The sequence below is a fragment of the Oryzias latipes genome, chromosome 15 (genome assembly GCF_053564925.1).
Source record: "Oryzias latipes strain Hd-rR chromosome 15, Olatipes_Hd-rR_3.1".
In the NCBI taxonomy this organism is placed as follows: domain Eukaryota; kingdom Metazoa; phylum Chordata; class Actinopteri; order Beloniformes; family Adrianichthyidae; genus Oryzias; species Oryzias latipes.
In genome coordinates this window covers 14924109-15415000 of record NC_136251.1, presented here as the reverse complement: position 1 = coordinate 15415000, position 490892 = coordinate 14924109, and the positions used below count along the sequence as shown (strand labels likewise).

The 490892-nt window shown below is 40.2% G+C and overlaps 11 protein-coding genes across 22 annotated transcripts; 2 read left to right on the top strand and 9 right to left on the bottom strand.

Moving 5' to 3' along the window:
• The first annotated feature begins 55864 nt into the window (after positions 1-55864).
• On the top strand, positions 55865-347781 carry nrg3a (neuregulin 3a). Its single transcript, XM_078931499.1, has 10 exons — positions 55865-55967; positions 73106-73176; positions 299787-299916; positions 333075-333148; positions 337608-337631; positions 340051-340153; positions 340781-340907; positions 341120-341232; positions 344344-344523; positions 345809-347781. Exons 2-10 carry the CDS (start codon positions 73128-73130, stop codon positions 346455-346457), a joined length of 1449 nt encoding a protein of 482 aa, XP_078787625.1. The 5' UTR covers positions 55865-55967; positions 73106-73127; the 3' UTR covers positions 346458-347781.
• A 2108-nt stretch (positions 347782-349889) lies between these two features.
• LOC101175589 (uncharacterized) lies at positions 349890-350581 on the top strand. Its single transcript, XM_078931501.1, has 3 exons — positions 349890-350049; positions 350202-350303; positions 350404-350581. The coding sequence occupies exons 1-3, from the start codon at positions 350001-350003 to the stop codon at positions 350496-350498; spliced, it is 246 nt and encodes an 81-aa protein (XP_078787627.1). The 5' UTR covers positions 349890-350000; the 3' UTR covers positions 350499-350581.
• A 173-nt stretch (positions 350582-350754) lies between these two features.
• Positions 350755-374543, bottom strand: eml4 (EMAP like 4). Of its 4 annotated transcripts, XM_011484244.4 has the most exons (24): positions 374228-374543; positions 370576-370761; positions 370388-370508; positions 369927-370100; positions 368549-368689; positions 365134-365159; positions 364975-365013; positions 362551-362674; positions 361660-361809; positions 361513-361582; positions 361045-361155; positions 360863-360958; positions 360646-360780; positions 357914-358049; positions 355051-355199; positions 354819-354944; positions 354565-354696; positions 354409-354476; positions 353559-353647; positions 353376-353473; positions 353148-353235; positions 352954-353052; positions 352752-352882; positions 350755-352506 (listed from the first exon to the last, which is right to left on the bottom strand). In XM_011484244.4, exons 1-24 carry the CDS (start codon positions 374250-374252, stop codon positions 352051-352053), a joined length of 2970 nt encoding a protein of 989 aa, XP_011482546.1. In that variant the 5' UTR covers positions 374253-374543; the 3' UTR covers positions 350755-352050. The 4 variants fall into 4 exon arrangements, with proteins under 4 accessions (XP_011482546.1, XP_020565058.1, XP_020565059.1 ...); XM_020709399.3 differs by lacking the exon at positions 364975-365013 and having other exon boundaries at positions 374228-374542; XM_020709400.3 differs by lacking the exon at positions 369927-370100 and having other exon boundaries at positions 374228-374542.
• Positions 374544-374889: 346 nt separating this feature from the next.
• On the bottom strand, positions 374890-381369 carry tspan14 (tetraspanin 14). 2 transcript variants are annotated; one of them, XM_004077024.5, is made up of 9 exons: positions 381210-381369; positions 379257-379337; positions 378878-378928; positions 378647-378793; positions 378181-378351; positions 377167-377292; positions 377023-377070; positions 375936-376049; positions 374890-375685 (listed from the first exon to the last, which is right to left on the bottom strand). In XM_004077024.5, the coding sequence occupies exons 2-9, from the start codon at positions 379335-379337 to the stop codon at positions 375620-375622; spliced, it is 804 nt and encodes a 267-aa protein (XP_004077072.3). In that variant the 5' UTR covers positions 381210-381369; the 3' UTR covers positions 374890-375619. The 2 variants fall into 2 exon arrangements, with proteins under 2 accessions (XP_004077072.3, XP_078787626.1); XM_078931500.1 differs by lacking the exon at positions 378647-378793 and having other exon boundaries at positions 381210-381362.
• Positions 381370-388157: 6788 nt separating this feature from the next.
• LOC101171605 (voltage-gated potassium channel regulatory subunit KCNG3) lies at positions 388158-394344 on the bottom strand. Of its 3 annotated transcripts, none has more exons than XM_020709397.3 (4): positions 393848-394344; positions 393246-393282; positions 391977-392616; positions 388158-390783 (listed from the first exon to the last, which is right to left on the bottom strand). In XM_020709397.3, exons 3-4 carry the CDS (start codon positions 392549-392551, stop codon positions 390063-390065), a joined length of 1296 nt encoding a protein of 431 aa, XP_020565056.1. In that variant the 5' UTR covers positions 392552-392616; positions 393246-393282; positions 393848-394344; the 3' UTR covers positions 388158-390062. The 3 variants fall into 3 exon arrangements, with proteins under 3 accessions (XP_020565056.1, XP_078787796.1, XP_020565057.1); XM_078931670.1 differs by having other exon boundaries at positions 393852-394183; XM_020709398.3 differs by lacking the exon at positions 393246-393282 and having other exon boundaries at positions 393848-394066.
• Positions 394345-398371: 4027 nt separating this feature from the next.
• On the bottom strand, positions 398372-417105 carry prph2b (peripherin 2b (retinal degeneration, slow)). The gene is made up of 3 exons (XM_004077263.5): positions 416128-417105; positions 408836-409082; positions 398372-400429 (listed from the first exon to the last, which is right to left on the bottom strand). The coding sequence occupies exons 1-3, from the start codon at positions 416706-416708 to the stop codon at positions 400226-400228; spliced, it is 1032 nt and encodes a 343-aa protein (XP_004077311.1). The 5' UTR covers positions 416709-417105; the 3' UTR covers positions 398372-400225.
• Positions 417106-417319: 214 nt separating this feature from the next.
• ubr2 (ubiquitin protein ligase E3 component n-recognin 2) lies at positions 417320-442005 on the bottom strand. 3 transcript variants are annotated; one of them, XM_078932465.1, is made up of 46 exons: positions 441846-442005; positions 440114-440382; positions 439960-440038; positions 439772-439879; positions 438735-438865; positions 436909-437047; positions 436698-436760; positions 436499-436619; positions 436313-436420; positions 436034-436122; positions 434152-434424; positions 433531-433694; positions 433360-433459; positions 432230-432358; positions 431879-432062; positions 431732-431793; positions 431462-431572; positions 431325-431390; positions 431131-431247; positions 430987-431047; positions 428915-429039; positions 428787-428839; positions 427647-427749; positions 427529-427577; positions 427292-427446; positions 426979-427081; positions 426304-426413; positions 426049-426126; positions 425791-425963; positions 424083-424291; positions 423911-424004; positions 423671-423832; positions 423502-423590; positions 423382-423427; positions 423154-423302; positions 422633-422688; positions 421099-421195; positions 420955-421022; positions 420749-420887; positions 420316-420406; positions 420028-420158; positions 419849-419957; positions 419636-419770; positions 418259-418429; positions 418043-418144; positions 417320-417964 (listed from the first exon to the last, which is right to left on the bottom strand). In XM_078932465.1, exons 1-46 carry the CDS (start codon positions 441927-441929, stop codon positions 417823-417825), a joined length of 5397 nt encoding a protein of 1798 aa, XP_078788591.1. In that variant the 5' UTR covers positions 441930-442005; the 3' UTR covers positions 417320-417822. The 3 variants fall into 3 exon arrangements, with proteins under 3 accessions (XP_078788591.1, XP_011482545.1, XP_011482544.1); XM_011484243.4 differs by having other exon boundaries at positions 434326-434424; XM_011484242.4 differs by having other exon boundaries at positions 434152-434250.
• Positions 442006-443496: 1491 nt separating this feature from the next.
• On the bottom strand, positions 443497-456994 carry LOC101170867 (uncharacterized). The gene is made up of 19 exons (XM_011484240.4): positions 456785-456994; positions 453542-453665; positions 453311-453468; positions 452366-452452; positions 452127-452277; positions 451716-451877; positions 451521-451630; positions 451318-451435; positions 451171-451199; positions 450039-450130; positions 448976-449090; positions 448693-448863; positions 446648-446718; positions 446399-446566; positions 445741-445859; positions 445422-445626; positions 444959-445151; positions 444824-444882; positions 443497-444742 (listed from the first exon to the last, which is right to left on the bottom strand). Exons 1-19 carry the CDS (start codon positions 456854-456856, stop codon positions 444532-444534), a joined length of 2415 nt encoding a protein of 804 aa, XP_011482542.1. The 5' UTR covers positions 456857-456994; the 3' UTR covers positions 443497-444531.
• Positions 456995-458835: 1841 nt separating this feature from the next.
• On the bottom strand, positions 458836-469799 carry prkn (parkin RBR E3 ubiquitin protein ligase). Its single transcript, XM_023963074.2, has 11 exons — positions 469480-469799; positions 466225-466388; positions 465566-465815; positions 465215-465330; positions 464703-464786; positions 463842-463957; positions 462945-463081; positions 460712-460773; positions 459873-460103; positions 459679-459796; positions 458836-459607 (listed from the first exon to the last, which is right to left on the bottom strand). The coding sequence occupies exons 1-11, from the start codon at positions 469496-469498 to the stop codon at positions 459504-459506; spliced, it is 1401 nt and encodes a 466-aa protein (XP_023818842.1). The 5' UTR covers positions 469499-469799; the 3' UTR covers positions 458836-459503.
• Positions 469800-470075: 276 nt separating this feature from the next.
• Positions 470076-475414, bottom strand: LOC111948736 (zinc finger protein 646). The gene is made up of 3 exons (XM_023963075.2): positions 475268-475414; positions 473755-474362; positions 470076-472217 (listed from the first exon to the last, which is right to left on the bottom strand). Exons 2-3 carry the CDS (start codon positions 474327-474329, stop codon positions 471392-471394), a joined length of 1401 nt encoding a protein of 466 aa, XP_023818843.1. The 5' UTR covers positions 474330-474362; positions 475268-475414; the 3' UTR covers positions 470076-471391.
• Positions 475415-483699: 8285 nt separating this feature from the next.
• ncoa4 (nuclear receptor coactivator 4) lies at positions 483700-489092 on the bottom strand. 4 transcript variants are annotated; one of them, XM_023963234.2, is made up of 12 exons: positions 488271-488585; positions 487952-488178; positions 487635-487749; positions 486384-486524; positions 486205-486293; positions 486013-486121; positions 485858-485938; positions 485659-485784; positions 484912-485583; positions 484644-484832; positions 484403-484495; positions 483700-484318 (listed from the first exon to the last, which is right to left on the bottom strand). In XM_023963234.2, exons 3-12 carry the CDS (start codon positions 487746-487748, stop codon positions 484313-484315), a joined length of 1620 nt encoding a protein of 539 aa, XP_023819002.1. In that variant the 5' UTR covers position 487749; positions 487952-488178; positions 488271-488585; the 3' UTR covers positions 483700-484312. The 4 variants fall into 4 exon arrangements, with proteins under 4 accessions (XP_023819002.1, XP_023819000.1, XP_023819003.1 ...); XM_023963232.2 differs by lacking the exons at positions 487952-488178; positions 488271-488585 and adding an exon at positions 488878-489092; XM_023963235.2 differs by lacking the exon at positions 487952-488178 and having other exon boundaries at positions 488271-488518.
• Between the last annotated feature and the right edge of the window lie 1800 nt (positions 489093-490892).

Below are 490892 nucleotides of genomic sequence, written 5' to 3'. Positions count from 1 at the left end.
CCTTACAATCTAAAAAAATTGAACTAAATACAACAATTTCAATTTAATTTACAAAGTGCATTATTTTTTCAATTTGATATATACTGAAAATAGTTCTTTTACAGCCATCAAGGTAGATATCATTTACTGTAAAAGTATTCAATTTCTGGAGTTGCCTCTATAATGAAGCTCCCTAGTTCTGTTTGTGGGCAGCCGCCCACAGCTGACATTAAACAGCTGCCAGGGAATCTTTTAAATAAAATGTTTGTATAGTGTGGTGGAGTAAATGGGTTGAATGTGCTGACCGGCAAGTGTTAGTACACTCTGGCCCTCTCAACAAAATCTGATGTTATAAATAATTGTTCTAACCAGACCGTTTTTACATTACGGTCTGTGTTTTCAATTTCCTCGCAGCTTTGAAAGAGTATCAAGTTGTTGTAAGGCCGTCTTTTTAATGGGTCAAACTGAACATTTAAATACATGAGACCCAAAGAAGTATGTTACATGTGCATTCAGAACCTTCAGTAACTCATTTTAATGAGCTAAAGAATTTGTGTCATTTGGATTGTGCTGTTGAAAGTGGATTTTCTTTAATTTTCTTCAATAAACAAATCAATTCAAAATCAAGTAAACTGATGAAAATATTTAAAATGCTCGAATGTAAAACTAAAAACATTTTTAATTCAAAACAACTTGAAAATTTTTAACAAATAATTTAATGTGGGCAAGCAAGCCAATCCATTTTCTACCATTTATCTGTGGCTAGGTCAACAGGGGAGCCTTTAAGCAGACATGTCCTGCTTTGATCAGAAGTTGACGGCTGTACCTCTTCACTACGACCTCCCATTCTCCAGGTCCTCCTTCTGGTGGGACATGCCTGATAGACTATTGTGCTACATTCACATCGTGCATGTGTTGCATGTTCACGAACGTTTGGCATTTAGCAAACAGTGTTCAAACTGGACTCACGCTACCCGATACTATTGCATGTACCTGCAGTTGGAAGAAACTTGGTATAAAATGCTAAAAGGGTTCATTGGAAGTGGTTGCTGGAACACAAGTTGTCAAGGTCAATGGGAATGTAGTGAAAGTCGTGAATGTATAACTGATGATTGCATTCTTGTTGTGTTTTATTCTTATTTGATTGCTTGAAATAAACCATGTCAAATCAAAAATCAATAACTGATGATTGCATTCTTGTTGTGTTTTATTCTTATTTGATTGCTTGAAATAAACCATGTCAAATCAAAAATCAAATCAAATTTCAGAGCACAGACAAGTGTCAAGAGTGACATGCAGCTCTACCCTCAGAGGTTTGGGCGTCTTGTGTTATTTTGAACCATGCAATTTAAGGCAAAGCACAGGGGTTTTTTTAAGTTGTGTGACACACCATTTTTCTTCAAAAATGTGCAGCTTTCACTAGCTCTTGAGCATTATAATGATTTTATATCAACTGACATAGAAAATGAGAAAAAATGCCTGAAGAGGGCAACAAAAGAGATTAGATTGCAACAAGTTCTCCAACTACAAGTTCTCAAAACATCACTGTCCCATGACAGGGTGTATTACTCCTGCCAAAAGAAAGCCAAATATGATCATTAGAAATAGCTAAATAAGAACTAAATTGCGAGTTTAGAAGCACATTTGATAGATTTGTAATATGTCCAGATAAATTGTGGGAATACGGCCTAGCACAAAACCTTTAACTGCACTTTTCTTGAGTATTGCTTTGTCTTGTCATGGCATCCTTTTTCTTTTCTTTTTCGTTCCACTGCAATAGTTCTGAGTTTATTGTGGAAGAGTTTTGAAAGTAAAATGAACAGATGTTTCTGTTGATTTTACTGGTTTTGGGAACTGTATGACCACATTTATTTCATAAGGTTTTACAATAAGCACTTTAAATGAGTTGTGCAAATAATAAAAAAAATAACTTTGCTTGTTTTCATTTACTTTGAACAAGTTTGTTTGTTATGATTACAGTCATTCACACTACAGGCTAGAAACTTAAAAATATAAATATAATATTCACACGACTCCACTGCTACTTGAACTATATGTGGCAGTGGAGTCTACCTGATTACTGAGGGGAACCATCTGTTCCCCCACGAGATACCAGTTAAGGGAATGGAGCTGAATGATTGATGCATCAATGTATGAGATGATTCTGCAGTTCCACAACTCTGCTGCTTAGTTGTTGAGGTTTGTCAGTATGACATGACTTGTCAGAGACCCACTCTCTTAATGAGCCAGATTAATATTACACTTTCAAATCAAGTGGAGGACCACAAAAAAAACTGTTCTACTGACCAAAATTAGCCCCTTGGAAACCTCGAAGTTAGAGGGACTTCAATCTTTTCTGTAGCCTTTACCATGCAAGGGTCAAATATGATAAATTTTCTAACCTAAGGTCGCTGTCAAAAGTTCTAATTTTGTTCAATTCAAAATGTATTAAAATTATCCTCAATGCACCACCTTTGTAATGAAGGAATCATCCAATTTTAACTCATTCTTAAATTCATCTTTTAAACCCAATGTGTCCCTTTTGGGGTCACAGAGCTTATTCCGTCCACTCATGGACATCCTGGACAGGTCGCCAGTCTGTCGCAGGGCCACAATTTACACACCCATGCACACTCACATTCACACCTAGGGGCAATTTAAAGTAACCAATTAACCTATGAAGCATGTTTTTGAACAGTGGGAGGAAGCCGGAGTCCCCGGAGAAAACCCACGCATGCACAGGGAGAACATGCAAACTCCACACAGAAAGGTCCCCCATTGGTGTTCTGTTTCAGGTCCCCCAGCCACGACTTTAACCTAGGGTCTTTTTACTGTGTGGCAAGAGCGCCAACCACTGTGACACCATGCACCGTTACTAGGCTGTAGTATACATTTTCAGCTGGTAAATCTTATTCTTTTCTGATCGGTTCTTTTATCTTCCCCCTCCTGTCCTTGGCTTCTCCTCAGTCACCTCACCTCTCAATAACCCCCTTAATAAGATTCCCCCCATTTGAGTGCAAGATGATTCTTTTATTTCAACATTTTCAACAGGGTGCTTTATTCATGCTCAGCACGAAGCATTGATTCTTTATTCAGGCTATTCTGAGTCTTTTTTTTTTTTTTCAATGCAGCAAAAACATTTATTCCAGTAGAATGTTTGCTGTAGTGCAAAGAAAGATTTATACAATACAATTTATATTATTATGTTTTAGTTGCATAATGTAGCATGTAGTGATATATATTATGCAAAAGACAAAATGTGTTTAATACACTTCAAACGAGAGATAAGATGTCAAACATAAACCTGAAAATAAATACTTTATTTGTATAATGATGCAAAAAATAGTTATTTGGTCAACAACAAAAAGTCACCTCAATACTTTGAAAGGTAACCCTGGTTGGCAATAACAGAATTCAAATGTTTACTGTAGGTTTTCAGTGCGTTTGCACAGATTGTAGCTGCAGTTTTGGCCCATTTGTCATTACAGATCGTCATGAGCTGTGATGTTTTGCAGATGTTGCTTAGCCACACAGACTTTCTATCAGAATCTTTTGGTTAGGGACCCAATCTGCAGGAGACCAGGCTTGGTGGCAGAAACGCAAATATTTTATGAATAAACTTGAACATTACGAAACCACAAACCAAGGGAGCAACAAAAGGGAGACAACACAGATGACCTGACAGGGATCAACTGAAAAGCAACCACGTAACCCTTGTGTTATCCTAGGCACTTTAACATTGGGAGTTGGGTCATCTAGACCCACTAAACAGTGCGCTGAACCTTTTTTCTTCAATGATTTGTGAACCTCACTGGTGTCCATGGATTACATGAAATCTTTCCACCTTTATCCACCTTTGTCATGGTAGGGAGAACATGTCAATGCAAGGGTTGGGTCAACTAAGATAGCACAAGGGATAAACACACTGAGGGTAATTAACTGAAGTGTAGACAGCTGTGGATTATTTTTAACCCGAGACTGGTGTGACCGATTTACATTTTAACTGTCTCCACAGATTCTCTGTGGGATTTAGCCCTGGAGACCAGCTAGGTCCCTGGACCCTTGAAATGCTTTTTCTAGCCACACCTTTTTTGCCCAAGCGATGTGTTTGGGATTATTGTCCTGCTGGAAGATCCAGCCATATTCCACCCTCAATACTCTCACTGATGGAAGGTGGTTTTTGTCCAAAATCTCACCAAACATGGCTCAATTCATTCTCTTTTTAACACAGATCAGTCATCCTGTCCTGTTTGTGGAAAGACAATCCGAAAGCATGATCTTTCCAACTAAATAATTTACAGCCATAGGAGTTCATCCCAATCTAGTCTGATTGCATGACATTCTCCCTATCATTCTCTGGATCATCCAGATGGTCTCTTTAGGTGGGCATGGAATTATGCGAGAACAGCTGGATTTGAATCCATGCCAAGTGTTTTACTAGTAGTAACCTTTGTCATGCACTCCTATTGTGAGCAATCTCAGATTTCTTCTGTTTTCTAATCATTTGCTTCGACAGTTTCTCTCTTCTCATCAAGCTGTTTGGTTATTGTAGATTGATTCATCCCAGTCTAAAGCCACATACACACCGGGCATATGATATGTATTCAAGTGCACACTGAACACAGGTTCTTGAACATGCTTTTAGCATACGGTGTTCACACTGGACTGTTGCTACCCGGTACTAGCACATGTAGTCACAGTTTGTAGGAGGCTAAGTGCAAAATGTGGAAGCAGTGCAAATCTTGCTCCAAGGTTTATTCTTTTGCAGCTCCATTCTGATTTAAAAAAGGCTTGCCATCATAAAACCGCAGTTATTAATTTCTCTTCCACAAACAATTTTCAACTGGTGGGCAATTCTGTGTGTTGAAAGGACGCTGCCCATATGTCACTACTAAATCAGAGTCCCTCATTGGTCAAAGCATGACCTTGTTTAACTTTTAATGTAGGTAAAGCCCAAAAAAAACTTTAAAAACTTAGGTAGCATGGTGTGAACCCAAGAGTTTTAAACGGAGAAGCCCGAAACTTACATATACGAACATTTACATAGAGTTTTCAGTGGAAGTTACTGCTTGAATGCAGATTGCCAAGGCCGGTGTGAACATAGCATTAGATGAACAATCTTGTCCCTGGTGTCCTAAAACAGCTCTTTGGTCTTGGTGGAGAGGTTGAATTTTTTAAGTTATTGATATTTGTGGCAAGTGTCATTGATACAGATAACCAGTTCAAATAGGAGCAATTAATATATTTAACAAGGGCTATGTAAGGGACATTGCTTGTTTGTTGGTGCTAAATGTCTCATTTGCTGGAAAATATTCCACTTAGAACTTCAAGAAGCAGCTTTTTTATACACACTTTTACAGATATATAGGAGATATTTAGTAATTCTGAAAAGAACCGCTGTTACTTAGTAATTTTATTTATTTACAATAAAATACCCTTTTATTAAATTAGCAGGTGTTGATGATGGTGCTTAAAAGACTTTCCAGCTTTACTGAGAAGTGGTTTTATGTTTCAGAAAGATCAAGCAGTCCACTCTTTATCTTCAAAAATCCACCTCTCCTAAATCTGCAAAAAGCACCACATGCAGTACAATGGGATTAATTACAAACCTCAAAAGTGCTGAGAGGATTTTAGGGTAGTGTGTGCTACTTTGAGCCATCTGTCTTCCAAAGGGAAATCATTCTTTTGTCAGACTCCACAGTGCAGATATGTACTTCTGAAGCTTTGCACATGAAACTGTGTGCAAACATTTGAAACATTGTTTCCAACATTCACGCTTGTTGTTTAATTAGTCACAAAGTCCTTTAATCCCTTATAATCCCTTTGATTTGGGTGCCTAAGTGGCACCATTTAAAGAGAAAGAAAAACAGCTGCTTTGTCTGCCAGAAACACTTGTGAATTAACCATTTGTTCATGTCCACTTCATATTGGAAGCCACCATTACAAATGATCAAATACACACCCACAGCCATGCACTGTTTTTTTGTGAATGGTAAAATATTTTCACCCACAAGGTATTTTTGTTTTATTATATATCTCTCTCATAAAAAGTGTGATGCAAACAAACAGATCTTAGATAATTAAATGTCCACACATAACCTTTGGCAAGGTCAACACAAAAAAACCTTGAATAAAACTTTGACAGAATTAGAAAAACCAGTGTCAATTTATTTAGCCCTTGTGCTTTCCAAGGCACTAAGACTAGACTTTTGCAGTACTACCCCACCCATCTTAGACTGTAACCCTTGTGCCCTCCTAGGCACTTTAACATCGGGAGTAGGGTCATCTGGGCCCCACTAGACAGTGCATTGAACCTTTTTTTCTTCAATGATTTGTGATCTTCACTGGTGTTCATGGATTACATGAAATCCTCTTCAACTTTATCCACCTTTGTCATGGTAGGGAGAACATGTCAATGTAAGGGTGGGGTCATCTGGACTCCATACGATATCACAAGGGTTAAATGATGGTGGTTATAACTGGATAAGTATAACTGTGTGTTCTGTTATGTTAAAACTTGTGATGAGATTGCCATTTAAAAACAATGTCACGAGTCCTGTCTAGCCCCGTCTTTTCATCTATCAGCACTCAAGGCATTCCATAGATCTTCTCCAGTCTTGTTACAGTACTAATTCCTATAATGGATGCTCGTGCTACATGCTTTCACATTTCCCTCATTCTGTTTTAGTTGTTGCCTGTCCACATTCCAGCCTCTCTTATGTTCAAGTCAAGCATTCATGTTGCCAACCCATTTCTGGACTCAGGCCCTGAGTTTTTTCTTTTCTTTTGGGGCATAATTAATTTAGCTCAGTCTGATGTTTTGTACTTTTCGTGTAGCGTCTTGAGACCATGTTGGTTTTGAATTGCTGCTTTATAAATAAACTGGAGGTATTCTGGGAATTTCTACTGAGTATTTCTGGATTTGTGGGTTGTTGATCTTGAGTTCCCTTGTCCCCATGTTTTTCGAACCCTGAGATGTGACAAGTGATTGTGTAAGAGAAATAACAGAGGATCCAAGCTTCAAGAGCAGACTAATTTATCCATGAGACGTTTCAACCCCCCTGCATGGGTCCTGAACCATCTGCTGCATCACTGCTCAGCTGTTTGAAGAGTTTGCTTCTGATTTCTGGTTCTTCTCTGTAGCATCACTGAAAGAACAAAGACAATTTCTACCTGATGCACTGTAAGCAGCAGTCTATGTCATCCCAGAAAGTAAGGTAGAGACTGTGCAGGGCCTTCTAAACCGGCAACTGACTTTTAAAAGTTATCAGTATATCTAGAAACAAGTGGTGGGAGTTTTGAGTTAAAAGTTTTATGTTTCTAAAACTATAACCGTAGCTGACAACATTTACTTTTATCTCAAAGGATGTTGGTGGATGAACAACCTGAATGTACTAAAAGAGGAACATATTGAGTTTAGAGAGGTCGGACTACCTTTGAGCCAACACAAGTGGAAAAACAGTAGGTCAACACTCCAATTTAGACAGTAAACTCATTTTCATGCACTTTTCCACCAAGGAAGACCTCCTGCAGTCTCATTTCCTTTTCTTCCTCACCAAGATAATAAAGCCAGATCAGCAAGCTTAGAGGCCTGTGTAAAGTTTCTTTCGTTTTATTCCCAGCATCATAAAAGTTCTTTATTTTTTTAGAGTAAAGATAAGTCCTGCTTGCGTATAATTTGCAATGTACAACTGGTTTATGAGTCAAGTTTCTGTAATTTATTGGTAATCACCATTAACTAGAAGTCAGCCTAATTTGCACAGCAAGTACAATTCCATATCTGTTGTTAACAGCTAAAATTAAGTGGCAATAAAAGAATAGTGGTTAATTTTCTTTTGGAGCACGAGAGAAAGACACAGCAGGAAAGCCACTAGTAAACCTTCAAATAGAGCTGTTATAACAGAACTTTTTTTTCTTCAATAAAATAATGGTCCTCAAAAGGTGTTATTGAAAAAAAACACAAATTGAAAAATTCTTTAATTACTTTCTAGTTCGTTAAGGTTAAAATATATTTTAAAAGTTCTAAAAACAATAACAAAAAGGTTTTTATAATGTTCTGTCCTTGTGGCAATAGTAACGATTCAACAGAGGTTTCAGACATTTTCAAGTGTCTTGGTTTCACTGGTTGACAATTTTTCCCTACTTCTATCAATTTATAGACATATCTACCTTTTTTTTCCTGATAGTTGTGGGGCGACTATCAGAATTGAGTTATGTTATACTAAAGGTATTTCAAAGTGCCTTAATTTAGGGTTGGATATGAAAGGTTATCACCCTCAATCTGTTTTACCCCAAAGAGACTCTAGTTTCCTAATGCAACCTGTATCGTTTAACCCAATTTACCGTTTCTTCAATGGATAGATCTATCTTTGACATTTGACTAAATTTACTGACATTTTTGAGTAAGACTAAGTGATCATCATCTAGAGATATTTATTATGTTTAACAGGAAACTATTAATCTTAGAGACTGAGGCGGTTCTTTAGCTAAGTTTAAAAATTGAACATTCAGAAGGTTAAATTACTTTAGTGACATAATTTGAGATGCACGTATGATGGCTTGTGTCAGTTTACTTTTGTACAGAGAAGGAACTATATATTAAAACATCCCAGTAATCCATTAACCCGTTTGTACCATTTCTGTATTTTGCAGAAACTCCTGTTTTTACCAAATAGATAATAATTCATAATTTCATTAAAAAAAAAGTAATTAACATCAGTAAAAATACTTGAAAAAAATGGGGACTGTTGGCTTTTGCCTTGGTACAACCTGTGGCTAATGTTGCTCATGAACAGCTCAGATCTTATGCACTGGTTGAGGTTTGCGTCATGACAACATCGCCAACACCCCATAACTAACCATGATGCTGCTTTTCTCCAGCATCATGGCTGTAATCACTTCACTACTAAAATGTACTGCACATCAGGGCAAGGATGCTTTCATCTGCTCTAGAATCCTCTGGATTTACATTCATTGTGTAAACAGTTGAAGCGTTACGGTGGTATGAATGTAAACACTGGACCTAAAGCTACTATGGTAAAGGGTTAAACTGGTTAGGGAAAAATAACCTACATCTAGAAATCATAGATGGACCAAAACATTGGAAAAAAAACACTTAAACAAGGTAAATCATTTAATATTAAAGATCTAATGGAAGTTTAAACATGAAGAAAGACTACAAACAGGTCAGGAAAAAATACATTCTGATGCTTTGTAGGAAGGAAAAACAGGAACTAATAAGAAGTACATCATTAAGGACTGAAGAGGCATTGCTATGTGCTAACACACAACTTGCTTATCCAGAACATGTCTTAAATTATGTCCTAAACCTTCAGGTTCACATGTTGATCTTTGTCCTCAAGGGCAAGTATGTTTTTTTTTTCCAAACAATGTAGCAGCAAAGACGGGCCTGAAAACCTATACCAACATATACTCAACTTAATCCTCGCCTCTGCTCACGTCTGTTGCTCTCAAAATGTCCCTCTCAATCATGTCTCTCTTCTCTCTGAAGTCATTTTCTTTCCACTGTTACTCTGCTATCCTGCATAGATGTTAGCTGCCTAAACACAGAAAGCAAAAGCACTTTTCTCCCTCTGGTTCCTTTCATATTTACCTCTTAAAAATATGTCGATGTAGATCATTTCAATCTTAAATGTAGGATTTCTCAAGCAACTACACACATAAACGGCATAGAAAAAGAACGTGGCTTTTAGAGAAAATAAAGACGGATTATTTTAGTCTATTCACCATTTAAAGGGGCCAAGCAAAGTGTCAACAGTGTTCGGAAACAAGAAGAGGTAAATGGAAAATAAATATGTTCTAAATAAGTAAAAGCTCTTACTCTGACATCGTAAAGTTGGAACTCATTTTTTCATCCTCCATTTGAAGGAAAAATGCATCTGTTTTAAACAAATTCTTTGTTCAATGCCGTTCACTTCACCTTTTACTATTCACTCGGAATTGTTTGTTTGCTCTCTAACCAGCAATGGCCAAGGGTGACAGGATCAGATCTATCAAAGTTTAGGACTTTCAAGCACTTCATTTTCATCTGGCACATAAAAGAACAGAATTTCCTGTTGTATGTCTGTTGTAACTATAGATTTTGTGAAAAGCTTCTGTACCAGAGTCTTAAGATTTCATGTCTTTATTTAATTGCTTGATATGAAAAAAATTACATATGCTAAAAGGAACATGAAAAATCTCCCAAAATTTCTTCTTGACCTTCCTTTTCATCAAAAATTGTTGCTAAAATTGTTGTATTAAATATATTTCTGACTTAAGAGTTTTTATTAAATCCAGTAAACCCCTGTGATAATTGTTGTAGCCTTTCGTTATAATACTTTTCCTGTATTCATTCTAAGCTTTGGTTTTCAGAATCTGTTTTGAATTTACCCATCATTTGTTTTTAATCCTGTTCTTTTTTTCTTTATTTAGTCAATCAGCTTATCTCTTAGTTTAATTTTACAGCGACTACTTCTTTTCAGTAATTTATTAATTGGGTTTATCCCCAGGATTCCATCCGGCTTTTATCTCTTTCTACAGTTTTCAGTTCATCCATTGCTAAAATCCAAAAATGTATAGGAAACAAATGACCTTCTTATGATTTACAGTCCTAGTTGGATTAAAAGAATAAAATGTCATTGACTGATTTATCGTTATCAAGTCTGACCATATCGGTAAACAGCTTGCATTGACACACTAGATTTAATTAGGTAACTAGCTAGGGGACACTAGATCAGTTTAATGGGTTTATGTATATAGCAGTTAACACATTACCTGAACTCCACTGCCTCACAGGGACAGTTGCTCCCTTCTTTTAAAGATCAAATGTCTTGCACCTTTTTCATGGCAATGTTTATCTGTGTCATCAAAAACACAAATACACCTGTTTACAGTATTTATATCCCAATAAAGCCCTTTCTAGTGGAAATTTCCGTCATATTCTCTCACCTTGGTATGACGGTGAAGGTTCTCATTAATCCAGGTGATGTTTGAAGTTGAGTCGATGCAACTGGACAAAAAAAATCTTCTTCCTTAAAACGTTTTGCCACTCATCCAAGTGGCTTTATTAGTCTGATTAGTGCAGGGTTTAGTCCCTCCAGGTGAGACACCCACAGTACTATTGGATGGTTCATTAAAGGTGAACAAAGAAGAGAAACCAGAGTAGATGCCTATTCTCTTGTAAGCCCCACTAACCCCATTACAACGTTGGGTGTGGGTGTCCATGAAGTCTAACCTCCTCTTTAATAGTAGGTTAATCTGCCCTAAAACTTGTAACATTCATTCTCAGTATATGTGAATATATGTTTTCACTGATGAACTACATCCCCCACTGTTTGGCATCGGCACTCCATCCCCACACAGCAGTTCTAACTCCCTGTCAGCTGTCTCCTACAAGCTAAACAGGCTCCAACTGACTTTTTCTGTCTGATGTTTCTGTCTTCTTGGGCGACATTTTAAAACAGCTGCTATAACTAAAAAACACCAAAAATCCACAAAACTACACTATTGAGCCTGTTCACAAGCATGCCAAACATGCAATCATATCCAAATTTCTTAAGTTAAGTTAACCAAATGATCATGTAAACAGGACAATCCAACTTCCTTCATATGATAAAAGCAGTGTCTACAGCATACGGAATTGGTTTAACATACAGTACAAACCAAAAGTTTGGACACACCTTCTCATTCATTTGAATCATGCTGAATCAGTCATGCAGTTATTTTCTAGTTTTACAGCTGCATATTTAAATGAGACCACGAAAGTCATGTGTTTGTGAAGCCATGGTTGTATCAGGATAGCCTGAGTTTCCAAGACAACTGCTTCTGACCTTCTTTCTTGGACTAAAATAAGCAATTTTTAACAAGAGCAGACCCAAGAGTAGACCAGGCACAAACTGCAATTATTAATTTCTCCCTCATAATCACTTTTCAAACAGTTGCCACTTCCATGAATTAAAAAGAACGCTACCCATATCTGACTACCAAATCTGACTCCCTGATTGGTCCAATTTCAACTGGTTTAACACTCAGCACATGTTCAAAATAACTGCATGTTTTGGACATTCTGTCATGATAATCAGGCAGAGCGAACCCAGGCGCTGGAACCCAGAGTAATGACAGTTAAGTTGTAGGTGAGTAAAGATTTGTTGTTTCTCCGTGGTAGACTGGGACTTGGCTTAGACGAGGTCCGGACTTGAGGATGGCTGGTGGCGTGGCTGGAGGTGCTAACGCGGTTGCTTCTTGATGCTGCTTAGCAGAAGGTCCACACTGGCGTCACTCCTGAAGTGGTTTCCTGAGGCACGAGAACAATAATTAGTTTCAGTTTGTGAGCAAGGCAGAGCAAGACAGAGCATGACTGAGACCAGACGAGTCACCGTGGAAGGGCAACGAACTGGCGTCGTCTTGAGGCTTTGTAGCTCCTGAAGAGGAGATGAGGTGATGAGGATGAGTGACTGCAGATGGTGGAAATCAGGAGTAGAGTGGAGCAGAGCTGGAGGGGGAGGAGTCTGACAGAGGCACCATGACACATACAGCATATTCAAAATTATTATACAAATGATATTTTTCTATATTATTTCTAAATACTCAATGCAAATGATAGCATAATTTCCAAGTCACTAACCATTAGAGTATATATTTACACAGACTTTTCAATGTAAGTGGTTGCCTAAACGCGCGTTGCGGGGGCCAATGTAAATGTAGCATGATGGCTTTTAGGTTTTTATAGTCCATGCGTGAATACACAAGTACAGCATGATACCAAAGTCAAGGCCTTAGATATGTGTGCTACAAAACTAGTTTTTCATGTAGATTAAATAGTGATATCATCTGTTATAAAATGTTTAATGCTTTCCCGTCTATCTCTGACAGCTCTAGGCTGCAATATGACTCCATAGAACATGTTGCAGACTCACCAGCAAAAAAAAAAAAATCAGATTTGGGTTATTTGAAGCATGCACAACAGGATCACACCCTCATGTTTCTGAAGGACTTCTACATATTAATACCCATATTTAGAGATTAAGTGGACATGTGTTTGTTCCACCACCTTTGTCATAAAAAAAAGATAGAGAAAATACTGCTTCTTTGATCATAAAAATGTGGTAGAATTGCCTGACTTTCACCACATAGAAATTCAACCATACTTTTCTTTTGTATTTCTGCATTAATATCTTATAGAACATGTATGAGAATGGTCAAGATTTTTTCAGGTTTATGTATTTGTGTTTTACTTTAAGAATTTACCAATAAACGCCACATCCAACCAACAGATACACACACTAAACTATAAAGACAAGTTTAAAAATTGAACCTCTATCCACAAAAACTACTTATGTTCCCCTTTATTCTATTGCCTCAAATTTCTATGGTCATTTGTCCACTTTATATGATTCCGTGTTATAAATAACCCTTCTTTGTTGCATCCTGAGTGTTCCAGGCTCTCTCTTATCCTCTGAGATTAAAAGCAACAGTAGGCGACAACTGAAAGACTTTAAGAATGATTCAACAACATTACAGTCCATTCACTGGGAGTAGGGGACAGTCTGTAAAAGACGAGTGTAAGTCAGATAGAGAATGTCAGGAGAAAGTAGTGACAGGAGCTGGCAGGATCCTTGATTCTGGGCACATTTCAATTTTATTGGAGGTGTGAAGATGAGAGAGAAGAACTCCGAGGGGAGAAATAGAGTCATTACAGCTAGTTCACCTTGAGGTTATGCGAATTCCTCTATAAATTCTGATCCTTCTCTCACCTTGGCCAGGTGAAGCAAGCTGCTCTCCGTTCATCTCGTGAAATTTTCAGTGGTGCTGAAGTTTAGAGGCTTGACAGGCCATCCACTTGATTGCTGAGGCACAACAGTGGTATTTATCAGTGGAATTTTTAGACATGATTTTGGAGATTAGTTTCTAAAATATTTTTATTTGTGTGGAGTTTTGATCTCATCATTTTTTTTTTTTGGTTACAGTGTGATGGGTTAAAGTTTTAGTCATTATATTCAACTTTTTTATTCAATTATTAGAATCCTTTCCTTTCCATGTTTACTTTTTTTAAACTAAAAAAGAAAACATTTTTTACAACAAATACCAGTGGACATGTTGACTTCTTGTAAAAATAAAACTTATATCTAGATATAAGGCAAACATGAGAATGGCTAGATTCAAGATAATGAAGTCCATCCATGCATCCATTCATCTATCCATCTTCACTCGCGCATCCTGGACAGGGTCAGGGGGGCAGCAGTCTAAAGGCCCGTACACACCGGGACGAATATTCGCCAGGCGTTATTCACCAGCGTTTTTTTTGTGTTCACACCCAGGCGATTTTCGCTGACGATGAGCCGAGCGAACATGCAATTTCATTCCCTGACATTAGATGGCGCTTAATGTAAACAGAAATACTCCTGTACACAAGGTGGCGCTGTGCAACTTTACGATTCTTAAAGTCGCTTTTCACTCAGAAGAAGAGAGCAAGTATTTACGCGATTGTCAGAATCATACAAAGAAAACATGAATATTTCAAGCACCAGTAGTTCCAACTGGTGCTTGGTTCAGGGATATTTTAGAATGTCCGTCATTATTTTTTCGCTGCAGTGTAGACGCTACTTGGCGTCTATCTTCTTCGCTGGTATGTGTGCTCAGCAAGGCAGTTTTGTGTTTGAGCGCCCCCAAGTTGTGTTTTACTGTAACTTCAGAAACTCCAGACACGTGTGCAAAAGCGCCATTCTCATTGGTCGAATAGATTTCGATGCGACGCGTCGAAGAAAAAAAAGAAAACCTTCTTTTCACATTCCACCATCCATTTTAGAAGAACATAAACACTCACTTGAGCAAAAGTGTTAGCTCACCTTTGCACTAATAGTTTGCATGATTGAATGAATGAAAAATTTCACACTAGTTGGTTTAAAGACATAGGTATGCGTTCGTGAACACTATCTGTTTTGTGTACATGTTGACATGTGGACATTTTTGCAGCTAGCAGGTGTGTTGATAATATTTGAGTGTGTGTGAACAGGCCCCGCCCTTTTTGTACTACATTTGAACCATACCGTAATGATAAACAACCAGTAAACCTGTCTGCTCTATGCTGCTTCATGGTCTTACCCCCCTTCCCCTCCTATTATCACCCTCCTACCCCCCCCCCCCCCCCTCTCTCTAACGTCCCTCTCTCTTCTTCCCCTCTTTCCTTTTCCGTCCGGTCCAACACCAAAGATTTTTAAACATGATTGAAATTAATAAAGTTTGGCCTCAATTACAAAAAGGGTTTATTCAGACATACCTTTGGTTTGTCTGAAGATTAATAACCCCTCTTGTTAAAATAAAATATGTCCAACACAAGAGGCCCTCAGCTCTCATCTGTTTGCCTAGCTGTTGGACAGGACAAGTTAAAAAAAAAAAAAACGAACCCGAGGCGTTTTTTTTTTATTTTTTTGACGCTTTGGCGCCTGGCGTTTTTTCGCGTCGGTGTGCACACTCTCATTGGTGCCCTTTGTTTAGTCACGAGGCGTTAAACGTCGGCGAAAATCGCCGGCGAAATTCGTCCCGGTGTGAACAGGCCTTAAGTAAAGTTCCCTCACCCCGGCCACTTCCTTCAGCTTCCCCGGGGGGGGGGGCAAGGCATTCCCAAGTCAGCCAAGAGACAGTCTCTTCAGTCCTAGGCTTCTGTCTAGTGGGACATGTCCAGAACATCTGGACCCTGGACCTGGACCAGATGCCCGAGCCACCTCACCACCTGGTTTTTTCTTTTGTATGTAATGTGAGCCCTGTCAGCCACCGTAGAAAACACATCCAACAGAGTGAATCAATCCATAGTTCTCCTGAACTTCAATCCCTTTTCTTAACCTGCCTTTCAGGGCAGCAGGATTTTAGCAACCCGTCCCGGCTACTGTTGGGCAAAGGCGACAGACTATCTGGTCTGTCACAGGACCCGTGGGGCGGGAGCTATCGATCTCGAAATGCGGCTCCCAGGAGGCAAGCTGGAGACCGCACAGAGAGCTGCTGGATGGAAAGATAGCCTACTTGGGCCTCCTGAACTTTATATTTTTCTTAAATTTCATTGAGACAATAATAAAAGAGGTCCCCTGATTTTATACTTGTTTATATTTCTTCCCTCTCTGGGTAACTTGGAACAGAAATGGAAACACAGAAGAAGTGGTTGTCTTTCAGACACAGCAGAAGCTCACTGAACAGGGAGAATCTGAATAATCCCAAAACATGGAGACGTGATTATACCGATGTTTTTGTAGAGCTCTTCAAAATAAATAAACCTGATCTCTCAACATCATCCCTGTTTTCCATTCATTGTAAATGAGATTAACTCTTGTGCTATCCTAGGCACTTTAACATTGGGAGTTGGGTCATCTAGACCCACTAGACAGTGCGCTGAACCTTTTTTTCTTCAATGGTTTGTGAACCTCAGTGGTGTCCATGGATTAAATGAAATCTTTCCACCTTTATCCTACTTTGTCATGGTAGGGAGAATACGTCAATGCAAGGGTGGAGTCATCTAAGATAGCACAAGGGCTAACACAGACACTACTCCATGTAGTTATCAGGCAAAAAACATTAGCTGGTAGCTCCTCCCACACATGGCAAGCTTGTAGTAATACATTTCGCAGCGAGCATCGCTGTGTGTGAACACAGCATTAGATGCTAAGAGTTCCGCTGTAGTTATATTGAATAGTTCCACAAAGCTGTAGGCAAACATGTCAGTGTGAAACCTGCCCCCTTTTTGATGAACAGAGAGCTGATATTCTGATGATGATACATGTTTTAGATCACATAATTTCCCGCGGCACACCTAACCATCTCCCACAGCACACTAATGCGCCACGACATACTGGTTGAAAAACACTGGCTTACTGTACAGGAAAAATATAATAAAAAATTAGCGAGAACATATTGAAAACAGGTAAGAATTGTTTTTCTTGCACTGTTATTGTTATGATACATACAGTATATGTACTGAGTCATGGCTGTTTTATAATAGAAGTGCATGGGATTTGGCCTTCTTGGAACCTCTGGGTAGTTTCTGTTTGGAACTCAAGGGGAGAGGGGTCACTTAACAGAGAATCAGCTAATTCTCTATTGTTGTGCTCTATTTAACGATTTGGTTAAAACGTGTAAAGCTTATCAAGATGAATTCCTTTACGTTTGGGTTTTTCCAAACCTACAGGAACTACAATGATTGGACATTTGGTTTAGAAGCAGTGTCCACCATTTTCCAGACGACGTGGATGAAGCTGTTTCCTCACATTATGTCTCGTTAACGAGCAGCACCTGTTTCCACTTAGATCAAAGATTGTTTACAAACAAAGCAGCCTGCAGCATTGCCCGAACACACACGAATGAGCAGTTTGACAGTATCCCTAGTGTGTCTTCACCTTCCAATGTGATATACACACAAAAGTCTTTCTGCAGTTGATTATGCATAATTAAAATGAACATTGTGGATTTATTTTTGCATTTTATTGAACATGATGGTAATAATTAGCAGTAAGGCCCATCTAAATGATACCCTATTTCTTTGTATGATCACCACTGTAAGCCTTTTAGGCCCCACAACAGTCCTGGACTGCAAGGAGTATATTGTTTTCACAATATGAATAAAGTCAACATGTCCTTCAATTAGTTCAGTTCAGACAGCAGCTTAGTCTCCTTTAGCAAAATAGAAATTCTGTGGAGTTATATTCCCTTCACAAGTAATTTGTGTCTGTAAAAATGTAAATGCATTTTGCATCTACAAATAATATATGTGCATTATTATACATTTTTGGCTCAAAGATGAAAAAATGAGCAGATTTAAAGATGTCAAAATGTGTTGGACACTTAAAAAACATCTGCTGGTTAGAAGGACTTGATAATTATTTCTGGGAACAGAAAATGTTTTTTGTTTTTGTTTTTAGAAGTGCTAATTGTAGCAAACTTTAAAAACAACTTTTGAGTTTTGACACAAACAGTCTATCAAATAAGGGAAAATGGCCGACGAAATTTCTCTTGCGCTACTCAGTACTTTTTTAACAAAAAGCGGACTGTTTGCTAAGTTGTGCGGCACGTTGCCACGGTAACATGCCCCCAGTGCCAGCACCGAACTCGACTGCGGCAAGAGTAAGCGATATGCTGATCGTCACGATGGGTTAGATAAAGCATCAGTTTAGAGCGAAAGTTCACCTCTTATGCTTGTTTTTGTCGTGAAACTGAAGCATAAGTATGTTGTAACCCTTGTGCTATCCTAGGCACTTTAAGATTGGGAGTTGGGTCATCTAGACCCACTAGACAGTGCACTGAACCTTTTTTCTTCAATGTTTTGTGATCTTCACTGGTGTCCATGGATTACATGAAATCCTCTTCATCTTTATGCACCTTTGTCATGGTAGGAAGAACACGTCAATGTAAGGGTGGGGTCATAGGATAGCACAAAGGTTAAAGAAGCCAGCGCAGTGATACAGAACATTTAAGCTATGTGACCAACACTTCTTTATTACTATGGATCAATTGACACCCAGCAGCCATTTAGAATTGAGTATTTACCCGGACCTCGGTATAAAACTGATTAACCATTTAGCACCTTTCTCCTGTCAGCAGCAAATCGGTATGCCACATCTCCCTAGTTACTCACTGCAAAATATTAAACAGATTGTTTTCTTGTAGTTAATTTCTGCGACTACAACATGGCATTAGCTTCTACTATAATTCCATCATATTGTCATGAGAAACATATTGTTGTGACTGAAGTGAACTGAACCGTAAAAACCGTTTCAACAAGCCACACGCCCTTTTGGTAGATTGTTTTGATGGGCATGAAAAACTAAGCATTACGACAATGTCAAAAGCACCAAGCTCAATTGCTCTTAAATTCCTATATTCAGTATTTTATTTGACATCAGTTATTTTTCCAAAAAGATCAATCTCAAATTGTCCACAGACTCTCTGGACATCTTTTACAGTAACAAAAAACAAAACAAACGGGAAAAAAGTCTGAATTTACAGAGAAAAGCTGGAAAGCTATAAATATTTTCACTTATATTGAAAACCATAAATATTCACTGCATTAACAGCGTCCTAGCAAATGTTGGTTTTTCCAAGTGAGTGAGGACAATGTGTAAAGCTAAGAAATAACATTGTCTTAAGGTCTGCTTGAGTTGGTGATGGTAACAAATGATGTGGTTTAAAATCAATCTCTCAATGCATTTTGCATGCCTTGTTGTATCTAATGATTGAACATTTGGTGAAAACTGCCTAAAGATGACTTCAGCTCTCTTCAACTAGACCAGCCACTTTACCAGAGTTAATTCTGTTAGGTCAGAAAAAAACCTTATTCACAAAATGGAAAACATTCCAGGTGGCAAGGATGAACAAATATTCAGTTTTTTGTTTTCGTTTTATTGAATGGCACACAGACAACTATAGTGAAGGACTCAAAATAACAGATGACCAAACTAAAATCCTTAATGAATGTACCTGAGCAGGAATATGAATGAACAAACAAGAGACAAATACAGAATAAAAAATAATAAATCAATAAATAACACAACAAAGACAAATTGGAGGTGACGTGACGTTCTGTATTGAGGCTTCGGGGCGTGTGGCGAGTAGTGGAGGAGGAGTTTCTGTGAAGCGCATATCGAGGCTTGTTTCCTTTTGGGTAGGAACTGAAAAGGATTACATCCGAAGCTTCCCTGCCGGGCTGTACCACATGACTGAATCATGAAGTAGTTCAGATTGTGCCATGACTTTTAACAGCGACATGAATTCCTCCAGCTCCATTCAGCGAGATTTAGGGGAACCTGTTGTTTTTAAATAAAATCAATGTATCCCATAAACAATAATCATTGACCAATGTTGCATAAGCACAATTATTACCCACAGTGGCTCTTCATTTACCGTGGAAGTTACATTCTAAAGATAACCCACGATAGACAATAGTCTGGAGAGATTCATCTTTGTTTTTTAGAATAATTGGGCCTATATGTTTTTTAAGCCTGTAACGGTTTATTTAGTAATCTCATGCTCTAATATGAGGATCCACAGCATGTACCGGTCCCGGGTGGGGGGTGATCCGCTGTGTGCACAGAGGTTTGCTTCATTCTGGGGAGGAGCTGAAAATGATGATTTATTCTTTATTTATTTATTTTTTCTTAAAATGCTGCACTTTAAATTCAACTGATATTTATTGCATCCACTAGATCTCCTGCTAGAGCAAATTAAGCTTTATAAAGCATTGCACTGGAGTGACCCAATTGGATGAAAGGCTTCGATGCTTCATGAAGCTTCATCTGCCCGTCACTACAAATTGGAAGCCAGACAAACAAACGCTAAGAGAGATTAACTTAAATGAAGACAGCTTTGGATAGAAGACAACTTGAAGCTGTTCTGACTGTCAGGCAAACACCTGAAAAAAGATTATGACAACCAAAAAACAAAAGGCCACTAAACTCACATCAGGCTGACAAGAGTGAAATCACAGGGTAGAAGGCAAAGAAGATGATGCCAGGTTGTTTATTTATATGATTTTGGTATTCTTGATATTTGGTATTCTGTTTAATTATTTTATTATCTATCCTTTACGGTACTTTAGCGTTGATCAACTGTTTATGTTAAATGGATTCTATTCAACATTGTAGGGATGACAGCAACAGATTATTAGTTAAGTCAATTGCTTTTAAAGTTTTAGTTTCATGTTGTGATCACATAAGGAATTAGTGACATCCATCCATCCGTCCGTCCGTCCGTCCGTCCATCCATCCATCATCAGAACCCTCTGAATCTCTCTCATAAGCCAACCCAACTAATGTTGAGCGAGGGTGAAGTACACCCTAAACACGTCACCGGTCTGTTGCAGGACGCACTCCTGCATGATTCCTAAATAATTTGGAGGATTAATCGAAAAAAATAGAATTTATATAAAGTGATTAGATTTCCTCTTTAATACGTTTAGCAAACTGTTTTGATCAAAACATAACAAACTGTTTTAATCTGAAAAAACATGATTGAGAGGCGATTTTTCTAAATCAGCCCCTGGGCTGAAAAGCAGTCTGCAGGAAAGCCTGCACTGCTTGGTTTTAAAAATCTAAAATATTTTTTTCTGCATTCATACAAAAACAAAACAAGAAAAACAGAATGAACCATCGGAAACAAAGTTACTTTAAAAATGTTTTTGGAAACTCTTTGCTATTTATCACCGCCAGAACCACACATGGGCATCTCGGTGTCATGACAACACTCCTTCCAGTACACAGAAAAGTGGCTCATTTACTGAATGCAGAAATAACTCACCCTGTCAAAGAAAAGCTGTCTGAAGACACTGATGAACTAGCATGGTTTTCTTTCTTTTCCTTGCTGCTGTTCATGGCAAAAAAAAATTCTAATCTTAGAATATAAAATCAATTATATTAGTGATGAAAATACAAGATGAAAAATCAAATAATTGTTTTAAATAAAAGTTTGAAAGAGTTGCAATGGTGGATAGCAAAAAAAAATATTTATCAAAAGGGTACTAAAAGGGTAGTTTTAGTGGTGACTAATGAGCAGAGAAAGAAGCAGAGGCCAGTATGACTAAGCCAACAATTAACAGTAAAGCATTTCGTGTAGGAGAGAGCTGATATTTTCTGGTTTGATAGAGTAATGCAAAAAAAAATCCACACAAAGACAATCTCACAAAAAACTAAAGATAAAAAGTCTTTGCTTCAAAAAAAAAAAGCAAAAAAAGTGAACTGTAGACATCACACATTGTCCGCCATTTTGGGTGGCAAGTGCACACATGGTTTGATACATTCAACAGGTAAAAAAGGTGACTTTCAAGTTAGAGGAAATGAGAAATAGCTACCAAAATCTTCGTCAATATACACCTATTGCCGTTGGTTATGACAGCTCCTAAACTCTGGAATGCCCTTCCCTTTTATGTGAGGTTTGCCACATCCGCCAGTAACTTTAAGAAACTTTTAAAACTCATCTTTTTACTTTTAGCTCTGGGGAGCGGATTTAGTGGGTCAGCTTGTTAATTTTATTGTTTTATTGCTTTCATTGTTTAATTTATTTTATTGTGTCATATTGTTTCTGATTTTATTTGATTTTATGTTAAGCACATTGGTTGCCTCTGCTTTTGTAAGTGCTATACAAATAATAAATTGATTGATTGATTCACAATCACAACCAATTTTCAGACTTTATTCTTATTCACCTAAATTCAATTCAATTACTGGATTAATTTCCATTTTGTAAAAGTCTTAAATAAAAAAAAATCATGATAAAGTTCAAAATCAATTCCAGCCAAGTCTTCAAATCAATTAGGTACATCTCTTATCTCTTAAAGCACGTGTTTTTCAGCTTTTAGTAATGCTGTAACAAGTGTATTAATTGTTACGGACCAAATAACATTGGAAAGTTCCTCATAAAATCATTTCTTATGACAAACATTTTGCACCCGTCTATAAGAGTCTAGCACAGTGTTCTCTGTGATCATTGGGTTACTCAAAAACTTGACTTTTAGTGTAGAATTTGATCTCCCTGAAACATGCCAGCTTGCTCCAAGGCAAATGACTGTTTTTATGTTCACTCCAGGATAGTTTCAAGCATTGGAAAGTACTTAAACTTATCTTCCAATGGGGGTTTTAAAGAGGAGAACATAACCTTAAGCTACAACTTCAAATATACTGCAAATATAGACCATGCCATGAAAGAAGAAAGTTCATGTGTTGAGAGAAGGATCCCCCCCTTACTGGCATTTTACATTGAATTTGACTTTTGTTTTTGAGAATCACACATTTTTGGGTATTTTTTAGTAAATAGATGCGCTTTCTTTTAATACGGAGCTTGAAGAATTAAAAACACAGGGGTCAATAGTTAACAGTGGTCTTTATCAACCTGTCTGCCTTTTTTATGGTGCCAGATTGTAATTATAGTTTTTCCAAGTTTTATAACGCAATGGAAAACTCGATCCAACACAAAAGATTTTTTTTAGTTTTGCTCTTTTTGCTTAGGCAGATACAATAAAAGAGGGGGGGGGGGATGAGTGCAAAATGGAGATTGAATTGAGAAATATGTAAAAATACAATTTAACTGAGATTCTGACTGTAAATTTTACAAAAGGTAAAAAAAAAGATATCCTTTCCCTCTTGAAGAAAGTTGGGGAATATATGCAGTGTACTCAAGTCAGCCTTTACCTGATCATTACAGAGTAAAGGGAGTTGAGCCAATTTACTTGGCTGGGTTCTCTGTACTCCTGTTCAGCATGAAATCTTGAATAACTCTCAGTCTGGCTTGTCATCTAGGACTTGTCTGCCATGGAAGACAGACAAATGCCCCTAGGATAACTCAGGCTCTTGAACTACATTAACAGGAGTGAATTACAGCCTTACACAGATGTGTCCGAATCACTCTCGCATATTAAGTGTACTAAAGAACAACTTTGTGACACAAGCCACTGCTGGTAAACTAAATATATTGTAATTGCCATTCGTGCAGGAACATTTATAGGGTGGCATTTCCTTTTGTCAACTTTAAGGACATGTGCATCCAATGACATTTGTTTCAGGAGATCACCTTTAATGTGACAAGTTCAAACAGCTGGTTAGCAGGACAAAGAAAAAATTGCCCATCTGCTCATTAAATGTGAGACATTCAACTCCAAGGGTTGGTACATTTCAGATTTTTGTCTGCAATTAAAGTTGTTCGGGTTTTCATCTTATCTTGGAACTGTTGAAAATAAACTATAGTGAATCTGCAATGTATATTTTTCAAATGTTTTTAAAGGCAGTGGATTTAATCAAAGGTCTATCTGGGTAGAAATTATGAGGTGCATTTTCTTAAAAGAAAGTTTTTAGGTTGCCATGGCTGCCGTTCAGCGAGCCGTTATGCTTGCCAGCTTACCAACCGGCTGATTCATTTCACCTTGAAAAATTCAAACATATTAGTGTGAAACATAAGCGTGTGAGTGGGCTGCGGCGCTTCAACCATGTTTGCTGATAAGCCTCTATTAGGAATGGCTAAATAGCTCTTGAGAGGTAAAAAGAGGAAGAGCAGTGAAAGAACTGTGGAGGAAGATGATTATGCAGATAAAAATGTGTGTATTTGGCATTCAGGGTGGTAATTTTCCCGTCAGCAGCACAGCAGAATGATTTGAGTTCTATCCAACAATGAAGGATTCCTGTATACAGATCGAATCAGTGTTCTTGAGCCTCCGAAGGTTGCAGCTGAAGTGTGTGGACAGATTTACTGAAGAGATGTGTGTGTGTGTGCATTCATGTGTAAGAGAGAAAGGAGGGGGGAGGTGGAGATGTTGGCGTGGAAATTGTTAGCCACGATGCACATCATCGTTTCACTCAGTAGCTGATGCAGCTTTTCCCCCATGCAGGCTGGTGAACAGCAGGGCGATTCAAAGGTGCTGAGAGGGGGGGGGGGGAGCAGCTGCTGTGGGTGCCCTGGAGGGAGGGGGCTGTCACAATGACGTAAAGTTCTGACCTCAGGTGCTGTAGAACATGCCAAGACAGATGCCGCCACTATGGATCACGTTAATTAACCCAGTGATGAAACCTAAAGTGATTTTTCCCAAGTCGAACGACTGTTGAGTGGTGTTCAGCTGCATCAGAGAAGACTGTTTTGTTAGATTGTCACACTCAAAGAGACAACTCTGTATGGACATAATATCCCTGCATTGTTTAAGCCATTTGCTGAGTCAGAGCATGCATAATTGAACAAACTAGTTTGTGGAAGTGACCCTCTGTCAGTTTGGACACATCCGTTGTGAAAGATGTTGCTGATGAAACAGTTGTGTGCAATGACGCATTCAGCTGCCACATACAAGCAAGAACAAACTTTCTGTTTCCACAAGCAGACGATGAGCTGGATAACAATAATTAGCTTGTTAGGGCAATGGCTTGTTCACAGTCATTATCTGGGAAAGCCAGGTGAAAAATATGTCAAACTATGAGCTTCTAAGCAGTTCTCGCGTCACAGTATTGCTCACTCAGTTGTTGGATTACTCAGTCAGTTAAAGAATGAATCTTCTTTGAAGAACGTCTTTATCTCTTTAATGGCACATAATGCTGTTTATGTCTGTAGTTTACATGTATCTTTATATCATAGTATTAAAAACAATACCAGAACTTTTGATTTGCATTATTCACTCAGAAACTTTCGTTTTTGGCGCCAGTTAAAAAAGTGCAGTTTTCTTAGATGTTTTAATATATTTATTATTTTCTAACAATTAAAACATTAGAGGTTAATTTATTTTTATTTTGTCTGCTGTAGTTTCTATAAAGTATTGCTTTTAGGCAGCAAACTGATTTTAGGCTTAAGCAAGCTTCCACAGATGGAATAGAATGATCAGTCCATCCAGTCCAATGTGTGGAAACAACACAGCTGTCTCAACAAGCTTCATACTGGTACTTGTACAAAACATTAAATCCATTATAAACTACAAAAGCTAATTGCTAAACTAAACTAAACTAAACAGACTAAGCTAAACTGGGCATCCCTGCCCTTTGACCCTCCTTCTCAGTAAAGAAAAACTTCTTAAGCAAAAAAAACACAGATTCCAGAAAAAAAAAGAAGAAAGCTGAGGGATGTCCACATTGTTAGAATGTTCTAAAAATGTTTGCTTTGTATTATTTTAATGTAGACAAACAACAGTGGGCTGACCTACATGAAACTAAAATTTGAGTGGATGTGGCATTAAATCTTCTGTACCTTTTTGTTTATCCACGTATTTAATTTACACTTCATTAGCTTGCAAGAAATAAAAGGATTCTAGAAACTTCACCTGCACTGTTCAGTATTCATCTCTGAGTCACACTGGTTACATTTTTGGCTAAAGATATCCTGAATCAATTTTAGGTCAGTGAATCGGATTAAATCAGATCAGTCAAAATGAATCAATATCTACAATAAATATTTTTGCCAACCACAAATTATTATCTGAATCAAATTGTTGTTAAAAGGAATTGTTACACCCCTATCATTTAAAGTTAGTAAAAATGTTCTGTTTAGATGCTTTTCTACAATAATGTCAGTGTTAATTAAGAATTATGCACTTGAATTTGTTATGTTTTGGTTTGTTTTGCCTTTTAGCGAAATTGATAAATATAATTTGTGGGGCAAAAAAGTTTGTTTGTTCATCTTTGGTACAATACACACATTGAACTGTTATCAAACTGTGACCCAAGTATCACTAGTAAATAGTAAATCTTTGCGCCTCTTTTACTTCATTGAAGTTTCAACACTAAATGTCACCATCACGGCAGTGAAGTTGCGAGTGGGGAAAAAGTGGGACGATGTTTTGTAACAGTAAAAAGTTTCTTTAAAAACAATGCATCAATCCAGTATGGGACCTTGGGCAAGGCCCTTCACATTACTACCTAAGTCTGGGTCCCCCTGTGCAGGTCCCCTGCCCGGATAAAATACAAAGTTGTGTCAGGAAAGGCCATAGAAATTCCCCCAGTTCCATCTGGATGAAGTCCATCTGCTACACTATTAAAACATGTAGTTATAGAGTTGTAGAGATAAGTTAACTCTTCTCTAACAGTCCTGGTACATTGCCTGTCTGTCCTGGTAGAGAATCCCTCTTTCATGTGGACATCCTTGAGCTTTCTTCTTTTTTTTCCCCCGGAATCTTTTATTAGGAGTTTTTCCTTGCCGAGAAGGAGGGACTAAAGGGCAGGGATACCCAGTTTAGTTTAATCTGTATAGCTCAGTTTAGCAATCACCTTTTATATGATGTAACTGATTGTATGTTTTGTACAATTAGTGAAGCCCGTTGAGACAACCGTGTTGTAATATCGGGCTGTATATATAACTGAATTGAATTGAAAAATCTCTGCCAAACCACCTGTGTGAATCAGTGAATGCTGATTTACTGTTGCAACCACTGAAGGGATATGCTGAAACGTAAACAACAACTGTCTTGCTTTTTGGAGTCATCACTTTTCTATATTTCATTTGAATCCAGCTTAAATTTCTTTCCACCCTCAGCACTGAAACAACTAAGGTTTAAAGCTGAGATTAGTGCACCATCAATAAGGTGCATCAACCGCAGCAAACTTGAAAAGTTTAACCAAATTTATTGTTTTTCCTTCCCTACTACCAGAAATCTTTGTGTATTTGACATTTTCTAAAATAAATACCGGCAAATTTGTATAATTTCCCATGAGTTATGTAAGAGTTTGTAAAGTGCAGCCTTCTCTCAATACAGACTGTTCTGTAAGCGATAAGGTTCTGATCAGAAAGCAGAAATTGTTTTTGCAGACATTGGTTTTGTTTCCAGGCAACAATGCATAATTTAACAGACTCAATTGGTGGATGCATATAGTTTATTACCATGCTTATATAAATGAACATGGTCATCCAACCTATAATTATGCATTTAAAGAAGCATTTTGTACTGTTTATCACAAACAAAAACAAAGTAAGTCTGATGCAGGAGGAAAAAAAACTTTAATTTCATGAAAATCAAGGACTTGATAGATTTATCAATTTTTCAGCTTCATTTAGGTCTCAGTTTGTGCATGACTCACCTGTATTATAAACTTTTAAGTGGCTTTACAAAATACCTTAATTGTGATTGCGATGTAGTGAAGAGGGCTCATGTTTGCCACAATAACACCCCCTGTTATGTTAGTTTGTTTGTTAGTGTCTGATACTACTGCTGTATTGAAGCCATTTCACTCTTTTGATACCATAAAGTATTAAAAGGAGTTGGTAGAGGTAGAGCGTTTTATTTCTGATTAAGTAATCGCAGGTTAGGTTTCTGCCTTTCCCCCCATGTGTCCAAATGTCTTTAGGCAAGACACCGAACCCCACATTGCTCCCGGTGGTTATAGGTTGGCGCCTGTGTTCCGCAGAGGAGCCTGTGTTAATGTGTGCATGGGTGAATAGGACTATGACTGTGCAACACTTTGGGCCGTCAAGGATGGTGGAAAAGTGCTATATAAGTATACGCCATTTACAGTCAGAATCCTGCCGTGATAACAAGAATGGGGTCTTTCTGCATAATTACATGGAAAAATAATAAATGTAGTAGGTTGCTGTATATGCTGGTGCTTTGGAATGTCACTAACATTCTAGACACGTGACCTAAAGACACCAGTGACTTGGGTAAACCTTTAGACAAAGGTTGGATGGCTTGTAACCCTTATGCTATCCTAGGCACTTTACCATTAGGAGTTGGGTCATCTAGACCCACTAGATAGTGCGCTGAACATTTTTTATTTAATGATTTGTGAACCTCACTGGTGACCATGGATTTCATGAAAGCTTTCCACCTTTATCCACCTTTGTCATGGTAGGGAGAACACTTAAATGTAAGGGTGGGGTCATCTAAGATAGCACAAGGGTTAATTTGTCTACTTACACAATATCCATCCCCTATAAACACAAGTTTTACATCTCAGCCATCTCAGAGCGCTACTGTTTTTAGATGTGTTGAGTGGGGGGGTCACACACCAGCGCCACACAAGACTGTCGATTAATTAAAATAAGGACTTAGAAACTGGGAAGAAGGTCTGAACAAACGAGGGAAAAGTGAGTCACTGTGCGCCGAAACAATTACCCGTGTGTCTTCAATAGCACTATCTTCATAAGTCTTTTTATTAAACGAACAAATTCTAACAAAAGAGGGCTGCAAAGGCTTAATGTCAAGGGAATGGGGGACTAAAAGAAAGTTCTGATGCAGACAAAAGCAAAATGTGAACGCGCAGAACAAACAAAGAACAAATGAATGAGTAATACGGCAAAGAATAAAGAAAATCAAGGTCACTAAACACTGAGAAGATGTCCCTCTCTATGATTTTAACTTTTGTATTTCTTTTTTTGTGTGAGACCTTAAATAAAACTTTGACTTAAGTTGTCTTTTGCCTTTTATTTCTCAAAAGTATAATTCTTTTGTAGCGCTGCAAAGCAGTACTCTGTTTTTCCCCCCAATATAATTAAAAAAACATCTTTAAAAAAAATACAATGTAATTTTCTATGATTTACAAGCAACAGAGATCTGTTTTTTAGCACAGTTACTTACTGATAAACCTACCGTAATTTCCGTGTTATAGAGCACACCCATTTACAAGCCGCACCCACACATTTTCACATGTTGAGCTTCCTTCTTACATATATAAGCCGCATCAGCGTACAAGCCACATGCATTGGGCGTCGCGGTCAGCCTGACATAGCATGTCCTGACTCACAGACTGGATGCAGCTTTTAACTTCACTGTGGGAGGAGTCAGCATAGCATCAGCTCATGTATTTGAAGATACCCACATCTGCCAAACAGCATGCACCTACAAGTTCCTCAGTTGTGTTTGTTTTTTTTTTTTTTTTTGTTTTTTTTTACTTATTGACAATTGGGGTATCATACATAAAATTACAAACAGTAACCATATAATCAACATTACATCCCTCAGTTATGATGAGGAAATTTACACCCGCGATTCCCCATTTCCCATAAGTCTTAGGGGCTTAAGGCGGGGCTAACCCCTGGGTCGCCACACTGTTGTCAGTGTTTAAAGAATGAGCAAGGAGCAGCAGTGGATGGAGAGGAGAACAGGAGAGCAGCTCTCCTTCCGCTTGTGCCGCGGCAGCATTATGGTAGTAACAGGGCTGGTTAAAAAAACACACCAGTTAAATGAAGCAGCGGCGACTGAAAAGCGCGCGCCAGAAGTTTCCTTAAACAACAGTGACACACTGTTGCTCTGCAGACGCCTATGCGCTCCGCCCTCGCCCCGCGGGCTACTCGTCTCCCCTTCTTATCTTCTCCGACACGCCTCGTGAGGGCGGCTCCAGAGAGTAGCGCTTCGTCCCCATTGCGTCCGATCGCTGCGAGTGGCTGCCGGTGGACGGAGCGAATCGTGTCCGTGCAGAGGACCATGTCTCCAGCTCACACGGCGGCTTTGGGGCGGTGTGAGCTTTTCAAAGCAAAATTCCGCTCAGTCCTTAGAAACTGTTCAAACAATCACGTGCGTTTGTGTTTCCAGTCGTGTCCCGACAATATAAAGGCTGATGTTATTCCCACATATTTACATGCAGCCAAGCTGCAGATTGCAGCTTTTCCCACATCGATTCATGTTCATCCAGGCTAAATGTTGTTGTTAGCGCCTGTTAACCTTCACCTAACCGTTCTTCCGGCTTCGTTCTGCCACAAAAAAGCACTGACCACACAGATTAAAAATAAAATGACTGAACAGGCGCTTCATAATAACCATGACATAACAATAATAAAAGTACGTTTAAAAGATCATCTCGTATATTACGGAGCTTCTAAATAGATGGGCTAGTGTCACTATGACTCTGAGGTAAATTCACTCCTGAGCATTCGCTGTTCTCTCCGTCACGCAGCTGACCGGCTTTTCCAAACCCGTTGGTGATGGTGGATTTTTTCACGCTGCTTTTTTTTTTTTTTTTTTTTTTTTCTCCAACTTGTCCTGTCCAACAGCTAGGCAGACAGATGAGAGCTGAGGGCCTCTTGGGTTGGACATATTTTACTTTAACAAGAGGGGTTATTAATCTTCAGACAAACCAAAGGTATGTCTGAATAAACCCCTTTTGTAATTGAGGCCAAACTTTATTAATTTCAAACATGTCTGAAAATCTTTGGTGTTGGACCGGACGGAAAAGGAAAGAGGGGAAGAAGAGAGAGGGACGTTAGAGAGAGGGGGGGTAGGGGGTGATAATAGGAGGGGAAGGGGGATAAGACCATGAAGCAGCATAAAGCAACAAGTTTACTGGTTGTTAATCATTATGGTAAGGTTCAAATGTAAAAAAAAACAAAAAAAAAGGGCGGAGCCTGTCCACACACACACTCAAATGTTATAAACACACCTGTTAGTTGCAAAAATGTCCACCTGTCGACATGTACACAAAACAGATAGTGTTCACACGCATACTTATGCCTTAAAACCAACTAGTGTGAAATATTTCAGTCATTCAGTCTGTTGAGCTAACACCTGTGCTCAGGTGAGTGTTTATGTTCTTCTAAAATGGATGGTGGAACGTGAAAAGAAGGAGGGAGAGTGCCCAGCCATCCCCACCCCAAGACCCCCACCGCACCAGCAGCGGCAGCCGGAATCCCCCCAACGCCACACGGGAACCGGCAGGGAACAACCGCCGCCCGGGCGACCAAGCCCGCCACCCAGGCCAGGGCCAGCAGGGCCGCCGCAAGGTCCCCAGAGCCAGAGAGCAGGGAGGCACGGAGGGAAAGAGGGCGCCGCCCCAGCCCAACCAGGAGATCAGCCCCCCCGCCGCGCCGGGAGAACCCAACGCAGGGCCCCACCGGAGAAGGACGCCCACAGCCCCAGACGAGCACCCCACCACCACCCAGGAGTTCCGGGCATCCCCCCGCCCCAACCCCAGGTACGAGCCAGGACCCCCCCAGGGAGACCCACTCCGCACTCCAGGCAGCCATACGCCCGGCCCACGGTTGGTCCAGGGAGGAGCGAGGCAGGGGCCCGCCGCCCCCGCCCAGAAGGGGGGAACCCCGGGGAAAAAAGAGGGCCCACAAGGGGTGTTGTAAATATGGCCCGACCAGGCTCGGCCACAGTTGGAAATTTGGCGGGGCCCAGCACTCAGGAGCAAGGACCAGAACCCACCCCCCAGGGACACGAACACCCCCGGCTCAGATGTAATGTGAACCCCCCCACCGCGCGGAGAGAGCACCGCCGGGCCCAGGAAGCCGGCACCCCGGGGACACAGCCGCCGTTGCAAAGGGGCCCGTACCCCCCACCAGGGAAGAGGCAGGGGACAGATGGTCCTAGGTCCCACCTTCCTTGCAAAATGTGTGTGCGTGTATGTGTGTTTGAGAGAGTGTGTGTGTGCATGTGTGTGTGTTTATGTTGGGATGTATATATTGAGGGGGGAGGGGTGTGTGTACTAAGGGGGGTGCGGTTAAAATTGGCGGGTAGGGCACTAAGGGGACGTCTCCTGATTACTCACAGTGACGTCCCCTCACCCTCCCCACCAAGGGGCCCTAAATGTCTAAGGTGCGGTTAAAATTGGCGGGTAGGGTGCTAGGAGGACATCCGCTGCTTGCTGGCAGTGATGTCCAAGCACCCCCCCTACCAAAGGCCCTACATGTCTAAGGTGCAAATAAAACCGAAAGAGGGGGGGCCCACTCCATACGGCAACCACAGGAGGGGGGCCACTGCCTAGTAAACCCCCCCCCCCAAGGCTCATCGCAGGCTAAGCCCCCCACCCCCTCACCCTATTATGAGGTTATATGAGGAAGGGGGTAAGTTGGGGACAGATGATAGACTGTCCCCCGGTGGTCAAACAGCCGTCCCCCGCCCCCCCCCCAGCAAGGGGGCCAGGCCCACCCAGCCCCGGGGCCCCACCCCCGGAGGCGCAGACACCCCAGGCCCAGCACCACCACCCCCACACAGAGAGAGGGGAGCCAGAAAGCGCCGCCCCCCCCCGGAGCAAGCCCAGGCCCCCACCCCCAAACGCCGGCCCTAGAAGAGCTCTGGTCAGGCCTCGACGGGACCGAGGCAGCCAACCGGCCGGGGAAACCACCGATGGCCTCAGCGGAGACCCCGACCCGTCAACCCCCCCTGCCCCGTACCAATAGTGCCCCCCCCCCCCTTCCCCCAGAATGCCCCCCCACAGGACAGGGCCGACAAGACCCCCACCCCACCCCACCCCCAGACCCCGCAGCCGAAGCGGATGACACCCAGAGCGACCGGGGGCCCCAAGAGGGTTGTCCCGTCCCGCCCCAGAGCCAGGGAAGGGCCGATCCCAGCCCCAGGTGTAGACGGGAAGCCCATCCAGCGCCGTTGCCCCCCCCCCCCCCCCCCGAGCAGCGCCCCCCGCCAACCCCCCCCAGCACAGGCAAAGGGACCACCCCCCCAAGCCAAGCCAGACCACCACCCCACCCCCCCACCGCGCACCCCCGACCCCCACCCCGGCCCACGGCAGAAGGGCAAGGAGCAGCGACGACCATGCCCCCCCCACCCCCTAAGTCACGGAGTTAGCTATGGGAGACCAGAGAGACCAAATTCTTTCAAAGTTACTTGAACTTTGGGCTGACATTTTTTCCAAGCTGATATGATCAAGCAGCAGATTTCTGTGTTGACTTATATTTATATTTTTTTTGCTTTTCCAATTTATTAAAATAGTTTTTTTAGCAATGCAAAGAGTTATGAAAATGATAGAGCCTAATCCTCCTTCTACATCGATGGCACTCATGTCACCAAGCACACAAAGTGACGGTGAAGCTGTGATTGAAACCTTAAGCCAGACTGATAGATCGGCACATACCTGCTGCCAGAGAGCCTGGACAGGCGTGCAGAACCATAGTGCATGCATGTAATTGTCGGGTAGATTACTGTCACAGTGCTGACAAATGTCTGAGTTACTGAGACCCATCTTGAACATCCTCTGTCCAGTGTAGTAAATTCTGTTAAGAGTTTTGAAATGGATTAGCTGCAGATTTGGATTTTTTGTCATTTTAAAGGTGTTTAGACAAAGTTCTGACCAAAAACTTTCATCTGTGCTGATGCTCAAATCCGCATCCCATTTTGTCGTCGGAAGTGAAATATTGTTATCTAAATTACATAAAAGTTTGTATATTTTGGAGAGAGTTTTATTCATTGAGAAATTGATCAGAGTGGTAACTACATCTGGTAGCTTTAAATCGTTGTCTCTGTATTTAAACTTTTTAGTAATAATTGATTTAAGTTGCTGATATTCCAAGAAGTTATATATTCCATGTTTGTCTTGAAGTTCCTGGGGAGTTATGAATCTTCTATCAATAATTATGTGCTCTAGTTGTTTTATGCCCCCTGCTTGCCAAGCTGGGAAGTGGATAATTTTTTTTGTTTATGAGGATGTCTGGGTTGTTCCAGATGGGTGTCATTTTGCACAGTTGAATTGATGATTTTGATATTTTGAGAAATTCCCACCAGGCTGTTAAAGTGGCATTTATATTAATACTTTTGAAACAATCCTGTTTTTTAACTATTTGACTAATAAATGGAAGATCTGACAGGTTGATCTTTCCACATAACGCCTGTTCCAAGTCTAACCATGAGTTGGTTTCTGGATTATTTTTTAACCATTTTAAGATGTATTGTAATCTATTTGCAAGAAAGTAATTGTGGAAGTTAGGTAATTCTAATCCTCCACAGCTTTTTGCAGATTTTAAAGTTTTTAGACTAATTCTTGCAGGTTTATTGTTCCATAGAAAGCTTGATATGGATGAGTCTAATGTTTTGAACCATTTCAATGGCGGTTGTGTGGGAATCATTGAGAAGAGATAATTAACTTTGGGTAAGATTTTCATTTTAACCGTGGCTACCTTGCCCATAAGGGACAAAGGCAGGTTGGTCCAGCGTGTTAGATCGTCCTGTATGTTTTTCAGTAATGGGGTGTAGTTTAGCTGCACCAGTTCTGATATTTTGGGGGGAAAATAAATACCTAGATATTTTATATTGCCTGATTTAACTGGTATTGTGAGTCCTTGCTCAGCATTACTGTTCAGTGGTAATAAAACAGATTTATTCCAATTAATGGAATAGTCTGATATAGAAGAGAATTCATTAATGATTGTTGCCGTTTCATTTACAGAATGTATATTACTTAAAAACAGTAATATGTCATCTGCATAGAGACTAATTTTATGATGGCTGTGTTTGGTTTTAATTCCTTTAATACTCTCATTCTGTCTTATTGCTGCAGCTAGAGGCTCGATAAATATTGCAAAAAGAGAGGGGGAGAGTGGGCAACCCTGTCTAGTTCCTCTTCCAAGAAAAAACCTGTTGGAAGTCTGTTTATTAGTTCTAACTGATGCATTGGGGTTGTGATATAATATTTTGATCCAATTGATGAATGATTCTCCAAACCCAAACTTATGGAGGGCAGCAATGAGGAACTTCCAATTTACTCTATCAAAGGCTTTTTCAGCATCCAGTGATAGTATAGTCATTTCCTGGTTTTTGATGGTGGCAAAGTCTATTATGTTAACGAGTCTGCGGACATTGTCATCCGAGTGTCTGCCTTTGATGAATCCAGTTTGATCAAAGTCAATTATGTGAGGAGTGACTTTTTCTATTCTCTGTGCTAGTGCTTTGCAGATAATTTTTACATCTGCATTAATTAAAGAAATGGGGCGATAGCTTGAAGGACTCGTGGGGTCTTTGTCTGGTTTTAGAAGAAGGATAATGTTGGCAGAGTTCATGTTAGGTGGTAGAGATTGGCTTTCATTGATAAATTTTACCGTTTTATAAAACGTTGGTGCCAGTTGTTCCCAGAATTCCTTATAAAACTCTGCAGGAAAGCCGTCAGGCCCTGGTGCTTTACCATTAGGCATAAGTAACAGAGCTTCATGAAGCTCAGACAACGAGAGCGGAGAGTCTAAATTTGTGATTTGATCTTCGTTTAACTTGGGCAGGTTTATATTGTTGAGAAATGAGTTGATGCTTTGTTCTGATGGATTGATCTGTGGAGTGTATAAGTTTTGATAAAAGTCTTTAAACGCATTATTAATTTTTACCGGGTCATGGGTGACATTCCCTGTTTGGTCCATAATCAAAGTGATTGTTGATTTTTCTTTATTAATTTTAAGCTGATTAGCTAGAAATTTGCCAGATTTATTTGAGTTTTCATATCTTTCCAGTCGAAGCCTTTGTATCTGGAATTGTGTTTGTTTATTGATGGTGTCATTTAACTGCAGCTTTAAATTTTTCAGATCTCCCAGAATGTGTTCCTGTGCAGAAGCAGCATAAGCAGTCTCCAGAGTTTTTATTTTATTTCCTAATTCTAATAAATCTGCTTTCTCCTTGCGTTTTTTATGCGTTGAATAAGAGATGATTTTCCCTCTCATGACTGCTTTTGCTGCTTCCCAAAGAATACTTGGTGATATTTCAGAAGTATCGTTGAATTCTAAGAAGGTTGCCCACTCTTTTTTAAAGAATTCAATAAATTCCTGGTCTTTTAACAGAGACGTATTAAACCTCCAGGTTGAACCCGATGGTCTGGGTACTTCCCTTGAAATAGTAACAGAAACTGGTGCATGGTCACTGATAATAATTGGATGAATGTTGGAACTTTTAATTTCTTTCAAAAGGGAGTTACTGACTAATAAATAATCTAAACGAGATTGTGAATGGTGAACTGGAGAAAAAAAGGTGAACCCCTTAGTGCTTGGATGACATGAGCGCCAAGCGTCGCAGAGACCCAGATCATTCATGTACTGCTTTAGAATACTTGCAGATCGCCATGTACGCTGGTTTGCTGCTGTGCTGAGTCTGTCAAGTTCAGGGTCCAAAACAAGGTTGACGTCTCCTCCTATAATGATTGTGGAGTCAGAGTGAACTGAGAGTGAGGTGAAGAATCTGTGAAAGAAGGAAGAGTCGTCAAAATTAGGACCGTATACACTCGCTATACAAAAGTCCTTGTTCTGAATGGATATATTAATGATTACAAATCTGCCTTCTGGGTCAGTAACTGTATCCTTATGAGTAAATGTAACATTTTTATTAATCAAAACTGCAGCCCCTCTTTGTTTGGAGTTGAAACCGGCAGAATACATAGCTGGATACTGGGAACAGCACAGGAGATGACCAGCTGATAATGATAAATGGGTCTCCTGCAGCAAAGCTATATCTGCTTTAAGATCATTCAGGTGATTTAACACTTTCAATCTCTTTGGCCCAGAACCAAGTCCGTGCACATTCCAGCTAACGATGTTAAGACTGTTCATAGCTGTTCTAACCGGGAGAGTGCAAGGCTAAATAGTGCGTGTGCCCGTCCGTGTGCGCGTGCCCGCTGTGCGTACCTGCTACACTGACAAGCGCTATGCGTTGTGGGTGAACGTGTCTTGGCTATGAGCTGCATGTTACGTGCGTCCTGTGTGAGCCTAAGTGAGATTTTTGCAGTTTATCAACGTGTGTGTGCGGGATCGCATGTGCATGCTCTTATGCGCGCTAGTATGCGCGCGCGCCCGTTCCGTGCATAAATAAATACTCACCGTGGTTGCGTTGACTTTACCTGATTCACATATGAGGACATGGGAAGGGGGGGGGACAAGAGAAAAGAGAGAGGGAAAGAGAAAGAACAAAAAACAAAAACAACGAAACAACAACAGAAACATGAATGTGGGAGAAAGAAAAAACACTTTTCCTGAGAGGTGTGGATTATTGATGATCCGATTATTTCCTAGTTAAATAAGTTTGCGGGTTTCTTCTGGGCAGCGCAGATGTCAGTGCGCCTCTGAAAGCCTTCAGCACAGCCAGGGTGTTACCTCTGGGTCCCGGAACAGCTTGCCATTCACAAAAAGTTTATCAACGGCAACCACCGCACGAGCTCCAGCAGACAGGTGCTTCCTCCTCAGCGGGAAGAGGATTTCCGCCGGCGGAGGATCTCGCCTGGAAACTGATCATTCACGCTGTAATGTGTGTCTTTCAGCTCTCGCCCTCTGCTTTTTACCTGCATCTTTTGTTTATAATGTTCAAATTTAGCAACAATAGGACGGGGACGCTGATTGTCCGGCCTTTTTTCTCCGAGCCGGTGAACCCTGTGGAAGGAGATCTTCTGGACTTCTTCCTTGGGGAGTTTCAGGTGGACCTCTATAAAGGATTTAACAATGTTCTCCGGGACTTCCCCTGCCTCTTCTGGAATCCCTGCGAACACTAGATTGCCCCTCATGCTCCTCGCCTGAAGATCCAGGAGGGTTTCTTTGATGGATCGGTTTTCCTCAGAGAGACGGGCGGTGTCGTGGCCCAAGATCTTCACGGTCTCTCTGAGGGCCTGGTTCTCCGCTGCGAGCTCCTGCACCTGCTGTTGGCTGAACTCCAGAGACTCTCGCAGACCTTGGAATTCCTTATGGAGGATCTCCAGCAGATTTAAACGGCAATCAAGGCTGGAGAGCCTTTTATCAATCGAATCCAGGATATCACTCATGTTGCTGCCTGGGGAGGAGGCAGCCCCCGGGGAGTCTTCGGGACGGTTGCGTTTGGTGGACGGAGTGGCGGTGTTGGATTTCTTCATGAGGCAGGTATTGAAACACTCGTCGATGTAATTCTCCAAATCCTCCAGGTCATCCAGGCTGGCAAATGCTTGACAAACTTTTTCAGATTTTTATTTTTTAAACTTTCTGGATTATTTAAATATGGCGGTGTAATAAAATAAATCAAAAATGTTTGTTCACAACTTACGCGCCGCCAAGTAAACTCACCACACTCCTCTCGTCGGCTCTCGCGATACTACAGCATCACGTGCTCCCTACCTGGAATTCCTTTTAACGATTGCTTTTGACTTGAAAGCTGCATCACATTGTAGTGGCGATCATATGCACGTTGGGTCTAATGGCACCAAAGGATTCTGGGATGCAGCTGGGCATGCGTATTTCTTTTTGTTGAACCATGAATGAAGTGTCTAAGACCTGAAGTCAGGTCCATGCTGTTTGGCTGCTAAGAGGTGTGTTGATAAATAATTGGCTAGTTGCTTGGAGTTGGATTTTGCATTCAACCCATGCTCTAAGACCGAAAGTACATTTAAGGCGGGCGCCAAATAAATCCACAAAGCTGCATCACTGAAAAAGCCGCAGGGCTGTGCGTGCGAGACAAAAGTAGCGGCTTATAGTCCGGAAATTACGGTAGTCTCTATCCTCTATTTCATCTTATCATCAAGATGTTTGGATGACATTTTTACCTCTTCTCAAAATGAATATTTACTAAGCAATGATTTCTAAAGTGATGATTTTTAATTTGAAGTCCATCTGTCAGCCTAAGAAATGACTAACTCTGATTTTACAGAGTCTGAAACTAATATTGGTAAAATCACAGCTAATGGAATATCTACAGTGTTTATGCCTCTGCAAACCGTTTAACTTGTATGCATATGAACATTTATTGTGAAAGCACAGCAAGACAGAGCTCATGTGGACAATTTTCTTTAAGCAAAGCGAGGGATTAAAGTTTCACATTTGGCAGTCATGCAATGTACATTTAAACACAGAAACAAATGTAAAAAACATTTTTTCCCTTTTCAGATGACAGTAAAATTGGTTTTCAAATCAAACAGGGTTCAACGATTAAATCAGCAATAGACCAAAGCTAAGTATCAAATGATTGGAGAGTTGGAATGAATATTACTAAAGAAATGCACTGAAATGTATGATAAGAATTTATGTTCTGTGGAGGTTTTTTCTTTCAACTCTTCCTTATTTATTGGGGCCACAAAGTAATTTGCTCAGTGTTCAAGTTTATAACCCATGCTCTTACTGAAGTGACAAAATTAATTTCAACTTATTGATAAAGCACCAATTCACAACCAAGTTTGTCTCAAGGTGCTAAGACATGAAAAGAAAAGAAACCAATCGGAATTTTATTAATTTACAAGCGATATAATTGAATTCCTTTATATTTCTGTTTTGCTATTCTGCTCCTGCTATATGAACGATAAAATAATAAATGAAGTTTGTATCTGAGAAGAATTATATGACACCTAATCTTTAATATATCGTAATAAAGCTGACGAAAAAAAAAGCCTGAAGCAAGATTTCCAATGCTTTGACATTTTGCACCAAGCCTCTTTCAACTTAGAACATGCGCTAGGTGGCAACAGACCTGTATGAACACCGTATGGTAAAAGCAATCACAAAAACCCAGTAGTAGTAGTAGTAGTTCATGTGCGGTAAAACAGACTCACACAAATACATTTAAAAAAAAATAACAAAAAATAACATTGAACATTTTATTTAAAGAATTTTAGTCCGTCCATGTTTGTACAAATATCTGTATATGTACATATGTACAAACGTACATATTTTAAATTATTCCTAAAATGCATCAAACACACATTTATATAATTTTATATCATGCTGGAATCTATATCACTCATACTAAAAGCAGCAAAAGTAAAGCCTCCTTCTCCTTAAAATCATGGCTGTTCGGCTGTATTCTGCTATTTAAACAACTTTATAGGCTAGCTCAATAATTTATAATTATGCATATTATTTGTTCTTTGGCAAAGGCTTCCATGTTATTTTAATTTTCTAATATTGCAATTAATAGCCCACATTAACCTGACAAATGTCCGTCCTTTAAGCAGACTGCTGCTGTTGTTTCACGCTGAATATTTATTTAAACAGGCTGATGGCTTTTAAATCCATTTTTCCCAGAGCGCAACACTGGAGCCTAATTGAATTCATGAACTAAAAGTGTTTGTTTTCCTTGATATAAGATGTTTTTTTCCTTTTTATAACCATAGGTTTGTGATGCCAATGACTCTGGACTGCATTTTTTTATTGGGTTAAAACACTAATAGTTCTGTCAAACATGAATGATAAAGCCTCATCCACCAAAGAAAAAATAAGACTGGGTTTTTGTTAATCTCTTTTCAGATGCTTTTCAGGACCAAATATGAGCGTAACGACCTAAACCCGTGGTGTCTGAACTTGTGCGCGCTCCTGTGATGAGATCACTGATCTTGGCAGTGCTTTGGCACAACACCTGTTAACACCTGTCAAGGTTCATGGACAGCAGCAGCAAAAGTCCTTGATGGTTGATTCACATTTTGGTTTGGATGGGTGATATTGAGAGTTAGTGAGTCAACGACTTTGTCATTAAATTTAAGGATTAAGCCAAAAATGCACAAAGGTGTCAAAAAAACCTCCGGCGTCACCAGTGATGCGAGTGGCCCTTTGTTTGTGTAAAAGGAACAGACTCTGAAAACCTGAAATCTGGTCTTGATCGCATTATAATTTTAGAAACTCATTTACCTTGTGAAATAGGACTGGGTCTTATTTGCTGTTTCTAGAGAAGCATTTAAATTAGGTCACAAATTAGAAACCACTCTGTTAGTTGATGTACTGCTACTTTTGCCAGAATGGCATCAAACATCTGATGAAGGTACAATACTGTAAACCCAAAAACCCATGCAACCACTTCAAAAAGCTTTTTTAAAAATCAAGATTCAGCCCCCTTTTCCTCCAATCAATTCACAGTCATTATGGAGAGTGATGGTGTTTGGAAATGCATGTTGTTGAGAAAGGTCGCAGTTTTAAAAAATGCGTCTGGGTGTACACAAATACCCCCCTGTGGACGTTATATATTATTTGTAATTGCAATTGTGCCTTTTCTCCTCTGGGCTATTGGATGTTTCCGGGTCTGCCATTATTCCACTCACTCCCATTCAGCTGAGTGCAAAAGCGTGTGTGTTGGGAGTACTCAGCGGACCTTCACTTTATGCTGTCTGGATAGTCCTTATCTGCTCGGTGCAGGATCTGCTCAGTGGAGCCAAGCCCACACAACTATGCTAATTCGAATGTCACTGAGCTGGGTTGGAACACTAATACACTTATCCCAGATAGCAAATTCTTAATATATGTGTTCATTTTTACTTTTGTGTTTAAATCAGAGACTTGACAGCTCAGTTTGGCTCATAAAAAAGTAGCTGTTAGTAGCTTTCTCAATACGAGCCTCTGTGTACGGACATTAACAATAATCAATTAAAAACACTTTGTTTCTCAACCTGGAATGTGTTCATTATTGGATCATCTTAACAATGAGCTGGTTAAAACTCTGCCATGACAACTAATGTGTGAACACAAAGCCTGCTATAATTAAAATTTCACAAGGGATTCGTTTTTGTGACTCCATATTTTTTAAGTACTGAAATGATTTTCCTTTTGACCAAAAAGCTCGTGAGGCAGCCCCTTAAAAATCTGTAGGCAGTCTTTAGTCTCCCTTTCCAAAAGTGACTGTTCCAAAGCTGCAGGTCATTCATAAGGTTTGCCGTCAGGATTTTGCCTAGAACTGAGAGAACGCATCCCATAAATCCTGTTTTCCCTAAACTTGAAATCAGCTAAATATAGAATTGATTTAAAGTGCTACTGCTAGATAATAAATCATTCAATGGTATGGAGCCAAAATACTTGTCAGATCTGGGGTGAAGCCGCTCTTAGCTGCCATCCCATCTCCTGCTTTGCCATTTTAAAGGCACTTTAACTTGCACCTGCATAAACACACTCCCATCCAAAAGTATATAGGGAAAGTGAGGCCAGGCGCTTTGTTTTTAAAACATTTTGGTGAGACTTCAAAAACTGACTATCTGACTTTACATCTGAACCTGACAGACAACCTGGAAGACATCACAGTTTGTTTAAACCCATCTATTTTTTTATGTTGGCAAAAGTATAAGAACATGTGACTTGCAGGTTTGTGTTGTTGCTGTGGAGTTTCCCTTCACAATGATTGAACTGAACTGAATTTCTTTGTGATACTTGATATGCAATCTACTTTTTGCAAAAGACTTCATGATGATACCAGAAGATGCAAGCCACACATCAGCAAGAGGTTTCCAAGAGAGTCAGCCTGGAATTTGCTAAATAAGAACAGAAATAAGTATCAATAACTATCAGACACAATTTTTTGGTCGAAAAAGATCAACCTTTACCCAAGTGACACTAAGACTAGACTTTTGCAGTACTACCCCACCCATCTAAGACCGTAACCCTTGTTCTATCCTAGACACTTTACCATTGGGAGTTGGGTCATCTACACCCCACTAGACACTGCGCTGAACATTTTTTCTTCAATGATTTGTGATCTTCACTGGTGTCCATGGATTACATGAAATCCTCTTCACCTTAATCCACCTTTGTCATGGTAGGGAGAACACGTCAATGTAAGGGTGGGGTCATAGGATAGCACAAGGGTTAAAAAGATCAAGGCAAAAGTGATAAATGCCTCAAAGGTAGAGATTCCGAAAACTGCACCAGTTTTTGACAATGACTCAACATGGGGGACATTTGAGGAAAGGCAGTGCTCATTAGAAAGAGAAACAGACATGACAACACCAAAAGGTTGAGAAAAAGATGAGTGAAGAAAAGAAAAGGGCAGACTCAATTGCTGTTCTTCAGAAAAAAACACATGTTGACGGCACAGATGGAGTATTTAATCTGGAATGGAGATACTCAGTTAAGCTCGTACTCAGGAGCATTAAACTAGAGTGTCTTGAATGTTTAGAAACAGCAGTACCTATTACAATGCACAGCATGTTTTAAACCAACATACCCATTAGAATCTGAACGTGCTTCTAGCCAATAGTGTTTATACTGGATAAGCAGGCAGGGGCTTCTTCTTATTTTAATGTCCATTGCCATCAGTTGGAAAGGTTTGGTGTGAAATGTCAAAGCGGTGCAAATCTCATGAATCTTGCTCCAGACCGTTTCTTTTACAAACAGCAATTATTCATTTCTCCTCCATGATGAATTTGCAAACGGTTGGCACTTCCATGAAATAAATGGACTTCATCCATACGCCACTACCAAGGGAAGTACCTAACTGACCAAAGTGTGACCTGGTTTATCTTTAACCCTTGTGCTATCTTAGATGACCCCACCCTTGCATTGACATGTTCTCTCTACCATGACAAAGGTGGATAAAGGTGGAAAGATTTCATGTCATCCATGGACACCAAAGAAAATCACAAATCCTTGAAGAAAAAAGGTTCAGAGCACTGTCTAGTGGGTCTAGATGACCCAACTCCCAATGTTAAAGTGCCTAGGATAGCACAAGGGTTAAACCCATTTTCAATGACCACATGTTTTGTTTGTAGAGCCTGAAAACAGTTGTAGAAACTGGCGTAGCGACCCATGAACGTGTGAGTTTTGAACGCAGAAGCCCAAAACGTGCATTTACATGCATTTATATAGACTTTACATTGTAAGAGGCTGCTTGAATTCGTGTTGCCGAGGGTGGTGTGAACGTAGCTTTGGAGATATGAGCCACTCATTCACCTTCTAACAATTTGCTCAGACAATCCCTAAAAGTTGGCTAAATTTGGCTGAAATGCAGTAACTGAAACACTATATGAGGGAAAAGAAAATTAAGAGCAATCTGAACAAAGAAAGGAGATAATGATCCTTCCATCTTCTGGTTCTTTGACATCTTTCCAAGTCTGAGGAGAGGAGCTCTGTACACCTTTACCGTGCTTGACTCCATATAACTATGTACTTACTATTACCAACTGTGAGGCAGATTTCTCTACATTGAATATTAATAAAGCCAAATCTTGTTCCAGGTTCATCAAAAAACACCTCCACAAGTGACTCAACTCCAACACAGGTTTAAAATTCTGGCAGGACAAGCTGGAGCTCAGTTCTCTCACCGTGTAATAAAAATAGTAGGTTTAAATAAAAAGGAAATGAGGTTTTAATACTGTTGAAATGTCAAGAAGATGGGTAGAAAATATCGCCAAACTATTTTTGACTTTTGAAGATAAACCAAAGCTTTTCCTTATATTTCTTTGAGCAGATGTGCAATTTTCCCTCTCCGTGTGTTTTAAAAGGCAGCACCATTCTTTCATAGTAATTGACAAAACTGCCTTTTCTTTAGTCATAAATCCTATCATCTCATATCCTATCGAGTTACTTCTTACATGGCAAGGAGTGATATTAAAAGTCTAGAATCTGAAAATATTTTGGAAACAGACTCAAGTGATGCTTCCAGAGGTTTCAGATCATGTTGTTGTTTTGAATATTTCAGACACATTTGGTGTTAACAGTACTGGGTCACATCTAAGCATACTGTTGTCAGCTTTTTAGAGATACAAAGGCTTGATTGAAACATAGGCAGTGAGCAAAAGCAAATTGGGGAATAATGTTCACACTTCTTGTTCATCAAGGAGCCTTTTGTAATTTAAAAGCTGTTTTCTTCAGTGTTTTGTTGCACTTTCTTGTCAGAGAGCACAGCTTAAGGGAAAAGCATGGTGCGCCTGCCATGTTCCCACAAACCACATCACTCACTACACTTGCTGACTGCAGCTGGCCTGCTCCTGAGAGCATGAAGTGTCTTTACATGTCAAAGGATTAATGTTGTAGATCTAAATGATATGTTATTTTTTATCGATTTAGCTGAATCTATGCCTGCTTTGTCAAACAAGGTGGGAAAATGTAATCTTTCAACCCAATGCATACATTTTAAAACCACTCAATTTAAATTCAGAAAACGAATGCATCTCCTCCATGATAAAAAAAAGAAAATAATAACTTTATGTAACCTGAATTTAGCTTGGAAAGTCTAATTAAGATTTCAAAACTCATTTTGCAAGGGAGACACGATAAAAGGGCTGCACCAAATACCAAAAAAAAAAAGGTTACTAACTTACACAGACAAATAGAAAATAACTGAAAGAGACAAACAGGTTATAAAAACAGGTGCTCTTGGCCTTTCAAGCTTTCTACTTGGATTTAAAAGAATTCAAAGGCATCAACTCAGTTCAGTCCCAGTTTGCAAAATGCATTGGTGCATAAAGCACAAAAACCCTTTAAGCACAAAACATTGAAACTGACAGCAACTGAGCGTGTTTAAACAACAACAAAAAAAGATTTAAAGTTAGTGACATGAATTTACAAATGTAGATTTGCAAAACTCCAAGCACTGCCTTAAAAAATAAAAAAAGTAAAGTACTTTATCCTAGAAGTACATATCGTCCATTAAGTGACAAACCTTACTTACACCATGTGCCACAGGATTTGGGTGATGTAGCACACCAAATTTGGAAAGTGCAGACCTCAGAGCAGCTCACAATGTTTATTACATTAATAAAAATAGAATTTCTACAATAACTTAACACCAAGTTGCTCAGCAAAACCTTTGTCTTATTAAAAGCATCAGCTCTCTATAAAATATGTACACTTTGTTGAGTTGAAAAATGACCAACATATTTTGCAACATTATGCTACAGTCAAGTGTTGAATGAAAGTGCTGCAGCACTGCTGTCAGTTTGCATCTGTCATGGCTTGTGTGGGAATATTAGTTTTTTGAATGCAGTCATGCAAACATCGTGTTCTATTTGTGTATTAGAACAAGTGTAGCAGAAGTTTTTGGAACAGACCGGATGCCTTGACAGAAGTTGTGTATGTTTGTGTGTCTGAATTTGTGAGAGACCCTTTAATGCCAGTCTCTATTTATTTACAATGGGTCTACCTTGTGCCAATGCATTGCTGCATGGAGCAGCAACGCTGCTGTTGCTGTGTGTAAAGGAGTGTGTGTAGCAACAGTGTGCTTGATCAGCAATCTCAGGGCTAACCCATTAACTCTGCTGCCGCAGGACATGCTAGTGTGACCCAAAGGACCCTATGGAGCAGCAGGACCCGCTAAAGTCATTTACATTCAGCCACCAGCCGCTGCTGCACCAAATGAGCACAAATGTTTGAGAGGGAGACTGATTAAGCAAAGCGTTTTTTTTTTGTTTGTTTTTTTGTGACAAGCTGTTGAAAAGGATAAAAGGACAGGGCAACCATCATACATGGACAGGCAGAAATATAATAATAAAACTATTTTTCACCAAACATACACATGCAACATCCAATAATCCAGACATTGTTGATTGGATGAGATTATTTTTAATTGACTCCCAACGTTTATCTCAATCAGTTAAAGGGGTGAGAGGTCTGTGTGTGAGGAGGGGGGGGGGGGTTCAGCAGTGTACAGCACTTTGTGTTACCAGTCATGAAATAAGCCATTTAAATAAAGATTGATTAATTCATGAGTAGGTATTTGTCATTTTTTGTCTAGAAGTATGCAAAGTCATGACTTTTGATTTAAATGACTTGATTCCTCTGCTGTTGTTCAGTCCATAACCTGCAAGACTTATTTGTTTTGATGTACATTTATTAATGTTTAGCTGAATCTGAAAAGGTGGTTTGGGAAATTGATTCCAAGACGTGACAAGGGTCTGTTGAAACTTGGGAACACTCACCTTCTCTTAAATGCATGATTTGATTAATGCGGCGCAACTGAGTTTAGTGTTCTTTAGATAGTTCTTGAAAACATGACATATGTTATATCAATACTCTGGCAATTCACTATAGAAATTCTAAATGGTAATAGAAAAATAAAGCTCACCACTTTGTACGACAGCAGTAAAATTGCCAGTAAAATCCTTCATTTTCTTTTTTCAAATGCTTGAAAAGGACAAACCTTTTCCATCAAGTTTTGCTGCATTATTCATTATAATGCTACACCTGACAACCTGGAAATTTTAAAAATAATACAAAAGTGTTCAGGTGAATTTCTCTCACCAGCAATGATGCTATAAATATGGCACCATAAAAAACACTGCATATATTTGTCACCACAGGAGCAACCAAGGTTTCCTTGGCAACACAACAGTCTATGATTGGTTTGACTGCAGGCTTTTGCAGTCATTTATCATAAATATGGAAGGGTCCGATCGATTACGTCCAAATGCTTTCATATTGATTACAACGGTAGACATCAGTGTGTGTTTGAAGGTTTAGACTAATCACAATTAAAAAACAATCTTGCACTTTAAAAATGTCACCCAAAGGAGTACACACACTTAATTTGCCTTTCTTTCCATCTGCATTTATTTGCGTGTCCTTTCGTCAAAGCTAAGTAAATTAATCCTGGATGTTGGATTGGCTGGTACTGTTGCAGCACTTATTGGCTACTGACTTATCTCTTCACTAAAATGTCATAAACAATTGCAATCTAAGCAGGGACACAAGGATTCTGCATAGGTTGGGCACAGAAGCATAACCTTACAATAGGTCAAGGAGGATTTTCCAAACCTAGTATCACAAGAACAAGCAGATGGCTGGATCCAAATGCATCAGGTTTAGTAGCTCAGCTAAAAGTCCACAAAGCTAAATCAGGGTCAGGCCGGCAGGGGTCAATAACAGGCATGAGAGCATCAGAGGAGAGACAAGGTAGTCATGATCCAGGTGTGAGTCGGGGCAGGCAGTAGACAGTTAGATACAGGGTCAGGAGACAGAAGATCAGGTCCCGCTATAACGCTTGGTAATGAAGGCAGAGTGGCACAAACGATACTTTGCACTGAGCTTCACTCAGTGCAGTGCTCAAGTATGCTGTGGTTGATTGAGTGAATGAAAGTCACGTGTTGGGCATCCAGGAAGTGGGGTTGCTGGGAGATGAAGTGTGGTTAGAACTCCGGGGACGGCTCCCGCTGTGACCAGAGTGGGGAGACAGAGCTCTGGCCTGTGACAGTAAGAAGCAACTTCTCACTTTCTTTGTTAATATCACAGATGAAGAATTTCATATAAATTTGTGTTACAGTGTTCCCTCATTAAGTGAGGGGTTACGTTCCAAAAAAAATCCACCATAGGTGAAATCCACAAAGTAGGATGATAAATGTTATAAGGCTGTAACAAAACCTCACAACACACTTTATACACTTGTCTCAGACAGAAAGGAGCATTTTTAGACTTTCTCTTTTGTTTTACCTCTCAAAGTTTAAACCTTCATAAGTGCAGCATTATAGGTCTATGACAAAGATCTGCTCGTGATTAAAGATTTATGTAATTCTGGCAAACTAAGTATAGAGACACGGCACAGAGGAGATTGATTAAAAAGCCAATTAGGACACAGAAAACAGTCCGCTGAAAAAGGTTGCTGAAAAATAACTGTGAAACAGGGACAGCACCAAAGCTGATATAGCGAGGGAACTCTGTATTAAAGCAACAAATTCTAGTGTATACCAGAAAAATAATTTCATGATAATTTTGACATCTGAAACAAACTCTACTGGCATTGGAAAACACGCAAAGAGGACAGATTTAACATTTGTTTATAGTCTTTTGTTCCTTAGTAAATCCTTTATTTATACATTCACCAACAACTACTCATCGTATCCTTGTTTCCAGTTCATAACTTGGTGGCATTTTACTGAATCTCCTAATGTGTCTAAGATAAACACATGGTGTCATACATCATACATGCTCTGAAGATTCATTATTTAGCACTGGTGGCAAATGCAGTACTCATTATTCTGGGATTGCACTTGTGAAAAAACAATATGATCATCATGAGTTTGAAATAATTATGGCAAGCTTGTCTCATTAGATCATGGTTACTTTAAAGTGCAAAAATGCAAACAACAATGGGTAAACAGAACTTCTCTCACTGTTGGTGTGAGACAGTAAGTTTAGTTTGAGTATACCCTTTGGATGACAACCTTAATAACCAGTCAAACCTTAAAAATTATGTCTCTGATTTTCTGTGGAACTTTAACCCTTTATGACCATTCATATCATATTTGATACGTTTGATTCATATCATTTTATGAGACCTTCATTTCTTTAGCACCGGGCAGCCATGATTTGTTGTATAAACCACTACTAGGCCATCTATATTTAATAATGTATATAAAAAACTGTATACATTATGTTCAAGGGGGAAAGGAGTGATGAATATAAACACATCTAAATGCACATTTGCCTTTTTCCCCCTCCCCAAAAAAAGTGTAAAAGACATCCCATTTACAGCATAAATGTTTACAAATGTACAACTGTACAGATGATGTATATATATATATATATATATATATATATATATATATATATATATATATATATATATATATATATATATATATATTATATTGCAAAAAAAAAACCTTCGTAGATTTTGAGAAAATCTACGAATGTTCTTAATTTAAAAAACAATGGGATTTTCTGTCAATTCTTCGATGGAGTGGGCTTTACAGGGTTAAAAAACTGTAAACGGAACACAGAAAAAGTGTACACAATTCTCTTTAAGTCACAACAGTAAATGATAATGGCTTAATAAAAGTGGAAACATGTAGATATTTTTTTAATTGTTAATGAATGTTAATGTTGCAGAGTTCATGCTCCACTTTTTTCAGAGGGAAGGTTTTTTAGAGTCATCTGCAGCTTAAGAGCTTTGATCAAATCTTGTGTCCTCTGCTGCACGAAGCTGCATATCTATCCGCATGAAACGCTCCCTTTGATTTGTTATGGCTTTTGCTCGGCCCGACTTTCCTCTGAGACGACGTTTCAAAGCTTTTGGGAAGAAGTTAATCTTTCTAACCTGACTCTCTCCTCCTTGTGCTGTCAACTGAGAAACTGGGCGAGGTATCAGCAGAAAAGCTACATATTGGACCTGTGGCTGCTAGTACAAGCAAAATATGTCGTTTGCACATAATTGCTGCCTTATCCCCCCCGTCGCCATCACTTGTAGCATTAAATGGGAAAAAAAAAAAAAAAGCTTCTACTGCAGAATGAAAACATGCTGTGAAAGCAACCTGTAACTCTGGACTCCATTTTTTTCAGTTTTCACATATAACCAAGGTAAATTTATAAAATAAGATTATAGAAAGATAAAATAATGCAAAAATTGCAGTAAATACAAAAGGCAGGTTTAAAACTACAAGTCCTGCATTGAATTAAACCAGAAGACTGACTGGAGACAAAAAAAAAACAGAACAGGATGAAAACAAACCAAGCTACAAGGCACAGTCCTCAGAATACTTTTCATTAATACTGTCACACCACTTCTACCTTTATCACTAACAAAAGATGATAATTACTGACATGATCACCTCAACTAAAAGGCGAAAGACGTAATGTTTTTCACTAAAATCTATTTTTTTTATGGGTGGTCAGTCTTTTTTTATGCACAGCCTGCCTTCGTTTTGTGCATAACAAGTCATGCAAAAATGCCAGAGAAATGCTTCAAAAGGTTTGCTTTCTCTCATAAACACACTGACGTCAATGCTGGAACCATGTTATTCTGAGTCAGGGGCAAACTTTTTTTGATGTTAATGGGCAAAAATAAAATATAAGAAGAGCGTCTCTCCTTTCCGGATAAAAAAACACTTTGAATCTTGAATGTTTCAAACAGCTTCCCTTTGAGATGATCTGACATCTGCCAAAGTAAAATAGAGGAACACCAAAGGCGCTAGAGGAGGGGTTTGTATGGAAAATATTATTACGCATTGAAAAAAATCATGGTGAAAGACTACACAAAGTAAGAGGACAGGATTTGGAGCACAGTAAATACACCAAGTCACCAAGATGCGGAACGTGATAGGGCTGCAGAAACAGGCAGGATTCCAGCATCAAAGACCAAGATAGACGCCATATGGGCAGAGATGTCATCTGTTAAGTGGCTGCAAGAGGCGATGCGCTACAGCTACATCAAAACCAGCCGGTCACAACATGTAGCAGACACACACCAGTTCCAGTGAGACATTAGACGTGGGATTCCTTCGTGTTTGAGGATATCTAGAACAAGAAACATGGAGGTCACGTATGTCTAAACAAATTTCAATAGAAAGCTGCAAAGAGTGAAGAACAGGGCAGAAGGCGCAAAACAAACAAAAACATCTCTGTTCCCAGCTCTTCTAAACAAGCCTTGGAACTAAACTGAGTGCAACAGCTACCTTTATTTAATATTGAATACCAGACAGAATGCAGTACAGCAGCGATGCTTCAGGGAGCAGACCCATGGGATTGAAGTTAAACACCTCTAGCCCCCATAACCCACAAGGTAAAAGACATGCAGAGAGCAGCACAGAGGGATTGAATGAGTTGGAAACACAATGATTCTCCACTTGCCCTGATATTCTACAGTTCTACTCCACACCGCAGTACATGTGCCAGTCCAGTCCACATGCCTGGTGTGTACGTCGCATCACTTGGATATACTTTCGATGCACTGATGAAGAAGCTGACCTGAGAAAAGGGTAACAGCCCAACTAGTAGGATTTCAAAGCATGGATTTAGTTTGTGCACCTACAGTAACTGCTGCCAAGAATATTTTCAATGTTTCATAAGGGGAAAATCGGACATCCTTCCCCACACCTGCAGCTTTGACTGAGAAGAACATAATTCCGAGAGCGTTTCTTGTTTCAGGGCAATAGTCTGTCAGATTTATAGTCAGATTATCCTGCACCTAGAAGCACTGCCAACAAAAGTGGATGTACCCAAGCCTACAAGCCCATTGCAAACTCATGGAAGTCGACTTGTTGATGTCTGTCTGTGTTTTTATTCATGGGTCGAAGCTTCTTTTTATTCCATAGGACTGTTCTGTTTTTGGGGAGAGAAGGAAAAAAGTATGAAGAAAAGTATTATAGAAGAAAGCGCTGTATAATTACAAATTTATATATAAATGCTTTACATTAAATTCATTAGATATAGTTGCTTTAAGATTATAAAGGTAGTAATTGCTAAGCACGGTGGTGATAGAGAATCAATGAATAGGGGGGAAAAAGACATCAAAGGGAACTTTAAAGCTACGTACACAGCATCGGACATGCGTCTATGAAATGTCAAGGCAAATCTCGCTCCATGCTTTTCTTACCCAGCTCTATTCCGATAAATGAAACACTTGGTGCCGTATAATTACGGCAGAGCAGAAACTGCAAGTAGTAATTTCTCCTTCATGATCAATGTTCAAACGCTTTGTACTCCTGTAAATTAAAGGGGAAATCATTCATACGTCACTACCAAATCCAAGTCTCAGATTGGTCAAAGTTAAACCTAGTTAAACTGAAAGTGTGTTTAATGGCCACACGTTCTGTACATAGAATACGAAAACGGTAGTAGAAACCCGCATAGCTAAGTGTGAACGCGAAATGCCGATTGAATGCTCGTTGACGAGGGCGTGAAGACAACAACTACAAAAAATACCAGCATCCAGACTCAAAACTGAGGATCCAAACACAAACACAACAACTTAAAACGTGACTTGATTCTTGAATCTATTTCCAGCCATGTAAAAAAATGTTACTTGTGTTTTTGCTGTTATGTAGATGCAAAATAAAAGTAAGTTTGGAGCAGAAATGGTTTAATCCAAATTTGTGTCAATAGGCATCATCAGGTTAAAAACAAACAACTTAATTGTAACATTTTTGCTGGAACATTTTTATACATTTATATACAAGACCTGAAGTTGTATTGATGTACCTTCAGAAATAAAGACAGAGATGTGGGAGGAAGGGATCATCACAAATTTAAATTATATTTATAACAGTTAAGATCAGGACACAAGATGACAGGTGTTTTCACCAGTTAAATCCACATATTATCAATATAAGAGTGTTCCGTCTCCATTTCTGTTCTCACTAATTCGCTCCACTAAGAGTAAATCAGTGCATGGTTTCCCCCACTTAATACTCAATTAACTGTTTCTGCTGTGGGGACATTCCAAACAACAGCATTTCTGATAGGATTCCAGGAGAAAATACAGCAGCGCGGAATGTCATAGATCATTAGAGCATAGCCACAAAAGTCTTCCTCCAAGCATAAAAATAGACATTTTCTTAATTACATGCAAATTGCATAAACACAAAGTGTCTTGAGAAATTCTACTTTAATGATTTTAGAAAGCACAATATTTGCAGTTTAGTGCTAATGTAGAAACAAAGTGGAACTTATGGAGCAAACCTAATATGAAAGATTGCAAATAGCTTGATTATTGTATGTATTTAGGGAAAAGGAAAGCGAAAAATGAAGATTTTGAAGTAAAAAAAAAAAAAATCAGGAAATTAATAATTGTTTTGTGAGGCTCCCAATTTTTCATAGTTCTAAGCATTTTTTGCACATTACTTTATGTCTTCTAATTAAGGACAGTCCGCAGTTATTTATTGCTAAAATTGACATTTTAAGTCCTGTATTATCTGTCAATTTTTTCAGGCATAAAGATGCAGTTATCTCTGTTTTTGAATCACACAATTTAGAATTTTTGTGACAAATACTTGTCTTTTAAATTGAATTGGACTGTTAGAGAATACAGATGGATGATCCCATGAAACATACTGCCTTGGGACTGCAGTAGGTCTGAGGGCAGCAAGAATGCCAGTTTACTAAACCAAGTAGGACATGATGGCATAGAGACAAGACCGTGCCCTCTATTGCTGCATTAAAGGATACAGCTCACAAACATAGAGGCCTTAGGAGCCTGTTGACATGTCAGCTGAATAGGAGCAATATCCTTCAAGGACCTCTGTCACTGTGAATGGCAAAGGTCAGAAGTCTGCTGACATATTGTGACACTAGAACCGGCTTTAAAATGCTAAAATGTTTTATCCCAGGACACGTCATTTCTCTAGCATGACAGTCCTTTTCAAGGAATTTCCATTCAGTGAAATCAAATCACAAGAAAACAAAAAAAAGTGTTGTTGACTTTATATTTTTGTTTTCATTTTTGGATTACTTTCTGACTTCTGCCTACTTCTGGAGCACACTTACTTTGCTTTATAGCATCATGTACATTGAAAATGCTAAATTTTAGTTGGATTTAAAACCAGATATAGTAAAAACAACAGTTTCCCGTGTTCCCATAAATAAACAGCCTTTGTAAATTCTATTTTACTTCAAAAGCACACAAAGTAAGAAATATGCTTGTTTGGTTTGTTCTCAATTCCGTTTCTCTTGTTTCATGTTCTGCTTCCAGGTTTTGTGTCGTCCCTGTCAGTCACACCAGGTTCAAGTTGCTAATTATCTACAGCTGACTTCATTTAGGTCAATCTTCTTGAGTCTATTTAAGTCTCTGTTTTTTTTCCAATTCGGTCAGGTCTCTCGCTTTGTCACCCTTTTTGCTTCTACCTTTTCCATTATTTAAGTTAATTTATGAAAGTCTCCATCAAAAACTGCTGCATTTTGGATCCTACAGTACGACAGAGTTTTAGGGCCAGTTTACAAAAACAAATGTTTTTTTGAATTATAACTTTTAAGTTGTAGATTTGCAAGAAAGTCATAACTATTAAATTACGAGATTTTAAGTCACATATTTACAAGAAAAAAAGTCATAGATTAACGAGGAAAAAACACCAAAGTTTTCCGTTTTCCGGAGCAGAGAGAAGATGAAATATGTGGAGCCTTTTGTTAAGCTTTATTTCTGGATAGGTTTAAAAAACAAAGAAATTCTAAACCTTTTGGGGACTCAAAATCAGATTATCAGTGGAGCCGGCTTTCCGGGGCACGGTGTCGGTAAAGCGGAGTTTCATTGCAAAATAAGGAGCTCAGAGCCACGTTTGGGTGTAGAGGACCGCTGCAGCCTTTATTTTCCTTTTCATTCAAACACCCTGAAGTTCATTTGTCTCATTATGTCATGAACCTGTCAACCGAACACCAATGCAGAAGTAAACATTGGTACATACGCCCCCTCCTCCAGATGAAACGTCCCATTTCAACATAGAACAATAAAGATGAATGAAAGTAGTCTGTTATATTAGCATTAAAACATTGAAAATGCCAAAAAGTGCTCCTCCTCCTCAGACAGAAGCGTCACACAAACGTAGAGATCTTGTCTTTGGTGGAGGAAGAAAGGATTCAAGTGGACAGCTGCAGGGACACCGATGGCTGCAGAGATCCTAAAAAACACCCATCAATAAATAAAACATTAATAAATCGTAAATCAAACAAATGAGCTTCCCAAACATTTGGAACGTTATCAATAAACATTCAGCTCACCTGTTCAATTGAGTTTAGTCGGTCTGCTTTGCTGCTGCGCAGCGTTCACTTGCTGCTCTGTATGCTCATTTCCACTTTAATCTCGTAAAATTACAAGTTTTTTTCTCGTAAATCTACAATTTATAATCTCGTAATTTTGGTGGAGTTTTGGTGGCCCTAAAACTCCGTCGTACTACAGCACCAGTTCCTCAACCAGGAAAATTGAACTGGAAATAGGGTGGAACCAAACAAAACTGGATTAATCACAACCCCTATTATCTTTTTTCTTTTTTGGATGTATGTATATTAGAACTATTTGCCCAGTTAATAAGAACATATGCAATGTAACAATAAAAACACTGGAATTGCTATTACCTGGGAGTTTAGTGCTCAACGATATTTGCTACTGTGTGAAAGTGTCATGGTTTCAGTTTCTTTTCCTTTGTGTTTTGGTTCTTTTTGTTCTGTGATGTTTTGAGTTTACTTCCTGTTTTATTTTGTAGGGTTTCCTGTTTTGTGTTGTATTCGAGTTTTACTTTTGGTCCCCATCTGTCCTGATTGTGTTCACCTGTGTCTCGTCTTGTCTGTGTGTATTTAAGTATCGTCTTTCCCTTCCTCCTGTGCTGCTCTATAACTTAATGTTCCCTGTTTCCAGTGTGCTTCGTATTTTGAGTTTTCCTGATTATGCAGTGGTTTGTTTTGTAGTTTTTATTAAAAACCCTTGTTCCCTGGAACCTTCTGCCTCCTCATCCTCTCTGCGCCTGGGTGCTTCCCCCATCCCCCGCCGTAACAGAAAGATGGTGTACATCTTTCCAGCTAGAGTTGAAAAGGTAAATGTAATGCACTTACCCACGTTGTTAATGCAACCAATTAAATTGTGAGAGGTGGTATAAATGAAAGTTAAAAAAAAATCTGTGGTCCATTAGCATGCTTCAAAATGGCCATCATCATCATCATCATCCACTCTTGTCCTTTATACTTATTGTGGAGATTGGCTAGTTTGAACTTCTATCTGCTCCTGGTGGTCTGGTTAACTCTATCAACATCAGTGTTTTTGAGTGAATGGGATTGTGACTGGAAAAAAAATTGGGCCTGAAGAGGTAAATGCACAATATAAATATATACCATTTAATATTTACCCTCACTGTGATCCAGAAATCTTGTATCTTGTTATGCCTCATCAGGATGATCCACTAATTGTCGCACTTACACTGGAATGCTTGTCTATTAAATCTTTCTTGACAGAGCAGAACTGCTGCCCTCATTCTTCGCTTTGAACAGTAAAAAGCTCCTGTCTGATGCTAGCATCACTGGATACTCTGATTCAAGCTAACAAATATCCTCGGTATCTGAGATTTTTGGCGAGACATTATATTGTTTGGATGTTCTTCAGTTGCCTGATGAATGGTGGTTTTGTAGACTGAAGAGGTGATCTGTCCAGGGAAACTTTGCTCTGGTAGGAGGTTGAAGAGTAAGTGATGCATTTTGCATGAACCTCTTATAGTCCATCTCGATCTCTATGGGCATGTACTGGAACTCTTAAACAATGAAACCACTTCCTAACCAACCTGTGAGCCTCTGTATGAGCCTTCAGGTCTTAAAGAGATAGTCTCAGTAAAAAGACAATTCCAAAACGTGGTTTGTACAATACCTTAAGGACTCCAAAAGGAATTCTGTTCTGGACAAAATCGGTTTTGGAGTTACTATACTAATAATTCCGGACTCTTATATATTGGTTTACATGTTTTTATTTGCATGGTATCTTTAAAAGCTTGATAGGTGCATTTGAAGTACCAGTTATGGACTGTGGGCAGTCAGTCATCCTAAAGCTTTTGGTATCAGACAAAGAGTCTGCAAGCAAAGCAATATCCCGCCCTTGGCAGATAAGACTAACAATAGGAGGGAAAACTGGTGAACAAAAAAGGGGACTTACAGGGATGATACCAAGCCAAGAAGTGATGATTGGCTGGTATCGCGTTTCTTGATATTGATCTTCACATCTACTTAAGTGTCTGTGTGTTTAGTGTGCTTTTTCTAGTGTATCACTTAACATCGTCACTGGCTACCTTTTCTTTGTACCAAAAGTGACAAATTCTGGTCATTAATTTAATACAAGTAAAGAATAGAAGATGGATGAATGGATATCTGTAATAAAGAAAAGTGTCTAAGTTATAGTTTAATCCTCTTTGGAAAATATAAAATAAAATAAAACTGCTGGAACATCAGACAGTTTGATGAACATGAGTGATTTTAGCATTACTTCTGAAGACAAGTTCCCACCCTCTTAGGGGTGGGGGGGGGGGGTCATGCTGAATTATGCTAAATAAAAAGAGACTCTTTCTGCAGACTTCACTTGATTAAAATCGAGGTGTCAAAATTTTGTTAAAATCCTCTGCCTTAAAACCATCACTTAATTTTTTTAGGCAAATATATTACATCATTCTAATCTTCTCATAACTAAATACACTCATTGAATCATCACAATCCACTAAAGTAGGAAAAAAATGAAAATTATACTTTTTAAAAGGAATTGAAATTGCTCTATGCTTCCTGCCTTTTTTATCATCCAAATCAAATTGTGTCACAGTCGCCGCTTTCCAAGCCTTGTCTGGTTTGGAACAAGAAAATGACGTCTATGCAGACCAGAAAACAGCAGTGTTGTTTCTGATAATCTAAACATTTTTATTACTTGTTTAATCTGGTGAAGAGTCCTGGGAGCAGCTGTGGCAGGAACCACTTTGACGCTTTCACTGCATGTGATGTTATCAACTTGTTAAGCTACATCCCTCCAGTGAGCAATCTTCAGTATCTTTAATCTCATGACACAGGCCAAACGGTCCGCATCCCATATCCCCTTTTCATGTCTCCTCTACCATCTGGATACAACCAAGATTACACAAGGACACATGAAAACAGGGAATAAGACAGAATAGGGAAACAAGACTGGGGGTGACATTTTTAAAAGTATCTAGGAACCTGTAGAATGATCTGTGTGTGGCGACACGAGCAGTCCAGGCACACACTAAAAACTGGGGACTCAAACTAATTAGAGATGTGGTTCCAAATTTAAAAGACCCGTTTAGCGCTGGATATCACCTCAAGGGAGGAACTCCGTTTCCCTTTCACCTTTTTCCGGTCACAAGCCGACCCGCCGTGATGAATGAATCCATGGTTAAAAAGTGGAATAAGCTGGAAAACAAAATTCAACAAGTCAAGAAGACGCAACTGAGTTTCCGCGGAAAAAAACGCGACTCGAGTGAAGAATTAACGATCAGCGATCAGCTTGGAGAATTGCATTTTAAAAAATGAAATGGCAAGACTGCAAAAGATGAATGGCCTTATAAGGGTGAACAATATATATTCCTGATTTTCATATACTTTTTTGTTAATTAAGAGAATTCCCCTTGTAAGTTTTTATTTTACTTCCTTGACACTTTACCGGGGCACTGTCATTCAGCTTGTCTCGGGGAGATAAAATATGAAATATGTGTGATCCAAAGCTTCACGTTTGCCCTAAAAATGACATCGACAGCACAGCATCTGTATTATGTTTTTTTTTTTTTTTTTTTTTTTTTTTTTTTTTTTTGATGATCTGCACACCATCTTCCAAGCTGGGTGATCCAATATTGAGGATAAGTTTTGATTGAGAGTTGAGCAGGGGTTGACGGATGTCCTCTTTTGGCCTCATTCTGTTCTTGCTCAAAAAGAAGGTTTTTGTCAATCTATTTTTTTTTTATTTAATCTTTTTTTTCTCTCCCCGAAACTATTTAAGATTCTTTCTTATATAGTTTATCTAAAAGATCTTAGTATAGTATAAGATCTTTGAATTTGTAAAGCTGATCATAATTTTTCTACTTATGACAGGGCTGAAACAGGGAAAACGATTCTTTTATAGTATTTTTACAATTTATGTCCCCAGAAAACTGCTGTGGAATGGACAAACATACCCTCAAATGTTTTAAAAATGGACGTTAGCACAAGGGAAAAAGACAAGTAGGAAGGCTTTCACTTAAAACACACTTTTCATAAAAGAAAAACAACAATAACGCCATTGAAATACAAAAATTAAGAGAAGGGCAGTGTACCAATGTCAAAACCCCCGTGAAAGGAATAACCAAGGGATAGTGCTCACACCAGAAGGGGAGACACCCAGTGGCACACAAACACACACGGAAAACACAATTAAAACACAACAAAAGAATGAAAGGAAGTACCACTTGTTCCAACACCTGAAGAACAGAAGAATTAAATTAACAAGTGATGAAAAACAAGACTGACTAAATCCAGATTCTAAACATGATATATCAAACCACAAACAAATAAGTCTCAAGGTTAGACGTTTTTAATATAGATGTGACCAATGCAGACACGCATTTGTAAAATATCACAGTAGCAGGCACTCGCACAACAAAAAAAGCTCGGCATGCTTTGAGCACACTCTCCCATTAACTTCATTTTACATTTATCCGAAGTGGCCCAACGGCACGCCTGCAGGTAGCAACCCAGGCGAGACAAAGCACGCATAAGAGGAGCCAGCAGAAAGGAGCCGGCGCCATATAGCTGCACAACACATTTAAATGCGGACAGTGTTTAGCCGGGAGTGCAAGATTGTAAAGTACAGGCAGAGAGTATGCGTCCAACGTAACCACAGCACACGCATTCAACACATGGGTTTAGTTAGAAAATAAATGATCAAAAACATTTGATACCTCAAGTGGGTAAGTATTTGTTTACCCCCAAAATGCACAGTAGTGTACTAAATGGAGAGAATCCTGCACACTCATTATAGTCTTAGCACGTTCCTTGAGTGGTACAGAAGGGGAATTTGGTGTTTAACATACCTGACTTAAGTTAGCAGCAGTGGCACGCAACGTTGCACAGCAGTAATTGCTCCAATTTCAGAGATAGATACACAGAAGGAATATGGCATTTAATAATTATGCTGGAACCCAAACACCCAGATTCAAGGCCTACTTGACAAACACTAGAACAGGAACAATTGGAAACAGGAACAGCTGATGAATTTGAGATGCCAGTGACTGGTTACAAAGGAAAAATATGTGCCTACTGAAACAATTATTATGATTGCAGTTCCAACTTAAAAGGAAAGGCTCAGTCTGCTGTGTACTGTTGTAAGTCTCATTTTCCACACTTTATATTTCTTTTATTTTTTGTTGTTGTTTTGATCAGCCCACTTTTTTTGGTTGGGTAATCTTTGCTTCTTTTGACTCCAGAAATAGTTTCTCTTTGGTAACGTTTAAGAGTTTAGAAAATCATGGCGAAACTATTCTTTTTATACTGTGTAGTTCTGTGTCTTGCAAAATGTTTCAGACATATTGCTTTTCTGTGTTAATGGTGATGGTCATTTTTTTCAATGCTTATCATCATGTTGTTCATGTTAGGCCTTGTTTGTGACCACCTCAGTGCGTCTCTTGCTACATTCACACAAAGCATGTGACACATGTTAAAAAAACGTATGTCTTCATAAAGTGTTCCTATAGACCAGCAGGAAAAGGGTTCTTCTTTGTTTTTTTTTTTTTCTACTGTTTACTAGTGCATGTCCACCACCTACAGTTGGAAGTACTTGTCATAAAAAATAGATCAAAACATGACAACACTGTGAAAACACTGTGGTATGTATAACAAAATGAAAAAGAAAGATAGGAAGAAAACATGCTCAAAAAATACTGAAAATTTTGCAATTTGAGAGCAAAAAGTTCCTAAAAAATAATAAAATAATACTAGAAACTTGGCGTTTGGTCCGTTCATTCCTGGGACATGTAAGACTTCCCGGGTGAAGGCACATACTCATTGACTTGCGACTTATTGAAATTCATGTAAATTGTTTTGCTCGGGTGAAAATCACCCGGCAATAGTGTTCTAGGATTAAAGATGTGTGTAGCTACCCGTGAACACAAGAGTTTTGAACGTGGAAGGCTGCAACACGCTTTTTCATTGGAAGTGGTCACTCGAACACGTTTCAGAGGCTTTAGCTTTGGAGTTTGGGATGTTTGTTTTGTTTCGTCTGATTTACACATACAAACTCACTGTCTTGCCTAATTACTTTATGGTTAATCTGTTTAATCTAATCTTTCTTTTTTTTGCTCCATCTTCCACCATACCATTTGTTAAGAAGACTGATTAATGAAGTAAATTTTCTTTTTCTATTACTCTGTTGATTACTTAATTTCAAGAAAAGTTTGATATATATATATTCCACTTTGGAATATCTATTGCTGTTAAAATGGATAATTTAATAAAACAAACCATACTTTACAATGTTTTACTAAATTACCGTAAATTCCGGACTACATAGCGCACCCGATTACAAGCCGCACCCACCCATTTTCATGTGTAAAATTAGTTTTATACATACACAAGCCGCGGCAGAGTACAAGCCGCGCATGTGTTAGGCGATATTGTCGCCCTGATAGATCACGGCCAGAATCCCAGAGTGAGTGCAATTCATTATCACATTGTGGGTGATTCCAGCTTTGCCTCTGGCTCATGTATTTGAGTGTATCGACATCTGTCAAACAGCATGGACCTCTATTCTGTTCACAAGTTCCTCAGTTATGGTGTTTTTATTTCATTTTTTTTTTTACTTATTGACAATCTAGGTATCATACATAAAATTACAAACAGTAACCATATAATCAACATTACATCCCTCAGTTATGATGAGGAAATTTACATCCGCGATTCCACATTTCCCATGAGTCTTAGGGGCTAAAGGCAGGGCAATGCCCGGCTCGCCATTCTGTTGTACGTGTTTAAGAATGAGTATCAGCAGTGCATGGAGGGGTGAACGGGTAAAGCTCTCCTTCCGCTTGTGTCGCGGCAGCGTTATGGGAGTAACAGGGCTGGTTAAAAAAACACACCGGTAAAATACAGCAGCGGCGACTGAAAAGCGCGCGCCTCAGCGCGATACGCGCGCCTCAGTGCGGCGCGTGCGTCAGAATTCAGAAGCCTCTGCACTCCGCGGACGCCTCTGCGCTCCGCTCCCGTCCCGCGCGCTCCTTGTCTCCCCTTCCTATCTACTCCGACACTTCTGGCCAGGGCTGCTTCAAGGAGGAGCACTTCGTCCCCATTGCGCCGGTGAATGGAGCAAATCGTTTCTGTGCAAAGCAATCGGACTTAATACTGTACGTTTTGTGTATGAGGGGCGGGTGCGTTGTTATGTGTGGGAGCCTTCAGACTGCCATCGGCCCCGCAGCTCAATCAGCAGGAGAAGATGTCTCCAGCTCACACGGAGGCTGTGAGTTTTTCAAAGCAAAATTCCGCTTTTACGGTTTCCTTAGAAACCGTAAATGGAGTGTAAATTCACTCCATGCGCTGTTCTCTCCGTCACGCAGCAAACCGGCTTTTCCAAACCCGTTGGTGACGGTGGACTTTTTTACGCTGCTTTTAACGATTGCTTTTAACTTGAAAGCTTCATCATATTGTAGCGGCGATCACGTGCACGTTGGGTCTAATGGCACCAAAGGATTCTGGGATGCGGCTGGGCCTGCGTGTTTCATTTTGTTGAACCATGACTGAAGTGTCTAAGACCTGAAGTCAAGTCCATGCTGTTTGGCTGCTTAGAGGTGTGTTGAATATAAATGTCTTGTGCTTGGTGTTAGATAGAGAATTCAAACTATTCACTGAGTACGAAAGTACGTACATGGCGGCCGCTAATCAAATCCAAAAATTAGCCGCGTCACTGAATAAGCCGCAGGGCTGTAAGCGCAGGAAAAAAGTAGCGGCTTGTAGTCCGAGCGGCTTGTAGTCCGGAAATTACGGTAAGTGTATTTATCTGTTCATTTTCTGTTCCTGCCTATGCCTCGTGCACAGTTATAAGGGGGTTGTTAGGGCTCATGCAAACTACTTTAGGTAAAAGTTGGGTTGAGTTGAGTTTTTTTGGACTGTGGAAGGAGTCCGTAGTGCCCAGAGAAAACTCTCATCTGCATAGAGAGAGCACCTGAACCGGTGCTGGTTTACACCTAACTTTGCGATTTTTACATCTGAATCCCAGGTGAAAAATGGAACAACTTTAAAATCAAATGCCTATAGTAAGGAAGAGCCATTGGTACAACAAAAAAAAAAAACAATGCAGAAAAGACATTTCTTCTGCTCATGTAAACACTTTGAATTGCCAGAGGCAAAGAACATGAACAATCTTATCCAGCCTTGCAATGTTTGTGCTTCTGGATGTATTAGAGGCTAATATATGCCCGCCATGGCGTCTCAAACTAATATTTGTTTTGTCTTGCCTTTTTTGTTTTAAGGTAAATGTTTTTTTTATTTATTTATTTATTTTTATTTTTGTAAGGTCTGCACTTTATTTACATGTCTCCTGCTATCTTCTTCCTCTCCAAGCACCAGCTGCTGCAATCTGACAGAGCTGATGAAAGCCCAAACCAGTGCACGGATACCTCATCTTCGATCCCTCCATTATTAGCATCATTAGCCGCGGTTACATGGGCAGAATATCTTGATCGGATCAATGGTCGGGTTAAAATTCACCCGTGCACATGGGCACAGAAAACCTTTTTCCGATTAGAACAAACGTTCCCATGGCTCACGCTTTCGTTCGGAATGAATAATCTGGGCATGCGCACTGCGCAGTAGTGTAAAATCACCCGGATGCGGAACTAGATCCCGTTGTAAACAAACCGCTGCCACAGAGAGACAGCACGTGCTGCAGCTCCGTAATACGAGACGACCTTTCAAACGTGCTTTTATTAATGTCATGAATATTATGAAGCGCCTGTTCGCTCATCGTTATATTTAATCTGTGTGGTCAGTGCTGTTTTGTGAATGAAACAGCTGGAAGAAGGCTGAGGACAGGCTAACACGGGCTAACAACGTTAGCCTTGATGGACACGAGAATCCAGGACCGTGCGACAAACGCAGCAATCTGCATATTAGCGCACATAAATGTCTGGAAATAACAGCAGCCTTCATTTTGTCGGGACACAACTGGAAACACAAATCCACGTGAAACCCCGCGACATTTATTTCTGCTCTGATTTCTGCTCTGAAAAGTTCACACAGACCGCCCCAACCAAAGCCACTCTGAGCTAGCGGCCGGAGCTCAGTCTGTTCGAACACCGTTCCTCCTGAGTCCTGCAGCCGCTAACCCAGAGCGGCGGCGCGGCTCGCAGTCTGGATTCTCCCACACATAACAAAACGCACACGTAACAAAGCATCCTCCCCCCTCGGACACAAAATTATTAATCCAGCTCCTCTGTTCACTCGGGTGCCAGTGGACCGAGTGAGCGTCGGGGGGTACGAAGCGCCCCTTCCCCGCATTCCCTTCGTAAGGGGTGTAAGAGAGGGGAGAGCCAGCGGGGCGAGAGCAGAGCGGCGCTTTTCACGGGGCGTCCGCAGAGCTGGACGGTCCTGTATGAGCTTTCTCACAGCCAAACACCGTCTATGCGTGACGTAAACCAGAGCAGTAGTGACACACGATCGGAATGACCGTTTACATGCTCCACGATCGGATAAACGATCGGTATAACCCACCTATCTCAATCGGAAAGAAATTCTGATCCGAATGAGTCTGATCGGGGCAGAGTATTCCGAACGGGGCGTTTACATGACACATTTTCTTTCCGATCAGACGTTCATTCCGATTACTTTTGCCCATGTAAACGCGGCTATTGATGCAGACACAGGCTAATCAGCTGGAAAGTATGTGATGCAAAGGCTGAGCACGCCGCCTTTTTTTTTTTTTTTTGTTACAGCAAAATTCTACTTTCTACTTTAATTCTATATTCTCCTATTAAACACTGTAGTTTTTGCCTGTCCTGTTTCTAAGTCAGACTTTGAAAACCCCCTACAAATCCAATAAATATCCACTTTATTTTCATGCACATGCTCTTTAGCTCCATGCATAATGTGCTGTGTTCAGGAGAGTGTTAAAAACTAGCACTTAGCAGAGAATTAACAAATAATTTCCCACAAACAAAAATTCTACAAAAGTGAAGCAAATCCTGTAATTTTGAGAAAATAGCAGTTAAGAAAATGGATGGATGGAATTACCTTTCAAAATAAAAGTTCACTTTAACCACCACATATTTAAAAACAATTATTAGAACTTCAAGCCTAAGCACAAAAAGGTAATTTTTCCAAAATTGATTCTGTTTCCATGCAGGCACTCCAAGGTCTGCAGTCAGAGTGAGAACTCTGGGATTTACTGAGAGAACGTCATTTGATTTCTTTGACTCAATTTTTGTGTCTTTCTCAGGATGTATTGAGTAGAATCAACTTTTATGGAAAAAAAAGTTAGTCATTCTGGCTAACTTACAGAATTTGCAATTCCAAGTGTATGTTGAAGCAATAGGAACTGCTAAATTCAAATCCTGGCTGGGATTTTACTGTGAGTTTGCATGTTTTCCTTACTGTTGGAATAATGTATATAAGTTATCTCATATTTGCTTTTATGCATTCCCTAGTTACATAGATGATATAATCATGTTTGCAGAAGAGTGTGTTTCTGACCTTCTGTTCACAGGAAGGTGAAACCCTTGGGGGGGAAAACGACTCTCTTTGCGTCTTCCCAGCCTTAGCATGAGAACTTGCATGTTAGCTTTGTCTAAACCTGAATCGAAGGACGCTCTGTGTTAGTTTATCCGTGAGAAAAGGCTTTGCAGGTCCGAAGATGATGTGGGAAGACTGTGAAAAGACAGACATGTCACAATTAATGTTTTCTGATTGCGCTGCAGCTGTGCTTTTATTTTCCCCCTCCCTTTAGAACTCAGCACATGTGTAACTTAGGGAAAACCCAACAAACTTAATAAAGGAGGAGGCGACAGATTGTGCGCCAGAGCGGAGAGAGATTGTTGCTGGGTATGATCTCTGTTTGTTGTCCTCGTTTAAAGGTACCTTTGGTCTGTTGTCTTTCTTTGCTTATGTTGTTGTTCAGATGTTGCAGGTCGTTTTAACCCAACACTTCTGCATGCATGTTTTCTCCAGGCACTCCAGCTTCCTCCCACTGTCCAAAAACAGGCTTCATAGGTCAACTGGTTGATCGAAAATTCTCCAATAGGTTTGCATGTGAGTGTGTGTTCCTTCCATATTTCCTTCCGTATTTCAGATGAATTATCTGCAGCAGGAGCCTCTTATTTGACACGGTGTATTTTATTTTGAAAGGAATTCAAACGCAATGCTAATGTCAAAAGTTAAAAAAAAAGAAGAAAAAAAACTTACAATTCAATTATTGTAAATACTTAAATACTGAGTTAAATATATGGTTTAATGGTCCCAAACACATACATTAGCTTAAGTGTATTTTTCTAAACAGGGAAGTGGAACTTTGTAACTCTTTTTGGTAAAAAAGGAAGTAGACCAAATTGCTCTCATAGCGATAAAAGTTGCAGTTGTCTGCCCTTATCCAACCCCTTATTGATGAGTGTCAATCAGAAAGGCATTGGGTCCCACTTATTGAATCTTATGTGGATTTGAACCAACACCCTAATGGCAGACATTTTACCACTAGGACACTGACAGCTTCAAAGGATAAAACAGTTTTGAATAATTCAAACTAAATTATCTGGTCATTTTTAAATTTGACATATTGACCATAGTTGGACATTTTATTGGATTTTAGTTCTTTTAGTTTAGGTTGGTTGACTTCATGTATTTGGATGGGAATTTAGCGTTAAGAAAAAAACGTTTCTAAGAATATTTAAGTCAGAATATTTAAAATTAGTCCCAATATAAAAGTTATAAGACTGCAGACATGCAATCCAGCAAGACTGCTTGTTTACAGCCTGAAAAGCTGACAACAAAATAGGGATTACAAAGAAAAACAACAAAAAAGTCCTTTAGGAATAACTATTCGAATTAAAAAGAAAATGTTTCAGCAAAACAAATTGTTGCTTTTCTTGCTCTTCAGAAGATTTTTTGTTTCCATGGCTGTCCTCAGCAAGGGTCACCAGAGAGAAAGGAAACAATGAAGGCAGGAGGGACTCAAAGCAATACTGGCTGTTAGAAATAAAACAAAGTTAATATTAAAAAATGAACCTAAATTATAATTTGAGAAAAGAAAACAGAGTTTAAGCATAAAAAATGAAAGATAATATGTGACTGCAGACTAGAGATGGAGACATTTGTTGGTTAACCCGTCTGCAGGTCACTTAGAAGCAGCACAGTCGGACTTGTTGAGGATTTTCTTTAAGTTCTTTAAGCATGCAGAGATTATTTACAAGAACAATTGTGAACTTTGTCTTTGATTGCAGATTACATATGCCACCCTCGTCTGTATAATCTCTCGTGGTGTTAAAAAATGATTGTATCACGCAAGAGGGGATATGCAGAGAAGGTCACCTTTAATCTCAAAGATGCTAATCTTTTTAGATTTATAATAAGGAGGAATGAACGTTAGTAAGGCAGGGTGAGGAATGATATAAAAGTTAAACATATTAATATTCATTTTTGGTGTAGCAGACATAAATAGCTTTTATCGACAACTGGCTCCAGAGGCTACATTTTTCCATAAAAGATGAGTTTAAACTGAGTAAATACTAAGATTAAAAAACCTTACTCATGCAATGTCTTAGTACTACATTGTATTGTATAGGAGTTAGTACTGCTTGACAACCCCATATCTAAGTTCTACAGTTGTTGTTTCATTGCTTAAAAAATTTGAAATTGTTTTTCCATGAAGAAAAGGGAAAAACCAAAAATGAGAAAAACAAAACGGTCTCACCCAACATGCAAGACAAATAGACGGAAGAGAGACAGAAGAGAGTGGGCTGACAGATGAATGCGTGGCCACAGCAGCACTGTGGCAAGCAAAAAGGACCAAAAGTGATGTTAGAAAACATTTCAACAATCCAAAATGCTGCTTCTAATGCATGTTTTAAAAGGATGAATGTAATAATTGTTCTCCTCCAGTACAGCACAGTAATGGGAATGTAATAGTTTGATTTTATTCCTTTTTTTTGTTTTATTTACCACGTCATATGCAACAATGTCAGCAGTTACAAGAGCACAAACGTGTTAAATCAGTATTTTTGACCAAAGTTAAAAATGCTGAATTAAACATACACTGTGCATCTTGAGACTGCACAGAACACGCTATAATTAAACGTTTTTATCAAACTGTTGAGGAAAAAAAACTTGAAAATAGAAAGGAGTCGGAATCAGACTCCTGCTCAAAGTGTCTCCTTTTTCTAGAATAAAACAGAAGAATTGAACCAAGTCAAAGATCCAAAACCCTGATTTCCTGTTACCCAAAAGCTTGTAAAGACTGGGGGGGGTGACTCTCAGCACAAACCTTTCTTATCATCATATGCTCTGCCAAATCTTATTGGCTGGACATTTTTGCTTCTTACTTTTCTTTCCTGCGAAGAGTGGTCAGACATACGCATCAATCATAAAGTTCCCTTTCAGGTCAGCAAATGGCAACTTTTTATGGAATATTTATATGGGGTTTTTGGCACTTTTTGCTCACCATATACTGAAAATCATATCATGCGAGTTAGCTGTTTTAACACCGGAGCTGTCACGGGCAATAGCAAAATATCACAAGCTCTTTGAACTACCATTACTCTTTGACCATTTATGCATTCAATGTAAAAAAAAAAAGTTCATTCTGAGGTGGAAAGAGTGGATTGGAGCCAATATGAAACACTTAAACGTTACTTGCATAAGCATTTCACCTCTCTGATGTGTTGCATATCAGTGCAAAGCTGCTTTCCTCAGCTTTAGAATCCGTTGGAGTTACATTATTGCATTAATGGTTAGAGAGTTAGAGCAAAAATGTCAAAACTGGAGCTAAAGCTCCAGTGTTAAAGTGTTAATGGATCTGAACATTTAGGTTGAGGATATGTTGTTTCTTGTGAACAAATTGGAGCACAAGCTACTCTTGGAGAACCAAGGCAACCAGCTTCAAACATGAACGTGATGTAAACATTCCCAATTACAAAAAGAACATCTGTAAATATTGCAGTTTGGAAGACAGAAACTTTCGTCTTAAGGGGGAGAAATGTCCAATATTGCACAACCCAAAACACTCATGTTAAAAAATCCTATTGGCAGAAAAGAAGACGATCCACAGAAATGCCTTCTGAAACGATTTTTCTGCTGCGGTTGATTCTTTCAATGTGAACTTGGCATTTAAAAGGAGATGACATAAGCAAATATAGTAATTGGCTCCACCTCGGCAGTAACCACCCAGTGTTTTATAAAGAACATGACAGTGGGAAGAACAGGTGCCATTGCATATGAATATGACAAATAAATGGTCAATGCTGGCTGCACGGTGGTGCAAAAAGTCCCCCGGTTCAAGTCCCAGCTGGGGGACCTGAAACAAAACCTTATTGGGGGACCTCTCTGTGTGGACTTTGCATGTTCTCCCTGTGCATGCGTGGGTTTTCTCAGGGGACTCATTGGTTACTCTAAATTATCCCTGCGAATGTGAGTGTGCATGAGTGTGTGATTGCGTCAGATTAGCGACCAGTCCAGGATGTGTCCTACCTTCACCCACGAGTGATCTGGATAGGCTCCAGCAGCCCCGCGACCCCAAAAGGGACAAAACGGGTTTAGAAGATGAATGAATGAAAATATTAATGTGAAAATGAAACGGATCCTTTTTTTGGCTTATTATATCATTTTGAAAGGCCATGTCAAATGTCAGTCTAGTGATGCACAGAAAAGAGGTTGCTAAATGTACAGCATTGGAATGAACCCGAATAAAGCTCAAACTATGCATGTATTTAAAAAAAAATAAAAAACATTTTTTTAAATGAAGATTTATATAGAACATTTAAAAAATATATTGCAGTACGTTTGCAAAATAACTTGTAACTGCAGCACTCTGCAAAGCACAAATAAAAGTAAAATGAGCGTAGTGGGTTTGAAGCATGAAAAAAATAAATCAGAGAAATGCTGGGGGACTGAAAAACGAACACGTATTCCTGCTGAATTAGCCAGAAAGGGGTAAGAAGGGAACTGGGACACAGCAGAATGCGTTATCATCAAAGATGAAGAAAAAGATAAAACAAGGATCCAGATCAAATGTGGACAAGCCCAGGCTGGCCAGGTTCTACTATTAAAGGGAAAAAAAACTAAAAGCAAAAGTGAGGTAAACTTAAATAAACTATATTGATTTTATGCATAATTGTGAAAAAAAAACATCACTTACCAGGTTGGGTTTTGATCTTCTCTGAGCACGAGGTGTCGTCCACTTTTCCTTTTCTTTACACACACATCACCGCTTCAGCTTTCAGGGAGATCAAAGTGGGTAAATGTTTCTGACGCAGAGCTCCACTGTCTTCGTTTCCTACACTGACTGGCTTTGACTTGAAAGAGTTTTCCTTGAAATAGACTTAATATGAGAGTGAATTTAAAACGAGAGTAAATTTTGCATTAGCAACATGGCAGACATCTGTGTTAACATTTTGAGCCTGTGTCATTTCTTAGCTTCTGAGGCAAGAAAAGGTATAATCGAAATTATTATGTTGTGTTGTTGTTGTAAATTATGATATGGCAATGTTTTCTACGGCTAAAATCTTTTTGCCTTTTGCTTTGAAAAAGGAGTTTGAGTGAAATCTTTCTTGAAACTAAACTCCCCTATTGTTAAAAAAATAGAAATATCCCATATTTATTCAAAAAGTCATAATTGAGTTAATTATACTTGTGCTTATGTAGATTTAATTGATAAACAATTTCCCGTGCTCATATTCCCTCATCTTTTTTAAACATCTTTTTCTTGCGTTCAATATTGACATTAAACACGGTGGGACCAAATTGGTTTGGAAGTGAAATTTAACCAGAAAAAAACACATTTTAATAATACATTTTTTTGTTTTTTTCCACTAATAAATGGCTGAATTGCTCCATTGACTGTGTATGGGAAGCCAGGATTCATTTCCCAGGGGACACAGTGAGCTTCAGTCAGTGTGGGTCCTCACGCAAGACCCTTTGCACTACTGCCAAAATGTGAGGCCACAAGGGGACCCAAATCTGGGTCTCTCTGTGCCGGTCCCCAGCCCAGATAAAATACAAGCTTGTGTCGGGGGGGGGGGGGGGGGGGGGGGGGGGGGGGGGGGGGGGGCATCTGGTGTAAAAATCTCAGGGTAAGCCAAATGTGCGACTCAGTGAAAGCAGATGCGCTGTGGTGACTGCTGAGGGGATATGCTGAAAGGTGAACAACACATCTTTGGACATTTTCGATTTTAACAATCTGAAAGTAGAAAATCACAAACAATTGAACCAACTGTCCATTTCCTTCAAAGACGATATAAAACTGTTTGCAGGAAGTCCCCATTGACTTCCACATCACTGTGAATATTTCAACTCTACAGCCCAGATAACAATATGTTTATTTAAGCTTTGTTTATGTTTTACTATATTGATTTTTCATGACAACTTAGTGACAGGGGGAGGGGATTAGCTTTGATTTTCATTGGAGCTAACACATGTTCATTTTAACCCTTTTAACTACCATTGAGGAAAAAATAAATCAAAACATTTACTTTCCTTTGCTTGTTGTCATGGGTGACAATAGTAATAAGTATCATTCACCATTGTCAAGTATGTTCAAAAGCATACAGTTTCAAAATTTACTCCACCGTTCAGTTGAGCAGGGAGTTAAAGGGTTAAGATGATGGTTTTTCAGTCGGCTGCTGGTTTGGTTAATGGCTGGTCCAAACAAAGTTCCAAACTATTCTTTGTCCTGCCCAATTGCTGTTTTTGAGACATTAAGTTGGGCGAGTTAAAATCATGGCAATGAAGCACTTAAGGCTTTATTTTCACCAGACAAAAACCTGTGGGTAATGTCAGAGATTATTCAGTGTATGAAATGTCAATAAAGGCCCAGTCTATGGTTATTATACAGGCAATATGTTTAGTCGTTTTGGTCCTTTTTGTAAGACACACCGGGCATGTGAGATTTTATTTTTTTCACAAGGAAAATCCAGTAGACTTGATTTAATAGTCAGGGAATGCCAATAAATGTCACACCTTTGTTTGGCTTGGTTTGCTTTTACACACAGCCTTCTCAGGGGTGAACCAAACGGACTGAACGGCTTGTAAAAAATAAAAAAAATTGTAGTTTTAGCAGCTGCTCACTTGGGAGTGGTTTTGCCTGAAACAAGCAGTTAGCAGGAATATAAAAGAAGCATGAAGAATATAATCAACTCATTCCTCTGACCATCTGACTTAAAGGTGCTTGATTTTCATGTTTTACTTTTAAAACTCAGGCAGATTCTGATATGGTTATGATGTTTGGCTTTCTCTGTCCCTCAAAGACTGTGTCTGCTCCATCAAATTAATGCAAATTTACATGGTTGAGCTGTGTAGCACTAAAAATAGACTCGATGTTTTAGCACCGTGGCAAGCACAGCAGTGTCTCAACTGCTTTACAACCGCACCTGTCCAGTTTATCCACATTAAATACTAGAAAAAGTGGTGTAAAAAGGGAGGTCCTCTATGCCCAGCAAGCACACTGCGACAATGTAAGCTGGTTCATTCCATTCTCTTTGATCCTTTATTCAAATAAAAAGTGCAGAAGAAATCCTAATGATGTGTTTTTCTTACTTTTGGAAAACACTTTTGTTTGGTTGTGAGTTGGCAGTTCATTTTTCTTATTCCGATGCACCATCATAGTTGCCATTTCTGTGCGTTTTATTGCAATAGGCAGATTAACAGATTACATCGCTGCACCTCTTCCTAACAAAACAGCTGTACCTATTGAACAAGTGTCCATATTAAACATCTAACAACTCAAGAGCAACACACACACACACACACACATGTTTGTCTCTCTCTCTAATATTTTAATAATTTGATGCTGTTAATATTCAGTAAAAAATGCTGTTTTCTCTCCCACATGAACATCTCTTATTTCCTCCTTCACACACTACCTGCTGTCTGACCTCTTAAAAATCCCTTTTGGTCATCCCTAATGGGGAATCAAGTAGGTGAGCTACTTATATCACTGTACAAACACTGACTATTTCTCCCACTTCATTGGTAGAACCTTGGGATTTGGAGGAACCATGGCAACCACAGTCACAGCAACTGTGACACAACAGAAAGTACAGGGAGGTAATGTAAGTTTGTCTCTATCATTGCATCTCTGAAAGTTTTATGTGGGCTTTAAAGGATTCCTGGCTTTTTATGTTAAAATTAAGGCCCAATTAGTTGTCACACACCAAAGTGTGTGGAATTTGTTCTGCATTTTCCCCCATCATCCATCTGTTTACACTTTCTCCCACTAACCTACAACCCCAGCTAACATTAGCGGTGCAACAAAAATGGCGAACAATATTGGAGCTATCCAGCCGTACAGTTTTGAGCCAGCTCAGACAAGGAAAATGAAGATGTAGAGTGTTCTCCTGCTTAGTCACATTTCAATATTCGGGGGTTTTCCGTATTCGCAGATTCTGCCTATTCGCGGGTGTCTCTGTCCATTTTATCTAAAAGTGAATGCATTGGAAGGGAGGAAAGCAGACGGCTGGTGGCCCACCGCTTGTAGAACCTACGTCACAGCTAAAAGCATTTTCAAATGGTTTTCATACGCCTGCTCTGGCTTCACAATTTGAATGAACAAATATTCAGAAAAATAATTTTGAGTGTGAGTTTTCATATTTGTCCTCCATGAGTAAAATGCCGCAAGAACGTGTTAAAAACACGATTTTCATCGGGTCTTTCTTTTCTCAATGCTTTATCATGACTCGCCTTTCGCATTCTTGCAGTTTCACTTTTTGTTTCACTACAGACTTTATTCTTTGTATTTCTGCATGTTATTTTTATTTTTTTAACGGTCCACTGTGTTCTGCATTTTGATTAGCCGTTGACCTTGTCAATCAATCTCCTCCATCCCGTGTCTGATGTACAGGATTCGTTCAGTTTACTATATCTTCATAAATCTTCCATCGCGAGCAGATTTTGTTTACTTTTTATAATACTGGTCTTATTTCTCTATGAAAGTTTAAACTTTAAGAGTTTAAACAAGACAGAAAAGTGTGAAAATGTTCATGTCTGTCTTAGAAAAGTGTACACACTGTTGTGAGTGTTTTACATCACAACATTGATAATTCTACTTTGCGGATTACACCTATTCCAGGTTATTCTTAGAACATAACTCCCACGACAAATGATGGAACGCTGTATTATTTTACATTTTGAGAACATCAATTGCACCAAAGGAGAAAAAACTCTAGAAGGAGAGGGGAGACCGGACACCCCTTCCTTCAGCTATAAAAACCTCTGGGGGCGTTACCTGAACATCTCCAGGTCTCCATTTCTTCACAGGATGCTGAACCAAAGTGACTGAGGGGATCTGTACCGTACAAACTTTCTCACAAGCAAAACAGTGGATGAAAACAATTAAGGATTTTACAAAAAACAAAGGATTTACCCTTTAAAAGCTTTTCAAAGAAATAACCTTATCCTATCCAGATACACCCCCACCCCTGCCATTCTCTTCCTGATCCGGCTGGGAATTTACATTTTAATGATATTTCCACCCAAACTGCTGCTAAGCCAAACTTTTCCTCTTAGGAGATGTTTGAGTTATTTAATAGTTCTTATTTTAAGCGTTTGTTTCAGCTCTTCAGTTATACAAAAATATGATTTAAATGTGGAAAATGTATAGCATTTTTCATACAATATAATTTTATGATTTGATTTTCAAAAGTTCTCTTTGCATACTGCCAACCACTAATTTTAATGTATGAATAGCACAGCCAAACCCCCCATACAAGTGCTTATTTTGCTGTAATCCTGAGCTGGGTCATAGTAGGTTAAAAAAATCCCAGCATGCACTTGGATGGATGTAATATTAAATAATCACTGCTGGAAAGGTTTATCTTTTTGTTTATTTGTTGGTATTGTGTTTGTTTGGTTTACTATGTTCAACTTTTGTGAAAGAGGAGGAATACATAACAAAAAAAAAACATAATAGCAATCAAACTGTTGCAGTTTTCCAGCTTCAATCAGAGGAGAATGATGAAAAAGTGACACAAATAAAATATCTTCACATAGATGATAAAGGCATGAGACAGCAAAGAGCATGGTTTACTGCTCTTGCATTGCATAGGTTGAAACAAGTGTTTGGCCTCACAAAAACATATTTTAAAATGCAGCACGCTGCGCCGAATGTCCTAAAACCAACAATAACTGCTGCTCATCCATTCAAAGCAAGCAGTGATGCCCTGCATAAAATACCACTTCTCTCCTGCTTGTTCCTATTTTCACATTAGTTCTGCCTGACTTGTGGATCTTCTTGCATTGTTTTTGTTCTATGTATTCTAACAAAACATTAAAAAAAATCTTTGAATCTTTAATAAATCAATGTTAGCGATGAAATTGAATTTGTTGATAAAGAAGGTTTATTTGGGGGAAAATTCTAGATTTTTTTTGGCCAACATGTTGGTTTCTTGGGCCTCCGTTGTCCAGGGTAAGCTCAGCATGCCCCTTTGTTGCTATGCGCAGACTTTAAAATGGCAGCTAGCAAAGAGGAGCTTGCTGCCAAAACAGCAAATTTCTCCCGTTATGTGGAACGGCTGTGCAGTCGGTGATGTGACCCCGACTGCACATCACTGGCTCGAAAAGCTGTTTTCTACCAAAAGTGGGAGTTTGACAAATTTGATTCAATAGCTTAAACAGAGGCACTCTGTCCACTGTGAGAACTGTTCCTTTTTACGAGATGCTAAAGCTAGCAGCAGCTCACAAAACACCTGCCGCATTATTTTATTAACATTTTTACAGCTTGTTTTTGGTTGAATTATTTATTTTTATATATATATATATATATACATATTTTAACTTTTTTGTTAAAGAAAGTAAAGAGAAAATACTCCAATCAGAATTATAATTTTTGAAAACAAACCAAAAACTTGCTAGATGAACAGCTGATACACACCCACAGATCCAAGGAAATCCTTGGAGGGGGAGAACAAGGATGCATCTAGTGAATTCATCTGAAACACTTTTTAAGTCCCACACCAATCATATTTTTTGATCGATTCTAAAAGTGTTTCCAGCTCTCTTTAATTAAGATGATAGTGTTTTTAGCCAAAATTTAAAAAATCAGTGCCGTTTTCTAGAACATTGAATAGAAATCCATCTCCAAGGTGTGGTGAGAGTTCTGAGTTGTGGGATTGTTGGTGTGGAGTAAGCCTGCAGCCACTTCCCATCATCCATCTGTTTATGTTTTGAGCCAGATACAAGTTCGGACAAGGAAAATGAAGACATACATGGATCTATTTGTCTGCAAGTGCATGCATCAGAATGCAGCAGAGAAGGAGCTTGTGGCTTGCCGTACCTCCTACGTCGCACTTCCAACTATGATATGCTTTACATCTGCTCCTGATGATTTGAAACGCTCAGAAATTTTATGCTAAATGATTTTTATATATGTGTCCTCCAGAAAAAGGCCACATGAACATGTTAAAAACACAATTTTCATTTTCATTTAAAAGCAACATTATTACTTTGAAATAGTTGTTTACAGTCTTATCCTTAGAGCACAAATGGTCAAAAGAGAAAAAAAAATGTTTGTTTTGGTTTTTAAGTTAACCTCCCAGCCCCTTTCAAACAAACACACACACACACTACCCCTCTTCCTCAATGTCATACTGTGGGTGGGGCTGAGCAAATGAACGACAACTTGTGCTTAGTGCTTAGGCTCAGATGTCTTGGGCTTCTTGGCTTCATTCTGCCTTCTGAGCCGCTGCAGAGCTCTCTGTCCCCCCTTCATTCTCTCATTATCTTCATCTGTACACACACCTCCATTCTCTTTTTTTTCTGCATCCTTCCTGCATCTTTATTCTCTCCGCTTCCTGCTAACGGAGGCGGGCAAGCTTCCCAGTATTGGTGCATCCAGCAGGTGCAGCCTCTTTCTCTCCTGCCTCCCTCCCTCCCTCCCTCCCTCCCTCCCTGTTCCTCTCCTTGCTCTACCAGTGTGCACTCCGCTCTGTCGAATTTTTTTTTTTCCTTTTCATTCGTTCTCCGTCTCTCTGTGGCGGCAGCTCAGGGAAGCAGCTGCATGTGCGTTTGCATCCCCATTGCCACAGGTAAAGACAGCTGCATCGCTGGATTGTCTGCTACTCTGCGGCGGATTGATGAGCTCTTCCCACTGCGTTTACAGATCTTTATCCTAGAGTGGAGCACACATTTTTAATCAGCTCTGAAAAGGGATCCCGAAGAAATGGAAATGCCGCGGATCCCAGCAGCCTGACCAACAAATCACAGGCTGTGATTGGAAAGAGCTCAAGCTTCCAGAGACTGAAGAAAACACTTACACTTCGGTCCACAGACTCTATGGAATATTTTTATATTTTGCCAATGTTCACATTTCTTTTTCATCTCCAGCCTTGTTATTCCCATTGATTCAACTGATTCATCGATCTCCCTCTATATTTCATACTTCTGTGGTGGAATGTTTCCTGCAAAAACCAGAGAGGAGGCTTTTTGCTGCAGTATTAACGAAGACTACACTGATAAAGCGGAGAGCTGAGTGGACAGCTTGGGGAAATCTGATCCACAGCTGGCAAGGAATGGGATCACTCATCACAGTTGCAGATTTATCCGCCCTGTGATACTGCGTGACAACACCCCTCTCTTTTTCTCCTCATCCTCTCCTCATCTTAAGTCTCTCGGAGTGGATCTGGGACATAAGTGGATTCTGCTGTTTAATGTTTGGCATTTTTACTTCAATAAATGTCACTGAGGAAACAGAATGGATTTGAAACTAAAAGGGTGATAAATTAGAGCCGAAACAAACTGAGGCTGAAGACTGATAATCATGGGAGAGTGCAGAATACATGCATAGGCAAAAAGTCTCTCCTGGGTCCCCATTTCCAAAGGTGTCCCATTTGCAAAGAAATAGATATTTTTGGAAAGCTGACTTGGCTGATAGTGTGGGAATAAGCTGCATTTAGGAAAAGAAACATGGTGCTGAACTGGATGGGGAAGCAAGAGGACCCACCCTGCAAGTTTCACACATTGATACCATCCCATTGTGGACTGTGAAAGGAGGAGGGGGGGTTGTAACGAAGAGACAGTAAATCTAGATTTTTTTTGCTGCAGTGTTGTCTAAACATGGATCCTATGGATTAAGCTCATGTACAGTTTTGAAGGCGTTTCTTCTTGTGTATCATTCTGTTTGTATCGCCTTTTTCTCCTGCAAGAGGTATCTCTCTTTCCATCTCTCCTTTTGCTGTGAACATTCTCAGAGTCGCCTTGTGGACTGACTGAGCAAAGCAGGACTAAACAGGGACTAATCAACAGATAATCCTTCCTCATTAGCTTCCCTATATCTCCATGGGTGTGTGAATGTTTGTGCTTTTGCATTTCTAACCGTTTGTCTGCATGGATCCCCCACACCCCTGCCCCTCTGTACCTTTAAATCCATATTTGTGAACTTGGTCTTAGGAGTCATAGTGCTTTGGTTGCTCTATACATTTCCCTTTCTTTGTCTTTACATGTTTGGCATTGTCTGGAAACCAGGCGTTGTCATAAAGGTAACCCCTGAAGAGGATGAGTGAGTGCTCTGGGGCAGTTGTGTCTGGAGGAGTAATCATGGAAGAGCCTGAGGGTTCTGGGCCCTCTGGGGCCCGTGGGGAGGGCCAGGCTCAAGATAGAGGCCCATTTCGCTGTGCTTTTTGGCCTCGTCAGCAAACATGGCTGTGTGTGGTCCCTTTACTTATTGGCTTCATTGGTCTGGGATTAAGCCTGATGCTACTCAAATGGATTGTTGTGGGCACAGTGCGGGATTACGTGCCAACAGACTTGGTGGATGCCAATAGAATAGGTCAAGATCCGATATTTCTCTCAAAGCCAAGTGGGATTCCCAAAAATCCTGAAACTACAACAACTACAACTACCCCCACAGTAGAAAGTAGGAGTCACACACCTAGAACTGTAACACTGGCAAAAGGCAGGACTGGCATTACTGTTACCACCACTACTGTAAATCCGAGGGAGGGCGGAGCCTCCGGTAGTCTGGTGACCCCTCGGAATCCTGGAAACCGTAACGGACGCGGACCATCAGGTTTTACTACAACTGTCGTAGCAACTTGGACAACCTACCTAATTGGAGGAGGAAGTCCTAGCTTATCGCCGCCCAACCCAACAGTTCTCCATGACTCTACACAAATTTGGACAGCGGAACGTACCACTACGGAGGCAGTCTCCACCACTATCACAACACGTTCGTATGGACACCGCAAAACACGTGAGTCTCTCATCTTTTAGTGCTTCCAGGAACAATGTTTCTGTAGATTTAGAAATATGTGCAAAGCTGTTGTGGTTTGGCAAAAAAATGTGAACCCTGCTAAGGGTTTCTTTGTTTTTATTGTTATATTATATATAAATATTGCTTTTTTGTTTGTTGATTCTCGGTTGTTCTACTTGAAACATTTGATTTGCAGTCAGTGCGTGCGACTACTTCAGTTGGTTGCTGATGAAAGGACACTTCTGGTGGCTGAAAAATGCAGAACAGATATCAGTTGTCTAAACTTCTATTGACCGGTTAATTTTCTCCTTGCAAAACATCAGTTTCATCTATTAAATATTCACATTGCAATGGTAGCCTTCATTTATGACTGGTTTTTGCTGTTTTCTTAAAGCAACTTTGGTCTTATTACCTAATTACGACAATTTTGGGTGCTATTATGAAAATAAAGTGAAAATAGAAAACAAATTAAGACTATCTTTATATCCAGTATCCTTTGTAAATATAAATTATGGAGAAAACAAGCCAGAATAATACTAAAAATGTAATGTTTTCCTTTTTCGTTCAGAGATTACTTGTTTGGTAAATGATGGCATGCTCAAATCTCGCATGAACACAGAGTGGTGTTGTTTCTCTGCAACCTTAGAATCACATTTGTGGTAGAGAGATGTTTGCCTCCCAGAATCCTTTAAAAATGTAGGTGAAAGGTGCACACATTTCTACAACCACTGTCAGTTATTCTAAAGACTTGTAACTTCAGTGCTGGGTCTCCAATGGGAGAAAATCAGTGATTGCATTTTTTTTATATTTGACTGACTTGATATGCAATAGTCACATTCATTAATTGAGGGGGCCTGTTCTCTCTGTGTATTTATCCCACTTTTAGTCCTTGAATCAAGCAATGCAAATGTACGTGCTATTGATTTAACTGTGGGGGATTTTCTTGCTGCAAACACGGACACGAACTCTCACACACACATGTAAACACTCAGCTCCCACCATGATAGATGACTCTGCTCTCAAAATGGTGTCATGTTATATGCTGGACCTCCTGGCGAGTGCTGTGTTTCCTGATGCTGTCTTGGGCATATGTTGTTTCTCAAATCAGAAACATAGTTTGTTTTTATTGCACGTGTATGTAAGTAATATCCAACATGCCATGTTGCTCAGGTTTCCTTTCTTTCTATTGATAAGGAAGCAAGAGTCTGTTTTTGCAGTCTTGCAGCCACCCACATTGTATTTTACTGGCGTAGGGCCTACCCCTAGTGATACATCAACTGGGAGCCGCAGATGCCTGCCAAACATTAGATATTATGGGGTATAACCAGTAGCACCATATGCAGTACTGTTGTAACAATGCACTAAATCTGCATTAACCTGGGCCAACAGTTTTGCTTTTCTCCATCTGAAGTACAGAGCGTGCTCTGCAGGTGATTTGCTGATTTTAAACAGTGTGTCTCTTGAACATACCAATAGTATCACACAACTATTTCATTAGAGCAGACTCAAAATTTGGCCCTTGGTCTGAGGTGAACCAAGTTATTCAGGATCTGCTGTTTGGAATCTGTGCAAACATCAGTGTCAATGCATTTCTCTCTGCACACCTGCATGGACTATGAGTTGAGGAGACGATCACTGTCTTTTCTGCAACGAATCATTGTTTTTAATCCCGTTGTGTCCAGACTGTTTAGCCTGCACAACACACAGACCTAATAACCTGTGTGTTAGCAAAAAAATGAAACCTCAGCTAACTCAAAGATTCAGTTGCATCTTCAATAAAAATGTTTTTGCCAATTTTTTTATCACTAAATCTAAGCGTACGAAGGTATTATTATCCAAGATATCATTTAACATGTATCTTACAGTCATATTTTTGCTTCCATTCTCCACCATCACAGCCTCTTCTTTTATTATACAAATGCAATATATATTTATGTTCATTGTACAAGCATCCAAATGCTATCCATCAGGCTTTGTCCAGTTACTGTAGAGAAAAAGCAGAAAGCTCTAAAAGTTTATCTAAAAAAGGATTTGCAGGTATTAGAACAAAACTGCAATTGGGCTGGTTGCTAGAACATTTAATAACCATTAAATGTTGAAGAGTTTAAATCATGACTCATGACTCATGACTCATGACTCATGACAGCCCTGCAAAAAACTAGCAGCCTGTTCAGGGCGTACCCAACCTTTGCCCAATAGTAGCTGGGTTGGCTACGGCAAGCCAGTGACCCCAAAAGGGATACGGCGCAACAAAAACACCATGTAAAACACATAAAAAGTTCAGCATTGAGGGTATAAAGGAAAAGTACCACCTGCAGTATTGCCAATTTCTGATAGGCTACCTATTTCTGTAGTAAGCAGTGACGTAATAAAATGATTAATGATCTCATTAGAGAATTTTCAAATGTTCTATCAATAACCAAAATGGAAATAACATTAGCATAAAATGAAGCTATGCATGCTCCCAAAACTGATCAATATGCTGATCCTTAACATAAACAATAAATCAGGCCCTGTAGAAAAGAGGAGAGACAAGCCGGGGTAATACAGTCATTCATGTGACTCTGCCTCTGGATAGATGTCGCATGAGTTGGTTTTGCTCACTTAATGGACCAGCGACAGCTTCGTCACCGTGGGATATAAAAATCTATGTCACTGTTAATTATGCGACCTACAAAGACAGGCAAGGCATTGATAAGCTCATACAGATGGCGAACTATGCTTAAATTCTCCCCGCTTCTGTGTACAAACTGATGCAGGCAATTCTATAAACCGCATAAAGCATTTACACATAATGGACAGGTAATGCGAAAATGATGGCCTTTTCAAATCAAAGCTGCATGTGGGTGGCGGAGCAGAAGGGCTGGGAGGGCGAAGGGTGTTCGGGATTATTGAACGAAATGGGTACGCTGTCGTGGCAGAACCTTCTCTCCAAGCCAGAGAAAGAGAGCAATTTTCCATAGGATATCCATCAGAGTGGCTTAATAGCTTTCATGAACAGTCGCTGAATAAACGCCATTCTTTTTTTAATGGTTAATTAAAAAAATAGATGAAGATAAATGGGTCCCATTTTTGCCTCCTGTTGATAAAATAATATATTTGTTCTTTCTCTGCATTTCTCGTTATCAGTGGGAAGAGTTCCTACAATAATCTCCAATCTGGTGATATTTTCTTTAGCAGGGACAAAACATGGGAAGCTTTAGATTTGCAACGGAGCAGAAACGCATAAAATATCCTGTGATAGGTAAAAGCTACAACGTCTGATTACTGATGTTTTGAGGCTGTAGAACCCCTTGCTACACACTTTATACACTTTTCCCAGACAAACATGGACCTTTTTTACACTTTTCTCTTTGGGTTAAACTCTGAAAGTTCAAACCTTAATAGAAACTTAGGTCCAGAATAGTAGATTTAGAACAAAGACCTGCTTAAGATTGAAGATGTATGTACATGTGACGAGCTAAATGCATTCCGCACAAGAGACACAGCATAGAGGAGATTGATTGACAACGTCAACAGCCAAAAAGGATGCAGAAGACGGTGCGCTGTAAAAAATAATAATAAATAAATAAAAAGCATGCAAAATTGCCTTGAAAAACTTTGCAATCTCAATCTTAACATCAACATGTCCCCTCAGAAGACTTTGACCCAGCCAAACCCAAGGAACTTTAATTATCTACAATCTATTTATAATAAAAATATTATCTATCATCCACTATTACATTCAGCTATTATGACTGCAAATAAGCACAAAACACAACATGGTAAAATGCAAATTTTGTACGTTATAATTCAAAAATACAGCTCACAAGCAGCAAGCAGATCAAAGATAATGCTAATAGGGAATAGGGTACAAAATAAGCAATTTTAACGGGTCAGCATTACATGATTAGGTCCGATTTTCAAAAAGATGTGATGCAGGTTATAAATTCTCCTGCTGAGTGGCTCAGCAGGATTTTGTTAGGGCAATTGGTGATTTTGAAACCCAAATCCAGATTAACAGAATATCGCCATGACAGTAAAACTCGAACACGGAGAAGTTGGAGTGAGTAGCTTTTTCACAGTTTAGAAATAGGAGACCTGCATCAGCTCACCTGCTCATCACACAAACCCCACACAGGCTTACATTGGGCAGCCTTAAAGGATTGTTTTGATGAACACGTAACAGTTGGATTTTTACATTTTTTTCATCAAAGTGATGCAGAGGTGACGAGACGTCAGACTGTTTTTCTTGGCTGATTTCAGGATCCCTCAAGGGCACCGTGAAGAGTCTAGTTTATGCTTACATTACCAACAGGAACATGACAGCTGCACACAGTTGGAGGGCTTTTCATTGCAACTTGACAGCAGCTTAGTGCAGAAAAGTTTGATGTTTTTTTTATTTTTTTATTTCTGACATCCTGCTGAGTCAGGGAGAAAAGGAAGAAATTGAAAAACTAATTTGAAAAACTTACCATTGAATTCAAGGTGAGCTGTGCACTTTTCTTGCTGAGTGGCGGTGAAATGCTGAGATGCAGGACCACAAAAATGAGAGGTAAAACGGAAAAAACACTACAGAAAGCTGGGGTGCTGCACAGATAGAAGATCTGAATGCATTGGAACGAAGTTTCCATCAAGGAAAAAGGATCTGGTAATTTTAAAAAAGCACATGGTAATAGAAATGCCCCATACTGAGCAAAATAAGGCTAAGTGAATTCATGGGAAAATAAGGAAAACCCCCAAAGTTCCACTGCAGACCTTAAATAGCTCTAAATTAAATTCACATCTCATGTCCTGTTTCAACATCTTGCACTAAAGAAATGGCAACAGACACATAAATGTAATGCAAATTTAAGTAACTGATATCACAACTGTTGGATTTTCTGCCACATCAACTTAACATCCCATGCCAGTCATTTTTTAAACTATTTTCAAAGCCTTCCTAGTGTTTTTTTTATCATGATTATGTCATTAATGCCAAAATAAAAAAGAATCTGTATAGTTTTCTAGGACATAACTTCTGTAGCCTGGCAGTAGTTTATAAGAAATACCACTCTGAGTTGTGGACAAGACTGTTGGCGTGATGTAACCCTCCCCGCACTTCCCATCTTCCCTTTGTCGGCATGCTCTCCCGCTATCTTACAGTCCCTCAAACCCCCAACCTAACATTACTGATGCAGTAAAAAAGGGCAATATATATATATATATATATATATATATATATATAATCCTCCTTTATGACAAAAATGTCATTCTTCTTCTCCAAACTCTTCAAAGTTTCTAAGCTGAACACAGTTTGAGTATTAACAAAAAAAGAGTGACCTGATGCACAGACAGGAAGTTTGGTCAAGTCAAACTCCATTTTCTGACTTCTTGAGTGGTTTACCACAAACTGAAGACATCAAAAAGCTGTCGTCCAAGTTGGACTTTTAATCTGGTCTTGGCAGTGTCAAACAAGATGAACGTCAGTTTGACTCATTCTGATGAAACTTCCTGCAGTGGGAGAGCGGTGAAATTTTAATGATGCTAAAGAGAAACATGTTCAAAATATAGTGTAAAGTTTAAATAATTCACCACAACCTTTTTGCAAATTATCCAGCGCTGAGTGATTTCCTGCTTGAAGGTGGTTCTTCCCAGAATGGAGGTGCTCTGAATGCCTTCATTCCTCATACAGGGTGAGATTTTAGGGAGCTGTGAAGTAAAAGCAGGTCAAGGGAGGTTATTTTCAGAGATTTCTTTATTTCCTCTTTAATCTCTCGCCCCTGTTATTCTTCCTCTTCAAAGTGCATATCAGCCAGGCCCACAAGATGAAGTGAAAACTGGTTAACTGCCTCTGCTAACTTCAGAGGGGCACTTTGATAATGAATTCAGGCTTAAGTTCTGAAATCAAGACCATATTATTGGACCTGGCAGTGCAGGCAGGTAAAGCTGATGAGATGTAAGGAGAATGAATACCTTTTCTGGGATACGTCTTCCCCATGCAGGTTCTCCACAGGAAGCTGTCAGCTTCTACCCTGCTGCTCCAATCTCACATCTTCTGAGCTTTTTTCCCTATTTCTGATAGGAAACAAGGTTTCGTTTGATTCTATTTTATCTTCTGTTGACATTAGCAGACGTTTTTCAGCTGCTGGAAACTTTGTCATCGCAGTTGTTCTCTTCTCATTAAAATATGTCTCCTTAGAGTCCCATCATGAGTTCCCTGAAAAGGCTTGTTGAATATATTGACTGTTTACACACCGCTATTACACTAATTGTTGTTGGGGCTGCTTTTAAAGTAGTATTGATCTCTTTTTTTTCAATATTTTTAAAAACACAAAAACCTGATGAGGTATTGAAAAAAGGCAACAATCTACTCCTCCTTCAGTTTCTCTCCCACGGTCCACATCGGTTCCCCCTCCTAATGAATTTGTCGGCTGGCCTTGGGCAGCAGACCGTTTAACACAAAACAGATATCAGACTGCTTAGAGTTCAGCCGTCGCCAACAGCGCCTCCTGCAGCTCCTTCTCTGTGGGATTATGAAAAATGAATAATAATCTCAAGAAAATATGAAGTTCTGTTTAAAATAAAATGACCATAAATGTGCATTAGTAAAATAATATAAAAGTAATGCGTAGAAATGTTTTGTTTCCATATGCAAAATGATTCCTAAATGTTATGTGTTGTTTAAGAAAAGGCATGAAGGACTTACCCTTTGTGACACTGTCACTGTTTGTGACCCAAACCCTAACACTTAGGCTGGATGAACAGTTAAAGAGCACACGTAAATCTTTATAGTACTTGTTTATTTAATCTCTATAATGACTCACAAAGGTTGTTGGTATAGCACCATGTTATCAAATGACACCACACACTATTATTGGAAGCATTGAGATTCTACATCTGTTTAAGTCCCACTCTGGTCATCTTACTGTTTAAATGTTCCCAGTTGTCTTTCAATTATAATTATGCAGTATTTAGCCCAAAAAAAAAAAAAAAAAGGTTTCTAGGAAATAGTTTCTGTGGAGCGGTAGTTAATTAGAAATCCACCTCTGAGTCATGGGTGGCACCGTTGGCGTTGAGTAAACCCACCCCTACTTCCCATCATCCATTTATTTAACTGCTCTCTTGTCACCTTACAGCCTCTCACACCCCCAACCTAGCATTAGCGTTGCAACAAAAATGGCATGCAATGTTGGAGCTATCCAGCTGTACAGTTTTGAACCAGATTCTAATTTAGACGAGGAAAACAAAGACGAACAAGAACATGTAAAAAGACCAAAAATACCATTTTCAATCAGAGCTGGTCTTTAAGCTGAAAAATCTATATTTGGAGAATTTACACAGATTGAGATTGTGAATAAACAGCAGGTTGAAAAATGTTTTTTTGTCTTCAAAAATTGATTTATTTTAGACAAATCCCTCAGATAAAAAGACTTGAGGAATAACCTAAGTGCTCCAATGGAAATGAGTCAGTAATCTCCAGTCACAAGCCTTTTTTTCTGCAAATTTCAACACAAATCTACCTGGATTGATTTATGTTAAAGGCTGTTTGTTAAAGCAAATGTCATCCAGTTTTAAGTCAAATTCACTCTAATATTAACTTACTGTATGAAAACTTCCAAACTTGCTCTAGTGGTTTTTCCCACTTCATGTTTATTTATCATTAATATTAAAGACAATGCAATTTTCACAAGCAAAATTAATAATTTTGTATCAAAATGTAGGTATGGTATAGCAATTTTTGTTTACGTTTAACTTAAATTGAATAGTTATATCAATTCCAAAAATGACATATGTAGGAAAAACGACTACATGTGTATCAGCTCATGATGTTAACCTAAAATAATTTCACAATTTGAATGCACTTTTTAAGCAATCCATATTTTTTAGTTAAAAATGTCAAATATATTTTTATTTGTAAAGAAATGAGGAACAGATCCATTTTCGAATGCAGGACATGCCTAATAATCGTTGATGTAATTTTATATATTTAAGTCTAAGAATATATGTAAACATTTTATATGGGGTTTAGTGTCATTTAAGATTTATTAAAGTGAATTGAAAAATAATAGAGGCTTATAGCGCTGACAACTGAGAAAATTATAACTGTGAGAACCTGAAAAAAAGCGTACCTCCAATCGTTTTTTCTTCCTATTAACTTTCACATCCGTACCGTGAGATCCTCCCTCTTGGTTAGTCAAAGATTGATTCTGTGTATGTAGGAGTGTCAGCATCTGGTGGCCAATTTTTCATGTTCACGATATGAGGCACCTTATCTATCCTTTGCCCTCTGCAGGATATTGATCCTGTTGTGATTGTATCCAGTTCTTTCGCCACTCAGCAGTTTAGGAAACAGACCCTCTAGCATGGCGGGCTTGCATATAGGCGCGGGCTCTGATTATCCGAGCTTGCTGCATTTTTCTGCGGTTATTTTTAGCTTCAAAGATCGTTGCCAGCTTCTCTCTTTGAGGCTGCTTGCTGTTCTTGTGGAGGCTTTAGCAGCATTGGAGGAAACCTAACAAATAGGGTAAAGGAAGCAGTACAGACATCGACTTTAGTGTTGAAGGCAAAAAAAATTACACTTAGGGAAGATTTAGGATGTTGAGCTGAGTTAAAAAATATGCACCGTGCTCTGTTTGTTTCATTTTAGGGATGCTGACATCTACTAGATCTCATTATGCCAAGAAAAAAAAGAAAAACCGTTAGAGACTTCAGCATTAGCAGTCTTAAATCTTACTGGCTGTTTCTTGGAAATAAGATCTCTCATTAATGATGTTATCACACCGGAGTCTTACCCCAACCAAATAACAGGAAGTGACAGGAGGCTTTCCAGAAGGTCACCTTGATGCGGAGCATTTCTCTACCAGACGCATACCCAGGCGAACAGGCAAACACACAGAAACTTGAGAGTTTCTAGAAAATGTCTTCTAAGCTGTCCTTGGAGCATGTGTGTGTATGTGTGTGTGTGTGTGCTGGTGTTAAATGCACTCCATCCAGTCAGGCCTTGACATGCACTGTTCTGTCAAAACACTGCTCCATTTCTGTCTCTCTATGGAGAACAGAAAAATATCTTTCCCTTTCCATAGAAAAATAAAAAAACTAGGTCCCACTGACATCATGGAGTTCACAGATGCATGGATTTAGTATGTAAACAAAAGTATTTTTTATTTTTTATCACCCTCAACGAACAAGATAAAATGTTTGCTTACTTAAAATGTAGAGTGTTTACCTTCCTGTTTTCAAGTGTTATACAATTTAGGAATTAAAGAAGATTTTAAAAACAGTGTATGGGACAGAATGAGTTGATGGGATTAAGAATAGTCAATAATTGGGAATTCTTCAAATCCTCCTAAATCGAATTACCCAAACTACCATAATCCTGAATAGTCTCAATTAATTTTGGATTTCAGATTTAATCTTTAAATATACAATGAATTTTCCTTAAAGTCCTTAAGTCTTCACCACAACAGAAGTTGAGGCTGAAGCTGGGAACACAAAGGTATAAAACCTAAATTTGCTGGAAAACACGCCACTGTTCATGTCAAAAAATATAACTTTATAAAAAATAATAATATTAAAACTAAACAAAAACATTGACAGTCATGACATTTTAAAGACCCAATGAGATTAAAATAATGTTTTTTTGGGTGCGTTTTTTTAACCTGTTCTTGCATTTTTGTGATGATTGATGACATATGAAGAAGATTTTCCACTTTCAGAAATTGATCCATGTACGTCTTCATTTTCCTCATCTGAACTGGTATCTGGCTCAAAACTGTACAGCTGGAAGGCTCCGATATGGTTCACTGTTTTTGTTGCACCGCTAAAATTAAGTTGAGGGTTTGAGGCGTTGTAAGCAGGGGAGACCGTAAACAAAGAGATGATGGGACATAGAGACAGGCTTACTACGCACCAGCAGACCCATCTACAACTAGAAGCGAACATCTAATGAACTCCAGAAAATATGTCAAGAAAACAACAGTTTTGTGTTGTTGTTTTTTTTACTAAAAACGGCATAATCCTAATTAAAATGTATCTGGGAACACTTTTACAATAGATCAAAAGATGACTGGAGTAGAGCTTTAAAGTGTCAACCTCATCCAATGTTTGTGTATTGTTTAGTATTAGTTTAATATTTGAAGATAAGATCACAGTTGTTACCACACAAAAATTAACCTAAATACAAACTATAGGTTAGTGTGGGATTATTAGTTACATCGGGAATTTTATAAAAAATACAATAAAAATGCTTAAATGCAGCCTCTGGAAATGTTAGGGATAGTCAGTCATTTAGTTTAAAGTCTGATGGGTGCGTGTTTCCCAAGTTCAGTAAACTGTGCACCTGAAAATGCCATAAACAAGCACATCAGAATGATGCAGCAAAAATTGTAACGATAGAAAAAAAATCACACGAATCAAAAAGCAAAAGGTTTGCTGACTGGCACTGGAATTCAGCACATGCACTCAAGACATTCCAATAGTAATCTTCACCGATTGGACTCAATTGTGGCATCTTTCCTTTGCAAATGAACAGTAAAAATAAAAATAATAATGAGAAAAAAAAAACATTGAAGTCCTAAATAATTGTACTGGTTTTAAACCAAAATTTTTGTATAAATGGGTCAACTTTTGAAATAGATGTTGGACATTTGGATAACCTTAACCCATTATTATTATGATTTTTACTTTAACTCAATCCTTCATATTCATATTGGCTGACATAAATGTCTGATGCTGGAGCAGTAGCGACGGCCCGAGTCGCTTGCAAACACCACGCCCCTCCATCTTGCACCACTGCAGGGATTGGAGAAAAGCGATGAAGGAAACGGAATGATTGCAGGAATGAGGTAGTGAGAGTGAAGCAAGAGAATAAGCTGGAGAGGAAACTTTCCACTCTGACAATGTGAACACACTCTCTTATTCATCTAATAACACTGAGTCCTCCTTTTCTTCTCCCTCCATCTTCCCCTGCCTACTCAGTTCATTTACATTTACATTACACCCAGCTGGAGTTTATTTGGTGGGGAGTGATAGATGGTAAGGCTCTTGTTGAGCTCTGCAGCTTCTCCAGCGATGAGCTTGAAGGGGAGAAAAAAAATGTGATGGAGGGAAAAAAAAGACTTTCAGCATATTTATTGGAAACAAAAAGTCAAACATCTTTTTTTTTTTCAGGTAAATTGTTCACAGTGATTTTCAACAGTTAACCACCACACCCTAATGCGGCCCTGACCTGCAAACCTGCACCTTAAGCTATATGTTCACACCGCCCTCTGCAATGTACGTTCAAGCGGCTACTATTAACGAAAAGTCTTTGTCTAAAAGTCTAAAGAGTGCGTTTTGGGCTTTCGCCTTCAAAACTCTCGCGTTCACACATTTCGGGTTTCTACAGCCGTTTTCAGGTTCCATGTACAAAACACACGACCACTGATAGTATGCTAAATTTCAAAGCAGGTCAAACTTTGACCAATTAGGGACTTGGATTTGGTAGCAACATATGGATGATGTCCCTTTTATTTAACATAAGTGCGACTGAAAAATTGATGATGAAGGAGAAAACAATATTTGCAGTCCGTGCCCGGCCGAAATTCTATGACACCAAGTTTTCCGCACTAAATCATCTTCAACTGTAGGTGGCAGACATGCGCTAGTATTTGGGAGCTAGTATTTGGAAGCTAGTATTGGGTAGTGACAGTCCAGTGTGAAACATGCAATCAGGAATGCGTGTTTAGCGTGTTCTTGAAACTAGCATCATAGAACTGCTTTTGGCAGCCAAACAAAATCCCAGGATTTGCTACAAGCAAGCCAAACTTCATGGATGCTCTGTGATAGATGCTAGAAGAACTGCATCTTTTGTCTGGTCTGGGAATCATAAATAAACTAAAAATAAAAAATTTATTTGGATTCTTCCAAAGCTAAACAACATTACAAATCCAGTGTTTGACTATACCAGTAAAAAAAAGCAAAGTTAAATGTTTTGTCTCTTTTAAACATCCCTTTTCAGTAACACCAGTCAACAATTTTCTGTGTTACCAAGGAAACCTGTACCAGGGCCATGATGTCAGCTTTAAGCAAGGTTTTCCTGCTGTTTCTTCCAGACTTTGAGGGACAACCGTCTGTCCTCCTGCATTGTACACTGAAATATTATACTGAAGGACAACCCTGTGCAATCCAGACTTTCCTCTCACAGATGGTGCAGAGACACACGTCATCGCGGTATAATGCCACATGATGCAAACAGACTCAGAGAAGTAGGGATTACACCACATTCCTGAGAAAAGCCCACACTGGCTTGCCTCCGCTCAGTTCTCATGCTATCTTATTCTGTGGATAAATAGAGTATGCAGTAAACATTACTTTGTGTTTTTTTTGCTAAACAAGAGGCTAGAACTTTTTTTTGTGTGTCAAGATTGCAAAATCTTGAGCTAGTTTGACCAAAAAAAAAAAACCATCTGGTCCACTATTGATGGTGAACAAATGTTTCCATGCTTGCATGCACAGCCTGTTGGTTGAAAAATTGTTGGACCTCTTGTTCTTGTGTTGTGCATCCTGTGTGTTTTGTGTTGTGAATCATTACGAACACATCAGAGTCAGGAGCTGTCAGCACTCCATTTGCCACTTGTCAAAAGTGACTGATGTCTGGAGGCGGCCCCTCGCCCCCACTCTTTTGTTTTCCTTCTTTTAAAAAGAATCACGCTCATCTGCAGCACGCCTTGACCACGTGCACGCACACAGACGTGTGCACACACACAACAGACAGCTGGGATGTGACACCCCCTGGCTATGTGCCCAAAGAACGCGGGAAGATGGACAGGCAGGGTCTGTCAGCGAGGATGCAGTGACGTGGAATCAGTTTCTTATTTGAGATAATGAACCACATGAGAAGTGTCAGCTCAGCACCAATTAGATCAGATGTTAATTATCCAGTACTAGTCACAGCATTTTGGATATGAATTTCTCAGAGTATGGGAGACGTCGCTCTATTTAAATTCTCCTTTATGTTTGCTTGTCTTATTTACTGCCCCCTAAAGAAATCAGACTTTTGTTTAGTTTAAGACCATTTCACAAAGCTGGGTTGCAGTTGCAAAGACTAGCAAGGATTTAGGAATTTTTTGAACTTTTCTATTTAAACGTAAAAGGTGTTTCCCTGATTTTCCTGCATTAAAGTAGCTGCATCATATTTTTGCACCATAATCTATGACAGTAGATTAATGCATGGCAGCTATAGAAATCAGAAAAAGTAAATGAGTTTTAACCAAAAACCCCATATTTGTAAAATGAACTGTAACAGTTTCTACTCAGCTTTCCCCTTTGGTCTGGCCTACTTGAAAATGAGTCTGTTCTTATCATTTATTATTGATTAACCTGCTCCTTGGAGGGAGACAACTAGTTTGTCTTCCGATAGGTTTAAAGGCAAACAAGCTTTGAGAGTGCAAAGGGCTGTTGAAGTGTCCAGAGCTGCAAATGTGACAGCAGAGACCCAACAGACCTATCTTCTAGATAGTTGCCCATGTCAGTTCCTTATGACAAGTGACGCTTATTCAGCCTGATCTATTGATCTATAATCACTCTATCAAAACAATACCATTGCTTGCTTTTAGATATTTTGTTCAATAAGAGGAAATATTAGAAATGCACGTAAAGATTTGTTTGTGATACAAAACGACAAACACAAAATAAGTCCATAATCTTTGACGGTTAGGCTCTGGGCCGGTGATGTCTTGTGTGCTTGACCATATATGAATAAACCCCAGAGCTGAGAGGTGGACTGAGGTTAAGGGACAGACAGTGTTGAAGAATCGACCTTGGTGGAAAACACGGTGGAGGACGGTTAGTGAACTGTCTAGAATGCAGAGAAAGAACATCCATGACTGAAAAGGTGTAAACATGACTGGGTCAGAGGCAAAGCAGGCAATTTAACTATTGGTTTTAAATGAAGTAGTGAGTAAAGCAACAAACCCACATACCTGGAAGGGGAGTAGACCTTTCTCATCCAAATTGCACTATAGCTTGACTTATCAAGTAGAGGAACTTACTGATTTTCCAACTGATTGTTCCAATAAAATGTATTTTATTTAAAGACACACTCCAATAAAAATTGTTTTTTTTAGTGTTTCTTAACATGTTCTCATAGCCTGTTCCTCATGATGGATATGTATTAAAAAATATAAGCTTAAATTTGCATTACTGAATATTACTTCAGTCTGACAGAAATATCAAATACAATTGTCAAATACAAAGTTTCGTTGGGTTGCCAAGAGTGCAATTCCGTTGCTTTGGACACATCTGTCATTCAGTGTGGTATTCAACGTGTTCCCTTTCTATTGGTTTTGAGTCAACAATCATCTTCCTCGTTAGGTTAAAGGGCCTGTTATAGCTTGTGTTGGCCTTGGATAAGTAGATTATCTGTTTCTAAGCTCAATGTCTAACAATGATAAAAAAAACTTTTGTGTGCAATGCATCATGATACTGGGAAGACATCCGTCCCACAGCAATTAAGAAAAAAAGCAAATTCTTCAAATAAAACTGACAGTAATCCCCCAATAACAAGGGCTAAGAAGGCAAGTGGAGATTGTTTGATTTTAATGCTTTGTTGTAATATCTTACACTCAGCTGCAATGACCATTTTCAAAAGTCAAGACCTCCGTGTCACTATATGTAATCCTACAGAGGACATACAGACATTTAGCGTAAGAGAAAGTAAGACGGACACATGCAGAGTGGTTCAGCGCTGCATAGACAACAATAAAAGCAGTTCCTCACCAGAATCCCTCCCTTTCCATGTGTGTCTTAATACAAAATTCATGTTATTGTTGTCTTTCTGCCTCAGCGTGTTTGTTTTGGAAACATGTAATAAGTGAACTCAAGTGAACCACAAGTTACATCCAACAAACTTGATCTCCCAGCAACCCCATTCTGACGACACCCGTCTTTGACATTTGACAGCTCAGCTTGGTGGTGTTCCTCAAATGAACACGTATCATTTCTTTGAAAAGAACACAGAGGAAACCCACTCAAATGGCTTTTAAACTTTAACTGACACCAAAACATTAATAAAGAAGTAACCAACAACACTGAAGGGTTTGCTGCTCTGAGTGGTTCAGTCTTAGATGAGCTTTTTTACTCACTTTGTCATTACAATGAGCTACTTTTTTGGAAGAGTGTTAAATCATGCCACAGTCTGGTAACACTAGCTACTGTTGAGTCTGTATTTGTAAGATTAAGGGCTTAAGATAAAAACTTTATGATCAAGTAATAAACTTAAAATCTTAGTTTAATGAAAGCAACAAGTAAAACTATTCTTCTCAGCCAATGTCCTTTCTTTACTGAATATCAGTAATTAAATAATTCCACTTGCTAATATTTATCTAAAAAATGAACTCCATATAAAGATTATGACTCATGAATCTTGTGTATTTATTATTGAATTCAATTCAGTTGATTTACGAAGCACCAGTTCACCACAAGGGTAGCACAAAAAACATGCGAGAAAAACAGGGTCATCCGAGAGGGCTTAAAGACGAAACAGAGAAGTCTATGGCGGGAGCCAAGACAGAGCAACAGGGAGGACTTGTCTGCTCATGGTTGTTGTGGTTGCACAACAACCAGGAAGCAGCAGGGCAATGCCATGACGATCTCCAGCAAACAGCCAGAAGTGGCACTTCACCACTTCTAACTGCTCCTTTCTGAGTGATCTGAAAGACCATGGTTAAAAACAGCTGAATTGATGTTTCCATGTCTTTTCGGTCCTTTGGCTTAATACCAAATCTAAGGCAGATGCAGTCATTAGACACTTCTGCATCAAAAAGTAACCATCCTGGGTGCTACCCTACCTTCACCCAACAGTGGCTAGGAGAGACTCCAGCATCTCCAATAGGGATTAGACAGGATGGATGGATGGTTGGATGGATGGATGGATGGATCAACCTATCTTTAGGGTGTGATCATGTTACATACATGCTGTAAAAATGCAAATGTGTTTATTTTCCAGTCATAAGACATCTAAAAACTACATGAGCAAAAGAAAATGTCACCTGATTTGAGTTTTAGACTGATAGCCACTTCTGAAATCCTGCATTGTAGATGTCTCATCCTACAGAGACATTATTGGTCCTGAGAGAGGGATTTCAAAGGGTTTAACTTAACCCCTCTCTTGACCTTTGATATCTCCACCTTGCACCATCTCTCTTTTTTTCTCTAGTCTTTGTTGCATTCAATAGGCTGTCCTTTAATACGAAGTAGTAACAGCTTGTTGTTGTTTTTTTGGCTTTTCTTTTACATGTCAGGGCCCCACAGGGTCAGTGAACTATACGTTCTGCTGTATATCTTCACTGTACATGCAGAGTGATGCAAGACCATGTAGCATAACTTCCTATTTTCATCAACTGAACTGAACTGCTTTAATAGAACCAAAAGTGGTTGTTTGTTGGAAAACTTTTAATAAAATGTCAACTGTGAGGCTTGGTTTCTATGCTAGCTGTAAGCTGGATCATTGGTATTTTCTCCCGGCATTGCAATCCATTTGAACAAACAGCATGATGTGGATGTGACGAGACGGTGTCACATAACCCTGACTGTTTGCTGTAATGGCTTTAATTGTCTTTCATTGTGGAGATGCAAAACCAGCAGAATGGACTCAGCAGCAAAGCTATTATACTATTAGAATGGAAAGAAGCTGTCACATGCAATGATGTGTTGTCTGAATCATTTCAAAAGCCACTTGTCAATTTGATACACAAATTTGTAATGTGGATATTATTGTATACATCTGCATCATCAGTCCTTCTGGACACACTCAGGTTCATAGCAGTTTTTGATTGGAAAATAAAACCCCATTGTCCCACAGAAATGAAACTGTTCATTTGAAACTCTATCCTTTGTTTTCCCCTTGTTGACTATATTTTCTTCACTATAATGCTCATCGAATCATAAGGCGTACCGCCAATGCATGGTCTATTTTCAAATTTATGCCATAGATGGGACAAACCAAACTATAAGGCGCATTAGGCGAGTCAAAAGAGTCAGAGATAAGTCCGTCGGTCAGACTATACTAGCTGTGTTTACAGTAACTCTAAAACTTGTTTGTGACACACTACCCATTTACGTTAGAAACCGTAGCTACAGTATTGTATTCACAGTATCTGTAACTCCCAACCATGTTTACAACAAGTAAAAAATAAGACTAATATCGCTAAAACATATGTTACTGTGACTACGCTAACTCCAACCTTGTCAGTAACAAGTAAAAAAAAACAATCAGACATCGCTACATGTTAGTTGCGTTAGCTCGTTCGCAATAACACCCAATTCAAAATAGCCTTTGCTTCAGAATCAATCCATATATAAAGCACTCAGGACTCTAAGTGCCCTGTCATTAAAAAAAACAATCAAATGCCAGACAATTGTTATGGTACCATTACCACAGTGTCAATTTCACCTGCACATTTCAGAATTATATTTCACATAATTTAATAAAATGCAATTGAAAAATGAAAATCTACAATACTATGTACTTCTGAGTCTGTCTTTTCCTCCAACTGTCATTCTTCTGTTAAAGTCAGGCCTCCTTCACTCAATGATCACTTTTCTCATTTTTCAAGCAAATGTCTTAAATTTCAAATTAAACTGATATAGATCCCCCCAAATAAAAATCTTCTAGACTGATACAATGTATATGCAGCGAAAGCTCAAAATCATAGATCAAATTAAGAAAAACTAATTTCTGTGATCATTGAGAGTTATTTGTTAACTGAATACACTGCAAAAACAGGCCCCATATCCTAGGTCAAAAATTCCTAAAATTAAAATAAACAGGGGTAAAAATCGTCCAAAAGGTTAAAAAGAATTTTAAGAAAAAACGTTCTCGTCACTAAATTCTGTTTTCTTCAACTATGCCTATTTTGCTGTTGGAAAACGTTCTTACTTAGATTATTTTTCTTCCAAGACAGAAAAGAAAAAAGGTTTATCTTTTTTTTTTTACCTTTTTAAGATTTCGTTGTTTGCAGTGTTACATTTGTTTGTTTTGTTTTTGTTTTTTTATTTTTAAAAAAAGAATGTGCATTGAAAAAAAAAGTCTTACTAAACTCAAACCCTTTAGAGTTGCTTCATATTTATATTAGGGTGTCATGAAAAATCATTTGGGAGATGTAAATGGTCCACACTTAAGAAGCACCCCTCCTCCTTCAGTGCCTTCACACTGCTTCTTATCTACCCATACACTCAAACAAGTGCAAACATATTCATGCAATAATAGGGGACCAGCTATGTTAAACAACTCACCAGAGGCAACTAATGGTTGAGTTTCTTGCCAAAGGACACCTCAAAATGGGTCTTGGCTTGCCAGCTGGGAGACAACTGCTCCCGTAAGCTCTTTTTTTAAAGAGGCTAATTCAAAAGTGTCCGAACTTTGAACCAAATGTCTTGCATCATGAGCGCTCATCAAATGCGGTTTTTGGCAGACATTCACATGCAAACATGGCATGAAAAAGCATTTGTTTCATGCACAAACCAGGATGTCCAGAAATCAACTCTGCATGCCTTTCTGCACACTGGCACCTAATTTGTAGTCATGCTGCGAGAATGTGCATCCATGCAAACAATCATTTGACATTGCAAAGCTCCAAATTGCGTTAGCTCTCATTTGTTTTTCTAATTTTTCTGAAGTCTAAGGGCGTACAACATTTCCTTCACCTAAATTTTAAGTAAACTCAAGCATTTTCAAAATGTTCATGCGCAGCAATGAGTAGTTGCAAAGCAAATAAAAATTCACCGCCTCTATTAATAGAAATGATAAAAAATTGTTTTCTAATTGGTGAGTCAGACTTTAATCCAGCAACAGCTACTGAACAATAGCAGCTTTTATTATGTTATTGCAGGTAATACTGACAATCGTTTTTCTTTTTCCACAAGTTTTTAAATGAATTTCTTATTTAACAGAATTTTTTTTTGTGCCATCAAATTTTTAAATGCACAATGTTGAACATTTTATCTTAATTGTAAAGAATAGATTTATTTAAGGTTGAGTTTTCTTTTTTTGTTACGTGAAAACTATGTACTGAGAAAAATACAAATGCATTTTTTTTCCATAACATATTACTGACAGGATGACTTGCAAGAAGGAGATGACCCCTGCTGTGAAAGTTACCATTTAAACCCATGGCAGATTAGCACATTGAATTTTGAACAGTAAAGCTTTGACAGCCAGAGTAAAAGGCTCATTGAAGTTGAGCCTAACAAATGTGAAAAGGTTACAAAAGGAATTAAATGTATTGTTACCCTGGCGTCTTCTGGACATTGTCTGCTGCAGCCTTGAAAACACCCTTAAAAAGCAAGAAATACCTAAGCAGATCACTATTTCTTTCCAGTACACCAGTGCATTTAAACAAATATTCAAGCAATTTTTATAAAATTGTATTATAAACCTTAAAGAGCCACAATATTTAGAGTTAGCTGCAGTAATGATATTTCTTACTCGTAAATGCCAAATAGTCTGACATCATCTTGTGTATTTCTACCCCAGTAACATGTTAAAAATCACAGAAAAAAGCTAAACATTTAAAAAATGCAAAAAAACAGATCTTGAAACCCCACTGATCATAATTCCGCTGTTCAATTTTTTATGCCACTCATACTTAATTTAAGCTCATCAACCTTGAAGAGGAAAAAGCTTCTCATTTCAGCGTATTTGACTGATGCTGATTGAACAGGACTAATTAACAACCTGGCTCGACAATTCCCTCCTAGTGACGTCACAGGTAGTGCAGAAGGACCCATGCTATTTGAAATCCTACAGCATAAACAACCTACTGACAGGAGTTGCTTTAAGTATTTAGTATTCAGTTAGAAAACCAGCTTCCATGTGCATGCTAGCAGTTTCCGACTAAGATTGAAAAGTGCTTCTAGAGTGTTTTTGGAAGCACTTTTTACCTTCAGTCTCTTTTAGATAGCAATCACACTAGCAGGTTTCATTAACATCCGGATTCATTACCTTGGAGAGTTTGAGATTTTTGGGAAAATCACCTGGGGCCTCATTTATAAACGTTGCGTACGCACAAAAGAAGGCGTACGCCACTCTCTACGCAATAGTTGAGATTTATAAAAAGCAAACTTGACGGGAAAATGTGCGGTCCTCCACGCAAGCTCTGACCCAGGCGTACGCACAAAAACGGGTGAAATGAGAAATGGCGACACCGTCGGCAGATGGAAGAAACACGTGAAAGTGACAGTGTGTGCCAAATCGTGCTGGCATGTGCTGTGCTACACAATGTGGCACAGCTTAAAAACGTGCCTCTACACCCCTGGCGCTGATTGCTGTGTTGGCCCCGACCCTGAACCCCATCCCCACGCATTTGAGCCATTTGCTGCTGCTGTGCGCCAGCGTTTGGAAGTGATGCGTCGCTTGTAAAGAAAAAGAGGTGTGGAAAATATTATTTATTTAAGAATTCCCTCATCGTGCAGTTTATTTCAGTCAGGGCGATCTTGATTTCGCCCAACTCCTTGGCCACCTCTCTGATTGAACTACTGACTTCCCTCTGCATTTCAAGGACTGCATCGGTGAGGACGCGTCCACTGCTGGAGGGTTGAGAGCCGCGTGCCGTGGAGACGCTGGGGCCAGACGGCTGCTCAGCTGCAGCATCGTAACCACTGGCCCCGCTGGAACACCCAGCAACTAAAATAAAATTGTTCTATATTAATAATCTGTAATTGTGTAGCCTGCATACATGTGACTTGACTGCATTCATTTGAATTATTTCTCTTACCTGTGTCACCCTGACCCTGGCGCGTCGGCGTCCCCTCCGTCTCAGTCAGGTGACTGAGGCGGAGGAGGACGCCGATAAGGGGGACTTAATAGGGATTCCCCAATAATAGCGGTCAGTTTCTCATCAAGAGGGGTCAGCTCCGCCCCCCCCGCCCCCCCCCCCCCCCCACGTGGCGGACACACTCTACCGATGCAGCGCTAGACGTTTTTTTGCCTCGACTTTGATGTCCGATCATTTCTTTCATTTCTTTTTTATTTCGGCCACGGTCCGAGGTTGTGAGGCTGCAGCATTTACGGCGTCTGCCACCGTTTGCCGCTCACGTGCCTTTTTGGCATTAGTAATGCCCACACTGTGCCCCAAACAACACTTTTCTCCTCTTTTCCACCTAGCCAACGATAACTTCTACTTCACATTGACTGAAGTTACGTTTTTTTGATTTCCCCTCGGTGTGTGCCATGATTTAGCAAGCCATGAATATTAATTTGTGGGCGTTTCACGGACTATTTATGGGCAACTATGGGCGTGTCATGTAGCCGCAAAAGCTGCGCTGCATTTAGAATCGGTTGTGATTTATAAAGGGAAAGATGCGTAGGATGTGCGTGCGCACGGTTTTATAAATCCGAATATTTCTGTGCGTACGCACGTCCTATGTTTCATCCGTACGCCACTTCTGACGCAAATCCTGCGCAAAGTTTTATAAATGAGGCCCCTGAACTCTAGTACAGACACTTTGAGCAGCATCATGCAGCTTCATTTGCAAATGGACTCCAGCAGTGCGATGCAGAAAAGGTGAACTGATGGACTCTACATGCCTCGTTCCCACCGTGAAGCATGGTGGAGGAGGTGTGATGGTGTGGGGGGGGTCTGCTGGTGACATTTTTGGAGTTGAAGGCATACTGAACCAGCATGGCTACCACAGCATCTTGCAGCGGCATGCTATTCCATCCGGTTTGCGTTTAGTTGGACCCTCATTTATTATTTAACAGGACAATGACCCCAAACACACCTCCAGGCTGTGATGATTTTTGTTATGTATATAATTGTGTTAATTCACAGTTTTGATGCCTTCAGTGTGAATCTACAATTTTCATAGTCATGAAAATAAATAAAATTGTTTGAATGAGAAGGTTTGTCCAAACTTTTGGTCTGTACTAGATAGATAGATAGATAGATAGATAGATAGATAGATAGATAGATAGATATTATTTTAACACAAGCCTGTTTACTGCCCCTAAGCGAGCATCTGTTAAAACTGCAATATTTTCACTCAGTTTGGTCCAGTCTGCCAGGTAGTAGGCAAACTAAATCAATGCATGAAATTCATAAGCATTCTTTGTTAGTTTGAAACAAATCCTCTATTCAAACAATAGAATTACCATCACCGCGAGGCTTTTGTTTCTATCTATTTTATGACATGTTTTGTTGGATTTTTTATTCTGTTTATGTTGTTTGCTCTAGGCTTATAATTTACATCCACCAGAAAATGTTATCTTTTTTTTATCAGTGTTTGTTCTTGACCCACCAGATTGTGGCCGATCTTCTCCATACATTCTTTGCCTACTGGTGAGTGGATCATCAGTGTGAAGACATGGTGGGCCAAGGAGTGATGGTTAGCTGTTCCTCAGGCCATCTCTTTTTCCATACTAACCCGCCCTCCTCCACCAGTCATTCCCTTCCCGAGGCTCAAGCTTGCTGATAATGGCTTGAAACGTGATACGAGTCTAACCTGGTTCTTGCCGCGGGAGATGGAAGGAGTCCCCCCCTGCCAGCCAGAGTAAAGCTTCGATCTGACAAGCTAAAGCATGGGGGCTTCTGAAGTGAACTATGTGCTGATATAAAGTGTAGAATCAAGGAAGAGGCAGGGAAAAAAGCACACATTTCCCTCTTTCACTGATGCAATTTTTATTTTGTATTCCAGACTATTTCAGTTCAGTTCAAAAAGACTTTAGTGAACCTCAAGGGGAAATTAGAAGTTGTAGTAACTCATTTACTTAGATTTCTTTTTAATTTGCTGCCTCAAATCCAACGGGAATGGGTTCAAAAAAGGGTAAGGAAAAGTTTTAGCAGTATCCTGTGACCCTTTTAACCCATTTGATGCAGTCATTGTGCAGTAAGGGCTCAACTTGGGTTCATAGCATTTGTTATGTCTCTACTCACAAATTGCTAGTTCATGCGAACCGCCGGGGTAGAAGAGAAAAATCCTTACCAAGTCATACAGCATGATAGATCAAAAAGAAATTAGGCTTCTCACTGTCAAACATGTGGCATAGACGTAATAGTAGAAAAAAAAAAACCTGGCATTGACCACAAGGCTAAGCATGTACTCACATTTTTGATATACATCTACTTGATAAGTCATTTGCACCTCCTTTTGTTAAATTTGCACCTCCTTTATTCAATTCATATTCATTTTCCTGTGTTTTCTGTCAAGTTGTCTCGCTCAAAATCCATTTTTTCATTTTTGACAATGATCGTCTGCAAAAACAAAAGGATGAATAGATGAGTGAAAGGTTTGTTGGGCGCAACAGGGAGAGCAGACAGACGAGTGGAGCTGAAGGGGGCTCAGCTGGAGAGTACCTGTTTGTGCTGTCAATGCTGACAACAACAAGTAAATTGGCAACTGAAACACATCTAACAAGTAACAGAGTGTCTTACATAAATAGTTGTGCTGTATCTGAAAGTGTACTTATTAGAAAGTTGTGCATGGGGCTGCACGATGGTGCAGTGGGTAGCGCTTTCTCCTCATGCGTTTGAATCCCAGCCCATGCTCCTTTCTGTGTTGAATTTATACACTTTCCCTGCAGATCTGTGGATTTTTCTCCAGCTTCCTTTTATAGTCAAAAATATGAATTTATGCTCAATTGAAAAAACTAAATTGTCCTTGGTGTGATTCAGGCCCAGTGCCTGATGGTTTAACACCCCCCACACCCACTCTGGACAAGTTGCTATAATATTCTTTCAGATTTGAACTTGGTATTGTTGTATCCTAAAATTACTAAAACCTGACATTAGAACTTGTCTAAAAAAACACAGGCGTGCATGAAAACCCCGAAACTACTTCAGCATCTGTTAGGCGAGTGCAGCCATGGTGACAAGCATGTCAGCTCTGCCTCTCCACTCTGCTGTTTTGGAAGTTTCACCAGCTCTCTGATTTACTTTTAAACCTAAGCAAATGGGACTCAAAAATGAGCCTCTCTGGAAAGAAACACAGTTTCCATACTTCATGGAAATAAAACAGGCCCTAGTTGGACTATTCATTAAAAGTGATGCTGCATGTTGTTTTTACACAATTTGTTTTAATCTCGGGGATGTTATGTGAATTCTCATTTTTAATGCTTTTATTTGCATTTGAGGTTTGAGTTTGTGTTGTGAGAGTTTTAATAAATGCGATAAAAAAAATACTAACAGAAATCATGTCTTACCTGTGTCCCCCCCCCAAGAGCGAGCAATGCCCTCCCCCTAGCTAAACTTCTTTGGTGTCATGAAAGTGTGTGTGGATTTTATGGCCTTGCAACGGAGTGACAAAGAGTCCGGGGTGTTTCCCACCTCTGCCCAACAGTGGCTGGGATAGGCTCCAGCAGCCTCACAGATGAATAGGTGGTTAGAAAGTTGTGTACTTTTGTGTATCTGTCATCATCAAATTTAGAGAGACTAAACAAGACTATGCATGCATGTGTGTGTTTTTTAAGTATGCTGAAGGTGGTTTGAAGTCCAGATCAACTGGTGGATTGTTTTAATGTTTGCATAGAGAATATAACATAAGCAATTATTTTTATATCTGTGCCAGAGGCTGTGGTTTGCTGTGGGGACTGCTGACCATCAGAAAGTGTGCCAGAGGCTGTATATGGACAGCTGTGTATACCTGGCTTTCGAATGTCTTTCTCTAAACCATCTCTCATGTCGAGCCCACAGTGACCTTGAGCAGAAACTTTAGTGATGTCCAGACACCAAAATGACATCTGATCACATAAGGATAACAGTCAGGGCGGAGTTGCAAAGGTCAAATTTGAGAGACTGACTTAGTCAGCCTGCGGTCTAAACAAACAGCTGACAGAGCGTGTGTCATTATGCATGTTTAATGTCAATATGGGATGTCAGGACCTAACAACTGCTTGTACATCAAATGACTGTATGCCACTTCCAGTTAATCATTGTTGGAATAATTCTGGCACAAACAAATAGGACACAATCTGCTATACAAGTCATTTTCATAGTGCAAATGATTTTTCATGTATCCTTTAATTAGTCACTAGATCACCTACATATTGTCTACGTGTCTCCCTGCACAGAGGTCAAACTTAAAAATGTGTGTCATGTCACAGAATACTCAGGCAGTCATCAGTTGCACAAGTTATGTAACAAATATTTTACATGATCAGAACTTATGTAACAAACACACCCTGTTGACCATTCATATCGGATCTTTATTGCTTCTAATCCGTGTTAGGAAACTGTCAACATCTGATGTCAGATCTAGTTTACCTCATTCGATTGGTATTCCTTTCCTGTGATTTTCTCTGAAGGTATGCCTGTGTGTGCAACACTTTGAACTGTTGATGTTCAGTGTTCCCAAAGGCCAAAGTCTCTTCTTTTCATTGCTGGCTGTTGCTGTCATACATGTGCAGTTAAACAGATGAAGATGGATAACATCTGATTAGCATCTGCGGCGGTAGCTCTTGCCTGGCATCATTTGAATTGGTGCTAAGAGGCTTAACACGAACGACCACTTGCCTCAGCTGAGCCGGGGTGGATCAAGCTGAATGGAGGTTCCCAGGGGAGCACATCTGTTCCATTCCCTATTTCCTGCCCCCCTCCACCCTCCCAAACTCATCTTTGCTGCGCCCTTCTGGGACACACAGACATTGATACATGTACATGTCCCTATGGCAAAAAATAAACACTGTTTTTCTTCATCGCGGGGCCAGATGTTTCTGTTTGTCGAAGCGCTTGTAATAGATGGCAGTGAAACTGACAAAGCTCCACCCACAGGCAACCTGGACCCAAGTAGGTCAAGTCAAGTGTTGTGACATCTGGAGGAAAGCACGCACTACCGATGTAGCAATGTCATCCACACAGGAAACTGTGGAAGCAACTTGAAAATTATTTTTCATATTTTAGTGTAGTCATCACCTCAGGTTTGACCATTGATGGGAAAAGTAGAAGTAACTAAAGTAGCTTATGAAAACCTATAGATTGATTAGTTCTTTAGATATTTAGTTTTCACACAGCGCTCTTTATTGCTACAGCCCCTCAGTTCTGTAAAAATACAATCTAAACTTGTTCTGATTTTCTTGTTTGTGCTTCGTTTGCTTTTCACTACTTTGTTTTTTTCCTCTGGGCATTCTGTCAACACACCGATCTCAACGTTCCAGACCAGTAAGCCACCAAAGACTAAGCTTTTAGTCTTTGCTGCTACCACATAATTAAGGCACACTGGAGTAGCAGCTCCGAGATGTCGTCTTTTTGTTGTTGTTTTTTAACACTTGTAAAGTATACCATCGTTTTTCTTTTGGCTTTTTGATATTTTAAACAAAATGTTAATTAAGAACTTCACATTTTGACCAATTAGGTTTGATTTAGCAGAAGGCCTGTTAAACCTCAGATTTTTTTTATATCGTTTTTATTGACATGTAAGAAGAATCACTGTAAATCTTTACTCCACAAACAAATAAATGAACTCCAAATACAAGTTTATACTCCAAATATATACAAGGAATGTTACGTTTAGTGTCTCTTTTATGAGTCAGTCACTCAAAATATTTTCATAAGGAAAGTGTTTTATTAGAATTTCAATTACTTTTGTAGAATCTTTCTACATATACTGAAGAGACCGTGGTGCAGTGATTCACCTTTGATTGGAAGGTAGCAAGATTGGTTCTTGTCCCGCCTATAGATGTGTTGAAGTGTCCTTGGGCAAGACCCAAGGACACTTCAACACATTTCAGCCAGGAGTGATGTGGCTGAAACCCACATCGCTCCTGGTGGTTATAAGGTGCGCCAGTGTACAGCAGCTGAGCTGCCATCAGTGTGTGAATGTGCATGTGTGTGAATGGGTAAATGGGACTGTGACTGTAAAGTGCTTTGGGCCTACTAAGAAGGTAATCTCGAATACAACCATTACCATGCACCATTTAATATCTGATGAAAAACAGTTCTTATTACCAATCTGGCCTTTTAGCACCAAATTGGATGAAGATGTGATACGCTCATATTTACATTGTGAGAAGCATAATAGGATCTGAACAACATGTTTTTTGGGTCTATCCAATCCACTGGCCACACAGACAGCAAGCTAGAGATAAAGACTATGGGCTACAGGGCACCACTTGATTGTCACCGTGATATCTACTGTACGTAGAGCAGTATCAAATTCACATTGAACTTTGTAATGCAACAGTAAAGTTTTGCACATGATACACCCTAATGAGCAAACACTCTGTGGCACCCTCGCACCTCCTACAGCACACACTTCACAGAAGCAGATTTCACTGTGATAAGTGTGGTTGTCACTGTCATTTTTTAAATGTTTCAAAAAATCAGGAGTGTCCCTGCTGTCAGAGTCTCACTGTGAGTCAGATTGAATGCAAGATGCTTGATCATATTGTCCACGATCATATCGTGAAAATTCCTCTTTTGCGTGAGTCATATTCCACCACTAAATGCAGCTAAATCCAACATGGATACTGTGCACCTGAACTCAAAGTTCTGTTAAAGATTGAAATGCTTTTCCTTTTATTTTCATGAGTCAGTGTGAAACTACTAATGATAAGATAAAGATCAGAATGAAAGAAAAAGATGATTACAAGTAGGTAAAAGGAGGCAAAAGGAAACAAAGATCCAAAAAACTAAAAACACAAACTGGAGGGCATGAGAAGATTTGAAAAGGAGAATAATTCATTTTAAGGAATATCTAATCCAAATGGAAAGTTTCTACCTCAAAGGATAGACACTCACCCTTGTGCTTATCAACACATCTGACAACCATGGGGACAAAAGACATGTAATCTTACTTCCTCCAGCTTTGTCTGCAGGACGCCGCTGCCAGCTGTTTGTAGTTTTCTTTCAAAAAAATTGGATGCTTCAATTAAAAAAAGTGATAATTTTAGCGACCAGAAGATAAACAAGCTTTCCTTTTTTGTAAGGAAAATGTGTTAGCAGCCCCACAGAAACAAAAAAAAAACTATTTTGAAGCATGTGCTCCATGTTCATTAGCCTGTACTGTTTTCTCTTTATTCACATATTTAAGATGCTTGCAAGGAAAATGTGGTATACATTTTATTCAAATTGAATAATAATGACTTCTTAGGGGCTTTCAGACCTATTTAGGACAGACAGAACCCCAAGAGCCTTGAGTATTAAAGAGCAGCACAAATGAGGCATGGAGGAGAAGCAGTAGAGCACGTCCTGCTTTAATACAAACACTGAACAACCAGCAGAAAAGGAAGGCCAAGCTCTGCTTTATTGCTGGTAGCATTTTTTTGTTTTTTCGTTTTTGGCAAGATCTTCTCACATTTATTCAAAAAATCCTTATACTGCATTCACACACATGCATGTTCAAAAACGTCCTAAATCCATGTTCTTGAATGGACTTTTAGCACACTGTATCTGTTTACACCGAACAAACAGGAGGGTCTTTTTTTCTTTTTTCTAATGTTTACTAGCGCATGTCTGCCACCTACAGTTGGAAGAGACTTGGTGTGAAATGTCAAAGCAGTACAATTCTCTCTCCTGAATCTTGTTCAAGGCTTTTTCTTTCCTAGCTGTATTTGGTTATATGAAAGACTTTGTGTCAATTTTTAAACGGTTAATTAAAAGGGACGCCACCTATATGTCACTGAGTCTGTGATTGGTCAAAATTCGACCCAGTTTAACTTTCAATGCGCAATGATCACGGGTTTTGTGTGTAGAGCCCGGAAACAGTTGTAGAAAATTGTGTAGCGATGCGTGAACATCAGAATTTTGAACACGGAAACCCAAAATGTCCGTTTACACAGACTTTTCTTTGAAAGTGGTCGCTTGAACATGTGTTGCTGAGAGCGGTGTGGATGTGGCTTTACAGTTGCTGCAACAAGAATAGCTTAAATCCTATTAAATAGCAGATAATGAAAATATATTATAAACCTCTTTAAGCCTTAAACACTGGCCCTGATAAAAAAATACCTGAAATACAACCACAAAACACAGAATTTAAAATCCTCTATTTCAGTGTACAGTAAACACTTGTTTTTCGCGGGGGTTACGTTCCAAAAAGAACCTATGATAGGTAAAATCCGTGAAGTAGAAACCTTTTTTTTACAATTATTATCCAATTTAATATTCTATTATACATTGAAAAGAAAGAACAAACCATTTTACAGGCTCAAGCATTTGTTTCACAAATCAAAGTACTTTAGAAACGTTTTTTTCAACGAATAACTTCTGTACTGTACTGTCAAATGATAATTTTAATCATCAATGTGAACAAAAGGCTTCAAATTGCGGAGATTAGCTCCGCCCACCGCGACCCGAGTAATTGGAATTAAACGGGAGAAAATTTAAAATGATTATTAAAAAAAATCCAAAGTACAGTTGGACAAATAGTGACTCAGGTGTATTTCACTGCTCTTCTGACTGAGCCGCTGCATCCTGACTCTGCTCTGCAGTGTTTTCTTCTTTTGAAGCCCGCGGAGCAGCTTTGTTTGTTCAGGAGAAGAACATAGTGATTGGCAGTTGCTGTCGCTCTTTTTTCTATGGGTTTTAGAGAAACTCGAAATTGCTAGAGAATTTGCACATACGTAATGTAAATTTGGCAAGCTGTTTAACTACGTGTACATATTAAACTGCAACATTATTGATGCACAGGTAGAGAAGAAGCGCAGTGACTTTTTAGCCAATCAGAATGCAGAACACAATGCACGAAGCAAATCCGTGAAGTAGCGAAACCGTGAAAAGTAAACCCCGTTATAGCGAGGGATCACTGTAGTTCAGCAGGATGGCCAAGATTTTTTTTTAACTTTCTGTACAAACCAAAGGTAGTGTTTTTATTCTCACTTGATACAAATCCATGTTGATGTAAGTTACTGGAGTGTGTCTGGCATAACTGAGTCTCCTGATGGTTTGGGGTAGGTAATCATTCTTGGGGTTCCTCGATGAGGAAGGCCAACACAAATCCTAAGCCTTGAGTTCTCCACATTCTTTTTTTATTGATTTCTAAATTTGAGGGAAAAAGTTGTGGGAGTGAAACGAACAATGCGAATTTGTTTGGATGATAATACAAGTATTCTGTGACATTGATGGAACATCCTAATTGAGGTTAAAATGTACTTTTTCATGCCGGATAATTCACATTTTAACGATTGTCAAGTTTATTAACGCTAAATATGATTGAAAATACACGGTGTATAACAAATATGAATGGTGGACATTTTTAGTTCTGCATTAGACATTCAAAAGTAGCTGAAAGCTTGAAAGCTGATTTCAGCCGAACCACAGGAATCTATGAAGAGGGTTGAGATTTTGGTAAATGTTAGATGTACCAAGAGCAAACCATGTCTGCTTTCCATATAAACAGTGTTTCAGTTTAGTGCAATCATTTGACTAAGGTGATTACTCGATATGGCACATCTCAAAACTAAACATTCACATTATGAGCTCACTGTGTCTCATCCACTGCATTTTTCAAAAAAAGTTCAAAAGACCGTACAAACACACCACAGCTCCTTTCATTTGTTCTATTCTTAGCCCACCCTCAGCTCTTATTGTGGGATTAGTGAATTTTGCCAAAGTTGTGGCAGAAGATCACAGGATCAAATTCATCCACCCATCGTTACAACCTGCTGAATCCCTTTTGGGATCATGAGGTTTCTGAAGCCAAGCCTGCTTCTTCTTTTGGGTGAAGGCGGGGTACACCATGAACTCACTTACGCACTTGTGCTCACATGCACACCTAGGGGCAATTTGGAGACATCAATTAACCTATGAAGTATGTTTTTGGACTGTGGGAAAAAGCCAAAGAACCCAGAGAAAACGCATGTAAGCACAAGGAGAACAGGGAAACCACATCTGATCTAGAAATCACTAACTCTTTCTGTCCTTCTGATTGCTTTACTTGTCCATTCTTTCCTTTTCGCATCAGTTATTACAGATTAATACATGGTTTCTGTTTTGTTTTCTTTTTTTAAAATTGATCAAATTATGTGTGTGAGCCTGATCTGCTCTGTGCAGACTGACAATACTTTGCTGTGAGTAAATGTCAGCAACAGAGCAGATAAAAATTGTAACACACCATAATACTTCGGGTGGTACCATCCTGAATGACAGTTGAGAATTACAATGGTGGGCAGAGCATAGTCATTAAAGATGTGTGTCGTTCAATGGTAGGGTAGTGTCCTTGACTGTGTAATTCTTGGTTTAGATCAGGTCATTCCTGCAGAGGGTTATATGTATGAGTCAAAGCCTATGACATGTTTGTTTTCTTTCAATATTTATCACAATATTTTATTAAAAAATTCACAAGTTGAAAGAAAATATGGATGAAAACATTCCTTCTTCCTAAACAAATATTGTTAGAAATTTTGCCTACATTTAAATAAAAAATGTTCATTATGGAACTGAATTGTCTGTTTTTATAATGATAAAAATAAGTTTTTTCAGCTAGCAGACAGTGATGAGTAGCACTAGCAAATATGTAGTCTCTTGAGGTTCCTCTGTTGTGAGCCCTGCATGGGCGCAAATATAAAAATGTAGCAGGCACAAACCGCTGAAGTTAAATGAAGATATAGCCTATAGATTGTGCATGTTAAATGAATGCAATGCGGAAAATGAATGACCTGCAGCATATCAGTTGTGCACGAGGTGGGATGATCAGGCCACTGCGTCACACACTCTACAGCTGATCAGTCTATATGTGCTCTGTATTTGGCCAAAAACAGCATTTCAGGAGGATCAGAGATGGGGTACGAGCAATGGTTGGGGCTCCCATCTGTTGGTACCCTGGGGAACGTCAACAGGAAGAAAAGTAAGGGAGAGATGCAAAAGGGAAGCAGACATGGCATAAAACAAATATCCAGGGTGAAAATATGACATTGGCAGAAATGGGAAATAGAATGGAAATACATAATTGATGTCATCTTTAATTACTATCACTGTTCCATAGCTGACCTTCAATCATCCAGAAGTCCAAAAATTGCGTTGCTGGAATAATGATAGCCTTTGTCTCAACAACCTCTGCCTCTGGCATTCTAAATATAAGCAGAAAATATGTGTTTTCTTTGTTGCCTTACATTGTGTTTACGGTTATTCATTCATTAGAAAGTGTCAAAAATTGATTTTCTATACTATTTTGCCCAATAGAAAAACCAATTTAAAACAACTTGGTGTTCTAGTGAAAAAGTGGCCACCCTGAGACTGGGAGGTTTGTGGGTTCAAATCCAAACACACTGCTCACCCACTGGGAAGCGTGAACTGAAGAGAACACATTTTACACAGCCAGGTGTGTAACAAGTAGTAAGATTTTATCACAAGTAATCTGATATTTAAATCATGCCCAACTGTCCAAAAACACACACGTGGACGAAGACTGTTTTTGTATGCTGACTTTAACCCTTTCACACTAGAGCTTTAGCTCCAGGGTTGACATAGAACACGTGATAAGGGCATACAATGATGAGAGTAAAATCCTAACCTTGTTTGTTTTGTTTTTTCATTTCATTTTCTCCTTAATTTATTTAATTCTCTTAATTTAGGTTGTTATTAATATTATCAGTAATAGTAGTAATATTTTTATTTTATTTTTAGTAGCAGGCTTAAATAAGCTAAGCTTTTGTCTACTTCCTTTAAAAAATGTTTTGTCTTATTACATTATTGTTATTGTTGGTATTTTAATTGTTACCACTATTTGCATTATATAGATTGTATTCTGATTATTAACACGTTTGAATCCATTTTTTTAAACAAAAAAGTTTCGAGGGCAAATGTGGTTTAGGTCCTGCTGGAAATAAAGGTTTTAATTTCTTGTGGAATCAGTGAACTCACATTTTGAATTTTACAACCACAAAACTAAGTTCACAATAGAATCATCTGATTCCATCACTCTTTATTTTTCATAATCACACATACTCATACACATTTATCTGCAGAATATCAGTAAAAACAATGTAACTTCATAAGCAGTAAATTCTACAAACTTTTTTTAGAGTACCGTAACTCTTCAATCGTTTATGCAATGAGCATAATTCCAGCGGATTCTGAAGCGGAGAAAAGCAGCCTTACGCTGGAATGTAACACTACAGAAGTGAAGTGTTTATGCAATCAATGAAAACCCATTAATTTTGTCATGGAGAGGAAGCCCCTTTGTGCCGTTATCCAATACTTTACGTTAGTAATGTCCGTGCAAAGCTGATATGAAAAATCACTTTTCTCTGCGTCAAAATTAGGGGATGCATGTTGACCCTGTGAATGGTCAAGAAATTAAAGTATGTCAAAGAGCGTGTGTTATTTAGATGTCGCTGGCAACAGTAATTTAATCTTTAGTGCGCCAAGTCATACTCTATTTTACCAAAAGTTGTGGCTCACCTGCCTTGACTTATGAACTGAAGTGTGTTTATAGGAGTTTTTGACCATTCTTCCAAAAGCGGATTGGTGACGTCACACACTGGTGTTGGTGGAGAAGGCCTGGCTCTCAGTCTCCGCTCTAATTCATACCAAAGGTGTTTTATCGAGTTCAGGTCAGGACTCTCTACAGGCCAGTCAATTTCATCCACACCAGACTCTGTCATCTATGTCTTTATGGACCTTCGTTTGTGCACTTGTGCACAGTCATGTAGGAAAAGGAAGTGGCCTTTTCCAAAGAATTGGAATTGTCCAAAATGTTTTGGTATCCTGAAGCTTTCAGAGTTCCTCTCACTGGAACTAAGTGAACTAATTTTTCAAGTCCTGAAAAATAACACCACACTATACCTTACCCCTTACCCCTCCACCAGATTTAACACTCGGCACAATGCAGTCCGAAATGTAACGTTCTTCTGGCAACCTCAGATTACCAGATGGAAATGTGTGATTCCTCACTCCAAAGAACACGCCTCCACTGCTCTAGAGTCCAGTGGCGGTCTGCATCCGACGCTTTGCATTGCACTTGGTGATGTGTGGCTTGGTTGAAGCTGCTCGGCCATGGAAACCCATTCCATGAAGCTCTCTGCGTTCTGTACTTGGGCTAATCTGTAGGTCTTGTGTTTCTTGTGGGGATCTTTTCCTCCAGGGCTTGCCGGCTTGGCCAGCGGTTGTTGCTGCAGTTCTTGCCCTTGCTGGGGCAGCTGGGGTCTATTTTTGCAGTTTCACGGCTGTGAAGTGGACCCCAGTGTTGTCCCAGTGTGGGTGGGCGCTGTGGCGATGTTCCAATGGCCAAGCTGGCTCCTGGTATGAAAGGATTCCCAAATACTCACAGCAGAGCCAAGCCATACTTGTTTGTTTGTTTGTTTGTTTGTTTGTTTGTTTGTTTGTTTGTTTGTTTATTTTAAGTTACATAGTCATTATTCTATGTACGTGGGGGCCATGGGTCATGTGTTTTAACGGAGGGGAGTGGGAAGGGTGAACGGTGGGTTGGGTTTTTACTGTAATATTGTGTGTTTTCTGTTTTTAATGTTAAAGCGCTTCGAGCTGCACAAAATGCATGAAAAACGCTATTTTATAAATAAAGTTTGGTTTGATTTGATTTGATTTTGATTTGATTTAGGTCACATGACGTTTGGAGCTCTGTAATAATTGACTGTGCAGAAAGTCGGCGACCTTTTTGCACTATGCGCTACAGCATCTGCTGACATCTCGCCGTCAGTTTACGTGGTCTACCACTTTGTGGCTGAGTTGCTGTTGTTCCCAAACTCTTCCATTTTGTTGTGACAGAGCTGACAGTTGACTGGAATTTTTAGGGGTGAGGAAATGTCAAGACTGGATTTGTTGCACAGGTGGCATCCTCTTCACTGAGCTCCTGAGAGCGGCTCATTCTTTGACAAATGTTTGTAAAAACAGTCTGCATGACTGAATGCTGTATTTATGCACCTATGGCCTGGCTAATATCAGAATGGTGTAACTTTCACAAGTAAACTGCAACTCATCTTGTTTTAGAACAGTATTAAGTTTTCAAGTAAAACACTAAAAAATATTATTTGTTACGCAGACTTTGAGACTTAGTGCACCTTTCCATTTTCACATCTACAATAACTCTTTCTTGTAATTATAATGGTCCTCCATTTGCTTTCAGCACACTACAGTGCTCATGCTAAGCATCTCCAAGGGGTCTGTAATTACTTTTCATTGAGGACTTTTCCTCCCTTTCCCAGACTTTAAACAGCTACCTAACCACATGACATTTCCTCCTTTACACATTTAACTTATTGTGAGTTTAAATGCCGTTTACCCTCTTTCTTAACAAGACATAGAAAAGATAATTTGTATGTTGCCTTTGAAGTGACACAGCTACACCAAAGCTATACAACCGTACTTTATATCTGAAACAGAAAGATTGTTGCATGTATGACTCATTGAAAACATAGATTAGTGTGGTTATCTGTCACACACACAATGCTATTTATTCCTAAATATATATATATATATATATATATATATATATATATATATAGGAATAGAACACGTGATAAGGGCATACAATGATGAGAGTAAAATCCTAACCTTGTTTGTTATGTTTTTTCATTTTATTTTCTCCTTAATTTATTTAATTCTCTTAATTTAGGTTGTTATTAATATTATCAGTAATAGTAGTAATATTTTTATTTTATTTTTAGTAGCAGGCTTAAATAAGCTAAGCTTTTGTCTACTTCCTTTAAAAAATGTTTTGTCTTATTACATTATTGTTATTGTTGGTATTTTAATTGTTACCACTGTTTGCATTATATAGATTGTATTCTGATTATTAACACGTTTGAATCCATTTTTTTAAACAAAAAAGTTTCGAGGGCAAATGTGTTTTAGGTCCTGCTGGAAATAAAGGTTTTAATTTCTTGTGGAATCAGTGAACTCACATTTTGAATTTTACAACCACAAAACTAAGTTCACAATAGAATCATCTGATTCCATCACTCTTTATTTTTCATAATCACACATACTCATACACATTTATCTGCAGAATATCAGTAAAAACAATGTAACTTCATAAGCAGTAAATTCTACAAACTAAGCCCTGTCTGAAAATATGGTGTGTTTTTTTAAGCAATTAATTTGTTACCATTTAATGTTCTTGCCACCTGTTTATAAATTAACTATATCCACTCTTACAAGTTTAATATTTAAAAAACCTTTTGTCTATTTTTAAGCTCTTACTTTAGGAAGCTTCAGGTAGCTTCTCAATGTTTCATTGTCTTGTTTGTGTATACCCAAAGGCTTGATTACACATGAACAATCAGGAAATAATTACAAGGGCAGTCATTATAATTAGAGAAAATTATTAATCCAAATAAAGGAAAACAAAAAAAGACACAAAACCATATCTGAAAATTTCTCCACAGTGTGAAAGGCAGCTGGGATTTTTGTTTCCGCTTTTCTTCATTTCTGCTTTGTTTTTGCTCAGTGGTATCGATTCAAAAGTATGTGATTGCAACAAGTGTGACTAATACATGCGTGGCAAGGCCTCGCCAACAGCTTAGCAACCCACTGAGAATATAGGGAGGAAAAAAACATAAAAGAGCTCTTCATGCTCCCAACTGCACTTGAGCTTCTTCTGAAACGGTGAAACATCGCAAAGAGGTAAGAGCGCAGTCAATAGTCAGCACTTGCCAGGAGCACACAACAAGCAGGAAGAAAGCTTCTGTTCACCTAAAGGAAACATGTAAACAAAAGTGAATATTGATGAATCTGTTTAGCTCTGGTTCTTCCTGCATTTAGTCTTTTGACAAAAGTGTCCAACAGGATCTCACACTGAAAGAGCATTGTAATGAATAGCTGGCAGTATACAACATGTTTAGTCTATTTCATATTGAAAATGTGACATGTTATGTTAGGTCTAGACTGTGTTCTAGCATGGAAACGTTTGCTCAATGTTAACAGTCATCTGTAAGGCATTCCTTGTTCTCGTCTGCTGTCAGCAGGATAAAACAAACCATCAAAGAGTTGGATCCCTCCACTGCCTGGCCTCCAGGTTTCACAAATTAGGAGAAGCAGAAAGTGCAGACAGAGTCAAACATAACTGCAAAAAAATGTCCGAAACCTGCAGACCTTTGTGTGTAATTTGGTAGACTTCCAACATCAGTTCTCTATTTTAAATTGACTATTAAATACCATAACATACCATCTAACATTAATTAGCATTGTGTTTGGAGAAATACAAGTTGGATTTTACTCAATTCAATTCATGTCATAAAGCTTTAAGAGAAGAAACATACAGTCATGGTCATTTTTGGCAGGTGTTTTATTTATTTATTTTCAATAGCTGTGCTGAGGGTGAAAGGAAGAAGTTTTAGACAAATATCTCAAATGACTCAACGCATGTCAGTTTTCCTCTTCCTTGCGTTACAAAATGTTCAAATAATTTTTTCAAAATACTTAATCATCCCTGTTTTCTAAATATGATTGAAAGATGGTCTACATACAATTTTGTGAATCAGCACATTTTAGAAATACATGACAGTGTAGTAAAATACATTGTCTTGTAATGCTGAGTTTTCTGCCTAACTTGGGCTCAGCGTATGTCCAGTCCAGTAAATATCAAATTATTTCACAGGATAACGTATAACAGTTCATTGGAAAATACTTCTTCTTTTGCACGGGGACAGACTAAACTGATGAAATTCCTACGTATGTAGGTTCAATAAACCCACAATAACTGACAATGCTTGAAGAAGTACTTTATTTGTGTATTTTTTGGCATGAGCAGAGCCAGATTTCACCTGTTTATGTAGTCACATTGATGTTCAAACCTTCCCTCCGAAAATGCACGAGGAGCACATCCAAAGGCCAGTGATACGCAAGGTTGAACCACTGCTTAACACACTGTCTGAATGGTGGGACATGAGTAGATGTGTGTTTTAGTGTAAAATACAATGTCTTGTGGAGTTATGCTGCTTCCATAAGAACGGCGCCGTTGTAAAATGATGTACACACATTGGATTAACGGCTGTAAAATGTTATCTGTCTCCAGAAATCTTTTTTTTTATTTCCCCATAACAGCACAAACAAATGTATGAGTTTTTTTTTTTTCTGCTCACACACCAATCTGCACAAATATTCTGCCTAAAGTGATCCAGCAATCAGCCCCTTCCTCCTTTCAGCAGCCAACTGGCGTGCCGCCTCTCACTAGCCAACTGGATTGCAAAAGTGTAACACTGATTAATGCAAATTGGTTCTTTCCTTCATTTCTTGTAGTTAATTTTTTGTTAATAAAATATGAGGCTGCTTTTTACTGTCAGTTTATCATGTAATCATGAGAAACATGCAGTCGTGACCGCAGTGAACTAAACGGTGAAAAGGTTTGTTAAGCCAGACGCCCTTCAGCATCACTCACTGTTAACCTTTTGATGCGCCTGTAATACAGTGCTTAATGACATAGTCAAGGAAAGAGGTCTCCAACAATTGCGTTTATTTTTATACACTGTCACACTGTCACTTGGGCTCAGTTTGGTTTGCAAAAGGATCACGTGGCCTCCTTCGATTTGGAATTATCCCTAAGCAACACTTCTTTGGTTATGAGTTTTTACTTAAGTAATATGACATAAAAAATGCTGTTGATTAGTTCATAATTAAATGTGGAAATTGGATAAATTGGTATCATGTACAGAATATCTGATTTTGTTGATGAATTTCTCTAAAACTTAATATTTTATTATATTTTTCTCCATGAAGTAGGGATTTGTGATACCACACTTTCAAGATTCGATACAATTACAATCACTTTTGGATAAAATATTTGATACCAGTTACCAATACAGATTACTAGTCATGTTTTACTGGTGATTATTATTTTATTTGCTATCCTAAAGACAGATACCATCAAAAACCTTTATGCGCAAGGTTAAAAATACAAAACCATTCTTTCTAAGTAAACCCACTCATGTCGTGCTGCATTGTTGCCAAGGGTAACATGCAGAACTTATGCCTCTTCTGGTCACGTGACCAATGGAGCAGTTCAATATGCTGTGGCTTGGGGGTGTTTCAGCACTAAACTCACCTAAACCAAAAATATCTAAAAGTAACACATGCACTTATAAGTAATCGAAACGTAAATGCAGTAGTTGATATCAAAATGATCAAAACTCAGATTCAGCCAGCCCCACTATTAGCGCAAGTAGATCATTGGGGCAAGTCTACGTGTGCTGAGAGTTTTGGGTGTCATATCCCCTAAAATGCACTAAATGCCATACTATCGTCATGTGTGTTCATCTATCCATGTATCGATCTTCTCCTTTGATCTATTGGATATATCTATACATTTTTATGTTAAATGCTCCTTATGAAACTACTCTTTGTGTTTAACTGGCTTGGGACAAGTACAAGCAGGAAACTGGTTTGTGCCCTTTTCAGACTGCATCTGTCTTTATGTTTCTCTTTAGTTTTTTTTATTTGTCTATCTGTCAATCCATCAATTCTTACATTATTTTGTCTTTGTTATTCATTCTTTCAAATCTTTTAATTTTGTGGGGTTTTAAATGTTTTTAAATCTATTTTGGTTCATTTTGTATTTGTTTTGGCCAAAATGTTTGGGGGTGGCTGTCCTAGCATTTGGAGGGACATTGCTCCCCATTGCCTATGCATATCCACCCTTGATCTACATTTCAATAGCATGGTAAGGAGATTTGAGGTTGTTTTTGTTTTGTTTTTTCTAACTGAACTAATGCCAAATGAAAGATCAATACTAAAAACAAGAGTTTAAATGTTGAACTATTGGCGTTCTTTCAATATTACTACAAAATGTAGCTGTTCACTCACATCAGATAATCTACAAAAAGTAATCTCCAGCAGCATCTGGCTTGACAGACCTCTTTTTATGGTTCACTGCTGACATAATGCTTCTCATGATGATACAATCAACCAACAGGAGAAAGTAAGTCCATGTTTCAGTAACAAAAATGAACCATCAGAACAAAGGAAGGAGCCCTTAGAATCAATCAGGGTAGAATTCTGCTTCTGATTGGCTATTAAGAGGTGAAAAGTTGGTTGATGAATTTAGGTGAAATATTTTTTGTAAAAAGACCGAGGTTATGACTCGTTTGTGTGCAGTCATTATAAATATAACTTGTGTGCATATGTTTGTGCTGTTACAAGAAAATGAAAAACATTAATTACGGCCAACAAAAACGTATTCTGCACTTGCTGATACACATCAGCAACTGATCCTTTTACAACTGTGAATGACATATAAAAGGAATATAAGTCCACAGTAGGTGCTTTCACAGTCCTGATGTCATTCTATGCTACAAGGCTTATGTTTTTCAGTTACGTAATATAAACAATGCATTGTAACGGCTTATCTTTTTACCGAGCAGTCATGCAAACAGTATGCATATTTGTTAAAATCTAAAACATGCTATTGTCCCAATAAAGAGCACATACTGTAAAATTGAAATATTTAATCTGTTATGTAAAGTAAAAATCACTTTGTGGTTGTGCTCAAGCCTAATAGTGTAACGTTTCAGTATGTTGCATTTAGGTGGGATCCACTGCCAGCGAATGGTCTTTAAATGTTCTTTCATTTGAGTAGAACAAGAACAAACATAAAAAGATTGTTTTGTTTTCTCCAGTTCAATCTGTAGTGTTGGAGGAGCCCCAAGTTACTACGGCAACAGCACCAGACAAACTGTCAGTGTATATCAGTCCTCACGGACACAGCTTACTGAAGGATCTCAGTTTTCTGTCAGGTTTTAAATGAATATCCTACAATCTCTGTGATTTAATGAGAGGTTTCTACATTTACATTAACTGATGTCATATGAACATGAGTCAGTTCCTCTGAGCTATGGACACAAGAGATTCTGGTTTTCAGAGAGCCCAAGGCAGCATTGTTGAGAGCGATGGGGTTTTTGTTTAAATGGATAAATAAGCAGCTCTCTCTGCTTGCCCTCTGCCCCTCTTCGGCTTTTTGCTGCACCTGACAGCTCCTCAAGGTCATGCCGGTCTTCAACGCATCTCTCCACCTAAACCCCCGTTCTTATCTGTCTCATCTTATCTGTCTGACCTTCTTAGCAAATAAAGCTTTTCAGGGTTTCTTGTAAAAATTACCTGTCTGACTTCAAAATTTGATTTTTTTTCTTCTAGACATGCAATAATTTTTCATTTTACTGAAGAAATTGCTATCCTTCAGTGCATTCACAAACATTAGCTGTGGTGAGTTTGTAGATGACTGCAAAAGAGATGGTGAAGCTCTGTCAGACTGACTTAAATTGCCAAAGAACAACATTTTTCTAATTAGGATGGGGAAAAAAAGGGCCGACTGCATTCTGAAGATTATAGATAATCCTCAAAGAATCAATACTTTATTTGTGATAATCCAAGACATTTTCTCTTGTACTACTAGAAAAAAATGTCAATAGCTTGTCAAAACATCATTTAATCCTTCAGGCAGATGGCTATAAAGTTTGCTGAACATTCAAAGTCTCGTAGGAGGATCAAGTCTGGACTTTTCTTTTTAATATCTCTTTTTACTGATGACACAACACAGCCATTGCAAAAACAAACTCAATTAAGTTGACTAGCAGAGATGTAACTATTTGCAATATTATTTTAACAAAGGCTTTGTAGCAAAATGGCCCTTGTTGCATTGGAATAGGCAGTGTTGTGCATTTTTTGGAGGCATTGCAGTGAGGTTGCACCCATATTAAGGTAGTTATTTGACATGATCAGGGACCAATTGTGGTTTACTTTTCACTATGGCTTTTCATGCGTGTGTCTGTAGACGCTTTAAGAGCATCCATACTCTGGTCCATAAGCTTCCACTGCTTTTGGATTCAATTCACACTGACCCAGGGATTTATGTGTAAGAGCAGTAAAAACGATTAAGGAACCGGTGGAAATATTGCTTGGCAGCCAGCAAGGAAGCTAACGGGCTGGCGTGATCTTCTTCTCCGCTCCCCTCTTATCTTACAGCACCTCCTTCGGACACAAAAGTCTCATACATGTGGCCTGAGCTGACCTTTGGTGAACAACTGGGGGATTGACGTGGCAGAAAAAAAAAACTACGAATAGTGAAAAGTGAACAAGCGGGGTAACACTTTATATGCAGAATTAATGTCAAGAAACTGACAACCTTCAAGGTTCTTCTTTTAATAGATGATGTCATATTGGAGCAACTTTATTGACTCTTTCATTTAGAGCTCTTTTCTTTTGAAATAGCATCAGGGTTCTTAAAAGGAATTCTGGACTAGGTACGAACTCATTCAACTAAAAAAGTGAATCTAGGAATCTTGTTCAGATGTTAAATGTTCTGATGATAAAGACTGAAGTATCTGGCAGTCCAGAACTTCACCAGCCAACTCTGATTCCAAACAGAGATGGCCATCGCATACATGCTATTGATATTTGGTCAGTAGTTGTATGTTGGAATTTGTTTTTCATCGTACAATAGCTAAGAGCTAGTGGAAACAAAGATTGAAGTAACTATTACCCCCCAAAAAAACCTAGAAGTGCTGTTGGTAAAAATGTACAACGGATAAAAGAAAAAAAGCAAAGGAGCACATGAAATTGTGAAAGCTCTTGATAGACGACGTGCATTTTGGGTTGGAATGCAACAACTTATTTCTCCTTAAAACATCTTCGTTGACCACCAGTTTGAGTTTTTTGTCCAATTGTGAGTTTTTGGGTTTCCAAAGAACCATATACCTTTTTCAAAACAACTTACTAGATTAACACTTCCTTTATCCATCCTCATGTAAAAAGACTCTGCATTGCAACCCATATTGCTGGCAATGTGTCTCCTCTGTGGAATAAATGTGGGACACATGGAATTATGGTTGTATTTTTGGCTAGCAAAAAAACTGGGATTTCTGCTTGGTTTATACTGAGACTGCTTTCAATTTGGATCAAACAATTATTTCATTTGCACAGCAGTGTAGGTAATTTCATTTACACGGAGGAGAAAACTGGGACCAAATGGTGGCAGTAAAATTGATAAGGCTTACAGTGATATTATGGGAGACCTCATACACATTATTCACAGACTATGTGGGACGTTGAAACATTGTGTTGACTGATGAACTGGAGGCCAAATAAAAAGTTGGCTCACATCCAAGCACTGAGGAACAATCAAGAGTAAGTCATGCACGTTTATCCTGAGGACTAAATTATGGCAATGGGCCATTCAGAAAAAGGTATGGTGGTGACTTTTTCATATTCTTGTGCATGGTTGTGCATTCAGATCTATGCATAATGAGACAGACTCAACCAAGCATCTGCTTTTAGAGTGTATCTGCGCAGCCTCATGCTTGATGAGCCTTTCTCTCTCCTCCATTGAAAGCGAAGGAGAGTGGGAGTGTGGGAGCTTGGTGCAGAGCTCTTGACATGCTTGTGAATTATTGATGAAGTTGCAAAGTGGTGTTTCACTAATAGCCATCCTTTAGCATTTGCTGACAGACCATTATAGGACATTTTTCTCTCCCCCAATGGCTCTTTTCTCTTTTTGCTCTCCTTTATCCATTTCCCTTCTGTTTCTTACTTAACAACTACAGTACAGTAATTGGCTACAACAGCTGTTGTGCTCATTTCTGAGGTCTAAGTGCTTTTGTTTAAGAAATGCAGTGCTAATAGAAAGTTTTCAGTTCCTTTCAGAGTTTGTGGATGTTACTGTTAATGTCATTAATGTCATTTTTGTGCATTTAAACATGAATGTTTAACTTTTGAAGAAGTGAAATTAATCCCATAAATTATGTAAAGTCCTCCCTTTCTCTTGAACTGTTGTACAGTTTTTCCAGAAAACCATAAACACCTTTTTTGTATTTTCTTTTCAAACATAAAAATAATCAAAATACAATCTACGTGATACAAATTTATAATAATAATAGTATTAATGACAACAATAACAATACATTTTACACATAAAGTTTGATTTTTTTTTAAGTGTCTGTAATCTAAAACCTTCTAGGTTTTGACAACATGTCCCTAAAGGGTTCCTATGTTTTATGTTTTCACGAGGATACCTAGAGCAGGTCACCTTCATTTCTTGGAATGAGAAGTTATTTTACTGTAATATATTACCAAGCCACATAAATACATGTGAGCTATTTTTTTAAAAATACAAATAGGGATTAAACAAAAGTGGTTCAAAATAAATACAATAAAACCTGTTGTATACAAAAGTAAACAACGGGAAAAAATCCTGCTGAATACACAAGGTAGCTTTATTTGTGTAGCACATTTGTCCAATTTCCATGGATCTGTCTGACATTTTGGAGCTCTCAGCATTCAGTAATTAATAAAGCAGCAACACTTTAAAACAAGAAGATCTATTATTTTATGTTATTTGAAAGAAATGTAACAGCATCCAGGACATATTTTGCTCTAGGCAACAGAAACTGAGTAGAATCCTTTGGGGACGGATCTTTGTGAAATAGAGTATCAACTGCATATATGTGATAGAAAACACTAATACTCTTGATTGAATCTGCATGTCCAGGTTTAAGACGAGAACCAGCTTTGATAATCCCACACACTATTCAGGAGGAATTCTATGGTCCTCAGTATGAACAGGTGCATCCAGCTTAACCCCCTGAATTTGCTTTGTTACAAATTCCATGAGCAACCACAACAACTGTAGTCCAGTGTTGGCACGTTGTCTAAAATTAAGTTCAAAGTCTAAACAGCTAACTAACCCAAATAGTTTGAGTCCATTTTTATTTATATACAGACTTTGAATTGACCAACGGGTAGACGACACAGCTCCATGAGCTTCTTATACTCAGTCCAACAACACAAAAGATATAAGAATGAAAGCAGAACTGCTTCAAGCTAGTGCAGAACAGTGTCAAAAAGAAGGAACTCCCACAATTCACCTCAGTCACTGAATCCCCACAGCAGGTGAGGTTTTTTACCACATATTACAGGCTACTGATCCATTCAATATTATTGTACATCAAATGCTCTGTGCAGTGAGTAAGGCTCCATGAAATCTTTCCACCTTTATCCACCTTTTTCATGGTAGTGAGAACACGTCAATGCAAGGGTGGGGTCATCTAAGATAGCACAAGGGTTAAAGGGATTAAACAGCTGTGGTGTTTATTTCCTGTGATTTTGTTTTTTTGTTTTTATGTAGGTAAAATGAAGTTATCTTTGGCACAAGGAGTAGCATCTCTGAACTAAGGTGAACAAACTCGTGTAAAACAGGAGGGTGTGCACAAATCCCAGCAGTATTTCCCAGAATAACAGAATGGTTTTATGTAGTTAAACACCACTGGCAAACAGAGGGCTAGATAGGCACTCATCATTCCAGTCACCAGCAAACAGAATGCTTCCTGGACTTTTATTGCCTTCCTGGTCTTGGAGTAAACAGCGTGATTGTCCAAAATAGAAGAAGTCCAAAATATGGTCCCAGCAGGCGGAGCAGCACATAACTGAGTGGAGGCTTCCCGCCGGCGCACATTTCCATATGCACGCACCATCAGGGGGAAGATCAGGCAACAAAACATGGACATAAAATGTTTTAATGAAGAGAAGTTCAGGCACAGTGGACAAAAAAATACATAAAAGGGTCTTGCTAGTTTCTGTGGCCACAAAAAATAACAATAAAATGCATTTTATCCAACCTCCAACTACTTCTAGACACATTTAGCTAAGATGCTCTGGTTCACATTTTCTTGGGATATAATGTAATTGCCATCTGAGTTACATTTATACATCCGTTTCCTGTTCAGAAAGAAGGAGCATCTCAGTAAAGTAGAAGTTTCAGCTCACGGCAAGGTGAAGCATTGTTCTACAGATTTAAAGGCTGAAGGTCCTAACTGAAAGAGTGAGAAATAAATATGTGCAGTGATGTCATGCGGTTCATTAAATATGACCTTTATTTAATTCAAATATTTTAATCTAACCTGAGAATTGCAGTCATAGTGTATATATATATACTATAAAAACAGATTTTTGCAAAAAAATGATTGTTGCCTGAACCATCAGTTCTGATACCAAAAGAAGTACAATATTCTACCAGGTTAGCAAGCTTAGCCAAACTTTCTATTACACGCAAGAGAAGAAGAAAAAAAAATCACTGGGAATAAACTGCTGGGTGTCGGTAATTTTAATAAACATTATTACAGCTTGGCCTAAGAGTTATTGGATGATCAAAACAGGTAAAAGCCACATAATTCTTTGCATGCAAGGAGATTTGACTAATTTGTTTTACTATTTGGGAAAATCTATGTAATAACTCATATCTTGATGAGAGGAAAATGCAAGTGCATGCTTTTATCTTTATAGTAACTTAAGTCACAACAATATTAACACTATTAAATGGTTCATTTTTCATGTTGACCAATCAGGATGGCCTCAGGATAATCCAATAAAGATTCACAGCATAAAGATGCAGCCTATATTTTTGTTTGTTCCTGAGTATCATCTCCTACATGCATATATGTGAAATATATAGATATAAAAAAAGATAATATTACATAATCTGTTTTCACTCACAGCCCTACTAGACTTTAAACATTTACTCTCCTTTAGAGGAAGGCGACAGATGTAAGGTTAGGTTACATTTTTTTAAACACGCGAGTCATGGCAAAATTTAAATCTTTTCCTGTGAGGCTTATCGGATTAAAGGTGCTCGCTGTGTGTGCTTGTAACATTAACCATCACAAAATCATGTTATATTTGTACAATTTAGGTCAAAATCACTGCACACAGTCCAAGCGGCAGTTTATGGATTACATCAACCATAATCTAACAAAGGTCAAAGGTTGAAATCTCAGGAGGTTAAAATGACAACCCTGCAGCAGCAGCAGATCATTTTAAGCTGTTTGATCTGCCAGGCGTCTTATTCACATCCCCTCCTTTTATTGCATTGAATCTTTGGCTCTTCCAGCATTCCAAATGGCTCACAGGTTTGTGCTTAAATACATGAGGAGACTGTTCATACTGCTTCTATAGAACAAACAGAACATGCTGCTTCCCACTGTCCTACACAACACGTCACGGTTGGTTTAACTGAAAATAATATTCTAACTAATGGCCTTAAGAAAACCAGCAATAGTTTGTTTTTCATTATTTCTGTCATAATGGTACGGTCTGATATAAGCTTTCTGATATAAGCCATTTAGGAGAAACCACATAGGTCATTGACCTTTTTTATTTTTTTGCATTTTCAATTTCTATTTGGAATGGACTCAAACAGAGAACATACATCTTCAGCAATAATAAACTTCCTAAACAGGAGTCCTTCCATGTTTGTTTAAAATGGGTCTAGAGTACACAAATTAGGTTTATTGTACCCAGTGACTCAATAAAGAAAACAAAACAGTATATAAAATATACAAAGGGGGTCTTAATGCTGTATTTATACCGAACAAATGCAATACAAGGATAGAACATACCAGTAATATCAAATAAAATGTGCTGTCACAGGGCAAATAAATAAATCCAATTGTGCCAAATTTAATAGAATTTGATGTTTTTGAATTCTTAATTGATGTCAAATTTTCCATCCGTATTTTTTCTAAGACCATTCCAAACCAATACTCTAAAGTGGGTTAAACCTGGCTTGTCCTTTTTAATGTAGTCATTTTTTACATACAACCAAGAATAACTCCAGCAGTTTTATCTCAATCTTACATTTCCTGAACGGTACAAAACCCAGGTAGAGAACCTAAAAGCAAAGAGGGATTGGGAGTGTTGAAAACAGCACTCAGGGAGGCCTACAGTACCCATAATGCTCCAACAGTCCATCAGGTGGTTCAGCTTTGTAGTTTACTAAAGTAAAGCTAAGATGGATTTTCTATTTTTGATTAAATCCAGGGATTTTAACTGTGCCATGAGATTTTAAAACTATATAAAAGTCACTGAATTAGCTCTGATTTCATTTTAGTTTGTTAAATGAATGAATTTCTGGCAGAACAGTAAAATAAACATTTATTTTTTTATTTTTTTTTATCACTGCGACATTACAGTATACCTCAATATTTACTGCATTGAGATTATCATGTTTGGCGCAGTGTCTTTTATTTAAAAAAAAAAAAGAAAAGTCATGAACTATTTCATATGTTATTTTTGTTTTGTATTTTATTTATGGAAAACCAATATTTCATTTGTATTTATCATAATGGTAAAAATACCATAAAAACAAATCAGTACCCTCATTTTCTAAGGAGTGAAGTCAGTCTTTGTGTTGTGGTCACTGACTTTTGCTTTCTATATAGTGTCATTGAGTTTCTTGAAAGGCGCTTTTAAATAATAATAATAATGAAAATATTTGTTTATTACTATTATTATTATCATTTTTATTATTATTAAGAAGGTTCAAGGTTCCAAATCCCTGAACGAGGTGAATACAATACAACAGCAATGCAGCTTTTTTTATATTTATAAGTGGATGAGTAAGGTAAATCTGCTCCACATTCACACACTGATGCAAACTTCCCGGCATTAAAACCCTCCCCTTCTGGTTTTCCAGTACCGTCAGTCTCATCCCAAGTCCTTTGTCTTTGTCACATCTTTTTTTTTCTTTTATAAATGCAAAAATAACAGGATGACAGTGTGCTGGTTATCTACATTCAAAACAAAATCTTGTTTTTGTGATGTTTTTGTAACATTCAAAATGGACATGAGATGTAATAATGAAGCTTGAAACATGGAGAAGCAAGGAAAATAAAAGAAAAAAGGGAAAGCAAAGCCTATTTATCTAGGCCATCTAAATCTCTGTCCTCAGCACCTTTCAGTCTCTGTCTCAATTCCCTTTTCTCCCTCATTGTTCACCCAGCAGGTATAGTGTAGCACATTGCCTTTTTTTCCATTTACCTCAGCTGGCTTAGATGCTAATGGCTGGCCATGAAAGTTTAAATACCCCTGAATGGCTCAATAATTTATTAATTATCTCTAAGCAGAAAGGCAGCTCTAGTTTTCATTTCCAAGCCCCTTTGGTTTTTACTGTTTTAGAAAAGTGGTATGATCACAGCAAAGGAGAGATGAGAAAGGTGTTACAAAAACTGGATACTGGATATTTAGAGGACACTTCTTTTGATGTCATGATGGAATCCTGGTCATATTTGCCTTTAAAAAAGGATAAAGTGGGAAAAATAATATTGAAAACTGAATTTATTTTTTCCCCTCGTGTTCCTGCAAAGGTTACACACATCTACTGTAAAGACACATTTGAAGCTTGAATAAACGTTTAAGGTTCATAAATGTTCATTTATTCATTCATTCATTCAGTCATCTTGTTCCGCTTATTCCCTTTCGGGGTCACAGGGCTGCTGGAGCCTATCCCGGCCTCTTGTGGGCGAAGGCAGGGGACATACTGGACAGGTCGCCAGTCTGTCGCAGGGTAAGCTCATAAAAGTTACATTACAAATTAGGAACGTGTAGACATTTATTACATTTTCTAAGCTCAATTACTATCTTTTAGGTTTCAGAGTTGATCAGAAATCATTTAGCTTTGGTCCCTGTAGGAACAAAATCAGCTAGAACAACCAGATTTGTCATATAAAGGCCAAATTATTGTAAATTTGAATAAAAAGAATAGATCGCTTGTATGGGAGTTGAAATATCTAAAGATCCACTCTAATGAAGATCTTGTTTTTGGTGTTTGTTCTTAAAGAAAACTAATATGTGACATAGAACCTACAATTATCGGGTCAAAAGCTCCCTGATCAACACTATTCTTATGCATGCACGTGTAGATAAATACTGTAGATCCATGTACATCTCTGTTTTCCTTGTCTGAGCTGGAATCTGGCTCAAAACTGTACAGCTGAATAGCTCCAAGTGTTGCTTGCCACTTTTGTTGCATCGATAACATTATGTTGGGGTTGTGAGGGGCTGTAAGCCAGCGGGAGAACGTGTAAATAGATGGATGACGGGAAGTAGGGGAAGGCTTACTCCATGCAAACAGTTTCATCCACAACTCAGAGGCAAATTTCTTATGAACTACTTCTGCTCTGCAGAAACTATGTCTCAGAAGACGACACATATTTTTTGCTAAAAACAGCATAATCATAATTAGAAGACCACAGGGAACACTTTAAAATAGATCAAAAGATGATCAGAGTGGGACTTTAAGGATACGCTGACATTTTCTTAGTGTTGGTGATCCAAGAGCCGTGACATTCTGTATGAAACGGACTCTACAAGAAGCTCAAACTCCAGTTTAGGATAAGGGAGCTAGCTGCTCTGCACTTCAGAACAAGGAGCTACTGTGAGTTGTGATTTACAATGTTCTGGGAAGACCTAGTTCTACAATCCCTCTCCTTGTTTTCCTATGTGGGGTGTGAAGGCCCAAGGGCCTCAGTCTTAATTACACATGAAAGCGGAAGAACCTGGACATCTGGGACTTCATTTATGAAGGCCTCTTCGCTCAAAGCAGGCCTAGACCAGGTGTAATACTCAACACAAATGTCTGAACGTAAAGGGACAGAATCTGGGAAAACTGATGTACTCATTCTTATAGAGATTCATCCTGATGTAGAACTGTGTGAGACCCTCCTAAAATTCTCAAAACAATTAGTCATATGGGGGCAAGAAAAAAAAAACATTACACCTAAAAACAGATTTGTGCACAGATTTGTTAAGTTTTGTCTGCATTTGTCAAGTTATTAATTAAAATAACAAAGTGAGACTCACTGCAGGCCTTTTTAATGGGGCAATAGCCAGTTGTTTGATATATAAAATTCAATAAGCTAAAAGGCTCAGAGCATTAAATCTGAAATACTTTTTTTTACTGTGTGTAGGAGCCTCATCATAACGGAAAGATGTGTGTGAGTAAAAATACACAATGACATGATATGACTTTGCAACTTTTACGTGACACGCAAAAATACAGCCTTTTATTATTTATTTATTTTTAAACAGAAAAAAAATATATCTGGAGTTTAATAGTTGATGGCGTCTTTGCCTGAAAGGAATCAGCTCTCTGGACGCTTTGTAGCTGAAGATGTGGCGCTTCACTGTCAGCAGCTGTCGACCCTCAGAGATGCCTAATAAAGAAAAAGATCGATTGTACAGTAATTGACGATTAACTAAAGTGGGGGAAATCATCAGAAGGCCCTTTTTTTTGGTGGCAACCATGACGTCTGGAGCATTTTCAGACAAAAGTGCCAAGTCCCTGAAATTGTGGCAATGTTCTTGTCTGTCTGTGAAGGTAAACATTACTACCACCAAACGCACAGACGCTAGCTTACACAAACATGCAGAAAGTGAAGAGATGTCCAGGTATTTGTCTTGACTTTGAAATATTTTTAAAAACTTCTTCAAATTTTTTTTTGTAGAAATTAAATGCTCCTGTTTCTCAACCTGTTTTTTTTGTTAGATAACCAGAACAACAGATTTTTACAGTGCTCTACATCTGACAGTAGGAGCTAAATTTCCCAGTATATTTGCTATTTTTCCCCTTCCCTTCCTGACGTTTCCATTGTCTGTTTTCTGATTGGCTGACCCAAGCTGCCTGTGAGTGTTTGCATACAATTTTCTCATTAAAATAAGCTTTCTACAGCAGTATAACGTGTAGGAGGAGATCATCCACAGCTTGGTATTCTTAAGTACAAACAACCCCCCATGGTTTTGTGAATCTGAATAATTTCTTGCGTTTGTACATTTTTTATTTGACCTTTTTCCTCCCATTCTTGCATTCTGTCCTGTTATCTTACCTTCTGATAACCTGCTTTCACTTCTATATCTCTATCCACTTCACCATATATATCGTATATCTAACAGCCGCCTGAACTGTGATGTGGGTTATCATCCTATCACATCTATAGAATATTTTAGCTGTTCAGGTAGCGCATAAGATTTAATGGAGTACGTCAAGGGCCTTCAATCCACAGAGGTTTAGGTTTTTTTTGAAAAGGCCAATAATCATAATCCTGAGCCATGCATTGATGTAGCAAGGGTTTGATTTAAGATCATATTAACCATTTGGGTAACTGGGTAGTTACTTAAAGGGACAAGATATGTAAGGGACCCTGACTCTGAGAGTGACCTTCAATTTAAGACGGATTACTGCAGCTGAGCAAGATGCTGTTTTTACGTAACCCTTGTGCTATCCTAGGCACTTTAACATTGGGAGTTGGGTCATCTAGACCCACTAGACAGTGCTCTGAACCTTTTTTCTTCAACAATTTGTGATCTTCACTGGTGTCCATGGATTACATGAAATCCTCTACACCTATATCCACCTGTGTCATGCTAGGGATGACACGTCAATGTAAGGATCGGGTCATCTGGACCCCATAGGATAGCACAAGGATTAAAACACATGATGCACTTGCGGGGCGTTGCCTGCTGTAAACGAGACTCATTCCTGTCAATAAGTGTGATCAATCCATGTTGGTAAAATGAAAATGTTTTATTTTATGGCTATACAAGGAGTAAATGATATCAATACCAACATTAGTATTAATATTTTTTATAAGCTATCTGTAAGGGTATGTTTTTATTACTGGAGTCTATCAGCTCTTGTTAAACTCTACAGTATCAAATTTAAAGGCTAAATTGAGGTGTTTATCTAACATATGTGCGTCACAAGCTTAATGCATGAGACCAGAGAATTCTCTGACTATGTTTTTGAGCTCAAGAAGAAAAAAAAAGGATCCTCAGTAAACGAGCAATCCGAAGAATAATTTTCTTTGAGCACAATAACAAACAAGTAAAACTAACAGTGCTGAGACATGTTTGGGGCGTGGCCTTGCTGTGGTGAATCCTTAGCAAGGGATAGAGATGCTTCTGGGAAAGAAGTCCTTAGGAGGGAAAGTATTGATTTTGATGTTGTCTAAAAGTATTGGTATTCAATTGATGTTGCCCATATTTTGCTTGTGTTTACTTGTTGTTAGATTGATTCTGTCTTCTGTAGCATCGCCCACCAACACTGTAAGGCAAGCAGCATGGCGAGGGGCATCTTGATAATTAGCTTTTCTAATATTTTTTTGTCACTTGAGTAATTGGATTAAGTTGATGTTGTTGTAATGTTTTACTATCATTGGTGTACTGCAATGTCACTTATCATATGTTAATGATTGTATTTTGTGGTCAACACCACACGTGAAGAGTTTGTGCATGTTGGAAGGACACCGTAGAGACCTGCATCCTACATGCATCAAGATTAATGAAAACTATTATGATGTTCATGAATTGTCATTTTCTGTTAGTCTTAACCCTTGTGCTATCCTAGGCACTATGACATTGGGAGTGGGGTCATCTAGACCCACTAGACAGTGCGCTGAACCTTTTTTCTTCAATGATTTGTGATCTTCACTGGTGTCCGTGGATTACATGAAATCTTCTTCACCTTTATCCACCTTTGTCATGGTAGGGAGAACATGTCAATATAAGGGTGGGGTCATAGGATAGCAAAAGGGTTAAACAGCGTATCACTGAGTTCAATTTTGGTTAAGTCAGAGCTTGAAAATGGCTGTCAGTGGAAGACTTTGTTTCCCAAAAACCAAACTACCGAGAAACCAAAACATGTTTAGGTTACGAGGATTTTATCAAAGAGAAAACAAAAAGTAAAGAAAATTGTAATTCTTCACTGTAGTGAGGAAAATATTTTATTTGATATCTGCAACTCAACTTTTGCCAGCTTTTAGTATGTTTATTGAATGTCTAGCTAAAAAAAAAAAAACAATGTTTGGACTGATGAATAAGTTGGCATTCATGTACTCTTAATTAAAGCCTACGAAGTCTTAATGACTCTGCCTGTTTGACCGTTTCCTTTGGAACGTAGTAGTGCTTTGAAAAATGCTCGCCCGGGGCACAGTATAGTGTTAATTTAGCCATGGCTTAACTAATGAGGCAAACAAAAATAGAACACTAATATTAAAGAGATGACTGACAAAAACAACGGGGCAGGGAAACATTGTGCAGCATGCTAACATGGAAATTTAAATGCTTTTCCCCTCCAAGTGCTAAAATGTCAAATGTTTCCTCTGAAATCATTGTGCACTAAACTGTATAGAAGGTCATGACTGCACAGATGGGAAAGTGTGTGTACCTGTGTGGCGTTCAAAGTGGCTTACATGTGAAGGATGGAATTGTGCTCTTCCTCTGCCATCATCACTCACCCAAAGAGCAGAGAAAGGCCATTTGTATATGACGGGCCGTTGAAGAGGTTGAAGGCCAGAGCGCACCTCAATTGTTGGCAACCAAATTCTGTTTTTAGAAGGCTTGTCATGTTGCTCAGCTGTAGTGCAATATATCAACAAAATACTATACATATCTTGAAACCTGCTGTTTTAAATTACGGTCAGCTAATAAAATAATCTACATGTACAATAGCAAAATTACAGAAAGAAGTAAGACATGTGACCCAACCTTAGGCTTATCCTTGCACTTTCTTATTCCGGTTAATCCACGATCCGTGGACTTTATCTGCTGCATGCTTGTCTTCTCTTGTTAAATCCAGGTTCACCTCTGGCGACCAGTCAGCTGCCTTTGTAGAAGCTTGTCATGTTGCTGCTCCACAGTGTAATGAAAACCATCCTACCCTCTTAAAATCATACCCAGGGTTTTCTCCTTGGATCTGCTCACGGTCCTGCATCAACGGGGACTCCGAACATAGATACAAGAAAGATTTGAGCTTTCCAAGCAGAAGCTGTATGGGAAGAAAAATTTCGCCTGAAGTGTTTTTTTTTTTATTCTTGTCCAGTTGCACTGTTTTAATTATGACAGACTCATAATATAAGCAATGAATAAACCAGTTAGCATTAACTCAGTGTTGTGCAATAAACCTGTGAAATATATATATATATATATTTTTTTTATTTCACAGATGCAGAATGTATAAATGATGGACGTATCAAAACATTTCCTTTTTTTGAGCAAAGTGAGAGCTAAGTGAAAATGTGTTTTCTTATGTAACAATGCGTGCTCTGGCAAATTGCAGTAAATATTTCTCTTTTATTGCACTCTATACATTTGGTTCTTGCACTTAGATCCCTGCCTTTGTATTGTAATAATCTGTCAGAACTCTGTCTCCCTGGTCACCATCGGGAACCATCTCCAGAGTTCTAACCACACTTCCTGGATGCTGCACACCTGACTCTCATTTCACTCAATCCACCACAACATTTTGGAATTGGAGATTTGGACAGCACTACAAAATGGCGAACACACTATATAGTGCACTTTACAGGGGTTCGGGTGGGAATTCGTATATCCCCTTTGCACTGAGCTGAGACAAAGTATTTTTGTGCCACTCTGCCTTCCTTGCTGAGTGTTATAGTTGGGGCTGTGTATATCCTGACTCTGTTTGCCTGCTGCCTGCCCCGACCCTTGCCTTTATTTGGACCATCCTGTCTCTCCTCTAACAAACGTATTCCTGTTATCGATAATAAACTGGATTAGTTTTTGACTGTGTAAGTGGGTACACTCAGCTGTAAAGTTCATATGATTAATTATGATTTATCTAGTGCCCCTTGATTTTAAAAGCAATTAGTAAAAACCAAACAAATATGAACATTTTATGAAGACTATTTTTGAATCCACTATATTGTGACGATAAAAACTTGGTTGCTTTATTAAAAAAAGAATACATTTTATTACATTAAAAATCATTCAAACGCATTTCATTGCAGTCAATATTTTCTTGCCTATAGTGAGCATCAATGCAGTTGTTTTTTTTGCAGAGACTTCTGGGAAATTTCTAGGTCTCTAGATTTTGGAATTGTTAAGTCAGACAGTCCTACAACATGGCAAATGTCCTATATAGTGCACTATGTACTGAGTAGTCAAGGGAACTGTGTTTTCCTTACTTCCTTGTTCCTTGAGAGCACTTATTGCATGATCCAGTGGACCCACCTATTGTTCTGGCTTGCTCTATCCCTTTGCACTTTTGCTAAGAAATTTGTACCAGTGTTGGCTTAGTGAAGTGGTAGAGCCAATTGCATATTTAAGAGAAGGATCTTTCACGATGGAGGGTCTTTGTTGTATGCATCTTTGTTCCCAATTGATTCATTTTTGTAATGCTGCCTGAACAAAAGAGAGAAAAGAGGAGAACCTTGACTTTTTCGTGTGGACAGTGGTTGGTTCTTCTGACTATCCATCTATCAATCTATTCATCCAGGTTTCTATCTTCTGAACCCGCTGGTCACGGTGTTGCTGGAGCCTGTCCCAGCAATTGTTGGGCAAAGGTGGTGTCACAAAACAGGCAGATGGCTGGTTCCAATTGCAGCAGGATTATTAGTTCAGGTTAAGGTCCACAAAGATAAATCAGGGTCAGGCAGGCAGAAATGCATACAATCATCAGAGAGGAATTGAGAGTAATCTGCATTCAGGCGAGATTCGGGGCAGGCAAACGGAATCAGAGACAAAACATTGTCAGGAAATCAGAAGATCATGTATGGATGTAATGCAGGCAGAGTGGCACAAACAATACTTCGCACTGAGTGAAGCACAGTACAGTTCTTATATATACTGTCAGTGATTGTACATGAGCGTCAGGTGTGTGGCATCCAGAAACTGTGCACTGAGGTTGCTGGGAGATGAAGTGCATTTAGAACTCTGGAGATGGTCCCCGCTGGTGACCAGTGGGGGAGTCAGAGCTCTGACTTCTGGCAGGCGGGGTCGACCCTGGGCAGGTTGTCAGTCCAAAGTAGGGTCTGTCTTAGAGTTGTATCTTGTAGACCTAACGTTCATGGATCACATGACATTTCATCACAAGCCTGTGGCAAAGGGAAATAATGTATTCACACAATGTAAAAAGGTCTTTGTTTTACAGGCCGTAGGCTCTGTCAATGAGCTGTAGAAGTGAGAAATTCCCATTGCACAATGTGCCAGTAAAAAACACCAACTCACTAAAAAATTCAGTGGAGCCCAGAGACAAAAAGGAAGAAAAATAAGCAGACAAACACATTGCAAAGCTGCTTTCACACGATACAGCAAGGGAGGCCCAGCTGGAGCCCAAATGTCCACGGTTGTCCCATATCGCTCCCCTCCATAAACACACCCCTGCGTGTGTGTATGTGTGCACAACGAAAAGCATGCCGATTCCCCCATCGCCCACTCTATCTATTGCTGCAGCACATGAGTAACCCAGATGTGCTTCCAATGTACAGAGAGACTTTTCTGTGCCCCCTCCTGCAGTGAGAATAAAGGGGATGAGGAAGCAGTACAGGGCACCCTGCGGGAAACAGAGGGAGATAATATGAAAAGAAGTGTTCTTAACTGACAAAGCAAGAGAAAGGATGGACTCGGAACACGAGCAAAGAAGAAAAAAAACCTAGCTTAGTGCTAAAAAGAGTAGAGACAGCAGCAACGCTTTCCAGTAGCTCACAGGAGGGCCACCACAAAGCAGAAGAGTGGATTCACTCAAGCTAACAAATGAAAGAGGACAGGAAGAGTTCAAAAATGCATGACTGGGAATCCCCTTAATGCTTTGTGGGTCCGTGTCCACTGAGTTGGGGGGGCTGCACTTGTAGATTTGTTTTAATGCAACCTTTACTCATCCTGTTACAAAACTAGTTTAGACCGGCTTCATGTGTTCAAGGTAAACAAAACAAAAAGTAAATATGTTAAAAAATAAATAAAATGGAATGATTTGTAGGAACTGAAAATATACATTTTGCGGCAAAACTAACTTTTGCAAATTTTATAAAGGGTTTGGAAACACGCATTCAAGCAACTGCTTCAAATGAAAATTTTCTTTAAACGCATGCATAAACACGTTTTGGACTTTCGCTTTCAAAACTCTCGCGTTTATGTGGCGCTACACAAGTTTTTAAGTCTGTTTGCGGGCTCTACGTACACAACACCTAGCAATTGAACGCACATTGAAAGTTAAACCAGTTGAACAATCAGGGACTCGACTTTGGTAGTGACATATGGCTATTGTCCTTTTCAATACACAGAAGTGCCAAACATTTTGATCATAAAGGAAATTAATAATTGCGGTTTGTGCCCGACTGAAATTATATGTAATCGGAATAGAGTTGCAAAAGAAAAAGCCTGGAAAAAACTACACCTTTTTGGGGGATAAAAAGATGTAAAAAGAATTTTTCACTAATTTGTCTTTAAATGTAATTCACAAAAGTATAAAGGTAAGCCAAAGACTTGAAAATGCTAATATTATATAATAATTAAACATTTAAAAAAGTTTAATTTAGTTTAGAATATTTCCTGATAAACAATATTAAGCAGAGATGGCATTTTGTTAGATGCCAGATCAACTTTCCTGTTTCTTAAGAAGAAAACAGCGTGTAGGAAATATCAGCCAAGGGCTCAGTACGCTGGGCTGGGCGCTAAGCAGCAGGTGTTGTGTGTCTTAGTCTTTAATTCTACTTTGAGTTCTGCAGTTCTGTTAAAGAGGAAACTCCACCACTGGGATGGCACTGATGTACAGCCTGGGGCAGGCATCCAGACGCTGCCCCTGCAGGTGATTCTTCAGCATAATTTTCCTGTCCAATTAACTAGGTAATTTTGAGCTGCAAATCTGAGGTGAGCTGAGGAGAGGGTGTTCAGCTACATTCCCTGCAGTCTGCAGCAGCTTGTGACTTTGCATCTTTGTTTCTTCCCGGTTTCTGTCCTGGGAGGCCGTTTGGGTGTTAAGCCAATCAGACATGTCAGCACTTTGATGAAAAATGTGTCAGAGGATCTGGCCAAACACTGAATAAAACAGTTAACACTTATCAGCAAACCGATATAGAGCAAATATAGTGAGAAATATGATCATAGGAGTCATTTTTCATATAAATTATGTTTCTTGCTGATCTTATTTAGAAAGATTTTTTCAAAATAAGATCGTTTCAGCATATCCCTTCAGGGATCGCCACAATGAATCAACTTTCCCTGATTCGCACAAATTGTTTGGCAAATATTTTTATGATGAAAGCCCATCCTGACACAACCCTGTATTTCATCCGGGCTGGGGACTGGCACAGGGAGGCTCAGATTTCGGGGTACTTTGCTTGGCAGAAGCACAATGGGTCTAAACTGAATGAAGCTCATGGCACCCCCTGGGAAACCCTGGTATCTGTCCTATGGCGCTACTCCTATACGCTACCAACTGAGTCATCCAGATACGTCAAAATCAGCTGAATAAACTTGATTTGACTCCCTTAATACAACACCTGGTTATTCACCTAATATGAATACAAATTATTTAGTTTTGTGTCTTTCACACAACAGTTAAGCTGCAATGTTTTGATTTTAACGCCTTAATTGGGAAGTTGTAAGGTTTTGCTCATGTCCAGAGGTTTTATGAGGCATGGCAGCATTAATCTTTAATGGTTGGTTGGGATTATAAAATCTAGGGGAAAAAATCAATCGTACCGTCCTTTAAAGCCATAATCTTAAAAGCTGGTGCCTTTTAAATCCGAGGCTCTGCTTATTCTTCATCGACTACACCGGCGCTCACTTGGCTATGTGTCTGTATACCCACTAGTGAGAGGGCAGAAGAACACAACTCACTGAATTGTGTTCATTACCAACAAATGCAGCTTGTGCACAGCAGTATGTGTGAATACAGGAGTGTGATTATGTGTGCTGAAATTTGTTTGTGCTGAAATAATATTGCATGCACTCCAAAAAAGTAACCCCTTGCTGCTAAGGAATTTGTTGGATTCAAGGCTTGCATCGTGTGTTTTTTCAGAAATTAGAAATCCAGTATGTGCTTGAACAAGTTTTACGACTCAAATGCACATAAACTTGGTTAACATTGGTTTGTTGCTTATGTGGGATGCTTATCAGATCCAAGAATGGTTATGTTCAAAAGACAGTAGCATACAATAGTCTTTAGCGGCTATGATAAACCTCCACCATGCACTTTCTGTGACTTTGGTGAATAGTTTTCCATATTATATGACAAATTTTTACATACACAGCTTCATGCAAACTTCCATCAGTGCAAAGAGATTATAGCTGCAAACTATTTCTTCCTCAAATGCAAAGGTAGACTTGACAGACATCACTGTTTGAACATCAACACCCAACCAATGTTTCACTCATGGCAAAAGAATCTGTACATGTCTTATTTTTCCGTATTTTCAATGCTGCTTCCTCAATATTCTATCAGAGTTTACCTAAAAAAATCGTCATAAACCTAACTAGGTCAGACATTTTAAATTCATTTGGTGCATTTTAAACACGTTTCTGTCTTGTGATGAATCCAACAAAATGGTCAAGTCTGGGGGAAAAAAAGTGCCAGTGAACTGTGATTAAGCTGCAGCAGTATTTATGAAATATACATTTAAGTGTAACTGAATAATCTCTATTCCCCAAAACTTCCATAAAAGGATGATCCAGAGATGCTGATGTGCTATCAGTGCTTGATTGATAAATCCTCTCAGAGATTACCCTCTCGCCTCAGTGAGGATTCTCACCAACTATCGAGACATAAAGAAATATGAAATACGAGACAATTTTGTGAGAATTTGGGAACCTATAAAATTTAACTGACATTGGAAACAGAAAAAAGGATCTGGCAATGCTCCAGAGGTGAAAGCATCTTTCAAGACATTTGGAGATTAAAAAAATAAGAACAAATTACAGTCATGTGAGTAAGCAGAAGCACATTTTCGTACGTTCACATTTGTGAGAAATACTTATTGTGCATTTGTGAAACATTTCATGTGCATGTGTGAAACACAACGTGTGTGTTTGTGAAACACAATGTGTGCCTTTCCAAATTAATATTGCACGTTTGCGTAAAATTACAGTTGTGAATTATAGGGTGTTTATTTGTGAAACAGGTTGCGTGTATTTCTGATTATTGAGATTTTTATTATTCAACCACTGTTGCCTTGCTGCCAAGTCTACTGGAAAGTTGCACAAGCCAGTCATTTTTGACGACCGAAGGCAATAAACCTAGGAGCCATGCTAAAGCTAACATGCTAACGACTGACCGGTACAGAATAAAAGATGGGCGAGGCTTTTTGTCACCTGTGTGGAAGCTGGAGAACGTCTAAAAGGCCATTCGATTGGCTGAAAGCGAGCATGCCTGCTTTGTTGATGTGTTTGATTGACAGATTCATTAGCCAATGGTGACATTTGACCTGCAGCAAGAAGGGAGTCTCAATATTCACCGCAGAGAAATCTCTCACAAATGTGGGGAGATTCACAAATGACAGCAGGTTTGTGAATGCACATTCTAAAATTTGCACAATCTGTGAGTTCATATTACAAGTATACCTAAAAATGATGTTTGTGAAGCATCTATTTTGCAATTCTGAATTTTTTTTTTTTGTGAATTTCTAAAAAAATTGTGTTTTTGTGAAACACAGCGTGCACTTCTGTGAGAAATACTTATAGTGCATGTGTGAAACATTTCATGTGTATGTGTGAAACACAACATGTGTGTTTCTGAAACACAGGGTGTGCATTTTTGAAACACAACATGTGCGTTTCCAAATTAATATTGCACGTTTGCATAAAATTACAGTTGGGAATCATAGCGTGTGTATTTGTGAAACAGGTTGTGTGCATTTCTGATTATTGAGACTGAACTAACTCCATTTACAAATCATGCTTCCTTCACTTACCAAAACAGCAACATGAAGATCTGATTCTGTTTATTGAATCTGAGAAAACAAGGAAAAACTTTCATTTATAGTTTCTTCAAAAACTATTTGAATTAGTTTGCAGAAAGGAAGCAATGTTGACTGCCATGTTAAGGACTCACTCCAATGAAAATCATGTTTTGGTGTTTTTGAAATTTTCTTGGGGCAAATTTCTAATAAACTCCTGCCGCTCTGCAGAAACTATGTCTTTGAAAATAACACAGATGTTTTGATTTGGATAAAAACAGCATTATCATAGTTAAATACCAGTGGGAACACTTTTACAATAGATCAAAAGATGACACAGAGGCTTTCATTGTTGATCTTACAAAATAAACATACTAAGTCTTTTTTCAAGGATAAGTCTGTTTTTCTTTTTACTCTTAATTAACGACAACTCGGTGTGTGTTATGGGGACTTAGCAGTTTTTATAAAGCTCAAATGTATGCATTATTATGGGTGTGCTGTCATGATTAGTTAGTGTGTGGATGCATGGGTGAAAGTAGCAGAGCTTTAAACTTTATTTTGTTCTGTCCAAGTTCTGTTTTCTGGACGTTGTGGGGTTGTTTGGATGAACCTCTGACCAAAGTTCCCATTCCATGCTGCCCTAGTGCTCTCTGACACGCATAAGTAGGCGGAGTGGGGAATTTTGCAATTAGAGGTCAACCGCTCTGCGTCCGGCCCATAGCGATCTTATCTAATACAACTGAGAAATTATTTTTTTACTGCTGCAAACTGGCTAAAATTATCAAGACTTTGTGTCACTCTGAATTAAATTAGGATTTATGGAATCTGAACCTCACATCATGATTTGCCTCAAGAAATATTTTCCACCATATTTTTAGGGCCCGAGCACGGAGTGCAAGGACCCTATTGTAATTCGAATGTTTATTATTATTATTATTATTATTCTACCGGAAGAGTCGCCTTTTTGAGGCCTTTAACATACCCCAAAACTCACCAAATTTGGCACACACATCAGGAGTCGCGAAAAATTTCGTATTTTATAGGAGATTGGCATGGGCGCACAAAAACGGCTCGATAGCGCCACCTACAGTGACTTTTGTCCCGACGCCCCGCATACGCTTTAACGTACAAGCTTGATTTTTACAGGGCATGTTCTTCAGATGGAGACTTACAAAAAAGTCTGAAAGGACCCACCTGTCACTCGCACAGGAAGTCTGATATATTGAGGTCAATATGTCATTTTTGCTTCATTTTGGACATTTGCAGGCCTCGCTCTAGAACGAACTCCTCCTAGAGATTTTGGAGTAATGACTTCAAACTTTGGTTGTGTAAACTAAACACATGTCCGATGTTAAATTGCGAAGCTTTTAAGTTTTTATGGATGTTTGTGACCATGGCGGCGCGTCAAAATTGGAGGTCGTTTCGAAAACACGCCATGAAAAGAAAAATGGCCATTACTCAGCCATGCAAAATCCAATCTGATCCAAAATTGATATGCATGATTGTAGTCTGACTCTGAACACATCTGCAGTGAAAAAATCTGGAAAAAGTGTAGCGCCACCTGCTGGCAAGAGGAAATGACATGTTTTACTTGGAGCATCACTACTCCGAGTAGGATGAGCCGACACACCTGAAAATGACATCCACCTGTTGAAAAGCCATTGAAGTTTACTCTGACAAAAAACCATAACTTTCAATGCGGGGGTGTGGTCGTGACAGAGCGGCAAAGTTGGGCATCTCGCTATGCACACAAAAGTTGCTCTCACGTGCACATCCCTTGTCCAATCTCACTGAAATTCAATGGATATGATGAAGCTTCTATTCTGAACCCATGGATATGACAATCTTGGACGAGCTCTATAGCGCCACCTAGTTATTGCATGGGGCACATTCTGCCCTGTATTTTCTCTTTGCTTTGTCCGATGTGCATGAAATTAAAACTGGAGATACTCAGAAGGGCCTTCTCTCATCATGTAAAGTTTCATGGGTGTACACCTGACGGTGCCTGCGTAACAGGAAGTGGTCGATTATGTGCACCCAAATAATAGAAATTTATTATAAATCAGCCGTTTGTCTCAGGAAGCTGAGATTTCAGAATTAGATGCCTTTAATAACCTCCAGCTTTGATATGTAACACTATAGGGTCTACGAGAAACTTCATCACTTGATTTTTTTAATGAAATTTTGGACTGAACAAAGATTTTTAGCATAAATTATGTTTAGGTTATCAGCACCAAGAATTCAACTTTCATAGGCATTTATGTGCTACTGCTTCCTAAAAAAATTCAGAATTATTGAAGTTACAGGTGAACTTTTATTCAACATTTCATCCAAAAAGGTCCGAAAACGTCTTTTTAGGCAAAACTGCAAACACCTATTTTTTTGCATAACTTATCTTTCAAATATCAGCACAAAAAAATTAAAAACGGTAGGGATCTGTGTTTGCTGCCTTCCATATTTTTTTCAGACTTAAAAGTGTAACAGATGATTTATAAAAAATCCTTTTTCATCCAAAAACCTGTGTTAAATCTGTCTAGACTCCAAACAAACATTTTTTTATGGTAACTTATGTTTCAACAATCGACACCAATTTTCACAGACCTATAGCTAAACATGTCCCATAGCTACCTGAATATTTTCATAGATATAAAATGAACTGGTCATTCTAACATCTGGCATTCTAACATCTAACATCTTACATGTCAAAGCCTCTCTCAGCCTGGCTCTGCTGAAGGAGTCGTGTTACAACCCCGCCCCCTCCTGCTGGGACCCCTGCTATGTAAATTAGCAAGCAGTGAACAGAGAGATGAGAAGTAAGAATGGCCATTACTCAGGCATGCATAATCCAAAGACAGCCAGTTAAACACTGAAAGACATATTTTTTCGGTATGTCTTTCATACATCTTTAGTATTAAAAACTCTCCAAGATGAATGTGCCTGACTCCACCTGCAGGTGGATCACAGACTTCCTGACGGACAGACAGCAGTATGTAAGGCTGGGGAAGCTCGTCTCAGATACTCGGACCACAAGCACCGGATCCCCCCAGGGCGGTGTCCTTTCACCCCTGTTACTCTCCCTGTACACAAACAGCTGCACAGCTGGTCACCTGTCTGTCAAACTCCTGAAGTTTGCTGACGACACCACACTCATCGGCCTCATCTCTGACGGAGATGAGTCGGCCTACAGGAGTTAAATAGCCAGGCTGGTGTCATAGTGCAGCGCTAACAACCTGGAGCTTAATGCTCTGAAGACAGTGGAGATGACAGTGGACTTCAGGAAGGCCCCAGCCCCCCTCCCCCCTGTCATCCTCTGTGACTCCCCGGTGACCTCTGTGGAGTCCTTCTGCTTCCTGGGAACCATCATCAGCCAGGACCTCAAGTGGGAGCAGAACATCAGCTCCATCACTAAGAAGGTCCAGCAGAGGATGTACTTCCTGAGGCAGCTGAAGAAGTTTCACCTCCCTGAAAAGATGCTGGTAGACTTTTACACCGCCATCATCGAATCCACCCTCACGTCCTCCATCACAGTCTGGTTCGCTGCGGCCACGGCCAGAGACAAGGCCAAGCTGCAACGCGTCATCCACTCAGCAGAGAAGGTGATCGGCTGCCACCTCCCGTCTCTCCAGGAGCTGCACATCTCCAGGACCTGGAGGCGGGCAGCCAGGATTGTAGCCAACCCCTCTCATCCAGGACATAATCTCTTTCGGCCCCTCCCTTCTGGCAAGAGGCTCCGGTCCATCAGGACCAGGACCTCGCGCCACAAGAACAGCTTCTTCCCCACTGCAGCCAGCCTGCTGAACAGAACCCCAACTCCCCCAGGTGACCCCCCCTCCACCCCCCGCCCACCAAAGGACTGTCGGTGCCACTTACAGGCCCCACCATCCCAGCCCATCTGTGCTCCCACTTTAATTCACCTTACTCTACTGTATATAGTGTGTTGTTGTTGTTAACTTAATTTTTAACTTATTCTTAATTGCACTATACACCAAGTCAAATTCCTCGTTTTGTAAAGTGCGCTCTACTGAACCTGGCAATAAAACTTTTTCTGATTCCTGATTCTGATTCTGATTCTATTAATCATTGTTTTTTATTCATTCAAAATGCAATTAAATCAATATTTTATCTTTTTTCTTTTCCTTTTTCTTTTTTTTTTATCTCTTATATCCTTTTTTATAATCAATGTTTGAACTTCTTTTCCTTTCTATTGTCATGGTTTCAGTTTGTTGTCTTTTTTTTCGCTTTAGTTCTTGTTCTGTCTTGTTTGGTTCTGTTTCCTGTTTTATTTTGAAAGGTTTCCTGTCTTGTCATGTTTCTTGAGTTTTACTTCCTTTGGTCCCCATCTGCCCTAATCGTGTTCACCTGTGTCTTGTCTGCCCTGTCTGTATATAAGTCTTGTCTCTGCCTTCCTCCTGTGCTGGTCCATTAACTTCTGCTCATGTTGATCACGTCTTCTTGTCTGGCGTCCATGTCCCTTCCCTTGCCATGCCACAGTAAGTTTTTGTTTTTAGTTTTGTCATCCTGCTCTGCAGCGCTTTTTGTTAGTTAAATAAACCCACTTGCCCTGAACCCGTTTGCCTCCCGTCTCTGCGCCTGGGTCCTACCTGCTCTCGAGCCTCCCCCCCACACGACATCTATACATCCAATGAAATTAAACTACAAATCAACAAACACAACTGATAACAAATGTCTCTAAAAAATGATGTGTATATTTGCAGAACCTTAAAAACACCAAACAAATAACAAATGCTTCCCAATTAAAGCACAAAAAATGGAACACAAAATGTAAAACCCAAGTTAGAAATTGCAATTTGAAAAAGATACTTTTTTCAGCAGCTTTTCAAAATCAATCACCAATTCTACACTTCTGTGGATGAAACAAAGAACTCCAGAACAATGAAGCCATTTCTCTAAGTCTCTCTCACCTTCAGTTTTAAACAAGGTCTGTGAAAATCCACCATACATTGGTCACATGAACTCAGAGACCTGCTAAAAGTGCACAATTGTAAAAGCTCTTTTATATAGACAACTGTTTGTTTGCTTAGAGCTCTAAATATAAAAAAAAATGCTTTTCTATCACCTAGACACAGATGGAGAACCATATCAACTGGATTAATAACAGGGTGGCATGTTTAGACAACATGAAGCTGTCCATCACATTTTTGACCTAAACATGTAAACACATCCTTGGCTCTGCGGTTAGGAAATGGTATTTGGGAATCTCTTTATACCAGGAGCCAGCCTGGCCATTGGAACATCGCCACAGTGCCCATCCAGACTGGGACAGCAACGGGGTCCACTTCAGAGCCGTGAGCTGCTGTGTTTAACTCCAGCTGTCCCAGCAAGGTAGACAACTGCAGCAACATCCACTGACCAAGCTGACAAGCCCTGGCAGAAAAGATCCCCACAAGAAAAACACTGGCTCAGGCAGGCTGGTCAAAAAAAAATAGTTTTGCCATTGTCTTGCAGCTCGCAGATCAAGTGGTTTAGTTTTCCAGTAATGTCAGTCAAGAATGCAAGTTCAGATTCACAATGTTCATATTCACCATATTCAACAGACATCTCCTCCAATAGCACCTTAAAAATCCTGTGCTGTTTTGCTTTGCAGCTGAGGTTGTTTACGATTTTCAGAATAAGAGTCATTATATGTCCAGAGCCAATCACTTCTGCACATAAGGCCTGCTGGTGAATGACGCAGCAGTAATGCAGACATTTTGGAAAGTCTGGGTCAGCTTTACAGTGAGTGATGAAACCTGTTTGTCTATTGATCATAGCAGGAGTCCCATCTGCAGTCACTGCTACCAGCTTTTCTAATTGTACCTTTTTCTGCACAAAAACTCCTTCACCGTGTTATACATTTCAACTCCTCTTGTAGTTGTCTGTTAGGGCAGATGTGTCAGGAGTTCTTCTCTTGTGGAAACCAAAAGCTATGCTGTACTGTTGCCGTCCACAGACTCATCACACTGGACGTTAACCACCTGCACTTTGCAAGATCCCGGTCCAGCTAATTGGCCAAGTTATCAGACATAGCTGACACTCATCTAGACATTGTAGTGGAAATTGAATGAGTTCTATTGTTCTCATCCTTAGGGACAGTGATAGCAATTATCATCATTGCTTGAATTTTTTTCATGTGATATGCAAAAGTCTTTGTACCTTAAGGCAACAGATTACAGCCCCCCCCCCCCCCCCCCCCCCCCCCCCAGGCTGCTGTCGTATTAACAATAGCTTGGAGCTCCAGAATGGACAAGAAAAAACGACGAGAATGGCTCGAGCAGGGCGTTGCTCACGGGGCGGTCGCTCGTGCCAGGCGGTCGCACGTGCTCGGGCCCGCTAAATGCTACTTGTAGCTTTAATTTACATTTTGTTTTCTAAGCCTGTCTTGCTGTTTCTGTTACAAATGTCTTTGTATTCAAAGACTTCCAGCAGGCACAAATCAAAATATATGAGCAGGGCAATGAGTACAATAGAATGACTATGATAGATAACTGAAAACAGACAAATGATTCATAAATGGACGTCTTGCTATTTTTTTCATCTAATATTTTACCATCAAACTAAACATTTTTATTTAGCCTAGCATAAAGCATGATTTTCCTGAGGTCAATGCACTCACTGGGTTACCTGGTCATCATATGACTGCACAAATACAAAACAGAGAAAACATAATTCACTGTGCGTATCTGGGAAATGCTTGACTTGTGCACCGAAGTTGTTCCTTTTACAAAAGAAAGTAACAAAAACAGAAAACGGCCCTGCCTCCGGGTCTGTGAGCAGGCACACATAACACAGCTTTCCATTTTGAATGTCTTATTCAACAATCTCTGAGGAGATCCTAATGCTGACTCATATTACAGAGCACTGAACTGGAAAACCTCGGCATCTGAGCTGCTCCCTTCTCCTCTCTATTCTTGCCTTCTCCACCTTTCATTGTTTACAACCACGTTTATTTACCCAAAAGGAATTTTTATTTCCACAATTTTACCTACAATAATTCCATCCAAAATCAAAATGTGTACTGTTTGGTGGTTCCATCTGGAAGCCTGGGTGAAAAGGCAGGACATCTGTTTAGATTTAGCTGTTGTGTGATGTTAGGTTTGTCCATACAAAAACAGCAAACATGGCACCGTTTATTTAAATTGTACCATAATCCAGCATTTGTGGGGAAAATCTCTGTCAGATGAGCTTCCTGAAGACAATCAGCTTGTTGAATTATTTACAGTTTTTTTTCCTTCAGTGCTCCCCACTGGATTTATTTAGTTATTTATATGGTTCCTCCATAAAATCCAATGGGCAAAAGTCCTTTTTATCGGCACAAAATGGCATTCATTGGCCTTTGTCAAGCTATGGATGGGTAAGAGTGTGTTTGACATGTCTGAATCTTCAAATATGTTTTATAGAAACTACCTTTTTAGGAGACAATTTCAAATGATTTTGCTTTCAGGATTTTCATCATAAAATCCTGTCCAGCGTAAATGACCTGCAAGTGTTGCAGCAGACTGTGAAACCAGTTTTTTTATTTTTTTTTTATTTAAAGTAAAATACCTTCCATCTTTTTATTTATTTATTTTATTATGTGCCAATGAATTAATGAACTAGAAGAAAAACTTAATTAGCTTTTTCTTCCAACCTTGGAGCACTGCTCATTACTGCATGAAACTGAAGGCCCTAACTAAATTAGTCTGTTATTTTGAGATCATTCTGAATCAGTGTTTAGGAACAAATACATGCATACATTGTGAACTGTACTTGTTTTTCAATGTCTCATCAATGTGATGGTTTTGCTGAAGTAAAATGACACCCATTTCACGATTCTCTGGACAAAAGTATTGAGAAAGAAGAAAAAAAATCTCAGACAGAAAGCCTCTTGGCTGCAGAGCACTTCACCTCAGTCTGATCCTCAAGGGTGTTCTGCGGAAAATGATTGCCTAAATATTCCTGCTGTTCCATCTGGTCTTATCGCTTTCGCCGCAGATGCCGATTCACGACACACCTCGGATAACATCAGGGGGATTATTTTTAGACACGTTGCAGGAACAAAACCTCTCCTCTCCTCTCATTGCTCTTATATGTATTCCAGGCATTAAGAAAATGTTTGTTTTGACTAATCAAATGTTTCCGCTCACGTCAGAGAAGTGTGAGAAACAAAGCCAGATCGGAGCAACAAGACCTCTGCACACATTTTTCTTTAATGACGCCCAAGATCCCTGCACACAGATGCGCTCTTCTGCATGCAAAGTGCCTTCTGCAGCGGCAGGGATAAAGGTTATATCTGATAGGTGTTGCCCTCCCAGCAGACGCATGACACCTCCTAAGTAGAGCCACTCTCACACTCACCAAGGAGAAATTAAACTGTGCATTGGGAAAAACTATGAAAAATACGTGGCATATCTGCAATGCAAATTTTGAGCCTGCAGTCTCCTGAGGTCCATCATAGACAGCAGGTACCTCCAGATGAACGCGCAAGTGTGTGCTGCATCTTCCGTCTTCATGCTCTCCAGCTCCTTATGCTCTCCGTCTCCCTCATTTAGGCAGAGATATATGCATCTCATGTATTCCCACACAAGTGATATATGGAGTCATCAAGTTGGGGAGTAAACAGGCCTTACTGGACCGCTGACAGTTTTCTTCGCTAACTAGTAAAAAAGTGAAAACAGTCATCTGAGATGCTCATTATAGGCTACAATATCACATTAAATGGGCTTTGTTACACTCCAGCTGTCCCTTAGGTCTTTGCGTAACTACGCAGTTGAACTTGAGAGGGTCGATAGGAGTTTTTAACAATGTCTTCATAGGGGACTGAATAACACACATGCAGATGGTTGATTAGCATGAGAAGTGGCCTCTCTGCATTACTGATAAGCAACTACTCAAAATTCACAATGTAAAAGACTGAGCCAAGAAAAACAGTAACCATTTCTAGGTAACCTATGATTATCGAACAAACAACATTGGACTTTTTCTAGAATTAGAGGATAACAACAAAGAACTTCTGGTCGTTTTTTTTTTTTTTTCTTATCATTATGATGTGTTACACAATAATTAAGCAATCTGTATAAATAACTTCATATATACCATATTTTTCAAACTTATGTCATTTATAAGGCGGAGTGAACTACAAGGCACATTTAGCGAGACAAAATGACAAAATAGTCAATGTTAAATCAATCAGTCAGACTTTATCAGCTGTGTTCACAGTAAATCAGAGTGTAACTGTTGAAACAAGAAAACATTTACCCCAACAAGAGTTGCATCATGCAAGGCCTGTTTCCTTAAGGCGCGTTGCCATGCCCTCACAATTTCTCCCCATTTGGCGCAGTGATCAGCAGACACTTACTTATAAGTGTCTTACTTATGCATATATTACTTATTAATTATGTTGCTCTCAACAGTTCCTGATCTAAATCCTGTTGAACATCTGTAGAAGGAAGTGGAACATGTTGTTTGGACATGGCATCCTTCAATTCTGAGAAAACTAGATCAGTTTTATCACAAGAAGGTCAAAAGACCACTTAGTACAGATGCTTTATTGGAAATTACTGAAACTGTTAAACTGCAGGTTGTGCAACTTCTTTGCCTTCTTGCTGCTCCCTTTTGGCATCGCCACAGCCAATCCGTCATCTCCATCTGCATCTTCTGGAGATATAAAGATTTAAGGCAAAAAAAAGAGATGAAAATCATGGCACTCAAGCTGGAATTCATAACATTTTCTTTTTCTTTTTTTCGGGTCTTCTCCATTCTGTTTCCAAACCATCTCAATCTGCCTCTCTGGCTTTAATTACAAAGCGTCCAACAGGAGCTTTCCTTCTTATGTCTCAAGTCTGCGTAAATGCAGAAGGGTTGGGTCAAGAAAGGCAATGAAAAGAAAAGATTTAGTGGTAGAGGCAAACAAAACTTGCACTTTGCATTTGGCAAATCAAGGAGACCAAGGGGGACTGGCAAGATATTAAACAAAGCAAAACCAAAGAAAAGTTGCTTGTTAAAAAACCTTGGCACATGAGACAAGCCGGGGGCTGTCAGAAGAGATGCCTCGGACCAATGATGAGGGGCAGGAACAGTTCACTCACAGTAAGGGCCCCAGAGCCCTCTCTTTGTCACCCTTCATGGTGTCTGCCAGCTAACATCTGCCTCTCAGAAATGCTAAATAGGGATGACAAGCAGTCATCAAATTCCTGTTTCATATTTGACAAATCACATTTTGTGTGCTGCTGTTTATTTACATCTGAAAATTTCAGGTCTAGAATATTTAAATGCTTCTTTCACTAGTAGGTTAATGAGCAGTTCAGCTCCTCATGTTAAACAGCTGATGATTTTTACCTGTATGTGATTCCCTTTTAACAGAGAAATGGGATTGGATTATAGTCTGTGCTCATAAAAGATGGCCCATCTTAGTTTGAAAATAATAAAGAAGGGATTAGAGTTCCTTTCTCTTGAAATTTGCTCATTTGGGATTTCTGCATAGAAGCTTACTTAATTCCCACTCCGATCATCTCTTGATCCATTTTGAAAGTGCTCCCAGTGGTCTTTTATTTATGGTTATGTCTTTTTGTTTGCCCAAATCAAAAAAATCTGTGTTATTTTCTAGAACACAGTTTCTGCAGAGTGGCAGCAGCTCATAAGAAATTCACCTGAGTTGTACGCACGACTTTTCGCGCAGAGTAAGCCTGTCCCCACTTCCCATCATCCATCTTTTTATTCTCCCTCATAAATGGAATTTTAAGATGAATTTTCTTTATGTCCTTTATCATGGGAAAAATGTCACAAGAACATGTCAAAAACTCAAAAACAGGATTTCCATCTGAGTGCGTCTTAAGGCAAATGCAACGCATTTTATGTAGAATCTTATTTCACCAACAAGAAATGTTAGAGGTAGAAAAAAAATATAAAAAAGAAAATAAAAAACAGGATGAAACAAACCCCTTTTTTTTCCTGCTTGTTATTTCAATAAAACTGGATAAAATTAACTGGTCAAGGCTTTTGAAGTATGTCCAAAAGAAAATAAATTGAACTGTTTTTTTAAATTATTATTAAAAGAATTAAGAATAATTTAGACCAAACCATTCATATTTAAATAGCCCTTAGATAGTCTTAATTTTAAAACACAGTGTTCTGGACCAATTCAATTCAATTCAATTTTATTTGTATAGCCCAAAATCACAACAACAGTCGTCTCGATGGGCTTCGAAGTAAAACATGAACTCAAATGGATCACGAATACAAAGAGTTCAATAGGAAAATACTAAAATGAACTAACAAACTGACTAAGCTATACTGGCATCCCTGCCCTCAGACCCCCCTTCGCGGTAAGGAAAAACTCCCAAAAAAACGGATTCCGGAAAAAACGAAGAAACCTCAGGGGTGCCCACATGAAGGAGGGATCCTCCCCCAGGACGGACAGGCGATTTACCAGAACTCTTAGAGAAGAATTAACTTATCTAAATCTACAACTACAGATTTAAAGTCCAGCAGACGAGCTTCATCCAGCTGTGGATGTGGGGACAGTCAAAGGCGCGAGTCGAGCCGGAGACAGGAACCACATCCAGGTGAAGGAGCGGGAGCAAAGGCGAGGTTCACGGTCAGGAGCTGGAGCACAGACCAGAACTTCAAACTTGGCCAGCAGGGCTGCTGGGAGAGTTCAGGCCCAACAAGTTTAGTAGACAATTGCATCAACTGACTTTTATTAAGCAGGGAAACAGGTGGTGAGGAAATACAGATCGCAATTTAAAAAGCTGTTTGACCAGCAGTAAGGCTGGGGGATAGTATTTTCTGGGAACATTAGTGTCAGATGATTTTCTTTTCTTTTGGGATTTAGACGACAAAAATATTGTTATACTCTTTAACATGTTACTTGCTTGAGGACAGCACGAATGTTAAGAGACATCACATGCATGACCAGCAGCAGGAGAGAGAAAAAAGTTAAAATATCAAACTTGTCAAAGTTTCCAAACTAACTGAGACAAATTGCTAAATTACTATTCGAAGTGACTTTTCAGCTTTTTAATGCTTGAAGGAGTCCAGACTTTTACCACCCTAGGCTTGATTAGCCATGTAAAGAGCTGACATTCAGATTATTGTAACCCCATGGCTTCAAAGAGGAGGAGCAGCGAGTATTAAATCATTTGAATCTTATTAAATTTGCATTCCAGCCCGCCTAACTTTTGTATATCATCTAAATATATTGGCTTCTTTGTACAAAGTTAAAAAAGAAAAAAAGCTTGGCGACCAACACTAGTCCAATGAATAAACTTTAAGGAAAAATCATGGAAGCTGTAAGACAGGGGTGTCCAAACTTTTTGTAAAGAAGATCGGATTTGGTGAGGTGAAAATGTTTGAGAGCCGACCGTTTGGCCTAAAATTCTTTGAACTATTTTATTAACATTAAATGCAAATTGACTAAAGAAAAAGCAAACCACAATTACTAAACTATGCACATAGCTTAAAATGTTTGTGGCAGCTTATTATTGATTTTATGACAGGAGCCTTCCAGACCAGTGGAAATGGGAACACCGCATTTGGCCCACTTGCCGGACTTTGGACATGCCTTCTTTAAGATATGTTGTGAGGTTTTACTTGCTTGATTTTGTTTGAAAGTTGGAATAATCTAGAAGAGCAGTGACATGCTGCAAACATTACAGAAACCAGCAGGATCTTAGGTAGGTTTCCTTTAACGCTGATGCTACGTTCACACCAGGCTCAAAGATGTGCGTTCAAGCAGCTTCCTCCAATAAAAAGTCTATGTAAACGCATGTATTTTTGCATGTTTCGGGCTTCCACGTTCAAAACTATCATGTTCACGTGTCACTACACAAGTTATTAAGCCATAGGGCAATATGCATTCGTCACTACCAAACCAAGTCCTTCATTGGTCAAAGTTCCGCTGCTTTAACCCTTGTGCTATCTTAGATGACCCCACCCTTACTTTGACGTGTTATCCTACCATGACCAAGGTGGATAAAGCTGGAAAGATTTCATGTAATCCATGGACACCAGTGAAGATCACAAATCACTGAAGAAAAAAGGTTCAGAGCACTGTCTACTGGGTCTAGATGACCCAACTCCCAATGGTAAAGTGCCTAGGATAGCACAAGGGTTACCTGGTAATGAACATTCAGTGTTTATGCCTTTTGCAGAAGAGCCAGAAACGGACTTAAACTTGTGTAGCGACATGTGAAGTTCTCCACGCAGAAGCCCATTTATGCATGTTTACATGGACTTTTCCTTGGAAGTGGCCGCTTGAACACCTGTTTCCAAGCCCAGTGTGACTGTAGCATTGGAAGATGAAGGAGAATTGATGACTTGCTAATGTTTAACCACTTTTTCCCAAAAAAATGTTTACCATAATTTTCTATTTGAAAATAGATATAGGTCATGAGGGTTTCCTATTTGCAATTGTTTTTTTTTTCAGACTCTTATTCATCCTGTTTGGTTTCATAGCAGAAAAAGTTTTCTAAAGTCATCTGGACTTAATTTTCACGTAGTTTTATTTTTTACTTTCAAGTCCAGCTCCCATCTGTATGTATTATTGTCTTCCAGTGCGTATTTCCTTCATAGCTCCTTACGTAAAGCCTAGCAGGGCACAGTCAGGACAGATGTGGAGCCCAGATGGAGAGGTGGGGATGGTTTGGTTTTTAGCCAACATGCAAATTCTAGGTTTTTTTCCTGTTGTCTTCCACAGAAGCTGTCACATAACACTCATAAACATATAACCGAGATTACACTGTGGATCCCAAAGACAACATGCAATGGTATATTGAACTCACCAAGCAGTCTGCATCAGGAGATGCTTTAAATGCTGCAATTTAGGAGCAAAAATGCTGGTATTAACTTTTGTAGCCTTTTGTTGTTGTTTTTTTGGAGAGATGTGCACCACAGCATCATCACTTAGCAAAAAAAAACAAATAAAAGGAAACTTTTTGAAATGTTTATTTTGTTTCATAATTATGTACACTTTGGGATCCTGAGTTATGCAAATACATGACTGAATAAAAGATGACACAACTCATACATTTTACTAACATGATGTTCACTTACCGCAAACATTAGACAATATAGAGAAATTTATAATAGAAGTAGTTAATTGGTACGTCCTTTTCTAATTTTGGCCCTTAAACGTGTTATAAACCATTTTTATATATCTTTCAAACTAAACTGCATTCAATTAAAAAAACTCTTTTGACTCAAAACTTTTCAGAAGGAAATATTAGGATATAACTCCCCTTTACTTTATTTAAAGAAGGTGTCTGTACTTGTGTTATTTTCTTATTTTTTATTCCTTGAGTGCAAATTTACATTTGATATTCATAAAATATTTCCACCCTGAAGATAACGGTAAAAAAAGAGAAACAGAAAGGTCTGCACTGTTCCTCTAGAGGAGACTGGAACTGAACATAGAGTAAAAAATAAGTGTTTCGCATTGCAGTTGATCTACTATATTTAGTATGGAGCTACGGACCCACCAGACATGTGATGCACATTCAAAAAACGGGCTAATTGTGGGTCATTGCACGTGCTTTCAGCCCATGGTGTTCACATTGGACTAGCAGGGAGGGGTTTCTTCTTTTTCAGCTGTTTACATGTCCACCACCTACAGTTGGAAGAATCTTATTGGTGCAAAAATGTTTAAGAGATGCAGATCTTTGTCCAGGCTTTTTCTTTCACAGCTCTATTCCGACATATGAAAGACTTGGTGTCACAGAATTCCGTTTGGCACAAACTACAATTATTAATTTTCTCCTCCTTGAATGTTCAAACAGTTGGCACTTCTGTGAATGAAAAACCTCATGCATACGTCACTACCAAATCCGAGTTCCTGACTGGTCAAAGGTCAACGTGGTTTAACTTTCAACACACGTTCAATGGCCAGATGCGATTTTACAAACGTGCATAGTGAGACACGAACATGGAGGTTCTGAACGCAGAAGCCAAAAACATGCATATATGCGCTTTACATATACTTAAAAGTTTTATTATAAAAGCAAGACAACTTTACTGAAAAAATCATGTACATGGAGCATTTGAGGTCAGATAAAATTCAATTTAGAACTAAAAAAAACTTCTAAATCTGCCCTTCAGGAAATGTTCAACTGTTGTAGTGCTGTGTCACAATGTGGTAAACCAAACAGCAAAACGTAGAATTTCTGTTTCCTGATTTGCAAATTATCTTGTGACTATTCCGCATCTTTTCATGGTTTCGCTTTTATTATTCATGAAGCGTCTTATAAATGTTACTCCCTGTAGGCCATGTTTTTTCTTCTTTTTTAAATTGGTCTTTTGCATTGACTTTACCTTCATCAACATGTTTGTAAAGGGGTTTTCATTTCTGTTTATTTTAAAAGACAAAAAAAGCTGACAGGCCTGTTCAAATACCCAACAGAACATATTAGATAGTAGACAAACTTGTACATAACACTCCAGATGAAAAAGAGACATTTTAACATGAAATAATATAGTGTAAAACAATGTGTGGTGTTTTCTTAAATTGCATTTGTGTGGAGCTGGTGGTGGCAGTGAAGAAAAGGCCTTGGTGCTGTGCTGCTCGGCTGGCTGTTGCTGTCACTGAGGCTTGTCCCTGTCAGCAAGATAAATGACATTTCAGCTACTTTGCTTTCTGCCTGATACCTGAGAGACGGAGGCAATGGTGATGCCCTTCAAACGCTACACACTATCAACCCCGTGTGCGCCTGCTTGTTGTCAGGAGTGCAGTGCGTGTGGAGGAGGGTGCAGGTGCGTGTTTCTGCACATGTCAAGCCTAGGCAACACGGAGATTGGCAAACACAGAGTGTGCCCCCTAGCACGTGAGTTTATTCATTTTAGTCGCCTTTGATGTGTTAGCATTTCCTAAAGGGATGGATGGGATCAGCATGATGTAGTCAGCCATGTGACAAAACATACTAATAGTGTAAAATGAAAAAAATATGCAACATAGAGTTTTGTCTTGAGGAGTAATCCACAACTTAAAGATGGCAAGCAATATTGAAGCTATCCATGCCATGCCATGCCATGTAGCTTTCAATTCAATTAAATTCAAATTGATTTATACGACCCAATTTTACATCAGTAGTCGTCTCAATGGGTTTCATGCCGGTAAGTAGTTTTGAGCCAGATGTCAGCTCAGACGGGGAAAACAGAGATGTGCATGGATCTAGTCGTCTACAAGCGGATTCATCAGAGCGGAGCAGAGCTTGTGGACCGCTTATTGTAGTTAGTCTGCTCCTGATTTACAACGATTTGTGTAAAGACAATTTCAGAAATGCAATTTTGAGCTCAATTTCTTTATATATGTCCTCCATCATCAGAAAAACGCCACATTAACTTGTTAAATGCACCAAAAACTTATTTTTTTTCATAGGAATGGATCTCTAAATAGAAAACTGTATTGTTGTCCAGTGGTGAACTGCATGTAGGGTTTTTTTTAATGATAGAATTTATTTTGCCACATGTTTGAAGATTACCATGGCACTTGTTTAGACATTAACTGCAAAAAAAAAACCTTTCAGAACACAAAAAAAGAAATGAACCTATGTAAAAAAGTTAATGAGTCAAAAAGCTAGTTAATAAGTTAAAAGTTTATAGGGTTTTATATTTAATGGGGCCGCATGGTCAATTAGCGGTTAGCACTCTCACCTTACAATGAGAAAGCCCTGGTATAAATCACAGCTGGCACTTTAATGCGTGGAGTTTGCATGTTCTCCTCATGCATGTATGAGTTTCCAGCAGGCACTGCAGTTTCCTTCCACACTACACAGACATGCATCTTAGGTTAACAGATGATACCAAAATTGTCCTAAAGTGTGAATCTGAGCATCTGTGGTTGTGTGGTTTATCTATGGTGAACCCTGTCTTCACCCAACAGTAGCTGGGAAAGGCTCCAGCAACCCCGGGACACGAAACAGATTCAGCAGGTTCAGAAAATGGATGCAAGAATTGTAATGTTTTAAACAAGACAACAGTGTTTTTTCTTTCATTTTGTGACCTGCCACAGATTTGAAAAAGTTTTTAAAAATTACTTTTGATTTCAAATCCTTATTTGATTCTCTAATTATTAAACATGATCAACATTTCTACTTTTCCTGAAATGATTAGTGTTAGGTGTAGCAACTGCAGCTATTGTGAGCCTATTTGAGTAAATCATTTTAAACTGGCACAAGCCTTCAGTGGTACAGTTTGTCTTTAATCTTCAGGGCATGTCAGGAAATAAAAACATGGTCATTGGAAAGTAAGCTTGATATTTTCCTGCAAACAAAAGAAAACTGTTTTAAGACCATGAGTTGTTTCAGGCCAGCTAACTTTTTTTCTGACTCATCCTTGTGGTACGAAGAAAACGCCTATTGGCAAAAAGTCACACTTCACATCATTTTTAGCCAACAGAATTTCTCATAGAAAAGAATTCCATAATTCCATAAAGCATGTGTTGATCAAAAAAAGTCTTCTCGGTCCCTGAAATTCTCTCAAACAGGAAATAGGAATTATTACTTTTTTACTACAATATGTTTAATATTTAAAACAGGCAAAATATCTCTGTGCCAGAAAGCACCTATTTCTTTGGCACGTCCAAGAACCAGGCTGCCAATGGCCTTGCCTTTTAGCTATTAGCACAACGTCTTCAAAAGCCCACACCCAGACTAAATGATGAACTAGCTCGCTGGCGAGGCTGCCAAATCTCAGTAGTGACGTCAGCTCCTCTCTCTTTCTGTTGTTGCCTGCAGGTGAAGAGCCTGACCTTTGTGGGTAGCCAGCTGGAAAGTGTCAGCGTGGTGTAAACTGTTAGCAATCTCTTTTTTGTGATGGCATTTTCTGAAGCCAAAGCCCTTGGGCTGCCACGGATGGCGGTAACGCTGTAGCTTGAGCTTGTAAGCATGTGTTCCTGCAAGCATGTCAGCGTGTGGCCATCAATTCTGTCTTAAAAACTCTCTTGACTAATCTGATAGAGGTCCCGCTTACTAGCCACCTCAGTCTTTCAGTCACTTCTTTAAGCTGGCCTTTTTTTGTTGTAATTATCCAAATATCCGTTTTCTTTCAATTGAGTTTGGACCAGACAGTTTCATTAGACTTAAAGCAGAAGGTTCATTGCACATAGTTTCATTTATAAAGTCTCTCCCTGGGCTGCATGGGCCTACTACTGAATGAATGCCTTCCTCTGACCTCTGAATAATGATGGTTCGCCTGCAGGGAGCTGGATGACAGCACTGATATGATCTTAACGTCGTTGAATTCCCTGAATCAAAGCAGGGGCATCAGCAAAGAGGATGAAAGACGTCTGTGGCCTTGCAGGCCGCTTCCTCCCTGTTTGTGAACAACAAGTGCTGCTTTAGACTGGCCTGTTTTCATGCTGTGGCACACACAACATGCTCATCTGGTAATTTGGTTTTAAACTCAACCGGGTTGATGTTGTATGACACCAGGTTGCCTTATCAGTGAATACAATATGTAGAAGAGTTTGTTTTTTTTCCTCTTTTTTCATCTCTGTTTCACACTGATTGAATCTTTGGCTAAAGATCAATTTTAGATCAATATTGACTATAAATCGCATTTTCAACCACAAATTAGGATATGAATGGAATTGTTAAAATGAATGCTTACACCCCTACTTCTTTATCATTCCGTCTCCTTCTGGTCATTTATTTTTATTTAATTTTTTCTGAACTCTTCACGTGGGCAATAACTGTGACACTAGTTTTTATTGTTAAACCCAGCATTCTGTCTGGAGAGCCTCAATTCACAGAGCTTATTGCATCCTGATCCCACTGAGACCTCCAGAAACAATTCTTTGCACCCCACCTCCAGCGAGGGGATTCAATATTTGTTACTTCAACTTCTGTTGGATACTCGGATGCTTCCTCAAGCTTTCAGCCACCAAATGTTCAAGTACCAACGTGCCTCCTCTCAAATTACCGGAAACAAACCAGCCTTCGTGAAATGTGCAGTTTTCAGCTTAACCAAACAGGCGATCAAGCTGCAACAGTGTTTGCTTTGCGTTTGACACATATCTTTGAACAAAGTACTGCTTAGATAACATGCTTCAGGAACTGAAAAGAGAGTATTCGTTCTTCCCAGCATTCCTTAGGAACATCACCTGATGCATTCCATAAATTGTCTCACTGCAAACAGAACTGGGTCAAATCTTGGCATTTTTTGGTAGAGTAAGCTTGTTTATATCAGTGATGTGTGTGGTGTTTGTCAAATGTGACATGGATCTTGCAAGCCCTCTTTGATATTTGATATGTTACTTCATCTGTCTGTCTGTCTGTCTGTCTGTCTGTCTGTCTGTCTGTCTGTCTGTCTGTCTGTCTGTCTGTCTGTCTGTCTGTCTGTCTGTCTGTCTGTCTGTCTGTCTGTCTGTCTGTCTGTCTGTCTGTCTGTCTGTCTGTCTGTCTGTCTGTCTGTCTGTCTGTCTGTCTGTCTGTCTGTCTGTCTGTCTGTCTGTCTGTCTGTCTGTCTGTCTGTCTGTCTGTCTGTCTGTCTGTCTGTCTGTCTGTCTGTCTGTCTGTCTGTCTGTCTGTCTGTCTGTCTGTCTGTCTGTCTGTCTGTCTGTCTGTCTGTCTGTCTGTCTGTCTGTCTGTCTGTCTGTCTGTCTGTCTGTCTGTCTGTCTGTCTGTCTGTCTGTCTGTCTGTCTGTCTGTCTGTCTGTCTGTCTGTCTGTCTGTCTGTCTGTCTGTCTGTCTGTCTGTCTGTCTGTCTGTCTGTCTGTCTGTCTGTCTGTCTGTCTGTCTGTCTGTCTGTCTGTCTGTCTGTCTGTCTGTCTGTCTGTCTGTCTGTCTGTCTGTCTGTCTGTCTGTCTGTCTGTCTGTCTGTCTGTCTGTCTGTCTGTCTGTCTGTCTGTCTGTCTGTCTGTCTGTCTGTCTGTCTGTCTGTCTGTCTGTCTGTCTGTCTGTCTGTCTGTCTGTCTGTCTGTCTGTCTGTCTGTCTGTCTGTCTGTCTGTCTGTCTGTCTGTCTGTCTGTCTGTCTGTCTGTCTGTCTGTCTGTCTGTCTGTCTGTCTGTCTGTCTGTCTGTCTGTCTGTCTGTCTGTCTGTCTGTCTGTCTGTCTGTCTGTCTGTCTGTCTGTCTGTCTGTCTGTCTATCTACACAAACACCATGTTTACCATGAGAGAGAATGGAAATTTTAAGGAAAGCTGACGTGTTAGATCTAACCTTTCTAAGGTTAGGGTGTTGTCGAGATCGTTCCCAGTGAAGAAGAAATAAAAGCACAGGTTTTGATTTTGAACCTTTTTGCACTTCTGCTCCTAAAAAGTCAATCTTCTGCAAAACCTTCTACCACAACAGAGTTTAGAACAGGGTTGTAAAATTCTAGACTTTGACTCTCCACTAATTCAGGGCAAATCTAAAAACAGCCAGGACTCTGGCCCTTCAGGACTGGAATTGGAAACTTCTGATCTAAAAATAACCACTAGATTCTACTTCTTTCAGGATTTTCCCAGTTTAAATTTCTCAACATTACATGCCTTTTCACTGTTACCTGAGTAAAGATGTAATTAAAACCAAGACATAGACAACAACACAACTGCCAACCTTCATATTCTGCCTTCAGTTAAAGGGAACTCCTGGGAATTTAATTGGTTAAACGCTGGGACAGGAGAGAAGCAGCGAAGCAGAAATAGAAACTTAAATGAAAACTCTCACCAAAAAAAAGCAATGCATTTTTAATCAACCTCAGGAAATTATCATGAATTTTTAAAGAGAAAAGATATAACAATCAAATATGTTTTTGTGATGGAAAAAAATGAGACTGTGGAGACGTAAATAATTCATCTCTCTAACCTGGTCTTCTTTGAAAAGACTAAAGAAATGATAACAGAACATATTTTTACAACTTTAAGGGCAATGTGAATTATGTTTGTGCATGAATAAAGAAGATATTTAAAATAAAATAAAAAATAGTGCGATAAAAAAGTGTTCACGGGCAGGGAATGGTGTCTTTAATGAGTTTTTCAGTCGGGTGCAACTAAAATAGTTGAGCATAGAAGCTCTTCTTAAAGAAGAAGTAACAGGTCTGTAAAGTTCCATTCACATTGCCCTCAGTGACACACGCAGCCACTTCCAAATATGACGCTATGATAATGCGTGTAAATGGGTGTTTCAGGCTTCCGTGTTCAAAACACTTGCGTTCACAAAACGCTACGCAGGTTTTTACAACCGTTTTCAGGCTACAAAGCACGTGGCTTTGAACGCGCATTGCAAGTTAAACCAGGTTGAACTTTGATCAATCAAAGACTCTGAATTGGTAGTGATGTTCGAATGGCGCCAACCGTTTGAAAATTAATTATGAAGGAGAAATGAATAATTGTGGTTTGTATTCGGCCACAATTCTATGACACCAAGTCTTTCATATGTCGGAATAAAGCTGTGAAGGAACAAATCTGAAGCAATATTTGCATCACTTTGACATTTCACACCAAGCCTATTCTAACTGTAGGTGGTGGACATGCACTGGAAAACAGCAGAAAAAGGAGAAGAAGCCCATCCCTGCATGTCCAGTGTGAACACTATGGACCAGTGTGTTGTTGAACGTGCCTTAGAAGCCTGGTTTGTGTAGCTTTGGACACAGAATTCAATTTTGTTTGTAAGAGCCAACTACTTATTTGGATTTTATGAATGTTTTTTTAATAAATAAAACAGTTTGTCATTTTTGGACTAATTTGTTACTAAACATAAATTTGCCTTTTTCATGCAAGAAGGAATAAATAATTATAAATTTGACTAAATGTTTTAAATCCACTCAAATCGTGCAAATGTGGTCAATTTCCTGGTGCCAAATGAGCTTCATGTGTATCGGATATTTAAATTTGGATGTGCTGCCAAATATTTTAGTTCTTTTAAAGAATGACGTGTGTCGACCTATCAGAGGGCAGGTGAAAAGGGAGGAGGAGCTACTGGGCTTTACTTTCTTTGGTTTTGTTCTGGACTAGAATCCCAGGGACTTTTCAACTGGTTTTAACCCTCATATTATGTTTGGATCCACATACGGGTACATTTTGACCCAAACACAATATGAGGGTTTGGGAGAGGATTTGGGAAAGGTTGCATTGCCAAATAAAAAATAAAAAATACTACTGAATCTACATTGAAGGGGAAGGCAAAGAGAAGGGAAGCATGTATTCTGAAAAGAGACAGATGGAAGTTGGAGTGAAGGCCAGTGCACGGAAAGCTTTTCAGGATATGACCTTTAACAAACAAGTGTTAAAGTCTATTTGTCTAAATGTCACCACCATCATATATATCTGCCAATTTAGGTTTTAAAAAACAGCACTGATGTAGGAATGTCACAGGATTGTTTTTATTTATTTTTTCATCAACTGAAGAATTTCTGTTAGATTTCGTCCAGATCCATTAGAGGTCTAACAGTAACAGCACAATACAGAAGCATATGGCAGCTTCATGATAGTCGCCTTCCATTCAAGTGTGCGTCAGTCCATTCTGCTGATGCTGCTGTTAGCTTTGGATTTTTTTCCCACCTCTTTCATGCAGATGGCAGTGGAGCATTTTTTTCCATCTTCCTCTTGTGGTTGCAACTCTCACTTCTCTGCTTGATAGTTGTTTGTCAGACTAAAAAGCTGGCTTGTCTTGATATGGAGGAGTATTTCTGGCATGGAGCAAGTCCCCTCGGAGTCCCGATACTGTCGGAAGGTTGCTGTGACAACTGATGGAATTTACTGCTGACAGATGTCTTGGAAAGAGAGGGCTGGGCATCCTAGTGAAAAAAAAAAAAGTTCCTTATGTCACATTTTACAGTTCCAAGTTTTTTTGTTTAAAATAACTTTACCATCATGGAGGGTCTTGATTAATCCGGCTTGTAATACAAATGCCTTAAGATGGAGCATTATAGTCAATGAAAATGGAGTTTGTATTGAAATAATGTAAATAATGAAAAACGAGAGTCAAAATGTTAAGAAATATATTGGAAATAAGTGGAAAACATGTGAATTTGGCTTTTTCAGTTTGAACTAAAATGCCTTGACTGAATGTTTTTATTTATTTATTTCGAACTGATGAATAAAAAATAAACATCATAAACAGAAGTTAAACAATATAAAGCTCAAAAGGGACTTTGAATGATGATCAACTACTTCTAGTGTCCAAGCCTCTTTTTTCAATTTAATCCAAACTTACGTACAAAGTGTATTTTTACAGAATAACAAGTAAAAAAAAAACAGTAATAAAAGTAATTCTTATATCTGTTTAGACCATTTTTGCATCTAATTAAATCCACTCCCATCATCTTCTGATCTCTTGTAAAAGTGTTCCTAGTGGTCTTTTAATATATGTACTGTATATATATGCAGTTTTTGGACAAAATAAAAAAAAAGTTGGTATTCTAGAAAATAGTTTCTGCAGAGCGTCATTAGGAATTCACATCTAGTTTGTGGACAGGACTGTTGGTGCAGAGTAAGCCTGCCCTTATTTCCCATCAACTGTCTATTAACATGCTTTCCGGGGCTCGGTACCCATCCTTAGTAAAGGGGCACGGTGGAGAACAATCGCCGAAGTGGTCGCTGGGACTTTGATTCCAAGAGTGTGTTCATTTATTTATTATTCATTCCAGAAATGGGGGTTACATTTGTCTTGCGTTTGATTAAATAAATAAAATTAAATAAATGCTTTAAGTTGTCTGCCGTTTGTACTTGCTTTCCTGAAGTAGAGGGTGGGGGGGATCAGGAAAAAATCGTAAATCGAATTAAAAAAAAAATCCATATCGCCCAGCTCTACCTCAAACTATCACGAGTGAAAAGCATCATTTACTAACACCGGCTGAATGAACAAAATGCCAATTTTTGGGTAGCAAAAGAAGCATCAATGTTATCTCTATACGATCAAGTGAATTTTTAAACTGTCACACGTCTGCTTTTCTCAATTATTCTTCACAAGCAGCTTCTCTGTGAGGCTGATGAAGGCTTTATGCTGAAGGAAATTTTGATGTCTAAAATGTGGGAGAGTGTACAAAAGTCTAATGCTCTCCCAGAATCACATAATAGCTTCCTTCACTGGTATCTATCTGCCTTGATTTGGATAATCATGTATTTACAGATGACCGTAATCTATTTATGCTACTGTAAATGGGTTTGGTGTAACTCTCTTGATTAGGTCATTAAAAATGTGAGTTCGCCTTCAGTCTGTCTCCACCTCACTCCTGATTGGTGTAAACCAGTGGTAAAAGATGAATTTTGTGGAACAATCTACATGGACATAAAAACAAACACGTATTTCTAAAAAAGAAGTGGGTCCTATTTTATTTTATTTTTTAAGGTAGGGATCATTTTGGACGTAGTAGACGTACATAATCCCATTAACTCCACAAAAGTAAGTTATAGTTACACAAAACAGACCTGTTGTCCAGGGTCTAACGCATGGGAGGAATCCTAAAACAGTGATAGCTGAAGCCAAGCATTTTGCACATGTATGCCAACATGTGTGCCGACAAACAGCAACTTTATTCAAAGCATCTGCTACGCATTTAACAGCACATTTCACTTGGAATTGCATCTGTTATAAATTAGCCCTTTAGCTATAGCCCTGTTTGATTTGCTGGTAGAAATGAGGTTAATGGCTCTAAATTTAGACATATTTCAGTGAAAGAGATGAAAAATGAATAACCATTAAGTAACTCCTGTTAATCTCATGTTGCCTTTAAAGCAGAATATTTCTAACTTGTAAATAAAAAAAACAGAAAATTAGTAAGTATATTTGCTTAACTGTTTTATAATTCATGTTTTATAACAGTTTTTTTTCAGTTTTTTAAGCTAACAGATGAAAAACTACAAAAAACACTACAAACCTACAAAACACTAACACGTGTTTTTGTTTTCTTTTTTTTTCAAACACAGAAAAAAAAACCTGAGTATTTCTTCTTTTGCAGCAGTCGCTTTAAAATATTCAAAATGAAAGTCGATTTAACTACTTTTTTTTACATAGAAAATATTACAGTAAACAAATGCAAAGTTTGAGGTTGAGAGTTTTGTCAGACACATAAGTATTCAAATGAATTATATTTATTAAAATGACATATACCAATCAGTTTAATCAATATCTTTTTTAAGAAACTTTAATAATGTAATCCTTACATGTATCATTTGTGGAAAAAAAGGGATGCATTTTACTATTATTTATAGCCCTTTTTAATGTTTTTTGATGCAAATATTGCTTTTTAATGCAACCAGCACATATTTTGTTCTCTCTTTATGCCTTTGGGAAATCTGCTTAGGAAGTCCTAAAACTACTATTATAAGAAAAATAGGATCCTTTTGAATCTTATTTTATATTTAAATCCCAGTTGGATAGTGTAGTTTAGGTCACTGATGCAACTTTATTGCTGGGGGCTTTAATAGTATGCACTTGTCTACACACATTACAGCTGAAACTTGATGGCACCAGAACCTTTCCAGCTTAATGATCAATTCTGGAGATGAAACCAGACAACCTAAAGTTGTCGGCGTGCATGTTCATGATGTGAATGTGTTGCCTCCTCTGGTATAATTACCAGAAGTGGTGCCACAGGGGTGTCCAGCTGTTTGTGAGGACCTAGAGACAGGCCAACCAGAAAAGGAGCTGTGGCAGTAATTGGTCAGAACAAACCTGCAGGGAACAGATGCAATTTCAGAGGAAAGGGATAAAACAAAGGGTACTATGGGAAGAAGGACAAAATGAGGAAAACAAAAAAACAAAAAATCCTTGAAAACATATGTTAATGTGACACTTTAATTGCTGAACTAAATACTTCTTCACCTTGAGTTATCCTTCAGTGCATTTCCAAAATGTTATTTTCAGGATCTTTGATTTATTTGAACTTCATCTCTTTAGCTTTCTAATAGTTGTTTGTTCATGAAAAAAAACCTGCATGTGTAGGTTGGCATCAAATGCATCTCAAGCAGAGGAAGAAATTCCCCCAAATTATGGGATTCACAGAGGCTGACTGGTAAAATATTTATATATAATAAAAATATATTGAATATTTGTATTGTGTCTAAAAATATTGAGGAATTTGGCTGTTTGCCTAAATAGTAAATATATAGTCACTTCCTCTGGGAAACACAAAATTTAAATTGTTCACACATCCACATACAAATCACTGAAAAAGTCTAAGAGACTTTTGACTGAATTTTGTCTGAAACTACATAAACAGCGAGCATTTCACAAGTTCAAGAACGGTGTTCACACAGGACAAATAGGGAGGGGCTTCTTCTTTTTGAATTGTGCATGAAATGCAAACGGTTCGGTTCATTGCTAGCGTCCTTACAATGGTGGATATGGATGACCATCATGTCAGGAAACTGGACTGGGTTTATCTTTGCTTGAAAAACAAACACAGCCATCGTCAGGCTTGATGTTGTGTCTGGGTCTACCAAACAAATCAAATCCATACGTCATTACCAAATCTGACTCCCTAATTGGTCAAAGTTAACTCTGGTTTAACTGGCAACGTGCATTCAGTGGTCACTCGTTTTGTACGTAGAGCCCAAAAACGGTCGTAAAAATGTGCGTGGCTCTGTGTGAACACGAGAGTTTTGAACAGGGAAGCCCGAAATGCGCATTTACATTGACTTTCATTGAACATACATTCCCGGGGACAGTGTGAACGTAGTCTAAGACTAATTTACAGGCAAATGTGATACTTTAACACAACATTTTTGGGAGTTTGTGTATAAAAATGTGAGAATTTTTGGTCCTCCTTAGTGGGATGAAACATGTATGTTGCAGGAAGCTCGATCAGCTCATATTTTAAATTCTGGTTTATCCCTTTATCTCAATTCAGTATGGATAGAACCTTTCCCTTGAGCTTTTATTGTGAAACTTACTTGTTTTACACATTTGATCTTCTGTATGTTTGGATTCCTGTAGCAGTAGTTTATGTTAGCTTACAGCAGGATATCTAAATAATACAGCAAGCATCGGATCTGTTTTATGCATGTTTTTTTTCTGCTGAAACCTAACACAAAGCAAAGGTGTGGAAGCGGGAAATCATTCTTAGTGACGTGAAGATTTCAGGTTGAAGAGTCATAAATTTTGTCTCTTATTACAAACAAGGTGTGGCATTGGTGTGTTTGTGAAAAGCTTGCTGAAGCATCTCTTTATGTTCATGTTTTTTTCTTCAGCTACTTTGTCTGCCTCTTTTCACACATCAGCATTTCTGAGTAACCGGATCCATACTGTTGCTGTCAGCCGAATGCAGTTTAAGAGTCCAGTTTGTCATTGTACACAAAAACATGGCACCTCCTTCCCCCCATGTGTAACCCAGCTACCCTGTAGTTAATAATTTATCTTTTAATTGTTCACAACACTTCCTCTCAGGTACATCAGTACCTGATGCAGTGAAATGTGGAATCCAAAGAAATATCTTTGTGCAGAAGTGATTGAAAGGCAGCCTGGCTGGATTTTTCAAAAAAGACTGTAAAGAAACTCATTTATAAATCACAGTGAGAAATGAAATAATGCATCCCATATAAAACAAAACCAAATTGTGTTTCCACAAAAGTAGCAACAACAACAATGGATGTTTGCTCAAAGATTTTTTTACTAAAATACAGCTGTCTTCAGTAGTTTGTAATATAAGTTTTTACTAGCTTTGATTTCAGAAAAAAAATTAACCTTATCCATAGACGTTAGCTTGCATGAGTCCTTGTGCTGCAGTTGGCAAACAGCCAATGAAAGACTTTAAGGGCTATATATATGAAAACTGGACTGAGAAAGTGTGACATCACTTGCTTTTTCCAACCAAATTAAATCAAGTCATCTTTGCGTGATATGGATGCTGCCATGTTGGAGCCAGATGATGTCAGCAAGCAGTGATTCGTCCGAGTTGGTCTCAGTCAACATTTTTCTATGGCAGCAACTCTCACTAGTCAGGAGTGAGCTTGTTGGAAGTCCACACCCCTTCCACTGAAAGAGGATTCAGGAGAATCTGTCAATCAAACATTTCACACATTCGAAATAGGGGCCTATGGGCACCACATACATTTTTTGAGGCCTCTGATCGTCCGATTTGAAACTTAAACAAGTTGCAATAAAGAAAAAAATATGGGGGAAAAAATAGGATTGGCAAGAACATGTGAAAAAAGGTTGCAGAGCAAGAAAGGTTAGTCTGACTAATAAATTGACTAAGTAATTAACGTTTGTTTCTCCAGAGAAGTCTATGAGATTTTAGCTTTTTGGGAGAAGCGATTACTCACTTGGAATTGCAAAGAGGAGGGCTCACTCAGTCCAGTTCTCATATATAGTGAATGGAGTTAAATAGATGTTGACTCAGCGATGTAAAGTCAGAGAAAATTAAGCTAATGGACATCAAACTGCTTCAACAAGCACTGTGCATTTTGCACATCGAACCACAGACTACACAGCAAAAGATCTAAAGTTGATAGATGAAGCTGTCAGAATCTTAAGATTTATGGGATGCATGTTTTCACATCAGCATCTGTTCTGGGGGAATTAAAGTCCCTGCTGCTATCTTTAGGGCTAAGAACCTTTCCCACCATCAGCTGACAGCTAAGGCCCCAAAGAGCTCCTGCGATCGTCACATTTTTTTTAGTGTTTACTTTTTTTTCATTCTCAGTGAAAATCAAATTGTAAGCACAGCAGGAACATTTGCAGTGTTTGTGCAATGAAACCCGTTATCATCGCTGAGACAATCTTTTTCATGAAAAATATCCAATTACTTGTTTCCTGGCTGATGAGGATCCACCGCCTTTGTACGTCCAAGAAAGAAAGATTGTGCACAGTAAGGAAATCTGAGTCTTCAGCACGTTAAAAAAAAAAAAGACGTCAGCAAAGTCACAAGAAATGGTAGTGCAGTGGGTAATTATTGTTACGCTGGGACAGAAGCATGAAATGAATCATAAACTCATCCATACGCTTGTGGAGACAGGCAGAACAGGGGCAGAACGGGATGGGAATGAAGGCAGACTGTGAAGTAAACTTCATGTAAATAACAAACTGATTTATTTATTAGCTGTTTTAAATATCAGTTAAGCTTGGCCAGTGAGTTCAAGCTTAGCACGATGCCAGCAAGGGATCCGGCGAGCTCTTGCATAAGTCCTAAAAACTTTTTCAGCTACTTGCAAGTAGGTCACGGGGAGGGTCAGACTCCATATGTAATGGAAAAGAAGCAATGGCTAACAATGCGGTTAAGTATGGCGAATGCGAGGTATATTTTTAAAATCAAAGTGGAGGAAGGAGGGGGGCTGGGAGGAGGTGTCAAAAAAGACACAAGGCAGAGATCACACGTTCACAGGAAGAGTTTTATATCTGGCAGTGCCGCGATAATTGGTTCGTGGAAAATGTGAGCTGATCTGACGGAGTTAAATTGGTGTTGATGAAGAAAGCTGGATATAACAGGGGGGGGGGGGGGGGTGCACTCCTTGTCCTCAAATGAAACACATACATTAAGGAAGTGCGATGTGACTGAACACCTATTAAACTTTTACTGCCGTGCGATTCTGCATGATTTCCTTCAAATGGGCCGACGTCACATGCTTGTTGTAATAGGAGTCAAAGTATTGAGCTTGTTCTGCAGATAATTACAGCATTAGAGGTGGACAGCAACAGTTAATTGTGCAGAGCGGCAATCACCGACTTTAAACTTTGAATTCCTTCCCACATCTTCCTCAAGCTAATTTGAATATTAAAGTCCACAGAAAGACAGATGGAACAGAAGAAGCTTGACAAACTGCCTAGTGGCTTGACAGTGTTTTGGCTGTGATCAGTCCGTTTTTGCATAATTAGACTTTCTCATAGCAACCTACACACGCAGAAAGCTGGAGTTGTTGCACTGGCTCACATCTGAACCTATAAATAAAACGTTCATCTTTTCCAGCATGTAAATTGTAAACTGTAACCCTAAGCAATATTCTGCGTGCTCTATGAAGCGCTGGCCTGGAATGGAATCAAGGTCATTCTTAGACACACGCATACAGTGTATGAAGAGACCAGATGGATGCTGTACACCAGCTCGCCTTCACACAGCACTCACATAACCCTGGCCACCTGGGCTCCGGAGGGTGACAGTGTGTCTCTGTAGGAATGTGGACACACACTCGGAACACAATCTCCACCAATGTGCAGGCATGCGTGCATGGAGACACCCGCATACATGACTTCCCAAACCCAGCAGCAGATCAACCATCTGGTACCAGTAAACTGGAAACTTTGATTTTCATGCACAGTGACTTGGTTTTCTGTAAGGAGCCATTTTATCTAAAAGACATAATTAAGAATTAATAGGCCGCAGAGGCGCTTGTACAAGAAAAAAAAAATGAACTCATGAGTGGATTTGCGTTTAATGTCAGTCATAGCAAACATGTCACTGCATCTGTTAAAAAAACATTTTTTCAAACCACCAGAGAAACAAAGAGCCCAGAATTAGTGTGTCAGCTGTTGTGAACAAGGAATTAGAGTTGCATCCCTCTTTTATATTTTTTATATAATATATATATATATATATATATATATATATATATATATATATATATATATATACACCGGTACATACATTTTTTTTACAGTGTCATGTGCTGAAAAGGCAACCACACAAAACTTGTAAAAAAAAAATAAGTTTATTGAATTTTGTGGAATCCTGCTCTAAATGAAGGTGGAAAAACACACTACAGGCTGATCCAATGTGTAAATGAGTCTCAGTGGTCCCCACATGACATCCCTGCAACGCCTGGATATGCTTCTGATTGGCGGCGGACGGTCTCCTGGGGATCTCCTTCCACACCTGGACCACAGTATCCGCTACCTCCTGGACAGTCTGTGGTGCAACCTGGCGTTGGTGGATGGACCGAGACATGATGTCCCAGATGTGCTCAACAGGATTCAATTCTGGGGAGAGGGCGGGCTAGTCCATTACATCAATACCTTGGTCTAGCAGAAACCTCTGACACACTCAAGCCACATGAGGTCTAGCACTGTTTTACATTAGGTGGAACCCAGGGCCAATCACACCAGCAAATGGCCTCACATGGGATCTGAGAATCTCACCTGGGTACCTAATGGCATCATGCTACCTCTGGTCAGCACATGGAGAGCTGTGCATCCCCCCCCAAAAAAGCCATCCTGAACCATTACTGCCAAACCAATCATGTTGGACGATGTTGAAGGCAGCAGAATGTTGTACATGGTGTCTCCAGATTATGTCGCGTCGGTTACATGTATTAATTGCTCCAGATGATAAGGTGCATCAATTTTTTCTTTGAAATAGAAAATCAGGGCCTTTGGGTGCAATTTATAGTGGAAAAACTACAGTAAAAGCACTTGGTTGAAAAAAAAATCTACTTTTATTTGCTAATTCTATACTTAATTTGCATAGCTGGTGCTCTGAAGTCAAACAGAAACTTTTACTTATCTCACGTTGGTAACATCCATCGATTTTCTACACTAATCTACTTAATCCACGAGGTGGAGCCTATCCCAGCTACTGTAGGGGGGAAGGCAGGGTATACCCCAGACAGTTTGCCAGTCTATCGCAAGAACATACAACCACATGCTCACACACTTAGTCACCAAAATGAAGCATGTTATTGGACTGTGGAGAAAGCCGGAGTGCCTGGAGGAAACCCACGCATGTACAAGGAGGACATGCAAACCCCACACAGCCCAACCTTTAACTTTATGTGCTTTTAAATGACTTGCTGTTTTCAGCACAAGGCCAAAGATGGTAGCTTTTCCTCAAAATAATAGAATATTTGAATGTGTTTTTAGCTGAAGAATCAATTAATTTATTAAAAATGGAGTATTATCACACATTTTTATTGTTGATGGGTTTCTGCATCCCTACATCTGTTGGTAAATGTTTAACAGCAAGAGGCAGGGATGAGGTGTAGTTAGTGTGAGCTTCTCTTTCAATTTTTTTGTGCATTTTCTTTTACGAACACCAGTTTTCCTGATTGTCACTCTTGTTTGTTTGTTTGTTTGTTTGCTTGTTTGCTTGTTATGGCCCGCAGCAGTCATAGACTGCAAGGACCATATTGTAACTGGTACGAAGGTCGAACACTCAAAAAGTCCAAAACGTCAAAAAAACGCGTCAAAACGCCAAAAAATGGGGTCAAAAGTCGCCCAAAGCACACAACGACACGACAATTGTGTAACGCAACAAAAATACACACACACACGCACAACACCAACGCACAAACGTCAAAATTGTAGTCGCAAAAATGACGACAAAAACCCAAAAAAGCCCCAAAAAGCCCTCAAAAGACGGGTTTAAAGCCAAAAAGACATGCCCAGCCTATAGTAAAAGACAGGCCGCATTGAAATACATAGGCCACCTGACTGCAAAAACTTCTATATTGTTTCTGCTTCGTTTCATTATTATTATGGCCCGCAGCAGTCATAGACTGCAAGAACCATATTGTAACTGGTACGAGGGTCGAACACTCAAAAAGTCCAAAACGACAAAAAAACGCGTCAAAACGCCAAAAAATGGGGTCAAAAGTCGCCCAAAGCACACAACGAGACGACAATTGTGTAACGCAACAAAAATACACACACACACGCACAACACCCCCACACAAACGACAAATTTGTAGTCGCAAAAATGACGACAAAAACCCAAAAAAGCCCCAAAAAGCCCTCAAAGAACGGGTTTAAAGCCAAAAAGACATGCCCAGCCTATAGTAAAAGACAGGCCGCATTGAAATACATAGGCCACCTGACTGCAAAAACTTCTATATTGTTTCTGCTTCGTTTCATTATTATTATTATGGCCCGCAGCAGTCATAGACTGCAAGGACCATATTGTAACTGGTACGAGGGTCGAACACTCAAAAAGTCCAAAACGTCAAAAAAACGCGTCAAAACGCCAAAAAATGGGGTCAAAAGTCGCCCAAAGCACACAACGACACGACAATTGTGTAACGCAACAAAAATAGACACACACACGCACAACACCTCCGCACAAACGACAAAATTGTATTCGCAAAAATGATGACAAAAACCCAAAAAAGCCCAAAAAAGCCCTCAAAAGACGGGTTTAAAGCCCAGAAGACATGCCCAGCCTATAGTAAAAGACAGGCCGCATTGAAATACATAGGCCACCTGACTGCAAAAACTTCTATATTGTTTCTGCTTCGTTTCATTATTTTTTTATGGCCCGCAGCACTCACAGAGTGCAAGGACCATATTGTAACTGGTACGAGGGTCGAACACTCAAAAAGGTCCAAAACGTCAAAAAAACGCGTCAAAACGCCAAAAAACGGGGTCAAAAGTCGCCCAAAGCACAAAACGACACGACAATTGTGTAACGCAACAAAAATATACACACACACGCACAACACCACCGCACAAACGACAAAATTGTAGTCGCAAAAATGACGACAAAGACACGAAAACGCCTCAAAAAGCCCTCAAAGAACGGGTTTAAAGCCAAAAAGACATGCCCAGCCTATAGTAAAAGACAGGCCGCATTGAAATACATAGGCCACCTGACTGCAAAAACTTCTATATTGTTTCTGCTTTGTTTCATTATTATTATTATTATTTTTCTTCTACTTTCTTTCTTCCACTTTGAGCTCAAATTTGACCCCTGCCACATACCCGAAAACTCACCAAAATTGGCACAGACCTAGGATAAATTGAAAATGAATTTTCGGCAAAGAGAACGTCACCCCCCCCACGATGATGACATCACTGCGAGCGTTCCCGTCAAAAAAATGAATGGGCCGAAAATCGCTTATGGGGCCAAAAAAAAATATTTCGGAATACAGTTACGAAACCAAAACACGCGTGTTGGAGATATCCCCAAGAAGTTTTGAAATCATTATGGGATGGCCACACGACCTACGGCTTGGCAGCCATTTTGTGGCGAACTCTGAGAAATGGCGATTTTTGTGTTTTTTGACAATATGGGAAAACAACACTTTTGTTCAAGCGATTTTCACGAATTCGGACATACATGCCACTAGCACGATTCTACAATAACCAAAGAAGTTTCGTTGACCTTTGACCTTGGGAAGTGGCGGCCATCTTGAATTTTCAAAAAAAAGCACCTTTAGTAAGGTATTCAAACGAAAACTCGTCCTAGGAATTTTCATCGATCTTTTTGAAACTTCTTGGGCATCAATGGCAATCAATTGTGGACAAAATGTTGGAATTAGAAGTTGTAGATTTTGAAACGCGTGCGCATGGCGAATTCGCAACCGTCGCCATTTTAGCTAGCTTGCACATATTTTATCGGAATGTCGTGAAAATGAAATATACGATTCCCTGGCCCACACTGAACAAAACGATGTCACATACGACAAAATCGATAAAGGAATGTGGCCGTGGCAAACAAAAAACGATCGCAAAAAAAAGTGCTGACTCGGCTAAAAAAAAAAAATTCGGATTTTTTTTTTATGAATCGGCTAGCGAAACCCAGATAACTTTGTCGGGTATATCCAAACAAATTTTTGAAATCATTACGTGATGGCGACACGACCTACGGTTTGGCGGCCATTTTGTGCCAAAATCGGCCATTTTGAGTTTTTCGCGTTTTTACACAATATGGAAAAAGGAACTTTTTTTTGAGCGATTTTCACGAAATTTGACTCGCATGTCCGTAGCATAAGTCTACAATTACCTCTGGCGTTTCGTCGACCTTTGACCTCGGGAAAAGGTGGCCATCTTGAATTTTCTATAAAAAACACCTTTGCCACTGGATTCAAACGTAAACTTGTCTATGGAATTTTTATCGATCGTCTCGAAACTTTTTGGGCATCAATGGCAAGCTACTGTGGAAAAAATGTTGGAATTAGAAGTTGTAGATTTTGAACGGCGTGCGCGTGGCAAGCTAGCAAAGTGGCGCACTGTTATAACTCCCATGCATTTCAATACAATACAGTGAAAATTGAATGCATGCATTCATGCCTGAAACTGAATACATTGAAAAACACTGGTTCTGGACATATAAGGAATATGGGCGTGGTTAGCATAAAACCACTGTTGCTAAGGACGATAAAAAGTTTACTTTTAACGATTTGTCCGAAACTGACGTCAATCTGTTCGTCTTCTCAAGGGGAACATAACATAAAATGGTTGCTATGGAGATAAAATAAACCAAAAAGCCGCCATTTTGGAAAAAGTGGGTTTTTTATCAACTTATGGCATATAGCTCTCACCAATGGAGGAATGTGTTTTTCTGAGTCAGTTGATGATGCTGATCGCTATGCTAGCACTTTTAGCCACATTAGCATAGCTAGCATAGTTAGCATAATTAGCATATGCAGTTTTGACTAGCCTTCATCAAAAGTGGGCAGTGAGGGCGGTGAGGGCGGTGAGGGCGGTGGTGCGTAGAGTTGGGCGTGGAAGGCGTGGAAGGCGGGTAGCGCCTGCGGGCCATACAACGCCGCTTGCGGCTTTAATTATTCTTCTTCTTTCTTTCTTCCACTTTGAGTGAAAATTTGACCCCCGCCACATACCCGAAAACTCACCAAAATTGGCACACACCTAGGATAAATTGAAAATGAATTTTCGGCAAAGAGAACGTCACCCCCCCCACGATGATGACATCACGGCGAGCGATCCCGTCAAAAAAATGAATGGGCCGAAATTTGTTTATGGGGCCAAAAAAAAATATTTCAAGATAGACTTATGAAACCTAAACACACGTGTTGAAGATATCCCAAAGACGTTATGAAATCATTATGGGATGGCCACACGACCTACGGCTTGGCGGCCATTTTGCGGCGAACTCAGAGAAATGGCGATTTTCGTGTTTTTTCACAATATGGGAAAACGACACTTTTGTTTAAGCGATTTTGACGAAATTGCACACACATGCCAAGACCTTGATTCTACAATAACCAAATAAGTTTCGTTGACCTTTGACCTTGGCAAGGGGCGGCCATCTTGAATTTTCATAAAAAAGCACCTTTAGTAACGGATACAAATGAAAACTCGTCCTAGGGATTTTTATCGATCTTTTTGAAACTTCTCGGGCATCAATGGCAAGCTACTGTGGACAAAATGTTGGAATTAGAAGTTGTAGAATTTGAAACGCGTGCGCGTGGCGAATTCGCAACCGTCGCCATTTTAGCTAGCTCGCACATATTTTATCGGAATAGCCTGAAACTGAAATATGCGATACCTTGGTCCACACTGAACAAAACGATGTCACGCACGACAAAATCGATAAAGGAATGTGGCCGTGGTAAACAAAAAACGATCGCAAAAAAAAGTGCTGACTCGGCCAAAAAAAAAAATTTCGGATTTTATTTTTAAGAATCGGCTAACGAAATCCAGATAACTTTGTCGGGTATATCCAAACAAAGTTTTGAAATCATTACGTGATGGCGACACGACCTACGGTTTGGCGGCCATTTTGTGCCAAAATCTGCCATTTTGAGTTTTTCGCGATTTTACACAATATGGAAAAATGAACTTTTTTTTGAGCGATTTTCATGAAATTTGACGCACATGTCCCTTGCGTAAGCCTTCAATCACCTCTGGAGTTTCGTCGACCTTTGACCTCGGGAAAAGGCGGCCATCTTGAATTTTCTATAAAAAACACCTTTACCACCAGATTCAAACGTAAACTTGTCGTTGGAATTTTCATCGATTGTCACGAAACTTTTTGGGCATCAATGGCAGGCTACTGTGGAAAAAATGATGGAATTAGAAGTTGTAGATTTTGAACGGCGTGCGCGTGGCGAGCTAGCAAAGTGGCGCACTGTTATAACTCCCATGCATTTCAATACAATACAGTGAAAATTGAATGCATGCATTCATGCCTGAAACAGAATACATTGAAAAACACTGGATATGGACATATAAGGAATGTGGGCGTGGTTAGCATAAAACCACTGTTGCTAAGGACGACAAAAAGTTTACTTTTACCGATTTGTCCGAAACTGACGTCAATCTGTTCGTCTTCCAGAGGGGACCAAAACATAAAATGGTTGCTATGGAGATAAAATCATCAGAAAAGCCGCCATTTTGGAAAAAGTGAGTTTTTTATCAACTTATGACATGTAGCTCTCGCCAATGGAGGAATGTGTTTTTCTGAGTCAGTTGATGATGCTAATCGCTATGCTAGCACTTTTAGCTATGTTAGCATAACTAGCATAGTTAGCATAATTAGCATTTCAGGTAATGTGTTTTTCTGAGTCAGTTGATGATGCTGATCGCTATGCTAGCAATTTTATCGACATTAGCATAGCTAGCATAGTTAGCATAATTAGCATTTTAGGTAATGGGTTTTTCTGAGTCAGTTCATGATGCTGATCGCTATGCTAGCACTTTTAGCCACATTAGGATAGCTAGCATAGTTAGCATAATTAGCATTTTAGGTAATGTGTTTTTCTGAGTCAGTTGATGATGCTGATCGCTATGCTAGCACTTTTAGCCACATTAGCATAGCTAGCATAGTTAGCATAATTAGCATTTTAGGTAATGTGTTTTTCTGAGTCAGTTGATGATGCTGATCGCTATGCTAGCACTTTTAGCCACATTAGCATAGTTAGCATAGTTAGCGTAATTAGCATTTTAGGTAATGTGTTTTTCTGAGTCAGTTGATGATGCTGATCGCTATGCTAGCACTTTTAGCCACATTAGCATAGCTAGCATAGTTAGCATAATTAGCATTTTAGGTAATGTGTTTATCTGAGTCAGTTGATGATGCTGATCGCTATGCTAGCACTTTTAGCCACATTAGCATAGCTAGCATAGTTAGCATAATTAGCATTTTAGGTAATGTGTTTTTCTGAGTCAGTTGATGATGCTGATCGCTATGCTAGCACTTTTAGCCACATTAGCATAGCTAGCATAGTTAGCATAATTAGCATTTTAGGTAATGTGTTTTTCTGAGTCAGTTGATGATGCTGATCGCTATGCTAGCACTTTTAGCCACATTAGCATAGTTAGCATAGTTAGCGTAATTAGCATTTTAGGTAATGTGTTTTTCTGAGTCAGTTGATGATGCTGATCGCTATGCTAGCACTTTTTGCCACATTAGCATAGCTAGCATAGTTAGCATAATTAGCATTTTAGGTAATGTGTTTTTCTGAGTCAGTTGATGATGCTGATCGCTATGCTAGCACTTTTAGCCACATTAGCATAGTTAGCATAGTTAGCGTAATTAGCATTTTAGGTAATGTGTTTTTCTGAGTCAGTTGATGATGCTGATCGCTATGCTAGCACTTTTAGCCACATTAGCATAGCTAGCATAGTTAGCATAATTAGCATTTTAGGTAATGTGTTTTTCTGAGTCAGTTGATGATGCTGATCGCTATTCTAGCACTTTTAGCCACATTAGCATAGCTAGCATAGTTAGCATAATTAGCATTTTAGGTAATGTGTTTTTCTGAGTCAGTTGATGATGCTGATCGCTATGCTAGCACTTTTAGCCACATTAGCATAGCTAGCATAGTTAGCATAATTAGCATTTTAGGTAATGTGTTTTTCTGAGTCAGTTGATGATGTTGATCGCTATGCTAGCACTTTTAGCCACATTAGCATTGTTAGCATTGTTAGCATAATTAGCAAATCCAGCCTTGAGTAGCTTTTAATTTGCAGGGCTGTGAGGGCGGTGAGGTCAGCGGTGATGCGTAGAGTTGGGCGTGGAAGGCGGGTTGCGTCTGCGGGCCATACAACGCCGCTTGCGGCTTTAATTATTATTCTTCTCGTCCTCTAACGGCGTCTTTGAGCTTAATTTTGACCCCCGCCACATACCCGAAAACTCACCAAAATTGGCACACACCTGGGATAAATTGAAAATGAATTTTCGGCAAAGAGAACGCCACCCCCCCGAAGTCGATGACATCACGGCGAGCGATCCCGTAAAAAAAATGAATGGGCCGAAAATCGCTTATGGGGCCAAAAAAAAATATTTTGAAATACAGTTACGAAACCAAAACACGCGTGTTGGAGATATCCCAAAGAAGTTATGAAATCATTATGGGATGGCCACACGACCTACGGCTTGGCGGCCATTTTGTGGCGAACTCAGAGAAATGGCGATTTTCGTGTTTTTTGACAATATGGGAAAACTACACTTTTGTTCAAGCGATTTTCACGAAATTTCATACACATGCCACAAACACGATTCTACAACTACCAAAGAAGTTTTGTTGACCTTTGACCTTGGGAAGGGGCGGCCATCTTGAATTTTCATAAAAAAGCACCTTTATTGACGGATACAAACGAAAACTCGTCCTAGGGATTTTTATCGATCTTTTTGAAACTTCTCGGGCATCAATGGCAAGCTACTGTGGACAAAATGTTGGAATTAGAAGTTGTAGAATTTGAAACGCGTGCGCGTGGCGAATTCGCAACCGTCGCCATTTTAGCTAGCTCGCATATATTTTATCGGAATAGCCTGAAACTGAAATATGCGATACCCTGGCCCACACTGAACAAAACGATGTCACGCACGACAAAATCGATAAAGGAATGTGGCCGTGGTAAACCAAAAACGATCGCAAAAAAAAGTGCTGACTCGGCAAAAAAAAAAAAATTCGGATTTTATTTTTAAGAATCGGCTAACGAAACCCATATAACTTTGTCGGGTATATCCAAACAAAGTTTTGAAATCATTACGTGATGGCGACACGACCTACCGTTTGGCGGCCATTTTGTGCCAAAATCTGCCATTTTGCGTTTTTCGCGATTTTACACAATATGGAAAAATGAACTTTTTTTCGAGCGATTTTGACGAAATTTGACTCGCATGTCCCTAGTGTAAGTGTACAATCACCTCTGGAGTTTCGTCGACCTTTGACCTCGGGAAAAGACGGCCATCTTGAATTTTCTATAAAAAACACCTTTACCACCGGATTCAAATGTAAACTTGTCGTTGGAATTTTCATCAATCGTCTCGAAACTTTTTGGGCCTCAATGGCAAGCTTCTGTGGAAAAAATGTTGGAATTAGAAGTTGTAGATTTTGAACGGCGTGTGCGTGGCAAGCTAGCAAAGTGGCGCACTGTTATAACTCTCATGCATTTCAATACAATACAGTGAAAATTGAATGCATGCACTCATGCCTGAAACAGATTACATTGAAAAACACTGGATATGGACATATAAGGAATGTGGGCGTGGTTAGCATAAAACCACTGTTGCTAAGGACGACAAAAAGTTTACTTTTACCGATTTGTCCGAAACTGACGTCAATCTGTTCGTCCTCCCGAGGGGACCAAAACACAAAATGGTTGCTATGGAGATAAAATAAACAAAAAAGCCGCCATTTTGGAAAAAGTGGGTTTTTTATCAACTTATGGCATATAGCTCTCACCAATGGAGGAATGTGTTTTTCTGATTCTGTTGATGATGCTGATCGCTATGCTAGCACTTTTAGCTATGTTAGCATAGCTAGCATAGTTAGCATAATTAGCATTTTAGGTAATGTGTTTTTCTGAGTCAGTTGATGATGCTGATCGCTATGCTAGCACTTTTAGCCACACTAGCATAGCTAGCATAGTTAGCATAATTAGCATATGCAGTTTTTACTAGCCATTTTCAAAAGTGGGCAGTGAGGGCGGTGGTGCGTAGAGTTGGGCGTGGAAGGCGGGTTGCGTCTGCGGGCCATACAACGCCGCTTGCGGCTTTAATTTGTTATTGAGCTTGTACACGGTCGCTGCAACAATCAAATTTCCCAGGATGGGATCAATAAAGTATCTTTATCTTATCTTATCTTATCTATACGTCAACACCCGAGGTGTTTAGAGTTCCTTCAATCTCTGGATGATAGGTTGATTAGCATCAACGTTGTCTGCAACGTAATTAATAGCAGCAAGACGTTCCGCTGTGGCCATGGTTTCAACAGCTGATTTGCCTGCTAAAAGTGTTGTTTCTCAGGCTCAGAATTGCTTCTGACATGACTTAATTACAGGTGATTTTAAAAGACTTCAAAGGAATTTGAAAATAACAGGATAATGAATTGTCATCTTTTGAATACTGTATACTAAATTGCAAAACATGCTTTTATGTCTGTCGTCAAATTGCAATTATAAAGAATAAATGCTATTTGAATTTTGACAGAAAATACGCAGGGACTTCTACAAGACAATATAATTATCTTAATGAAAAAGATATCTCTATTGATATAGAAGATGGAACTGTCATATGTTATAATCAATTGTGACAAATGAAAATGTATTCCTTTGATGTATTTCAAATGCAATAGTTAGCTTTTCTGAAAAAAGCAATCTAAGAAATAGAACTTTGAATCACCTTTATATACACAAAATGTATTTCTAATTTGCAAGAATGAAGTGCATTTTGAATTCTTAATTGACCATTTACAGTTTCAATTATGGATAAAAAACAAACCTTATTGCTTTTCTGAGTTGTTCTTCAGCTTTTCTTCAGTATTTCTTTCAAAGAATGTCTGCACATAGATTGTCACTTCGAAAAAGTCTCCCCTGCTCTGCATGACGAGATACTTTTTACTTACTTCCAAAGTTTTCCTCCAATGACATCTTGTCTTCACTGTGAACAAATGATAGCTCCAAAATTGCACCAATCCTGTTAGGTGTAAAATTTAAACGGCAGTCCGACTTGCTTTTGACAGCTCCAGGATCTCTTTTTACCTGTAGAAGACACCAAACAGCTCCTAAATGAATGTGTCTATATATGTCACAGACAGGCTCATTTTTCAGACTTGTAGTCAAAAAGGCCATCTGTTCACCTCCACCGAGATTTCAAGTGGAAGTGAAGACAGAAGTGTAGTGCGCAGAGATGGACACTCTAAGAGGCTCAGGCCTGAGTTTCAGGGAAGATAATGACAAGCGCAGAGAGCACAAGTCTTCCAGTGTGGTCTATTTTGCAGACACTAAAGGGAAATAAAGACAAATTGCTCCAACGATCACCCCCCTCTTGTGATTCCTATCCAGCATATACTTTCATTGTGTCTGTCTTAAGTTTCAGTGGGGTTTTTTTTCTCACTCCCTTTTTTGTCTTTGCACTTTTTATCCTTTTTTTTCAGCCAGATAAAATTGCATTTAATTTGCCACTTCATTTACAAAACTGATACTTCTTTATCTCGTAACAATCATAATGAGAATTTGAAAGTGTCTGACGGTCATCGAAATTATGCATGTACTTAAAGGATTTCTACATTAGAATATCAGATTATATTAGAGTAAAACGACTTAAAAAATGACAGAACCTTCACTCCAAATTGGACTTTTATTAATGATTTCAATTACTTTGTATCATGGGCTTTCTGTATACAAAGCAGCAAGATAAAGCCAGAATCCATTTTGGTGACAAAAAATAAAGAGTTCGGCTTGTATTTCACATTGCTGCAGCATTCAGCATACTTAAATTTTCAGGAATAGATTGTGCATATATTAGAATATTTGGTTAACTGGACAGGTAAATCCTGGTCCTCTGGAGAATTTAATAACACGTTATAACCAAAGGAATGGCTAGAATAGCTGATTTTCTTCTTCTTGCTTTTTTTTCGTCTTGGTTAGACATCTCCCCTTAGTGAGCGGCCTCTGGAACTGTGACAGCTGGCAGTTTGGTCCACTCCAGCTCTTTCTGAATGTCGTGCAAACTAAAAATTATTAGCATTCTCTGCCCAAACCAAGTCAGTTGGACTATTGTAGTGTAAGAGCAATATGTATTAGTCCAAAGCAGCAATTCATAATCTAACATGTGATGCTCCACAAAAAGTACTTTGTTATTTAACCCTTGTGCTATCCTAGGCCCTTTAACATTGGGAGTTGGGTCATCTAGACCCACTAGACAGTGCACTGAACCTTTTTTCTTCAATGATTTGTGATCTTCACTGGTGTCCATGGATTACATGAAATCTTTCCAGCTTTATCCACCTTTGTCATGGTAGGGAGAACACATCAATGTAATGGTGGGGTCATCTAAGATAGCACAAAGGTTAAGAAAATAGAGAGAGAGCCCTTTACTAAGAATGCATATTTTTCATAGATTGGGTTTTGTTTGAGATTAAATGCAACAAATCAAAGACCAACTCTGAGCAATACTCATCCTTTGTGAATATTTCAGTAGTTCAATTACAAATAGACAATAGATAAGGAAAATACTGCAGATGTTTGATTTAAAAAAAAAGGCATCAGCTGTCAATAAATTAAACACTTTGAAAACTAGGATAAACAGCAACTGTATGATGCTGATAAATGAAAAACAAGGGAAAGATAGGAGAAACTGTTGATTCTGTCACCAACAGATACAGGCTGTTTTTTATCATTTGTCAAGATTAGCCCCATCAAAATTGTCTGTTAAATAAGATAATTACATAATTGAATTGATTACAGAATTAATTGGAGCTCTTTCTCATGAATACTTTGGTGCTCATTACCAAAGCCACGTGTAAGCTGATTCAGCCATGTCTGGCTGTGAAAATACCACCTAAATTATTAAGTATGGGAATACTCACAGCAAAAGAACATGAGTTAGCGTGAATTTATTTACGCTTGAAACATGTAATCGTTCATTACTATAGGCAGCATCATAAAAATATTTAATTCACTCCCATATGCAAGTTGCTATCAAGAGAAAAAAAACTGCCTGTTTAAGGGAATTCCCTAACTGTGGAAATATGCTATTTCTTTTTATTTCTTTTTTTGTCTACCAGCAAAAGGGTTGGTGGTTCAAATCTCAGCTATTCAAGTTTGAAAGTGTTCTTTAGTTGTCACTCGTGAAAGTCCCACTCGGATCATCTTTTGATATAATCAAGTTAAAGCGTTCCCAGTTGCTCTTTTAGACAAAATCAAAAAACCTGTGTTGTTTTCTAGGACATAGTTACTGCAGGGCAGCAATAGTTCATAAGATACTTGCCTCTACGTTGTGGGCAGAACTGCTGGCCTATTTACTGGCAGAGTAAGCTCTCCTCTATTTTCCCATTACCCCTCTGTTTGAGCCAGATGCCAGCTGGGACGATAAAGAAAGACGTTAATGGATCCACTTGTCTACAAGTGGATGCATCAGTATTGTAGCTTGATTGTAGCTTCTATGTTTTCATCTACTCCTGATTCACAATGATTTGACTGAAACACAATTTTAATCTTAATTTTCTTTACATTTGTCCTCCAACATGAGAAAAATGCTACTAAAACATGTTGAAAACACCAAAAACATGATGGTTATTGCAGTGGTCTGTAACCCTTGTGCTGTCCTAGGCACTTTAACATTGGGAGTTGGGTCATCTAGACCCACTAGACAGTGCTCTGAACCTTTTTTCTTCAATGATTTGTGATCTTCACTGGTGTCCATGGATAACATGAAATCTTTCCACCTTTATCCACCTTTGTCATGGTAGGGAGAACACGCCAATGTAAGGGTGGGGTCATCTAAGATAGCAAAAGGGTTAAACAGTTTATCCCTTCTCCCAATAATGTGTGAAAGTGAGTAAATAGTAATATGTGCCACAGATTAAAAGCACTGATCTCACTGTAGATGTAGACTGTGACGATATAGGAATATCTATCTATCTATCTATCTATCTATCTATCTATCTATCTATCTATCTATCTATCTATCTATCTATCTATCTATCTATCTATCTATCTATCTATCTATCTATCTATCTATCTATCTATCTATCTATCTATCTATCTATCTATCTATCTATCTATCTATCTATCTATCTGCTAATTTACAAAAAGAAAAACAAAAGACAAATATCATTTTATAAAAAAAATGTTTTAAGGTTGTTTTTTTTTTTTTATACAGTTTGCTATTTCAGATTTTACTGCAAAATTTGGCCGTAAACAAATCTACCAGTCTGGGGGACTTGTGACAAAAATATCTTCTTAAAAGACTGTTAATTTGTATAGAAATGCTTAAGACTTGTAAACATTGGTGCGGACGCCATGTAATGGAGTGTGTGTGTGTGTCTCCCCTTTACTTGTTGTGTCCGAGTGGCCTAAGTTCCACATTTACAATAACGCTCACTGATGTCACTTGTGCACATCATATAAGCAGTTTCTCACTTCTTTGAACAAGTTGCAATTGCTTTGGTACATCCATGCAAATGATTATGTACAATTCTCTGCTCTTTGCTATTATCAATTGTTTATGTCACGTTGATCAAAATGTAATATATCGTTCACTGTGCAATAGTCTTACTCCTCAAAACACCTAGTCATTAGTTCATCATATAAGTCAACTGCAAAATGGTTGACCAAGTTGTTATAATGTGACAAACATATTTTGCTGCATTGCAAGAGGGGATATTTGCTGTGATGTGGATGAGAATTTGTGGCCTAACATACAGGAACGACAAGAGGTGTAGGAAGACCACACCAATTCCTACAGCACTGCCTGTACTGTTGTACAGAATATTGTCCTATCTTTATTTTCCCTTTGTGTTACTGTTTGCAGTGGGTTTTTTCTATGTTGGTATGACATGGTCTGTCAACAAATTACAATATGAACAATAAAAGTGTAAATGTGAATCTTGTCCAGTCTCTTGCAACGAAACAAAAAAAGTGTAACTTACATTTTACAATAATTGTCATCAAAACTTTAGCCATAGTTTACATCAGAACCTCCCTCTAAAGTACACAGTTATATTGACAACATGACTAAGTAATTTGGCTGTTTTGTTCGTAGACAATGACACAAGGACTTGACATTCTGATGGCACTGACATGTTCAATGACATAAAGACTTAGTTTTGAGAGATGAACTAAAGATTTTGAGCAAGTTACAGGCTTTTGTAAGAAATCCATAGTGTTTTGCTGTTTGTACAAATTGTTTTGAGAAATGCACACACGTATTTGCAAACTTCAATTCTGATCTGAGAATTGTTCTAAAGCGACTGAGAAAAACTGTAACACACTTGAAGAGTAACAAACAACCTAGATTGTAAAAGCAAGACATGTCCATCGCAAGAGGCCCTCAGCTGCAATCTGTGTGTTCGTTTGCTGGACAGGACAAAAAAAAAAAAAAAAAAGATTTTGCAAACATTTTTCTAAATTGCATCAATTAACTGATATGGGCTTAGCAAACATCCGAGTGGACACAGGTTTACCAAGCTCCTTGTGCCTGAAAGAGACAACATTTGTTGTGTCTTTTTTTTCTAAATTGGCCTCTCGATTTCATTGTTTCAGGATTTACTCCTGACATAGCAGTATTAGGCTGTCTTGGAGAAATGCAGTTTTGGATTAGCCTCTGATCTGGAGTATCACTGCACCCTCAGCTTTCACAGTGTGACATGGCAGATTTGTGATGGACTTAAAGCACTGACAACTTTAATGGCCTTTACAAATTACTGAACATTGCGAGGTACTTGGCGGGGGAAGGTCTTGGACGTAAAAAGAGTACTATGTGATTTACCATTAGCGGTTCAACCCAGATATTTTCAGCTTTTTCATAGCTGTGTCTCATAAGTCAGTGGTGTGGCTGACGCTGTAAAGTTTGCTTTCATGCAGTAGAAAGCCAGATAGGAGTTGACCCGAATCTTAAAATCCTCCTGAAAAAGGGACATTGTTAAAGGGATCACAGATTGGCCACACAGAGCCAGATTTCTATTTAAACTTTTCGTAGGCCGTGTGTTTGTGTCAGTGAGATCGCGTTCATGAAAGGCAGTTTCAATTTCTTTGAAATAAATTGCGACGGGTTGTCTATTTTTTTGATGAGATTGAAGTTTTATGGAGGTAATTTTTTGAGGTACAAGGTTGTCACAGACAGAGCCAGCAAAAGAGTGCCTGATTTAAGAAGAAGAGTTGCGTTGTTCTTCAACTCTCAATGAAATGAATGAGGTCTCTGACTTGGTTTCCTGGATGTTCAAATGTTTCTGTCCCCCTTCAGTTGGTTCATGGCAGATTTTAACCACTAATATTTACCACTGCCAGTTCATGGTGTTGATAAAACGCGCGTTCAAGCGACCACTTTAAAAAAAAGTCTATGTAAACACGCATGAATGTGCATTTTGGGCTTTTACGGTCCAACCTCCTGTGTTTGCTTGTTGTTTCTACGACCTATGTACAAATGCAGCACCACTGAACGTGTTACGTTCCCATTGCCCTTGACAACACACGTTCAAGCAACCACATTCAATGAAAAGTCTATGTGAACACGTGTAAATCCGCGTTGTGGATGAATGAGAAACTTCATCGATGTCTTATTTTGAAAGTCTTGCACAGTCTGTTTCAACGCAGACAAACAACCAGAGGAGAAGAGTGTCAAATGCTTTTACAAACCAAATCTGAGCCACTGCTAACAATGGGTGAGCGATGTCCCACAGGCCCTTGACTTCAGGGATCAAACCCACATCCACATGTCTCCTGCTGGGCTTCTGGCAGATCTTTTCTTCTGAGCTCACTGCTAAATCTCTTCCAGAATCACATAGGGGAAGATGCACGATAGCACATTAGAGCATACACTCACAGCGTTGGCCCGCTGTCTTTGGTGCTCATTGTGCTGTATTTAGATTTGACCATCTGTTCGTGAGTCACCTGGCAGGTGGAAGTGTGGCTCGGTTTGTCTCTTCTTTGTCCTCCGTTCGTTAGTGAGCTTTTACACAGGACTGCATGCTTTAAAATGTACTGAATTGAAGTCTGATTCTTTTTTTCCTTCTATCTCCTTAAAGCCCATGGTACCACTGTGATGTCAACTGAAGCTGCTGGGTATCACAGTATTGCAAGATTTGTTAATTACCTACAAAAGGAATCTAATTAATTCCTCAGCAATAAGTTATACAATGAAAATGAAAGATTCTTTTCTTTTGAATTCAGCTTTATTCTCAGAATTAGGAATATTGAAGAAAAGGGATTATTTATTTGTAATTTGAATTCTGCTCAGAAAAAGACAAGGTTACATTTTTAATTTGAGAAGACTTGAACATTTCTTCCATACTTGTATTTGCTTTCTGCCCAACATTTTTGACATACATCTGTCAAATGATGACGCCCACCAAAGACTTGGCTCTGCTTTATATCCTCTTTTGCAGCTGTCACTCTGCACTGATTTTGCACCAGAAGAGACCAACGTTCTGGCAAGTGATTGATTAAAAAGAGTTTAATACAGAAATTAGGTGTGGTTTTATAACTGGTTTTAAAGTGTTTTCTTTTCTTTTCTTTTTTTTATTAATTATTTCTCTTTTAAAATCAAACAGCCATTTAGAGAAGTTTTATTAACGTAAACATTTCCAGTTTTAGGCACAAAAAAGCAGGAAGTTAAACACATATTTGATGTTTTAGTGTCTTTACCTTTAGTTTGTCTTGGTTTCACCTACAAGAAGAATTAACTGAAAGTGGAAGGAGGAATATACATGTTTATGTTTATAAAAAAAAATTAAATGTATTTATTTATTCAAAAAAATTGCCTCGGGTCTTTTTAAAAATGCTCGGGACATTTCAAATGTAACGAGCCTCCCTTTTTAAGTTAAACATAAATGGTTCACATTTATATTCATGAGACATTTTGTTTAGTTTTCTGTCTCTCGTTGATCAGTGATTTGAGCCTGATCAATTCTTGCAGGCTAAAATCATTGCATGCACTCTCACACATGCTGGACCATCCACTGGGGACCAGCTAAGACATCTGTATGAATGTGGAAAAAGTCAAAGTACACACAAACGCACACAAAAACACACAGTTCCGTCAATATTTTCAACCAAAAGTGAAGGATTTCTTTTCGTTCTGTTTTTGTTCATAACCAAGGTCACAGCTGGGATGAATAAATGCCTAAAAAGGCACAGGATGCCACATCTGCTTCTATTTGTAAGTTTGACAACTTTCATTCATTTGGCAATGACTTAAATAAAAGTAGATTAAAAGACAAAATAGTAGATGTTTTGAAATAACGCGTGCACAAAAAAAGCAGTATTTTGATTATAAAAAAAATAGTGAAATGTTGTAGACATGCTTGTGTTCTGTTTTAGGTCCAACACCATACGATATGAGCAAAAAAAAGCAAAGGTACAGATTATAATCAATGTTTCCTTTATTCAGTTACAAACTTTTCGCTTTTAATTCAATTTAGTTGCCCAACAAGTACATTTTAGGTTTAGGCATGACTTATTCACAGTAAGTTAAGGCCCCTTAGCTACAGCACATTACGAGGCTTCGGGAAACGCCAGGGATGGTTTTAAAAATAACAATTTCCTGCAGCTCAGACTGTATTTTAAGAAATCGATGAGAAAAAACAAATGCTAATGGCTATTTTTGGTATTGAAAGATGGCGCAAGGTTTGACAATCATTGTAAAAGCGTTTCAGTGGTCTTTTAATTATGATTAGTTCGGTTTTAGCAAAAAGAAAAAAGAAAAACCTGTGTTATTTTCTAAGACATTATTTTGGCACAATGGTAGAAGCTCATTAGAAATTCGCCTCTGAATTGCGACTGGGACCATTGGTGCGGAGCAACCCCGTCCCCACTTGCTCTCCCAGTTGCTGAGAGCTGGGAGCTGGGCCTTGTGGCTGGCCCAGGGATTTCAGAAACAAGCTTTTTTATTTATTTAAACATTTGTCCATTCACAACAATTTGATTAAATACATAGTCAGAATTGCAACTTTCAGCATACATTTCATTATATATGTCCTCCATCAGCAGAAAAATGCCACAGAAACAAGTTAAAAACATAAAAAAACACAATTTTCCTCACAGTGGGTCTTTAAATAAAAATATTTTAAAAAACTGATTTACTCTACTACGAAATTAAACCTGACCTCTGCATTATTTGGTGCCACAAAGCTTCATTTGACAACATTATGAAAATTTAATTAAAATGCTTTTTGTCACAATATTTAACACAGGGAGCTAATGTTTCTATTTTTTTAATCAAAAACAAGTTTTATGTATGTATTTATTATCTCACTGCAACAGCTCACAACTAGTTGGAAAAACAAAAGATGTATTGCTCTGCTCCACATTAAAGCACTTTCTGACAAACGGAAAAATAAATAAACAAGATCAGTTTAGCTTCTCTGACCATTTGTAAGGTCTCTTTGTTCAAATCCAGGATTGAGAGCAGAATCCTGCTGCTTCTGGCAGGAGTTGAAAACACCTGAAACCGTGTCAGGCAGGGCTGCTCAACCCAAGTCCTCTAGAGCCACACCCCTTCCTGATTTTTAGCTCTCCCGGACTGGTTGATGCTGACTACCTTAATCAGGTAGGTGTGTGTTCAGTCAGTCAGGATGTGGAATCCCATGAGTCATTAAATCAGGAACAAGCTGGGCAAAGAGAGCTGGAATACAAGCGGTTGTGGCTGTTGGGGACAAGGATTGGTCTAAGGTAGTGTTTAAGAAATAGTTTTTTCTTTGGTTTTATTTTGTTTTTTAGTTTTAGAAGAACAAATTCCAGTCAGTCATAGATCTGGATGAAAACATGTAGGGATTGTGTTGAGATCAAACATAGAAGTTCAAACAGGTTAACAAAATACCTACTGAAGTCCACATGCTTAATCTGTGCCGCAGAGGTCAACCTCCAACTGGGAAGTTACAGGTTCAGTTCCCGCCTTGTCTTTAACGTGTGTCAAAATGCTTTTGGGCAAAACACTTGGTCCCACCTTGACCCCACATTCCTGGTGGTCAGCTTAGTGCCTTGCATGGCCACCATCAGCCTGTGAATGGACAGGTCTTCAGTAAACGTGTCTTTATTTATGGCTCTTTATTGTTGCTGAGAAAAGTGTTTTCAATTTAGATGGAAGGTAAATACTTTTAAATACCTGAATCTGGAATTTCAGGTGGGAGAACCAAGCAGCTGCAGCAGGAATTTACTCCTGGTAAATAAAAAGTCATTAAAAAATGCATGTTTTAATGCATGACCACTGCTGGGTTAAATCTGCATTTCAGTCTATAAATGGGAGAAAAAGAAAGTTCATAGGCAAATCACATCTTAGGTGTTTGTATTAACTTTACACCATATTTCAATGAAAGAAAATAAAGGGATCCAGAAAGGATGTTTGGATTTGTTGCTACTTTTCTGTAACAGTGCCAATAAATGACTTCAAATATGGACAGAAATGTATTTGACCCACAATCACATGTGGACTCATTGTAGGCACTGCACTGAGTTTGAGACCAGCAGGTTGTAACTCAGTGGATCACAGCGGGGTGAAACCAAGAAGGACATCCGGCATAAAACTATATGCAGTTTAGTTTTATGAATCCCCTCACTGATGAAATCATACATAGAGCAGCCACAAAGTAAAATGAAAAGAAGAAGAAAAAATGCAGTCACTGCCTCACAATCCTCTTCAAGTTCTTTAGTTTTAGGAATAAGTTAAGAATTTCTGTCCAATTGTTGGGGGTGACGCACATCCTCCAAAAGGGATGGGGTTACTGAATTTACTTTAATTCCTATGACCTGCCCCCATACCCCCACCCCCACCCGCCCTCACACACATCCAGCCAATCCACATTATATGCTTTTAACAAAGAGACAGCCCTGCGACAGACTGGCGACCTGTCCATGATGTCTCTTGCCTTCACCCATAGGATAGGCTCCAGCAGCCCCATGACCTCGAAAGGGATAAAGCAGGTCTAGAAGATGAATGAATGAATGAATGAATGAATGAATGAATGAATGAATGAATGAATGAATGAATGAATGAATAAATGAATATAGAGATATTCTGTAGAAAATTTCGTCAGACTGTATATGCAAACACATGCATGAACAAGAACCACTCAATACTGCCAAACACTGCATCATAAGACTAAAAATACATCCACACACAGCTTAGATTTTTCTTCACCCAATTAGAGGGAAAAAGGCAGCATGGAACTGTGTCTTTCTTTCCATCCATTATCCTGCCTCTCTACACTTCCCCTCTTCTCTAACTTCCAGGAATGATGCACACAACTGCTTGCGCTCAGTGTGTCTCTGTCTCATGTAGGGCTTGTGCACGTGATGTCCTGCATCTTGTTGTCTCCCAGGTCATCTGTTTGATGTGTGATCAAAGGCGCCCCCTCTTCTGGGATGAGCATCCAAAGAGACCAGACTGCCTCTGTGTTTGTGAGCCTAGTATTATTGCAAAAATTTACTTCTTTCCAGCATACTTTCCTGCTGCAGGAATTTGTTCAAATTATATACTGCACTTATATTCACATATATCTATGAATAAACAGACAAAAGCACTCTAACAGAAATAGAGGTACTTAGAGTATTAGTGTCAAAGGCAGTTGAAGACATTCTGTATATTTTTTACACACGTCCTGATGGAACGCCACGCTTTTCTGAAATTGCCAACATGCTGTGAGATTTGTGCAACTGCATAAAAATGGTCTTGATAACTCTTATCAAACAAAACCATGTGCAGCTGCATAAAAATGTTGTTGAACGCTAATAGAAAGGAGCTGAGTGGAGGCTGTTGTAGGACCCAGGTGAACGGCCCGCTGGCAGAACCTCAATTAGTGAAAGAAAAGAGAAGATTTCAAGAACTTAAACATGAAGTTCACCTGAAAACCTGAAATATGATGTGACAAAAGAAAGGAAGACATGACATAGCAGTGAGGAATTAAAAACCATAGACTTCAATTTATTGATAACTAATTCAAACCACTTTAAGACAGAAGCAGGTAGAGTATTTTAGGAGTCTGTTTGAGGAGGAAGTAGAGTAAAGTCAAAAATGTTGTCATCCCAATCCTGTAATTACTTGAATAGAAATAAAAAAAGTACAGGTTTAAAAAAACTACAGTACTATGCAACATTTTAAACAAGTTTTTATTTTAATTTAAAAAAAGTGTAAATTTGGGTATTTTTATACTCCAATGAAACAGAATTATATAAAAACAGTCCATTTTTGACAAGGTTTGAAGTGATGACCAGTATATATTTGTAATGCAGGATATTCTACTCTGAAATTCCAATATTCTTCAAATGTGTTGGGGGAAGACCAATAATCAGTATTTAGCATTTTGCTTTCTTTTATTAAAGATTTTGCATTAACTCTTTGCTTTTCTCCAGTACTGATACATTATGAGTATTAAATAACGGTAGTGATGCATAAGTGGTGCTTTAGCAAATGGCACACTTGTTTAAGGCTCTGATGAGTTTACTGTGGTTGGAAAGTCCAAATTAAACTATGTTGGCGAGATTTACTGCAAAGAAATCTACATATTGTCCAACGCTGAAAGTTGCATTTTTTATTTATTTATCTGACAATTATTGTGCAATTCCAAATTGTTTTTGTTTGTTTGTTTTATTTTTACAAATGTAACTTAAAATAACTAGATGCATACGGTCAATTGCAGCAGTAGTGGTTTTTCATCTTGAATCTCTTTAAACGTAAAACTATTGTGTGGGAAAACTACTCAAGAAGTGCAGTTACTCAGAAAATGCTTAAAAAACCATGCTATCATATGAGCTCATCTATCTATGGATCTATCTTCTCCCTCTTCACCTTTAATACATTTGGCATGTCTTACAAATGTGATGTTAAATGCTCTTCCTGACACTACCCCTCTGCATTTATTTGGAACTGGCACTTTTCTTTTTTTGTGTTTTATGTTTTCGTGGGTTTTTGACGTCCATCACCTTTGGGGGTAGTCACTGCATTTAGGGGGGGGTTGCCCCCATAGCTCATGCCTATATGTAGACTTATTAGTAAGACCATTTTTTCTTACCCTACCGGCAGATTTTTTATTTTGCTTATTTAAAGAAAATTTGCCAATGTGGCAACCATTTTTGATTTAATTCTAAGGGGCCTGTTTTTGCTGGACAAATATAAATGATTGATCAAATGTTTGTTTGCATCAAGGTAATTTCAAATATATTGGAAGTTTTGCTCAATTTTTGGTTAAACACTCAAAAAAAATCTAAAAATAATGGCACTTCGCAAGGCTTTAAATGCTCCCTTGTGTTTTTTGGTTTAGCTACTGGTTTATCTTCTCCTGTGACATTTATGTGGGTCTTGACACAAACAGAATCCCCACTAGACAGGTTGGTTTTCTGTCAGCTGTCCCTGCTTCACTGATGAGAGAATTTCTGCAGGTTTTTAGCACAGAGAGAAATTGGGTAATTTTGTGTTCATTGTGATGCTGCAATAAAATCAGATTTATACCAGAGCTGTAAGAATAACGGCCTCTCCACTGTGTGTGGCTGTAGAACTTGCTGTGGAGCTTTCAGGGTGTTAGGAACGTGACAGAGTTATGGCACTGAACGGTGATACGCATGCAGGATGCAATAATAAAACTAATGATGAAAAAAATTACGTCTTGTAATATATTGTAACGTTGTGGGCTAGAACAAAGGACGACGTGGGCATTATGATTTGAAAGACGAAGGGAAAAAAAGGCTATTAACACCCTTTTTATTTTTATTTTAAAAAGCTGAGCAAATGCCTCAGAGATAATCTGTTTCACACGAGTGAACTGACCCAAATGCAGTCTGGTGTTTGAAAGTCTGCAATATGTGCGCCCTACATGTTTCAATGCGTGTTTCTGTGAGTGTCCTCTCCTCTCCTGTTGATCTTGTTCTGATGAAAGAAGGAAGCTGCTGCAGGGACACAGCAGGAAACATAAATAAGATCTAAAGAGGCCATCTTACAATAAAAGTGACTCTCTCCGTATCTTCAGGAAAACTGTGTTGGCTTTGGAAAAAAAAATCCATGGAACCACTTTGAACCACTTAAGTCTCTCTGGTAGATTACTTTTCCCAAATTAGAAGCTGGGAAATTACTAACAGTCTCTGTGTCATTTGATTATTGAAATACTGGAAACAGATTTCTAAATGAACGCCCATCATCTCGCCAAATAGTGGGTTAAAATTCACTCTGGCAGGTAGAAATAAAAGCCTGCTAGCACGTCTGTTGGGTGGAACTTTTCTTTTTAAATGTGCACAAAGCCCTTTTACTATTTTCTAGCATTACAAACACCTTCATCCATTCATTGGTCGCGCTGAATTGTACGTTTTTGGGTAAAGGTCGGGATTTGTTTGGAAAACATCCTGTAAAAGTGGCTGAATGTTGAAAAGAAAGAAAGTCACAAACAGGAAAGGATGGGATAAACTGTATCGTGTCTGGCAGATGTCAAAAAGTGTGAGAAAAGGACAAGAGGATGCTTAATTGGTTTTTCCTGGTGCTTGTCCAAGAAAACAACATAATTTACTGTAAGAAATTGGTGCATTTAGGCAAGTAATTGCTTTGAAATTGTAGAGAAACAGAAACATTGAAAATAAAAACTAAAAGATTTGAAAGTGGTATACAGATTCTGAAATTCACAGCTGAAATTCCCTCCATTTTCTTAATCCACTTTATTCCTTTTGGGAATAATTGGACTGATAGAAAGTTGATTACCTAGAATCTGTCACCCATTGTGGTTGGTTAAGGATTGTGCAAAGATGTCAACCAGAAGTGGTTTGCTTTGATTAACTTCCAGGGCAACCTGATCTAAAAAGAGACAAGATTGGTCTACCACTTAAAAAGTTTCTTCTGTAAAGATAGGAATGGGGTTTTGGAATTGTACCGTTATTGTGGCTTCCTAATGGGTATGTAGCAGAAATGCTGCTCCCTGGACTGACTGTTGGTGACAAATTGCAAATACTACTCTTCCAAAATGTCTTTCCCCACAGCATCTGTAGAGAAAACAATTTGTTTTCTTTTGTTAGGCTGCAGGTTTTGCTTTTTTTCCCGCTGACGTTCAGAACACAAGCAAACAATTTGGGTTGCAAATTTTCCCTTTAAAGACTTTGTGGAAATCTTGAATCCTCCTTAACCAGCTCCAAACAGAAAAGAATAAACAAAAAAGAGATAGTTCAGTGATGGTTAACACCTATAAATTTAGTTATTTTTAATGCTAGCTAAACAATATTTATTCTGATGCACGTACTAGTAATTCTTACTGCAAAAATGCAAAAGTTATTTATTTAGTTTTTATAGTGTTCATATGTCCACGGATGAAAGAGTGTGCAGTTCCTGCCTTGCTTTTGTGTCATCAGTACCAGGAATAGAAATAATATTTAACAGGTTAACCTTGATATGATTCATTTATGACCTGAACTTTTTTTTCACTAAATTACATAGCTCTGCAAAAGCAAAAAAGAAAAAAAAAAGTTTAAAAGTAGGCCTCCAACTTCTCAGAAACATCTTTCAGAGAGCAGACTTTTTATGGATTAGGATGTGTATGTGCGGTGTCTATGGATTGAAAGTCTGGCCATTGCTGTGTGTGTGTGTGTGTGTGTGTGTGTGTGTGAGTGAGATGGCTGTCAGATAAGCTTGCGGAGCGGGTTGTCATCTGCTAAATGGAAACTAGGATACCCTCCCTGCACACCAACAAGCCTGTGATATCACTCTCTGACCGTGTTATTTTTTTTTTTTTTCCCGGTTGATTTCAAAGGATTGCAGCATCCACTGAGCTTCAAGGGGCCTCAGGGTGCAGAAAAATACATCCACATTTGAAAATGTAGCTTCAAAACTGAAGGGTGGAAACAAGGGCAGCACTTTATCCACAGCTTTCCATCGCAGAAGCTCAACCTCATTTTAGAGATCGCTTAATTTTGCTGTTTCAATCAGTTTGAATTACTGAATTTAGCACTTGATGACAAAGTAGCGACAGAGCCAGCAACAAGTTTCATCCTTTTGTTTCTTCGATTCATCGTTTTACTCTTTAGTTACCCTCCCATTGCAGAATAAGAGCTGCTGCTGATAAAATTAGATTATTGACTTATTTGTGTATTCTTGTGGTTATATGTCAGTTGTGCACTGGTTATCCAACTGTGGTGAACTTGATATAATTTTTTACAAGCCAAACCTGTTTTCTAAACATGATGCTGGTGTTCCTTCTGTTTAAAAACCACCCAGTTTGGATTTTTTTCCCCAAGTGCTGCTCAGCAAAAAAGAAAGGAACATTAGTGGCAAGTGATTGGTTTCCATTAGCCCTTAGCACAGCACTGCTCTCTATACTGATTCAATTCAAAGCCAGTGCATTAGAAGAGCATGAAGAGAATGAATGCAAATGGACCACACTGATGTCCAGGAGGGAAATTGCTGGTGTGCCATTTCGATAAATCACATGCAGAAGATTTTTGCTGAGGTGAATGAGATTGAAGAATTCAATTGTAAAGCAGGAGGCAAGACGTATTTACACGTATGAAAGTTCCACTCAATATTAGGCTGGCAGAAGATGGCTTTTGCAGAGAGGACATTATGCAAACACAGTTTCTCTTTCTCTGCTGCTTTCTGACTTTTTCTACTTTCTTGCTGTATGTGAGTCAGTGTCATTGAACTTACGGTTCTGCCTTTATAGATCGTGTTTGGATTCCAATCAATTCTGTTCAGCTTGGATCTAAGATACTAAAGTTAGAAAACAAATGTTGACTAATTGTTGTGTATGCAATAAAAAGAACACCTTTGTGTAATCTAGTTAGATTTTCCATGATGACAAAAGACAAACGATCACTCAATGTGATCATTAACACTTCATTAGTGGGACTTTTTTGTGTATATATATATATATATATATATATATATATATATATATATATATATATATATATATATATATATACAAATCTTTTTTGTACACCAGTGGTATTCTGCTAAGAAAAACCCACTCTAAGTCCCTTTTGTTCTGCCAAACGAGAGGCCTGTGTGCTGTGAAGAGTTGCAGAGGAAGAATTAAATCTATAGAAAAGGTCAACAACAAACTCTCACCAGAGGAAGTCCTTCAAAGTGAGTTCTTTCCTGACAGCTCTTGAAAGACTTTCTTTAAAGATGCATGAATTTGAATCTCCCTCTGGTCATTCTTATTTCTTTTTTTTTTTTTTTTTTTTTTGGAGCGTTGTTTTGTACTTGCTTAAAAAATCATCTCAGGTTGTGGCATCCCTCAGTAAATCCCAATAATCAATCATAGATGGTATTGAATGGGAACTAAGGCATTTCCCTTGATGCATCCTTTCATGTCGGTTGTTTTTTTTCCTTTGCAGCTTTCGTGTCTATGATTTGTTTGGTTTTCTCAGGGTAAATTGAGTAAAAGGGGTCACAATGAAATGAAAGCTTGATTGAAAAATTGAAATTTGCATCCCATCACTTGATAGATGCAAGCATTATTGCTCTTGTCAGAAAGTTTTAGTTTTTTTATTTGCAAGGTTGAAAAAAGGATAAATATTTGTGCACATCTGCAGGTGTTTGTTGTGATCTAATGTTCCTTTCTTTTTCCTTCTTTCTTTTTTTGGTTTTCTGGCCTGACAAACATGACGTGTTCAACCAAAAAGGTAAGTGATCAAGCGTGTTTTCTATCCACTTGGCCATTTGTCTGTTCATCCACCCATTCTGCACATCTTCACATGGTCATTGCTCACAGATTCTTTTTTTCCTCCTGTGACTGAGCATGAATCTGTGTTCAGGAATTTGTAAGAATTGTGTTCCTAACCGAGTGTGTTCTCTGCTCAGAGATGTCTAAACGCCCCACAGTTGTTGCCTCTGAGGACGACGCTTTGCCTAGTCCTTGCTAAACATTACCAATCACAGTTTTCAAAGGAGAGGGAAGACAGGAAACATCTGGAAGGGAATTCATGGAGCGAATGGAGTGACAGAAGAAAGAGTGACCTTTTTTTTTCTTTATTCGTTGCTACTTTCGGTGACTGTGAGAACAGCAGGCTTTCAGACGCTGCCCAAGAAATTAAACACAGTATATCGGCTGTGTGACATACAGTAATATTTCGGCCTGTGAAAATGTCACATGGCAGGTTGGAGCAGAGAATCAATAGAGCTGCACACATGCACCATAGGTGATGAGTCATCGTCAAGACTAGTTTACATTTTAATTTGGCAGCCAAAACCGTGGTGATATAATGGAAAATACCACAGAGTAAAGGTTGAGGACACAAAGAACGGCCAATGATGGCCTGGCAGGGCAGATGTGCAAACATAACTGCAAGGAGGAGAGAATCAAGCAAGTTTTTTCATGAGAGAAAAATTGTTTAAAACCAAGGGAACATTTACAAATTAAATGATTTAGATTGATAAATTGAATAAACAAAAATGTATCTTTGATTTTTGCTTTTGCCAGACTTAGTAGACCATATGGGAAATGTCATCCTTCAGTTAGTAACCTATTCAAAATCTTTATTTTATTTTTTTGGATCTAAAATAAACCAATATTTTTTACTGGTATCAATAAATATAAATGAGTTTTTTTTTCTGTGAGGATTAGGTGCTGGATTTAAACTATAACTGCTTTGGCTGCATAAGATAAAAATTGACAATTGTTTATGTTGCACATTTGTCTTTGAGATTGTATATGCAGTTGTAGGATCCTGATCACCATTTGTCAAACCTTTCAGCTATGGGCACACTCACATATGCACATTTGGTCATCACCAGTGGTTCTATTTTTGGTTGCCGAAAAAAGCTCACCTTAAGCAGGCAAAACAAGACCTAGTCAGAAGACGAGGCATCTCGCTCAGTTGCAGAGGACCCTTTGGTCCAGTTCACTTTGGTGCAATGGCATGTGCACCCTCTGTTGACAAGAGTTGAAGGAAACCAAAGATACAGTGAGTGCTGGCACAAATAACAAGAGGTTAAAGACCCAGTCCAATAAAAACTGTGTTGTTGTTTTTTTGGTTTTTTTTTTGCTGATTTTAACAGGTTCTTGTGGTATATTTCTGAATATGGAGGACATATGTAAAGAAACATAAGCTTAGAGTTGTGTTTCTGAGTATTTATTTGCTCTAATCATAAATGTTCAGGAGCAGACAAAAAAGTGCCATTGAAAAGAAGCTTGTAGCATTTCTATTGGTGCCACTATTGGTAGGCCACAGGCTCCCTGCTCCGCTCCATTCTGATTTATCTTTGTAGACAAATAGATCCACGTACGTCTTTGTTTTGCTCGTCTGAGCAGATATCTGAGGTCTAAACAGTACAGCTGGTTAGCTCTGATATTGCTATCCATTTTTGTTGCACGAGCAATGTTAGCTTGGGGTTGTACAGTGCTGTAAGCTGGCAGAAAAGAGCATAAACATGGAAAGAGTGGGCAGGCTTACACCATGTCAACAGTTCCAACCACAACTCAGAGGCAAATTTCTCAATAACTCCTGCCACTCTGCAGAAACTATTTCCTCAAAAAATAACAGAGATCTGCCTTTGCTCTTCAGCAGGAGCAAACATACCTGCATACTTGTGGTTCAAAAAACTCGCCTTTATGAACCTATTCAAAGTGCGCTGCTTCGAAGCGGAACCACAGAGAACCCTGATACACTTTGTGGCCAGAACATGGGACACAAGAGGCCACTAACAGACGAGGCTCAGCATTTTTGCAGCACAAATCTACTTAAAACTGCAGACACAAAGTGGTTGCAGCATCTTCCGTGATGGTTGAACACCTTTAATGGTCGTAGACAGTGATTAGGCTGGATATCTTCCCAGGAGAGAACACAGAGGAGCAACTTTATGCAGGCGTGAGTGTGTAGGCGTGAACGATAGCGTGTTCCGAAGAAAGAAACTGACAAACTGAAACTGAACGAGCGGACTTAATGTCTGCGTGCTGCGCCACAATGAAACAGATTTTTTTGTGTCTCTTTGAGGCATTTTGGCATGCCGAACATTGGACACAGACAAGTAAACAGACTTGTTTACTTTTTTCAAAAGTAATTTGTTTGAGCCATCTTAAATTTTTGAATTGAAACAAATCCTAAACATAATTTTTGGACATGCGGATCCCATAAAAACTAAATGATTTCTGTTAAAAACAAGTTTTTCTTTGTAAAAAAAAAAGTCCTCTGCTGTTATATATGCACATAACAGGAGAATAAAACAAGCTTGGAAAGGAAGATGAAGACGTACATGGATCTATTTGTCTGCAAATGCAGAATTGAGCGGGGTTGGAAGCTTGTGGCCCACCAATTGTAATTTGTATGTGTGAATTAGGCGCAACTCTTCAAATGTGACACCTATCTCTGTATCTCCATTTTTAATCTTCTATTTGTTCTTTTGTACTTTTAATAGGCTGTGTGGTTCAATATATAAAAGAACCTATGAACCTGCATGCATCTTGCAAATATTTTTAACTGATCTTAGTCATTTTATGTAGCATAATGAGAGAGTTTTAAGGTAAAACAGTGAGTCAGCCAGACATATGGTTTAAAAAATGACGATGACGATTTTGGCCTGAAGGATGGCCTCGGTCAAAAAAGCACTGAAGATTTGGAAGAGCAAAAAAAAGAGATGAAAATAGGCTTAACAGACTTGGTGCACAGAAGTAACAAGCTTGAAAGTGATCTTTACTTTTTTGGTACAAAGTGTGTTTGTCATGGTGGGTTTTCCTGTGAGAGGCAGTCTGCAGGGTTTGCACAGCATGGGGAAAGTCTTTGTGCTCCAGAGTTTTATCTGTGCAAACTGGGCCACTTTGACATGACACTGACTGCTGGGTCGTAAATGAAAGATTCATGCATTCACTCTTTTACTCTATCCGTAAAACGGAATTTGCTCAAGATAAACTTCAGGCATTTCAGAAGATATGGGATGAATGTCAAACTTCAAAAAGAAATGACAGCAGAAAAGATGCAAAGAAGAAAGAAATTATAGACAAGAGTTGTTTCAGAAAGATTCATCAAAAGTAATAACCGACTTTGTAATGTTTAATTCACGTTTGCTTGTCTTTTCCTATAAAATACAAATGTCTGATAAAAGTTTAGCAATGTTTGGATAGTTTGCTATAAACTAGGCTGTTTTCTGACTGTTCCCTGCTTCTTTGTGTCTGGCCTCCTCCTTTATATTAACAGATTACCCCCAATAACAATAAATGGCAGACGAAAATATTCCCTCTTTTATTTGTTTGTTTGTTTGTTGTTTTGTTTGTTTTTCTGTCATGTTTCTGTGAATTTATTTGCATCTGAATTCTCTTCTGGACAATTTCTCAGACTAAATCAACCTGGTTTGAGGGTAAAAATGCATTAGCAACAATATGGTAGGAAGTGCTGTTAAAACAGTGAAAAACCAATAAGTTTTCTTTTGATGTTTTTTGCATCAATTCTGCAGTTTCTCAGTCCAATTCTCATTTACTGTCAAAGGCGTGCTCTCAGAAATGTGCCAAACACTGCATTGTTCTGGTAAACTTCTCTGACAGGCATACATTATATTTGTCATTTAGTCCAGCACTACATCATCTTAACCCATTGATTGTATAAGAGAACTGGACCGAGGGACTGTGATGTCACCCATAAAAAAATGTCTTACTTTTGTCTCTATCAAAATTAAATCAATCCAGTTTTATCAGTTCTGATAAATATAATGACTATGTCAGAACTCTTTATTTTTCAATAGAAGTCTATAGGATTTTGGCTTTTTAGCACCAGCGGCTACTTTCTGTTTGAAACACCAGGGCTTAGGGGTCAATCAGTCCAGTTCTCATCTACTGTCAATGTCTAAACCACATCCTTTTCTACCTTTTTTTGTCTAAGTGAAACATTTTAGATTAGATTCAAACAGGTGGAAGATAATAAATGTTATTATTTTTTTTAATAAAGTGTTTTGTTTTAATATGCTTACAAGAGCTCAAATTCTTTCTATTCCTGCCCCCCATGTAGTGCAAACTAGGTCCTGTAACGTCCCAGCCAGCTTCTTTTATCTCTGTTGGCATTGCAATCTCACCCTACTTTATTTATGAGACTGTTTGCAGAGAAGGAAGAGAAAAGCAGATAAGAAAAGGAAAAATTATGTATATTTTTTAGTGCCCTATACCCATTTCTTTCCTTTTGTTCATTTCTTTTTAGTTTTTTGGGTGCATAGCAGAAAGGCTAACGGATAGTACTCAGCTGACGTACACATTACTTTGGCTCCCTAACACACACCGACCTGCATACACAGGCAGAGTTCTACTACCCACAGCTGCAGTTTTGATATTTTGCACTTGCTCATGAAAAATGTACAACCAGCTGCAGAGAAATCTGCAAGACTTCATGCTGGATTCTCTATATCTGATACCGCTCTGCGCCTGTGGCCAAGTTCCTAACATGTGCAAAGCTTCCACACCTCTCCGGTTAGAAATGTCCTAAGAGATGCGGTATTGCCTACAAACTGTTCAACAAAGTAACTGCACTAGCTCCATAGGTAAAGGAGCTCTTTCCTGTTACCTTTATTTTTGACTTACGACAAAACAGTAATACAGTTTTACAAACAGTTTGCACTCAGCTGAACTGTGGTATTCAGCAAAGCACATCTTTCCTCAATAGAGGTAAAAATCCTATAATGCATTGTTACTCAAGAAGTCTGCACAACGCTTGCTAAGTTTCTTGAACCCTGTCCTTCTCTGTCATGGGGAAGATGAGGTCTTCTACGTATTACTTCCCAACTCTCTCTGTTAACTGTCTGGTCCCTTTCAGTGACCTATAGGAGCTTGAGGTCCTGGGTTGTATTAAGTTCTTCCTAGGACTGCTGTTTTTTGGATGAGGGTCTCGGGTGTTACTCCTGGAATCTTTTGCCGCCATGTTCCCAATTTGGCAATAAAATCACCAAGTGTTAAATGTACCACAGTAACCATGGTTCTTGGTATTTCCTAATCTTCTCGTATAACTTCTTCCTGCTGTTGCTTTCACTTGGGACAGTTACATTCCTCACAACCTTCCTCTCCCTCTTGATACCCCCTACTAAGTCCATGCTGTTTTCCATTACCATTTTATTTGTTTGCATCAGGAAGTCTCACAAGATCTTAGCTTGTTCAACTATCTTTGTAGATGTTTCTTAACCTTTGGACTTCCACTACATACTTAGTACACTAAACTATGCCAGTCTCTTGGTTTAATGTACATCCTGCCTACTAGCATCTCACACCCTGCTATTATGTGCACCTTGAATCCTGCTTGGTGTGGTGGATCCTAGTCTATAATGATCCTTTACTGTACCTGAACTGTCATGCGTAGTACCTGTTGTATATTTTTTTTCAGTCCAGCTTTGCCCACTTGTAGGATCTACTCTAATCTAATAGCAGTCACTGCTTCTATTTGCTGGTGGTACAAACCATGCAGAGTTGAAACCCTTTATGCATTATAAGGGGCTTTTTTGTCTTGGTGTCAGTGGGTTAAATCTTTTTTAATGACTAGCTGTTGTGCCCCCTTCTGTGTCTAGGGGCCCTAGAGGAGCATAACATGAAAAGTAAAGTTTTGGCTACTCAGTTTTAAATAAACAAAAACACCAAAGAATTGTCTCCATAAAATTATAACAAATGTATTTACCTCAAACCTCATCAAAACTCATTGTAAGATCATTTTTACAAAAATAAAGACACATTAAAAAACGTCTTAGTCTTACCAGGAAATTTGCAAAACTACATGCTTTTCTTAATATTACTTTAATATCCAATTAGGTTCATTCTTCTTTTTTGTTGTCTCAACTCTCACCTTTTCACAGATCAGTAAAAAGCATGAGGAACACAAATTCCAAGAGGAATGCTGTTGAAAGAACCTGTAATAGCAAAATGTGGACTCTAGGTAACATCTTAAATAAAGAATGCATAACAGCATGTAGCATTTAAGCACTGCAGCACATAGAAATATATTTGTGTCATTAGATGAGGTGGGAACACAGTGGAAACAATGCTGCCTTAAGGCTTGAAATTCTGATTGCATCAGTTCCAGACCTTTTCATAAGTAAACCCATCTCCTGAATGTTGTGGACTCAGCACTTCATAAAGGCTTTTAGAATCTTTTTGGAAACCTTATTTTAGATTCACCAACAGCTTCTGTCAGTATTTGTTTTACTGTACTTTGGATGTGTGTCCTCTTTGTTTTTTTCTTTTTAACAACAATACAGTATTGTCCAACCATCCTACTTCAGCATTTCATGTGAGTTTGTTTATTTGCAATTAGTTATCTAAGCTTAATTGTTTCTAAAAGTAGCATTTTTTTTTGTAAAATTATATTAAATTTAATTGCATTGTGATAAAGCAATCTCTCTCACCCTTCCGCGGGTGGTTTCTCCTCCAAGCTCGGGTCCTCTACCAGAGGCCTGGGAGCTTGAGGGTCCTGCGCAGTACCTTAGCTGTTCCTAGCACTGCGCTTTTCTGGACTGAGATGTCTGAGGTCTGTCCATCAAATATATTTTTTATCTAAATCTATCTATTCTCTTTGTCTATTATGACTGGAAGGATAGAAATGCTTTTTGATTCATTGCAGCATCATTTCACTCTAAATTTCATATGATACAAATGGTGTGTTCTTCCTCTGCTGCCAGTTATAAATAATATGTACAAGCTGTGCACTTAAAACCAATTTTTGTTTGATTTCAAATTTGATCTGATATATTAATATACCTAATTTTTCTATTTTGAGAATCTCACCAACAGAAGTGTATTTTTGGAGATGTGTGAGACTTAAGGCCTGTCTTTACATCTTTAGTTCAGTCAATATGTGAAGAACTTACTGATTGTATTGACTATATCTTTTAAGTCATATGTAGATGATTGGAGATGCTAAAAAGGGTGAATGGCCTATATATCTTATTGAAGCATGGATCTAAAAACTACTGTCCCCCCCTTAAGGTACTAATACATGTACTGTACATGGCATTAATGTTTTTTTATTTATTTTTTTGGCAATAATTTTATTTTTGCTAAAACTTTTTTTATTTAAATTGGAAACATGGGACATGGGATAAACAGTGAAGCCAATTAACTGAGGGTTGTACAGTATATGTTAAAATATGTAAAAAAAAAAAAAAAAAAAACTTCATTAGAACCATACCTAATCTGGAAAATAGTTTTTATTCTGCATACAAGTACCTCTTAATTTAAATTCAATTCAAACTAATTCAAATATATTTGTATAGCCCAAAATCACAACAACAGTTGTCTCAGTGGGCTTTGTCCCGGTAATTGTAACGTAAACGTGAAATCATAAGGATGATGAATATAGAATTCAATAGGAAAATTCGAAACTGAACGAACTAAACAGACTAAACTAAAGTGGGCGTCCAACCCTCCAACCCTCCTTCGCAGAGGAGAATAGGATGAGCGTCTTACAATATTAGAATGTGTTACGTTTTAAATGTACAATGTTCCCCACACTTATTCGTGTTTCAATATTCGCGCATCAGTATTTACAGTTTCACATATTTGCCAATTTTTTTCTACAGTCACATGACTCCTCCGGTTCATCACAAAAACTCAGCTCAAGATGCTTGTATGAAACTTTTGCATCCGAAAAAGGTGCTGCGGTAGAGGAGGGGCCCGGAGATGAAGAGCACAGTGGCCTGTCGTCTTCCTTGCCGGCTGCTAAGGAATATTTCACAGCTGTTGCCATCGGTTCCTGAATTGCTACCAACTGAAGTACCAACTGAAGTACCAACTGAAGCGGTCGGAAAAAATCCTGATGTGCTGAGGAAGATACTCACGGAGAATAATTATCATGCGGAGCAGGTGTTTTATCTAGGTGAAACCGGACTCTTCTGGAAGAAGATGCCCTCTCACACTTAAATGATGAAGGAGGAAGCATGGGCTCTTGGTTTTAAGGCACAGAGAGACAGAGTGATACTCCTAAGGTGCGTTATAAAGTAGACAGCAGTACAGTCTATTGCTCTGAATAAAAAAATGAATAATTCTTTATGCTGAGCAATGTTCCAATGTTCTTTAATACGTGTTTTACAAAGAATCAGAAACGTTTCAGAGGGGATTTTGATGAGTAAGTATCGGTGACTGACATTCCTCGGCCACGCGGTTGGGGGTTGTCCTCCAGTCGCATATTTAGCGTATTTGTGGGTGTCTCTGGTACCTAACCCCCACGAATACAGGGAGAATACTGTAAAAATTTAAAACTGGCTTCATGAAAGGTGGATTTTCTTCTGAATATTGTTCTTCCAAATATGTTTCAAAACAGCAAAACAAATCTATTGTAGTCCCTTTAGAAGCCGAACAGGCTTTTGACAGAGTAAATTAGTATTTTCTTATAGCTGCGCTAAACCAATAAGACTATGGAAAATCATTTATTTAGTGGACAAAAATTCTGTATATAAAACCTTCAGCTACAGTTATCACCAATGGAACAGCATCACAGCGGTTATCTTTATCAAAGGGACTCGGACAAGGTTGTCTCCCTTTTTGTTCATGCTTTTCAGAGGCCTAAGCGGTTTGCCATAATACATGCATCCAAATGTGTAAACACCAAATTTTCCTCACAAGATTAGTTTACATGCAGATCAGTTTGTTCTAAATACTAGATCCTGAGCATCTCTTCCTTAGATATTTCACTATTTGAAGTATAAGCCAAAATATTTGACTACAAGGGTTATAGGCACAAATCCTCTAAACATCAAATCCGATAATACAGCAGCCTTTGATTCCCTTTAAGGCAACTTGTGCAAGTCATTTGAATCCTGTAGGTTTCATTATATGATATAGACCAGGGGTCCCCAAACTACGGCCCAGGGGCCGGACCGTTTGACCCGGCTCCCTGAACGATACCAGAGAGAGACATAGTAATAGAGACTCATGGAAGGAGTGGCACGGCCACCACCGGCCAACACCTGGCCACCCCACGCCACTAAACTGTGGTACTATCAGTTATGCATTTCATCCGAAATGCACAGCCAGCAGGCGGCAAGTCGGTCTGATCACCTAAACCGGCCCACACCCCCCCCCCTCCATGCGGCCTTTGCGTGCGCAGACATCTTTAGCTCAAGACGAGCAGCTGGATGCAGAACACGAATAAGACGTTGATGCTGATCTTCCTTCGAAAGATCTGAGGGTTCGAAAGCCGAACCCTCAGAGCCTCCAGAGCGGGTTGAACAAAAGAACCAGTTCCAGTTCTTCAAGAGGAACTTTCTTTATTATTTATTCCTTAACTCCAAAATGGTGACTGGCCGCGCGCGTATGCAAAAAAACCTTAAGAGACTGTTCATATGAGTCATTTAAGAGATTCTGCTCTACAACTGAAGTTGATAATTTACCTAACATTGTGCATGGACAACAGAAGCTTTATTTCTGTGAACAACCAACAGAGATTTATTTGGTTATTTATTTTCTAAAATCTAAAATACTATTACTTTACATTTCCTGACTTTCATGTAAAGAACCCAGAGAGGGTTATTTGTTTTTTTACTGATTTCATAAAGAGCGTTATTATATATTTGCTGATTATTATATATTTTTTTTGTGATGAACCCAGAGAGGAGTATTTGATATCAGATTGTGATATTATCATTTAGTTAGGTGTGGCTTTCGATTTACATTTAGGCACCCCTCCGACTGTCACACTTTTTCTGTTTCAAACTGGCCTTGGCCCCCGATCAGAAAATTGAAACGTCATGTGGCCCTCGCTGCAAAACGTTTAGGGACCCCTGATATAACCCGTCAGAATTCAACAATATTGACTTTAATCTCCTTTTTAAAGCAAGAAATGGGGAGCTATCACCTTCAAACAAATTGCAACAGTACAAATGATAATTCAACTAGCAATAAAATAAACTTTTCAGCATTATTTCTTCACAAATGTCTCCTAACTGCTTTTTCATAGTAAAATGGTAACCTTCGTAATTTTAGTCATAAGATTGGACTTCCAGTCAGGCAAAAACAGTGGTGTTGTCTTGTAGCTGAGTCATGGCAGCTGGCCTTAAAATCTTTTTCCTTAAAATGTTTCATAGCTCATCCAAATGGCTTCATCAGTTTGAGTGGTGCAGGATTCTGGCACTTAAATACATTTTTAAAGCACTAACCATGTTTTTAGTGTTCGCCTTTTGGCCTTTTGGAAGACATCTATAAAAAATATTAATCTTACATTTGCATTTCTTATTCAAATGGCTGGGAATCAGGAGCAGATGCAAAAATGCCACTGCAAAAAGCTTGTAGGTGTGATGTAGAACCTAAAAGGCAGGCCACAAGCTCACTGCTCCACACTCTGATGTATCCACTTGTGGACGACTGGGTCTGTGTACATCTTCATCTTTTTTGTCTGAGCTGGCATCTGGCTCAAAACTGTACGGCTGGGTAGCTCTGATATAGATAACCGTTTTGTTGTGCTGCTAATGTTTGGTTGCAAATATGAAGGGCTATAAGATAGCAGGAGAGTGTGAACAGATTGACGGGAAGGCTTACTCTACACCAACGGTCTCGCCCACAGCATGAGAATGAATTTCTAAGAACCACAAGAAAAATTTTTATAGAAAAGGACACAGGTTTTTGTTTGAGCCCCAAAACAGCATAACCATAGTTAGGACCTACGGGAACACTTTTAAAAAAGATCCCAAGATAATCGCAGTGGGACTTTAGTGCATTGTTTCATTAACACCAATAAATAAAAATAAATTTAATGAAAAAGTTTTTCACTCAGTGACTCTTAAATCCTGAGCACCAAGACCAAAGTACCAGGCAACCACTGTGGTCTTTGCTACCATTCAGAAAGATTGAACAGCACGTACATTTGAGATAATAATCCACTTTAAAAAAAACTCAAGCCAATAGGGACCCAAAAAAAGGATTTTATATACTTTGTAATGCAGAGATAACTATTTGCAGCTCAGAGTAATTCAAAAACCTAAGTCAGTGACTTAGTTCATAACAGGGATAATATTGAAATATGAACACAGACAAGCCATGTTTTAGCTAATTCAACATCTTCTTCACTCAAGTCATGGGCTAACACTGAATCTATTTAACATGTAAACATGTGAAACAGTGTCTCTACACTTTCTTTTCTATCAAATGGAGTGTGAAACTCAGATAAGGTGTATATTGGGACAGCATGTCTAAAAGTTTCTCACGCTCTAAAAATGAAAGCTTTTAGCTCCCTGACAGGTCTTTTTTTTCTCAAACGGGCAGAGAAAAATCAAATGAAATCACGAACAAAAATAAAGGTTTGTTTTGCAAAAATAGAAAATAAGCAAATTTCTGCCATTTCTGCCTTTAAGACATTTATAACCTTTTATTCTTAGCCCACTTTAGTTTTCTATGCAACTTCAATGTTGCCAAATTCTGCTCTGCAAAGAAAAAAACATATGCAAAAAGGCAAATTGGAAACACGAAAGACTTTTATTTTCTTCCTTTTTTTATCGATTTCCGTTGTACCTGCTTATCTTTATACAGCCTCCTTTGCTGATAGAACAGATGTAACGCTGTTGGTTTCTGTCACTCCCTTCCTTTGGTGTGTGCGTCTCTCCCAGCTGATTTGCATCTCCAGCTGATTGAATCATGCAAACAGGTGAAATGAACTGACCTCCATTTAAGTGTAAACAATCAATTTCAGCTTTGTGTGCTGTGCAGTTCTGCTGTGAAATTAACTAAAAATCGTGATCCATTTTTTATAATAACACATTTGATCATCTTAACTCCGCCCATCTCATTTGGAAATGTAAAATAGTTCAGGCAGTACTTATTGTAAAGCTGGTGTGTACATATTAATGCGTTCACCTGTCCTTCCTATTATGAGCACGTTCAAGCAGGTTTTAAAATGCATCCGATTTTTTGGTGCATATTTGCCTCAAAAACTTTGTTGTTACCATTTATTTTAATTTCAGAAATGCTATTATTCTTCTATTATTGTCCAAAATAACACTTGAAAATGTTTAAGTGTATAGAGACGCTGGGGGATTTTGTTTGGGGAGGAAAAAGACTGCTTACATCACACACAAACATTTTAATCACTTTAGTAGTTGTTGCTGTTGTAGTTCACGGCTCCTGGGTTTCTTCAGTCTAATGCCCATTTAACAATTCTCAGGTAAATCATAAACATTTCCTTCTTTTATGTCATACTGTGAATATGGGTGATTTGTTAATGCAATGTGTGGGACTGCTGAGTCCCCCCCCCCCACTTCCCATGGGCAAAAATAAATATTTGTTCCCTCCCTTGACAGCTTGCCAATGAGGTCTCTGCCCAATGGTGTCTGCTTGCGGAAAAAAAACCCCTCAAACTTATGCATCTTTACGGTGAAAGTCCCATTTTTAACATCTTTTGATCTATTGTAAAAGTGTTCCCAGTGGTCTTTTAATTATGATTATGCTGTGCCAAAATCAAAAAACCTTTCATTTTTTAGGACATATACTGCAGGGCAGCAATAGTTCATTACAATATTTGCCTCTGAATTGTGAGTGGGACTGCAATGTTCATCTGTTTACCGTTGCACTCTTTCCCATTAGCTTACAGCCCTTCAAAACCTCAACCTGCAACAAAAATGGTGAGCAATATTGGAGCTATCCAGCCGTACAGTGTTGAGCCAGGTGGCAGTTCAGACGAGGAAAACAAAGACGTACATGAATCTATTTGTCTGCAAGTGGATGCTTCAGAATGGAGCGGAGAAGGGCGTTTGTGGCTTGCCGTATTAGATTCTACGTCACTGCTACAAGCTTTTTCCAACTGCATTTTTTCTTCTGCTCCTGCAGTGATTTAAAAAAAAAAACTCAGAAATGTTATTTTGGGCTTAATTTGATTTGATTTTGATTTTTGATTTGAAATTGTTTATTTCAAGCAATCAAATAAGACTAATACACAAAAACATTACAATCATCACTTATACATTCATGCAATGATGTATCAAACTTGGGATAATTATACATGAAATTAAATATTGCTTGGAAGGGAGTGGAAGGAAGCTAATTTATATAATCCCACCCCTGTTCTACCGTAACCATTTTATTACATGATTTATCATAATCTGGTTCCGGATAAGCGGAGGAAGATGGATGGATGGATGGTTCCTAACTAGGAACTAATCAGACAGAATTAAGAATCCTTAGGTATCAATAAAGCACATGAAAAAAATGAATTACTTAAAATAATAACTATTTTAGAAATCACACACATTTTCTTTATATATGTTCTCCATCATCTGAAAATACAACAAGAACATGTTAAAAACACAATTTTCAGCATAGTGGGTCTTTAACATAGACTTCACTGCCAGTCATTCATTTTTTGTTCTTCAGCATCTGAAAAAGAAATGAAAATAACTAAATTAAAAGTCGCTCTGCAGAAAATACATTTTGTGCAAGCGCATCAGTGTTCCATCACTACTATTAAAAAGATTTTAACACTTGAACAGTTTCCAGCTTTTCTGGAATTAGATCATTTTAAAAAGTCAGTATAACCAACAGCCATGTTTCACTTAAGATTAAAGTGTATTGTCAGAGATTTGTGTGGCTTGAAAGAAATATACAACTGAGCTGGAAGATTTAAATAAAAAAAAAAAGATGTTGTGGAACAAAACTGATTGCTTTGAAGAAGCTATTGCACCAGGATCTGGCAACACGGCAACCATCAGATCAACATAAAAAGTGATTTCTTGTCATTCAAAGATCTGTCCCAGTATTGATGTTACTGCGATAGATATGTTTTACTAAAAAAACAAGGGAATAAAATAAGATTTTAAGTTTGTTTTTGGCCTCTACATACCAAACGAATGGCCATTGAATGCAAGTTAAAAGTTACACCAGTTGAACTTTGATTAATCAGTGACTCGTAATATCTTAATAGCAGAATAGAGCTATAAAAGAAAAAGCCTGGAGCAAGATTCATGAGATTTGTACCGCTTCAACATTTCACACATAGCCTCTTCCAACTGTAGTTACAGTACATGCGCTAATACAGAGGTGGGCACTGAGGGCCGCATTCCTGCATGTTTTCCAGCATACCCTGCTCTGGCATGTTCTAATTTGCTGGACACACCTGAACCAGGTAATCAGCCATGAGTAGGGCAAGATTATTGGCTGGACACACCTGAACCAGGTAATCAGCCATGAGTAGGGCAAGACTATCTGGAAATCATGCAGACACACCGGCCCTCGAGGCCTGGAATTGCCCACCCCTGCGCTAATATCAGGTAGCACCAGTCCAGTGTTAACACCATATTCTAAAAGCATGTTCAAGAGCCTGCATTCTGTGCGTTCTTGAAAGCGCAACACAAACCCGATGTGTAAGTCACATAAGAGTCACCAAATACCTTTGAAGAGCGTTTTTGGACAGTGGGAGGAAACCGGGACACCTGGAGAACATGAGCACATGCATAGGCAGAACCCGGCACATAAGATATAGATGGGATTCAAACCCAGGCCTTTTTGCTGTAACCCAAGAGTGGTAAACACGATGCCACCATGCCGCTACTAATGAAGATCTATTAAAGAAAACTGAATTCTTTTCAAAAGTTTTACGTAAAAGAATCATTTGAAAAAGTCATGATACAGGTTTGAAATAAATTGACACTAACCTTAGCTTGTTATTTTATTGAATAATCTTTGGAGGCGTTAATGGCACTAAAACCATTTTTGCAAATGCCAGTGTGACTTCTGCACTTCTGAAGGATGTTTTCTCCAGATGTTTCAGCTCCTTCTTTAGATGTGCGATAGGATTTAGATTAGGGCTCATACAAGTCATTTCATAATAGGCCTATGTTTTACTCTTGGATTTTTTTAGCTGGGTTTTGACTCATTATTTTGTTGGGCAACCCCTGACTGTAACTAAAACCAAACTTTTTTGGCATCATAGAGTACTTTCCCCCAGAATGACAATCTTGAGAGTTCATTGTATCCTCCAAATGCAGTAGAGCAGCTCTAGAACACATCTCAGCCTCCTCCAGATTTTACTTCAGGGTCAGTCTTCTTTTCATTGGATGCTTCACTTTTGCTGAACCTGTTTTGTCAAAAATATCATCTTTCCAGAGAACAGTTTTCCAGAAACTGTGTAGCCGGTCAATGTGCACTGTAGCATTTTTTATGAACAGTGTCGATCTCCTCAATCGTCAACTATAAAGTCCACTTTGGCTCAAACAGTGACTGTGACGTTGCGATCTCACTCTGACGGTCAGTACTTTGACCTTGGAGTTCATGTCTACTGTCTTTGAAAGTTGTTCTGGCGTTTTTGTTACTATTATTTGTCTCTTCAGTTTGCAATCCATCTTCGTCTCACAGCGGCGTCCTGGGAGCTTGCGACAGTCTCGTTGACCTTAAACTTCAAAGTAATATGAGCAAATGTCACAGAAGAGGATCAAACTGCTTGGAGATGGTCTTCAAGGCTTTACCTTTAACAGGCTTTTCTGTAATTTTCCTTTTAATCTCTTGAGACAACTCTTTTTATTTTTTTTTTTATTTTTTCCCTCTGTGGTCCGTGTTTGGTGGGAGACAGCACAGTGCCCCCACTTTGAACAGGCAGAGCGACTGTTTACAAGTTTAAAGAGGCTTGTGGCGGAAATTGTAGGACGCCACTTGATTAAACGTGTCCCTTCTGTAATTTTTTTAAATATATAATGAGGATGTCATCAATAATTTAGGCCAGGTCTGATTTTTTTTTTTTTTTCATTTTCTCTCAAGTTAATTCATTGACCATTGTGGGATTCCCTTTTTTTCAACTAAAGGGTATCAATGATGCCGTTCATGTCTTTATGTAAAAGCTCAGTTGAAACAAGAAGCTCTTTATCCGATGTTTCTAAGACGCTGTGCAGCGTGAAGTGCCTGGTCCACTTCCTCTGTCCGGCAATAAAGGCCTCTCTGGGATAAAACGTCCATTTACACTCTCAATTAGGAAACTTGATCTTCAGGGATTTCCATTCCATGCCTGTTTAGAGCACATGTGCAAATATGAGTCTGGGCATCCAGTCAGCTACCCATTCAGCTGCATCCTAAGGTCAAGTCAAATACCCTTTTTTTCCAGACTACAAGTCAACCCCCGAGTATTAGTCACAGAAGCAAAAAAATGCATGATAAAGAAGAAAAAAACATTGCTCCGGAGTACAAATCGCACTTTTAGGAGAAACACTTCTAAAGTCCAACATAATACTACACTTGCAACAAACGCAATTCATGCGTCAAATTCACGCCTGCTGCCTCTTTTAAAGCATGTCAAATTAGATTGCGATCGCTTGTCCAATAATGTGTTCATAAACTAGACGCTGCATCCCGTTTTTAGCTTCATTGCTACATGGAGCAAGTGTATCTCATTTACGATGAATGGAAGACACAGTTGATGCTTAGAAATAAGTTGGGTTTTTTTTTCAAGAGCTCCACAAAAGCATTGGTTAGCACATCTTCATGTCTAAGTTCATGAGATCATTCAGTCTTTTTTTTACGGTGATCTTTACCTTCTACTGCACGAGCCAGCATCTGATTAAGGGGGGGGGGGTTCAGCAGTACTTCCATTTCTCTGTAAGCCAGTATGACAACTTACAATCTCACATAAGTCAGAGGAAGGAAAAACTAAAAACAAGAATAATAATGTCTCAATGCAAAATTCTCTTCCATGTTTGTGTTTTCTCTTCTTTTGCATTGATGATATACACACATACAGGGCCCTCTAGAAAGAGCAACCAGTTGTTAGTGGGAAAATGACAAATATATGAGCTAATCTTTATTTATTAAATATCACATGTAAGTCACTCCTGACTATTCGTTTCACCCCTGGTGCAAGAAAACTGCAACTTATACCCCGAAAAATACGGCAGCAAAAATTGTCACCTTTTGCCTTTTGCAAAGTCTGTTAACAGCAGTCTGTTACAAATTAAGTGAGATTTTTCCAAAGTGTAAACCCGTTAAAACCCAATTTCCTGCACCGTCAACACTGTTTACATATCATCTTCCGACTACTTCATGCATAGCGTGACTGTTTGTGACCAGGCAAGGCAATACCCCTTTGACTAAACGCTGTTCACCACGGTGGTCAAAGTGAAGCACCTGATGATGATAGCAAGAGTGGTTTTCCTCCATAAACACAAAAAGATTTGATTCAGGTAGCCTGTGAGGCTCTTCTCACTTATCGTGTATTGTTTTTAAACTCCAACAAAAGAGGCGATCCAAAAGAAAGGAGGAGATTGGGGATAAAATTGAATGAATTACCATTTTTTTGTGCCTGGTTGTGCAGATGGATTTGTGGGTTTTTGTGTGCGCTTTGTAAAGCTGGCTGGAGTTTGGGTGATGCATCAGACATTAAAACAGCCTCCAGAGCGGGTTAAACAAAAGAACCAATCTCAGTTCTTCAAAAGGAATTTTCTTTATTATTTTTTGCCTCAACTCCAAAACGGCGACTGGCCCCGCGTCCCATCCTTATTTGGTTCTGTATAGCAGATTTCTTTGGATTTATCCTGAAGCCTTTAAGAAATTGTTTAGATCAGGGGTGGCGAGCAAGTTTGACACCAAGAGCCGGATTTTTTCATTGTGAGAGTCAAAGTGCCACACCACACACTGACCTGCCAAGACGTACACACACAAACACGCAATTAAAGCCATATTATTTTCCATGACACACTGTACTTGTGTTTATTTCAAAGAAAGTGTCCACCCTCAATACACACATCAAATGCAGCTTAGCCAGAGTTAACACAGCAACAACCCTGGAGGTCAGATACCCCCTCCACAGACACAGGCAACTCTCTCTCATCTCAAGGCCCGTTCACACCGGGACGAATTTCACCGGCGATTTTCGCCGACGTTTAACGCCTCGTGACTAAACAAAGGGCACCAATGAGAGTGTGCACACCGACGCGAAAAAACGCCACGCGTCAAAGCGTCAAAAAAAAAAACGCCTCGGGGTCGTTTTTTTTTTCGACGCATCGCGTCGAAATCTATTCGACCAATGAGAATGGCGCTATTGCACAGGTGTCTGGAGCTTCTTTTTTTTTTTTTTTTTTTTTTTTTTTTTTCTTTTTTTAACTTGTCCTGTCCAACAGCTAGGCAAACAGATGAGAGCTGAGGGCCTCTTGTGTTGGACATATTTTATTTTAACAAGAGGGGTTATTCATCTTCAGACAAACCAGAGGTATGTCTGAATAAACCCCTTTTGTAATTGAGGCCAAACTTTATTAATTTCAATCATGTTTGAAAATCTTTGGTGTTGGACCGGACGGAAAAGGAAAGAGGGGAAGAAGAGAGAGGGACGTTAGAGAGAGGGGGGGGTAGGAGGGTGATAATAGGAGGGGAAGGGGGGTAAGACCATGAAGCAGCATAGAGCAGACAGGTTTACTGGTTGTTTATCGTTACGGTACGGTTCAAATGTAGTACAAAAAGGGCGGGTGTCTGGAGCTTCTGAAGTTACAGTAAAACACAACTTGGGGGCGCTCAAACACAAAACTGCCTTGCTGAGCACACATACCAGCGAAGAAGATAGACGCCAAGTAGCGTCTACACTGCCGCGGAGAAATAATGACGGACATTCTAAAATATCCCCGAACCAAGCACCAGTTGGAGCTACTGGTGCTTGAAATATTCATGTTTTCTTTGTATTATTCTGACAATTGCGTAAATACTTGCTCTCTTCTTCTGAGTGAAAAGCGACTTTAAGAAGCGTAAAGTTGCGCAGCGCCACCTTGTGTACAGGAGTATTTCTGTTTTACATTAAGCGCCATCTAATGTCAGGGAAGGAAATTGCATGTTCACTCGGCTCATCGTCAGCGAAAATCGCCTGGGTGTGAACACAAAAAACGTGGCGAAAAACGCTGGCGAATAACGCCTGGCGAATATTCGTCCCGGTGTGTACGGGCCTTCATACACACACACACACACCCACACACACACACACACACACACACACACACACACACACACTCTCTCTATCTCACTCTGAACAACTGAATAGTTCAATATTTATCACCTTACACTAACAAATACACAAACATCTGGACAAAGCATCCTTCTGGTGTCTAAGTGATTCATATTCACAATAAACACATTAAATACATTACATTTCAGTTGTGTGCAACTTAAATTAATTTGTACCTTCATTAGAACATCTTGCTTTTATATGTTTTTTTTATTTAAAATTGAATGACTGACTTTTTGCATCAAAAGTCTTAGGGGTTGAAGGCGGGGCTAACCCCCAGGCCAGTCGTAGCCTCTCTGATTGGTTCCTTTACGTGAGTTTCAGTCAGAACGGACCGATGTCTTGATTTCACGTGTTTCAAGGTCATAAACAGGGACTCACAGACATATTGAGGAGAAATGTCGACAGCAGCTTGAGAGCAGCTCTTTTCCACATGGGGATTTCTTCATTCTCCAAAACATAACAGGGCCTTCTTTCAAAGAGATTTCAGCTCAATCATCTCTGGTTCTCTTGCTGCCTCATCAGTGACAAGCGGGGATCTCAGGCAGTCAGTTTCTGCATTAAAGGATCCATGAGAAAAGTGATCTGCGGTCGTTTCCGTCCAGTTGCGCAAGCAGCGTCCCGTTCTGTTTTATTCATTTGGATTGCAGCTTTCTGCTGTGTGAGCTCCACAAAGAAGGAGAGTGGGACAGATAGTCGTTTTGAATGTGCACCTAGAAAAGCTTCAACTTGATCATAAAGGAGAAAATTTTATTTGTATCAAATCAGGAAGAGTTTTTAATTTTCCCCGGGATACTTTTTGTTCTTTTCTGCCATGGTTTTACTGCTTCCAAAAGCTCAGAATAATAATAAATATCGCGACTTGCTGTTCAGTAAAAAAGTAAGAATCTTCCCGTTCTTCCAGAAACGTCCTGTGTTTATCTTTATACTCTGAATTTCACCATTTTGACCATGAGGGTAACAGTCTGCACGCACATCAAATCTTTATCTATGTGTTTTGGCATTGGGCGTAACCTGAGCAAATTTGATTGGCGGTCACGTATGTGTCGGGAGCAGCATCAAAACACACACACTGCCAAATTACTTTTATTACTATTTATTATTTATTTTTAATACCTTGTGATGGTTTGAGTGTGGTTTAAGAGGGAAAAAATTATGAAACGAGGCACAGTTTATAGAAAATATGATGAGACGCAAAGAACCGCACGCTCATTGGCCAAGAGCCGCATGCGGCCCGAGAGCCGCGTGTTTGCCACCCCTGGTTTAGATGATGTTGGTTTTGTAGCGTGTGTTTGGAGAAATCAGAGTATTCTAAACAAACAGCACCAGTCTTCTTTCACAACCCCAGAAACCAGCATCATTAAAAGCAGAGTTTTTTTATTTTTCTTTCCCATAATCCTTTACATAGTTGTGCCTTGTTCCAGGGGACATGTGTCCATATGTCCGTTTTCTGCAAGTAAATATACTCGGCTGAGCTGTGCAAATAGGAAACAAATGCAATCTATGAAAAGGAAGAACATGCGAGAAACCACTAAGAACAAGAACATGAGCCATGCTGAGGTGACAGATGGTAACTATGGCAACCACACACTCTTCAAATATCTGCATAACCAGTCAAAGCTTTCCAGCACAGTTTTATTTAGAAAAACAAAACTTAGACATTTACAACATTTCCAACTATTTAAAACATATTTAATCAGCACTTAAGAAGGTATGTTTTCTTCACAATATTTACATTAAAATTACTCAAAAATTAAGGAAGAAAAACTCCCCTTGATGTTTTGGAAGATGATGCAGTTCTTTTTGCAATGAGATGAAAAAGTATCAAATGACTCCTCTATTTTGTCCTTAAACATTGAGGTCACACACAGATCCGAAGAGCTTCAGTTATCCAGCAGTTTCAGGGCCCACTTGCTGCTTGAGTGAAACAACAGAAGTGCTAAATGACCCGGCTTTGATCTGCACCGGTGCTTTAGTGAACACAGACCCTCAAGCAGTCACTGTGCACTGTAATGAGATAAATCATGTCGAATGTTGCCCACTGGGTCACATCTATTTGTATATATCAGCAGTGAGTTTACAGAGGCAAAACGGGAAAATGTTATTTGGATTCTAAGTTTCATAGTTCAAACAATATAATAAATGAATCTAAGTATAATAACAATAATTCTCATTTTTAACAGCTTCTGTCCTAAAAACCATTTCACCAGCTACGTTCTTCATTTCCCAGGGGGTAGGATGAGCTTCATCCAGTGTAGGTCCTTAGGGAAGACCCTTCACGCAACTGCCTAACTATGTTGCCACAAGGGGGATGAAGTCTGGGTCTCCCTGTGCCGGTCCCCAGCCTGGATAAAATGTGGGGTTGTGTCAGGAAGGGCGTGCGGTGTAATACTCTGCCAAACCACCTGTGCAAATCAATGAAAGCTAAGTTGCTGCGGCGACTCCTGAAGGGATTTGTCAAAAGATGACAAACGTTTCACCGGCTCCACTCAGCATTCTAAAGAGATAAATCTTTGACAATGTATGGATAGTTGCTGTCACACATGCTAGTGCATGAAACGTTTGCTTTAAATGATTCATTAATTCTAAAATCTGATTCCAATTATTCTATCATTCATAAATACCAATGGAAATGACAGAATGTTCTGTTATTTTTAATGAAAAATAAATTGTACTTGTCAAATTTTTTTCTTTATTTGTTGGCGGTCTGAGACATAGGAGTTAATGTAAATCTTTCTGCAAAACTGTCAAAGAATTTTACTATGCTAAAGAATTCCTCACTGCCGAAGACAAAGCCCCTAAAATGCTTAACATTTGAAATATTTTCTTTAAATAACAAAAAAAAATAATTTACCAAAAATTCTTCTTTTCAGAAAAATAAGAAAAAGAAAAATTAGTCACTAAGATTTGTTTTTTCTAACTAAGAATATTTTGTTATCATTCCAAGCTTTCAGATAGAAACAGACCATCATGAGTGCAGCAGTGTTAACATGTCACAGTGGGCGGCCCTCATTTGGCAGAGCCAAGCTGTTGTGTGATGAATGTATGATGTTTGCACGCTCAGCCAAGGTTAGCCACATTATCTCGCTACATGACTCAACGTCCTTGCAGTTTACTCGCATGTAAACATTCAACAGGTTTGTGTGCCTCTTTCTAAAAGTCATTAGCATCGCAAAAAAAAAAAAGATAGTTGAAAACGTTGACTTTGCAAAACTGAGAAGGCTGAAAGTCACCACCAATTACACAAGCATGCACAATAAACATGGCAGAAATAGACACTGAAAATTAAAAAAATGTGTGAGTATGACAAAGTGACAAAAGGATTCTGCAAGGGGCTGTAAGACAGGACTAAACGGCCATCTGCTTCCATGACCGACTATCTTCCCTGAGGGCCCACAGCAGCACTGACGGCCAGCAAAAGAAAAGCCCAACTTTGTTTTCCAAGAAAAAGTTTGAGAAAACTGATCTAGAATATTTGCTTCTGCAATTTGATCCCATGAGTTACAAAGAAGGTCGTGACTTAAACTTGAAGTTTCACTTGTAAACAGTAAGTCACATGCAGGTGAAAAATGGGTAAACCTGTTCAGGGTGAAGGGAGCATGCACTCATCCCACAAACAGCAGTTACTGAGCCTTTGCACAGTCTGCAGGACTTGGGGGAGTCAAAAATAATTTTAAAATTGTTCGACATGCCTGCATCTCACCTACCTCACCCTTTCATGTTATATATGTTTGCTGCAACCTGTAGTTTGCAGCATGTCTGTAGAACAACAAGCCTTTTCACTCCACTGGCTCACCAAACGGTTGAGGACTTAGCCATTTTTTTCCCACAGAGAGCGAGGACTCATTTGCAGGGCGTTTGTGACTAAGCCATTACCCATGATGCCTCAACAACCTTAAAGAGTCCAGCATTTGCACAAATACGGGGTACAACTACTTCAACATTAATATGGGGGTGCTGTAGTGTCCTCCTTTATCATTTATACAATTTATTCTGAAATTCACTAAAGACTTTTGGACCAACAGATATTTCTGCTTTTCCAAAGACAGGTATTGAAATCCCCTCTTTCTAAGAGGCTCTCTGTATGTGAGATTCATCCTAGGTGTCCTTAAGCCTCCTTTGATTTCTGCTCTACTTACGTAGCGACAAAATTAGATAACTGTAAAAAGACAAGCTATTAAATTAATAAAGATTGTTTTCCTTACCATCACCCTGAAGGACTATTATGCAAACGGGGCACGATTTTTAGCCGATATATGTCGTAACTTTCTGTTCACTTAAAACCCACAGAGGATTGTCTAAATCTCTATTCTATCATAATTTGGTTTCACAGGTCACATAACTCCTCACTTAGTAACTTCAATAAACTTCATTGAAAATGTTTTCTCAATTTAATAGGGATTTAATAGGAATTGGAATAATTTGCCCCCAAAAATACATTTTAATAGGAGGTAAAGTCCTGTCACCTACCTTCTTCAGAAGTAGCATCTGCCATTCACCCCTATCCTGTTTTTATTCTTCTCACTCTTAGCCACTCTCAACACGTCTTTTATAACATCTCCCAAAGCCTCCTTCCGGGCAACCTCAGCATCCTTTTCCCAGTGCATTCACTGTTCCTCTTCTGAGCGTGTCCAAACCATCTCCATCTGACTTCCTTGGTTTTATCCCCAAAACATTTAACGTGAGCTGTCCCTCTGATGTTCTCACTTCTGATCCCATCCATCATTGTCACTGCCAGAGACAACCTTGACACCTTCAGCTCTGACTCCTGTCTCTTTCTTAGTGCCACTGTCTCTAAATCATTTAACATAGATGGTCTCACCACTGACCTACATACCTCTCTTCTTTTGTCACACGTCACACCTGACACTTTCCCTCACCTGTTCTAACCGTCTTGCACACGCCTCTTCACCTCTGTCTCTCATTCTCCTTTGGACTTTTGATCCCAGACTTACTCTAAGATTCAATGACATTGTTCAATTAAATTTAATTCAAAGCAAATCTTGAAGAGCAACATTTTTAAATACTGCAGTTCCAAGATGTCATCAACTGGTGTACTCCTCTGTCGACTTCCACAAGTCCCTCCATTCCCCTCCAATTACTGCTAAAAACGTTTTCAACACATTTTCATATTTTCAGCAAAGCCAACCAGCATCTGTCCTTCTGCATTACTGTTCTGAAAACCAAAGCACCACTTTTGTTTCCCTCTTGCTCATGAAATATACCCCAATCACTGCTCTGTTTCCACTTGGAATACCCTGGATCACCTCATGCATTTTCTTCCAGTTCACATCCCATTTATGGGGTATAACCACTGGCAACATTCTGCTTCACACCTCAACTCCCATCTCAAGACTCAACACCCTATCTGACTCTCCCTTCACCTTTTCTTTTTTCTGTTTTTTCCTGAAAACACGCCAACCTCCTTCTCCGCCTTTAAAAGTGGGCAAAGTTTTTTTTTTCCCAAGCGGTCTAATAAAAACACCTGTGGAAATCCTTTTTATTACAGCCTACTGTTGATCCAGTCCGGACAATATACCTCAGATTTGCATTTATGGTCTGACACTGGTTTTTGATTCAGGCTAAAATGGCATAACCATGATGAAAAGACTACAGGAAACTCTGATCTGAGTGGGACTTTTAAGTTTTACCTGGGATGCCCTACTTTGCCACATACATACACTGGTCTTGACCATATAATCTGTGAAGTTACCCATATTATTCTAAACACTAAAAATGGAGCCTGAACTGTTGTGGCCATAATAATTCAAATTTGACCAGAGCACTCTTTGGTCCACCCACCTGCCAAACAAAAATCATGCCCCAAGTTATGCACATACTAGCTCTAATGAAATGACAGCAACTATATTTGATTAATAAACATCCCCTAAAAGAACCCCTTCATCCAGATCTCATGAATAGGAAATAAAGCATTCTCAAGCTGCTACAACACCATTCGATTCATAATATATGACAGTTAGAACCAAACCATCTCTCATCATTGGTTCACAGAGGGTCAACACTCACTTTAATACAGCTGCGAAGAGCTAAGTGGAGCTGAATGGATATAATCTGTCACATCCAATCAATGGAAGCACTGCAGAGTGAAAGGAGAGTGGTGTGAGGTTATAGAGCAGGGTGAGGAGAACGAGGACAACATAGGTCATAATCACAGAGAAAGGGACAAAGTTTATCCTGGAAAATCAACTTAAGAGTCAAAAAGGCTTTCTTTCATGAAACAATGTTTTTTAATCGACTGTCATGAAAAAGGACAAAGAATGAAATCATCTTCAGTGTTTCTTTTTTGTGTATCTACTGAAACTATCTTCTCAGCCTTTTATGTCACTGAGGCAAAGAAAAGTCCGTAGGAGAGAGGAAGATAAAAAAAGATGGAGGGGGTGGAGCTTACATTTAAAAGTAACACATAATCATGCCGTTAAAGAAATAAGTACCAATAAAATGTACAGGTTTTTAGTGTCCAAAACGGGGACGTTTCAAAACTGAAAAGAAAAATGTTAAAGTGAAACAACTGCAAAATCTGAATAATTATAACACATTCTTTGACATATTTTGTGCCAGAATAATGTTTAAACCTTGCGATGTAAAAGTGCTTGTACTATTAAGTCATGAAAGGAAATAATATTTATTAAATATGAGTAAGGAGGACATTTTGAGTGTAGAGGCATTAGCTAGTCTCTATTTGGCACTTGAAAAATACAAATTCACTCTTTGCATGTCATGTATCATTTCCTGTCATGCCCTGAGTTTTTTGACAGTAGTCTCTCTTGAACTTTGATCTTGTCTTTGAATTCAAAGCTCACTCCAATTAAAATTGTGTTTTTAACATTTTAGCATTTTTCTTATATGAAGGACTTATATAAAAAAAATACTTAAGCTTGAGATTCCATTTCTGAGTATTTGTTTTTCAAATCATTGTGAATCAAAAGTAAACAAGAAAGTGCTGTTGGAAAAATCTTTGAGTGTGATGTACAAGCTACTACCGCAAGCCACAAGCTTCCTGCTCCGCTCCATTCTGATTAATTCATGTGTAGACAAATCTTTGTTTTCCTCATCTTAGCTGGCATCTGGCTCAAAACGGTAGCTCCAATTGACGATCGGAGTAGGACATTAACACAAATAAAGTGTAAAATACGTATCTTTTTCTGTATTAGTTTATTAGCATTTGTTGACTGTTCTGTATGGGTAATGAATTAGAATTACTCTAATACAGTTTAATGTTTACAACTCTTCCATGTTCATACCAGACAGAAGACCTCTTCAACATCTGCCTCAGACATTATCAGGCATGATGGCTGTCCTCATGTCCAATCCTCAATTCTTTTTTAGAAAAACAAAGGGATGGGTGTCAAACTGGAGGAGACAGGCAGAACAAAGTCCCTTTTCTTTTTTTCAATGGATTTGTCTTTTCACTGTGCTGATAGCTTTCCTGTGTGTGCATGCACAAAGTGTGGATGAGAGAGAAACATGTGACTCAAGTCTGTCACTTGCAACACACTGAAAGTTGAAGTTAGGCTTGGAAAGAAATGTGACTTTTTTCAGTTTTTCTTCTGGCATACAAATACATGGATGGAGTAGCAGGACATTGGAAGGGTTTTTGGATTTTTGAAAGCCATCAGCAATTTTTTTAACTTGTTTTCAAATGTTAAAGACCAAATTTAATGAAAATTGTGTTTTGGGTGTTTTTAACATGTTACCGTGGCATTTTTTTAAGATGATTGAAGACATATATAAAGAAAATTAAGCTTAAAAGTGCATTTCTGAATGTGTCTTTAATCACGTAGTTGTGAATCAGAAGAAGACAGAAAAATGATGTCGGAAAAAGAGTGTATTTTTGACGTTGAAAATACGCTGGGCACCAATAACTCAGAGGCAAATTTCTCCTGCCGGTCTGCATAAACTATTCCCCTAAAGAATGACAAGATTTTAATTTAGACTAAAAACAGCAAAATCCTAACTAAAAGACTACAGGGAACGCGTCAAAAGATGATCAGAGGGGGACTTTAGGGCAGATCTGTTTCAGTTTTATTCAACTAAACTACAAAGACCACAAGACATATTTATGGATGAATGCAGAAGGCTCAGTCAGTGCTTTACAGCTATGACTGGCTAAAAAAAAATGTTCTAGGTAGAGTAAATATATTTAAGCTACAAAAGTAAGATTCCATATCTTTATTAGTTTTCAGAGAACCTTTGCAGTTTTTGAGAACAACCCGCATGCAGAGGGAGGTTCAACACAGACAATCTGCAGGTGCTAAAATTAAAAGCTCTATAAAAAAATCACACCAGAATTTAACATCAATCCCCTATTTTTATGTCTGTTGAAAATAATTATTCAAAAACAAATTAAATATCGAAGTATAATTTAATATAACAAAAGTGAAACATTTTATTTGGCAACATATTCACCCACTTAATTATAGCAACACGATGCACATTGTAATTATAGAAAAAAAACAGAATCTTGTCCAAAATTCTTAAAATAGTGATATTGCCTGCAATGCTTTGTTGTGGGGTTAGTCATTGCAGAAAGCTTTAAGATTTGTTTTTTATTATTATTTTCTTCATTTTCTTTAACACTGGGATAAATACTCATATTCTCATTCCATGTCTATGGGTAATGAGAATTTATCTGTGCGTGTGTTTGATGTCTGTTGGGTTGACCCTGATCCAGCTGTAGAGAAAACAAGGCACACAAGTCGAGCGCATTCATCAAACGCACAAAATAACAAGAACCTCCCAGGATTCCTTGTAAATAACCTCCTTTTGTTCTGGCTTTTGATTTTTCTTTTGGAGGACTTTTCTCCACATCTTCTTTTGTGTGTTTTTAGCCCATTAAACTCTATAGCATTCTCTGGAAAACAAACTCATTTTTATTATCCACGACAACATTTTTGATATTTGCCAGATGGCGGTGCCGTGACACATCACCTCAATAAAACAGGCACTATAAAAGACCCGTGTTCAGCAAATCAAATACTCAAGGCTGTTATTAGTTGATACAGTGGGGGGGTGGGAAGGGTAGAAATTAGGGTCAGACCTCTAATGGGAGTTACAAGCGGGGCATTAGGGAATCCATAGATGCTCTAAATTGATGGCGTCAGCACAGGCAGTAAACATGTTAATCCAGTCAGAAGTAAATAATATCACAATTACAGCTCCCTCGTATCCCAACAAAGCTGCCCTTGTTTACAGCTGTTTCTGTAATAATCTGCTACACTTCTCACAGCAAATTAAAAGAACAGGCTTTCAAATTCAGCTATGATATCAGTCAAACATGCCAAGGAGGCTAAAACAAAGGAATTCGTACTGATGCTCTTTTTATGTCAGTGTCATAATAGGCTCCACGAGCCCAGAGTGCTTGTTTTTTTATGGAGTCCAAAAGAGTTAATAGATCTGTATCAGTTATTAACATCAGTCATCAAAAGCAACTAGCAATACTAAAATTCTGCTGATTTTCTTCTCTCTGCTCTGTGATCTGTGAAGGGATTAGATTTATTATGCTATGACCTGTTATGGTTTGGTAGATTGCGGGCCATCAGACCTGAATGACCAAAAAAATAAAAATGTATTTTTAAAATCGCTTTCAGCGAAGTATTATCCTCACAGAGAAGTGTGTGACTTGATTGACATGCAGAATTTGGCCAGTTGAACATCCTGCGATGCAAATGTCGCTGCACATGCGTGTTTAAATACACTGAGAGCAAAGTCTTTCTGTCATCTTCAAGGCACTTGCTACCTGCCCCACGGCGCCCCAAGTCGCTGGCAGAGGACACTCTGGCCCGCAGAAGTGTTTATCGAGGCCCGGGCTGCCCCGCGTGCCTCCTCAATCGCGAGTGAGGCTGAGACGCCCCATCTGACTTAGCCGTCCTGCCACGGCGCCTGCTGCCAGCACAGCGGTTCCACCCGGGAGATCCGAGGCAGCAGGGTTGTCCTGAAGCAAGCATTTCTTAAGCGCTGCCCACAGGCCAGGGGCCGCCTGTAGCTCAGCCATGGTTAAGCAAGAAGACTCGCTTCAGAGTCTTTTTGTCTTATAAAAGCTGTCATACGCCCCCCATCACACACTTTACAGCAGAGCATGAAACGCGATCATGTTTTCATAAAGAAATGCCTTATCCGTTCTAATTATGTATTACTTTACTAAAACGTTATTATTAATATGCATAGCTACCTCCCCTAAGATTTGTGTAGTCCTTTTGTGAAGGTTTTTATCAATCAGCACATGAACAATGTTATGCCCTAATAATTCATGATGCTAAGTTTATTATTACTAATAATACTCCAGAGTCGGAGAGAGAGAGAGCTTTTGAAGCTTGCAGTCTTAAAAGTGGCTCGCATGTCAAAAAAGTGTGGGCACCCTTGATCTTGACTAAATCTTTTTAAAGTCTCACTCTGATCATCTTTTCATCTATTGTAAAAGTGTTCCCGGTGGTCTTTTAATTATGACTATACTGTTTTTTAGCCCAAATTTAAAAATACCTGTGTGGTTTTCTAGAACAAAATTACTACTTCTGTCCCTTTGTTTACACTCTGTCCTTACAACCCCAACGTAACATTACCGGTGCAACAAAAATGGGGAGCAATATTGGAGCTATCCAGATGTCACCTCAGATGAGGAAAACAAAAATGGACATGGATCTATTTCTCTGCAAGTGGATGCATCAGAATAGAGCAGAGCAGGGAGCTTGTGTCCTACTAATTGTAGCTTCTACATCAATGTCCAGTGTCTGAGGCATTGTAGAGTTTAATTGCTGACAGGAAGAAAGACCTTTAAACACCCTCCTTCCTGAATCGTCCATATGCAGAGTATTTATAAAAGCTGTAAAGACTCCACATAAACTGTTACTACCACCATAGCCTTCCTGTACCCCGAGTATTGCCTGTCTGTGCGTCTGGAAGAAAAAAGAAGAACGATTTTTGAATCTATCACACATATCTGTTCATCTAATCATCCCAATCCCCTGTTTGTTCCTACACTGAGCTTTTCATCTCTTAGCTATAACAAAGACAAGTCAACAAATCCCGTAAAATAAATCTCAATTAAATTGTTTATGTTGCAGGTGTGTACATGCCAAAGGGAAACCATTTCAAATCAAATGCAAACTGTGAAAAAAAGCCTCAGAAGCGTGTTTTAAAATCACTTGTCCCTATATTGTTCTCTGACATCGTTTCATCAATCGACCAGATTGTCAGCTCCCAAAGATACAGTATGAAAAGGAAAATTTGACTTCAACACCAAAGGGGATACGGCGATGAACTCAGTAAGGAACACTTTGTCTGGTTTCATTCCTGGAATGATCACTTCAAAGGCTGCTGCAATAATGCACAATTATCCATGATCAAACTCCAAGATTTATTCTCCAAATCATTTATTTTAAAAGAAACATTTATGTACATGTGGACTGGACATTAGTTTTTTGATCCTTGGTCACCACTTCTGTGCAGATTGTCCCTACAGATTACTTTTCATTATTATCCAAGAAATTTCTCTTTAAATTTTATTGTCTTTCATCGAAGTGTGTTACATGACTAATATTACATTTAAGTTACTTTCTTTGTGATTTCTCCAGAAGAAGAACATAGTAGTCCAAAGGGACTATATTCCATCATGTCGTTTGCATGTAGATACAGTGTATATTTATCATAATAACTGATTTTGGTCGAATGAAAGCATAGGACCACAACTGGAGGCCAAATCCTCAGCTTCAGTCAGTTTAGTTAAATAAAAAATAAAATATAGGAAATCTATTTTGAAAAAACAGAGACCCAACAGACAACCAGGGTTCTAAGTGCCTCAGAAAGACTTAAAATAAAAAGACTTTGTTTGTAGCATTTTGTCGTAGGTTAACGGTTTGTGATCTTGCTACTTTCAATCCCTCACATTGAGTCATTAAGTAATGTAGCTCCCAAAACAACCTCAACACTGGGGTTGAGACCACTTGAAAGGATAAAAAAAATCTGCTCTGTGAAAAGACAACCCCCACCCCCTCACTACCCCACCCACCCCCCAAACACGTCTGAAGGCTTTGGTTGCTTTAAGTCAGCAGAGTTGTGGCTGTAGCATCATGCAGTCATCCTCTTGAGACAACCTTGTCACACATTATATATTAACGAAAATAAAAGCATTGGGGGCAGTACCTCTAAATTGGGAAATTGGGTGGACTAACTTTAGAGAAGGTAAGGTACATTCTGATTTCTGTAGAGTCACTCTCCCAGCTCCAGTGTTAAGTTCTATACTAAAAGGGATGCAAGTTGAAAAAATTAGACTGAGAAGGAACATTGTTGGTTCCGTTTTCGCCGTGAGACTTGGACTTTCCCTGGCCACACTTTTTCTTTGGTTCTGTGCAAAACTTTTATAAACAGAATTTCTCAGTGCAGCCAATTAAGGGTTTGGGTTTAGTAACCTTAAAGTACACAAACACTGCAGCACATGACGCACGTGGAAGAAGATACCCTGACGTATTTAGCCATGCGTAATCATTAATTGCCGCATGTACATTTTCTAAATTAAATTACTGTCCTTATGTTCCCCCCACTCTTGATGTGCATCCAATCTATGTTCACTTTATTTTGAATAATCTGCCCACTTCATTTATATCTTTTACACTGCATGTAACCCAAAAGGAAATGTTGTTGCTGGATTCACAAAGCTTTAATACCATCTTCTCTTTTTTTTATCGTAGCATATACAGAACTGCAGAATCCCATTTCTGCTGTTTGTAGATGTTACGGTCCTTTTGGGTTATTTAAGTTGTGACCTTCAGCTCTCACTGGAGAGGTTTGAAGCAAAGTGTAATAGAACCAAGATGAGTCTGTCAACACCTTGAAGACTGTTTGAGGCTATGGGTCTCAGCCAGACAAAAAAAAACTCCCTCAAGGTTAAAAACCTTATGTAAAGGAGTTGAAGCTTTTGGGCTTTCTGTTCATACGTTATGGAGCATGAAGTGGTGGATAGATCACTTCAGCATCTAAAATAATGCAGGCATTGCATTTATTAGTGGTGATGGAAAAAAAAAGATTTAGCCAGTCAATCTATGCTTAAACAAATTTCTGATCATATCCATCCATAACCCCAACATCTTCAGCTGTGCTACCTCCAGCTCTGCCTCCTGTCTCTTTCTCCGTCTCCAAACCAAAAACATGGCTGCTCTCACCACAGTCTTCCACACCTTTTCTTTCATTCTTGTTGACACTCCATGGACACACATCCGACCTGAAAACTTCCTCCACCCGTTCCAATCTGCTTGCACACGTCTTCACCTCTTTCCCACACTGTTATTCTGGGCTAGTGATTCAAAGTACTTAAAGTGCTCAACCTTCTTCATCTCTGCTCCCTGTAGCCTGTATCCGCTCCACTTGAGTTTCTTTCATTCACACACAGATAATCTGCTTTGCTGCAGGTGGCCTTCATACCCCTGCTTTCCAGAGCAAACATCCACCTCTTTAGATGTTCCTCCACCTGCTTCCTAAGCTTACTACAGATCACAATGTCATCTGCAAACAACGTGGTCTACAGTAGTTCCTGTCTGTATTATGAAACTAATACTTGTTTATCACCAGTTTTTACAAAAATGTGGGACAGGTTTAGGACAAAGTCCAATAATGAGAAGAAGAGAGAGTGTGGTTGGTGTTGTTTTGAAGATGGGGCAAAGTAAAAGAGCATCAAATGAGAATGAAAAAAATACTAGTTTTCATTTATTTAATTTTATATTCTTTTCCTTATGGGCTTAAAGCAATGTCTGCTTACTGCGATGGGGTCCTGTTGAAAGTCTTTGGAAAAAGCTGTTTTAACTGTGTGACAACTCATCATTTAAAATTTGTCGTCAAAGTCCCACTATGATCATCTTTTGATCTATTTTAAAATTGGTCCCAGTGGTCTTTTAGCCAAAATCCACAATCTCATTTTTTAGGTCATAGTTTCTACAGAGTGGCAGTAGTTCATTAGAAATTCACCTCCAAGTGTTGGGAGGGACCGTTGGCGCAGAGTAAGCCAGCCCCTTCTTCCCATCATCCATTTTTGTTAAACTCTCTCCCGCTAACTCACAGCCCCTCATACCACCAATCTGACATTAGCAGTGCAACAAAAATAGTGAGAAATATTGGAGCCTGCTGATTGTAGCAGCCACTGCTAAAAAAAAGCCTGTTTTTTATCCTGATTCCCAACAATTTGATTAAAGAAATACTCAGAAATGCAATTTAAGCTTAATTTTCTATTTTTTTTTACTTTATTAACAAATATTGCACATACAAAATACCAAAACTCCACACTGTGCAAAATACAATCGTCACGTTCACCAGGAAAATGAACTAAAAATAAAAAAATCCTTAATTTTCAAATATATATGTCTTTCATCATTAGAAAAATGCTGCAAGACCAGGATTTTCCTTAAAGTGTGACTTTAAACCTAAAAAAACGTCCCTAAGGCTGTAAATACATGACAACTGTTTTAGTTTTTGACTTTTTTTTTTAATAATTTCTAGATTTGACTTGTTGATGATGTCCTGGCACATTTCATTAATTCAGTTATAATAGTTCACCTGCTCAAAAAAAAATTAACATGTATTTTCTGTTTATTGTAACATAAACATGCTGCTTGGAATTATGTAGAAATATCTGGAGGCTAAAGCTCCAGAATCTCAAAATCAAGTTTGGCCATTTCCTTTCTTTGTGTGTAGTGTTTTTATTGAGTGTAACCAGAGGTTCACAATGCAGTACAACCAAAGGTGCCATTTATTGTATCAGTGGACTTTCTCCTAACATCATCTGCCACTTTAGGCGCCCCAGGTGGCTGTTGGCAGAAGAATTTTGCACTGTGGTCGGGGCCACAATTGGGTCTCTGCTACAGGCTGAAGGAAGCTGATGACTCCCTGTGGGTCCCTACTGAAGACTCCAACGTCTCCTAGGCCCAGTTACAGATTAATGGCCTGGTGGCTGAAAAAAGGCACTCTGTCATCTCTGCTGATCAAAGTCAGGACAGAGCTAGACAGAGTAATAAAGACACAGAGGAGAAATGTTTGCAGGGAGGATTCAAAATAAACATCTGAGATATGAAGAAGCTTTCCTCATGGATTACTTTGGGGAATCAAACATATTGAGTTTGTTTGAAAAAGCTCTACATTCTGAGATAACCCCAATTGGAAATCCTGCATCCTTGTTCTAATTGCAAAGTCTGATGCTTTTGAGTTAATACCACAGAGAAATGAAGGAAAACAAATTAAATCTGAAAGCATCTCATCTTAGTTCCCTAACTTTGGTTAAAAATGCATAAAGTTTATTTATCCTCACCAATCCCTTTCCCTCTGTCTGGCTCATTCTTTGGGACAGTTGGTGGCATTTCTATGCTTCCGTCAAACTTTATGAGTAATTCAATTTAAGTTCATTTCAGCCAACTGTTCTAGACTGCCAAAGAGTCCCACATTTTTTGAGCATTGCCCATCCTTCCATCCCTCATCCAAACTTAGTTTGCCCTTGCCTTGTTTTAATATTTAATGACAAATCAAGGCATTTGGATTCCAAGATTCCAAAGTACAAATATAAAACTAAGCAAGGAACACCTGATAGTCATGATAACGACATTAACCATTGAGTTATATTTACTTTCACTATGGTGACCGACAAAAAGGAAACAACAAGCAAATTTAATCAAGTGTGGAGGCATTAAGAATTCACAAAGATTTCATATTTTTCATAGATTTTTTTGTATTTCCAGTTAATTAGCAGGAGGGAGCAAAATCGTTATCTTTGGACACTTCCAATGATCAATATTTGATATAAACCCTGTATAGTTGTGAAAATGTGCCTATTTAAATTGTCAGGTCTTTGGGGGAGTTTTTTACCACCAGAACAGACTCCAAAAAGTTGTCCCAAACCCTAAGTTGGTGTAAAAATGTTTAAACCGCTACTATTTTTCCAGTATCAAGAATACAATGAATGCATAATTATATTTGTCTCGAGCCATTACTGTCCATTTATATGATTCTCTAATAATGTACCCATAAACATGTATAGTTAACACAATGTGTGACGGTAGTTCAAGGGTGGGGATGGAATTCCCTCTCGTTGTCCTTACATCACATACACATTCACACTAACACACACACTTTATGTGTTAGTATTGGTAGTTGTCTGTGTTTGTCTGATCTGTTTTTTCAAGTGTTTATTGTTTTGTTTTGTTGTTCTGTTGTCTCACTTAAATAAATAAAAAAAATGTTTAAACAACTCCAGTAAAGATATTGCTTTGGCCAAGCAATTCATAAGTCATCCAAATAGGCCATCGTCAGTTTATTATAATAACACATTTACATCAATTTAAGGTTGCCAACAGGGTGCAGAAAAGCACAAGAGACATATTAGAACTGGATTATAATAAAAGCTTAGCTAAAACAAAAATGAATTGGAAAAAAATAGGTTTTGAGTAAAGTTTTAATGTCTGTACAGTCTGAGCAGCTTTTTTGGAAGAAATTCGGTTCATCGTTTAGATGCAGTAACTACAAAAGGCTTTCTCAATTTTGGATTCTAATCTAGACAAAGAAACTACCAGCTGCTGACTTATTCCACTGGGGCATTCAACAGTGGGAGCTATGATGAACTGAAGAGGTGCAAAATATTTAGAGCTTTAAAAGCAGTAAACTGGCTGTGAACTTTCTGATCGCATAGGGTTACCGGTCTGCCTGCCTGGTTGTGTGTCAAAGTGTCTTTGGGCAAGACACTGACTGAACCCTGCAATGCCTGCAATGGCCTGGTTAGCGCCTTGCTCGGCAACTATGCCACTATCTGTGTGTGGATGGAGGAATGAGACTGTGATTTGTAAAGCGCTTATGTCCTTAAAAAAAGATGAAAGGCGCCTCAAAGGTACATGCCATTTGCCATTTTAAGGCTTAAACTGTATCCCCAAACTAATAGGAAGTCCGTGAAGATCACAAAGCGTAGGAGTAATTTGGTCCATTTTTCTTGTATCATCAAGCATGCGGCTGCATTTTGAGCAAGCCGCAGATCACAAAGTGAAGGCTGATTTAGTCATCTAACCAAGACATTAGGAGTAAATGGATTGCTTATTTTGGATTTCTTTTTTTCCTAGGGGAGGAAAGGCTTCACTTCATCATGAAGTGATGAAAAGCACAACTACAGAGCTGATCTGCTGCTCTTATTCAAAAGAGATCTCACTGAGACTTTTTTATTGGGTTGACTCAAAGAATAATCAACCTGGGTTTGCAGACTCCAGTCAGTAGCAGACAGTGACAGGTTCTATTCCAGCATAAGCACTAATTTATACAGATGCAGCATGCGTACAGTTAGCTTTCCTCCTTTGATGTTAACTTTAAGGTCCTCTTCACATTAACCTAATGTCAACCACTCTAGGAGTGAGAATGTTGGATGGTGAATAATTTGAACTAAAGAAAAGAATAAAATATCCATCCATCTTCTTCCGCTTATCCTGGGGGCAGCAATTTAAGCAAAGATGACTAGATTACCCTCTTCCTGGTCACTTCCTCCAGCTCCTTTGGGGTGCCCCAAGGTGTTCCCAGGCCATAGTCTCTCCATCATGTCCTGGGTCTTCCCTGGGTGAAAACTATCATGAAACAAATTAGAATTAGCAAGAACATGTTTAATGAAGATAGCAGAGAAAGACTGCTTATTCTGACAAACAGAATGACTGAGTTAGGCTTTATGGAACCAGCGGGTACTTCATATTTTGGACGTAAGGGGGAGGGGTCACTCAGTCCAATTCGCTTATACATTCAATAGTCAGAGCACGATAGAGGCAGTGTTGGTTGCTAGTTAAACTTGCCTTTCTCCTCTAGCACTCCTCTCTCAGCAGACCCTGCTGCTGCCTCCGGTGGTTCTGAAACTGAGGCTGATCATTACAAACTGCCGCTCGCCCCCTTCCATCCCTTTCATCATAGCCATCATTAGCCCAAATCCAGGCTGACCAAATACCGAATGCCATTGCAATGACCCCCTCCGCTCCCCAGCATGCAATTTAAATAAAATTTGGGACACACTCAAGAGTTTTGCTCCAGCAGAAACCTATTTCTTTAGTTCTGTCTGTAAATTCTACAGCACATTCAACCTCCTGCTGTTTTTGCCCATTATTGATTGCACAGGCATTCCTAATTGATCACTGGCAAATCATAAACAGACAGCACGTGCAGTCTAATTGCGTGCACACACAATGCTGTGCCCTTGAACAGTTCTTAAATAAACCCTTAAGAGAACCATCTGTTCTTTCACTTTTAACAAAGTTAGATTTATCCTCTCAATTTTCGACAAGGTTAGCTTTCTAACGACCGTAACAGAAGTTCACGGTCGTTTTTTGAGCAGCATACCCACACATCATAGTTACCTTCCACATCCTGTCATCGACAACATAATCCTCGAATCCAAGTTTGAGTTATTCTTGACCTCGCTCCCTGCATGACTGCCCCTATAGGACTGCTGCTCCTGTGTGGATCAGCTGTCGGTCTGCATGCAGCATGTATTGCCCTCTGGAATCATTCAATCAGGCTCTGTGACTGAGTGGATTTTAACATTCTCCAAATTTAGAACTACATTAAAAAATAGAAATATTACTCTAAAAATGGTTGTGGTCTTTCAAGTTATGTGGGCTTGATGCAATGTTTTATCTATGGGGTGCAAGTTTGAAGGTCAGGGACGTCCATTGGGTCAAAGGTCAATCTGGTGTAACCATAAATGGTTAGTGTGAAATGTTTAAATTAAACAGCGGGTCCATTTTTTTCAATATGCAACATGAAACTAAAGATTATTCTCCTATTCACCTTTTTTTTTCTCAGTGTCTATTGTTGGCAAAACTGTAAAAGTCAACACAACGTTGGCCAAGCAAATCTTGAGTCCTTAAGCATGAGTTCAACACCTCTAATATCAAATGAAGAGTAATTCCAGAGTAGATAACCATCTGAAAACCCCCACATTGTGCTATTTCTCAGGTTTCCGTCATTTCTGCTTTTGATGAGACATTTTCACTCAGCTTCCTAATTGATATTTTAAGTGGTCTTTTCCTACTGCCAAGAATCAAAAAGCACCACAGGAGTCTGAGCTCTGCAGACAGCAAGAGACGGATGATGGAGACGGGCTGAGCTGACATCTTTTGAGTTCCCCCTTGTGACTAATTAACCTTTTCACAATCCCATCACTGCGGCAGAAATCAGCTGTGTTAGTCTGCACGTGTGTTGGATCGTACTAACATCGCTCACGCTTCTCAGCATGGTTCTGGTGACGCTTCATCTAGTTTTCTGTACCATTTCTACAAAACCCTCCCAGTTTCTCCACTGCTGCTGTTATCTCTGCTCCAGGACCTTTTCTAGATTTGTACTTTTTTGCAAGGCAAAAACAGTAAACATTAAAACAGATTAGCCTCTTTAATAAAAAATAACTTTAGCCAAAAATAACTTTTCCAGATCTGTTCATAAAATATTTATTATTTTTAACTGCTATTGAATCCCACTGCTAAACTAACCTAGTTAGTTCAAATGTTTGCCGTAATTAAAAAAATATATTGTTTAATTCTGCTCAGCTAATAGGGGTTTGATTTTATTCAAAGAGTTTGTTTTCACATTTTAATGCAGTTTAGATTAATTTAAGATTTTACAAAATTCTATATGTCTACCTGAAGTATATGGCCCATGTGGGCTTGAGAAAATACAAAAAAGCTACTCAAGTCATGAAGGGGAAACATTTAGAGTTCTGATGTTGGCTGGCTAAGGCTGCATTTGTTGTGTGTTATGTGACCGAGTGTCACTTAATGTTTAAATCAAGATTAGCAACACTAAATAAAAGAACAGTTTCGTAAAACATGGATTAACAACAACACAGCAATTCTGTCCAAACATGTGCAGTTGAGATTGCACATTTTTGCCGTCGGCAGTGAACCTAAAAGGAACGTTATTCCTTTTTTTGTGTCTTTTTTGTGCCATCATCAGCCATGTTTTTTTCATGCTAAAGCTATGTTTGACTATGAGAATTCGCTCTGTGTTAAGCATATTCATACATTCTTCATGTGTTTTTCCTCTATAGTGCACTCAAAAAAATGATTCAAGCCCCTCTTTCATGTCACACAATAAAATTCTGTTTGTTTTATTTAAAAAATATTTATTTTAAAAGAATGTATCTACATTTAATTGACCTAACACAAAATGTATTAATAGTTTCACCTATAAACTCCAGTAATCCAAAATAATTGAGTTCAAGTAAGGGGCATGCTGTTGAATGCTGTTTTCCTGTTTCTCTTTATTTATTCTTTTTATAGTATCTTCTGCCGTTTTACGGCTACAATTTTTCACCTATTTTAACCATTCAACTATTTAAATGTTCAACTCTTTCGTCTAATGCCTGCTATGACTTTTGGTCCTTCAAATCCTTCGACTTTTCGAAGAGAGAAAACTTACGTTTGTTTTTTTCCACGTAAAAAACGTACTGTTGCTTGAAATCGTCTCAACTCGGCTTCACCCAATAAGACGATACCCGACGAGCCCCATCTATGGAAATAATGATTCCTAATGATTAATGATTTCTTTATACTGGCGGCTATGTGTTGCAGAAAATCTAGGCTGCATGGGTACCTATGGTTCCAGTTGCTTAGTACGACCAACACGCACTTCTTTAAGCAGACCAGAGCGTCGGTGTTGCCAACTCAGCTACTTTCTCGCTTCATTTAGTGATTTTCCTAACCCCTTCAAAGACTTATTTTCTCAAAAGCGACAACTTTGGGGACTATTCCCGGTGTCACTGGAGACTATTCTGATGTTGGAGATATATTTGAAAGCACATAATGTTCTATTCTCACCAAGGATGATCAGGTGCTGCCAAGAGGCTCCTCCCACTTCCGTACTTCTCGGGGAGGATTTTGATTGGCTGGTGGATTTTTTAGAAGTACATATTTTTTTTCTTAGTTATCTTTGCTGGCCTGCCGTCTACCCTCATGTTCTTGAAGATCGACCGGTCGATCGCGATTGACGTAATGAGCACCCCCGGCTTAGAGGGTCGATGGGGAGGCAAGCATATTTTTTTGCTCTCTTAACACAGAATCAGTTTTGTTTTTAATTCTAAATATTTTCTAAACTCTTTAACTCATTTCCTTTTTCCCCCAAAAGGCCCAATTCAAATAGGTAATTTAAGCGATGATGTCATTTAGCGACTTCTCTATTAGTCAATAACTACTTTTCTTCCTTAGGACTTGGCAACACTGCTTAACTGGACACAAAGCAAAAAACTAAAAAAAAAAAAAACACTTGTTCAGATGGACTTCACGTCTGCATGCTGCACTGCAGGAGGACTTCTAGTTTTTTCTTCTTTTGTTTGTTTGGTTTTTTTGCTGGTGTCTTTGATGTGCTTGATCACACAACCAAGCTTGCAGACTCGCAATTCCAGTGCTGACTATTTCAAATATTGATTTTAGGAACTAATGAGCCTCATTAACTTTCTACATTAACTTTTCTTGGGTAATTTTTAAACATGCAAATGGCATCATATATATATATATATATATATATATATATATATATATATATATATATCCACACAGAAGGGGTCTCACTCCCAGAAGGAACAATAGCAGACATTGAGGACAGTTACAAGTACCTCGGAATTCCACAGGCAAATGGCAACCTGGAGCAGGCAACAAGGAAAGCTGCAACAGCTAAATACCTCCAGCGAGTAAGGCAAGTCCTGAGAAGCCAGCTCAATGGCAAAAATAAGACCCGGGCAATAAACAGCTACGCACTGCCAGTTATCAGATACCCTGCAGGAATAATAAGATGGCCAAAGGAAGAGGTACAGACCACGGATGTTAAGACACGAAAGCTCCTCACCATGCATGGAGGGTTCCATCCCAAATCCAGCACCCTGAGACTGTATGCTAGCCGCAAGGAAGGAGGCCGAGGACTAGTGAGCGTAGAAGCCACTATCCAGGATGAAACATCCAAGATGCATAAGTACATCAAGCTCAAGGCCCCAAATGACAGTGTGCTCAGTGAATGTCTCAGGCAATGGAGAGCAGAGGATACAGTGCTGGAGGACAGATCCTCATGGGAGGACAAACCCCTGCATGGGATGTACCACCGGACCATAACGGAAGTGGCTGATATCAAGAAATCCTACCAATGGCTAGAAAGGGCTGGCCTACAGGACAGCACTGAGGCACTCATCCTTGCAGCTCAGGAACAAGCCCTGAGCACCAGAGCAATAGAGGCTCAGATCTACCACACCAGACAAGACCCAAGGTGTAGGCTGTGCAAAGAGGCGCCTGAAACAATCCAGCACATAACTGCAGGGTGTAAGATGCTGGCAGGTAAAGCATACATGGAGCGCCACAATCAAGTGGCTGGAATAATATACAGGAACATGTGTGCAGAGTATGGACTGGAAACCCCAAGGTCAAAATGGGAAACACCCCCGAAGGTGGTAGAGAATGAAAGGGCCAAAATCCTGTGGGACTTCCAGATTCAGACTGATAGGATGGTAATGGCGAACCAACCAGACATTGTAGTGGTGGATAAAGAACAGAGGAAAGCCGTTGTGGTGGATGTGGCAGTGCCAAGCGATGGGAACATCAGGAAGAAGGAACATGAGAAACTGGAGAAATACCAGGGACTCAGAGAAGAACTGGAGAAAGCCTGGAAAGTGAAGGTGACAGTGGTGCCTGTGGTAATTGGAGCACTCGGGGCAGTAACCCCCAAGCTGGAGGAGTGGCTGCAACAGATACCTGGAAAGATCTCAGACATCTCAATCCAGAAAAGCGCAGTGCTAGGAACAGCTAAGATACTGCGCAGAACCCTCAAGCTCCCAGGCCTCTGGTAGAGGACCCGAGCTTGAGTGAGAAACCACCCACGAAAGGGTGATAGGGGCAAGTTTTTTTTTATATATATATATATATATATATATATATATATATATATATATATATATATATATATATATATATATATATATATATATATATATATATATATATATATATATATATATATATGTATATTCTCAAAATATGTTTGAGGTCAAGGTGTTAAGCTTAAGAACTCAAAAGAAAAGTCAAAAGGGTGAAACAACTTTAAAGAATTTGGTGATCTTAAATTAAATATCTTATTAAATACCTTTTCTCCTGGATTTAAAGTTTTTCTCTAATCGTGTGAAAGTTAACTGGAACTAATATCAACTTGATTTCTGATAGTGACTTTAAAGCGGTGCTGTGGATCTTTATTATTATGTTTAGTTGCAATAAAAATATATTCTTTGTCATCTGTTGAGCAAAGATGCTAATAGTCCTGTTTTGTGAGTCCAGTCTAACATTTCTAATTTCAGGTCAAATCTCAAGGAATAAAACTTGCATTTAAATCAAATGTTGTTGTGTCACGAATTATCACTGAACTACTTTTGAACAACTTGGAAGACACAAAAACAGGCAGTTGTTTTCTCTGGATTCCTAAAGTAAAAGCTTTATAAAGATTTTTAAAAGGTTTTACTTTTAGCCCAGATAGCAATTGTCTGCATGTGAGACGTGCGACTGACTCAAGTCTGAGTCTCAAGTCCAAGACCTTAACTCTAGTGTTTACTCTTGAAGCTACGGTCACACCAACTATGGCAACATGCTTGCAAGTGATCACTTCAATGAAAGGTCTAAGTAAATGGGCGTGAGTGCACATTTCAGTTCTCTGTGTTCAAAACTGGTGTTCACAAGTAGATACGCAAGTGACTGGTTTTCAGGTCATCTGCATTGTTCCTCTTATAATTCCCCATTTGTTTTATGGTTTTGTCACATTTTGATTTTATTTGTTAAACTTTGATTTTCTGCATTCTCCTGCATGGTGGGCCCTTCCTAACCCCTTCCTGACATTCACAGAACACAGTGTCTTCAAGCTTTTGTATTTTTGCATTCATCAAACTGTCCCTGCAGACAGACATCATCTATTTCCTGTAATCTTTCTCCTCATGCCCTCCGAGTTTCCTCCAGCCATGGTGATACGTTTTAAATCTCTCTCCTAGTTAAAATATAAAAAGGAAGGGCATGGCATAGCATTCAGTGTAACTAGAATTCCCTCCAAGTGTGTAATCTTTTTCTTTAAATCCTCCCTATATTTGATTCTGACCTTAAGTCTTTAGGTCCACAACAGAGCATAGATCAGGTAATAAAGTTAGAGAATGGGTTCAGTGGTAAAGAAATCCAATATGATGTGAAAAATATTTGTACTCGTCACACAAAGCTTTTATTGAGGTGCTTCTTCCTCTTTTTCTTATGGAAGAGGCTTGGTTCAAAATGTCAAAGTGGTGCAAATGTCGCAAATTGTTCTCCAGGCGTTATTTTCTTTTACAGCTCTATTCTGACATTTGAAAGACTTAAAATCAAACCGCAAATATTAATTTCTCTTAGCAATCAATTTTCAGCCTTCCGTGAATTGAAAGAGATGCCATTCACATGTTACTACCAAAACCAAGTCCCTGGTTGGTCAAAGTTAGACCTTGTATAACTTTTAATGCATGTTCAAATGTTGCGTTTTTTATACATAGAAACATGCATAGCTACCCATGAATGTAAAAGTTTTCAGTGCATTTTTCATTTGAAGTGGCCACTTGAATGCAGCAGTGCCGAGGGCGGTGTGAACTTAGCTTTATCCTTGTACCTTGCACTATTGAAATACACTGAACAGCCCACTTTACCAGCCAAATTCACGCCAAGAATCTGCAGTGAATTGTGTCTTTTTCTGTGCAACAATGTACAGAATATTCTTCATTAAATCTTTCCCTCCTTCTTTCTGATTTAACTTCAGCCTGCTCATCTTTGTCTGTGTGAAAAAATCTAAACTCGTGGTTATTTCCTCTATTCATTATCCATGCAATTATATAAGTGAGCTTTGTTTATTAGAATATTGCTACTTCCTGTGTAGCACCCTTTGTCGTTTGCTGTGGAGTTTCATTGTATTTTACTCCCATGTTTTGCTGCTGGCTGCATTAACTACAGGTTTATGAATATTTCTTTTTTCACAGCAATCATTTATGGATTTATGGATTTATGGATTGTTGGTTGGATGGATGGATGGATGGATGGATGGATGGATGGATGGATGGATGGATGGATGGATGGATGGATGGATGGATGGATCTCACTTTGGGAAATTGGATTTGATTTCTCTCAATGTTCCTTTTATGTGAAGTCAACCAGCCGTCCCCCTCCATTCTGTATTCTCATAAACTGGCTGGTCGGACAAAGCTTGTCTATCAGCAAATATTCAAATTAGAGACAGTGTCTGAGTGTCTGGTTCAATGGCTGGCTGGCAGAAACAACATCTAGCTGACAGTCTTGCAAAGCAGGGGCAATAGGATAATGTCCCACTGCCTGGCTGGCTGCTTGAGCGACTGCTTGATTGGCAAACTGGTTGACTGATTGACTGCCTGAGTACCTGATGGAACAAAGGCTTGGCTTCTGTGGCAGTGCCACCGATCCACTTGTTCCATTTTTGTAGATGACAATCTGAGAATTCAACAATGCAGTAAGTGCAGCGGGGTCAAAGACAATGAAACCCAGAGCTTTTGTCTTTTTACACACATGCAGACACCCACAGATTCACCCTTCAAGACTCTAAAATGTCACAATCACAAGAAACGCTATTCTACCTCATGAATTTATGCATCATTTTTAAATCTTACTGAAAAGCTCCAATGAAAGCTCACATTTGATTGACGAGAATTACATTTTAAGTTTTTTCCTTTTATGACACTTTAGAATATTCAATGTGCGATTCATTTTATTCAAAACAATTGTACAAGTTGTCTGCAATAAGCATTAAAAAATAACCATATAATTCTGACTCTGAAACATAATATAATTTTCCATCTCTCTGCATTTCTTTTTGGAAAGTTTGACATGGATTTGAAAGTAAAAGTTGGGCATTAAATACAATGGCATTTAAATGAGTTTTTAGCATTAAATGTCCATTTTGTGAATCATGCATCAAATCTGTCGTGTTGAACCTTCAACATTTACTTTGTCTAAAACTTAAACTTTAAAAAATACAACTATTTTTTTATTTTCAAGTGGGTGCAAGAAGCTTGACTTTCCTGATTTCAGATGAAAATTCTGACACACTGGGTGATAAAGAAATGCTTCCGCTAAAGACTTTATTTTCCTACAGAATAATGCAATTTTTTGTAAACAACTCCTCAAACTGTTTGTCATCAAAAATCTCAGTCAGGAGATAAAAAATCATGTTATGTATATTTTGTGCATTTTTCATACCATTGTTTTTTTTTATTTGATGGACTACATTTACCAGTATCTCATTAAAAATATGCCTTCAATTCTAAGATTTTTTTTATTTAGACATTCAGTACTTTAAATTAATATGGTTACATTTTAAAATAATGGGTTTGAAATTGATGTTTCTCTTTAGAAATTGAAAACAAAGATGCACAAGGTGCTACTTATTCCGGATTTATAATCAGTATCTGCACACAGAGTGGCCACCATCATGCACAAACTATAATTATAATCTCAAGAACACAACTTTTTCTCACACCCTAGTCCAGACGTTTAGCAGTTTTCGCCTGGGTGACAGACCAGGCAATGTTGACCTCTCCACTGCCGAGACAGTCAGACCCTCCTTTAATATTTATAACCTGAGGTGTTTCTTTCATTTTTAATATTCCAGCGTAAATGATGCTTTTATCTCTGTTGTGGCCAAACTTAAAGAGATGATGTCAATTATTTATGAGTGAAAGCTTTTGCTGTAACTAACAGTTTTTCTATTCTTCTTTTTCTTCTTCCCACCCTGTCCCTCTTGTTTCTTCATTTGGCCTTGGTTTGACGGTGTCCCTTTTCCAAAACTCTTTCTTCTGGCTAATAGGTAAGTTTGTTTAAAAATACTATATTCATTGGCATGCGCTGGACTTGCGTTACACAAAGGTATTTCGTCTCTTTGATTTATTGCTTCCTGTGTCGCGTGTCAGTGGGAAAAAATCAAGGGATGAGCCAGAAACCCAAGCAAACAGAAGCTGTGGCTGCTGATGGGGAACAAAAGTCATTGATTTCGAAGTGTTTCTTTTCCACGCTTTTGCTGAAGCGGCTCTAGTGAGGTTAGCGCGGTCTTTATTTTTGGCTCAGAAGTGGCCATTTAGGAGGAGATGCCTTTAGTCCAGTTACACCTAACTGAGAACAATTAAACAACTAATTATCAGCAAAGACTAAGAGGACAAGCAAAACTGGATGTTGCCATATAAATCAAATGCAGTGAAGTCACAGAACTTGAAACACTGTTTCGTAGAAGTGGAGCAGTGATCGTGAAAAATGTGAAAAATATAGACAGGTCAAGGTGAGAACATATGAAGAATCTGTAATCATATCCCCAGATGAAGTTTATTTAATCTGCCCGCACCCCCCACCGTCCCTGGTGGGGGGTGCGGGCCCCTTGGCGATGGCGGCCGTGTCCCTTGGGTGCCGGCTCCCTGGGCCCGGCGGTGCTCTCTCCGCACGGTGGGGGGGTTCATATTACACCTGAGCCGGGGGTGTTCGTGTCCCTGGGGGGTGGGTCCTGGTCCTTGCCCCTGGGCGCTGGGCCCCGCCAAACTTCCAACATGGCCGAGCCTGGTCGGGCCATATTTATAACATCCCTTATGGGCCGCCCTTTTTTCCCCGGGGTTCCCCCCTCCTGGGCGGGGGCGGCGGGCCCCTGCCTTGCTCCTACCTGGACCAACCGTGGGCCGGGTGGGTGGCTGCCTGGAGTGCGGAGCGGGTCTCCCTTGGGGGGTCCTGGCTCGTACCTGGGGTCGGGGCGGGGGGATGCCCGGAACTCCTGGGTGGTGGTGGGGTGCTCGTCTGGGGCTGTGGGCGTCCCTCTCCGGTGGGGCCCTGCGTTGGGCTCTTCCGGCGCGGCGGGGGGCTGCTTTCCTGGCTGGGCTGGGGCGGCGCTCTCTTTCCCTCTGCGCCTCCCTGCTCTCTGGCTCTGGGGGCCTCGCGGCGGTCCTGCTGGCCCTGGCCTGGGTGGCGGTCTTGGTCGCCCGGGGGGCGGTTGTTCCCTGCCTGTTCCCGTGTGGCGCTGGGCGAATTCCGGCTGCCGCTGCTGCTGCGGCGGGGGTATGGGTGTGGGGGTGGCTGGGCGCTCCTCCTCCTTCTTTTCACATTCCACCATCCATTTTAGAAGAACATAAACACTCACCTGAGCACAGGTGTTAGCTCACCTTTGCACTAATAGTTTGCATGATTGAATGAATGAAAGATTTCACACTAGTTGGTTTAAAGGCATAAGTATGCGTTCGTGAACACTATCTGTTTTGTGTGCATGTTGACATGTGGACATTTCTGCGGCTAGCAGGTGTGTTGATAATATTTGAGTGTGTGTGAACAGGCCCCGCCCTTTTTGTACTACATTTGAACCGTACCGTAACGATAAACAACCAGTAAACCTGCCTGCTCTATGCTGCTTCATGGTCTTACCCCCCTTCCCCTCCTATTATCACCCTCCTACCCCCCCCTCTCTCTAACGTCCCTCTCTCTTGTTCCCCTCTTTCCTTTTCCGTCCGGTCCAACACCAAAGATTTTCAAACATGATTGAAATTAATAAAGTTTGGCCTCAATTACAAAAGGGGTTTATTCAGACATACCTTTGGTTTGTCTGAAGATGAATAACCCCTCTTGTTAGAATAAAATATGTCCAACACAAGAGGCCCTCAGCTCTCATCTGTTTGCCTAGCTGTTGGACAGGACAAGTTAAAAAAAAAAAAAAAAAAAAAAAAAAAAAAAAAAATCTTAAAATGATAGAAAAAAATGACATGACCCACTGTCAGTAAAACCTTCTTATGAATATCAGCCTAAGTAAAGTTGAAGTCCTGCTGGTTGTTGCACACTGATGGGGACCCACCCTTTTTTTTGCTTTTCTACTTTACCCTCGAGAAATGACTCAGTAGTTGTTTGGACTGTGCTTGGGACTCTAGATTATTTATCACTGAGGCTTCACAGAGCTTCAAAGCCATTTAATTCCTTTACATCTGAATTTTCATTCCAGTGTTCTTTCAACCACCGTAACTCTTCAACCATTTGCAAAATCAAAGTCAATCAGCTGATTCTGTCGTGGATAAAAAGTGGGACTTTGGGACTCTGACAATCAAGGTCTAAGAGACCAGCCAGTCCAGACTAAATCCTTACGTTTTTGGCCTTGTTAGTACAATGTTTTTTTCCAATTTCTTAAGAACAAATGTGCTGCTTTTCCTGTTTTCAAGTACTTTTTGTTGTCTTGCTTAGATCCAACCCTAAATGTTTGCTGTTATCCTAAAATGCTTCTTTTTTATACAGGTTGAATGCTTAAAAAATGTTTTTTGTGCATGAACTTACGTTATTTTCCGCACTATAGAGCGCACCGGACTATAAGGCTCACCGTAAATAAAATGTTATAAGGTCCACTGAACTATAAAGCGTTTAAGTAAGACAAAAGAGTCAGAGATAAGTCCGTCAGTCACAGTAACTGTAGAACTTTTTTGAATTTAGAAGCATTGGCTATTTTGGCATATTTATGACACCTGTAAGTCACAATTTTGTTTGCAACATGTAAAGAAGAAGCTACGCTGACTCCTAACACATAAAAAATATACACAGTCCAACACTGCTACATGTTAGAAGCGTTATGGGATTGACAATAACACCCAACCAAACATTTTGACAGAGGGCCACATATGTCTTAAAATTGCTTCAACATCAGTAAACACAAACAGAATTATTCCATCTACAAGGCGCTCCAGGTTATCACTGTCACTGGTCCACTGTTGTTTTTTGAAAAAAATTAAGGTGGCTGTAAAGTATGCGGAAAATAGGGGGTGCTTGGACATCACTGCCAGCAAGCAGCGGATGTCCTCCTAGCACCCTACCCGCCAATTTTAACCGCACCTTAGACATTTAGGGCCCCTTGGTGGGGAGGGTGAGGGGACGTCACTGTGAGTAATCAGGAGATGTCCCCTTAGTGCCCTACCCGCCAATTTTAACCGCACCCCCCTTAGTACACACACCCCTCCCCCCTCAATATATACATCCCAACATAAACACACACACATGCACACACACACTCTCTCAAACACACATACACGCACACACATTTTGCAAGGAAGGTGGGACCTAGGACCATCTGTCCCCTGCCTCTTCCCTGGTGGGGGGTACGGGCCCCTTTGCAACGGCGGCTGTGTCCCCGGGGTGCCGGCTTCCTGGGCCCGGCGGTGCTCTCTCCGCGCGGTGGGGGGGTTCACATTACATCTGAGCCGGGGGTGTTCGTGTCCCTGGGGGGTGGGTTCTGGTCCTTGCTCCTGAGTGCTGGGCCCCGCCAAATTTCCAACTGTGGCCGAGCCTGGTCGGGCCATATTTACAACACCCCTTGTGGGCCCTCTTTTTTCCCCGGGGTTGCCCCCTCCTGGGCGGGGGCGGCGGGCCCCTGCCTCGCTCCTCCCTGGACCAACCGTGGGCCGGGCGGATGGCTGCCTGGAGTGCGGAGTGGGTCTCCCTTGGGGGGTCCTGGCTCGTACCTGGGGTTGGGGCGGGGGGATGCCCGGAACTCCTGGGTGGTGGTGGGGTGCTCGTCTGGGGCTGTGGGCGTCCTTCTCCGGTGGGGCCCTGCGTTGGGTTCTCCCGGCGCGGCGGGGGGGCTGCTCTCCTGGTTGGGCTGGGGCGGCGCCCTCTTTCCCTCCGTGCCTCCCTGCTCTCTGGCTCTGGGGGCCTTGCGGCGCGGCCCTGCTGGCCCTGGCCTGGGTGGCGGGCTTGGTCGCCCGGGCGGCGGTTGTTCCCTGCCGGTTCACGAGTGGCGTTGGGGGGATTCCGGCTGCCGCTGCTGCTGCGGTGGGGGTCTTGGGGTGGGGATGGCTGGGCACTCTCCCTCCTTCTTTTCACGTTCCACCATCCATTTTAGAAGAACATAAACACTCACCTGAGCACAGGTGTTAGCTCAACAGACTGAATGACTGAAATATTTCACACTAGTTGGTTTTAAGGCATAAGTATGCGTGTGAACACTATCTGTTTTGTGTACATGTCGACAGGTGGACATTTTTGCAACTAACAGGTGTGTTTATAACATTTGAGTGTGTGTGTGGACAGGCTCCGCCCTTTTTTTTTTTTTTTTTTTTACATTTAAACCTTACCATAATGATTAACAACCAGTAAACTTGTTGCTTTATGCTGCTTCATGGTCTTATCCCCCTTCCCCTCCTATTATCACCCCCTACCCCCCCTCTCTCTAACGTCCCTCTCTCTTCTTCCCCTCTTTCCTTTTCCGTCCGGTCCAACACCAAAGATTTTCAGACATGTTTGAAATTAATAAAGTTTGGCCTCAATTACAAAAGGGGTTTATTCAGACATACCTTTGGTTTGTCTGAAGGTTAATAACCCCTCTTGTTAAAGTAAAATATGTCCAACACAAAAGGCCCTCAGCTCTCATCTGTCTGCCTAGCTGTTGGACAGGACAAGTTAAAAAAAACAAAAAACAAAAAACAAAAAAAAAAGTATGCGGAAAATAGGGTATTTAAGGTTCCTACTTTTTTGGGTTTTTCTTCTCTGTGTCTTTATGTTTGAAGATTTTCTTTTGCAGTTGTTTTTATACTCGAAAGAAATCAACTCTAAACTATCAAAAAATATTAAGGGGAGTCCTCAAGTCCCAAACCCAAGGCTGAGCAGAGTTACCAAGTACCAGCATCCTTTTCTGCGCTCTCATGTTCAACTTCAGGTGGTGATTATTGTGTATTCATTTAGAAGTGGGAAGTCATAAATCTCCAGACCTCAGTTTAAATATCAAAACTCCCATTAGTAGTTATATAGTTTATAATCTTCTGACTTAAAAAAAAGAGCAGAAACTTTTCTGCTTTGCTGCTGATCGATTGACTGATTGCTCCATTAGGTTTTTTAAACATCTGTGCTGTTTCTACTCATCTCTGAATTTCTGCTGCAGCTGCAGTGTTTTGTTTTGACAATTTGAAAACTGGGTAAATATATTTCTTCACATATTACTGCACCTACAAAGGGGTCATTTGAGCGTCTTTCAGTCATAAGTTACTCGTGCAAATGCTTTAATTTGTGTCTTAAATGAAGTATAATTTGCATGAATAGTTCACTGAAGAAAACATCTCACAACATAAACTAAAATTGTCCAATCTTTAACAAAATAACTGTTGTAAAAGACACACAAGTCACAACAATGAAGACCTCGATAAAGTTTATGAATATCACAGAATGACAAAACGACATGTTTTCACAGACTTTTTTAATGTTGTTTTTTTTAAGTCAGATAATCAAACAGATGAGCTTTGAGAGACACAACAAAGGCTTTTAGTTTGTTGCTCACTCAGCCAGGCATTCTCATTGAGCTGCAATGACCTGGAACCTGCACCCTGCTATGGTAATGCTCTGTTTTATGCCATCTTTCTGTCAACATGGCAGTCAATTCAAATGACTGAACTAGATTTGAACATAACACAGGCACCTGCAAGCATGTGGGCCAATACAAAAACCACATTAGGAACCTGACAATGTCTGACAAAAATATGGCAGTTGCAAACCTAATCCAAACTACCTAATACCATCCTGGATTAATTATTCTTAGAGAAAAAGCCGGTTTCTTTGAAATGTTTTTCTACATTACCAAATCCCCAGGAGACTTTTGAGTTTTAGGCTTCGATTTGCTTCTCTATACAATATATATGACTTTTTATAACCAAAAAAGTGTTTTTGACACATGAGCCGAATTACATTTTATTGAGTGCTTGCTGCAAAACACATCTTTATGGGTAACATATTCATCAGCTCATTGTTTTCTTTCCTTACTGAGAGTTTTTGAAGATTTCCATGAGGACAGAATTCTGAATTTGTCGGGGTAGAGGTAGAGAGGCTGCTGCATAGAAGGAAAAAAGAGTTTCTTAAGAATTTGGATTCAAAATGAAGAGAGCAGTAAGCTGGAGACATACAAAATAGTGCCAAAGACACCAAAGGTCCCTCATAAAAGACAATTCGGCTTATGCAAATCAGTTAGGGTGAGTTGCAGTGAAACACTGTAAAGACTGAGAGAGGTGAAGAGCAATAGTTCTTTGGCTTGACGGCCCTCCTGCTATCAGGCTAAATTGAGCTGACCCCACATCACTCCCCAGCTGTAAGAATCCAAAAGGAAGGAGGGTCATGTGTTCAGCAGGATGCTGCAGAGCGTGCACATGTCAAAGGGGAGAGCACCCAGTCTATGTTCCAATCAACAGATATCCAGCAGAACAGTTGATAAGCAGGGATTCTCCTCAGCATGACAGAATCTAAAATAAATTTAGCTGTTTTGGTGAAGAACAGAATGAGAGACAGCTACATACAGTACGTGGTCACACAAATGTCATCCAAAAAGCTGCTTTTGTAATACTTTTGTAAAGAAAACACAAAGGCAATAGTCAGAAAAGCTAAACTAAGCAAAATATGATGTACTAGTACTTGATGACCTGGGTTTTATTGTTTGTTTTGGTGGAAAATACCAACAGTAAAACCCTGGAAAAATAGAAAAAGCTGAGAGCTTCCTTTAAACCTCTTGATCCCAAGACCCACTCAAGTTGGTAGTTTTTAGTCAATTGATTAAAAAAACTACTACAAACTAAGAAAGTGCTAGGATTTTCTCTTAAATTATACAAACAATTGTTGCTTTGTGTTAAGTTTCCCCCCACGGTTGTTGGACAGTTAACCCTTGTTTTTCGCGGGGGTTACGTTCCAAAAAGAACCCGTGATAGGCAAAATCCGTGAAGTAGAAACCTTTATTTTTTCTTACAATTATTATACAATTAAAAACTCTATTATACATTGAAAAGAAAGAACAAACCATTTTACAGGCGCAAGCATTTGTTTCACAAATAAAAGTACTTTAGAAACGTTTCTTCAACAAATGACTTCTGCACTGTACTGACAAATAATAATTTGAATCATCAATGTGAACAGAAGGCTTCAAATTGCAGAGATGAGCCCCGTCCACCGCGACCCGAGTAATTGGATTAAACCGGAGAAAATTTAAAATGATTTTGAAAAAAATACAGTCGGACAAATAGTGACTCAGGAGTATTTCACTGCTCTTCAGACTGAGCCACTGCATCCTGACTCCGCTCTGCAGTGTTTTCTTCTTTTGAAGCCCATGGTGCAGGTGTGTGTTTCTTTGGGAGAAGAACATAGTGATAGGCAGTTGTTGTCGCTCTTTTTTCTATGGGTTTTAGAGACACTCGAAATTGCAAGATGATTTGCACGTACGTGTTGTAAATTTGTCAAGCTGTTTTACGTACGTGTACATATTAAACTGCAACGTTATTGATGCACAGGTAGAGAAGAAGCGGAGTGACTTTTTAGCCAATCAGAATGCAGAACACAATGCACGAAGCAAATCCGTGAAGTAGCGAAACCGTGAAAAGTAAACCGCGTTGTAGAGAGGGATCATTGTATGGAGATGTTCCACTTGCCTTCAGTTTAAAAAAGGAGATGTACCTGTAAAATGTTCGATTTCTTTTTTATTTAAAATTTTCTTTGGACAAATCTAATCACTTTAATGACAAATATTAATTTTTTCCCAGTCTAGTACCCAAAAATAATCAAAGCGCAAACTTCGGAAAATTAAATATGATAATATATGGGTTTTCCCCAGATATCTGTGTTCATACTGTAATTAAACTGAGGTGGTTCAGTTAAATGTATTAATTTTTGTATGGTACAAAAAAAAACATCATACGTTTATAGATTCTAATTAAAATAGCAAGACTGAAAGGGTTTTTCTGACAAACCCTTTAATCCTTTGTCTGTTTTCAGCTATAATCAGATTTTACTTATGTGTTCCACGTTCTCCTGAGACATTTGCAGTGATATTACATGGTCTTTCTTAGTTTTTTGTTTGTTTTTATAAAGCCCTTTTATTTTTCAATATATTTTTAATTTCTTTTTTGTAGTCACAGACAAGAGACAGGCCTATGGGCTGCTAGTAAACAAGATGAGCATCTACACTTTTTAATTAGGAAAATTAACAGTGTTAACATTTATCATCATGACACAGGAGCCAGCTCACTAATACCTATAATACCGGTAGCCTAAAACAGGAATAGTTCTACAAAACAACAAAGAAATATACAAATATAAAGTCTTGTAACAGCTGAAATTTTAGTTATAAATATATCTCCTGCTCTCTTTATAACTCTTTTGTTAGAAAATTAGTATGCAAAGGAAGAATTAATGTGAGAAACTAATATATGCAATGGTGACGGGTGGCCACTTTGTGCAAACAAATCAATTCTGTTTCTAACAAATCTGCCACTAAAGCTGTTCTGTTAAGACTGAGTACAAATTACAAACTTTGTTTGAGAGAGAAAAATGGAGCTTTGAAAAGTTACAAGCTGAAATGTGGGGAAAGGTGACAAAGTTGAAGAAATATTAAGGACAAGAGAAGGGTCAAAGGTCCACTCTGTGCAATTGAAGACATTTCTCTTTCATTACCTTTTTCTTTGTTCCCCTCATCCTGTACGATTCCCTCATCTTTGATACATTTCACCTGTTTCCAGTTACAGGGAGAACATCTACCTGGAAACTTTCTATTTCAGTATCACCCCCCACCACCAACTCTGGGGCCCAGGGATCAGGGCCAATGCAGCAGAGCAGATGGAGAGGAGCGTTAGAGGGAAACCTGGTCTACCTCACATTGCAACCCTTTCCTGACAAGATTAATCTCCATGTTTCAACCCTGATCAAAGCTCCTCTCAAGCACTACCTTCCTCCTCTTCTCTTTGACACTTTCTCTTTCCCTGTGAAGGGCACTTTCCCCAAAGTGAAAAGTGGAATCGACTGAAAATTAATATTTTTTTCTGACGTTGCAGACAAGATTGAGCACTATAGAGAGTAATTCAATATACAGTATACTTTTTTTTGTCTTTTGAAGATGTGCTGTAGGGTCTATGAAAGGAGAAAGAACTATAAATTAAAAGAAGGGTGCACTAACTTTATGGATTTTTATTTTTCTGCTAGCTTCCTATTTTTAAAGCATCAAAGATGAACATAATGGTTCTTTTTTTCATTGGAGTACAAATATCTGAGGCCTGATTTCAAATACTACCAATGTATTTGTTGTGATTTCACCTTCAAATTTCATTGTCCCAGTTAAATAAGACAGAACCTAAAAATTCCAAATGTGGTTCATTATTATTTTAAATACATGTTCCCAAACCTGAATTCTTACCTTAAACGGGACACATTTTAAATTACAGTTTATAACATAAGCTTGTATCTACCCTTCTTTCCCCATATTTTCTTTCCTTTAAGCTTCTATGAAAAGAAGCTTTGACAGATCGCTACCAAGCTTTTAAGTCTGCAAATGTTCCTACAGGAGTTTATGCAGGCAATGTACATGTTGCATACAAGCTGTGGTGTTTACACATGTATTCTAGCAAATAAAGTCTCTCCACTGATGGTGATGGTAAGAGAGCCTAAAAGCTCTGTTCAAGAAGAAGAAGAAAAAAACTCATATTTCTTTTGGGAAATGTGTGCATCTGTTGAATGGTGGATGAAACAGAAAAATAGAAAGGCACATATTTCCCAGAGCTGAAGAGCTGCTACTGTAGAAATAAAGAAAGTAGGAACCCAATAAAAATTTCAGATTCACCGACTTAAATACAAATTTGAAGTGTCAGTATGCTTAGCAATGTTTCCCCTTTAGTATACATGTCTTTAAACCTGCCTCTTTTTTCCTCACTCCTTAAGCCTCTGCTATTTTTTTAGACTTTATACACCGAACACTCCCTGAATGACCTCTTGAAATAGCAGCCCATTTAAAGGGTAAATAAAAAATGGTGCACTAATTTGTGCAGTTTGAAATACAATACCTATGAAATTTGGAAAAATCATGTTATACTTGTCAAAACTAACAAACTTATAATATGAATTATGGTCTATGCTCCAAGCAATGATAGAAGTATGGGTTATTAAGGGGTCTATATCATGCAAAATCAACTTTTTGAGCTTTTAAGTGTTTTATAGTAGTACTTACTCACAAAAAACAACCCCAATGTTGTATTTTGATGTATTCACACATTTCTGAGTATTCCTCTAAAAACCTGCGCTCTGAGCACCAGCCCCTCCCAACCCAAAGAAAACAGCGGGTTCTAACATTGTAACGAGGAAAAGTGAGAACAGCCCCTTCCAGGAAGAGTCTGCACTCCCAGCACCGCCCCCAGGCAAAAACACACATCGCACACTTTCCCCGTGGAGCTAGCGGTGATCGCCTAAAACCTTTCTTTAATATGTACAATATTCACATCCATATTTGCAAAAGTTTGGATGTTGTTTGTTTTCGTGGGCGAGACGCAGACACACTGCTGAGACCGACTCTAGGTTGATGCCATGAAATGGGCGACACCCCTGAGAGGCACGCATTACAGCGTGAATGACCAGTTCCCGGCAGAAATCCTCCGTAGAAGGAAGATCCTGTTCCCGCTGAGGAGGAAGCATCTTGCTGCTGGTTCGAGAGCGATTGTGGCCGTTGACAAACTTTACGTGGACGGCCGGCTGTTCCGGGACCCGGAGATCACCCCCTGGCTGTGCTGAAGGCTTTCAGATCCGCGCTGAGAACATCTGCGCTGCCCAGAAGAAACCCGCTAAATTTACCTCAATGAATGGAAAACCGGATCATCAATAATCCACACCTCGATCGCAGGAAAACAGTCTTTTTTTTCTTCTTCGTCACCTCAGTCCCACTGATGTTTCTATTGTTGTTTTGTTGTTGTTTTCGTTTTCCCTTCTATCTCTTTTTTTCTTTCCTTTACTCTCCCCCCCCCCTCTCCCCCCTCATTATATGTAAATCACTTGGAAGCAACTCATCCTCGGTAAGTATTTATTTATGCACGGAACGGGCGCGCGCACACACAAGCGCACACAGGGGCGTGCACATGCGATCCCGCACACACACGCCGACATACTGCAATCACCTCACACAGGCTCTCATAGGACGCACGCGACACGCAGCTCACATAGCCAGAAAACGTTCACGCGCACAACGCTTCTCAATGCGGGCACGCGCACACGGACTGGTACACAAGCACTACTTAGCTTTACACCTTTTCAGTCAGAGCAGTTATGAACAGTCTTAACATCGTTAGCTGGAATGTGCGTGGACTTGGCTCTGAGCCAAAGAGACTGAAAGTGTTAAATCACCTGGATGGTCTAAAAGCAGATATAGCTCTACTGCAGGAGACCCATTTATCAAATTCTTTGGATCACCTTATGTGCTGCTTACAATTTCCAGTTATATACTCTGCCAGTTACAACTCCAAACAACGAGGAGTTGCTGTTTTAATTAATAAAAATCTTAATTTTACTCATAAGGATACAGTTACTGACCCAGAAGGCAGATTTGTAATCATTAATATATCCATTCAGAATAAGGACTATTGTATAGTGAGTATTTATGGTCCTAATGTTGACGACTCTTCCTTCTTTCACAGATTCTTCACCTCACTCTCAGTTCACTCTGACTCCACAATCATTATAGGAGGAGACTTCAACCTTGTTTTGGACCCTGAACTTGACAGACTCAGCACAGCAGCAAACCAGCGTACATGGCGATCTGCAAGTATTCTAAAGCAGTACATGAATGATCTGGGTCTCTGCGACGCGTGGCGCTCATGTCACCCAAACACCAAAGGGTTCACCTTTTTTTCTCCAGTTCACTATTCACACTCCCGTTTAGACTATTTATTAATCAGTAACTCTCTTTTAAAAAATATTCAAAGCTCCAATATCCATCCAATCATTATCAGTGATCATGCACCAGTCTCTGTAAACATTTCTAGGGAAAAATCCACACCCTCTGGTACAACCTGGAGGTTTAATACGTCTCTGTTAAAGGACCAGGAATTTCTTGAATTCTTTAAAAAAGAGTGGGCAACCTTCTTAGACTTCAACAATACTCCAGACATCCCACCGTGCGTTCTTTGGGAAACAGCAAAGGCAGTCATGAGAGGGAAAATCATTTCTTATTCAACGCACAAAAAACGCAAAGAGAAAGCAGATTTATTAGAATTAGAAAATAAAATCAAAACCCTGGAGACTGCTTATGCTGCTTCTGCACAGGAACACATTCTGGGAGATCTGAAAAATTTAAAGCTGCGGTTAAATGACATCATTAATAAACAAACACAATTTCAAATACAAAGGCTACGACTTGAAAGATTTGAAAACTCTAATAAATCTGGCAAATTTCTGGCTAATCAGCTTAAAATTAACAGAGAAAAATCATCAATCACCTCTATTATGGACCAAACAGGAAATGTCACCCATGACCCGGTCGAAATTAATAACGCATTTGAAAACTTTTATAAAAACCTGTACACACCGCAGATCAATCCGTCAGAGCAAAGTATTGACTCATTTCTTAATAATGTAAACCTACCCAGGCTAAATGAGGATCAAATCACAAACTTAGATTCTCCGCTCTCGCCGTCTGAACTTCATGAAGCTCTGTTACTTATGCCTAATGGTAAAGCACCAGGGCCTGACGGCTTTCCTGCTGAGTTTTATAAAGAATTCTGGGAACAACTGGCACCAACATTTTATAAAACTGTCACATCTATTAATGAGAGCCAATCAATGCCACCTAACATGAACTCAGCCAACATAATTCTTCTTCTAAAACCAGACAAAGATCCCACTAGTCCTTCAAGCTATCGCCCTATTTCTCTAATCAATGCAGATGTAAAAATTATCTGCAAAGCACTAGCACAGAGAATAGAAAAAATCACTCCTCACATAATTCACTTCGACCAGACTGGATTCATCAAAGGCAGACACTCGGATGATAATGTCCGTAGACTAGTTAATATAATAGACTTTGCCACCATTAAAAACCAGGAAATGACGGTACTATCGCTGGATGCTGAAAAAGCCTTTGACAGAGTTAATTGGAAGTTCCTTATTGCTGCCCTCCATAAGTTTGGTTTTGGAGAAGCATTCATCAATTGGATCAAAATATTATATCACAACCCCAATGCATCAGTTAGAACTAATAAACAGACTTCAAACAGTTTTTTCTTGGAAGAGGAACCAGACAGGGCTGCCCACTCTCTCCTTCTCTTTTTGCTATATTCATTGAGCCTTTAGCTGCAGCAATAAGACAGAATGAGAGCATTATAGGAATAAAAACCAAACACAGCCATCATAAAATTAGTCTTTATGCGGATGACATATTACTGTTTTTAAGGAATTTACATTCTGTAAATGAAACAGCAATGATCATAAATGAATTCTCCTCCATATCAGACTATTCCATTAATTGGAATAAGTCTGTTTTATTACCACTCAACAGGAATATGGAACAAAGACTCACAATTCCAGTTAAAACAGGAAATATCAAATATCTGGGTATCTACTTTTCCCCCAAACTATCAGAACTGGTGCAGCTAAACCACACCCCATTACTGAAAAGCATACAGGACGATCTAACACGCTGGACCAACCTGCCTTTGTCACTTATGGGCAAGGTAGCCACGGTTAAAATGAAAATCTTACCCAAAGTTAATTATCTCTTCTCAATGATTCCCACACAACCGCCATTAAAATGGTTCAAAACATTAGACTCATCCATATCAAGCTTTTTATGGAACAACAAACCTGCAAGAATTAGTCTAAAAACTTTAAAATCTGCAAAAAGCTGTGGAGGATTAGAACTACCTAATTTCCACAAATACTTTCTTGCAAATAGATTACAATATATCTTAAAATGGTTAAAAAATAATCCAGAAACCAACTCATGGTTAAACTTGGAACAGGTGTTATGTGGAAAGATCAACCTGTCACAGCTACCATTTATTAGCCAAACAGTTAAAAAACAGGATTGTTTCAAAAGCATTAATATAAATGCCACCTTAACAGCCTGGTGGGAATTTCTCAAAATATCAAAATCATCAATTCAACCGTGCAAAATGACACCCATCTGGAACAACCCGGACATCCTTATTAACAAAAAAATGATTCACTTCCCAGCTTGGCAAGCAGGGGGCATAAAACAACTAGAGCACGTAATTATTGATAGAAGATTCATAACCCCCCAGGAACTTCAAGACAAACATGGAATAAATAACTTCTTGGAATATCAGCAACTTAAATCAAGTATTACTAAAAAGTATAAAATTAAAGACGACGATTTAAAGCTACCAGATGTAGTTACCACTCTGATTAATTTTTCAATGAATAGAACTCTCTCCAAAATTTACAAACTTTTATGTAATTTAGATAACAATATTGCCCTTCCAACAAAAAAATGGGATGCAGACTTGAGCATCAGCACAGATGAAAGCTTCTGGTCAGAACTTTGTCTAAACACCTTTAAACTGACAAAAAGTCCAAATCTGCAGCTAATCCATCTCAAAACTCTTCACAGAATTTACTACACTGGACAGAGGATGTTCAAGATGGGTCTCAGTAACTCAGACATTTGCGAGCACTGTGATAATAATCTACCCGACAGCTACATGCACGCACTGTGGTTCTGCACTCCTGTCCAGGCTCTCTGGCAGCAGGTATGTGCCGATTTATCAGTCTGGCTTAAGGTTTCAATCACTGCCTCACCGTCACTTTGTGTGCTTGGTGACATGAGTGCCATCGATATAGAAGAAGGATTAGCATCTATCATTTTCATAACTCTTTGTATTGCCAAAAAAACTATTTTAATAAATTGGAAAAACAAGAAAAATATAAACATAAGTCAACACAGAAATCTGCTGTTTGATCATATCAGCTTGGAAAAAATGTCAGCCCAAAGCTCAAGTAACTTTGAAAGAATTCAGTCTCTCTGGTCTCCTGTGGTTGACTCCATGACTTAGGGGGTGGAGGGCTTGGTCGTTGCTGCTCCTTGCCCTTCTGCCGTGGTTTGGGGTGGGGGTCGGGGCTTCCGGTGCCTGGCGGGGGCGGTGGGGGGCTCCGTTGGTCGGGGGGTCGGGTCCGGTGCCTGGGTGGGGCGGGCTGGGGCGCTGCGTGGTCCTCTGGGCTTGGGTGTGGGGGTGCGTGGTGGGGGGGTGGGGTGGTGGTCTGGCTTGGCTTGGGGGGGTGGTCCCTTTGCCTGTGCTGGGGGGGGTTGGCGGGGGGCCCTGCTCGGGTGGGGGGGGCCCAGCGGCGCCGGATGGGCTGCCCATCTGCACCTGGGGCTGGGATCGGCCCTTCCCTGGCTCTGGGACGGGACGGGACAACCCTCTCGGGGCCCCCGGTCGCTCTGGGTGTCACCCGCTTCGGCTGCGGGGTCTGGGGTGGGGTGGGGTGGGGGGCTTGTCGGCCCTGTCCTGTGGGGGGGCGTTCTGGGGGGGAGGGGGGGGCCATTATTAGTACGGGTCGGGGGGGGCTAGCGGGTCGGGGTCTCCGCTGAGGCAATCGGTGGTTGCCTCGGCCGGTTGGCCTCCTCGGTCCCGTCGAGGCCTGACCAGAGCTCTTCTAGGGCCGGCGTCTGGGGGTGGGGGCCTGGGCTTGCTCCGGGGGGGGGCGACGCTTTCTGGCTCCTCTCTCTCTGTGTGGGGTGGGTGGTGCCGGGCCTGGGGTGTCGGCGCCTCCGGGGGTGGGCCCCTGGGCTGGGTGGCCCTGGCCCCTTTGCTGGGGGTGGGCTGGGGGACGGCTGTTTGACCACCGGGGGACAGTCTACCAGCTGTCCCCAACTTACCCCCTTCCTTATATAACCTCATATTAGGGTGAGGGGGTGGGGGGTCTAGCCTGCGATGCGCCTTGGGGGGGGGGCTACTTGGGAGTGGCCCCCCTCCTATGGTTGCCGTATGGAGTGGGCCCCCCCTCTTTCGGTTTTATTTGCACCTTAGACATGTAGGGTCCTTGGTAGGGGGGGTGCTTGGACATCACTGCAAGCAAGCAGCAGATGTCCTCCTGGCACCCTACCCGCCAATTTTAACCGCACCTTAGACATTTAGGGCCCCTTGGTGTGGAGGGTGAGGGGACATCACTGTGAGTAATCAGGAGATGTCCCCTTAGTGCCCTACTCGCCAATTTTAACTGCACCCCCCTTAGTACACACACCCCTCCCCCTTCAATATATACTTTCAAACATAAACACACACACATGCACACAAACACCCTCTCAAACACCCATACACGCACACACATTTTACAAGGAAGGTGGGACCTGGGTCCATCTGTCCCCTACCCCTTCCCTGGTGGGGGGTGCGGGCCCCTTGGCGATGGCGGCCGTGTCCCTTGGGTGCCGGCTCCCTGGGCCCGGCGGTGCTCTCTCCGCACGGTGGGGGGGTTCATATTACACCTGAGCCGGGGGTGTTCGTGTCCCTGGGGGGTGGGTCCTGGTCCTTGCCCCTGGGCGCTGGGCCCCGCCAAACTTCCAACATGGCCGAGCCTGGTCGGGCCATATTTATAACATCCCTTGTGGGCCGCCCTTTTTTCCCCGGGGTTCCCCCCTCCTGGGCGGGGGCGGCGGGCCCCTGCCTTGCTCCTACCTGGACCAACCGTGGGCCGGGTGGGTGGCTGCCTGGAGTGCGGAGCGGGTCTCCCTTGGGGGGTCCTGGCTCGTACCTGGGGTCGGGGCGGGGGGATGCCCGGAACTCCTGGGTGGTGGTGGGGTGCTCGTCTGGGGCTGTGGGCGTCCCTCTCCGGTGGGGCCCTGCGTTGGGCTCTTCCGGCGCGGCGGGGGGCTGCTTTCCTGGCTGGGCTGGGGCGGCGCTCTCTTTCCCTCTGCGCCTCCCTGCTCTCTGGCTCTGGGGGCCTCGCGGCGGTCCTGCTGGCCCTGGCCTGGGTGGCGGTCTTGGTCGCCCGGGGGGCGGTTGTTCCCTGCCTGTTCCCGTGTGGCGTTGGGGGGGCTCCGGCTGCCGCTGCTGCTGCGGCGGGGGTATGGGTGTGGGGGTGGCTGGGCGCTCCTCCTCCTTCTTTTCACATTCCACCATCCATTTTAGAAGAACATAAACACTCACCTGAGCACAGGTGTTAGCTCACCTTTGCACTAATAGTTTGCATGATTGAATGAATGAAAGATTTCACACTAGTTGGTTTAAAGGCATAGGTATGCGTTCGTGAACACTATCTGTTTTGTGTGCATGTTGACATGTGGACATTTTTGCGGCTAGCAGGTGTGTTGATAATATTTGAGTGTGTGTGAACAGGCCCCGCCCTTTTTGTACTACATTTGAACCGTACCGTAACGATAAACAACCAGTAAACCTGTCTGCTCTATGCTGCTTCATGGTCTTACCCCCCTTCCCCTCCTATTATCACCCTCCTACCCCCCCCTCTCTCTAACGTCCCTCTCTCTTCTTCCCCTCTTTCCTTTTCCGTCCGGTCCAACACCAAAGATTTTCAAACATGATTGAAATTAATAAAGTTTGGCCTCAATTACAAAAGGGGTTTATTCAGACATACCTTTGGTTTGTCTGAAGATGAATAACCCCTCTTGTTAAAATAAAATATGTCCAACACAAGAGGCCCTCAGCTCTCATCTGTTTGCCTAGCTGTTGGACAGGACAAGTTAAAAAAAAAAAAAAAAAAAAAAAAAAAAAAAAAATATGAAATGGGCGACACCCACAAGGAGCGAAAGGCGGTGCCTCAGAGATCGAGTCGTCTTGCTTCCGGGTAGGAAAATAGCTCGCAAAAATAATTCATATTTCATTAAAAAATTGTTCTTTAGTGTGCCCAAGGTAATATGTTATCATATAGATGGATGTGGTTTATTCTGAAAGGCTTAAGAATATGAACTATTATGAGATAGATCAAACTGTATCACCAGAGACAAATATTATTTTTAACTACAAAAAAGCTTAAGGATGGATTAGGTTCAAAAACAAAATGTTGCTGTTCTAAAATTGATGCTTTTCTATCATGATTATCAGAAAATGTTCCTTCCTGTGAGATAGTTGTGTGAAGAAACTGAGTGGGAAAAATTTAAAGCCAGAGGCGGAGCTACAGGGGTGCAGGGGGAGTTGTTGCCCTCCCCACCTGTCCCCCAATTTGTGAGTCAATATTAGTATTGAGTATGAGTATTGACAAAAAATAGTAATAGAGTCTCAGCTAAAAGAGCTGCTGTTTTAGTATTAATCACAACAATAAAAATGTTTGAAATACATATTGTTGATCATTGCAAGGGCTTTCCACTCTACTGTCCTCATTTTCCACCCCTTCGAAGTCTTCTGCTCTGCCACTGCCACTATGAAGCTAAACTAAACTGTAATGTTGTTGCATATCCGACATATCAAAATTCTTTTGCGTGTCAAAGATCAAGCTAATCACAGATGAGGTGGGTGAAGGGCATAAACTCAAATCAATAATTATGCCTTGTTTCTTTCTTTTGAGTCAACAATTGCAATTTTCTCTTAATATTGCTTACAGGATTTATCTGATCTACTGTTCATAGCTTCCATTCAGCTTGTTTGCTCTCTTTGAATGGGTTTTTGACATGAAGACCTGTAGGAATGATGATGACAAAACAACCAAAGTCCTTTTTAAGACCTTTAACCCTTGTGCTATCTTAGATGACCCCACCCTTACATTGACGTGTTCTCCCTACCATGACAAAGGTGGATAAAGGTGGAAAGATTTCATGTAATCCATGGACTCCAGTGAGGTTCACAAATCATTGAAGAAAAAAGGTTCAGAGCACTGTCTAGTGGGTCTAGATGACCCAACTCCCAATGTTAAAGTGCCTAGGATAGCACAAGGGTTACATGACTCCAGAAACGTCTGTGAACCATAAGTTTTCTCGAATTAGTCAGCAGACTGCTCTAACGTTGTTGAATTTTATTAAATATGTTTTCCTCCTTAATAGGATGAAGCTATTTTATTAACCTGTTTAAATTGTGCATTACTAAAAATGAGATAAACAACTATGATTAATCAGGACCCTGATAAGTTCCAAAACAGAGATGCAGGATGAGATTGGGTTGTACAGAGCCATCTCCACAGGGGAAAAAAAGCCTCCTAACAACAATCCAGCATGATTAAAATATTCCAATACGATGCTCCCATCATGTAATTGTAAAGGTTGGAGCATTATTTCTGCTTTAATTATTAAATGAGGGTGAGCTTTTAGCTGACCTGCACATGTGGAACAACCACTGAGTCATGCAGACATTGTAAAAGTCGTTTCTAATTTCCAATATTACTCACAGTTCTTCCTTCCTTTTCTGGTTACTCATTTGTCTGTAATGAGAAATGTCAAGCTCATCTTTTTTAGCTGCCAGATCTTACAATGGAAGCCTGATAATATAAGAGGAACTCTGGAATAAAATTGGTGATTTGAGATCGTAGATTTTCCTGAAAATGACCTCCGCAGATTAAACTGTTGGTTTTTGCAAGTGTGTGATTGTGGTGGGGTTGTTTTAAACTAAGTGGATAGAAAGTTTAATGTCCTTTAGATTAAAGTGAAGAAGCAGTTAGTTTGATTGAAATTTGAGACCGTCAAACTTTTATTTTACTTTTAGAATCATGTAGATTGTGTCTCTGCAAAGGCTTTAGGCTGCTCTAAATGCATGCTGACACACATTTGAAAACAACAGTCACACACTTTTTGTGTCCAGGTTTATGCTGTACTTACACATCAAGCCACCAAACAAACTTGATTTCCAGTCTTGGACCATTGTCTGTCCCTCCTGACTACCTTCTGGCCTGTGTCCACATTGACCTTTATCGATCTGGCTCGACTGCAGACCAGTGTTATACATCCCCATACACCCACTTCAGTTTGTGGCTAGCTTGCAATCTTTTTTATTGGGTTAGCCAATGCTGATCAGTTAAAAAAAAGGGTGTGGAACTGGGATGCAACGTTGAGTTGGAAAATTAAACAAGCTGCAATTTCTATATGTAAGCATATGAGTGTGTGAATGTTTGTCTATACTCTGTCACTTGCTCTTTTCAAATATTTTTCTCCTCCTGCATTTTAAAAGACACATCTTTGGACCTGGCTGTTGTGGAGTTGAGGTTTATGAGCAGCTGTGACCTTCCCACTTCAGTCCTATTTGCCTCTGAACCACAAAACCTCTCGTGATGCAAGATATGCGAATTTTAAGGCAAACGTGTTTGTCTGTGTTTGCTTTTTGGGGCAACACACTGAAGGCAGTGTGGAAACAATATTTGATGGGGGACTGAAACAAGTGTTACAGGAAAACAAATAATGTTGAATGGTGGAGGGGGCCTGGGGTGTCCTTGGTCTTCCTCATCCTCTGCAGATTACTTTTCAGCAGTTCACTCCTGTAATTTGCAAAATAAATTCACATTTATAAGAGAGCTAAAAAAAACTGAATGCAACAAGGACATTATCAATTTCAGTACGACGGAGTATTAGGGCCACCAAAAAAAAAAAAAAAAAAAAGCCACCAAAAAAAAAAAAAAAGTAAAATTGCGAGTTTTTATCTCGTAAATTTATGAGATAAAAACTCGTAAATTTACGATATTAAGTGGAAATGAGCATGCAGAGCAGCAGGTGAACGCCGCGCAGCAACAGAGCAGACCGACTAAACTCAGTTGAACAGGTGATCTGAATGTTTATTGATAACGTTCCAAATATCTGGAAGCTCATTTGTTTGATTTACAATTTATTAAAGTTTTATTTATTGATGGTTGGTTTGCAGGATCCCTGCAGCCCGATGAAGCCATCGGTGTCCCTGCAGCTTTCCACTTCAATCCTTTCTTCCTCCACCCAAAACAAGATCTCTACGTTTGTGTGACGCTTCCGTCTGAGGAGGAGGATCACTTTTTTTTTGGCATTTTCAACGTTTTAAGGCTAATATAATAGACTATTTTCATTCATCTTTGTTGTTTGATGATATAACGCGACGTTTACTTCCGCATTGGTGTTCAGATCTGATGACAGGTTCATGACGTAAGGTGACAGATGAACTTCAGGGTTTGTGAATGAAAAGGAGAATAAAAGCTGCAGCGATCCTCTGCACCAAAACGTGTCTCTGATCTCCTTATTTTACATATGAAACTCTGCTTTACTGACACTGAACCCCGGAAAACCGGATCCACTGACAATAATCTGATTTTCAGTCGCCAAAGGTTCAGAATCTCTTTGTTTTAAACCCTATAATAATCCGGAAATAAAGCTTCACAAAAGGCTCCACATCTTTCATCTTCAAGCGATGCTCCGATAAACGGACAACTTCGGTGTTTTCTCCTTGTTAATCTATGACTTTTTTCTCGTAAATTTACGAGAAAAAAACTCGTAAATTTACGAGATAAAATGTCGTAATTTTACTTTTTTTTTTTTTTTTTTTGGTGGCCCTAATACTCCGTCGTAATTTCAGTGACTCACAAATTACAATATTTTTGTTTTGCTTGATGGTGAAAGCTCTTTCAGAATCCTTAAAGCTTTTGTCTGAATGAGTGTTAATCTGAATGTACAAATGAAGCAGAACTAAAAAAGGAACAATCTTTTTTTTTTTTTTTTTACAAACATTTTAATTTTTAGTTTTAATTTTTCAACTTTTAGAAATTGTTTTGGTGTTCTTTAGCAAAATGATACTAAAACTCCAAAGATAATTGTTATTATTTTATTCAGCCCTGATCATTTCATTAAATCCAGTTGGGTTTTAACACTAACCTATACAAGTGATTAAAAGACTAAATCTAGTGGTTTTCAGTGTAATCCTCTTTACTGAGCAAAAGGCCAACATGAAGAGGAAACTCCCAGAGGAAGTCTGCAGGCAACCAGTGCTAATTGACATGTTGATTTTCATTTCTTTTTTTTTCTAGAACGTTGCTTTTTAGATTGTTAACCAGTAGACAACTAGTTTAGATGTTTACTTTTGCTGTAAACAAAATATATAATAAGTATTAAATAATTATTAACAGGTATACATGTTAGATTATTTCAACTGAGTTGTAAAATCGGAACAGAGAAATCCCAATTTTGACACAAATTGACTCTTGTTACAATAATACAAATAGTTACTTTTCCTAGTAACTTCTTGCTTTTATGATAGTAATTAAGTTACTAACTCAGGTACTAGGTAACTATGGCTAATTATTTTTCATTATGAATGTTTCCAACATAGATAAAGAGACACAATGATTGTAAGATTTAGTGATTTTGGTGGTGTTGGACTTAAAATACAGACTAGGTTTAGTGAATAAAATGTTATTAACTAAATTTAAATTAGTAAAAAATGCTATAACAATTAAACATGACAAGACCATGAACAAATTGAGAAAGAAAAAAAGTTTTTAAATAGAATATAATGGAAAAATGTGGGTTTTAAACTCTTGCCCTTTTTGTTATCCTAATATATACAAAATTCATAATGTATAAATAGATTAATCACACACTAATGTATTTTTATAAGTGAAATATTAATTTGTATAGACTCTTTGGACCATTTATTAAATAAATATTAAACAGTTTGGATAAAAAATCAAAGTTAAAAAAAATAATAATATATTTTATAAAGATTCCTCTGTTTCACTTTGGAAGACGGAAACATGGAAGCCAAAAAAATGCATCTCTAGTTGGTGCTGCTTGCCATGTTTACTTAAAGAGTATTAATCAATTTCAAATATGTAATGTCTATTTATGTGACGTTGTCATTAAACAAGGAGTTAAAACTTCAATAATATTCAGTTAAGTTACAACTGACAATGCTACTTATTTTTAGCACCAATTAAAGTTGGGAGATTTGCGGATTTAAGAAACGTGCATTTTTTAATACAACCGTTGAAAAACATATGCATTTATGTACAGGTTTTTGTGTCCCTGCAAAGCCCAAACATGGCTTTAAATTTATTCAAAGTATGGAGACATGAAAAACTGCTAAACTTTCTGCCCAAGAGGCTGAGGTTTAATTTGAATCAATGTCTGACTTTTCTAGATCCAGCTGCAACCTGCTGATGACAAGCGTCTCCTTATTCCCAAAAATTACATGTCAGTAACGCAACTATATGTTTTAGGCAGTATTTCCTCTGGTGGAAGGTTGGCGCCAGTCGTAGGAATCGGCTTCAGTGTGTGTTAATGGGACTGGGACTGTAAAGCGCTTTGGGCCTTCGAGGAAGGTAGAAAAGTGCTATACATACACCATACGCCATGTATCTAAAACAGTCTTTTTTCATATGGGGCTGTTATTCTTTCTGGATACATTTGAAACAATGATGCTCACAATTAGATGTTCTCTTTCAGAATAAAGGCTAAACCTTCAGAACTGTAGGTCTAAAGCAAATGCAGCAAACAATTGTCTATAGAGATCATGGCTCCTGTTTGGAATTCCATCCTATTCTGAGGAAAAGAAAGAAGGCGGGAAAGCAAAAATCACTTAAAGGGAGGAAGATGATTTAGGAGAAAAAGCTAAAGCCACAAGAAAGAACACAGTGGGGGCTGGAGTTGAGGAAATATGAAAAAACAGAAGCCAAACCTCATTGACAGCAGGAAAATGGAAGACTTGCATTTTAGTTTTTTACATATTTACAATTCCGCCAGTAAAGCCAGAGGGTAGGTGTATTTGTTGATATGCCTATGGCTTAGTTACAGTTCTTGGCTCGGTTCTTTTTGAGTGTTTGGTGGGTGCTTCACTAAACAGAATTTCCCCCCACTGTTTAAAAAACATTTAGGAGAAAAAAATTTTCCTCTTCTTTTCAACATACATTTGTTTGAATGCATTTTAAAGAGAGCAAACCCAGGCAAAGGCATCATGTCATGACCAGTGCCAATGCCATCGTTTCAGCTTTATTTTCAGGGGCTGCAAGGTGGTGCAGTGGTTAGCACTCTCTTCTCACAGCAAGAAGGTTCGAATCTCAACTGGGGCCTTTCTGTGTGGAGTTTGCATGATCTCCTCATGTATGCCTGGGCTTCTCCAGGCACTCCGGCTTCCTCCCACAGCCTAAAAACATGCTTCATAGGTTGATTATTCTAAATTGTCCCTTTGTGTGCATGGGTGTGAAAGTATGTGGCCCTGCAAAAAACAAAACAGCAACCAGTCTAGGGTGCACCCTGCCCCTGCCCAACAGTAGCCAGGCTAGTCTCTGGCAGCACAGCCAAAAGTGATAAAATAGGTTTAGGAAATGGACGGATGGTCATTTTTAATGAAGATTGTGTTTGCCATCTATTTTAAATACCAAATTGCAATGACAGCTAAGCTACGTTCAGACCGCCCTGGTTAACGTGCAGTCAAGCGATCATTTCCATTAAAAATTCTGTGTGAGCACTCGTAAACACACGTTACATGCTTTGACTTCCAAAATCTTACATCCACGCAGTGGTTTGCAAGTTTCTATGAAGGTTTTCAGTTCTGCATACAAAGCGTGTGGCCATTGAACGCATGTTGAAGGTTAAACGAGGTCGAACTTTGACCAATCAAATTTGGTGGTGACGTATGGATTTCGTCCTGTTTTAATTCATGGAAGTGCCAACCAATTGAAATTTGATAATGGAGTAGAAATTAACAATTGCGCTTTGTGCCTGGCTGGAATTATACAACACCGAGTATTTCATATATTGGAATAGAGCTGTGAAAGAAAAAGCCCGGAGCTAGGATTTGAACCGCTTCGACATCGCCCCTCTCTGCTTGTCCAACGTGAACACCATTGACCATACGTGCATTTAAGAACACGCTTTTAGCATGTGTCATATGTCCGGCGTGTAAGTCACTTTAGAAAGATGTTGCTACTAAAAAAACTCTACTTAAAAGAGTGTGTATGTGCACATTGATTGTGACTTTATAGAGCTGTGGCTGAGCTTTGCTCCAAGACCCTACAAAAGCAGACACGGGGGCCAAGAATGAATAAATCCAAACGAATGCTTGAGGATAGTAACCAGTGAATGTGTGAATTATTTAAGGGTGTGTGTGGGGGGTGAGATAACTCAGCAAAAGCAGTGTTTGGATGTTTGGAGCACACAAATCGTATTTGTAGAAGAACGAGCAGCTGTGAGAACTTCTTAAGGAATACTGATTTTGTTACCAAACTGGAACTCTCAGAAGACACAATTAACAACACATAGAGATGCTCGCCAACCCCCACTCTGCAGAGGTTATCCCAGTGCAAACATCTACAGTTATGACGACCAATTAGTTGTCACCGCCTGATTTTTATTAGGATCAACTCCATTCTGCAGTTGTAAACAGTATTACATATCTCATTCCTTTTCGTTTTATTTCTTGGGTTCTAATATGTCCCTAAATCCAGTTTGGTGTCTCAGCAAGATTCTCAGATGGAACATTTTTACTTAGTTGAACATTTTGAACACATCCTGTCATCAGTTAACGCATTCATAATGATAAAGAGAAAATAATGTGACGTCGCTGCACCACCCTCTCTGTGTATTTACACATGCGTGCAGGAAAATATGCAGAACTGCATGAGACAACAGGGAGTGAGTAGGAATTTGCAGACAAGCTGCTGTTCTCCCATGCTGTCAGATCTGCTCAGACGATTGACGCCAAAGTGTGGTGACGTTCCATTAGGCTTTTATTTTGATGGCAGTGCGATGTGAAATGGCTTTGGTGCTTCGCTTCTGCCTGTGGCTTCAAACTGCCTTTCTCCGTAATAACACACATTTTTGCCTTTGTTTTCATTAAGAAGAATGCCTGTGCATGTGTGTAAATGCATCTTTTGGTTTTTGGTTGAATATCTAACAAATTTAACCCTTTTTCTTAGATATTAAATGGATTCAGAATTGAAGGAAATGTTTCTTCTTACAGACATATAAAAGGTTATAATATTTTATTTAGCAGATGTTTCAGAGAAATGATTAAATCTTTCATGTTTGTGAGATGTTCAACAAATTATTGAAATTTGTTTGGGTTGTGTGTCCCTGGAGTCTGTTTGCTGCAATTTGAGCAATATTTTATGGAGAGTTTTCAAAACATTTAAACACATTAATGCTATATTTTTTCTCTCACTTGGGGGTTGACTTCATCAGCTGGATTTTATTGTTTTCAAAAATTACAATCAGGCATTTTACATCAAAAATAGATAGGGTTTGGCAGTGTTTAAAGCTATTTAAAATGCAGTTTTTGTCAGTTGAAAGTCAGAAAAAAACGTTTAAAAAAAAAGCTTTGTGGCCCCAGTTTTTCTGTCTGCACAACTTTTATACAATCCGACTTTAGTTTAACCCCTTTAACACCAGACCATTAGCTCTGGTGTTGAGTTTCTTTCAACTACAAAACTCTTCAACCAATTTTGCCATTAAAGTAATCCCATACCATAATGCAACACTTTACATTTGGAATGTGTTCCATATCCTCGCAAAGCCGATATGAAAGGGAGCTTTTTCTCTACGTGAATCAGCTGATTCACTTTGATCGCGTGAATGGTCAAAGAGTTATGTTACGTTTACACCAGTATCTACTGAACAGTCTATGTAAACGCGCTCATGTGCGCGTTCCGGACTTCAGTGCACAAAACTCTCGCCGTCATGTGTTGCTATACAACTTTTAAGTCCATTTGTGGGCTCTACGTGCAAAATGTGTGACATTTGTGCATGTGTTGAAAGTTAGATCAGTTGACCAGGGACTCGTATTTGGTGGAGACGAATGGATGACGTCTTTTTCAAAACACGAAGTGCTAACTGGTTAAAAAATCAATCATCAGGGAGAAAGTAATAATTGTGGTTTGTGCCTGGCTGGAATATAAGTCTCTTTTTTTATATATCGAAATAGAGCTGTGAAAGAAAAAGCAGGGAACAAGATTCACCCAAATTGTACCACTGTAACATTTTGCATCAAACCTTCTCCAACTGTGAGCACATGTGCTGGTATCATATAGTGCCTGTGTGATCTCTATAAGCTAAAAGCGCATTCAAAAACTATCAGGCAGCACTTTCTTCAAACCACTACACAAGCCTAGTGTTTACGTAGCTTAATGGTATATGTCAAAGAGTGTTAGATGTCCCTGGCAACATGTCTGGTGTGAAAGGGTTTAATCCTAGTCTATACCAACATTTTCACCAAACTTGAAGCCTTGTGAGATACAATTTTAATAATGTAACCTACTCTTCTTTGAATTAATGGGACCAATACAGTACTGTAGAGGCTCGTAACCAAAAGTTCCTAAATTAATATTTTTAGAGTGTGTTCACAGATTAAACCTGGAAATTTTTACTAGCAACAAAGCCTTTCGAACCAGTGTCCACCCTCCAACTTGCACTGTTTCCATTTAGCTTGTGGACAACACCAATCAATACCAGCTGATGGAAATTAGGCCAGTGTTTCAACAAATGAAAAAAGTCGATTGAACGAATCGACTTCATTGACGTGGGAGCCCCTTGTTCAACACGCAAATCTATGCAAAGCACGGGCTGAAGAGAAAGGCCGATTTATTCTGTCAATAAGGGACATTGAGCTCGGTGGCAAGTGATAGGCCTGCTCCCCCTCTTCGTGCATCGATTTTTGTTTTTTCTTCTCACTAACCGTAGAACAGCGGGCTAAGCCTTTTGAATGCTCAAATGCAACTGTAGCATTTAGGACAGAGCAACATTGATCAGTGTTACTGTGGGAAAAGAGATTCTGCATTTGGTCATTCTGTCAAAAGGCAGCCATGTGAACTGATGAGGGCTGCCTTTCCGCTTTTCCGATGATTACAGTCAACGCCATTTCTCTTGGAGACTCATTGATTCAATTCAATCCATGTTTATTTTTCTTGTAATCTCATTTTTTAAGATTATTAGAATGAAAACATATTGTTGTGTGTTTGTGTGTGAGGCTTAAAAGCCAATTTTGAATAATAAACAGTAAAATAAAAAAAAACCCATGCTACCCAAGTTAGTGATCTCTGCCGAGATTTTGACTAAGGTTTTTACTAGGAGAAAAAGCAAAATAAAAAATATGAATGTATAAAATATTGATTTGTTACATAGTCGTGCTTAGCCAGGACTATTGCCAAAAACTTGATGCTGTGGACCTAATTTTTTATCTTTACCCCCTGTTTTCACTGGTGTCAAATTCATTTATAAAGTGCATTAGTTGCACCACTGTCTGGCAAGCCTCGCTGCCATCCTCTATGACTACATAAATATGTGTGGTGCACCCTCTGCACAGAAACTACACTCAATAATGCATAACTGCAGGACTAAGTAGAGCAATCTGAGGCATCTGCATCTCTGCAGTCACACTCTTCATCTTGTCCTAAAAAACCAAAGCGAAAAGCTTGCAAACTGTTCTTTTGATTCTTCATGTAGGTATAAACGCAATAATAATGCAAATACGCTTATTGCATAGCAACAGGGTCTCTGTTTCTGCCCTGATCGCTCAATAGTCTTAGTGGGTGTGTGTTGATGTTTTATAAACCAAAATGCTTTAAACAGACACCTGCTCTGTTCAGAATCTGTGTCAGCAGAGAATGACCTTTCTGTTGATTGACTGATACTCACCCAAATGCAAACTGATGAATAACAGTGAGTGACAACTCAGACCAAAAATAAGAAATAAGAAATTGTCTGCGAATTGCATGCTTCGATTATGATGTTTATGCTTTAAAAGGTGATGGCATCATGATGCAATGTAAAGTTTCACAGATGGTAGCCAATGTAGATGTGCTGGAGTCTCAACTAGATGGATGTGCTGAAAAGGTCCTTTTAGGGTAAATATCAACAGGAGGGATTGGGGTTTTGCACACTTCTTTTAGACAACTGCTGAGTTAGTTAAAAATGGGAAAAGGGCTAAAAATATTCTAAACATTTACACGAACCATGCAGTCAGAATCTGTGCTTTTAAGTTAATGTGTATTGGTTTTACTATTTATTATTTAGCCATGCATCTAAAAATCTTGGTACCCCCTCTGTCTCTGAGATAAATACCACAACATAAACTGGTAAACCATAAAATGTAACAAAAAAAAAAAGAAATGACTGACAAAAAACATTTTCTAAAAACAGAATCAGACTTTGCTTTTCAATTGTCTAACAAAATGTTTTGTAAAAAGAAAACTCAGCTCTAAACAAAAATGGTGGTATCCATAAAAATATTGCATTCAGTTGACCATAGAGGCATATTATAGTATTTTTTTAATCTCTGCAGTATCAAAGGTGTATTTCTGTGTTGTATTCAAGTCCGGCTGCTTATTTAACACTAAACGTAACACCTATTAATATTGGTGTCCTTTTGAACTATTCACTGTTTGAGTAAAAGTGGACGCCATGGAAAAAACAACCAAATATGAAAGCCACATCTCTATGTTAAAAAAAGCTGCATCTGATATGTGCCGGGTCCAATCCCTTGACTGAGTTACTCAGGAGACATTTGGGAGCAAATTATTTTGTCTAATATCAGAAAGGTTGATCTCAGATGCAGGCTATGGGTCTTCCAACAGGATAATGAGCTGCAACAGCTAAAGCATCCAAGAACCGGGGGAGGACAAAACACTAAGCCACTCTGAAAAGGCTTCTTTAAGATGTGATTTAAATCATGTTAATCTGTGAAGGAGCTGGTGAAAGCAACCCATCACACCTGAGACAACTGGAGTAGTTTGCTCACTTGGGCCGAAATACCTGCAGACGGACGTCCCATCAAGTTACAGGATTTGTGTGATTACAACATTTAATTCAATTCAATATTATTTGTATAGCCCAAATTCACAACAAAAGTCGTCTAAAAAATTACAACAACTTATTTGATTAAGGGAACCATCATACCGCTTATGTTGGCTTGTGTCATTAAAATGATTACCAGTATTTAAGCTGCCGTGTGGCGTTGGGGATTCCGGCTGCCGCTGCTGCTGCGGCGGGGGTCTTGGTGTGGGGATGGCTGGGCACTCTCCCTCCTTCTTTTCACATTCCACCATCCATTTTAGAAGAACATAAACACTCACCTGAGCACAGGTGTTAGCTCACCTTTGCACTAACAGTTTGCATGATTGAATGAATAAAATATTTCACACTAGTTGGTTTAAAGGCATAAGTATGGGTGTGAACACTATCAGTTTTGTGTACATGTTGACATGTGGACATTTTTGCGGCTAGCAGTTGTGTTGATAACATTTGAGTGTGTGTGGACAGGCCCCGCCCTTTTTGTACTACATTTGAACCGTACCGTAATGATAAACAACCAGTAAACTTGTTGCTTTATGCTGCTTCATGGTCTTATCATCACCCTCTTACCCCCCCCCCCCCCCCCCTCTCTCAAACATCCATCTCTCTTCTTCCCTTCTTTCCTTTTCCGTCCGGTCCAACACCAAAGATTTTCAAACATAATAAAGTTTGGCCTCAATTACAAAAGGGGTTTATTCAGACATACCTTTGGTTTGTCTGAAGATTAATAACCCCTCTTGTTAAAGTAAAATATGTCCAACACAAGAGGCCCTCAGCTCTCATCTGCCTGCCCAGCTGTTGGACAGGACAAGTTAAAAAAAAAAATGATTACCAGTATTTTAACCAACAGCTAGATTTTTTTTCTTTTACTTTGTCAATATTTTGTATTGTCAGTGATCATAATGAGCATTCATTTCAGTCACAGAAGTCTATGAAGAATTGTGTTTATTTTATTAAGATACTGTTAAGCGATGAACATGTAAAAGACAGGCATAAAATAAGTGTATTCTTCAGTGATGTTAATAATCCATGATTAAGATCTTTTTTTAACTGAGATCATAGAGTGTTTGTGCAAACCTTCTTTTATCTTACATATATTTGTTTTACGTTCAGTTTTAGAAACATATCAATGGCATAGAATTTTGAAATTACTTGATTTAAGCCATTTTTGCTGTTAAGAAGGGACCAGGAGATTAATGTGCAATACATTAAACTTGTGTAAATGTCTAGAGTCACATCGAATTCTATCGAAACAGTTTCCAATGTACTTTACAAACATTAAACAGAAAAGAAGAAAAATATTTTGCCAAACAAAAACTGAAGGATATTGACAGCAAAATGTTTGTTTAGAATGGATTTAGTTTGAGCTCACTAGTCCCTCTCAGGCTTCCAATTTCAGCACCAAAAATCTCCAGCTATTGTGCATGTTTTGTTTATGATGACTGTCATGTCGTTGAAATTGTCTTTGTCTTTCAGCTGCTCCATTTTCCTTGTTGCCACAGCAAATCATAGGCTTCCATCTAACCTTATTCTCTGCATCTCTGCATCTCTGCAACCACCCTCATGTACTCCTTCACTACATCCATCAACCTTCTCTTTGATATTTTTCTGGTTTGTTTTCCTTGTAGTGTCAATCACAGCATTGTTTTACTTTAATTATTTTAAACAGCCATGACGGAATTTATCACTATCAAGTTTGGTTTGGTTTGGCAGTATCAAAACACCTATCAAAACACCTATCTACACCCTTAAACGGTCTACACCCTTAAACTCCACCATGAGCAAGACCAAGAAGCTGTCTAAGCACACTATGGACAGGATTGTTCATTTGAACAAGGCTATGATGAACCAATCTTCAATAAACAAGCTTAATGAGAAGAGATCAACTGTTGGAGCAAAATTCAAAAAATGAAAGAATTACAAGATAACTGACAATCTCCCTCCATCAGGAGCTCAATGATTACTCTCACCTGGAGGGGTCCAAATGATCTTGAGCATGGTGAGGAAACAGTCCAGAGCTACACAGGGAATATTGGTGAATGACCTGAAGAGAGCTGGGACCACAATGACAAAGGCTACTACAGTAACACACTACATACTCATGATTTAAATCCTGCAGAGCTCCAAAGGCCCCTCTGCTTAAGTGAGCATGTGTCCAGGCCCGCCCAAAGTTCTCTAGAAACCATCTGAATGATCCAGAGGAGGATTGGGAGAGTGACATGTGGTCAGATGAGACTAAAAGTTCACTTTTAGTAAAAATGCCACTTGCCAAGAAGACCACACCCACTGTGAAGCATGGGAGTGGTAACATCATGGCATGGGGTTGCTTTTCTGCAAATGAGACAAAATGACTGATTTGTATTAAGGCCATGTATGGTAAGATTTTGGGGTAAAAACCTTCTTCCATCATGCTCCACCAGCATGACAATGATCTCAAACATATCTCCCAGGTAGTGATGAAGTGCTGTGTAAGACAAATGTCAGCACTGTGAGAGTCCTAGCCAGTTACTGCACAGTAATCCAACAAATATTCTGTAGGGAGTTGAAAGTCTGAGTTGCCCAGCAACAGCCCCAAAACATCACAGCTCTTAAGAAGATCTGCATGGAAAATTGATCAAAATAGCAACTATGGTGTGTATAAACCAGGTGAAGACCTATAGATAACATTTATAGTTATTGACCAGATTCCCTTTTTTCTGCACCATTATACAAACAAATTCTTCAGAAATCAAAAAATGTGAAATCCTGGATTCTTTTTTTTATACTTTTACCACTATATATTTTCTTTTATTGCAAGACAGCTTGTATAATCAATGGCTTCCACATACTCTTGCCCTAAAATAAGTTCTAGTTTGTTGGGTTTTTTTTGTTATTGAAAAAAACAGTTATAAGAATCCCCTTTGTCTTTTGAAAGATTGTTTGTACATGCACTGCTTTGGTAGATTGAAGAAACTACTATTTAGTTTGAAACTACAAATTTGATCATAAATTGCTTTTAAAGTGAAATAAATGCTACATAGCAAGGCTTTCCTGGTTAGTTTGTTTTCCAACCATAACAGTTCCTCTCTGGGAAAAGAAATGCATAAATAGCACATTTCTGACAGCAGAATAACACTGATTGTGCTCTCAACAACAACAAAAACAGAAGTCTTCCACTTGCAGGCATAGAATTGTCCTCTTCCAATCATGTTTTTGTTTACAGATGATTAGTAGGACTTGCACCAAAGTCCAAATATTTTATTGGTATTTTAACATTTGCTATATAGATAAAACAGATTTTCATATTGCATTATTTACTCTTTTCCTCATTGTTTCCTTCTGCTTCGTACAATTTAAAATAAAATAAACAACATTTTTCAAAATTTCATTTTGGTGTCATGAAGTTATCTTTGAACTCAAATGAAATGTGTTTTCAAGAACAGTTTGTAGTGATAACAGTCAAATCACAGATTTATATTCTCAATTGTAACAGCTTCCTTGATATGTCAGTACATGGAAGCTGTCTAAACCCAATTAGGCACTCAGCTTCTTAAACATTTTACTTAGATGTTAAGAGAAAATAAAATAAAAACAAACATGCACCCATGTGGGTATTGAAGATTTTGGGTTGTCTGGGTGCATAGAGGGTCATAGAAAAGAACGACTGCATTTTAAAAGGGGCTGGGGCACTGTATGTCTTACATTCATCTTGATGCTTGTACGGCCAACTTAATAAATGTAATGAAAATGGAACATACCACTGTCAAGCATGTGATAAATGTATCATGAAGTGTTCAAAAAATGACATCAATTGCTCACACTTATGATGTACGAGTGATGTTGTTGTACGGTGCCCTCACGCCACACTCTAGTCATTAGCAAGGTCCAAGTACTGGCTCCTTACTGACTGCCCACATGGGGTATGTAGGTGATACGTAGTGCCTGTTGGACGCTGAAGGATGCCAACACAAACTACACTCTGTCTAATTTTCTCATTTCTGACAGCCAAGCTGTGCCTGAAACATTAGCTAGGGTACTTTGAACATTTGGCTAAAATGCCTCCTTGACACATTGACTACCCTGCTGGATGAGTTGGATGAAGTACACAGAATAAGGAAAGGTCTGTTTGCGTTGGTGTCTGCGGACATGACCGGAATAAAGAGAAGCATAACCTCATGGTTGTTAAGATGGAAGTGTTTACCTCAATTGAGATGCAAGCATGAGCAGATATGGGTTTAGAACATTAAAGGGATCAACAGGAATGTTTGTTATCCACATCACAACTATTAGCTTGAATTTTAGAACATTCTTTATTACATTTTGTTTATTTCCTCTTGCACTTCTAATAATAGATTTTTTTATGGCACAATCTTTGTTTTCTTGGTGTTGCAAACTAATTTCCTTTAGTGTTGCTTAATAGAAACCCTTTACTTTCAGCTCAACAACAAACAATTACTCAAATATTAAAGCTAAAAATGTAACTTGTCACATTTTTGCAATTCTTTCCTAAAAAAATTCAAATCTCACCAAAGTGAAAATAATGCCATTTGCTTCTGATATAACAGGCTTGTGAAACCCCCATGTTGGCTTTGACCATCAGTGGCTGACAGGCGTAGAAGATCGCTGCCTGAATAAAAGAGCAAAAAAAATTAAAAAAAAACAAATGTTCACGGCGCCGATCATTGATTGAGACAAGTAACACCCTTGCACGAACTGCCTATGGAGTCAGGCCTGTCTGAGGTGAAAGCTTCAGACCGATAATTAATTTTAGATCCATTTCCTCATGGTGCCAGTGACCACTGACAGCCTCCTTCTGCCTGCTCGGGGGCACTTTGACTTCTGAGAAAAAGCACAGCCTGATTCCCTCCCACACCACACTTATCCCACCTCGATCCTTTCTTCCGCGCGCCTGCACATGTCAACTTCATCAAACACGTATGTGACTGTCGAGGCCCGTCGGAGAATCCCCCTTTTTTCCACTTTTTGATCATGGATGAATGCTTTTTTGTTCCTTAATATCTTCTGCTGCTTTTTTTGCTCTTCTTTACATTCCATCAGTGTTTAAACCAGACCTGGTAGAGGAAATCAATCTCAAACTATCTGAAACTAATCTAAAACTGCTGGGGGGGGTTACTGCTCTGTTCTATTATAAGGTGGCTATAAACCCTATATTAGTTTATTGTAATTTGTTTTTTAAACTAAATAAAATATGAATATTTAGTTCTCTAAAGTGTGATTTCTTTAAATGGTTTTAGGTATTAATTTAGTTTTGTTTTTTTTTGTAACCAAAAAATACTGGTACCTCATGATTTACTCTCCTTCCTCCTCAACTGGATCTCTCTTTTTCCTTTCTTTTTGCTCAGCAGTTCATTTTTGAAGGGATCTGACACACAAAAGATGCAGATGAGAGCAGAGTTTTTCCATCCCTCAATCTGACTTTCCGTTTCATCTTGTGCCATGATGAGGAGTGGGGGGACTGAGAGGGTCTCTCACAACAAAATGCACTTATTCTCAAAACTAAATCATTGAGTTACTGTTGCTATTTCACGTAAAAGAAAAGTCACCTTTTTTTCTCAGAACCGACTAGAACATAAACGCGTTTTCTCCACATGCAAAGCTTGTTAAATGGATTTTATTCACGTGGTCTATAGCTGTGATGCAGCTACATTGCAGGGCCACCAGTTTAGGCTTAAGAAGAACAATCTTGCACCCTGCTGGTAGTATTGAGGTAGTAATATTACATCTAACTGCAAATATTCTTCTTCTCTTTGAAAATATTTTTTTTACTGAAATCGTTCCTTCCTAATGAATAATTTAATAAATTTAGGGTACTTAAATGTATACATTTTTGTATCTAATTGTATGAATCCTAAATTTGTGTCAGTACATTTATGGTAATTACACCAAGTCTACACAGACTTCAGAATTTACTCTCAACAAGATTGCCTTTGTTTTATTGACTCCCAGCAGTGTACTGTAACAGTGTTATTGTAGCCACCCTTAATAGAGTTTTTCTCGTATCATATTATAACAATAACTTGACCGAAGCACATTATTGATTGTTTATGTATGCTCTGTTGTGCCAACTTTAAAAAAAAACATTTTATAAAACAATTTCTTCTTTGTTTCAAGAGCTTCAACTTCATTTTACAATTTTTTTAACAGGGTAGTTTTTCAAAAAATCTTTTGACTCAAACCAGAGACCAGCACTGAGACTTTTCCTCCTTAAAATCTCTTTAGGGTATTTTTCCAGCCTTGGAAAGAACAGCATTTTATAAAGATAGTCGGAGAATGTCTGTGGACGCTTGAAGCATTTTTCAGGCTTGCACAAATTCATTTCTGATAAAAGTCATTGTTCTGACACTGATTTCCACTGGCGGTCTCTACATGAGCCTCTCACACTCAAAGCAGAAAAGATTACGGGACACTCCAATCAACTTCCAATAGCGGCCTCTAAAAAACTTCTTTAAAAGCATATGCACAGAACAAAATGTTTATTTTAAAAAGTTTCTTACTGTTTGTCACAGTTAATCAATTTAAAAAGGAGTTGGACCTCATAGTGTGTTTTATTCTTTTATCCACAGATTGCTTTCAAATCTATACTTTAGTTCATTCTGCTGGACGCCTCTGTAACTCACTATTATTATTAGTGTTGAGAGGACATCATTGCAAGCTACACCTATCAGAACCACCATCAGCTTTCTTATTGAGACAGAGACCTGTTGTTCTCCTGCTGCTTCTGAAGCCCTCTTATCTTTTGATCAAATCTTTTGAAGACATCTCTTACATCTCCTTATGTTTGTGCGGTGAGGATCGGTAATGCAAACTAACGTAGCAAACAAACAAGTCTCTGATTTAACAGTCAAAAGTTACATCCATACATCGATTTTTCTAGACTCAGTTAATCCCTTTTGAGGTCACGGGGTCAGTCAAAGGTGGAATTTTAAGATTCTTACGTGAATTGATATTAGTCATAGACTTAGTCCAGTGAAAATCGTGTTTTATGTATTTTTAACATGTTCTTGTAGCAAGAAAATTAGGCTTAACATTGCATTTCTGAGCATTTCTTTAATCAAATCGTTGTGAATTTTCTTTTGTTTAATTTTGTTTATTTACTGCCGCAACAGTCGACTGCCTACTTTAGCTCTGATTTTGCTTTGTTGTTTTTGTTTTGTTCTCCTCTTATTATCAGATCATTTTGACATATGCCTTTTTTTTTTTACACCTAATAAACAGAGTAGTACATGCGCTACTTATTGTAGACTGTTTTCCACCACTTCTGGGTCTGAAACTATCCACTGGTGCGTCGTTTACACGATCAGCTGTTGACGCCTGGCACTGGCCCCAGATCGCTGTATTATGATCTATTTTATTCAATTTTCCACTGAGCTATGGCTATCAAGATATTTTCCCCGTTATGGGATCCATAACAATTCTAAAAAGTTCTATTTTATTTTAGTTTACTAAATAAACGTCAATACAGATGCGTAAATTTGAGCAATCGATGTACAGTATATGCCTGTGACCCTGTGACGTATTTTTAACTGGGAACATTTCGTATTCAAACAAGAAAGAATCGTATTCAAACAGACAACGTAAAACTGAATGTTGTATTCATATATTTTTGCAAAGTTGTAAAAAAAGTATTAATTTGTGGACAACTTTGTCTTTATGAATATGTTTCTTATTGACAGATTATTTCAGTTATTCACACCTTGGACTATAGGGTAATTGTTGATGCTCTAAACGCAATTTTGTTGTTCATTAATGGCAATGACAAATAAAATAAATAAATAAATAAATTGTGCACAACTTTGTCTTTATGAATGCATTTCTTATTGGCAGCTATGTTAAAGCCTAAACTCCTGCAGATACTATGTCCTAGAAAACGACAGAGGTTTTTTTGATTTTGCCTAAAAATAGCATAATTATGATTTAAAGACCACTGGGAATGCTTTTTTAAGATGATCGGAGTGAGACTTTAAAAAAAATATTAACCAGGAAGCAAAATGTTTGAAAAACCTGATATGTGCTCTATTGAGTATGAAGTCTTCATTTGTCTGTGATCCATCTTCAGCATGAATCCTGAAGGAAAAAAAAAAGATTTGTCATATATTCAAGGGGAAAGAAGGGGAATCGGGAAACATGGAACATTTAAAATATTAGGATGTTAAGACAGAATATTGTAGCTTCTTTCGTGTAATGAAAAAAAAAAATGCACCTCCACTCTGCCACCAAGCAGGTCAGATTAAGAAATAAATCTATTAAAGGAAGGTTAATGAATTGATGTGTGTATGTCTGCCTTTTTTTAAACAGTGATTTTCCACACCAGCAGGCAGCAGCCTCTAAAATGATCTTCCCGACATGTCAGCAAATACATAATCTTCAGACAGGGAAGCAGTCTGCATGACATGTAAATAAACCACACTTGAGCAGATTTTCTGATGAATAGCCAAAGCAGAATAATGATTTAAAGCTGGACAGTCTAATATAGAAGGTGACACATCCATCCAGGCACAAAGTCTCTTCAATTTGCAGAGCAGAGGGTTTGTTTTTTTCATTCTATGCAGTCAGAAATGTTTTGCTTTCATTTTTAAGCTTTTAAAAATTAATTGAAAAGAATGCAAATGTTTATAGTCTAGTTCTATTATCACTAAAATTCTCACATGGGCAAATCTATTCCAGGATATTTTTTATAACTTTCAATACATTCTTTAAAGAATTGCTCCCAAATGTCAGGCCTTTGATGTACCTCAAATGAATCACCTGAACTGATGACTTGGGTGGACAGTCAGACATGTTTGGTGCCTAACTTAGATGCAGCAAATTCCTTCTTTTCCTCTGTTACCTTGACCTAGCCCATATTCTTCCACTCCATCAGCTGGAGTGACAAATCTGTTAGACAGCCGGAGCCTCAGGTCAGGAGATGGAGGTCTCCCAGTGTGCATTGCGGCAATGCTCTCCAGAACTCTGACTGTTTAATTAGTACCATGACCTTTGCAGAGCCAAAGCAGCTAAGCTATTTACAGGTATTCAGGTAGGGTCAACTAAACGGATCGTAAGCTTCAAGCTTTTGATTAATCACAACCAAAGAGGAATGAGTGAAAGCTTTCAAGTTTGAGAGCTGTTTATGGGTAAAGAAAAAGAAAAGAAAAAAGCATCAGTGTTATTAAATCAGAGCAAAACCTGTTGTGTGAGTTTATTCTGTACAAATAACAGCATAACACGTCTTCTCATTAAATAAACATTGTTTTCTATTGGTTAATTGAGGTAAAATAAATACCTAGCTTGCAGCCATATTTACTATGTCAATGGATCCAGCTGTGTTGGACTTTAAAGAACATTTGTTTTCTGTACCATTAATAATAGATGAAATACACCATGCTAAAGTTACAGATATTCTCTCTATGATTAAAAATGAGAGGATATTTTTGTTATTTCTTTGAAAATTTGAGGTTTTGTCATGCAATTTTTTGCAGACTTTGTTCCACGTCATGGTTAATATCCAGAGAAAATTGGGAAAAAATAAAAAAGACAAAGTACTGTTAAGGAGTGGATCACAAGTTAAAAACATCCACCAAATGCAATGCCTCTGCAGAAAAAAAGGTTCACTATTACTTTTGGGTTCTTTTGCTTTGTTCATAATGTGGATTTTCTGTTTGGTAAGGTGCTCAGTATTAGCTGTTTCTTTAATTAACATTGTCTAAATAAAGACCATGTCTACTTTCCTTATTACCTGACTAAGAACATTTTTGTTTTCAGTTTCAAGAAACGCCTGAAGGTTGTATAAACTCAAGGGATGAAGACAAACAAGTAAACATTAGTCAAATTGACTTCCACGTCTGAGTCATCTTTACTCCTTCAATCCCAAGGACTCTGTTTTGCTATCTGTCATTTCATGTCATCTCAATAGCATCTACTCGCCTTTGTCACAGAGATAAATCTGCTCCACCTGCATGTGTTACTTTAACGGCTGACAGTGAGGAAGCAGAATTGAAGGAAGCTTTGTGTCTAAACTGCAGGATGGCCGATGCATCCTTTTATTTATTTTTTTTATAAAGATTTATTGATCATTTGACTCTCAAAATGATTGAAATTAAGTTCAAATTGTTTGTATGTACATGAAGAATTTCCAATTAGCCTTAAATTTCACTGTGAAACATGTTATATGAGGGTGGGAGAGGGGCAGAAGTCTTTGGTAGGGAGGCAAATTGGAACAGTAGAGTAAACAGCCACTACAAATGAAAGGATCAAAAATGTAGTTTATAGTTGAATTATTGTTATTTTTAATAGTATTTCAACAGCAGTTTTTTTGGCTGAGGTGCTATGAATAATTGTAATGATTTTATTTTTCTTCGTCTACAATGATACTAATATTGACTCCAAAAATAGGGAGTCAAGTGGGGGGGGGGGTAAAGCTTTCTGCTGAGGGGACAGTTACCCCCCCCCCCTTGCCCCCCTAGCTATGCCCCTGCTGTGAAGCAAAAATGATTTCTCTACCCTTAACCACTTAACTCTAAACTAGAAAAATATCAAATGTTTCACTTTATGTTCCATTTTTTCATCCTCAACTGAAACGGTGAGATGAGGGCTCCTTGATGCTGTCAATGATGCCATAAAAGCTGTTTTTGATAACAGAATCAGGAGTATGATTGTGTTACTGTTCATTTTATATGCATTTATCTATAAACACCATCTGTCACCAAAAGATTGGAGGACTTTAGTGTAGCTTTCAGCTTCTGTCTTGTAATAATATAACAGTTTAGTGGTTGGCCTGCAGTCTTCATCGTTTTCATGATGTGTACCATCAGCTGTTCGGAATGGGCGTTGCCCAGGACAAAGCATTAGGGTTTCTCTGAGCCCACCCAGATGATGGTAGCGTCATGACAGGACCTATCAGAGGAAGGCGGCAGGCCAGCAGTAGTGGTATGTCAAGGTAAACAACCTCTGTAACTTTTATTGAGTGAAAACTATACAGTAGCTATATACTATGTGAAAGTTTTGACAAGTATCCATAACATCTTTCGGAAAGGATAAGGAAGATAATGAAAAGGATTAAAAAGACAGAAGCAGACAGGAATTGTATATTTTAAAAGACATATTCTCGACAAAGCTCCTGTTTTTTAATAATGGATAATTGCACTTTTAAAAGAAATAGGAAATGGGGAAAAAAAGGTGTCACCAAAAGAACACAAATTCTGGCAATAGAATAAAGCACAAACCTCAGTGGTCATCCCAACACTCCGAAGGCTACAGAAACCATACAGTTCACCCATGAGGAAGAAACAGGAAACACAAAAACCTCTCTGACATGAAGATCCAAAACATAAAGGACAGCAGCATAAAAATAACTGTATATAAATCACCTCCCTCCCATACACACACACACACACACACAGACCAGTACCTGCTCTGCTCATCACAAAAACACAACTGTCAGTTGTCAGGACACAGTAGGAACAGATCATCATCATAGATGAGGGAGACAGATGAGAGGAGGAAAGACGTATTCAACACACATTAAAATGCTGTCAGTATCCAAGATGAGACAAAAAATGGAAATGACAGGTAAACAATATAAATAAACTATAATCATTCCATACATTCAGGGAAACAACAGACCCACAAAGAAACAAAACATAAACACAGCAATCAAAACTCATTTAGAAATCAGACAAGTACTAGTTCACCCAAAAGACAAAGCGGACCAAGAAAAGAAATGTAACTACGGTGTACAAATGCGTACATAGAGCTACAAAAAGGGAGCATGGAAACAAATGGGAGAAAAAAAGACCAGACAAAGCAAGACAAAGCAGAGCAACAAAACGTCAAGTCAGCAACTTCAGATTGCTGCCAGACAGTCATATGATGGACTGGGACAACACCAAAGTAAAAGGAGGAAAAACAAACTTTATGTTAAAGAAGCAGTGGAAATCAAATTACCCAGAAATATCATCACAGACACCAGAGACACACCATAACTCATCTGAGATGCTGTTTTCTTGCAGCTTTGGTTGGGCTCGGGGGTGCTGAAAACTCAGGTGGGCATGTTTTTGTCCCACAGATCACACCCATCACAAACAGCGGATTAATATGTCACTTAGGTTTGAGTAATAAGAGTTCATTCAATATTATGCAAGGATAATTCTGTATTCTGCCAGAGCTCACACTAAGCTAAGACAATCAAAATTTAATTCATTTGTTAAGATCAATTGTTTTTTGTTTGTTGGTTTTTGTTGAGCTTTCATTTGTCCTTTGGATGTAAAGAAGATCTGAGGAGTCATACATGTTGTCTACCTTTACATCGGTTGGTCCAATTTCAAACATGCCAGAATTTATGTTGCAATGGCAAATTTGAGATCAAAGGACATGATTTCAATCAAATAAAAGGAAACTTGCATCAGTGGATTTTTTTAAAGACAGTTTAGAAGATTTGAGCTAAAAACAATTTGTCTGCTTTAGCGTTACTCCTTTACTAAGCCTCATAAGTTTTAGTTGTTTCAGTAAACCAAGGTCAAGCATATGAGCTGCAGTCGTTGTAAGATCAATTAGTCTCACTCGCTCTGTTGTCTGACACAAAAGTGCACAACTTTAAATGTGGATCCCGGCGAAAAACCTTCACTACCACCACCTCCCCAACGGCTTTGCACTGAAACTGGCTGAGCTGCTTCAGTTGCATAACCTCACCACTCTCTTCTATTCACTCTTAAATAATTTCCAGCTGGGCTCTTCTCTGACTGCACTTATACTGCAGGAAGTCACAGAGTGTTCTTCAAGACTCCTTGATAAACGCGTTTAAAAATATAAAAAAATAATTTTGTGAAGCGAGCCAGTACAACTAGATGTATCTCTCCTGAGCTTGAGTCCATGTTTTCAATTATTTGGTCAGTTGCTAAATAAGTCCTTTTTTTTTAGATGACAGTTTTCCATTTTTTTTCTTTCAGATGACAAAGACAGATGACAGACAAAAGATCTAATGAGACTGAAGTTAAAGTAGCTTGTGACCCAACAGCAGCAGTTGAGGACGCTAACAAAAACAAGGGCAGGCATCAAAAAAATGATGCACTTTGTGGCTGATTTATTAATTTTTTCATTTTTTTTACTTGACGCTTTAACACCAGAGATGCTACCAGCGACAGCAAAATAACACACGCTCTTTGAACTATAGTGACTCTTGTGACCACTCGTGCAATTTATGTAATTCCAGTGGATGCTGATGTGGAGAAAAGTGGCTTTGCACTTGGTGTTGCAGCAGAATCAGTTGAGTCTACGTTGATTGCATAAGCACCTCACTACTATTAAGTGTTGAATATCAGCACAAAGATGCTTTTGTTCTCGTCAAAATTCGCCTGAATTACATTAATTCCGTAAATGGTTGAAGACCTACGGAAGTTAAAAGAATGTCAAAACTGGAGCAAAATCTCTGGTTTTAAAAGGTTAAAAACACAGATCATCCACCTGCACTGAGTTTCAAATGAATTATTTCCCTGAGCTGTTTAAGTTAAGCTGTTGGTAGCGGTTTTTCAAAGCACTAGGTGGGGACTTAGAGGATTGCACAGCTGACTGATTAAAACACCCACCTGTCTTTACTGATAACCTGGATTCTCTACTTCCAAATAAGGGGGACGGATACAACAGCTGTGCCCCCAGCAAAATCAGTACCCCATTATACGTGCAGGGGAGGAAGCAGCACCATCACTTAATGAGAGGGTTTAGAAAGGCTGGAGCTAGAGTTTCTACGCGACTCAGGTTGAATCAATCCAGGGTTGTTTTTTTCTCTCAATCTTAGGGTAAGGGTTTTGCAGAGACGCTGCCATGAACATTGCATGTCTCCTAGAAATATGTTGTTCACATATGCAAGCTTGCTGAGACAGTATTATGACCACTACTGCTGACTTCTTCCTGACATGGACAGGGAGCGACAGGACCTGTTCACAGTGAAGTCTTGTCACAACTCATCTTTTCCTCTTTGTGTAATTTTAGAGTGCACGAACTTTGTAAAGGACAGTGAGACAGAGGATGGGAGAAAAGTTGTCAGTATTTTAGTTTGGACTCTTTCTTTTGTCAGTTTGAACTGTTTTTAGTTCGTTATCATTGTATTGATCATATACAGTACAGACCAAAGGTTTGGACACACCTTCTCATTCAAAGAGTTTTCTTTATTTTCTTTATTTTTGAAAATTGTAGATTCACAATGAAAGCATCAAAACTGTGAATTAACAAATGTATACATAACAAAAAGTGGGAAACAACGGAAAATATGTCATATTGTAGGTTCTTCATAGTAGCCACCTTTTGCTTTGATTACTGCTTTGCACACTCTTGGCATTCTCTTGATGAGCTTCAAAAGATAGTCACCTGAAATGTTTTTCACTTCACAGGTGTGCCCTGTCAGGTTCAATAAGTGAGATTTCTTGCCTTATAAATGGGGTTGGGACCATCAGTTGTGTTGTGCAGAAGTCAGGTGGATACACAGCTGATAGTCCTACTGAATAGACTGTTAGAATTTGTATTATGGCAAGAAAATAACAGCTAAGTACAGAAAAACAAGTGGCCATCGTTACTTAAAGAAATGAAGGTCAGTCAGTCAGAAAAATTGGGAAAACCATCAAGCGCTACAAAGAAACTGGCTCACATGCAGACCGCCACAGGAAAGGAAGACCAAGAGTCACCTCTGCTGCAGAGGATGAGTTAATTTGAGTCACCAGCCTCAGATATGGCAGGTTAACAGCAGCTCAGATTAGAGAGCAGGTCATGGCACACAGAGTTCTAGCAGCAGACACATCTCTACAACAACTGTTAAAAGGAGACTATGTAAATCAGGCCTTCATGGTAGAATATCTGCTAGGAAACCACTGCTAAAGAAAGAAAGGCAACAAGCAGAAAAGACTTGTTTGGGCTAAAGAACACAAAGAATGGACATTAGACCAGTGGAAATCTATGCTTTGGTCTGATGAGTCCAAATTGGAGATTTTTGGTCGCAACCACCGTGTCTTTGTGCGACACAGAAAAGGTGAACGGATGGACTCTACATGCCTGGTTCCCACCGTGAAGCATGGAGGAGGAGGTGTGATGGTGTGGGGGTGCTTTGCTGGTGACACTGTTGGGAATTTATTCCAAATTGAAGGCATACAGAACCAGCATGGCTACCACAGCATCTTGCAGCAGCGTGCTTTTCCATCCAGTTTGCGTTTAGTTGGACCCTCATTTATTTTTCAACAGGACAATGACCCCAAACACACCTCCCGGCTGTGTTAGGGCTATTTGACCAAGGAGAGTGATGGGGTGCTGCACCAGATGACCTGGCCTCCACAGTCAGCAGACCTGAATGCAATCGAGATGGTTTGGGGTGAGCTAGACCACAGAGTGAAGGCAAAAGAGCCAACAAGTGCTAAGCATCTCTGGGAACTCCTTCAAGACTGTTGGAAGACCATTTCAGGTGACTACCTCTTGAAGCTCATCAAGAGAATGCCAAGAGTGTGCAAAGCAGTAATCAAAGCAAAACGGGGCTACTATGAAGAACCTACAATATGACTTTTTGTTTCACACTTTTTTGTTATGTATATAATTCCACATGTGTTAATTCAAAGTTTTGAAACCTTCAGTGTGAATCTACAATTTTCATAGTCATGAAAACAAAGAAAACTCTTTGAATGAGAAGGTGTGTAAAAACTTTGGGCTGTACTGCGTGCATCCTAACCTCTCTTTCACTAGAGGGAATCTTTATGGAATGTAGCATTTATATTATTACAAGAAATATTACAAGTATATCTATCTATCAATCAATCAATGGAAAAAAAACACAGAAGTGTTTCTTTACTGTGCAAATAAAAATGGGCCAAATGAAGTAACTCAAATCACTTTCAGAAAAGGAGCACTGTGAACTTAAAGCCTGTTTACTTAGAACTCAGAAAACTCAGAGAGCAATTTTCTGTTCTAACAAAGACTGGTAAAGAGTTTGGGTAAGACCAAACACTGCAAGGGGAAAAGGTTACCCTGAAACCTCTGGGAATGCCATTAAAATACCAAACTAATCAACCTAAATGGAGGCAGCTGCATGCAACTTCACAATGTGCCAGAGGTGCGGGGCCACTTCATTCAGAACCTGCTAAAAAAAGAACACAAAGAAAAGAAACAAAGAAAACCAACAGAATGAACAATGTTGAGGTTGTTTGTGATTGATGGGCCTTTGTGTGTCACTATTGTTAAATGTGCAAATTTAGCTGATAGGATTGAGGGTGAGCTTTGCAAGGCTGTTTTCCTCACTCGCGTATGATTGACAGGCAACCATACCTCTCACTGTCAGACAACTAAGAGAGAGCTTCTTTCACGGTCCAGAATTGGAAGTAGTGTGTTAAAGAAATGCCAGATCATTTCACTATATTTTGCAGTATTGCAGACATTTTCAGCAAGTCTTTAATTATAAGGCTCAGACTGTTTACCTGTGTAAGCAGATGAACATGCATTCCAAGTATGTAGGTGGAGCTAAGATGCCCACAGATTAAATGTTCCAAATGTGCATCTCTTTGAACACTCGTTAAATAATAAACGAATCGTGAGGTTTTGGGTGAACATGAGCAGTTGCTTTGTCGCATGCTGTGATGTGTTGCAGATCATTTTCATGCAGATAAAAAAAAGCTTAATCAGAAATTAATGTGGAATAAAAGATGTAATGTCTTGTCCTGCTGGCAAAGAAAAGAGCCTTGTTTTACATTTTTAAAGCACCCCTGTCTGCATTTTTTTTTGCAATCTTGCTGCAGATTGATGCATACAAAATAGAATTAATAAGTCGGACATTGCTCGTAAAGAACATTAATCAAAATTTATAATTTAATGTTTAATCAAATTCATGTATCTGCTCTCTGTGGAGCAACAACTTTAAAAAAAAAGTCACATGATCAAATGCTTTGGATATAATCAAGGACTATGTGTTCCAGTTTTTTTGACTAGGCTTTACTTTCTACACAATTTCTGTTCTAGTGTTGCCTTCCTGCCTAAAGATGCATCAGGTTTTAATGTTAAGTCAATATGCAGAGGTCCTGCGGCGCAATTTGAGCATTGGGTGTGGCGCAGAAGTCCAGCAGCAACACAGTTTGAGTGTTGCAGCGTGTCAAGAGGTCAAAAATTAGAAACTTTGCCAAAGAAGATGCATCACATCAACCAATCAGGGCCTCAGCTTTGGCCCGAGACATGTGGATGGCATGATCAGAGGGTGGAGTCCAAAACCAATATGGAGGAGAATCTGATTGTTCTTATCCTGAACTTGATATTCTTCTATGATATTCTTCTCATTTGTACTGAAACAATAACAAAAAAAGCTCCTAATTGTATTCGTCTTTCTCAGGCTATTGCAGGGCAGCACGTCAACAAACTAGGTCACAGAGAGACAGAAGTACTGCTTAAAGCGGACGTTATTTTTCGATCGTGCTACAGTAGATGGTCACTACTGGGAAATTCTCTGAATCATCTCATGAACCCAAACATGGAGGCGTGATCACAGACTCTTTTGTAGAGCTCTCTAAGAAAAATAAACCTGATCTCTCAACATAATCTTTTATGCGTTGTAAATCATGTATGCAGTCAATGCTTCACTGTAGTGATAAGGCTAAAAAATTATGGGTGGTAGAGCTCCTCCCACACGGTAAGTTTATGAACACGTTTTTGGTCAAACATCAAGCAGTGAATAAAAGAGAGGCGTCCCACACGAATTTGACATGTGAGTTGCATTTGGTGCGGAGCATGAGTCACAACTGCCCCTACGGGTGGCTAAGGGCTGTCTGGGGGCGAAAAATTTGTAAACCTGTACAGGGGCACTGCAATTTTAGGATTGCACACTGCTCAATGAGCTTGTGGGGCGAAAATGTTCATGCAGATTTTTTCTACCTCAGGCTGTGTGTGGGCAACAGGTTTTAGCAAACACTTTAACAACACATAAGAATAAGTATGGGTGAGTAGGTTAGATGCAGGTGTGTCATATGGATCTTTCATTTTTTTCAACCCTTCCAAACCATTCATGGAGCCTGTTAGTGTTCAAGTAACAAATGTATGTTCCGTTGTCACAGCCTGACTTTTGGAAATAAGGAAATTAGACAATCAGAGCGTAGTTAGTGGACATCCTATGGGTGTTCTATGGGCTCTTGTGTATTACCTAATTATCATTATTGTCAGTAAGGGGTCCGTGCACACGCCTTTCTAAGGACTAGTGTGCAACGTAAACGCACAGCAGCATCACCCATATCATAAGTGTGCTGCCTTCATTATCCTTAAAAATATTTCACAGTACACTTACCACACACACAATGGTACATTCCATTTCATGATATCCCTCAAGGTGGCCACATGAGCCACAAGGGAAGACACCTGCGCTTCCTGTAAGCTGTGGTCACGACAGGAGCGACCTCCATGGGCCTAGACAACCCAAAAACCTACAGCACCCGTACAGTTCAACCCTTTATAGGTGCATGTGAATACAGCTCAAAACTTTAGTTTGTAAACTACTAAAAAGAGGATTAAAAACATCTTGAAAAATGTTTTTCTATCACTTAAGAGCAGCCTGTATTGTAAGGTTTTTTGTGTTCTTTTTATCATTAAAGCCAAAACAAAATCATAATTTACCCATGTAGAGATTTAAATTATCTTCTTTTAGTACTAAATGAAGCTGAGTGCACAGAACCACACAATCATTAATCATATGGTTACAATAAGTGAGAGCTCAAGGCTGGATTTTTTTTGTAGTTATTTGTGCCAAGAAAAGCGACAGTGGCTCTGAAGTGCTGGTGATTTGTGAATCTGACTTTAAGAAGCGTATTTTACCACCAGCTTCTACGGTCAATAAGTGTGTTATCGTATTTCCTTTGATGTAAAGAGTTTGCTAAATGGAAACACAGCTGTGATTTAAACAGCTCGCTGTGACGGAGATGTGGGCTGCGTTAGCATAAATGCAAGGACTTGCACACAACTGTGAGAAACCATGAAGTGTTTTGTCTGAAGCGCAAGAAAATATCCCAAAGTCAACAAACAATACAGTTCTTCAAATAAGAATTTCAGGTTTTTTTTTCTAATGTAATGGTTATAGTCAACTTGTTTTGTTGGCTTAAACATTGACTGCAGCAGTTCCAATGTTTATACAGACTCTTGTCATACAATGCATGCTTTCACAGAAAAGGATCCACAGAGATACAGAAATAGAGGTGACCATTTGGCAAAACCAATTACTTTAATCATTGTTTATCACTGTTATGGTTTCAGTTTCTTTATTTTTGTGTTCTAGCTCTTTTTTTTCTGTCATTTTTTTGAGTTTCGTTTCCTGTTTTATTTTGAAAGTCTTCCTGTTATGTTGTTATCTCGAGTTTTACTTTGGTCCCCATCTGCCCTCATTGTTTCCACCTGTGTCTCGTCTGTTCTGTGTGTATTTAAGTCCTCACTTTCCCTTCCTCCTGTGCTGCTCCATAGGTTACTATTCCCTTAGTTCTTGTGTGATTGTAAGTTTTTGAGTTTCTAGTTTGCCTGCAAGCTGCAGTGGTATTTTGTTTAGTTTTGTTTGAGTATCAAAGATCCTGGAGCTTTCTGCCTCCTTCTCCTCTCTGCACCTGGGTGCTTCCCTCATTCCCCGTTCGTAACAATCACTAAAGGTCATTGTGATCTTTGGATATCATTAGGGATGGGACTAGAAGCCCCATGAAGCTTTCCTTGGGGTTCATGTAATTGTGCCGGAAAAATGAACCAACCATTCAGGGCTTTGAAACCACACAGAACAGCGGCATCTGGTGGTGGACTGGACGTGTATAATATGCTTCAACTAAGCTAATGTTGGTCTTGAACTCAGGTTCTCCAAATGCAGATACCATAACTGTTCCACCAAGCCATCTCTACTAACACAATGACTTCTTACCATCATATATTCGTACAAGTATTTTCCTTATAAGTAACGTGCATAGTGAATTGTCTTATTAGGAGAGACCAAGTTGAAACGATCCTGAGCCACAGTATGTTTTGTTTACCAGGAACCATGGTAAAGTGCAATGAACTGATGCTGATTCCAATACAGGGGAAACAATAGAACTTGTCGGGAAACGTTCGGGATTCATTTGTATTTACAGAGAATAGAGCACCCAACTGTTCAAACACAAGTGACATCTAAACGATGCATTTGTCGCTTCATACGTCATCAACCACGTGATCTGCGCTAGTTGACACACGCCCCGAAACATTGTGCCGAACCACTCTGCTTCATGAAGCTGAAACAAGCGCAGGAGCGTCTGTGTCAAACAGGCCATCCCTTGATATAATATTTGCTACAGCCTTCTCATCGGTAAAGATGCTAACCCATTTTCAAGATTTTAGTTTAAATCAAAAAGATAATGTACCTTTATCTTGCTAATTTTAAATGTAAATCATTTTTCACAACAAGACTATAGATATGCAGTGGAACGCGTTGTCATGGTAATAGCTAAAGAGTCTGCACTGACAATGCTCTGCCACAAGAAAGGAAAGTGGTATATACTCTAAACATCATAATAAGTTAAATAAAGGATCAATTTGGAGGGAAAAATCACCTCTTACCACTTGGTTTCATCCAGATGATGAAGCAAAAGTTTGTTTCAAAGAAACAAAAGTCCAAATAGTTCATTTCCTTCGCTGTCACCTCCTTGTGTCTCATTTCCTCCTTATTCTAATCTCTTCTCTTCACTCCTTCTCTTCTGTTTCATTCCATTCATCAAACCAGTTAAAGGAAACTATAAAACCACTTTTTTATCTCTTGCTGTTGTGATAAACTGTGGAATAAGGTAGCATGGTATTAATAAGAAGTTTAGGGTCAATATTTTTGGATTGCTCAGAAAAGGGTTCCTGTTGTTTTTTTGATGTGTTAAATAAGAACACTCTGAACCTGATATTTTGCTGTTTGTTTGTTTTGTTTGGTCTTTTCCTTAATTGGTCGTGATTGGAAAATGAATTCCCTTTGGTGGTGTAAAAGTAAAGGTCAGAAGTCTGTTGTAATAAAAAAAAACTCCATAAAGCCACTTTTTAAATTGTATTTTGATATTTTACTGCACCACAATGTCACAAATTTAAGTGAAACTATCTCAAATTGAGGCTTTTCACAGCAATTATGAGGTCAGATTAATAGGATGTATTAATTACAGGTCATTATTAATGAATTGCTCAAAGTAATTAATCGCATAACAGCATTATTTAAAATGGGCATAAGAAAGTCTGGATTATTGCTAATAAATAGGCCTACACTCAAATTCCATAGTAAACCTAGACCTCCATTGCAATAGTGTGAATAAAAGATCCAAGTATGATACAAACAAAAGCAGGAAGCATTGGTATGCTGAGCAGCAGTACCTTAAATATTCACATTAGCAGGCAGCTCATGATAATCTCCAGTGTCATGAACGGAGCCTGCAAAGATGCAAAGCTGGAGTTATAAACCTGGAGAGAAATGTATTTCTCCACTCCAGAGCCCAACAGAGAGGAGGCTAAATGAGGCCCAGTACTTAACACATTTCATTTGGCAAAGCCTGCAAGACTTTTCCAAATATATATATATATATATATATATATATATATATATATATATATATATATATATATATATATATATATATATATATATATATATTTTAAATTGAACACAGAGAAGTGAGTAGACTTTTCTGGCCTAGCAGAGCTGGCTCCCACAAAGACGGATTAAAAGCAATAGTCTATCTGCTCCATGCAGGTGTGGGTAATAGGAGTCTCTGGAGGGACTGTGTGTGCGTGACAACAGGTGGGATCAGGTTCCCAGGATTAGGTGTTGTTGACTGTAGAGTTATCTTGACATGCTGCCATTTTGCTTTTTTTTTTTTTGTTTTGTTCTGCTATGCAGTAAGTGCACAAAGGCCTGTTTTCACAGAGTGGTCTGTGCAGAGCTCACTAGGCAAACCATCTGCAATGCAGTGAATGCTCAGCCGGCTCTGTGCAGCATCACATTTCATCGTCTGGTCTTCAGGTTTTTGCCTCCATGTTGTTGTTACTAAAGTATTTGACGTCTTTTTTTTTTTTTTTGGAGGGGGGGGTGTTTTGCGAGTACATTATACTCAAGTTATGTGAAAGAATTATTATTTTTTTAATCATTGTTTAAATGTGTTTTTTAAATGTTAACCTAATCTATAGTTTACAGATGACCTTTTTACCTTTTAAGCAACAGTTCTTCTGTGTCTTATTGCCCACTTCTTACCCTAAACTGGGATGAAAGGGGTTTTAGGGCACACTGTCCTTAGCAGATAAGGAAGGGGGCTGTTTGAACTGAAAACTTGCCCAAAAGGTTCATTATACGATGCCCCTAATGAACTTTTCAACTTCGTTTCTCTGCTTATAAGTTGTGACCTCCTACTTGTATTCTCAATGAAAGGAGCACAGAGAGCAGCATTCCTTTGAGCGAGAAAAGGGGGACACTTGTTTTTCTCCCTACAAGAAAGTTTGCCTGTTGGTGTGGTCTCTTACTGTGTTTTTCTTTTTTGTCTAGATTAATTTATATGGCAAAGACAGCGGCTCCTCTCTATATCGCGGGGAACTTTTCAGTCCCACTCTTTGAGATTTGCTTCAGTGCAATTTTGCGTATTTTCTTTTTTTTATTACAGTGCATTGTGTACTGCATCCTGGTTGGCTGTAGACCTATGTCAACCAAAATCCTCTGCACCGTGTACAGAATGCGTTCAGCCAAAGCCACATAAATCTCTGATCGCGAGCAGGTCTCTCTTTTAAATTCTATAATAGTGGACTGATTTGAATATTGAGAGTTAAAACAAGAGAAAAGTGTGAAAACGTTCATGCCTGTTAGAGAAAAGTTCATAAAGTGTGTATTGAGGGATTTTACAGTCATAAAACATCTATCATTAGTTTAAAAAAAACAAACAAAGACGAAGTCAGTTGTCATGCATCTATGCTGCATTCAAACCCAATGGCTAAGTGGCAACAATAGCTTTAAGCTTCTTCGTCCAGCCAGCTTCTTCTTCTATTTTTGGAGCATTGTTTCAAAAATATGCTGCGCCACATTCAGCTTCATTTTTGACCTTCAGAATGCTCTGGGTGACCTCAGAGATTAATGGCATGCTGAATCCCTGCTCTACTAAGAGGTTGCTTTCAGTGGGACCGCACAAACCACATCGCTCACAAACACGCCACACTACGTGTAAAACTATCAAGTGAGCAAAACGTTGCAGCCCTACAGCGCACACATGCCAGAACTTTCTCTCTGAACCCACAAACCACCTCAGCAGACCTTTTTTCCCCCCACATCTTATAGGCTCTTTCTGGCCGGTCCCCCGAGAAATGCAGAAACAGTCTAGAAACCTTTTCTGTGAGCACAAACAGACTGCAGGCTTAGTTGTTGCCAATCTGGATGAAAGGACTCCCTAACAAGCAGAGCTGTTTCCTCTCTCCTCCTCCATGTGAGCGCATTAATCACCTAGAAGAGAAAGAACAGACCAAGAAAAGAAGAAACGTTTACAAGGAGGGATACTGAACAGTTCGATAATCATTTAACTTTTTTCTCTGAATGCAGGCTACATCTCTGTAACACTTTGACTTTCTTCCGTTTCATAAAAAAAATGTTTAACCAAACTCTCAATAAAATAAGATTTGATTTGTGCTTCGACACTTACTTCTGAGCTGGCCTATTTGAGGTTATTAATTCAGGAAAGATTGGAATGCTGGCAGAGAAGCGATAAGTGTTTGGATTTGTCTGGTCTGCAAAATCCTCATTATTTAAAAATGACTGCATCAGTTTCTGCACAAAGCATCTTCAAACAGTCATTCATTGAAATTCTCTGTGAAGACCTTCCTGGGGGAATGGTTTTTCAATAGATTAATAGTGTTTGATTTGCAGTTCACTGCAGATTCATTTCACAAAGCTGAAACAAAGAGATGCGAAGGAGATACAGAAAATGGTTTATCCAACATTTGAAGAGAAAGAACACTAAACCCTCACACGTCCAAAGACTTATTTTTGTATTTGCAGATTTTTGGTAAATTTTATGTTTGTTTGTTTCTTTCGATCAATCACAATCCTACCTGCAATTTTTGCAAATAGGATGCAAACTTTTACCTCTTCTCTTTTATCAGCGTTCTATTCGGGAATACTGTATTTAAAGTCCCGCTTCAATCCTGTTTTGATCCATTGTAAAAGCGTTCAAAGTGATTTTTTTATTTTGATTATGCCGTTTTTGGCTAAAATCAAAACACCTGGGTTGAGGAGAGCTTCTTAGAAATTTACAGCTGAGTCAGTGTGGGGTAAGCCAGCCTCCACTTCCCGTTATCCAACCTTCTTTCTGGAAACTCGATTAAATTTACTACATAGCAATTATTACAATTAAGGAGTAATGACTTATCGGCATGCGATAAGGCTGGACTACTACCCACAATGCATTTTGTCCAAACCAAAGCAGGCACCAAACCTGTCTTAGTTTTAGATCAAACCTTTCCTATTCTAAGACAATTTCCCAAAAAGCTGTTGAATGTGCTGGTTGGATTTTGCAATCATAAACATCTTCATGGACATTAAAACCCAAATGAACCTTCAAGGAATTTATTAACAAACTTTCATTTTTATCATGAAATTTACTTCAAACAATTGTCAAAGAATTTTTTACCTAAAGAAAACTAGAAAAGTGGCTCAATTTAGATTACAATGTGACTTCATAAGCCTCATATGATACTTAATATGTATTCTAGTGGATATATATTAAGGATTCAGGGTTGTTTTGCAACATTGTGATAACATTGCCATGTTTCTGTGTGCCATACAAGATTCATAACTAAATCCACCCCCTGGATATATTTATCTACAATTAACCAGATTTTTTTTAAAGTGATTGTCTTTTTCTTATCAGTCCATCTCTATAAAACATGCTGAGTTTTTTATCTCTCAATTGCAGAACGTCATGGAATATTTTTCAGTCCTTTTGCTGGACAAGCAGCTGAAAGAAAAACAGGGCTCAGGAGGTGGAACTTTTTGAACTTTATTTGTGAGCACTGTGTCCAATTCCCAAGCAGCAATGAGTTGTGATGGTCGCTACAAGACGACAGGTTCTCCAACAGCTTCACCATGACCATAAAGGAAGCATTATCACTTCTTCTCCATCCATCTTTTGTTGCTGACTTTGCAGACTTCATACCAATGTAAAGCTGTGGTGTCTGGAATATGCAGTGTCTCATGAGTCTCCCCTTTGTTTGGTTTAATTGCAGGACATAAATCAACTCTGCTGCAGCCAGACCTTTTTATTCTCATTGAAAAACCTTGCGATTTTATTATTATTATTATTTTGCATCATGGAAAAAGAAAGCACAGAACACAAGAAAATTATCAAATTCATGAAAACTTCTCGAAAGCAAAAATGCAGCATTAATTATTTCCTGAAGAAAACTTTTAATCTCTTGCATTTTGTTTCCTCTCTTCTCTGCTCTGTTCCTCTGAAATGATTCAAATTGTAACTGAAGATGTTTTTTTCTTCTCTTTGGCCTCCAGCTTCTCCAACCGTCCCTCCCCTCCACTCGGAGCATTTCAAACCTTGCCATGACAAGGACTTGGCCTACTGCCTAAATGGAGGGGAATGCTTTGTCATCGAGACTCTCAGTGGCCCTCACAAGCACTGCAAGTAAGTGGCTATCTCATTTGATAAAATCTTCTCCTGAAAAGAGCTCACTTGTGTGTGCAAGTTTTTATGTTATATCAATATTGAGTCTGTGTTATTATGGTCATTAACAAATCCCTGAATCGGAAGTTGAGCTAATGCAGACTTGTCTGTAAAGACAAGGCGAATTTCTTTGGGCTCTTCCCCTGGTGGAGGGCCTGAGGGTTTGGATGTAGATCAGACAGTGACTGAAGGGTGGAGCAGAGGCCTGACAACATTCAGCCATAGAATTGAGTCTTGTAACTTTTAACTGGACATGTTTCATCACCTCTTTGGACGGTACAGAGAGGTACCACCTGGCTAAGCTAGGCTTTGGAGTCAACCTTCTCAAAAAGAGGTTGGACTTTGTGCTTTTTTGGAGATTGGAGTCAATGATGATATGTGAGAGCACTTGAGGCCTCCCAGCTTGGAGACTAGACATTGAAGTTTTCCTGTGTTGAGAAGGTAGCTTCATTAGGTACCCCTGTCCATTTGCTAGTTGAAGCAAAGAAGCATCAGAATGGTGATGAAAGGTGTTGAAGTGACTTTGAATGTGGCGTCGTTGTTGCTTGCAGACAGGCTGGTTTGAGTCTTTCAGAAACTACTGATCTACTGAATTTTCAAGCACAACCATCTCTAGAGTTTACAGAGAATGGTCTGAAAAAGAGAAAATATCCAGTGAACAGCAGTTGTGTGGATGAAAAAGTCTTGTTGATGTTGGAGGTCAGAGGAGAATGGCCAGATTGGATCCAGTTGATAGAAAGGCAACAGTAACTAAAAAAACAAACACTGGTTACAACCGAGGTCTGTAGAAAAACATTTCTGAACACACAACACATCCAACCTTGAGGCAGAAGACTGCACTGGGTGCCACTCCTTTCAGCCAAGAAAAGTGAACTGAGGCTACAATTCACACAGACTCACCAAAACTGGACAATAAATGATTGGAAAAACGTTGTCTGCTCTAATGACTCCATTTCTGCTACCACATTTAGACGGTAGGGTCAGGGTATAACCACAGTGTAACATCTTCTGATGGCAACTTCCAGCAGGATAAGGTACCATATCGTAAAGCTGGAATCATGTCAGACTGGTTTCTTGAACATGACAATGTGTTCACTGGACTTAAATGGCCTCCACAGTCAACAGATATTAAACCAATACCTCACCTTTGGGATGTGGTGGAACAGGAGATTGGCATCATGGATGTGCCACCAACAAATACGCAGCAACTTTGTGATGCTCTCATGTCAACATGGACCAAACTCTCTGGGGAATGTTTCCAGTACGTTGTTGAATCTATGCCACCAAGGATTAACGAAGTTCAAAAGCCAAAAGTGTTGTCAATAAACTCATGAGTATTACCCAGTAAAAATAGGTACCTTTTTAACCGTTTAGTACATTTTTTTAAAACCTCTAAAGTTGGACTTTAAATATTTTTTCATAGTTTTTCTATAATCAAGCAATCCTTTCCACAAACGTCTGAATTTTCCAATAAAATTAGCCACATGACACTTTAAATACTAACAAAACGGTTCATATTTTACCATGACTTGGTGGTTACTGGATTACAATCTAAACTAGTTGCCATAAAATAGAACTAACACCTTAAATGGAAGATATCATTGTCAGTTTCTTTTGATATCTGTTAACACTGATGTGAAAAAAGCATAAGGAGCTCTGAAAACCTGGTTTCAGAATACTGTAAAAAGGCAACAAAAAAGAAAACAAGTGGTTTCCTAAATGTTAAAACCCAAGTTCATGCAAACACGTGTAATCTAGCCAGAAAGTCGGTAAATCAAAAAATGTGTTTTGTGTCTTTTTTTGTCTGATTGGAATGTTTTGCTTTAATAAGACAAAAAGTCGCCAGGCAACACGGAATCACAGAAGAAGTCGCAAAAGAAGAGAAAGAGGAGACATACACATGAGGACTGCTGTTCACATCTGTTGCCATGGTAGCAGAGTCTGTGGACAAGCTTGGCCGCTGAAAAGCAGAGGTTCATGGCCTTGATCACACTCTCTTTGAATTTTAATGCAAGTGTCGAGAAACAGACAAAAAAGATACCAGATTGATCTCTGGTGCTTTACTGTCTGGCAATAAGCTTTTCTGATATGACGATGTGGACAGCAAAAGTGTGGAATTGCAAAAAATGATTCGTATTTTATAAGAAAAAATGGTTTAACACCTTCTTGTCTGACTTTCTTTCCAACAATATGAAAAATTTTCATTATATTTTTTTCCATTCAAGGTGATGATAAATTAAGAGAAGTCCTGGATTTAATCGTACGCTACAAATTAGCGACATACGGCATGAAAAACGGATCAATTTAAAATCTATATTATTAAATGAGGATTTTTTTTTTAATCCCAGACCACAATTTTTAAACAAATATTGTTCAAATTTGCATCCACAGGGATTGCTAAAAGGACATAAAACTATTCAGTTAACAACAATTTATCTTTATCAAATAAAAGGACAAATTTTCTCCCCAGGAACAAGATCAATGCATAATCTCATTTGACTCGTAATTAAAACAAATTGAGGAAAAATGAGGTTGTGAAATATGATCAATACGGATATTTAAAAGGAATAGTTTGAGACTTTTTCTGCTAGGATTTGTGACAGAAATATTCTTTGTATTTTATTTTTTTCCAAGGCACTTCTTGGCTTCTATTATAGTGATTTCTCCTAGGTGTAATGATTCATGCATGAAGTAGTATTCCTGAAAAATGTCAGTGCAGGTTGTCCTGCAGAGCCTGGTTTCACCCCATCGGTTTATGAAACCTGGCGGGTTGACTGCAGTGAGCAGGAACCTGTGAGTCACATGGATTCCTCGTCCTGGCTAACACAGTGTATTACACTACTCAGTGCTTTGGGCAGCACAGTCATGCGTTCTATAATTAGTGCTTAGTAAACCAGTAAATTAGTCAATGTGCTAAGATAACATTTTTAGATTCCTGGCAAAAAGCCAGGTTTTACCTTTTGTCTATTTTTGTTTTATACAATTAATGTTTTATTTTTGTGAAAGTTTTCCAAAGAGACTGAATTTTTTTGTAATTTTAAGGATTTTATTATCTGCTTTTAAACTCCTATCGTGCCTTTTTCTACTCAAAAGCTTCCCATTTACTTAGATTCAACACTTTTATTATAATAAAGGGTGTTTTATGATTATTGTACCTGAATGACCAAAAACTGTAATTTCAGCATTGTTTGTATTAAAGCGAACAAGAACTTATTTATATCTACATAGTTTTTAATTTGACTTTTTTTAAAGAACTGACTAGAAAAGGGAATTCACGGTCTGTTAGACACACTTCACTCAACACGTTATATGCCAGTAATATCGTCAGACCTCAGTATACACTTGCAACTTGTATAGTTATCATTTGATTTGATTTGAGATGGTTTATTTCAACCAATCAAATAAGAATAATACACAAAAACAATAAAATCATCAGTTGTACATTCATACAATGACGAATAAAACTTAGGATCTTTAGACATATTAAAAAATATTGCTTGAAAGAGAGTGGAAGGAAGCGAACTTATATAATCACACCCCAGTTCTACCGTAACCATTTTATAACATGATATATCATTATCCGGTTCATAACTTTATCAGACAGAATTAAGAATCCTGGAATATCAATAAAGCACATGACAAAGATGAATTACTTAAATTATTATGTAAAAAATAACTATGAATCATTAGTTTTCAAGCAACATATTTCATTAGGTATACAAAAGCAAAACGTATACCTTTTTCCATTGATAAGCATTTGTGGTCCTTAGCTGTGTGTTCACTAAATGACACTGAGATCTTAGAGAAGCAACTACCAGTCTATCAGTCTGAAAAGTATTGGAGGATGCAATTTTAGTGCAAGAAATATTACTAGAGGTGGAAAACACAGAGTATTTCCTTATGTTTAGAAAAGAAGCCTCTGGGTCATGGAAAAAATACCAATGAAGCCTTAGAGAGCCTAATAAATGTCAAACTGCACATTTGCAGAAAAAAAATAAAGATCAGACTCATGTCTGCACAGAAAATTATACTGTTGATCAAAACGGTAAACTGTTTTGGTTTTAGGTTCATGATGGCACACTTCTGAGTTGACCATGAACCTAAATATCGAAGTCAAATAAAAGGACACTTTTCTCTGATGCACACATCGGATAAAAATGTTGATCCAATATAAAATCCTTTGGAATCCTCAGTTTGAGTTAAACCTACACAAATTTTTGAATAAAACTTCTAGAATTCTTAAAGATATCTGTATACAACAAATCATGTCATTAAAACAGTTATTCTTTGCTGCTCAGTGGTTCAAGTGGTTTTTCACAAACTGTTTCTTCAATATCACCCAGTTTTGTTATGTTCAGTACAGATAGTTGTTCTTTTAAAGGAAAGTTGTGTCTAGTTCACACAAGGTCTGAAAGTTCCATGTATAGCGATTTTTTTCAATTATCTATACGAAAGCCCATTGAGATGACTGTTGTGAATTTGGGCTATACAAATAAAATTGAATTGAATTGAGTGTAGTTTTATTATTATTTTCTTTTCTATAAAAAGAACAAACTTTTGCTTTTACATTATTTCATAGAACTGCCTTTACATTGTGTAGATGCTGCAGGTGATCCAGTTTTAATCATGGGTTGCATTTCAGCCAGCAATTTAAACATTTTTGCAAATTTGTCGTACAAAGCTTTGCAGAGTGGAACTTATCAGGAGTTACTTGTATTGGGGTTTTAAAAAATCCCCAAAATAAACCATAATGAAAGACAATGATGTCTAAAGCTAAGGGAAGAATGGTTTAGAATGATGTTATCCATTTGTTTTTTGTACACAACAGTACATTGGACCTGCACACAGCCTGTTAGCAGAAAAATGCTCAAAACTGAAAATACTTTAAGGCCAATAACTTTTAAGGTTTAAAAGGTACCTAATGCAAGTTAAGGTGAAGGTTAGAAAACTTAAATCTTGAGTTTCATTGGGTAAAAAGACCCTGATTTTAAACTGAAGCAAAAAATGTTTTAGATTACTTAGATTTATTACAAATTAAATTGATTTTATGAGATCAGTGAGTGAAAGACACTGTCTAGTGTCTTTCAGATAATGATGTATGCTCAGATGTCGTGGCATGCTTTGAGGTGGGAGAAAAGGAAATGGATATTAGGCCTTATTGTATGTCAAAGCTAGAATACATTACTTTCTGCTACTGAATCATCTAAGATGCACAGATGAGCACTTAAAATGCAGTGGATTGCAAAAAATTGAAGTAGGGATGAATTATAAAAAGATGAGGCAAAAACAAACCAGAAAAGAGCGTTTTTTATTTAGAGGAATGGCGACGAAGAGGAGATGAGAGTGATGGTGTGGCTAGACACCAGTGTGACACTTTGGCCTGATTTAGACTGAACACAATTAAAATTTCATTTTGCATGAATTTGGATGAAACCATTCTGTCCCTGTGCTGGGGGCAGTCAGAAGATGCAAAAAACAAACGTTGACGGAGCATGTCTTCACACCTGTAACCCTTGTGCTATCCTAGGCACTTTAACATTGGGAGTTGGGTCATCTAGACCCACTAGACAGTGCTCTGAACCTTTTTTCTTCAATGATTTGTAAACCTCACTGGTGTCCATGGATTACATGAAATCTTTCCACCTTTATCCACCTTTGTCATGGTAGGGAGAACAGGTCAATGCAAGGGTGGGGTCATCTAAGACAGCACAAGGGTTAAGGGTTTTAAAACAACATTGGTGAAAAATAATTTGAAGACATGAAAAGTCACTGCTAAAGTGTTAAGCTACAAACTTGGCATGTGATGTTTGTTCAAGAACAGGATAAACGTTCTTGAATAGATATGGTGCAAATTTCGTGAATCTTGCCCCAGGCTTTTTTTGTCACTGTTCTATTTGGACATATGAAAGGCTTGGTGTAGAATTCCAGCCTGGCACAAACATCAGTTATAGTTATAGTACATACATAACTACCAAATACGAGTCCCTGATTGATCAAAGTTCAACCAGGTTTAACTTGCAACGTGTGTATAAAATATAATGTATAAACTGCACTTAAGTGTGTTTAGTGGCTTTACCAGATCAGTTTTGTTTAGATCTTTTAACTAGCAGACAGAGCAGAGTTTATTTGCCTAAAATAGTACATTTAACTATTTTGATGTGAGTAACTCAACTGCTTCAACTGTCAGCTTCATTCTGTTCGTGCAGCTGAAAATAAAAAAACGTTTTACTGAACAAAGAATGAAATCAAAGGCGAATGTAATTTGACTTTTTTTTTGTTCCATGGTAGAAATTTTGGTATGACTGGAAAAAAAAAGAACTAGTTGACAAATTAGTAGTCCAACAAATGCATCAAACCAAGCCCCTATGGGAGGCAAAACAGCAGTTTGGGATTCAAGGTTGGATTTTTTTTTCGTTGTTCGAATGACATGCAAGAGAAACAAAAAGAAAATAAGCTTCAACTTGTCTACATGTGATCAAAATCATGAGAGGAAAACAAAAGACAAAGAAGAAGGGAGAAGGTGAAGAAAATAGACAGATTTCCAGAAAAGCCGTTGGCAGATTAAAAACTCAAGTGCATTGAAGCATTGTGAAAAAATGCAGAAAATGTCTCAATTCCACAGAAATAGAAATGAGAAGCAGAAAAAGTAAGAGGAGTTGATGACAGCTCACGCTTTCTAAATGAGGAAGAAAGAGACCCAAGATAACATGGCGGTGTTCCTAATTAGGGCATCCCTTTCAAGTGTGCAGGTTTGATGTGTTAACATTATGCAAATGTATGCTCATAAACAAGTTTTTTTCCCCTCCAAATCTCTCGGTTTGTGTTGCCCATTTGCAGGATGGAGAGTTCTGAATATATGTGTCCAAAAATTAAAACAAAAAGTAACTAGATTAATAATCAAATACATATATAAATACCTCCCTAACCCATGAAATTAGCTTATTTGTATATGCACTCAGTTGGTGAAATGCTCGACAAAAAACAAAGAGAAAAGTAGGCCTGTGGAACAGAGAGAAAAGGGAAGGAAGAATAACTGGGTGCAGTATTACGCAGATGTGAAGTCTCATTGTTACCTTGGAGGTATACCAGCCCCGATGCTGTTTACTACACTGCACTTTACTCTGAAAAGGCTGCATGGGCCCTCAGCTCAGACTCGTCTGTCTCCCAATCTGCCTCACAGAAGGGAACCCTCATAGAATCACAAACGTAAGGGACCTGGAACATCCGCATTTTCTGCTCAGAGTGGAGAAGCTCCAAAAACAACCTTTATGGATACCCTAAATATTCCCTCTGTAATCCTTTTGCTATCTTAGATGACCTCACCCTTACATTGACGTGTTCTCCTTCCATGACAAAGGTGGATAAAGATGTAAAGATTTCATGTAATCCATTGACACCAGTGAAGATCACAAATCATTGAAGAAAAAAGGCTCAGAGCACTGTCTAGTGGGTCTAGATGACCCAACTCCCAACGTTAAAGTGCCTAGGAAAGCACAAGGGTTAAAACATTTTAATCTGGTCAAGCACTACCAAGGAGCCTTTCAGCTGTTGTACCTGCCTTAAAGACCCACTCCAACGTTAATTGTGTCTTTGGCGTTTTTAACATGTTCTTGTAGCATTTTTCTCATGACGGAGGACATAAAAAATTAAGATTAACACAGATTATTTCTCTATTCAAATCATGAATCAGGAGCAGATGTAAAAAATGCTGTTTGAAAAGCTTAAAGCTGTGACGTAGAAACTAGAGTCAGCAGGTCACAACATCCCTTCTCTGCTCCATTCTGATGTATCCACTTGTAGAAATCTAGATCATTTTCCTCGTCCGAGCTGATATCTAGATCAAAACTGTATGGCTGGTATGATCTGATATTGCTTGCCATTTTTGTTGCACCAGTAATGTTAGGTTTGGGTTGTGAGTGGCTGGTAGCTAGCAGAAGAGCAAGTCAACAGATGGATGAAGTAAAGTAGGGATAGACTTACTCAACACCAACACTTCCACCCAAAACTCCGAGGTGAATTTCGAATGAAATCCTGCCGCACTAAAGAAACTATCTCCTAGGAAACAACAGGTTTTTTTCATTTCCCTAAAAATTGCATAATCATAATCAAAAGACCACTGGGAACACAGTGAAACTAGATAAAAAGAAAATTGGAGTCAATGGAATCATGAATAGCAAAAATCTCCAGAAGATTAAAATCTTTCAGGCTTATTTATATAAATCAGATAAGTTTAACAAAAACATTAGATGTGCTCTTTATTAGTGGTGTATTGGTATTTTAGGGAGTGGGATCATCAGTGACCATGATATTATTCACCTTCTACGCTTCATGAAGCCTGTTAGACACTTTCCAACTCTTTCATGAGTCCTGCTTTTTCTATTTTGCACCGTGCTTCACAGATTTTTTTTCTCAGTGCAATTATGCCTGCTTTTTTTAAACAGCGCACTTTGTTTTGCAGTCGGATTGGCTATTGACCGATGTCAAATTATTCTCTTCTGTGTAGTGTGTGTTAGCCTGGGGGCCGTGCTGGCAGCGCAGACTCTTCCTGAAAGGGGCTGTTCTCACTTTTATACATATGAATGTGAGAACCTCGTTTTCATGGGTTGGGAGGGGCTGGTGCTCATAGCGCATGTTTTTAGAGGATACTTAGAAATGCATGAATGGAACAAATTACCATGCTGGGGTTGTTGTTTGTGAGGAATTAACATTACATTGCACATAAAAGCCGGAAAAAAAGATTTTGCATGATATAGGCCCTTTAAAGCATCTGTAATTCAACTTCCCTAACGTTATTTTTAGAACGTAATCCCTGTGACTGAAAGGAGGACAGTGTACACATCACTTTTATTGTTTACTCCCTGTGGTTCATGAGCCAGGAACCTCATGAAGACCAAGCTTCGTTTGGTTCACATCAGAAGTCAGGTGAGCTTTCTAGCTTGCCAAACTGAGCAGACTATTTGAAGAAATTAACCCTGGCACAGATCAGTCCTGTCAAGTGTGAATTCACCCTTAGTCATCAGAAACACTGATTAGCTTCTTACTGCCTCCATATGATTCATGACGAAAGGTAATCCCTAGATATCATGATCATCAGAACGTGTGAGGACTTTCATTATTTGTCGTTTGGTTGATTTGTTATCTGTATCACTGACAGTTCATGTCTTGCCCGGAGGCAACAGTAGAAAATGAGCTGTGCAGCTAAGACTGACACATTTATAGAAATGTCTGTGTTGTCCCTTTACAAAAAAAAGAGATCTAATGAAGCATGCAGATCTTAGTTCATACAGTTCTTCAAGTCAAACACCCTTTAATTTGATTTGCTTTCACTTCTGACCATCATGTATTTATGTCAACGTGGTTCTGATGCTACAAATACCAATACACACACTTTTTATGTGCAGACCCTTACACAAAATTCCATTTGCTTTGCATGTAATTTCACTTTTTATTTTATTTTATTTTATTTTTGTTCACATGCTTGGAGAATACACCACTCAAGCTATTTACTGTAGTTCACTGCAGCTCCATGGTTTGCTGAACAGTCAGTCTGCATTGAAACTGCAGTGAAGCCAACAGGATTCACCTGCCAGCAAACTGACAAAGGAGTGGGATTTGATTAATGTGATCTATAGAGTCAGGATCAAGTTGCAGATTCATTGACTTAAGTCCTCCTTAAGTATCAATCATAAGAGACAATACTTGACTTTGACTTGAATTTTATCACTTCAGACTTTACTTAGAATGGGCTGCATGGTGGTTTGGTGGTTTTCCCTCTCTCCTCAGAGCTTGAAGGTCGTTTCATGTTCTCTGTGTGTGGGTTTCCTCCAGGCATTTCAGCTTCCTCCCACAGTGTAAAACATGCTCCAATTCATTAGTGACTCTAAACTGTCTCTTAGGTGTGAGTGTGTGTGCTTGTCTGTCTTTGTGTGGTCCTGCAACGTACCGGCAGACTATCCAGGGTGTACCCCCCGCTTTTGCCCTTCATTGAATGGGAGTTACTGCACCCTCCCTATAACTCTGTACAGGAATAGAGGATGGATGGGCTTGACTTAAGACAGATAGCCTTAAAGGATTGTAATTCACTTCAGTTCCCTGTCAGAAATCCTGTTTTTTTTAAAACATTATTGTAGGATTTAATAGAGTGATACATGCTGTCTGCAGGCCATCAGCAGTCAGCAGACAACACAAGAGCAGCAGTGATGCAGGCAGCTACACCAAATTGGGTTCCAGAGTGATACTGCAGATGACAGTATAAGGAAGAGAACTGCAGTATGCTGTGTCTGCAGCTTCAAAACCACATCTAACTTCATCCGTCTCTGTGAAACTCACTAAGGAAAGAGGGTTGCACGATTGGGTTGTGTAACTTTTACAGACGTTTGAAAGCTAAATAGCAATTTAAAACTCTATTTTGGGGGGGTTGTGAAGCACGTGATTTTCAGGATTCAAATATAGGTACACCCTTACCTTTTCTCTTTGAGTGAGAAGTCAAAAATAATCCACTCATGCAGTTCTAAATTCACCAGGGTGTTTGTTTACATGCATAGAGCTGCATGTACACGAATAAATTCCAAAATAAATTCAGGAAATTTACAGCCTCACAACTTATTTTTTACCCAAACAGGAAAGCAAATGTGGCCGTGAAAAGTGAATGCATGGGGGTGTGCTTGTATCTTCTCATGGTGCTGATTGGTGGACTCTTCAGGGACGTGTATGCACCATCAATAACCCTGACAACCCAGTTCCTTAAGATTTGAACGGATTAATTGTGAGTATTTAGCTGATAGGAATGTCTTGCATACCTTTTCTTTTGTTCAGGACTTGCTGATGATAAGGTATAAAGATTTGCGCATTCATCACTGTGGCAGACATAATCCTGGGCTGATAAAACAAATGTCGATAAAGGTTCTTATTTATCTAGGTGGTGCGTCTTCAGGTTGAGTCATTGCGCCCGTCTTTAGGGGTTTGGATAAAACGTTTTTAAAAAGTAGATTTTTGATGGCATGACGCAACTTCAAGATAAAAATACGTGCGTAACGATTGTTACGAGTTTTTTTTTAGCCCAAATTCACAACAACAGTCTCTCAGTGGGCTTCGTAAGTCTTGTAAGGTAAACATGCAATCAAAAAGGATCATAAATGCATAGAATTCAATAGGATAATAATAAAACTTTAACTAAACAGACTAAACTAAACTGGCATCCCTGCCCTTAGACCCCCCTTCGCGGTAAGGAAAAACTCCTAAAAAAAACGGAATCGGGAAAAAACCTACTGTAAATTTATAAGATTAAACTTGCAACCACAACACACAGGAGGAGTGATTCCTTTGACAAAAGATGACATGGACATCTAGATTATTTGTTGATCCACTTAGATAAAGATGAGAACACTTCAAGTTTTACGATGAAGGAAAACCTCATCTTATCAAAATACAATAAATGATATGAGACCCTTTAACCTTTGTGCTATCTTAGATTACCCCACCCTTACTTTGACATGTTCTCCCTACCATGACAAAGGTGGATAAAGGTGGAAAGATTTCATGTAATCCGTGGACACCAGTAAAGATCACAAATCATTGAAGAAAAAAGGTTCAGAGCACTGTCTAGTGGGTCTAGATGACCCAACTCCCAATGTTAAAGTGCTTAGGATAGCACAAGGGTTAAAAAGTGTTTTCATATTGACTGGTAATGTCAGTGATTTTGAAATTTCAGGTAATTTTTTCATATATTTTCAAACACTAGTTTTTATTTGTAACTCGTTTCTTTTTTCCACATTTTAATGTTATGTTAATTAGAAGCACCTTTCAGTTAACAAGCCAAGGTCAAACAGCATGACCCTCCTGAAACTTTTCTTGATTAAGGTAGGTAACTGTCAGTAAGCTCCAATTTAAATAAAAAAAACTAAATTTATAATAAACAGTTATTATTCAGTCATTATTTTTGTCAGAATAACCATTCTAGCTCTGATGGCTTTTTTAATATGTTCTTGATAACCCTATTTTAATGATATTTTTTTTTATCGCCAGTTACTCAATAAACTGACCAATCAGATGCCTCTGTGAAAGCATGAGGTGCCCATTGGCCCCCACCTTGAACATTTGATTGACCTGAGTGGAAGGGGTGTGGCCTTCGAACATGCTCACTCCTGAGCAACAGTAGTTGCCATAAAAACATTGATTCAGACCGACAATCACTGTTGTCTGGCTCCAACATGCCGACGTCTGTATCACGCAAAAAAGGTGAGTGAATTGGCGTCATTTCGCTGAAGCTGGAAGTAAGCAACTTTCCATGTGTGACATCACAGCCGCTCTCTCCAGTTCTCTTTTAAACAGTCAGTGGTTGAACAGATAGAGAGGAAAGGTTAATATGTGATGTGTGACAAAAGTTTGTCAGCATGATGATAGGAAAAGTGTAGAAAACGGAAGTAAGAGCAGCCATGAAGACTCTGAGAAAGAGACAGGAAGCAGATCTGGAGGTGGCAGAGATGAAGATGTTGAGGTTCTCTCTAGAGGTGATAAAGATGGATAAGCTCAGGAATGAATACAAATTTTAAAGTGTTGTCCACACATTGGACTGTAATGATGGCTTGATCATTTTTAGTCATCACGTGTGTTGTCTGCTGTGATGGTACTTGGTCCTTTTTATATGATAGTAAAATAAACCTACCATGTCTTAATCCAAATGGTATTTTCCATTATCAATATAGTTGATTTATTTTTATTTTGAAAAGTTTTTATTATGGTAAAGGTCGATTCAATTCAATTCAATAAAGAACTTGCTGGATTGTTGGATTGTAGGAATATAAATCAAATCAATGAATCATTAGACGCCTAATTGCAGTTAATCACAATTTAACTTTAAAGTCAATTTTTTTAATTAATAGAAAAATAGTAAAACTTACCCTGTAAGAGTGGTCATTTCTACCATCAATATTCTACTACGCAGTTTTTCTTCTGAACATGTGGGATTACAGATTTTATCAGTGGGATATGTGTAAACTTGTCTTCATATTATCGGACTCCTGCCCTGGGACTAGAATGAATAATTGGCAGGAAACTTTAATGTTTAAATCAAACACCTGTTCAGATGTTGCATTGTGAAGCAGCTCTGCTTACAGCACTTACAGCATGCTTACTTGTGTTTTTTTTTTTTTTTTTTTTTTTTTTGGGGGGGGGGGGGGGGGGGTAAAAATGGGGTGTGCCACACAAATGGAGTTTGCTGTTACTGTGAGGCTGAGACCCAATGCAAGACTTGCTAATTATAAGATGTTATTTAAAGTCAGTCATTATCACAGCCCTGCAGCAGTTCACTGAGCATGTTTAAATCTGTCTTGCCTATTCCCTGCAGGACACTGTGCTAAGACACAGTGCGATTCTTGAAATGAAATGCGGCTTTTGTTTTTGGCTTTTACGCTGACAGAATGTATATTTCCTTTCCAGGTAATAAATGCATTTGCAGCATACAAGAATTTCAACTTTAAATACTCTTGGCTCTCTTTCTTGGCGTCCTTCTTTTTCTGCAGCCACTTTCTCACAGTTAAGGTCTCAGTGCTTGCTGAAGCTTCTGTAAGAACATCATCCCCTTTACTTTTCATTACATTCTGTGTCACAGTTTTCACAGCAAATAGACTGCAAGTGCAGCAGGAGTTAACGAACATGTCCCCTTTTGCAGACTGTAGAAATGGCCAACTGGAATTCAAGCCTGAACTGAATGGGAGGATGTTTGTTGTTCATTCGGAGCAAATAAAAGATAACAGTTTTTTTTCTCTGATGTAGTTTAAAAGGCAAATTTACCGCTGTTCAGACCAGTTTGGGATTTCTGTTCTCACTGTGTTGTAATGTAATTTTGGCTGCTTTCTTTAGAAGAGTGAGTTTTTTTTTTTTTGTTTCAAGATCCGAGAATAGCTTTTGTCTCAGTGTACACTGCAAAAACGTAATCTTAATCCTTGTGCTATCCTATGGGGTCCAGATGACCTGATCCTTACATTGACGTGTTCTCCCTACCATGACAAAGGTGGATGAAGGTGAAGAAGATTTCATGTAATCCATGGACACCAGTGAAGATCACAAATCATTGAAAAAAAAGGTTCAGAGCACTGTCTAGTGGGTCTAGATGACCCAACTTTCAACAATAAAGTGCGTAGGATAGCACAAGGGTTACGAAAGTAAATGGACTCATATTTTGAAAGAAAATGCAAGAAAAATAATCTTATCAACACAGCTTTTCATTAGTGAAACAGTCTTAGATCAATAAAACATGTCTTAGTCATTACAATTGTTTTAAGGGAATCTTAGTAAGACAGTTTTTCTTACCCTGTAACAGATATATTAATTTTTTTTATTTTTCTTTTATTTTTTTATTTTTACTTATTTTATTGTTGACCCACTCTGCAAAACTCCATAAACTGATGTGCTATAAATACTACAAAAACAGCCTCCCATAGAACTAAGTCCAAAATTCTTAAAATCTGAATTTATTTCTTTAAATAAGCCTCAAACTATTTTTTAGTTCACATTGATCTTATCGAGTCACTTGCCGTGTCCAAATTCCTTTCCTTCTCTTTAACTCCAAAAAAAGAATACAGTTTGGGACTATCTAGTGCCCTGGATTTTTAAAAGCAATTTACCATGTCCAATACTTATTTTCTATAAACGGGAAATATGACGTCATCAATTTCCCAGAGTAAAAACCTATTAAATACGAGCATTTGACAAGGACTATTTTGGATTCCACTGGATTCCCATGATGAAAACTTGGATGGTTTAGAGAGAAAAAATTAACCAATGTTTTTTTTTCACAAAAATCTTTCATACGCAATGCATTGTGGTCTATATTCGCCAATCTAGAGTGCATTGATGCACACTGGTTTTTTTGCAGATACATCTGGGAAATTTCTAGGGCAGTTGATTGAATAGAAGATTCAGACAGCACTACAAAATGGCAAAAGCACTATATAGTGCACTGTATGAGTAGTGAAGGAATTTGGACACAACCAGTGTTTTGAAAAAGTTCCTGGTGTGATTAAATCAGATATTTTTTCTATCTGTAACTAAATGGAGCTGCAATAATGACCCCTAACTATGCACCTGGAGTTCAACTTTCTGGACTTTCCTGACAAACAAATAATCCAATGCACACACACCCACTGTTGTGCTGAAAACCAGGACGAAAGAGATTAGAAAGTAAATTATTGACTAAAATCTAAACCACATGTGTCAAACTCAAGAACCCCATGTCATTTTATGTGGCCCGCGAAAGGAAAAAAGTTTTTCCTAAAACAAAAATTGGTGTGTATTTGTTCATATTTAGGGGGAATTGGACTTAAAATACCGGATTGGGCAACTATACATTAGGACTTAAACACTGTTCATATAACCTAACCTAACAGAATCAAATTCAAAAGGATTTATGCTAGTAAATAAATTTATGATAGTAAATAAATAATGAGTTATTTAACATTAAGGAGTAGTTACATTTATTTTTCATTACATTTAGTTTCATGTATAAGTTATATTTGGCCCTTTGAGGACAACCCCTATGCTGATGTGGCCCTCTGTGAAAATGAGTTTGACACCCCTGATCTATACCGTGGAAACAGCATCTTTCTAGTTTAAACCACAGAGAGAAGGATATTCCAATCAAAGATTCCCTGGAAAGTTATACCTGATAGTTAATTATTTTTCTATTTTGTGTTACTTTCTTTTTTTGAGTTTTTATTTTATTTCAATCTAGTAATCAAGCGTAGAGGGGGGGCTAAGCCTGACGACCCACAGAACAGGAACACTGGCAGCTAAGCGCCTTTATCAGAAGTGAAATGAGCCCAGCGATTTTACGGACGCCTCCATCAGCCCGAGTCCACAGCCTCACCATTCACACAAAAATCACAGAAAAAGACACAAAGATCCACAAAATACAGGAAGGCCTCACTCTGCCAGGAAAAAACAAGCATCACACTCCACTGCATGGACAAAAGGAAAATGACACTGGTGTTTTTATGTGTGCTTGGGTATATATGACATCTGTGTGTATGTTGATATCTGCTTTGTTGTTCCTTTCTCTCTGTGGTTCATTGTTTTTCTGTCACTCTGTCTCCCACTCTTTGTCCCTTTCTTTTTGTCCCGTTCTAAAACCACCCCACCACATACATCCGTCTCTCCTCCACCTCGTCTGTGCATACATTCAAAAGACAAAAACAAATGTGGCTTCACAAACAAAAAGGGGTTTATGTAAATCCAGTTGGAGTGTCCAAGAAATGGATTGAACAACCTCTGCTATAACAGAAGAATGTCTTAGCTTTTGTCTGTTTGCTTTGCAAAAATAATCAACACATTTAAGGTTTGTTTTGGGAGCTTCTACACAACTGACTTTTAGTGTATATAACTATTTCTTTTACGGAGCCTGTGTCCTGACATGGAAAAAATAACAAAATAATTAATTTCGTTCGCACAAATTAATTATTTCGAGGGCACACAATAGTATTTCGTGGGAACGGAATATTAAGTTGTGGGAACCAGATATATTTTATTTTTTACATGTCAGGACACGGGCTCTGTATTTTTTCTATCCTGTTATTTTAACTCTAAAAGTAGACATTTTCTTAATTTTGTTGTTTTTGTTTTTAAGGTTTTTATTTTGTCCCTTCATAAACCCTTTCAGTGTGTGAGTCATTGAGACATTTAAATTTTGAGTCACCCTGTAACAACTCCAGGGTCGTGTGTGTATTTGTTCTTGTGTGTACGTGTGAGTTTCTGCTCATGCATATGTTCAGTTTCACCCCTGATGTTGACGTGCCTCTTGCAGAGACATTTCCACACTTTGTTTTGTCCCAGTCATTTGAGTTTATTAGTTTTCTATTTGTGTTGTGTTACTCCTCCATTGGTCACGATAACAAAAGGCTGTGCTGTCATTATCCCTCCTGGTTTCAAAATGTTCTGTTACCAATTTCTAAGTTTTCTCCAGATCAGGGACGAAAACACGCTCAATGAATAAACATGAGATAAATTCACAGCATGTGTTTTCCTTACAAAGAAAGTGTTGGGTCCAGGAGGATAAAGGCAATTGTGGTAGATAGAAAGTTGTGTACAAAAAGAGCAAATGATAAAAATAATGTTTGATTACTTTGAGTTTTTCACTGTGAGACTATTTTATCATAACTACTCCATAAGACACACACCGTATTTACTGCAATATATATATGACACACTTATAAGCCTAAAGTTGTCGTTTTGTGGTTTCAAAAAAACGACAATCCTTACATCGCTAGTATCAGTGTACAGTAGGGTACAAAAGTATTTAGTCCACTTTATTAGTATTTAGTCTTCCACTTACAAAGATGAGAGAGGCCTGTAATTTTTTATCATAAGAATACCTCAACAATGATCGACAACATGAGAAAAATTTCAGAAATTATCTGATTTTTAATTGAAAAAAATTTAAATTGTGGTGAAAAATAAGTATTTGGTCGATATCAAAAGTTCAACCCAATACTTTGCTCACGCAGTTGATTTTTTTAACACCAAGCTGTTTAGGGTACGACTGAGTTTTAGGGCCAGTTTACAAAAAAAACGATTTTTTTAAATTACGACTTTTAAGTCGTGAATGCACGAGAAAGAACGTCATAACTGTTAAATTACGAGATTTTAAGTCGTAAATATATGACTTAAAATCTCGTAATTTTACTTTTTTTTTGGTGACCCTAAAACTCTGTCTAACTATGATGGCAATGACAGCAGTCAAATGTTTTCTGCAAGTATTCACACAACAAAGCTTTTACAAACAATTGCTGGTATTTTGGCCCATTCCTCCATGCAAATCTCCTCTAGAGCAGTGATGTTTTGGGGCTGCCGGTGGGCAACATGGACTTTCAACTCCCTTCAAAGATTTTTTTATGGGGCTGAGAGCTGGAGACTGACCAGAAACTTGAATGCTTCTGTTGAAGCCACTCCTCTGTTACCCAGGCGGTGTGTTTGGGACCGTTGTCATGTGGAAAGACCCAGCCATGTTTTATCTTAAATGCCCTTGCTGATGGAAAGAGGTTTTGTCTCTGGCGATACATGCCCCCATTCATTCTTTCCTTTACACGGATCAGTCGTCCTGGTCCCTTTGCTGAAAAACAGCTCCAAACCATGATGTTTCCACCCCCATGCCTTATGGTAGGTAAGGTGTTCTTTGGATGCAACTCAGCATTATTTCTCCTTCAAACACAACAAGTCAAGTTCTGACTAAAAAATTATATTTTGGTTTCATCCGACCAAACGACATTCTCCAAATTCTCTTCTGGATCAACCAAATGCTCTCTAGCAAAGTTTAGAGGGCTTGCACATGCACTGGCTTTATCAATTGGTCACTGACTAAATGCCTTTTTGCACCACTGTATAACATGAACTGCTGTTTTTAAGCCAAATATTAACTGGACAAAAACATTTCCTTTTTTTTGCTAGCTATTACAGAGACTACGGATTGTCTTAAATTCTTCACAAACAGTCTGAACTACCAGGCTAACCCCAAGAAACTTTGCACTGGTGTTATGTTTGTTGTGACTAGCCATCCCCCAACTGCCTCAACACTAAATGGATCCTATTGACAGAAATGATGTGACCAGGTATTGGAGCTGTGTGGAAAACAGAGCAACCCATTGAGGGCTATTTCTAAAGTTTTAATGGGACTCCATCAAAGCAGGTGAGATGTCCTAAAAAAGAATGGAGAAATATTATTTTGTATTCAAGTTAAGCTAAACATGTGATTCCCAGCAAATCAGCCAGGATGAAATCCATCTTTCTCTAAAAAGTTACAGATGAAATGCACAGTGAAAAACCTAACATACTGAATTTAAAAAACAATCTCTGATGGATGATGAATGTTGTCTTACGCTGATGGCTGTGCACTTCCACCTGCCAATACCCATTAACCGGAGAAACAGAATAAGGTCATCCAATGTCTAACTAATCCCAGCAAAAAGAAAAAGAATCATTTAGTGGGCCATCATTCGGTTTCCTGTAGTCAACATAAAGTCAAAGCCCACCCTTCTCCTCCTGCAGCAAATCTACTGGTGCTGCCTATGGGCTGAAGAATGGCTGAGTGTGTCATTAATTATGTGTTCCAAATTACCCAACACCTCCTGCTGCAAATAGAAGGGAACTCCTAAAGGGTGCAGTATATGAAGTCCAAATGGTGCACATTTAAAAAAAAATAGGCTTAACCAGTCAGCTGTAGCTGTGGGGGGGTTTCACTCTTTGATGACCATTGTGGGGGGCTTTCTATACTACCTAAAGTAATTAACGATCGTCTGAGTTACTATCATTAATGTCTTATCTAGAAATGAATACTTCTACTGCATCAATGTGATGATGATTTTTATCACTGTTAAAGACCATATAAACTTATAAGGCACATTAAGGGAAACAAACTTTTTTTTCTGAGGTGGGGATGATCAGGGTTTTCCAAAACTACTTCAGCACACGTGTTGGTGTTTTGTGCCTGTGCAACAAATGTGGCAGTGTTGTCAATTTGCCCGGGGTCCACACATCTGAGCAGGTGCCGCGGATTGGAAAACGATACTGCATGTGCCTGCGAGGGAAAGATTGAAAGTCAAGGTCAGAGAGTAATTAGGCTTGTTTCTGTCAGACCAGGGAAACTGTCGGGCCTTGGGGATGAAAAGTGATTATATGGGAGCATGAAAGCAATTGAATTCTATTGCAAAGGCCAAGAGAGGATTGGAGGGCAAGGAGGACGAAATAGCACAGACATGGTGACAGCAAGTTGTTGTCTTATTATTTGGAACTTAAAGTCCTATCATGAAATCCATTCTCAGTAAGAACCGGGCTGTTTTTAGCAGGTATGGGAAGTGTGTAAAAAAAAAAAGATTTTTTTTAAGTTGACTATATTCATCCCACAACGGGGAAATTGTTCTCCGCATAAAAGCTACAAATAGTAGTGCCTGTAATGCCTGTGCATCCACACTTTTTTTTTCAACAGATTCAGTAGATGCCAAACAATCTTACAGTCCAATGCACATTAGAAGTAACAGGTCAAGACAGCAGCAAGACACAGTCACACTTGCTGTGGTTGACCACTTTTCTAGAACTGTTCATTTCAGTCAGACAACTCATGCAGTAAAGAAATTTATTTTCACATTCTTTTAGTTTGGCATAAGGCTCCGTTCAATTACATAAGACAAGATCTCCATAAAACTTTTGGGCAATAAACTACCCCCCAACGGAGCTCAAAGGTGGAAGCCAGAGAGGAGGGTGGGGCGACGAACGCAGCGCTTGCGGTAAAGGAAAGGAAGGAAAAACTTGCACACCTGGACTTAAATAGGACGCTGAACAGGGGAGTTGATAAAACTGAATCACCCTAGGGAGGAGTAACCGAAGTAAATGCACTGCTTGAGTTTGTCTGCCTGAAATGCTCCCATGGTCGCTCACATCATCCCTCTTCCCAAGTTACCTTCATCCTTTATCAACAAAAAGTAATCCAACACGCAGCTGATTCTTTTCTCATTTAAATTGAACGACTCCACTATTTTCCTGTAACAAACCAGCCCCCCCACCACCAAACACCCCTTCATAAATGAGGCAGGTTGTGTGTGTGTGGGGGGGGGGGTTAAATTCCATTATGATGGATTCATACATCTATAGGTAAAGGTATTTTTTTATGTCAGTAGTTCAGCCCCCCAGACTGTCTAAATGTGTACATAAGACTTTTAGAAGGAGCTCAAACTGAGTAATGAGATGAAATAGGTTTGTAAAGGAGGAATACCAAAAAGGAGATTGGCGAATATTAAAAATGGCAGAAAGAATTGAAGGGCAAATACAGATGAGAAGAATAGCTGCACAAGAAAAGATAAAAAACAGAGATATGGACTCAGAAGTATATTTTTCATTGTTATAATGACTTCTGACTTGTGCTTCATTGTCACTCCCTTCCTTTCACCCTTAGATTCACCATCCGTTTGACATCAAGGAGGGGTTGCATAAGAATTATTCAATCTGATATGCAACACATCCATTTCTGGTGCAGTGCAGCAATCAATAGAGACCAGGCTTATACAATATGCACTGTCGCCTTCATCATAAAAACACATCTCAGTCTGAAATTATACATTTTCTCTTGCTGGAGCTGTCTTTGTGTTCTCCATCTGCTTGCTGTTCACAGAAAATGTGGTACATCTGAATTCTCAGTATTTCTTTATTCATATTGTATTGAATTTCTGATGTTCTACCGCTGCTCTGCAGAAAATATGTCCTCGAAAACAACACAGATATTTTATTTTATCTAAAAACGGCATAATCATAACTTTAAGTCCAATGGGAACACTTTTACAAAAGCTACAAAAGTCATGCTAACATGACTTAAACCTTTATAACTATGAACATTTATAGTTTTAATCCAGCAAATACCTCCCCTTACTATTAAAATGTATTTATTTTAATCAATGGTATTTGAATTGTTGTCATTCACAGTAAAGTAGTACCTTTGGATTACACTTTGTTTGACTAATTTGTTTGGATCAAAAGAAAAAAGGGTTTGTGAAGACTTTCATGACTATTTTCATATGTTAAGGAGTTTTGTCTTTATATGCTGCTTTGAATTACAAGAACTGACTTTTGTAGATTCACAGCAGCAGCTCAAGGACCACCAGCTGGAATCCTCTTTAGGATGCTGGATAACGCTCGCATTTCAGTAAAGGTCACGAGGAAAGGTCACCACTGTGGACCTTGTGTGTGTAAAAAAAATAAGGAAGGAGCATCTGCATGAATGTATTGTAATGTAATGCCTTCAACTTCAGCTCAACCTCCCCAGCCTGCCAACAATGAGCCCAGCTTAGAGGCTGGCACGATGTGAGCGGGGAGGGTTCTGAGAGGTCTATAAATTAATCTGTCTCAGTCGTCTTGCTGAGATTTACCTTAGTGGAGGATCATGGTTCACTGACAAGCAGTAGCTTTGTATACAGAGCAAGAAGAAATGCAAAAAAAACACAAGTTAAAATCTGGGAAGGGTGATGGTTCAACCACTGAAGTAGATCAATGGACTAACAGCTATCAAAAGTCCAAGCAAACTCTCCCTGTAGCTCTTGTTTCTTGATTATTATGTTCAGAGACGCCTTGTGTAACCCTTGTGCTATCCTAGGCACTTTAACGTTGGGAGTTGGGTGATCTAGACGCAATAGACAGTGCGCTGAACCTTTTTTCTTCAATGATTTGTGATCTTCACTGGTGTCCATGGATTACATGAAATCTTTCCACCTTTATCCACCTTTGTCATGGTAGGAAGAACACGTCAAAGTAAGGGTGGGGTCATCTAAGATAGCACAAGGGTTAAAACCATTAAAATCAAAGTTTTTATGTCAAAGAGGAGCTGCTTTCAATTTTGCGTACTTCAGGGGAAAAGAAACAATTACGTTTTCAGAAGAAGCTTTATTTCTGCTGTAAATGTGACAGACTGGCAACTCCCTTGGGTGTACCCCGCCTTCGACCAACAGCTAGGATAGGCTCCAGCAGCCTTATGACCCTGAAAGAGATTCAGCTGGTTGAGAGGATGGATGAATGGAGGTTGCAAAAATGTGAAAAGAAATATTGAGTTTGGCTGACAATCCTTCTTTGTGATGGATCAGACTGAATTCTGAGTTCTGAATTGTTTTAACTTCTCAAAATTGAATCTACTTTGAGATGTGGTTTCAAATCCCAATAGTGTGTTTCTTTAGATGAGGTATCTCTGTAGCTAGACAAAAAAATACAAAACGTTTAATCTGTCCTGTTCCCAGGCTGCAGCTTTAGATAGACAGAAGTATCACAAAAATATTTATTTATTTTGAATTTTTAAAGGTTTATGGTCTTTTTTTACCTTGTATTATTAAATTAGTCCATCAAACCAGTTCTAGACAATTATTTAAATGTTTAATTGCAATGTGTTGCATAATTTCCAGTTAGTAGCTGCAATGTAACACATTGCTGACCGCTAAATATAAAAACATATAGATTTGTTTATTTGTTTATTTGTTTATTTATTTGGAGCCCCATTAGCTTCCACAAAGTGGTCGCTAGTCTTCCTGGGGTCCATACACAAAAAATACATACATTTTAGCAATTTCACAAAAACCAAAACTGATTTCAGAAAATACAGTGACTAATTCATCATATTTACCTTAAAAGCTTCACATGTTAAAATAAGTTAAAACAATTTCATTTTTATACCAGCATATCAAAACACATAGCAACATAACCTCAACAATAATACATAGCATATCATTCAAATTGTTAGTTATTGTAAGTGCTCCATGTATCTTAGTTTTAAAATCTTTTTGAAATGATATTTGTTACTAATAAGCCTTGTCCTTACAGACACTTGATTCCATGCAACAGAAGATCTAAACAGCACTGTTCTTCTCATATAGTTAGATCTTGAAAAAGGAACAATCAAATCACCAGAGCTGACCTGACGAGTTTGATATTGGTGACAATACCCACTGTATAAAACTTTGTTTACCAAATATTGTGGACATTTTTTAAAAATGACATTGTGCATTAAGCATTGAAGACTGAGTTGTACTTTGTCTTTTACCATCAACCAACCTAAAATGGTATGCATCTCGTTCACATTGGTCCAAAAAGAGCAACCAAGAGCCACCCTGGCAGCTCGATTTTGGGCAAGTTGTAATTTTTTTAGATGCCCCTGTGTCGCACTAGACCAAATGACTGGGCAATACTCCAGATGTGACAAAACCAAAGACTGTACAACTGTCCTCATGACTGAAGGTGGACAATATTGCGCACACCTCTGAGCCAGGGCGATTCCTCTGCCCATCTTGGATACTATGTGATTAATCTGATCTGTCCAAGAGAGCTGATCATCTAATTTGATGCCCAGAAGCTTGGTTTTAGTCACTTGTTCAACTAAACTATTGTCAATCCTCAAATTCAGGTAACATGGTGCATTCAATAAATATTTTGTACCGAAAACGATGCATTTTGTTTTAGATGTATTAAGAACCAATTTATTCAACTTAACCCAATTGGTGACTAAATTAAGTTGATTCTGTAGGGCTGTATTGAGCTCTGGCCCAGTAGTAGATGCACAGAATAAAGTTGCATCATCTGCATATAACACCACTTCTGCATTTCTAATCTCCTGGGACATATCATTTACAAACACTGAAAATAAAAGTGGACCCAAACAACTACCTTGTGGAACCCCACATGACATAAACTTTGTTTCAGACAAGCTGCCATTGAAGAGGACTTTCTGTGTTCTGCCATTAAGATAATTTCTTATCAGTGAAAGAGCCAATTGTGAAAATCCATAACATTTGAGCTTTGCCAACAGAATATCATGGTCGATTACATCAAAAGCAGCTGTGAAATCTAAAAGTACCGCACCCACATATTTTTTATCATCCAAATGTGTTAACCAGTGGTCTACCATATGTACTAATGCCGTATTGGTTGAATGACCTGGTCTGTAGGCATGCTGTGCACTAGTAAACAGATCATTTGAGATAAAGTAATGTAGCATTTGATTAAATATCAACCTTTCAAAAATTTTACTCAAAACAGGGAGAACATGAACTGGTCTGCAGTTTGAAGCAGTAAACTCTGACTTTTCATCCTTAATTAGAGGTATAATTTTTGATTGTTTCCATTGGTCAGGAAACACACCACTGATCAGTGCTCTATTAAAAATATGACATATTGGTTTGTCCAAAACATTTGCAACTATTTTAAGGATTCTACCATCAATGTAATCAATACCTGGTGTTTTATCGTCAGGTAATGAGAGAAGCAAATCTTGAACATTATTCTCACTAACAGTGTCGAACACCAAGGAACAAGCTTTATTTTCCATTGTCAATTGAATATTTTGACAAGGAGAGCTTATATCCTGTGCTACCATAGAGGATCTCAGCTTTTCAACTTTGTTAATAAAAAAGTCATTCAAATGATTGGCAATATCAAATGGTTTACTGACACTAATGCCACCAATTTCCATATTCAAATTAAGAGTCTTTGTTTTTTTGCACATCAGTTCTTGTAACACTTTCCACAATCTTTTACTGTCATTCATGGAACCACAAATTTTTTGTCCAAAATATTCTTTTTTTTTCAAAAAGTTTAATTTTGTAACTTTATTCCTTAATATGCGATAGTTTGTATAATCCTCTACATGTTTAGAGTTGGAAGCCACCTTTTTTGCGTTGTCTCTCCGCTTCATGAGTGATAATAATTCCTCATCTAACCATGGAGCACTATTACTTTTTACCGTTCTTTTACGAAGTGGAGCATGTTTCTCAACAATCTTTCCAAACGTTGCCATAAAAATGTTCAAAGAAGCATTTACATCAATTTCCTGCACAACTGTAGACCAATTCGAACTTTTCATATCATCAATAAATAGATTGGGATTAAAATGTTTATACGATCTGCGATACATGATTCTTCCACCGGATTTAGGCATTTTTGTTTGCTTTGTAATGGCTATCAAATTATGATCAGAACACCCTACTCCAATAGAAACTGCCTGGGAGCATAAATCAGGAACGTTAGTGTAAATGTGATCTATGCAGGTTAATTTAGATGAATTATCCATAGCAATTCTAGTTGGTTGTGTCATGACCTGTTTAAGATTACATGTATTAGCCATTGTAATGATCTTTTCAAACAAAAAACTTTTTTTGAAAACCAGTCTTTATTAAAGTCCCCAAGAAGAAACATTTCCCCACATTTATTTGAGACCATTTCCATATTTTCACATATTTTTTGTAAGTATTCTGCATTGGAGCTAGGTGGTCTGTAACAACAACCGACCAGTGTTGGTTTACTAAATGGAAGATTAATTTGCAACCATATTACTTCGATGTCTCTGCTCATTAACTCTGATTTTAGGGTAGCAACAATATTCTCCTTGACATAGAATGCTACTCCTCCACCATTTTGATTCCTATCTCTTCTGTATAATCTGTACCCATCAACATTTAGCATTGAGTTTTCAAAAGTACTATCTAGGTGTGTTTCAGATAAGGCTAAGACATGAATATTTTCAGTCAAACATATTTGTGTGATTTCATTAATCTTGTTTCTCAAGCTACATATATTTAAGTGTGCTAAAACTATACCTGTTTTGTGGCCCATTTGCAACTAAACACAACACATTTGCATTAATACAAAACTTTGAACATACATGACAATAGACAGTTCTCTTGGTCATTTAATCCGATTATTGCCTCTGTTCATTTACAGGCCAGATAACAAGTTTGTCATACCTTAAAGGCCTGTTCACACCGGGACGAATTTCGCCGGCGATTTTCGCCGACGTTTAACGCCTCGTGACTAAACAAAGGGCACCAACGAGAGTGTGCACACCGACGCGAAAAAACGCCAGGCGTTAAAGCGTCAAAAAAAAAAAACGCCTCGGGTTCGTTTTTTTTTTTCGACGCGTCGCGTCGAAATCTACTCGACCAATGAGAACGGCGCTTTTGCTCACGTGTCTGGAGCTTCTGAAGTTACAGTAAAACACAACTTGGGGGCGCTCAAACACAAAACTGCCTTGCTGAGCACACATACCAGCGAAGAAGATAGACGCCAAGTAGCGTCTACACACAGCCGCGAAGCAATAATGACGGACATTCTAAAATATCCCCGAACCAAGCAGCAGTTGGAGCTACTGGTGCTTGAAATATTCATGTTTTCTTTGTTTGATTCTGACAAGCGTGTAAATACTTGCTCTCTTCTTCTGAGTGAAAAGCGACTTTCAGAAGCGTAAAGTTGCGCAGCGCACCTTGTGTACAGGAGTATTTCTGTTTTACATTAAGCGCCATCTAATGTCAGGGAATGAAATTGCATGTTCACTCCACTCATCGTCAGCGAAAATCGCCTGGGTGTGAACACAAAAGACGTGGCGAAAAACGCTGGCGAATAACGCCTGGCGAATATTCGTCCCGGTGTGTACGGGCCTTCACTCAGCTCTTTCCCCTTTTTCTCTGGCTGCTTTCAGCTGGGGCAGCAATTCCCTTCTCCTCTGCTGCACCACATCTGAAAAGTCTTCATTGACATATATACTTGTTCCCTTTAACTTTTTGGTTGAGGAAAGGATACGCTGGCGGTCCTTGAACCTGAGAAGCTTGACAATAATCTTTCTAGGCCTACGTCCTTCTTGAAACTTTCCCAGTCGATGTACTTTCTCAATTTCAATGTTTGAGCCATCTAGACCCAATTTCTCAGACAGCATTTGTTGGATCTTGATTTCTAATCCACCAGTGGTTTCTCCTTTTTCTTCTGCGATCCCATCAATTAGAAGATTAGATCTCCTTGACTGGTTTTCAAGATAGTCCAACTTATGAAACAAGTCCTCCATTTCCTTCTTGAGCTTTGCAATGTCATTTTCAATTGCTTTGATTTTTACATCAGTACCTTTATATGTAGATGTCACCTCTTCCACGATGCCCTGGGTGAATTGTAGGCTTGTTTTCAGTTCATGGACTTCTTTGATAACACCATCCAACTTTTTGTATTTCCATCCATGATGATCTGAATAAAACTCTTGAAGTTCTCTTGTTGCTGTTGTAGCATTTCTTTGTAGAATTCCTTTTGCTGATCCATTAAATGGCTCAGTGTACTCATGGTCACAATAGCATCCTCATCAAGCAATGTTTTACTTGGTTTGGGAGGCATTATTTCTCACTCACTCTTACCAAGATGTACCAAGGAAATATTAAAGTGAGGATTGTTTTTTAGGCCTCGAGGCCTAGAAGCCTGCAGCCCCAACGTGATCAATTGCAAATGTTAAAGTTCCATACAACCTCAATGTTGTTAGAATCTCCAATACTCAGTCCCACCACTGATGTCAACCGAGTATCAGCTTTATGTAATAATCTCAAAAAGGATTACGTTGATTTTGAGTAGATTCTGAGAGGCCAAGGATTCAGACAGAAGCCACGGCAGCCATCTTGGTCTGTGCACAGAGAGCAGAGAGAGATTAGATTAGATTAGATTAGAGTAGATTAGATTAGATTAGATTAGATTAGATTAGATTAGATTAGATTAGATTAGATTAGATTAGATTAGATTAGATTAGATACAAAATTCACAAATTTTGATGACAAGACTTCAGTTTGAAAAGTAGCTTTCTTAATAAAAGAGAATATCAATCATTGTCAGAGCAACAAAATGTTAACATTTACTAATTATTTTGTTCATTTAATAAATAAAACAGACACTTTTTGTTGTTCCTGTATCAGGGAATAGCTTGTAGAGTTTTTAGTTTTTTTTTTAGTTGAGTGGAAAGGAGCCTGCAGTCCTTCAGTCTTTTTTAAGGAATGAACCTTTTTTCCCTAACTTGGCCCCGTCTCATACCTGGTGTCTTCATAATTGAGGCTATACTCTCTCTTGAAAGTGTGAAATGATCCTCCTAAAAGCAACATAACTGTGTCTTTTGATGTGCATGCTACATCTAGGAAATAGCAGCTCTCACATGGACACAGTTGCCTGTAATAATGTTGCAAGGAAGAGAGTGTCTGCCTTTGTTGTGATGGAAACTATCCATCACTGCCATCTTCCAACTCTTACTGCAGGCGAAGGAAGCATTCTGGGCTGAGTGTCTTCTGCTGCCTGTCCAGTCGATAGTGATGTTCGGTCACTCTTCCCTCTAAAACTCCAAATACTGTCAAATTGAAAATATACTCTGCCCACTTTTTTCTGCTTTTTTGCACTGACTCTTCATGTCTGATACTTGATATGGACCTCTCACTGACATATACAGTCCCATTGATACACTGCAGTCCTAGGTCTTTTCTTTTCAGCATTAAACAGATACTAGAACAAAGGTGTCCAGGGACCTATTTTAAAGAGGAGCTTGAGTCTAATACAACCTGAGCTATTTATAGACTGTATTTATATGTATTTTTATGAATAAATATCAAAGTTAGCCACAAGAGTTGCATCTTTTTGTGCAATCAAAGCGTTCAGCTTCAAGATATTGTGAGCTACATCACAGATCTGACAAAAGGGACTTTAAGATCTGACAAAAGGGATTTTATTAACAACAACTGATATGATTTATAGATTTATCTTATCTATATTCTTATTAAATCATCCTGTAGGTTTATTAACAGACCTGTAGACTTTGTACTGAAATGTGTAATAAAAATGTGTTTGTTTTTGCATGATATAAATCTATTGAATCCAAAATCTGCAGTGAAACTATTTTTACATAGTTGGATTTTATAATAGTTTCATTGTTAAAATAATCGGAAATTATTGAATGAAACTCTTTAGTTTTATTCAATTTAACCAGAAATAAAGAAGGAAATTCTAAATATGTTAAATCAATTTTGCAAATTTGCTAAAGGAGTTTACTATAGAGTTGAAAGGATAAATTCTGTCCAAACAAATGGTCAATTTTTTTTCAAAACAATAGCATTATGAAAACTCGAAACACTAAGAAGAGCAAAAGAGGTTTAGTTTTTGACAGAAATAATCCATAGCTCATTGGAAATAGGATTGGTCACCTTTCTGCTTAGACCTTGACAGTGGAGTCACAGACAGAGTTTAACATGCAAAGACCAGAGCTCTGATGGGTTGGTGTTTGCTTCACAATGGTAGAAGGCAGCTAGGCTATTGAGTCCCCTGAAAAACAAAAAACAAAAAGTTTTTAATCGAACCTTAAATGGGGGCACATGAAAAGAATACAACCCGGGAGTGATGTGCTGGTGTGCATGAGGGTTCAACAAGCTAAACTGAGGTTTTTGCCCTGGATATGAGTGTGCTTGCACATGTATGTGCTAGTGGTACACAAACATAATCAATGGCTAGTCGTCCTCAAATACATGTGGTAGCAGCTAGTGCTTTATCCTCACCGAAGTCTCCATTCACACAAACACAAACCAGTTTGCTCCCTGCTATGTTTTTCTTTTTGTAGCACATCATGCTTTTGCTCCTAACTGTCTTATTACCTAGACCTCTGTGAAACCACTGGCTCTCAGATGCCTAATTCATTTATATGTGTTGTGTCCGTGCACACTCTACCACACACACAGAGAGGTGGGATGGCGCCGGGCCTGGAGCCTCAGTCTTCACATTACGTTGATCAGGAGGTGGAAACACAGTGATGAGCTTGTCTGATCAGCACGGATGAAGCAGCTCCTTCTACCACCAGTGCATCCCCATGTGCACGTACACACCACGCCTCCAATCCCAGTGCTGATCAGGCCCCCATCACTCTCTGTCACTCCACACTAACCTTCCTAATCAAATCCTTTCAAGTTTTTCTTACTGACCTTGAAGTAAAAATTCAGTTTCTGAGAATGTTTTTCTATTCAAATGCTAAGGTTAATTAAAAAAGAGAAATATATGAATAGGCCAATAAAAATATCACAATAAATAAAAGGCTGATGATATTCGCATATTGTGCGACCAGCACAAAAAGTGATGGAAATTCATGTTGGCCACACATAATCCTAAACTAAACCCTTCCTCTGGGTCCGTGCAGCCAAGTAAAAAGTTCAGGGCAGGCCGCACGAATTTCAAAAATTATGCGCAAAATAGACACTGTATAAAAAAATGTATAAATACTGTAAAAATATATACAATCATTTTGTCATTGAAACTTCCTTTGTGAGGATTGCTATTTAGGCAAAAAATTAAACAATTTAGACATTTAAAAGTTTCTCGATGAACAAACAAATAAAATTGTTTTATTACCTTACATTACCTTTCAAAATAAAAGCCTTTGAGTAAATATGTTTCTGTGCTGCAGAATCATTTCATATAGGATGCTTAACTTTTTGACGAGTGCTGTGCTGTGCTGTAAAACTGAATCAGTTTGCCTTCAATACTTTATCAGTTTATTCATTCTAAACCTTTCTTTACACACCACACCTTTTGTGTTAGGCTTGTTTTTTGTAGTTGTTGTTGTTTTTGTGTAAATTTATGTTAAAACAGACTTTATAGGGCATGTTTCCATAAAGTTTAGAGGTTTGTAATGATGGTGTGCAATGTAGCATTTGTATTGTGTCAGAACTTCTTACCTGACCTCCCGATCACTGTGACTTCCTCCCTGCAGTAAAAAGAACAAATCCCATTCCAGAGTGGGGGGTTCTGCCCTTTCATTCATTCATTCATTTGATAGGGACAATGCCCATTAATGAACATCTATCCAGACAGGGAAGGCTGTGACCATGCCGGATTAAAGCATTAATACAAATTTACTCCCGTGGTCCCTGGACAGAATGAAACAAAAACATTGGATAAGACATTGTATCACAATAAAAGCCCATCACTTGACAGTACACTACCAAGAGGTTTTCACACAATCAATGCATCAAGAAACAAACAAACAAAACAAATAAAAGTCTATATTTTAACTTGTAAAACATTCAAGCAGGACTAAAACATTAGTAATGCATTCGTTCATGTTGGACATTTAAAAAAAATCCAACTAGGAATGCAGGAGTTGTGATTTCTCAGGCACTCTGACTTTGTTGGTATCCCACTGTTATTCAAAGAAAAAGCCACTTGAAATGCTTAGAAACTGACAAAAGCTTTAATCAACAAAAACTTCCTGAAAACAAGTCAGTGAAAATCAAACCTGCTTGAATTGCTAAAACAGCATGAACACACCTGGACTAAAAGAAAGCCAAACATAATTTGATATTTACTTTACATTTTGAGGCAATGATTTTTGAAACTGCAATTGGGACTTCTGCATTTGTGAAAGGTTTTAAGGAGAACCTTCTCCTGTTTTAACTTTTCTCAGACATTTTTATTAGATTTTAAAACAAAAGGCCTCTCCAGAATATTTCAAATTTGTTCTCTGCATTCTCTGGTCTGTTGGAAGACCCATGACGGCTGAGGTTTCTAACATTAGAAGCTGGAGCAGAACACCTCACTCCACCAGGCCTTGATAGTTTTGAGAATTTCCACAACATTCTGCCAAATCCATCAAAGTAGCCACGACTGAGCCGGTTTTCACAGAACAGAGTGTGGAAAAAAAAGTTAAAGCGTTCTGATGTTGAAAGATGAAAGAACTTTAAAGGCTGTCAACAATGTTGACCAGGAGATGTTGCTGTAGATGTAGAAGAGCTGAAGATTCTGAGGTTCTCTTTGAGAATCCATCTGAAGACCAGAACATGTTAGGGGTTCAGGAGATAAAAGCAGGGAAGCAGATTGAGATGATCTGGACACAATGAGAAAAGGAACATTAATGAGGTAGATTAAAGGATGCTGAGGTTGGAGATAACAAGAAGGAGGCCTTGTATTGGCCTCAGTGATGATGCACAACTTGTAAATTAACACAATGTTTTGATGATCAATATAAAATTTTGAACTAAATTTAAAAATTAGCCCTGTAACAGACTGGCAACCTGTTCAGGATGTAGCCCGCCTTCGCCCAACAGTAGCTGGGATAGGCTCCAGCTTCCCTGTGACCCTGAAAGGGATACAGATTGTTTAGAAGACAGATGGATGGATAATTAATAAAATAAATAAAATATTTTTAAAAAATACACTATATTCCCGTATTTATTTTTTGTCAAGCTCAAAGAAAGGGTACTAGCTCTCCCTAATGGATGCTGGTTCCATTCATACTGCAATGCCTTATCTTGCATTTGTGTTGAGAGCTGAACCAAAGAAAATTGGTTAAATATGGGCAAGCAGGCAGGCAGGGCTGCAGAATGGTTCAAATCCTGGTTGGGTCCTTTCTGTGTGGAGTTTGCAAGTTCATCTAATGCACGTGTGGGTTTTCTCTGGGGCACTGCGGCCACGGTTCAAAAACAGCTACTCAGGTTGATTGGTGACTCTTGGATTGTCCTTTTAGTGTGAGTGTGTGTGTGTGTGTGTGTGTGTGTGTGTGTGTGTGTGTGTGTGTGTGTGTGTGTGGTTGTTTGCCTTTGTGTTGCCCTGCAAAAACTGGTGACCTGCCCTGGGTGTTCCTCACCCTCACCCCCAAGCAGGTTTGAAAATGGATGGAAAGGCAGGCACTTTACATGTTTCCGCAGTCTCACTTCTTCATTTCTGCTGCTTTAAACTGTTCTAACAAACTGACTGTATAATGTCTTCATTGTTTACTATATAACTGTAGTCCATTAGCAACTCATCTCAGTAAGCATTTTTTTGTCTTTTTTTTTGTCCTCCAGGTGTCGAGAGGGGTATCAGGGAATCCGCTGTGACCAATTTCTGCCCAAGACAGATTCCATACTGTCAGATCCAAGTAAGAGTCCCATTCTGCTCCTGCTGTCACTGTTGACCCCAGACCGCTACAGCTACAAAAACGTTTCCAACAGCACACACAATATAAAGAGCCTCTAAAATTCCTCAGTGTTATGTGTAGCTTTGTTGCCATGTTTCAAAGACTGTGTTTTGATGGAACAAACCTATTCTACAAACTCATTTGATGTCCCTCCTATGGAGAAAATACAGACTCACCTGATTTGTGTGTGCGTAGTTCTTGATTTTACACACAAAATGTATTGTATGACTTCCAAATCAAGAATTACGCACACAAAAATCGGGTGAGACCATATTTTATTTGTCTTTGATCAAGTCCATTGACAGAGAATATTTTTTTAACCACTGATTCTTGATCAATTTGCCATTATTTCTAACTGACATCATGCTGGCCCGAGTCCAAAACAACTCATATTTGGGGGACAACGGTTTTCCCCAATAAAAGAGAACTGTTTATGCAAACTGATAAAACATGTTTCAATTAGAAATGCATGTTCAATTTGAAGCTTATTTGTCAGTTTGAATAGGACTCCAGCACAAACTACATTCACTAATCTACTTTTGGAGTGGAGACACTTTTTCATGAGCATATTTGTGGCATTTCCATGCTTGGCAGGAACATCTGGAGGACTTTGTTGTTTAAAATGTTATAAATAAAATGTTACTCTGATTCCTTATGTTACTCTGGCAGTCCTCCAACAGATGATGATCCAACTGTTCTTCTGGAGGCCTGGAAGCATCTTTTTGTTAGTTACGAATCCAATTTTTGTATAACAGTTTTGCATAGATTTATGATGATTTGGGGCATTAGCTCAATGTCAACTGTTTTCTTTTTCTAAAATGTTTTTACATGATTTATTGCAAACATCTTCAAAATTTCAATCAAAAATGTGTTTTTCGAGATTTGAAACAAGTTAATGCAGCAGAAAAAATATTTGTTTAAGTAGCACGATAATGGGCTCACAAATGACAAAATGAGATATTACAAATTTTAGAGACCTGATGAGCACATGGATCGATCTGTCTCTGAGGAAATGTTATGTAATGTCTTAAGGTAAAGGGTCAAACGTATCTTTTTATATATGAACATTTTGACACATTCTACCTTTAAATGTGCCATTATTGACGTACAATGGAAAGAACTGCTGATATAGAGTAGCTTTCTTTGATATTTAAGTTAAAGCAAGGAAAACACCTCAATGACATTATCACACACTTTGTTTTCCTCAGCACCCTAGAGGAAAAAAACAAGTAAATTGTTAGCTATTTCCCAAATGTTGGTTCTGTTAAGGGTACAGGGTTGTAAGTGAATATTGTTTTGTTAATTTAGTTTTACTTTAACTGTGTATTCTTCATGTAATACTGTTAATCTGTGCCTGTTTATGTAATGCAACCTTGTGAAATGATGCAGTTTGTCCAGTAGATGGCAGTGGTGTTCCAGTTTAGACTCAACCAATCCTTTGTGCAGTTTCAGGAGCAAGGAAGCTAACCTTTTTCATCTTTATTTAATAAGTTGACAAGTCGGCAAAAAAAAGTTTTTGGTAGTTATCTTGCTTTTTTTTACTCACACATATTACTTACACATATGAAGGGGTGAATGTCACAAGTGATAAAGCATGAATGTGACAAAATCAGCGATGACAATGAAGGTGTGTGAAAAAACAAAAGAATTTGTCTTACGAGTCTTCTGAATTATCATTTTTAGAGCAAATGTGGGCATTTAACACACAAGGATGGACATCAGGAAACATAGCCAGAATTGTCAAACTAAAGGACGAGATTTTAAAAAGTGAAACTAGAATTTAACTAAACACATTTCAAATCTATATAGAAAGGATTTAAAGGTTTACTAATTTGGAAAAGGGTGGAGTGGGAAGTTCTTTGCAGCAATAACTGGTTACATTTATCATTCTTAGTTTGCTTTGATCCAATGTATTGATAAGTCACAGTCTTTGCATCTCAATCGGCTTCCATGGCGCGGATTTATTCCTGATCATTACCATCCTCTTCACTTCCAAAGAAAACATCAACATTTTCATCTCTGCTACCTCCATGTTTGTCTCCTGTCTCTTTCTCAGACCCACTGTCTCTGAACCAACATCACACTCTTTTGTCACACATCACACCTGAAACCTCCCTCGACCCATTCCAACCTGCTTGCATATGCCTCTTCACCTGTTTCCCACATGTTTTTGCTGCTCTAGACTCTTGACCCTAAGTGCCACCTGCCTCACCTCTGCTCCCAAACCTCCCGTTCCTCATTAGGTCCTCTCATTTACAGATTTACAGTTGTCTTCCTGTGGCCAACCTTCACACTTCTCCTTTCCATAAAAAACTTCCACCTCTAAACGAACCTCCACCTGCTCCCTGCTCTCACTACAGATCACATCTGTCATCTGCAAACATTATAATCCTCTGTCAGTCTCTCCATCACATGAAAAAATAATTGTACACCTTTCATTAAAGCCAATTTGACAGGTGACTTTATGATCCTGCAGGTGTCAACACATTTTTGACGGATTCTGATCTCAGAGTCGTAATCCATTCATTAGCAGCCGTTAACAAGAATAAAAAGACAACTACCTGTCACAGATAAACACAAAAATGCTTTGATAAATTGTTTTTTAGACTCCTTTTAACATCAACACCCCTTTAAACGCTCAACCAACTTCAACGTGAGAGAGAAAGAATTCCATCATGCTGATATATGTACACCCAGAGAAGATCAAAAGATGGAACAAGACAATAAGATGTCCTAAAAAGAGAGAAAAATGTATGTAGGAGTTTTAGAAAAAGCATGAATGTTTTATTCTGGTTCGATAAATGAAAGTATTGTTGGACACTTGAAAAGACTTGACTTTTCCTGCTGCTCTGATGACTCATTTCTAATCTGCAGCTTTTTCTCTCCGTCAGAGCTGACAAGTAGCATTTCTTTTTTTTCTTTTTTTCCTTGTTCTTCTGGCTGTGAACCGCTGAAGTCCATCACGCCTCCTTTTCCTTTGCCTCTGCAGCTTTAACCCTTGTGCTATCCTAGGCACTGGGTCATCTAGACCCAGTAGACAGTGTGTTGAACCCTTTTTCTTCAATGATTTGTGATCTTCACTGGTGTCCATGGATTACAAAAAGGTTCAGAGCACTGTCTAGTGGGTCTAGATGACCCAACTCCCCATGTTAAATCTGCCTAGGATAGCACAAGGGTTAAAGAGAAAGTCTCAACAGCAGAGAACAAAAAAGACTGACTAAAATGTGGGGGAAACGTTTTTTTCTGTCTGTGTTTAAAAAGTCAGAAACTTTATACAGAGTACTACTTAACTACTAAATAAATGATTACATATAAGTGACTAATTTTAAATATTTGTAGGTAAAGTGACATCTGATACCAGATTCTTACTAAATGTATTGAATTTCAGTTAACCATTTTGTTTATGTTTGAACATTTCTGTGTTTATTTGGTAAGACTGATCTCTCATAAATACTTTATTCTACTTAAAGCTTAAAATAAAAACGTAAGTTTGACACCATGGCCTTTTAAACATCAACATTTTTCTGCACTGCAGGGGGCAAATTTTTACTTATTCATGTAAAACAGGATTTTTGACCCATTCCTAACTCAAATTGATGCATTTAATAGATAATCAAAATCATTGGAAAACTCAGTGGACTCATTTAAAGATATTGGACTTTTACTACAGACACACAGACAAAATGTAAAAGTTAAAATAATTACATAAAAATTAAATGCATAAATGTACAAATATACATATGCAGTCATGTTTGACCTCGGACCAAAATAGCGCAGGTTTGATTCCCACCATGTGTCAAAGTGTCCTTGGGCAAGACACTGAACCCCACATTGCTCCTGCTGGTTATAGGTTGTTTGACATCAGTGTGTGAATGGGTGTGAATGGGACTGTGACTTCAAAGCGCTTTGGGCCTTCTAAGAAAGATGTAAAGAGTTATATAAGAATAAGAATATGTGTAAAATACACCATTATGTACTGTATACACAGGTATATGCTCAACATGAACATGTCAGCACAGTGTAATCAGGACGCCTGGGAGTTTAACATAGTTATTGTCCTTGGAAAGAAGCCATTTCTGAATTTTTGTTTTAGCCGTATTTGAGCATTTTCTAGCATAAAACAATTTTCTTTGTATTTCGTACATAGTGTGTAAAACATTAAGTCCTCTCAGATTTCTCACAGCACTCTATTTTGACTGGAGTCTTTACAAAAATTTCAGATCAGGTGCATTTCCTCTTGTGTCATCTTTTCTAACATTGGCAACATGATAGTGATCGGAAGAAACTACCCAGAAATAGTGGTTATACATGATGGACTAACTATGACACACAATGCTGTTGTGCACTGTTTCTAAATGTATCTGTACCCCCCCCCCCCCCCCCCCCCCCCCTTCTCTTGTTCTGCTGCATGAAACAACAGATCATTTGGGGATTGAGTTTATGGGTAAGTATTGACTTTTTTTCTATGAAATCTGCATGACTGCTGACTGACCACTGTGAACGTCACATGCTGAATTCCATTGTATTTACACAATATATATTGAATTTGAATTTCGTTTTGCATATAAAATAGTACTCTGTCCTATTTGTTTTTTATTTGCACACTTAAACACTGCATAATTAAAAAAAATGAGTGTTTTTGCTTGCACTTTATTGAAGTAGGATTAAGCTTATACTTTCTTCAGCACTTGTGCTCTGAGCTCACTTCCTTCATTCCAATTACTTATGAAATGTCCCTTCAGAATACCAATGTGCTCCAGTCTCCTTGGAAACGAGGCTGCTGGGTGTTGTCATGGAGTTTCTGTGATGTTGGCAATTGCACCAGATGGATCGCTCATTAGTGAATGTGTAGATTTCTGCAATTTACAGACAAGAGTTTTAAAAGCATCTGCAGAGGGCCAATTCTAAACGTGTTAGATGAGGTCCTTTCAATGATTTCTCTTTTTCAGACAGACTCACATGAAGCTCAGATGGATGGATGCTCCTTGTCTTTATTGCCAAGCTCCTCTCTGCTGTACTTGTCTGTTATTGAAGCTAAAGGGTTAGCTCACAACATGAATGCCTATTAATAACAGTTGTTTACTCTCTCATTTGGCATTATCCATAAATTTAGAGACAAGAGTACTCAGTACTTCAGACAAATGAATTAACTGTTAATTGCTTTTTTAGGGAGCCTTCTAAAGCTATACAAGCGTGGCAGTCACAGACAAATTTTTTCCATATAGCTCTGTTTTTATATTTATTTTTGGTGACATTTTTTTTTGTTTTGTTTTTTTCAAAACTGTTGTGGTTGCTGCAGTTTCTTTGCTTCATTAACATCTAAATTTGTACAAGTGTAGAAAAAGATGAGCTCCATTCACACAGATGTGTTGTTTGGGGCCTTGTTTGAAAGGCTGTTCTTTTTTTAATTTAAAAGAGTGACTGAGTGACGTCCGGTCCAACACCAAAGATTTTCAGACATGTTTGAAATTAATAAAGTTTGGCCTCAATTACAAAAGGGGTTTATTCAGACATACCTTTGGTTTGTCTGAAGATTAATAACCCCTCTTGTTAAAGTAAAATATGTCCAACCCAAGAGGCCCTCAGCTCTCATCTGTCTGCCCAGCTGTTGGACAGGACAAGTTTAAAAAAAAAAAGAAAAAAAAAAAAAAAGAGTGACTGCAATAAGTGCATTATATATATATATATATATATATATATATATATATATATATATATATATATATATATATATATATATATATATATATATATATATATATATATATATATATATATATATATGTATACACAGACACACACACAATGTGTGTGATTAACGAATATGGATTTATATATGTATGGGCACAAAAAGCTGGCTGTCATGTCAATATTTGGATGTATGGAAATATTTAAATTGAATTTAAATATTTATTTAACAAATAAATATTTAGTTACAAAGCATAAATGTTTTGTTAGGGAAAATAAATAATTAGGTGAGATCTAAATATTTAATTTGCCGACTAAATGATTCATTTTATAAAATTAAAAATTAAGGCTACAAACTAAACATTTAGTTTGTAAACTAATGATATAATTATAAAAAATATACTTTATTTTAAATAAAATATGTAGCTTGCTAACTAAATTTTACTTAGTAAATGTAACATTTATGAATACATGAATTGAAAGATGAAAAAATGCTTTTTTTTTAAATGTAAACATTTTTTTTCTCCTAAAACAGCCTAATAACCAAAAATATTGCTGTTAATATTTGACTCTGCAGCTTTACAGAAGGCACCCCATAACTCCCAGTTTACAGGCAGTTCTAAAGTTTAGGACAAACACATGGGAAACCCTGGTTTCCCAACACACAAGATCCACAAACACAACGAGGTCCCACTCTGATAGAAATAAAATACACAGAATACAATAAACAGAAAGAAACAACACTAAATACAGCCAAAGCCATGACATTTACAAAAAGTCATATTTGTTTTATATATTTTTATTGTACAATCAAATAGTTTTAGACACTACACGCAAACGCAAAAATGTCCCAAAGAGCTGTTTTGTTCCAGGACAGCTTGTTTGAGTGGCTGTACATACATTTTCTTTGAATTTTAAAGCGAAAAAAAGAATAAATCTCAAAGCATTATTCAGTCCTGTATGGTTTCCCTCTGGTCTAGTGGCTCATTACAAATACCGTCTCAGTGACCAACAACAACAACATGTCAGCTTCACCAGAAAATATTTTCCATACTTCCATCACTCATGATGATATCTTGTCTTGATTTGTGCCCTCAAACATTCATCACTCACCTCTCCACAATGTGTTGTTCAAAGATTAATCTGGTGTCTTCCCTTGTTTTGTATCTCAACAGAAAGCAAAGCTGTGTACAGGAGACAGGTGCTGCTGATCACATCCATCGCCATGGCAATCAGCCTGCTGGGAGTACTGTGCATGGCTCTGTACTGCAGCAACAAGTGAGAACAGAAACTCAGACAAGCACATAGATTTACAGCACTCTGCAGTTTGATCCTTAGAGCACAAAGGGATACTACTGCTACAGAAACTTAGTTTTGTCAGTTCAGACTGAAGGGTTCTGAGTGTAACCAGGTCATGACCAGCACAGGCGTAACACAAGGGACTGTACTTGGGTACTTCCTTTTCACCATTTCTTTAGCAGAAATGCAGTTTTTGGTGTTTCAGATATGGACAACTATAAACTACTAGGCCACTTTGAAACATGGTATAGAATAAATCATCTGAACAAGACTACTGTGGTTTTAGGAGGCGCAGGAACGTGTCCAACCCTTTTCCATAAAGAATGAAAAGTGGAGGTTGGTGTTGACCTGAACAGCAAAATGTTTTTGAGTCAGAACAAGACAGAAAAAAAAAAAAAAAAAAAGAACAAGACAGAACAGTGGTGCTGTTTCTAAGAGGAGACAAAGAAAATTGTACTTCATAAGGAAGCTTGCATTCCTGAATGTTTGCAAACTAAAAAAATAAATTCAGTCTGCTTTGAGGTCTTTACAGACACACGATATTCAAAATTAATGGACTTGCTGTGATTTTTCTTTTTTAACTAGTGCATCATTCCATCATTTTAGGAGACGTAGGGAGAAACTCCAGGCCCACCTGAAGGAGAGTCACAACTTAAAACGCTACACTACGAATTCCCACACTGCACAAGACTCCAAGATGAGGGCCCCCAACACAAATCTGCAAATGCACGAGGTGACTACAGAGGAAATTTGCTTTGTTGTGCTTCTGTTGCATGAACACACCCCAGACATGAAGATTAAAAGTAGTCTCTATGTTTTTCAATAAAGAAAGGTCTCTCTTGTTGCCTGATGTACTTTATCAAAGTATGATAAAACTAACTGGCCAATAAGTAATTTGTCAATGTTAAAATGTAAATGATATCATGTCTTTGTTTGTGCCCCCAGTACTGTCCGTCCTCCACCTCTCGGCCAGGAAACATTTGTAATTCCGGCTTTGTCCACTGCAATGTTGCTACTGCACCATGCAGCAGTTCCAAAGGTCCATTGAGACAAAACAGGTATTTTTATGAGTACACACACAAAATCCCCCTATGACAAATACAGATGCCCCCTTTGGCACAAAACACTTAGGGGCACATTTTTGCACTGCGCTCCTTGGAACGTATTACCTTTAGATATTGTCCACATTATGGTGCAAACTTTTAAAAAGAAAAAAAATATATTTCAAGCAACATCTCAGAATAACAACCACTTCACAATAATAAGAAGTAGTGTGAAAACTTACTACAGCTATGTCCAGGTGTATTAGTATAATGCAGGGGTCAGAGATTAAAAATAAACATTTCAAGTTTTTAATTTTAAAAACACTGCCAATTTTATAAGAATTCCCCACAAAAAAGTATAATACAGGGAAAGCATGTATAAGCCCTTTTCAGGACTTTGACTTAACTCCAGATGTCTGCTGGTTTGTTACATAAGAGTATTTCTACTGTTGAGTCAGCTCTCATTTATTATTCAAGGGTTCTAAAATAGCAAACTGCATTTTTACAGCTGGCATTTCTATCCGTTAGAGTCCAGAACAGGCCCCCTTACAAGGTCTACTCACCAATTTGCAGGATTTGAAAGGCAGTTCTCCATCCTGATGAGCAGCTGCAACATGTCTCTTCTAACCAGGCTTGATCCATTGTAGGCTTGAAGGCTGCCACAGTACTATTACCAGAACCTTTTCCAACGGAACGCATACATGCCTCTTTGGGAAAACATTAACAATCCAGTAATTCTCCCTTTTATTTTATTTTTTGGGATAATGAATATATATATCTTCAGTCGAGAGTTTAGCTCTGCACATCTGTGGTCATCCTTAACTCCAGGTATCATAGCAGAAGTACCCATACCTTAACATCCATGGCAACAAGGACCAGAAACAGGCGCTTCCAACTAAATTTCCACCGAATTCAGACTGGAACGGGTGCCAGGGATTGAAATGCAGCAATCGAGCCTGAATTAGAAGTCGTTTGTTGGAAAAAATCTGATGTTATTCTTCTCAAAATAGTATCACATGTTCTAGAAACAGTGCCCTTTTGTCTAAGAGATCAACAAGAAAATCAGCTAGCTACGGTGGTCCTGAAGTGCAAATTGCACTAATGAGTCACTCAATCCAAACACACAAAAGATCACAAAACAATTAAAACGCAAAACAAATAATAAAAAACATTACTTTTTAGAAACTCCAGAAACTAAACCCAATTCCAATAAAAAGGAAAAAAAATAAATGTCAAACGTCATCATCCAATTAGCAATGTCCCCTAATACCCACCTTTTCCAGTTTCCTTTAGTGTTTTGTTTGTTAACATTTCATTTTGATTTGTGGAAATGACTTATGTTTTTGTTTTGCTTCATTTTTTTGGAATTGGGTTTTGGTTTCTGGAATTTTCCTTTGACATCTAAAATTCAATGGTCTTTAATATTTGTTTTGCTTTTTTATTTGGCGCTGTGATCTTCTATTTTATTTTTATCTTAATTTCTTAAAAAGCCCGTTCATTTATGCAAAAGACCAAAATTGAGTTAACACTCACAAGTTCTGTACATGTTATGAATTCAAGAACAACTTTATTAAGAACAACTTTATTAATCCCCGAAGGGAAATTTAGTTGAATAATGTGAATAATAATATAATGTGAATAATGTGCTCAAAATCAACAGAAATACAAGAGTCCTCTTCTGTCCCATTGACATTGAACACAGAGCACAGCTACTCCGCACCTGTAGAGGAAAATCATCATTAGAAAGCTTTAGTTTTCACAAATTCTGTTCAGATAAGGTTTTGTACAAACATTGAAAATATCTGCTATGGAGGTATACACCTACTACATACATTGGTATATTTAACACACACTGTTTGAAGTGAAAACATGTTCACATTGCATGCTAAAGTTCATTTTTGTGTAACCCTTGTGCTATCCTAGGCCCTTTAACATTGGGAGTTGGGTCATCTAGACCCACTACAGTGCTCTGAACCTTTTTACTTCATTGATTTGTGCTCTTCACTGGTGTCCATGGATTACATGAAATCTTTCCACCTTTATCCACCTTTGTCATGGTAGGGAGAACACGTCAGTGTAAGGGTGGGGTCATCTAAGATAGCACAAGGGTTAAAAAATCCGGACAGAGTCACAGGATTAATGTCTTGGTTACCTGGTAACCATCAGAGATGGAGATATCTGGACTCAATCTTTGTTGAGGCAGGTAAACTCACTGGCTCCACACGCCTGCCTCTTTGCACACATGACTGTGAAGAAACAGACCAAGGAAGGGTCTTATCAACCAAGGCTTCCATATCCACAGTGGAAATCTTGCACATATGACCAAGACATCAGCTCAAACTCTATCTTCAGCTGGAACTGGATCATCATCACACCTGTTAGTGGCACTAGGAAACACCACGCTTGCATCCATGGCAGACAGGTGCTGCTCACTAAATACCACTTTGCTCCAAACGTTGTTCAAGAGTAGCAACTCTCTAATAAAATGTTTCTGGAAATGGGACACACCGTAGATTATTGCCCAAATGGACCTAAAGGAAACCCAGAAGGTGTGGTTAGGTGCACTAAATCTGATCTGGGATTCCAGCAACCCTATGACCCTGAATGAGATTAACCCTTGTGCTGTCTTAGATGACCCCACCCTTACATTGAAGTGTTCTCCCTACCATGACAAAGGTGGATAAAAGTGGAAAGATTTCATGTAATTCATGGACACCAGTGAAGATCACAAATCATTGAAGAAAAAAGGTTCAGAGCACTGTTTAGTGGGTCTAGATGACCCAACTCCCAATGTTAAAGGGCCTAGGATAACCCAAGGGTTACATAGATTTAGAAGATGGATGTTCAAGAGGTTTTTGAAAGACTGGATATTTTAACAAACATTTTTTTATGTCAGTGTTTCAAAAGTGATGCTTTTAATCTCTTGTTTTATTTGACTGAATGAAGCTTAATGTGTGAAAGTGTTGCACAAATTCTCCAGATCAAATAAAGGTTAATAAATAAAATCAAAACCAAGTCAGCAGGTTGATGTTTCACCAAATTTTAACAGTTACAAAAACAATCTATATATTGATGTAATGTGGCAGCTTTATTTTTATTTATTTATCTTATTTCCTCTCTCTACAGAAGTGGCCCTTTGCTGCATAACCCCGATCAGAGAAAAAGGCCGGCCCATTGGTCGGCTGCTTGCAGGACTCCTCTCAGAGCGAAGTCGATCCCAACTGGAGAATCCAAGTATTCAGGCCCCACCTACCAGCACCTTCAGGAGGCAGATCTTACTGAAAAAGAAGCAGAGGTACAGAAAAGGTGAGCATTTATGGAAAGCTGTTTCAGTAAAAGAAATTATGCAAAAGAACCTTAAGAGGAAGAAAAAATAAATCAGGAGTCCTACATGTTTCATTTCTTTGTGGAAATATAAGTTTACTGCCTCAATATTCTCTGAGTTATTTCAACCTATCCAGTATCTGCATGCACCTGAAGTCTCTTTTAAAAACTAAAGGGTTTTTTGTGCTCTTTGACTCTTCTTTGCTCTTTCTTTTAAGTTGCTTGCTAAAACAGCTAAAATAACAACATTTTATTTTAGACCTGTAGACTAACTTTCATGATCCGCAGCACATGTTTTCGTTAACGTCACTTTAACGTCAAATTTTCCAAGCCATGTAAAAAACATGAAGTGCCAAACATTGTTTTTGTAAACCTAGGTCTTCTCTGGAATCTGTTTCATTTGCATGAATTTTCACCACAGAATTGCAGCAGTTGCTATGGTTACGCTATATCGAGGGTGTGATGAACCAACCACGTATAAAGTTCTGTGTAGAATAAGAAAAAATATGCCCATTGTGGCTGAAGAACGAATGGAGCGTTTTATTTGTCACGACGCGGATGCAGAGAAAATCCAGGAGGATTTCCAGGATCTAGAAGATTTCCCAAACTGTATGAAATAATATGCTCTATTATTGTTGAATTATTTGCTGTGAAATTATTTGAACAGTGACTTGAAATCATGGAAATCGGTTAAAAAAAGGAAGTAAAAAATAAAAAAGACCTGAAAAAATGTGGGTTTAGCGTATTTAACCCTTGTGCTATCGTACATGACCCCACCCTTGCATTGGGGTCATCTAAGATAGCACAAGGGTTAAAGTGCCTAGGATAGCACATGGGGTAAGAATGTGCACCACGTGCCTGGGGTGAACATATCATCAAGGGGGGGATCATGGGACCCCCCCCATGATCATGACCCCTTTGTGATGAGGAACCATCACAACGAAAACCTTCTGCTTCAGGTGCAGTTTTACAGATGGCTGACCACAAATGAACCTCAATCTACAGAAACTTTGTGAGAAGTTGTGTTTTGTAAAAGACAAACAGAAGGAGAGTTCAGCTGGATTTATGACTGTGAAGTGAAATGAAAGAAAAATATCAGATTTATCTTCCAGCCACCTGCTTGGCTTCTTGCAAGAGTGTTTCTACTATGAATTCTTCCATAAGGTGACTGAGCTCAAAGCATGACTTTTTCACAGTGAAGTGATGAACCTAAATAACAATTTTCCTCTTTTCTCTGTTGTTTTGTGTGTTTTCTGTCTTTATCCAGAGACCAAATTGAAGGAGAAAGTCAAATAAGGCGGGGATCACTGGCACAAACGCACACTCCTCTTTCCACTAAGATTCTTTCGTCTTTGCCTTGGTGCGGCCGTGCAGGGCTTCCCTCGGATCTGCGACCTCACCCGGAGCACCCTGACCCCACTCCTCCATCTGACGGTCGGAGGAGTACCGGCCTCTCCCAGAACCACTCCACCTCTCTCCCCCTTTGCTCCTGCTCCATTCCTGTCATCACCTCAGTCCAGTGTCACCACCAAAACGAAGTGTCTTGTATGCAAACGGGCGTTGCCCTGGAAACCAACTCCACATCCTGCAAGGAAGCTAAGAAAAAGAAGGCAGTTCAAGCCAGGCTGGTTTCCTCTTCCTGCTCGTTGTCTGAAGGCCACAGGCAGGATGAGGTGGCCCTGCTCCTGGAGGAGGCGCAGGAGCAACTCAGGGCTTTGGCACTCGCTCACAGGAAGCACAAGGAGGGCGGGATCAACAGCAGCGAGTCCACCATACAGGTGGAAGCAAGAGAGACAGTTTGCTTTCTGAACCTTAACGCGGGAAGGCCAAGCGGGCCCGTCTGTAACGGACCCACTCAGATCCAGTTACTCAGTCCCAGTCTACCATACAGAGACTTGGGCCAGCTGGGCCAATAAAAGAACTGATCTAGAACTTTTGGTTTTGGTCCAACACTGTTTGAAGAACCCAGATGTTCTGTTTCTGTGGGGTGTGGTTAAAACTGCAGAAAATCGCTAAAAAAAAAAAAAAGACATATGCACACTGAATGAAGACAAGAGTACAAACTCTTGTGAAATGGCCACCTTTACTAATACACACCAACAAGACATGCAAACAAGAGGAAAAACTCATGCATTTTTTTTACAAAAAATAAAAATAAAACAAACAAACAAACAAGGGAAACCCTTCTATTCAGACAAAAAGAAACCAAATAGTCTGTCAAATCTATGGTGTTTTTATTGTAAAAAAATATATAAATTTATAAATATCTATAAATATATGGGTATTATTTTATGGAATTCAAGAAGTCATCAAGTCGAAGACCACAGGAGCGACCCTGACACTAATTTTATTCTCTTATTTTCTATTTATCCCTGTTCTGGATCAAGTGGGACACATTTTTTGGAGGAAGTTTCCTTTTTTTATTGGCTCAGATGAGGAAAATCGATGTCTGCTATCTGAGCCCTGAATGTGATTTCCACAAAGCAGAGTGAAGAATGTCCAGGAAGGGAGCCACAATGTGAATTTTATTCCCTATATCTTAAAAAAAAGAGAAGGAAAGAAAAACTCACTACAAAGCCAAGATTTGTGTTTGAATCTGTGTTTGGTACATTATTCTAAAAATTTAAAAAAAAACTTGGAAGTGGAAGAATAAAAACAGCCACTAAGCAGATCTCTGAACCAGATGCTTTGTCTACTGTTACGGTTACACGATGCACAGACACACACGTTCCCACAAACCTGTGCGTTTTGGGTTTTTTGGTTTTTTTTGTTGAATGAGTGAAGTGCAGGGCAACAGCGGTCTGAAAAGGGGAACCGCTGGAAATCACCTTATTTGGTCGTGTTCTCCATTTTTGTGTTACAAATGAAGATGCTGTTTCATGACGGTGAGGTTGATGGGCATTCCGTTTGGTTTGGGTATTAAAACAAGGAAATAAATGTTGAATTCCAATGTAAAAGAAATCTCTGTATGACTATTTTTTGTTGTAAAAAAAAAAAAGGCAAGCCTTGGTCTTTAGTGGATTGCTTGAAGAATTTCTTGTTAAAACATAAATGCCTGAGTGCATTAGTCTGGACTCCTAATAACTATTGAGCTGCTGAAAGAAAGCTAGGAGCAAATCCACAGATTATATTATGATCAAAATAATCCTAAAAATATCATAAATGGGTTTTTTGTGCAACCAACTGGAAACCCAAAGTACAATCAAAAGTTATGAAAATGTCAAATTAAAAAAAGAAAAATCAATGTGGCACCACAGTCAAATTGATGGGTAACTCTAGAATGTGCATAGAAGATATTAAAAAGTGCGAGTGTGGCCCTGTTGTGCAAGAAAGGTGTCCACAAAAATCTTTGCAACTGCAAGAAAACACGTATGTGCGAAGTATTCTGCATAAAACAAGATTCTGTGCACAAATTTAATGTAATGCGCTGTTTTTCTCCAAATGGGTAAATAATAATTATGAATATATTATGCAGCTTTCTAAAACTTTTCATGTTCTGCATTCTCTTATTATTCCAAGCTTATCTAAAAGAAAAAAAAGTAACCTTATGTAGAAAACAATATGTTATAGTTGGTCAAATGAATTTTTTAGGTGAAAAAAACCCTCATTTTATATCCAAACCCGTGTGTTCTCGTTGCTCCAACCACGTGAAGGAGGAGCTTCTGTTTGCAGCTGGCTCCATCCAGGACGACTAGAGCAGTTCTTTGTCTAAATTCAGCTTTAGTGGTGCAGCAATGTTCCAGCTTCGTTTACGGTTTCCCCTGATGAGAACAGGTAGCTGGATGCTCCTCTCCCTGTGCGAGCTTTGGATGTGAAGCTGCAGAATATGAATCCATCATCACATCAACCCTTGTGCCATCTTAGATGACCCCACCCTTACATTGACGTGTTCTCCCTTCCATGACAAAGGTGGATAAAGGTGGAAAGATTTCATGTAATCCATGGACACCAGTGAAGATCACAAATCATTGAAGAAAAAAGGTTCAGCGCACTGTCCAGTGGGTCTAGATGACCCAACTCCCAATGTTAAAGTGCCTAGGATAGCACAAGGGTTAAAGACTTTCACACTGAACTCAGTTCACAGGGGGGAAAGGTTGCCTTCCTTATGGAAATGAAGGGCTATCCACCCTCCAAAAAAAGTGAGGTTTTAGTAACAGATCTTTGCAGCTTTATGGCCCAGTAATTGTCTCTCCAGGTGTAACAGGTGCCTGAAGCAATGGACACCCTGGCCATATGATGTTCTTGAACACACTTATAGTTCAAAGAGTTCACACTGGACAAACAAGGAAGGGCTTCTTTTTCTACTGTCTACTAGCGCATGTCCAACACAGTTGGAAGAGGTTTGGTATGAAATGTTGGTGCAAATCTTGCTCCAGACTTTTTCTTTCACACTTCTGTTCTGATGTAAAAAAGACTTGGTGTTACATAATTCTGGCTGGACACAAACTGCAATTATTAATTTATCTTCCTTGAATTTTCAAACGGTTGACACTTTTGTGAGATAAAAGGGAGACCATCCATACATCTCTACCAACTCCCAGTCTCTGATTGGTCAAAGCTCGACCTGGTGTAACCTTTTTGGGTTTTGAAAACAGTTGTAGAAACTTGCATAGCTACACAAGAGATTCGAAACACACTTTTACATCAACTTTTCATTGACAGTGGCTGCTTGATTGGGCGTGTGAACGCAGCATTAACATTAGGAAAAAGTTCTCTTCAGCTTCTTTTGCAAGTCCAAAGAGAGTAAGACAACAACTTCTATACTAAACTATTGATCTTAATTTAAAGCATAGGGTTGCTTATATCATTTCTGGGTTTAATAACTGATAACTTTTTTTTTTGCGTCACTTCTGGTGTGACCAACCATGGAAGCTCAAGTAACATCTGGGTGTGACAAGCTCCTCCCACCTTTGTAAAAATTCTGCTTCATTTTTGCAGGGTGTTTTTCTGTGCCACACAGGGAGGTAAGTACCAGTGAAACATCTCACACTGCTTTCAAAGAACCAGAGAATACACCAGTAACTTAACGATTAAAACTTTTGATTCTCCTGAACTTTCCCCAAATATTCAGGTATCCAGTCGGCCACATGGCCTAGACCTGAAGACCGTCTTTGCTTCTATAGACAAAAAGAAAGTTTATGTCTTTAGGACAGATAATATTTCCTCAAGCTCTCAAGTAAAGGGAGCTTGGATTTCAAACAAGTTTGTTTTTTATGCTATGTCACTTGATCAAACATGGCACTGACAAGTCTTATCTTTGCAAGTCAGGCTAAAGCATGACTCAGCAGAAGCTGGGTTTGGGGAAAGGGCGTCTAAAGTTTAAACAAACAGGCTTCTCACGGCTGCGTCAGTGGCGATTCGCCCGTCATGATCGATTGCCGTGCTGGTGCAGAGTATAAAAAGTCAGGTTGGAGGAGCTCATCCGTCAGGTTTGGAGTCTCCAAGAGAAATTCTGAAAAATGAAGTTTCATCTACTGCTGGTGCTGCTTCTGCTGCCGCTCTGCTCAGGTACAAACATCTGCAACTTTGGTAACAAGGTTGGAAAAAACGTTTGGACTTTGGAGGCCTTTTTCCCCACAGATTTACAGAGATAACCATTTTCTTTCTGCTGGAAGAAGGTAGTTATCACACTCACTGACATGCACATACTTGCATTGCAGCGGAGGACTTTTTAATTGAGTGTTATGGAGAGGACTACTTCATGGTCAACAACCTGCTGATGCAGTGTAGAGGCAAAGTCCAGCAGGCCTGCTACACCAGAAGTGAGTCCTCCACAACACATACTAAAGTTTGGAAAAAATAGATCTGTTGCATTGACATTTTTCTTTGTGGGGGGGTCTCCAATGTATTCTCCATTTTCAGGTAACGGTGAAAAAGGCTGCACTCGGTTGGAAAACTGCTCTCGAGCAGGGTGGAGGTGTTGCTACACCGACCGCTGCAACGCCGGGACATCATAACTGGGAAACTGTAAATGTTCAGAGGGGTTTGGGTTCAAACGTGTGTCAATCCACAGAAAATAAAAGTGTTTTTGGGCTGGAAACGTTTGTGGAAGATCTTTGATGATAGGATTACTGCAAAAATCAACCAACCAACTCCATGAAGGCTGTCCTGAGTCTGAACTTTACAAAATTCGACAGAAAAACTTCCTGCTATAAGGACAGAGCCTTTTCCCAAACCTTATTTTGTAGCTCGCATGAACAGGAACGTGACTCGTCGTTTGCAAAAGTTTTATTTCTCTTGAAATCTTCAGTACAGTCTGTCGTCTGACAGGAATGCATTCGAGAAGACAATTGGCTCAAAACGGTCGCATGAAATCACAGCATGAGTAATTCAATCAAACACTGATAATGAAATATCTTAAACTTCGCCTACTCGACCACTGACACCCATCCCGTTTCACCCTGCGGCCAATGGCCCCGCCCCCTTCTTGAACGCCCAGGTGAGTTCCTGAACTCTGAGCGGGGGGAGGGGGGGGGGGGGGGGGCCTTATAGAAAACTGGTGACTGTATCAAAATGCAACAGAAGTAAAGAAGAAGCCCCACCACCCACGCTTATGCCCCACCCTCAGACCTCCACATCCAGACTGACAGAGAAAAAAAAGTCCAGAAGAGACAAAGACAACAGCAGCAATTGTTCGTTAACTGTGTCTCCCCATTACGTTTCCTTTCGTTCAGCTTTGTGCCCGAAGGTGGGGGAGCGACGGCTGAGGAACAGTATTTGACAGTGTTGCTGAGGGTTGTGCTGCCCCCTAATGAAATGTACACGAGCATCTGCAGTATATACAAACACGTGCTGCAAAGATCCTCCGGCAGAGAGGTCTCACTCTGACCGATGGCATGCAGACTGCAGTCACAGTTTTATTTTGGAGGTCAGCTTTTTTAGAGCGTGTTTCTAACAGGAAAAGAGGCTTACAAACACCTTAAAACTACTCAGTTATTTGTCAAACAAGTTTCTTTAATTGGTGATAAAATCCTCCATGTTTTTGTTTTTATACTCAAACAACTGGTAGGATCCTCAGAATTTCAAATAAAAAGTTTTTCTGGTGTTTTACTTTGAAATAGCTGCAATTAAATAAATCACTATTACAGAATCTAGGATTTTAATTTGATAGATCAATATAAAAAGAAAAATGTTCTTATCCATTAAAAATGTGGAAAAAAGCGTGGACTCTTCCTGGTTCTCTTTGCTCTCCTCTGTTCTTTTTAAAAAGGGAATTTATGTATTCATTTTCACTGACTTTAGCGTGTTGGGGGGGTGCTGTGCTCTCTCCCCATCACAGATGCAGGTACAAAAATGAACAGAGATGTGTGATTCATGCTCGTTTTCTGTATGAAAGGTTTTTTTTTTCTTTTTTTAAAAAAGGCACAAATTCTGATATTTCGGCCAAAAGAAATGAAAGATTGGACTTTTCTCTGGATTTGCCACGATGGTTCAAACTGCGAGACCTACAGGACCACAGTCCCAGTCCAGCCCCCCACCCTGTTCATTTGGTGTCCCACTGTCTGCCTCTTACGAGGGCGGAGTTAGTGGCGGCAACCCCTCATCGCTGGGTGTGGCCGTGTCATCGCTTGGCTCCAGGCTGTCCTTCAGACTCACCGTACTGTCTGAGGGGGGAGGGGTGGACTCAGAATGAGGCGGGGTCAGCTCAGAAGAGGGTGGGATCAATTCAGTGAGGGGAGACACTTCCAGGGAGGGTTTCTGGATTCCGTTAGCAGTCGGGGGAGGGTTGGGCTCCATTATTGGCGTGGCAGGCACGGGATCCGAAAGGGCAACGACAGGCTCCGCCCGGCGGGGGGCGGAGTTAGTCACGGGGCTGTCTGTGAGCGACAGAGAAGCTTTCCCCACCAAACGCCACTGCATGATGCTGGTGTCCTTGCCCCCCGTGGAGATGAGGTGGCTGTCGTTGTAGAGGAAGCTGACGTTGGTCACATGACTGCTGTGGGCGCTGTACTTACGGCTGGGGGCCTGCAAACGCACAGATGACCGTTAGCCACAGATGCCGTTTGCAGTTCCAGATTACATCCACACACATTCACATCCCATTCGGCGTGATTTTAACCTTAGCTGGGTGTCATTACCCACTAAATAACCGCCGTCGTGGCGTCAAGTTCTGTGTACTCGCCATCAGTGTGTTGTTGTAAATGTTCATTGCCTCATACAGACACAAACAGGTGCTCTGATGTGTGCGAGTGCGCTTGCTGCTGCATTACCTTGAAGGTGGAGCACGGGTAGGCGAACAGGTGAACTTTACAGAAGTCATCCGCCAGAGCAATCACCTTCCTGTTGTGAGATCTCACCAGAGCATTGATGTCGGTGCCGTCTGAGCCTTCGGGCCAAACGCCTGCAACAGAACAGTGTTACTGCACAGAGTCCACACAGGCCGCAGTAAACCTCACGCCGATGTGTACTGACCAAACACGTGATATCCCAGGACACACGTGTACGTGGCCCAGTCGATGTCTTTGCAGTCGGATCGGTTCCGAATCAGTTTACAGCCGTTTGGAACGTCCCCTTGAACAAAGATCTGTTACCACACAGTACCATAAAGTACCCTAAAGTACTACACAGCACTTCAGCTTGAAGGTACTGCGATAAACTGTACTTACAGTAGAGGATCTCGTAGTCCCCAGAGTTGGACATGATGAAGTTGTTGTCAGGTGACCAGTCCAGGTGTGTGATGTAACTGGAATGTCCCTGAGGAAACATTAAAGTAACTGATGATCAAAACATCTTCAACAAGATCATCTCCATCTCTGAGTTTAGAACTACTGGGTTCTTTGACTGTTAAACTGAGCGTTCCCATTTCTACAGAAGGAACCGGTACAAACACTTACCGAGCACTTCAAATATCGGCTGTACTTGTGTCCTCGCTCCAGCACGTTGTAGAGGTAAATAAAGTTATCGTGAGATCCGACGGCAAGCATGGTGCCATCTGCAGAGGACACAGGGGCATGCTGGGAATTACAGTTCTCTCCAACACAGACTTAACGGCACACCGCCGGCCTGACTTTACGCACCTACGGAGTAACGCATCACTGACAGCTGCTCGTTCCCATCAGTGTGGATCCCCACCAGGTCTGTAGTCTCAGCGTCCAGAACAAACCACCTGGAAGATCAGGAGTAAAATTAGAACATCAGGGGGAAAGAAAAAACATCAAGACAACAGAACCTCAGGATATCCATACGCAGATCATTTTGAATATCAGGACAACTGACTGATCCAGACAAAAGAAATAAGAATTTTACAGTTAGAGCACCAGGAGGTCAGGTGAAACATCAAGACAGAACACTGGGAGGAGTTTTGGAAGATTTGGAGGATATTGGAACATCAGGACAGTTTGAACATTGGGGAAAATATCTGTCAGGATAACAGGACACTAGCATGTTTCAGGTGGACAGCATTATAAAGAATGTATGGTCAGATATAGGGATATTAGTGATCAATATTGCGATGACGATAGAACTTGCGATACATGAACAAATAGCAAAATAACCAAAAACAAATTCATTTCACTGTAACAGTTTAATTTAAATAGGAGTCAACATGACTTCTATTACACTCCAAATGACCCACATCTACATAGAAGGCGAACATCTAACATAAAAGCTCTCCTTCTAATTGGTCAATGATGTAAAGGAGTCCATCCGATTGGTCAAATGCATAAAGGGATTTATTTGATTCGCAAAATACTGCCATAAGATTGTTTTAGCAAGTTTAAGATTACCATCTATCACAATTTTTGCCAACTTTTGGGATTTACGTGTTGCACAGCTTGATATGGTGATAACGATTCATTTGTGATTTATTGTGCAGACCTAGTCCGATGTATATAAATATATGCATGTGTATTCAACACCCTTACTGACCTCCCGGAATGGGTTCCTATGGCAACCACAGCTCCACTGGGATGAAAGTCTGCACAGTGTCCATGTTCCTGAAGAAGAGGAGGAGGAGAAGCTTAATCTACCAGTCAACTATTCGTTACTACTAAAACAGCTGTCCATAGACCCTGTTCTCCACACCGGCAGCGAGCGACTCCACTGCAGCTTGTGGTTCGTGGAATCCCAGAGGCAGACCAACCGGTCCTGAGCACACGTCAGGAACAACTCCTTGGAAGGGTGAGACGCCAAACCCCACAGCTCGTCGGTATGTCCCTAAATGCACCACAAAGAGGACCTGAATTCATTCAAAGGCACAAAGTGGACCTTGCCGAGGGGGCCGTATGCTAGCCCCTCATGTGGCGTAACAAAGTTAAGATAATCTCGTAGAGTCTTACCTGCACCTCCACCTGAAAGCCATCATTAAAGGTTCCTCTCAGGAGGAAGTTGCGGGACGTTCCAACCAGGAACTCTTCCCCCTTTCCCTCAGCTATTGCCCTGATGGTTCCATACTGATCCGGAACCTGCAGAGAAACGCAGACGGCTCAGTTCCTTCATTTCAGAGACTTGAGGGTTATGATGGGTGACTTCCTGGCACTTTTGGGGGGCAAACAGGGACCCGAGTGGTACCTCAATGTCCCGCTCTGCTCGCAGTTCGTGGTCCCATAAGATGATTTTCCGGTCTTTGCCTCCACCGGTCAGCAGGGAGCCGCTCCTCATCTCACACATGCAGAAAACACTTCCCTCATGAGCCGCCACCTGCCGACTGATCTGTAAGGCTGTAAGGACACACAGACACAAAACGGGGCATTTATGAAATGGAACTTATTTAGTTGTGAATATGGAGGGCAGCCAATGAGGTCAAAGGTGAGGCAGCATTTAAAGACCCTCTACGTCACATGGGGGCACTAAAAGCACAAGATACTTGATTAAGAACAGTGATGTATAACTTTGACCAAAAATGTCAGCATTACTTTAACATTTCACTGAATCTCTTTTCTTGGTTGCTAGGACAAACAAACCTTGGAATAGACTATTTTGTCACATTTTTGTTTTACTGTCACTAGAATCAACTCACCATAAAGTTTTGTTTTGTACGGTATTTCTCTTGAAAACTGTCTCACAATAGGTGGCATTATTGTAACACTGGGAGAAATGAGGGCATAATTCAGTCATTTACTGCCAGCTCCCTCCCTTTTCAATAAGGGGGAGTCCCATCCACTGGCCCTCCCATGGCTTGCGGGTCAGCGTTTATAATTTTTGGGGGGACAACGATTTGTTTCATATAATTTGTGGTTAACGATACGATTCATAGTTATATTACATATTGGTTCATTTTGAACAATCCGATTCCTTTCGATTCACTGACCTAAAATAGATCCAGGACATTCTCTACAAAAAATGAAACCAGTATGCCTCAGAGATAAATACCTGGGTTCTGAATAGTGCAGGTGAACTTTTACAGATGCCTTTTAGTAATTAAATATGTGTAAAAACAAACAAATAAGCAAGAATGAATGTCAAATTCATTCACATTTCAGTTTCCTAAAGTTCACTTTGGTTTTTCCACATTAAAATACTCCAATGGGAACATTAGAACATTCTAGCACACTGTATGGTCACATGTCTCTGCTAAATTCATGATGCAGTCGGCCGTTTTTATGTTAAAGTAAAATAAACCTATCATGTCTTAATCCAAATAGTATTTTCCAATATAATTAATTTATTTTATTTTAAAACAATTTAATAATGTTATAGCCAATTCAATTAAAAACTTGCCAGAGACAGATCGATCTGGTTGGATCGTAGGAATAAAAATCCATTCATGGTTACTCCCCTAGTAGAAAGCAGAGCAAACTGAGCTGGAAAACGGCCCGGGTTGATCTCGAGTACCTGCCCTGGTTTAAATAAACTGGGAGTGGGAAGTGGAAACTAAATGAACATAATACTGTCAGCTGAGAGTGAAAAACACAGAAATCTGCTGCTCTTTTCTTTCTACAACCAGTTGCATCTTTCTCTCCCTGCAGCTAAAAGTTTTAGGTTTTATAATCTACTTGTGTTCCATTTACCTCAATCAAGCTTTTTAATGTTCCATTTCATTTTGTTTTCTGTTTAGCTGTTTTTATTGTTTTCTAAAAAAAAGAAAAAGTAAAATCCTATTTGTGTTAAGAAGTAAAATCAAAAAACAGTTTTCACTAATCACTAAACGTTTAAAAAAACATTTAAATCTTGGCCGCACTTCCCTTCAGACCTGTTCAACAAGCTTTTGGTGGACCTTGGCCAAACCCTACGGCAACTTCTGTTCACAAAAGTGATCCAGTCAGCCTGCGAGTGTGAACCTGATCAGCTGAAAGTACTGGTTAGTTTGCCTTAAGGACAGGAACACATCAGACGAGCTGAAAACCTGCCCCGACGCCAAAGTGAGACGTGATCTGTTCGGACCCATTCAAGTTTTAGAGACGTTTGTCCTGCAGCGATTTGTTTTCGCAGAAATGGGGAACTTTACAGCAAACAAATAGATCCGTGTGCGTCTTTGCTTTCCTCGTCTGAGCTGGAATGGTGCTCTCTATAGTTTCTGCTCTACAGAAACTATATCCCAGACAACAACACGTTTTTTTTTATTTTGGCTAAAAACTGCATAATCAATTAAAAGACAACTGGGAACCCTTTTTTCAATAGATCAAAAATGATCAGAGTGGGAATTTAACACAAAAGAAACGCAAAAGCCAGGCTGTAGAGTCAGCACAACCAAGACACAAGCATTTAAACCGCCATGTCCCAGCCTTCTCCTCTCAACTGGTAAAGGTGCATAAAAACAACCAAGATGACACATTGTGCCGCCAAACGTGTCTGGGGCTGGTGCATGATGTTATCCCCAGTGCAAACTATCCCAGGCTCAACCATCAAGTTCACCATCAGATAGAATTCTAAGAATAAAGACGTTTTTGAGTCCCTTGCAATCAGTACATCGGTAAATGGTGTCATACATTTTTAGCAAATTATTTATCCACTTGAGGCCAAAACTTAGTGAGACATTTTTGCACTTTTCTCTCTTGTTTAAACTCTCCAAGTTCAAACCTTTTTACAAAAATAAGTCCAGTATTAAAAAATGAAAACAAAGATCTGTTCGCGATGTAAATGTAACTCTGGCAAGCCAAACGCTTTCTGTACAGAAGACACAGCACAGGAGAGATTGATTGACCAGGTCAACAGCCAATCAGGATGCAAAACACAATGCACAGTTTTTTGTAAAAACAAAATAAAGCAAAGTCTAGCTGAATAAAAAAATGAAACAGGGAGACTGTAATACAGTGAGGGGCCACGATACCAACATTCATACAAGGACAAATGCTGTTCATCTGCTTTCTTTTCAGCTGAATGTGCATTTAAAAATTAGATAAGTCAGTAATTAAAGATAACTTCCTTAACTAAGGCAGTTAAACGTCAAGAAATGACTGGTGGATAGCAGGAAGGTTTTACATGAGATCCTCACCTCTGGGTCCCTTTGCAGGAGGGGCGTCAGCAGAGTTGCGGGTCCAAACCAGGAGGTATCCTCCAGAATCTCCCGTCAAGATGTCTCCATTCCTCAGGAATGCCAGACACTGAACAAACTTTGGCTTCTCGTATTTCTGCAGGAACAATAAGAAAAGATTGGACTGAAGCAAGACCAGGACCAACACTGGATCCCAGACACAGAATGGTTCACACTGTTAGACCAGAAACACAGACGTGGACTTCACATATGAAACCGTTTCTGAACAGAGTAGGAGGTTCTGCGTTGTTCCTCTGCATCTGTTTTGAGTAGGGTTGTGCCGATGGACGATATCATCGTCCATCGTGATGGGTGACTGACATCCCGATGGAGAGACCACCATCGTGATGCCACGCCCCCGCCACGTTGCGCGTCGACACCATAAGCCGCGGTTACATGTACAAAATATCTTGATGGGATCAATGGTCGGATTAGTATCCAACCGTGTAGATGGGCCCAGAAAAATGTTTTCAGAATATAAAAACGTTCACTTAAGGCCTGTTCACACCGGGACGAATTTCGCCGGCGATTTTCGCCGACGTTTAACGCCTCGTGACTAAACAAAGGGCACCAACGAGAGTGTGCACACCGACGCGAAAAAACGCCAGGCGTTAAAGCGTCAAAAAAAAAAAAACGCCTCGGGTTCGTTTTTTTTTTTCGACGCGTCGCGTCGAAATCTACTCGACCAATGAGAATGGCGCTTTTGCTCACGTGTCTGGAGCTTCTGAAGTTACAGTAAAACACAACTTGGGGGCGCTCAAACACAAAACTGCCTTGCTGAGCACACATACCAGCGAAGAAGATAGACGCCAAGTAGCGTCTACACACAGCCGCGAAGCAATAATGACGGACATTCTAAAATATCCCCGAACCAAGCACCAGTTGGAGCTACTGGTGCTTGAAATATTCATGTTTTCTTTGTTTGATTCTGACAAGCGTGTAAATACTTGCTCTCTTCTTCTGAGTGAAAAGCGACTTTAAGAAGCGTAAAGTTGCGCAGCGCCACCTTGTGTACAGGAGTATTTCTGTTTTACATTAAGCGCCATCTAATGTCAGGGAATGAAATTGCATGTTCACTCCACTCATCGTCAGCGAAAATCGCCTGGGTGTGAACACAAAAAACGTGGCGAAAAACGCTGGCGAATAACGCCTGGCGAATATTCGTCCCGGTGTGTACGGGCCTTAAGGTCACAATTTCGGTCGGAATAAATCATTCGCACATGCGCAGTATTCGCACATGCGCAGTTTGAAAACCGGAAGAGGATACAACTTCCGCCGAGCGGCTTTTTTTCCAAACTTTATTGAAGGTAACAAATCAATACAAAACGATAACAGCGGCGAGCAGCTATATACATTGACATGTCAGCTCGGTAAAATACGAGACGATCTTCTAAACGTGCTTTTAATAATGTTACGGTTATTATGAAACACCTGTTCGCTCATCATTTGAATTTTAATCCGTGTGGTCAGTGCTTTTTCTGAACGAAGCCAGGATTAGCAGTATGCTAACACGGGCTAACAACATTAGCTTTGGGTGGCGCTGCACGTAAACGTGTAAGAATAACATCAGCCTTTATTTAGTCGGGACACGACTGGAAACACAAATCCGCGTGATTGTTTGAATGTTTTCTAAGGACTGAGCGACATTTCTGCTTTGAAGCTCAAACCGCTGTGTGTCTGCTGACGATCCGAACTGTGCTCAGACACACGTTTAGACCCGGTTCTGAGTTCGGTAGCTAGTACCCCTAGAGCTGCGGGACGGATCGCAGTCTTAAATCTCCCACACATACCGCTCATGTACCCCCCCCCTCCCATCAAACATAAAGCTGTAAATCCGCCCTCCGCCGGTCCACTTCGCTAGTTAAGTGCGGGAGCGGACCACTTCTTTTCTATTTTGCTTGTTACTTTTTCTGTTAGTCACTTCCCTCAGTTTATACTGGATCATTGCGGATTAACCATTAGTTGGGAAATAAAATGAAAAAAGCAAAATAACGAATAGCAGTTATATAAGAACGAAAAATGTAAAATTACCCCCCCCCCCCCCCCCCCCCCCCCCCCAGACGATGTCATCGTCCATCCCGATGGTTGACAGCAAACATCGTCAACGGCCAAATTAGGGGACATCGCCCAACCCTAGTTTTGAGCCTCAGCAGCCGATCACAGAAAATAAACTTTTACACTTTTTGCACTCCAGCAGAACCGAGAGGGTAATTTTGAGCAAGAGAACCAGCAACCGATTGTTCTGTGCTGTACCCATTGTCAAGGCAACAAACCCTCGACTGCTTCCAAGTCGCTTCATCTGGAGCTGCATGCAGAGTGTGAGACACAACCACTCCAGGGACAAGGCAAAGACAGAGACTGACTTTAGTCACATTTTAGTACTTTAGAAGAAGCCTTCCAGTTCACACTGCCTCTCATTCTGCACTGAAACACCGGCAGGACCTCAGCAGGTCCGTCAAACTCCAAAGGCCTCCACACAAAAAGGTTGCAGAAAGCAATGGAGGCTCCTGCTTTTCAGCAGAACATCAGTGTTTGTTCTATAACAACATCACAGGTTCAGTCTTTCCTGATCACACCAGAACATGTTCATCATAGGTCACGACAAAAAACCGCTCGTTCTAAAGCATAGACGCTCCTCCTGAAAACTTTATGTTGGTGCATCGTTTCCATAGAAACACAAAGATGCAACTCACCCCAAAGATCCCCTGTTTCCGGACAAGAGAGTTTCCGTTCCAGGTCCAGAAGAAGATGTGCGACTTTCCGCAGGTGACGATGGCGTTTGGGTCAGTGGGGTGAAACTCCACTGCCAGGACCACCTCATTGGTGGTCTGTTAGAACCACACACAGCAGTTAGAGCTCTGGGAACATTCCACAAAAGCTTTGACAGCTAGCTGGGACAAAGATGCTCACCTTGATCTCTGCGATCTTGGACTTCTTCTGCCAATCCCAAACAGTCAGCATGTGGTCGTTGCAGTCATCAATCACGCTCAGGTGCTGACCCGAGTCCTGCGGCACGACAAGAACCTTGTGACTGACTGAGCAGCCATACAAATGTCAGTGCGCTTCCCATGATGCTTTGAGCCCATACTCACAGCTTTGGAGAAAGCCAGAGAGCCAACGCCTCGCTCGAACGTTCCCAAGCCGATAACCTGCAGAGTGGAGAGACTGACACTGTCCCAGACCCGGACATGAGGCTGCAGTGCCTGCAGGGAGAGGAACCGGTCCCATCAGAAGTCCTGCTGTCGACTCAGGAACCGAGCCGCTGGTTTTCAGAACAGGCTGAAATTTTATCAACCCAATTTCTGCTTTTCCTTTTTTTAGAATTGACATTTTTTTCCTAGACTCTGGTCTAACTCTGGAGGTTCTTCAACTGTTGCCAACTAGTTGCTGCTTCTTCATAACTTCACGATTCCTTTCCAGGTTGATAACTTACACTCAATGACTACCTTCAAACAATTAAAAAAAAAAATTTAGAACAAAAAAAATAAAAATTAAAACAAATCGTCAAAAAGACTAAAATTCCAAACAAATTTCCATCAGTCATAGCTTCACACACTTACCCGTCCATCTTTGTCCACTCCAGCAATTTGCCCCGTGGCAATGCGGATCTTGTCGGGATGAATGGCCAGACTGTGGAAACAGAAACGTCAGTTTCTCGCAGCAGCAGCAGCTAGCAGGAGCACAACGCCGAGTCACACGTTTCTCACCACTTCACGCAATCAGTGTGTCCGAGGTAATGTCTCTGAGTCCGCTCCTCGTAGTTGAACAGAACCACAACCGATGCCACAAAGTAAACTATTTCGCCAGTTGGAAGGAGGTAGATATTTGCTCTGCAGTCTCTGCCACGGTAACCGTACCTGAAGACAGTTAAGGAAAACCTGCACCAAGACCAGAACTCAAAACAGGGTCTGCACTTTTGAGTGAGGTTGGTGGTTATCCTGACCTCTCAAAAGTTGGTCAAAAAGCCCTGAATGCACTCAGCTAAAAGACACCATCGGTGGGACTGCAGACAGTGGTCAATCCACGTCACTCTGACTGTTGTCAATCAGACTAGGGCTTAAGATTCTGCCAAGATTCACCAGAAAAACAGAAGTTCTGTCTGATTTCCGAAAAATCGTCCAGAAGATCGTTTCAACTCTGTGCCATCGCTGCTAAATATGTATTTGTGATTAATGTTAGCTAGGTTAATAAATGTATGACCGATGTGTACCAATAAACGTCATCTGTGATTAGCCTATTGTTTCCCTTTCATCAATGCTGGGACGATGCTTCCTACTACATTTGCTGCAGTGAGATGATCCTATGTGGCATTTTGAAAAGAAGTCATGTGAAACCCTGTTATAAACTACCTCATATTTAGAAAAAAGACGTAGTTTGGCCAAAAAAACATAACAATAGTTTACTTATATTTACTACAATAGTAACAATGTTGCATTTTTCTAAAGATGACTTTGTGGCTCCTATCAGGTTATAGTCGACCCAAATGGTTCTTTAAGTGTTGGAAGTTCCAAACCCCTAGTTTAGACAAACAAAATGTAGAGAATACTTCTGACTATAAAAATAAAAACAACCACAACACTCTGCAGAATCAAGGATACACCCATTCCAGCTTAAGTCTCTCAGGAGGAAGTTCAGTTCGGACATCGTCATAGTTCAACACATCTGACGGGATGAACATCGTGATTGGTCTGCCACGCATGAACATCTTTATGTGATTCCCCTCTGAAAGAGACAAGTCACAAATGTTGGACCACTGCTGAAAGCCAGACTCCCCTGAAACACAACTTTGATTTTGAACCAGATCTAATCTGAAATATATTTATAAACAAATCTCTTTCAAAGACTTGGCCAATTTCATTAAGGTAAATAAAAGAAACATTTTTAAAAACAGTTGGAGATCACTGGATTGCAAGACAGAGTCAAAGACAGGTGAGGAACAGGTGAAAGATGTGTGGAACATGTGAGGAACATGTGGGATGGATGAGGGAAAAGTGTGAGTCAGGTGTGGGATACATGAAGGACAGGAGATGGACGTATGCGGGACAGGAGTGAAACCTGAGGAGTGTGGGACTGATAAAAGAGGCAAATTTGGAACAGGTGTGGGAAATATATGCGACAGATGAGGAATATGGCAGGGATACGTGAGGAGCATGTGTGGGACAAGTGCGGGAAAGATAAGGGAAATGTTTGAGAATGGACTGGGACAGGTCTGGGAGAAGTTAGAGACAAATGAGGGAAAGGTTCAGGAATGATAAGCAAGAGGAGACAGATGCGGAAAATATTTTTTTTTTTTTTTAAAAGCATGGAGCAGATTGGGGCGATTGTTGGACAAATGAAAGACAGATGAGGCACAGAGGGAGAGATATTGGTATGTCAGGGCTGGGTGGGGGATAGATGGAGGAAAAGTGTGGGACATGTGTAGGGATGGTTTGGGACACGTGAGGGGCAGATGTGGGAGGGGTGTGACAGACAGAACCATGTGGGCCAGGTAAGGAACAGGTGTCAGGTAAGTTTAAGAGGAGTGGGACTAAGGACAGGCAGTTATGGGGTAAAGGAGAGACCGGCTAAAAAGCTCTTTTTATAGAGGAAGCAGGTTTGATCGTTTTGTTTTCAGACGTTTTAGGTAAAATGGCTATTGGGGAATCCTACAGTTTTTATTATTTCTGTTCTTGCAGCAACACACCAAGTCTCTGACTTGGCCTCTGTGATGTCAAATATTAGAACATTGTCCTTTAAGCCAACCTTTTTCAGGCCAATTTTCACAGACCGGCCCGTACGAGGCTTACGTGGTCGTCCAGTGTTTGTTTTTTCAAAAGCCTACAGTTTCTATTAACTTATGTGGGTAAAGTTTATCTTCATCTTCTGTCAAATATCTGCAGCTGCTTTAAACGTTTTTTGAACTCTAGATTGCGGGTAGTAACCATTAAAATGCTATAAATCGATTTTTATATGTCTGACAGATAAAAACAAAATACAGTCAATAAATATAATAAACGTGAATCCACTGTTCAAGCAACTTTATTGGCAGCATCCTTGCAACATTAGGCAGTCGGTTGCTGAATGTTGTGCTTCATTATTATGGTGTGTGGCAGCAAATGTCACAATAAATCCATATCTGGAGTAAAGACTCCTGGTTTTCGTCTGTTCATTTGCAGATTTCTTTTATTTTTAAGTCGAAGGTTCCTCTTCTGTTTCCTCGTTGGCTTTATTCTGCAAAAAGAAACTTTCCAAATACGTTTGTTTTCTCTTAACTTTGCAAGTTTGGGAGGTTTAATTTAGCGGTCGGCGCAGCCGCTGTAAGAATGTAGTGGATGGATTTTTGACACATGACCAAGCAGCTTGACATGCGACAAGAAGCGGGAAGTGGTGGAGAGAATCCAGCAGTTTTCCCACATAAACCTCTGTCAAAATCTATTATAAATAAAACGAGAAAAAAAAGGCAGGGTTTTTTTTCTCTCCGTCTGCGGTCAACTGTCCCACAACTAGTTAGGATAAGGGTTGGTGACCACGGGTTTAGGTTCTCCTTCTGGTTCAGACCAAAAGCTGATTTCAGCTTCAGAAAAGTTCTGTGTTTGGAACATTTGAGCATCTGAAGAACTTTTACTAAGGAATCACAAAAGTTGGTCGCTTAATGCAAGTAACTAGCGCGTACAGGCCTGACCCTGAGCATGTTTGATAAATTACTACTTTCATTGACAGTCTGACCATCAAAAACAAAGAAAATAGGAGGAAAAGAGAACAAGTGAGGAGCAGAAAAAGAACGTCTTTGAAAGGACTTGTGATTGTCCAATCAGATGGTCGGGATTGCCTGGACTGTATGAGCATTTTGAACAAGAACAAGAGTGAATGGTAGGGTGGAGTCACAGACAGGTGTGGCTTCACCTGAGCAGCTTGAAGGATAGAGAGCAGGTGGTTGAGCGAGGCTGACAATGCAAAGCAGAGATACAGAGAGAGAGAGGTGATTGTTTCAGATCAGAAAAGGGAAGCTGCTGTGGTCATGTTAGCTCGCTCATGTGACTTACCTGCCTGGCTGTTTTTCTCTCGAGTGGACATTTTGGATGCTATGAAACAAAGACATTGTCACTCACACACCAAAACATGAAGAAACGATGATTATGATGATGGTGATGATGATGGTAACAATGATGAGCGGTGAAGGATAAAGGCCGCACTGAGCTTACCTGCACTCACCACTGGCTCTTTATGTCTAAAAGAAGAAGAAAAAAAACACAGACACCCGTTACTCTGACGGTTTAACCGCCACTGTTGTCATGACAGCAATGATGCTTATTGGTTAAATGACTTTTGGATTTTAATTGGCCTTTAGGTCAAATGTTTGTGTGTAAACAAAGGTTATCAAGATAGCCTAAAAAGGTTTAGAAAACAAAATAAAGTTACCAAGTCAAAAATTAAAGTTAACAAGAGCAGATTAAAAATAAAGCAAACTTTGGACTAAGATATAAAAAATATGAAGAGAGTTTGGATGAACAAAGTGAATAAATAAAATTGTTTTTGCATCAGATCCAGGTGCTTCGGAAAAACGGCCTCGCCTGAGCTCGTTTTCTAGAGCAGTGTTTTTCAACCTTTTCTGAGCCACGGCACACTTTAACCTTAAAAAAAATCCCGCGGCACACCAGCATCAGAAAATTAAAAAAAAAAAGGAGAAACTCATAGTCTGTATTGATCTACTTTCCCTCCACAATCTCACATGCATTTTTGAGATAATTGTTGCAGAAAAAGCTGGAAACTTCAGCTGTTTTTTCTAAAAGATTCAATAAAAGTTAAGTTAGAAGATTTAAAAACAGTTTGTGTGTTCGTTAGTTTCAAGACGTTTAACAACAGATCTCCTTGTGCGCTGTCACTCTCACAACCCAATGCATCATGGGAGATGTAGTGCATAAAACGGCCGGAGATCGCTTTTCGGAGCTTCATTGATGTGTTCACTTGTTCCACGGTCTGATACCGGACTCTGTGGAAAGCTACACCGACGACGAGCTTTAGCTGCTATTTTTGTTAGAACTGAGCGACTTTACGAGCTAAATCGGGACAAGGAAGTGAAGACTTTAACCACTTCTGATTGGTCAGACTGATGACATGTGATTAAGCCCCCCAAGAATGATTGGTGGAGACAGTTGAAGGGACGGGACTTTTCCAAAATACAGCCGAAGGTGCAGCTGAATCGCGGTACCGTCATTCTTATCAAAATGTCTTTAATAAAATAAAATAAACGCAAAGAAAAAGTATTTTACGATCTTTTATATTCCTTTTTTTTTTTTTTTTTTTTTTTTTTTTTTTTTTTAACTTGTCCTGTCCAACAGCTAGGCAAACAGATGAGAGCTGAGGGCCTCTTGTGTTGGACATATTTTATTTTAACAAGAGGGGTTATTCATCTTCAGACAAACCAAAGGTATGTCTGAATAAACCCCTTTTGTAATTGAGGCCAAACTTTATTAATTTCAAACATGTTTGAAAATCTTTGGTGTTGGACCGGACGGAAAAGGAAAGAGGGGAAGAAGAGAGAGGGACGTTAGAGAGAGGGGGGGGTAGGAGGGTGATAATAGGAGGGGAAGGGGGGTAAGACCATGAAGCAGCATAGAGCAGGCAGGTTTACTGGTTGTTTATCGTTACGGTACGGTTCAAATGTAGTACAAAAAGGGCGGGGCCTGTTCACACACACTCAAATATTATCAACACACCTGCTAGCCGCAAAAATGTCCACATGTCAACATGCACACAAAACAGATAGTGTTCACGAACGCATACCTATGCCTTTAAACCAACTAGTGTGAAATCTTTCATTCAATCATGCAAACTATTAGTGCAAAGGTGAGCTAACACCTGTGCTCAGGTGAGTGTTTATGTTCTTCTAAAATGGATGGTGGAATGTGAAAAGAAGGAGGAGGAGCGCCCAGCCACCCCCACACCCATACCCCCGCCGCAGCAGCAGCGGCAGCCGGAGCCCCCCCAACGCCACACGGGAACAGGCAGGGAACAACCGCCCCCCGGGCGACCAAGACCGCCACCCAGGCCAGGGCCAGCAGGACCGCCGCGAGGCCCCCAGAGCCAGAGAGCAGGGAGGCGCAGAGGGAAAGAGAGCGCCGCCCCAGCCCAGCCAGGAAAGCAGCCCCCCGCCGCGCCGGAAGAGCCCAACGCAGGGCCCCACCGGAGAGGGACGCCCACAGCCCCAGACGAGCACCCCACCACCACCCAGGAGTTCCGGGCATCCCCCCGCCCCGACCCCAGGTACGAGCCAGGACCCCCCAAGGGAGACCCGCTCCGCACTCCAGGCAGCCACCCACCCGGCCCACGGTTGGTCCAGGTAGGAGCAAGGCAGGGGCCCGCCGCCCCCGCCCTGATCTTTTATATTCCTAACTACTCAGTGTTTTATCACGGCCTGTTTGGATGAACAGAGAGCTGAAATCCTGGAGATGGAAAATGTTTTTAGATCAGTGAATGAGGACAATTTCCCACGGCACACTTGACCATCTCCCACGGCACACTAGTGTGCCGCGGCACACTGGTTGAAAAACACTGGTGTAGAGGTAACAAGTTTTTTGGTCTTGCAAAGACAAAAGAGTAGTTTAGGCTGTATCTGATTGACAACATTAGCAGAATTCAATTTTCCTGAGTTTGACCACATCCAAAGTAATCTATGACAGAGTGTGATGCCTGTCACCATAGATTATCTGTGCATCGCTGTGTGTGGCTTTGTTGCTTTTTATGTGTTGTTAAAATAAAGAGCAGCGTCTTTTTCTCACTTGTGGGAAGTGAGCATAAATGAGATGAGTTGGTAGCTTCATGTCTCCTGATATCATTTTATGGCTACTTGTGGTGTGGATGCTTGTCTACATCAGCTAGGACTTCTGCTCTGAGGCGGTTATCACACAATAAGCTCATTAATCAGCGATGTTTTTCTACTCATCTCCAAATAAGTGCATTTAAAACCCAAATCATGACGACAAGATATTAAGTCATTATTTTGGGAGAACAAATGAGGATTTTGTTCTGTTATCTCCAGATAAACGAGCTGCTCTACCTCAGCTTTCCCAGGGTTCCTTGCAGAACTTTCATTAAGGAGAACAGAGAACGGCCTCAAGGAGTTAAATCTTCAGAAACTATTGTATTTTTCCGAGTATACATTTTTTTTTGTTTTACATTGTTTGCTCATGGGTGCAACTTATACTCAGGAACGACTTTAATGTCGTTTTAAAATAAATAAGTATTAGCTTGACAGTAAAATTACAGAAAAACTTGACACAGGAAGTTTAAGAAATGTAGTTTAAGAACACATTTATAGACCAGCAGACGCAAATTTGACGCATCAATCGCGTTTGGCATTACTCTGGGCTTGGCAGGATGGTTCAGAAGCATCGCGCTTTTGCCCCAAAGGTGCAACTTTTACTCCAGCGCCAAACTATACATGATTTTTTCTTCTTCTTTAGTATTAATTTCTTTGGTGCTGCGACTTATACTCCTCAGGAAAATATAGGAATAAAAATGTACCAATCTTTTCAGCAAAAAGAAAACGTAAAAAAAAAAACGCATGGAGTTCAAGACTGCTGCCCACATCAGCAAACCATCTCTCCTCCATCTTACTTGTCGGCGTTCTTCACAGCTTTGGCCAACAGCTTGGAGGTGGACGCAGCCTTCACCAGTTTGCTCCGGTTGTCCTCTGAGGAGTCCCATGTGGTGCTCTGAGAGCGCTCCATTCCTGAAGACCGCTTCACACTAGGACCCCTGAGCACACGAACACACACGGAGAATTAGCTTCACCGCAGCACCGCGAGGAGGAGGAGCCTCTAAGCTGCACCTGCATAGACCTCTGAGTCTTCTCTTCTGGAAGAGGAATTCAGAATTCCTAAACTCTGCTGAACAAAACAGAAGAACAGACTTTTACTCTCAAAAGTCTTTGTTTAAGTGTCTTTTAAAGGTTCTGCAGGTTTAGCTCAGAAAAGATGCTTCCTCCTTCAAAAACCCTATGAAAAGAGCTGCAGTCTGGAAAACATCAAAAGACCGGCTGGAAGAGAAGGAGCAGAGAAAGTCAAAGAGGAGGGACGCTCCAACGGGAAAGCAGGGGAAAGTTTCTATTAGTAGCCATCATCGAATGCAAGCAGCTCTGAAGTTGGTTTGGCAGAGCAATAGGAAGCGTAAAGACACAAAAAGTTGGCAAGGCCCTGAAACTTTGAGGCAAAAGACACCTAGATCTGGTTTCAGAAGCCTTTTTCACACGTGGGGCAGAAAATTAAAGGGGGGGTAAAGAACCTGCTCCAAATACACTTTATCATAGACCTCATCCAAAAGAGCACAAAGTATTTTGGAGCAACCGAAGATCGTTGCTTACATTAACGGTAAGTAAAGGTCTCCTCTAATTGGATTCATGTCTGTCTGATTACATGTGTTTAAAGTTCATATGTATTCTGCCTTAAACCTTTTAAAACCAGAATTTTAGATCCAGTGTTAATGATCCTTTAGTTTCTGTAACTCTTTGACCTTTTACGCAATTAACGGAATTCCAATTAAATCTGAAGCAGACCAGAAAAACCAAAGGTTTTTGTTGATATGCAAGATTTTAACGTAAAGTGTTGCATATCGGCGCAAAACTGTGTGGTTTGACAATAAAAAGTTATTACAAATATTTGCTCAAACACTGCTCTACTGTTTAATAAAACTGTTGTTGATAAAAACAGATTCAGTTATCAGTTTGTTTTATTGCAACCAAAATCTTTGTTTATTAAAATGCTTTTTTTGTTAGAAACTTTTCTGGAGTCAGGAGCAGACCCCCCCCCCCTGCTGCTGAACACACGTGAAAACGGCTTTGCTTCCTGTTCTGGCTCCCTCCCCGCCCACACTGGTCCCTGTCCAGATCAGGTGACTCCAGCGTGGGCGGAGCACAGCAGGACCTCAGGTGTTTAGAGGCAGGGTTAGTAGCAGCATCAGCAGGAAGTGAGGTCAGATGTGGCTGACAGGCAAAAACCTTTTAGGTGTTGTGTGGCCTTTGCTGCTGTCTGAGGTATGGGCTGGTCTCGGGGAGTTCTGGGGTGAGGAAGGACTGGGGGAGGACTCCTGAGGGTGGGGAGCCACCTCGTGCTCCTGGATCTCCTCCATCTGAGACAGCTGACTGCTGAGTTCCTTCTTCCTGTCTGATCCACTGTGAACAGAACCGGTACCATGAGAGACTGGTTCTACAGAGTCTTCATGCCTGAACCAGACCAGTAACGGGCTCTTGGGCTGATGGCTGGATGACTCGTCTGCTTGTAGACTGGTGCCTGAGCAACACGTGAGACCATGTGACCAAACCTACATGTGGGCTGGGTTACATTGACGCTGCGAACTCTGTGGATCTGAAACTGAGCAAAAACTCACCAAAGCACAGACCTTCACATCAGACACCTGAAACCTACATAGACTCCGCCCACCAATCACATCTGCCTTTACCTCTTAGCAGCTGATGAAACTGTGTCCTTCCTGGTGACAGAGGCAGAGTCCCTCTTCCGTCCAGGTGTGCCTCCATTGGTGATGCAGGACAAGGAGTAAGCTTCGCGGAGAGGACCTCCACCTGCAGGGTGATGCAGTCAGCACTGCAACAAGCCCAGAATCAGACGTCGTTGGTGGAACTCACTTACCTTTCCCCCTCTGTTGCTTCATTGTTGCGGCGGTGGCAGAATCCTCGGAGGCAGCGAGACGACGAAGGACGTCAGCCAGAGCGGCCTTCATCACCATCAGCTCGTCCTCCTGCTGCTGCACACGCAGCTCCAGCGCAGACAGACGGTCGTTGACGTCTGAGACGCTGGCAGCAGACATGCTGTCATCTGCAGACACAGATCAGGTTTGTCAGTGCAAACAGTAGTGGTAAAAAAGACAAAAAAACTGAATCTGATACATGAAGCAGGATGCTCTAAAGATCCATTAACCCTTATGTGGTGTTCGGGTCTGTGGGACCCGTTTTCATTTTTTATCAAAAGAAAAATGATACAATTAATTAATTTTTCAAACTCAGACTCACTGGCCTTGGCTCATTTTCTGTGAAGAACCGATATCAGAATACATGTTTAATGACCACACACCGTATACCCCCCCAACACATTTCTATTACATATAAGATGTTCGGGTCCACTGGACCCGGGGCTAATAGAAGTGTCGAAATTGATGTTTTATGTACCTACACTCTGTCCTCCACCTGTCTGGGCCTGCTGTGTGTGTGTGGGTGTGTGTGTGGGGGGGGGGGGGGGTGTGTGTGTGTGTGTGTGTGACCAGTGAGAAAGAGAGAGAGAGAGAGAGTGGCAGAGAGAGAAAGATTCACTGTAAATGTGAGTTCTGTTTCTGCACCTGCGGTTCCCGCACATGGTTGCAACATTGTTAGAATAATTCAAGCATTTCTTGCGGGAATCTTTAATATCTCCCTCTTTATCTGCTACAAATTGGAGGCGGGACACTATAAATATAGCTTCGCCAGTGTGGTTTCTTATCAGAACTGATCAAAATGGCCAAAAGACTTTCTGCGCAGAGGGCCCTGGAATTGATTTTAGAAGAGAGACGTTTTTGATGATGATGTAGAGGGAGACGATTCAGAAGAGGAGGTTTCAGAATTAGAGGATCACATTTCTGAAAATTCAGTCTGACAGTGACTCTGAAGAAGATGATTAGATTGGGGCTGCCGTGGAGCAGCGGTAGGGCGGTCGGCCCATGATCGTAAGATTGCAAGTTCAATTCCCGCCTTGCATGCCCATGAGTCGAAGTGTCCTTGGGCAAGACACTGAACCCCACCTTGCCTCTGGTGGTAGGCGGGCGCCTGTGCTTGGCAGCGGAGCCACCACCAGTGTCTGAATGTGTGAGTGAATGTGTGTGTGACTGGGTGAATGGGTCTGTGACTGTAAAGCGCTTTGTCCTTGTTGGAAGAAAGGCGCTATATAAATATACGCAATTTACCATTTACCATTTGATTGAGCATCAGCCAGTTCCAAAACGAAGCCATCAGCACCCAGCCACAGGACCAGGCCGTCAGCAGCCAGGACCATGTGTTGTATAGGCTAGTGGCTAGAAGGCCATGTGTTCAATGGGGCTGATGTGTTGTCTTGACTAATAGGTTTACTCTATGAGTTCAGCTTGTGTTGTGCAGCTGAATGGATTCAGTTTCTGTGTTCAAATAAATAAAAGTCATTAGTTTTGAAAACCCTTGCTTCACTTGAAAATTTGTTTCCACTCATATCTTGATTTTAATTGATTTTCTTTATCACGTTTTAAATAATGAGTTATGAATGTGATCTAAAAAAGGTAAAGGGCAAATATTAACCAAATATACTGATTGTAATTGGATGAGGTAAACATCTGTCGAGTATTTTAACATCAAAGTGTTTGATTGTGAGGCATTAAAAACCACAACATGCAACGGGTCCACCAGACCCACGAACACTGGCTGAGTAACAACAATATGAACACCACACAAGGGTTAAACAAAGCTAACATTTCAGCAGGAAGACGAGACAAACGACGGAAAAAAACCAGCAGGATTTTCTATCAGAAGGAAGGAGTCTCCATTTCTAGCCAAAACCTAAAAACCTGTCGCTTTCTAAGACAGTTTCTGCAGTGGCAGTCATTTATTAGAAGTTCACTTCTAAGATGTGGGCGGGAATGTTTAAATCTGCTTTTGCTACCTTACAGCCCCTCACACCTCACATCACCAGAGCAAAAACATCCTGGAGCAATCCAGACATACAATTTTGAGCCGGATACCAGCTAAGGTGAAGAAAATAAAGACGTACATGGATCTGTTTGTCTACAAGCGGATGCATCCGAATGAAGCGGAGCTGGGAACTAGTAGATTCTACGTCACAGTTACAGACTTTTTTGTCTGCTCCCGGTTCACAACTATTTGAAAAGAGAAATACTCAGGATGCAATTTTAAGATTAATTTCATTTAAATATGTTGTCCATCACGAGAAAAAATACCACAAGAACATGTTAAAAATCTCAAAAAATAAATCAGAGGGGGGACATCAGTGACGTGGAGTCAATAAGGATGAATAAAAATTATGGAAATGTGAGATAGTTATGTTTTTAGAGGCTGAGCAACCGATTTCAGATCTTTTTCCTCTGACAGATCTGCATACAGGTTTTGTTCTGAACATCAAACATCAAATCCATGTCAAACTTTTTTTTTATCTGTGAAAGACGCCTCTGAACTAATTTACTCTGATCGTTGCGATGATATCAACGTGAAATAAAACGGGAGTTTTGAGAAATCCTGTAGACTCTCTCAGGTGGGAAGAGAAGAGCCTAAATAAAAGTTTTCTATTTATTTTTATACCAATAATTTCTTCTTTTTTTGGGGGGGGGGGGGGGGGGGGGGTCGCTCACACACACCAATAATGAACCGATGACCTTTCCCCTAGCCCCCTGTGGGGGTCGTTGCTGTGGGGATGGTCCTGATGTGGAGGGTTTCTACAGTGACGGGTTTGTGGTCAGATGGGGAATTGCTTCTGGTGTGCACGACCACACGTCCGATTATACCTCTCCGTGTTTTTGTCCCACATTCGTTCAGAAACCGGAAGTAGGAATGTGAGTTTGTTTGTGCGGGGTGGAGGTGTGTGCGCCGTGCGAGTTTTCTTGTGCTAATTTTCATTTGTTTAAAAAGCCCTATATTCATTTGATAAATGTCTCAACCTGAACAGCTTTCTGTTGTGCATTGTGTCAAAATATTTGAATAAAGTTTGATTTGAAGGACAGACCAGTTAACGACGGAAACCAGCAGGAGGGAAAAGTCAACAACAGGAAACTAAAAAAACGGCGGGGAAATTTTTGAACAAATAAACAAATGAAATCGGCAGGAAATGATTCTTCACCAGGTTTCGTAAAACTGAAAATGAAAACCCAGACGTGACCTCAGTGTTTGAAGGTCCCGAAAGTTACGGGTCACTGCCGGACCTAAGCCTGCAAGAGGGTCCGAACTAGATGAACGGCTCGTGCGCACCATTAGCGAAAACAACACGTATACATTTCTACTCTTTGATTCTTTGTACAAGACTAAGCTATTTAGAACTATTCGGGTTCTAATGGGTGCTTTTGGACCGTCAGATAGTCGCGTGCCCCCCTCCCCATCTGTTTAAGACTATGTTGGTTTTGTGGCCCCGCGACTGCCGGAGGGGCGGTGCGGTTTTTTCGATGAAAACAGCAGTGACACGTGTAAAGCCCCCCGAGGCGCGTGCGGGTTCCACGGGTTTTACGCCTTGCATGCAGGCAACACGGGGGCCTGGGGGAAAGAGCTGCGGCGGAACTCACCTAGGCTGCCGGTGAATCCGTCCATTTTGCTGCGGAAACGCGGGAGTCCGGGCTGGAGGCCTGCGGGAGGCGGAGCGCACACTGCGGGCCTCCCTCGGAGTTTTCCACAGCAGAGGGAAGAAACCAACTGAACCGAGCAGAGTTTGGTCTGTTCCTGCCGCCGTAGTCGCCCGTGTTAAACCTCAAATCCGCCGCAACGCAGCGAGCTGAAGAGAACGCCGCTCCGGTGGTCCACGAGCCGAGACGGGAGCGAGCCGCGAGCACGACGCTGTTGCACGGTTCCGACTCCGCCTGCTGGGGAGCGCGCTTCCTGAAGAGGAGGAGGCGGCTCGGGTTTCAGTCGAGGAAACCTACAACAGCAAAAAACCATTACAGTCAATGCAATAACCCAATCACAACTTTTTAATTTTTGGAGAAAATCTTCAGATTACAGTACTAAAACAGATTCAGTTTAAAGATTATAATTTTTAAGCAAGGCTGTGCAGGAGTGGCTTGCCACAGGCATGGGGGAATTCGCTGGGCGGCCATTCCTACACATAAGAGACTACAACACCTGAACTCAAACCTCTGTGGATGACTGAACATAAGAGTAATTTATTGTGTTAGAATGTGTAGGAGTACTTTTAGAATGGTCATCGAAACAGAAAAAAAGTGACACAAGATCAATGAAAATTCATTTTTAATAACATTGAATACAAAAAGATAAAATTTATTTTATACAAAACACCCCCTTCACTATAAAAGTCATTCAGATATAAACATTTTACATTACAAAAATTGTTGTGTCGAAGAAAAAAAATTTATTAATTCCAACTGCACTTCATTCATGGAGATCACGTGACCTGGAACTGGTACCAGTCCATCCTGGCACAAGTAAGGTGCTCACACTGAAAATGACATCTCCTTCACATAATAGGAAATGCCAACAGTTTCAGGTGTTTTCCAGTGGTTCTTGGCTGGATGATCGAGCGGTTCACAAAGGCAGTTTACTAGGGGTTGGTTACTGGACATAAATCTCTGTCATGTGACAAAGATGTGACCTGAGAAGACCATCTAAACTGACCCGATGGTGGTTGCCCAGTGGGTTCCACGTGTTTAACAGTCTGGGGGCTGAAAGCGCATAAAAGGCACCTGAACTGATGGAGAAGAAGTTAAGGCAGAGAGAGGTGAAGGTGGCCTGGTGCAGAGATCAGTGGCATCAAAACAAGAACAATCGAAAAACAACACAAGGCAGAGCTCCTTCAGAACAAAAAAACATTACTCAGTCTGAGCAGCAAACATCGCTGCCCTTCAGTCAGAATGGAAACGCCCATTTCACAGAGAGAAAAAGAAGGCACATCTGGGTGCAAAACCCAGCTCCAGATCTGGATTTGGCTCCTGCAGATGAAGGCTTTAGTATCTGAATTTGACCTTATGGATGTCTGAGATCAGCGTCTTGGCTAAGTAGATTCCCACCATCTGAAAACAAGGAAGACAGGTAAATACAAGGATGTACTTGGGGGGGGGGGCACAGGTAAGAAGAATTTACACCACAAAAGATCAGTATTTGTGATTTTAAACTGCAAAGACATCAGACTTATCTGCAAGGTCACCACTAATCTGAAAGGTCGTAGACTTCTCTCTGCACTAGAGCCAATTGAACGATGACTGAAGGATCGCTACCTTTGATAAAGGTTGCGTCAAATGTCTCTAGACTTCAGCTGTTTACCTGCAACAGGGAGATGACTACAAACACGATGGCCACAGTGTACAGGTTTCTTGGTAACCAGTCCTCCAGCGCTGTAATACAGCCTTTGGTGTGGATATAATTGGCCCAGTCATCCTGTGCAGAACCAGAATCATATTTTTATTTGATCGTTTTTCAAAAGGACAGTCCATATCAATAAAAATGATAAAAACAGCAAATATTCATGACGGATCCACAGTCCTTACACAAGTAAAACATAGATTAAACATGGTTTAGAAAGTTTGTAATATGAATTCACCTTATTATATTTTTTATAATGTTACACACATTTAGATCTTTAGGGTTTTAAACTGATTTCAACATGTTCTAAGAAGGGGACCACCATGTAATACAATATTCAATACATAATTGGATAATTGAGAGTAAAAACATTATTTAACATTTAAAAAAAAGTAAAGTGGGAATTTCACAGTACAGTGTTAGAAATTTTTTTGATGTGCCTTTTGATACATTAAGACAGGTCAAGGGTGGGTCAACTTCAAGGTTCCTTAGTTCCTAAAAGTTCAAAGTTTTTGATGTCTAATGATTGCTTTATAAACATCATATAAACAATTTTAATTCCATTTTGGGTCAGACAGGATTTATAAAGCTCCGTTTGTATGAAAACTATTGCAAAACCAAGATTATAGGCTGCTCTTTAAATGTTTTTTTTTGTTAGAAAATACTACAGCATCATCAACATACTTTTGAAATTCAGTATTTGCACATTAGTTAGACAGTTTTAAAAAAAAAGTAACAGAGGACCAAGTATTAATCTCCAAATTGAACCAATAAGGGTTAGTGGCTGTCCAACTGGGTATGGTAGTGGTCCCGGCAGTAGTGATGGGATGGTTTGCAATGGTAATAGTCTAGTCAAAGCATCATTTTACAACCTTCTTAACTGAGCTCATCGGAAGTAGAACAGGAAAAGCAATCAGCTAGATTTTCCTGAAGATCTTATTCTAAAGCTACTCTGGCACAAGCCAACTCATCACTTTTGGGGCGTGGAACCAGGATTCTCTTGACCCCACTCATCCCCACACCGGAAAGGAAAAGACAGTCCCCTCACCTTTTTCTTCCTCACATCATAGCCACATTGAGTATTTATCACTAAGTCCTGAAAAATATGGAGAGTGAGGCAGAAGATTCATCTGTTAGTTTGAATTCCTTCTTATCAGAACGGATCAATAGTGACAATCATAAATCCACTTACAGTAGGGTCGGAGATGCAGCAAGAGAACGGGACACCGCAGCTCTCTCTGCTACGATTTGTCATGTTACAGTTGAAGTACAGGTTCTCGTCCCAGTCGTTCGGATCCTTAGCACCGCAGCATTGGTTCTGAGGGAGGGACAGAACAAGTAAAGGTTCTGACTCTGTTAGGGACCTGTTGCAGAACAGACTCCCAAAATGTTCAAAGAGAAAAAGAGAATTTTACGGCCTTGAAGCCAGGCGTCAGTTCCTAGGGTGATACATGGACATTTCCCGTAATGCATGGCTCCACCTTAAGGTCTCTCAAAAGCATCAGATCATCATTTCAGTTTCCTCCTCTTTTCCCTCTCCAGCTGATCTGCACATTGAGCATATCAGTACTAATGCCAGTCCTTCTGCCGACAATTAGCCCCCCCTCCTCCTCAGCAGACAGAAAGCCATATGAACACTGTGGCATGTTGACCTCTGATTGACAGCAAGTCCCTCATTCCGTGTTTAGATCAGAATATCTTTGCTCAGACAGCTCTGCTCTAATATTTCTTTCTCAATCCATCCTCTTTATGCTACAATTCTGAGACACGTGAAGGTGTCTTCCTTCAAACTTGATCTCCTTAAAACAGTAGGAAGAAATAAGTCAATTTCAGAAAGTCAAGACTTCTAACTAGTTTCCAAAAACTAACTGAAGTCGCAGATCTGAAAGTGCCATATCTGAAATTTCTGTGGCGTTCTGTGCCACTTTTATGTCATTCAAAGAGGTTCATTGTGTCTATAATTTATACTGCGTACTTAAATTATTTTTTATCAGACACTGGTTTGTTTGTTTTTTATAAAACGTACCGACATGTTTCGGTGGAATACCTTCCGCCTTCGTCAGGGTCGTCATCCATGACGACCTTGACGAAGGCGGAAGGTATTCCGCCTTAATAATTTAAGTGTATATAAATAATTTATAATTTAAGTACGCACTTTTATGTCAGTTCCTTAGCTGGAAAACTACAGGTGAACAAATATGATTACCATTTTCTGCAGAGAGTCAATGAGGTTCTGCAGGTCGATGTCATCTCTGTACGATCTGATGTTCTGCAGGAAGAAATCGTTGATCCACTCCCGGACCTGACTCTGGAAAACCACCGCCAACACGGCCGCCGTCAGCTCCAGGAAGAAGATCAAGCCGATGACACCTGAAAACTGCAGGGAACGGCGCGTGTTAACGTGGCATGAGAGCGAGAAGATATCAGAGTGGCTCGGAGAAGCCGTCACTGTGGGGGACAACTGCAGTCATGCAGCTACAACCATGCAGAAACAATTATGCAGCAGCAGCAATCAAGCAGAGAAAACGCCATATCTGACCCACACTGATGTACTTATACCCAGGAACTACAGGTGAAAAATTGTAACTTTGCCAGAACCTGATGCAAAACATCTTTTTCATTCAAGAGGTCCATTTTTTTATGCATATAGTACATTAAGGCTTTAAACATACAAATTTCAGCAGACAGATGTTCTCTCTCAGGGCTCCCACGCAGCCAGCAAAGCCTAGGATAAATGTGATCCCGCCGACCACCAGGACCAGCCAGACTGGGTCGAAGCCATGCAGCCGGGTCACCTGGGTCAAGTCCAACAAGACCCCCTACACTCACATGTGAAAAAGCCAACAACATGTCGTTATAGAGCCAACCGCCATGGTCACTTCTTCTGAACGGAGCTCACTTACCTTTTCACTCCAGGCCCAGAACCCGGCCGCGATGAAGGCAGCTCCAGCCAGCTGCAACACAAGAAACACAATCAAATCTGAAAGGCTGCCACTTCCTGCTTTTTGATCCCTCCCCCAGGAGCACAGTTGACATCACTTTCTGTCTGCCGAGAAACAGGAAACTTTGTTTCCTGTTGCAAAAAACATAATCTGCTGCATACACACGCACACCACAAAGGACAGCTTCACTAACACACCCGGCAGCTGCTCTTAACAAAGCTTAATACAACCCAACAAACTTTCCTTCTCAACCAGACCCACACTCTAAACCAGGAGCAGCCAGGTCCCAACAACACGCTGAATACCAGTATCTGTGTGCATGTGTGTCTGATTTACTCACCCAAAAGATGATGTTGTAGCTGAACATCAGGTACTTATAACAGCAGCTGACCTCAGAATTCTCATAGCGATAGTAGTACATCTGAAAAAGGAGACATGCCAATAAAAAAGAGAAAGACTAGAAAATAGTTCAAGTGTTGCAACAGCAAATCCCATTTGATTATAAAAGATGAATTTGTATAAAGGTGCAGAAAACAAGTATTTAGCTCCAACAAATAAGTAAGAGTTCTGTCTCTCACCGACCTCTTACTTCTTCTCTAAGAAGCTCTTCTACCCTCCACTTGTTACCTGTATTAATCTCACATTTTTGAACTGGTTTTCTGAATAAAAACCACCTGTCCACAAACTTGAACAGTCAGACTGCAACCTCTCCACCAAGACGAAAGAGCTGTCAAAGGGACAATACTGTACACCTGAACTAGACTGAGATGAACCAATCTGCATTAAACAAGCAGATTGGTCAGAAGAGCATCCAAAGAATACAATTCCCACTGTGAAGCATGGTGGTGGGAAATCGTGCTTTGGGGATGCGTTTCTGCAAGGGGGACAGAACGACTAATCTGTATTAAGGAGAGGATAAATAGAGTCATATTTGGTAAGATTTAAGCCGTTGCATGTTTTCTCAGCTGGTTTCTGTATCTTGCTCCAAGGTAGAGAAGCTTTGCGGATGGGGAAACAGGTTAGTTTGAGTAAAAAAAAATTTAAAAAAAATCAAATGTTAGGGAAATGAGGCGCGTTTTTCAAACTATCTAAAACAAGTGAGTCAGCCTCCACCTATGAACTGTCCATCCCCATCAAAAACTACTGACTGAACAGATCATCTCTAATATTAAAGAGAATTCCATCCATCCATCCATCCTCTAAACCCGCTGAATCCCTTTAGGGATCACGGGTTGCTGGAGCCAACCCAGCTGCTGTTGGACAAAGGTGGGGATACACCCTGAATAGGTCGCCAGTCTGTTGCATGGGCCTATAACCCTATGAGGAATGCTTTTGGACTGTGGGAGGGAGCCGGAATACCAGGAGAAAAAGCCACAAATGAATGACTAGAACATAAAAACTCCACAAACAGGTGGGATTTGAACCAGGGTCTTCTAACCACTGCACTACCTAACACCCCTACAGAAAATTCTGAAAATGAAAGTGAAACCTACAGTGTAAGAGGCACAAAGACTGGAGTTTGCTACGCACAAATTTCGAAAACAGGGTTTAGAAAAAAAGAAAAAAAAATAGTCAGGTTCGAAGCTCGGATTGGTCAATCCATCTGTCAATCAAGAAAAAAAGGTCAACCTTTACCTTGAGCAAATACGAGGTAAAAAAAATACTAGGTAAAAAAAAGAGCTGTTAATAACATCCCCTATTGTTGTAGAAAGAGTATGTCTAATCAAAGATTATTTGGAAACTTTATTGTTTTACTTTTATTGTTTATATAAAATCACTTTTTTGTTTATATAAAATCACTTTTTAGCGAGTCATAGGGAGTGCCTTGTTTTCAATACCTGCCCCCAGTGGACATTTGGGGAACTACAACACTATCGACTGCTTGGTTTGCATCGGTTTCGATGACGGTGGCGGCTTGGTTCTGACCCACAGAAACTTCTGAAATCACACACGAAAACTGTCAACCTGTGACGCGAGAACCAGGCTATCTCTTCTCAGGGTTGGCACGCGCCCACAGTTCCCGTGCGCTGATCGACGAATCAGTTATCATTAACCGGAAATTGCGCAAAATCCCAGATCTTATTCAGGATGTAACCACGCCTGTGTTGACTTTACGTAGTGTCTTCGTAATTGTATGTCGATTAAAGGTGAAATATTAAGAATCCGAAACTTTTTTGATCGATCAGTTCTGTCATCGATCAACCGGAAGTTCCTAATCCCAACGCTAACAAAAGACGGGGAGCCTCCTCGCGGAAACAAACGGAAGTACGGGACAGTAAAGGGCCAAACTCACCTCAAGTCGATTTAGTAGATAGGTTCGTCTTTCCTCAGGCTCGTTGATCGACCAAAACAGCGTCAGTTTTAAAAACCAACGCTCTTCTTCAGCGATTTCCAACGGGCGGGTTTCTTCTTCGTTTTTCGTGGGCGGGCAGGCGCTCCCCCTTGTGGTGTATGGCGTGACTGCATCATTTTTTTGTTTGTTTATTAGTTTATTCATTTTCTAAATTTGCTTTCTAAACAAACACAAATGACCCTATTTTCTTCACAACCCGAATTTTTAAAAGCCAAGATCGAGAGTAGAAATCTGAACATCTGAGTTAAAAGAGAATCAATCTATTATAAGCTCTTAAATTTGCTACTGCAAAATGTTTCCTTTTATTGTTGGAATAAGATTACAGGAGAACACGGAAAACGTTTGAAAACATGAAATATTTATTAATTTCAGGAAACAAATATAGTTTGGATATCATGAAAATGTTAGGAAAATAGTGTTATTTAAAATGTAAGAGTTTTAAAGGAAAAATCGTGTTTTTTCAACAATATTCTGTGATGAACTTCAACAGCAGAGAGGTGACCGTCATTTCTTATATTTTAACATTAGGATCTAGGATTTTCTTTATAAAAAATAAACCAGACCAAAGGAAACCCGCACGATATCAGGATATTTTTAGAGTCAGATCTTGAAAGAACGTCTGATCTTCTGTATTTCCTTTGATGGCCCCACGATGGCGCTCTCACACTTTTGTTTTGTTGTTCAAAAGAAGTGCCTGGCGTAAAAAAAAACTTAAACTTCAAGTCTCTTTGGGGATTTTTACAGAAAGGATCAGAGAGCTCTGCAAAAATGTAAAAAAACAAAAAAACAAACACAGCACTTATTTAACCTGGAATGCAGAAACAGCCCCAAACTTCAAGTCTTTTTCAATATTCGTCATCATTTTGTTCATCTCAGTAAAACACCTCAGCTCCAGCATCTCTGGGTGGACGTCTCTATTTCTTTCTGAGTGGGAGAAATCCGGTCCCTTTCCTCTTTGTGCTTGGCTGCTTTTCAGCTGTTTTAGCCACACGTCCCTTTCTGAATGATCAAAGGCGGGTCATCAGGTAAATCCTTTAGTCTATCCCTTTAGATGCTATTTTCTCCACAATCGTTTAGGTGCTTTTAGATGTATTAGAACCTGATAAACTCCTGTTTGGAGTTTTAAACACTGTTTTGGCACTTGAAAAAGATTCCAGTCTAGATTCTAAAATTTTGGCCAACTTTTGAAAACTTGTGGTTCCAAAGTCACAGAGAAAGACCAATGAAGGATTTAGCTGTGTACCTTGACTTGTTCTTATCGCTAGTCTGCAATCTTCCTTAGAAGGTATCACAGCATCATGGCGTGTGACTATCAGCTGTAGTGGTGGGCGTGGCTTGCCAGACAAATCTGTCAAGCTCCTCATCCTTCTTGTTGCAGTCATCAAAGAGCATCCCAAGTGAGTGTCAGCATCTCCTCCTCTTGGTTTATGGTGTTGCTGCTTTGTTTCTCCATTTCTGTTGCTTAAACGTGTTTGTTTCTGCTCCTGTTACGTAGTGTTGTCTTTATTGAGTCTTCCCGTAATCTTCTTTTTGTGCCACGATTTTTCTTGAGTTAAACGTACTTCATTTTTCTCTGTGAAATCTTCTGAGGATGACTGCAGGCAAGCGAGTCCAGGTGGATGACCTCTTCGTTTTTCCATTTCTTTTCTTTTCCATTCTTCCATTTGTCTGACAAAAAAGAAAAACCCAACAAAAATCCAGGTCCGGATTTCCTTCAGCTTAAGTTCTTGAAAGAATGCGGGAACTACTGATACCTGTTTTCCATATTTTGGGCAAATTAATGAAGAAAAGTCAAACATTACCAATGTAACACGAATTGAGCCGACATTTTCCTGGGACCTGGGAAAGATCCCACACTATAAGCACACAAAGTTACTCCTAATACAATAGACCCTGATCAAACTGGATGCAAAGGTAAAAAATGAACTGATAATGTTTAAAAATTACGCTAAAAACAGAAATTTCCCATTAAATGATAAAAAAAAAACCAAAAACGTTTGACTGGAAGTTTCTGTTCACTGCCCTTCACAAGTTTGGGTTTGGGTAAACTTTTATCATATTGTTGTCCAAACGCCAAATGAACAAACCTCCATCAGGTTTGTTCTTAAAATATGAACCAGACAGGGTTGTCCACTGTACACCTCCAAATGTTATTTAGCCCCTTGGAGTGGCAACATGACTGTGTGAACGCATGAGGGTGTTAAAATAAAACTCTTGTTGAAAAGCATCTGTAATTTACTCCTCTGTAAAGTCCTTTCTTCATACTCATTTGGAAAAATTCAACTGCCATGCAACAGACTGGCAACATGTATAGGTTGTACCCCACATTTGCCCAACAGTATCTGGGATAGGCTCCAGCGACCCCATGACCCCAAAAGGAATTCAGCGTGTTGTTAGCATTAGAATCAGGAACTTCTGGTTGATCGATGACAGAACTGATCGATGAAGATTATTGATTAGAACAGTGTTTTTCAACCTTTTTTGAGCCACGGCACACTTTAACCTTGTCAAAAATCCTGCAGCACACCACTATCCAAAAATGTAAAAAGAAAATGAGAAACTCATAGTCTGAATTGATTTACAGCCCCTCCGCAATCTCACATGCATTTTTGTGATAATTGTGGCAGAAAAAGCTGGAAGCTGCAGCTGTTGTTTTTTCTAATAGATGTAATGAAAGTTTGGTTAGAAGATTTAAAAACTGTTTGATGTGTGTTCGTTGTGGTTTCAAGACGTCAAAGGAAGACTCATTGTGCGCTGAGACGCTGTCACTTTAACCCAATGCATCATGGGAGATGTAGTGCAAACAGCCGCCGAACGCAAACAGACTCGCGTCTCTGATGAAAATCAGAGACGCGAGTCTGTTTGCGTTCGACTGTGTTCACTTGTTCCACGGTCTGATACTGGATTCTGTGGAAAGCAACACCAGCTAAAGACGAGCTTTAGCTGGTGTTTTTGGTGGAACTGAGAGACTTTATGAGCAGAATCAGAACAAGGAAGTGAAGACTTGAACCTATTCTGATTGGTCAGACAATGACATATGATTAAGCCTCCAAGAACGATTGGTGGAGACAGTTAAAGGGGCGGGACTTTTCTGAAAACAGCTGATGCTTCGGCTAAATTCCAGTACCATCATTCTTATCAAAGTGTCCATAATAGAATCAAATAAACACAAAGAAAATATTATTTTGCGATCTTTCATATTCCTAACTACTCAGTGTTTTATCAGGGCCTTTTTTGGATGAACAAAGAGCTGATATCCTGGAGATAGTAAATGTTTTCAGATCAGTTAATGAAGGCAATTTCCCACAGCACACCTGACCATCTGGCACACTGGTTGAAAAACACTGGATTCTAGGAAGTCGCTTAGTATGCTATGATGGGATGGGCATTGCTGTGGTTGGGGACTGCTGGTAGGTCATCTCCAGGTTGGCCTTGGACTGCCTTTGGTGGAAAACTTGAGGGATGCTATGGACTCTTGGCAGGCCTCTCACCTGGAGCTAGTGGGGACTTCCAGCATTTTGGACTGGACCCTGGGAATATGGAGCTTGTGCTCCCCATGTCGTTGCGCCCTCTTGTTTTCTGGTGGGGGCTTTGTTTTTGGTGGACTGGGTTTGCACAGTCCTGGGCTTTGGTGTTACCCGCCAGGGACTCTCTTTAGGCACTGGGTCTGGGGTTCACACATTTTTTTCTACGTTCAGTAAACACTCTAGATAACACAAATTCACCTGAACACACCGTCTGCTCAACTCTGCAACAAACACCAATGTTACATGTCTGCAGATATACCAGACATTTGAAATACCTGTGTATGTGTTGTGGGTATGCGCATGTCTGCGTGGGTTATTGTTTCGACCCATGATCGTAATATTGCAGGTTTGAGTCCCGCCTTGCATGCCCATGTGTCAAAGTGTCCTTGGGCAAGACACTGAACCCCACCTTGCCTCTGGTGGGAGGTTGGCGGCAGTGTTCGGCAGCAGAGCTGCCATCAGTGTGTGAATGTGTGTGTGAATGGGTGAATGGGACTGTGACTGTAAAGCGCTTTGGGCCTTTGAACGAGGGTAGAAAGCGCTATATAAGTATATGCCATTTACCATTTACCATTGTTTGCATCCAGTGCGAGGACAGTTTACCGTGTAGATTTGTGTGACTGTGTGCCGGATTTATGCAGACGAAAACATAGTTTTTCTACTGCGTCAGAGTTTTGGACAAGAATACGTTTTATCATATTCCTGCTTGGAAAGACTGGAGAAGGTAAAAGCCCCTCACAAAAAGTAAGATTCAGATGGAGATCCAAACAAGAAAATATCACACTACCAAGCTAGACCATCTGTACACAATACCCCAAAAATATTTAAAGGCTAACTGATGAAAACTGCGTTTTTGGTGTTTACATGTTCTTGTGGCATATTCCTGATGGTGGAGGACATATATAAAGAAAATTAAGCTCAAAATTGCATTTCTGAGCATTTGTCTCTTCAAACTGATGTAAATCAGGTGGAGAAAAAACAATTCCGCTCTGCAGAAACTACGTCCTGGAAAACAACACAGGTTTTTTAGATTTTAGCTATAAAAGGGCATAATCATGATTAAAAGACCAATAGATCAAAAATGATGGGAGGAGGACTTGCTCAGAATAAAGCTGCCCATTTGTTGACCGGTACAGAAGAAAATGACCACATCACCCCTCAATGCTCGCTACTTTGGGCATCTGGGATGGTTGAAAATGTGTCTGAATTGTGTTAACTTAAAAAAAAAAGAACAAAGAAGAAACAATCATGTACAAGAAGAAGATAAAGTACATTGAACTTCTCAACTCATTGCCAGCTGCTGTTACCATGGCAACAGTGCTATGGGATTCTGGGTCAAAGTGAGATCAGCTGCAGTTTTTACAAACAGATGATCCCGCATGTGCATGCTCATGAGCGCATAGATCAGATGATGATCACACGAACCCCACAGAAGCAGCCACACCACCGAACTGCAGGGTTCACATAATAATCTCCAATCAATGCTGAACTTTGACCCTCACAAACATGGAGCCTCCTTTTGCTCGTGCACAATCGGAACCAGAAACCAGCTCCACTCCCTTGTAAACGCACTCAATGAAAAGTGTGTGCGTGAAAGCTCAAAGTGTTTTACCGTGACATCTCGCCTTCAGGATCCCGTAATGGTTGTCATGGTAACAGAGCCATTGATTTGTCACGCTCCCCAGTTTGGATCATCACGTCTCCCCTTAGCGTGTCAGAACCTTGCTGACTATCAGAACCAGTTCCATCTGCCAATGCCGACTTTTCTCTGACTTCAGTGGAAGAGAAGCTTTTCTGATTCACAACAAATAACATTCCTGTAGAAATACCCTCTGGATTTTCCATTTTTAATTATCGAACTGTCTGTCAACTTATCCTGACAAACCCTAAATGGTTTTTCCACCAAACAGTAATTCTCCTTCAACCACAGTACAGCTGACCTCACTAAGAAAGTTTTCCATGAATCTTACCTGTCATCCAGTGGTAAAATAGAAGTCATGGCCAATACAAATGATACTATGATATTATTACAAGAAATATTTTGTTCTTTAATATCTGAATAATTTTGAAGCATGCATCAAATAAATACAAGGAAAATTATACTACTGTTTATATGTAAAATATAACATGTGTAACGGTCAAACTGAAAGTTCTCTCTGATTCTGTTTCTTTTTATTTTGATTGTGCAAGCCCCCCAAACCCAGACAGGTATGGTGATGCAGAAGAACCCAAATTAGAAGAAATGTGTGCTGAAAAAACATTTTAAAAAATAACCTAACAATCATTTATACAACCACGAAGGGTCACAATCCAGTGCGTTGTGTGCCAGCCCCAATTCTGGCTAAATGAAGAGTAGTGAGTCTGGAAGGGCATATGATGCTAAAGTCAACCCAATCCCAATGACCACCACCGGTGTTGATGATTTACAGGGTACTGGTGAAAACTGGACAATATTCTAGAGAGTTAAAGGTTTGCTCTGGAGAGGAAAAGAATAAAAGTTAATTTCGGCAAAACAGAGAATCTGTGTGTAAATGTGAGGGGCTTGAGTGTAACAATGATGTTACAGAGTGCAGAGGTGAAGAAGGTGGAGGAGTTTTAGTATTTGGGGTCAGTAGTCCAGAGAAACTGAGGGTGTGAGAAAGAGGTGCAGAGCAGGTTCATATGTTGTTGTATGTCATTTGTTTCAGAGTGCCAATGTGTTTGTACCATTATGTGGCAGGTTTGCCAAGGGGAACTAGTTGATGAATGGGTTTAAAACCAAAGAGCATTTGACATTTAAGATTGTGCTAAATGCAGGTTCTTGCAGAATTAGCCCATACTGTTCACAAGAGACTAGCAGGAAAGGGATTCTTCTTCTTTTCTTTTTCTATTGTTTACTAGCGCAATCCACCACCTACAATTGGAAGAGGTTTGGTGTGAAATGTCGAAGCGGTGCAAATCTCGTGAATCTTGCTCCAAGTTTTCTCTTTCAGACTTAGTGTCAAAGAATTCCGGCCTGGCACAAATCACAATTACAGTTTTCATTTCTCCTCTATGATCAACTTTCTAACAGCTGGTACTTCCCTGAATTAAAGGGGACGACACCAGCATGTTACTACAAAATCTCTGATTGGTCAAAGTTCAACCTGGTTTAACTTGCAAAGCGCTTTCATAGGTCACGTGTTTTGTACGTAGAGCTAAAAACAGTTGTCGAAACTTTTTTAGTGATGAATGAAGGCAAGAGTTTTGAACACAGAAGTCCAAAACGCGTATATACACGCGTTTACATAGACTTTTAATTTAAAGTGGCTGCTTGAACGTGAGTTACCGAGGGCGATGTGAACGTAGTTTAACAAAGACACCAGAGACCCACACAAAAAGCTTCCAAAAACCAGAAATAGTTTTTTATTGAAGTGTTGGGAGTAAAATCTTTCTTTTAGAGTAGAGCCAAGATTTGTGAGAATGGAACAATTTAATCCAGTCTGATCATCAAATTAACTTAATTCCTACAAAATAAAAGGTGAACAGGGATAAATGCATCTCTGAAGCCTAAATGCTAAACAAACCATTTGAGTACATTTTGAAAACATTGATTTTGTGTATTACTCACCTAAGATGGTATGAACAAAAATGTGTCTATTTGTTGGAGTGATTGTTTGAGTTAAGGGGGAGGTAGTGGTTTACCTAATCTCTATGGTTTCTGCGATATCATTACACTAGCATTTACACACATCAAACTAAACACGTCCGTAGGACTTGTCAGAAACACAGAAAGGTGATAGTCCTAAAAGTTCTTGAGTGTTTTGGAGAGTACTTTTAACAAGTTGTAAAACAGACAGAGCAAAGCAACCATGTGAGCCACACCAAGTTTCTTTGTTTAGACAGCAGAGAGAGGACTGCATGATGACAGGAAGAAGGTAACAAAGCTCTCCCAGAGCCTTCATACAGCACATCAACCAGTCTCTCCAAGATGAAGAAAAAGGACGATGGAGCATCCATGTCCTCTGATGCTAAAAAGTCCAGTTCTAACCAAAGTTCCCTCTGCCATTTCACATGGGAAAGAGCTCAGATGTTGGTTTTTGAGCTGAAGGATTTGATCACTGGAGCTGTGAGGAGTCAAAAGGAGGATTCCAAAAAAGAAAGTTCATCTTTTAAATCCAGCATCACTGTTGTAACTAAGAATGTGGAAAGATGTGTTTTCCTGGCAGAAGATCCATATTTGAGCTTTTTCAGTTCTTCAGAGTGGTTAAAACATTTTTTTCTTATTATTATTTTAGTAAAAATCCAATTAACCCTTGTGCTATCTTAGATGACCCCACCCTTGCACTGACGTGTTCTCCCTACCATGACAAAGGTGGATAAAGGTGGAAAGATTTCATGTAATCCATGGACACCAGTGATGATCACAAATCATTGAAGTAAAAAGGTTCAGAGCACTGTCTAGTGGGTCTAGATGACCCAACTCCCAATGTTAAAGTGCCTAGGATAGCAGAAGGGTTACGAAGTACACCATTATGGCCAGTAGACTTCCTGGGGAAAGAGGCAAAGTGAAAATCCAAAATAATCAAGTGATGATCATGGAAACAGCTGAAGGGCCAGGTAAAATCTGTTCTGCCTCACTGGACTCAAAGCCCCTCCCACAACCCTAATCCATGTACACTGTGACGCATGGCGATGGAGTCTCCAAACATAATCATGAGAAAACCCAGAAACAACTTTAGACAAAGTAAGGGAATCTGAAAACGAGGTTCATTAGTCCTGTCACTGGGATCACATTGTTTTTAAAAGTCTCTAAACTGGCGAAAGTATGGGGAGCCTTTCAATCTGCTGCCTTTGAAGGACCAACACTACATTAAAAAAAAATCTATGGAAACCTCCCTCTGAGCTCCTTTAGAGGAAGATTGTTTTCACAAATATTTCAATGCTTCAACTTTCTCTAAATTGAGTTTCATCCCAAAGTGTGGCTGTGATTATGTGACTGTTTGTACACCCTCAGTGTTTGTGGTGATCCTGTCTGTCCTTATCGAGTATGGCATCCCCATCTCATGTTCCTGCAACCGTGTTGAATAACACCCCCATCGGCTCCAAAGCCACTGATGACTGGACAGCAGAAATCCCATCTGGTCTCTGACCTCACCAGCCCAGGAATAAGCTGGAGTGAAGCTTTGTTCAATAGGTGGACAAAGGAGAATAATCTTGTGATGGGCAGGAAGTTTGGCATGTGACAGGAAACAGTTTGTTGACTGGAAGCTGAATGATTATGGTTTGGGAAACTAAAATGAGGAACTTATTTGGTGTAGGGCAAGGATGCCTCTGGCGGTTCGCCGGTGCGACCAGCATGGTGGTCAGTTGATGTCTCCCCGTCCTCAGTCTCAGACGTTAGTATTGGTCGACAGTTGCGGGCTGAGAGGACCTTCAGCTCATGGTAACACTGGACAAAGCTGTGGTAAATAAAGGTAATTGGGAGTGCCAGCAGTACGATCCCACTCACCACGCACACACCTCCGAGAACACGGCCCGCCACCGTCACCGGGTACATGTCGCCATAACCTACAGTTGTCATGGAGATCACGACCCACCAGCAGGCAGCAGGAATGCTGGCATAGTCTTGGTTCCCCGTCTCCAGGTCCAAGCCATGCTCCAGCAGCTGAGCCAGTGCGCTAAAGATTGCCATGGCGACACAAATGAAGACCAGAAGCATGACCATTTCACGGTAGCATCGACGGAGTGTCAGACCAAGAGTCTGGAGACCCAGGAAGTGACGTGCCAGTTTGATGACCCAGAAGATCCGCATCATGCGTAGGGCACGCAGTGCAACCCCAGCCCGCTGAAGCTGGGAGTTTTCTCCTGTCAGCATTGTCATGGTAACAGAGATGTAGTAGGGCATGATGGCCAGCAGGTCGATGATGTTCAGAGGCCGAAGAACGTACTCACATTTATCCCGGGACACAAGAAAACGGACAAGGCACTCTGCTGTGAACCATCCGATGCAAACCGCCTCGATGATTCTTCAGAGGACAACCAATCAGGGGACAGGATAGAACAGAGAAAAGAGAGGGACAGCCAATCAGGGGAGGAAACTTGGACTAAAAGGAACTCAAGACACATTCATGTGGAAAAGAACATTTGGGAGGATGGATCACTGAGTGTTATTCACACACCAACTTAGCTTAAAGCTACATTTCAATGAGTGGTGAACTTGTGTGAACCTGCATTTCATCCAATCAGCTTCGAGAAGTCTTTTGGAAGTGACTGACATCTATTTTCAATGATGTGAGGAAACACATAATGGGGTGTTACGCCTCAATCCCTCTAAACACTGACACCACAGTAAGCCATACCATTAACACTGCAGTAGCATTTAGCACAGCTTGACCTACATTTTAGATCTGGGACACCTATCTGTATGATGTCACTTAAATTAATTGCTCAAAATCCGTGGCGGCGTCTCCAATGGTTTGGTTTTGTTTGAGATGCACCATCCAGGAAACTTTTGACACAATGATTTACCTTTGAAAATCTAATGTCACCAAGATGACAGCTCTAAGAAACAACAGCTTGGGATTATCGTAACAGGAACATCAGCGATGAGGAGAGCATCTGTAAAATTCAATGGAGTTTTTCAGTCTGGAGAGATCACCATCAAAACCCTGTGTTGAACACTTGAAACATCATAACCACTGATGGCCCCTCTGTCCAGCCTTTCATCAGCTGAGCTGATGTCAGTTCAACATGAAGATCGTACCTGGTCTAGAAGTTTCTTCCAAACTACTTTTGTGACTAAACCATGGGAAGAAACTTAAACCTTTAATTTTTCTCGTCGATTTCAGCGGTTCACATACTTTTACCACTCAGAAATGTTGATGGTGACGTCTTCAAGGGCTCTAATGGAAGTTAGGATTGTGTTTTCCTTTTAAAACTGTGTTAAAGTTCACTAAATCTGGTAAAAAGTGTTCATGAAGCTTTTGTGGACCTTTTAATCCACCTCAAGACTGTTGGAGACTAGAAATGGCCTGGATTAAAGACCCAGACCAGTCATTGATTTTAATCTTGTGGTAGGTCAAAGACCAAACACTGACAAAGAGAAAATTCTGCCAAGAAATCAAGAAATCTCTAAACTTTCCTTCTAAAAGCAACACAAGTTAGATGTATAACATCACTGTCATCTGAGCAAAATATTGTGACAGTGTATTGGGCTTACTGGTGCTGGTCCAGGGTCTCTGCAGCCTTCCAGCTGGGTAACGTGCTGGCAAACAGCATCACTATGGAGATGACGACAAACAACACAGACACAGAGGCCAAGATCTGTGCCGCCAGCGACGACGTGGGCTCTTCAAATGTCCTCCTCATCCTCTCCAGCCAGTGACTCCTGGGCTCCTCTGGGCCCTGGGGCTCCTCTTCCGGGAAGAAGTGGACAAAGCAGTCTGACATGCGCTGGTCAAGGCGTCGCTGGCAGCACAGCTGCAGGTCGGAGCTCTCCAGGCCCCAGTACAGCATCTCGTTGTAAAAGGATAGCTCACACATGTGTGGCACGAAGCGCAGCTTCCCATGTTGCACGTACAGCATGATGAAGCTAAAGGCGTCTGAGTGACGGTCGAAGAAAAACTCGTTCCTGTCTCTATCATAATCGTCGCAGAGCTCCAACAGCTCACTTTCAGACAGACAACTGTGCAGCCGACTGAGCCTGCTCAGGGGGAGCCGCTTCATCAGCTCCACAGGGAAGGAAAACCTGCGACCACCAACATTTAGGGTGCAGAGTCTGCTTCCCAGCTTCATCTTGTGCAGATCCAAAGGTCCTGACCCTCAGTGACACCAGCAGCTGCAGCTCTGCATCCCAAACCCTGAAATCAAAACATGCTTCATACTGTGAAGGACTTCATCCTGAACTTCACATCATGACAATCCTACTTTTAAACTAATTTTTAAATAAAAGTACTTCTGTTTGAATCAGACTGACGTGTTTGGCTCTGGATTTTGCAGATAAACCTCACGTCCTTTCAAAGGGAACATGCAGCTGCCTTCAAACAGAACATCATCAAAGAGAATTTGTGTTTCAATTACTCATTTTAGAAGGTTTATTATCACACAGATTGAAATAATTCAGGTGTTTCTGTCTTAAAAATGCTGATTAGAATCTACAGATGAAATATGAAATTAATATTTATGACCACTTCAATATATCCATGAAGTTAATAAAACAATTCTGCTATTTCTGGTTCTTTAAATCTTCTTTGTCAGTTTGGTTTAGGATGAACAAAGTCATGAAGCCGGGGCAGAAAGTGAATACTGAAGAAGCTGGTTGTTCAGAGAGTGCTGTGTCCAATAAAACTCATGGAGAATTCTTTAAAGAAGAAAAAACAGGTGAATATCAGTCTAGAACTTTGATGGGAGTCAGAACTTCATGATTCTCCCCATCCAGAACTCCCTGACATCTTCAAAAGATGAACCAGACACATCAAAGGTGTCTTACCTGGTCTAATTTTGAAAAGCTGCATGGGTCTCAGATTCTGGAGGAGAAGAAGACAGGAAGTCCAGAGTCAAGTTTCAGAGTCATCTTGAGGACATCATCTAATATTGCTCAAGTGTTTTAGGTTCAAGATCAGCAAAGCTGCATCCAGTCCACCCTAAAACAAAGATCTGCTCTTGGTTCATGGACTTCTATATTCCTGTGTTTGGTCAGCAAACTCCTCTGACCTTAACTTTGCAGCTAATCTATGAAGACGATGATTAACACACCAGACGAGTAGCAAGGAGAAGCTGAAAGCTGCTGTAAAATCATCTTGGATATCACCAGACCTCCAGAAATCCACAGACAGCTGGAGGTGCATCAGAAATTTATGCAGAGACCACAAGCTGAGACACGCATGTTTGTTGAATTATTTCCTTACTTCTACAACATTTTTATCGTATTTCCTGAACTTTTATGATCTTTGGACCTTCAACAGAGACACGTTACCTTCATGGAAGAAATCTGTTCAACAGTCAAAGCTTTAAATGAGAATTAATGAAAAAAAATGATAGCTTTTTCTGCTGCGCTGCTGCTCCCTGTCTGCTCCAATGATGAACACTGACCTACTTTGATGCTCAGCTCCTGCCGACACTTCAACGCTGCTGCTTTTAAGGAACCGAACCAGAACCGAGTCTCGGGCACCCAACAGAAATCAGCATCAGCCGGACGCAACACCAGAACAGATCCTGTGGAAAAGCTGCTTGATTTTCTCTGTAGAGATCCATGAGTGTGGAAGAGCACCCCCACACTCCTCCTCCCCCTCGTGCTGACAACAGGGGGAACAGTGAGCACAAACTCGCTGCCTCGCTCCCCTCTTTCTCAGATCTTCGTTTCTTGGTTCTCAGGTGAGACATTGAAGCTGTGGCTGAACAGTGAGTTCAGATGTTTGCTCAGTGGAAAGTGCTCCCCCTGCTGGACTCATCTCATTAATGCCCCAAATAAAAACAACCCTAAACCCTCCCGGCAGTGATTTTCTGGCTCATTAAGCTTAGAGATCCGAAATGAGCTCCTTCCCCTGGACCTTCCTCCACTGCATATCCAGTAGATAAATCTAAATCCCATCTTTAATTGATAAAAGGAGGTATGAAAGCTTCCCCCCCCCGTTGAGTTTTAAAGGGAGGTGGGTGGTGTTGTGTCGGTGATTCAGTGCTGCAAAATTCTGTTTTCATCAAGATGATTTAGGACACATCCACACACACACACAAACACACTTTTTAAAATCTCACTGCCCCATTATTAAAGAAATGTCAAATGCTTTCCATCAGTGCTCTTGAATAAAGCTTTGACTGTCATCCAACCCACTGACTGTGTGTGAGAACTGGACTGTGACGTCACCCACAGAAAATGGTTTACTTCTAGCTCCAGTGAAATAAAGCCAATTTAGTCGCCAGTGATTGGTCCAAGAAGGTCTCAGTCAACGTTTCTATGGCAACTATTATTGCCAATCAGGAGTAGGCTTTGGTAGACCACACACGTACCAATAAGAGCGGGCTTGGGAGAATCTGTTATTCAAATGTTTCAAACGTTTGAGAAGGTGGCCACCAGGCACCGCATGCTTTTATTGAGGCATCTGATTAGACAGTTAATACCATACCTTAACAATAAAAAATAACTCTATATTACCAAAAGTATTCACTCACCCATCCAAATGATCAGAATCAGGTGTCTTTATTACTTGGGCCAAAAGGTGCATAAAATCAAGCATTCAGTCATGCAGACTGTTTTTACAAACATTTGTGAAAGAATGGGCCGCTCTCAGGAGCTCAGTGAAGAGGAGGCCACCTGTGCAACAAATCCAGTCATGAAATTTCCTCACCCCTAAAAATTCCACAGTCAACTGTCAGCTCTGTCACAACAAAATGGAAGAGTTTGGGAACAACAGCAACTCAGCCACAAAGTGGTAGACCACGTAAACTGACGGCGAGATGTCAGCAGATGCTGTAGCGCATAGTGCAAAGAGGTCGCCGACTTTCTTCACAATTATTACAGAACTCCTAACTTCATGTGACCTACAGACTAGCCCAAGTACAGAACGCAGAGAGCTTCATGGAATGGGTTTCCATGGCCAAGCAGCTGCAACCAAGCCAAGTGCAATGTAAAGTGTTGGATGCAGTGGTGTAAAGCACACCGCCACTGGACTCTAGAGCAGTGGAGACGCCTTCTCTGGAGTGATGAATCACGTTTTTCCATCTGGCAAACTGATGGACGAGTCTGGGTTTGAAGGTTGCCAGGAGAACGTTACATTTTGGACTGCAGAGTATGAAATTTGGGGGAGTAGGAATCATTGTGTGGGCTTGTTTTTTTCAGGACTTGGGCTTGGCCCCTTAGTTCCAGTGAAAGTTATTTTGAATGCTTCAGGATACCAAAACATTTCCATGCTCCCAACCTTGTGGGAACAGTTTGAAGTGGGCCTCTTCCTCTCCAACATGCCTGTGCACCAGTGCATAAAGGAAGGTCCATAAAGACATGGATGATAGAGTCTGGTCTGGATGAATTCGACTGGCCTGTACAGAGTCTTGACCTAAACCCCATGGAACACATTTGGTAGGAATTAGAGCGGAGACTGAGAGCCAGGCCTTCTCCACCAACATCAGTGTGTGACCACCAATGTTCTTTTGGAAGGCCAAAATGGAATTGTCAATAATTCCTATAAACACATTCCATTTGTCATTCTGACAAATAGACTGAGTAATAGCTGTATATTTCTCAATGGATGTCTATGGGATTTTGGCTTCTTGGAGTCATCAAATACTTCCTGTTTGGAATGCGAAGGTGGAGAGGTCACTCCATGGAGCCAAAGTCTCCATTCTAACTCCATATCACTCAGTCCAGTTCCCATATACAGTCAATGGTCCACCCACCTGCCATTCATAACAACCATCCCCTGTTAATGCACAACTTTGATATCTAATTTTAAAAAAACAATTCTCACTTACACCCATCCCACAGTTGTCATAAATAAAAAATAAAAATGAAAATGTATCAGAAACTAGGCCGTAAATCTGTTCATTTTTGGCTTAAGATCTGACATTTTACCCATTGGAGTCAATCAAAAATTGCATTCTTCTGAGCTGCCTCCAGTGGTCTTTTGAGGAACTGCAACACTCAGACCAAAAAAGTAGGGGTTAGATCCTGACCGAAAGATCAAAGGTTACCAACAGCAGAGCTACTTCAGTGGTCTGCTCTAATTCCTGAATGAAACTCCTTAAAGATAAAGTTTGTTCAAATGCTGGGTTGATCTACAGCAGTTTTTTCAAACATTTTAGGAATAAAAGTCAAATTAGATACATGCCTGTAATTTGCTAAAACTTGTAGCTGTTCTTAATGAAGTTTTAATTCCGTCTATCTTGAATTTTCGAGGATCATAAATCAATACGGTCATATTATTCAGATTTAATCTAAACCTTTTAAAACCATAATTTGAATTTGATCCAAGACACTCAGGATGATATTATTGAAGTTGGTTAAAGAGCTCCAGAATATCACCACTCCCTCTGCAAACATAACATTTTGCTTTAACTGTCCTTATCTGTCTACTAACAAAAGGTAAAATAGTCACATGATGGCTTAAAAGGACTTAAAGGGAAATCCTCTTCAGTCTCACCTTAATCTTGGACCTCTGGCTCCACATTTTCCTTATGCACCATCACCTCCTCATCCTCCTTAGGCTGAATTATCAAAAATGAGCAGATATGGGGTAAATTTGAGCTAAACATCATTTAATTTCAGGAGTTCCTGATTTTTTTTTCCAGTACTTTCATTTGAAAGTTCCATAGTCTGGTCTTTTCATTGGTTTAGTCATGTCAGAAGCTCCTCTTCAGGTTCTTTTTGCGTCACTGAGGCTGTCCTGCCCCTGACATCAGTAGAGTTAATCTGATCTCTGAGCTGATTACCCAGATTTATCTGTTGAGCCGTGGTGATGCTGATGGGATCACCTGCTGCTTAAAAAACACGCTCTGCTGCAAAAGGGATGACAGGCTAAGGAGCTGCTTGGCGTTGAAGGTTGGCGAACTTTCCTAACTTCAGCCTAACATGAGACGCCCCCCCATTCATGTATATGGGGCTTTGAGGACCACCACAGACCAGGACTGGGGGAGGAGACGTCTAAGGAATGTCTTCTCTCAGCTGCTGAGAGGATGTAGAGGTGTCCCAGGTACCCCACCTGTCCCAGAGGGGTCAATTTGGGCTTCAGTCATTTGCTGGGAGTCTTCCTTAACAGTGGGAAAGGCCTGTTTAACTGTGTTTTCTAACACACCTGCAGGCACAAACCCTGTTGTTAGATACACTTGTATGTGATGTCAATCACATGCCCTTTAGTGGTCATGCTGGACCAGCATCCTACAGATATGTTACCTCATTAGGCAACAATACAAGACCAAATATGCACAAAGTTTGAAAGGAAATAAAATGAAGGTTGAACCTTCAGAAAAAAATGAAACTCGTTCCAGGTAACCAGATCCTCGTTGCGTGGATGACTGTAGCTGAGTGAGGAAAATGATGAAACCATTGCAGCTTGAACAAACTAGAGTCAGTAGATGAGTTACAGCTCTTCTGGAAGTTTTAGCCTTTGAAGTAACCCTCCCGGATCCAATGAACACTGAGACTGGTCAAGTGCATCTTGTGAGGTTTTACAGGAAGGCCCAGTCATGCACAGCTTGACCTACTTTTAGAAATCATGGTAACCACTAAGCATGCAAGTCAATGTTTCTTAATAAACCAACACAAACTTGTGCAGAACCTGCGAGGATCTTTTTTTTCATCTACAATGGTCAAGTTTTATGCTCTTTTATATAGGATGTTCTTTTGACTTATGATTTTCTTTGCGTATTTAGGCTGGATATTTTGTGGAAGACATTGTTTGGGCAATTAAATCATTTAAAAAGCTTTCAAAATGTGATGGAGCATCCATTACTAAAAGAACCCCATTGTTGCAATACTTCTCCAACAGCCTTCAAAGTCTTCCTCAACTCAGTGGGATTGGGCTTCACTCACTTGCAGCTCTCTTTGTGGTTGTTTTGATCCAAACTTTTACTTATTAGAGGAAGAAATCTCAGCACCGTTTGGTTTAGAAAAGAGGACTCAAACGGTTTGGTGTCACAAATTTCTTTTATAGTTTCTGAACACGGCAGAGCATCTACAAGTTCAAATCAACAATCATCACAACAAAAGAAAAAAAACAACAGCTGCAAAGGATTCTGACTGTATGGCTACACTGTTGATCTAGATCTGAGAACCTGTTGAGCTGACAGGCTGGTCTGTGTGGCCGCCACCTGCCGGCATCTGCCAGGCTCAGAGTCTTTGATTGGTTCTGCAACATCAGTGGGAGCATGTGGGTATGCATGTGCATGTTCAGGTGGAGAAACAGTCCAGCTAAGGGCTGCAATTGAGTAAACCCTGCCAACCTTTGTTTACATGTGAACAAACAGCACCGTCACAGAAACCATTCAGTCATTCAACACATTTTTCTTTTTTTTTTACCCCTGAATTTAAACCCATAACACACCTGCTTTACATACTAGATCAACTCCAAGTTTAGACCTTACACTTTGTACCTGATTAAACACCTGATACACCAGTATCTTCCTGAGCTAGTTTCTTTTTGTGGAACCTGTCTTTTTAACTCGCTTGGAGCGTGCCTCAGTTGTATCCACTAGGCCTCCAACTAATGACAACTTTGGTTGTTGACTCTTCTATTACAGTAGCATCTACTGTATGTTAGCTTTGGTTTTTGGCTGCTAAGCAGAATAGATGGTGATTTTGTGTTGATCTAAAAGCACCATTTACACTAAAAAGGATCTCGCCAATCGCCAAAGGTTCTTTCTGTTGGAGGGAATTTACCTCCAACAGTCACTGGATTTCATGCTCAGGATAGGGATTTCACCCAAGACTCATCCCTGTAATCTGTTTGTGACAATTATTAAAATTCGTTTATAATCATTTGGCCTCATTGGAATAACCTGGACTGCATTGGACTATTATAATCTCAAATTATTAAAGATTAAGTGTACTGCAAGTATTTCACAATTGGCCTCATTTAGGTATTTCTTTGGTTTTTAGGCAACCCATTCTTTGTCTAGAGCTTGTAAGAACTTTGTCACTGACATTTTAGAAATAAACGAAATAGAAACAATACAAATGTATCAATGGTATATGTTTAAGTCTTTCCTGTGATAGAGGGGTAAACTGTCCCCACCTTCAGTTGCTGGGTAGGCCTCAACATCCTTCTGACCCCAGGAACACAACGGGGTTTGGAAAACAGATGGATGGAAAGTTTGAAGTCTGGCTTTTTAGCTTAACCTCAATAAAAAAAAATTAACTTTTTCCCTCCGTTAATACGTTCTTTAAATCCAGAACACCATTTAGAGTGACAGTTGTCTTCTGAAGGATCGCCTCCGCTGTGAAAAGCAAAGCCCCCTTTCTTCTCTGTATGTTAGCAACAGTGCTAATGAGATTCACTTTTGTTGTACTGTCAACAACTTTTACTCGTCCCTGTAGTAAATAGTGTCTTGAGGTGATTCTGCCCCAGTGTCAACATCTGTATGTGGTTTCTAATGTGTGTATATAGAAGTGCATGTGCCTTAGTTTGTACACCTCTTTTAGTTTGTGCTTTCCTTTTTTTTAAAGTAATCTGTACTTTAACCACCTAAATTTGGTTTAGTTGTTTTGTTTCCATGCCAACCAGTCCTGTGAGTGATTTGAGAGTGACGGTGCCTCTCTGAGGACTGACTCAGACGAACTAATGTCAGCCCTGGTGAGCAGTATTGTTTGAAAGGTCTGTGGTGTAAGGGTGTGAAAGTTATTTCTGTTCATGCTGTTAAAAAAAACAAAGTCTGTTTAACATCTGTTTAACGTATTTACAGAATGAAAAAATGTGTGTGAGTGTGAACATCTCATCACAAATAGAGACGTGTGACGTTCAGTCTGCTGTGGTGGTTGGAGGATCAGGTGGTGGCCTCGGGTGCGTCTCCTCCCTCCTCCACCTGGTTGGCCCTCCCCAGGGTTTTGAGTTTGCCGATCATGTCACCTAAAGTCTCTTTCACGCCCTTCTCCAGCAGCCAGCCTTCACTCTCGCACTCCGGGTTTTCAGGGTCTGCCATCGTCTCCAGAGCCGTACTCAGATACTTGAGCCCCGCCATGTCTGCTGTCTGACACACAAACACGCACAAACACACAGAATCACACAACTGCTGTTTTTAATCGAACATCTCACAAGATAACAACTTTGTCCACGGCAACACTTTTTTGAGGGGGTTTGGGGGAGTGAGCGCTCTGTTCTGATGAAGATCTGTGAATGAATTGTGAGATTGAAATCAGTGTTGTGATGCAAAAAGGAAGTAAACTCTTGTTTAATTTTGCAAGTTGAGTTGTCTTCTTATTGGATTTTTGACCCATTCACAATCAACAAGCTGAAGAAGACCAAACTGGATGTTTGGCAACACTGATTTTCACACCTTGAATTCCCACCTTTTTTGAGGTGAAGATGTTAGTTGAGCAACTCTCCAAGCACTTGAAAGCTGGACCTTTATCTGAAGAGTCTAGGGCCTAGAGTCTAGGCCCTAGACTCTAGGGGCTCATTCCCTGCAGAAGGAGCCACATTGTTCCACAAGTGCACCAGAGTCACCAAAAGTGGCTTTTGGGCCAAAAACAGTCAGGTCTCTGAAGTCAGGTCACAGTGCACAACGCTGAGAGGTCTTGTGTAAATGTAGTTTGACTACAATGCCGGTATAATAGATGACAATGGTTGGTAGTTGCCCTTGTTACACAATGTACCAAGGCCGTGACCCAGGCACACTAAATGAGCATTCTTGCGTTCTTGAACCCATCTATAGACCATGATGTTCACAGCGGACAAGCAGGAAGGGGCTTCTTCTTCCTTTTCTTTTTCTATTGTTTATTAGCACATGTCCGCCACCCAGTCAAAATGACAGAGTGGTGCAAATCTCATGAATCTTGCTCAGTTGTTTTTTCTCACAGGTCTATTCCGATGTTTGAAATACTTGGTCTCACGTAATTCCGGGCGAACAAAAACTGCAATTATTTATTTCTCCTCCATGATCAATTTTCAAACAGTTGACACTTGTGCGATTTAAAAAGGACACCATCCATACGTCACTACGAAAAGTCCAAGATTGGTTAAACTTCAACCTGGTTTAACTTGCAACACACGTTCGATAGCCGTGCATTCTGAATGTAGAGCCCAAAAGCTGTCTTAGAAATCTGTGCGGTTTTGAGTGCCAAAGCCGAAAACATGCATTTGCATGCGTTTACGTAGACGTTTTAATGGAAGTGGCCACTTAAACACAGATTGCCGAGGAAGGTGTGAACGTAGCTGAAGGCAGTCAGAACTGCTACGTGCTGCAAGGACACATGTATTACCATGCATACATAGTCACAATTGACTTCATATCTAGTCTTAGAAGTCCAACCATTGTGGTATCTACAGTGCTGTAATTAAAGCATCAGTGTGACGCCTAGTTTATAAGAAAAAAATAAATAATTCATAGTTCTGTCAAAAAGGCAGGACAGCTTCATTTCCATAAAACATTTCAGCAAAAACAAAATTCTAATAATTCCAAAAAATATATATAAAAACATAAAAGTAGCAGTAGGGCTGCGAGTGGTGCCCTATGTCCAAGACTAGAGCCAAAACGAGCCAAGTTTTATGTTGTAATAGTAAACAGTCAGATGTTTGAATAGATTTTCTCTGTTTTTTAATTTTCTGTAAAATTGCAGGCTTGTGATATTTTGTACAAGTTTAAATTATTGTAAAAAGTACATTTTGAAAGGAATATAAGAGGGCAAAGTACAAACATTAGTGTACTTCAGTGTAGTTAGTTAACATGTTCTTTCAGATATAAAGTATGTGAAATAAACCTTCACAGAACTGCTCTCTAATTTACCCAAGCAGAAATCAAATTTAACGCTAAAACAGCACACAGGGAAACAGAGTAGATGAAGTGAGGCTGAAACACGTTGTAGATGAAGCATTAATAAAGCACTTCTCCACATGAAAAAGGGGCTCAAATTGGCATCTGAGAGTTCAGTTTAAACACTGACACAGCGTTGGGGGAGAAGCTGACTAAGACTGAGTATTTGGACTTGATGAACCTACATCTCCCGTCAGACGGCAACAGCTTCAATCAAAAATCAGAAGGCATGCTGAGGGCAGAAAACTGCAGAACATCTTCTGTTGTATCCCCTCCCTGCAGCCTGTCAGCCTGACAGCATAAGGCAGCAGGCTCTCACCTGTAGACTGACAGAAGGTCCTCAGCAGCTGAGTGTGTGTTTTGAGTGTGTTCCATGACAGGTCTGGAAAAATCTGGACACCAGGGATCCTAAAGGCCTGGACATTAGGGATTCTCAAAGTTTTTGTAGCGGAGGGCCAAATTAGATAATTGGATAAAAAGAAAAAGTTGTTTTTGTAACTTTAATGATTAAGTGTCATTTGTACAATTAACCAGGCCCTCCAGATGTTTTCCCAGTTGCGGTTGGAGGTTTCTACCCAGATCTTCTACTCAACTAGTAATTGTATTATTTGACAGACTCATTTGCTCTGGACAGACAATGTCAGCTTTTTTTCAACATACATTCTTTAACAGGCTCACCGTCACTTAAGGGCTTGCTATGCCGGGTCATTTCCAAAGCCACAATGTTGCTAGCTTCACTGGATTTACCCATTTTTGTAAACGACTGTTGTGCAGCATTGGCCTCGTTGTAGTGTTGGACCTTATTGTTGCGCTCCTCTGCCGGATTTGTCATAGTTTTTATGATTTGTAACATAGTGACGATTTATTTTGATTTCTTTGAGCATTAAATTTACCTGCTTGCAAATAAGGAACATACTGTAACTTTATCAAGTCCTTGAGGTACGGCAAAGTAAGCATTTGTCCGCTTAGCTTGAAAGCGACTATTCTCCGTGCAACACAACGTTTTTCCTCAAAAGGAACCAGCGCTGGCTCTCTTTTATACAGGGCCACAGAAAATCCTCCCGCAGGCCGCCATTGGCCCCCAGGCCGCACTTTGAGTACCCCTGATGTACACCTTGGCTATCAATGTACTGGTGGGCGGATCTTATTGTCTTACATCACAGGTCCAGGATGATGGACGTTCAATGGGGCGAGGCAGGATGTGAGTGACTGCTTTAGAACAGGGACTCCTGTGGCACAGTTGGTAAAAGCAGCCAGTTTGTGCCAAAAACCACTTCTGGATGTCACCATGCTAGCCTTATATCCTCCACCTCTAGATTGAAAAGGGGGCGGGGCATTGGGAGGGCACAGCCACACCTGCAGGAGCCTATTAGTGGTGTGGTGATTCTGCTTTTGCTTTTGTCTCGAAGCCCCTCTCTTTAGATTAACGCAGGCAAAGCTGTTTGAGGCTCTGTTGTGCCTGATTTGGAGGCAGAATCGCAGGCTTGGACAGTCTGCGAGTCAGCCTCCACATCCCAGTGGAGAATTGTTACCGTACGTTTTCCTCAAGTTTAATAATTAAAAGATATTCTCAAATAAACAACTCATCTATTGAGGAGCCGGAGCTGTTGGACTTGGGGGCTGGGTGTTTCATTGCTGGGCTACGACGGAGTTTTAGGGCCACAAAAAAAAAAAAAGTTGGTAATATTACGAGATTTAAAGTCGTAAATTTGAGACTTTTTCTCGTACATTTACGAGATAAAAGTGGAAGTGACCATACAGTACAGCAAGTGAACGCCGCGCAGCAGCAAAGCAGACCGACTAAACTTAGATGAACAGGTATATTGATAATGTTACAAATGTTTGAAAGCTCATTTGTTTGATTAACGGTTTATTAATGTTTTATTTATTGATTGTTGGCTTGCAGGATCTCTGCAGCCATCGGTATCCCTGCAGCTGTTCACTTCAATCCTTTCTTTCTCCACCAAAGGCAAGATCTCCTCCAAGTCTGTGTGCCGCTTCCGTCTGAAGAGGCCCTATTTTCTGCATTTTCAAAATTCTTGTGCTAATATAACAGAGTATTTTCATTCACCTTTGTTGTTTTATGTTGAAACGAGACATTTCCTTTGGAGGAAGGGACATGTGTAAGAATGTTTTCATTCCCCATTTGTGTTCCTTGTTTGCATGACATTTAGATAGGTGACAAATGGACTTCTGGGTATGTGAATGATGAGGGCAGAATAAGGTGGCGGTCCTCTACACCCAAACGTGTCTCTGAGCTCCTTATTTTACATATGAAACTCCGCTTTACCGACACCGAATCCCGGAAAGCTGGCTACACTGACAGTAATTTCATATTGAGTTGCCAAAAGGTTTAGAATTTCTTTGTTTTTTAAACTTATCCTGAAATAAAGCTTCTCAAAATGCTCCACATATTTCATCTTCAAGCAAGGCTCAGATAAACGGACAACTTTGTTGTTTTTTTTCTCATTAATTTATGACTTTTTCTTGTAAATTTAGGACTTTATTCTCGTAATTTAACAGTTATGATCTTTTTCTCATAATTTTACAACTTTAAGGTCTTAATTTTCTCAAAAGAATTTGTGTGTAAAGAGGCCATAAAACTCTGTCGTACTGGGCTGAGGTCCCAGAGCAGCAAAGCCCAGAGGGATGGGGGTTAGTGCGTGGTCTACCTCGAGTTCCTCAGAGCTTTGGATGTTGTAGGACAATCTTGGCTGGCACATTTTTATAACAGTCCAGGGGTCATTGGGGCCAGGATGTTTAAATTGATCAATTGGGGTGGTGGTTCCCCTTTTTATGAATGAAGACGGGGGAGGGCGTTATCTTTACAGGAGAATCAAACTTTGACCTACTGTAAGGTGCATGGAGGAGTTCTGGAGAGTTTTGTCTATGGTAGAACCTCAGCTTCAGAAGAAACATGGCAGGACAACTTTGTTCTCACCATCAGCAACAAGTCAGACTAACTTCTGTTTAGAGTTGGACACCAGAATAAACCACATCAACCTTCTGTCACTGAGTTGGTTTATTGGCTTTATAAAATTTTTACACCCATGAACCACAACTTACCTTAATAACTTTAATAAAAAATTTGGATTTTTTTCTTGATAAATTCTAAGTCATTTTTTAATTCCTCAGTAAACAAACTGTGAGAGTACAACAAATCTTTCACTGTTGGAAAGCTCTGATGATCTTCTACTAAGAGGATCACCAAACATTTCCTGCTCTGCTGACCCATAGTGTGTCCTTGTAGAAGAGCCTGAATCCACTGGTGGTCCGGTATAGCTGTTGTGTTGCCATCACATCCAAAAAATACATTTTAAATTTGCATTATAATAAGCAAGTAACAAAGAAGAAAACACTCCAGTTGGCTAGTTCTAAGCCTTTTGTAATGTAGTAAAATCCTTCTTAAATTTAGCACAACATGTGCTTGATACCTTCAGGGAAACTGATATGATACGGATGATGGTATGCGGTAGGGATGCAACAATTCATTTTCCCCACAAGTTGATTGATTGGTGTAACATAAGGTTTGGTTTTAAACTGAGAATTGTGGGATTGCTGAAAAGCATTACAGTATATTAGTGGATTCAACTTAGTATTTTCCTTTCCTTTTTAAATGGATGCAGTTTTGTAAAGAGCATTGATCAATCAGGAGAGCTGATGTGGGACACACCTGCAAAGAAGTTCCCAAATCTTCTCCTGCAAGCATTACCTTCAGATGAGTCCAGATTCTGCATGCAGAAGCTGAACCAGGTGGTAAAAAGTGTGAGAACGTGGCAGAAATGCCAGGCCATAGTTGAAGAATGAGATGATCCCACAGCAGTATCTGACCAGACGAGCGACAGGAGGAGAAGCGAGCATGAAGGGGAGGAGCCAGGCTGTTGAAGCTGTCTCTCTGCCCCCCCCCCCCCCCCCCCCCAGAGGCTCCAGTTTGTTTTATGAAGGGTTAGTGTCATTAGATTTTCAAAATCCACCTTTTTTGTTCAACCTTCAATTATCAAATCAAACAGGAAGATTGTGAAAAGGCTTGGGTTCTACAGAACTATCAGCTCTCCAGTTTTCACTTGCTTGTTTTGATCCAAAACATTTGACTCAATGAAGCAAACTTAAGTTTTTAATTTTTTTATTTTAAAACTTAAGAAACATGTGAAAATATAACTGTGGGATTTCATTCTCAACCTCATGAATTAAAAAAGTTTGGCTCAAAGTCTGGAAAACAACTAGGCGAGTTCAGGAAGTTGGTTTTTAAGCTTTTCAGGTCAAACTTGTTGTTCTGACCCTCATGAGGATCTGCTCATCAGGAAGTGGCCCTTCTCACTTTTCCCAGAATGCATCCTGCTGCTGCTGAAGATTACCATCCCAGAATAGTCTCCGATTTCCAGGAGCCTTACTCCTCCCAGATTATCGTTCGCCTCTTCAGCCGAGTCAAAGCATCAGGAGTCACGCACACCCCCCTTCTCACTGATCAGTCAGTTAGATATTTGTGACTGTGCTCGTGCAATTGGGCCTCGTTGCTGTCGTGACGAGGAAGCTGACAGCTTCAAGGATCAGAGCTCAGCTCCAAAGCTCATTAATTACGCCTTTAACCTGCTGCTGGTCAGGCCACCTGAGCTCTGCCAGCACAGGTGTCCTGCAGAGATGATCTTGTTTTAAATGAAAGGATTAGGAACTCAGCTCATCCCCCGCGGACGAGTTTGCTTTAAAGCAAAGAAGGAAAATGAAGGAAAGTGAGCTGATGTCTCAGAATCAAGAGCAGAAGAGGTTTATCGGAGCTCAGGATTTCTGATCCCTAACTGTTGCAGCTGCATTCTTGTCCTCCTTCAGTTCAGGCAGCAGAGGAAAGTGTCTGATGATTATCGATGTCACCACCCCGCTCAAAGCCACACTCCTTTACCGCAGACAAGACAAAAACGCTTGTCAATTTTTTTAAACAGAGAGAAGAAAATGCATGTATTTGCAATTAGATAATTTGAAAAATGCTTTGTGGAATTCTGATTTAGTCTTTGAAAGCATATTTAATTACATGTTGTTTTAAAAACAACTGCCAGGGAACCAAATACCCCAGACGAGGAAAAAGAGGAATTGTTTCAAAAAGTGCGTGTGTTTGTCAAAAATAGAAAAAGGCACCTTTGACGCCCAAACAGTCAAGTCTCCCAGTGAGACGTGGAAACAGTCTCATGCTATGTTCACACCAGGCTCAGAAACTCGCATTCAAGCAACAAATTCCAAAGAAAAGTCTGTGTAAACACACATATTTGCGTTCAAAACTCTCATGTAAACTACGCAGGTTTTTGGCCTCTACGTACAAAACGAACATCCGTTGAATGCGTATTGAAAGTTACACCAGTTGAACTTTGACCAATCAGAGACTCTGATTTTATAGTGACATAGGGTTAGCTTCCTTTTCAAAACACAGAAGTGCTAACTATTTGAAAATTGATATAATTTTATAATATAATTGATTAATTGTGGTTTGTGTCCGGGCAGAATCCTATGATAACAAGTCTTTCATATCCCAAAATAGAGCTGTGAAAGAAAATGCCCTAGAGCAAGTTTTGCACCACTTCAACATTTCATGCCAAGCCTCTTCCAACTCTAGATGAATGCGCTAGTAATGGGTAGCGACAGTCCAGTGTGAACATCACATGCTAGTAACCGGACATGCATATCACATGTCCGGTATGAGGTGGGACCACAATGGCAGTGGGGCAGTGTGACAGTAGAAAAACCTACAAGTCAATCACAAAATGTTTGCTGGTTTTAGTTTCAGATTTGATTTAAAGGGCCCATACCATGCAAAATCCAATTTTGAGTTTTTAAGTGTGTTATAATGTTAATTTCTCACAAAAAGAAACCCCAAAGCTGTATTTTGATGCATACATCTCGGAGTGTTGCTCGAAGACCCCACGCTCTGAGCACCAGCCCCCTACCAACCCACAAAAATGAGTGGGTCCTCACATTGTAACATAGACCAGTGAGAACAGCTCCTTCCAGGAAAAGTCTGTGCTGCCAGCATCGTCCCCAGCCCAACACACACACACTTTCTCCATGGAGCTAGTGGTGATCGGCAAAAATGCTTTTCTTTTACATGCACAATATGCACATCCATCTTTGCAAAAGTTTAGATGGTGTTTGCTTTTGTGGGCAAGACACAGACATGCTGCTGAGGCCAGCTCTAGGTTGACGTCATAAAATGTGCGGCACCAGCAAGGAGTTAATGCAGAGCCTCAGAGATAGAGTTGTCTTACTTCTGGGTTGGAAAAAAATCTCAGGAAAATGCCAAATATTTAATTAAAAAAAATGTATTCTTTTGTGTGCCAACGGTTATTATCATATACATGGATATTGCTTACTATAAAAGGCTTAATAAAAGCATGATAGATGCCCTTAAACTAAAATGTTAATGTGGCAAGAGATCATATACTGTCCTAAACGTTTGGATCCTTGTAAACATGTTTATGATGGTTGAGGTGCACCCACTTCTCTCTCCTTGTCACACACAACAATTTTTTTTACCTCACATTATTTGTAGTTAACACTAAATTTTGTTTAATGTAGAATACATCCTTCCGATAACCAAGCACCAATTTGATTGGCTGAAATGGACTAGGCGTGAGGTCTTACCTCAAGGATGATAACCCCGATGACGATGGCTCCGATACTGGTCATGATACTGCTGTAGTAGGAGAAAACCGCTTCACGACAGCCACGCGTCCAGATGTTGAGCTCTTCAGTGCGGTGGTCGTAATCATAGTGGGCGGTGTTATTGGTCAGGTGGTGCTGGATGCAGGGCCGTGGAGACCCAGGATTGCAACAGCTGAACGGCACGCTGTCCATAAGGTACTTCCCCTCCACGTTGCTGAGGACACGGCTGGAGGACAAAGACATAGTGTAGTCAGATGCTGTAACTCAACTGTAGAGTCCAGGACCAACCATAGCCCTGCAAAAGGGACTTTCAACTTTTTTAGTTTCTTTCCTCCATACGTTTCTTCATTTTTGTTCAGTTTCCAGCCTTAGTGGGTCCAACTCCCTGTTTTTACACTGTCATTTAGACTACACCTCCAATGGTTCCGTGGAAAACAGGCTTTATCCTCCTGGCCTCTATCTCTGCAATGAATTTCTTCAGACATGCAAAGGCTGTAAATCTTTACTTGGCAGTTACCAAAGCCTCAAGAATGAACAGTTGGTTGAACATCTTAAGTATCACTTTCTTCGTCACACCTTTCTGCATTTCCAATAGCTGGTGTACTTCTCGGTGTGCTGTCTTCATCTTGACAAAGAGAGGACACTCCTCCTTATGTGTGGTGTTTATCTCATCGTCAAGGACCACCAATGCTGTCATGTATAACAGCCCATTCGTCTCACAGATGGTTTTAGTAGGGATTGTACTTAGAGGCGCCTTGACAGCCTCTAATAGAAAGAACTTCTCTTAATATTGGCTGTTGGATGTGACGGTTCCAGGTGCCCATGCTAATTGGGATCTTTGATCTGAAGTTTGATGCTCTGGATTTATTGGGTCTCGGTACTCAATCTTTGAATTGCAGAGGATTCCCACATCTCTACCCAGATGAGTCTACATGGTTGAACTTTGACCAAGCATTTGTACCATGTCTCTTAATAAAGCCCTAGATGAGAGCAGTTGCTTCTTCCTAACAATGAAACCGTGAGCCACCATTTTTTTTTATATGGCCCTGGATGTCAGGGTTCAAAGTAACCATAATTCACATATCCTCTTCATTTAACAACTATCATTTTAGTTTCTAGTGTAGTAGGATTCCAGGCACATCTTGGTCATAAATATCCTGTTCCAGTTGCCCATTTCTCACCAGCATGTCCTGGTTCCTAAAAGTTGGTGCAAGCCATAGTAATTTGGGGTAAAACAACATCAGATTTCATGACAAAAGGAGACAAGACCCCTTTTAGGGGTTTGCCTCAACAGAGATTCAAACCTGAAGATATGTTGACCTAGAGCATATTTAAACCATTAACTGTGTATGAGAACAGGACTAAGAGATCCCTCTCCCCTCGCATTTCAAACACGAAGTATCCCCCGGCTCCAGGGAGCCAAAACCCCATTGAATTTTACTGAGAGATAAACAGTTATTACTCAGTTATTCTATTTTTCAGAATAACCACTCGTCCTCTGCTCCCTGTGTTTAAAATATTCTTGTAAAATATTCTTTTCTGTAGTGCATGTTGTTCAAGTAATAAACTGGCCAATCAGATGCCTCAATAAAAGTATGTGGCTTTACAATGAAGGTTCGAAGCTTTTGATTGACAGATTCTTCCAAGCCTGCTTTTAGGTGGTAGGGGTGTGGCCTTCCAACAAGCTCACTCCTGATTGGTAAGAGTGATTGCCATAGAAATGTTGACTCAGACCACATTGGACCAAATCAGTGCTTACAGGAGATTTCTGGTTACAACATGGCAATGTCCGTGTTATTAAAAATGGCGACCGACTGCACTTCACTTGAGCTGTAAGTAAGCCATTTTCTATGGGTGACTTCACACTCACTCAGTCTAGTTCTCACATACAGCCAATGCTCTCAACACATAGGCTATGGTGTTGATTGAAAGTAGGGAGGGAATTGAGATCTGCTACATCTTGCAGTCAATGATCAGATTCTTTGAGATGTTCAGCGTGAAGAGGTTCACCGAACACCACCCGGAAGATTCGGCACTTACCTCCAATACACAGACTCTCCTAAAATTAGACCTTCAATGTGAATAATAATAATAATAATAATCCATTTTATTTAAAGCGCTTTCATGAAAACCAAGGACACTGTACAAGCAAAGGTTAAAAATAGACATTAAAAGCACAATAAATTTAAAAGACAAGGATCAAAAGTGAATCAGGATGGGAAGGCAGAAATAAACAGATGAGTTTTGAGTTTTGATTTAAAGTTGTAAGAGAGTCTATGTTACGGAGATCAGGAGGGAGGGAATTCCAGAGTTTTGGAGCAGAGCAGCTGAAGGCTCTGCTTCCCATGGTGACGAGGCGGGCTCGAGGAACAGAGATCTGAACAGAGGAGGAGGACCGAAGAGAACGAGAGGGGGTTTTAACATGGATGAGGTCGGAGAGATAAGGAGGGGCCAGGTTATGGAGGGCCTTAAAGGTGAACAGGAGGAGTTTAAATTGGATTCTGGAGGTTATGGGAAGCCAGTGCAGCTGGTAGAGAACCGGGGTGATGTGACTGAAGGAGGGGGTTCTGGAGATGATGCAGGCAGCTGAGTTCTGGACCAATTGAGGCTTATTGATGGTTTTTTGGGGGAGACCAAAGAGGAGGGAATTACAGTAGTCTAGACGGGAAGTGACCAGACTGTGGACCAGGATAGAAGCAGAGGGGACAGTGAGGGAGGGGCGTAGACGATTAATGTTACGTAAATGGAAATGGGCTGACCGAGTAATGTTATGGATGTGGGACTGAAAAGATAAGGAGCTATCTAAGAAGACACCCAGACTCTTCACCTGAGGGGAGGGGGAGACAGAAGATGAGTCGATGGAAAGAGTAACACTTGTGGCTTTGGAGTGGGTGGATTTGGAACAGATAAGAAGTAGCTCGGTTTTATCACTATTTAGTTTCAGAAGGTTTAAGGTGAACCAGTTTTTGATTTCAGATAGACAGAAGTGGAGGGAGGAGGGTGGAACAGAGGAGTCTGGTTTACTTGATACATAGAGCTGGGTGTCATCCGCAAAACAATAAAAGTTAATATTAAATTTGCGGACGATATTGCCAAGGGGTAGAAGATAAGTAATGAAAAGAAGAGGACCAAGGACAGAACCTTGGGGGACACCAGAAGAGACAGAGGAAGGCTGAGATTTGAATGATTTAAGCTGAATTAATTGGGTTCGGTCAGAGAGGTAGGATTGAAACCAACGGCGGGGAGGGAGGTGATAGCGAGGGAGGAGAGCATTTGGAGGAGGATGGAGTGAGAAACGGTATCAAAGGCTGCACTCAGGTCAAGGAGGATGAGGATGGTGAGGCGGCCAGAGTCAGCTGCAATGAGAAGGTCATTGGTGATCTTGAGCAGAGCAGTTTCAGTGCTGTGTGAGGGGCGGAAACCAGACTGAAAAGGTTCCAGAAGATTATTGTGTTTTAGGTGAACACAACGTTGGGAGGCGACTATTTTCTCAAGAATTTTGGAAATGAAGGGAAGGTTGGAAATTGGACAGAGATTACTGAATAAATTGGGATCTGAACCAGGTTTTTTTGGGATGGGTTTAACAGCTGCCATTTTAAAGAGTGATGGAACAGTACCAGATGATAGTGAGGAAGGAATAATGGCGGTAATAAGCGGAAGGAGAGAGGGGAGGCAGGCTATAACTAACGATGTTGGGAGGGGATCGAGAGAAAAGGTGGTAGGTTTGGATTTAAGGATGAGAGAGGACATTTCCTCGTGGTCAGGCAGATGAAAAGAGGAAAACATATGATTGAGGGGAAAAGAGTCAGGGATGGGAGGGAGTAGAGAAGAGCTAAGCTGTTGATGGATGACTTGAATTTTCTTGTTAAAGAATGACATGAGGGAGTACAGGTTTCAGTGGAAAAGAAATGCGAGGGGAAAGAGTCAGGGGGGTTGAAAATAGTTTTCATCAGAGAAAAGAGAGTGTTAGTGTTATGCGAGTGTTATAGATGACATTCAGGGTCCGAGTGTCTGATCCATGAACTTGATGAAAGCATTAGAAAAGCTGGGAAACAGTCCAGTGTATGCAGGTAAATAACAGTGAGGACTCAGCACATGGTCCTGGAAGGAACCTGGACTAAAGGAAGAAAGAAGTTGGGAAGCTGTTTGGACACTAAAAGGGACATCCAGAAACTTGTTACGGAGTTCTGATATCTGTGATGAAGTCAAGTTAAGCTGTTCACAGCAAAGTTCCAATGTGTCAAATAAAGTTTTGATATTAACAAAGTTTGGATGTTTATTGCTCAGTTTGAATGCTTACAACAAAATTGACGTTTACAGCAACGCTTAGACATTCACAGAAAAATTCGGACATTTACAGCAATGTTTAGACATTATAGCAGCATTTAACATCGTAGAGTTCAGACTGTTCGTAAATTTGGGATGTCTATAAAGAAGTACAGGTGTCTTTAGTGCAATCTCACGTTTACAGCTATGTTTAGCCACTATTATGGAATTTTAGACGTTGAAGTTTATTGTAAGTTAAGTTGCAATGTTTTTAGTGAATTCAAAAATATCTAAAGCATGGTTTAGACTAATTTAGCACATTTCGAACATCTACAGTGAATTTTGGCTATCTTTAGTGAAGTTCAGAAGTTTACAGCAAAGTTTTGATGTTTACAACAATGGTCAAAAATTATTGTAAGGTTCAGAATATTGAATTAAATTTTGGACGTATACAGTTAACTCCAAACTACGAAATGAAGTTCGGCCAATAATAGTAAAGTTTGAATAGGAAGTTCCAATGTTTACAATAAATATTGAACGTTTGCAGTAAATTTCAGACCACTGCAGTGCATTTTGGACATTTAGAGAAATCCAGAAATTTATAGCAAAATTCAGAAGTTAGTAGAATATTAGGATAAAACACTAAATGTGTTTTTTTTTTAAAGAATTTGCTCAGAGTTGCGTACCTTTTGTTTTTTCCAAAGTACAAAGCAAGCAGGTTTTTTCTAGTGACTTGGCTTCTGGAAGAACTTTACTGTTGGAACCAAGACAGATCTTCACACAGGGGACCTCTGCTGTGCCCATACCAGACACAAGTAAGGCTGGGAATGTATTTGTGCAGAGTTTATTAACCTGTGCTGTGTAATTTGGTTTTATAGTTTCTATTATTTTAGGGGAGGTAATCAGGTTCCTGTACCCTAAAAATTGAAATGAATAACCTTGGCAAGTGATGGACATGAACACAGAGGAGTGGTTAGATGTAGCAGGGCCCACAGATGAAGGCCATCTTATCTTGTGGTTACAGCCTCATGGGGGTTCTTCTCCCACAACAATATTTCCAGCTCTCTAATCTTCACTCTCTTCATGTCAATCTACTCCAGTCTCCCTTTCATTAAGACTTACTCTCTGTAATCTATCCTCCTCATTGATGAGCTAAGCCAATTCTTACCAATCAGCAGTCAAGAACAGTGGTTGGCCTGTGGCTGAACCGGCTGCTGTTTGACAAAGACAGTTGTTGTGACCAGTTTCAGAGTAGAGATGTGAGCTTGGTCCTGCACTGCAGCCTGGCTGCCGTTGTCTGACCAAAGTCATGAACATTTTTTATTTAACCTTGATTTGACCATGAAGAACCAATTCTCATTTACAATGAAAACAATCACAGAAGCTCTGAGAAAAAGGAGCAAAAGGCCCGTCAAGATGGCTACTGATTCTTCATGACAACAGAAAGATCCGGCAGCTTTTGGACAACCCTTGGCTGAAAAGGTTTCAACCAGCTCCCCTGTTTAACTTTGCCCCAAAACACAATCGGGTACAAACAAAAATTAAGTTGGAGCCTTTAAAGCCTACATGTGTCATTATGGAGCCTTCAAACCTCCATAAAACACAGGAAGGCCAGATCTTCTGCCAAAACCAAAAGCACCACAGCCAAGGCTGTTATTTGCTGTTACCACTGTTAGTAAATCTGCTTCACCTCTTCCTGTCAGTCAGGCTCCTACTGGTGACAGTCTTAATGAAAATGAACACATGTAAAAATAAAAAATAAATAAAAAAGTGAAGAGCAGCTGAAATCTAAAAGAAAGAAATGGGTTTTAGATAAATGCATTATTTTCAGCTTCCTGTGACCAAAGCTATAGTAAAAAATGTGTCATTTTCTTCTTCATGGTCTATGAAGGCAGTAAGCATTTGTTGAAATAATGTTTACATTTGTTCTGTGACAGATTTTCTGTGCTTTGTATTTTACAAAACACATTTTTCAAAATGTATACACAATAAAATTAAATACAATAAGCTTTATTTAACGTCATATTGACGCAATTTTAAAAAAGAAACCTTGCTTTAATATATGTAATATGTTATACAATTTAAGGTAAATAGTCAATCGTTAAAAAAATGTATTCAAACTGCTGTTACAGATTCCTAGGTAAGAATTTCATCAGGAGGCTCTGGGGTTCTGTTCACTTAGCAGCTGGACAGACTGGACAGCAAATTAGAATATTGTGGGACCTTCTGAGGGCAGTCCAACAACTAAAAATCAAGCTAAGGTCAAAGGTCAATATAGTTTATAAAAGCCTTTTCCCCCTTTAAAGTCCCACTCCAATTATAAAATTCTGTGTCATTTTCTGGGACATAGTTTCTGCAGAGCTGCAGTACTTTGTCAGCCTACCTCTTAATCCATCCTCCCTTCGTTTACACTCTTTCCGCTAGCTTACAGCCCCTCACAACCCCAACCAAACATTAGAGATGCAACAAAAATGGCGAGGAATGTCTGAAACAAAGACGTGCATGGATCTTTGTGTCCATAAGTGGACGCATTCGAATGGAGCGGAGCAGGGAGACTTTGGCTCATCCGTTTAAGTCACGACTTAACGGAGATCTTTTTCAAACAGCATTTTTTAATCTGCTCCTGATTCATCACCATTTAAATAAAGAAATACTCAGAAATGCTATTAAAACGGATAATATTTTTCCTCCGTCATGACAGAAATGCTACAAGAACATGTTAAAAACACCAAAAACATTGGAGTGGGTCTTTAATGAACGGATATCTAAGAAAAGTTAATATGGATTCATAAAATGGAAAACTTTGAGTCCTGGACTGGAAGTTAAACTGGCAGCACTGGATCAATTAATTGTTACTTGGAGGTTTCAGAGGTTGAGAGTTCGAATCCCTGCCTGGGCTCCACAATTGTGAAAAACATGAGCGAGGTGAACTTGCAGGTGGGTGGTGTGACGTCACACCCCTCAGCAGCCTATCATCAGGCAGCCTGCTGCACAAGCGTACTCACTCTTTGACCAAGTCGTTGCTCATGTCCAGGTACCGGTTGCTGATCCACTGCAACTCGAACCAATCCCGGAAGTTGTTGTTTCCGCAGCAGCGGAACTCGATCTGGGTCATGTCCAGCGTCCTCTTCATGTAGCAGCGGCCCGGCGTGTCCGTGTCCTTGTAGAAGCGCAGCGCGAACTGCAGGCCCTCCGCCAGCGTCAGGTACACGGAGAACTGCATGAGCACGCACAGCAGCACCTGCAGCAGCAGCAGCGCCACCAGGCCGCAGCTCAGCGCGAAGAACGGCTTCAGAGCCGGCTTCATCTTGGTGAACTTCTGCGGGTCCAGGGAGTCGTGGCACATCTTCCCGCCGAAGGCGTTGATCCCGCACGCCACCAGGCTCAGCAGGATGAGCAGGTTCGGCACCAGGTGGCTCTCGCTGTTGTTCATGATCTCGCTCCTCTTCCTCAGCTCGATCTTGAAGAAGATGCCGAGGCTGAAGAGCACAATCCCCGCCAGAACGGAGGTCCAGTAGAGCATCCACAGACCCTGAGCCAGTCGGACCCGCTTCTGCAGGTCAAACTTCACCACCATGAACGGCATTTTGCTCCTCTAAAGAACCCAAACCAACAGTCCCACAAGTTCGGCACAGAGAGTGAAGTGGCTTCAGAGGTGTGATCCGATCCAATAAGTAGCAGGGGAAAGAACCTGAACTGCTGCTGTCAAGGCCATCGTGCGGGGCTGCAGGTCCATTTTGCGGGAACCGAACCTTCCTGCAGCCTCGTGGAGGTGAGAATGTGAGCGCGCTGCGGCGCGTCATCCTAAACCCGCGTGCACTTCTGATCCCATTAACAGCTGATCACCGAAATCCTAATCCCCCTCCTCTTCCTCGCACTAACAGACACCATTAAACTCCTCCCACAACGCCAAACACCTCCCTCTGCTGCCCACAGTTACCGGTTAAAGTGAGACAGGTTTTCTGACCTGATGTGGTTACCATAGCAACAGGTCAATACAAACTCCCTACAACTGAGCACCCAAGTTTGGTCCAATTGTGCATCCATCAGGTGACATTATTGTGCAGCACGGCAAACATTTGATGTTGTCAGATTGCAGGATAACTCCAACTTCCTGTTTCAGTTAAAGAAGCAGCTTTGAACAAGCTGATAGTGGAGGCGAAGACCTGACTCCTCCAACAGACAGAACAGTCAGTCTTTCTTTAAAGTCCTTTTTATTGACACTCTTGATCTTAAACAGTATGTTACACGTCGTACTCTGTACAGGAATTCACATATCAACAGGTCATGTGATCAATCGCCTCCCACACACAAACAAAACCGGACGGAAATTCTGCCCAAATGAAAATAAACGCACGCTCCGACAGGAAGTGGCATCATCATTCTACAATTCACCAATCGGCTCCATCCATAAAACTAACTAAACCAAACTAATGTCCCTTCAGGCCATTGCTGAAGCCACGCCCCTTTTTAAAAAGGCTGTAGTGTCACATCATTCTGCTGTCATGGAGACCCACGTCTCCATCCTTATATCAACTCATCAGCTGACGGACAAATAGCAAAACTCCTTTAAATGTAAACTTGTTAACAAGCCAGTCACACGTTTAAAAAAAAATCCCTGCAAGAGTTAAGCTGAGAGTTGGAGCAAAGGCTGAGAGCCAATCAGGTGACTGGCTCTTGAGTGTGGGAGGAGTCTAACATCACAGATGCTGCCAGTCAATGGCAACCAGTGTCTGATTGGCCTCTTGAGCATGACCGATGACTTCGGGGATGCCGTGCTGCCGCCACAGACGCTCGATCTTCCGGTATCGTTCCAAGCACAGGTGGAGGGGATTTCCACGTCTGCAAACAGCAAAATTATCAACAAACAGGCAGGAGGAGGGGGTTGACTGTCAACAACAAACAAACAGGAAGTCATACTTTAGGCCTTGGTCAGTCTCGCCGTAATCATCAAGGAACGGTGGAGGATAGAAGCAGCCCTTTGTTTTACCTGCGACAAACAACACCTGACTCTCTCTGACCCTGCACAAACACACAAACACACACTATTGGTTGTTGTGACACAGTTATCGGTTGTTTTCGTCTCTGTCAAAAAAAAAGTTTGTGTCGTCCAGCTCAGGAATCCGGGCATGTTACCTGAGGAAGAGTCCGACCCCTGCCCCGCAGGTGAAGGTGTGAGCGGTGCATGCTCCCACATCTTCACCGTCCACCTCCACCTGACAGCAGTAACTCTGAGAACACAACATGGCGCCGCAGACCAAGCACAGAGTAGGAGCGCGAGACTTGTCTCCTCCTGAGCGCGGACACCTGGGGAGGTAACAGTCGATGGGTGAAAACACCAGAAACAACACGCTGAAACCATTTCAAAGATTAAGGTGTAGATTAAGGTAAGCTGCGTCGCCGCCAAAGCCAAATGGGACATCATGGGGGGAGCTAAAATTGGAGGAGGGCGCTCCTGTCAATCATCTGCTACTGCTTAATGTGAGCTCTGTGCTGACCTAACCTCAACACTTCATGCTCCTCTGCAGATGTGGGGGCTCCTGTGGTCCAGTTGTCTGGGCATGAAGGTCTTTAGAGGAGGCCTGTACTCAACACACTCATCTGTACAAAACTGTCTGCTCACCTCCGCACACACACAGATGTGCTGTTATACACACATATTCTCAGCACCTGAAGCTATGTTTTTGTCTCTCCTCTTTACCTACAATATTTTTTTGTTCCTCTGACCAGTGCTTTTTAAGACGCCCCCCAAAAAAATTCTTCCTCATAAACAGTAATAACACAAAAACCTAAAAAAACAAACAATTTTTGTCCCAAATACAAAAGGAGTTTACACGAATATACTCCCTCTCGACCTACAGGAGTTCATAACAGGATCCCAGATAACACTTTCATCAAGAGGCTCTCAGCTTCTGTTTACGCACTATAGGGTGCACTGGATTATAGGGCGCACCATCAATGAGTGGTCTATTTTCAAACATCTATATAAAGAGCACCAAACTATAAAGCGCATTTAGCAAGACAAAACACTACATGTTAGCAGTGTTAGCCATGATTTCACATTTATAATACCTGTAACTTCCAACATTGTTTGCAACAGCATTAAATGTTTCTGTGACTGCCTTAACTCCTGAACTAGTTGGTAACGTGTCAAACAAACCACAGTTTGATACCACTAGATTAGCGCATTCACGATAACACCCAACCCTACATTTTGAGAAATTGCAGCCACACCAGTAAGCAGAACCAGAATTGATCCGTATATGCGGTGATCTGGATCACAAGGTGCTCTGTCGTTTTTGGAAAACTGTTAAGACTTTTGAGTGTGCCTTACAGAGTGGAAAATATGACCCTTAGATGCTGGGAAGACATGGAAAAAATAAAAAACATCATAGTGTGGGACTTTCTGGAAGCATTCCAGTGCCTAAAATGTCAGGATCAAGCTAAGGTCAAAGGTCCAGCTAAGGTAAGGGGCCCAGTTGTGGAGACAAAAAAGGAGATATGTAGACTCACGTGAAGCTGGAGGCCTGATTGATGAGGATGCTGTAATCCTCTGGCAGATCGATCAGTTTGTTTGACTCTCTGGGGAATCTGATGAAGTCTTGCCCTCCTTGAAGTGTCTGTTTCAGAACTGGATGGCGGCACCACCTGTACTGACACACACACTTTGTAACACCTGTGTGTATTCAAAATGCTTCTTAAAAAAGGGTTTTTAGTGCGGGTCACCTGTGTATTAGTGGATCCAGCAGTGTGTGATGGCTTTGGTAAAGCAGCAGCAGGTTGGAGGGCAGACTGAGGTAGCTGCAGAGCACCTCCCACTGACCGGGACCTGAACCTGCGGCACACAAACGGTTACTATAAAACCCCAAACGTACCCCGCTGACAGCTGCTGAGTCGGTACTCACCCATCAAGTCTGTGGGGGGCACAGAGGAGTTCAGGTAGTGGAAGAAAAGTGCGGCGGCTCGGAGGAACGGCAGGATGCCCACTTTGAGACGGTGCAACAGCTGCCACCCCGAGGACACGTCAGGTAACACACTAAGCCACACACAGAGGGGGTAAATTCAGACTAGGGGGAATAACCACCAATCCCTAATAACCTTAGGATCTTTAACTATGGTTAGATGAACAAAAAAGGTGAACAGCTGATCAAATCCTGCATCACTGACAACTCATAGTGGTTCAGCGCCCTCACCTGCCCAAGTGTTTCCTCAGAGTGTTGTAGAGCTGACAGGTGAGCTCCTCCTCCTCTGTTGCTCCGCTGTCTTGATCCATAGCCGCCTCCTCTGCACGCAGAAAATGAGAGTGTGTGTTGTTGTAAATTTAGATTAGTGACTGTTCATCTGCAGCCCAGAAGCTACATACTGTAGTTAATTTGGCTTTACATAGTGATAACAGAGTATGAAAAACAATTAAATTTAGTAAAAATAAAACAATAAGTAGAATACCGGTAATCACTTTATTGTAAACTGAGAGAAAAAACACAAGTAGAGCACATGCTTTTCCTTTTGCTGAGGAACAATTTTAGAAGATTCAAGACATTCCCCTTCTAACAAAAAATAAGAATATTTATTGTCATTAAGCAGTGCACAACTGGACTCTTCCAGGACTGAAAGTAACAGTCTCACCTGTGACGGAGGTGAGCAGGATCTGAACCATATGAGCCACGGTGATCAGGTGAAGTAGGTGGACATGACTGGAATCCACAGAGGTCTGTCCTGATTGCTCCCTGCTGTGGAGTGAGTTGTAGGACAGCACGCTGTATACCTGCAGAAACACACCGTCACCTGGCTGCCTACACTGCAAACAGCTGGGCTGGTGTAAAGACCCTCACCAGCAGGTGGAACATATCCATGTGAAGGACGCATGGGGTGTTTTCCAGCGGGGGATCCGAGAGCAGAACTGCAGAGCACAACATGCATGCATGATTGTCGGAGGTCAGGCGTGTGGCGTCATGTCTGTGTGGTGGCGTCTGTACCTGTGAGAAGTCGGCTCAGGTGAGCGTGAACAGTTCTTGCCGGAACGGAGGTCCAGCAGGCTGAACTGAAGCGGGTCAGAGCGCTCAGACAGTCGTCCTGCAGCACAAACACACCGTCACCAAACCCCACCCCTTTATGGAAATGGACAAAACGGCGAGACAAGCAAGACTAACAGGTATAGTCTTAAAAATTACAAAGTTGTCGCCTGTCAGTTAACTGATTGTGGTTTTAATCTCAAAAAGAAGAGTTGTCATTGATGTTAAATTTGAACACAAAGATGCGAATAGTTTGGAGATCCTTTCTGAACCAGACTTTCTTTATCTCTGCTGTAAGGTTGGACCGTTTTACATTGAAATAATTAAATACAAACCTGATTCTGTAATACAATGTAATTTAAAAATCCTCGAGGCTCAGAGGTTCTGAAATGTTTAGGCAGGTCTCTCCCCAACTATGGTTCCACAGGAGAACAAGCAGAACCTTTTGATTTACAACTGTAACCATTTCATGATAAAAACTGCTTTGGTGTTCACCCAATTTAAAATTATGATCTAAAAGGATTCAAAGATTTCTCACAGCCTATCTGAAGGTCAGAGAGAGAGCGGGCCACCAGCCATTTCAAAACTATCCAGAAGATTAGATTCATCCAAAACAATGACTTCTGTTTTAGTCTTTGACACGTTAGAGTTCAACTCCAACTGTCCCTGCACACATTCTTTAAACCTGGATATGGCTACACCAGCAAATCATCTGCATAGTTACAAAAAGCCAGATTGCAATATGAAAAAATTAATATGAGATTAAGCAGATGTAGGACAGGGCCCAGATAGGAGCCATGAGGCGCTCCAAAAACTAAGAGACTTAAGCCTCTTCAAGACTGTGTCTTTAAACTCACTCAGTGGTCGAGATGTAAAATATTCTAAGCCATTGAGTCAAAGATCCAGAAGGAGAAAAAAGGAGGAGAGTAAAATGACCTGAATCGGCTATCATCAGAGAGTTATCGATAAGTCATAAAATGCTGGTTCTCTGCTGAGGTACGGTTTAAAGCCAGATTGAAATTTCTCAGTGACATCAATGTGTGGCTCAAAAGTTCAGAAACATGCACTCAAGTTTTAATAAAAATGGAAAGTCTGACATGTTTGACCATCAAAGAAGAGGCGACTGCTGAAGCCTCCCAAAGAAAGCTTCACATACAGAAGAGGCAGGATCTTAACCGGGGGGCCAAACTGCAGTTTCAATAGTTGAAGGCCAGCATTCTAAATTTTTCCTATAAAGCTCCTGCCCCACCAGCCACTACTTACATGCATCAGGTGTGCTTTGCTGACACATGTTTTAGGAACAAAGATAGAAACAAGCAGGACTGCAGCACCCCCAGGAGTGCAGTTTGACATCTGTGATCCTCACTACAATAGTTAGTGAAGGATCTTCAGAGTCACATGGATGTGAGAGGGGATTCAAAGTTATAAAGACTGTAAGGCGTAAAAAATAAATCTAAAAAATACACTTTGCTGTGAAGACACCCTGCTTCTTTCTCACCTGTCTGCAGGGTAAACTTCCAAACAGCGGCTTGTCTTCATCCATCAGGAGACGCTCTGCAAAACAAAAACACGCAATCTCAGACAGCGTATCTCACCTCAACACCTACCACTACCTGACTTATAAACAACACAACAGTGAAAGTTTACTTGAGATTCCATAAACTCTTAAAATCCAGGTTGCAGAGGATTTAAATGAATCAACAAAGTCAAATTGTGGTTAGTTGACGTCATGGGAGCCTGTCCATGCTACTGTTGGGCAAAGGTGGGGTACACCTGGACAGGTAAAAAGTTAGTCTTCCATTTTTTTACGATCAAATTCTTCAACAGCAATTAGCCATAGTTTTTGATCCATTCCATCCAATATGGCGGCATGCCAGATAACCACCAGCCTGTGACATCACACAAGTACTTTCTACAGGACGACTAAAAACAATGTGAGGGGGTTACTGTATATCATGAACTTAGAGGAAACACATCTTTGTGAGGAGTGTGGGTGTGCGTGTTCAGGTGTGTTTTTACCGATGCTCTGGATGGTGTATGCGCAGGAGGACCAGCTCAACACCGGGACCCGGGGGTCCTGCTCGTTGGGGTTTGTCTTCAGTCCGACCTTGTAGACCGACATGCTGAAGGTGGTGATCATCTCGCTGATGCTGCTGGAGAACGGGCTCCTGGGGAGGAATATTGGTGATTTCAGTCAATCATCAGAAACACGCCCTCTCACCTGGTTTTCAATCAGTTCAAACTCACTGCGGCGTGACGCTGACTTCAAGAGACTCGGTCCCCTCTGCTGCACCTGGAACAACCACAGAGCCAGCCTGAATGTCGTCTGGACTAAGCTGCAACAACCCCCTAAAACAGGTGACTCACCTTCAGACTGTTTCCTGGGGGTGGAGTTTAGCGCTTCTACCTGCTGACTTGTTTTCTTTAACCACGCCTCCAAGCTAAGATGATCGACACTAAGGAGACAGCAGCACTGTCACACCTGTCTTTACTTGTGCTCATGAGGACAGAATCCTTTGGTCAGGTGGGTGTGTACCTGTGATCGGGGAGAGGTGTGTGTGGCAGCAGAGGAATGACGGTGTTGCTCAGACACTCACACAGCGGACACAGGAACTCTCCGTTTTCGACATCGTAGCTGGTGTGACCCCTGAGGCGCTGCTGCCGCCGCTGCTCCTTTAGCTGCACCGCCTCAAAGTACCTGGACACACAGAGGGAGTGCGCTCAGGTGCACGCTGTCCAAACAGCAACTGGATGCAGTGAAGATGCAATGCCTCACCTCTGCCAGCAGGTGGCGTGCATGACATGGCCACAGCTGGCGGTGTGGATGCCCAGGGAAAGGTTTGTGTGCATAAACAGAGGGTCGTAATGCTCTAAAACACAAATTCATCAAAATGTATTAATTGGGGAAGGTGCACACCCATGGGTCATCCTGAGGCTCTCTGGGTCACCTGGGTCTGGCAGGCTGCAGTGTCGATTTCTGGACAGGACAGTGGACCTCTGAATGAATGCCGCTAGCACCATGGCTTGGCCACGCCCTGAAACCTCTTGTTCTTCCTGACAAAGGATACAGATCACCTGCTGGCGACGCTCCGACCCACCCACCCTTCTTGGACCCACACACACCTGGGAGGCACAGGTGAGCTCCAGACTGGGAAAACTGGAAAAGAAGATACAACGATGTGTGTGAAAAAGGGAGTGATTTTATGCCTTCATGTTGTTGTTGTTTTTTGTAAAGGACTTGAGTTGATTTATGATGACAAGTCACATTAGCAACAAGGCTTGTTGCTGCCAGAAAAAGTGAATACCATTTTTAATGGGTTTTTGCTATTTTATTAAAAAAAATACATGAAAATAGCAACATTCAAGCATTGATTTGAGATCATTTGTGGGCCTGATTCCAAAACTTGTAGACTCAACCACAGGCATGTTTAACCTTGTAGGGGCTGACATTCATGTGCGTTCCCATTTTGGGGTTCGTTCAGCTTAATGAGGCCCTGTGACTACACATGTAGAGGGAAAGCTCAACATTAGCTCGGGTCTTGAGAGGTTAAGCAGTTACTCAGTACTTTTGTACTAGTTTCGCTGTTTGTTTTTTTTAGTTCATTTTTTCCTTTTTATGTTTAGTGGAATTATGTAGCCCTTGATGAGCTTCAGTTTTTTTCGACATGCGACACCTTTGTAATGGCTCTCTTGAAATAATATCTCTGTTTTCCTCGTCTGAGCTGGAATCTGGCTCAAAACTGTGCGTCCGGGGTAGCTCCAATATTGCTTGCCATTTTTGTTGCTAGGTTGGGGTTGTGAAAGGCTGTAAGCAAGCAGAAACAGAGATCTCTCAGCAACTGGGAGAGGAAGGGGGTGCAGGGTTTTTTCACAACAGTCCCACCTGCCACCCAGAGGGGAATTTCTAATTAACTGATGCCGCTAGGCACAAATGATGTTGCAGAAAACGACACAGGATTTTTGATTTGGGCTAGAAGCGGTAATTTAAAAATGGATCTAAGTATGATTGGAGTGGGACTTGAATTGTATAATGTAGATTAGGCCTGCAAAATAAATCGCAAATTTACTGCAATACCTATATTGCAAAAGACAGTGAAAATTTCAATAAATGTTATCTTAAATAAAAATCTTATGGCAGCTTGAAGTATTTAACTAATCAAATAAATCTCTTTGTGCATTTGACCAATCGGATGGACGCCTTCACGCTGTTGACCAATCAGATGTAGCCCTTTTATGTTGACGAGGGTCATTTCGACTATAATTTAAGTTATGTTGACTCTTATTTAAATTAAACTGTTGCAGGAAAATGGAAATTATGTAATTAGATGTTTTGCTATTTGTTCATGTATTGCAAGTGATATCGTCATCACAATATTGATCATCAATTTCACTAATCATGAGATTTCCAGCACACCATTATTTTCTTTTACACCTATTTTCGTTTAACATGCCTGCATGTGCTTTAATGCTTGCACATGCTTTAGCACGCCTGCATGTTTCGCGGCGTACTTATGTCTGCTTTAGCATGCGTGTATGATTTTTGATGCTTGCGCTGTTATAGCACGCATACGTTTGTTAAACATGTCTGCACTTCTTTCAGCCCGCCGGCATGTGTTTCAGGGTTTAAGAGTAAGCAGAAACATTCTGGATCTGTACCTGTGCTCCACAGTGGACACCCCCATCTCTTCCCCGCTCTGCTGGAACATCTCCTTGTTCTCGTTGATAAAGTTCTTCTGCATCTCGGACATCTGAGCCATGATCTTCTCCCTGCGCAGCCGGGCCATCTCGGCCTTCCTCTTCCTTTCTGCTTTTTCCTTTTCTCTCATGAGCTGCATCAGACAGAACCGCACAAGCCATGGTCAACCGCAGGGACTTTCATGTACCTGTATGCCATGCACAGCGCAAATGTCTGACCTCGTGCCCACCCGGGCTGACAGGAATGCTGGAGGCTGAAGATGTCCGTTCCCTGATCATCTTGATATTTCTTATGATCTGTAGAGAAAATTTCTATATGAGCACTGGAATGTAAAAAACTGACAAATACAAACTCAATTATGAGGCGGGCTCTGTGATGAAGAGGGAAGCCCAGTGTGTCCTGGAGACGTTTCTCAGTGTGTGGTGATCTCTTTGTTTTTCTGTGTGTGAGACACCCTGTGTGTTGGCACTCACTTTGAGGATCCAGGTGATCATATCCTTATGAACTTCCAGGTGAGGGGCGTTCTGAAGCGTTTCCAACAAAGCCAAGATACTTCCTGAAGAAGTGGGAGCTTCCCCCGGACCTGAACACAGCACAGTCACAATCATGCATGTTCGTGTGCAGACATGTGGACAAAGCGGCAGATTATTGTGGTAGTTTGACCTACATAATGGTTCAAGAGCACTCAGCTATTAGCACATCATTTAAAGTGCTTCAAACTGTTTGTTTTTTTAATGGCAAATATGATGTCAACAATTTCACAAAGTGAAAATCTTGAGCGTTTTGCAACGATCATTTATGAATCTACTGTCTTATGAAGAGGAAAACTTTGCTGGTTTATTAAAAAAATACATTTAAATACATTTTTGGGGCAAAAATTGTTCAGACGCAATGCATTGTGGTCTATGTTCACCAATCTAGTGAGCATCAATGCACACTGTTTTTTCGCAGAGACTTCTGGGAAATTTCTAGGGCACTCTATTTTGGCGAACATACTATATAGTGCACTATGTAGTGAGTAGGGAAGGAATTCGGACACAGCTTTGGAAAAACTCTGGATCAGACCACAACTGAACCTGTCAATGTAAACGCTGCCTCACACACGACAGCGTGTGTGTATGTGTGCATGCCTGTGTGTGTCTGCCTACATATGATTCTGCTGGTGTAGTTGAAGGTCACATGGTCTTCTCCGCTGCTGTTCTCCAGCTGCTGCTGCTCCTCCAGAAGAGCCATGCCCACCAGGTGGAGCACCTGCAAACACACAAAACAACACGTCACATAGATACACAAACATGCTCCCTCTCGGTTTATGACTGAAATGCGCATTTTAGCAACGATTACTGCTTATTTGTTGTTAACATGTGTGTGCACATGGGAGTAAAACGCAGTTTCACAAGCGCCTCTAAGATGCCTTCTCAGCTGTGCACAGCATAGCAGCTTCCTTGCGCCGCTGAGACTCACCCGTTGCAGCATCGATTCAGTCCAGCCTCCACCGCCTGGTTCCATGGCCCACTGAAGGACAGCGCTTTCAACAGCCAGCAGCACATCACACTGCAGCAGGTTCACCAGGCTCCCAAACAGCGGACAGAGCGGGGGAGGGAGCGGGGGCGGCAGGGCTACCACAGCCACACAAAACAAGTTATTGTGGTGACCAAGGAAGTCACACAGTTGTGCATATCACAGGATGGGTTCACTCACCTGCGTCCTCACCTCTCTGCCTCCTCAGCTTCTTTTGAGCTTCCTCGGCCTGAAATACAAACACCATCACCATGGTAACATGCGGCACACACAAATACCAAAAGCTCCATCTCCATACCTTAGACTGGTCCGCTCTGCTGTAGTGATGGAAGTAAAGGTTGAAGTGTTTGAAGCACTCGGGCCGCAGTTCATACAGACCCCGCCCAGTCACGCCTGGCTTTCTGCAGACAGCCCAATCACAGATCATTATTGGAGTTATTTGTTCTGCAGGTTTTCCTCCCCCCCACAAGGTGAACCCCCACCCTATAAACAAAGCCTAGATTCACTAGATTTTCTTTACAAATCTCAACACAGAAACAGGGCCAGGTTCAGTTCTAAGATTTCTGCTTTTTAAGATCTATAACCTGCATCTTCTCATTTACATTTTGATGCAATCAGGATTTTCTCGCACACACACTGGGCACATGCAGGTCATGTCAGCAAAGACTGTACGCCCTTTTTTGGACATAAACAACTGCTGCTCTGACTGGAGCTGGGAGCCTCTGCTGCATGAGGATTGTGATGGTTAGTTCTCTGTTGTGGGTAAAGACCTGCAGCATCACCAACCCCCATTACTGCTCTTTGAAAGGACGAAAAGGCACATGGCTTCATACATCTTTACATCTTTAGTTCTGGTGCCAGTGATGTACAGTAATCCCCCGCCCATTCGCGGTTTAATATTCGTGCCCCGCCCATTCGCGGGTGGCCGCAGATGACGTGACGTCACAAGCGTGAGGCGCAGAACAGCGCTCATTCCGCGAATTTTAAAAAACCATTTACTCTTTACTTTACTGTAAAGTATTGTTTACGCGTTTAAGACGCCATCCAAACGCCCTGCATCATCTCCAGCTTCTGGAAATGAACCGGTTGCTATCGGCAAACCGGAGAGTTCAATGAACTGGTTGACGCCCACTCGCAGCCTCTGACTGATCAACATTTGGCGGAGCTGACGCAGTGAGTAAGGCTCACATAAGGCTTTGGGAGTTTGAAAACAGCGTCAATTATTCGCGGATTTTCGTTATTAGCGGGGGGGGTTTCGTTCCTCACCCCCCCGCGAATACGGGGGGATTACTGTACAAAAATAAACAGGGACTGATTCCAATTCCAATTGTGAGTCGATGAATGGTCTGTAGGCAGCCCCTATTTTTACAGACTGGAGCATTTGGCTGAAGCTAAACAAAAACATTGTTATAAAGGTGGACACAAAAGAATCACTGACTTAAACAATGCCACGCTGTCAATGACCCTCTCCAGACCCGTCTCCTTGTTCCCCTGGAAGACAAACGACGGAATGAGACAGACAGGCAGACATGGGCAGCTCGGGAGACAGGCGGGTGGAAGTCTCACGTTCTCAGGCAGAGCTTTCACCAGCTCGCTGTGGGCCATTGGTCTGATTGACAGCTGGTGAATGATCTCTCTTCGAACCTCCTCTAACGGCTCCACTTTGCCGACACCTGCCACGTAGCGCTCACCTGCATCAAACAGAAAAATGGTATCGCAAGGTTATGAAGACAACAGGTTTGATCTTTGGTAGGAAACATAAAAACTCTCTCTGGGTTGCACTGTGGGGCAGTGGTTAGCACTCTTGCCATAAACAATTACACACTGATGGCAGCTCCATTGCCCTACACTGGTGCCAGCTTATAACCAATGTGGGGTTCAGTGTCTTTGCATATCCTAATTTGGGTGAAGCCTGAGCTATTCTAGGTGGGCCTGGTTGTTCCTCCAACCGAGCATGGAAAACATTTGGGAGCTTGCACCTTCTGTCCAGACACATCATCCGCTTTGTTCGGCTTGTTATCCAACATCCTGTAGTCTACATTTCCTAATATCTTACAATATGAGCTCAGTTGGTTACTTTAACCCCTTAAACACCAGAGCTTTAGCAATTAACAAAATTCCAGCTGATTCTGAAGCAGAAAACAGCAGATTTACGCCGATATGCCACACTTCACAGTAGTGAAGTGTTTACGTGAACAATTATGTCACGAAGAAAAGCGCTCAAAGTGTTGCCCATTAGCGCAAAGCCGATATAAAAAGCTACTTTCTTCCATGTCAGAATCAGCTGCAGAGTGCAACATACGGCAGGGAAAGCATACATGGAGTATGGAATAATATACTAATACACTAATATAATAATATACAGGAAGATGTGTTCAGAATATGGACTGGAAACCCCAAGGTCAAATGGGAAACAACTCCGAAGGTGGTAGAGAATGAGAGGGCAAAGATCCTGTGGGACAGGACTGATAGGATGGTAATGGCAAACCAACCAGACATTATAGTGGTGAATAAAGAACAGAGGAAAGCCGTTGTGGTAGATTTGGCAGTGATGGGAACATCAGGAAGAAGGAACATGAGAAACTGGAGAAATACCAGGGACTCAGAGAAGAACTGGAGAAAGCATGGAAAGTGAAGGTGACAGTGGTGCCTGTGGTAATTGGAGCACTAGGGGCTTCAAAGTTGACAATTTGTTCAGTATTTTTAGTCTAAAATACTTTGTTTGTGTACTTATTATTTAAAAACTAAACAGTTAAAAATAAAAGTAAATAAATGAAATGTTATTTCTATAGCTCTTTTCCAACTCATGCTACTCAAAGTGCTTTACATAAAAACATAATCCATTTTTAAAAACAAAACGACAAGGCATGAAACAAATATTTAATCTAAAACCAATTCAATGCCAACCCCAGCCCCCACCCCCCGGACACACGTACACACACCAAGGTAAAAAAAATTATTCAGTGTAGAAATCTGCCTTCGTACTGAAGTACACAAATGTTTGTGAGATGACAGTGCAGGACGTGTAAAACAATACTATTCCTGGCTTGCAATTATCCACCAAAGTCACTTGATTCAACTTCAAAGTTGACAACTTCTACTACATATCCAGTCAAAAGTACTATGTTTATGTACTAATAATTCAAAAACTATACATGGAACTGGGAGAAGAAAGACAGAAAGTGCACTAGGTGTAGCTAAACACAGTGAGGTATGTCTCAGAGGATGTTTGATTGGCCGTCTTGCATGTCAATCAAGTAACGTATTTCACAGAACGTAGATTCGCGGATGGATTTAAAAGAAAAAAAATATATATATGTATAATTTTTGTTTATTTATCTTTAATGGCCAGTGATCTACCGTCAGCGTAATGAGCACCTCTGCTATAAACAAAAAGAGTTACGGTAGGTCAAAGAGTGTGTGTTGTTTAGGCAACATCTCCAGTGTTAAAGGGTTAAATATATACTTTTCTTGTGCACCTTTGTGATCTCGCTGCTGTTTGTCAATGCTTTAACAAAACTGGTCTTGAGATAAACTATTATAGCAAGAAGGTAAATAATCAGTTCTCTAAATGTTTGAGCTTTGGGGGAAGTCAAAGTCAGATTTTTTTTCATGGATTCCGGTTGCCCACGACTCACCTATAACCATGATGATAAGGTGCAACATCTCCTCAATCAGGGTGTTTTGCTGGACAAAGTCCTGTGGAGCAAAAAGAGACATGAGGCGGGTCCAAAACCTCAAGATCTGTGGGGTTATCCAGAGCCAGAACAGTCTGAACCCACCTTGTTGGCTTCTCTGAATCTCTTCCTAATGTCTGCAGAGCTGAAAATATGAAACAGCTCAAACCGACTTAGAACCATCATCAAGAAGTGGTTTGGATCCATCATGGACGCCCCTGCCTGTACAAGAACAAACATGCCATGAACAGCTGTCAGTGGAACCAGCAGAGTCCGGCAGAACCAGCAGATGGATGTACTTGTAGCATGATGGTGTCCTTGTCAAACATCTCCAGTCGGCACTTGACGTTGTGGTAGTAGTAGATCTGAAAGAAGCGGCCGTCCTCATTACAGCTGTTCTCAGACCTCTGGTTTCGACAAGCAGGTACGCACCCACCTGGTTAATCAGAGAGAAGCCGTTCCTTCTCCACATCCCAGCATGCACCTGGGCACAGAGCACCAGGCAGCGCAGGGGGAGTTCGATGAGGAGGTGGGGGCTTAGTTCACCCTGAAGACACAGGCAAAAGTTGATAAAAGGTCAGCTGGTCAGAGCCAATCGTTTCTGCACAATCATGACAATTGATCACGGATTGATCAGAGCTCGGAGCGTACACGCTTTACATCACAACAGTAAACCAGTGATTGTTTTCCCTATGATGTCACTGACCAGAGGGAGCTGCTCTGGGAAACGAGACGCCACCTCCGTCCTGCTGAGGAGAACGTGGAGCCCTGTGACGGGAGGGAACACATCAGCATGTAATCAGGCGATGGGACACACGTGGACACTCTTATGGCCAGAGGATCAGTGTTTTACCTGCCAGCAGCCTGCAGACAGGCAAATGTATGGACACCTTGTCCTGTGACACCTGGTACCTGAAGGTATCCACGCAGTGACCCGCCATGCTCAAGCTGACTGGTGGCTCACCATCGAGCAAGCCGCCATGGCACTGAGTGAGCGCGCTCAGACATTTCCTATAGGCTTGGATCAGGACGCGTTCCTGCCACACAGAGAAAGTATCTGGTCTCTAAACTAGACTTTGACCTCCTCCTCATAAGGTTAAAGTGCTTCTGACCCTCACATGGGTCATGGTGGGTTATGTCTCCAAAGGAAAGGAGGTTCTGAAATTTCTGTATTCTGTTAAAGGTTCTGATTCAGTCCACTCACATCAGTGGAGCACCACTCCTGAATCATGGAGATGATGTGAGTGAGCTTCATCTGCAGGGTGAAAGCCGCCTCCCACTCTGGCTCCATCTCTATGTGTTGCCCCACCTGTCTCACCACAGGGTCCATGCCCTGAAACACACAGATCATTTCATCTTCACTTTATTCATCTGCCGTCTGCGAGTCTGTCTCTATGAAGGACCTGTTGATACATTAACTCTTTAGTTTTACTTTATTAAAATTTAAGCAGGATGTGGCCATCTTAAGCTAGTGTGATAATGTTTATTGCAGTTTATGCATAAAAAACACTAATCTTCATGAAAATCAAAACAAAGCCACATAAATTTTTAGGATCATATCAAGAACTTTATGTTCAAATGTTTATAAAAATAAAGTACTATTATTTGAACTTTACATTAACTGATAAAGGGACCCTTATTATAAAGTCTTACAGAAAAAACCTTCACACTTTACAATAAGGTTTCAATAAACATTTCATAATTGTAAACTATGATTAAGTAATGTTAAGTAATGCTCATTAAGTTTGAAGCATTTATAAAGGCTAAAAACGTTACCTTTGGCTTCCCAACTCCAAACAACCAACCACAGTAAATGGTTACTTCACACATTATTAAGGCTTTACCTATAATTTAACTAACAGGTTGATGAATCCATAATGCTAAGTAATTGTATAGAGAAACTTTTATTAGTGCTTTGTAATGCATTATGTAAAGCATTGATGCATTAAATGCATTAAATAATACAATTAGTAATGCAAAGTAATGCATAAAAGTGTCGTAACACTTTACTTATTAGTTAAATAAAGCTGATTATGCCTCAACTAACGCTAATAAAGGGACCCTTATTTTTCTCTGTACTTCTACTTTGACTTTGACTCTCCTTTTAAAACTTAAAGTTTATTTTTCATAGAAAGAATCCTTTTTACAAGTCATTTTTTGAAAAGCATCAATACTCTTGGGTACTTTTGGGTACAAACATAGGTTTCTACAGACAGACGGGTTCAGACCAACATTTACAAACAGCTTTATGGAAACAGAGAAACAGGTTCGGACACAAACCCGATTAGAATGACAGTCTGCTCTAGTAAATCAAAGCCCTGGTACTGAGGTTACCTGCATACAGGTGAGGAGATCCAGCACAGCATCAAACCCCTCCAGGAACTTTAGTCTGAGGGCGTCACTCCATTCAGAGGGGGGGCTTATTAAGACATACCTGCAGACAGAGTCACAGGTTGAATTGGCCTGACCTGCCGTTTGAAAGTCACAGCGTGGGAAAACGCTCACTTCAGATCTCCAATGAGGCTCTGGACGCGACCAAATTTAAAAGCCTGCTGGGCTGTGTAGCGGTCAAACTGGAAACGCCCGTGGACGTCTCTGTGACGGAGGTGGTCCACAAAGGTTCTGATGATGGTGGTCATCAGGTTTTCCTCCACCATGAGCATCCGAGCCTGCAGACACACACACCCATGTATACACAACCAGCGCCGTTTCCTGACTGCTTTACTTAATTGACTGCGATGTGAGAGCAGCTTCTAAAGGAAGTGAATTATGAAAAGGTGAGGACTGACTTACTTGACGGAATTTTTAACTTTAGCATTAGTTGGCATTGTTTCCAGGAAAAAAAGTCCAATTTAGAACTGATTTTATGTACCAAAGACTTTAAAAACAGAACCATTTCTACAGTCTAATGTGACAAAAGAGCAGGAAGTTATAGAAATTCTAAAAGCCTGATGGGCTTCATGTCAGCAACTCATGGAGAAAAAAACCTGTAACTCTGTTACCACAGTCCACACATCCACAGCTGCAGATTCAAACCACCAACCATGTCCATCCATGATGACCTCGTGAGACTGCCCACAGCCAGGCATGATGTCATTAGTGGCAGGGCCAGCAGCGGGAACTCACCAGCGACGGGACGGTGAACATTTGCACCGAAAGGTCGGTGATGGAGAACTCACGGTCGTGGTCGTCCTTCACGTAGTCGTTCTGCAGGTGCTCGTAGTTCTGGCACCAGGAGGGAGGGGGGCACACAGAAAAAGAGGGAGGAGTGTGACAGGCAGAAGAGAGACTGGTACTCACCACAGTAGGCACGGTGAAGAGCTGGACCGACAGTGAGGTCACTGACACCACGCGCTCATGGTCATCCTCCAGAAAATCTGTCTGCAGGCTTCTGTAGTTCTGGAGGGGCGACATGTCACCCTCCCATCAGAAGCCTGCTGACAGCCTTACTTTACACTTGCTGTCAGGCAGCCGAGAGGGGGGCAGGGAACCGGGTCCAAAACAAGGACAACGACCAGAGCCAACAGCCTTTAACAGCTGCTGCTCTGAAGGACACATGAAGAACCGCTCCACTTCAAAGCCATCAGCATGAGGCAAAGGTTCTACGTCAGCTTCACCGTGGTTTTACCACAGATCACTGTTCACAACAAAAACTATTACTACAGTACAATATGAGAATTGGACTGAATGACTCCTCATGTTCCAAACAGGAAGTACCTACTGATTCCAAGAAGCCAAAACCCCATAGACTTCAATTGAGAAATAAGCAGCTATTTCTCAGTCATTGTATTTGCCAGACTAACCATTCTTGCTCTGATACCTATTTTTAACAAGTTCTTGCTACTCCTCTTATTTTTCATGATATTTTTCTTTAATGCAAATTAATAACCGGCTCCCAGTTGAATCTACAATCAAGTTTAAAAACTTCCTGCTAAGGCCCTAAATGGTATGACCCAATCCTACATTAAAGATTTCACTGTGCCTTACCAACCAAACAGTACACTTTGCTCCCATAATGCAGGACTCTCTGTGGTTCCCGAAATTTCCAAAAGTACGGTTGGAGGTAGAGCGTTTAGCCACCAAGTCCCTGTCTTATGGAATAAGTTTCCAGCTCATGTAAGAGAGGCCGACACAGTTTCTACATTCAAAGCATTCAAAGCGTCTCGCGCCCCCAGCCGTCCCCCATTTTCATCTGAATGAAGGCTATCTGCTGCACTATTCAAACATGTACTGTAGTTGTAAAGTTTGTAGAGTCTGTTTTTTTGGGGGGGAGTTTTTCTTTACTGAGCAGGAGAGTCTAAGGGCAGGAAGGCTCAGTTTGGTTTAGTCTGTTTAGTTTAGCATTCAGCTATTGTATTTTGTAACTGATTTTATGTTTCGTACAATTAGTGAAGCCCGTTGAGACAACTGTGTTGTAATATTGGGCTATACAAATAAAATTGAATTGAATTGAATGGGCGAGAGTTCTTGCAATTGATATGTTGTCTCAGACTGACTTAGAGCAATCTCTATATACCGATGCCATCTGGCTATAATGTGGTGGCACCCATATTGCGAAAAAAATGGCACTTGAAGTGATTATATTTGGTTGGAGCTGGAAGTAAACCATTTTCTGTGGGTGACGTCACTTACTCAAGTTCTCATCAACAAGTCAATGCTTCCTACTCAGAAGTCAGCCCCCCTCATCCTTTATACAGGGGCTCCCCAGGGTTCAGAATTGGGGTTCATTGGTTTGTTTACTTGGGTTCACCTCTCACTACTATGGAGGTGAAACTTAAATATTCGGATGGCACCAGAGTACTGGGATGGAAATCAGCCTGCCTGTCTGACATTTTTTCTTAATAAACAAACCTTCCAGTCCAATTCTAAGTGCGGTACTACCCACTAATTGTCCATCTCGAACTACATCAAAACCAATGAAGTCCATCACCCAAAACTCCTTTTAGGTCCTGTTTCAATGGGGCTACACTCAAGTGTGCTGGCCACATGCTCTCCTCAGGGGACTTACCTTGGCAAACTGGATGGCAAAGACCTTCTTAAATTTGAGGTCCATGAGGACGCTGTTCATGAGCAGCTGATGGTATATGCTTCTTGCTCCTGCAGTAACAAACAGATAGTACAGGTGGCCTTATTAAGGGATTTTCTTGGTGCCTCCATCAGTACACCCCCCCCACACACACACACACTTGTTACAGTACAACTACACAATAAGACACTGACTGAGATTTGACAATGAATTCTACATCCTGTCCAAACTGATGACACTGAAGACATAACAAGTGCTTACCTTTCCACATCCTGGAGTCATTGAGCATCAAGCGGTCCACTAGTGAGGAGTTCTCACCTTCTGGGCCTTGCTGCAGCCCCACCTGGCAAAGAATCCTCCTCAGACCATCTGAAAAAGGACCAACAGTGACTAGAAGAAAGGAACATCAAACAAAGAGGCTTATGTGTACAAAAAACAGAGACGTACCAGAGTATTTAATGATCTGTCCCAACCAGGTGAGAGTCTTCAGAGCAAAACACTGATGAGCCACAACAGATGAGTGCATCACCTGAACTCTCAGGGGTTTGGCCTGCCGGCTTTTGTTTCTCTGAATGGGGGAGAGTCAGAGTCTAAATGAAGTCATTTGCACAGTCCTTAGACGACTGTGATGGCAAAAAATACTCACCACGATGATGGACTTGGCCTGCTCACAAAACTGGAAGTCTCCAAATCGAACTGACTTCCTGCCCTGTGACAGAACATCATCATAGCCACAGTGCCATTTGTTTCTGTTTGAGTGATGTTTTGTTTTTAACCTCATCTCCCACTGTTTCATTAGTGTTTGTGCATCATATCTTTTAATGTTTTGTTTTTTTAAGTTTGTGTGCAGTACTGACTTCTCTGTCGACAGCGGTGGCAAAGCTGAGCGCCTCCTTGTGGCTGCAGCTGACAGCCTTCTGCAGCGTGTAGATCACCTGCTCGTAGGTGTGGACTTCATCGTTAAAGACAACGCAGAAGTAGGTGTCTGCTCGTTCCCTGCACCCACAAACACATCAAGGCACACATGCATTCAAATGTGATTTCCTAAAGAGCATATGCTTTGTGTTTCCCTTTATTTTTATTTTTAGAAAGGTCTGGACTAAACAAAACCAAATACTAGTAGATTGAATTTAAACACCAGTCAATCTAAAATGATTTAGTTGAAAATGTTTGTTCTTATCAACAGGAAGAAAAACTAGTATTTGAATGACACAAGGTCTACGTTAAAGACATTATCTAATAAAAATCAGGTTTTTATGTGTTTTTAATGTGTTCTGATATTTTTCTGACAATGGAGGTCATGTATTAAGAAATTTTGGCTCAAAATTGCATTTTTGACTATTTCTTTATTCAAATCATTGTTAACCAGGAGCAGATGAAAAAATGACAATTGAAAAAGACTGTGATGTAGAAAATGTAGTGGGCGGGCCACAAGCTCACTGTTCCAAGCTCTCAGCAATGGGGAGGGGAAGGGGAGGCGGGCTTGCTCTGCATCAATAGTCTGAGAAGCCACTGGCTGCAGACTGAGGCGTGCCTCAACGTGGGCGGAGTTAAACGCATTGAGGCATTCCAGATTTTGCCTCACAGTAAAGGTTGCCATTCAAAAATGCTAAGTGTCTCAGCTTTAAGAAACTGATCGTCAGGTTTCTTCAGTCAGAAATGATCTGCTCTGTTCAGGAGAAGATTCTCTCAATTCTCAGGTGCAGGTTGGTTCTAGATAGAATTGTTTTCTTGCAGACTCTAAATTCTCTTTTCGCATAATCATTTATAGTGAAGTGGTTCCGGATTTTGCTTCTTTTACCAGGGCCACTCATTTCTATATGTTTTTGTGTTGATGTCGTCTCTTCTAGTCTTTTGTTGCACCCGGCGCTCTATTCCATTCACGGGCTGCTGCACCTGTATCAAGCTTTCGGGGTGCACCATGGTATATTTTAACATATTTTAAGACTACTAGTCTTCTGCCCATCAGAAAATAGTGGTTAGGTGGAGATCAGGTGACCAAATGAAGGGATTGTGTTTAAAAAATTCTTTAGTTTTTCACATTTTTATGCAATCTTTTTGTTCAACCCATGGAATAAAAGCTGATAGTCTGCACTTCAATGGCATCCGAGTTGTTTTATTTAAAATTCACTGTGAAAATGTACAGAAACTAAATTAGAAAGAATGTGTCTCTGTCCAAATATTTATGGTCCTGACTGTATTTATGTGAGATAAGAGCCGTTTCATTCCTGACCGACACATCACAGTTTGTTTCGGTCTGTCTTTCTTTTTCTGTAGCCATACATAAAAAAGGATCTTTAAACAGGAACACTCCTGCATATCCTAAAATCAAAATAACTAATCTTTTACTGAATTTTAAAAAATGTACGTAGCAAGCCTTAATTTAATCATCTCAGTGTATGCTCTTGGATCTGGTAGGTGATAATATTGTACGTGGAAACTTATAAAATGCAAAGAAAAATACGGCAAATTGCTATGACGAAGAAGAATAACATACATCATAATTCAAAGACCAATGGGAGGGCTTTTACAATAGATCAAAAGATGATCGGAGTGGGACTTAAGGAAAACTTTATCAGTAGCAGCAGCTTCATTTGCCTTTACTAATAAGGTGGTTATTACAGTTCCTGTGAGATAAATAAACGAGGGAGGCAAAAATATGAGAGGACAAAAGAGCACATACGGTGGCTCCAGGCCTGCAGGAAGCTGATCCTCCTGCTCCCAGGTCAGCAGGTCCACGGCATACTTCAGGATAATGAAGAAGACTCTGTAGGCCCTGGTAATCAGGTCAGGCGGCAGCTGAGCCACGGGGTCCTACAAAAAATACAGGTGGTTTCACACAGGTCACCCTGGTGCTCACCATCTCTCATCCCAGCGCCGGGGGCAGCATCAGTGTGAGGGAACACACCATAGGCTGTAAAAATAATGGAGGCATCGAGGTGTGACGCCCCCGTAGAAAATGCCTTACCTCCAGCTCTTGCAAAATGAGGCCAAATCCCTCACCACTGCTTCCAGATACGGGCGCCGCCATGTTGAAACCAGTCGACAAAGTGATTGGTCCGAGTCGCTCTAAGTCATCGTATCTATGGCAACTAAAGGCCCGTACACACCGGGACGAATTTCGCGTGCGATTTTCGCCGACGTTTAACGCTTCATGACTAAACAAAGGGCACCAATGAGAGTGTGCACACCGACACGAAAAAACGCCACGCTTCATCCCCGAACCAAGCACCAGTTGGAGCTACTGGTGCTTGAAATATTCATGTTTTCTTTGTTTGATTCTGACAAGCGCGTAAATACTTGCCCTCTTCTTCTGAGTGAAAAGGGACTTTAAGAAGCGTAAAGTTGCGCAGCGCCACCTTGTGAACAGGAGTATTTCTGTTTTACATTAAGCGCCATCTAATGTCAGGGAATGAAATTGTGTGAACACACAATTGTGTGGGTGTGAACACAAAAAACGTGGCGAAAAACGTTGGCGAATAACGCCTGGCGAATATTTGTCCCAGTGTGTACGGGCCTTAATGTCGCCATTCCCATAGATACGATGACTCAGAGCGACTCGGACCAATCACTGTCGATTGGTTTCAACATGGCGGCGCCCGTTACAGGAAGTAATGGTGCTTCCTATTTGGGACCACGAGAAGGGAGGGGTTGAGCGGTCCATTGTTTTTACAGTCAATGGAAGACACTCACTTCCTCACAAGACCTGGATGACCTCACCTCCTCTATGTGGCCATCTGCACGAGCATGCTTCTGACACCAGGGGTCGTTCTTCCAGGCTTCAGGGTCCCCGCAGTCACAGAACCCCCCTCCTCCTGACGTTGTCATCTGCAGGGCACACATTACAGGTTCTTACCCAGCTTCGTATTATCTGAAGCCTCTGCATGTGTTTACACTGCAGCACTCACTCTGTATCGGTGCTGCCTGTGGGCGCTCTCCAGGAAACACTGCATGCACAGAACACAGGTGGGGTCCGCCGCACACTCCCTGAAACACACACACACACACACAACTCACACCGGCACCAGCGCAGCTGCAGGAACCTGCAGATGAGTCACTCACCTGCAGGAGTAGGTTGGCTCCCCCACTTTGAACACGTGGCCGCATAGCGCCGAGGGACAGTTGTTCTCCTGCAGCAGGGCAAGGCCGGACGCCGGATCCTCCCCCAGCAGGAGCCACTCCAGAGGAGCAAGCAGGAGGAGCTGACAGGCAAGCTCTTCCCTCTGCTCCTCCCTGCTGTTGCCCTCACCCCGCCCCAAAAAGATCCGGGGCACATAGGCCGCCAAGTGATGATATAAATCTTGCTGCAAGTCAGCTGCAGCCCACCAGCCCTGAGGAAGAGGAGGGTGAGAAGTTTGACTGACAGCTGTGAGGAGGAGCCAACCCAAACATTTTTAGGTGATCATGTGAAAAGATTAAGACACATTTAGCCATCAACTAAAATGAAGTCACTCTCCCTGGTGACCCATGCTGTTAGCTGTGAACTTTTGACGGAGGAAACAAAAGCTATAGATGTGTTTGAATGGGGTGAAATGATTAAAAACATGCAAACAGACAAATCTCCACAGGTATCGAATTATGTGCAGCGTTGATGATGAAAAATAGAGAAAATGTTCAAGTCACAGAAAACTGGGGAAAAATAAAGAGTGGAAGAACGATAAGGAGAAGTAGGAGTGAGTTTCCTGCCAGGTGCACTCGAGGGTCTAATACATCTAATTGTTGTGAGAGAGTAACTAGTTACATTGCCCTAAAAGTAATTGAGCTAATAACTCAATTACTGCATCTTTAAAATAATTAGTTACTAACTCCAGTTACATATCTTTTGTTAGAATATGGCAATAAATTGTATTTTTCCCTCAGCTGCCAGCAAACAACCTTTAGAGCAATGATTAAATGAGACTAATAGAATTCTGCCATAGTTCTATCAATGCAATTATGATGTTTAATTATAATAGAGAAAGATTTAAAACAGATCACTTTAAGAAACATTTGGTCATCCGTTACCTGGACAACACTAACCCACTCAAAAGTAACCAGATCAGAGCCAATAACTTCCGATACCTGAAGATCAACAACCAGATTCCCATTGACCAGGTCAACAATAACCTGGTTAGCACTAACTTGGTCAGCAGTAACCAGCTCAGTAACTTTGAGTTTCTCCTGCAGGCACCACTTATTTAAATAAGCCGTAATCTGGTTTTTACTAACCTGGTTAGCCTTTATCTGGTAAAGTGTAAACTGATCAAAAGTAACCAGTTCATCAGTTACCAGATCTACACTACCTGGATGAGAACTAACCTGGTTAACCCTATTCTGATCAGCATTAACCAAGTCAACAGTCACCAGATAATAAACAACACCCTGGTTAGCCCTGTTCAGGTCAGTGTTCAACAAAAACGAGATCGACACTATCTGGGTGACTAGGCCGTAACCTGATCAGTTAGTTTGCCTTTTTGAACTATCCACAGCGCCACCTGGGGCTGGACAAGTGATCGTAACAACAAACAGCTGCTGTTTTTGTACACAAGACAAGCCCGTCAGTCACTTGACAGTCAGCTGTAACGCAACCGCTCGTGCACAGGTGAAGCTGTAAAGGCTCCTCGCACGCTCCTAAACCGGCTGTAACACGAAACGAGCCGCTGCGGGGCAAGCATTAGCACGGAGCGCGTACATAAAAGTCCGAGGGAGAAAACGGCAGCTGACTGGCGAGAATTGTGACGTCACAATGTTCCAGAACCGAACCGGGGCTGACCCAGTTCCACACAAGGGACAAGGAGTTCCAGCAAAGGCTTACCGCCGCCGTGTCCCGAGCGGAAAAGCTGACGAACTCGGAACACAGATCTTTCGGTGGTTCTTGATTTGTCTGGGCCACCGCCATCTTTCCCTGGAAGAGGAGCCCGGAAGCGGAAATGCTTAACCTGAGGGCGGGGCAGACGGACTGCTGGATTCGTTTTAAGCGGGGATTTTACTTTCTCAGTTTTAAACCTAATTTTGTGGCCCTCGCTTAAAAAGTGAGGGATGAACCATAACGGTTTTAGCAGTAGCTTTCTTTTTGTGACAATTATAGTAATTTCCTCCTCATTGGAGACAAATTTGACCATCTCAGTGTGTAAGAAATCTCAACAAAACTGACTCAAGATTCCTGGCAAAAAATTAAAAAGTTTAAAATTATTTTTTGTGGATATGGTTTTTGTGTGTTTTACTATTCGCAAAATACCCTAAACAGATGATGGCCAAACATTTACTGCAAAGAATGGTGATCCTGAAATAATTTAAAGGGCCTGTACCACGCAAAATCAATTTACTGAGTGTATTATAATGTTCATTCCTCATGAAAAGAAACCTCAAAGTGCTATTTGGATCCATTCAAACATCTCTGAGTATTCCTCTAAAAACATGGCCCTGAGCACCAGCCCCTCCCAACCCACAAAAACCAGTGGTTCCTCACACTGTTATGTAGACCAATGAGAACTTCCAGCCTACACTTTAAGTGTATCTTTTCTTTACCTCTTTCTGCAGTGACGTCAATATTTAAGCCTCTTGCCTATTTCTGTTCATTTTAGTACATCTTGTAGCTTAATGCTTGTAATGTTATAAAATCCTGTGATCTCACACTGGCCCTCACCTATGTAAATTCAATTGCATAAAGTGAAATTTTGGTTATGCCCAAAGGAAATGACATCACAGGTGTTACAATTTTCTTAATATCTTAGGAGAGGTAATCCGGATATAAAAACTATCGATGAAAGTTTACTCATTGAAGGAGTTATAACCATGCAAAATAATTTTTCAAGCTTTAAGCTTAATCAATGTACTAAGCATTTAAGTGTATTATTATATTTATTCCTGTAGATAGAAAACAAAACCCAAAGCGGTATTTTGATCTGTTCACGCGTTTCTGAGTATTCCTCTGAAAACCTGCTATGAGCACCAGCCCTCCCAACCCACAAAAACGACCGGGTTCTCACAAGCTGACATAGACCAATGAGAACAGCCCCTTCCAGGTAGAGTCTGTAGTGCCAGCAAACCCCCCCGCCCCCCCCCCCCCCCCCCCAGGCTAACACACACACTTTCTCCACGGAGCTAGCAGTGTTTGACACAACACTTCCATTTTTATGGAGAATATGCACATCCATCTTTGCAAAAGTTTGGATGTTTGGATGACACGCTGCCGAAGCCGGTGCCTTCGAGATAGGAAAACAACTAGTATTTAATAAATCTTTCGTTCTTTGGAGTGCCAAAGGCAATATATTATCATACACATGGATATTGATTATTATAAAAGGTTTAAAAATAGCATGGTATAGGCCCCTCAAAAGTTTGTAATGTTTTCAGCTTTCCCTTCCTGGTTATTTATTTGATGTAATTGCCTACAAAAGTGATAATTTTTCATGTTAAAACCATAAATGTTTGGGTCAGGCTCATGTTCTGTATATAAGTCACCATTAATAAATAGTGTTTAATATATTGGGCAAAGAACCTCCACAAAATTCGACCCTGAGGATGACAGAGCAATAATTGAAGCAGTCAGGTATGAGAACAGCACTTAACAGCACTTTAACATTTACAACCAAGACTAAAGTAATGTTACAAAAAATACACTTTCTGCTGCTTATTGCCTTGGGGGAGTAATACACACAATCAATGCTTTCAATGACACGTTTACTAAATATGCTCTATCATTTGGTTAAGCACGCAGTTTAAGGGTTAAACATTTGTAGACTTTGTACTACACTCAGCCTGACTGACACAGAAAAACTGTCTACATTGATGGATGAATAACGGATGAGTACAAATAAGCAAAATACTAATAAAAGTGCAACTCGTTTTGTGAACTAATGCACTTAATCATTTAAATGTCACTTAGGAATTTGTTGGGTTAACCCCTTCATGCCGTATGTTGCTTGATCACAATGTACCATTACATTAATTGGAAATGATAAAATAATAAAACTCCACTTTGTCTTTGTTATTTAAAAATAAAATGACACGGTAATAGAGCAGTGCATTGAAAAACTAAAAAAAAAGATGAAAATTTAGAGTTGAAACAGCAATGCTGACTCAGCAGTCTTTAAGTCCAAATTCTAAAAACAGCCGAGCAGGATTTGGCTTCTTTCAAACATGGCTTAGTCCAGAAACCAACTCAGAACAAATAGATGGGCAAGCAGACCAAAACATGAAGGGGCATGTTTCCCATCAAAAAAGCATAAATTATCATAACCTGGAGGTTTTGCTGAGAGGCTGGAGTAATTTTGTCATCAAACTGAATTGATTCAGGCATTTGTCTTCCCATGCTTCTACTAATCATCTTCCCTTTCTTTCTGTTGGTACCAGTTTTCACATGGTGTGTTGTGCCATTGGTCATAGAACATACACATCAGGAGAGAAAAAAGCAAAATCATCAGATAAAATAATACTAAAAAAAGGACAATACTAGGTTTCCTTCCCCAGTCCTGGTCTGATCTGGTCTCTGTGCTGTCTTAAAAAAAGTCTGTCCTCTTCTGAACCAGGTCTTGCATCAGAGTCCGCAGTTCCTTCAGCTCTTCTCGAATGGCTTGAAGTTCTTGCTTGTGAAGCTTCTGGTTCTCCTCATTAGGTTCCATTAGCTCTTGTTGGGGCAGATCCTTGTCCTGAAACCTTTGGCTTTGATTCAGCTGACCCAGGTTTTGCTGATCCTGTCCCTGCCGGTCGCTGCCAGAGAAAGTCCATGTTAAATCACCTGCTCAGATTTTGAGGGGAACCTCTTGAAAATAACCTGTCAGTTGATCTCACCTTGAAGGTTCAGCTTCCCAAGTGTCCTTCTGCAGAACCAGGATCTGATCCAGAGTTTCCTACAAGACATACATGCAGCATCTTAACCTGATAAGCAAGATCTGTAAGAAAAGTATTTAGTCGTGTCATACATACTTTGATCTGTGTCTTAATGTCTTTAGTTTCATAATAAAAGCCAGAGACTGCTGTGATGTTGTCAGCCAATGGCGAGCAGTATTTGGAAATGTACCGCTCATCATAGAAGCGGCGGAGGAAAGTCATGGAGCCCACCTGCAGGACCACTGCAGCCTGCTGCATCACAGCATTGGCTTGCGAGTTATCGTGCACCCTGACAAACAAACACATTTATACACACAGACAGGACCTTCACACCTTTATAAACACAGTTCTGTGAGTCTGCCCAAGTCAAGGCGTCAGGTCAGCCCTGAGTCTGCGTATTTGTCATAAAGTCAACTCAGGCGTACATCTATATGTCAGTTCAGGTCTTTGTCTATGAATCAGTGCAAGTCCTGCTTCTGGTGTTGGCTCAGAGATTGATCCTTGAGGTTGTGCAACATCGGTCCAGGTCCATGCAGTGATGTAGACCCAGATGTCTAACCTTTGAAATGTGTCTGTGAGTAGTGCAATCAGCAGGTTGACACACAGGATTGAGGATGCAGCCAGAAAAGTTCCGCACAGCAGAGGAGCCATAACTTCATCCATCGTTACCATGGCAGCGTACTCATATTCGTCCACCAGAGTGATTCGATACAGACTATAGAGCAAGCCGGGAACAGTCTTCATGCTGGGAACAGAGGATGAGCCTATAAAAAAAAAACTATTCTTATTAAAAAAATGCTGTTAGTAATACCAAGATGACACCCAACTTGCAGATTAAACTGGTCGAGGTTCTCAAAAAGAAAGTAAAAGGTTCTGACCTCCAAATATGATCCAGAAGCTGCAGGCGTACGGGATAAAGATCTCAGCATACAGGAACAGGAAACACATCACATCCCCTATGATATTTCCCAACATGACAATGAAAGGCCCCATGAGCCTGCACAACAGCACCAACACAACACACACATGACCACATGATCAGTTGGAGCATGGTCAGTCCAAGACACAAGTGAGGAATCCTCAGAATACTTAGATCCCAAGAGAAGATAGGTCTGCTCTTCTGACCAAACGCAGTTGGTAGAGTGTATGGTAGATCAGAAAACACATAAATGAGACATCTGCTCCACCTTGGTTTTACACTGCAGAACTACAGTACCTCTTTGTAGCTTTACATCAGAGGCAGAGGGACTTTAGTTCAGTCTAATCACTCCATGACTCCCTGACCACCATAAAAGATGGATGACACAGATATTTCTGTAACGTCCCAATTAAAGAACATCGTTAAGCACTTTGAACCAGGTAGTAGCTGTTTTCTGTTACATGCAGGTCACCTGTCACTGTAAACATGAAGAGACCTGCAGATTAGCCATAATCTAAGTGGGCCGCCATCTGTCACAAGTTTAAATCACTCAATGTAATTTTCTTTTAGGGTTGGGGTTCTCTAGTTTGAACTTGACTTGTTTTGTGTGTTCAAACCTGAAGGCTCTGACGTGCTTCATGAGACGCAGCCAGAGGAAAATGATGGATACAGAGAAGAGCCTCAGACTGAGTGCGTGCAGATGGTCGGAGGGATGAAAAACATCCGTCATGTGGACACAAAAGGACGCTGCCAGCAGACAGTAAACCAACCAATCAAAGACGTTCCTGCAAAATAAGTTCAGAGCTAACATAGCAACCAAACGCTTGTGTGTGAGAGCTGAGCATAATGTGCGTGTTGTTGCGTACCACAGATCCCGGCTGTAACTTCCTCTCATCCTACGAACTTTTGTGATTTGATCCAGAAGGAAACTTTTCTCCTGGATATACACACAAAAACCTTTTAGTCGTCATTGAGATAATGAATAACTAACAACAAAGTGCCCATCAAAACTGCATTAATTTGTCCCAACCTGAAAAAAATCCTCACTAGAGTCAGAAGACTTAGAGCTGTTTGTCAAATTTACCTATTTTCTTAAGGGTTTTAAAAAGTTGTTACAGCCCCCCCCCCCCCCCCCCCCCCAGCCCCCCCGTCCCCCGTAGCATCTATGAGACCTTCCAATCTGGGTTCAAACAGCATGGAGACAGCCCTGCTCGGAGACATGAATGATCTTCTGATGGCTGCTGACCTGAGGCTTCATTCCTGAAACAATTTATGCTCATAAGGAGCTGTGTAAACCAAAAAAAAATGTGCAAGCACAAAACATAACACATGTTGCTTTTCTTCTAAAAAAAAAGTCTGTCGGGAAAAAAATAACAACACAATTCCCAACTTGTGAAGAAACACAAGAAAATCAAAGCAAGGATTGGACACAATTGAAGGCTGGAAATGGGAAGATACCCTTTCAACAGACTGACATGACAGATTTGTGCACTAATGTGTTCTTTTTTTGTCATAACTTAAATTATTGTTTCAGCCCAAAGCACTGTATGTGTTTTCTACTGGTAAATATAAACAACATTAACTTCATCATATACATAAGACAGGGGTTCAAAACCTGTCTTCCATGAGCTGTTCACTCACATGGTTTCATTATTCTACAAAAGAGGTAATACGGGTTGCAACACAATAAAAAAAAAATCACAAAACAAATTTAATATTTAAAAAAATAAATTAAAAAAAATGTACAATAATTCTGTACAGTCAGTAATCATTTCTAAAATTAAATGACATCAGACATGGTTTGAATAATAATGGTTTAAACAGTCATGTACAAATGTTTGGTGGTGTCATTCCCCGCAGCTCACAGTAACAACAATGTTGCTGTCCAGGGTTCTGAAATAATATTAACTGCTTTGCTAATGTGTGGATTGAATAAAAAAAATCTGTAACGGTATGGTTAACAAATCCATGTGCTCACATTGTACTTATCTTTTGTTTTTCTGTTGCATTTACTTCTAATGCTGCAGCTGTGCAAAAAGTCTCAATTGGCTCAAGAACAAATGGCACATTTTCCTGTTTCATTACAGAGGCCGACTCTTCAACTTGAGATTCTTTTACATACTTTAAACCCCTACACGATTTGGCGCCTGCTTATTTTGGAGTTGCTTCACCTTAAGGCTCTTTGGCACCCTCCCAGCTCAGTTGATAATCCTAGCTGCTTGAAACTGGTTCAGAGCTAAGAGGGGTCCAAGCTTATCTGCAGCACCCCCAAACCAATCCGCCTCCCAACCACTTCTAGCCTTCCTCCGTGTCTGACTTGAAGTCCTTTCCTGAAACTATTACTTCAGCATAGCTTTTAGAAGGTAGTAAATGGGGATTTTATCTAGATGTTCGCATTGAGTGCTTTAGTGCACCTGCACTTGGCTGTGGATCTTGTCTCCGGCTTGTCTCGCGCTCCCAGCCGTCCCCCACCTTCGTCTGAATGAAGCTCATCTGCTGGACTACTTAAGGATGTAGTTGTGGTTAATTTTAATTTAGTAACTTAATTTTTCTCTAAAAGTTCTGGTACATTGCCTGTCCGTCCTGGAGGAGGATCCCTCCTTCATGTGGACACCCCGGAGGTTTCTTCATTTTTTTCGGATTCCGTTTTTTTAGGAGTTTTTCCTTACCCTGAAGGAGGGTCTAAGGGCAGGGATGCCCAGTTTAGTTTAGTCTGTTTAGTTAAAGTTTAGTATTCTCCTATTGAATTCTATGCATCTATGATCCTTTTGTATAATTACCGATACAAAACCCATTGAGACGACTGTTGTGAATTTGGGCTACACAAATAAAATTGAATTGAATTGAAAATTTTAGGTGCTCGCAAATAAACCTGGATTTGGATTTGATCTAATCAGACTCCGCCACTTACCTGTGGCCACATAGGATGAGAAAAGTCCAAGTCATCACAGAGACGACGCTCCATCCAGCGCCGCCTGAGACGCAGCCTCCTCCTGGAACGCAGGATGTCCTGCAACTCCCTGAAGACTTCCTCTGCTGTCAACAGGAGCGCAAGCACCACCAGGAGGACACGCCACCAATCCTGAGATAGAAATATACAGTATATACGTGAGGCACACCAAGACAGATGAAGACAATAGAGACAGGGGAGAAGCATGATACATACAGGTGAGTGGAATGAATGGACAGGTTACCTGGGGAAAGATGTAGCGGTCAGGCTCATCTCGGTGGACAGACACTGAAATAGCAACAGTTGTCCAGGCGACGTTAAACAGAAAGTTTAAAATGAGTAGAAGCCACGCCCCAAACCTAAAAGGAAAGCAGGTGAGTCACACTGCGATGTCATTGTTGATGAGATTTTTCAGATATTGTGGAACATAACTCTAGCCCTGCCCCTTCATGCTTTTCATCATGCAATCTGATCAGTTAAAGAGCTCCAGCAGTGAAAACCAACAGGAGGAAGACAAGGGACAACTTGATGTGGATTGATCTATTCAATCAGCTTTAGTTTGGACATGAAGGAGCACATGTACAGCTACTTACTGTTAGATTTACATTAAACTACTGTTAATTTAGGATTAACTATCTCTCTATATTTAATCTTGTGTTTTAACATGTTTTAGTGTTTGTTTTCTTTATTTTTCGTGTTCAGCACTTTGTGTCGGCTGCTGTTGATTGAAAGTGCTGTATAACTAAAGTTGAGTTAAGTCAACTGGAGTGCCAATAAAACAACAGTATGTTTGCATAACAACCAATAATTACGTATGCAAAGTTTTGTTTGTGAAGTCTTTATCTTAAGGGAGTCTTTGTCCTTGATTTGATGTTTCTTTTATGTTTGATGTTTTTAACCACTCCATGCCGTATGTCGCTAATTTACAATGTACCATTACATCCAGGACTCAACATAAGTTAGCATCACCTTGAATGGAATCAACACAGAGTATTTTTTTTATATATTTGGAAATATAATTGGTTAATGTTGTTAGAAGAGCATAAGCATGTTTTGGCTGAGTAATACTGTAGCTCTGTTTGTTACTCTGATGAGTAGGTTTGTAGTAAAACTTTTCATTCAGGTAATTCTTAACCTGTTATGTTTTCTTATGCATGGACACAAATCCTGCAATAAACTGGTGACAGGGAAGTTCTGCCCCCCTCCATGTATGATAAGCCGTCCGCAGTGACATCTACACCTGAACACTTCAGTTTCCTGTGCACTGATCATTGGGAAAGTATACAATTTCAACCAAAGGAATTTACCTGCCATAGAGTTTCCATTTGATCTGAATGAGCTTGATGACAACTGGATGCATGATGAGGTCCAGCTTCCCTTCCTGAACCACCTCTTCCAGCTGTGGAAAAACACTTTTACTTTTTTTACCCTTTGGGGTGTCTGTCTGTCTGCCTTTCTTCTGGTACATCTGTTTGTTTGTCTATGGGTTTGTCTACCTGCCTGCCAACCTATCAGTCTGTCTAGTCGTGTTTTTGTCTTTCTGCAACTGTTAGTCTGCATCATTGACTGTATATGGGAACTGGGACTGAGTGAGTTTGACATCACCCAAATTTATTCAGATTCCAATTTAATTCAGTTGCCATTTTTTTTGTGATATGGACATTGACATATTGGAATCAGAAATCTTCAGTAAGCAGTGATTGGTCCAAATCGATCTGCGTCAACACTTCTATGGCAACCACTCTCACCAATCAGGAGTGAGGCTGTCAGAAGTCCCACCCCTACCACTTAACATCTGTCAATCAAAAGCTTTGAACGTTCAATGTGAGATAAACGTTGATTGGCCAGTTTGTAACTTGGATAACTTGCACTACAAAAAAAATAGGAAAAAGAAGACTAGCTTGAACATGTTAAAAAAGGCATCAGAGGAAAAAAACATTTTCTGCCAAAGATAATGACTGGGCAATAGCTGCTTATTTCTCAATATAAGTCGGTGAGATTTTGGCTTTTTGGAACCAGTGGGTACTTCATATTTGGAATGTTTGTGGAAAGAGGTCACTCAGTCCAGTTCTCATACAGCCAATGATCTGAATGCACGTTTGTTGTTGTTGTTTATTTGTGCCTGTTTATCCACGTTTGTTTGTTTTCTGCATGTTTGTGTGACTGTTTCTCTTTTGTCTATCAGCCAGTCCACTTACACCCGTCTATCTGCATGCCTTTCTATTTGTCTTTTGAGCTCGCTTGTGGGTGTGTCTGTCCATCTGCATTCCTGTCTGTAAGTCTATCTGTGTATGTTTATGTGTTTGCCTGAGTGCCTGTCTTTTTTATCCATCTACCTGTCTGTCTGTGGCTGGCTACCTGCCTACCTGTCTGTCTTCCTATTTGTGTGTTTGTCTGTCAGTCTGACTACCTGTCTGTGAGCTGATTTTTCACACTTACTGCAGATGGCGGCCCACAAGTCTCATCACCTGCAGCACACACAAGGAAATATTGCATCATTAGTCAGGCTGTCAGCAGAACTAAAGATTGTTTTGATCTGATGATCCCTTCGATTCCCTTTTATAAATAAAGTGTGATGAACTGAACTGTTTTCCTGTAGGTTGTCTTCGGGGAACCTTGGTTCTGGTTGCAGCAGGTTCAGGTAGAAATACTGCTGCCTTGTAACTTTGTCTGTCACATGGAACTGATCAAGCGCCAAATGAGCCTGAAAACAACATGCGTGCAAATAAACCATCATATTTTTCACGAATCAATACACATCTGCTTGGAAGTGGGTGGGGTTTATTTACAACAGGACTCATTTGCCCAATCAGAGCAGTTATACACAGCTGTCCGTCAGAGTCCTTCACTCCTGCCTCTGCTCCCAGTTCCAGCAGGACCCTCGCTGCTTCACTGCGCTCTGAAAGCAGAAAAAGATGTTACTCTTCATGTCAGTCAGTGTTATGGGTCAGGCGTTGTGATACCAGTGAAGACGTAGGATGTACCCATGTTTGCTGCCAGGTGCAAAGGAGTCCTATTTTTGTAATCTGTACAGCTGCTAGAGGCGCCGGCTTGCAGCAACAGTCTTATGGCACCGACAGCATCATTCTTTGCAGCATAGTGGAGCGGCGTCTGGCAGTCCAAAAGTGTCCGAGCATCTTTATCAGCTGGATGAGGCAAACATAACCCTAAACTTGTAAAGTTTTTCTTTTGGTCTGATCTGACCCATATAAGATAAGCCATCATCTTCGTTAAACCCAATTTATGACTCACTGGTGATGCACTAGAGTCAGAATGGGGTCCAATACACACGACTAGGTTCAAATTGTTTTTTCAGTAGGCCTTTTTTTTTTGCCCCTGGGTAACAGCAGCAGGAACCGGGTGCTTGTATTTGTAATATGTTTGATCACACTGACCTTTTTGGCTTATTAGGAACTGGACCATGTCCTGGTAATCCAGTGCAGAAGCCACATGCAGAGCAGTGACTCCAAACTGGTCAGAGCAGAGCAGGTCTGCTCCCCGGTCCAAAAAGAAACGCATCACGTCCACACTCCACAATCTGCATATCTGAAGCAACACACAGGCCTGCTGTCATCTAGCTGTTCAGCTTGGAAGCAATCGTGGAAACGTTTGCAATGAACCAAACAGTCCTGACCTCATGCAGGACAGTTTGTCCATATCTGTCTGAGCTGTTTGGATCTGCACCATCTGAGATCAGTCCATCCAGAAGCTGGAGATCAACCTGAACACACACAAAAGGTTGTCTGAAGTGCATCTGCTTCACAGCAAAAGCACAAATAAGTCAACTGTGTTTATGTTGTAAATAGTTTAGGCAATAAATGTGTGTTTACGAGAACAGAGATAAGTAAAGATGTTGTGTTCAACTGAAACCTGTATGTCCAACAATTATGTGGACAATCGCCCCATTTACTACCTTCTAAACACAATCGTGTTGCCCTCTCTGTAACTAACCAACCCAAGTGACAGCTGGTACACTTTAAAGATCCACTGCAATGAAAAGCAAATTTCTTGTGTTTTTAACGGGTTCTTGTGACTTCTTTCTCATGATTGAGGACATATTTAAAGAAAATTAAGCTTACAATTGCATTTTTGAATATCTATCTATGCAAGTTGTTGTATATCAGGAGCAGACGAAAAAAATGCAGTTTGAGAAAAGTTTGCAGGTGTGACGTAGAAGCTAGAATGGCAGTAATGTGAGGTTAGGGGTGTGAAGGGCTGTAAGCTAGCGGGAGAGCGTGTGTAAACAAAGGAATGATGGGAAATTGTGGGCAGGGCAGGTTACTCCATACCAACTGTAACACCCACAACTCAGAAGTGAATTTCTAATTCACTTCTCCCGCTCTGCAAAAACTATATCCTAGAAAATGACACGTTGTTTTTTTTTTGTTTTTTTTGTTGTTGTTTTTTTTTGGGGGGGGGGGTAAAAACAGCATAATCATTATTAAAAGACCACTGGGAACATTTTCTTTTACAACAGATCAAAAGATGATCAAAGAGGGACTTTAGCAGTTAGTCTATCACCTTCGCAAAATAAATTTGTTCTCTTAGACTTTTCTGTGTGTTACTTAGTTGAGGTTACCTGGTCAGTGTCCTGGTTGGTTGCAGCAAGGTGCCTAAAGTGGTCCAGCAGTTTTTTATTTAACAACTGTTTCTCATTGGTGGTGTCGGTCTCATCTATCTGCTCTCCACCCCCCTCATCTTCAGCCAAACCTCTGTATTTTGTCTCAACCTGAATTCCTGAAAGGTCACGTCATTTAGAATCCATTAAAGAGGAAGGAAATGGACTGTTACTAGGTAAAATGTTTTTTACCTGCAAGCTTTCTCTTTTGCATCCAGCGTCTTCGTGAGTACGAGCTCCACTGAGATGTCCACCGAGATGCTGCTTTCTCCGCTTCAGGGCCTTTGGATATGCATTCTGAAGGACCTGGTGGGGCCTGAGTACAGTTGCAGAACGGAGTGCACGCACATTGAATAACCATCTGTTGATGATCTTCAATGAGGATGTGAACACTAGAGGAGTGTCTTGTTCAAATACAATGCAGCGTGGATACTATCATAGTCCTAGGCCTTCAGTTGAACCCGTTGGTCCATGCCCATTCTAGTCAGGGTTGCTCAACACTTTAACCAACATGTGGTTTTTGATTTAGATTCATTTCAAGCATTGTAGTCAAAGCAATAAAGAATTCACACATATTTATGAAACTCATTACAGAAATTAAATACATGGATTAAAAAGACTTAAATCACATTTGCTTAATTAAATACAGTGATCATTAACTGAAGTATAAGTAGAGTTTGATTTATTGCTTGAAAGGTTTAAGTTGCAGAGGTGGACAAAATTGTTGGTACCCCTCAGTTAAAGAAAGAAAGTCCACAGTGCTCACTGAAATGACTTGAAATGTTCAAAAGTAACAATAAATTAAAATTGATTGAAAATTAAATAATCAAAATCAGCCATTACTTTTGAGTTGTTCATTAACAGAATTTAAAAAAAAACTAATGAAATAGGGCTGGACAAAAATGATGGTACCCATAACTTCATATTTTGTTGCACAACATTTTGAGGCAATCACTGCAATTCAACGGTTTCTGTATTTGTCAATGAGCCTTCTGCACCTGTCCACAGGTATTTAGGCCCACTCCTCATGAGCAAACTGCTCAAGTTGTCTCGGGGTTGACAGGTGTCTTCTCCAAATGGCATCTTTCAGCTCCTTCCACAGATGTTCAATGGGATTCAGATCTGGGCTCATAGAAGGCCACTTCAGAATAGTCCAACGCTTTTCTCTTAGGCATTCTTGGGGGTTTTTGGCTGTGTGTTTTGGATTGTTGTCCTGTTGACCCATGACCTGCGACTGAGACCAAGCTTTCTGACACTAAGCAGCACATTTCTATCCAGAATGCCTTGATAATCTTGAGATTTCATTTTAACTTGCACAACTTCAAGAAACCCTGTGCCAGATGCAGCAAAGCAGCCCCAAAACAGAACTGAGCCTCCTCCATGTTTCACAGTAGGGACAGTGTTCTTTTCGTTGTATGTTTCATTATTGAGTCTACCAACATAGAGCTGATGTGGCTTACCAAAAAGCTCCAGTTTTTTTCTCATCTGTCCAAAGGACTTTTTCCCAGAGGTTTTGTGGCTTGTCAACATGCATTTTTGGAAATTCCAGTCTGGCTTGGTGGTGTCTTCTTTGGTCGTCTCCCATGAAGTCCACTCTGGCTCAAACAATGACAAATGGTGCGATCTGACGCTGATGTACCTTGATCTAGGAGTTCACCTTTAATGTCTTTGGAGGTTGTTCTGGGCTCTTTGGATACAGTTCCAACTATCCGTCTCCTCAATTTGTCATCAATTTTCCTCTTCCGGCCACGTCCAGGGAGGTTGGCTACTGTCCCGTGGGTCTTAAACCTCTGAATAATATGTGCCACTGTCGTCACAGGAACTTCAAGCTGCTTAGAGATGGTTTTATAGCCTTTACCTTTACGATGTTTGTCTATATTTTTGTTTCTAGTGTCCTGGGACAATTCTCTCCTTTGCTTTCTGTTGTCTATGTTCAGTGCGGTACACACCTTTTCACCAAACAGCAACATGACTATTTGTCTCCCTTTAAATAGGCAGACTGACTGATTATATTATATGATCATATTCCACACATCCAGACACAAATCCACCTACAGGAAATTGAACATAAATATAGATGGGCAATCTCTTCAACAGGTGGACTCGATCAAATTTCTTGGAATCCACATAGATCAATTTATAAATTTTAAAAAAAACATAGATGAACTAGTTAAAAAATTATCCAAACTTGTTGGTTTATTCTATAAGATTCGGCACATCCTCCCATCAGATGCATTGCTAACATTGTACAGATCCCTGTTTGAGCCCCACCTGAATTACTGTAACATCATATGGAATAACACATATTCTACCTACACGGCAAAACTCCTGATTACACAAAAGAAAGCAATAAGAGCAATAACCTGGTCCACGCCAAATTCCCCAACGGATCCACTCTTCCACAGATACAGCCTCCTTAAGTTACCGGAACTCAACACGTATCATAATGCATGCACAATGTACAGTGTTGTTAATAAATTAAATAGTCGTTTGTGTGACCTCATACCACTTTTTTTGCCCTCTTATCACCAGTATACCAGGGGAAAGCATATGCTAAAAGGCAAAAACAGAAAATTAAAATGTACAAGCTTCTCTGTCTGTATTAGAGGTCCACAAACTTGGAATATTTTAGAAAATGACGTTAAACAGTCTGCAACAATGTACATGTTTAAAAGGAAACTGAAATTGTTATTATTGTCAACATACTGTGAAAATGCTGCTCCAACTGAAACCATCTATTAACGTGTTTGTGATTTCTTTCTGACTGTTGACACTTATATGGCCACACGCCAGAGTTTATGTTGTTCAAATTCATTGTCCCTATTGTCTAACACTTTCCACTATATTACCATCATTTCTCGCATTCTATTAGTATATTTTATTTATGAAATTATTTTCTTTTCTTTTCTTTTCCTTCCGCCACTTATCTTTTGTATTTTTATGCTTGTCTAAAATGCTGGACCCCTAATAATAAGCAGCTGCTTCTGGGATGTCCATTTTTTCCACATTCTGTATTGTGAGATTTGTTGCTTTCGACGCATTGTGGAAAAAAAAAATAAAATAAAAAAAAAATAAAAAATAAAAAATTATGGGTTTGAAAACAGCTGTGATGTCAATTAAAGGACATACCTGGGTTCATCACCATGACCCCCTGGACAATTAGTTCTCAGTCTTTTATGGAGGTACCATCATTTGTGTCCAGCCCTATTTCATTAGTTTGTTTTTTAAAATACTTCTGTTAATCAACAACTGAAAAGTAATGGCTGATTTGGGTTATTTAATTTTCAATCAATTTTAATTTATTGTTACTTTTGAACATTTCAAGTCATTTCAGTGAGCATTGTGGACTTTCTTTCTTTAACTGAGGGGTACCAACAATTTTGTCCACCACTGTAATTGTTTGTTGATCATAATGGAACAATCTGTCAGACTCACCTGTGATCTGTGGTTTTCTGTCCTCCTTAGCTCCAGTCCTGGATCAGGACTGATAGAACTTCCTTTCTTCATACTGGTCTTGGTCAGACTCAGACTGGACCAGCTCTTTACCAGATCTGTTCAAACTTGTTGGAACACAGTGGCAAAAGCTGAGGTGACCTGCTGCTCGGCAGGTTCTGCTACATGATTCGAGCCAAAGTAGTTATAAACAGGGCGGTCAGCAGAAGCTCCTCAGCTCAAAGGTTGATGGCGTATCTTATCAGTGGGTAAAGCGGGATGGTCCAGGTCAGGCTTGGTTTACAACCGCAGGGGACAAGAACCTACTATAACAAGCAGCTTCTCCTCAGATCGATTGGTTCCCTTTGGATCTTGAAGATGTGATCAAGCTGTTTGACCCCCAACCGATCCACCCATGGGTCAGAAGGTTAATAAAGTCTGATATGAATCCATCATGATGATTACAGCTCAGAGTAATTATGTCTTTCAGTTTTACCTCTTTTTCCAAATGCCACATCTTTTCTTTTTACTTTTCATTTGTGGATAATCTGCTCTTCTCCTCTATATCCCTGTGCTCGCATTAATCTTTTCTGAGCTTTGGGGGGGGCATCATTTTGTCCAACCATTTTTAATTTTTTAGATGTTCTGAAAACCAATTCTAAATCTGTGTTTAACATTCAAAGGATTTCTGTATATGATACGTCAAGGATAAAGATGTTTGTTTTGACATATTTAACCACAGGTCTGTCATCTTCCTTTGAAGGTTTTGGTCTCTGAGGCAAAGGAACAAAACTTCAAGTCAGCAATTCTGGTGCACATTAAGCATCCTGGTGCTACCAAAAGAGGAAGAAATTCAGCGGTTTAGTGTGCGAGTCCCAAGTCCTGGTAAAAGCAGAGGGTTGGGTCAGGGAGGGAATCTGAACATGAAACCAAAGTCAAATCATTCATGTGAACTAACAACAGAACTTTCACACTAGATCACTCGTGACCCTGGATGACTAATTTGGCCTGGATATGTTGAGACTGATAGCTGGGGTAACCAAGAAAGATGCCTGAAGATGGTGAGGTTGTCATGTGTCACTCCATGCTACTCCTCAGCTGTATGATATTGGGTAATCACTTAAGTAGGGCCACCTACAACTACCTTGTCTTTATGAGGAAAATTGTCTTCACCTTCTGGGATTGTTGATGTGAGGTTTGGGTGCCCTGTCTGGATGGATTCTCTCCCTGCTGTGCTCTGAGCAGATCTCTGCTCCTCTCTGAGCCAAATAAATCATTTTAGATATCCTTTAATTCTTGTTTTCTTCAGGGGTTTAATAAAATTATGTGCATTTGCACATAATTTAAGGTAGCATCTGAATGACAAAGGTGAAGATCATGGACTGGATCAAAGAAAATCCAGAAACATGGACCCAGCACCATAGATGAAGATTTGTGTGTTCACATTATCACACATTTGTCATCCTTTTTTTTAGAGGGTACAAATAGGAGAAGGAATGTGGTCACTCGTGCTGGCCACACCCATCAAATGGCTGACACTCGTTCCAGGGCATCTTTAACTGTGTGGGTGACGCTGCTGCTTCAGCTCTGTTTGGGAAATAAAAAAATCCTCTTTCTAAATAATGACAGTCCTCTGTCCAGGACAGGAAGAACAGAAATAGAAAGAAATATTGAAACAGGTTTTAAAAATATGTAATATAAATGATCAACAGGTCTTATTAATTTTTTGAAAAAGGTCCTTTGATTTTTACTTTATATAATCTGCAGACTTAACCCTTTAATGTTTTTATTTCTAGCTATGAAAAAAAAAATCACGTATGTTTTTGGTTTAGAGCAGAAGTGGTTTGAATCATATTTGCATCAATTCGATTTTTGTGCATTTTAATAGAAAAGTGGACATCTGAACATTAAATAACCTAGATCCTCTAAACTCTTTTTCTGTCATCCTCAAACAAACCATGAATGTAAATTTTATTCCTTTATATTGTCATAAAATGTATAGTTTAATTAAATCAAACTGGATGCAGAGAGAATCGGAATGAAAAACATCAGTGTTTGACTTCTTCAATTTAGTTTATTTGTAAAGCAAATCTCAGGTGCTGCACACAAAAAAAACATTCATCCATCCGTCTTCTGTTCCGGCTTTAGAGGTTATGAAGGTCAGTCGAGCCAGTCTCAGAGTAAAGGTGGGGTTCAGGGTGGACAAGTCACCAGTTCATTGACGGACTCTACACACACTGAGACACACTCACACCTTAGAGACAATTCAGAATCACCAATCAACCCGTGAAGCATGTTTTTGGACTGTGAGGAGAAGGTTGAGCACATGAAAAAAACGTGTGCATGCACAAAGAAAGCTTGCAAATTACACACAGAACCAGGTTGGGTTTCGTACCAGAACTCTCTTACTATAAGCACTTTGCGTTATATTTTTATATGAAAAGTGCTTTATAAATAAAGTTTGATTTGATTTGATTTGATAAGGCAACAGTGCTAACCACTACACCCTATGAAACCAAGAACGTAAACGGTTTATGATTGCTATGTTCATTCCTGCAACAGAAAATAACACACATATTAATGCTTACATGTGTGTCAATATTAGTTGGCATGCTGAATTCATGTAGAATTCCACTGGATTACTCCATCAAAAGAGCAGATCCCCATTGTCTCACTGGCGCCCCCTACAGAGCCATCAATGCTGCTGGAACATCTGCCCTTCTCATCCAAACCAGTGGTTTCCCATGCACTCCCTGTTCCAGGGAACGCCACAGAGCCAGCACCAGTCTGCCTGGCACAGAGCACAATGCATGTGCATGCAGCCGCCTGCAGGTGGAGACAGCACCTGGTGTTAGTCTGACTCACCAGACAGCAGGTGTGACACTAGGACAGCTCACCATTTCTCTCCACAGGGACTGAACAATTGGGGCAGGGCTTGGTCATCTCCTGAATAAGACGTTGGGATGCCTGCTCCCACCTGCCCCGCCGAGACGCCTCCTCGTCCACCACAAAGCCCTGGACGGGGGAGTGGTTAACAGATGAAGGTCTTTATCACGGCAATGTCATCACAAAAAGGATCTTCTTTCCTGACCTGCTCCACATCACCCATAGGCGGGGCTTGGCATGCCCTGCACTCCCCCTGATGGTAGGCCTCCCTGCACTCCCTACAGAAGACAAAGCCACAGCCCAGCTGTCTCTCACACTCCACCCTCCTGCAGGGGTCAGAGGGCAGGAGCCCCGCCCCACAACCAGGTGCCGGACACATGAGTCCTCCCATTTTCAGTAGGCACTCCTCAGTGGCATATTGCTGGTACCGTGCATACTGTAAGATACAGATAGAGAAAGAGGACTGAGACCGCAAGTTACCTGTGCACAGGTGGGAAGGATTGAGTCTCTTCCTTTGTGTTACAAGTGAGATTTACCTACATCACATTGTAGAGTGAATATTTATTTTTATAGCAGGTATATTTTTACAAAAAGAGTTTGTTTCTTCTTTTATTGTGTGATAGTTTATTTTGTGATTTAATTCTATGAAAAAAAGGTCCGTCTAAAAAACATTGGCTTATTTGCACATGGCCGCAGCAGCTGCTTTTTGATGAAAGCTCTTTGTCAGCCAATCACAGGGCAGCATGAGGACCTGCTGAAACTCCGAGTGCACATCACTTTGGAGCAGCATCATCCCCTAACGTCCGTGTGTCAGCAGGCCGAGCTGGTGGGTGCTGCATCAAAGCTCAGAATGGTGGTGATGAAGAGTCCTGGACCTGCTGGGTGCCCATGAGGTCACCTACACAGTTTCAATAGCGGCTCATCCCTCTTCCGTCATCATCAGAGCCTCTGAACTCCAGCGGCTTGTCTTCAACGTGGGTGTCAGAGCCCTTGTGCTCAGCATGTGTTCCTGATGCTGTGGCAGAGAATCTGAGGTGCACTTACCTGGTCGTCACCCAGAACTCTGAAATGGTGCAGCTCTTTGATCAGCGAGTCCTCACAGCCCGCTGTAGACACAAACGCAGCGTCTTTACACACATACAGATCGGATTCACGCTTGTGCTCTCACTCTTGTTTAAATGTTGACAAAAGGTGTTTTGTCTGGTTCAGGTGAGTACCTGCCTACATCCATGCCGCTCACAGTCTATTCCAGCTAGTGACTCATGTTCTTCATCAATGTCCAGGACTAATTTGCCCACATTTTACATTTTTGATTTGGGTCATCAGACTGTTGTTTTTGATTCTGACCTGTTTTTTTCCCCAGACTTAGGATCACAGACAACTGGTTATAGGCTGAAATCTTCTTTGGATTTCTAAAGTTCATGATCCTTCATGTCTACTGACCACCAACTGGAGTGAGGTGCCTCAGACCTCTAGATGCACCTCCAGCAGGAAAAGCCCTTACCTCATTCATGTTTCACTCCAATTTTTGCAGATGAAACTAACCAAGGCTTTTGGTGAGAATAGAAAAAAAATAACATTTTATTACTGTTTGTGTCATTTCCTAGCAGTTTGTTGGAAATTTTGTCTTGTAGAAAGTAAATCCCAGATGTTGAGAAACTTTCTAATTGAAATTACGTTTTATTAAGAACTCTGTTGTCATCCATCTTTGATTATAGCTCAGCTATATGCAAATTGGTAGAGACAGTTGAAACAAAGCTGAAAAAGTACAGGCATTTTCCTGGTATTGGGATTTTCCCAGTCATGAGTATACTACTGTCATTTCATAGAACAGGTACCAATGCCCTGACATGTTTACTTCTGTAAACTCTTCAAGTTCCATTTTAAATGATACTCTCAAGTCCTGAGTTGTTGCTGTTTTTCGGGAGTCCACAAACTTTTACAACACAAGTTACAGACAAGTTACAGTCTGGGTCTCCCTGTGTCGGTCCCCAGCCTGGATAAAATACAGGGTTGTGTCGGGAAGGGCATCCGGCATAAAAATCTCTCCCAAACCACATGTTTGAATCAGTCAAAGCTGATAAACTGTTGCAACCCCTGAAGGGATGTGCTGAAAAGTGAACAACAACAACCCAGGTTGTCAAGTAAGGGAACTGAGACTCCTTCATCAAGTCTTCAGATTACAAGCCTGCTTATTTTGGTCAGAGTTCTGTCAGCTGTCTAGGATCACAGTTAGCCTTTTATTTGGTTTCCATCCACAGCCCAGTGGGCAAATCTGAAAGGTTAACCAGAAACGCAAGACCAGCCCCCCTATCCTCTGTTATCAGGGTCCATGTTTGTGAGTTTGAACCACCATGAAGGGCTCAACAGGCTCTCGTTACTCTGGAGAGCCATTGAATCTGAGCCAATGACCATAAACAGTTTTTTCCTCAGTACCAGGCGGGGACCAGAAGGTTCTGATTTGACCCTTTGCCTGAGGAACCATAGGCTGGTTCCTATATTTGTTGGCTATTTCCGTAGCACCAAAGTTATCAAGCCAAGGTTTGCCAAGGAAGAGGCTTCTCCACCTGACCTCTTCACCTCCAAGGTTAAATTGTGAACAATAGCAGAAATGTTACCAATAAAAGTAAACAGAATCGTGAACAATATTGTGTGTACAAATGGAATGTGCATTTTTAGTACAAAAAAGTACACCCAAGGAGGCATATGTTCATTTCTTCTTTGCTTTGGGGTGTGGTCTGTTCCTGTTTGTTTTGGTCTTTATTGTCCTCCACCACCCAATAATAACAGTCAAAACAGGTGATGTGGTGAAGGAGGTGAATCTTTCAGCATGGTGGTGACTGTACCACAGCTCCAAATCTTAGACACCTCCTAAAAAAAAAGGAAAACGCAGTTGGTGGTCTTTTGTGCTGAGTTATTGATGCTTCGGTGAGAGGGATTGTTTACGGAATACTACACCAAGATTTAGTAAATCTGTTCACTTTTGACGGAACCTCTGGAGAAGGACACGAGCAACTCTTTAGCTGTGTTGTTGTTGTTTTTTAGGATTGTCTTCATGTACTTCACTTTATTAACTTCACACTGTGGGCATTTCTGGAAATGGTTACTCAGCTTAGAAGCACAGAAAGGTGCTGGTGGGCTTTGGAAACAGTTGCAGGCACAGAGGAAGTCCACATGGACATCTTGTAGCAGCAGCAAAGCTGTGAATGCGAATGACGACCCTGTAGGTGTAACTCTGACATGCAAACGGTCACCACACTGACCCCCCGCTTCTCACCTGCACACGGCAGAGAGTATCCAATCGCAGCGTGGTGAACAAACTGTCGCTCGTTCAGGCGGCTCTGACAGTACAGACGGAAACAGTCCAGACATATCACATGGCGCTCTGAGCACTGGAAGACCAGGACCACGCCCCTAAAAGACAAAAGAAAACCATACGTGAGAGTGAGTTTGTGCTTAGGTGGGCCAAACTGCAGTTTGAAGTGTCAGAGCAAAGTAATGACATTCAAATTTACAGTTAAAGTTAAAGATAAAGTTATTTTTTCAATTTAATGTTCATTTTCATGTTTATGTCAGCTGGCATGATTCAACCCCCGACTTCATACAGGTTTCCACACATAAAATCATGTGCAAACTTGACAACGTGTCCAAAAACAAGTTTCACTTGATTTTTTTTTAACGAATAGTTTCAGTAAAATACCGCTTGCAAGAATCCATCTAGTGTGTTTGCCTTTGATGAGTGTGCTTTGCGGGTGTTTGTGGCAGAACACACTGAGGAATAGATAGTAGTGCACGAAATGTGATTTCCAAACATGAAACAGGATTGCCGCAGTTTTGTGTCTTCATTTAGCTAGATGTTCACCGACACAACTTTCCACACAAATACATGAAGCTAGAGTTTCAAAGAGGAGATGGAGACAACATGAAAGGAGATGGAGAGAATGCATCTTTTTAATTCATGTACTTTGGATGTGGACTTATAATCGTGTTTGTGTCCCATTTTCCACTTTAGATAGTGTGGTTTTGCTACGATTGCAGATTGGCTCTATATAGGTCACGTAAACAAACGTCACATGCAATTCTGACCTAAATCCATCGCTAAATCCATATATCTCTGCAGAATACTAAATCACAGCGAAACAGGAAGTGCTCAGCGCTGCTGCATGTGTGTTACATGATGTCGGTGCAGGCGATGCAGGGGACGTTTTTATTGTTGATCATGACGAGGTCCAGAGCCACAGAGACGTCATCATCCGAAGTTGGATGAGAAGCACACTTCATGTAGAACTCCTGCAACCATAAAAGCACATACGCAGCTTATTTTCCTCATTCAACAGGAAGTCTGCTACGCAATTACTTTGAGTAAAAGCTTTTTCAAAAATCGGGGATGAAGAGAAGACAATTTTGCAAAATCTTAAGGATTTAGAAGTCATTTGCAAAGACGAGTGAACCAAAATTCCTCCCAATTTTGTGCAGAAACCTGCTCATCAACGACAGGGAAAGTCCGGCCTGTCTGCTTGCTAATAAAGGTTTTGCCACAAAGCAGTTAGTATTTTCGGCAAGTGGGTTTAAATACTTATCTCCCTCAATGAAATCCAAAGAAATTTCTACTTTCAAGTTGATCTCTTGATTTTCTGTCTCTCACTGTTCAAATGAATCTACCATTAAAATGACAGACTGTCAATTTCTTTTTAAGTAGGCAAACCAAAAAAGAAAATCAACAAGAAATCAAATACTTATCTCCTTCACTGTATACTTCTTCTAACAGGAAGTCAATGAAGACATAAGCGGGCATTTAAAAAGGAAGGTATCGCCTTTTCGAGAAAAAACAAGCATATTAATCCGACATCTCGTTATTTTCTGATAGAGGACATCTGATAATCCTTTCTAAAAATGGCTCGAGACCTCAGATAACAAAGGGATTTGGTGGCATGTAAGCAGGCTCACTGGGAACTAAAGGAAATCACCACCAAACACCAGAGTTCACAATTTTCTCACAAAAAACCCAGCTACCAATGTTATGCTCCGGCCTTACCCCTTCATTGCCACAGCATCCTTCCGACTGGCAGTTTCCATGGATACGTCCAGGAATTAGAACATCATCCCAGCAAGATGGCCCCTGACAAAGACAGAGATCCTCAGTGAGACATCAGCTCCCGCAGTTCAGAGTTAAGTAACTGAGCCAGGTTAGTTCACTAGGAAACCACTGGGTAACACAAACATTAACTCTGAACACAAATCCAGTGTGGTCGTCTGACTGGAAGATGACCAATGAATCTTCTTCTATGATGGGCAAATTTCCACAATTGAGAGTTGTGTTAATCCCGCCATTTTGATGGTCTCATGCTCCTTTTCTGAACAAAAACTTGTTGAATTTAGAAATACCAAAAAAGGAAGTCAGTGGGGACATAAAAAAAATCTAAACACTATTAAACTCCACATACAGTTTAGTAAACGTTACCAAGGTGGCCTGAGAAAAGAGAATTTCAAACTACAACACAAAACCTGGGTTTTTCTGAACAGTAACACAGGATGTGCTGCTCTTACCCTGCTCAGTGTGAGCGCTGTCTGTTTGCAGGTCCGGCATCGAACCCGGAGTTTTCCAGGCTGAATGGACCTGCAGGTCTTACAATAGACAAAGAAAGAACTGCGGCTACGCACACCTGTACACACACAGAGAGCTGGATTACTGCAAAGACTCACCGGTGCACAACGGTATAAGACCTGTACTACTTTTCACAACTTGAAATGCTGACTCAAGAGCGCCCTCTCTGTCAGGTGACTGTAATACGGCTCTCATGTCTCACCTGCACAAACTCCGCAAACACACCTGCATGCACATCTGTACACCCACAAACATACCTATACACACCCAGACATACAAGTACATGTACTTACTTGTCCCAGGTATAAGTTCACCTTCCTCCTGTAACCTTTGTCCTCCATCCCCCATCTCTCCATCCTTTAGGGTACCTGTGAGGTCTGCGGGGGTGGCGGGGAGGCGTGAGGAGCTCAGGTCCAGCCTTGTAAGGCTCTCTTGCTCCTCCTCGCTGCCTTGAGGTTCCTGAAAGAGCAGCAGTTGAGAGGAGGACGATCTTGAAGGGGGAGGGACCACGTGAACGGTGCTCTGCTCTGGGAGGTCACAGCTCTAGGAGGAGAGAGAGGAGAATATGGTGTTTAGTTCTCAATATCACCTCAAAAAGTCTTCAAAGTACAACCTAACAAAGCTTCAGCTCAATCTGAATCTCCACAGGCTTTTATTTTGAAGGAGCTACAACCATGAGAGTAGCCTCAGATTTCATGACAGCCTCTGGTTTTTGAGGATATCTCCCTGTTTTCAAAAGGATCCACACGAAGACTTTTCAGAAGATTTCTTCAAATGTGGCGTCAAGACTTTATCATTTTTTGATTCATTCAGATGGTGTCTATCGGTGAACCTGCCTCCTAACGTTGAGATGTCCTGACCTGTGGGGCCAAACTGAGCTGAGTCGCAGGTTTCCTGCTTGGACACAAGAAGTTCCTGCGTCCTTCATTTTCCCAGCAGGCAGCAGCCTCACCTGCAGGGAGGAGGTGCTCTGCAGCTCCCTCCCAGCAAAAAGCACCCTGAGCTGCTCCGGGGGGACGCCCTGCTGACTCCCCACCACCTTCTTCAGCTCGGCAACACTCGCCCCCTCCTGGAGCTCCACGGCCACACCGGGGCCAAGGTTGTAGCGCACGAACACTGCGGACACAGCATGGAAGACTGCTATGAAATCTCATGCAGACACCATTCATGGAGATCACAGATCTTACTTATTGATTCATTTTTCAGCGTATCACACAGAAGTTGTATTGTAAATTGGTTTTCTGTTTGAGGGCATGACCTGTGTCACCTCTGCAAACAGAAACACAAAGCGGAGGGTTTAGATTTATAAACACAAGGGAAAATTTCAAACCATCAAACAAACCTGTTTGAGCAAAAGAATTTAAAAAACAGTTGTTCCACATTCCTGTGAATGACGAAGTTGTTTGTTATGGATATTGGTCGTAGTTTCCCCAAAAAAAAAAAAGTTATGGAAGTGTAGGAATTTCTGCCCACCTCTGAGTTCATTCCGTTTGAAAGACGACAAAACGTCAGGGGAACCAAAAACTTGAACAAAACGGCACTGTATAAAACAACCAATCAATAAATCAGTGAATTTTATCCAATCACATTGCACCTAGTTGGTGCAGCCACCTTCTACTAAATTTCCCTGAGGCTTTAAGAACCAACTGAGCACGCTCAAGTGCAACAGCCAATCAGATCTGGAGTTTGTAGTGCCAGGGCCAATTATAATGTGAGTGAGACATCTAACTGCCATGTGGCTGAGTCAAACCTCCTCACAGCGTTGAAGAATAAAATTCCTCAAAGACTGAGATGGTTCTACCTCCTGAGGAGAAACGGGAAGTTGATTTCACAAAACAGGAGTCTGATCAATATAAAATAATGTCATCTACTGTCATAAAACTGGGATTCCCTAAACTGTTTGGGTCAAAGAACAACAACTTCTGTTTTCTGAGTTAGTGAAAGAAAATTGGAAGTCATCCAAGACTTGAAATCTTTGAAACTACACTGAACAAAAATATAAACGCAACAGTTTTGTTTTTGCTCCCGTTTGTCTTAAGCTGATTTCAAAGATCTGAACATTTCCTACAAACACAAAAATAACAATTTCTTTCAAATATTGTCCATAAAATCCGTCTAAATCTGTGATAGTGAGCACTTCTCCTGAGATAATCCCTCCCACCTCATAGGTGTGCCATATCAAGATGCTTTTTCCTCAGCATGATCTTTGCACAAGTGTGCCTTAGACTGGCCTCAATAAAAGGCCAGTCTGAAATGTGCCGTTTTGCTTTATTGGGGGTCTGGGGACTCAGAAAGCCGGTCAGTATCTGGTGTGACCAACATTTACCTCATGCAGTGCATCTCCTTCACACAGAGCTGATAAGGTTTGCGATTAAGGGAATGTTGGCCCACTCCTCTTCAATGGCTGTGTAAAGTTGCTGGATGTTTGCAGGAACTGGAACACGCGGTCGTATCCGCTGATCCAGAGCATCCCAAACATACTCAATGTGTGACATGTCCGGTGACGATGCTGGCCACGCAAGAACTGGGATGTTTTTCCAGCTTCCAAGAATTGTGTTCAGATCCTTGCAACACAGGGCCGTGCAATATCATGCTGCAACATGGGGTGATGTTGTTGGATGTATGGGATACAACGGCCCACCGGGTCTCTGTGCATTCAAAATGCTGTCAATCAAATGCACCTCTGTTCTGTCTGACATGTCCAGTAAAGAGAATGAGTCAGGATTTATTCGTGAAGAGAGCACTTCTCCATGTGTCATGTGAGCATTTGCCCTCTCAAGTCGGTTATGACAACAAACTGGAGTCGGGCTTTAGCATCGATGAGGACAACAAGCATGCAGATGAGCTTACCTGAGATGGTTTCTGTGGAGATTTTTTGGGGTTTTGCGAACCAATTGTTTCAGCAGCTGTCTGAGTGGCTGGTCTCAGATTCTCTTGAAAGTATACATGCCACCTGACAATCTGATGAACTCTGTGCAGAGAAGATGGGTTGCACTGCATGCCGCAAATGTTGGTCAAACCAGATACTGACCGGCTTTCTGAGTCCCCAGACCCCCAACAAAGCAAAACGGCACATTTCAGACTGGCCTCTTTTTGAGGCCAGTCTTTTGTGCAATAATCATGCTGTCTAAACAGCATCTTGATATGGCACACCAGTGAGGTGAGATGGATCATCTCAGCAAAGCAGAAGTGCTAAATATCACAAATGTAGGCAGTTTTGTCAGCAATAATTGAAAGAAATTGTTATATTGTGTATGTAGAAAATGTTTCAGAAATTCAAGTTCATCTCATGACAAAAATGACCAATGGAAATGTTTTCTGTGCTTCATACTAGTGTTGGAAGCATTTTGACAATGCCATATTCTATTAGCTGCAACAAAACGTTCTAATCAAGTATGTCAAACAAACAGCACTGAGGCCTAAAAGAACATGCACAGACACAAGTACAGGCAGCCATGAGGTCATGGTTACCTTCAGCAGAGCTATGATATGGGAAATTCTGACTAAAACTCATCACAAATTATTCTGTTCAAACGCTCACAGAGTTGATCTGCAGCAGTTTTCTCTGGGAGTTTAGAAATGAATATTAGATTAGAGACAGACTTGTTAAACAAAAACTTGTGGATTAAGAAAGACGGCTTAAATAAAGGTTTAATGGCAAAATGGAAATCCAGAGCTGTGTTTTTACTGTCAGGATCATGTTATTTTAATGAGACAGTCAGAGCAGTATTATAAGACAACACGAATTTGTAAAAGTCTGTAAACAAACTGTATTCCTTTATTATTTTTACTGCTATTTTTGTGCATTACTTGTGGTGTTTGTGGTATTGTGCCAACTTGGAAATGTACATAAATTACAGAAGTGTCACGCTGAAGCGGATTTATTTGGGAAGAAGTAGACGGTCACATAAGGTTAAGCCAACAAACAAAACATGTCCGCTTGTTTTGTTAACAAAATTCTGGGAAATCAACCATGATAAATAACTAAGCAGCTTCAACACATTCATGTTGTGTATCTGTATGTTTACAGTTTAACGCCGGTGCAAGGTCCCGGCGTCAACCCAACCGACCCCATCTTAAACCCGCGCTTAATGTTGGCCCGGGACCGATCTAACTGACGGGAACGCGGACAGACCAGATAAGATCAGCGCGATTGGTCAGTCGAAGATATCCCGGTTTGGAACTGGGGACCCGGTTCGGAACTCACCGATCATCAGCCTTCTCATTCGCTAAGCATTCTGGGAGCTGTAGTACATTTTCTCCTATGTTTCCGGCGTCGGTCCGCTGTACAGTGTGACGTAAACAACACCGGAAGTGTATGTACTTAACAAAAAACACGATTAAAATTCAAACTCTGACGATGAATAAACTCAACAGCCATTCAGTGGTTGTTTTTGAAACATCTAGAAAATAGCAGCTGGTACTAAATATCCACTACAGTCGATCTTTGATCGGAAAGGTTGGATGACTTATCCATGTGTCCTCAGTGACAGCAGATCCTGGCGCGCGCTCCTCAGCCGGAACCTTCTACAGGATACAGATAAAGTCAGCTTGCACTCGATTATTTTGAAATATTGGCTTATTTAAAGGGTGTATGTATGCAGATTGTCTCCCATGTGCTCTATAGCTGTGGTTTGACTTTGGATTAACCTTTATGTTCTGCCTAAATTTAAAGCTGACTGGATCTACAATTGATGGTATCCCCAAAAATTCCCTGTGGCTCCGTGCTTCCATGTGTGCTCCTCCTGCTGGAGGCAGGAAGTAAAAACAGCCTGGATAGAAGTTTATTCCAAAGACGAGACAAACATGTCAACAGCTTTATTCTATTGGCAAACACGATACAATGAAAACCACCATCACCCCCCCACTGCAACAAACCAACACAACACTGGTCTAAACTGTAGACAGGAGAGGTGTCAGAAACAAAACTGGAACATGGTGGGAGGGACTGAGTGTTTTTGTCTCTTGGTGAAAGGGGGGGGTCATAGGCATTGAGACCAAAATAAATATGTCACCATTAAATTAACTCCAAGCCAACTCTTTTTCAATAACTGTTCCTGGGCGGGCACAGGAAAAGCTTTTATTTTGGTGAGAGCTGCTCCAAATGAACGTGGAGTCCAGAGGCTTGAACTGACCAAACATCTGTCCCAGTTCATCAGCATGCTCCATACACCGTGGCGGGAGCTGGAGAACACGAAGAACACCTTTATATGTGAGGAGGAGCCAATGCTGTCATGACAACTTTGTTTCTGGAACATCAGAACATTCCACCTTACCAACAGACGTCTTAGGACCCGACAAGATAGTTTTCTCTGAGGAGCGCCGGGACACATCCCTCGGACTCCAGCGTGGATTTCTGCTAGAAGCTTTTATTTTGAAGAATAGAACACCCATTTCTGCCTGCTGATGATTAAACTGTTGTTATAGTAACCAAGATTGACTGGCCAGCCAGATAACAAAGAACACCGTCAGCCAATCAAAACACAGCATCAGCAGCCTGGCTGGCCTAATCAGCCCAATCCACTGGAGCGAGGTAGGGAAAACTGCCAACAGGGACAGAAAGTTCTTCTGACCATCAATCAACTAAATGGATCAAAAGTTGGATAACTGCTCACGGGTCCGGTGTCGATGCAGTTTTGGACCTGCTCGTCGTTTAAAGGACCAGTTTTGTGGATGAAAACCACAGATGATCGATCCAATCGTGTTTCACAGCGGCAAACTGGTTTGATGATCCAGCTTCATTTCCCATGATGCCTTTGGGAAACGGCAGGTGCCGCCATACAGGTGAAAGGGAGGTAAAAGGGGAGGGCAATTGTGTATGTTTGAATCTAATTACATTACTCCATACGCAAAGCTAAGTGTCAGTTCTGACCATACAGGTGTGACCGTATGCGGCATCCCCACCTGATGACCATTTTAGGATATCCTGCTGCTATTTACACCAAAGAGGAAGAAACCATTTTCAGTTCCTGAGACCTGGACAACCAGAACGGGTCCAGAACATTTCTGAGTTTCAACTTTTTTCGAGAATTGGTTCCACAACACCCCGGAACCAGTCAATACTTATGCCTTATCCTCAAACCGGTCCAATCCAGTTCAGAGCAGGGGGGGTGGGGGAGTCACTCTGAGTCCGACTCGAGGGGCGCGGTTTCGTCCAGGATAGGTCTCTTCTGACGCTTTGCGGTGACCTGGCCGTCCTCGAGGTGGGCTTTCTTGTGACGTGAGAAACTGGACGAGTGCATGAAGGTCTTGTTGCAGGCTGAGCAAGTGTAGGTCTTGGTCTTTGAGGGGGGGAGTCCAGGCGTGGGGTGAAGCTGCTTCCCTCGGGCGCCAGCGCTCGTCCTGTGGGTCTGCTGGTGTCGTGCCAGACTGGAAGCGTGGCTAAACTGCTTCCCGCATTGGGTGCAGACATGGTGGCCCATTCCTTCTACGCCGCACATCTCGTCGTCTTCAGAGGACTGGCCCCGCCTGCCAGCCCGGCCCCCCCGGCGACGTCGGTTCTTCTTGCAGAGGGTGTAAAAGTTGGGCTTATCCCGTGAGCAGAGCTTTAGGCGGATCTTGAGGTCAGATGAGCTCTCACCCAGGTTCTCCTTGCCGGGCGTGTAACTGTCCAGCAGCTCTTTCACGTGGGTCACCTGGTGCTTGGACAGCTGTGTGGACGTCCTGAAGGTCATGTCGCACTGTGGACAGGCGTAGAACTTGTCTGTGCCATGGCTTTGGATGATGGCGGTCGCGACGTGCTGCTTCTTGGCCTTCTTGTTCTTGCCGCAGAGGCGCAGGGTGGCCACACCAGTGCTGAAGGGGGCGTCCTTGGGTATGCCTTTCCCCTTCTTGTGGATGAGGCGGTGGCGGGACAAGCTGGAGCTGTGGTTGAACTCCTTGCCGCAGATGTTGCAGGGGTGGATGCGCCGCTTCCCGTGTAGCCGCAAGTGACTCCCCAGCATCCTGCAGGAAAACAAACACAGATTACACCTGCAGCACTCAAGACTTCTTAAGCCCACAGCAAGCCATTGATACTCAGATTTTGGATTATATATAAAAAAAAGGGTTATCTTTTGTAATGACTAACAATACAAACAGCTTAAACACAAAGCATGGACGCCTGTAAATGTTCAGAAATTGGTATGGCAAAAAAAAAAAAAAAAAGATTTATAACCCACAGACATATAGTAGTATTTTATGTGTTGTTTTTGTGCAAATAGTTTTAAGGTTTTGCTCAGATGTATGCACTCCTGCTGAAGGGATGAAAGTGTTGGCAGCACACCTCTGCATCACATTAGTATTTGTCAGAGAAGAAAAAAAGAACATCACTGCAGTGGATTCTGATCAGTGTGTTGGTCTAATGGAGCAGTACATGCTGTGCTTTTAAGTTGAAAAGAATGCTGGTGGTACACTTTTATTTTGGGGGATAAAAAAGGAAGCTTTTTCTCTCTTCTTGGTGGGTTCTCAATTAACCGCTCACTTTTAGTCAGTGCTGCATTGTGCTGCATTCAGGTACCAAACAGGTGTGGGAAATTCCATATAGATTTAAAAACATTTAAAGGGCCTATATCATGCTGTTGTTAAGCCTTTCAGAGTAAAGTATGTCCATATTTGATAATATATTACCTTAGACAAATAACATTTTTATATGAACTACGAGTTATTTTGAGTTATTTTCAGTTGATTTTCCTACCAGGAAGTAGGACGACTCCATCTCTGAGGCACCGGCTTTCACTCCGTGCGGGTGCCGCTCATTTCATGACGTCAACCTAGAGTCGCCCATGAAAACAAACAACATCCGAACTTTTGCAAAGATGGATGTCCATATTGTGGAGCCTGGCAAGATGGTTTTGCAGATCACCACATGCTCCGTTTAGAAAGTGTGTGTGTGTGTGTTAGCTGGGGGCGGTGCTGGCAGCGAGGGGCTGTTCCCCACTTATCTACATGAGGATCCAATCGTTTTCGTGGGGTGGGAGGGGCTGTTTTTGGACGAATACTCAGATGTGTGAACGGATCAAAATACAACTTTGGGGTTTTTCTTCGTGAGGTATGAACATTATATACAATTAAAAGCTCAAAAAAGTTGATTTTGCATGATATAGACCCTTTTTTTACTCCCATTATTTTGAGTCATGGTGGTCTAAGTCACTCAAAAATCTATTGCGAGCCATTTATGGGCCGCCATTTGAAAAGCTCCACCCCACAAGAAAGACTGACCTGACCACCAGCTGATCACATGTAGGGAACCTTTAATAATCAGTCTACTCACAGTAACACAAGTGCCAAGCTTCCCAAAGGTAGAACCGGATAGTTTTTACTGAACCAATCTCTGCAAGCAGAACAGCTTTTGAGATCAGGAAACCTCCACAGACGCTGGAGGCGGAGCGTTTGGCACCACTGAATGACAGGCTGGGGTTCTGATGGGCGGCGTTTCTTATCTTGGAAAAACATATCAGATCCTCAGGTTAAACCCTCCCACAGAGGAGACCTGTGTACGTACCGGCTGCCTTTAAAGCTCATCCCACAGTGGGGGCAGGTGTAGCGGGCCTCTTGGTGGGCGGGCTCTAAAGCTCGCTTGGCGGCAGGGGGTGTCCCACCCTTGCCAGTGTGCGTCTGCTGGTGGCGGTACAGGCTGGAGGCGTGGCTGTAGCTCTTCCCACAGAAGCTACAGCGGAACTGCCGCTCCACTGGCTCGTAGTCCGCCTGGTCCGAGTCTGCCCCGCCATCCAGGTGGCTGCTCCCCGCCTCCAGCAGAACCTCGTGTTCTACCTGCGCACTCTCATCATCCTCGTCAGAGTCTGTCTTTATCTCTACGCTCTGCTCCGTCACCTCACAGGGGTACACCTCCTCGTACGGCGCAAAGAAGGCCTCGTCCGTCTCGATCTTCAGCTGCTCGGCCGTCAGGTCTCCTGGATCGTCTGAGTCCTTCTTCACGCAAGAGATGGTGAACTTGGAGCCCACCTCCGCCCACTTCACCACGTACTCAATGGGCTGCGTGTCCAGCTCCACTGTGATGAAGTCTGCGCCCAGAGCATCTGACTCCGAAACCGCCAGCTCCACCTCAGAGTCCTCCATCCTGCACGGGCCAAGGGGCTGAAGAGCTGCAACCTGCGGGAAAGCACATTGGTCATTGATCAATGATCAGACAGGTTCGGACGGTCCAACAGGACCAACGCAGAACCGGAAACAGGCGAACTAGGTCAGAAACCTGAACACTAAAGTTGGACCAACAAAACCAGACAGCTGCTTCTATCCTGTTGCTTGAGTCTGGACAAGACTCTAATTCTCCAGAACCTTCACCTGGGAGATCAGTAGGCACACATCCCGCCGGCTCACTAGGCTCTGCAACTAAGGATGAAGGATGTTTTGTCTCATCAGAACTGTGGTCTGCATGGGACTCAGACAGAGCCATCCGAAGAAACAGGAAGCAATACAGAGAACATCAACATGTGTCGATGCCTCTGGAAAGAAATATTAGTTTGGGTCGACCGTAACCATAAAGAATACTGGAAAGGCCAGCAGAAAGATTTCCAACAGCGTACTGTAGAGGAAACAATGGAATCAAGTTACAGCAGGACACTGAAGCACAGCTGACGGATCCCCCAACAGAACTTTACCATGGACCGGTTCTATTATAGATCACAGGAGCGGCAGAGACCAGAACCAATGCAGAATAGGAGGTTCCTCACAGCTGGCAGTTATTCACTGTGGTCAGTGACGTCACCGAAATGGACTGATCGCCTTGTAGCGTCACGTGACATCCGTCTGTAAAAACACGCACCGAACCCCTTTATCGCAATGATTCACAAGCCCGACTGGTGCCTCAGCCGCGCGGGTTCACTACCGAATCGGTGAGGTAAACCGCCTATCCTCGGTAACCGCGCAGCCGCAGAAGGAGCCGCCGGGACATCCATCATCCCGAGCCCCTCACCCCAGTGTGCAGCTCGCGCGCTCGGCATCTATCTGCCGGCCGAAACCCTCGCGGGGTTTTTTTGCGCAAAGACGGACCGAACCTGCGGCTGGGCGGCGTCCAGCGTACGGCGGGGCGCGCGACAGGAAAATGGAGGTTCCTGCTGCGGAGTTCCGGCTGTCAGCGGAGAGGAAGCAACGATAGCTGCCAAAATAAAAGAGTGGGCCGCCGAACCGTAGCCCGGTTCGGTCACTTACCGAGACACAGGCGCGGCGGAACCACCGCGGACGTCACAATGCTCAGGAAGCTGAGGACGTGGACACAAAGCATTGTGGGAAAGGATTAAATGGTCGCGAACACCGGAAAGACGGAAGATTGCCTTTCACAATACGATCACGCAATTTTAAACTGAAACTAGAAAATAAAAGCACGAAAAAATGGGAAAAATACAACAGACCTGAAAATGCACCAAAAAAATTGTTTCAAGCTACAAATAGAATTTAACATTTCTACAAACAGAGAAAAAATTAGTAAAATAGAAGTGCACACTTCCCAAAACACCAGAGGACGTTCAATGAAGCTCACAGTGACCTTAACAAACAAAAATGCAGTCAAATTGGAAAAACAAATACATTTAAAAAATAGTTTAAATGGAAAGTTACACATTTCCCTTGATAAAGGAATTTTATTTTTGCCTGATGCAGCAATCTCCCGTTCACCTACGTGAACCGGCCAGGCGAGTTTCACGTTACACCTGAGGGGGGGTTTCTGTGGTGATGCCGGTTGATCAGTGAACCAGAAACCTTTGAACGGATTCGTGTTTTTCCCGGGAATCTCTCATTCTGTGTCGGTGTGGTGGATCAGCTGCGGTCAAGTTCTGTCACCGGACCCATAAAGACCAGAACTGTGATTTCTTTAAATCCACATGATTATGTTAAATAGCCACCATCAGAGCAGAGACAGTGCCGCTGCAGTTTAGTCTTCTGACGAAACTCATCAATTATAAAGGAGCTGTGCCTTGGTTGTGATCTGATTGATATGACGTGCAGCAGCAAAAATCACCTGAACTTCCTGTTTGATCTGCTCACTCAGGGCCAGTCGGAGTCAACTCCGGCCCGAACACAATGAGCTGAGGAGGAGGGTAAGTGATGGAGGACGGTCAGGAGGAGAGAAGGGAAATCAGTGGACCTGTGGAAGGGAGGGGCAGCGGTAGGTATCCGGGTCTCTGTGTCGCAGTCCGCCTCTTGAGTCCTCGGTTGGTTCCAAGCCTTTGCCGGTGCCGAACGCTCACTTCCGCCCCGTAGACACTGGTTCCAGTTTCGAGCAATTACACTTAGAATGCGCCTGCGCACTAAGCCGCCCGCGTTCCCTTCCAGTGCCACAGTCCCCGCTGTTCGTAGACACCAACAATTCAGCCTGAAACGGTTTGGTTTGGTTCGGTACCGTCTGATGTCGTGGGTCGGTACCGCTGTTAAATCTCAACTGAAGCTGGAGGGCGACGACACTGCTGCGGAGCGGAGCGGCAAGACGCTGCTGCGGCACAGACGCTGCAGCTGCGTGGCCCGCCTCCTCTCCTTACTGCTGATTGGCTAATGGACGGCGCAGCCCGCCCCTCATTGGTCAGCTCATGAAGTTGAAAGTCAAAAATTATTGCTCGCTGTCGTAAAGATTCAGAAGATGTCGCTACTGACGTTTCGTAGGTTTTGAAACATTTTAAAACTGCAGTTTAAATAAGTTTTGCAAAACAATAATAATGAAAAATAAAACCATTTACAAAAATGTAAACTTTTTTATAAACTTTATTGACAAATTGACAGAGCATAACACAATACACGACACTCATACCTAGTGTAAATTAATTTGAATAAAATACCAACTGATTATTAAACTTGCAAAGAGGTTAAAATACTTTTTTCAAAAATACTTAATAAATAAGTAAAAACAAATGTTTAAAAAACTTTTTCTAAATTATTTCACTATAAATATGTATTATTTAATAATTATTATTATTATTACTATTATTATCATTATAACGTTTGCTCGTTAAAAAGAAGCTGTTACATTGAAAATGAATTGAATTGTTAAAGTTATAGTCCCATTAGCAAAGTCTCTGAGCTTCCTTTTGAGCTCGCAGTTTTCCAGTTGCAGATGTTCTCGTCCACAAACCATGTCCAGGTTCTCCTGTTTGGTGGAGAGGTGTTCAACTTGGGAGTCAAGAATTTCCTGGCTCTGCTCCTGGATTTTTCTACTCTGGAGTTGAAACTGAAAAAGCAGCTCCTGGTTTGCTTTTCGAAGGCTGGTGTTTTCGGATTGGGAAACCTGCAGTTTTTCTTTCAGTTGGACATAATTGTCATTTTCTCCAACACCTTCCAGAGACTTCATCTTGGTCATGTCTGTCTGGTCCTGCAGCGCTTTCAGCTGCTCCCTCAGGGTTTTAACATCAATGGGGATGGCAGAGTCTTTAACTTCTCTCTTTAATTGGATGTTTTCTCAATGAAGACTTTCTAGTGTTTTGCAAACCAGCTTGTGGTTGGTCTTCAGATAAGATTTTTCCTCTTTCAGAATAGCCATTTCTTGTCTCAGGAACTGCAGTTCCTGCAGGACATCTTTGGGAGTTGGGATGTGATTTTGCCGTCTGTTAGACATCTTAGGCCCACAAAGAAGTTTAAAGTTCAGCTAAAAATCCGTTGAAAAATCAAGACGTAGTTTTTAGCTGCAGGATGTTTGCAGTAAAAATAGCTGGTAATCTGCTAAAGTCAACAGGATGAAAATGCTTTTACAAAAGCGTTTTGTAAAGCAAGTTCCACCAACCAAACAGAGTTATCCAGAGAAAAATATCAGTGGTAAATTCAACTGACGCTGATTTGGTTTCTATGGCAACTTTCTAACGTATAAAACATCAAAAACCAACGTTCACATGAGAAACCCTGTCACTGACGTCAGACGCAGCGGCAATAACTCAAATAACGAAAAACTTGGTGGTAAACTCACGCATGCTCAATAGAGTTTAAAGGGAAACATAAATAAACAAATAACACACGCACCCACGGGGAAAATACAAGCAACCCTCTCTAAATAACTCTCTCGGACTTACCATTAGACCAGTGCTTCTCAAATAGTAAGGGGGCACGATGCGATGCCAGTAGCGATTTTAGGCACAGGCAATACGGCAATTTCCCGGGGCGCAAATTTAACGGGGGAGCATGTAACAGCCTGAAACCGTGAACTGCCGTCCCTGCAGCTGCGCGCTACCGTCTTTAAGAAGGAAAAGGGGAGGGATAGTGAGCTCAGGCTGCAAGGTGGAACAGTGCGCAGAGCACAACCTCTATTGTGCAACAGCAGGATCATCAAGTGCCTTTTGATTACGGTATTTCAAAAACTCATCCTACTAATGTCATTCTTTATCTAATGTAGACATTTTGATGACGTGTCTTTATTTTCCTTAGAAATTAATTTTTTTACACCTGCCTGTCGTTGATTTGGTTTCAGTATTTGACATAAAGACAGCAGGTAATGCAGTAAAACAGCTTAACTTAATGAGATCATAAATAAACAATCCATCATTTAGAAAAAAAATCAGCACACGTTTTTTTTTTTACCTATTTCTTCAGACTAAATACGTTTAATATATTGGTGCTGCTGTGTTAATTTTTCAGATCAATTTAGATTTAATATGATTTATTGATTGAATTATTTTTTCTCATCATCAAATGGTTCAGTTGGTCAAAATGTATAGAAGTTTAAATAAGGAATGACAGATTTTTTTATTTCAGGCACTTTAAGCTTCTTTTCTGTTTTAGACTATAACAGGGGTTCTGTGTGGCAAAATAAAGCTAATGTGTGAAAGTGGATTTATATTGCTTTTTTTCCTTTGTTAATGTTAAAAGATACAATTTCAGGTATACTTACTCAATTTTTATAGATACTGATCTTATTTGTAGTCACTGCGGCAAGTGGGGAGGCGCAAAACATTTTCTTTTTCCTAGGGGGGCCTTGCAAAAAATAATTGAGAAGCACTGCATTAGACAAAGCTAGATGATTGTCTGGACTGGAGCTTCCACACCTTGGGGGCCTCGAGCTGAACACAAAAATGTCTAAAATAATTTCCACGCCCAACTTTTGTATTTAACTGTGTCATAAGAAGAAAAACAACTAAATTGCTAAAACGGCGCAATTAGACTGCCAATGCTAATGTGAAAGGGTATTCTCCTCCCTACATGCGCATTTATAACGTTTGTTCACCCTAACTTGGTTTGTATGTAAGCATTAAAAAAAAAGACACACACAGGGCCTATTACTATTATTGTTGTTTGGTCTTATATGTGTGTTTGATGTTAACAATTGTTTCTTTATTGTGCAACTGAATGTGAATTTCTGTAAATTGAAAAAATGTGCAATAAAGTTTATTGGAAAAAACTTTTTCCTTCTCCCCATCCCTCTGCAAATGGACTATTCCGTCAACAGCAAGTTAGCAGCAATAAAAAGACGCTTAATCCAAAAAGCGGTAAAATGAAACGTAGTTTTCCTGCTCTGGAGAACCACATCTGACAGACTGATTCATCCTCGATGTGTGAAGGACAAAGTCCCGTTATTCCTGTTGGTGTCAAGATCAACAAATATACTGTATGTACAGTTGGGCAAAAAAGTATTTAGTTAGCCACCAATTGTGCAAGTTCTCTCACTGAAAAACATGAGAGAGGCCTGTCATTTTCATCATAGGTATACCTCAACTGTGAAAGTCAAAATGAGAAAAGAAAATCCAGAAAATGCCATTGTCAAATTTTTAAAGAATTTACTTTTTTTGGTCGCCTACAAACAAGCAAGATTTCTGGCTCACACAGACCTGTAACTTCTTCTGTAAGAGGATCATCTGTCCTCCACTCATTACCAGTATTAATGTTACCTGTTTGAACTGGTTATCTATATAAAAGACACCTGTCCACAACCTCAAAAAGTCACACTCCAAACTCCACTATGGCCTAGACCAAAGAGCTATCTAAGGACACCAGAAACAAAATTGTTGACCTACACCAGGCTGGGATGACTGAATCTGCAATAGGTAACCAGCTTGGTGTGAAGAAATCCCCTGTGGGAGCAATTATTAGGAAATGGAAAACATACAAGACCACTGGTAATCTCCCTTGATCTGAGGATCCCCGCAAGATCTCACCTCGTCGAGTCAAAATGAACGGTGAGCAAAAATCCCAGAACCAGTCAGGGGGATCTATTGAATGACCTGCAGAGAGCTGGGACCAAAGTTACAAAGGCTACCATCACTAACACATGCGCCACCAGGGACTCAAATCCTGCATTGCCAGACATGTCCCCCTGCTAAAACCAGTAGTACATGTGCAGGCCCGTCTAAAGTTTGCTAGAGAGCATTTGGACGATTCAGAAGAGGATTGGGAGAATAACATATGGTCAGATGAAACCAAAATAGAACTTTTTGAAAGAACTGTACTCGTCGTGCTTGGAGGAGAAATGATGCTGAGTTGCATCCAAAGAACACCATACCTACTGTAAAGCATGGGGGTGGAAACATCATGCTTTGGGGCTAAAGTCTTAAGTCTTGGTCAAGTCTTAACATTAAACACGACTCAGGTCAAGCTTTTAATCAGTTTTTGTTAGGGAGGCCTTAAGCCTTTAAAGTAGAACCTAGAGCCACGTGACAAATCAATGGTACATCTTTTTTGTTGACATTGAAAACCTTTGCTGCTCTAAGAACCTATCAGAACATTTCTGATCCTGTTCTGCCTCTGAGCAGCAACAGCTGAAGGTAGCAACCAGTAGGTGGCGCTGTCTGTCCACTGCTGGTTCCTCATCTGCCATAAAAGCAGAAAAACTTTCAAACTTTGAATGTCAACAAATCTTTACATTGATGAAGGCTTTGCAGTGGGGTTTTTTCACTGACAGAACAGCTCACGGGTCAGAAGTCCTTCCAAAACATGGACACATTCTCTGTTATTGATCCAGAATTAAAGTCCAGCTTGGGGACCTCTAGCAGAACACGTGTGAGCTGGACTCCCGGTCCTATGACCCTCCGAGCTGCTCAATTTCATGGTTACTCAGCTGGTGAGCTCTGGAGCAGAATGTTTCTGAAGGAACCAAACGATCCAACCACCGGAGTTAAAGCTGGAACCAATGTCCTCAGATCAGACAGATCCACATTTATAGACCAAAATGATGAAAATGATTAGAATTAGGAAGACCTCCAAAAACTCTAATGCTATCCTGCATGGCAGTTTTGGAGGACAAAATAAACGGAAGAACTCCAGCAAAGAAGTTTGAACCAGAACTTGGGTCTGCGAAGTAACTGAGGAGTCAAGAGCTAATCTGAACTTTAAAATGTGACAGTTTGAGATCTCTGACAGGAACTTTAACACAGCATTCATGATTCTGACAGACACTGATCATTAACCAACCACAGTGGTAACCATCGAAGCCTCCCCGGTCAGCCTCACCTCCTCTTTAAAACTCCTCAAAGCTCCACCTTCTTTCCAGACTTTGTTAAATCTGCAGGTGTTTAGAACTTTATCTTCACATTCATGATCTGAAATCGTTAAAGGGTCTTCAACCTTTTTTTATTTCTAACATTCTGGTTCAACTCTCATGTTTACCTGAATGCAATTACAAACAGCCTCTGCTGTGTGCCTTGAGGGGCCCCTTCAGGCCTGCAGCCCCTGTGATGTCACAGCTCCTTCTATCAGACCCCGCAGTGGTGGGTGAGGCCTGACAGGCACAGTAAACAGAAGGTTTATCAGCCTTTTCAATGTGCGCATGAGTTATCATTCAAGCTGGTTTGCTCGTGTCATGAGTGTGCACGTGGCTCACCGTGCAGGAAGACTCATCCCTGCGGTCAACCATCTCCATAACTTAGACAAAAATGTCCCCTCCCCAATAGAGTGGTTGGTTGCAGCACATCAAATCTCTTTTTTTAGAATCTTGCTTTAGGCCTGACAGTCTCAGAGTGGACACTCTTCTACACTTTTTCAAGATGAAGATGAAGAAAAAGCATCAAAAAGTTAAATGGTAGGAAGAGGAAAACGTAGAGTGAGAACAAGATGGTTAAAAGAAACTCCGAAAAGAACAAAAAACAGGATGGTTGGGAAAAAAAGAAACAGCATGACAAAAATACAAAACTAAAATTAAGTGAAAACAGGAACCAAAGAAGGAATGTAAAACAAGATGAGAACATTAAAGAAAGAAAACAAAATTATGAACAGGTAAAAGTTAAAAATTAAAAAATATGAACAGGAAACAAAGAAGGATGAAAAAATGATATAGGAAAAAGAAGAGAAGGTTGCAAGAAAGAAACATCTAAACAGAAACAAAAAATTTAGTAAATAAAAACAGAAAAAATAGAAAAGACAAGCTGGAAGGGGAACCAAGAAGAACTGAAGAAAAAGGTCAAAAATGGAAAAAAAGAAGAGGAGACAAGGTGGTAAAAAGAAACAGAAGTGGAAGGAAACGGGATATGAACAGGAAACAACACAATAATAGAGTGGAACCAGAAATAAGTGAAGAATTCTCTTTGAAACAAAAAAGAAAAGGAACCAATGTACTTATACAAAACATTAAAAAGGAAGCAAGACAGAAGGAAAAAACTAAGAAGGAAAAAGTTCCAAAGTGGAATCAGTTAAAAAAGGATGAGGAAAAAAAAAAAAAGGAAAAGCAAGTTTGTCAAAAGAAACCAGAGGAAAAGAAAACTATGTGTTAGAACATAATGAGAAAATATGGAAGGTAAAAGAAAAGAATAGGGTGAAAAGAAACCCAGAAAATAGAGAAAAATGATGTGGAGACAGAAAATAAAGAATAGAAAGCTTAGAAAGTGGGAACAGAAAATAAGTAACAAAGAAATTAGATAGGAATAGGAAACTGAAAATAAAAAAAAATAAAAAAAGCCTAATGAAAACACAAGAAATATGTAGGAAAAGGAAACAATGAGGAAGTGTGTTAAAAAATGGAACCAAGAGGGGGAATTAGGGTCCTAAAACATTTGAGGGACTAAAAGTGAGAAAAGAACACACAGCAGGAGGATGAAACTAAAGAAACAAGAAATGAGAAGAAACAACAATCTAGAAATGAAAGCTCAAAGTAAAAAGCCAAAACTGAAACGAAACTAGATCGTGTTTGAATTTATGCCGTGCTCTCTTGTCAAGTTACTGTCAGTCTCAGAACTGTTAGTCTAAACTAAAGGAAAACTACAAATGATTGAGTTTGGATTCCTGCTTCCTTTCTAAATGTTCAAAAGAATAGGCCTGTTAGATTTTTATTTACAAGTTTTATATTTTAACAAGTCATCTATACTACCAGCTGAACACCTAAGCTCTCGTACCAAAGCCATCACTTACATTGCCCTGAGTCTCATTTTTCATATTTTATCCTTGATGCTTTAAGAGGCAAGTTCTCTGCCTAGGATGTTTCTCGCTCAGCTAGTTCAACTGGTTGAGTTCTCCCTGAAAACATCCTCCTTTGACCTCACATCACCTTCATGTTTGCTTCAGACGAGGAACAACAAGCACATTCCTGCACAGATTGAACGCGTCCAGTCGTTTATTCCTTCAACCACATGAACACAGACTGTGGAACAAGGACACGAAAAACATGGAGGCACAACATGTAGAGACCCCGCACAAAAAAAAATCAAGTTTTAAATCCCAGTGATGTCACAGGTACACTGATGCTGTCAAAATGTTTTATTGTTGCTGAGAACACACCACTTCATAGGTCTACATGCTACAGCATTGTTCCCAAAAGAACCAGGAACTGGTCAGACGGCGTTCTGCAAAAGCAGAATCTGCACACCTGTCAGGTATGAACAGCAAGCAGCGACAGCATCAGAAAGAAACAGAAAGGGATATTTGGATAATTTCAATAAAAGAATTAAAGTTATAGCTATAAAGAAACTACAATGTTCCACTCAATAAACCTAGCTCCACCCACAGAGATTTAACTCCACTCCTGGTTCTTTTTAGTAGACCGTGGGGTCAGCTAGGATGAAGAAGATCCTCACACTTTGATCTTTTCAGACTGGAAGAGCAGAGCTTCAGCATGGAAGTGTCAGGAAGAAGGCGGTGGTGTAATTATGTGCGATTATCAGCGAATGCGACTGTCGAAGAGGAGAAAAGCAGCCCCCTCGTAGTCATCGTCACATCTGATGATATCAAGAAAACACAGGACAGGTCAGTCAGAAACACAGGTGTTCTCCCGGTGTGTGTGTGTTCTGCAGCACACTCACCTGCATGGCAGCTTTCTGCAGCCACTTCTCTTTGTCTCCACCCATTTTCATGCAGGAGAACAAGTCACAAACAGCGGGCAGTACCAGGCACTCCTAAAGGGAAACAGGAAGTGACATCAGAGGACTGCTGGTCATCTATGGTTGGTGGCTCATCACAGAATGACAGAAACAGACCCCCACTCCCATTAAGTGACCTTTCTAAATGGCAAGTGAGCAGGTCAGTGCTGGTCTCCATGGTTACCTGGGCTTGACTCCTCTTCCTCAGCAGCCACTTGTCCTCGAGGTCTTCCACTGGATGAGGAGCAACTTCGGAGCCCGGGGCCTTAGGAAGAACCCAGAGCTCTGGATTCAGAGGGAACTGGAATGGAGACGAGCCAGGCGGAGCTTTGCCGGTGCTAGGGTGGAGCCACGCTTCCAAAATAGCCTGAACCTGTGAACAATGATCCATTAGTAATCAGCCAGAGACTGTGAAGCAGTAGCTCCATATTGATTGGCTGTTACCCTGTTACCTTATGTTCGTGCTCCTTGTGCTGCTGGGGGGCGGAGCTGTTCTTTGATAGCAGGACGCCGTTCTTGTCCCGCCCTTCCTGCTTCAGCAGCCAGCGGCTCAGTGCCTCCTTCCCACAGTTATCTTCACATACACACTCTGAGTAGGAGGAACACGGCTCGTTGGCCCTGCAGGTTTGCTGCAGCGGTGCAACCTGCTGTAGCCACGCCTCTACTGTGGGGACGGGGGGTGCCGAGATGGCTGGAGTAGGTCCGACTGCAGGAGGGCTCTTAAGGCACTTAAGCTGGCCCAGGTTCTCGATCTCCACAGCACTGCTGCTCTGACAGCAAGAGGTGCAGTTGGGAGTGGAGGGGCTGGCCTCAACCAGCCACTCGCTGGACACCCAGCTGTCTTGGAAGGGGCGGAGGACGCTACGCCACCGCTCTGCATCTGACAGCCCATCTGTGGCAGCGAGAGGCGGGGTGACAAGCCAGTCGTCCAGGTCCCCCTCCTCCTCAGGCACATTGAACTCGGATTCGTCAATTTTCTCGATGGAGAAAGTGGAGCTGCTGCTGCTGCTGGTGGTTCTTTCCCGACTGACCCAGTTCTGGTCCTGCAGGAGCCATGCCTCCAGGTCCAGCAACTGACCCCAGGCGTGGAGGAAGTCTGCATGAACCAGGACAGGAGAGGAAGTCTGCAAAGAGACAGCATGTCAAAACAGACTGACCAGAACCACACCGGTCCAATATGACACCTACAGATTACTCACCTTTGAGTCCTGGCCGGTTTGCAACCAATCCTGAAGGTTGCTGCTCGGCTGGTACCCAGGAAGAGAGCTGCTGCTGCTGGATGGAGTGGCTCCTTGCAGCCACTTGCTCAAAGTCGCCAGCTCTGTCTGCAAAAGAGTTCAAGTAAAGCAACCAGAGCCAGACCAAAACCAGAAACCCTTGTAGAAGAATTCTACTTACCTGCTGACTGGTAGGGGGGGGACAAAGCTGCACTGGAGCTCCATGGAGGACAGCGCTCTGATGTGACCCAGTCTCCTCCACCTGCGTACAAAACATGGTGGTCAGGATACGCCTACTGACTGCTGCAGGTCTAAGTGAGGCTCCCAGTGACTCACCTGTGCAGTGATGCTGCCGAATGAGGTGATGGCTTGCCTCAGGGAACGTGTGTCCGCGTGGAAACTCATCTCGGGCGTTTCTTCTGGAGTCAGGCTCAGGGAGGAAAACCTGCAGGAAAAACCCCAGTTAGAGCACACCTGTGCAGGTAATGGAGGGGTCAGATCACCGAGTATTGGGATGCGTGCACGCACCGCTCCATGCAGGTGCTCAGCTGCTTGCTCAGCTCGATGCTGGAGCTACTCTCCAGCTGCAGGGAGATCACGTCGAACTGCCCTCTGAGCTGCAGCACAAACACGGATCAGTGTTAGAGTCCACAGCAGCAACACCAAGGTGTGTGTGTGTGTGTGTATGGGGGGGGGGGGTCTGTTACCCGATGCAGCTGCTGCAGCTGATGTTGCAAAGTCTCTGACTTAACTTGCTCCAGCAGCTCAATCTGACCCAGTAGCCACACCTCCCTGCACCGCAGAGCCTCTTGCTGGCGGCTCACGCAGTTTTGCAGCTCAGAACGAACCTGGGGGGGAGGGGGGGGGCAAATTAGTTAGGGTGCGTCTGAACTTTCCAGAAAAAAAAAACGGAAAAAAACATCCCAAGTATGTCCTCCCTGACCCCGCCAGCAAACATTATGGGTCAAAGCAGAGATTTTTTAACCAGAGGACTCCACCTTTTTAGCAGCTCCATTTACAACAGTTATGGACTCCATATTTGTAGAACTACAAATGTGGAAACAGAACGTCCACGTGATTCTGGACAACACGAATCAGCATCTTTGCATCACAGAAGTAAAAAAATCAGAAAATGTAAAATCCTAAAAAAAAAAAAGCTGCTGGTCTGTGTGGGTTTTTGATTGACAGGTGTCTGACCATACACTGCACTTGGACAATTTGGACCTGCCCCAACATTGATTTACAAGACAGATTCGCTCAATTTCATACAGCTCAGACGGTGCTCAAATCAAACGGGTTCTGACCAGATATTCGCCTGCCTCCTTAGTTAGGGTCTGTTTCAAACAGAACCCAAAGAACTGAGCCAAACTGGATAGAAGTGATTCTCCTTCAGCCCTCTGGGTTTTAGCATGGCGAATCGTCAGCTTCTTATACAGAACAAACAACTCCCCCTGAAAAAAATGGTCAAATATGACATTTAAATTTCTATGGAATCCATATCTCACCGTTAAGGAGCCTGTCTGAACCGGGCCCAGATGCAGAGCTGTCTGGAATGGGTTGTGTGGAGGATATTTACTCTCCTTGCTTTCTTATACGGTCCTTTGACCACACCCTGCTTCCTATTTTTACAGTCCTGACTCAGCCACCTTCCTACTGTCAACACACACAGTTGCAGATGAGTGTGCACATGCAGCTTTGTTGTAGGCTCCCTGATCCATAGTTTCTATGACAACTGGTGGCCCACAAAGCTGTGGTTCTGGTACACAAATGCTGTGGTTTTAATCCACAAAGCTCTGGTTCAAGTCCGCATGAGGTGAGTCAGGGTCAGATCAAGACGGCGGCTACTAAGGGTGCTCAGTGAGGCACCCATGGCATCAACCTGTATGAAGGTGGGCCAGACTGGGCTTTACAGCCCCATTCTGTGAGGGCAATGGGGGGGGGGGGGGGGGGACACTCACCTCTCTGGCATTCTCCCTGAGCTGCTGCTCAGCTCTCAGTACACTGCTGATGGCGCTGTCTAGCTGCTCCTGGGCCTGCCGGCACTGCTTCAGGCCCCCCGGCACCGCTGCCATCCTGCACAGGAAGAGAACAGACAGTCAAAACAATTCTCAGCAGTATGCCGAGGTGCTGAAAGTTCCCCTTCCTTATTTAACATTAGCTTCAGATGCTTAAAAGAAATGAAATCACATAAAGGGAGCGTGGTCTCCGTGCAATTACAGTAGCTTTAAATAACCTTGCAGCTGATATAAACAGTCTAAGCATCACAACCTCTGACCTGATAGAGCGTCTCCACAAAAACTGCTCTTCAAACCAAGCCACAGCAGGGAATCAATCGGATCAAGTCAGGTTCTGGACCAGTGAAGACCTGGTCTGAGCAGATCAAACGAGCGTCTCTTGACTGCAGATGTTCCTCCAAATAGCACAAGACCAGCTGCGTGACTTAAGAAACAAACTGTCCTGTCTGACCAGGAAGTCCTTTAGAGCCAGCCCTCTTCCACCAAACTGGAACATGCAAACGCAGCAGCTCAGATAAGAAGTGTCTGCTTCTCAGCAATTCCAGCTGTGCGCGTGCAGGTGTGTGTGTGTCAACCAACCTGTTAGACGAACTAACTGAAGCTCAAACATTCAGTTCCAGATCACAATGATGAACGGCAGAGCGCAACATCTGTAGTTCAAGAGAAATAGCAGCCGCGCGGGGCTTTCCGCAGAACTGCGCGCACGAGCTCAGTTCCATGTTATGCTTACGCATATTAGGAATGAGGAAACTCCTCATCCGCCATTACTGCCTGCAGCCCGGCACGTAGGCTAAGCGCGCTAACGTACGCGCACGCAGCCCATGCCCGGCAGAGCTTCAACAGCTGATCACGCAAGCATCCGTGCGCGCACTCGCGCTGCCAACCCCTGCCTTTGGGAAAGGTGAATGGCTGCGCGTGCTTGTAGGCCTGTTAACAGCTGAGAGCTAGTTCATGCCGCCCGGAGTCCATGACGGTCTGAACCGAACCTCAACTCACAGTCCGAGTTTAATCATCGATATACAGTCAATGCAGAACCGGATAGGACTCTGTAGGCAGTTATATAACAACCACCGCCTCCCAAACACACGAACAGACACTGGCGAACACAAAATTGCTCCTATTGTGTTAGCTATTAGCCTGCCCTACACGAGGGCAACTCTCAAAAGCAACGAGAAGCCCAACCTACCGCGTGCCTTTGTTGTTGTTTTTGGCAGAAATCATCAACAGTCAGTTTTGGTTTGGTCCTGGTTCGTAAAGTCCCGAACTGAAGCCGGGGGCCCAGAGTTCGAGTCCCTACCACCGGCCGATAAGCCAGGCCAGTGACGTAATGGGGCAAAAAAAAATTCACGATGGGCGGAGTAACGCCATAGATGGACCCGAAGTTCCTGTGGAAATAAAGCCATGCTGCCACCTACTGGTGGAAATAAATGGTTCACCTGAACGCAGATGTGTAGCTGGAAAACCACAAATAAATAGCACAAAAAGTGAAATGAATGACGGCGTGACCAAATTTATGGAAGCGATTCTGTTGCATAATTAAAACTAAAAGTCAAAAGCAAAAATGCTTTATCACTTTCAAAATGAAGCTGCATTTTTTGACTCAAAATTAAAAAAAAAATTAATCCGCCAAAATGCTTTTTCATTTTCTTCTTCAACACGTATTCTGTCACTTGTTCAAAATGTTAATGAAAATGGTATTTGACATTTCATTTAAAAAAAGTTATCTGGTACATGTGTAGCAAATTTCATTTAGAAATGTATAATTTGACAATTAAAATGGATTAACAGAAATGCTTTTTAATTTTCAAAATGTAACTGCATCAAAATTACTCAAAATGAAAATGAAAAATCAATATTTCAAAATGCTTTTTCAATTCTACTTAAAAACCACTTATTCTGTGTCATAATTAAAACAAAAATGCAAAGACGTGATTGCATTTTCATTTTAACATCCACCCTGCGAACATTGTCACATTATTCAATTGGAATAAGCATTTCCAGAGGGGAGGCGGGGCGATGAGATCAGTGCTTTCTCCTTGTGTCCAGCTGCTAAGAGACACATGCTAGGAGCCATGTCAGTTCTTGTAAACTGGTGTAATGGAAATTATTTGGAGTTGAATGTGGAGAAAACCAAATAACTCATAATTGACTTTAAAAGAACCAAAGCAAAACCTCAAGCAAGCTCCAATCATGAGCAGGATATTGACATTGTTGAATGCTAAACACTTAGGCACCATGTCTGAAGTTTAAACTGAATTCTGCTGTTTTCTAGGGGGTGCTCCATGTTCTCTCCACCCCGCAGTGTGTTTCTGGAACAGATGTTGGTACAGAGCACATTGAGGAGAGCTCAGCACACCAGTTTGAGGCGACCAGATGGGAAGGAAGCAGTGGGGTCAGAGCTGGATTGATTGGGGTCAGTCTAAGAAAGTCAATGATGCAGTGATGAAGGTGAGGAGAGAAACTGAGATAAAGCAGTTTCCTTGTTGGAATTTCAACGGGCGCCAAATGTAAAAAATTCCCCTCGTGAAAATTTCGAGACACTTTCTTTCCATATATGCTTACATTTGTGTCACAGTTTGTCAGAATTTATCACAAATAAAAGCATTATCTGTGACCTAAGGGTGTGTACTTTTAGATGCCAATATATAAATATTTACAATAAACAAAAATATGAATGCAAAATAAATGCAAAATCCAAATGACAAATGTAGGGTCCCATTTAAAAAAGGGGAAATGTTACATGCATATCTAAATATCCAAATGATAAATATAAATGTAAAATTTGAATCTTGATATAAACAACAGAATGCTGCATTGGAAAAATTCATCATTCTCTTTTCAGTCAAATACAACTATTTACAGTCAGTTTACAGACACACGGGTTAAAAAAATAAATGGCGAACCTCCTGCAACTATTCTATAAATCTCAACGCTATGAGAGTTTATTTTAACATCACTCAATATTTATTCATTCGACAGGTTAGAACAAACACTTAGCTCTGACAATGACACCACCAGGATGCATTAAAGTAGTACTGGTTATTCTAAATTATTATGGAGGACCTCGGATCAGCTGGTTCCACTGCAGTTCTATGAGAAGAAGACCTAATCATAGGTTTCTTCCTGAAGGACCCGGGAATTCTATGAACCTCCTGATCCTGGTGTTATGTTCACACTTTGACTTTCCAGTACTTAAATTTA

Excerpts from the sequence above, each read along its gene's own strand:
- eml4 (XM_011484244.4), bottom strand. The coding sequence starts at position 374,252 with ATGGACGGATTCACCGGCAGCCTAG. Across the intron at positions 370,101-370,387 it reads GTTTCATCAGCTGCTAAGAG|TGGATCAGACAGGAAGAAGG; the intron begins GTAAAGGCAGAT and ends TTCTGTTCACAG. Across the intron at positions 361,156-361,512 it reads GAGTGGACAAAGATGGACGG|GCACTGCAGCCTCATGTCCG; the intron begins GTAAGTGTGTGA and ends CTCTCCCTGCAG.
- prkn (XM_023963074.2), bottom strand. Across the intron at positions 463,958-464,702 it reads GATGCTGTGGCAATGAAGGG|GAGTTCTACATGAAGTGTGC; the intron begins GTAAGGCCGGAG and ends TTATGGTTGCAG. Across the intron at positions 459,797-459,872 it reads CTATGGGTGATGTGGAGCAG|GGCTTTGTGGTGGACGAGGA; the intron begins GTCAGGAAAGAA and ends TCCCCCGTCCAG.
- ubr2 (XM_078932465.1), bottom strand. The coding sequence starts at position 441,929 with ATGGCGGTGGCCCAGACAAATCAAGAACCACCGAAAGATCTGTGTTCC. Across the intron at positions 438,866-439,771 it reads CAGATGGCCACATAGAGGAG|GACCCCGTGGCTCAGCTGCC; the intron begins GTGAGGTCATCC and ends TATTTTTTGTAG. Across the intron at positions 419,771-419,848 it reads CTGGATCCACTAATACACAG|GTGGTGCCGCCATCCAGTTC; the intron begins GTGACCCGCACT and ends GTGTCAGTACAG.
- LOC101170867 (XM_011484240.4), bottom strand. The coding sequence starts at position 456,856 with ATGAAGAAAGGAAGTTCTATCAGTCCTGATCCAGGACTGGAGCTAAGG. Across the intron at positions 446,719-448,692 it reads CTCATCCTATGTGGCCACAG|GAGAAAAGTTTCCTTCTGGA; the intron begins GTAAGTGGCGGA and ends GTGTATATCCAG. Across the intron at positions 445,152-445,421 it reads CTCACAGACACATTTCAAAG|GGTGCACGATAACTCGCAAG; the intron begins GTTAGACATCTG and ends TTTGTTTGTCAG.
- tspan14 (XM_004077024.5), bottom strand. The coding sequence starts at position 379,337 with ATGTACTACTATCGCTATGAGAATTCTGAGGTCAGCTGCTGTTATAAG. Across the intron at positions 378,352-378,646 it reads ACATCTGTCTGCTGAAATTT|TTTTCAGGTGTCATCGGCTT; the intron begins GTATGTTTAAAG and ends CGTTCCCTGCAG. Across the intron at positions 377,071-377,166 it reads GCTGCATCTCCGACCCTACT|GACTTAGTGATAAATACTCA; the intron begins GTAAGTGGATTT and ends CATATTTTTCAG.
- ncoa4 (XM_023963232.2), bottom strand. The coding sequence starts at position 488,912 with ATGATTTCTGCCAAAAACAACAACAAAGGCACGCG. Across the intron at positions 486,122-486,204 it reads CTGAGCACCTGCATGGAGCG|GTTTTCCTCCCTGAGCCTGA; the intron begins GTGCGTGCACGC and ends TTTTTCCTGCAG. Across the intron at positions 484,496-484,643 it reads GGAAGAGGAGTCAAGCCCAG|GAGTGCCTGGTACTGCCCGC; the intron begins GTAACCATGGAG and ends GTTTCCCTTTAG.
- LOC111948736 (XM_023963075.2), bottom strand. The coding sequence starts at position 474,329 with ATGGAGGACTCTGAGGTGGAGCTGGCGGTTTCGGAGTCAGATGCTCTG. Across the intron at positions 472,218-473,754 it reads ATGAGCTTTAAAGGCAGCCG|GATGCTGGGGAGTCACTTGC; the intron begins GTACGTACACAG and ends GTTTTCCTGCAG.
- LOC101175589 (XM_078931501.1), top strand. The coding sequence starts at position 350,001 with ATGAAGTTTCATCTACTGCTGGTGCTGCTTCTGCTGCCGCTCTGCTCA. Across the intron at positions 350,050-350,201 it reads TCTGCTGCCGCTCTGCTCAG|CGGAGGACTTTTTAATTGAG; the intron begins GTACAAACATCT and ends CTTGCATTGCAG. Across the intron at positions 350,304-350,403 it reads GCAGGCCTGCTACACCAGAA|GTAACGGTGAAAAAGGCTGC; the intron begins GTGAGTCCTCCA and ends CTCCATTTTCAG.
- nrg3a (XM_078931499.1), top strand. The coding sequence starts at position 73,128 with ATGGCAACCACAGTCACAGCAACTGTGACACAACAGAAAGTACAGGGA. Across the intron at positions 73,177-299,786 it reads ACAACAGAAAGTACAGGGAG|CTTCTCCAACCGTCCCTCCC; the intron begins GTAATGTAAGTT and ends TTTGGCCTCCAG. Across the intron at positions 344,524-345,808 it reads GAAGCAGAGGTACAGAAAAG|AGACCAAATTGAAGGAGAAA; the intron begins GTGAGCATTTAT and ends GTCTTTATCCAG.
- LOC101171605 (XM_020709397.3), bottom strand. The coding sequence starts at position 392,551 with ATGAAGCTGGGAAGCAGACTCTGCACCCTAAATGTTGGTGGTCGCAGG. Across the intron at positions 390,784-391,976 it reads GAGACCCTGGACCAGCACCA|AATCATCGAGGCGGTTTGCA; the intron begins GTAAGCCCAATA and ends TGTCCTCTGAAG.
- prph2b (XM_004077263.5), bottom strand. The coding sequence starts at position 416,708 with ATGCCGTTCATGGTGGTGAAGTTTGACCTGCAGAAGCGGGTCCGACTG. Across the intron at positions 409,083-416,127 it reads AGCAACGACTTGGTCAAAGA|CCGTGTCCTCAGCAACGTGG; the intron begins GTGAGTACGCTT and ends TTTGTCCTCCAG. Across the intron at positions 400,430-408,835 it reads TCGGGGTTATCATCCTTGAG|ACAGCAGACATGGCGGGGCT; the intron begins GTAAGACCTCAC and ends TTTGTGTGTCAG.